Source organism: Pinus tabuliformis, chromosome 3_2 (assembly GCF_031772625.1).
Source record: "Pinus tabuliformis cultivar Carrire ecotype Pingquan chromosome 3_2, CPIR1, whole genome shotgun sequence".
In the NCBI taxonomy this organism is placed as follows: Eukaryota; Viridiplantae; Streptophyta; class Pinopsida; order Pinales; family Pinaceae; genus Pinus; species Pinus tabuliformis.
The window spans coordinates 188780872-189357587 of NC_142302.1; the positions used below are offsets into that span (position 1 = coordinate 188780872).

The 576716-nt window shown below is 38.1% G+C and overlaps 1 pseudogene across 1 annotated transcript; it reads right to left on the reverse strand.

Moving 5' to 3' along the window:
* Positions 1-191386: 191386 nt before the first annotated feature.
* Positions 191387-471822, reverse strand: LOC149180408 (ATP-dependent DNA helicase Q-like 4A; annotated as a pseudogene). Its single transcript, XR_016256925.1, has 26 exons — positions 470999-471822; positions 444381-444447; positions 444084-444263; positions 443600-443657; positions 406753-407265; positions 406424-406627; positions 406199-406329; positions 405626-406069; positions 405391-405522; positions 326395-326481; positions 326161-326288; positions 262725-262845; positions 262464-262615; positions 262247-262382; positions 233438-233561; positions 233282-233352; positions 233089-233157; positions 232857-232985; positions 232613-232771; positions 232337-232417; positions 232073-232234; positions 231862-231917; positions 192834-192966; positions 192636-192730; positions 192342-192419; positions 191387-192200 (listed from the first exon to the last, which is right to left on the reverse strand). The product of XR_016256925.1 is annotated as an ATP-dependent DNA helicase Q-like 4A (transcript).
* Positions 471823-576716: the final 104894 nt, after the last annotated feature.

Below are 576716 nucleotides of genomic sequence, written 5' to 3' on the forward strand. Positions count from 1 at the left end.
GCATAATTCAGGGAGGATATATGATCTGCAAGATCATCAAATCAACATAATACATGTGTAATATAATCATAACAGCATATAGACATATAATACATAAGCAATAACCATGTAACCATTAGTCTAGCTAGAGTCGAGTCATCAATGCATGACCATAACACCAACATATACCATGACCTCATGCATGACAACAACAACCATGCCAATGTACACTGACAAAAAGAATAAACAACATGTAACCAATCATACACTCATGACGACACACTTCATAGTAACAACATCCTCATTCACATGATGACATCACTATAACCATGACTGACACCATGCATATGAAACAAGCATACAAACCACATGTATGATTAACACACGTGTAATTGACATGAATGCATGACCAACACACACCGCCCATACAGTTTGAGAGGTGAACCATGCTCTGATACCACTCTGTAACACCCTCCTCCCACATCTATCAAAGTAACTAGCCAATCAAGGTAAACATGTGACAATAGGATACCTTAATGAAGTGGAATCGACAAAAACACAACATACAAACCTTCCATGTTTGCTATAGGTCTCCAAGGAACCATCCCAGCCTTTCAAGCAACCATCCCCTGGGTCCCACTTAGTTTTTAGACCAATTAACCCCCGAACTCTCCCATTCTATGGGCATGCCAACATCTATAGGGCTCTGGTTGCTCACACAACATGGCATGCCAGTCTCGAGGGACTATTTTTCTTAGTGTTGTGCTAGCGTCCCTGAGATTTGAGCCAATTTTCAGGCCCAGATCCAAGGTCACCGTCCAAAATTAAATGACACCTTCAAAATAGAACGATAACAAGGTAATGATGATACAAATGCAATTACTTGAAAAAGGGCTTGACTAGACCCCTACTAGCCATGACAGGAATTTCGTCAAACATAACACAAATATGTAATTTACGAGTGTAAACAACATATTTAAGCATAAGTGTCTCAGACTTATCTGAGAATCGCTAAGAAGCATTGTTCCCTCATATCATTAGCTGCATTATCATCAGTTAGGTCATAAATACATTGTTCATTAATTTACCTATGAAAACATGAGGAAATCCATACATCATCAATATAATAATGCATGATTATAACCAACATAATAACAATATAAATATCAAGGATACATCGGCCATAAAATCCACATATAAACCAATACATTTATACATAAAATATTAAGGAGAGAACCTCTTATTAATGAATGAAAAATCCAACCTGGGATGGGACTACCACATTCCACTCAACCATAGAATGGTCGAGACAAATCTCTCTTCATCCATTCACCCCCATGCCATATTCCAAGCATGAATGTGGGACTCGAACCAAAAGAACCTATTGGCATTATGAATAATGTGTTGTCCTTGATGGTAACCTACTTGATGGGTTTCCCTTTGATGGCAACCTACTTGATGAAGATGTCAACAGGATGTGTTTACATGTGGCAGAGAGTTTGATCAAAATCATAGTAGTTAAAATACCAATAAATGATAAAGATGAAGTTTGAAGAAGTATATGCAGGTTTGGTGAAGCAAAGTCAAGTATACACGGGTTCTATGAAGTAAAGTCAAGTATACACAAGTTCTATGAAGCAAAGTAGTGTACACACTAAGGTTTGGTGAAGAAAAGTAGAGTATACATGGGTTTTGTGAAGAAAAGTCGCGTAAACACGAGGGTATGAAGAAGAAAAGGTGCGTACATATTTCACACCATGGTATTCTAAATACCAAGGGTCCTTACCATGCCATTTCCCTGTGATATTGAGCCCAACAACGTGTATTTTGATCCCATCTAAGAAAAAAATAGTCAAAGTATGGTTTTGACATGTGGTATTGGATAAGGGCTAAAATATGTAAGGAGATGAAGATCAAAGTGGTAGGGTTGTACAAGTGATGAATTTTTTATGAATAGTTAGATCTAAAGTAGATATACATGCAATGGGTTGTTAACATTTTTCTTAATCTAAAACTAAGTATGCACCTGGGAATTTGATGATGGATCAAATCCAATAGATTTGAGATGGAAATTTTGGTTATGGGTTGATTTGATCAGTGATGATTGTGTCTTGATACATGATTTTTCTGTGTATGCCGATATCTAGGTATGTATGAAGTTATGTGATGCATCGAAGTTTTGTGCCAGTAAATGCAGATGATGGGTTTTATAGCCTAAAGGGCACGTATACACGTGAGTTTGATACTGGTAAGTTGCATATGTATTCATATCTATACGGCGGTTTGTTTCCTGAAAATCGCGTATACACGTTGATATTCTTTAAGGAAAGCGCGTATAAAAACTAGGGTTTTGATTAAAATGATGTCTAATCAATTTAATCAATCTTGTTGTGTTTTTGTTGTCGGTCGATGAAGTATTCTTGATGATCTGGACTTAAACAATGATGTTTTTATTATCAATTGACTAATTGAAGAATGAGAAGATACTTGTTGTTTGTGGTTGAAGTTTAGTGAAGGTTCTGTGATTATTTCAGAATGGTGCAGTGGTTTTGTGTATGACATAGTGTTTAGTTTAGGATAACATTGGTTCACTTTCAGGATTCAATGGTTGAAGATATATACATGGGTATGCTTCATGGAAGGCATGTACACACGTAGGTTTTCTACTATAAATTAGTGTATAGATTTTGATATATGGTTGATCAAGGTTTGTAATAACAAAATTTATTTTTTGTGATGTGCAATATGTTGATTGGTATTCTAGTTATGGTGGTCTGATTGTTCTAGTTATTTAATTTGATTGAATTGGGTTTCAATTGATTGGTTGATTCAGTTGATTCAGTGATTGAGTTTAAGTTGATGATTGATTCAGTTGGGTCAAATATTGTTTCAGTTGATGTTTGAGTAATTTATTGCAGAGATTAGTTGCAGTTTTGATATTTGGTTTTGGGTCCAGTCTGAAAATTTGATGAAAAGTGGCCTACAAGTTGTGATGTTTTGTAGCAGGTGGATCCAATATGAAAATTTATGAAATGTGGTCCACAGAAGTGTTGAGGGTTGGAGCCTTCAATGAGGGAGTTGAATCTTCCTTCCAGTAGTAGTTGGTAAATCAGATCATGGGGTTGGAGCTCCCTTCCGGTGGGTGCCGGTAAACGATATCAAGGGGTTGAAGCTCCCTTCCAGTGGGTGCTGGAGAATGAGAGAAGTTTGTAGCCTTCTGTAGGTGGGTTCCTGCGTGCTGGTATGAGTCTACACCATAACATGATTGTAAGAAGTTTTTATTTATAATTAAAATAAGACAAAGACGAAAACAACGGTGGTTTTTTCCCACAACGGGTTTCCACCTTGAATCCTAGTGTTCATGTTTGTTGATTATGTGTGATGGTTTATTTTGTTCTTACTACACATGGTTAATGTTTATATAATGTTGATTGAGGTACTAATGCACTGGCTTATGATAAATAAATAAATAAAGATGAATTAACTGAAAAATATGTTCTACTAGATATACGTTAGTTGTATGAGTAACAGTCACATACACACGCAGGTTCCCTTCAGTAAAGTCATGTACAAAAATCAAGATATGAAATCGAAAATTTTAATGGTTGTAAAATACTGATTCACCCCCCCCCCCCCCCCCCTTAGTATTTTTCCCAACAATTCGTATCAGAGTAGGTCCTTTAGAAGAAGTTTGATCGCTTGACGGAGATCCGTCAAGACAACGAGTAAGAAGTAAAAGAGGAAAGAAAATCAAAAGAAGAAGACATATCAAAGAAACTGTGACAGTGAATATTTTCTATTAGATGGAAGAAAATATTTAGATTCAGAATCACCCTGCTTTGTATTAATCCAGAATGAAAATGATCAAGCAAAAGAATTATCAGGTATTGATTTTTGTTCCACTTGTGATCCATTTCCCTGTTCATGTAATATTGAATATAGTGAATATGGCATTGAATCAACTGGATTTTCTCTTATGGGTAAAATTGAAAGAAATCTAATGGCCCTAGAAGTATAGGTTAAAAGGCTCACAGATAAAATTAGAGATCAGCAAAATCTACTTCATAAAAGGGACTATACCTACAAAGAAGAGATTACCAGGTTAAAGACTTAGTTGCAAGAGGTAAACAAGATAACGAAGTAGTAAAAGGAAAAGGAAGATCAATGTCAAACGATGCAAGATGAAGTACCATCATTAAGAAATCAAGTGAATGAAAAGGATACAACAGTTGAGGAACTTAAAGAAAGAACCAGTTGTTGTGAAGGAATTGAAGTAGAAATCACTTCTCTCAAATCTGATCTTGAAAAATCAAACAAACGATATGAGGAGACTCTGCAAGTATTCAAAGAACAAGGAAACGAGTTTGAGAATGAAATCATTGAGTTAAGAACTCAATTGGGAAAGACTAGAAGTGAAAAAGAGGTTGAGGTAATTATTCTAGAAGGTACGCTAGCAGAAAAGGATAAGAAATTAAGATTTAAAGATAGCTCAAAGATATTAGACAATATGCTTAGCAATCAAAGGTCTCCCTCCATCAAACCTGGTCTTGGATTTGTTGAAAAATGAAAAAGAAGAATCTATCTCACAAGCTTGTGTAAGAAATCATAAAGCTATCAAAGCAAATTATAAAAAACCAAATAAAGAAGTGAAAAGTCAATCAATCCAACAACCAAGGAAAGAAAATTTTCAAGGAAATCACTTTCTCCTAACTATAGAAGTAACAATCACATGAATGTTTTTATTTTTCATAAATTTGGACATGTTGCAGCCAACTGCAGAAGCAGATTATTTTGATCTCAAGTAAATAGCCACTTCACAACATGATCAACTCCTACACACAAAGGATGGTTTTATGGGTATTTCATTTCTTGTAACTAATTTTGGAATAAGGCCACTGATTGTAGGTCTAGTGTGTAGAACAAAAATAGGAGTTGGGATACGTTCTAACACATGGGTTAAAAGTGCAAACAGGTTTGGAGGAAGAAGGAACATCAGTCAGAAACATAGGGAAGATTGACCTTACTGCAATCCATTTTTTTTAAAGTTTACTTCTCACAGTGATTGCAGAAGAGATGTGAGATACATGACCTTATGAGAACATAAGATGATTACCAGGTCCTCAGGATCAATGATTTAGGAAGAGAAATATATGATTTGTCTTGATGAAATTTCCCATTATTGTTTTTTCTTATGCTATCGGCAGTGCATCTGGTGTAATAACAGTAAACAGGAACATTCAGTATAGGCACAAGGGGAGCTAAAGTTGTGAAATTTTAGTATTTCACTTTCTGTACATGGATCCTATGAAGGAAAGTCACGTATATGTGAGTTCTGAGATGAAAAAACATATATGTTTTTCTTTGATGAAGAAAACATCAAACAGACTCAGGAAAAGGATTTGATATGCTTCAGTCAATTATTATTTGGCTTTCATGTTCTAATGGTTGATGATTACACACTGTTGATGATATTTAGAAGTGCTTTTGGAATTTTATAAGTTGTTGATGCCCTAACGGATAACTGATTGATGAATATTCTTTTGATGTCCTAACTAATAGATGATTTGATGTGATATGATCTAACAGTGAACAACTGGCACAAGTTCAGGGGAAGCATTTGCAACGCTTCTAATAATGCATTGTTGGCATTATGTTTTCTCTAAAAGTCCTTGGTACGTAATGATGCTTATCAATGGTGATGATGTTTATGGTGTTGAAGTGTTTAAATGATGCATCATGTTATGTTGCGGTCATAATTTTCCTATGATGAAATCATGGATGATACATATATATTGCTTGATCCACATAGTTGTTATGATGCTACTGATAAGATTTATGGACGATTCTTTTGATGATGCATATGGTACATATGTTATGTTTCTTACATGGTGATATTAATAAGTTCAAGGAGATAAACAGAGCTTGATTATACAACCTCATTATTTGATGAGTGTCACTCATTACTTTTATGTTGTTGTCATGCATGATTTGCATATGGTGTAGTTATGGATGATGATGCCTATAATGCTTGGCTCTAACATGTACATGATAAGATGCACATGGTATATTGTTTGAGGATTGTTTCTTTTGATGGTATCAACGATATGAGTTACTAACAAATTTTGACAAATGATGGTAAGCTCATGGTTTGCTTTTCTCATTGATGAGAAGCTAGATACATATTGCTATCTCTATGATGGATGAATTACAAATAAGGATCTTATGAATGATTAATTAAGTTGCATAGTTATTCTTGCATGAAGAAAATGGGCCAAGATAATGGTGTTACTACAGGTTTCATGAAGACATGGCATACTCAGTCTCATATTGATGATGTCAAGGAATCATGATACTTCTCTCTATCTTACTTTATGATGGTATGCTTGGTTATCACATATGTTGATTGATGCATGAGTTTCTAAATCATGGTTGATGCTTATTAGATGTGGGATGTTAGAAAAATCCCTAACAATGATACATGTATGATATGTTGAGGGTTTTTTTGGAAAGAACATGTAGTTATTGCTATGATTATTTGATTATGATGTTGTTGTCATGGATGATGACTATGGTGCTTACACATATACATGATATGATGTGAATGGGTTTGTGAAGATATGGCTATTAATACTATATATATTGGATGATACTTGGAAACATGACATATGCCTGGTTCATACATGAAAAACTATGATTTGATGAACATGGATTAAGGCTTTTTCTACTAAGGGAAAGAGAAAGTTGTCCTTAGCAAGTTGGATTTTTCAACTCATCCTCTTGACCACAATAGTCCACACATGACTGAAATTTTACAATGATTACAGCATAGGTCTTTACATGACCTTTACATCAAATGACATATCTGATGTCATTTGATGTAAAGGTCATGTAAAGATTTATGATGTAATCATTGTAAAATTTAAGTCATGTATGGATTATTGTGGTCAAGTCTTTTTGGACATGTGATGTCATTTGTAACCCCATTTTGCTTGGGAGGTTAATGTAATCATGAAGTAAAATATGTAAACCCACTATGATTGGGAAATTGATGTAAGTTTGAGTCCTTAGTGATAGGAATGTAAACCCACTATGATTGGGTGATTGATGTAAGTTTGAGTCCTTAGTGATAGGAAAAGTCACATTCAATTGAGTCATTGAGTCATGTACTCCATTGTACATCTGTCAGAAATTTCAGCATGTGCTAAGGGGGAGCATGGTCAATATTCAACACTCAATAGTTCAGATCTACAATGCTCAAGAGAGAAACCTTCATTCAACATTAGTCAACCCTTTTCCCTTGATGTAAAAGGGGGAGAGTAACTTGGTGTTTGAAAATATTGGTGCTTGTCTTGATGTGTTTTATAGGTATCTACAGGTTGTGGTGACCAAACACCAAAGTGGTTGGCATGAAGTCCAAAGGGAGATATTTTTGGAATTATGACTAATGTGTTGTCCTTGATGTGAAACTACTTGATGAGATATCCTTTGATGGAAACCTACTTGATGAAGATGTCAACAAAATGTGTCTACATGTGACAAAGAGTTTTATCAAAGGCATAGACGTTTAGAGATAGAGAAATGATAAATATGACTAATGTATTGAAAGGAATAACAATTCAGAGACAAAGAAATGAAGATGAAGTTTGAAGAAGTATACACAAGTTTGGTGAAGCAAAATCGAGTATACACGGTTCTATGAAGAAAATTCAAGTATAGACAGGTTCTATGAAGCAAAGTCACGTACACATGTGGGTATGAAGAAGAAAAGGCACATACATATTCTGCACCATGGTATTTTAAATACCAAGGGTCGTTACCATGGTATTGAGCCCAACAACGGAATTTTTGATCTCGTCTAAGAAAACCATCAGCAGGAGTATGGTTTTGACCTATGGTATCAGATAAGGGCGAAGCTATATAAGGAGATGAAGATCAAAGTGGTAGGGGTGTGCAAGTGATGAATGATTTATGAATAGTTATATCTGAAGAAAATATACATGCAATGGGTTGTTATTTTTTTTCTTGATCTAAAACTAAGTATGCACCCAAGAACTCGATGGTGGATCAAATCCAATAGATTTGAGATGACAAATTTGATTATGAGTTGATTTGATGAGTGATTATAGTGTCTTGATGCATGATTTTTCTATCTATGTCGAGATCTAGGTATGTATGAAGTTTTGTGATGCAATGAAGTTTTGTGCTAGTAAATGCAGATTTGTACGTGGGTTTTATAGCTTGAAGAGCACATATACACGCAGGTTTGATATTGGTAAGTCGCGTATATATTATGATTTATAAGTAGGTTTGTTTCTTGAAATTGTGTATACACGCGGATATGCTTTAAAGAAAATGTGTACATAAACTAGGGTTTTGATGAAAAGAATGTTTGATCAGTTTAATTAGTATTGTTGTGTTTCTGTTGTCTGTCAATGAAGCTTATTGATGATCTAGGCTTAAACAATGATTTTTTTATTATGAATTGACTGATTGAAGAATGACAAAGATACATGATGTTTTTGATTGAAGTTCAGTGGTTCTATGTATGACATAGTGTTTAGTTTAGGATGATAGTGGTTTAAGATTTGTACACAAGTATGCTTCATGGAAAGCACATACCCACGTGGGTTTGCTACTACAAATTAGCATATAGATTTTGATATATGGTTGATCAGGGTTTGCAGTAACAAAATCTGGTTTCTGTGGTGTGCAATATGATGATTGGTATCCTGGTTACAATGATTTGATTGTTCTGGTTATTTAAGTTGACAGATTTAGGTTTCAGTTGATTGGTTGTTTTAGTTGATTCAATGATTGGGTTTCAGTTGATGGTTGATTCAGTTGGGTCAAAGATTGTTTAAGTTGATGTATGAGTGATTTATTGTTGAGATCAGTTACTGTTTTGATATTTGGTTTTGGGATTAAATGTTGGTAAAGGGTCCAATATGAAAATTTGATGAAACATGGCCTACAAGTTGTGATGTTTTGTAGCAGGTGGATCCAATATGAAAATTTATGAAACGTGGTCCACGGAAGTGTTGAGGGTTGGAGCATTGAATGGGGGAGTTGAATTTCCTTCCAGTAGTAGTTGGTAAATCAGATCAGGGGTTGGAGCTCCCTTCCAGCAGGTGTCAGTAAACGAGATTAGGGGGTTGGATCTCCCTTCCTGTGAGTGATGGAGATTGAAAGAAGGTTGTAGCCTTCTGCAGGTGGGTGGCTGCATGCTGGTATGGGTCTGCACAAATACAATATTGCAAGAAGTTTTTCTTTATAATAAAAAGAAGACAGAGACGACATCAACGATGCTTTTTTCCCACATTGGATTCCCACCTTAAATCCTGGTGTTCATGTGTGTTTATTATATGTGATGGTTTATTTTTTCTTACTACACATGGTTACTGTTTACATAATGTTGAATGAGGCATTGATGCCTTGACTTAAGATAAACAAAAGATTAATTAGTTGAAAAGTATGTTTGACTGGCTATACACTAGTTGTATTAATTACAATCGCATACACATGCGGGTTCCCTTCAAATAAAGTCACATACATAAATAAGGATATGAAATTGAAAATTTAAATGGTTTGAAAATGCTGATTCACCCCCCCTCTCAATATTTTTACCAGCAGAACCAACCAGGGCATCCCGAGGCTAAACCATCTCACTCTCATTAATAAAACCAAGGCTTTACCGTAATCCATCCCGGATTACTAGGCCAAAACAATAAACATGTGATAACAAGGTTTACCATGATCTCCACCAGATCACTAGGCCAAACAATCATGGATCCCACCAGATTTCTCCACCTACACTGTGAGGAATTTTCATGTCTTATAGTCTCTCTGGATTTACTGTAATCCACAGTCCGATCCAGGGATCACTAGGCCCTAAACCAAGAAACCACCCTCTAGGATTTACCATATATCCTTACATTCACTGACAAGGATTCCTATGCCTAATAAATCGAAAACACCTCTTGGATTTACCATATATCCCTCCATTCATGGACAAAATTTCCTAGGCCCACTGAGGCAACACACAATTCAGCTTTACCGCAACCCACAGTCTGGTCCAGTGTTCACTAGGCCATGTGTTCTATCATTCAGAGATATATCTCACTTATCTTTAAATCCATCCGGCAATCCATTTCAATCAAAACATGAGAACCCCATCACACCATGGCTATTTGGAAATGACAAGGCTAGGCTGAAAACGCTGTCACACTTGGAAAAACCCATGCCATAACAATAAATAACCATATGAAATACCATGCATTCCAAATCTAGCAAGTAAAACACACATGCAAATCAATACCTGCAAATAATACTATTATACTTGCTTGATCCTGCTCTTCCTTGCTTGCTCCTTCCTTCCTCTTGCCTTGTTTTCCTTTCTTGATCCAATGCCAAAGTGCTCCAAGAAAACTCTAAGTGTCCAAGAATGATAGAAAGAGATAGAATAATGAGAGAGCTCCAAAACTGAACTGAAAAAAGGTAAAAAACTAATCCTAAGAAGCCTTTTTATCAATTAGGCCTCTATTTTCTTCATTTCCTCCTCACATGCAACCTGTGACCTTTCACCTTCCCTTTCTCCTAATTTCCATTATTTTCATAAATAAATATGCCAAAAATTCCATTTTGCCTTTCCAAAGTCTTAGTCACTTCCTTTCCTGATTTCCTTAGCCATAATAAACCAATGAAAACACACACTAGGATGTTTTTCCCAATATTCAGCTTGGAATAAGTGTCCCATCAATCATGGTTATTATTTTTTTCTTTATTAACTTTTATTACATGGAATTTTCACCAGGGTTGTTATAATATTGGTGGAAGCAACATGCCTATTTGGTGGCTAGGTGTAGACCTTAAAATTGTCAGCATAGATAATATCACAAGGATTTGCAATAAAGTATACCTATATAAACTTTCAAGATGCCTCCAGAACACTAAGATGTTTTAATGTCACCTTGGTTTATAATAATTTATCTCAGACCACCCATTAAAAATTATAAGGTATCCTCCTAGTGTGCACTAAGCTCAAGATGATGGATTTATTTGAATTAGATCATTATACTAGTTTTCATATATATCTATGCTTTCAAAGTGAAAAAAATTAAAGGAAAAAACTTGTAGGGTCATTTTAGCTATAGGTCCTAGTTTGGAAAATTAGGGTTTGAAACCTTCTAATGCCATTTTGAAGCATCAAATGACATTTTTTGGGATCAAAACTCCTAGCTTTATCTTGGACCCCTTGTCATTGATTTACACTCATAAACCTTTCCAACAATGCTAATGTCACATCAATCATTGAAGCTCTTACACAAACTTTATTCTTATTGCAAGTTGACTTACCATGTTGACCGCCATGGTACAAGACGGTGCCACATCATCCCCTATTATTCATGCATATTGGGCTAACCATGTGTGGAATTTCAAGAAGATTCTAGAAAGCCAAAATTTGTAACCCTAATTGAGGGTTAAGGAAGTCAAAACCTACTCGTAGAGGGATATTGAGCAATGTTAAATATTAGGTTGCTAGGAGGAGAAGGGGTTCCATTCTAGTTGGGTTTTCTCTAATATAAGTTTCCTTAGGCAAATATTATGTTTATATGTAGATGCAACTTGTGTATTTCTATGTTCTCTATTTTTCATATTTCATTTATTTCGCACACTTGAGCATAAAACAAATAATTAAAGAATGTTATATCTAAATGAAATCAACTTTCACTATAGATATTTTAATATTTTATCATATTTTTTGTGATGAATTGCTCTAGTAGAATATCCATAGTATTTTAAACAACATATTGGTATCATATCAATTATCGTTGGGGTATTTTAAGGGAATTTTGAGGGATCTATGGATCATTTTATAAAGAAATTCATAGAACCCTATCCACGGTCAATGATTATATTCATAATAACCCTCAAGATTTGACAAAAGAGAGATTTGCAAGGTTGGAAGAACAGGTTGACAACATAAATCACAAAATGGACCTCATGATGACATCCCTACCAAGAAAACTTGGACCATTTGGAGAGGCTTAAGGTTCTAACTTAGAGATTATATTAGAGGGGAAACTAAGATCTAATGAAGACTTAGAAAAGGAGTCAAGGAAATAACCTAAAAAAGAGTAGTTTAGTTCAAATGTCGTTAACCCTTCATAGCCCATATTCAAGATGAAAGAAAAAGTCAACATAAATTTATACCAAGGTGAGATCAATGCATTAAAATTGAATCATTGATTTCAATAACTAGAAGTTTATTTCAACATCCACCATATAGATGAATAATAAAAGATATGGTTTTCTAGAATAAAGTTAGAGGGGAATGCTTTAACCTAGTGGGAAATTCATACAAAACTCTTAGGCTTGAGGGTGATACATCATTAACTAGGGGGAGGAATTAAAAACCATAAATAAGTCACAATTATACCCTATTGGGCATGTAGAGGATTGATGAATCCATTGGGACTATTTTAATTGGAGGTAAGGGAAGATTGTATAGGAGTACACCACTCAGTTCAAAAACAAAACCATCATGCTGGGAATCTCTTCCAAGAACTCAAACGTATTCCTCAAGTATTTAGGGCCTCTATATAGACATTTATGAAAGAAATTGATGGTTTTCAATCTAACAATAGTATACAAGGAATGCATACATGAACAATACTTGAAATCACAGGCCACAAGAAAGGGCAACTAAGTGATTCCAAGTAGAATGAGAAACATGATAAGAAGAAGTGGAAAGAGAGGAAGGATAAGAAGATGATATCCATTGCACATTAGTGCAAGGATTCTAAAAACCATTGTATCCATTGCAATATTTATGATCACATAGAAGAAAAATGTTTGAAACTACATTCAAAGATGAACAAAAAAAACCGGAAGAAGGATGTAAAGAAAAAGAATCTTCTAGTCATAGACTCTAGATATAATTTTTAGAGTAACCTTGATATGGATGAGAATATTTTTTGAACATCAATGTAGAAGGAGGTGATTCTAAGTAGCCTTCATCATCAAGAAGAAGAGGAGATGAGTAAAGTATTACATGTCAAGATCTAGGTCAAGAAGACCAAGATAGACACTTTATTTGAATTTGGTTCATTGGTTAATCTCATATCTATGGATCTAGTGAAAAAGCTTATATTGGAGATTCATAATCATCCTAGCCATATATGGCTAAACATTGATACAAATATCAAGACAATGAGGCAATGCGATTAATTTTTCTATAATTATTGATTTCATTAATGGAGTGGAATATTATGCATTACCACTTTATGTATCTGGAGTAGTTTTTGGACTCTCCTACATATATAGGAGGGATGAAATATTCAAGTGGACAACAAACCAATACTACTTGATCAAGGATGGAGAATCCTACATCATTAGTGCATGCAAATTCAAGTCAAAGATATCATTGGTAAGTACTAACCAAGCTAAGAAGTTGATTGGTTCTAGTATGAAACATGTTTTAATTTTATTAAGAGAATAAATTAGATGGTGAATCAAGAAGAGTAAATTAATCCATTAAGGGGTGTACTAAATATAAAAAATAAAAATAAATACATATTGGAGGAGTTGTTATAGGCATCCAAAGGAGTGTTCTAGGAGCCTAAAGGGATACCACCTAAGAGGGTATCAGAGCACAAAAACCAAATATATAGTCTAAATACCCATTATTCAATATTGAGTCATATATACAGTCCAACGTAGAAGTAGATAAAGTGAAGAAGCAGTTTCAATAACTATTGGAGCAGCGAGTGATTCCACCAAGTACATCACTTTGTGGGTCACTTATCATCAGCATGCCTAGAAAGGATGGGACTGGGAGGATGTGTATCAATTATAGGGTGTTGAATAATATTGCACTTAATAATATGTATCATTTCCCTATTATCAATGATATATCAATTTAGTTACAGCATGCCAAACACTTAACCAAGTTGGATCCATAATCAAGATACCATCAGGTTCGAGCCAAAGAAGAAGACACCTAGAATAATTCCTTCAAGACAAGGAAAAATTTGCATGAATGGCTGGTAATTCCATTTGGTTTATGTAATGCACCATCTAAATTTACGAGATTAATTATTGGTGTATTATACCCATATTTATATTCATTTGTGATAATCTATTTGGATGAGATAATAATTTTTGTGCTACCTGGGAGGAGAATCTCTCACATCTCATGTAGGTGTTAGAGAGTCTAATGAACTTCCAACTACTGGCTAATCTCAATAAATGTGAGTTTTCTCACTAGTGTTTGGTGTGTTTTGGGCATGTGATCAATCAAGGGAAGTTCAAGATAGATTTTGCAAAGATGGAGGCCATCATGAAATGGCCAGCTCCTATAAATGTCACTAAATTAGGACCTTTGTTGGGGTATAAAAATAATTATAGAAGTTTGTAGTTTCACCTTCAACAATAGTTTCACCATTCCATACCATAACATTAAGTGACAAGGGTTTCTAGTGGGGGGAGAATTAACAAAAATATTTTGATGAGCTGAAAAGAAAAATCAATAAGCACCAATTCTCGCATTACCAAACTTTTAGAATCCATTTGAAGTGGAGACAAATGCAAGTGGGTATGCCATTGGTGTGACACCCCTTTCATTATCCCAAATTTCGTAATGTAATTAAGAACATATAATGCTATGGTTCCAACATTGGTGTTATTATGTCAAACTCTATTATATGATGTAATGTTTATTTTTATTAAAAAGTCTAGAGGTAAAGAATAGAGACAACCAATAGATTATGATGCCTTGGGGAGGGGGGAAACTTGATTTAAGAGGAAAAATATACCTTGGGTGAATATTTCCCTTTGATGTGATGGTTAGTCTTCCCAAGAAGCTGAAAGGTTGGGAAGATGAAGGGTCAAGGTGTGATTATAAAAATAAGAGGGAGGAGAAATCAAGGGGTTCTTCTTCTTGGTTCTTAAGCTTCTAGTTTTTATCTCTTATATTAATCTCTCATGCATCTATCTCTCACTCAGAAAAATTAATTTGGAAAAAGGTTTGGTGATAGAATCAAGAGAGGTTCATACCTTATGAATTTTTAAAAGCTATGAGTGATAGGAAATGAATGTGTTGCAAAAACTTTACTTTGGACTAGATGTCTTTAAGGACTAGGAATGATCCTGGTTATGTGTGGCACATAGAGCACTGAAAAATGGAGGGTAAAGGGACTATAGAGATCAAATAAAGACTCCATTGTGTTGTGTAGACATACGTGGTATTTTTTTTAACGTGATCCTAGTTAAAGATGGAAAGGTTGATCACTAAGTTCCCATGTGTGTACCTGAAAGAGAATGACCTTCACTTCTAATGTTAAAATGTGGTTTCAATTTGAGTGTGTAAAATACACCTAAGTTAAGTTATCCTCAAGGCATTAATATTTGACACATGAGTGGCTAGTTGTGAGAAAATTTGCAACACAACTTAGCCTATGGTGGGGTGGAACGTGGCTCACCCTACTTCAGTTTCTAGTATTTTTCTGGTTGCAATAGATAAATATTTATTTATGTGTTAATGATATTTCTGGTATATATGGTTTAGTGACATGCATGATTATTTAATTACTCTTTTCAACAATTTTATATGTACATGCATTTACCCTTCAACAAATTTATCATGGTTGTAGCTATTATACTATTTGGTTATAGATTTTGATATGTATTAAATTTTGTAACAACATTGCTTGATGAATATAGACATCCTAAACTATTATTTAGAAAAGTCATGTTGTAATTTATACTATAAATTTTCTTCTAGGAGGTTCCAGAAGCTGAAACTTGGACCGTAGTGAGGGGATTTCCCACTAATCCTCTAGTTCATTTTTCAAATCATAGGGTTGCGAATTTTAGTAAATATGATCATAGGAAGTTGGGCTTCCTAAATGCATATTTAAACAGGTCATGTTGGAATTTATGCTATAATTTTTCTTTTTGGAGATTCTAAAAGTTGAAACTTGGAATATACTGAGGGGAAATCCCAATGATCATGCGGTATAACTCTAGATCATGAGCCATGCTATTTGAGGATATATGATCAAAGGAATTTAGATTCTCTTAAAATCATGCATCAAACACATCATGTTGGAATTTATTTTATAAATGTTCTTTTAGGAGGTTCCAGAAGCTAAAACTTAGATCATAGTGAGGGTAAATCTGATGGATCATCTGGTCTAACTTTTATATCTTGAGTTGTAATATTTTAGGAGATATGATCAGAGATATTAAAGCTTCTTGGATTCTCCTAAAATCATGCATCAAATAGGTAATGTTGGAATTTTTGCTATAACTTTTCATCTGGGAGGTTACAGAGGCTAAAACTTGGACCATAGTAAGGGGAAATAATACTGATCACTTGGATTAGTTTTTAGAACTTGGAACACTACAATTTAGGATATATGCCTCGAGGAAGTTGCTATATTAGTTTGCACGAAAAGTGTTTGAAGAAATTCCTAAATGGGTTAATGATTCATTGCATACAAATTATTTGACTAAATACCCCAATGAAAATGATGTTTTGTGGATGGGGATAATATTGTTGTATTTTTTTATCTTTGTGTGATATTGCTCTTGTATCTGATATAGGCCCATTTGCATGCAAAGCATTTGAAAAAATATGTTAAAGGTGTTTTATTACAATTTGCATACAAACTATTTGATAAGATACCTCAAAGACATAAATCAAAATTTGCATGATTAAGTGGTATATTTTAGTTAGTATGTTACAAGTGGAGTCACAGTAATATTTCTTATTTGATTTCATAAAAAATTTATACAAGAAAAAGACTACTTAATTGGTTCTATACAATGTATTTGAACAAATAATTACATGTAAAGTGTTTGAAAAAATGTATGAGAGATGATAATGAAGTTTCTGCAAGTGTGGTTAGGATAAATTTAGTAGGGATATGTTACGAAGTGGTATCAGAGCTTATTTTCAATCTAATAAAGAAAGAAAATGAAAAATTCAGATACCTTGTAACCTTTATAATCCATTTAGGTAACTTGGTATGTGACAATGGGAGTGGCCTTAATGCAAAGAGGAAAGCGTATATGCTATCATTCTAAAATATTTCATCGGTTAGTTTTAAACTACCCTACCTATGACAAGGGACTCTATGCTCTAGTTCAAGCTATAAGGAAGTGGAATCAATATCTAATGGGAGAGGATATCATAATCCAAATATATCACTAGCTGCCATAGTATTTTCATGCCTAGAGTAAGCTACATTTAACCATACATTAAAAGTGTATGTGTTTTTTTACATCAGTTTCATCTAGTAATCAATTATAAGAAAGGAAACATAAATAGGTTAGTAGATATGCTCTCAAGGCCATCCATATACAATATTAAAAAATTGGGAGCTCTTATGCACATGGATCCATTTAACCATGGCACATGAAAAGAAGCAGACACAAAATATGAGGACATCAAGGAGGTGTTTCAACATCTAGAAGGTTATATTCATGTAGAAAATGGTGACAATAAGGACGATTATCATCTTCAAAATTGGTTACTTTAGAATTTGGACAAGCTATGTGTCCCTAAAGGTGGATTAATTGTCCTTATTGGAAAGGGTCACACCTCCAAAGTTACAATACATTTTGGTGTTAGGAAGACAACCTCCAACTTATAAATGAATGTGTATTGGCCCATAATGCAAGAAAATATAGCACAATATATTAGAGGATGTATATTTTTTTGTACCAAGAAGCATAGGAATGGGAAGAAAGGTATATAATAATCCTTACTTGCACCCACTTGATTTGGGAAAACATTCCTATGGATTTTGTGGGAGGTGTACTAAGACATGACTATCTATTTGTGGTATTTGCCAAGTTCACAAGATGCGCATTATCATTGTCTGCAAAAATACCATCAAAGAACAAGAAGTAGTAAACATGTTTGTTAAATAGTTATAATTTCACTTTGGTATACCAAGGAGCATCATCATAGATAGGGAAACTTAATTTCTCAATTCATTTTGTATGATATTGTGGGATAAGATGGAAACTAAATTGAAGAGATATACTAGCATTGCCTCCACAAATAGATGGGTAGATAAAAGTAATCAATAGGACTTGGTGAAAATTTTGAGGGGTTGCAATAAAAACCCTATAAAGACATGGGATCAAAATATTATCTATATAAAACACTATTATAACAGAGTAGTCCACACTCTTATTGGTGAGTCACCTTTTGAAACCTGCTTTCAATATTTGCCACCTTCACCCTTGAATGTTATTTATGGACAAAAAGGAAGAGTGAGGGAGGGCCTCATAGGATATTCATTGAGAGTAGAAAAAAATATTGAGAAGATTTGGAAAATCCATTTACAAATATAGGGGAAACTAAAGAGGTCATAGGAAAAATGTAGGGCCAAACATGATCAACACAAAAAAGAGAAGTCATTCAAAGTGAGAGACAACGTTTCATTGCAACTAAAAAATGAAAGAAAAAATCAAGGATTTGTAGTATGGTCCTTTCAAGATATTGGAAAAGGTGGGAGATAATTCCTACAAACTTATTCTACCCACATACATGTGCATTTACTTAGTAGTAAATGTGGAGAATATTGAACTCTATTATCCCTCCATGTTGGATTAGAAAGAGGAGTTGTTCCTAACTTCCATAAAGGAATTAGCATCAGATGGCCTTAGGAAGAGTTGGTAGAGGACACAATTTTGTAGAAGAGGTCTATAACTACAAGATAAAGGTAGTATGACCTTTGGAAGATTGGATTGAAAGGAAAATTCCAAGTAAAGCAAAGTGGTACTTTAGGGAGAAGGTAGAGGAAAATTTTCCTCACCTCATTCAATAAAGCAATTGGGGACCAAAAGCCTCCATAGGTTTAGAGGTATGCTCTAGATTGAATGATATATATTTTTATCTATATTGATGTTTTTAGAGTGAAAACAATTGGAGGAATCGACCTTAGGGTCATCTCCTTGGCATGTCCCAATTTTGAAATTTTGGGTTTCGAACCTTCGAGATCTATCTTGAGGCATAAAGGGGAATTTTCTAGCAATGAGAATATCAAATAAGTTGGAGCTTGTATGCAAAAGTTATGCCTCACATAAGTTGACCTACCATATTGACCACCATGGTATGATAGAATGCCACATCAACTCCTATTATCATTCATATGGGGATAACCATGTGTGGATATTCAAGAAGATTCTAAAAGGTCTAAAATTATTACAATATTTAAGGGTTGAGGAAGTCAAAAACCTACCAATAGATGACTATTGAGAAAATTTAAATACTAGGGCAATATGAGAAGAAGGGGTTCCATTATATGCCATTGTATTTATTTCATAGGTGAGCAAAGCATCTAGGAGTTGGAAATTAGAGAGTATACTAGATGGGGATAAGATTACGTAGCATACTTATAGGTCATGGGTCTCAAGTAAATCCATATAGAGTAACTCTTTCTTTATATTTTCATATTTCCATACTAGAGAAAAGAGAGTAGAGCGACCTCACCTTCTAGCTAGGTTTCTCTTATACAAGATTCCTAGGGTAAATCTTGTGTTTATTTATGGATTGTGTGTGGGTGTGTCGGTGTGTGCACCTATGTGCATTTTCTTGTTATCTATTTTTCACATTTTGACTATTTCATACATTTAAGAATAAATTCAGTAATTAATGAATCTGAGATATAAATGCAATTAAGTTTCATAATAAATATTTAAATATTTTTGCACATTTTTAAGGCCAATTTGTTGTCATTTGAGCAAGTAACACAAAATCCTCCATTACATGTGCTAGTTTTTAGTTCTGTCAATATCAACACATCCAATTGTGGTATGTGAGATATTAAATTCAATTTATATGATCAAGCCTAGCCCTGTAGGTTCCAAATCTAACAGGAGGCAATTTTAAACACATAATTTGAGTTTGCATTCAATTGCAATGGTTGCGTGAGAAAGTATTCTTTGTTGGGCAGAGCCTACGATTTTGAAGGGAAAATTTTGGAATATGGAGGTCACCATGGATAAAGCTTAGCTATCAACTTCAAAGAGAAATGGGAAGGCTTCATTTATGTGCATGTATTACATGAATAATGATAGTTTTTTTCTTCATGAGCATGCATGTAAACCTTGTTCAATCTCCCACTAATTTGACTCAATTAGTATTTTCACTTGCACATTAATTTGGCTTCATTGCTTCCTTTAGCCAACTATATACTTATCTTGAATGGCCATGATTTAGGGCTTGAGAGCTCTCATTCTTGAACCCATTATTTCATTCTTATCCATTATTGATGTTGTAGGGTAAATTGTGGTCAAATCTTTCCCATTTTTTATTTTATATTAACAATTAAATAATATTCCAAGGCTTCATTTGATATGCCTACTTTAGAACCATGTCAAAATTGTTGGGAACATTTCTAACCTTAATATGATGAGATTTTGAGTAGATTATTATTGTTGATAGACATGTTGTGAAAATTTATAGAATAAGATGATGAGATATTGACCAAATTATTATCATTGATAAGTGTTTTACTCATCTATTACTTATTAAGGAATGGATAGCTATAAGTTTTTCATGGCATACTTTTCCCTTTATGGCTTAAGTGTAGGCCATGACATGTTTGTTTTCTTCTTGTGACCATTTGACATGTAAAATGAGGTCATTTTCTTACAGGTTATGCTATAGATGGCACAATCATGAATGTGGATATATTTGATGTTGGAGTTATTAATGTATTTTTTTTTACATGCTTCATTAGAATAGTTCTGTTGATAGGGATAAATGGCCTAACAATAGTCAATGGGTTGTCTCTAGTTGAAGGTTTAAATTAGATCTCACGTCATTTTGGGATAAGAGACCCATCCAAATTTTGGCCTGGTAACCATTCTTGGTTTTTCAATAATTATAAAGATATGGTAATTATCACAATAGAGGAATGAAGATACTAAACTAAAACTATCTAATGCACTAAGATGAAAAATTTAAGCTACCTAGAAATGGAAGATAGAAGAAAAATAGGAAGTGATTAGCCATTAAACACACAACAACATAGTCAAGAAAACAATTTGTGCAAATATAGGAGAACAAAGACTGGTTAACTTACTAAAACAACTTCAAAATAACCAATATGTTGTTCCACTAAGATCTCATAAATGAAAGTAACATAACTAAAATAATAAGCATGTGAGAAACACCATATAATTCATAGAATATTCCATAATCTAGTAGTATATATCCCACAAAGTATAGAAATACTGAAATGTTTATGAATATTCAAAAGCAAGGATAAGATGCATGAAAAAATATAGCTCCCACAATGGCCTTTCAAGGCTTCCTAATATTAAACCATGGATCCATAAGTACAAGCCTCCTAGCTTTGGCCTACAGATATATCAATAAAATAGGAAACTATGTCTATAATAAAGTTCCTAAAATGAGAACCAAAATTCAAATATTACGAATCCTTTTCTCTAAGGGTTTCCCAATATTTATATTTTTGAGTCAGTAACTGCCACTTATGACTCTTTAGTTTCTTTTTGGGTTAGTTACAACTCTTCAGCTTCTCCTAAGTTGCAAAATAAACTAAAATTCTTATTACACATTAGCAATGAGGCTAAGATCATCAATATTCTACTTGGAAGAAAACTCCCCATAGTAACATGGTATTCCACTATGTTCTAGGAGATAGCTGGGATATCCTTCTTCAGTGAAACCATAAATGAATTCAAAACTTTGTGCTACATAGCAGGGTCCACTAGATGTTGCTTGAGATTTTCCTTAGTGACTTTATTGGTGAACACACTAAAGGACAATTATTTTGCACTACATGCTTCATCTAATTCCTTGTTCACTTCCTTATCTTCTATGGCCTATCCTTGATTCTCAATTGAAGGAAATATGTTCATCTTAATAACCTTTCTACTAGGGAGTAATGTTGTTCATATTGGGCCACTAAATGAGCTATGTATTTTTATAACTTATTATAAATCTTGGGATCTTGGTTGATTGTTATAGAGTCATAAATTGATTCCCATGCATCAAATCTAGGAAATTTATTTGGGGCCTAAGGATAGTATTTTGGACAATATTCTAGCTCAGGGACAATGCTTAATACTCGTTATAACCCAATACCTCTCTTTTGAGTCAACCCCCTAGGGGTCTCAACTAATTTGAGACATTTTGTAAAATTTGAAAACAATTATATACTTGCAAGAAGAGGGACTTGTATGATTCATGCATCTCCGAGGCATATTCCCTATAATCCTTTACCTTGATGCTCTCCTATTGCGTTGTCTTGGTTTCCTCCAATTATCTAGGAATATTTCATTTTCATTTGTTCTAGGAGGTCTCCCACACTCCTCTCAATGGATTAAGAGAATAATTATTGGGCCTCAAATATGCCCAATTTTCCACTATATATTACCACCATTCATAACTTAAATTTCTATAAGTTTACACTCATTTCGTACAATAATTCCTCAACTTGTTGCCAAATCACATCTTACACCTTATGGTTCATTATCATTAGTTTTCTTAGCTTTTATATGATTAGAGATGATTTTGTCATGATTTACTAATGACCGCTTTTTCCAAGTTCATTTGCCATAGGTTTTCATTGCTGAAATTCTTCACAGGTCAATTAAACTAGTTGCCACAAGTTGAGTACGGAATAAATTCTTGTAGGTAAAAATATCCAATTTGGAGCTTCGACATCTCGGCATGCTTCTGGGAAAAATGAGGAAGGTTATTGTCCAAAATGATGTTCTAATACCTTCTCAGGAGTTGGATTGCACCCATGTTGCACATGTGGGTCTCTAGAAGAAAATCAACAAATCTATTCAAAATCCGCACAGTTTTCAAACTACCACATTTGACCTCAATTTTCGTGCAACTGGAGGTGAATCTGGAAAATCTGAGCAAAATGGGCTTTTTAAAACTATAAAGCATTATCTATAAAAGAAATTTTTCTCAATATTATTTTTGTTTCAAAAGTTACACGTGGGTCTTTAAGGAAATTTCATAAAAAAAAAAACACTATTTTTTTAGAATTCGAGAATCTTGCAAAAAGAGCCAAACAACCAAATTCGGGCATGCTTTCTGACGAGATGGGGTTGAATGAAACAAATACAAGATATTTTTTTGTTGAAAATATGACGCATTAGGTTCCCTCAAAACCGTTTTCCAAAATTCGCGATGGTTAGGAAGATATGCCAATATCTTTGAGGCCACTTTGTTAAAAATATGCAATTTTCCAAAATTAAGGAAAATGATTGATTTACCTTGTAAATCTTATAAATCACTTATTCATGGCCTATGGGAAGGGAGGAGATACTATAATATTATTTTAATCAAGTTGTTTTATCTCAAAAGGACTGAAGAAATGCATGTACAAGACTTATGTTTGATCATTGATATCGTTTGATTTAATGAAGTTTGATTTTTGCCACGAATTCTCAGTGAGTGCTATGGTTCTTTCTAGTTTCTAAGTGTTGATTTAGTTTAACTTGTTCCAGGTGTGGTAAGGGCCCACCACAACCTGTGATCAAGTTACTTCATTCGATTAAGCTTTAAAATTTATATATATTGTGTGAATTGGTTTTCTGATTGAAGATTTAGATTTATTATGAGAATTGTGTTTCATATATAGAGATTTGTGTTGTTAGCTTGAAGGACAAATGATTATTTACTTAGCGTTGTTAGATTTCGTTGAAGGTTTCATTTTTGTGCTTAAGTAATGCTTGTAGAGATAACATCCAATTGAATTTCGGTAGCGAATATCATGAAATTACTTACCAGGGGCTAAGAATATTAACACATTATTCTAAGTTGGACACGATGCAATATAATTGACACAGTAACTCAGTAAGGTACATGACTGAATTGAGAATTTTGTTGCAGGTTTAATTGTCACTGTTAAGTATAAAACCTCTGATTTCTTACTTGTCGTTGCTAGTGCATGAGTATGAGTAATGTGAAGTGTGTTAAGTTGTTTGAAACCACTTTTATTTTAAGATTACCCAACTGATAGAATGTTGTAGTTAAAGGTTCTTGTGTTGTTTGATAAAATCATGATTTCTTTGTAGAAGCAGGCCTATGCATGAATTTGGTATCATTATAGTTCGATGGCAATTAGTTTAATTTCCATTTACTTGTGAAAGGTTTGATTCTGGATTCCTTAAGTTACTAGTGAACATGTGATGAGTGATTGATTTTGATTATAGGTTTGAATTAGAAGTCTCCTGTAGGGTAAGGTTGCTATCATAAAAGCTTGTTTCCAGTGAATGAATATCATAATTAGGAGTCTATTTCCAACAAGTGAATTGTTAACATAGGAGCTTATTTCTGACAAGGAATGATGTGATTAGAATTTTATTTCTAGCAAGTAGATGGTGTAATTAGAAATTTCTTTTTGAGAAGTTGAACAATGTGTTTCGATGGAAATTAAAGAGTTTCTTTTCCAGGAAAATGAATGGTGTGTTATTATAGAGATTAGAGTTTTTTCTCCAGCAAAATGAATGATGAGATTAGAGTTTCTTTTCCAGCAGATGAATGGTGTGTATTCTTTTACAACAACTAACTAGTGTGTTATTTCATAGAAATAAGTGTGATCTACATTGTATATTTTTTAGTAGTAGAACAGTTCCTTTGTTAATTAGTTGCTTGCTTTGATTATGAGTGTGTTTTTAAATAGGTTAATTCATTTTTATGAAGAAGAAATAGAAATTAGATAGGTTTCTTCACTTCAACATTGTTGTGCTTAAAGAAAATAGAAAATCTATCAATCCATACTTAGAGTGTAATTTTATTTCTCACTCGAGTTTAGGATTAGATGCTCTTATCATGCATTACCTATGCTTGTGCCTCTAAGTCTTACGAAATTGTATTGATAATTTAATGTTGGAATTATAACACATATAATTTCCCAACATTTTTGGCGTCATTGTCGGGGAGGTGCTAAAGGTATTAGAGCATAGTTTCTTTCACAAGTTTTTGGTGTGATCTTAGTTGTAGGGAAACTAGAGGGTAGAGATGATAGTAAGATATGCATGAAGACCCACGCATCCACTTTGGTTTGGGGTCACTCCAAGTTCTAGTTGTCCAAGTAAGCTAGGAGTTCAAGTTTAGTAACTTTTATTTCAATTAGTAGTTTTAATTCATTTAGATTAAAATTTCAATCTCTTTAAAGACAAAACATTTTTGGGGTGTTGTAAGAACCGCCAGGTACTAATCCATGTTGCGAGATAGGGATCATCAACTAGCAGGAGAAATTCAAGAATGATTGAGAGCTTGAAGAATGACCCTCAAAGTACTTTCTCAAATCCTAGCAATAGCTAGGATATATGCCTCTCATGAGGAGTTCATCCTAACCACATTCAAGAAATTATTTATCTCTCCACAACTAGAAAAATATTTTGAAGTCTCACTTGATTCCTCTTGCCTATCTACCAAGGAGATCGAGCAATCATGCACCAAATCTGATGGGGAGCATCCAACTAAAAATGAGATCGAAGAAATTTCACCATGTTGAACAACAAGCCTTGTATGCATTCTGAGACCAATTATCCAAGTTTTCCTGGCATGATCAAGGAGGAATTTCAGAGTAGTCCAAATGAATAAATGGGTCAATAAATTTAGGATTCCATCGAGCATTGGTTCTGGATCACAATCTATTCAAAGTACCACTCTCATCTTCAAATACTCTTTGTATCACATCTTCCAAAACTTTTGATTTTTCATGCTCATGTACATTCTAAAGTTTATATTTTAAATCTGGGCATGAATATATCTTTGTACGTGATTTTCACATGGTTTCATTGGAAGTTCTCTTTCGCTTGAAGGAGGACACCTTTTCTTCAGTATAGTACGAAAGTTAGTAAATAAATGAAAATAGTAAAGAGAAAAATGAGTCCTTTTGTGAAAACTAGCTTGTCTTACGCAACTAGGTAGAGATTTTGCTTGAAAACTAGGTAACTGGTAGGTGAGGTTCCCAATAAAGTTTTTAAATTTGTATGAGTTCTTCAAATCATGTATATTTCAAGTCATTATGTTTTTACTCGAGTTGGTTGATGTGGGATCCCTTAAGGCCCACCTGCCAACAAACCTTGTTCCATCGACATGAGAAAATTATATGGGACCAAGGTTAGGGTTAGATAAGGTACCTTAGATCCTGCATGCCTTAATGGCAGGTATCCTTGTCATGTACTAAGGAAATACATCAATCTTCCTTGGTGGATAAATTCTGTAATCCATTCGACTTTGACAAATCCATTCATGGCTAGTAGGATGTACTTAGTGCCTTGATTCCCATTAACATGAAATTTGGGATATCTCGCATTGGTTAATGGCATCCTCAATGGTCAATAATCCACTGATTCTTTCTTATGTTCAAAATAGACACCATTTATTCACATATGCAGGATTGCACATGATTGTGTAGCGGTTGAAGACTATATGATTTTGAGATCTCAAAACAGGTTTGTAGTAGTTTGGATTTTTGTATCAGCATTCCCATTTTCATTTGTAGCAACAGTCACCTTCCCTCGGTTATTTGGGGACATACAACTCCTCAAGCATGGGGGAGAAGGGGACCTTTAGTTCATCCTTCAGCACTTCAGTTCATCCTTCATCCTTCAACCTTCTTCAACAGATCATATCAACAATCACATCAGCTCCAGCCATTCCATCCTCCACTTCATCTTGCAGCACCGAGCACATCAATGACAAAGGTAAAACTTGAGGTAAATTTGGCTTATGATTCTCTAATTCATTAGAAGGTTAAAGAATCTTAATGATTCACCACTTCTCATTCCATGCATTTCATCTTTCATAAACCATTATCCTTCTATTTCCTTCCATTCATTACTCATATACTCTAATTACAAGACCATGTTAAAAGCAAAATCCTTATGGTGCATTAATAAAGGCAGTCTCTATAGTGTCTTCTCCAAGAATTATATTCACGGGATGAAGTCATTAATACCATGAAATGATAAATGAAACCACCTATAGACATTGGCCTTACGACGACAGAATATGCAAGCACCCATTCACCATCTCCACCATCACCTCATTTTCATCCATCAACTCTTCCTCATCCATCCTTTTCTTGTACTCAATTTGTACTACTCCATAAATTAGTGTGATATAATAAATGTGAGAAGTTTTGCTCCACAAGAACCAACACCTCCAAGTATTCAAGCAATGTTGTTCCACAAGAACCAACACCTTCAATATTTAAGCAATGTTGCTCCACAAGAACAAACGTATACAAAACAATGTTAAGAATATGTTAATGAACAAGAGATTTGTTTGCATGAGGACATGCAAACCCTTAGGCATGGGGGGGATGTTGGAACTCAAATATGCCCAATCTTTCACTATATATTACCACCATTCATAACATAAATTCCTATACATTTACATTCACTCTGTACCATAATTCCTCAACTTGTTGCTAAATCAAATCTTACACCTTGTGGTTGATTATCATTATTTTTCTTATGATTAGAGATTATTTTGTCATGATTTACTAATGACGGTTTTTTCCAAGTTCATTTTCCATAGGGTTCCATTGCCGAAATTATTCACAAGTTAATTAAACTAGTTGCTCCAAGTTGAGTATATAATAAATTCCTGTAGGTAAAATGATCCAAGTGGATGTTGGTGGCCACCCACCTATCCCACTTAGACCCCCACAACTATCTCTTTCAGTTTTTCAGTTTCCTTAATTGTAGCACAATTTACTATTTTTAGCAGTTTTTCATGCCCTGAACTTCTCGGAGCCGTTTTAAGGCCCTAAATGATGTTTTTTGGGAAAACTGGGAGTATCATGGGTCCATGTACTGATGCTTCTCTTCCCAAATTTGTATTCCTCAAATAGATCTTTCTAACGAGCTATTGTGCACGTCAAACTGAGATCGTATGCCAAAGTTACGACCCCGGGAAGTTGATGTACCAATTTACCCAAAACAGGGCCCACAGTTTGGTGTTTCATCTCCTAGGGTTAGGTTTTTGGATGTTTATGGTTTTCCATTGTTTCTCAACAATAAATAGGCCTTCGAGCCTCATTGCAACACAGTTCAAAGGCATATAGTCGCCACATCTCTTCTCAGAGATAAGCTACCATCGCCCTAACTGGTTTATTTCCATTTCTATTTGTAAGAATATTTCAGTATTTTACATTAATGAAATGAAGCATTATTTCCAATGCGTCTCTGTATTTATGGTTATATTTGTAATATGTTTCGTTCCTGTTTAAATCCGGATCATAAAAATATCCAATTTGGAGCATTGATATCTCGGCACGCTTCCAGGGAAAACGGAGGAAGTTTGTTGTCCAAAATGATGTTCTAACACCTTCCCATGAGTTTCATTGCACCCAGATTACACATGTGGGTCTCTGGAAGAAAATCGTCAAATCCACTCAAAATCCACAAAGTTTTCAAACTACTAAGTTTGACCTCGATTTTCATGCAAATGAAGGTGAATCTGGAAAATCTGAGAAAATGGGTTTTTTACCAATAAAAAAAATTATCTATAGCCGAAATCGTTTCTCAATATTAACTTTGGTTCAAAAGTTACACGCGGGTCTTTAAGGTAGTTTCATAAAAGAAACATTGTTTTTCTAGAATTCTAGAATCTTGCAAAAAGAGCCAAATAGCCAACATGGGGAACGCTTTCCGAAGATATGGAGTTAAATGAGACAAATATAAGAGAGGTTTTTCTTTAAAATATGACAAATTAGGCTCCCTCCAAAATTCTTTCCAAAATTTGCCATGGTTAGGAAGATATGCCAATATCTTTGAGGCCAATTTGTTAAAAATATGCAATTTTCCAGAATTAAGGAAAATGACTAATTCAACTTGTAAATCTTATAAATGGCTTAGCCATGGCCTGTGGGAAGGGAGGAGAGACCTTAAGATTATTGTAATGAAGTTGTGTTATCTCAGAAGGACTGAAGAAACGTATTTAAAAGACTTATTTTTTATCATTAATATAGTTTGATTTAATAAAGTTTGATTTTTGCCACAAATTCTCAGTGAGTGCTATGGTTCTTTCCGGTTTCTAAGTGTTGATTTAGTTTAACTTGTTCTAGGTGTGGTAAGGGCCTACCATGACCTGTGATCAAGTTCCTTCATTCGATTAAGCTTTAAAATTTATATATATTGTGTGAATTGGTTTTTAGACTGAAGATTTAGATTTATTATGAGAATTTTGTTTCGTATATAGAGATTTGTGTTGTTAGCTTGAAGCAAGAATTATTCTTTAATTAGTGTTGTTAGATTTAGTTGATGGTTTCATTTTTGTGCTTAAGTAATGCTTGTAGAGATAACATCCAATTGAATTCTAGTAGTGAATATCATGAAATTACTTACCAGGTGTTGAGAAGATTAACACATTATTCTAAGTTAGACACGACGCAATATAATTGACATAGTAACTCAGTAAGGTAAATGAATGAATTGAGAATTTTTTTGCAGGTTTAATTGTCACTATTAAGTATAGAACCTGTATTGTTTCTAGTGCACGAGTATGAGTAATGCAAAGTGTGTCAAGTTGTTTGAAACCACTTTTATTTGAAGATTATCCAACTGATAGAATTCTATAGTTAAAGGTTATCGTGTTGTTTGATAACATAATGATTTCTTTGTAGAAGCAGGTATGTGCATTAATTTGGTAGCATTATAGTTCGATATCAATTAGTTTAATTTCCATTTACTTGTGAAAGGTTTTATTATGGATTCCTTAAGTTACTAGTGAGCGTGTGATCAAGTGATTCATTTTGATTATAGGTTTGAATTAGAAGTCTCCTATAGTTCAAGATTGCTATCATAGAATTTTGTTTCCACTAAATGAATATCATAATCATAATTAGGAGTCTATTTCCAGCAAGTGAATTGTTAACATAGGAGTTTATTTTTGACAAGGAATGGTGTGATTAGAATTTTATTTCTAGCAAGTAAATGGTGTAATTAGAAGTTTCTTTTTGAGCAGTTGAACAATGTGTTTCGGTGGAAATTAAAGAGTTTCTTTTGCAAGCAAATGAATGGTGTGTTCTTATAGAGATTAGAGTTTGTTTTTCCAGCAAAATGAATTATGAGATTAGAGTTTCTTTTCCAAGAGATGAATGGTGTGTGTTCTTTTACAACAAGTAACTAGTGTGTTCTTTCATAGAAATAAGTGTGATCTGCATTGTAGATTTTTGAGTAGTACAATAGTTTTTTTGTTAATTAGTTGCTTGCTTTGATTATGAGCGTGTTTTTAAATAGGTTAATTTATTTTTTGATTAAGAAATAGAAATTAGATAGGATTCTTCACTTCATCATTGTTGTGCTTAAAGAAAAGAGCAAATCAATCATTCTGTACCTAGACTATAATTTGATTTCTCACTCTAGTTTAGGATTAGATGCTATGATCCCGTGTTACCTGCAATTGTGCCTCTAAGTCTTATGACCCCAGATTGATAATTTAATGTCTGAATTATAACACATATAACTTCCCCAACAATAGTATACCTATTGAGTCCACGGTGTGAGGATATTTCCTCCTATCAGGGACTACAATATTCTTAGTGGTGATATGCATCGATGACAAGTGTGGTGTGATATAGGTTTTCCTTGTGTTCTCCAAAATTATGTTCAGGTTATGATCAAATCTAAAATTATTTAGATTTACCACCTTATTCCTCTTTCAAGGTGTTTTGATACTTATGTATGTCATTTGAAGATGACAAACTATGATTTTTGTGATTGTGATTGCCAGTGGTGCTGGATTAGTCTATATTGTGATTGAGACTAGCTAAGATTCTTACTCTAGCTCTACTTGTTGTGCTTGGTGTGCTTATTTATTTACTCTGGCTTCTACTTCATCCTGTAATTTATTTTGTTCTTATTCTTCATGTTTCCTCTCTTCTTCCTTGGCCTTTCTTATATCTTCTTCCTTTCTGCCCCATTCCATTTATCTCTTCATTTCCTCCTCCTTTTTCTCTTTGATCACCAACTCTTGAGTCGCTCAGGTAGCCTCATATATAATTCGGGTTACTTCCTCTTCATGTTTAAGTTTCTTCTTATTCAATATATTTTGCTTCCTTTTGGGTTTTTTGTTATTGATTCAATGTTTCTATCTACTTATAATTCTTTTCTTCTTTTGTAGTTGCTAAGGTGTAATTGATCCTTGACATGACTATTTCAAAGTTCAAGGCATTATTTTGTTGATTTTCCTCTACCCACATCTCTAACAAATATTTCCTTCTAAAATTATACGACCTCCAGTGATCATTCATTATGTATATAGGATCATATCTATGAAATGTCAGATCCAAAATGGAAACGTTTCAGTGTGTATGAATCCTCTTTGGTCTACTTGATGTCTTTCAACTGATATGCTCAAAAGTAGAATGGCATGTGTGACCAATGATGCTTCTTGGTTCTTGAAAGTGTGCCACCTACCCCTATGTAAACCTAATAGGATATTTCTTCTAATACCACGTGATCAATTACAAATTTGGGTAGTAGGTGTGGAGACTTGGTTGCTCCAATTACTTTGATGAAAATACCATCCTATTCAACAAGCCAAACACTGACTACAAGAACTAATTGTCTATCCATTTTTGACATATATGGAGAAAATTCATTAGAGAGGGTTTCATTCAAGGCAATCAAGAAATCATGGTAGATCCATGTGTAAGCCCATGTATAATAACATTCACATATGATTTTTCAACAAATGTGCACTCGCTTCTCATGGATGGTCCATCTCTTGTTCATGGACGAGAATGACATCTTAGCACAAATTACATCCAATAGGTATGAGTTCGTGCAAAACTGAGGTTGTTGACCTTATTGGGATTTTTATCATTTTCAATGTTATCCTTCAAAATGCTTGATATGATATTTTCCCAAATAAATATTTTTCCCTCAATAAACAAAATATAAATCAATGGAACCCAACTCTCAAGAAAGGTTTCAACATTTTTCCAACCACATAATTGGCATAACATGGCATCCACAAGATGGAATGAAAGGTTCAACATGGTTATAGGGTATTCTTTGTTGGTTGTGATTCTAAATTTTCCTCTATTTGTCCATCATTTCTTGATGATCACTTTGGCAAATATATTGGAGGTCCTCATTCACCCTTCATCCAAGGACACCTCCTATCTAGGTAACCTATTATATAAATATATGCTAGAAGCACTGAAAGAGGATATAGGTTTCCCATTGTTGTCTTCGATCATAGCCTCCTTTGGATATGAATGTCACACCAAATTTTGTACGGCTTCTGCAGATGGAAAATCTAGTGGGTGGGCTACCACCTTTGGAAACTAAGATCTTCTCACTAACTTATAAAATTATGTATATAGATCATCAACATGCAGGTCATCTCTGTGAATTTTGTGGTTGATTTATGGCCATGTGTAAGAAATGAACTTGTCTATGAAAGATGGAGTATCGTAGAACTCAAGTCCATAGGATTTATTAGGTTCTTCATCATCGTAGTATTCCAAAATTAAGGCCTTTCCAACCTGTCTCTTAGATGCAAACATGGTTCTCCAGCAAAACCCAAAAAGACAAAAGCACTCAATATAGAGATTAGATTAAAAATTGAAATGCAAATGATTGAGGATTCTGGATTTCAAGGATAGTGATGTTCAAGGGAAAAAATAAATTTTATTTTGAGGAAAATGCAAGTTGTCAAGTTTATTATCCTTACCATGATGGTTGATTGATTCTCTCATGAGAAATATCATTGAGAGGCTAGGGAAACAACTAGGGTTTAAGGGAAAAATATATTTACTCATGTGTCCAACTCAAAAAATAAAAACTAGTTAGAAATTACTACAAATATTTGAGCTAGAAACACTGAAACAAGTCCATGACAAGAAACCCTAAGGTCTTTAGTTTAAATCCCTAGGTATCATGAGGAAAATCCACAAATAAGCATTCTTTGGCTTTAGCAAACCATTTATTTGGTTTTTCTACAATAAAAAAATTGTATTTTAAGAAAAAGGTAGCTACTGGGGAGCTATGGCATAGCCATGAGTTGACTTGGGAAAAGAATGAGAGAGAAAATCCCAAGAAGGAGCTAGCTAAGAGATGAAATGGCTCTAGAATCATCTTAAAAAAAAATATTCTAAGGGGGTTTTTCTTGTTGGTATGAATTGCATCAAGTGGCACTTGTGCACACTAGGATAGTGAGGGCATAGGTCTAAGAGAGAACACCATAAAACAACCTCCAATAACAATACAAATCATTTAAAATCCCTTTAAAACTTATTCACAGGTAAAATTTTAAGCATGAGACAATTTTAAGCATGTCACAATTTTAAGCATGAGACAATTTTAAGCATGTCACACTCAAGATTTTCTATTTTATATTTTGTTAACTCAAGGTAAAATAAGAAAACCTCAATAGATAAATTTAAAACAAAGAGAAAACTCAAAAAAACTTCAACTTGAGGCTTAGTCATGCACTATAATGCTAGTTTGAGGACTATTTTCTTGCATGAACTGTAAGGAATTGGCTACCAGAAGGACTTAATTGGTTCATAAATGACTTTGAATAGAGGATACTGATACATTTTCCCAAGGATCCATAAAGGACTTTTTTCAGAGGTAAAAGGTCTTGGATATTCACATTTCCCACTCCACAATGGAGTTATTTATAGACATACATCAACATATCAAGCACATGAACTCTTCGTATGTAGGAGAAATTTCAGCTAAGGGGAATTTTTTTGTAGCCAAGGAGAATACCTCCCTCGCTAAGAGGGATTGTTGATTTTTGTGTAGCATCAAGAGGTATTCCTACATGCCAAGAGGCCTCCCAAGTCGACCTAAGAAATTTCTGAAAATAAAAAAATATAATTCTAATTTTTGGGCTTCATGTAGGCACCAAAATGTCAATTTGGCCCCACCATGAAAGGGTGTGACTCTTTGTAAAATTCACCCCATTTGACTAGTGTCTATATACAACGAGAGTTCCTCATTTTGACCACTCACAACAACACACCATATATTCTCAAGTAGCTGTGAAAAGGAGCAGAAAGGAGGATGAATTGACCAAGATTTGACCAAGTGAATAAAGTTATTATTTGACTGAGTTTTACTTGTTAATTAACCGAATTGTCTGACCCATTTTGACTATAAAAGAGGATGACTTTCACCTTAGAAATAGGTCGAGTTTGACTACATAGATGGGCAATTTGATTGTAGATTTGATTGTAGAGGTTTATCGTAGGTTTAAGTTGAATGAATGATTCAACCATAGGTCCAAAGTTGATCACATCAGATAAGTTGACCAAGCCAAAATTTGACCAAAATTGAATATTTAGATGGTTTGACCCACGTTGACTGGTTTCTAGTTTGACTAGGTTTGTTTGGTGTTTAGACTTGGATTTTGGTATAGATCTCTAAACAAATTTGGCTTTGTAAACCATATTGAAGAAAATTTCTCCAAAGAGAAGAGTTGCCAAGTTTTCTCCCAAGTTTTGCTTTCCCAGGGAAAAATTTGTTGTCTCTATTATGCATGGTTGTCTCTGTTAGGCCCCTATACTACTAGTGTAACCCCTTATTGTTATTAGTATAACCCACTTATTATATTGATGTACCCATGTAGTGCCCATATTGTTACTATTATGCCACATAGAAGCCCACCATTGTTACTGTTGTGCCCTACAATATTATTGTTATGTAGGCTTTGATTGTATTGGGACCACTTAGACTCCTATATATAGAAATGAGGTATTTTCATTTGTATCATCCAAGAATTGTTATTTCATGTAATGTAAAGGAGGTTGCCCCCTCGAAGAGGCTGAATTCTAAGGCGTTGATCTATATTTTCTATCTTTTCTTGAGCTGGTTTCATAACATTTGGTATCAGAGCTTTGGATTCTAGGGTTTCGCTGCTCCAAACAGGTCATCGTGGAATTTTCGCTATAACTTTTTTTCTGTGACGTTTCAGAAGTCGCAAAAAAAACCCATTTGAGAATAATAGGCGCTGAACCTTGGGTCAGAATTTCAGATCTTTTCGCGTGATATTTTCGGAGATATGATCTGCGGAAGTTGGTATTTTTGCAGACTCCTGAATTACACTCAAAACAGGTGACCTGGGGAAAATCGTCAAAACTTTCTTTCTGAGCATCAGATTGAAATTTCGTAAGAAGGTACAGAAAGAGAACGGACTATAGTTTCTGTTTATATATTTTTCAGAGTCAAAGGTTGAAACAGTGACACGTGGCACGTCATACAAGTTCGCTCTACTGAACCAGTCTATAATCAGGTCACTGCGGGAGATTGTGCATAACTTTTTCTTGGAGAATCCAATTTGGATCAGACTTGTGGCATTGGAAAGAGGACACAGAGGGCTACTATAGGTCACAAGTTCAGAACTTAAATATCTGAAAGTACAGAGTTACAGTCGTTTCAAGGTAGAGCTCCTAAAATCAAGAAAAAACAAGATGAGGAAGTTTGATGGCAAGGATCCGGTAAATTGGATACTTCAAATGGAGCAATATTTTGATATACATGGTGTACAACTGTTACAAAAGGTATGTATTGCATCTTCATATTTAGAACCAGATCAATTTGTATGGTACAAAGGGCTTTGTTCTCGTAAAAAACTTGTTACGTGGTCAATTTTCACGGAGGAAATGATAGCACATTATGAGGATATAAAGAGCAACACCTTCTTTAGAGCAACAACACAACAATTGGAAAGAGTAAAAGGGCTTTGTGACATAATGGAAAGAAAAATTATGGAAACCAGGAAGCATACCCCTCACAACTATAAAGATGGAAGTGTTGTTTCTCCCAGCCTTCCACAACCTACAAGGGTTACACCACAACAATTGGAAGAAAAAAGAGAAAAAGGGCTTTGTTACAATTGTGATAGCAAATGCACTAAAGGTCATAGGTGTGCTGAGAACAAATTATTTTACATAGAATATGAAGAGGAGGAAGAAAAGGATCAAGAAACATCAAAAGAAGAGGATATACGTCAGGACACCACCCCAGAGAAAGAAGAAATGAATCAGACCATATCTTGTAAAGCCTTGGCAAGAATTACCACTCCTCAAACTCTCAAGATAGAAGGACATATCAAGAAGAAAAAGGTGCAAGAAGTGAAAGATCACATCGAGAAAGAAGAAATGAATCCAACCATAACTTGTAATTCAATGGATGAAATTACCACTCCTCAAACTATCAAGATAGAAGGACACAGCAAGAAGAAAAATGTTCAAGAAGTGAAAGATCACATCGAGCATCAAGAAATGAATCCGACCATATCTTGTAAAGGACTGGAAGAAATTACCACTCCTCAAAAGATAGAAGGACATATCAAGAAGAAAAAGGTTCAAGTAGAGAAAGATCATATCGAGCATCAACAACAAGTTCTCCAACTTTTAAAGGATAACGCCACTTCGGTGCAAAATCAAATGAAACAACAGGTAGATCAACATCGTAGTGAAAAATGTTTTGATGTGAGTGATTGGGTATTTTTACTGCTACATCTCAAGCAAGCTATTTATGAGAAGGAAATGTTGGCAATACTACATGCACTTAAAAAATGGCGACCTTACCGAATGGGAAGACGCTTCAAGGATGAGGATGTGGAAGCATTGTTTTGTGCTATTTATATTATCCAACCAAATTGGATTAACGAAGCAACGGATGAATGGAAGAAGAACGAAGAAGTATGGCGACTTATTCAAAAGTTGCAAAAGATCCCAATTCAAGCAATATTGCCAGAAATTGAAGAGGAAGGAAAAATCATATTGGAACCTGGAGCAGTCATAGAAACAAGAACCCGACAGCTACGAAATCGATCAATTTCAGAGTATCTCATCAAGTGGAAGAACTTACCCGCTGAATATTCCACATGGGAGGACAAGAATTTTATATAGAAGCATCAAGAACTACTCAAGCGTTGAGGACAACGCTTTTTGAAGGAGAGGGGCATGTTAGGCCCCTATACTACTAGTGTAACCCCTTATTGTTATTAGTATAACCCACTTATTATATTGATGTACCCATGTAGTGCCCATATTGTTACTATTATGCCACATAGAAGCCCACCATTGTTACTGTTGTGCCCTACAATATTATTGTTATGTAGGCTTTGATTGTATTGGGACCACTTAGACTCCTATATATAGAAAGGAGGTATTTTCATTTGTATCATCCAAGAATTGTTATTTCATGTAATGTAAAGGAGGTTGCCCCCTCGAAGAGGTTGAATTCTAAGGCGTTGATCTATATTTTCTATCTTTTCTTGAGCTGGTTTCATAACAGTCTCTATGCCCTAGCTAGAATATAAACACACTAGAAATTCCCAACTTTAAGCAAATTTACACATAATAATATAACAACAATGAGATCAATAATAGTACACTTATGGCCCAAAACACATTCCTTATTAGTTAATCATTAAGAAAACCATAGGGTTCCCATAACATAGATCATGGCCCTTTACAAACCCCACTACATAGCTATAATACAATTATGTCTTTTGACTAATACAACATACAGATAAGACCAATTCCTTTAGGCTCTCATTTTCCCAACAAACAAATACAAATAATACAAAATACTTATTTTTTTATTCTCTTCATATTATTGTCCTAGGGCTTAACCAATCCCCTCAATCAACCTCAGTGTCATGATGATTCCTTCTAGCTGATGTGGAAACACTCTATCATCACTGGCCCATTCCTTTAGGCTCCTAGCAAGTCTTCTTCCCAATTGACAACCTTGTTTTTCAATCAACTACTTGATATGCCTTCTACCAGTCCTTTGGCTCGCCTATTCTTTCCCTCAGCCATCTATTCTGACCTCTTCTATCTCCCTAACTACCCTCAACCTCCTCCTTAACTTTTTTCCATCCTCGACCTCTCTTTTTAGCACCTATTCAACCTTTTTCTTTGCCTTATTCAGGTTGTGTCCAACTCCAACACCACTTGTAGCCCTCATCTTATCTTCCAACCATAATACAACCCTTAACTAGGGCTCATAAATCTCTTTTATGTTTGTGTCCCACTAGACAAACCTTTGTTCAACTAAAGTAGTCTCTACCTTCCTCAACTTGGAACTCAACTCAACCTTTCATGGATGGTCTTTCACAAGGTTTGCTTCTCCTTTAGCCTCAATGCTATGGTCCTTTCCTTGAGGTCTATGCATAGAAGAAACTCAACCCCTTGCTCCAACAAAATTCCTTTGCTCGACCTCTTTCTCTTGGGTTGTCTAGGCTAAGTCCTTTTAGCCTCCTCCACACAAATGAAGTCCTTCTCACTTGTGTTGATATATTATAACATCTTCTTTGGCCTATATTTATACTTTTTTCTTTAGGTGTCTTAGGATACCTCTTTGTTCTTCAAAAGACCCCACTTCATCACTCAATAATTAATTAGAATATAATATTCATGATCTTGAGATCCAAGCCCACTCCTTTGGGTAAAAACACCAAACATGGGTACTTTCCCCACAAGCTCCCTTTTTGTAGGTTTTCTTCACTTGGAAATACCTTCCGAGCTACCCGGATTTCAACATTCCCTCTTAGTGAGGAAGGTATTTCCACCACAACTTAGAAGTGGCCCTACCCTTGAATAAGCATGGATCATGTCTAAACTATAATGGGAATTGAGATTGAGATTATAAGTTAGTTGAGTTGAATCCAATGACATTGGATCTACTTAAATGTAAATATGAGCTCTTAGGTTATACTTTTGCTTAGGATTCACTATGTAGAAGTAGATAAGGATGCAATGGCAATTCTTGTAGAAGTGTGTTTGCTTGAGAAATAAGGATGACATTGTAATAAACTTAAAATATGTAAAAGTAAATATAAATAAATAATTATTAAGACTAAAAATAATTGTCTTAATAAAGGGACAAGAATCTTAGTGAAAAGGCACATGTCTAGGTATTTATATGGAGCCCTCATTGTATTATTGCGTAACATATCATTCTCTCATATACCTTATTCAATATAATATTGTAATCCAAAAGGCTTCTTTCATATTATTCCAAGTATTTTCAGTATTCATGATATGAATTGATTTGGTTCATCACAAGCATGTTTCTATGATTGTTGAAATTTGGGTAGCTCAGAAGGCATTTCCGAGTGGAGAAAACAAAAAAAAAAGAGGCTTGTGGGAAATATACCCAAGTTTTGGGGTTTTGACCCAAAGGAATGGGCTTGAAACCTAAAGCCAAGGGCAAGGCCAAGGAACATGACCCTTGGGGATTCACGCTCCTTAGTCCAGTGTAAATAGGGAGACAAAGGAGAGGCTTAAATACAAGTGAGATGAGACTTCATTTTGTTTGTATTATCCCTAGAAGGAGAGATAAAATAAGGATTTTATCCATATCCAAGAGTAGATATGTGGAGGCTGATTTTTGTGACAATGTAGGGTCTATTTTGTGATATATTTGATGTATGTTCAATGATTTATAGGAGAAAAAGTCTGGAAACATCCGCAGGCAAACCCACAACCATAGGACACAAGGCTTTTTTAGGTATCCATAGTTGTGGAGAATAGAAGAGACCGCAGAGGGCTTTCATAGGCAGACAATTCTAACTAAGACCTAAATTTTGGGGCCATGGGCTGGACAAGGAGGCTTAGAACCTCAAGGCTACAAGGAAAAGGTTAGACAAGGAAACGGAGAGGCTTAGGGCTTAAGGAAAGGCTACAGCTAGGAGGGATGAGGAAAGCAAGGCAGCCGAATGTCAGGGGTAAAGTTGCAGGTCCATGGAAGGGAAAAATAGTGAGGCAAAGGAGCTAGAAAATGCTATTAAAGAGCAGACCAACAGACCAAAAAAATGGTAAAAGGCTACTGGAGGGTAACAGTTAACTACAAAGGAGAGCTAGTAAGTTGTAGTGTAACATAGGCTATAAGGAGAAAACCCACGTGAGTTCAGTATCCTTTTGGTTGTGTTTTTGTAGACAATTGATTGCATTTATTTTGTGGGTAGATGAGGACCTAATGAACTAGGCCTCAACCCTAGTTGTATCTATTTGAAGGAAAAACATGTATGCTATGTATATTAGCATTGTATCAAGGCTTGTAAAGGGCCATGGTCCCTAGTAAAAGAGCCCTAAGGTTTTCTTATTGATGGACTAATAAGGAACATAATTTGGGCCAAAACCTTGTGTATTGTTATTTATCGCATTGATGTTATATTCCGCTGTGCAAATTTATTTTAGTTGAGAATCCCTAAAGTGTTTATTTAGTGTGATTTTTTACTTCACTAATCTAATGGCCATGATCATGTCCTATGCAAGTGATTTGATGGTCCCACATATACCCGATATTAATGAAAACTAGTGTGTGTATATTATGAACAGTTGGCTTAATTTGTTAAACTTGTGTGTAAAGACCACATTTTTCAATCATCGTATTAGAGCTCCTATGAATATTTTCGCCCATTATTTATTGAAATCTTAATTGTCTTCTATTCCATGCAACAACAAAAATTATGTTTTTACCATTTTATAAGAATGTTTTGGCCAAGTGAACCATTGCATTTCATCTAGAGGATCATTCTAAACAAGGAGAATGCTTCATATAATGTGAAATGATTTCCATTAAAACAATGTAAACTTTGAAATGGGAACTGATACGACCACCCATTTTTTTGAGATAGCAAAAAAATCAAATGATTTTGAAAAGAGTTGATTCATACTACATCTTTTTTTTGGACCATATTTTTGACGCTTTCAATTTTTTTATGTATCAAATATGAACAATTTTTTTAAAATGTTGGTGATTTTCATGCAGAGTTTGAAAAACATTCAACATAAGCATTCAATTTTTTTCAAGACATTTTTGACACTAAGTTTTTTTATGTCCTTAGTATGCACAAGTTCTTTTTAAATGTGGATTATTTAACAATTTTTCAAGTTGTATTATTTTTCTACTTGTTTTTAGTTCTAGGATGCTAGTTTTAAAAAAGGTTTTCCAAATATGTGTTTTTTGTTTTTCTTTGAAATGCTTTTTTATAAACTTTTAAATGTTTTTGCAAAAAAAAGAATAACATTAAAAACATATATATATATATATATATATATATATATATATATGAGAGACAAAAAAAAAACATAAAAAATAACAAAATTAACTCGTAAAAAATATTAAAAAAAAAAAAAAGTAAAATAACTATAAAAAACAAGAGCTACATAGTAGCTAGTACTCGCCGCTTAGCTTAAATATAACTTAATTAAACTAAAAAATAATAAACATAAAGATTTTATAACAAAAATAAAACAACTAATTAAACACTCTATTGTTGAATGCCGTCACCAAAAATTAAGAAATGTCATTAACAAATATTGTTTGTATTAACATATATACACTTTAATATATATGTGAGTGTGTGTATATGTGTGTGTGTTTTTTAATTTTTATTAATCTATATAATTTTTTAAATTATATTTATTAAAATGTGATTCTAATATATTAATAAGTCAATTTAAATTGAAAATATAGAGGAAAACAAATAAAAGTCATGAAAATGGGATAATAGAAAAAAGGAAAAAAATAAAAATCACAAATAAATAAAAAAGAATTAAAACTAAAAACCAAAAATTAGTAACTACTAAACAACCCATAATAAGACCTCAACCAATCACCTTACAAATAAATAGATTTAAATAATAATAAAAAACAACAACAAAAAATATTTTCCAATGTTAAACTATGATAAGTGGCATAGATTTTTGGTCAAAGGCAAACTAATGCACGATCAAAGAAAAATAGAATCTCTAATACCATGCGTACCCTAGGTATAATAAATAAAATATTTTAAAACAAACATAATTTAAAAAGAAAAATTAAAAAATTAATCAAAACAAAAAAATAAAAACAATTTTAAATAATTAAAAAAATAAAAATAAACAAAAAATATTATAAAGATAAAGATAAAAATAAATAAATAAAACCAAAAAAACATTAAAAAACATGCGAACACACAATTTAAAACAAAAAAATAAAATAAAAACATTAAAAAAACCCATAATTAATTAAATAATAATAATAATAAACAACATTAATAAAAAAATTTAAAAATTTGAAGCCCTGAGCTTGGCAAATCAATTCTGAGAATCAGATTGGGGCTCAGGCCGATTCTCAGAATTGCCCTGTGGGTTGGGTGGCCTTGGCAGCTGAGCTCAGCTGCCAAGGTCACCCAACCCAGCAGTCGAACAACCCTAGGATGGCCGATCATTCCGAGAATCGACCAGCCAACCCAAGGCCGCTTGGTCACTTGGCTAGGCGACCTTGGCCGCTGCACCCGCCGCTGCCAAGGCAACCTAGCCCAGTGGCCTTAGGTTGGCTGACTGATTCTCGGAATCGTCTGGCCAGCCTAGGGCTACCTTAGTAGCTAAGCTCAACTGCCAAGACTACCCAACTTAGTAGTCCAGCGGCCCTGGGTTGGCCGGCCGCTTCTCGGAATCGACCGACCAGACCAAGGTCCCTTGGCCAATTTTCGGAATTGGCTAGCCAACCCAGGGCTGCTCGGTCTCCTTGGCAGCTGCCAAGGCCACCCAACCTAGTGGCCCAGCAACCCTGGCTTTGTAGGTCGATTCCGAGAATCGGCCAGGGGCCCTAGTTGATTCTTGGAATCAGTGTGCAAGCCCAAGACTTCACTTTTTTATTTTTATTTTAATAATGTTCATAAATTTTTTATTATTTTTTTTTATTATTTTTTTTAATGTTTTTAATTTTTTTTTATTATGCTTTTATTTATATTTTTAATTGTGTTTTTTTTTTATGTTTTTTCATCTTTCTAATTTATTTTTAATGTTTTTTTTTCCATTGTTGTTTATTTATTATTATTATTATTATTATTATTATTATTATTATTATTTGTTGTGGTTCATAGACACCTTGGTCAAAGGGTGGCGCTACGTCCATGGAAAAATCTAGGTTGATCGACCTCGAAGGAAATCTAGCCCCACGACCCACTAGCAAGGCCTGACCCCAAGGGCTTCGAGGAGAATGGACCCTGTAACCTCTTGATGGCGAGGCACTGATTTTGACGAACTGAGCTAACCCTTGGGGCTTTATTATTGTTGTTGTTGTTTTGGATTTTTTTATTAAATTATGTGTGTTTTGAATTTTCTTAAAAAAAATAAAAATTACAAGCTAATTTTTTTATTTTTTATTTTGTCCTTTTAATATATATATTTATATTTGTGTTTTTTTTCCATGTTTTTATATTTGTTTTTCTTTTTTTGCTATATTTTTTTATTTTTTTATGTTTTAATATATATTATTATTTACTTGTTATTATTCTTTTAAATTTTTTTTGTTTTCTTTTTTTGGTTTTTTTTTTCATATATATATATATATATATATATATATATATACTTATTATTATTTTTTAAACTTTTTGTGTGTGTTTTTTTCAATGTTTTAATTTTTGTGTTCTTTTATATTTTTCATTTTTATTTATTTATTATTTTGTTTTAATTTATTTTTTCCTAGAGGGGTCTGTGTCGATTCTCGACTAGTAACCCAATCTCATTATATCTCAATTTGATTGTTGATTTTAAATTTTTCGTTATAAAGGATAGAGTATGCCCTCACAATGTGTCAATTTTATGGTTGGTATTTAAGTTTTCATTACAATGGATCAAGCTTTCTTACATTGTGTGTAAATTTGATGGTTGACTTTTAAATTTTTGTTGCAATGTGTCAAGTTGTCTTAGGCTAAGATTTTAAAGTTGTCATATTTTTAGCATTTAAAAAATAAGTTACTCCTAGTATAATGACTCTTTCATTTAGGTGTTTATTTAAAAAAAAAAAAATAGTTATAAATTTTTTCCATAATGTCATGGTTGAAAAGTTGTCCTAATTTTAAAATTTTCCAGCATTCCAATATTCCAGCATCAACATTTTTCATTTTTAGGTTGTTTTTCATGTCTTTTTGGGGTTGTTTTTGCTAGATTTCTCGTTTTGAGTTTACAGTTCTCGTTTCAAAGTTTACATTGATTTAATCCATGATGTCAACATTTCTCTCCAATAATTCAATTGAGAAGTATTAAATTTTTAATAAGGAGTTCTATTTCTATATTTATCTACTACTTGTGTATTGAGTTTATCTAGTATTTTGGCTTTAAAATTATATTTTGGTTTAATTAGCTTATTTGTCTATTTCTTCTCTCCACCTTACACATTAATCTACCTTTTCAAATAAAAAGCACAAAGGAGAATTGTATCCCTTGATCTCATTCACCAAATACTAAACCTTGAGCATTTAAGTCCCTAGTGAAATCTTTTTATTTTTGTTTTCTTAGTTTGTTTATTGTGTGTATATTATTGAGTTCTATATGTGCTCTCAATCCATATCTATGCATGAGTTCTAGTATGTGCATGTAAAATCAATTCTAGTGTCGAGTTTTTTTTGTCCAAACTATGCACTAAATCAAAAAGATATTATTGAAATATGTGTTATGTTGTATGCATAAGAGAATATTTGTATGCTGAAATTATATGTTAGAAAAACCTAGTAAATACATTGGATTGAATTTGGTTAGATTTTTCCTAATATATAAGTGAGATATTCCCATTGGGACCTCCACCTCTCTCCCCTCATGTCAATAACATACCTCCCTCACCACCAAAATCATCGCCTAAGCACATATTTTGATCTATTGAATGAGATTTTGAATTTTATGTAATGAGTTTCCTTAAATTATTTAGAATAAAACTCAAAGCATGCATTAAAAGCACACACATACATATATACTTATATTGTGGGAAACACACACAAAGGAAACCACCAACCAAACAAATATCACCAAGTCAATATTGTGTCACTTAACTACCACATCAACAACTAGTCAGAACCCAATTATCCTACCATGTGATACTTTCGAGACAACCATTTGCCACCTTCATTGAGGCTACCCTCCATTCGAAATTTAGGATTTAATAATGTTTTAAAAACAGGCATAACATGCAATCCAAAGTCCATTTGGAGTGCAAGAATTATTTTCAATGAATTGTTTATGCACTATGCACATGTGTGATCCATTGTTATAGAATCACTTTTTTTTCAGTGAGTTTTAATACACTTTTTATTGAAGATACCCTCAAATGCTCATTTTGTGAATTTCCAAGATGCGTAAATTTCACATCTAGACACCATTTTGGTTGCCATATTTTTTAATAGTTTATATTTTCAAGTCCAATATATATGAATAATCATTATTTTTACAATCAACTTCAAGTGAAATTTGCTTACAAATACTAATTAATTTTTTTAGATCTGAGACTTTGTGATCCATATTGTAGATAAATATCTTTCAGATTAATCACATCATTAGGATTTGGTTGACGTTTCGAACCAACTAATGTGGTTCATCCTCAAGATGAACCACATTAGTTGGTTAGAAACGTTGACCAAATCCTAATGATGTGATTAATCTGAAAGACATTTATCTACTAATTAATTTTGTTAGAAATCTAGTATGTAATATTTATCAATAAGCAAGGGACTTCACAATTGAGATACTTTAGGAACAAAACTTTTTCTCAAGAATGCATCAGAAAGAAATGAATGGGAACCCTAAAAGGACTAAATGAACGAGCTTCAAGACTAAAACTCTTGATGCAACTTGAATAAAGTATAAACTACATTCACTTAAAAAACTATATCTAAGCCCACAAGAATGAAATCATTGGATTTCCCTTATTCCTAATGATCTACTAACATTGAAGATTTTCTTTTGAAGCTCAAGTATATTAGGCTCTTGATTTTAGTTTTGATGGGCTATTTTTTATATTCTTTCTATACTTGGAAATGCTTATTATGTTTCAATGCCATCATTTCACTTTACCAAAGAGGCTTTTCTTAGTAAAAGTAATGCTTATAGTAGAAGCACGGACCCAAGTGTCCAAAGTAGCAGCATCCTCACCACAAAAAATAAAATAAATTTGAAAAGCATTGAAATTGTCGTAGTTGAGATGGATATCAAGATTCACGTTGCTTCAAGAAGATGGATCCCTTGAAGAAACTACGAAAAAGAAAAACTTTCAATTGGATAAATATTCATCTCATTCCTCAAAATGAAATGCTCTTTTTACTTCAAGCTCTTCCTTGAATGCGTCAATTTCTAGTTCTTCAAAAGATTGAATTCTTGATTGAGGAGCTTCTTATCATCTAGCTAAGGATTAAGCCATTTTTCTTCTTTTAATCAATATAGCACCAAATGAATATTCTGTTTGATAATAAATCTAGGATCTTGTAGGATCATGTCGGGGAAATTATATGAATGATATATTGCCACAAATTAAATTATCAACCAGGGAATCGTAATCAGTAGAGGTGATACACTATACGTGCTAGCAACAAGTAATCTATCTAAGTGTCGAGTATAGTGGAAAAGGCAATATCTTAACTCATACCAAAACAAATCTGATCATTACTAATAATGCACACACTTTCACACATTAACTATTGTAGTTTCTACTGGTACCGGAAATCATTTATTATGGGTACAAGAAATCATTCAGTATAGGTACAAGAAACTATTTTGTATAGGTATAGGAAATCATTCAGTACAGGTACAAGAAACTATTTACTAATTCGAGAATTCTATTTTCTATTAGAAATGAATTGGTCTAATAAAATCTAAATAAGGGTATGCTTTCTACTGCTATGGTTTAATCTACACAACATTCAAATTCGCAAAATAACATTCACGACTCTATCTTATCAATTATGAAACCTCTTCATTATGAAGAATAAATATAAGACATATAAATTCCACACACAAACAACTAAAACTTGAAATATTAACAATATTTAAAGCTCACACTTCTATGCTTATCTAATCACTCTTGTAGCATTGGATCAATCCTCCAACCTATGATTTCAAACCACACATAGCTAAGGCCTATGAGAAACAATTAATCTTCTACGAGAATGGGTAAGGAAATCTTCTGCTAAATATAGTAAATAACTTCTATAGAAATGAAAGACAACAATGATTAGAGCACATGATTACCGAATGAAATGCTAACTACAAAATAATGAAGAAGCTCAATGGGATGATGTTGGTGGGCCCTTTCCAAAACCAACAGGAAGTTTATAAGAACTTATAGACTACTGAGATAAAATACACAATATCATAACATCTATACTCAAGCCCTAAGGGTTAGCTCAACTGGTCAAATAAGTGCCTCGTCGTTCGAGAGGTCATAGGGTTAATTCTCCCTGAAGCCCATGGGGTTAGGCCTAGCTATTGGTCGTGAGGCTTGATACCCTTGATCAAACTCAGATATTTCCGTGGATATAGGAGCCACCTAGTGGCCACGGGTGTTCGTAAACCACCAGAAAAAAATAAAATAAAAATAAAATAAATAAATAGATAAAATATCATAACTCAAGATTACATACACAACATGAACTCTCTGTCTCTATTACTCAATCAATTGTCCATATGATGATCATGATCCCCTTCACCATCTAGAGGCCCTCTTTAAATAAAGAAACATCTTCAGATACAAAGAGATCGAATACATATCTTTGAGAATGTTTTCTTGATCTCTACATCCATGGTTTCATAAAAATAAAAACATATAATTACAATATTAGCATACCACTTAAAATATATAAGAATATGTCTTGGTCAAAAACTGCATGCTTAATTTGATCAATGCAGGTACAAGATCCCCAACAGTTGTGGTACCTGAATGCTCTAGTGCTTTGTTATAGGTACCGGATGAGTGATTTGCGGTGCAAGTACCAGAATGTTCCAGTACTATGTTTCTGGTACTGGATGAGCGATTTATGGTGCAGGTACCAAAATGTTCCAGTGTTCTGTTCTGGTACCGGATGAGCAATTTATGGTGCAAGTACCAAAAGTGGTATGTGGTACAAGTATCAAACAACGAATGAGTTCAGGTACCAAACAATGATTGTGTGGTACATGACTGCTGCCAGCTAGATTATTTTATGGAGGTTGGTCATCACCGATATCCTTCACTAATAAAATTCATCTTAGTCCAGTTAGATACTTAGAGCAACAAAATAATTATTCTAGCTACTAATAAATCATAAAACCATGATTAAAAGGTATTTATACCTCATGTACATTAGAAGGTCAACAAAGCATAGCTCAAGGTGTACTTAGAGGAATAATTGTGGATTTTCAAGGAAAAAATAGGCGCAAGGGAGGAAAAATTGGATGACTTCAGACATCAAAATGTATGCTCAACATTCCCCCATGTTTGTCTTATTGCATGTCCTCATGTAATCCAAAAATGAAAAATTATTTATGCCACTGTCTGGTTGACATGTCAATGGCTTAGGTTTAGAAGTCTAGGCTATTTGTCTCCATCTTAAGCTCTTTCTTGATCATTCTGGTATATTTCACCAACTGGAGGACCCTATTCATCTTCCCAGTCAACTCTAATTTCTATTCTTGTAATTTCTATTTTTACTCTTTGAGGAGGTCATTCTCCTTCTTGATGTGGTTATCCAATTTTATACTCCAACACCTCTTGGTTTAATTTTCTGATTTCCTTCTGAAGCCTTTTTACCTTCACCTGAGGTTGAAATGGACTTGAGGACTGAGGTTCTTGTATTTTGAGTTTCTTTTCAGCTATTGGTTCTTCTATAAAGTCCCTCAGGGTTTTTGTAACTAACTCCTTTGTCTCGTTGAAGACTTCAATGGGAGCATTGTCTACTCCTGAGGATGCAGGAATATCCCCTACCTTTTCTGGTGCTTCCTTAATAGAAGGGACCTACTTCAACATTGTAGAAATTTTGACTATAGATTGACCTAATAATGCAATATAACTATAAAAAAAAAACTTTAATCTACTTCTACAATCAATTTTGCGGAATCTTAAAAGATTTGAGCAAGATCAAGCGAACACATATAACCAGAAGAAGAATCAATGCACATGAAACACAAAAGAATACTCAGGGGAAAGCCTCAGCTAAAAACCCCACTATCTGTATTATCATACAAGTGGAAATATATCAGGATTACACAAAGCCTTAGCTCTCACAGCTAGCCAGCTCTCAGTACAATCCTCCTGGATGCTCACAAGTAAACAAGGCTTCTCACAAACCTTCTCCTTTGCCCTCCAAGCCTCCTATTTCCTTGCACTATTTCTCCTGGGTGACCCTACTATTACCAAGTGTAACACTGATCAATCACATTGATCTCACACCATGTAAAACTGCACAATCCTCAAGGAATGAATTCCTTCTGCATGCATGATTTTTGTTTATAGGAAACTCATGCAATTGATAGTAACCTATCCTTGACATTTAGCTCAACTGAGTCTTTCTTTGAATATAGATGCATGAGTTTCTGATGAGAGAATCTTCAGTTATCTAGAGTACACTTGTTGAGTGCATGCATGCATCAACTGACTAATAACTCACAATTAGTTCCTCAAACAATTTGGAGCTAATTTAACTGGACTTAAATCAGGAAACTAAGCTAACTAATTACAACTCAAATATAACTCAATCTTATCTCCTTAATTAAGGGATAATCTCCTTAATTTAAGGGATAACTATTGCATGACTACAGAAAGAATTCTAACTTGAATTTCTCCAACTAATTAATCCATAATGAATTACTTAATTAATTTTCAAGAAGCCAGTGAGACTAAATTTGAATTTTAATTCACAATTTTGATTCAAGGACAAATTAAAATTGGAATCTTCTAGATTCTATTTTTATCATTTCTTGTTGCTATTTTCAACACTCCCTCTCAACAAGAAAGGAATTCAACTCGATCCCAATCCTGAACCTTTGGAATGTTTTGCATGCAACAATTCTCTCTAGTGTTGTTGCTCCAGCAATCTCCAGAAACAAAACAAAAACAAAAACAAAAAAAAATCCAATCTGAATCAGAATGATCCCTATGTCATTAAAGTCTCTGACTACTATTGCCTCTATCAACTAAAAAACTTTGCGCTTCTATTGACTCAGCCTTTCCACACTATTGTCAACCCTTCTCTGCACTCTTCAGTATCTAACTGCTCTAGCCTCTGTCACTTTGATCTCTGAATACATCAATCTCACTGATTCCTCTCGCTACTTTGTATTTTGGGCTCCCGTAGCAAGGTACGATCCATGAGATAAAACCTCTCAATGAACCCTTCCTAATTTCAACCTTCTTGGGACTATCACTTCACATCGCCCCACCTCACACCTAGAGGTATGGATGCATGTGATCCCTCTGTTGACTTGGTTCGAAATTCCCCCCTATTGGAGGTCTCTTCATGAGTGGATGCCTCCACTCAGTCTCCTCTCAGCATCTCCAATTGTTGATCCTCCACAATTGTCTGAGACTTCTTTTGGGGCTGTATGTTGAGAGGTAATTTACTCTCCCTCTCAACCACCAAGTCTCTAACATTTGCCTTGCTCCTCAAGGCTTTGCATGCATATTGAACCTCAATAGCATACAGTTTCTTAACTCATCAACCAATCTATTTCACCTGTCCCATGGTGATGTGTCTAAGGAAAACCTTTCCCTTACTAAAGACAAAATCGTAGCCTTTTTCCTCCAACATTGCGATCGATACCAAATTCTCCTTTAGTCCATGGACATACTTCACATTTTTCAAGGTGATAAGAGCTCCATGCTCCCTCTGAAAAGAAACCGTGCCCACTCCTGAAACATTATACCTTTCATCGTCACCCATCTCTATGCACATCTTGAGGTCTTTCTCCTCCAAGGTATTGAATAAACTTTTATCGTTGGTCATGTGGAATGAGGCTCCACTGTCAAGATACCAACCACAACCCATAATCGATCACACCATGCATGCAATGAGGGTAAATTCCATCTCGAACTGAGAGGCTAATGCCTCACCTTCCAATCCTTCTAAGGATCCCTTCTTGGACTTCTTCGATGGGAAATTAGTCACATAATGACCCATCTCGTGACAATTAAAGCATATCACTTTAGACTTGTCAACCTTCTTCCCTCCATGAGAAGAATTCGATTTGGAATGAGAATCCTTCTTCTTCCCTTTCCTTGCCTTACTTGCTAAGGCCAGATTTTCTTCATCATCCTTGGATGAAGAACCATCTCGAGTGCTCCTCCTGATCTCCTCCTACATGAGATCTGACCACAATTGTTCCCAATCCAGTAGTTTCTCCCTTCCATTAACAGAGTCCTAGTAGCTATTCTAGCTCTTTGGAAGGCCAAAGAGAGCAAGGCTCACCATAGCATCATCAGCAGTAGTTATTCCCACACCGCTAAGCTCATCTCTGCAAGTGGTGAGCTTATTCAGATATTTGGAAATAGTATCAGAGTTCTTCTTGATTCTTCGAAGCTTATCCTTGAGTGCCAATTTCCTCTGGTCACTATTGTTTTGGTAGAGGTCCTTCAATGTCTTCGACATTGAATATGGAGTATCCTTCCCATGGAGACTCAAGACAATATGGTCTCGAACTCCCTCAAGGATGATCCATCTCACCCTCGCCACACACTTCTTCCACTCAGCCAACTCTTGTGCTTTAGTTGAAGCTGGCTTTTGGATTTCTTGATCAATGAAATCCTTCAAGCCATTGTCTTCTAATACAGCCTCCATGTGATCTTTCCATGCTAAGTAATTCAAGTTGCCTTCCAAGGCATACTTGAGTCTTAAGCCATAGAACACCATTGACCAACCTTGAAGTATGAGATGAATTCAATTTGCACCTGCAACCCCGAACTTCAAACTTCAAATTCTCTTCTCCATATACTGTTCACAACTCTGATAAACTTGGCTCTACCATGTAGAAATTCTGACTGTAGATTAACCTGATAATGCAATATAAATAAAGCAAAATACTTTAATCTACTTCTACAATCAATTTTGCAGAAGCTTAAAATATTTGAGCAAGATCAATCTGAACACATATAACCAGAAGAAGAATCAATGCACATGAAACACAGAAGAACACTCATGGGAAACCCTTAGCTAAAAACCCCAATATTTGTATTACCATACAAGTGAAAATATATAGGGATTACACAAAGACTTAGCTCTCACAGCTAGCTAGCTCTCAGTACAATCCTCCTAGATGCTCATAGACAAACAAGGCTTCTCACAAACCTTCTCCTCTGCCCTCAAGTGTAACACTGATCACTCACACTGATCTCACACCCTGTAAAACTGCGCAATACTCAAGGAATGAATTCCTTCTACATGCATGAGTTTTGTTTATAGGAAAACTTATGCAACTGATAGTAACCTGTCCTTGACATTTAGCTCAACTGGGTCTTTCTCTGAATAGACATGCATGAGTTTCTGATGAGAGAATCTTCAATTATCTGGAGTACACTTGTTGAGTGCACGCATGCATCAACTGACTGATAACTCACAATTAGTTCCTCAACAGTTTGGAACTAATTTAACTGGACTTAACTCAGTAAACTGAGCTAACTAATTACAACTCAAATATAACTCAATCTTATCTCCTTAATTAAGGGATAATCTCTTTAATTTAAGGGATAACTTTTGCATGACTGCATAAAGACTTCTAACTTGAATTTATCCAACTAATTAATCCATAATGAATTAATTAATTAATTTTCAAGCAGCTAGTGAGACTAAATTCGAATTTTAATTCACAATTTTAAATCAAGGACAAATTAAAATTGGAATCTTCTGGATTCTATTTTTATCATTTCTTGTTGCTATTGTCAGCAAACATGTCTCGTGTAACTCTTTGGTTGGAGCTTGGAGGTTTACTACTCTCAAGAACAGACCCTTCAAGACGTTTCTTATCTAGCCGCTTCCTTTTTACTAGAGTTTTTACTTTCTCCACATGACTGGGTTGTTCTGATATGGCCTCTAACATGTTGTCATAGGTACTTCTACACCAGTGTCTTTGGTGACTTGACCATCCTTCCGCATCTTACACTTTTTCTTAGGGCTATTCTTTGGTTTTAGTGTGGGCTCCTCTTTTTCCTCTCAAGTCTCATTAGGTGTAGTAGAAGGTGTGATGGTTTCTTGTTCAAAATCTTTTTTAATTTCCTTTCTATCCCTTTTTCTAGATTTATTGCTACTCTCCCCTGCCTCACCAGTCATAGGTTTTGGGTGATATCTTGTGGAGTCTTGACCAAGGTTTATTGAAAACAAGTCTTTAGTAGGAAAATTCTTCCAACTTCTCTTTCTCTTCTGAAGCTCATGGACAATTAATAATTTGATGAGCCCATGATGTTTTAGACTGGTTTTTGGCTTTTTAGCCATGGACTTAAACCCTTTTGACATATTTTGTAAAATTTTCCATAAGTAAAATGGAAATTTGACTTTAGGACCTCCCTCAAAATGCATTAATAGTCTAATATGATATAAAAAGGTGAAGGAATATCTACCTTCGCATGTCAGAAAATTTTTCGAACTGGTGATCATGGTCCAAAATTCGGGCTTAATTCCACTCCTTGGAATTCCTTTTGATCGATCCAAAATCGAGTAATTTGTCACTAGAAATGGTTGCCATAACTACTGGTCGAATGGCATGCCCTTGAAGTATTTCTCTCCACTTTGGACAACCCTGTTGCTTCAAAAATTGTGTCCTCATTCACTACCATCTCAAATCTTCCTAACACTTAATTGTTTTCCCGTCAAAATTCTGAGTGAATACCCAAGACATTTCACCCTCTAACCCAATGAATTTCTCCAGAAAAAATCCATCCAGCTTGTTTATATTTCATTTTACAAGCCTGATATTTTTGCATCTCTTTATATAGCTGGAAAATTGGCTCATGCTGGTCAACCCCCATACCTATCTTCAAAACAGAGCTTCGAAAATGGAATCAAAGGTTTAGTGCTGAAAAAATGGGTACCGAATGTGTATACAATGGGTGTGGTTTCAAAAAAGGTGGATAGATATGGTCGGCATGAGGAGAAAAAAGGTAACAAGTGTCGTATAGTCAAATAATTATGACAAATGGTGGAATGTGGAGTCACGATATGATAACAAACCGCATATAATGTTGATAGAGTGATAAGGTAATGGGTTGTAGACAATGTAATGGAGTGATAGGGTTATGGGCCATAGATAGTGTAATGGAGTGATAATCTAGAAAGTAATCAAATGACTATATGCATAGTCATTCATAATGTGTGCAGCCAATCAAGAGGGGAGAAGTGGATAGTTCTAAATGATTGATAAGATAATGAGTAACTAATCATCATCATAGTTAGGAAAGGGGAAACACAAAGTAAGTGAATGATGGACAAAGTTAGGTGTAAGGATGATGTACATGATATTAAAACATTTTAATTCTTAGTTTAAATTACTCTTAAATAGTAAGATAAATACAAGTTACCCATTTTGTAATTGATGATGATATTTTTATTAAAACCAAAGGTAATGATAAACATGTAGTTTGTAATACCAATATTGGATGCTTTTCATTTTCTGGTTCTTTCATAATTGGAGATCTCACCTGATGGCTAAGGTGTTCTGACCTTTTGTTGTGAATCTCCTAGCCTTTATCAATTCAAAAATAACTAAGACCTCTTGTCTTCATACTGCAGATGATAATAATACTTATTATTTTTTATCCCCCTACTACAAGTTGCTAGTGCAGGAACTAGTTGTCAAGTACAAGAACAAAACAGATGTTGTTGTCTACAAACTATGTGGGTCAAAAAGGAAGTGTTGCATAAAGAGGACAATTTTTTGATCACGTCCCAAGATCTGTAATTAGGAAGCATTATAACTGGACAACACAATGTTTTGTTGCTAAGATACATGAACTTTCTCTTTTTGGGATCAGGTCATGGTTCCACTTTAATACTTCCATTTTATTGCAAAATAACCCTAACTACTATTGTTCTATGGATTTTTCTCCAGCCCAAATTAGTTAATGGTCGCCGATATTTTCAATTTTAAAGAGTCTAAAAAACTTAAAGAAAACTCCATTTCACTTACCCATGGATTTTTCTCGAGCCTGGGCTAGTTAGTGCTCGCCAGTGTTTTCAACTTTGAGGAATCTGAAAAACTTAAAGAAAAATCCATTTCACTTACTTGTGGATTTTTCTCGATTCTGGGCTAGTTCGTGCTCACTGGTGTTTTCAATTTTAGGGATTCTAAAAAACTTAAAGAAAACTCCATAGGTTCCTTTTCAATAAATAATTTACCATGGATGGTTAAAGGAATAAACTTACACTGGTAAATGTCCTTCTTTATTGTCTATCTACAAGGAAGGAAACACATTTTGTAATAAAAAAAAATTTACTCCTATCTACCTAAATGTGTACAAAATTAAACAAAAAATAAAATAAAAAATAAAAATAAAAAAAAATAAAAAATCAGAAATTTACAGTGATGAATTAGTAGGAGGAGCACCCACTCACTTACTAACTACATTTCTGAACTTTGAAGAACTTGCTTGAAAAACTCTCTTTGGATAACATTTTATGATAGACTTTCAATATGTGCCCATTTACTACAAAATAAGTTTGATAGGAATCGATAGATTTTATTTTGACTGAACCATTTTCATAGCCTGTGTCTACCTCATAAGGTCCCAGCAATCGTGTTGACAACTTACCTTGGAAATCTTTAAACCTACTATCATACAACAAAGCCAGTCACTTGGTTGAAAAAGTTTCTTCTTAATAAACTTCACGTACCATTTGGTTCTGTGATCCTGAACAAGCATCATCCTTTGAAGAGAATATTGTCTAATCTAATCCAATGCATTCAATTCCATTAGCCTTTTTTTGCGCCTTATCTAAATCCATTCCTAGCTGCATGGCAGTTCTGAAGGTTTTAACTTGTAATTCTATAGGAAGCAATACCTGTTTTCCATAAACCAACTCATAAGGAGAATGTCCTGTTGTGTTTATCCAGGTTGTCCTATAGGCCCACAAAGAATCTGACAACCTATCATCCCAGTCTTTCTAATGAAGTTGTATTGTCTTGGTGATAATGGCCTCGATGACTTTATTGGTGGATTCTACCTATCCATTTTCCTATGGGTGGTAAGGTGTGAATTTCTGATGTCTGATTTGATACTGCTTTGTAATAGTTTTGACCAATTTGGAGGTAAATTGTGTTCCCTGATCAGTTACTACTTCTCTTGGTACACCAAAATGGGTAAATATCTATTCAAATAAGAAATCAACAACAAATTTTTCATTAGCAGCATATAATGCTTTAGCTTCTACCCATTTGGTTACATAATTTGTACATACCATAATATAATTCTTATTTTTAGACATAGGATAAATTGGACTAACAAAGTCTAATGCCCACTTATCAAAAGGTTCAAAGACTACCTGTGCTTGAAGAGGCTTTCATTTGTTGGGATAGGTTTCCCCATTTGTTCATAATCATCACAGTTGGTTACATATTTCTTAGCATCCTTAAAAATGGTGGGCCAATAATATTTGAATTGTAGCACTTTGTATGCAGTCCTTTTGGCAGCAAAATGTCTGCCACATGGTTCATTATGGTAGGCTTTGAGAATGTCTTGCATCTCATCCTCTCATACACATCTTCTGATCACTAGGTCTGGTCCAGTGCGGTACAGACAATCTTCGTGCCACATATAATTGGCACTGAGTTGTATGATTCTCTGTTTTTCTCTTGAAGACAAATTTTGTGGTAACTTTATCGTAACCAAATAATTATATACATTTGCATACCAAGGAATGTAAGTAGAAATAGCAAATAATTTTTCATCTGGAAAATCATCAATAACTAGTGCACCTTCACCTGTATATACAAGTCTAGACAAAAAATCAGCGACAAGATTATCTTTTCATGGTCTGTCAATGATAGTAATATTAAACTCTTGTAGTAGTAACAACCATTTAGTAACATGGGCATTGTTGATAGTTTTATTCATCAAGAATCTAATAGTTGAATGGTATGTGTATGTAAAATATTCATACCCAGTTATATAATGTCTAAATTTATTAATGGCATGAACTACTGATAAGAATTCTTTTTCAGTGACCGTGTAGTTTAGTTTTGTAGGAAAGATATTTTTGCTAACAAAATACATGGCATAGGGAATTTTATTCTCTCTTTGGCCTAAAAAAACTCCCAAAACTACGTCTAAAGCATCGCAACAGATGTGCAAAGGGAGGGCCCAATTTGGTCCTATCAAAACTAGTGCAGTTGCCAGTTTTTGTTTAAGAGTTTCAAGGGAATTTTGACACTGAGAATCCCACTGGAAATCTGCATCTTTGGTTAAAATTTTGAACATATGAGTGACTATTGTTGTAAAATTTTGAATAAATCTTTTATAATACTCGACATGCCCTAGAAAACTTCTAACTTATTTTTGAGAGCTAGGAGTTTTGATATGAGTAATTATTTCAATCTTAGCGGGGTCTACACTTATCCTAGCCCCATAAATATGATTGCCTAACACAACACCCTCTGTAAGCATCATTCTATATTTTCATTTCTAAGGGCAAGGTTGGTCTCTTGACATCTAATTAAAAATTTCTCTAGGTTGTCTAAATCTTGTTAGAAACCTTCCACATATATTGTGAATTCATCCATATAGACTTCCACATAGTCTTGGGTTATGTTAGTGCCTAAATCTACCTCAGGCTGAAAGAAGGCAGGTCTAGGGTAACATCAAACCACACTTAACCTGGTAGCTAGCCCTACCAAGTCGGGAGAGGGATTTCTCCTTGTCAATCTCAATTAGAATATGGAAACTAGGGCTTAAGATGACTTAAATGAATGCTGATTTTAGGCTAGGTATATAGATTAGGGTTTCTGGCTTGATTTTAGATTTTTGTTGCTAGATCAATTGGAAAAGGGAAATTGGATCTGGGAAATCAACTCAGGGATACAATCATGTCTTGTGGGGCATGGTAGACAAGAGCTTATGTACTAGAAAAGGATTGAGATGGTAGAGTAAGACTGCTGAGGAGTTGAGGAGGGCACAAGAAACTATGAATCCTCTTCAAACAGTGAAAACATTGAAAATTAAATGCAATCCCAAGACAAAGCACTGTAAATCTAGTGTATTTTGTCTATTCACCTTGATTCATTTAGTTTAGAAGAAAGAGAGAGATGTGGATACATATAAACATCAAAAAAACTCATTACAAAGAAGAAACAATAATAAAACTCATTGTCACAAGAATCCCACAAAAATAGTTGTGAAACCTAGTTTTATTCCTTGCCAACTGCTGATACAAAATGTTCAGTGAGTCCAACACTTCTGCCAAAGTCCCAACTTTACCAATGAATCAAAAAGTACATAATATAGGCAAGGAAACTACTCAAGCTAGCTATCAGGGTTGAATCCATGAGAAAAGGGGTGATTTCAACCATATCTATACTAAGAATAGGAATATAGGCAGTGGAACAACTTGCCTCTAAAACCAAGGAAACCAATTCATTCAGTTCAAAACCACCTTTGACTTGATGTATCTACCCTATTAAGTGTTCTACATCCATAATTACATCAAGTTACATCATTTACCATGCTAATTTCACCAAGAGAGTAAGAAAAAGTCAACTGTAGAGAAAACCAGGCGAAATCTGGAAAATCAGGCAAAACTGGCAAAATTCATCCTATGTGCAGCGCCACTGATCCTATGCATAGCGTTTTTTATAGGCAAATTTTGGAAGGCTTCCCGGAGTCCAAATTAGGTTTAGGATAGCTTGTTGGAAAGCCTGATGAGTCTAATTTCTGGAACAACTTGAATTTCTAAATTTGGAGTCCATTTTCCCCTCCAAAAATTGATTCTCCCAAGATTGCTTCCTATGTGGCAAAAAAGTGGTAGAGAGGGCACTTTTTGGGTGTTTTTTGCCCTTTTGGAGACCTAGAACTTGTCCAAAATTCTCAACCATTTTATGAGCTTCCATATTTTTCCATGTTGATTCCAAAAATATAAAAAATTTGCGAGCAAGTGTCCCCAACAAAAGTGTAGCGCCACTGGCTGAAAAATCTTGTTTTTTACATTAAAAATTTCAAAATTGACAAAAATTTCTCCAAATTTCTTGAAATTTGGCATGATTGACCCTTGTTAAGTTTTTTCATGGGCCAATGATGCTTCAGCCAAGATCTTCAGTTTATCTTGCTCTTTTTTGCTCCTCAAAGCTTTTTTTAGCTTGACCTTTAGCTTCTTCACCCTTGTTTTGCAAATTTTGTTCTGGGTTAGGTAGTGATAGGCCATATGGCGCAACATTTTCTTCTCTTTGTTGGCTTTCTCAAGCATCTTCTCAAGGTGAATGTTCACCCTCTCCAACCATGATTCTCGGTCATCCTCAATTTCTTGCTCAAGGGAGGTCATCTTGATCTTTCTCTTCTTTGCCTTTTGCCTATTTTCCCTAATCATTTGTAGTTCCATAATAGCTTGCTTATCTGTCAGTTGCTTGTTTTCCTACTCCAGAAAGTTGATGATCCATTTGGCCCTTTCAAGATCAAGTGATATGGCTTGTATTTTAGCTTCCTTCTCTTTGATAATCATGTCCTTGAGTCTTGAGCTTTGAGAGCCCAAATCAGTGACATCTTCCTCAATCAAAATAAAATCTATGTCTTGCCCTTTAGGAATGACCTCCTCATGCATTTTTTGTTTCCCTTTGTCTTTGCTCTTTGATTGCTGGCCAACCTATATAGCTGGAGAAGAAGGCAAAGCCCCTTTCACCCCTGGTGAAGATAATATTTTCTTATGGTTTGGTGAAGAAAACGAGAACCCTTCCACCTCTAGTGGAGATAGTACTCGCTTGGCAGAAGCAAAAAGCATCCTAGTACTTCTCTCATAGGTGACAAACATCGGCACACCTATAGTTTCATTCTCATGAACACCTGGCTGTCCCGATGGCCCTCCTTCCGCTTGAGGCACTGATGGAATCACCTGAGGGCCTTTGAAAATCTCATGGGCAATAAAGGTATCCCATGGTATGTTCAGCAAGCTTAGCTGATGCAAGACAACAATTTTAATCAGTGAGAAGTGGTAAATGTTGTTGAATTGTTGAGGAAAAGGTTTCCTTTCCACATAGAGAGCCATCTTCTCAATATTCCTGCATATAAAGTATGGGAGGTTCATCATCCTTACTCTTGTGAAATGCATCAACAACCCGATATGATATGTATATAGGCGGGAAAACCTTCCTTCACAAGTGAAATACTTGATGATGAGTTTCATGAGAGGAGCATAAGTGTTCTGCAAGTATTTGAAAGGAAAAACCCTACTGATTTGCCTGTGATATCCATCCTTAATGTAAGGCTCATAATATTCTCTTCCCACATGCTGCCCCTTATTCCACTGTTCACCTACATTAGGGATGCTTGTTGCTACTGCAATGGTGTTAGGTCTCAAGGTGAAAGAGACACCAGCAAGGTTCACCTGGCCATTGTGGAGATGAATAACAAACAACCTAGCAATCTCATGATGAAATTTCACCCTCTCTACCATTTCACAAAACTGATAACAAGACTGATGTTTAAAGCTAGTTACAACAAGAGGGCAAGCAAGTAATTATGTAAGAGCGGTGGGCTCCTCCCGGATGATATTTCCTCCTTTTTGTGGCTTTCTTGGTACATGAGCTTCTCCAGAATAATCATTGAGAGTTTCCTCTTCCCTCTCATAATCTAAATCTGTCTCCATGCTTATGAATTTGAAGTGAAAGTAGATGAGTATGAAGAGATTTTGAAATATGAGGTGAGCAGTGTGTATAAGGAAGTGAATGCTAGGAGGAAGGTTTTCTTTTGGGACATGAGGGAAGTGAATGGTGTTATGAATGTGAGATAAGGGGTTTGATAGTGAAGTGGATGTAATGAAAGAGTAGGATGTGGGAGTTAGGGTTTGGGAATAGGGTATAGGGCTAGGGTTTGGTAAAGGGGAGTGGGGTTTGGGGAGTGAATGTTGACGATTTTAGAGAGAGGGAATGGGATTTGACAAGCTCAATATGTTAGATTTCAAGCTGCTATGGTAGTTCTTTTTTGGAGTAGCATGATCCGGATTATCCACAGTATTGTGTTTATTCTGTCGACATTTTAAACCCCAAAGAGGGTCCATCATCAGGACTAAGCTAGAATATGAATGATAGTTCCTTGAGAGAAGAATCTTTGACCATAGTATAAATAAACAAACCTAGATGTTGATTTATAAAGAAGCCGACCCTTATATGAATTCTTTTTAGTTTTTATTTTATTTATTTATATTATTATAATAATTTTGGTTAATTATTTTAATTTAGATTATTTTTTCTTTAATTATTCCAGTTGATTTCCTTAACTGATTAATTGTAAGTTTATTTATATAATGTGATGAAATTTTATTATTTTTAGTTTTATTTTATTTTATTTTAAAGTTAATTTTATTTTTATTTATTACTTAATTAATTACATGTATAATAGAGATTAGGTTTTTTTTTTTAACCTAAGAATTTAAAAATATTTTAATTGATATCTTAATTCATAAATTAGCTTAATTAATTAATTAATTTAAAATTCTTATTGTTTTTACTTTTATTTTAGTTAACTAATCATAAGTATATAAATTAATTTCAATTTAATTGATTAGTTAATTAATTTAGTTTTTAATTAATTTTATTCATAATTTCTAATTTCTTTTTTTTTCTAATTTTTTCAATGCTTAATTTTATTTAACCCTAATTGTCTAATTGATAAGTAAATCAATTATTATTATTTTTATTATTATTATTTTTAATAATATTTAGTTTAATTAATTGACTAATTATAATTAATTTTAATTATAATTAATTTAATTAATTATAATAATTTAATTTAATTAATTAAAATTAATTTAATTTAATTGATGTGTTTATTTAATTAAATTGATTAAAATAAATTAACTAATTAATTTTGATTAATTTTAATTTAATTAAAATTAAATTAATTAATTATATTAATTTTGAAAACCTCATATACTATGCTTCTAAAGGCTTGGAGGGGTTTATTTGTCTAATTAGGGGAAGCCAATTTCCACTAATCTCACTCCCATTGTCCCTGTTGAGGTTTTGAGGAAATTTCATATTTTCGATGGCCTCTCTGATTTTTCTTTTTTGATAATTATCCTCTCTTGCAATTATTTTAGCGTTTTCCAAACACACATGCTGTTTGGTTTTGGATGAGTGTTCCGCAAGGGCTTATTGATATCTTATACATGTAATTAATTAAGTAATAAATAAAAATAAAATTAACTTTAAAATAAAATAAAATAAAACTAAAAATAATAAAATTTCATCACATTATATAAATAAACTTACAATTAATCAGTTAAGGAAATCAATTAGAATAATTAAAGCAAAACTAATCTAAATTAAAATAATTAACCAAAATTATTATAATAATAAAAATAAATTAAAATTAAAATTAAAAAGAATTCATATAAGGGTCTTTATAAATCAAGATCTAGGTTTGTTTATTTATACTATGGTCAAAGATTCTTCTCTCAAGGAACTATCATTCATATTCTATCTTAGTCCTGATGATGGACCCTCTTTGGGGTTTGAAACGTCGACAGAATAAACACAATACTGTGGATAATCCGGATCATGCTACTCCAAAAAAGCTCAATATGGATGGAGTGAGAAAGAAGAGCAAATGGCTTTCAATAACTTGCAAGAGAGATTTAGCAACTAGCTAGGGTTTGTGTTAACCATTTAGTTAGGGTTTGCTCTCAAGAAAACCAAACACAACCAAGCCACCAAACATAACTTTCCTGAGAAAGGAGGAGTGATCTACTTACTTGAAACAAGCATTAATTTTCTTTTTAGGAAGTTTGGAGGTGTTTTGAAGCAACTTTTCTTCTTGTAACAGGTGCACGACGCCGATTAGGTGTGCAACGCCAAGGCCCAGGTGCGTAGCTCCAACAAGATGACTGGATTTTTTCCCCTGTTTTTCCCTTTTTCTTGAAAAATGTGATTTTCTCCCTTTGGCTCACTCAATTTCAACAATGAAGACTTAAAACACATGAATTGGCTTTTATATCCCTCTCTTTTAATTTTTCACTAACCAAGACCCACTTTTCTAATGTTTTGCCAGCTTTTTCAAAAATGCTCTTTTTCACTTACATTTTGACTTTTGCCTTTTTGCAGGTGGACTTATACATTGACTTTTTGTAATGGCAGGAGTTGAATTTGTCACCAGGTCACCAGGAACAACTATTGAATACTTATTACATATAGAAACATTTAAATTACATGAAATTTTTACAATAATGGAAAAAACTCTGTTTTCACCTCAAAACAGAGTTTTGAGGTAAAAACGATTTATTTGAGCATAACAGAAGTAAATTTATGATTTTATGAGGTTATTTATCTTCCTCATGTGCCTGCTAACCTTTTTATTCAATTAAGATGACTATGAAGACAAACCCTAAGACCTAGTGACACTAAACCCTAAAACTAATTTTTATAAAAGAAATGAAACAGGATGACAGTAAATGACTAAAAAAATGTGTGAACAGGTCAGCAGGTGAATGTCATGAGGGAAATTAACATGAAACCACTACCATCAATTGATCCATGACCTAATGGAATGCAGCTGATCAGATGAGACACCTAATATGCGTGCAAAAGAGCAATTTGATCACTGATGGAAGTGTGAAGACACTGACACTAACAGGTTAGATCAAAGAAAATAGCAAGGAAATCCCTTTGAAAGGTGGTAGGGGCGTTGCATAACCCAAAAGATGAGACTTATAGACATATGTACCCCATGGACAAGTGAAGGAAGTATTTTCTTAGTCTTCATGTGAAATTTGGATTTGATTGTAGCCACTAAATCCATCCAAAATGGAAAAATATTTTTTCCAGATAAGTTATCTAGTACCTGATCAATGAAAGCCAAGGGAAAGTAGTCTCTAAAGGTAGCCTTATTCAGTTCCCTAAAGTCCACACAAATTCTCCATTTACCATTTTTCTTAGGTACAATGACTAGTGATGACACACACTTATTATCAAAAATAGGATAAATTACGTTAGAATTTAAGAGCTTTGAAGTTCTTATTTTACTATATCTTTTAGGGTTGGTTTCATCATTCTTTGAGGTTGCCTCATTGGTCTAATTTCATCATTTTTATATATGTTATGCATGAAGGTGTCGAGGTGGATCCCTTTCATATCAGAGTAATCCCATGCAAAAGCACTACATTTCCTTTTAATCATTTGAATCGTGTGTTCTTGTTTCTCTAATTCTAGACCATTATTAATATATAAACACTTCCCATGGTTAATTTCAAAAACATGGACATAGGAAACTTTACCTTCACATGTTTTTGTTAGGGAAAAAAATGTGGAGATAGAAGGATGACATGTTTGCTGAAATTTAGAATTGAAAATGTGCTCATATTCTTGAAAGGATTGTGGAAAATCAATACATCCCATTCTGACTAATAACAAGTTCATAACTTGATCTTTGGTTTGTTCTTGAAGACCTTTAGAATGTTCAATTGTCAACAAGATTTGAGTACATTCCTCCTCTCCATATGGGTTTTCTATCCATAAGGGGATTTATGTAGCAGGTTGGGCAGGAGGAAAAAAGATAATTTTTTGAATTTGACATCCATTAGAATTGTCATCTCTCGAGTCCTGCATCAAATAAAGGCATCAACAGTGGATAGCCAAGGTCAGCCCAATACTACTAGATGTCCAGGTTTGGAGGATTTTGGATGGATCACAAAGAAGTCTACAGTATATTCCCAGGAAGCTAGTGCGATTGTTATGTCATCTAGGCTTCCTACAAGTTTAAGGATGAATTTTTCTACTAACTCCAATAGTGTTTGGGTTGGCCTCAAGCCTTCTAGTGCAAATTTTTCATAATATCCACAATCATGACATTTATTGTTGCACCTAGGTCGATAAGAGTGTTTGGTAAATCTATACCATTAATCTATATGGCCACTACTGGATTCCCAGAATCAGTGTATTTATAAGGCATCTCTGACATGGTTTCTGACAATTGGCCAACTAATTTTATAATAGGGGGATCCTTCCTTTTTATTCCTAGATTTTTAATGCAAATATCCCTTACAATCTTGGCATAGATATGAATACCTTTGATAGCTTGTAGAAAGGGTATCCTTACATAAATAGTTCACAGTTCATCATCTGAATCATATCCTAGCGGGACCTTAGGATTTTTAACAAGTAACCTCTCTAGATAGGGTGGTTGAGTAACCTCTTGAGATGGTTTAGTTTGTATGGTAGAATTGATTGGTGCTGAGGGAGGGTTTTCTTCTTCAGAAAGATGAGAATCTTCCTCTTTTCTAAGTATGTCCTTGTCTTCAAGAGGTGTATTTGTTGGTTTTTCTTCTTGAATGATCACTACAGGTTATATTTTATTTAAGACCTTCCTGGAACTTAGTCAAATTTCATTGATTGGAACTGAAGTGATAGTGTAGGTAAGGAAGGTTTGAAGCTCCATATTCTGTACAGGTTGAGATGACCTATTATTAGGGATTGGAATGGGTTGCGCAGGTAATTGAGAAGGTCAAGGAGGATTTGGATTTGGTGGCATTTGTTGTTGACTCAGATTCATGGGAAGAGCAAGTTTTTTTGGAATTGGGTTCATAGGCAGCTGTTGTTGACTTGAATTCATGGGCATAGCAGGTTGTTGTGAACTTGGGTTCATACGAATCTGTTGTTGAGGAAATGAAGGTAGTAGGAGCAGGTTAAACCCTAGAAATAACTGAGAAATATTTGGAGGATATTGTGTGTAGGTTGGACAATAAGTTGTTTGGTATGGTTGTGGAGGAATACTCCCATAAGTAGTCCCACTCCAACGTTGTTTCCAAGAATATCCTTGTGATGGTTGAGACCCCCATTGGCAGTAAGGCATTTGAGGGGCCCACTTTTGTTGTGTAAACTACATTGAAGGGTCCTAGAACATGGAGGGGTTTTGTCGCCTCAATGGTCTCCAAAGGAGATAAGGCAGATCTTGTGGTTATGTTCCCCCTTTGTAAATAGATTGCAACCCAGGTAATGAAGGGCATTCATTAGTTCGGTGTTTATCCATGAAAATTCCACAAACCTCTATGGCACTAAAATGGAATTCTTTTTCAGGATGCTTCTTCCTACATCAAGGACAAAAGATAGCTAAAGAAATGATTTCATCTTCTTGTTTCCTTTTACTATTGAGGATATCTAGATGGTTACTAATTGTACTAAAGATATCGATTTTAATATTTTCCAATAGATTTCCCAATTCTATTCTAGTTACACCACTTTAGTTGGGTTTGAAAACTTTAGTCCTAAGTTCTTTTGGACTTTTCCTAGCTTTAGCTTGACCATGGGAGTACTTCTTACAATATTCAACAATTTTGGCAAATTATTTTTGATAAACATCACCAGAGTTCATGAGGTTAAGTACTTCTATGCAGTCATCCCGTACTCCTTTTATAAAAATGGTTCTAATTGTGGCTAGGTCAAGAGAAACTTGCTTGGTCTTTTGGTAGTTGTAAGTAGTCTTCTAGGCTTTCTTCTTTGGTATGTTGCATTTTAAATATGTCATTCTTGGCATCACTAGCCTAAAGTAATCTTGGTATTTTTGAATAAAGGCTTCTTTCATATCATCCCAAGATGTAATAGTGTGTTCCCCTACACTATGAACTATCTTAATGCTGATTTTTTAAAGGTGGTCAAAAAAAGTTTCAAAGTTTGAGGATTATCTGTATAATTATAAATTCTACACAATATATCAAATTCAAATAGAAATGAATCAGGATCTTTAGATGACAAACCATGGAAGTGGGGTAATGATTAAAAGGGAATGTTCTTCATGGTGACATTCCTGGTAATGTCGAGAATTGGAAATCTAAACATTTTTGCTTCATTGTTTTTTGGATTGTATACTCTTCCTCCTTCTCCTTCCATTCTTTCTTCCCAAAATTTGAAATTTATGGAAGTAGGAGATGTCTCTGTTTTAGAAGATGATGGTTCAAACACTGGGTTCTTTGCAATGTTCCAAGATACTATTTCCACTATAGTATGAACTTCCTCTACCACTTCCTTTGTTTATGCTCCGAGATGCTTTACTAATGTCCCCTTTGTTGCTGACACCAGAATTTTCTCCTTTAGATTTTTCCTTGCATAGTGATTAGCACAATTAGTTGGGTTAACAACTTTGGGACCATATACATTTTATGGGATGTTTGATGAAACAAACCTACCTTTCCTATCTCTAATTCTTCTCATGAAAAGAAAGCATCAAACTTTAACTACTTACCAAAAGAGAGGACAACTTAACTTTGGGGAAACCCTACTAAAGTGCATGAATGAGTTCTTAAATAATGTCTTACTATCTTCTATTCGCCCTTATGTCATCCTCAATATCACTCAAAAGTCACCAAAAAAGAAAAAGTAAACCATTTCCCATTACCGTTTGCAGCTCCCTGGAAACGGCGCCAAAAATGCTGGGGCAATTATATGAATGGTATATCGCCATAAATTAAATTATCAACCAGGGAATCGTAATCAGTAGTGTTGATATAATATGTGTGCCAACAACAGGTAATCTATCTAAGTGTCAATTATAGTGGAAAATAAATTAACTTAACTCATATTAAAATAAATCCAATCATTACTAATAATGCACACACTTTCACACATTAACTATTGTAGTTTCTACTGGTACAGGAAATCATTTAGTACGGGTACAGGAAATCATTTAGTACATGTACATGAAACTATTTACTAATTCGATAATTCTACTTGCTATCTGAAATGAAAGAGTCTAATGAAATCTGAATAAGGGTATGATTTCTACTGCTACTGTCTAATCTACACAACATTCAAATTCGCAAAATAACATTCACAACTCTATCTTATCAATTAAACAACCTCTTTCTTATGAAGAATAAATATAACACATATAAATTCCACACACACACATATAAAACTTGAAATGTTAACAATCTTTAAATCTCACACTTCTATGTTTATCTAATCACTCATGCAACATTTGATCGATCCTCTAACCTATGATTTCAAGCCACACATAGCTAGGCCTATAAGAAGAAATTAATCTTCCATGAGAATGGGTAAGGAAATATTCTACAAAATAGAGTCAATAACTTCTATAGAAATGAAAAACAAAAATGATTCAGAGCACATGATTACTGAATGAAATGCTAACTACAAAATAAAGAAGAAGCTCATCAGGATGATGTTGGTGGGCCCTTTCCAAAACCAACCAGCAGCTTATAAGAACTTACAGACTAATGAGATAAAATACACAATATTATAACAATTATACTCACATTAGTCTTCAAAAAGTGAAATTACAATTAGTTGTTGAAGATATTTAATATCATAACTTAGGATTGCATACACAGCATGAACTCTCTGCCTCTATTACTCAAACAATTGTCCATATGATGATCATGATCTCCCTCACCATCTATAGACCCTCTTTAAATATAGAAACAACCTGAGATGCAAAGAGATCGAATACATATCTTCACAAACGTTTTCTTGGTCTCTACGTCCGTAGTTTCATAAAAATAAAAAAACATATCATGATGTGATTAATCTGAAAGAAATTCTTGTTTACAATATGGATCACAAAAGCGTAAAATCTAACATATCATTACAATCTTAATATATCACTTAAAATATATAAGAATATGTCTTGGTCAAAAACCGCATGCTTAATTTTATCATTGCATGTACAGGATCCCCAACAGTCATGGTATCGAAATGTAGTGCTTTGTTATAGGTAGGAGATGAGAAATTTGCGGTGTCGGTCTCGAAATGCTTGAGTACTCGGTTTCTGGTACCGAATGAGTGATTACTGGTGCAGGGATTGGAAGCGATCTGTGGTATATGTACTAGACATTGAATGACTGCAGTTACCGTACAACGTTTGTGTGGTACAAGACTATTGCCCGTTGGATTATTTGATGGAGGTTGGTCATCATTGAGACCCTTGTCTAAGAAAATTCATCTTAGTCCAATTAGATACTTAGAGCAACAAAATCATTATTCTAGCTACTAAGAAACCATAAAACTATGATTAAAAAAAAATTGTGCCTTATGTACGTTAGAAGGTCAGCAAAGCATATCTCAAGGTGTACTTAGACGAATAATTATGGATTTTCAAGGCAAAAATAGGTGTAAAGGAGGAAAAATTGGATGACTTCATACCTCAAAATGCAAGCTCAATAGATCACTAACGGTTTATCTATTTTATGGTCACCAAAATAAAGAACTACATGTTTCTAGTCTCTCCTACAACCTTCTTCATATTTATCAAATCACTTATTCTAGTGAAAGAAGAACCATGGATTTTTGGCCCACCAAGTTGTAATCGAGAAATGGTAAAGACCCTAAATATATTGTAGCATCAATAATAGTTGATGATATTACCACGTTATACAAGTTTGAAACATTTGGGACATATTCTCTTTATTCATATATTATTACTCATAGCTATGACATGAGCAAAGTTTATCATGCGCAATTTGGCTACCTCAACTTACATTCATTGCGACAACTATGTAAGAATAATATGGTAATTGGTATTCGTTTTAGTTGCATGCAAGAATGGTTTTTTTTTCGGTTATGTTCACAACAAACATCTTTAGGAAAATTTTGACATATGTGCCTCTTAGCCTGTCTTTACTCCCTCACTTTTTTTGTTGTCCACTTCCCTCTACTTCTTTCTCTAGGTGTAATTATTTTGTAACATTTATTGAAAATTTCTCCTGACACACTTGATTTTACTTATTAAACTGAGAGAAAAGTTTTTGACATGTTATTGGCCTTTAAGGAACTTGTCAAAAAACAACTAAACATCAACTTTAAAGGCTAAGAATTGATAATGGGAATAAACATGTCAAAACAAAATTTAACACTTAATACATTGAATAGGATATCTACATGAAACACATGGGTCCATCCACACCATATAAAAAAGGTGTTGCTAAGAAAAATAACTACACCTAAAAGGAAATGGCTAATTATATGAATGTAACGAACTAAGTCCCCGTTTTTTGGTATTATCAATTGTGAAAATTACATAGTTAACTACACTCCCACTAAGGTTTTATATATACAACACTGAAAAATGGATTAACATAAAACCAAATGCAATCCACTGTCATCTACTTGGAAGTGAAGCATGGGTGAACATCTTTGATGATAAAAGAAAATCCTTATAACATAAAATTGTGAACAACATTTTTATTAGTTATTTATAGGATGTAAAAATTATCAAATTCTTGTACCTAATATAAAATAATTCACTATTAGAATAGATATTAAATTTGATGAAGATCTCTCAATATATGTGTTTGACTTGGTGTTGGTGCCATCTTCAACCTACAAGCCAAGCTCTATTCATGTGCTATCTCCTTCACTCTCGTGTCATTTTTTTCTAATCCTTTTGCTTCTATTCTATATTATTATTATTCTTTAGGTGATAACATTTAGGGTGAAAATGGAGTTGTACTTGCTCAAAATTGTCCTCCAAATAAATATATTGAACCTAAAATTGTATCAACTTCACAATGTCCTCAATAAACTCCACACAATAAGGGAAATTATTAGTGATGTAATTAGTGATCCTTTCAATTAATTCCCAACAAATTCATAGCTCTAGGAAACTCTTCCCTTTTGCCTCAACTTCTAGAGACTCCATATTGAAAAATATTTAAAGGATATTCTATCCATATAGAATAGGTTTCAACCATGAATTAAAATTTGTGTTCCTTCATGGTGAATAATACTTGGGTTCTTGTCTCTTTTCCAAACAAAACTAGACTTATTTAATGCAAATGGGTCTACAAAACTAAATATTCCACAAATAGTAGTGCTAACAAATGAAAGTTTTGATTAGTTTCCAAAGTAATTTCATAGGAAATAGGTTTTAAGCATAATGAAACATTTCCCCTATTGTTGAATGAATTCCATCCACCTTGATAGTTGCCTTGTAGCTTTAGAGAGACATAAAATGGATGCAAATCCACCTTATCACATGGAGATTTATAAGAATAAATTTATATGAAGAAACCTCTTAGATTTCTTTGAAGTGACTTTATCCTTATTTTCCACCTCAAGAAATCCTCTATGGCCTGAAGCAAACTTCTTCGGCTTTGTATGAAAAAAATGGATCAATTAATTCTTGACTATGTCTTTTTTAGATTTCATTCTAATCCTAATGTCAAAATCAACCAAGTAGGTGATCATATTCACATACCCATACTTTATGATGATGATCTTAGACTCACTAGTAACAACCCCAAACTTTCAAACCTTGAGAAATCCAATCCTAAGAATAACTTAGAAAGGATGGAATTAGGACATTTTCATTATTTTTCTTCCAAATTATAAAAACCAAGTTATTTCTCCCCAAACCTAATTATGCATGAGATCTTCTTGTTTTCATTCACATGGTAAATCATAAACCATCCCCATCTCCCTGTCAATTTGGAGTTAAAATTTCTACCATTTTCACCTCATCCAAAGTTTATGCATCTATGTATTTTTAGTTAGTTGGCGATCTTATGTATAGATATCATATTAACCCGGAATATCCTTTGTTTTTTATACTATAAAAAAATAGATAATTTGGCACATATGGGGTACAATTTAATTTGGCATACTACACAATACATGAGGATCTCTTATTTTGGTTGGTTTTACAGATTTTTACCGGGATGGTGACACTAATGATAAAAAGTATAGTACTAAAAAAGTATAGTACTACAAGGTATATTTTAAACCTTGGATTTGAACCTACCAGTTGGACTTATAAGAAACAAAATTTCATTTCTCTTTATTCTTGAAAAGAAAACTACTGGGAAACAATTCATGAAACAAGACATTCTTTGGATCTAAAAAATACTTTCAAAGATTGAATTCAAACAATAATATCCATATATTCTCTAGTTTGATACTTAAAGTTCCATTCATCCACCAAAAAACTAACTCAACTTTAGTGCAACAAACACATTTATTTACACATGCACTTCATTAACAAGCTTCTTTAGGAGTGCACCTTTGAAATGTTATGTTTCATAGATGATCAAGTTACTAACATCCTCACAAAGTCTCTAACAAAAGCTAAATTATTAAAGCTTCAATTTTCATTATATATTCAAGAACTTGTCTTAAAACCTCCTTCCTCATCCTTTTGTTTCTTCATATATCATTCAATCCCATCCCATGTTATTCTTAATATAAGGGAATATATTGGAATATTTCAATACTAGGAGTTACCTAAAGTCAACATAGTCTAATGTAATGTTCTAGTTTAAGTTAAATTGTGCTTTAAGTGAGTCTCCGTAGTGTGATTTGTACTTTCCTAATATAACAACCATAATCAGGTTATGCACATAACTCATATGATGGTGCAAACATTTCTTTGATATTAATGACAATTGACCCTTAGCTTAGCATCCAACGAGTCCATGATCTCTCTTTAAAGAGAATGAAGGGTCATTTATTGTTCATTAATTACAAAATATGTTCATTTACACTATATGTTTTTCACTAATCAATTTCCTCAAGTGGCTAAGTTGGTTTGATCTATTGATAGTTTCCCTTTTTGATGGTTTTTAACCAAGTGAAATGATATTTAATATATGTGTGAGAGAAATTATCTAAAGATGTTTGACCTTTGAGGATATAACTTGTTTTTCAAACAATAGAGTGGATAATTTGTTTCAATAATTGTGCAATGAAAAAGAAATATGATGAATCAATTTGGGACTTCAATACATGGTATAAATTAATATATTACCATTGTAGAGGCTAAAACCACCCTCAAAAAATTTTCCTTCACTTCATTTTGGAGCCTCCCTACCAACCATCCTTAGCAGCATGTATTGCATTGCCCAAGTACATAGGCTTCAGCTGAGTTTCAGTGGCTTACTAGCCTGTGTTGGTCAACTTGTTTTCCTCCCACCCGCAGGCTGACATTTTGGACTTAAGTCATTTTTCTAACTGAGGTGCTCACCTAGAAAATTGCGCAATTATGGAGGGGAACCAGCCTTCCCTCTAGAAATTGTGCAATCTAGCTGGGCTGCCTGTTGGTCTCCACAAATGCGCAATCCAGCTAGGCAGCCTTCCCTCTGGAAAGTGCGCAATTCAACCCAACATTGGGCTTCAGCTCAGAAATGCATAATTCTGACTGATAGCCAGGGCTTCAGTTCAGAAATTGTGTAATGCATGAGGGATAACCAGTCTTGCTCAACCCAGAAACTGCACAAATTTTATTCCCAGGCTAGTAGACTGTTGCATGTACTTTGAGGTTGACCAGTTCCATCCAAGATTGACCAATCCTGATTTTCATGCATAAGAAAAAAAACAAAAAATGAAAAAGCAAAAAGCATCCCTATGTTTTAGGGATCCATTTTTAGTAATATGAGGTTACATGTAAAAGTTGTTTTAGAAAACTCTCGCCATGTGTCGCTTTTTCCTAGATTTGTGGCATGCGCTTCATAAGCCTCGATATTATCAAACTGATTTATTCAATGCTTCAGAGATCATTCCTCACATTGATCTTGGAGCTCTAACACCCCACATCGCATCTAGGAGCATTCGACACATTCAACTCAACATTTTTTGGGTAAGTCTACTTTTCATGTATTTTGCTTCTTTTCTATCACTTTTTGTATTTTGCTTTGTGTGAATGTTGTTTGCTTGGTTTTTTTGAATGCCTGTTGTCATTTTAATGCATCTTAGCTTGTAAATCATTGTTTCAAGTTTTCATTGCATCTCAATGTTGTCGCATGCATGACATTGTTTCTGCACTGATAGTCATCGTTGCGGCAACTCGCTTCACACACATGCTTGCTTTCTCATTTTCTAAATCATGCACTCATTGTTTTCATGCATGATCATTCACTCTTTTTTGCACTCAGCTTCACCATGCATTCAAAACTTTTCGTGTTTTCAATCACCCGTCAGCGGGTCTGGGCTACCTTGGCTTGGCCCTTGCCTTACCCAACTAGCAATGTGCATTTTTGAGAGTGAAGTCTCTGCCTTCCCTATATAAAATTGTGCAAAGCTTTCCCAGCAGTACCCTCAAGGCTTTCTTTGTGCAATTTTAGGAGGCAATGCCTTGCTAGCCCTAGAAATTGCACAATGCAGTTGCTTGGTTTGCATGTCATTGTTGACTAAAACAATGCATTACACAGTTTCAGTCCTCAACAGGCTAGGTTGGACTGTGCATTGCGCAGTTACAGTGGTCATTCGGCCTTCTGACAACCCAGACTATGCTTTGCACATTTTTGGCAGTCAGTCTCCCAGCCTCCCAGTGAAAATTGTGCAATCTTCCTAGTCAGTCACCTGGGTATGTTGCATGTCAGTCCTCAAAGTTGTTTTGGTTTTCATCTGAAAGATTGCTTTCCATGAGTGTTGCTATGTCTCCAAGTATCATAGATGTTCATCTGTGTCTTATCACTTTAGGTACAATGGCCTCCAAGGGAGCATAGTCGAAGGACACCATTGAAAGTGCAACTGGAGATGCAGTCGAATAAGTGTTTCTGAGCTTTCCTATCTACGAAGACATCAAGCATTCATAGAAAAATATATCAAGATGAAATGGTAGGACATCAATGATACATTCTCAAGCACATTTGAGGAAAATATGGAATACTGCAAGGTCTATGTCAACATTCACAAGTCTGGCTTGTACCGGATTCCATGCAGGTATCCCGCGTTTCCATGCACAGACATGATCCATTGGATTGTCTCACATACTGATCCCAAGACAATGGTATTAAGTAGTGCCAATGGAACACAACTTGCTACCTTCAGGGTGAAGGAATTTTCAGGAGATGTATCACTTGCCACAGTCGGTGATCACAATGGAGAAACCCTTCAGTAGACCCAACAACAATGCAAAATCAAGAGATATATTGAAGAGCTAGGTGAAAGAGCCAGTCAAGTTCAAGACAACACCCAGCCAGGTTTACAAGATGAATATACTGCGGAAGGCATATCAGTACTTGGTCATCTTTGCATGCCGCTTATAAGGCCAAGAGAGCACAAATACCTTCCCGCAAAGTTGGGTGATCGCATTGGACCAACTAGTCAGAGAAGGAAGACCTTGCAACTGGTCCGACATGTTGGCTCTCAAGTTGAAGGAACAAGTGACAGAAGGCTGACATCCACCCAAGGGTTAGCAAGCAGATATATACATGTTCTCTTACATTATGGATGCAGTTTGTGACCATCAACAGTTCCCACGCTTGAGTTGGGCATGGAAACCTTCGGAAACCTTGGTGCACACTTATTATAGATTATTCTCCGAATGCAGCTTCCATGGAGTTATCATACAATTGTCAGACCACTTTGTCACCCCAATGTACAAAATGATATTTGAGCAGGATCCACCTTGCATGTCGCAGGCAGCGATGGAGGCATTGATCAACATAGCAGATTGGTATGCTTCACCCCTTGGCACCTTCATACAGATGTACAACACAGAGAAAGCTACGCATGTTTTACCAAATTTTTCCATGGAAAATATTGTCATGCAAGAGGTTTCATATCACATCTTGATTGGGTTGTCAATGAGACTGCACAGGAAGAAACAGGCACCTTGACCCACTCTTCCTTTGCAGATCGGGTTGTATGAGATATAGAATCTGAAGCATGCAAAGTCCGAGACTGAGGAATTCAAAATATTCACCTTCGACACTAGAAGTTTCAATCCGTATGACCCGCATTGCTTAGTGAAATACCATTGTATGATGGTGCAACATCCTTGGATCCACTGGGCATGTCATTGGCCTGAGGAAGACCCATGGAGATACTGTTATCACTTCTCCAGGCTCAATGAACCAGTCAGCATAGTTGTAGAGTGGTTAGCAAAGTAGAAGGAAGCAACATCTCAGAGAGCAACATCATCAGCAGTAGCAGAGGGTAGCAGACCTGCATGTGAAAAAGGTAAGAGAAAGGTTTTTGACAGCGCAGAGGAAGTACAAAGATGCAAGTTCAAAGAAAATACACTTGTGTTGAAAGCAACTTTGGAGATTGAGGCTAAGAGGCGACAACACAACAGGAGAATTGCACAAGGAAAAGAGAGAAGCAAAAGGTGGAGGAAACAGAAAAGGAGTTGTAGGAGTTGAAGCAGAAACTCAGGGAACAAAAAGAGTTGCGCAGAAGAGATAAGGAAGCACAACAGGAACAGGTACAAATGGAGGCATAGCATGCAAATATTGATGAAATTGTGCCCATACAATTTATAGACTCATCTTAGCAGCTGGCACAGAGTAGACAGGGTGAGTAGTCGCAAGAGCGGGACTTAGCTCAAGAGCTTAAAAAAATGGTAGAATAGATGGACACAGATATGGTTAAGCCAGAGTTAGATCAAGATATTGACTTCATGCCTCAGAACCAAGAGGTCACCCCACCGGCTTCACCAGATTTGGAAGCAGAGAAATTCCCAAGTGATCAAGGAAACACAAATATGCTTGAATACAATCTGGAAGCAGAGATGCACAACATATCTTTCGACAAGTCGCAATACAGAGTTGTGCAGTCGCGCAAAGTTCCCACTCCAGATGTTCACATATCTCCTGCGTAGTTTGAAGAATGAGTGATCATATCTGATGTGCGCAAACATCCAACAACATTGGTTGATGCTACTAAAGCATATGTCGAAGCCACTAGCTCAAGTGTTTGATTGTTGATAGGGGAGAACGAGCACATGGCTAAGCAGTTACAAGTGGCCAAGAAGGGAGGAGAACAGGTTAAAAAATCCACTAGAGCAGAGTTGAGGAGGGCGATATTGAATGAAGTATCATCTCTCGAGATAGTCATGTGGACATTGTATTCTAGATTTGTCGCCGTGCATAAGTCAGTTGTCCATCTCAATGATTGGCAGCAGCATTATGCTAGGAGAGCACGCATCTTGTCAAATCTGCACACTTTTGTCAATCACATGCAAACATGGACAACGAGGTACAGAGGATCCCCATTGCATTTGCCAAAGATGATTTAGCTAAAGGTGGTAGATTTGAAGGCACACATCCTGAGTCAGATCCAGAACTATTAGAAACTCTTGCAACTCATCACCAATTTGTAGGCTTCACATGCACAGGTGTTTAGAAGCATGGATGTCATTGTGTGCATGCACATGATCCCATCCATTGGCACACTCATCGAGGCAAATTCAAAGAACCAATTCTGACTAGAGCTGGACATGTACTTTGATGAGTTGATGTGTGTAGCCATCAACATAGACATGGAGATTAGCGCAGACACTATGCATCAGTATGTTGTTAGTCCGGCTACACTCAAGAATATGATGTGCATGTTATCAGACGAGTTGGACAGAGGTGCCAAATCAATGTACCTAGATGCAACAGAGGCAAGAGTTTGCTTTCAGCAGGATGTCACCATTGAGCATGCAGACACCATAATGGACTACCAAGCTTGGCATCAGTTCACCACCATTGATCATCATGAGGATGTCAAAGAGTTGGTCTTCCCACAGATGTCCAAGTCTTAGTAATGTCTTGCATGGATTACTCGAGCCTATTTTGTCTCACATGGGTACATGTGCAGATTGCAATCTAACATCTTGTAAACATGAAAGACCAAGTGTCGATAGCAAAGTGTAACAATCATGTAGTAGTTGAAGAGTCATGAGGGTAGGTGAAGAGTAAAAAGGGGAATGTCAAGGGTCACCCCACCATTTTCTATTTATAGAACCTCATAACTCATTGTACAGGATTTTGGGAGCCAAGATTCCTATAGGTGTAACTTAGAGAAAGCTTGGAGTGTATTATAACGAGCCTTGGCTTCTCCACATTGTAGAGCTAGTATATCTCTTTAGAGGAGTAGGCGGCAATGACTGTAACGTTCTACTTTCGGGACTAGTGGTTGGTCATAGTTGTATGTATGATTGGATCTTTCACTTTCTTAATATAATAGAGCCAACACATTTCATGCATATGTTGTTATTGTATTTCAGTTGTCTTGGTTACTCTAATTATATATGTAGTTATTCTTTATGCATGTATAAATGGAATTTTCTGTATATGTTTGTATGAATCTTATTGAAGTGTGTTGTTGGTATAACCATCAATTTGGATCATTGGCTAACCTGCTTTCCATCTTGTCCCCTTGCAATTTGTGTGCTACCACAGGTTTCCAAGGGGTGAAATCATTCCCCCGTTCCATGTGTTAGAGCCATTCATGCACCTTCCTTGACTTGCTACACATGTGATACCCTTGCTACTAGCAAGGACATCTTACTCACCTCTGTGCACAACCGTGGTCGTGATACCATACTACCCACTGTTGGGACTCCTACACCAAATTGTTTGAGGTCTAGTTGGGACTTCTTACCGAGGAGATCCCCAGACATGTTGGTAGTTCCAGCACCGTCAACATTTTTGGCACTAGAAGTAGGGCCAGATGATAAGATGAGTCCTCACATCTTGGTTTGAATCTTCACACATTTGTCACGGATATCGTTAGCCTCCTCCCTCCGCAATGTCTATCCAACACTGAACCTTTTGACATCACGAGGGAGTTTTATGATCTCTTGTCGGAATTCACGTACAATGGTGAAGGCAAAGTGTCTCGACCTCAGTACTTACATGACCTCCTTGCATTCCTTGAGGATGCAGATGAGTTTGATGAAGTCGAGGTTATATTTTTTCTTTCACACACACTTCACGAATCCCCACAACGATGGTGCCACAACCTACCTCACGATTGGGTGCACTCATTTACAGAGTTCTATGATCTAGTTGAATTTACTTTCCATCATTTTGATCTTGAACCTCTTGCCAAAAAATTGTTAAAAAACTGGAAGACTATGCATGAACCGCCTATGGATGTTTGGCAATGCTTTCGTGTACTTCAATTTGAAGCTTCGAAAAACCAGACGAAATTCCAATATATTTGGGATAGATTCGAACATTTCCTTCACAAATCATTCTATCCCAAGATGAAGTCGAAGTTCAAGCCCCACTTAACATACTTTGGTGATGGAGCTACACAATCACAAGCGAGCACAGTCACTTCCATAAGTGATTGTTCACCTTCCCCTCATCAAATAGCTCCACCACCGCAGAGTGATGTGGGAGAACATGCACACACATCTGTTCAACTGTCATATCCTCCCAGCATCACTTCTCTCAACTTTTGCGCATATTTGGTTGTGAATCCCATGGGTTGTCACATGCACTTGTTAGCTCCGTCTTCACATCCTTCTGATCCTCTAGATTGCATTGTCTTGTGTTCCTCCATTCCGGACTCTACACTTGGTGTGAATGAGGATCAAGATATCGACGGAGTGGGTGTTGCACAACCAACCTACGTTTTCATTCATGGTGAGTATGACTAGGAACCTAAACATCAACCTGTAGCGAAGGATGATCTCCTTCTGTTTGCGCCTCCTCCACTTTTTCCTTGCATCTTTAGTGATTCTGCTATCTTTAATTTTCCTTTTATAAATACATCCACAGATGCACTCACTACTAACCATTCGCAGAACACACCCGATGTTTGTCCATCATTCGACAATGAAGAGGGAAAATTATTCATTGAAAATCCACTTGAATTTTCACCTTCGGAAACGAAGAAGGTGAACATTATTGTTTCTCATATACCCCTCTATTTGATTTATATGATCATGAGGATGCCAATAAAATCATTGATTTTTCTGATCATAGCTGTTGTGATCCATTTACTCCCGCATTCGATCACGGTTATGATTCTATAATTGTTGATTTTTCAAAGCCACCTGTTTATGATGATCTATATGTCGACAAAGTCGAAACCTCACAGACTGTCAAGGCACTTCAACCCAAGTTGATAGTTATGTCGGGCCCTCGTAGTCTTGAGGTTGGTTTCACTTCCGATCAGGAAATTGTTGAAACACCCAAGGCTCCTCATCACTCATCTGTATGCATTGAATATCAATCCCACACGCAGATTTTGTTTCTTCCACTTGAACTGCATGATCCCATCGCTCAAGCATTGGAGGAATCTTACACAACAAACATACTTGCGCAATGCAATTTGTCTATGTTTCTCACGTTTTCTTGCATGTCATAGTCAAGAGAGTGCATATGCTTAACATCTACACGCAGTGTAGCACAACACCATGATAAGTCCACATAGTGCATGTCATGCACTTTCACTTTTTTCTTTTCTGTGGACCCAATTAAACTCGAAGTGTGTTTGTTTTCATTCTTATATATTTCATTCTGGTTGGTTCACTTGACTATGTTGTTTTCAAACCATGACTTCAACAAAATGGGTCGACCAATGCGCCAGTGGCTACATTGGAAATATCACTTCACGTGAGTAGACCCATGCACTGTTAGCTTAGGAGTAGTAGTGTTTTCTTTGCCTTGTTTGCTTGCATGCATGTTTTCTTTTCTATTTTGTTTGTTTTCTTGCCTGCTTGCTTTGAATACTTTCTTTTATTTCGCATTTACTTATGTTATTTTCTTTATTGTTTGTTTTCTTGTTTACGTTCGTAAGATAGTTTCGCATGAAACCGTGTGCGACTCTTGAAGAAAGTAGGGTAAAGTACAAGAGGACTTGTGCAGTTATCAATACTTGGTTATCTTTCATCCTGTCACTGTATGAAGAACCTGTTGTCTTTATTCAATGATACGCCAATGGAAAATATGTTATGTTCAAAGTGAACCTTGATGAAAACACAACTCTTGCACGCTAACTGTTATTACCTACTCTAGTTAGTTGTTTTGGGTTAACGCTTGTCAACTCAGTCAATTAGAGTAAGGTGAGGGGGAAAACCTTAACAAGTATGTCATAGGTATATACAAAATACTTCTCTAAAGTATCAACCTCTTCTTCTCTCAATAAGTTAGGATCCCTCTTCCAACTCTGAAATAAATAAGTGTTATGCACAATTATGAAAAATGAAAAATGAAAATATGAAAATGTGAAAAATTTTGAAAAAATGAAAAATGAGTAAGGTGAAATAAGAGAAAGGCTTCCTACGTAGAGAGGTGATGCAAGTAACTATTCCAGGGTACTGACTAGGCTCGTTGTCAGCGGAGCGATGCTTGTGTTCCTTTGTGACTCCGTTGGGGTATTTTCCAGGCCTACTGGAAGTAGAGCAACACCAAAGATGAAACTTAAACTCTGACTATCATATTGCTTATGTACCAATATACTCCTCATCCCCGATTGAAACAACCATGTTTACTTGGCTTGGAATGTGTGTTGACTGACCAAGAGCATGACAGGTGCTACATCTTTCAATCAAGCTAGTGTGGAAACCAAGATGATACAAGAACTGAACAATACTTCCGAAGGAGTTAGGCTTGCTTTTCATGGAACAAGGTCCATTCAGAGAGTTGGAGTTCTACCAGTGTGTTGCAAAGTGTTTTAGCAGCTACAAACACCCTCCAAAATTTTTACTTAGCTTCATTTTGGAGCCTCCCTACCAACCATCCTTAGTAGCATGTCTTGCACTATCCAAGTAGATAGGATTCAGTTGAGTTTCAGTGGCTTACAAGCCTGTGTTGGTCAACTTGTTTGCCTCCCACCCATAGACTGACATTCCGGACTTAGTCATTTTTCTAACTGAGGTTCTCACCTATTCTAACTGAGGTTCTCACCTATAAAATTGCACAATTTTGGAGGGGAACCAGCCTTCCATCCAAAAATTTCACAATCCATCTGGCCTACCTGCTAGTCCCCAAAAATGCACGATCCCGCAAGGCAGCCTTCCCTCTTGAAAATGCACAATTCAACCCAACACTGGGCTTCATCTCAGAAAATACGTAATTCTGACTAACAATTAGGGCTTTAGTCTATAAAATGTGTAATGCATGAGGGACAACGAGTCTTTTTCAGCCCAGAAACTGCCCAAATTTCATCCCCAGGCTTGCAGATTGTTGCATGTGCTTCCAGGTTGACCAATACCCTCTAGAACTGAACAATCTTGATTTGCATGCATAGGCTGCTTTTTCTCGAAAAAGTAAAAGCATAAAAAAGCAAAAAGCATCCCTAGATTTTAGGGATCCATTTTTAGTAGCTGGAGGTTACATGCAAAAGTCATTTTAGAAACCTCCCGCCAAGTGTCGCTTTTTCCTATATTTGTAGCATGCACTTCATAAGCCTCAATCTTATCAAAATTATTTATTTGATGCTTCAGAGCTCATTCCTCCCATCGATCTTGGAGCTTTGACATCCCACATCGCATCTAGGAGCATTTGGCACATTAAGCTTAGCTTTTTTTGGGTAAGCTTGTTTTTCATGTATTTTGTTGCTTTTCTGTCGCTTTTTTTTATTTCTCTTTGTGCGAATGTTTCTTTCTTGGTTTTGTTGAATGCATGTTTTCGTTTCAATGCATGTTATCTTGTAGAAGCATTGATTCACGTTTTCATTGCATCTCAATGTTGAATCATGCATGGAATTATTTCTCACTAACGGTTGTCGTTGCGACGACTCGCTTCACACACATGCTTGTTTTCCTGTTTTCTGAATCATGCACTCATTTTTTGCATGCATGATCATTCACTCTTGTTTGCACTCAGTTTTTCCATGCATTCATAACTTTTCTTGTTTTCAGTCGCCCATCGGCATGTCTAGGCTGCCTTGGCCCGGACCTTATCTTGCCTAGCTAGCAATGCGCATTTATGAGAGTGAAGGCTTTTCCTTCCCTCTAGAAACTATGAAAATATGGCCCAAAACTAGCCTCCAAGCTTGATTTGTGAAATTATAGGAGACAGTGCCTTGCTGACCCCAGATATTGCGCAATGCAGTTGTTGGGTTTGCATGGCATTGCTAACTGAAACTGTGGATTGCATAGTTTCAATCCTCAACAAGCCAGGTTGGATTGTGCATTTTGTTAGTGTCAGCCTTTCCAGCCTTCCTCCAGTGATCAAACGTGCTCTTACAAAGTGATTTTGAAGTGTCAAGGTCAAATTTTGTCATTTCAATGAGTCTTCAAGCAAAATTTGGTCACTAGGCATTAGGTCTAGGGTTTTCTCTCACTCTTTTCAAAGTTGCCCAAATGCCAATCTATGTCACTATTCAGCTGAGTCTATCATCATTCATAGGGTTTTCATTGTCATCTCAGTGTCTAATGAGTCATTTTACACATTGTTCATGCTTCAGTTGCGCCTAGGCAGGGTCATTTCCCTCTCCTAGGGTTTTGAAAGCTAATTTCTCTTGGACAGTCAAATCATTAGAAAAAATTGTATCCAGATGTTCATACACATTCCCCTATCCTTCATATACCTTATCAAATGCTTCCCATCACTGAGATCCCCCAAATTCCTCATTTTTGCACAAACCCTAGTTTCTAGCTACAACTTGGCAATTTTCTAGGTTTGGCCTGTGTTTTGCCCTTTTGGACCCCTTCCCCTCGCTCAATCTCTGAGATTCCACTTTCCTATACTTCCTAACATCCCTCCCCACTCCCAAAAATTTCCCCAAGAATTTAGAAGCCCCCTATCCCCTTCATTTCGCTTCATTTCGACAAAATTCCTTGTTTCACACATCGGGATAAGTTTCACTCAAAAGATGTTTTAGAGAAATCAAAGATGAATTTTGGGAAACTGAGAGAGGTTTTTGTCCAAAACATTCCAAAGAAGAAAAAACTCCTTCACTTTTTGCACAGGTGTCATGGTTTGAGAGAAATGTCAAGAATACCGTTGCCTCAGGAGAATCAAAGACACCTCTGAAGTGACCTTGGGAAAATCAAGTTTTCTCCTCGCTTGGTTGGCCAAATGATTTTATTGATGGGTAAAGTGATAACTAGACACAAAGATCTTTCCAATGAGCTATCATGAGCTCAATTTAGGGTTGAGGAAGGCATTCAAAAGTTGACTGCAACAGCACTCTTCCTTGAGGCAGCCTCATTTGGCACTTTTTGACCAGTCTTAGGAGATTTGATTTTTGACAGGGAAAATGAACTCCAAATTGAAAAATTCTAGTTGGGTTGGAAATCAAACTCAAAGACCTTTCCAATGAGCTATCCTGCACCCGATTCTGACACCGAGAAGGCCTCCAAAATCCTCTTGCAAAAGCGCAACCCGTCCAAGCTTGCGTGCGACCCGTTGGGCGAGCGCGACCCGTCAGGCTGCCCATTCCAGTTCAGAAATTACACAGGCACGACCCGTTGGGCAGTGCGTGCGACCTGTTTGGAATTCCTCTGCCAAATTTCGCCAGTAAGCTGCTAAATAACCACGGATTGCTTCAAGGTTGCAGGTAGGCCTCTCATCATTAAAATACATTGTTTTCCAAAGCTTGAAAAGCATAAGGATGTATTTTAAAGTCATCATTTTGAAATAATGAGTCCAATGTATATTTGCTTAAGAAACTCAAAGTGTTAGTAAGGCTAGGGTTTGTCTTGTTGTTTTCAAGGTTATCCTTTTCACCCCCACTTTTTCCCTACATCCCATTTCCACCTCCCTCATCATTTTTACTCAATCTCTCTACCAAAAATACCAAAAGCCCTAAAACCCTACCCCTATTCCTAAAAAATCAAGAATCTAATCCTAAACCCTGTTTCTCATAAAAACTTTGCAAATGATAATTGTGTGATGGGGTGTATCATGATTCCTACCCTTAAACTCCCCTTTCATATGTATTTTCCCTATATCCCTTCAAAAGTCCCCCTCCCTAACATCTCCCTTGTGTTTTTGTCCCCTTGGAGTAGCATTTAAACAGTCAAAACAACAGGGTATCCCATGGGAGGATTTTATCACTCGAGAGGCTATGCTTCTCCAGGTCAATGCTCATTTGGAGAGGTTGCTGGCCAAGGCCAATAAAGATAAGGACCTGCTCCGGAACATGAAAAACCACTATTGGGCCCGGATGCACGTGTGCAAGGCGAAGATGAAAGTGCTCCAAAGGCGGTTGGCCAAGGCACAAAAACGAAGAAAAAGGTCTGACCCCCTCCACATCTTGGCCGAGGCTTCCTTGAAGGAGCATAGCACTAAATAGCTCAGCCCTAGCACAAATTCCAAGAAATTTTGAGCATTTTGGGTCATTTTGGTTTTTTCAGGCAAAAAACAGGTTTTGTCCCCTCAACGGGTCTCACCCCCCGCGCAACCCTTTCATTTGGCTACTCCGTTTCGGGAAAACTCAGCATTTCTGGATTTTTCATGAAAAGTTACACATGCTCACCCATTTCCAAAAGATTTTATGAAGTTTTGGGCCTCCAGAAAGTCAAAAAACAAGCAAAAAATGACTTTCTGCCACATTTTTTACACACAGAAAGCAGTCTTGGGAGATTGCAATTTTGGAGGGGTAAATGACCACCAAATTCAGAAATTCCACTTGGGTTGGAAAGTAGACATCCAGACCTTTCCAACAAGCCTACGCTTTCCCCATTTGGACACCTGGAAGTGCCCCAAACGTGCTCTCAAAGGTGCGCGACCTGTTCAAGAATGGCGTGCGACCCATCAGGCAAATTGCTCAGGATTTCAGCCTACAGCTCAGCAAAACGCAGTTTTGACTATGTTTGACTTTTTGGAGTTGATTTTCATCCTCCTTGTTGTAAATGATGTAATTTTATGATGTTTAGACACTTATTTATCTCTTCTAGAAGATTCATTCATAATATAGGTAAAATTTAATGAATGAATTGGTTTCCTAGCTTATAGAGGCAAGTTGTTTTGACTGCCTAGATTTTAGTGCTCAGTTTAGAATTGGTTGAAACAGCTCCTAGAAGGATGAGCTCGACCCCTAGAGGCAAGGAAAGAGGTTGGCTTGCCTATATTATGTATTTTCTCAATCATTTTCAGGGGTTGGAGGGTTGGACTCTTGAGGGAGAAGCTCTTATTGTATTATTCACTGTATCTCTGCAATTTTTGGCAAAGGAAGACCAGGATTTTGCAGTCCTTTTTGGGATTCTTGTGGTCACATGTGTTGATGGTGTGTTTCTCTTTGTACTTGTAAGTGTGTTATGTGAATCATTTCCTTACTTTTCCTTCTGCAAATTAGGCAAATGAAGTGTTAAAGTAGAATTCATGACTGTCATGCTCTGCTTTTAAGTTTGCTTAATATCAATGTTTTCAACTGTTTAAGGGGAATTGAAGGTTATTGATTGCTCTCCTTAACTCCTCACCAGTCATTCTCATCCATCCACCTTTATTAAGGGCATCAATATAGTCTCCTAACTTGCCCCAAAGAACCCCCTGCAAAAACTGTGTCCAATCCCCGCACCCAAAATTGCCTTTTCCTGATTTTCCACCAAAACCCTAAAAATCCCAAATCAAACCTTTTTATCAGTTCACTAGCCTAAAATCAGTGTTTCCTTGTTGGTTATCTCGCCCGTTGGAGATCTTTGCCGAGATAGACCGAAGAGAGCCCTCTCCTGCCCCGTAGGGCTAGCTACGAGGCTAAGTGGTTTGATTGTTGCCTTGGAGTTTGCCTTTCTCAGCCTGAGGTGAAATTTCAAGCGCTAACATACTGGCGACCATACTGGGGTGAACAAACTTGTTTTTGGATTGATGTGTTTGTTTCATAAGTCTTAGACGGAGCCTGAATTTATGCCAGGTAGCCTTCGAAACGCTTTTGCTTTGCATAAGCGGAAGTAGATAAACGCTGCTTCAGTCAATCTCCGTGAGCTTGTGAATACAGCACTTCATTTGCATTTTACCCCAGTACATGTATCAAGTTCAGATCTGATTGTTGATAGTGGACAACGATCAGACACTTGAAAGGCTGAAATCATTCACTTGGCGACTCTAAATCAGTTTCGAGATCAGATCCAAAGGCTCCACTGGAGGATGATCCCGACCAGCAAAAACATGGAAGGACAACATGGACAGATCAGGTACTCAAGTTGGAATTTCATCCAAGACATTTTTTTCTTTGTCATAAATTATTTCATCTCTTTTCCCAAGAGTGTTAAGAAGGCTTTGCAAAGTATACTATGCTTGAGAGAAGATCCCAGGCTTGCAGTTGATTCTTTCCCTTTGAAGATTGTGAATACCAAAGATTTGCATACCTTTGAGATTGATCAAGATCCTTTTTCCGAATTTTGTGATGACCATCTTCAAATTGATGAGCCTCAAGAGACCAAGACTGATTCTATACCTATTGTACATACCCCTACACCTTGTAAAATTCCAGATCGATATAAACCTCTTGTTTTACCTTCTGTTCTTCATGCTTTCCCCAAAAACTATGATCTATACTTGCCGAGGTTTGACGGTGAAAGTAAGAATTTCAACGCTGAGCAACATGTGCAGAATGTTGAGAATTTTCTAGATCTTTTTGAAGTTGATGAAGAAGATGTTAGTATTAGGCTTTTTTCTCTTTCTTTGCAAGGCAAATTGAAGAGTTGGTTCAAAGCCCTGCCTGATGCAAGCATCTCAGATTTCCAGCAGTTTGTCAAAGTTTTTCTCGACAGGTGGATGATCGGGCAGAACCTTTTCTTGATTTTAGAAGAGTATAACCAGCTGAAAAGATTGCCAGGGGAGACAGTACAACAGTTTTCAACCAGATTTAACCAAGTTTATTATTCGATGCCAGTTGATATAAGGCCTACTCCTAGATCGACTCTCTTGCACTATCCGGGTGCCTTTGATCCGGAGATGGAGTTTCAGCTGAGAGAAAGGAATATTGCAACACTTCACGAGATGCAGAACAGTGCAGTAAATGTAGAGGCGCATCTGCTGATCCAACGGGCAAGGATGAAGGAAGAAGAGATGAAAAACATAGATCCGGAAAAATCAACATCTCTAGAGGTGAAACTTGACATTTTGGTAAGTGCAGTGGAAAAGATGATGGAGAAGGTCACCGCAAGAAATGCTTATGATGCTCAAGCTCATGGCTCGCTGATTGAAGAAGAACAAGTTGCTGATCCAAAACATTTTGTTTCTTATCCTAGTTGTCATAGATCTAATAATGATTGTCTTATAGATCATCTTGGCGAAGAAAGATCTGGTGATATGACCTGCATGCTTGATGATATGTTTTATACCGATGATTTGCCTCAGTTTGATCAGTATGATGATGATTATGTTCTCCAAACAGAAGCTACTATTGCAGACGAACCAGCAGCTAGTTTGTGGGAGGAAGAAGTTCATTTTCAGCAGCTTGAATACAATGTTCAGCCATCACATATCAGCTATGACATTGACGAGGAAAGTGCAGCAAATTTTGAAGTAAGTGAAGGATCTTTACCTTTTTGTTTTGATTCATGTCAGTTCATTAGAGACAACTTCCATGAAATTAGAAATCAGCTGTCAACAAGTCTTGATCTAGACCATCTTGAAGGCAATAAAAACCTTGTTCCAGACTTCTCATATTCAGATTTGCAGCCACCAAATGCCATTGGTTGTCAAGTTGCAGATGAAAGCATGGAAGCTGACATATTTGATCAAATGATACAAGAAGGTTCCCTACCTTTCTGTTTTGAATCATTTCAGTTTTTGAAGGGAAATTTGCATAGTCCATCTTCAGTGAAGAATGAGCAGCATGTAGGCAATTATGTAATCACAATGGAACCAATAGAAAATGGGTTGCAGCAGTCTTTTCAAGTTTTTCATGATCCAATAGCTGATGTTTTGGATGAGGTTTGCAGTCAAAGTCTTTCTCCATTAACATGTGAGCTTGAAACATGTGCTGATATGAATTTGATCCGGCAGCCGGTTTCTTTGTCATTTTCAGCAGAGGTCTCATCACAAGGCTCAGATCAAAGTTTGCATTCATGGTATGAGGAAACGAGAAGTAATCCATTAGATGAGCTAAGTTCCAGTGTGCTTGAATTTCAAGATCCTTATGCAGTGCTTTTGGAGGCGAATAGAGAATTCATATCATTCAACGGATCTATTCCCAAGTTGCCATCAGAGTTGCCTTTCAGTAGTTCTCTCTTGTTGTTCATAAGCGAGCACTTGCGGAGAATTCAAACAGCAGACGGGATACTTACTTGGTTGCATTGGTTGTTTCATTTCACTTGATCAGGTGATGAATGAAACTGTTAGAGTAGGTTGTGATGAATAAGCTCCACTTTGAGCATCATTTTCAGTTTGTCGGTTGTGTTTAAGTATTGAGTTAGTTTTTAGTTGAGTGAGATTCAATTTGTGTTGTCAAGTCATGCATTTTAGTTTGAGTTCTTGACTCCATTGCCCAATGATTGAAAGGCATTGGTCTGCTCTCCCAGAGGTCTAAGGTTCTTGGCACCTCCAAGGAGCTACCATCCCCATTGGAGCCAATGTTAGTGTCAGTCTTTCCAGCCTTCCTCCAGTGATCAAACGTGCTCTTACAAAGTGATTTTGAAGTGTCAAGGTCAAATTTTGTCATTTCAATGAGTCCTCAAGCAAAATTTGGTCACTAGGCATTAGGTCTAGGTTTGCTCTCACTCTTTTCAAAGTTGCCCAAATGCCAACCTATGTCACTATTCAGCTGAGTCTATCATCATTCATTGGGTTTTCATTGTCATCTCAGTGTCTAATGAGTCATTTTACACCTTGTTCATGCTTCAGTTGTGCCTAGGCAGGGTCATTTCCCTCTCCTAGGGTTTTGAAAGCTAATTTCTCTTGGACGGTCAAATCATTAGCAAAACTTGTATCCAGATGTTCATACACCTTCCCCTATCCTTCATATACCTTATCAAATGCTTCCCATCACTGAGATCCCCCAAATTCCTCATTTTTGCACAAACCCTAGTTTCTAGCTACAACCTGGCAATTTTCTAGGTTTGGCCTGTGTTTTGCCCTTTTGGACCCCTTCCCCTCACTCAATCTCTAAGATTCCACTTTCCTCTACTTCCTAACATCCCTCCCCACTCCCAAAAATTTCCCCAAGAATTTAGAAGCCCCCTATCCCCTTCATTTCGCTTCATTTCGACAAAATTCCTTGTTTCACACATCGGGATAAGTTTCACTCAAAAGATGTTTTAGAGAAATCAAAGATGAATTTTTGGAAACTGAGAGAGGTTTTTGTCCAAAACATTCCAAGAAGAAAAACCTCCTTCACTTTTTGCACAGGTGTCATGGTTTGAGAGAAGTGTCAATAATACCGTTGCCTCAGGAGAATCAAAGACACCTCTGAAGTGACCTTGGAAAAATCAAGTTTTCTCCTAGCTTGGTTGGCCAAATGATTTGCTTGATGGGTAAAGTGATAACTAGACACAAATATATTTCTAATGAGCTATCATGAGCTCAATTTGGGGTTGAGGAAGGCATTCAAAAGTTGACTGCAACAACACTCTTCCTTGAGGCAGCCTCATTTGGCACTTTTTGACCAGCCTTGGGAGATTTGATTTTTGATAGGGCAAATGAACTCCAAATTAAAAAATTCTAGGTGGGTTGGAAATTCAACTCAAAGACCTTTCCAACGAGCTATCCTGCACCCGATTCTGACACCCAGAAGGCCTCCAAAAGCCTCCTGCAAAAGCGCAACCCGTCCAAGCTTGCGCGCGACCCGTCAGGCTACCCATTCCGGTTCAGAAATTACACAGGCGCAACCCGTTGAGGGCGCGCGACCCGTTGGGCAGTGCGCGCGACCTGTTGGGAATTCCTCTGCCAAATTTTGCCAGTAAGCTGCTAAATAACCCCGGATTGCTTCAAGGTTGCAGGTAGGCCTCTCATCATTAAAATACATTGTTTGCCAAAGCTTGAAAAGCATAAGGATGTATTTTAAAGTCATCATTTTGAAATAATGAGTCCAATGTATATTTGCTTAAGAAACTCAAAGTGTTAGTAAGGCTAGGGTTTGTCTTGCTGTTTTCAAGGTTATCCTTTTCACCCCCACTTTTTCCCTACGTCCCATTTCCACCTCCCTCATCATTTTTACTCAATCTCTCTACCAAAAATACCAAAAGCCCTAAAACCCTACCCCTATTCCTAAAAAATCAAGAATCTAATCCTAAACCCTGTTTCTCATAAAAACTTTGCAAATGATAATTGTGTGATGGGGTGTATCATGATTCCTACCCTTAAACTCCCCTTTCATATTTATTTTCCCTATATCCCTTCAAAAGTCCCCCTCCCTAACATCTCCCTTGTGTTTTTGTCCCCTTGGAGTAGCATTTAAACAGTCAAAACAACAGGGTATCCCATGGGAGGATTTTATCACTCGAGAGGCTATGCTTCTCCAGGTCAATGCTCATTTGGAGAGGTTGCTGGCCAAGGCCAATAAAGATAAGGACCTGCTCCGGAACATGAAAAACCACTATTGGGCCCGGATGCACGTGTGCAAGGCGAAGATGAAAGTGCTCCAAAGGCGGTTGGCCAAGGCACAAAAACGAAGAAAAAGGTCCGACCCCCTCCACATCTTGGCCGAGGCTTCCTTGAAGGAGTATGGCACTAAATATCTCAGCCCCGGCACAAATTCCAAGAAAATTTGAGCATTTTGGGTCATTTTGGTTTTTTCAGGCAAAAAACAGGTTTTGTCCCCTCAACGGGTCTCACCCCCTGCGCGACCCTTTCATTTGGCTACTCTGTTCCGGGAAAACTCAGCATTTCTGGATTTTTCATGAAAAGTTACAAATTCTCACCCATTGCCAAAAGATTTTATGAAGTTTTGGGCCTCCAGAAAGTCAAAAAACAAGCAAAAAATGACTTTCTGCCACATTTTTGACACACAGAAAGCAGTCTTGGGAGATTGCAATTTTGGAGTGGTAAATGACCACCAAATTCAGAAATTCCACTTGGGTTGGGAAGTAGACATCCAGTCCTTTCCAACAAGCCTACTCTTGCCCCATTTGGACACCTGGAAGTGCCCCAAAAGTGCTCTCAAAGGCGCGCGACCCATCAGGCAAATTGCTCAGGATTTCAGCCTACAGCTCAGCAAAACGCAGTTTTGACTATGTTTGACTTTTTGGAGTTGATTTTCATCCTCCTTGTTGTAAATGATGTAATTTTATGATGTTTAGACACTTATTTATCTCTTCTAGAAGATTCATTCATAAGATAGGTAAAATTTAATGAATGAATTGGTTTCCTAGCTTATAGAGGCAAGTTGTTTTGACTGCCTAGATTTTAGTGCTCAGTTTAGAATTGGTTGAAACAGCTCCTAGAAGGATGAGCTCGACCCCTAGAGGCAAGGGAAGAGGTTGGATTGCCTATATTATGTATTTTCTCAATCATTTTCAGGGGTTGGAGGGTTGGACTCTTGAGGGAGAAGCTCTTATTGTATTATTCACTGTATATCTGCAATTTTTGGCAAAGGAAGACCAGGATTTTGCAGTCCTTTTTGGGATTCTTGTGGTCACATGTGTTGATGGTGTGTTTATCTTTGTACTTGTAAGTGTGTTATGTGAATCATTTCCTTACTTTTCCTTCTGCAAATTAGGCAAATGAAGTGTTAAAGTAGAATTCATGACTGTCATGCTCTGCTTTTATGTTTGCTTAATATCAATGTTTTCAACTGTTTAAGGGGAATTCAAGGTTATTGCTTGCTCTCCTTAACTCCTCACCAGTCATTCTCATCCATCCACCTCTATTAAAGGCATCAATACAGTCTCCTACCTTGCCCCAAAGAACCCCCTGCAAAAACTATGTCCAATCCCCGCACCCAAAATTGCCTTTTCCTGATTTTCCACCAAAACCCTAAAAATCCCAAATCAAACCTCTTTATCAGTTTACTAGCCTAAAATCAGTGTTTCCTTGTTGGTTATCTCGCCCATTGGAGATCTTTGCCGAGATAGACCGGAGAGAGCCCTCTCTGCCCCGTAGGGCTAGCTACGAGGCTAAGTGGTTTGATGTTGCCTTGGAGTTTGCCTTTCTCAGCCTGAGGTGAAATTTCAAGCGCTAACACATTTCACAGTTCCAGCAGTCAGTCAGCCTCCTGATATCCCAGACTGTTCTTTGTGCAATTTTGGCAATCATCCTCCCAACTTCCCAGTGAAAATTATGCAATCTTCCTAGTCAGTCACCCGGGTATGTTGCATGTCAGTCCTCAAAGTTGTTTTGGCTTTCAACTGACATATTACTTTCCATGAGTGTTGCTATGTCTCTAGGTATCACAAGTGTTCATCTGTCTCTCAACACTTAAGGTACAATGGCCTCCAAGAGAGCAAGGTCGATGCAGTCGAACAAGTGTTTATGAGCTTTCTTATATACGAAGACACCAAGTTGTTAATAGACAAAGATATCAAGATGAAATGGCAAGACATCAATGATACATTCTCAAGCATATTTGAGGAAAATATGGAAGACTGCAAGTTCTATGTCAACATTCACAAGTTTGGCTTCTATTAGATTGCATGCAGGTATCCCACGTTTCCATGCGCGAACATGATCCATTGAATTGTGTCGCATACTGATCCCAAGACAATGGTATTGAGAAGTGCCATTGGAACACAAATTTCTACCTTCATGGCGTAGGAATTTCAAGAGATGTATCACTTTCCATAGTCGGTGATCACAATGGAGAAACCCTTCAGCAGACCCAACAGTAGTTCAATCTCAAGAGATATCTTGAAGAGCTAGGTGAAATAGTTAGCCAAGTTCAAGACAACACCCAACCAGGTTTACAAGATGAAGATACTGCGAAAGGCATATCAGTACTTGGTCATCTTTGCATGCTCCTTATATGGCCAAGAGAGCACAAAGACCTTCCCGTAGAGTTGGGTGATCACGTTGGACCAATTGCCAGTGACGGAAGACCTTGCAATGGGTCTGACATGCTAGCTCCCAGGCTAAAGGAATAGGTGAAAAAACCCTAACATCTGCCCAAGGGTCAGCAAGCGGAGATATAAATGTCTGGTTACATTCTGGATGCAATCTGTGCCCATCAGCAGTTCCCAGGCTTGAGTTGGGCATGGATACCTTCGGAAACCTCTGTGCACACTTATTGCAGATTATTCTCTGAATGCAGCCTCTGTGGAGTTATCATACAGTTATCAGGCCACTTTGTCACGCTGGTGTACAAAATGATATGTCGCAGGCAGCGATGGAGACATTGATCGACATAGCAGATTGGTATGTCTCACCCCTTGGAACCTTTATACAGATGTACAATATGGAGAAAGCTCTGCAAGTTTTATCGAATTTTCCATGGATGAGCTCATCATGCAAGAGTTGTCTTATCACATCTCGATAGGGTTGTCAGCGAGACTGCACAGGAAGAATAAGGCACCTTGGCCCACTCTTCCTTTGCGGATCGGGTTATATGAGATATGGAATCTCAAGCATGCTGAGGCCGAGACAAAGGAATTCAAAAGATTCACCTTCGGCACCAGAAGTTTCAATCTGTATGATCAACATTGCTTAGTGAAATACCATTATACAAGGGTGTAACATCCTTGGATCCATGGGGCGTGTCATTGGCCTGAGGAAGACCCATGGAGATACTTTTATCACTTCTCCAAGCTCAATGAACCAGTTAGCATAGCTGTAGAGTGGTTAGCAAAGAAAAAGGAAGCAACATTTTAGAGAGCAACATCATCAGCAGCATTATAGGGAGAGAAACATCATCAACGGCATCAGAGGGTAGCAGACTTGCATGTGACAAAGGCAAGAGAATGGCTATTGACAATGCAAAGGCATAACAAAGTTGCAAGTTCAAAGAAGATTCACTTGTATTGAAAGAAACTTTGGAGATTGAGGCTAAGAGGTGACAGCGTGACAAGGGAATCACGCAAAGGAAAAGAGAGAAACAAAAGATTGAGGAAACTGAAAATGAGTTGTAGGAGTTGTAGAGGCAACTCAGGGAAGAACAAGAGCCGCATAGAAGAGAGAAGGAAGCGCAGCAGGGACATGTATAGCAAGAGGCACAACATCCACAGATTGATGAAACTGCACCCATACATGTTATAGACTCATCCGAGCAGCTGACACAAAGCATATAGAGTGAGCAATCGCAGGAGTAGGGCATGGCTCAATAGGTTAAACAAATGGTATAGAATATGGACACGAATATGCTTTAGCCAGAGTTGGATCAGGATATTGACCTCATGCCTTAGAACCAAGAGGTCACCCTAGTGGCTTCACCAAATGCAGAAGAAGAGCAAGTCCAAAGTGATCAAGGAGACATGGAGATTCTTGAAGACAATTAGGAAGTGGAGATGCACAACATATCTTTCGATGAGTCACAACATAGAGTTATGCAGCCATGCAGAGTGCCCACTTCGGATGTTCACATATCTCCTACGCAATTTTAAGAACGAGTGATCGTATCTGATGTGCGCAAGCATCCAACAACATTGGTCGATGCTATCAGATCATATGCTGAAGCCACCAACTTGAGTGTTCGATTCTTGATAGTGGAGAACGAGCGCATGGCTAAGGAGTTACAAGCTGCCAAGTAGGGAGGAGAACAAGTTACAACATCCGCTAAAGAAGAGTTGAGGATGGAGAAACTGAATGAAGTATCATCTCTTGAGACATTCATGCAGATGTTGCATTCCAGATTCGTCACCATGTATAATCCAGTTGTCCATGTCAATGGTTGGCAGCAACAATGTGCTAGAAGAGTACGCATCTTGTCAAATCTACACATTAAAGTCGATCACATGCAAACATGGAAAATGAGGTACAAAGGATCCCCATTGCATTTGCCAAAGATGATGAAGCCGAAGGTGGTAGAGTTGAAGGCACGCATCCAGAGTCAGATCCGGAACTATGAGGAACTCCCACATCTCATCACCAGTTTGCAAGCTTCAGATGCATGGGTGTTCATAAGCATGGATGTCATTGTGTGAATGCATGTGATCCCATCCATTGGCACACTCACCGAGGCAAAGTCAAAGAACCAAGTCTGAATGGAACTGGACATGTACTTTGATAATTTGACGCACATAGCCACCAACACAGACTTGGAGATTAGTGCAACCACTATGCATTAGTATTTTGTTGGTCCGCTACACTCATACTATGATGTCCATGTTATCAAACAAGTTGGACAGAGATTCCAAATCAGTGTACCTAAATGCAACGGAGACAAGAGGGTGATTTTAGCAGGATGTCACCATTAAGCACACGGACACCATAATGGACTACCAGGCTTGGCATCAATTCACCACCATCGATCACAAAGAGTTGGTCTTCCCACAACTATCCAAGTCTTAGTAATGTCTTTCATGGATTACTCAAGCCTATTTCATCTCACATGGGTACATGTGCATATTGTAATGTAACATCTTATAAAAGTGAAAGAACAAGTGTCGATAGTAGAGTGTAACACTCATGTAGTAGTTAAAGAGCCATGAGGTTAGGTGAAGAGTCACAAAGGGGAATGCCAAGTGTCACCCTACCCTTTTCTATTTATAGAACCCCATAACTCATTGTACAGGCTTTTGGGAGCCAAGTTTCCTATAGGTTTAACTTAGAGAAAGCTTGGAGTGTATTGTAATGAGCCTTGGCTTCTCCACAGTGCAGAGTTAATATATCTCTTTGGAGGAGCAGGCAACAATGACTGTAACGTTCCGTTGTCAGAACTAGTGGTTGGTCATAGTTGTATGTATGATTGGATCTTTCATTTTCTTAATATAACAGATCCAACACATTTCATGCATACATTTTTATTGTAGTTCAGTTGTCTTGGTTACTCTAATGATATATGTAGTTGTTCTTTACGCGTGTATGTATGGAATTTTTTGTATATGTTTATATGAATCTTATCAAAGTGTGTTGTTGGAATAACCATCACTTTGGGTCGTTGGCTAACCTTCTTTCCAGATTGTGATGTTTTGTTGTTCGTGTGTCCCCTTGAAAGCTGCGTGCTACCACAGGTTTCCAAGAGGCGCACTCATTCCCTCATTCCGTGTGTTATAGCCATTCATGCACCTTCCTTGACTTGTTGCACATGTCACACCCTTGCTACCAAAAAGGACATCTTAATCACCTTTGCGCACAACCGCAATCAAGGCGATATTGTACTACCCACTACTGGGACTCCTACACCAAATAGTCTGAGGTCTAATTGGTACTTCTTACCGGGGAGATCCCTTGACATGTTGGCAGGTCTAGTACCATCAACAATTATAAAATTCTAGAGATACATAAGCCCCCATTTCCATTTTCTTGTGAGCTGGATTTGTATATTGTTTCCTTATTGTTGTATTCATTGGGAGAAAAGTAATTGATGATTTCACATTAGCATATGAAGAAGATCGACTAATTCAAAGGAACTAAAAATGTAGCATATTTTACCAATATTTAATGGATCATAATGATACTATTCAATATGAAACTTGCTTATCAAAGTCAGAGATAAAGAAATAAAACTTTTAATCCAATAATTTCAATAAATGGTAGAATTTCTTGTAGAGATTATACATATTATTTTTGTGTATATAAAAAAATTGAAATTCCTAGAAGGAAACATAACTTGAGTCCATGCAAATTGGGTTAAAAATATTTTGGAACAAATACCTATTGCAGTTATTTCAATGTCAATTTGCATCTTCTAGTAACTAAAAACATGGTATATAATGAATATGCAATGCTAATCATATGCTTTTTAGATTTCATATATTTTCATGTGGAGAAACAAGAGTATGATATGCATTCACATGATGAGAATAATGTGATGGAGTAGGCGTGTTTAATGAACTTCATTGAACTAACATTTTCAAATATCAATTATTGGTTCTCAGAATAACTAAATGTTGAAATTTCAAGTGGTGTGATTTATAACTCTAAGGAGTAAAAGCTAATATCATAATCGTAATGTCCAACAATTGACCATAAATAGATTAGTGGCACTACTAACTGCAACAATGTGGAACAAAATGTGGGAGTGAAAAATCCATTCCTAAATAGGCATGATAAAAGTTTATTTAATATAAGTTCAATAAGATAGTTTAAAATCAGGGAGCCAAAAAGAAAGATGCATCATTGATGCATGTTAGTATTGTTAAGAACCAAAAAACTATAGATTGATGTGGAGGATGTTAGGGTGAGAAAAATGTATAGTGTCTCTGATGATATCTCCTAAATATGAAAAAGGAGGGAGGCATGGTGGAACTTCCATCCCCCAAGCCAAAGGCTCGAACCACTATATCTCTCCTAACCTATGAGGTTATAGGTAAGTAGCTCTTAATAGATTATTCTTTACAAAACCTAGAATGACATTGATTAGATAAACTAGAAGAGTCGAAAGGGTTAGCCTAAAGATTGCACAACTACCAAGATGATGTTATATGTCAACAATACCTAGAGGAAATTGCATGTGTATTGGCATTGTGTGGATTGTTTTAGGTCTAAGATGACACCACCATTTGGGTACAACTAGTTGAAAATGAATTCCCTTCCAAGATCTCAAAGATATAAATGTTGATGTGGTGTACATGTCTACCTATCTCTTGCTATCTATATATATAAGGAGTAATAGGAAGGAAAATTATTGTCCCTAGAATTTTCTAACTTAATCAAGGGTAATTGAAGTGAAGGGGTTTGAGCATGAGGATGTCCATCATGAATAGATCCAAGCCTATCTAGTGCACAAACTAGAAGAAGGTGGATAGATTTCTAAGGTTCCATAAAAATATAATGAAATTGTCATTTGATCTTGTAGTAAATAGGACAACGAAAGGTAAATTTATTCTTCATTTTGGTCTCCTAAAGATGGAAGTGATGGCAAATCTTGCCCCGTGTAAATTCATGGACAACTTTGACCCAAAGAATATAAAATCCATTTTGAAATCCACTAATAGGGATCTCAAGGGAATGCATCCACTGATGAATTGTGTAAGGGAACCAAACAATAAGAGCATTCCCCAACTCCATAAAGTACTCAACATACAAGTCCATCTCTGGGTTTAACCCAGCTATTAGGTTGACCTAAGGAACTTTAATATACTATATGTAGATGTAGGTCATAATAAACTTTTTCAACTCCTACTTAGTTTTCAATGTTATCTAGGGACATATAGATAATATCTAAATAGGGGAGTTGGTTCATTGAAATACCAATAGACTAAAATAGATAATTGGACTCCATAAATTGGTAGTGAGCATAACTAAAAGTATTATTGGTGACAGTGGCCTATAAGGAATAGTAAGTAAGATGAAGATAGAAATCCCTACCATTTAATGATTCAAAAAAACTTTATACCCAATGTGGAATGGAAACTAACCCAAATATGGTTCAATCCTAAACAAGTGGGTCACAAAATCTACAAAAAAAATGATGGGGAACTATCCTCTTGCTCTTGACATTATTGCAATGTATAATACTCTCAACTCTCTCTATCATGGCCCAATATGACTCAAGTAAATGCGACCGCCAAACACTATTCATAAAGAACTGTGGAATTGATAAGGATTCCCATGAGGTCCATCTTGGACAATATATGTTTAAAATGGTTCTAAAAGTACAATAACTCAAGTATAGAAAGGTTGTCATTTTCTTTGTTGATCTTGAGTAGGAGGGATTTTATTAAATCTAATATGGGCCCAAAGAATTTAATTACCAATTAGGTTTGGTCAGTATCAATTTTGATCTCTACACACATAAAAAAAATGACACTGACAGAACATTATTTGACCCATTTAATATCATTATATTGGTTCTACCAAGCTTGACAATAAATGAACAAAGATCACATTGACTAGGCATGGCATGAACTTGCATCTCTAAACAATTCAAGTTGGAGGTTAAAAGGACCACATCCTTTGCAAAAATAAGAAAGGAGATCAAGGCAATTTTGGATGTTATATAGGATATAAATTCTAGTAGATCAAAACAATCTAAAGCATCTATGTATATCCTTGTTGGGTAGCGGAGGTCCCACGTAACAGTTTTGGGGCTGAGAGCCTATAAGTTAGGGTAAAAATATTGTAAAACTCCGAAATATGTGGAGCGCGAAATGTAAAAGGTCAAGTCAAAGGGTTGTCCACCTAAGATATAATATAGAATAATAGGGAGTAAGTCGGCTTACCCATGGTCCGCAGACCATGGGAATGTATAAATAGAGCAGGTCTTTAAGGGTAGAAGGCAGTTTTTTGGAAGAGAATGAATTGTAGTGCTATGGGTATATGAAGGTTATATGCGCGTCTGTAAGTCCGAGTTGAGGGTATTGGGTGAGAGATAGAGGCTCTGCAACTGTGTGCACAGAGGCCTGGTAGAGTCCACAACTGTGTGTGCGGACCCCTCCAGCTGAGTGCGCTGGGTAGATCTGGATGTATTGGTGATAAAGTGGAAACAAAGATAAGTTGATTTTGAAATACTATGTTAATCTGAGCTACTGCAGATCTGGTTAGTTTATGATTGATATTTCTATTGAATCTTTATGTGTATGCTTATGTTTTGGGTTAATGAAAATCTATATCTCTGTTGAATGCGCGCATTGGTTATCATGATTAAATGTTTGCTTAAAGACCCTCATAATTAGATCTCATCTATAACAAATCATTAAGTAATTAGTATTGAGAAGTAGCCCTGTTTTGGACCTGCGCAGAAGCAGAGCAGCGCGACGTTGCAGAACAGTGCGCGAAACCTCCATACCACATCTATACATTCCAAGGGTGCAGAAACCTAGTTCCAGCACCCTCCCTTGCTACCTCGGGTGAGACCTCAATCCGCGCTCCGTGGGCTGTCACTGAAAGGGTTGGTAGCTGCGAGGTTTGTTTGGCTAAATAACTCTTCCGAACCTAGGTCAGGCCCATATAAGCCAACAAATGGTTCTGTTGCCTGGACCGGGATCTGCCTAAGGGGTGTCTAATGTTGGGACACTAGAACTCTATAGAGAAAGAAGTTGAGGATCGAAGGGATCAGGAGCAGTAGTAGTTCAGAGCACATCGACACGTAAACTAGAGGTTGAAAATGACAAGCGTGATCCAGTTGCCGGTATTCAAAGGAGCAGAAAGCGAATATCTAGAACAATTTTGGTTCATGGTAACATTGATATGGGACACACACAGAATTATGGACGATAATATCATAAAGTATACCTTAGTGAGCGCGCTACAGGACCGAGCGTTGACATGGTACATAAAGTACTCAAGCGATCACTCGATTGCGGGGACGGTAGAGATCCGGACCGAACTGAAGAAAGAATTTAACTGGCCAAAGTCAAAAGCACAGTCGATCATAGGGTTCAAGGTGATCACGATGATGCCTGGTGAAACCTCGTAGGATCTGGATCAAAGACTGAAAAGTACCATTTGCGAAGCGAACATGACACTATCGAATGCACAACACTACGCTTGGTTTGTGTCGTCATTGACACCACATCTGAGGACGAATTTGTCACAACAAAAGATCTCAACCTAAGCTGAAGAATTGGAGACAACAATGAGGTTGCATGAGACTCCGTTACAAGACTCGGGGTTGGGAGTTCAAAAAATTGAAGCGCAGATGCAAAACTTGTGTTTGGAAATGAAGAAATTAAAACAGGAACAGGCACCTCGCCCAGAAGTCCGAGAAGAAGTATGGTGTATAAATTGTAGGAGCCGAGGGCATGATAAAGATCACTGCCTGGTCTTTGCTAATTATGTGGCAATAGGGGGACCAACACCATTGAGACCATAGGCACAGGCAGGGTCAAGCGCAACGACTCCGCTCTAGTGTGCAATATGTCAGGTGGGAGGAAAGCATAACATAGATGACTGTCATCTACTGCCAAAATTCAACCAGACCCCCCAGCAGCTCTTTTGTAAATTTTGCAGATCGGTGGGCCATGAAGAAAGAGACTATCATAGCTATCAATTGTTGATGGACCAGTCCCCTACCTATAGAATGCAGAATGAGGTGCAAGGTCAGGATCCGACTGTGGCAATCGCGCGTGGTGGGTTCCAGGGACACGGATGAGGACGTGGTGGAATGGGGCCAGGAAGGGGTCACAGGCAACTAATCTATTACAACTGCGGAGGACCATGACATTATGCATGAGATTGTACCAACCCAACCAGAATATCATGCACTTACTGTGAGCAATTCGATCATGAGATGATAAATTTCCCCACATTGATAGCACATATTCGTGAAAAAAGGGCAGCGCCACCTACGACGACACAAAATGTGCATAAGATGAGGTCTGAACCCCGCGACAAAGACCCCAAAGTTAACACGGCACTGAGAAATGGCACGACCATAGGAGAGGATAAAGGGAACCTAACTAAGGAAGATGCAAGGGTTGGCAGGGAGACATATCTGGAAGCTAGGGATACCTTCGCAGAGGTCTCTATCCCGGGTAGTATGGATCAGCCTGAGCCGGACAGGGATCCCTCGATGCTAACTACCTTCTTAGAGACATGCATAAAATTGCTTTGCGACAATAGGGTAGTTAAAGGTTTACAAGAATTGATAAATAGATGCGCAGGGTGGAGTGAACCTCGCCTAGTTCGAAAATTGGGAAGGCATTTGTCATGAACTAGGTGGGAAATGCGATTAACGGTGCAGATTGGTGATTATGAGATGGATCAGGTCATTCTGGACCTGGGCTCAGATGCAAATGTACTGCCTAAACAGACTTGGGAGCGCATGGGTAAGCCCACACTACAATGGTCTCCTATCCAATTGCGGATGGCAAACCAGCAGAAGATCCTACCCATGGGAAGGCTGCAAGGAATTATGGTAGATATCGATGGCGCAAGTACCCGGACAGACTTTGAAGTTATTGAAATCGTGGATGAAAATAGCCCTTACCCTGCGTTGTTAGGGATAGACTGGGCCACTGACATGAATGGGGTTATTAATTTAAAGCAGCGGAAAATGATATTTGAGAAGAAGTCGCTCCGCACAGTCAATCTGCTAGATCTGGCCGAAGGATCGTGCTACATGGAACTGATGCACAACGAAGAAGGGGACGATGACTTGGATTGTAACTACAAAATTGTTGCACACAGGCCAAAAGGGGACAAACCAACAGAAGAGAGGAGAATATCATGGGGCTATACAGAATCTTGCACCGGAGATTCAGATGAAGAAGACGAGCAATGGCATAACAAGTTGAACGGAGTAACCACGTTACACTGCAATATGATGACCAAATCCTTGTATTGCATTAGAGCTCAGGATCGCGAGTTGCCGATGTATGATGGGTTGACAATAGTAGATGAATTCCTGACTAAGTTCGAAAGCGCAGTACTAGAGCACCAACAGTTTGATGCGTTAAAATGGACATTGCGTGCGACACCTATGTGATGGTGGGGCACCCATGAAGGAAATTTTGAATATTGGCACAGCTGCAGGTGCATGATGCAAATAAGATTTGGGAAGCCGAAACTACGAATAACAGAGAAATATGATGGACGTGATGATCCACGCATGCACCTTACTATATGGACCAAATATTATGGCGAGGAGCCTCAACCAGATTGGTTGCACTTATTTTATCATACCCTAGATGTCATCCCAAAGAACTACTATACTGAAACAGAGCTCCAACATGGCACAGGCGAGTGGGATATCTTGCGCGAAGGGTTTTTGTCGACATTCCTCTTTGAAGACCAATGGATGGATACCGTGCACGATGCATTACAGATGGTGAAGGCCACCATTTTCAAGATGCCACTGGAACCAGAAGAAATCATGCAGCCAAACTCATCACGATAACTGAGCCAAGCCCTAGAATGTTACAATGTACAAGTAGAATATGACGAGGATGACTCGTGACACATCAATATTCCGGAATTAGAGGGAAGCCGTGAGGTGTGCGGACTCGAAATCAAAGATCCAGACACCATGGCACCGTTGAAAACGAAACAAGTAAATATCGGAAAAGAAGAAGAGCCGAAGTATGCCACGCTTGGGGACTATTGGGACGATGCCACAGTGGAAAATGTTGTCGAGTTGCTTTGGGAATATCGAGATTTATTCCCAACAAAAATCACTGAGTTAAAAGGGATCCTAGGAGACCTGAGAGTGATGAAGATAACGTTGAAGCCAGATGTGAAGCCAGTTAAGCAATGAAACGATTGGGATTTGCACATCCCTACTGTGCTATGGGCATACTGCACCACATGCAAGAAGTTAACGAGCCAGACACCTTTTCGGTTAGTCTATGGCAAGGGGGCCATTATGCCTATGGAATACATTGTGCCTAGTCTATGGATAGCGGTAATAACAGGTATGGCAGACCGTGGGGCTTTGGAGGAACAGCTCGCGCAACTAGAAGAATTGGAGGAGGAAATATTGTTGGTTGGATTCCATCAGCAAGTATAGAAACAGCGAGAGAAAGCGTGGCATGATTGCCATATCAAGGTGTGCACTTTCAAGGAGAATGATCTAGTATTACTATATGACAGCAAGTTCAAGGAATTCCCTGCCAAACTCCAAATGCATTGCTTGGGACCCTATGTCGTCAAATAAGTTACCAATGGGGGTGGGGTTCAACTTGCCAAACTCAATGGAGACCCCTTCCCGGGAAGAGTGAATGGCAGTCACTTGAAGCTCTACACAGGTGGGTCGACCGCCTGACTAACTGTCTTAAGGACAGTCTCACCGCTCCAGCCAGTTGAAAGAGAGCGCGTGATAATAAAGCAGTCTAGGGAAAAGAGGCGCGATTTCCAGGGCGCGCGTAGATTTGGCCAATCACAAGGGTCGAGATTGCATGGAAAGGATTGCGTTTTTACATTGCTAAGAGGTAAGGTGACCGCTTTTTTCACTATTCATGACAAGATGTCTACATTATGGCAAAAGGGAGTAGGTGGCAGGCAACTAAGAGAAGGGGTACGAGCCAGCTATGGAATGATCTGCCACAGGTTTAACACAAGGGTGCCATAACAGGCGGGAGACAGTGAATTTGGAATTCGAAACGCTTATAAATCACAGGGGGGCTTCCATCGGGTGAACTACGCTTCTGAAAAATGCAAGCTGTTTACCGATATGGAACTTTTCATTATCTTTGCACAAGGAGTAAGCCTGAGGGTCATGATATGGCCGATGGAAAGGCAGGGCTCTCTGAGGAACATGGTGTTGACAGCTGCGGGCACCATGCAGAGTTCAGCATCAATGATAGGGGATGTACCAGAAAATGGGAGACACAAAGAAAAACTGGTCCAGATGCAGCAGCCTCGCCCATGGGCGAGCCAGCAAGCTACAAAAGAAAAGAGAAAGGATGGAAAGACGGAATCCACTGGTAGAAATACAGTTAATAAGTCATCTCTGATGTACCTTGAGGATTAGGATCTCACGGACAGCAACAAGGGTCTTGCAAAATTGCAACACAAGCTGTAGCAGATAGTGTGAAGAGCATATACGAAGGTAGGAAGTGGCTACGGTGGTACCAGTAGGTCCCGTATGTGGCTCCCATGCTAGAGCTAAAATCCTATGACAGGGTGTTATGTGTTAACTGAGCAGAGAAGAAAGAGCATTATCGGCTGCAAGAATTATTAATAACAATGAAGCAGGAACCAGACGGAGTGTTGCAGGAGACAAAAAAGGAGCAGCAGGACGAAGAGTGTCACTTAAAGGGAGGTGAACCACGAAGCCAAGGCAGTGCATCTCACCGCACTGACAAGTGACTCGGGACGAGTCACAGTGATTGTGTTGGGGGACTGTTGGGTAGCGGAGGTCCCACGTAACAGTTTTGGGGCTGAGAACCTATAAGTTAGGGTAAAAATATTGTAAAACTCCAAAATATGCGGAGCGCGAAATGTAAATGGTCGAGTCAAAGGGTTATCCGCCCAAGAAATAGTATAGAATAATAGGGAGTAAGTAGGCTTACCCATGGTCCGTGGACCATGGGAATGTATAAATAGAGCGGGGCTCTAAGGGTAGAAGGTAGTTTTTTGGAAGAGAATGAATTGTAGTGCTATGAGTCTGTGAGGTTTATATGTGTGTCTGTAAGTTTGAGTCGAAGGTATTGGGTGACAGATAGAGGCTCTGCAGCTGTGTGCGCAGAGGCCTGGTAGAGTCCGCAGCTGTGTGCACGGACCCCTGCAGCTGAGTGTGTAGGGTAGATCTAGATGTATCAGTGATAAAGTGGAAATAAAGATAAGTTGATTTTGAAATACTGTGTTAATCTGAGCTATTGCAGATCTAGTTAATTTATGACTGATATTTCTATTGAATCTTTATGCGTATGCTTATGTTTTGGGTTAATGCAAATCTGTATCTCTGTTAAATGCGTGCACTGGTTATCTTGATTAAATGTTTGCTTAAATACCCTCATAAGTAGATCTGATCTATAACAAATCATTAAGTAATTAGTATTGAGAAGTAGCCCTGTTTCAGATCTGCATGGAAGCAGAGCAACACGAGGCTGCAGAATGGTGCTCAAAACCTCCAGACCACATATAGACATCCCAAGGGTGTGGAAACCTTGTTGTAGAAACCTCCCCTGCTACCTCGGGTGAGACCTCAATCTACGCTCCGCGGGCTATTGTCGAAAGGGCCGGTAGCTGTGGGATTTGTTTGGCTAAATAACTCTTCCGAACCTGGGTCAGGCCCATATAAGCCAACAATCCCCAACAATGGGGAAAGATCACATCCCTACCTAAACCAATGGTTCTCCTAATAAATTCTGATACTCCAGGTGTCATGCAAATTTTTCCAAGACCAAACCCAAAGAGATTCATGATGGTCATGATAAGGATCTCAATGATTCTAATTTCTCTAAGTCCATGGAATAAGGTATCCTTTGTGATTGAATCAAAGTAATCTTGAAATTAAGCAAAGTAAAAGAAGACTTTTTAAGATTAATCCCTTGATTACTCGATTATGGCTTGTAATGTTAGGATATTATCAATGGTGAGTACCCTATCCCGAAATATACCTATCCTCTAGCCTAAAAATGTCTCCTCTCAATATCTTCTAACAATTTTAAATGAAGGTAAATATCATAAAACTTAGACAAAGTTTTCCCACCATGATTGTCCAATAATTGTTTGGATCAGTGCTAGACCCCAATTTGTGCATTGGGTGAAGAGTATGGTGGGACCATGTTTGAGGAAAGAATGAGAAATCATATGGTTAAAAAGTTGTGAAATATCAACCTGAAACCCCTCCTCATCTTCTGCTTTATTGGTGTCCATCCCCAAAATTTCCTACCAAAATATCAATGAAAAACAACAAGTGACATGGTGTTGGCGATAACGTGACTAGAACAGGAGGCTTCCCAAGTACATCTTAGTGCTAAATCATATGGTAAATATGGAATGGGCATCAAGATATGAATAGACTTGGATGGAGGGAAAAGGTGATGTGCCAAAAAAACTTGGGGGAATGGTGAAGGGGTGCATGTAATTCACATCACCTATGGAGATTAAAAAATGTTTGTTATATCAAAAAAGGTAGCAATAAAATTTTTAGAGAAGCTAGGAAGGGGTTGTATGAAAGGATGTCATAGATTTTTTTATGACATACCTTGCATTCCTCATCATATCATTCATCCATAGGTATGAAATTATAACTTGAGGGACAAGATGGTAGTTTGGTAACATGAGGATAGGAGTTTAGGACCACTTTATTGAAAATGGTTGTTATTAATGTCAAAGGATGTCCAAATGAAAGAGGAAATTGCACAACAAAATAGCATATTTCACTACAACAAAATAGGGAATTTACGCCAGATTTAGCACCAGCTTTTAGTGTATTTTTCTCTCCATTGGGATGAGCAGCCTAGCACTAAATCTGGCTCTATTGTACAATTTTTAAAGCATCATTTTTTGCGCCAAATTTTGCATCTTTTTTTACGCCAAATTTTGCATCATATTTTGCACCAAGATTTGCATTTGGTTTTACAACAAGTTTTGCTTCTAGTTTTGTGGCATTTTTTGCATCTATTTTTGCATCATTTTTTGCTTCCTAATTTGCGCCATTCTTTGCTTCTATTTTTGTGTCGTAATTTGCATCGAGTTTTACACTATCTTTTGCATCTGATTTAGTGCCTTTTTTGCATCGATTTTGTGCTAGTTTTTGCATGTAGTCTTATGCCATTTTTTGCTTCTAATTTTGTACTTATTTTTACATCTATTTTTGCACCAATTTTTCTGCCTTTTTTTACACCATTTTTTGCATCTAATTTTGCACCATCTGTTGAATCTGATTTAGTGCCAAATTTTTCATCCATTTTTGTACCATTTTTTCATCCACTTTTTCATTTCATTTGTCTCCCTTTTTTGCATCCTATTTTGCATCATTTGTTACATCCAATTTAGCATCATTTTTAACAACATTTCTTGCATCCAATTTTGCATCCTTTTGAGCATCTAAATTTTCACCCTATGTTGGACCATGTGTTGCTTTGAATCCCATTTTGTGTCTAATGTTACGTTCAATTTTGAGCCATTTTTTTCGTCTACTTTTGCATTTGTTTTTGCACCAAGTTTTGAATCATTTTTTGCACCTCATTTTGCATCCAATGTTGCATCCAAATTTGAGCCATTTTTATGCCCATTTCCGCACTATTTTTTCTACTTTTGTGTCCAATTTTTCACCATTTTTTATGTCCAATTTTTCATCATTTTTGGTGTCTAATTTTGCATCCTCTTTGGCATCCAAATTTGCATCCTTTTTTCTGCCACGTTTTTTGTCCACATTTGCATCTCATTTTGCACCTAGATTTTAGTTCGAATTTTCATCTAGTTATGCATCATTTTTGGCATCCTTAGTTTCACCCTTTTTTAGTCCCATTTTGCTTCTTGTTTTGTGTCTTTTCTTACATCCTTTTTGCCCCAAACTTTGCATCCTAATTTTACACCATTCTTTGCATCGTCATTTTGGTGTCCATTTTTGCATCATTGTTTGCACCCAATTTGGTATCTTTTTGTATGCCCTATTTTGTTCCCTTCTTTGTGTCTAGTTTTGCACATTTTTTAAACTCTAATTTAAAACCCTTTTTGTCTCATTGTTTGCACCTTGTTTTGATGGCTAGTTTAACATCCAATTCTACTCCCAATTTTGCATCGATGGTTACATCCACTTTTGGCTTCTTGTTTAGAGTTTTACTTTTACTTCCATTTTACTAATTTTATTACATAGTGAAATATATTACAATTTCTAAATATCATTTCATTGTAAGATTTAATGCACAATTAGATGAACATAAAACCCTCTCAGTTTATCCCAAAAACCTAAGATAGATTGATTTAGATAAAGGTTTTTCTAAGGCTCGGGATTCTTAGTAGATCAAGATGTAGAGTATAGATTAAGAAAAGAAAAATGAATTCATGTGAGTCCTTGCATGCAGTTCTTGTTGGAGTTTTTAGTGTAGCTAGGAAGCGCTCCTAGATATCTCCAAATCTTGGTCCTACACACAAGAGAGATAACAAAGAAAACTTCACAACATAATATCTTGATAATTGAAACTCATAAACATATAAATATTACTGAATAAATAAATATATACCAAAATACCATACATTCATTAGTTAATTAGGATAAGTAAAGAATGAATAGTAGCATATGGAAGGAAGAACAACTAATCTATATTAATAAAGGGGTTGGAGGAAAGTTACAACCATCAGATGCAGTTGCAACAACACCTCCCCCAACTCCTAGCTCCAAAACTCTCCCTCTCAAGATAGATCTCAGCAGCATGACAATACACGAATTCCCATCATTTCCTCAATGGCCAAGCCTCCAATATATAGGAAAGTGAAGGCTATGAAGATTTCCCAAATTCCTCATTAGTTCAATTTTGGCAAAATCTATTGGGTGAATAATGTTTCCTCATATAAAAATGGCATTTTCCAATTTTTAGATGCTTTTATGCTCAGGAAAAAGCTTCCCCAAGCTTTATGGCACTTTCCCACTTTTGTATGCTTTTATTTTTTAGGAAAAATCTAAAGATGAAGATAAAGAGATCACATTCCACCATATGAGTTTCTGAAAGTGAACAACAGTGTCAAATTCTAGTTAACTCGAGCTTTTTCACTTGTATTAGAAGAATTTTCATTTTAAAATGTTAACATTGAATTTCCATGTCATAATGTGTAAGCCAATCAAAATCCTTTAAAATTTAAAAGACATACAAGTGTGACTAGGCAATGGATTTTTTTTTAATAATATAACTTGCATAATTAACTATGAATAGTGCCCAAGTGACCCAAAACTATATTAAATATTAAAAACAAAATTAATATCTTCATCTATAAAAGTTAGAATATTGAGAATATTTTTAATGAAGGGTAAATCATTGTGTGTTAAATAATTAAATTTAAATATAAAATCCTAAATCCTAAATTGAATTTAAATTTTAAATTTACTTTCTTAATTTAAAATTTATTAAATCTTATATTGATAAATTAATTTAAATATAAAATATAAATATTATGGTTATTTTGATAAAAGTGCATTTATTTTAGAACTTAAATTTATATTTATATTTTAAATTTTCCTTTTAAATTTAATTTTTTTTAAATCTTGTGTTAACAAATTAATGTCAATATAAAATACATGTAGACGGTTATTTTTTATAAAAGTGATGTTTATTTGGGTAATTTAAATTTCCTTTAAATTTAAATTTAAATTTCCTTTAAATTTTGAATTTTCTTTTTTAAGTTACATTTTATTAAATCTTTTGCTAATATATTAATTTAAATATAAAATACGTATATTATTTTGATAAATGTGACATTTATTTGGGTAATTTTTGTAAAATAATAATAAAAATGGTATATTAAAAAATTGTCTACATAGCATTATTTCATTAGTTTCTTAATTTTTTCTTCGGTGGTTATTTTTTGAGTTGAAAATTCCTCTAATGCAAGAATTTTGGTAACAAAAGTTAGATGAAGGGGACAACTCGTTATAGACTAGGATACCGTGGTCCTCATGGTACATAACTTGTATTATAGGCTTATATAGTTTAGGAGAAAGGGGTATTTCAACTAACAGCATAGTATTCTCCTCCAAGATGATGAGGAGATATTTTCATGTATAACACATTTAAGAATATATCACAATTCAAATTCATAACTTAGTATTTATAAACAAATTCAAGGGCAATTGACAACATTCATAAAAAATATAGTAGTATCCTCATATATAACAATTCTCCATCAAAAAATCATTGACGATTTTCGATATACATATATTACTACTAAATCAACATTTATCGCATATATCATTATTTCAAGATAAATTCACAACATTACATCCAAAAATAGTAACATCATCAAACATAATCATTCTCCATAAAAAAACATTGACAGGTTTCAACACATATATAAAGTAACAAGATAATACTAATAGTATCCTCATCATCTTTAATCAAATCAACTAAGATTGAAATGTGTGATTATCATATCAAAATATTTCATGAACACCATTATTCTAAGGTAAATTCACAACATCCATCAAAAGATAATAATATCATCATACATAATAATTCTCCATCAAAACAATGTTGATAATTTTCAATATATACATAAAATAACAAGACAAAAATGATAATATCATCATCAGATTTAATGAAATCAACTAAAAGTCAATGTAAGATTACCAAATAAAAATGTTTCATAGATATCATTATGCTAAGGTAAATTCACAACATCCATAAAAAAAATAGGAATCTCATCATACACAATAATTCTTCATAAAAAAATTGTAAACAATTTTCAACATATTCATAAGGTAACAAGATAGCACCGATAGTATCATCATCATTATTCAAATAAACTAAAATTCAAATGTATGATTACCATATTAAGACATCCAACTAAATATAAAAAATAATGCATGGCTAGCTAGCACCACAAAATTCATAGTCAAGCTCATCCTCATGATCATTTCCATGATCATCATCCCGACCATCCTGTCCACATAATCATCACCAATGCCATTGTCATCCTCATCATCATCATCTATGATATATGATCTAATCTAAACATATTCTATATCATCATCTTCGTGGTCATTACCTATAGCGTTCTGGAAAAAAATCAATATTACATGTTAGTACTAATTCTATAGAAAAATGCATTTTTTTATTACAATGCTAACAGTGATTCACATTTTTATTAGACTTGTAATTCACATTAAGTAGTAGAAACATTTTTTAATCCATATGAAGTAGGTACCCATTTGTTCTTCATATTATATTGTGAATGTTTCTTATGATTTCCATGCAGAATTCGTAAACTAATATTTATTGGAAGCTTTATTTCAAATTACAATTGTAATTCAGATTAGAAATAGAAGAAATTTTAACAAAAAAATAATGTCACATGAAAAAGTAAATTGTTTTTAATGAAAAATAAGCCGCATAAAATATGAATGTCACATGAAATATTGAGTTTTTTTAATGCATGCAGTTTTATCTATAATAAGATGGATCCTAATGTTTGTTCAAGAAAAAATGCTCACAAATAATTACTTCATTTTATCCATTATCACACTTAATCCATTATACCTAGTGACGAAAATGATTCCATTCAAATTGATTTGAACTCCCTAAATATAATGTAAAAGAGAAAACTCCACGACCACTACGATGACCGCAACCCCCTCCCTTGCCTCGTCCACCATCAGAGACAATGAACTTGGATTTATGACCACGATAGCAACCCCTCCCTTGCCTTGTGTCAACCATTAGAGGCATTGAACTTGGAATTAAGAGTACTCATGTTTTCTTTGCTCTAATTAATCTCCAAGGAATCAAAACTTGATCAATATATCAAGGACTCCATCAAGGAATAGATATATCGTAAGAGAAGCTCAATAGGCTTTGCCAAAAGAGTATGAAAAAACACTTATCTCTATTTTATGAAATACCTCGAGTGAGTGGAATGAATGGTGGGAAACACTTACCAAGGAAAGGAATATTTTTGGTCCATCCTTATTTCTATTATTATTTTTGCTTCTTAGAATGGAGGGAAGTGTTTAAAAAAATTCTAAAAAATATTTTAAATTAAAAAAGAATAAATTTATTTGCTTAAGTTTAGTTTTTTTTTTTTTAATATATATTCAGTTTAGTATTTTTTTATTTTCTAAAATAATATATTTAGTTTCTGGTTTTTTTTTATAGCAAAAATTATATATATATTTTTTATAAAAATGGATTTTAAACATCCATTCATGCTAAATTTGTGATTTTATGATATAAGTTTAAATTATATAAAAAAGTAACTTAATGCCATGCATTGTGTCACTGAGATGGGTATTATAAATCTCTTCCTTGCTAAGTTATAGAATATGCTTGGGTTTTCTTAATGCAATAAAATTAATTCTTCTCTTCATTATATCTTGAGATGTTCAACTTGCACCTAATAAAACAATAAACTTAAAATAGGTTTACCTTTGTCCTTTGTAGATTTCTTTCCCCATTAATCCTTGTCTTAATAGATTAATTGTCTTATGGTGGCCTTGAGTGGTCACTCCCATTAGTTGCATGCTTTTTAGTTTTATGTTAGTGACATTTCTTAGGAATGATAACATGTTATTTAATTTATGAAAATGTGTTATTTTCCATATTATTGTTAAATATTAATATTAAATATGTTGGTTTCGAACATGGTTTAGCAAAAAGTTCCCAAAAAGTTTATAGATTGTAATTTATAATATAATGCTTCATTGCTTGATGAAATTGTTTTGGATAATTTTTTTTAAAGATTCATTGATTGATGAAATTTTTATGGATATTTTTTTTGGTAAATTAACTTGTATGTGATAAAGTCAAAAGTCACCTCTTTTTGAGATTTTGATTGGTTAATTTCCCTTAAGGCTATCAAGTTCACCATTCAGTCCTAGGTTAAGGAAATATAGGAGTCATGAAGTGGCATTGTCCAATAACTTAAATCTTGGAACATGTTTTTTTTAGTCACATTATACTTGCTTTCTGTGTAAATTCTCCATGAAAATAGTCTCATGGAACATGAGGGACCTCAATATTTAATGAAAACAAATACTACTAAATGAAAAATGGTATGCAAAGCACCTATCAATAATGTTGATATAAGAAATAAAAATATTAAGTGAGGTTCTACCTGATATAATTAGAAAATGGGGGAGGAATTTCCAAGTAGTATTGATTGATGATTAGATATACTTGGGTGGAATGGTTATTATTTGGAATGATTAGGACATCAAGGTTACCAATATGTTTACCTCTTTTCGCATTATGACAATATAGTTTTAGTTAATTGACATCGAGGACTACTACCATGTATCCAATGTCTATGACTCCAATATCACAAATGGAAAACATCTATTTCTCAATTCTTTTTCCAGCAAAAGTAATTTATACTCCCCATATCCATGGATTATTGGGAGTGACTTCAATATTATCAAGTGTCTCGAAGAAAAGAAAGGAAGAATCACAATGTTTACCAAGAGATTTTGTGAGATATACCATCAAGGCCCTAAAGTAGTATCCATTAAAGTTCTCAAGTAATGAGTTTCCAACCCACACATGTGGATCAATGACATGTAATACATGTGTGTGTGGTGACTAACTTAATACACTGTTCTAATAACTCCACAAACTTAAGTATTTCACTCCGTCACATGATTGACCATAGTGTGACATAAGTAAACCAAGAATAGAAATGAAACCCTTAGGCAAGAAAATTTCCCTAGATCCTCAATTAGGTGCTTAAATGATGAAGTGAAAATGAAAGGGGAAAAGAGGACTTCATGATTTAACCATCACAAAAATGTTATCAAGTGTGACTAGGAGTGTATATATTCATATATTTTCCAAAGAGGGTGTGAATACATGAGTTACTATTCATTGGGCCTTATTTTTCTTTCTTTTGATTTTTCTTATATATAGGACTTAGGGAATAAGGTTTTCATAAGTTTTGAACAACTCATAGATACAATATTTACATAAATTTTCACTTTGACCTTAGAGTTTAGACTTAGATAAATCCTTATAGTGTATCTTTAATGATTTTGGCTTTCACATTTTGATTTTCTTTCATCACAAATGACAAAAGGGGAAATATTTTTCCACAAATCTATGAATGCTTAATCATAAAGGCGTCATGCGATGAAAACAAATTAATTATATTATTCCCTATGGAAATGATGGGTATTCTTGAGAAACGGTTATGCTTGTGGATGTCTCCTCCCTAGTTGAGAGGGAGTGGGGGCAACAAGAGATGTAAAATTAGATGAAGAGTGGACACAACATAAGTAGATGCACAACAATATATAAAAATTGACACAAAAGTGGATGAAAAAGTAGATTCAATAGTTGATGCAAACTTGGACACAAAATAGGAGGCAAACATGGATGAAAAAGTGGAGGAAAACATGGGTGTAATAGTAGACATAAAACTTAGCATGAATTGTTGTGAAATAAATGTGGATACAAAAATGAACAAAAAAAAAAGACACAAACTTGGATGCAAAAAGGAGGAAAAATTGGATTTAAAAATGGATGTAAACATGGACCAAACATGGGTGCAATAGTGGACACAAAATTAGATTCAAAATTGGATGCATCAGAAGTGGATGTAAAAGTAGATGCAAAATGGGATGCAAAAAACATAAAAATTATTTGATGCAAAATTAAACACAAAAGAGGATACAAATGTGGATGCAAAATTGGAAGAAAATGTGGGTTTCAATGATAAGCACAAGATATGGCACAACAAAAGTGGACGATAAAGTGGATGTAATAAAAAACACAAAAAAAAAAGATGCAAACTTGGATGCAAGACAAGATGCAATAAGGGATGCAAAAGTGGCTAAAAACATGGGTGCAACAGTAGAAACAAAACTGGATGAAAAATATGGATGCAATGGAAGTATATGCAAAAGAAGATACAAAATGAGATGCAAAACCCAACACAAAAGTGGATGGAAAGATAGATGCAATATTTTGATGAAAAATTGGATGCGAAGATGGATGCAAAATTGGAAGCAAACATGGGTACAACATTAAGTACAAAATATGGTACAAATAGTGTCACAACAAAAGTGTATGTAATGATTGATGCAAAAAAAAAAAATGAAGATGAAAAATAAGATGCAAAAAGGGATGCAAAAGTGGACGTAAACATGGGTGCAACAATGGATGAAAAATATGATGCAACAAAATTCGATGCAAAATTAGATGCAATATGAGACACAAAACCTTATGCAAGTCTTGATGCAAAGGTGATGCAAAAAATGATGTAAAAATGGATGCAAAAAATGATTTAAAAAATGATGCAAAAGAGGATGCAAGAGATGATGAAAAATTTGATGCAAGTGTAGGCGCTAAAAGTGGATGCAATAAATGACACAAAAGTTTGTGAAACAAATTTAGGTGCAAAAATTGATGCAAAACATGGTGCAAAGGATGGCACAAAACTTGGCATAAAACCTGGCGCAAAACCTGGTGTAAAACCTGATGCAAAACCTATTACAATATCTGGTGCTAAACCTGGTGTAAGACTTGGTGAAAAACTCGATTCAAACTTTGCATCAATTTTTGCACCATATTTGATAACTGGACACAAATAGCACCAAAAATGGGATCTAGACACAAAAAAGGAAGGGAAAAGGGACGCTAATCATAGGGTTTTGTTGTAGTGTTTCGAGACTTTTCTAGAAACTCTATGGCAACCCTCCTAGCTCCTCACAGTTGAGGATAAAATAATTTTTGAATATATATATATATATATATATATATATATTTATTTATATCTTATATATATAAATACAATAAAATAACATATTTAAGACTTTTCTGGAAACTCTATGGCAACCCTCCTAGCTCCTCACAGTTGAGGATAAAATAATTTTTGAATACTTTTATATAAATATATATATATATATATATATATATATTATATAAAATTAATTTTTAATATATATATATATATATATATATATATATATATATATATATATATATATATATATATATATATATAATAATCTTCCTTTACTCAATTCGGCCCTACTATGGACCACAAGGGAATTATAAGTAGGACTTATATGGAGGATCTTGGTCACTCGTTCATTGAAGCAATTTGGTTATGTTTTTAGGTTAGCAAAGGAACATCTTTGAGGTTCATACCTCATGAACCAAGTGAAGTAAAGAAGAGTTGGAAGCTAAGTTGGAAAGGTTTTTAGCATAATTCTTGGGAAGGGTTTATGTCTTGTTTGAGGCATGTTGAGGCCAAGTTCTACTATTAAGGAGGTGAAGTTCAAAATTTTTGAGGAGGCCGAGTTTTGGTGTGAAGGAGGTTGAGTTCAAGGGTTGTTGGAAAATGTTCTTTTGGACCTGTTCTAGTTCGCTACCAAGTTTAAATCCTAGTTTGAGGCCAAGTTTTAGTCCTAGTTTGAGGTTGGGTTTTTGTCTTAGTTTGAGGTCGAGTTGCAATCTTGGTTAGAGACTGACTTATATCCTTGGTCAACGGCCAAATTATAGACCTATTCAGGTTAGAGGATAAACTTTTTTCGAGACCAAGTTCCATTCCTTGTGGAGGTTGAATTCCAGTCTAAGTTGGGTACAAGCTGTCAGTAATGCAGACCTTCTTTTGAACAAGTTCTAAGCCTACATATTTTCTATTGAACAATGAAACAGTCGTAATTTGGTGCTTACTAAGAATTTTTGTACTCTTCTTCTTGACAGGTTGTAGCTTGCTATTTTTGTAAGATGGTGCTTACAAAGGATTGATGTCCTCACAACTGGTTTTAATAAATTGAAGGTTGTTTGAAAAGTATTTTTTCTTCAAGTTTGGATTTTCCCTTTAATTTGCGTGTTCAAGCATTGTGTTGATGATTGATTTTGTGGTGAGATTTTATTTTTAAGATTAATAAAGTGAAATTTTTAAAAAATAAATGATAATGATTCACTGCCCCCTTTGAATACTATTGTGTATTTTCAACATGCTTCCAAAGTAATCAAAGAAATATTATCATTTTTATAGGACACGAACTCAAGGGATGGGGATGTGAAATCAAAGAAGAAACAAACAATATGGTGAAGGTAGGAAAATGAGGCATATGGATCCCCAACATCAAACAAGATAGTGGTATGAGGGGAGCCTAGGGGAGGATGGATACAAAGGGAATATTTTCAAAAGGACAAAAGGGATTCATCAATTAAAGGGATTGTGCTAAAAAAATACTATTGGATATAAGGTAGTAGGCTTTGGTTGTATAGTACACAATCAACCACACTAAGCCCCCAACTATGAGGAAAACATGTGAACTCGCTAGAACCTAAAACATGAGGAAGTTCATTCAAATTTAGTAGCTCATGAGACTCACCAAGCCCCAAGACAAGAATTTCATAAGCTATAAGGGACCTAACCACATCACATAAAATCTTGTGAAGGTCCATTGGATTTGGGTGAATCTCATGGAGACAAATATTATCCTTAGACCCATCATGAAGTGGGATCCAACGAGCTTTAATAATAATGTTACCAACCTAATGAGAACTTTATCGAGTTCTCGTTTTCTTGGAGGTCACGTAAAATCATGATTTTCATCTTGATTATGAAAAGTGGTGATGTGACATCACCCTTTTTTCTTTTCACTGTTAAAATTCCAAAATATTTTAACCATGGCTTTAAAAATCAAATATCATGATTGCAGAAGACATGAAAAACCACATTGAAATGAAAAAGTTGTGATGCAACATCACCCTTTCATTTGGGTTAAAATTCAAACATTTTTCAACCATCGCATTAGGGACTAAATATCATGACTACGAAAAACCCTAAAACTCAAAACTTAAACTTTGTCTACTTTCTTCTTCATTTTCTTCTTCTTTTTTAAATACTTGTTTTTAAATGTTTTTCTACTTTGTCTTACTTTTTATTTTATTTTTTGGGTTAAAATTACCAATTAATTGAAATTACAACATTGACAATTTATGCCGTCAAAAATAAAAATAAAAATAAAAACATAAAATCTAAAAGTGGAACTGCATAATTTTTTTAATCATTATTTTTTTAATAATTTACATTTAAAAATAATAAATTGTGTGCTTGTGTAGGTGCAGTATAACTAATAGACTAAATGGTTTTTTTGCTTGAATTTGGCAATACAATTTCTAGCAAGATTGTGATTTTTTGTTGTTTAAAATACACTTTTGAATGCATAAATAGATTCAGCACCATTAATGCATAAATGGTCATTTTGTTTATTAGTTAAACTACATGTGTGTGTGTGGAGAGCATTACTTAAAAATAGTAATAATAACATTTTTTTTTTAAAAAATATTGAAAAATAGTGTGTGTGTGTGTGTGTGTGTCTATATATATATATATATATATATATATATATATATATATATAAATTAAAATTAAAATTAAGAAAACCATTATAATTAAAAAATTAAAATAATTTTTCCCCATGGGTTGCAGACAGTGATAGGGTGTTCTGTAAAAGTACTCTGCAGTGTAAACATTACTGGTTCGAAACTCCATGGGAAAAATGTAGAAATTCCCACTGTAGATCACCTGGTAATGCAATGTACTAAAGCAAAACACTTGATCTACTTCTACAAATAATTTAGCGGAAGCTTAATCAACCATGAGCAACATCAATAAGAACACATATAACTGAGAAGAGAAAGCCATCACACATAACACAGAAGAATTTACCCAGGGAAAGCACCTGCCAAAACCCCATCTCTGTATTATGATACAAGTGGAAATATAGTCCGGATTACACAAAGCCTTAGCTCGGAAGCTATCCAGCTCTCAGTAAAATCCCTCTGCTGCTCATAGAGAGTAAAAGGCTTCTCACAAACCTTCTCCTCTGCCCTCCAAGCCTCCTATTTCCTTGTGCAATTTCCTTGGGGTCCAATGCTGCCACCTGTGTGAAGTGGCCTCTTCACACACTCACTAACCTCTGATCTAACTGCACAAACTTGAAGGAGATAAATCCTCATCATGGATGAGCTTCCTTTATACAAAAAATATTCATCCAATTGATAGTACATTGTCCCTTCTCTGATCTCAACTGGGTCTCTGACAGAACTGACATGCATCAGTTATCCATGAGTGAATACACAGTTATCTGAAAATAATAGTTGTCACATGCATGCAAGCATCAACAAACTATATCTCATTAATTTAACAACTTGTTAAATTAATCTAACTGGACTTGAATAAGTTAAACTAAGTCAACTGATCCTCTCAATATAGAACTCATCCTTAATTCCTCAATCAGTGGAGCAAATCAAGGACACATTCCCTAATTAGTGGAGAAATAATTGCATGCCCTCACAAAGACTTCAAGTTTGTTTTTCCTTAACTAATTAATTCATGGAGAATTAATTAATTAATATTCCAAACTGCTTGTAAGACCAAATTTGAATTTACTTCCTATAGATAGACCAGGGACTGCTATAAATAGGAAGGGACCCAAAAATGATATTTTTAAAAGATGTTATTTTTAGTAGTTTCACCTCTCACCCAAGGTGGCCAAAATTCTCATTGGCCAAACTGCTATTTTTAAAAGTGCTATTTTTAGCACTTTCTAAATTTAGCATTTCTTGTTGCACATTTTTCAACACTCCCTCTCAACAAGAAAGGCTTCCTCTCGAACCCGATCCTATAACTCTAGAATGTTCTACATGCAACACATCTACCAAGTGCAGTTGCTCTAGCAACACTCAAAACAAAAAAACTCCCAACTGACCACTCTGTTGGGCTAGAAACATACTCTGATGCTGAAGCTCTACCTGCTGCTGACAAGTGCTCCCTCTCTGACCTCTGCGCTATTGCAACATCTCCATGCATCTCGCACCGTTGCACCCTTCTCTATGCTACCCTGCACTATGCAACACACTGGTGCCTCTCGTATTGTTGTAGCCTGCATGCTCTACGTTGTCCTAGGATTCCTTGCACTGTAGCTCTCTCTACCACTCCATCTGCATCCGTCTCTACCTAATAAATAAGTTCCTACTACTCCACATCGGTGCCCCCGCAGCAAGGTCTCATCCAAGAGGTTGGGTACCTCAAGGATCCTGCCCCTCCTCCTTGGCACAATCACTCCACATCGCCCCCCCTCCTACCTGGAGGTATGCATGCATGTGATCCCTCTACCCACCTAGCTCGAAGTTTCCCCCTATTGGAGGTCTCTGCATCAGTAGATGTCTCTACTTGATCTCCTCTCAACTTCCCTTGTTGTGATTGCTCCACAACCTCCTAAAGTTGCTGCACCAATCGTTGCTTCTCCACAATTGTCTGAGACTTCTTTTGGCTCTGCATGTTGAGAGGTAATTTACTCTCCCTATCAACCACCAAGTATCTAACCTTTGCCTTGCTCCTCAAGGCTTTGCATTCATCTTGTACTGCAAGTGCATACAGGTTCTTGGCTAGCACACCAATCTATTTCCACTTTCCTGCCGTCACGAAATTTTCTAGAAAAATAGTTGATTTTAAATCAGTGATATCTCCCTCATCTGAACTCTGATTCAGCCGATTTTTTTTTTTTGGGATATTTTTTTGCAAGGAATCCAAATCTGTTATTTATTTCTGAAAATTTTGTACACAAATTTTCAAATATTCTCTGCAAACTCTCGGCCGAAAACTTAAAACTTTGAAATCTCCTCTCAATATATTGTTCTCTCCTTGATCAGCGGTGCTCCGATACCATGTAGAAATTCCCACTGTAGATCACCTGATAATGCAATGTACTAAAGCAAAATACTTGATCTACTTCTACAAATAATTTAGCAGAAGCTTAATCAACCATGAGCAACATCAATAAGAACACATATAATTGAGAAGAGAAAGCAATCACACATAAGAAGAATTTACCCCGGGAAAGCACCTACCTAAAACCCCATCTCTGTTTTATCATACAAGTGGAAATATAATATGGATTACACAAAGCCTTAGCTCAGAAGCTATACAACTCTCAGTAAAATCCCTCTGTTGCTCATAGACAGTCAAAGGTTTCTCACAAACCTTTTCCTCTGCCCTCCAAGCCTCCTATTTCCTTGTGCAGTTTCCTTGGGGTCCAGTGCTGCCCCCTGTGTGAATTGACCTCTTCACACACTCACTAACCTCTAATCTAACTGCACAAACTTGAAGGAGATAAATCCTCATCATGGATGAGCTTCCTTTATATGAAAAATATTCATCCAACTGATAGTACACTGTCCCTTCTTTGATCTCAACTGGGTCTCTGACAGAACTGACATGCATCAGTTATCCATGAGTGAATACACAGTTATCTGAAAATAATAGTTGTCACTTGCATGCAAGCATCAACAAACTATATCTCATTAATTTAACAACTTGTTAAATTAATCTAACTAGACTTGACTAAGTTAAACTAAGTCAATTGATCCTCTCAAAGACTTCAAGTTTGCTTTTCCTTAACTAATTATTAACTCATGGAGAATTAATTAATTAATATTCCAAACTGCTGGTAAGACCAAATTCGAATTTACTTCCTATAGATAGACCAGGGACTACTAAAAATGGTTAGGGACCCAGAAATGCTATTTTTAGAAGATGTTATTTTTAGCAGTTTCACCTCTCACCCAAGGTGGCCAAAATGCTCATTGACCAAACTGCAATTTTTAGAAGTGCTATTTTTAGCAGTTCTATTTTTTACACTTTCTAAATTTAGCATTTCAACAAAAAATCCAACCATGCCAAAGGTTGGTGTGGCCCAAGCCAAGTGTGATCCTTGAGTGATTGTGATGACTTAGATGCCCATGGGTCACAGGTACTCAAGTCATAGGTTAGTCATGCCAATCATCTCAGGACTCACATAAACTAGAAAATGAAAAAGAAAATAAAAATCATGCAAACCAACTACTCTACACCTCATAAGTGATAAAATAAAAATGTTGTTTGTAAGTGTGTAGGGAAAGGCAATGCATCGCCCTCCCCCAACATAAAATCCCCACAAAGAGTTCCTTACAACATGCTTTATCTTTTCATTTTTTTTCTTTTCTTCATATTTTTTTTTTCTTTTCTATATTTCTTTAATGTTTTTTTTTAAATTTAATATGTTTTATTTTTTAATTACTTTTTCCAAATTCCTTAATATATTTGTTTAAATTTTAAATTTTTATTTATTTTTTATTATGTATATTTATTTTGATTTTTTTCCTTTTGATTTTTATTTTTCCAAACCTTGTTTTAAAAAAAAAATATTTATTTTTATTTTTTATTTTCAAAAAAATATTTTAATGTATTTTTCCTTTTTTTAATATATGTATATTTCTACACTTTATGTGCTTTAATATTATCTTCTATATTGATTTTTTTTTTTAATTCTCTCATTTTTTTAATAACCTATTAAGATTCATTGCATTTTTTAATTTGTTTTTAAAATTACCCTAAACTTTTGGTTTTGTTGTTTTTCTAATTATTTGGAAAATACATTTTTTTAATTATTTAATATTTTTTATCCCAGATGGGGTATCTTTCTTGGGGGAAGGGATGTTGGGCACAGATTTCCATCGCCCCACCTAGCCAAGTAGTCGAGGGACATGGAAACACGTCCCCATAATGAGCCTTTTTTATAGTCGCATTCTCGAGATCTCACCTCAGGCCAGCTTGTCATAGGACCACCTATCCCAAGCTTGAGTATTACCATAACATTGAAGTTACATTGTCATGTTAGGCCTATCATTTCTATGTTTATGTGGTAGTTGTTTTCAACTCAATTTGACTCATGGATTTCCTCTTAGTGGTGATACTCCCATTTGGTGTAGATAGGTATCCATTCTCTTTGTCATCAACACTCCTTTCATCTCTCGTTTGCAAAAACTAGGGGCTCTGTCCAACCCACTTCTATGAGCATTGGTCAAGCCCTATCTTTCTAATTTTGGTCCTATTCGGTTGCTTCAATAATAATCGATCTCCCATCCTTAATTGGAGAACTAACAACTCTTTCTAATTGTCTTCCTAGTATATAGGCATGGTTTTTTTGTTTCCTTTTCACAAAAAAAATAGTGTGCATATTGCGGCTCACGATATGGGGTTCCTTTTGCATGCAAATTGACACTTCCTATGGGCCTTGGACCTCTTTAAAGGGATTCATCCTTGTTGTCTTTGGTTTGCAGTGATCTCCGTACTTGATTTATGCTTATGGTTATGAATCTTTTAATGTTACTCCTCTTAAATGCATTTTTTCCAGCCACTCTCCAAGTACTTCTTGGTCTACTCTTGAAGTTCTATGCTCCTACTCTAGCTTATCACTCATGGACTCCTAGTTGCTTTTGCTAGCTTCCTTGCAAGGCTCTGCATTTTCCTCCACATGATCCCTTACACTTACGTTACTCTCCTGTGGCAGGTTGTAGTCTTATCCTCCTCTGACTTCTAGCTTCATCAAGCTCCCTACTATCCGACGAGGGGCATCTTACTACCAGGAGAGAGGAAACACACATGCCCACCACCGACTAGAGGAATTAAATTTTGTGTTTCAAGATCTCAACCTGAGCCCCATTAAGGAAGAGCTAGCTAAATTGGTTGGTTGGGTGTCGGATGTTGGACACACATGAGGTAGTTTCAACCAATACATGTACACCATGAACCTATATTTCCATTTGAAGCTTCTCCTTGGTACAATTCTGTTGGACCATTTCGAGCGTTGGGTAGACATCCTACACTCTTTGGAGCACCTACATCATCACCAAGGGACATGGGTCAATGTTCAGGATGCATTGAGTAGCATCTTGGCATTCCTTCCTTGACAAGCAACACCCTTGGAAATGTTGAAGACCCCTTTCAAATTGTTTCCACCAACTATGATTGTGTAACTTAGTCTTTTTCTATGCTTCGATTTATTTTTCACTTTGATTTCACAATTCATCCTAATGAACAATCCAGCCAAATTTTTAGTATGTATATCATCTTCTTAGTCTTCTTGAATATTATGAATTTCTATGCCTTTTTTCCAAGAGTTCACTCCTCACTATGATATATTCTTCCTAGTGAAAATTTGACCTAACATATCTAGCATATCTGTGTATATTCCAGTTTAGAAGAAATATAAAGTTTAACCCACTATATATATATATATATATATATATATATATATATATATATATATATATATATATATATATATATATATATATATATATATATATATATATTATAATTAAAAAATTGTATTTTAAATTAAAGTTTAAATTTTTTTTCATTACATCATGTTTTTAAAGGAACAGTTAACTTTCTATTAATCAAACTGGAATCTTTCCAATTCCATTACATTCTGATGCATCAATTCTTCCACAGTCCTCCAAAATTTCTCTGACCATTGTATTTTGATATTCATAGATATGTTTTCCAAATTAACTACAACATTTTTTTTATAACTTCTCCAAAAAACCCCATTAATCCTAACAAAACTACATAACATAATAAAACTTTAGCATTGAAAGAAAACTACCCAACTCCCTCCTCATAAATCCCATTGTATTCCTCCATGCTCACATTGTTCACTTCCACTTTCTAGAGTGAATCTTCTGCCACATTCTGACACTTCTCTTGATGTGGCTCCACCTCATCATCGAGCAAGGGAGGGAGTTCACTGCATTTGCCTAATTTTTTTTGTTGCTTATCATGCTCGCTGAGACTGAAGGCCTCCTTCAGTATGTTAATCACAGTCGACTCCACCTTGACCTCAAAATTATCCACGTTGAAGTCCAAATTTTCTAACTTGGTCACAATTAATCCAGTTGTTTCCTAAACATTTTTGACATCCTTTTTTAAACTTCCAAGCTGCCTTGTGACTAAAGAAAAGTGTGGAGAAGATTTAGAGATAATTTGATCTCCAATTTTGGATATTATTTCCTCAAATTCTTGTTTTAATGAATGCACCTACCCATCCAAAGAATCGACAACACCATTCCTTGAAGCGGAGGCGATACCTTCAACTCAAAGAAATCTAATAGAGATCCACTATGATTGTAACCTACAAAACCAACCCTTTATATCCAAATTTTGCTCCATATTGGCAGTAGGGTGAGTCCATTCACATTTAATACTACCCTCATTCCATTTCTATGAGAATAAATGCAATTCCATGACTGCTTTTTCTTCTTTGATATCACACACAATCGAGTGGGACCGATCCTCCTCTGTGATGGTATGAGTTGATCCTACTCTTCTGGACGAATTTAAAACTTTGTCGATGCCACACCACTTGTCCATATACTCATCTAGAATATCCGCACTCTCCCACCTATTAATTGTGGAATCCAACAACCTGTAGGAATGATCATCAAGGTTCCTATGTGCATTGGAGTTATTACTAAAATTATGTTTCCTGTCATAAACAAATTCTTCCTTAATTTCCTTCACCGGAATCGAAATCGTTAGGATGTATATAATCATGGGATATGACATGTTGATGATTTGTCTTGCTCCTCCATCAAATTGCCTTGAGCCAAATTAACCCTTATATTAGCTTGGTTATCTTCCAGTTGATTTTTTTCTAGTTTAATATGGTAGAGGCCAAGAGCTTCAAATGTATCCATAATCAGTTGTATTCTTTGAAACAGTGGCATCAATTCATTATCCTTACAATTCTTTATTTTGTAGCATTTTTGGATATCGATGAGTGAGTCTCCGAATACAATTAACTGGTGGATTCCCTCGACCACTGCAACCTTCATCCCTTTCCAAAGTTCTAATAATTCGGCCTGATTGTTTGAGGCAATGCCCAAACCCCATGCGAACATTTTCTCAATTTCTCCATTGGGGCGAGGGATAACCCCTCCTACTCATGTCTCCCCCGCATTACGTCATTTTTTAATAAAGGTATTTTTCATGATTTTGTGTACACTAATGATGACTTTATAAGCCATAGTTAAAAAATATTTCAATTTTATTGCCCCAGTGAAAATTGGTCAAGTTGTCTTGGGCTAAGATCTCAAAAGAGCTATACATTTAGCCTTTAAAAAAAAAATTACTCTTTGATTTAGGTGTTGAATTTTAAAGTTTTTTTTAGTGATGATATTTGGTTTATAATTTCATGGTTGAAAAATGTCGAAATTTTAAGATTTTTTTGCAATTTTATTTCATGATTGAAAAATATCATAATTTTAAGGTTTTTCAAAGTCATGCTATTTGATCTTTAACACTATGTTTGGAATTTGTTGAATTTTTAAGATTTTCCATGCTTGTGATTTTGGTTTTTGAATCCATTGCTAGAAAAAATTTGGAATTTTAACTCTTGAAAATATGGGGTGATGCAACATTACCACTTTTCAATTTCAAGGTATTTTTTCATGCTTTTTGCATAAAAATAGGGGCTTTTGGGATAGAGTTCTCCTTTTGAGGTTACAATTCTCTTTAAGTTGGTAGCATTGTTTAGTGTGAGCATTAAAATAGCCTAAGATCGAGTACTAGACAAAAACATCATTTAAATCCTAGTAAGGGTCCATATTTGAATCATTATGAAGAGTAAACCTCAAGGACATATGAAGGAAAGGAGGAATACATTATTGATGGTTTCCTCACTCTCTCTTATTGCACTGCTCCCAAATGTGAAATGGTTAGATATTCTGAGTGCTTAAATTTTGAAGTATCTCAATCAATAGTTTTTGACTTAGATTATAGTATAAGAGAATATTAAGCAGAGTTTCAAAAGAAAAATAAATCAATGAGAACAATCTAATGATTTTGATTAACACGAGGTTGATTTGAGGAAATATGTTGTTATGGTAGCTAGAGTTTCAAAGCAACCCGATGAACATGACAACCAAGTGATTGAACTACATTTTAAATCCAAGCATGACTATAAGAATAATGATAGCAATTTTTATAACATTGTTGTGATTTGCATGTAATCTTCTATTTTCATATGCTTTAACACAATGATAAGCACCTTGTGCTCTTTTTTTTAATAATGATGTTTCCCCATCTCTCACATCATCATATTTCAGTATGATCATTCCTTACGGCAACAATCCTTGATCACTTAAGTTCCATATTGATCACTTCCTTTCATAGGATTTTCTTCCCTTCATAGATTAGAATTTTCTTATCAAGTTCTTCCAATACTTTCCTTTATTTATTCACTTTCATAGAGTTAGTGGATTTATTTTCATGATCTTAAATATTAATATATACAAATTTTCTCATTTCAATTTTGTTTTACATTTGTCTCCACCTAAGAAAATGATAACTAGATTTTAATATAAGAGCAAGAAGTTTAGGTAGATGTGACTAGTAATGATCAATATCTAAGGATATTGATAGTTAGCAAACAACCTAGAACTTTATAAAATTCCTAAACCTTGATATTCTCATCAATTATCATTGTAGCTAATGAGGTGACTTACCTAAAGAATCCCACCTTAATCACTAAATGAGTTGGTATCTCTAATATGAAAATGTCAATAAGTATTCTACTAAAAATCTAAATGGGTATTCCAAATACCTAAGCATGAAAAATCTAAAAAAAAATCCAATAGAATGCAATCAACACCCAATCACCCCACTCCACACCCCAAACCTATAACTATGAGAGATATGGACACTTAATGGCAATGGAACAACACTTGAGGGAAAACTATTTTATTGATGAGAAATTTTACACATCCCAATTCTAAAATAAACCATGAGAACATGATTGTGACCTAGATCACTGAAGTTAACAAATATCATCATTTTTGTCTTCAATGTTGTGGTGTTTAGTTTGAAAAGTTGGTTTCTAATAGTATTCATTGATTCCATTACAAGTAAAGTCTTCAACAAGTTTGTTTATGGCTTAGTCCTTTAGTTTTATGAAAGGAAAATGAATATGCATTCAACTTTTGTTCTTTTCTTGGAAATGATTCTCAAAAAAAAAATTGGGAACATCCAAAATGCTAATATTTGTTGACCCCTTAACAATGCTCATGTCTTTAAGCACGAGGGCCTCCCATTTTAATTTATGTTTCATTGATTTCATTGAAATACATATTATATTTCATGAGAGATAGTAGTGTTTTTTTCATATGTTTAACTTTTTTTACAAGGAAACCAAAGGGATTCTCCCCTAATTCATGGATGGCATATTTAGTAAACTTATGGACGTATACTAGTGCACCTCGCCAATGGGAATTGGAACCAACAACCTATTGGCATGAAATTAAAGTCATGCTTAGTTAAATAAGAAACAACTAGTCAAGCTAACACCTTAGGTTCTAGATGGTTAACTTATGATGGTTTATTGTGTCCATCATGTTTACATCTAAATGACATTAACTGACACTTTTCTTGCATATTTTTTATTGTGACAAATGAAGCTTTAGTTACATATATTTTCTTGGGTTGTTATTTAAGTCTAGACATCAAGTATCATATTTGCAACAAATCAACATTAAATGCATTTCGAGCATGCTATTAATGCATAGAGTACTAGCATAGAATAATGTATTTTGCACAATCACTAAATGAATATGGTATATAGTTTTAATGCACCTATATTCTCAATATTAATCTCTTAGTACATTAGCATTAAATACATTTAACACCAAGTATTCCTCTACATACAATTCTAGGTTTTTATGAACTATTATCATTATTTCCTTTTATATGTTGCGTTGCATTTTTTACCAAAAAAAAATATTACTCCTAGATGTATGATTTATATTGATTTTGAATTTCATTTTTACATTTCCATTCTCCATATTCTTTCCACATTAAATTAGAATATTTGTTTAATATCAATTTAAAATCCATATGGTAGTCAATACTACAAATCGAGCAATCCACCTTCAAGGGAGAGAGTGCAATTGGACAATTTAACTTGTTGAAACTATGTGGTTAACAATGGTCAAAAGCCCACATAAAAATGTTGGAATCAAATTTGACTAAGATCTATGATAAAAAATACAATCCACTTTGTTTATTTCAATTGTATCTAGAGGTGAAAGAGTTCTATCATCTATATTTCCTCCTTTAGACTAAGACTACTCAAGGTCAATTCTCTTTTAACAAATATACCTAAGTTTCCCTTAAATTTTCAAATTGTTTCCATTTTTTGCTTAGCATATGCATTTAGATCATTCTTGTTCTATTAGTGTTTGGCCTTTTAGGACACAACCCCGAGTGTAAATTCCAATAAGTCTCCTTGATATAGTCGTCAATATTAAAAATATTTCCTTGGCTTCTTAGCTACATCCATTCAAGTGCAACTACAATGTTTCTTCCCCTTTCACTTTCCATTTTTGTTATGATATTTTTGTGTTTGCTTGAGTACACCGTATTATCCACTCTTCTTGTCCCCTTCTATGTATTGTGCTTGCACAAAATATTCCTCAATTAAGTTTGGTTTGCAACATTTCACTTGTATTCAATATCACCATATAATCCTCCCAAATATTTAATAAATGCATTAAATTTAATGGGAGATATACCTAGTTGAATTGCACATTTATGAAACTTAACAATTTATTCTTGCATAATCTATACTTGTTTCCATTTAAAGAAATGGCGTTGTATTTTCGGTTCATCCTCATATCCTATGACTTATAATCACAACTTAATGAGGATTTTAAAAGCCCCTTACTATGTGATTAGTGGTTCTCTTACAAGTCTTTCAGTGACAACTTTACTTTCCTACTAAGTTAACATATGGTCTTCTAACATCAATCAAGAAAAAAATATTATTTTCTCTTCACCAATTTTATGCACATAAAATAAACTTCTAGTTGTTGTAACTATTGATGTAATTTAAAACATCGATCCGACCTCAATAGGGCTTGATGTCAATCACTTCTTCAAATTTTAAGGGTGCTTAAACTTTGTTGGTGTTTCCATTTTCCCACTTTGGCTTCTCCTATTGTTCTTTTTCTTCTTATTAAAACTTTAACTTAACTCATGAGGAAATTTATGCTTGTTCTTTGACATCATTATTGAAAAAATTACAACAAAATTTGTGTTCTTCTCCAAAATCTTACAATGAGTTGTGACATATTTAGCAATATCTAAGTCATTTGAATTTCCAATTTCAATCATCCAGTTTCCTACTCACTACTTTCTCGATTGTCACCTATATCAAATTATTGAGATTTTTTATTCCATATTTAGCCCCCAATCTCAATATTTTCTAGAACCGATTCTCCATCTTATTATAGGGTTTTCAATCCCATCAAAATTCAATTGTATTCTCGTCATAATTTTCAAAAATAATCTACACGAATACCAATATTATACATAATTGATCAACCTATAGCTAATTTGATTCACCAACACATATCATCAAATTAGTTTTCAATATTTCCTTTTCTTTTATGTTTAATTATTTCCATCAAAATTACTAGTAATTGAAAACTAAAATACAAATAACTCAATACTAGTCTACAATTACACACAATAGGCCACATAGATTTATCCAATAGAACCCAATTTATGAAAACTCCAACTCAAAATTACATGCACAATTCTATTAATTCTAAAACAAATACAAATTAAAAATGGTTCAATTAAAGCTTATGCTCATGTGTCAACAACGCAAAGGCTTCAAGAGCAAAGACCTTCTATGCTCTACATCGATATCCTCCACTACTAGACTCAACACTTTCTAGAATACCTCCCAATGTGATTCTCCTTGGTTTCTTCTATCCTTTTAAACATTAGATGAGAGAACCAACCCCCACTATTTTGTTATCAATTTTATATATATCTGTGTCACGACGAAAAACATCTCCCAAGAATCTCTAATGTCAATGTTGTCATTCTCGGCTTTTTAGCATCTCTACCTTTTTTCATAGAGAAAATCGATCATGATGGAAAGCATTCCTTCCAATAGTGTCTAGATGTTAAGGAATTGATGAGGATCATCAGGCATCTGTCCTACAAATGTCAACCAATAGTTCTTATTGAGTGCCTTCCTTAATATGTCTGGGAGACAAAAACACTACTTACCTACTTATCTTAATGAACTTTTGCCTCATTTTCTTATGCCACTTGGAAACCACTCTTTATAATGATGTTATCATCTCCATCTATGGAATCCTTTCTTTGATGTAGAGTGCAAAAGATGAAATGGTGTCTCTACACATATTTATTATTGATTTTTTTACTCCCACATTACCTTAACCTTGAATCCAATATCACTTAGTTATGCAAAGGGTGGATGGAAAAATATATTTCCACACCTCTTAAAGATTGGCATCCATGCACCTTCTACATTCTACATTACTTTCCTTTGTAGAGGAAAAAAGGTAAATCCTATCAATTTTAGAATTTGGTTACATTTTTACTTATCTCATTTTTTTTAACACTTTGGATCTCTCCCTTCCCCATCACAAAATCTTTTGTCTATATCTATGTATGTATGTATGTACATTAATATTGCCTTTTTGTTAATAAAAATTGTTTGGTTAAAGAATATAACCTTTAAGGCAAAAAACAATCCAGATTTATATAGTAACATGCATGCAACGTGGAATAACACAATTTACCAATAGTGGAACTCGTTGGAGAAATGAAACAACTCCATGTCCCTCATAAAAGCTCAATGGAAAAAATAAAAAAGTCCATATCCTTAATAACAACCAAAATAAATATGTCCACATACATACATGATAGAACAAGGAAACCTGTCATCGTGACACTAACTAAACAAATAAAACTACTCAACTATATTGCAAGAGGCACAATAGCTTTTATGGCATACAATTTTAATAAAATGGTGATGGTGAATGGTAATGCAAATCAAATCCAAATATCTTCACATACAGAAGCAACATACAAAAACCAAAATCGCTTCATTAACCTGAGAATCGAAAAAACCAATATTATTTCCAAATTCAAATAGAATGGACAAGATAAAGCTAGAGGGTTTAGAGAATAGCAATGGAAAAAACCTTAATTTTACAAAAACTACAAATATTTCAGGTCAACATCACCTATCAAGATGTTTTCACAAAAATTCCAGCTACTAAAATATGTTTATGAGATTAACTTGACAATTCTCCCCAATATCCAATCAAAAAATTTAGCCATGTATGAGAAAAATTCCTCATGATGAGCATTTTTACCATCAAATTCCAACCTTAAACCTTATGAATTATTCTTCGATTCAAGCCCCCTTTTGTTCCTTGATGAACTTAGCATAGGCCTTTTTGTGAGCATGAGAACTTCTTGGCCATAGATATATTTTTCCTTATTGTCATTCCTTCACAAATCCAGCTTTCTTATTCGTTTATTCCTATGGATCAATTTTGTCCCATCATTCTTTCCCTGCCAATTCCAATGTAAGGCAGTCTTGTGCTATTGGGCCCAAAATATTGTTCAACGTGTGTTTTCCATGTTTATAGGGTATAACGCGACATGTGTTTTCCATTGTCATTAGATTGACCCATCTTATTTACTACCAAACTTAGTTAATGTTTATGTTCTGGACCGACTAATGAATTGATCCAATAGAATTTTCCAACAATTATGTGTTTTTGGTTTTTCGTTGCTCTTGTGTTGATTTATTTATGTATTGGGACTGTGTGATCACAAACTTTACTATATTTTCAATTTTATCATCATGGTTTTTAGGTATACCTTGTGAAGGTCCATATTCCCCTCATCCAAACATATATAATTTATTGCTTGGCATTGTGTTAATACCACTATTACAATCACCTTCCCAATCTTGTAATTACAACACAAACATTAAGGTGATCATGATTGCACTTAGTATATGGGTACATAATTATTGACTAATACAATATAAAACCTTAAATATTAACAATAGCATACCCAACATCAAATATTTCAAGTAATTTCAATTGATCTTGTCAATGTCATCACTTATCCCGTGAATTTAGTTATAAACAAGCTCTTTAAATGATGGTTCCAACAATTTATGATGTGTTAGTGTAATGACCCATCTAGAATTAAAAAGAGTGTAGGAATATTAGCATGCACATCCGACATGCATATGATAGCTACATATGCATGCATCGCATGCACTATGCTAGTATAAATATTAACTTATTATGAAAATTGTCCAGTAAAAGGTAAATGCATCAATTATTGAAAGTTCTAAGTGAATACCTAATTCACAAAAATATTAAATATATTGAATAAGGTAGTTAATGTATGTACCGCCACCATAATATATATAGATATACAAAATGAAGGGGAAAGACAACGTATTATACAAAATAAAAAGGCAATATAATATATATGATACAAAAACAAATTGAATATCATATATATTATATAAAATAACAAGGTAAATACAATAAAAAAATATACAAAGAAATTGTAATATACAAACTTTATAAACTTAAAAGAATCCATTATATATATATATATGATGCAATCAAAAGGAGCATAATATAAATTCACGAGGAGTTCTAATGTAGACAATGAATACAATAAGTTATAAATAAAAGGAGTTTTTTGTCAACCATTGACGCAGGTGGTAGACGCTTGCTCAATCTTAAACTAAAGCTTATCACCTTACCCCTTTGTTGGAGGAACCTCAAAAAGGGATCTTCATTTGGAGGCAGAATGGGATTCTATATAAGAAAGGGAAAGGAGGAATATGGGGGAGACAAGAGAAGGAAAGGGGTGAAATCAAAGGAATCTAAGAAAATTTGTAAAATTGAGCCTTTGTTCTTGGAGTTTTAGGCATGGGGGCCAAAAGACTCTATTTCAAAATCCTTTGGATCTGGGAACCAAAGAGGTGGATCCCAGATATGCAAGGTGGATTCAATCGTTTTGGTAGCAAGAGCATATTAGGAGCAACAACAGTCGAAATCCTCCAAACAGAATACCCAAGTAAGTACTTGCATTTAAATTTTTATTTCAATTAAATTTCTGGTAACTGTAAAAATTAGGGCATTTTATCTATTATAATATACCTAAATAAAGAATGAATCATCACAATAAATACAAAATCCATCCAAAGACTATAAATTGTTAGAGTTCTTCTTGGAACCACTACTTTAACCACTACTCAACTATTTTGATATGTTTTATTGGCACAAGTTATAGATTTCACATTCAATAGAGAGGGTAAGGCCATTAGATTGGCATCCAAACCTTCTACATCAACCTTGTACTACAATTAACTATGCACAATCCTAGAATATTCCACTATAGGACTTTGATTAGACATAAGCATCCACACCTTCACAACACAAGATAAAAACTTAGTAAATTATGTAATGTCCCCCTAATAATCTTACTGATTTAATTTGCAAAAAAATCACATTTTCCTTTCAGGTATTTCATCAAACACTTTAACAACATATATTTACTCAAATATTTTATACGCAAGTATCACATAACAAAATTAAGGAGCCACTACTAATAAATTTCTACAAAAAAAAAAGTTACTTAGGTAAAACATCAAAACTCTAGCCAAGTTTTATTAAATTATATCATGGAAAATGTTAGGCCCCTATACTGCTAGTGTAATCCCTTATTGTTATTAGTACAACCCACTTATTATATTGATGTACCCATGTAGTGCCCATATTGTTACTAATGTGCCCCATAGAAGCCCACTATTGTTATTATTGTGCCCTTACATTATTATTGTTATGTCGGCTCTGGTTATGTTATGACCCCTTAGACTCCTATATATAGAAAGGAGGTCTTTTCATTTGTATCATCAAAGAATTGTTCATTTATGTAATGTAAAGGAGGTTGCCCCCTCGAAGAGGCTGAATTCTAAGGCATTGATCTATCTTTTCTATCTTTTCTTGAGCTGGTTTCATAACATTTGGTATCGGAGCTTTGGATTCTAGGGTTTCGCTGCTCCAAACAGGTCATCGTGGAATTTTTCCTATAAATTTTTTTCCATGATGTTTCAGAAGTCGCAACAAAAACCCATTTGAGAAGAAATCATGCTGAACCTTGGGTCCGAATTTCAGAGCTTTTCATGCGATATTTACGGAGATATGATCTGAGGAAGTTGGTCTTTTTGCAGACTCCTGAATTACATTCAAAACAGGTGACCTGGGGAAAATAGTCATAACTTTCTCTCTGAGCATTGGATTGAAATTTCGTAAGAAGGAGGATGGACTATAGTTTCTTGTATGCATTTTTCAGATCCATAGGTCGAAAAATTGACACGTGGCACTTCATACAAGTTCACTCTTCTGGAAAGGTCTATAATCAGGTCATCTTGGGAGATTGTGCATAACTCTTTTTTGGGAAATCCAATTTGGATCAGACTGGTGGCATTGGAAAGAGGACACAGAGGGATACTACAGGTAGCAATTTCAGAACTTAAATATCCGTAAGTACAGAGTTACAGTCGTTTCAAGTTCGGGGTCCTAAAATCAAGAAAAAGCAAGATGAGGAAGTTTGATGGCAAGGATCCGGTAAATTGGATACTTCAGATGGAGCAATATTTTGATCTACATGGTGTACCACTGTTACAAAAGGTATGTATTTCATCTTCATATTTAGAACCGGATCAATTTTTATGGTATAAAGGGCTTTGTTCTCGTAAAAAACTTGTTACATGGTTAATTCTCACGGAGGAAATGATAGCACATTATGAGGATACAAAGAGCAACACCTTCTTTAGAGCAACACCACAACAATTGGAAAGAGTAAAAGGGCTTTGTGACATGTTTGAAAGTAAAATTATGGTAACAAGGAAGTCTACCCTTCACAACTATAAAGATAGACGTGTTGTTCCTCCTAGCCTTCCACAACCTACAAGGGTTACACCACAACAATTGGAAGAAAAAAGAGAAAAAGGGCTTTGTTACAATTGTGACAGCAAATGCACTAAAGGTCATAAGTGTGCTGACAAGAAATTATTTTACATAGAGTATGAAGAGGAGGAAGAAATGGATCAAGAAACATCAAAAGAAGAAGATATATGCCAAGACCCGACCCCAGAGAAAGAAGAAATGAATCATAACATATCTTGTAAACTATTGGCAAGAATGACCACTCCTCAAACTCTCAAGATAGAAGGAAATATCAAGAAGAAAAAGGTGCAAGAAGTGAAATATCACATCAAGAAAGAAGAAATGAATCCAACCATATCTTGTAATTCACTGGTCGGAATTACCACTCCTCAAACTAGCGAGACAGAAGGACATATCAAGAAGAAAAATGTTCAAGAAGTGAAAGATCACATCGAGCGTCAAGAAATGAATCCGACCATATCTTGTAAAGGATTGGAAGAAATTACCACTCCTCAAAATCTAAAGATAGAAGGACATATCAAGAAGAAAAAGGTTCAAGCAGTGAAAGATCACATCAAGCATCAACAACAAGTTCTCCAACTTTTAAAGGATAGCGCCACTTCGGTGCAAAATCAAATGAAACAACAGGTAGATCAACATCATAGTGAAAAATGTTTTGATGTAGGCGATTGAGTATTTTTACTGCTACATCTAAAGCAAGCTATTTATGAGAAGGAAACTTTGGCAATACTACATGCACTTAAAAAATGGCGACCTTACCGAATGGGAAGACTCTTCAAGGATGAGGATGTGGAAGCATTGTTTTGTGCTATTTCTATTATCCAACCAGATTGGATAAACGAAGCAAGGGATGAATGGAAGAAGGACAAAGAAGTATGGCCACTTATTCAAAAGTTGCAAAATATCCCAATTCAAACAATATTGCCAGATATTAAAAAGGAAGGAAAAATCATATTGGAACCTGGAGCAGTCACAGAAACAAGAACCCGACAGCTACGAAATCGATCAATTTCAGAGTATCTCATCAAGTGGAAGAACTTACCCGCTGAAGATTCCACATGGGAGGACAAGAATTTTATACAGAAGCATCAAGAACTACTCAAGCGTTGAGGACAACGCTTTTTAATGGAGAGGGGCATGTTAGGCCCCTATACTGCTAGTGTAACCCCTTATTGTTATTAGTACAACCCACTTATTATATTGATGTACCCATGTAGTGCCCATATTGTTACTAATGTGCCCCATAGAAGCCCACTATTGTTATTATTGTGCCATTACATTATTATTGTTATGTCGGCTCTGGTTATGTTATGACCCCTTAGACTCCTATATATATAAAGGAGGTCTTTTCATTTGTATCATCAAAGAATTGTTCATTTATGTAATGTAAAGGAGGTTGCCCCCTCGAAGAGGTTGAATTCTAAGGCGTTGATCTATCTTTTCTTGAGCTGGTTTCATAATAGAAAATACATGCAAAAAGAGGTCACTAGAAGCTAGGATTTGCTCTAGAAATAGAAGGGTCTAGCTCCACTTGAAAATCAATTGGGCCTTCAATGAAGAATTCAACCTCTTCAAGAAATTTTTCAGATCTCCCAATAATTTTTCCTCCTGAGGAAGAATGTCTCTGAGGAATAATTTGGATCTTCTACAATTAATTTTTTCCTCCTAGGCCCTCCTAAAGAATTTTGTTGCTTATAATAAATTTGGCTTCCTAATATAAAATGATTCATCCCTAGAAAATATATTGGCTTCCACAACAAATCTACCTCGCAAATATAATTCAATTTTCACAATTAATTATGTCAGTAGAAGAGAACTCAACCTACACAAGGAAAATCCATCCTTCAAACCAATTCAGCCTCAAGAACTAAATCAACCTCTGCAAAAAGGGAGAAATCATCTACAAATTAATTATGCGCAAAAAATAAACCGGTCTCCCACCAAGAAATCAACCCTCCAAAATTATTATGCTTTCTCAACAAGAATTTGACCTTCCACAGTCAAACTTGACCCACCCAGAAAAATCTTGAAACTGCTGCAATGGATAATATGATGTTTCCCTTTAGTTCCATGATCTCTGGAAAATGTGTCTTGCTTCTAGTTAAATCCTTATGGAGAACCTAGGTGATCCTTGTTGAAAAATGGGTAGTTATGGTCAGTGTTTCCAATGGCAAATTGATGGATAAAATTCACATTTTAATTTTTGACCAAGTTGGCCTAATATGCACAATTCAGCCCCACATGTGGATAAGCCACCTCGAAAATCACATATAAATAAGGGATCGTTGAACTTCATTTGGAACCATCTCATAAAAGATCATTCGATGTGAAATAGCAAAGAGGCATCCACATCTCCGTTGACCAGCCTTCTCATTTTGGTTTGACCAACATTGACTTTGGAGAGTCTACTTAGGTTTGACCATGTTATTGATTTTCTTGGAGGCCGAATACTTCAAGGATACTTTGACTATGTTTGACCATGACTTTTCTCCTATTTTTTGGCTCGTTGGTTGGGTTGACCACAGGTTTGATGGAGGCTTTGACTGAGCATTTCAGAGGATTATTTGACGGATGCTTTACCCAAATTTTGGCCTCTTGTTTTTAGCTACCTTGGGCCGAAATTCAGCCTCTTTGTTGTAGATCAGACTTTGACCATATTTGACTATCTTCTCTCTCTGTTGACTGGTTTTTAATTCGAAATATTAAGGGCAGATTTGGAATCTTGTTGGAATAATTTTATCTACCATTGATGAATTGAATTTTCTCTCTCATAAGGAAAGATTTGTTGGGTTCTTCCCTTGTGGGATTTTCCCTGACTAATAGCCTAATTTATGGTGTCTCTTTCCTCTTGTTTTAATGTTCATTGTGATATCTATTTCTCTATTGATGAAAGTGAACGGTTTAAGTTTCCATGTATAATTGGTTAATTATTGGAATGATAAAAGAATATTAATTGTATCATTGGAAATAGTTATCAATTTTGAAAAATTGTACTAGTCTTGATTGCACTAGAAAATCAAGATGGTATCATAGCTTTGGTGAAGGGAAAAAGTTGTAAGATCATCTTGAAGAGCATTTAGAGCACTTTGAAGAGCATTGGGATTCTACATATTTTGATTTTTTTTGGTCATATTTATCATCTTCATCATGAATTCCTTCATGAAAGTAGAGAACAAGCTTGAAGAAGCTACTAATTATAGGGCATGGAAGGCTGGGATTGACCTATTACTTGCTTGACACTAGGTCTTAGGTACTTACAAGAAAAGTAATTGAATCAACTGACTAAGAAAGAAAAGGAAAATTCTAGGAAGATGACATCTTGGCAAGAAGCATAATTATAGAATCTATTAAGGATCATATAATTCCCTATATTGTTGAACATCAAACTTCTAAGGAGATGTATGACACCATTACTGGATTGTATACTATAAGCAACATCAATCAATCTATAAATTTAAGGATTCAACTTCGCAATATCAAGATAGAAAAGAATGATATTGTGGCATCATACTTCGCTGGAATTCTCAAATAAGAGATCAACTCAAAACCATTAGTGAACAAGTGTCCAACAAAGAATTGGTAGTTATGGATTTGGGTGGTTTTCCTAGATCTTGGGATCCTTTTTCACCAAGCATATGGGGAAGATAAAATGAACCTTCATTTGATAAGTTGTGGGTTTCCTACGCATAAGAAGAATCAAGAAACCTTTCCAAATGCCAGATTAAATATCCAAGTGAAGCATCTTTTGCAGCTCATTGTAAGAGTAATAGAAGAAGACCTAATTTTGGAAGATTTCAAAGCAGTTCTGGTAGAAGATCCAATTCAAGACCTACTCCAAGAAGGGAACCCAATCCATAAAGAGGACATTCTCTTCGCTCTGAAAATGGAAGAGATATAAAATATCTGACAAGTGTTCAATGTTATCATCACCAAGCATATGGTCATTATCAAAGTAATTGTCCTCAAAGGAATAAAAGGGATGAATATCAAAGGAATGGAGATCGAAAGAGGAAAGAGAAGAATCATGATTTTTTTCTTAACCTTGATGAATCCTCTGATAAGAGGAGGCCTAGAAAGATTGATTCTGATGATGAATACGTTCCATTGCATGTTATGTTGAAATATGTTTGGTGGCACTAGAGAACTTTTGAGGTCTAAACTGGGCCTCCTTAGAAAAATGTACAACTAAAATAAACTCTATAAGAACCAATAGGATTCAAGATGATGACGTCAACCATGGGGGATGATTCACCATTTTTGGAGTTAAAAAGTAAAAATATTAAAAAATAATAGAATAATAAGACTACTTTTTCAGCTTGTATTTTCAACTTATCTCCATAAGGTTTTACTCAAATTTCGAGAGGGAGTACTTGTTGGATGAAAAATTTAATCCCCTGTCTAAGGAGTATCCATATTGCATACATTCGTGTACCAAGGTCCATCGAAAGTATGCAACATGGGTACTCCTTGGATGAGGAATCAAATTTTGCAACCAACGAGTATTCCCGCTCGAAATTTGAGGAAACCCATAGGGAGACGAGTTGAAAATACAAGTTGAAAAAACAGTTTTTTCTTTTATCCCTATAAAATTTGATGATGTAATCTAATATTCTTTTAATATTTCCTATTTTTTTTATAATTTCCTTAGGAGGCCCATTTTAGACCTCAAAATTCCCCTAATGACAGTGGCTCCTCTAGGAACATGATTGGGAGTCATGAAGATCTCTCTGAATTGGTCAAAAAAAAAATTTCTCAAAGGGTTGAACTTAGAGACAATGGAAAATATGAAGTTAAGGGCATTTGTTTGTCAACCTTCTAATCGGAATCAAGATTTAATGTATCAATTAACAACATTTTATATGTTCTTGGTTTGAAGAAGAAATTGTTGTCTATTTCATCTCTTGAAGACAAAGGATATAGAATTGCTTTCGTTCATGGAACATTTCTAGTATGGAATAAGGATGCCTCCTTTGAATCTTCCGAGGTCATTGGTGCGTGAATTGGAGGCCTATATTGTTTCCTTGGACATTTAATTCAATCCTTGCTACACAACACCACTGATATGTGTTTCTAGTATGGAATAAGGATGCCTCCTTTGAATCTGCCAAGGTCATTGGTGTGCGAATTGGAGGCCTATATCGTCTCCTTGGACATTCAATTCAATCCTTGCTACACAACACTGCTGATTAGTGTGAACTATTTTATCAAAGGTACGCTCATGTTCAATATAAAGCATTGCCTAGATTGAAATATTTTGTTAAAGGTGTACCTGAAATTAAGATTAAGCATGATGTATTTTGCAAGGGATGTGACCTCGGGAAGAATTTTAAAGTAAGATGTACTAGTATCAATAGTATACCCAAAGGAATATTGGATCTTTTGCACTATGATGTTTGTGGGCCTATGTCTAGTAAGACCTAGGGTGGAAATTTGCATTATGTCTCTTTCATTGATGATTACTCTCACAAAACATGGATTTATCTCTTAAAGACTAAGGACCAAGTATTTGAAAAGTTTCATGAATTCAAAGCACAGGTTGAGAAGTCTACAGGAAGAAGGATCAAGGCATTAAGATCCGACAATGTAGGAGAATATGTATCCAAGGAATTGATTGCTTCCTCCAAGGATACTAGAAATTAAGAGGGAGCTGATACTTCCCTACTATTCTCAACAAAATGGATTTGTCAAAAGAAATAATAGGACTATTATGGAAGATGTCACTTCATCATAAAGAGTTACCTATTTTTCTTTGGGGATACATTGCAATAACAATTGTTTATGTTCAAAATAGATGTCCACATTGAATCTTGGACTACAAGACTCTTGAAGAAGTCTTCACAGGTGAGAGACCAACTGTTGAGCATTTAAGAATCTTTTGTTGTCTTATTTATGTTATCTGCCCAAGGAGAGAAGGACGAACTTGGAACCTTTCAAGAATAAAGGAACTTTTGTTGGCTATAGTGAAAATTCAAAGGCCTTTACGGTCTATATTCCAGGAAAACTTTCTATTGAAAAATGCAGGGATGTTATATTAGATGAGGATGTTTCTTTCTGGAAGTCCAAGGTTTCACACTTGGACTCTGATGATGAGTTGTAGATGGATCCAAAGAATGTGGAATAGAAATCTAAAGAACTCGAGCCAATGGAACAAGATCCACATGAAGAATTTGATGATCGTGAACTTATTGAATCTCCAAGAGCCATTGTAATTGAGACTGGAAAGAGACGTGTCTGGATTGAAAGAACATTGAAGGAAGCCAAAGGACATGTTGCATCTCATGGGACCTTCAAGGAAAGAAAAAATCCAAAGAAGTATTTTGGTTATGCAACAATGATGTGTAAGATAATTGAGTCCAAACCCTCCACATATGAGGAAGCAATTGAGCATCAAGTTTGGAAAGATGCAATGATTGAAGAGTGCCAATATATAATGAAGAACGACGTTTGGGGATTTTTGTCAAGACCTGAATGAAAGTCCATTGTGTCTTAAAAATTGATCTACAAAATCAAGCATGCAACTCATGGAAGTGTTAAAAAGTAAAAGGTAATATTTGTGGCCCAAGGATTCTCCTAGAAAGAGGGCGAGGATTAGGAAGACATGTTTTCTCTTGTTTCCAGGAATGCATCTATTAGATTTGGCATTTCTCTTCCTTCTATTGTGTTAGGTTCCTATACCAATCGGAGCCATAATTTTTGAATGACTGAGATTAAACATGTAATATGTACATACCTTTGATTTCTGAAATTTTTTTCCATATTCAAAAAATTAAAAAATGTAAAGAGGGTATGTCCTAAAAGAATAATCAAAGGACAAAAGAATAAAAAGGTCAAAAAAGATGAAAAATGTGAACCCCGAAAAAAGAAAGAAGACCACGAAAGTGAGCAAGCGAAAATGCCACTACTATTTACTTTTTGTGCATAATAAATGATTGTGTGCAGTTTGTAATCTTTTCCATAATCCATGATAGTCAAAATGTTTAAACTTGGCTATTTCATGTTTTAAATTTCATGTCTATAGATAGAGAATAAAAATCTGACCAAACTGTTTAATCTTGGAAAATAATTAGATAGGTAGAGTAAATAGAAGGAGCTCAACTGTTTAATCTGAACCCTTGGATGTAATAAGGTTAGATTTAGTTAGTTTACTATTGTAAAAGAGAAAGAAAAATATTTGATAAGGGTTTGCTAGCTCAAATGCACCCTAATAAAGTGAAGAAAAAATGGTAGGATGAGTAAGTGGGTAAGTAGTAGAAAGGTTGCAGAAGCGTGATGATTGATAACACAAAGCATGTTTATCATCTTTTCCATCATAAAAGTTCTATAGATGAATGGATAAAAAAGCATGAAATTAGATGTCAAAGTCAATTAATTAACTTCCCTCATTCATTTCACCTTTCACTTAAATAATTTCCCACAATAAAGTTCAAAGTACCAAAACCTTTAAGTCAAAGAGGCTCAAAGCATTTCTCTGACTTTTGGAGGGACCGTACCCTTGGCTCGATGACTTATAGGTAATAAGTACTAAAACCCCCTCATAAAAATTCATTCCCCCCTTTAGCTCATTCATTTTCCCTAATAATACTCCTTTCCTAAGGTTAAAATACTTTTACCTAGTAAAAGTATTTATCCCCCCCACATAAATCATTGTCATATCAAAAACCCACAAAAACACCTTATCCTAAGTATTTATGTTAATGTTGGAAAAGCATTAAAACGTGAAAAAACATTTACTTAGGGTATTGTGCCCCTTTACTCTCATTTTATTAATTACTAATTTTATCTATTAAATCAATTTAAAAACCCATTTCCCCGTATATATTTAACTCCTAAATATAAATTAAACCCACCCTTAGTTTAAATATAAACTATGATGTTCTACCCAAACCCCGAAAAATCCACTAACTAATCGATTCGTGATTAAATTAGGAAAAAAACCCAATTAATCCCTCTGCTAATGACCCCAATGCCTTAACCCCGCTTTAATCCCTCATTAACTCAGATACCGCCACCCTTAATCACCCATCGGGCCCCCCCCACTACCCTCTGTGCAACTCCCCCGCCCGATCACTGTATGATCACTTCCCTCCACATCTGACAGCCCTTAGCCATTTCAGGCAAGCCCGACATCCGAACAATACCTGCCCAATAAAGTTGTTTTCCGTCGGGCCTCTAATGCTATGTGTCGTTCAACGTATGGAATCGGGCAGCCTCCCCCCAATACCACCGAGTGCCCAAAAGCGGTGCGATAGAAACCATTTACAGCCTTCCCGCTACACGTCAAAATGGTTACTGTTCACCCCGCTACGTGAAAAAATGACTACTGTTCACCCGTACCCACCAAAATTGACTTTCATGCATAAAGCTAAAATGTCCCAAATCATTTGTTTTTATTGTTTTTTCAACTGTAAACCTTCATGCACACACCTATGAATGTCGAAGTTGTCAACCTATGTCCAATTTCACCCTAAAGACGCCACAGAGCACCTGGTTTGCTTTCCAACCTACTTAGAGCCTTTTCAACCATTTGTAGTTGCCAGTCACCCTGTTCAGATCCAGTTCTCCTTAATTCCAAGTATTTAAGCCATAATTCACTGGAAAACCATGTCAATTTTAGAACCAGTTATTGAGTTTTCTTATTTAAGGTAAAAAATTAATTAAAGAAACTCTAGCAACTCAAACCTACTCTGTACTGAACCACCATTTCCCTAAAACACTGCTAATTACCTCCCCCATTCTCAAATCCACAAGAACTGAAAATGGATGCTCCAATTTCCATGGATGTGAGACCTATCTCTACACCCCATTTAAACTAGGACCACCTCCCCCTGGTTGATAGGGATTTCTAGATAAAGGAAACCTCTGTCCATGAATCCCCGCTCAAACTATACTCCTGATACAGAGACCAATACCTGAACCATGCGGATAAAATTGGTCTTTGGGAGTCCAATTTTCCCAAGTACCAATTCCTTGAAGTTCACATTTTCCCAAAAATTGTCCATTACTGCCATGAAAATTATATCCCCAGCCAAAGAGTAGTGATGTCCCCTAACCAAACCATGCTCTTCACCATCACTGTTGAATCTATTAATGAGATGCTGCAACTTCAATGAGGGCAAAACCTAACCCCTATTTCAATTGGAGAGCTATTAGACCAATTCCCTAAGCTTACCACTGGAAAACTTGCTGAGATGTTCCAAAATTTCATCAGCGAGGAAAAGAATATCCCAAAAGATCCTCCTCCATATGTGTATACCATATTTTCCCCATTTGGACAGGACATTGTAGCAATGGTATCTAGTGTCCTAGGTTATACCACCAGTGAGTATATAGATGAAATCATCCTGGCTTTCATGTCCATCTTCACTCCAGGATAGCCTCCTACTATCATTTATGACTATGCCAAGTTTATAGCTGATAGAATGCATGACAAGTTCATTAGGATGAGTAATGAGCAAGTCTTCAAGTACTCCTCTCTATTGTATCACCTTTTTCCATACTACCAAGCAGATAAGTTCACATTTACTCTCCAGAAGCTTGACGCAAAGGTCACCCTAGATCAGTAATTTTCTGGACACCATTGATCTATAAATATCACTCCCCATATTCATATGAAGACTTCATAGACCTATTTGTACATCCAATTGTGACAATGTTGATAGGAAGCCCTCCTCCAAGAATCAATTCAGATATAAAGAGGATCCTACAACTCTCAAAACAATCCAAAGTAGGGGATTGTTACTTGTACCAAAACCACACAAAGATCAGGATTTATGGCTGTAAGTTGGCCCCATACAAACTACCTAAATACCTCCCAATGAGGTTATTTGCTCTGGAGTACTACAGATAGATAATAAATTCAGATGAGGTAAACTTTGTCAAAGCCAAAAAGAAAGCCCAGCTCAAGATCAAAGACCAATTAGGTCCCTTTATTTGTAATAGCAGAGAAGCTGGAAAGGAGGAAGACCTAATCCTTCAAAGATTAAAACTAAAACAGAGCTTCATATGGAGATATGATCCCTTGGATTTCATCTACAAAAGAAGGCAGAAAAACAAGATGGCTCCCTATATTCATCACCGCATCCCTAAGATAGAAAAGTATGCCAACCAATTGCAATGGGTAGAAAACACCTTAGAGGACAAGGATAGTATTGAAGTTGTTGTGGAAAACACATTAATTGACCTAGAGAAACAACTTGATGAGGTTTCTTTCCTGCAGGTTCTAGAAGAATGACAAGTACCAGAAGAATCACAGGTGCCAGAGGGATTAGAAGTACCAAACCTGCCAGAGGTTCCAGATCAAACAAACATTCTAGAGAAATTAGATAAAACATAAAACACCATGAGTACCCCTCCAGTTCTATAGACTCCTCTAAATGAGGAGAAAAGTCTCAAGAGAAACAGGGAAGGGGCCACTACTTCAGAAAGAGCAACATCACAAGCCTATGTAGAGATAAGCCAGGCTAAGAGACAAAGAGTAAATCTTGTCTCTGAATAGGAATATACAAAAGAGACAGTTGAGGTTACAAGCACAGAAAGAGATGGGAGCAGGCATGCCACTCCATTTGGAGTCATCCTAAAACCTTTCACATCACACACTCAGATGTTGGAAAGACAGAAAAGTGTTGAGGTATCCTCTTTCAGAATGCTAGCAGATAAAGATCAAGATATTAAGGAGAGATAAAAAGAAATAAAGGCTAGAAATGAGAGGCTGAAAGCCCAAACCTATGCACAGTATCTGAAGATGACCCCTACCAATCAAACAAGTCTTATGTAAGCCTTTGATTTCAAAGAGGGGAAAATGCAGATGACCTTCATCAAGCCAACCACTCAGTAGCCAAGGACAACAACAGATTTTAAAAGGGTGGATTTTGAAGTACTAGCAAGGGATATTCATCCCATTGACCAGATTGAGCTACACAAGAAAACATGGGAGACGATATACTCCACCTTAACAGGGAAATTGATTACTTCCCACCAATTGCAAAACTCTCTTAACAATATATCAGCACATTTCCAATTGGAGAAGGCCTCCTCACAGGCTAAAGATACTAAAATCAAGTCCTTAGAGGACTTAGTCATAGAATTGGGACACGATCCCAAAGATGTAAAAGCTACAGAACAACTAATTAAGAAGAAAAATTATGACATTGCTACACTCAAGAAGCAGCTAAAGATACCCCACCTGCATCATCCTCAGACATAGGAAGTCCTGGAGGCACAATAAGGACATGAAGAGCTCATGGACTTGGTCCTAAAGCTAAAAGATAAACTCAAGGAGACGTAGAAGGAGTTGGAAACTTTAATTCAATTAAAGAAAAGTGACTTGGCCACAACTTCTAGAACTGTCACCCCCACAGTATCTATAGCAGTTCCTTCCACACTGGCAGCATCATTGGCACCCACAGCTCCACCTATCACAACATTTCCAATTACAACTGAGTCCACTACAGCATCAGGTACATCAACTGAGAAAACAGTTGAACTGGTAAAATCCATGGAGGAAATGTCCATCTAGGCTACAAAGCTCAAAAGATTAAAGGAGAAAGTGGAAAGTTTGGAAACTAATTGCCAACTTTCCCAAATTCAGCAAAGAGAAGAAACACAGAAAGCCCAAAGAATGGGTGCAAAAATCAAAGTCCTGAAGAAAGATTTAACGCTATAGAAGCCACTAGGACATATTAAAGAGCTACTATGGGACAATATCATTGAATCTATCAATGATATTTGGCCATCAATCCAAGTCATATTTGAGCAAACAGAATTGGTGAAAATAGCCACTGAAGTCATTCAAAAAGTGAAGGAAGAATTGGGAGATAAACCAGAGGATGCAAATCGACTCATCCACTTCCTAAACAGCAAAAACATATGTGAGCTCCAAGAGCTTAACATAGAAGACAAGACTGAAGCCATTCTGGATATTAGAAAGGTTCTTTCCAAAAGAAAACTCATGCACAACTTAGAAGACAAGTGCCACAACATGCAAGTAGCCGTTGATAGGTTCATGGCTAAATTTCAGATTTTAAGGGACATAGGTCTTCCCAGTCCCATGGTCATCAATGAAAAACTCATGACCAATTGGACTATAGTTATAGGTTAAGAAGATTGGAAAAGGAACAGGCAAGTACATCAGCTATTAAAGCCCTACCCATAGGAAAAGTATTATATGATACATTGGAGAACTTGCTTTTCCTAGAACATGAGGTGAAACATTTGTTTCTCACCAAGCCCAATTTTGCAAAATACACAAAGGAAGATGAAATCTACAGAAGAATGGTAAAAATAAAGTTACCTGATGTAGAATGGTGGGAGAAAATGACAGATTTACTATGAAAAAGTTTTACATCAAAATGTTACCACAGTAAATCTGAAGGCAGTCAGGTGAAACAGGTAAAAGATAGATTAGCAAGGTCGAAGAGTAACAAAGTCAAAGAGCATCAGTGAAAGATCAAAGTAAAGAAGATTCTAGTGTAGAAATACCACAACTATCATCCAGCTTAAAGGGCTCCAACTCAATAGAAACAGCCACCAACACCATAATAAGAGGGACAGCATGAAGCAGTTTAGCATCTGTCTCTATCTTCATGCATGAAGATATTTTATTCCCTAGATTAAATCTCAAATTGTTATAAGATATTTTTTAATTATTTTTTGTATAAATACTTCACATTATGAAGTATGTAGGGTGGATTCCAAGACATTTCTATAGACTTTTTCTCTCAAATCAAAGTTATATTGTATTAATTACTAGATTATCTTGTTGGATCAAGGAATAAAGATCAGATATTTTATAGGATTCTCATGTAAAGAGAAATACAAATAACTATTCTCTCATGTTTACTATTGTTTTTTATTATGTTTCTTCATAATCTTGTTTGTTTCGCTAAAATCTAAATTTATAACAAGAAATGATATTTCAGAAATTGCTTGAATGCACTCTGTCTTGACTGTTTTACATTTTGAATGTTTTCTCCTAAACTATCTAGCTAGGGAATTCTTAACTGCTCCTTAGCTTCCGTAGTTTCTCCTTTGATCTATAGCAAAGGATTCTTAATTGCCCTTTGTTCATGATCACCCTTTGTTATTCATTCTAATCCTGGTCCAAGGATTCTTAAGTGAAATTTCACCCTGGTTAGAATCACTTCACCCATTAGACTTGAAGATTTGCCTTTTGCTTTGCTAGCCTGCCTTGTGAACATTCCCTTTAATGATCTGGTCTAGTTATGTTATCCATTTATTGACTCCATAGCCCAATGGCTTGAAGACCTAGCTCTATCCATTTGCTCCAAGAATTCCACCACCCTACCTTCAATCTAAAATCAAAACCCCATGAACACTAAGAACTAACCTAAAATCCCATAAAAACAAAGCTAAATTATAAATAGAGAGCCCTCTTTGGACTTAGGTTGGCTAGAACCTAAGCCTAAAATATTATTTTGTGGTTACCTCGGATGATTCCTTCTTTTGATAACCTCTAGGGAAAAATTCTGAGTGATAAAATAGTGGCGGCCATACCGGGGACTAAAAACCCTCAATCTTAATAAACCTTTAAGAAAATTTCAAGTCTTTATTTCAAGCCTCTTGAAGGGTTTATTAGGAGTTATTTACAAAATTTCACAAAAAGAAAGTAATTAAAAAACTTGAAATTCTGGCTTCAAGGAGAACTCACTATACTAGGGATAATCCAGATCCAAACCTTTGTTGGCATTTTGGCACAGGTGTGGCGCTACGGTACAGGTGTTGTCCTTGATGGCAACTCTCTTTGATGACAGATCTCAGTCCAGACTACAAGAATGAAGAGAAATTCCATATACGCAGGTTCATTAAGCCCAAGTTGCGTATACACGCGGGTACGTTATATACTAAGTCGCGGATACGCAGTCTCGCTATATACGAAGTCGCGTATACACGCAGTTTCATGAACAGAAAAGGGCGTACATGTCGAGAAGCTTTCTTTTGGTCCGTGGTAGTTAGTCCTCGGTACTTGAGCCTGTGTTTTTGACTAAGGTATCTCGACAGGCGTGTTGATCCCTAGTTTTGAAGTTGTTGGTATTGGATTACTATGGTTTTGGCCCGTGGTATTGAGCAAGGCCTAAGACTATAAAAGGAGAAGAAGATCATTAGGCAAGTGTATTGAAAAAGTCTTGAATATTTGATAAAAGAAAGAGATCTAGTATGCAGGTTCTGGGTTGCTTGATCTAAGCTAAGGAGAGATCACACCGGGTGATGGAAGACTAGATCTAAGGACAGATCGGGATCAAATGGTTTGAAATGAACTATCGGTATATGGTTGATTATGCGTATTTTTAGATCTGCATACTGACGCAATGTTATGTTCTGGGTATGACTGATGTCTGGTACAGCTGCAAGTTATGAGAAATTATTTTTAGATCTGTACGCAGGTTGTCTTTGGTAAAAGCGCGTGTATACGCGGGTTGGTCTCATTGAAGTAGCGTATATCTTTTGAAGTTTAATTTTTGGGGTTGCAGTTGGGTCTGACTGTTATTGCAGAGTTCTGTAGTCTACTCTGTGTTCTGGTGACTGGGTGTTGACAGGGTTTCAGTGGTTCAGCGATTCAAAAATTGATGATGCTAGTATTGGTTGTCTTGTGCTTCAATGATCTGTTATGAAGATTGGATGAATTGTGGTCTTCAGATTGTAATGTTGTGCTTCAGGAATATCCAGTCTGAAAATTGATGAAAAGTGGTACCTGAAGGAAAGAAGATTGTAGGCCAGCACCTAAGTACTAGTATCTTAGCTAGTACAAGAGCAAAGGGGGATGGAGCTCCCTTCCAGAAGAGTCTGGAAAACGAGAGAAGGTTGTAGCCTTCTGTAGGTTGTAGCCTGCGTACTGGTATAAGGCTGCACCAGTACAAAAGATTGTAAACTGAAGTTTTTATTAAAGAAAGATAGAGACGAATTGCAGCAGGTGGTTTTCACCCACATTGGGTTTCCACCTTATATCATGGTGTTCATGTGTGTGGATTTTATGTGATGATCTGTTCTGTTATACTGCACCTGTTTACTATTAATATGGTTAATAATGTCCAGATGCATTTACTGAAGATAAGCTAACTGAATCATAAGTTTTCTGGTTATACGCTGGTTGCTTTAGACACAGTAGCGTGTACACGCCAGTTCACTTAATTGAAGTAGCGTATATGTTTCTGAGTATGAAATTGAAAAAGTTTTATTGATCTGATAATACTGATTCACCCCCCCTCTCAGTATTATTTCCAACAATTGGTATCAGAGCCGGTCCTTCAGAGAAGCTTGATCGCTTGAAGGAAGATTGTTCATCATGAGCAACTACGAGAGAGAAGCATCAATCAGGCCACCGGTTTTTGATGGGACAAACTTCAATTATTGGAAGGTAAGAGTTACTGCCTATCTTCAATCTCTTGGTACAGAAGTTTGGGATATCGTAGAGACAGGCTACACTTTCCCTTCAGCTACTCCTACAGATCCAGCCGAGAAAAAGAAATATGAAACAAATGCGAAAGCAGTCAGTACTCTATTGGGATGTATATCCCAATCGGAATTCATGAAGGTAATGCACTATAAATCCGCAAAAGAAATATGGGACAAAATTGTCACGAGCTATGAAGGAGACGAACAGGTAAAGCGTGCTAAACTTCAAAACTCTCAGGATTAAGTATGAGACTCTCAGAATGTATAATGATGAAAGTGTGGCTAACTACTTCCTTAGGGTAGATGAGATTGTTAATTGCATGAAAAACTTGGGAGAAGAAATAAAAGAGGCTATTGTGGTTGAAAAGGTTTTAAGATCATTGTCCCCCAAATTTGAATCTAAAGTGTCTGCAATAGAAGAAAAGGAAAATCTACGAACTCTTACTATGTCTCAGCTTCAAGGAATTCTAACTGCTTATGAAATGAGAAAAGGAGGTCCATCAGACAGAAGAGAAGCTGCTTTCAAGGCTTCAGGCAAAGAAGATTATTATGAAGCAAGTCACGTGCCAGAAGATGAAGAAGAAGAATCAAATTTTGTCAGAAATCTTCAAAGGGGTTCTGGAAGATTCAAAGGTAAGTTACCTTTTAAATGTTTTGCTTGTGGAAGAGTAGGTCATTATGCTGCCAAATGTCCTCACAAAGATAAGAATGACAAGGGAAAGGAACCTGTTAGATGGAACAAGAAACAGAATGAAAAGAAGAAAAGCTATTACACTCATGAAGATAGTGATGGTCTTTCAAATAGTGACGAAGATGAACAGGGTAATAGATATAAACTTTTAATGGCTTTTGAAGATGATGACTACATGGATGCTATAGATGTAGAAGGCTTTTATGAAGAAATGAATAATCTCAAAGTTTGCTTAGAAGAGAAAAATGCTATTATTGATTCTCTATAATGTCAACTGGCTGAAAAGGAAAAACATCTTGAAAAATTGGAATGTGAGATTGTTTGTCTTAGAAAGGAGATTGAGAAAACAAAAGCGATTAATCTTAAATTTGTTAAAGGATCTGAAACCTTGGATGAGATTATCAATGTGCAGCGTTCTCCTCTGATCAAGACAGGTCTGGGATATAATGGAGAAACATCTCAAGCTTCTACCTCTAAAAGTTATCTTGATGCAGCAAGGAGGAGCGAGCAAAGATCAAATAAAAGTCATCAGGTGAATCAGGGACAGTTTACCTCAAGAACAAATAAAGACTATCAAGAAATTCGGGGACAAGCTGCCTTAAGGACAAACAGAAGCTACAATCAGCCACAGGTAAAATCTTCCCAATTTTCCCCAAGAATGGATACCAATAGAAGCTACAATCGGTTGGATGATAGATCTGATTATCGCAGAAATTTCTTTAATGGCCAATGTTTTTCTTGCCATAACTTCGGTCACAAAGCAGCTCAATGTGTTGCCTACAAGACAATCATGACTAGAGAAGCTCAAAAGCAAAGAAGTATGACTGGAACCATGAAAAGGACTTATAACAACTTTTCGGCTCTTGAAAATGAAGTTGAATGCTCTATTTGTAATAACTTTGGTCATGAAGACTCTGAATGCAGGAGCAGATTCTGGAAGACAACTCAGAAGGAACAAACCTCAAATGTCAGAACATGGAGAATAAAGGAACCGCAACCAGAAAGATGTGGGATAGCCTTTTATGCAGAAGGTCAAGAAAGTCTATGGTACATTGACAGCGGATGTTCGAAGCATATGACAGGGGACAAAGAAAAACTTGAATCATATACCGCATTAGAAAAGGGAAAGAAAGTCTCTTTTGGAAATGATATCTCTGCAGCCATAAAAGGAAAAGGCGTTGCTCAGTTAAAAGAGAAGGTCAAAGCTGGAAATGTTTTGTATGTTGATGGGTTGAAGCATAATCTTCTGAGTGTCAGTCAGATGTGCGATAAAGGAACAGAGGTAATATTTAGATCAAATGGATGTTGTGTTCGTGATCTTGATACAGGTGAAACAGTGATCAAAGGAAGAAGGACTCCAAATAATCTATACATATTTGAAGAAAAACAACAATGCTATTTGAGCAAGGATGATGAACACTGGCTATGGCATCGGAGGTTGGGGCATCTAAGCTTTTCACAAATAAGGAAAGCATGCAAATATCAGGCAGTTCGTGATCTTCCAGATATCAAAATTCCAGACAACACCATATGCAAATCATGTCAGTTTGGAAAGCAAACCAGAACTAATTTTCCTGAGAACGAAGGATCAGCTAGCATGCCTCTTGAGCTAGTACATACAGATACATGTGGTCCATTCAGAAAAAGAACACCTAGAGGAGAAGAATATTTGATATTATTCATTGACGATTTCTCCAGGTTTGTCTGGTTAGGACTTATGAAGCACAAAGATGAAGCATTCGAAAAATTCAAATCCTTCAAAGCCTTGGCTGAAAATGAATCAGGACACAAAATTAAGTGCCTCAAATCTGACAGAGGTGGGGAGTTTACCTCGAATGAATTTTTCGATTTCTGTGAAGAACATGGGAAAAGAAGAGAATTCTCTACAGCTAGAACTCCTCAGCAAAATGGAGTTGTGGAAAGAATGAACAGAACAGTCCAACAAATGGCTCGTGCTATGCTTGATGAATCAGGTACTCCCGCAACTTTCTGGGGTGAAGCTGCACATGCTGCGGTTATTATTCTCAACAAAACAAATGTCCGAGTAAACAGCACTCAAACTCCTCATGAGCTCTGGTGTGGTAAGACTCCTTCGGTGAAGCACTTCAAAATCTTTGGGAGAAAATGTTATATTAAGAATACTGATGAGAAACTTGGCAAACTTGAACCAAGAGCAGATGAAGGCATTCTTCTTGGTTATTCTCCACATAGCAAAGCATACAAGTGCTACAATAAAAGACTTGGCAGAATTGTTGACAGCATTGATGTTGTGGTTGATGAGAAGGGATACATTCCTAGGCAAGTTCATCATGAAGACATCAAAGAAGATGAAGGCTACCCTCAAAGACAGAATGATGAAGAAGAACCTCAAGAAGAACCAGAGGAGCAGACAAGAATAGAATAAAAGACTCCATCCAGATATGTTCAGAAGAATCATCCAGAATCTCAGATTGTGGGGCAGAAAGAAGCAGGAGTACAAACAAGAAGAACAATTGCAGAAGCTTCAAGCTATTTGGCATTACTCTCTTCCACTGAACCACAAAATGTGAAAGAGGCATGCAAAGATGAATGTTGGGTCAAAGCAATGGATGAAGAACTTGAGCAGATCGAAAAGAACAACACTTGGGAATTGGTTCCTAGACCAAAAGATAAGAATGTCATAGGGACAAAATGGGTCTTCAAAAATAAATTGAATGAAAATGGAGAAGTAATTAGAAACAAGGCCAGACTTGTTTGTAAAGGGTATGCGCAGCAAGAAGGAATAGATTTTGAAGAGACCTTTGCTCCTGTTGCAAGACTTGAGGCCATCCGAATGTTCCTTGCTCTCTCAAGCTTTCAAAACTTCAAGGTGTTTCAAATGGACGTGAAATCAGCCTTTCTGAATGGAGACTTAGAAGAAGAAGTATATATTGAGCAGCCAGATGGTTTCATTCTTGGGAATGATCCAAACCTTGTATGCAGATTGAAAAAGGCTCTCTATGGTCTCAAACAAGCTCCAAGGGCTTGGTACTATCGTTTGGACAAATATCTTCACCAACAAGGTTTTTCAAAAGGATCAGCAGATAGCAATCTCTATATGAAAGTTGAAAATAACAAATTGTTAATACTTGTTGTGTATGTAGATGATATTATCTTTGGCAGCAATGAAGAGGCTATGAGTCAAAACTTTGCCTTGGTTATGCAGAAAGAATTCGAAATGTCATTACTTGGAGAATTGACATACTTTCTTGGATTGCAAATCCAACAAAATGAAGGAGGTATTTTCTTGTCTCAAACCAAGTACCTCAAGCAGATCTTGAAGAAGTATGGCATGGAAGATTCAAATCCAGTATGTACCCCCATGGTTACAGGATGCAGCCTCAGTGCAAATGATGAATCAGCAGCAGTTCATCAACCAACTTATAGATCCATGATTGGGAGTTTGCTCTATTTGACAGGTACCCGACCAGATATTATGCATGCAGTAGGAATTGTTGGAAGATTTCAAGCCAACCCAAAGGAAACTCATCTTCAGGCAGTCAAAAGAATCTTCAAGTATCTTCAAGGGACTCAAAACTATGGCTTATGGTATCCTAGAGATACAGATCTCACTCTTCATGCTTACACAGATGCAGATTGGGCCGGAAGTGTGGATGACAGGAAAAGCACAAGTGGTGGTGCATTCTTCATGGGTTCCAGATTAGTATCTTGGTTCAGCAAGAAACAGAGTTCGATTGCTTTATCTACAGCAGAAGCAGAATACGTGGCTGTGGCATCTTGTTGCACACAACTTCTTTGGATGATGCAGACCTTGCAGGATTTTCAAATCACTTGCACTCCACCTGTCTCTATCTTATGTGATAATACAAGTGCAATCAGCATTTCAAAGAATCCAGTCATGCATTCAAAGACCAAGCACATACCAATCAAGTATCACTTCCTCCGGGAACAAGTGCTTGAACAAAAGGTCAAGTTGGAGTATGTTCCTTCTAAAGAACAAGTTGTTGATATTCTCACAAAACCACTGCCCAGGGAAACTTTTGAATATCTCAGACAAAAGCTGGGAGTAGTTGATGCTTCATCCTGCTGTTGAAGCTTGTCTGTTCTAAAGAAAAGTTGGTATACGCATGTTGTATAAGGGATATCTGCGTACATACGCTGATTTATGCAGGTGAAGTCGCGTATATGGAGTTCTGAACAGCAAGGGCAGACTCTGGTTGGAGAAGGTCTGAGATGGGTATGCCAGAATCCTTCAAGCACAGTTTCAGGGGGTGCAGCAGGCACAGTTTCAGGGGGAGCAGCTTAAAGTCTAAAGCATTGTTGGCATTTAGATGCTTTTGGTTCTAGTTCACAAACTATTGTTGGTTTCAAGAGAAGGAGCACAGAAGGAAATCTTGGTTGCTGATCTAAAAGATGATTATCAGATGCTGCTGATGACTTTCATAAGTCTTGGTCTAGATTTTTTGTCTCTATGTCATGTATCTCTTTTGTGATATCTCTTTTATGGTGTCAAGGTCATGTAACGGCCTTTGTTGGTTTCCCCACTATGCCTGGGATGAATGACGTAATGTATTTGGTTGTTATATGTAAATTTCTAATGTATCCCCTCTTGGTTGGGAGCATGGATGTATGTATTGAGTCTTTTGGTGATAGGAAGGTCCTTTATGATGTATAAGTCTTGGTTCTCTTTGAATAACATCTTTTGCAGATCTTGCCTACAGTCAGGGGAGCACGTTCAGCACAGCAGAGCAGAGATATCAGCATGTACTCAGGGGGAGCACAGCCCTTTGCCCTTGATGACAAAGGGGGAGAATGATTCTAAGGATCTTGGATCTTGGGGTTGCCATCAAGTCCAAAGGGGGAGATTGTTGGCATTTTGGCACAGGTGTGGCGCTACGGTACAGGTGTTGTCCTTGATGGCAACTCTCTTTGATGACAGATCTCAGTCCAGACTACAAGAATGAAGAGAAATTCCATATACGCAGGTTCATTAAGCCCAAGTTGCGTATACACGCGGGTACGCTATATACTAAGTCGCCGATACGCAGTCTCGCTATATACGAAGTCGCATATACACGCAGTTTCATGAACAGAAAAGGGCGTACATGTCGAGAAGCTTTCTTTTGGTCCGTGGTAGTTAGTCCTCGGTACTTGAGCCTATGTTTTTGACCAAGGTATCTCGACAGGCGTGTTGATCCCTAGTTTTGAAGTTGTTGGTATTGGATTACTATGGTTTTGGCCCGTGGTATTGAGCAAGGCCTAAGACTATAAAAGGAGAAGAAGATCATTAGGCAAGTGTATTGAAAAAGTCTTGAATATCTAAAAAAGAAAGAGATCTAGTATGCAGGTTCTGGGTTGCTTGATCTAAGCTAAGGAGAGATCACACCGGGTGATGGAAGACTAGATCTAAGGACAGATCGGGATCAAATGGTTTGAAATGAACTATCGGTATATGGTTGATTATGCGTATTTTTAGATCTGCATACTGACGCAATGTTATGTTTTGGGTATGACTGATGTCTGGTACAGCTGCAAGTTATGAGAAATTATTTTTAGATCTGTACGCAGGTTGTCTTTGGTAAAAGCGCGTGTATACGCGGGTTGGTCTCGTTGAAGTAGCGTATATCTTTTGAAGTTTAATTTTTGGGGTTGCAGTTGGGTCTGACTGTTATTGCAGAGTTCTGTAGTCTGCTCTGTGTTCTGGTGACTGGGTGTTGACAGGGTTTCAGTGGTTCAGCGATTCAAAAATTGATGATGCTAGTATTGGTTGTCTTGTGCTTCAATGATCTGTTATGAAGATTGGATGAATTGTGGTCTTCAGATTGTAATGTTGTGCTTCAGGAATATCCAGTTTGAAAATTGATGAAAAGTGGTACCTGAAGGAAAGAAGATTGTAGGCCAGCACCTACGTACTAGTATCTTAGCTAGTACAAGAGCAAAGGGGGTTGGAGCTCCCTTCCAGAAGAGTCTGGAAAACGAGAGAAGGTTGTAGCCTTCTGCAGGTTGTAGCCTGCGTACTGGTATAAGGCTGCACCAGTACAAAAGATTGTAAACTGAAGTTTTTATTAAAGAAAGATAGAGACGACTTGCAGCAGGTGGTTTTCACCCACATTGGGTTTCCACCTTATATCATGGTGTTCATGTGTGTGGCTTTTATGTGATGATCTGTTCTGTTATACTGCACCTGTTTACTATTAATATGGTTAATAATGTCCAGATGCATTTACTGAAGATAAGCTAACTGAATCATAAGTTTTCTGGTTATACGCTGGTTGCTTTAGACACAGTAGCGTGTACACGCCGGTTCACTTAATTGAAGTAGCTTATATGTTTCTGAGTATGAAATTGAAAAAATTTTATTGATCTGATAATACTGATTCACCCCCCCTCTCAGTATTATTTCCAACAACCTTTCCCTAGTAGTGGATAATCCCAACCTTATTTCGAGAAGATCAAAAAGGCAAGAAAGTTCAGTAAGTCCAACACCTTCAATCAAAGTAGATTCATGCTCTGATGAGTGGTTGTTTCTTAAAGACCTCCCCTTTGATGAGTCATTTGACCTTTCCCTATTTAGAACCAGGCTTAAAAGTGCACTTGATGACATAGTTCTAGATCCATAGTTTATTGCATATCTCAAATTCTAGAAGGCAAACCAGTCAATTGATGAGTGTATGCTAAATTCCCCTCAGTCATCCCTTACTACTGCTAAGATCCCTGAGCTTTCTAAACCAGTGTCAACTCCCCTTAGTTCACCATTATTCCCTTTCACCTCTAAAGTTCATTCTTCACCTCCATTTATACCTTCACTTCCCTACCAACCTACCATTACCCATCAATCACCTATTACTCCTAATTCTCCATCAACTACTGTATCATCTCCTGGTACCCCAACCCCACTTTTTAGCCCTACCCAACTTAGAGCCATGGAAAATAGATATCCTCTTCTTGTGTTACTTTCCCCACTAGGTTCCATGCCACAAGACTACCAGAACAAAAATGTCCAATTTGATGGCATAGGACCTTATACAACACAGTATCATGTAAACAAGATGACAGATTACTTTGAATTACATGAAATTGATATTGGAGATGTTAAAATGAGACTTTTTGCTCAGACTCTAGCTGGTGATGTTAGGAAATGGTTTAGAGTGTTACCTGCTAATAGCATAGATAGTCTAGATTTATTTTATCAGCAATTTCTAAATAGATGGGAAAAGAAAAAGAATCCTTTGCAGATCCTTTCAGAATACGAAAACATTAAAAGAGGACCAAATGAAACAGTCCAGGATTGTTGTACCAGATTTAACAATATATACAATGCAATACCAGTCAATCTTATACCCCCACCTGACTTAGCACTAATAAAGTTTCCTGATGGGTTTTATACTGATATGGCATTCCAACTCAGAGAGAGAAATCATCCAACTTTAGAAGATATGCAGAGTGTAGCAGTTAGTGTAGAAACCAACTTGCTAGCAAAAAGAGCTAGGGTTAGGAACAAAAGGAGAGGATTTGCCGGACATGAAGCCTCACCCTATGACCTTAAAATAGATGTTCTAACCAAGGGTATGGAAAAACTTATGGATAGGATAGAGAACATTGAGAGGAAGCCTCAATGGGATAATCAACAGGCACCTCCTGTCAAAAACCCAAACTTTAGAAAGAATCAGAATCAGAATACTGGGAAGAATGGACCTGATCAGAATATTAGGCCTCCCTTTCAAGAAAACTATGCTGAAACATCCCATTCAGATGACCCTCAACAAGACACACACATTAAATTGATGGGATTGGATGATGAGGAAACTGTCTTCTTGACCCAAGATGAGCAAGAACTGCATATGTTGTAGCAGTTGCAGATCCAGTCCAGAGAATCATTCGATTATAAACAAGGATATGATTATTCCATTTTCGAAGTGCACAAACAATAAACTTGAGGAGTAAAAAGAATATTGATACTCCTGACCAAACCAAGAAAAATCCCAAATCAACCTAAGAAAATCAAAGCAACTCCAATTACTAAAACTCTCCAAATCCTCCCTAGACCAAGACAAAATCCTCCTAGTCCCACCATTGTGGATATAACCCATAATCAACCCTCTGATGATCAACCTTCTACTTCAGTACCCTCCGAGGAAACGGTGGAACAGTTTCCAAACACTATATTAGAAAATCCACACAAAAAGACCCCAAACACAGAAAAAGAAGAGCAACCTACTCCAATTCCTGCTATGAAAATTTCAAGCCTTCAAACAGAGAAAGCCCATTTGCCTTTCAATTTGGGAGCAGAGGTGACTAAACTGAAAATCACAGTTCCCTTAACAGAGCTAATTAAAACTAAAACCTATAAGTCTCAAATAAAATTAAAAAACCTTAAACTTTGTCGAGAATGAAAACTTTGTCAACTTATTTGATGGTCAGCCAGAACTTATATTTGGTCCTAATGTTAATGACAAACCACTAGAAGGAGGGGTACCACCCTTTTATATTAGCCTTAGCATTCATGATAAAATCTTACACAATGAAATGTTAGATTCTGGGGCTTCACACAATTTAATGCCTAAATCGGTTATGGAAAAATTAATCTTGGACATTACTAGACCTTACAAGGACTTATTTTCATTTGACTCAAGTCAAGTAAAGTGTCTAGGGTTAATCAAAGACCTATGTGTTTCCTTAGTACAATATCCTGCTAATAACATCCTGATGGATATAGTAGTCACTGACATCCCACCTAAATATGGCATGCTATTTTCTAGATCATGGGGTGCTAAACTCTTTACAACTTGACATGTCAAATGCCACAATGTCAGCCTTTGGACGTCCTAAAAATTTGTACAGAGAGACCCTAATGAAATATGTAGTGAGTAGCCAGGATAGGCCTCAAAACTTTCCGATGTATTCCATGCATTCTGAAATTGATTATTTTATTTTGTATAATGTTGAACAAACACAACAAACTACTTCAAACAACATTGTTTCAGAACCAAAAGAAATTACAGTTACAGCTGAAAATGAAACTATCCAAACTCAAGAGCATTCCAATAAAAAATATGATCAAAACACTTCAAACAATGAAAATTTTGTTCCCCCGAACAATGAGAATTATGAACATGAGATATTATGGCACCTTAATTTGATGGGTCAGTGAATAAGTTAGGAGAAAGAGCAGGAGTGTGGATATACAATCTGGAGAGTGATCATTCAGAGGGGCATGCTTACAAACTGAATTTTAAATGCACTAACAACATGCTGAGTATGAAGCCCTAATTTTAGGCCTCAAACTAGTTAGGAATTTAGGAGCCAAAAGAGTTTTCTATTATGGGAGACTCTGAGTTGGTTATAAAACAAATTAATGTTTTATATATGACCAGAGATCCTAGGTTAAGTTTTTATAGAGGAAGAACTGTAGAAATAATGAATACTTTCCTAGAAACTAAGCTTGCAGTCATCCCAAGGAAACATAATATGCAAGCTCATAGTTTTGCAATGTTTGCCAGAACTTGTAAGCTACCATTTCAACCTAACCATCAGTACACTGCTGAGGTCAAGCATAGACCTGCTATCCCAGATAACTTGAAAAACTGGCAAGTATTCACTAATGACCAACAGATAAATAATTTCTTAACCTTAGAAGATTCAAGAATTTGTAAATAGTAATATAGAAAATGACATAACATTAGATCCTGACTTTAAAGATGAAATAGAAATTAATGAAATAGAAGATGAAAAGATAGATAGATTTTATCCCACTAAATTTACAAAATTAAATGTAGATAACCTAAAGCAAGTTGAAATTGATGAGATAATTAACAAATACTTTGAAATAATTAATCTCAAGGACAACTTTTTGCCCAAAGGATTAACCCCTTTGGAAGACTTATTTGACTCAAATGATGTCCCTAGAAAACCAAAGATGGAACCCTTAAAATCTGATATTGAGGAGTGTAATATAGGCACTAAGGAAAATCCAAAATTGATTCAACTTTAAAAGTCCTTACCTCCTACCGAAAAAGTGAAATACCTTGAATTATTAAAGGAATTCCAAGATGTCTTTGCTTGGAGTTATGAGGACCTCAAGTCCTATGACACCAGCATAATACAACACACTATCCCCATAAAATAAAACCAGAAACCTTTCAAACGGAATCTTAGGAGGATTAATCCCATCCTATTGCCTTCTATTGAAAATGAAATCTGACTAGGAAATTTATTTTCTGTCTAGTTCACTCCCAAAGTAAAGGAAAGATCGTTGCTACATCCACAACCCCCATGAAGGGTTCCTCCACGAAGCAGCAGCAGCAAAGGGATATGGTCATGACAGAACACAGGAACAACTTCTCGTCACCCACAAGGGTACCACACAAGCTTCAGGTTGGCAACAAAGTCTGGGTTAGGAGGATTAAAACCCTTCATGGGGGTCGTGGATGTAGCAACGATCTTCCCCTTACCTTGGGAGCAAACTAGACAGAAAATAAATTTCCTAGTTTATGAGATGAGCTTGCTGCCTTTCTTAGCAGCGATCAAAGAGGTGGCGGTAGTTGGGGCTACCTCCGGTATTCTGTATAATGAATTACACAAATAAATAATGACAGCACGAGGCCTTGACTCATACACAGCATGTCACCTCCACAAGTATGGCTGGCCTAATAATACATCACAAACATCCAGAGGTGTAACATCACACAATACCTCGTTTGTGAAGGGCTTGATGCTATAGGGAAGGTGACACTACTGGCGAACTTTGAGATCTCGTCCTTCATGAAGCCACCCGATACTGTACAGTTGCGGGTGTGCTGTAGTCGGTAGGCCCAACTGCTTCACGACCTCTACTGAAATGAGGTTCTTTTGGCTCCCACTGTTGACAATGAATTGCAGCGGTGAACCCTTCACCCACATCTGTGAGTGGAAAATATGCTCTCCCTCCTCTGGATCTTCAGGCTCATTCTTCTGGATTTTGGTGATGGCAATAGTGACACTGGGATCTACATCAATGATCTACTTCCCTTTTCCATTCCCCTTGTCGGGTTCTAACTCAGGGTCGGAACATGCATCTAATTCGGAAGCCTTCAACTCAGCCACCAGTGACTACTTGGTCCGACACTTACTTGTGTTATGAGTGCGACTCTTCTGGAACTCACACCACTTTCTTGTGTCCTTCTTCGACTTCGTGTTGTTTTTCTTTTCTTGTGGCTTCAACGGGTTGTCTTGGGTCACCATGCCTTGGCTTTGTCCTTTGGTATTCGAATTTGCAGATCCAAAGTCTCGCTTCTTCTGTTTAAACTTCTGCTCGATTTTGACAGCGCATCGGTACACCGTGCCAAGTGAGGAGATGTTCAGGAACTCCATCTCTTCGTAGATGTATTTGTGTAGGAAAAGAGATATTTGAGTACTGGAAGAAACTCAGAATCTTTGATACCCAACTGTGTGTGAAGGGTATCAAAAATGTTTGTGAACTCTGGCACATCTTGGTCCTGTCCCTGCCACAGCGTGGTCCACTTTATGTATTTGTCCTCATAGATTTTGACAGGATAGTACTGCTCCTTGGTGGCATTCTGGAATGAATCCCAAGTGGGTGCGGCTGAAAATAGTGAGCCCGTACTTTCATCCTTCTTCTCACAGTCGGTTTCCCACCAGTCCTTGACGTGGGGGGCTGCTTTGAGAAGAGCGAAAATAATCTTTTCCCGACTGGAAAAATCATGAATAGAAAAATACCCATCTAGCAGATTTAACCATTTATCTGTGGCATTTGCTCTATTTGACCCTCGAAGATGGGTATTTCAAGACTAACTTGTACCTTAAAGAGTGTGGAATTTCCAGAGTAGTTGTTGGAAGCTAATGCATCACCCTTGGGTAGCTGTTGAAGGATCTGCGCAAAGTTGTCCATCATCATGTTCCTTTGTCGCTCGAGGACTTCTTTGAGCAAGATTTTCTTTTCATCCGCCATGGGAAGCCGTCGGGATTTGCAAGGTTGTTCTTGCAAATGTTCAACCAGTTCAAGCCCTAACTCCTTATATCCCGACCTCATTGGGGACATGCAAAGAAAACCACAGAAAAAGTAGACCGCTCTGATACCACCGATCCTGATTTAAAAAGGAAAGCAATAAATTACAGAGATGACCATAAACACAGATATGCAACAGAAATAATACTTCATTTCATTACTGTAAAATATTGAAATATACTTACAAATAGAAATGGAAATAGACCAACTAGGGCGATGGTAGCTTATCTCTGAGAAGAGATGTGGCGGCTACATGCCTCTAAACTGTGTTACAACGAGGCTCGAAGGCCTATTTATTGTTGAGAAACAATGGAAAACCCTTAACATCCCAAAACCCAACCCTAGAAGATGAAACGCCAAATTGTGGGCCCTGTTTTGGGTAAGTTGGTACATCAACTTCCAGGGGTCGTAACTTTAGCACCCGATCTTCATTTGACACATAAAATAGCTCATTAGAAAGGTCCGTCCGAGCACCACAACTTCGGGAAGAGCAAGATCGGTCCATGGACCCATGTTGCTCCCAGATTTCCCAACAAATGTCGTTTAGGGCCTCAAAACAGCTATGGAAGTTCAGGACCGGAAAAACTGCTAAAAATAGTAAATTGTGCTACAATTACAGAAACTGAAAAACTGAAATAGACAGTTGTGGGGGTCCAAGTGGGATAGGTGGGTGGCCACCAACATCCACTTGGATCATTACTATTGTAAAAGAGAAAGAAAAATATTTGATAAGGGTTTGCTAGCTGAAATGCGCCCTAAGAAAGTGAAGAAAAAATGGTAGGATGAGTAAGTGGGTAAGTAGTAGAAAGGTTGCAGAAGCATGATGATTGATAACACAAAGCATTTTTATCATCTTTTCCATCATAAAATTTCTATAGATGAATGGAAAATCAAGCATGAAATTGGATGTCAAAGTCAATTAATTAACTTCCCTCATTCATTTCACCTTTTACTTAACTAATTTCCCACAATAAAGTTCAAATTACCAAAACCTTTAAGTCAAAGAGGCTCAGAGAACTTCTCTGACTTATAGAGGGACCGAACCCTCAGCTCGATGACTTATAAGTAATAAGTACTAAAACTCCCTCATAAAAATTCATCCCCCCCCCCCCTTCAATTCATTCATTTTCCCTAATAATACTCCTTTCCTAAGGTTAAAATACTTTTACCTAGGAAAAGTATTTATCCCCCCACATAAATCATTTTCATATCAAAAACCCACAAAAACACCTTATCCTAAGTATTTATGTTAATGTTGGAAAAGCATTAAAACGTGAAAAAACATTTACTTAGGGTATTATGCCCCTTTCCGCTCATTTTATTAATTACTAATTTTTATTTATTAAATCCTGATAAAAACCCATTTCCCCATATATATTTAACTCCTACATATAAATTAACCCCACCCTTAGTTTAAATATAAACTATTATGTTCTACCCAAACCCCGAAAAACCCACTAACTAATCGATATGCGATTAAGTTAGGAAAAAAACCCAATTAATCCCTCCGCTAATGATCCCAACACCTTAACCCTACTTTAATCCCTCATTGACTCAGATACTGCTACACTTAATCACCCATCGAGCCCCCCCACTACCCTCAGTGCAACTCCCCCACCCGATCACTGTACAATCACTACCCTCCACATCTGACGGCCCTTAGCCATTTCAAGCGGGCCCGAAGTCCGAACAATACCCTCTCGATAAAGTTGTTTTCTGTCAGGCACCCGATGCTACGTGTCGTTCAATGTATGGAATCGGGTGACCTCCCCCAATACCACCGAGCACCCAAAAGAAGTGTGATGGAAACAATTTACCAACCTGCCCGCTACATGCCAAAATGGTTACTGTTCACCCCGCTATGCGACAAAATGACTATTGTTGACCTATACCCGCCAAAATTGACTTTCTCGCATAAAGCGAAAAAGCCCCAAATCATTTGTTTTTATTGTTTTTTCAACTGTAAACATTCATGCACGCACCTGCAAACATCGAAGTTGTCAACCCACGTCTAATTGCACCCTAAAGACGCCACAGAGCACCCAGTTTTCTTTCCAGCCTACTTAGAGCCTTTTCAACCATTTGCAGTTGCCAGTCACCCTATTCAGATCCAATTCTCCTTAATTCCAGGTATTTAAGCCATAATTCACTGGAAAACCATGTCAATTTTAGAACCAGTTACTGAGTTTTCTTAGTTAAGGTAAAAAATTAATTAAAGAAACTCTAGCAACTCAAACCTACTTTGTACTGAACCACCATTTCCCTAAAACACTGCTAATTACCTCCCCCATTCTCAAATACACAAGAACTGAAAATGGATGCCCCAATTGCCATGGATGTGAGACCTATCTCTACACCCCATTTAAACTAGGACCACCTCCCCTTGGTTGATAGGGATTTCTAGATAAAGGAAACCTCTGTCCATGAATCCCCGCTCAAACTATACTACCGATACAGAGACCAATACCTGAACCATGCGGATAAAATTGGTCTTTGGGAGTCCAATTTTCCCAAGTACCATTTCCTTGAAGTTCACATTTTCCCAAAAATTGTCCATTACTGCCATGCAAATTATATCCCCAGCCAAAGAGTAGTGATGTCCCCTAAGCAAACCATGCTCTTCACCATCACTGCAAAATCTATTAATGAGATCCTGCAACTTCAATGAGGGAAAAACCTAACCCCTATTTCAATTGGAGAGCTATTAGACCAATTCCCCAAGCTTACCACTGGAAAACTTGCTGAGATGTTCCAAAATTTCATCAGTGAGGAAAAGAATATCCCAAAGATCCTCCTCCATATGTGTATACCATATTTTCCCCATTTGGACAGGACATTGTAGCAATAATATCCAGTGTCCTAGGTTATACCACCAGTAAGTATATAGATGAAATCATGCTAGCTTTCATGTCCATTTTCACTCCAGGATAGCCTCCTCCTATAATTTATGATTATGCCAAGTTTATAGCCGATAGGATGCATGACCAATTCATTAGGATGAGTAATGAGCAAGTCTTCAAGTACTCCTCTCTGTTGTGTCACATTTTTATATACTACCAAGCAGATAAGTTCCCATTTACTCTCTAGAAGCTTGACAGAAAAGGTGACCCTAGATCAGTAATTTTCTGGACATCATTGATCCATAAATATCACTCCCCATATTCATACGCAGACTTCATAAACCTATTTTTACATCCAATTGTGGCAATGCTTATAGGAAGCCCTCCTATAAGAATCAGTTCAGATATAAAGAGGATCCTGCAACTCTCAAAACAATCCAAAGTAGGGGATTGGTACTTATACCAAAACCACACTGAGATCAGGATTTATGGTTGTGAGTTGGCCCCATACAAACTACCTAAATACCTCCCAATGAGGTTATTTTCTCTGGAGTACTACAAGCAGATAATAAATTCAGATGAGGTAAACTTTGTCAAAGCCAAAAAGAAAGCCCAGCTCAAGATCAAAGACCAATTAGGTCCCTTTATTTGTAATAGCAGAGAAGCTGGAAAGGAGGCAAACCTAATCCTTCAAATATTAAAACTAAAACAGAGCTTCATATGGAGATATGATCCCTTGGATTTCATCTGCAAAAGAAGGTAGAAAAACAAGATGGCTCCCTATATTCATCACTGCATCCCTGAGATAGAAAAGTATGCCAACCAATTGCAATGGGTGGAAAACACTTTAGAGGACAGGGATAGTACTGAAGTTGCTGTGGAAAACACATTAATTGACCTAGAGAAACAACTTGATGAGGGTTCTTTCCTGCAGGTGCCAGAAGAATCACAGGTGCCAAAGGGATCAGAAGTACTAGACCTGTCAAAGGTGTCAGATCAAACAGACATTTCAGAGAAATCACATAAACTAGAAAACACCATGAGTACCCCTCCAGTTCTACAGACTCCTCTAAATGAGGAGAAAATCCTCAATAGAAACAAGGAAGGGGCCACTACTTTAGAAAGAGCAACATCAAAAGCCTATGCAGAGACAAGTCAGGCTAAGAGACAAAGAGTGAATCCTATCTCTAAACAGGAATATACAGAAGAGACAACTGAGGTTACAAGCACAGAAAGAGATGGGAGCAAGCATGCCACTCCATCTGGAGGCATCCTAGAACCTTCCACATCACACACTCAGATGTTGGAAATACAGCAAAGTGTTGAGGTATCCTCTTTTAGAATTCCAGCAGATAAAGACCAAGATATTAAGGAGAGATACAAAGAAATAAAGGCTAGAAATGAGAGGCTGAAAGCCCAAACCTATGCACAATATCTGAAGATGACCCCTACCAATCAAACAAGGCTTATGTCAGCCTTTGATGTCAAAGAGGGGAAAATGCAGATGACCTTCATCAAGCCAACCACTCAGCAGCCAAGGACAACAACATATTTTAAAAGGGTAGATTTTGAAGTACTGGCAAGGGATATTCATCCCATTGACCAGATTGAGCTACACAAGCAAACAGGGGAGATGATATACTCCACCTTAACAGGGAAAGTCATTGCTTCCCACCAACTGCAAAACTCTCTTAATAATATATCAGCACAGTTCCAGTTGGAGAAGGCCTCCTCACAGGCCAAAGATACTAGAATCAAGTCCTTAAAGGACATAGTCATAGAGTTGGGACACGATCCCAAATATGTAAAAGTTGCAGAACAACTAATTAAGAAGAAAAATGATGGCATTGCTGCACTCAATAAGAAACTAAAGATACCCCACTTGCATCATCCTCAGACACAGGAAGTCCTAAAGGCACTACAAGGACATGAAGAGCTCATGGACTTGGTTTTGAAGCTAAACGATCAACTCAAGGAGACAGAGAAGGAGTTGGAAACTTTAATTCAATCGAAGCAAAGTGTCCTGGCCACAACTTCTAGAACTGCCATCCCCACAATGTCTACAGCAATTCCTTCCACATTGACAGCATCATTGGCACCCACAGCTCCACCTGTCACAACACTTCCAATTACAACTGAGTCCACTACATCATCAGGTACATCAACTGAGAAAATAGATGAACCGGTAAAATCCCTGGAGGAAATGTCCATCCAAGATACAGATCTCAAAATATTAAAGGAGAAAGTGGCAAGTTTGGAAACTCATTGCCAACTTTCCCAAATTCAGCAAAGAGAAGATACACAGAAAGCCCAAAGAATGGGTCAGAAAATCAAAGTCCTGGAGAAGGATTTAACACTGCAGAAGTGACAAGGACAAACTAAAGAGATGCTCTAGGCCAATATCATTGACTTTGTCAATGATACTTGGCCATCAATCCAAGTCATATTTGAGCAAACAAAATTGGTGAAAATAGCCATTGAAGCCATTCAAGAAGTGAAGGAAGAATTGGGAAATAAACCAGAGGATGCAAATCGACTCATCCACTTCCTAAATAGCAAAAACAGATATGAGTTTCAAGAGCTTAACATAGAAGACATGACGGAAGCCATTCTGGAGGTTAGAAAGATCCTCATGCACAACTTAGAAGAGAAGTGCCACAACATGCAAGTATCCATTGACAGGTTCATAGCTAAATTTCGGATTTTAAGGGACAAAGGTCTTCCCAATCCCATGGTCATCAATGACAAACTCACGACCCAATTCGACTATAGTGATAGGTTAAGAAGATTGGAAAAGGAACAGGCAAGTACATTAGCTATTAAAGCCCTTCCCACAAGAAAATTATTATATGATACATTGGAGAACCTGTTTTTCATAGAACATGAGGTGAAACATTTGTTTCTCACCAAGTCCAACTTTTCAAAATACACAGAGGAAGATGAAATCTACAGAAGAATGGTAAAAATAAAGTTACCTGATGAAAAATGGTGGGAGAAAATGATGGATTTTACTATGAAAAAATTTTACATCAGAAAGCTACCACAATAAATCTGAAGGCAGCCAGGTGAAACAGGTAAAACACAGATCAGCAGGGTCGAAGAGTAACAGAGTCAAAGAGTATCAGTGAAAGATCAAAGTAAAGAAGATTTCAGCGTAGAAATACCACAACTATCAGCCAGCTTAAAGGGCTCCAACTCAACAGAAACAACCAACAACACCATAATAAGAGGGACAACATGAAGCAATTTAACATCTGTCTCTATATGCATGCATGAAGATATTTTATTCCCTAGATTAAATCTCAAATTGTTATGATATATTTTGTAATTATTTTTTGTATAAATACTTCACATTTCGAAGTATGTAGGGTGGATTCCAAGACATTTCTATAGACTTTTTCTCTCAAATCAAAGTTTTATTGTATCAATTACTAGATTGGCTTGCTGGATCAAGGAATAAAGATCAGATATTTTACAGGATTCTTGTGTAAAGCGAAATACAGATAACTATTCTCATGTTTATTGTTGTTTTTTCTTATGTTTCTTCATAATAATGTTTCTTTCTCTAAAATCTAAATGTATAGCAAGGAATGATATTTCAGAAATTGCTTGAATTCACTCTATATTGACTGTTTTACATTCTGAATGTTTTCTCCTAAACTATCTTAGCTAGGGAATTCTTAACTGCTCCTTAGCTTCTGTAGTTTCTCCTCTGACCCATAGCAAAGGATTCTTTGTTGGAAATAATACTAAGAGGAGGGGAGAATTAGTATTATCCGATCAATAATTTAATTTTGCAAACATATTTGTATACGCTACTTCAGCTAAGTGAACTAGCGTGTATACGCGGCTGTACTTAAAGCAACTAGCGTATATGTAGAGAACTTTTGATTTACCCAATTTATCATGCATTGAACTTTAACCAGTATATCAGAGATTTATTAGACAGTGCAGTAAAAGGAGAATAAAGCATCACACATAAGCAACACACATGAACACCAAGATATAAGGTGGAGACCCCATGTGGGTGAAAACCACCTATTGTTGTCGTCTCTGTCTTCTTTAAATAATAAGAAAATATGTTTACCATTTTGTACTGGTGCATACTTATACCAGTATGCAGGCTTCTACTTGTAGAAGGTTACAACCTTCTCTCATTCTCTAGCTTCTATTGGAAGGGAGCTACAACCTCCTAACTCTTGTACTAGCTGATATGTTTACTAGTACATAGGCTGCAACCTACAGAAGGCTACGACCTTCTTTCTTCCTCCAAAGACCACATTTCATAAATTTTCAAACTAGATCCATCAACAACATCATAACTATAATTCAATCATCAAATACATTTTCATCAATCAATCACTTTCTGAACCAACCACAACCGAATCAATCAATCACTTTGACAACCCATCAATCTGATCATTCAGAATACAGTAACCAGAACCCAAACTAGAACCCAAAACTTTGCAACAGCAAACAAAAACAACTGAAACATACTTTATAAGATATACGCTATTTCCATGTGTTGAACCTACGTGTATATGTGCTTTTCTCAAAGCCAACAAGTGTATACATCTGCAAATATTATTTCATAATTTTGCAGCTATTCCAGACTTCATTTATACCCAGATCATAATATTTACAGAACAACACATGTGTCAATATTCAGATCTAGAATAAACATGATCAAACCATATAAATGTAATTCATTTCAAGCCTTAAGATCTTGATCCATCATTAGATCTTATACTCCATCAACCGCTAAGGTTCATCCCTTGTTGAGATCAAGCACAACACCATAAGCCAATAATCTGCATACTAGATCTCACACTTCATCAGATATTCATTACTTACACCTTTGGCCTAATGATCTTCTCCTCCTTTTATAGTTTAAGGCCTTTCTCAATACCATGAACCAAAACCACTTAGGATCAATACCTTGGACTAAATACCTAGGGTTAATACCTTAGACCAAATACCTTGGACCAATACCAAGGATCAAAATACCATGGACCAAATACCTTGGACCAAAAACTTAGTTTTCCAAGATATACGTGCTTTTCCTTTTGTGAAAGTGCGTGTGTATGTATATGCTACTTGTGTTCATTGAACTTGCGTGTATACGCACCTTGGTCAAGGTGAACCTACGTATACTTCTCTTTCTTCATTCTTTGTAGTCTAATATGTAATTCTTTGATGTTAACCTGTCGTACTGTGATCTTTCATCTGAGTGAGTTGCCATCAAGGACAACACCTATATCATAATGCCAACAATCTCCCCCGTTGGATTTGATGGCAACAACAACACCAAGTCACTCTCCCCCTTTGACATCAAGGGCAAAGGGTCATGCTCCCGCTGAGTACATGCTGATTTTTCTGATATGCTGAAATGTACTGATTGAGCTCCCATGATTGACTCCATGCTCCCCATGAACACTAGCAAACTCTGAAAGAAGATTTTCTAAAAGAATAGCATGACCTTTGTATCACCAATGACTCATACATCCATCTCCCAACCAAGTGGTTTTATACCAAATTTGACTTACCCACCCAACCAAGTGGGGATATACCAATTGTTTATACATGACAAAAACAAGAAATATTACATCATCCATCCCATGCATAGTGGGGTTACAAATTAGGTCTTTTCATGACCTTTACATTGAATGATATACATGACATTTATAATAAGGAAAACTGATCTAAACAAGACCATGATAGTTATCAGCAACTATCATACACCATATATGATTTGCACCATCAGCAACATTAGGATCAACAGCCTGTATATTTTCATCATTAAGAGTCACTTGAATCAAAATAATTGTGCAGATCTATACCAAGATCTTCTAAGATAATGTCAACAATGCATTATTAGAAGCATATGCTCTCCCTAAACCTGTGCCAGATGTTCACTGTCAGATCTGATTATTGCATACATCAGTAAGAAATATCAAGGCATCATCATCAATCAGATATATATCAAGTTATCAACAACTTATGAGGACCAACATATTTCCACATATTATTAGTAGATTGTAACCATCATCAAACAGAGAAGATAATTGACAGAACCATATCAGACCCCTTTTTCCTGAGTCTGACCCACTGTTTTTCCTCAAATCAACATATACACAACTGTGCCCATAGAAACTTACGTAAGTACGTGACTACGCTTCATGAAACTCTCGTATAACAACCTTTCTCTGAAAATAGGATTTAACAGTAGGATGATGCAGCAACTACTCCCAGCTTTTGTGTGAGATATTCAAATGTCTCTCTGGGCAATGGTTTAGTGAATATGTAAACAGCCTGTTCTTTGGAGGGAACATACTCCAATTTGACCTTTTGTTCAAGCACTTGTTCACATAGAAAATCATATTTGATGAGTATGTGCTTGGTCTTGGACTGCATCACTGGATTCTTTGAAATATTGATGGCACTTATATTATCAAATAAAATGGAGATGGGTGGAGTACATGTGATCTGAATTTCTTGTACAGTTTGCATCATCCAAAGTAGTTGTGTGCAGCAAGATGCAGCAGCCACATATTCTATTTCAGTTGTAAATAATGCAATTGAACTTTGTTTCTTACTGAACCAAGATAATAACCTGGAACCCATATAGAATGCACCACCACTAGTGTTTTTTCTGTCATCAACACTTCCTGCCCAATCTGCATCTGTACATGCATGAGGAGTAAGATCTGTATCTCTAGGATACCATAAACCAAAATTTTGTGTTCCTTGAAAATATTTGAAAATCCTTTTGACTGCCTGAAGGTGTGATTCCTTTGGATTTGCTTGGAATCTTCCAACTATTCCTACTACATGCATGATGTCAGGTCAAGTACCTATTAGATAAAGCAGACTGCCAATCATGGATCTGTAAGTTGGTTGATGTACTGCCCTATGATTCATCATTTGAGCTGAGACTGCATCCTGTTACCATTGCGGTACATACTGGTTTAGAATCTTCCATGTCGTACTTTTTCAACATCTGTTTGAGATATTTGGTTTGTGAAAGAAAAATACCATATTTATTTTGTTGAACTTGTAGACCAAGAAAATAGGTAAGCTCACCAAGCAAGGACATTTCAAATTCTTGCTGCATTACTGAAGCAAAATTATGACTCATGGATTCTTCATTGCTACCAAAAATGATATCATCAACATAAACAACAATTATTAGCAATTTATCAGTGTCAATCTTTGTATATAGATTGCTATCTGCTGACCCCTTTGAAAAAGCCTATTGTTGGAGATACTTGTCAAGACTGTAATACCAGACCCTTGGAGCCCGTTTTAGACCATAGAGAGCCTTTCTGAGTCTGCATACAAGTTTTGCATCATTTCCAAGAATGAATCCTTTTGGTTGTTCAATATAAACTTCTTCTTAAGGAAGACAGATTTTACATCCATTTGGTATACTTTGAATTTCTGAAAACTAGAAAGAGCAAGAAACATCCTTATGGATTCAAGTCTAACAACAAGTGAAAAATTTTCTTCAAAATCTATACCTTCTTGTTGCGCATATCCTTTACAAACAAGTCTGGCCTTCTTTCTAATAACTTCTCCATTTTCATTTAGCTTTTTTTTGAATATCCATTTAGTTCCTATGATATTCTTATCATGAAGTCTAGGAACTAATTCCCAAGTATTATTCTTTTCAATTTTCTCAAGTTCTTCATTCATCGCCTTGACCCAACATTCATCCTTGCATGCTTCATTTACATTTTGAGGTTCGGTGGAGGATAGTAATGCTAGATAGCTTGAGGTTTCTGTAATAGTTCTTTTTATCTGTACACCTGCCTCTTTTTCCCCTAAAATTTGAGTTTCTGGATGATTTTACTGAACATATCTGGACGAAGTCTTTTCTTCTACCGTTATCTCTTCTTCTGGTGCTTCATTGGTTTCTTCTTCAGAATCATTGTGATTTGATGTGGGGAAATAATCCCCATCTTCTTCATTGTCATAATCTTCAGTTTTTATCTGTTTTGGATTTTTTCATGCTTCATCAACTAAAACATCAATAATTTCAACAATTTTCCCAAGTCTTTTATTATAACGTTTATATCCTTTACTTCAGGAAGAGTAACCAAGAAGAATACCTTCATCTGCTCTGGGCTCAAACTTACCAATTTTTTCATCAGTCCTTTTGATATAGCATTTTCTTCAAAAAACTTTAAAGTATTTTACCATAGGGGTCTTACCATACCAGAGTTCATGTGGAGTTTGAGTGATGTTTACCTGAACATTTGCATGGTTGAGAATAGTTATGACGGCGAATGCAACTTCACCCCAAAAGGTTGCAGGAGTTCCAAATTCATCTAGCATAGCTCGAGCCATTTGTTGAACAGTTCTGTTCATTCTTTCTACCACTCCATTTTGTTGAGGAGTCCTTACAGTGGAGAACTGCCTTTTTATTCCATGTTGTTCACAAAAGTCAAAGAATTCATTCGAGCTAAATTCCCCTCCTCGATCAGATCCGAGGCATTTGATTTTGCGATTTGATTCATTTTCAACCAAAGATTTGAAGGCTTTGAACTTTTCAAATGCTTCATCTTTATGCTTTAGAAGATCTATCCAACACATTCTGGAAAAATCATCAATGAACAATATAAAGTATTCTTCTCCACGAGGTGACTTTTTCCTTGATGGACCACATAAATCAATATGAACAAGTTCAAGAGGCTTACTAGCTGACCCTTCTTTTTCAATAAAGTGAGATCTGGTTTGCTTTCTGAATTGACATGGTTTGCATATTGTATTTTCTGGATTGCTGATATCTAGAAGATCACAAACAACCTAGGATCCACATGCTTTTCTTATTTGAGAAAAGCTTAGATGTCCCAATCTTCTATGTCATAGATATTTTTCATCATTTTTGCTTAGATAGCATTGTTTTTGTCCTCCCTTGAGTATGTATAAGTTGTTTGGAGTTCTTGTACCTTTGATCATGGTTTCTCCTATATCAAGCTCACGAACAACACATCTGTTTGATCGAAACACCACTTCATTTCCTTGATCACACATTTGACTGACACTCAATAGGTTATAATTTAGACCATATACATACATAGCATTCCCAGCTTTAACCTTTTCTTTCAAGAAAATACAGCCTTTACCTTTTATGACAGTAGGAGTGTTGTTTCCAAATGAGACATTCTTTTCTTTTTCTAAGGCTTTATATGAGTGAAGTTTTTCTTTGTCACCTGTCATGTGCTTTGAGCATCCATTGTCGATGTACCACTGATTTTCTTGTCCTTCTGCATACAAGGCTATACCACATATTTTTGTTTGAGGTTCTTTCCTTCTCCATATTTTGGGATTTAATGGAGTTTGCTCCTTTTGAGATATTTGTCGAAATTTACTCTTGCATTCAGATTTTTCATGGCCAAAGTTGTTATAGTTTGAGCATTCTATTTCATTTTCAAGAAGAGAAAATTTATTATAGGAACTTTTCTTGATCCCTGTTACATTCCTTTGATTTTGTGCTTCTGTAGTCATGATGGTTTGTAAGCAACACAATGAGCAGCTTGGTGTCCAAAATTATAACATGAGAACCATTGACGATTAAAGAAGTTCCTGCGATTATTGAATCTATTGACCTAGCGATTGTAATTTCTATTGATATTCATTTTTTAAGCATATTGAGTATGATTTACCTGAGGTTGGTTGTGTCTTATGTTCATCCTTGAAGCAAATTAAGCATGATTTACCTGGTGATCTGCTTATTGCTGACGATTGTCATACTGTTCACTGTTCTTTGCTGCATCAAGATAGCTTTTAGTGGGGGTTCATGGCTTCTGTGATTGAGATGCTTATTCAGTATATCCAAGACTTGTCTTTATCAGAGGAGAACGCTACACTTTGATCATTTCATTTAAGGTTTCTGATCCTTTAGCAAATCTAAGATTGAGAGATTTTGTTTTCTCAAGATCCTTTCTTAGACCCACAATTTCACATTCTAGTTTTTCATTGTGTTTTTCTCTTTCAAGAAGTTGATATGTCAAGGTATCTATAATCATATTCTTTTCTTCTAAACAGATTTTGAGTTTAGAGATTTCTTCATGAAAGTCATCTTCTTCCAAAGCATCCCAAAAATTATCATCTTCATAAGCCATTAGAAGTCTATAGTCACTGCTATTATCATCTTCATCAATATTTGATAAATCATCGCTATCTTCATGAGTATAGTAACTCTTTTTACTTGCACTTTGTTTTCTATTCCATTTTGCAAATTCCTTCCCTTTATCATATTTATCTTTATGAGGACATTTGGTAGCATATTGACCGACTCTACCACAGGCAAAACATTTGAAAGGTATTTTACCTCTAAATCTTCTGGAACTCGTTGAAGCTTCTTGATAAAGTTTACTTCATCTTATTCTTCTGAAATATGTCCTGATTCATTGAGTTCTTCCTTTCCTTTTGCTGAAGCTTTAAATGCGGCTTCTCTCATATCTGATGGGCCTCCTTTTCTCATCTCAAAAGCAGTTAAGATTTCATGAAGCTGTGTCATAGTAATAGTCTGTAGGTCCTGTTTTTCTTCTATGGTAGATACTTTTGATTCAAATTTAGCAAACAAAGATCTTAAAACTTTCTCAACTAAGGTAACTTCCTTTATCTCTTCACCCAGATTCTTCATGCAATTAACAACCTCATCTATACGTAAGAAGTAACTAGTTATACTTTCATCATTGTGCATCTTAAGAGTTTCATATTGAATTCTGAGAGTTTGCAGTTTAGCACGTTTTACTTGAGAGTCTCCTTCGTAGCTTAGAACGATTTTGTCCCATTTTTCTTTCGCTGATTTGAGCTGCATGACTTTGAAAAACTCTGATTGTGACAAACTTCCCAATAATTTATTGACAGCCCTGGCATTGGTTTCATATTTTTTACCTGCCATATATGTAGGAATTGCTGATGGAAATGTAAATCCTCTTTCTACGATTTCCTAGACATCTGTTCCAAGTGATTGTAGATAGGTTGTGGTTCTTATCTTCCAATAAACAAAGTTGCTCCCATCAAAGATTGGCGGTCTGATGGATCCCACACTTTCTTAATTACTCATGATGATGGATCTCCCTTCAAGTGATAAAGCTTCTTCTGAAGGACCTGCTCTGGTACCAATTGTTGGAAATAATATTGAGAGATGGCGTAAATCAGTATTATCAGATCAATAATTTAATTTTCCAAACAGATTTGTATATGCTACTTCAGCTAAGTGAACTAGCGTGTATACACGATTGTACTTAAAGAAACCAACGTATATGCAGAGAACTTTTGATTTACCCAATTTATCAAGCATTGAACTTTAACCACTGTATCAGAGATTTATTAGACAGTGCAGTAAAAGCAGAATAAAGCATCACACATAAGCAACGCACATGAACACCAAGATATAAGGTGGAAACTCAATGTCGGTAAAAACCACCTGCTGCTGTCGTCTCGTCTTCTTTTAATAATAAGAAAATATATTTACAATTTTGTACTGATGCAGACTTATACTAGTACGCAGGTTTCTACCTACAGAAGGTTAAGACCTTCTCTCGTTCTCCATATTTTACTAGAAGGGAGCTACAACCCCCTAAATCTTGTACTAGTCGATATGTTTAGTAGTACATAGGCTGCAACCTACAAAAGGCTACGACCTTCTTCCTTCCTCCAAGGACCATGTTTCATAAATTTTCAGACTAAATCCATCAACAACATCATAACTGTAATTCAATCATCAAATACATCTGCATCAATCAATGACTTTTTGAACCAACCACAACCAGATCAATAAATCACTTTGACAACCCATCAATCTGATCATTCAGAATATTGTCACCACAATACAGTAACCAGAACCCAGAACTCCGCAACAGCAAACATAAACAATTGAAACATACTTTATAAGGTATACGCTACTTCCATGTGTCGAACCTGCGTGTATACGCGCTTTTCTCAAATCCAACCAGCGTATACATCTGCAAATATTATTTCATAATTTTGCAGCTATTCCAGACTTCAGTTATACCCAGATCATAATATTTACAAAACAACACATGCGTCAGTATTCAGATCTAGAATAAACATGATCAAACCATATAAAGATAATTCATTTCAAACCTTAAGATCCCGATCCATCATTAGATCTTATACTCTATCAAACACTAAGGTTCATCCTTGGTTCAAATCAAGCACAACACCATAAGCCAATAACCAGCATACTAGATCTCACACTTCATCAGATATTCATTACTTATACATTTGGCCTAATGACCTTCTCCTCCTTTTATAGTTTTAGGCATTTCTCAATACCATGGACCAAAACCACTTAGGACCAATACCTTGGATCAAATACCTAGGGTCAATACCTCGGACCAAATACCTTGGACCAATACCAAGGATCAAAATACCATGGACCAAATACCTTGGACCAAAAACTTTGTTTTCCAAGATATACGTGCTTTTCCTTCTGTGAAAATGTGTGTGTACGTATACACTACTTGTGTTCAGTGAACCTGCGTGTATACGCACCTTGGTCAAGGTGAACCTGCGTATACCTCTCTTTCTTCATTCTTTGTACTCTGATCTATAATTCTTTGTTGTTAACCTGTTGTACTATGATATTCCATCTGAGTGAGTTTCCATCAAGGAAAACACATGTATCGTAATGCCAACAGTTATGTCACTGGATGTATGAATGTATCTATAAAGTTTGAGAATGAAGAGCTTGTGGAAGTGGTACCCAGATCATAATATTTACAGAACAACACATGTGTCAGTGTTCAGATCTAGACTATACATGATCAAACCACATAATGATAATTCATTTCAAGCCTTAAGATCCTGATCCATCGTTAGATCTTATCCTTCATCAACCACTAAGGTTCATCCTTGGTTCAAATCAAGCACCACCCCATAAGCAAATAACCTGCATACTAGATCTCACACTTCATCAGATATTCGATACTTTCATGCTTGTTCTAATGATCTTCTCCTCCTTATATAGTTTTAGGCCTTTCTCAATACCATGGACCAAAACCACTTAGGACCAATAATATAGACTAAATACCTAAGGTCAATACCTCGGACCAAAAACTTAGTTTTCCAAGATATACACGCTTTTCTTTCTGAGAAAGTGCATGTTTATGTATACACTACTTGTGTTCAGTGAACCTGTGTGTATACGCACCTTGGTCAAGGTGAACCTGCGTATACCTCTATTTCTTCATTCTTTGTAGTATAATCTCTAATTCTTTACTGTTAACCTATTGTACTATGATCTTTCATCTGAGTGAGTTGCCATCAAGGACAACACCTGTATCATAATGCCAACATTCTTAATTGCCCTTTGTTCATGATCACCCTTTGTTCTTCATTCTGATCCCAGTCCAAGGATTCTTAAGTGCCCTTTCACCCTGGTTAGAATCACTTCACCCATTAGACCTGAAGATTTTCCTTTTGCTTTGCTAGCCTGCCCTGTGAACATTCCCTTTAATGATCTGGTCCAATTATGCTATCCATTTATTGACTCCATAGCCCAATGGCTTGAAGACCTAGCTCTATCCATCTGCTCCAATAATTCCACCACCCTACCTTCAATCCAAAATCAAAACCCCATGAACACTAAGAACTACCCTAAAATCCCATAAAAAAAAAGCTAAATTATAAAGAGGGAGCCCTCTCTGGACTTAGGTTGCCTAGAATCTCAGCCTAAAAGATTGGTTTGTGGTTACCTCAGATGATTCCTTCTTTTGTTAACATCTCGGGAAAACTTCTGAGTGATAACATATTGTAGGTTGGAAATTGCATAAAATGGATGTCAATACTCTTTTTTGAATGGGGTCATTGAAGAGAAAGTCTATGTTTAGCAACCTCAAGGTTTTGAGCTTCATGATAGAGAAACACATGTTTGCAAATTGAAGAAAGCAATATATGGGTTGAAGCAAGATCCTAGTTCATGGCACTCCTATATTGATGGCTATTTTTAAGCCTTGATTTCAAGAAGAGAAATATTGATCTGAACTTGTGCTTCAAAGTTGATAAAGGTGAGCCCTTAATTTTGTTGTTATATGTAGATGATATGGTTCTAACAGGGGTTGATGTTCTGATTTTCCATTGTAAAAGAGATTTGGTTCTTGAATTCGAGATGAAGAATCTTGGTCTTATGCATTTTTATTTAGGATTGGAAATTTGACAAAATCCTGATGGAATCTTTGTTGGCCAAGGAAAATACATTATTCATATCCTTCAGATATTTGGCATGATGGACTACAATTCCATGGACACTCCTATGGTGACAAATTTGAAGCAAATTTGGGATTGTGACTCTGATTTGATTGATCCCTCTCTGTATAGCAAATTGATTGGCTCGTTGAATTATCTTGTGAACAGTAGACCCGATATTTTCTATGTTGTGAACACGAGCCAATTTTTGGTTGAAACCCTGACATGTGCACTAGGTTGCAGCAAAAAATATCCTGACATATTTGTGTGGCACCATTGAATATGGTATGAGATATGATTCTAATGGAGAATGGAATTTGCATGGATTCACTAATGTTAATTAGGATGGATTCTATGATGATAGAAAGAGCACCTATGGATTATGTTTTAGCCTGGGCTCTACTATGATTTCATGTTCTAGTAGAAATAAAACTTTTGATGCTCCGAGTATGACTTAAGTTGAGTATATCGTTGCATGTTCAAAATGTTCTGAAGTTGTGCAGCTTCGAAAGTTGTTTGCTAGATTGATTGATCAAGTGTTGGAATCGACCATTATATATTGTGATAATCAAAGTTGTGTGAAGATTTCTGAGAGCTCGGTGTTTCAAGATAGGTCGAGGCACATTGAGATCAAGTATCATTACATATGGAATATTGTCCAAAGGGGAGCTGTGAGGCTCAAATATGTCCCTCCTGATGAGCAGATTATTATTTTTTGACAAAGCCATTATCTTGGATGAAGTTTTCTTATTTCAAAAAACAACTTGGAGTTGTTGAGAACCCCTCTCTAAGAGAGACAGAACATTGATTGTACAACATCATATGATCTCCAACATTCCTTAGGCTACGAGTGAAACACTTATGGATTGGTCGAGAAGATTGTCACTCCCTTAGGTCAATTGACCAAAAGGTCAATGAGTCTGATCGAGGAGCTTGGTTCCTAGGCATGGAAAGATCACTTAAGTCATGATGACTAAGAGACTAGTTTGGTCGGGGACATTAATTTTGTGATCTCTCCCTTAGGAAATTTCCAAGACCTATGGATTGGTTGAGGAGATTGATCTCGAGTTTCTCATTTAGGTCATGAACCGAGAGGCTATATAGTCGGGGATTGAGATAGGGATTCCTCCCTTAGGTCATGGACTGAGGGACCTTGTTTGTGGTGGGGGAGATGTACCATGTGTGTACAATTGCTTTGGACTCATTGATTGATCCCACTAGTAAGTAGGGCACTGACGTAGATGCCATAGGGTTATGGCTTTTGGGATGTGTTGGATGCTATGTATCTTTCCTTATGATGAGACTGGTGATCTCTCCCTTAGGTTGTGATTGAGATACCTATGGATTGGTTGGACATATTGATCTTGATAGAGAGATATTTGTACTTAAGATCTCTCCCTTAGGTTGTGGCTAAGAGACCTATTGAATGGTCAAAGACATTGATCTTGAAAGAGAATGAAAAGTACCTCCCTAGCTAAGAGGGAGTGTTGAAAAATGGATAGCTATGGGCAGTATTTTCATTGGAAAATTGATGGAGAAACTTCAAATTTTGATGTTTAACCAAGTCAACCTAAGATGCACAAGTCGACTTCCAAAATCACATATAAGTAAGGGTTGGTTGAACTTCATTTGGCACCATCCCATCACACATATTTGATCTGAATAGCAAAGAGATATCCACATGTGCGAAGAAGTCAAAGGAGAATTTGTTTTGTGTTGACCAACCTTCTAGTTTATGTTTGACCAGTGTTGACTTAAGAGATTGTACTTCAATTTGACTGAGTTATTTGACTTTCTTGGAGATCGAATACTTCAAGGATTCTTTGAATATTTTTTACCATGACTTTGCCCCTGTTTCTGGGTTTGTTGAATTGGGTTGACTACAAATTTGATTGAGGATTTGATTGAGAATTTCAAAGGATTGTTTGATTGAGGCTTTGACCGAATTTCGGCCTCCTATTCTGAGCTACCTTAGGCCAAAATTCGGCCTTTCTATTGCAGATCAGACTTTGACCATAATTAACTATTTTCTTTCTCCGTTCACTGGTTTTGACTTCGAAATATTGAGGTCAGCTTTGGAATGTTGTTGGAATATTCTGATGTACTATTGATGAATTGAATTCTCTTTCTCATAAGGAAAGATTGTTTGGGTTTCCCCTTGAGAGATTTTCCTTGGCTACTAGCGTAATTTCTGGTGTCTCGTGTCTCTTGTTTCACTATTCATTATGATCTCTATTAATGAAAGTGAATGGTTGAAGTTTTTCATGTATAACTTCTTAATGATTGGAATTCTAAAAGAAGGTTAATTGTATCATTGGAAGTAGTTATCAATTTTGAAAAACTGCACTAGTCTTGATTGCACTAGAAATTCAACAATCCTCCCCTAGATTGGCTAGGGTGGATAAGTCTCACCACCAAAACTAACCTTTACCAGCTAGGGTGGATAGTCTCACTACCAAAACTAGTTTATCACTAGGGTTTCCCCTTACACAATAAGCCACAAGAGCTTTCTGAATTCAATTCACAAATATTCCCATCATGTCCCAAAATAAGCTTCTATATTCGTTTTATAAATTTTTCCTCACCTGAATACCAAGGATCACTGAAATATCATGGGTCACTTGACTTTACCACTCTTTTAATTTAATTATCTAATATCACTCTAGAAATGTTGCTTTTTCTCCTTGGTGAATTAAATAATTAATTTATCCCTTACTTTTCTTCTGCCTATAGCCTACAGGTATTAATTGATCCCCTTTTTCCCCTCTGCAATTGCTATTCAGAAAAGGACATTACAGTACTCCCTTCCAAAAATTGCTTCTCCTCAAGCAATTGTAAGTTGGGATGTTGTAAGATCTTATCTCCCTCCCATGTGGCATCTTCCACTAGCAAATTCTTCCATTTGACAAGATATTCCTTGATCGTCCTGCTTCACAACTTCCTTTCCCTGATATCCATCATCCCTTGTGGAATTGATACTAACTACCCCTCTTCATCTAGTGAGTGTAAATCTGTCAAATTCATAACATGTTGTCCTAGGGCCTTTTTAGACATGATACATGAATGTTGCTTTCCTTTGGTATCACGAGCTAATATGCTACCTTCTCCACTCTCCACAAAGACTTGTAAGGACCATAAAAATGTGGTTTTAATTTTTTCCACTTCTCTTCAATGAAGATTGTCTTTATGGTTGCAACCATAGAAAAACCAAGTCTCCTTGCTTAAAACTGCATTCAATCATGTGCCTATCTACAAATATTTTCCTATTGATCCTAAGCAGCTTGTAGGTTCTCCTTAAGAGCCTTGAGAATACTTTGGCTCTCTTATATCCAATCCATGGCTTGAGAGCTTTACTCCCAAAATCCAACTCCACAAATGAAGGAGAATCATCACCATATAATGTTCGAAATGGGGTGATACCAATGGACACAAGACAGGTGGTGTTATAATAGTGCTCACCTAGATGTAACCACCATATCCAAGAGTTATGTTTCCCAAACACGTAGTTACGCAGATATACTTCAACTCATTTGTTCACAATCTCTATCTCACCATCTATTTGTGGGTGATAATTGGTGTTGGGCATCAATTATGTTCCATCTAACCTGAATAACTCCTACCAAAATGTAAAAAGAAAGATAATATCCTAGTCACTAACAATGTATTTAGGAAATCAATGGAGTAAATATTTCACTGAAAATAGCTTGGCAACCTGTGTTTCCTTGCTTTCTGATTGGACAACAAAGTGTGTGAACTTTGTAAGTCATCAACCACAACGTAGATGAAATTTTTTCCACGTACGCTAGGAAGGCCTATGATAAAGTCCATGGATACACTCCCACTTCTATGTTGGAATAAGCAAGAGTTGCAACAAACCTACGGATGAATAGCCTCTAGCTTGTTCTGTTAATAAGTCATATACTCATTTGCATACCTCAGTACATCATCATTGAGGCCCTTTCAAGTAAGCTTTCTTTGATCCATCTATAGGTTTTAAAATACCTAAGGTTCCCAACTAAAGGTGGTTTATGAGTGAGGCATAAAGGGCCCTTGAGATCTTCTCCTTGATCGTGGACTTCAGGACTAGATATATATTATCTTTATAGTTATATGATTTTGTGCACCGCCATGTACCTGTCGTCCTGGATGTGCCCATCCATCAGTGTGCAAGCAAATTTGTTCTTGGAATACTCCACTAATAGGTGTACTCTCCAATCAGTTAAAATCTCCATAAGAGAGCATGTTGTCGATCTCCTAGAAAGGGAATTTGCAACAAATTTATTCTTGCCCTTCATGTACTCAATATTGAAGTCATAAGCTTGTATCTTGCTTATCCAATTTTTTTGCCTCTTGTTCAAGCCCTTCTGCTCTAGGAAATATCATAAACTGTTGTGGTCAGTCTTAACCACAAACTTGCCGCCTACTAGATATTGTTTGAACTTGGCCAACACATGCATGAAGGTGAGCATATATTTGTCATAGATGGAATATAGTCTCTCCGTCTCCTTGAGCTTCCTGCTTTCAAATGCAATTAGGTGCTTATTTTGCATCAAAACGACTCCTAGCCCTTCTCCTTAAGCATCATACTCCAGCACAAAGGGCTAAGTGAAATTTGAAAGTGCCAAAATTGGGCAAGTGCTCATTACCTCCTTACACTTATCAAATGTCTATTGAACTTCCTATATTTAGATGAAGGCCCCTTCATCGAATTCGTCAGAGTCACAACCAACTATAAATACCCTTGACACATCATTGATAGTAGTTGCAAATTCCTAGGAATCCTTGTAACTTTGTAAGTCTTCTGTATTTTCCTATTTAGGATTGCTTGGATCTTTTCTTGATGCACATGTACCCCTTGCGGATTGATCATATGGCCTAGATATAAGATCACTGTCATGCCAAGTTCACATTTGGATTCCTTGGCATATAGTGACTGCTCATCCAATATTCCTAACACCTCATCCAAATGTCGCAAGTAGTCCTCCCAAGTCACTGTATATCAAAAGATCATCAAAAAATACTGAAAGGAATTTTTGCAACTACTTATTGAAAATATGATTCATGCATGACTAGAAAGTTACAGTGCATTGGCCAATCCAAACGACGTGACCAAAAAATCATAGTACCCGTAATGGTACCAAAAAGCGATGTTGGGGATGTCCTGCTCTCTAGCCCTAATCTGGTGATACCCTGATCATCTTTGAAAAATAAATTGCCCCATGCAATTTGTTTAGTAGTTCATAGATCCTCTATGTAGGGTAATTGCTTTTAATTGTCTTTTTGCTCAAGGCCTAATAGTAGATGCACATTCTCAAGTTCCCATCCTTCTTCTTGACCAATACTACAGATGAAGCAAATAGACCAAAACTAGGTCTGATGTGCCCCATTACTAGTTACTCCTTGATGGCCTTTTTTATTTCCTCCTTGAACATTTTAGGGTGTTTGTATGGGGTTGGTATCATTGGTTTGGCCCCCTCTTCAAGCTCAGTGTACGTTCAAACCTATTAGGAATTCTCCCAAGTGGAATGTCCCTGAATACCTTGTCATGTTTATTCAAAATGACTAAATATTTGCATGATATTGTTAGGTTCTATCTAAAGGTTTCAGCGATGTGATCAAGCACTCTGCTGTCGAAAATATGTCACCATATTGAGAAATACTCTTAATCCTTTTAGTTGTAACCACCCAAGGGGTGCCATTGGTCATACCCCTCAGAAGCACCTTTTGGCCATCTATTGTGGTGAACTCCATCTACATAGTTTGATCATTCTTCCAACATCTCCCTATAGAGACAAGCCATTGAGCACCCAATACAAGATTAGTTTCAACCAATTCCACCACATAGAAATTATATGTTAGTGAATATTTCCCCATCTTTAGCTCTAATTATGGGACCTTCCTAGTACATGTCGTCCTAGCACCAATATCCACCTCCACATGAAACCCGTTAAATTCCTCTATAGGAATGTCTTTTTTGGCTACCAAGCCAAAGTCAATAAAATGTTGGCTTAACCCACCATGGATTAGAATAGTGACTCATTGTCCTTGGCACCACTCCTCTGACCCTGAAAGTATTATATTTGGGAGCACATGAGAGTTTGGACATAATGCCACCTCTCTTTTCCATCGATGGTGGCTCCTCATCTAAATTGTTATGCCCATTGTACGGAGTTGATCATGTTTCTTTTTCTTCATCACTATTGAAGAGTACTTCTATATAGTGTTCCTCGCCTTTCCCTGTGCATCTATGATCTAGTACCCAAGGTTCTTTGCAATTAAAACAAAGCTTCTTTCTCTCTGGTTCCTCTCAAGCCTCATTGTCCATCTTGCTTTTTCCAAACCAATCCTTCAATAAATGCTTCTTGTGCTTCTGCAAAAGGAGAGGTTTAGAAACAACTTTACCTTTGGGAATTGTGTCCTCCATACTATGAGTCTTCATGATAGCTCCCTACAACGAATTTATTTTAAAGACCTTAACCCAACCACGTAGTGACTCGGATAAGCCCTCAATGAACAACATGACCGACTGTGTTCCGACACGTTGGTCACCATGACTGCAATCTTCTTAAACTCAGAGATGCAAGTATCAATTGTCCCTATCTTCCTGAGTTGCACAAGCTCGTTGAAATGTAACTCAAGGTCCTTATCAAATCAATTGATCAATCTTTGTGTGAATTCTAGGTAAGAGGTGATACTAGAGTGTCCCAAGGTGACTAACGCATGGTACGGCCAATCATGTGCCTCCCCCTCCAAGTGTAATGTAACATATTGGATCACCTTTGTTTCTGTCATGGAATTAAGTTGGAAGTATGTACCCAACTTTTGCACCCAACCTCTAGTCGCTCAACTACATGACCCACTAAAAGAAGGGATAGTTATTTTTCATGATTTCCTTAGAATCTCATAATTTTGCAACCCCTGATTATAATCTCTAGGTTTGTTCCTGAACTTGATAGTGCAAAAAACTTTTAGGGACATTGTCGTATCAAATTATGCTCCTAATGCTTGATATTCCTTTGATAATCAATAAATTATTCTCCTAGCCTTTATTTCCCTTAGTTCTTTGTTGGCTACTCCTCCAAAAACTTGGGTAAGAAAGGTCTACGTGTCATCCTTCTTGATGACTAGGGATTATATTGGGCTAGGCTAAAGTATTCCTTGCCTCGACATGTTGCCCATTGCGGTCATTCGACCCTCCTGCACCATTGCTATTAGGGTTATGTTGATTTCCTTGAATATTGGTCATAGACTAAGTGAAAACCTATGCCAACTCTCGCTACCCTCTTACCATTTCACACATCATTTCTTCTTGTCTCTTTGCCAAATTAATGAAGTCTTCCCTGATGCTTTCCCACAATTGATCATCTCGATCACCCATTTATGTTCCTTCTTCAAATTCAGAGTGAGGAAGATCATTTTCATTTCTTTGTCTTCTGTGGGTAATTTAACCTTGTCCTCCATATTCATCCAATAAGATATTCTTCACAAGCTAGCAAGAAAACCAACTCAAATACCACTATAAAGTCCCCCTAATAATCTTACTGATTTAATTTGCAAAAAAAGCCCAAATATCCTTTCAAGTATTTCATCAAACACTTTGACAACATATTTTTATTCAATTATTGTGTATGAAGTATCACAAAAGAAAATTAGGGAGGCACCGCTAATAAATTTCTACATAGAAATTTTACTCAACTAAAATACTAAAAACTCTAGCGAAGTTTTATTAAATTATATTATAGAAATTACATGCAAAGAGAGGTCAACAAAACCTGGAGGTTAAATCATGATGGAGATCCTAAGTGATCCTCCCCTAGACTGGCTAGGGTGGATAAGTCTCACCACTGAAATCAATCTTAACCAACTAGGGTGGATAGTCCCACCATTGAAACTAGTTTCTCACTTGGGTATCCCATTACACAACAAGCCACAAGAGCTTTCTGAATTCAATTCACAAATATTACCATTATGTCCCAAAATGAACTTCTATCCTTTTTCTATAAAAAAATTCACTCAAATACCATGGGTCACTTAACTTTACGACTCTTAATTTAATTATCTAATATCACTTTAGAAATGTTGTGTTTCCCCTTGATGACATTAAAGATTTAATTGATCCCCTTTATTCTTCTGACTGTTATCCACAAGAATCAAGATAGGCTACTAAGTCGCCCTCTGCAATCACTATTAGGAAAGGGACATTACAAATTACAACCATTATACACATGGATAGCATTGATAATGCCATCTATATTCATGAATTCTCTCTATTTTATTAAATATTCATTTTTGCCAACTACATTTGTGCAAAAGATCCTTTGCATGACCACTGCAATGGTCATGTCATAGCATTGTCCCAATTTGCATGTCATTGAAGGTCTTTTCCAAGGGCTCAAACAATCTTTAACATGCATCCACAAATTCCACAAGCACTCATTATAATGTGTACAACAAAAGTTCACCATAACATTCAATACATGTACAACCAAATATCTAAGGGACTAACTTAGAAAAATAAGAGACTCAAGTATACAAGACCCTTACAGAAATCAAATATTTCTTAAGCCAACCAAAAGCAAGTCTTCATTTAATGCCCATCCAAACACAGATCCAAATAACAAATACACAAGGAGCATCCACCATATAGTCATTCTTGTGTTGAAGTCCAATTTCCTATTGACTGTTGTTTACCAACCTACAACAAAGATAAATTGGAACATTCACTAAAGAAAGAGTTTGGCTCTTTTCAACCCTCCAGAACTTATTCAATACCACCCCCTCATCAAAGTATTTGCTTTGGTTATCCTTCTTGCAAGAAACAATTGGCATCTTTAAACTACTATTTGGCAGAATTATTCTCAACATGCTCAGTTCAATCTTCAGGAAATTTCAATCTCAACTGTTGCATTCCCAATAGAAATAGCCATTTAAACAAACAAGAAATTGCACCTTAAATACTAAAGTACTACTAGGATATAATTTTGCAAACAAGTCAAATACAACCGTTGCAAGCATGCGATTAAGCCAGCCTTGTTAGTTTTGCCATTTTGACCAAAACAATAAGTGAAAATGCTCATTTTGAAGAGAAATGATATTGAGTAATAAATGTAGGCATGCTCTTTACTCCAGCTACCCATTTCAAACCATCAAGCTAAGAAAAGGTAATCCATTCAGGTTGTGCATTTGACCGCAACATAGCTCCACTATTAAATATGCAGTTTGACTCAACACAATTTGAATACAGATCTCCATACATCAAAATACTTGTTTCTCTAAAATCCTTGCAGGCATTTAAAACTTGAACCAAAAAAAAAAAAACAAAATCAAAATCAAGTTTCACATTCACAACTCAAATTGCAAAATGTCCATCCAATTTACAAATTGGACCTATTGTGGTACATGCTAGATCCTTTCCCAGAATCAAAACAATATTTACTACCGTTTATAGATATTTCCTTGGCCTCCATTTATTCCATTCCAGTATCCAATCTCAAGAACCAGCTGAGACAGGAAAAACACACATTTTTGTCAATAGCTCTGCTTTGGTACAGAGACTTGCAGACTAATAAATCATCCACCCTCTTTAATATTGCTTAAAGAACAAGAAACAACTTGTAATAGGAACTTATACACCTATATTTAAGATAGACGTTTCACAAAGCATACTAATTGAAATGAAATTTTGGCATCTATGTTCAATATTTTGAACTTTACCTCAGACCAGACTTGTATTTATATACTCAAAAGAGAGCATTAGTTTAAGCTGATATGTTCAATAGTGGTCCATTTACAAAACCATTTGCAGTAAGAAGATTTTATTGGTAGCAACCTTCTTGGAATTCCATGTTTTTAGCTAATTTCAAGCTATGTCGGAATGAATGTCATATTCCCAAATAATTTGAAAGTGGTAATGATATTAGCATTATATTGAAGAGTACAGTAAGCCTGATGCTAAAAGCTCGGTCCAAGAGGGAGTATGTTTTCATTTTGTTTGTCATTCAACATTAACCACCAAACCTTCCACATACTTGGCACAAAGGCATTTGCTTGGAAAGAGACAGCAGTCATAATAAATTGAAGCTGAAGAGCTAGTTGACACGCAATTAACAAAGCAGAAATCACTTCCAAAGAGTAAGAGATATTCACTCTCTGATGAAGGTATTCAATTACCAATAGCTCTAATGAACAAGTAGAAAAACATGCTCTGCCAAAGAAATAAAGCAGGAGCAAGTTTAATCTGAGGGAAATATTTATACCAAGTAAATCAAACCATAACCAGGGCTATCTGTGAACTTTCTTCAAAGCATATTTGGCAAACATACTGTCAATCTTTGAGTCAGATTGATTGTGTTTCAAATTCAATGAAGATGGTAAAACTCTGCCACCTTTTTGATTTTTCGTGGGGTCTACATTGTCAAGATCGTTTGTGAGAATAAAACCATCCAGTACATCAGAATTTTTGTTCATACTTGGTTCAACATTGTCGAGATCATTTGTCAGAGTGAAGCCCTCTGGTATATCTAGGCCATTGCCTTCAGAAGCCGGCACAAAACATGAGGTGCCAGTTTGCTGTCCAGAACAGGAGAGTAAATTATTTGAAGGCGCAGAATTGTGAGGAACTGATGCCATTGAGCAAGTAGGCTCTAAATTTGAACATGTAGTTTCCTTCATATTAGCTGATTGTTTCTTTGATTGTCTTTTCTTTGTTGACTTCCCACGTTGAATAAAATCGTCATCTTCAGTAAAATCCATATCCGAGTCAAATACAGCATCTCGTCTCCTTTTGGACGACAGTGTGATGTATTCATCACTAACAAGTGTATCCAACGCCGCTACACTCTTGCCTGTGTTTTGAAATTCATTTGCTACAGATGAAATGGTTTCAAGCAATCGTGCACCATATTTGTTAACCTTCACCCTGCATAAGTGCCAGTGGGCAAGTTAAGACAACAAAATTTCCAACAGATCAACAGCATTGTTGAAACCTACAGGAAATGCCATATCGACATAACTTGATGAAACCTGAGGAACAAACAGTAGCCTTTGTCAAGAATCTTACTTTCCAATACCATTTATTTCCAGCAATTCCTCTGTTGTTCTAGGTACCCTTTTGCTGATCTGCTGCAGGACAGCATTCCTAAGTTCAGATTTAGAGCATGTGTTAGTTGCATAGCTAAGACAGGACTTTACCTCGAAATGGACAGGTGTTGATTTAATTCATTGAATTGACAAAATATCCATAACCAGGTGCAAAACAATAGCATCCAAACATAAATAATGGAAAGACAACTTTTGAAAAAGGCACAATTCTCAATCAAGATTATTACAAGTACAGTCAATCAACAATACAGACCCCAAAATATGATAAGGCATGAGATTTCCTCCAGCTTCATTGACAAGTAGCGTTCGTAGGTGACGTAAGGCAGCATAAAGCTTGCTGGATAGGGCCTGCAACCATGACCAGATAACAAATTTTTCATACTTTCATACAAAGCCAACAGAACTGAAGACCCCAAGGAACTTTAAAGGGGGTAACAGATTATAAGCTTACTGGATCAACTTGCGAATGAAGAGGAGGTAACCCATCCTCAACTAGGGAATTCATATTTGTTGTAGGCAAGTCAAATTTCTTTAACGCTGTATCAGATTTCTCCTGCTTATCCACCTTCTTGGAGGCAGCAAATCTGTATCAAAAAGGTTAACAATTTCATCTCAGAAAACTTGTTTACAGCCAAACATGAAAAAATGAAAGCTATTAAAACCACTGGATCGAACAACAGCCATTCACTGAAACACCATAATTTCACTAACGTATGTATGAGCAGAAATGAAAGCCCAACAAACCAAATTGACTTGAACTGCAATCTTCTCAAATGTGCTACTGAGATAAGAGAAACTGAATAAAAATTATGACTTATAATAAATCTGAGGGCAGACATGGGAAGCCTCAGAATATTGAAATGCAAAAATGGACAGAACTCCAAGAAAACCAGTGCACAGACTACCAGTTTATCTATGTGCATGCTGCTATCAACTTGTATACTTATTATGCCACTTCTATTCAAAAGAAACGGCCACAATTTCTAAGATGGCCAACATGTCTCCTACAAGTGTTTTAAAAATCAGTCACAACACAGAAGCTGTCAGTTGCCAAAAGTTGTTGCCCAGTTGAAGTTCCCGGAAACTGGTTGAAATTCTGGGAGGCTGACTTGGTGTGGAGGGAAGTTCTGGTCTTGGTCTAGAGTGAAGAGTTTCAAACAATACTATTGAAAGGAAAAATTTCTTGACTGGGTTTTCCCCTCGAGGGGGGTTTTGCCCTAGCATAGTGCCTACATCTGATGTCTATTGTTTTATGTGTTGCTGCTTCAGTAATTGCTTGATAAACTAAAGGAAAAAGGATATAAAAGATCGTACTAATAAGAAACATCACAAGTAATTATCAAGAATAAGAAAATCTTTCTGCCTTTCTGATTTTCTAACAAACCAGGTGAGTCAATGTCCAATTCAGCTCATTCATTACCAAACCGGTCCAACTATGCTGAGTCTGTACCTACTCGGTCAAGTCAATCAATTTCCTCTCTGAGGCACACAGTCTGAGGAACAACTCACTTCAAAAAAAAATTACATAAAACCTAAATTCTATACCCTGAACCCTAAAAAATCTATTTGCATTTGTTGATTTGGGGTAGCATCAGATATGCTCTAGCCATGAAAATTGGTGGAGAGTCTAAAGCACATGAAATCTCCAAGACCCAAAAATGGTTTGGGCAAATTCTACCTAGTTAAGTAGATATTAAAATAATTAATATTTTTAATGGAGTTCCTAAGTTTAAACCTAGGAAAAATAAAACATTAATGGGTATTGATATAAAACTAGGTTAGAAGGTTCCAAATGACATGGATCAAGCCAAATCTAATCTTAGTCGTTGATTAGAGATGTAATCTCGGTCGTTGAAGGACCAACAGGAAAAGTATAAGAGGAGGCCTGAGAGTAAGTTGGAGAACACACTGGAGTGATCAGTCATTCGATTTTCTAGAGCAGGGTTTGCTAAGAGAAGTCGAATCAGTGATCAGTTTGCAGCAAGGGGCATTGAGTACGGAACAGAGAGGCAAAAATAGTGCTGAGAGACAAGCATAGAAGCAGAGAGAGGCAGACGTTGAGCCAAAGGGAACACACAGAGCCCAACAAAGACAGCGCAGAGGCCAGAAGGGCTTGCGTCATCCACACAGAGGCTGCAGGAGTGACGCAGAGGGCCGTAAAGGTTGCGGAGTGCCTCAGAGGGCTGACACAGAGGGTTTCGGGCTGATGCTGAGGCCAGAGAGGCTAACGCTAAGCTTCATAAGTTGCTGGTGAGGGTTTCGTGGGGCATATTTTCTAAATATCTTCTTCCGAATAGAGAGGTATTACTGCCAGATTATTTTCTCTGTCAGGTGAGCGGGTTTGGCACCCAGTTGTACTCAAGAATAGACTGCATAATAAAATAACCCTCAAAATTGTTGCACCGGTTTTCCCGCATTGGGTTTTTCCGGGGACGAGTTGTCCAAAAATAACGGTGTCACTTGTGTGTTTGCTATTTCTTTCAACTATTGATCTGGATTCTGTAGATGGTTGAGACTGTATTGTGTTTATTTCGATATTTATATGTTTAAATAACTTGTTCGTAATTAACAAGTAGGAGAAATAAACTAGAGAATACAGATAAAATTTCTATAGGGTAATACTTAAAAATTTCAACAACATTACACCTCTCATTTAGCATTTCTAAGATATTGGAGTTTTTGAAACAGCATCCAAGAGTTGTGATTTAGAGTAAGCTTGGAACTTGTTTGGCAATCCTCATGGGCTGTTTGCGGTGGATCCAAGCGGAGAATGGGTAGAGGAGATTCACCCGGCAGAGTTCAATCCTAATTATAATATTTATGACTTTGAGTGGATTGATTTGGACTCGGATCCACCAGTAGTAGGCATAGCACTAGCCTTGGAAAGCACTAGCTATTTATCCACTGCTTCTACTTGTACTACTACTACAGTTCCAGATGCCCCTGAGGAATCTGACAAGTCCAAGGACTACTAGCCAAAGGATAATTTTGTAGCTCATACCAAGGATCCCATTTTCAGCAGTGGTGATGTCAATGATGATTGATCATGTTGTCGGAGATATTACTGGGCCAGTAGCCTGTAGCATGTTGTTTTTTGGACACTGGAGGCCATTTAGTGCCTCATTGATTATCTAAACTGTTTCAGATATGTATTGAACTTGGAGCCATTTTGATATATTCAAATTTCACCCTTACATATTATATACATGACCAGAATTTGCATATTTTGTCTCTAATGGTATGGAATCATTAAAATATATAATTTTTCATTAGAATTTTATCATTTTATGTAGTTTTTTAGTAAACTGAGTCAAATATCAAACCCGTCTGATTCCAAGCTGAATCCAAGTCGAGTCCAAGTGAAACCTCGACAAATTCTAAGACTAAGCCTGAGTTAAAGCATTGTACATTTCTCAGTTGTTGCAATCCAGTTAAGATAACTCAATTTGCATCTTATACAAGTAAATGTACATCCAGAAGACTTACCTTTTCCCATCAGTATGAGTAGTTCTACTAAGAAACTGCATGACATAAACAGTTCGTTCACAGATAAATCTTCAGTTGTAAAGACAATCCTTGGTTACGTAAAAAGAATTGCTTACAAGAAACTAAAGTCCCAAATTACTTTGTCAAGATCCATTCTATGTGACCACATCATAGCAAAACAGAAATTTCACAGCATCAGAAAATTACCAGGACTGAAAGCATCTATACCACAGGTATAATATTATTGCAACAAGTTAGGGCTAGGAAATGATTCACAAGCAGTCAAACCTCTACCTTTATTACCTAGGGTCTGAACCAGGCTGCCAAGATCGAAAGAAACTCAACCTCTTACAAACCCAACTGGAGGAGTTGAGGAAGGCATTCTAAATCCTAAGTTGAAAATGCTCACCTCTTTCAAACACATAGCAAGATCTAGAGTAGACCACTTGCAGTACAATATTATCATTTTATTATAATTGGGTGCACTATGAACTCTCATGCCAGCACGATGGAATTGCGAAAATGCAATAGAAAGTGTGCCAAAAGCTTGATAACAACCACTTCAATTACAGCCAGCATATTCATGAGAACCCAAAAGGAAGGAGAGAGAGAACAGGCCCTGTTGACCATTTTAACAAAGTATAAGTTGGTAACTTTGTACATCTGCTGGGCACAGAAAGCTGGACAAACATAGCAATCACTGTCACTGCAGAATTATTAAAGTTAGAAGAAATAGTCATAGCTTAGGAGTCAGTTAAGACATCCCACTAGACCTTTTTTATCTCAGACCAAATAAGATACCACTCATGTTAACCGCAATGAAGCATCAACTTGAGGTCATAGTGATAAAATATGTGATGCCAAAAATCACAGAAAAATTTAGCACCAAGGACGAAGGGAGCAATAGCTCTCAAGATTACCTCAGGTACGTTTGCATGATTACTGCTAGAATTGAACCAGACAATAAAAATTACAAAAAGGCCAAATTAGAATCACGAAGAATGGACATCCCGGATGTAAAATCAATCATCTTCATTCACCGCTTTAAAATTCAACAAGCTAACAAAATTTCACACATGTTCTGCAATGCTTGGCTTGAGAGCTATTCTAATGCTGTTAGTGTTTACGAAATTAAACAAAGTCTTCAACTACCTAACCATCTAAGTGCTATTCCTGAATCCTAACAACTAAACAGATATCATTATTGGATCTTATCTCTAATGTGTTAGAATAGCTAATTAACTCCTACATGTAGAGTTGTCTAAAATTAGAGACTCAGTTAACTGAGTCAAGTCCAGTCAAGTTGAGTCAAGTCAAGCTAAGTCATATTTTGAATAAATTCGAATTTAGTGTGTGGCTGCATGTCAAATTATTTAAGGCGAGTCACTAGTCGGAAAAAGTTTAAATACCCCTCACCGGGTTCATTGCATTCATCAAGTTTGTGTGATTAATAGAAGAAACGCAGCTCGTGTGTGTTTTGTGTGTTAAATTTGTGTTTTATCTCCTCTGCCTTACCAACAAATTGGTATCGGAGCCGAGGAAGGATCACAATATCCATAGAGCCATCAGAGCCAGTGAAGAAGAGGGCCAAGTGAAGAAAATCAGTCATTGTTTCAGATTGCAAAATTGTCGAATAATTTTTGAAAATTCCAAACCAGAATCCTATTGCAGCAATTGGAAATTATTCTTCTAATTGTTAATTTAATTTAACAATTTATTCACTGTTTGCTACAACAAACATTGAATAAATCACACTGCAACCTACAGAAATAAAACTGCGGAAGAATAAATGATTGGAGAAATGCTAGCACGCACATAAAATAACACAATTATTTTTGGAAAATAGTCCCCGGAAAAAACCCAACTTGGGAAAACCGGTGCAACAACTTAGGGTTTTATTATCATGCAATAGTGAAATAATCTGAGTACAACTAGATGCCGAAACTGGAAATTCTACAAAGAAATACTCGCAATAATCTGGAGAGGAATTTTCCTCACCCCATAGGCAATCTCCTGACACAACTTACCTTCAAAATTTCGGCCCTCTGAGCCTCTGCACAGCTCTGTGTAGCTGGCTAGACGTCTAACCTTGGACTGGACTCTAATGTTGTTCTGCCTTATGCTAACTAGAAGGACGCTTCTCCAGCATTTTGGGACTCCTTCTCGACCTCTAGATTTGAAAACGTCAATCTCTCCCAGCAAATCGACTTCTCCTCTAGAGGCTATTGTGTTGCCCCAACGTTAGCCTCTCTGTGTCTCTCTTGCCTCTCTACAAATGCACTCACTGAATCTGGAAACCTTCCTCCAACTTCACTGTCTCTGCCCCTCTCTCACTGCTTCGATCTCACTAGCTCTCTCTCCGACAACTAACTGCTGCAACTCAGGAAATCGATTTTCTCATGAAAATCGAACTGCTCAAGTGTACTCTCCAAGTGCCATCAATTTCTTCTTATAATCATCTGTTGGGACTCCAACGGCCAATATTAAAGCTTAATCAATGGCTAGGATTAACTAGAAGTTAAATTGTGTGAGTTTCTAAAACACTCACACCTTGACTTAATTAATTCTGATTAATTAACCATATTCCCTAAGTTTCGACTTAAGAAATATTTAAAAATTGGTTAATAATCTAATTAAGTCATTTCTTGGCGAAACTTCCAGAAACGATTTCTGGGTTTTGGAGATCTCATGTATTCTAGCCTCTCCACAAAATTTTGTGGCCAGAACACATCCAATGCTACAAATACTAACATTCCCTCTTAGCAAGGAATGTGTTCTAGTGCTCTACTATACATCCCGTGGTAGCACCGTGTCTCTACATCATCTCCTGTCACGCAACTGATGTCTGGCCATATTTCCCACCAACCACTACGCAACTCTGATATACACTACATCTGTGTTGCTGCTGACCCTGTTGAACTGTTGCCAACTCTACATCTGCACTACAACTCCCTCTCATCTGTTGCTGCCACTGCAACATCTGCAATTGAAAAGCATCCTAAATACCAAATCCTCTGCGATCACTATGATGCAACTGTCTCCCGAGACACTAAGGAATTTGCATTGTTGTTGATTCCACACTATTGCCAACTCTGCACTTCACTCCTCAACATCTGACCGCTACTAGACTTTGCATCTGTCACTCTAGCATCTGACTGCATCTACTGCCACTCCTGCTACTGAATATTGTGGGCCCTCGTAGGAAGGTATTGAGACTTCCTCAAGGATCTTGCCGATCTGTAGCACTCTTGGGTACAACACCAAGTCACTCCACCTCACTCCTAGAGGTATGTCAACAAACATGGAGAAGTCTGATCTACTCATATTGTTGTTGCTACTTCTCTACTGATGCTTCTGCACTGCTATTGCAACTACTGCAATAAAGAGTCTGATCTCCTCAAATCCTGAAGTACTAGCTTCCATAGAGTTGCTCCCTCTGAATCTACACTCCCTTTGAGTCTCAATTTCCCTATGGGAATCTCTCTGCTCCCCCTGGCTACTCGCACTATTCTCCTACACTAGAAATTGAACTGAATAGTTCTGCACTAGCAATATTCTGGCTAGAACTGCACTTGCAACCTGGAACTGGGCAATTCGCATTGCCTGTGTCATTGCATCTAGCTCTATAATTGTCTCCCGGGTATTGGCTGCAACTAGATTTGCAATCATCTAATGACAAATTGTGTCTACCGATATTGAACCTACTACTATGATACTATGGGCTATTGTAGCAAAGGTGATGGTCCTGCTACAACAATCTAGAATTGATCTGGCTAATCTCCTTATTGGAACTGCAATAGACCCTGCCCATTTGGCACACCGGAGTCTCATACTCCTCCACCTGGATCTGGTGCCCCACTATCTCCTTTCAAGCCTAGTCGCTGGCTAGGACCCTTCCTTTCTTTGCAACTCACACTAGACAACTTGCACTTCCTTTGGCAACTGGAAGTCGACCTGCTACCCAGATCTGCATTTTGGATAACTCGCACGGCCTCCTCTTACGGTCATCCCTGCAAAGCTGAAAAATCTGTGAGACTCAAAACTGGAGAAAATAAATCTGAAAATCTCCCTCTTTGCCACATCTCGGTTGTTGGATCTACTACTTGTACTCCCTTCTGGAGTGAGAAGATATGCTCACAACCACTGCCAATCTGCGATTGGAAAAAATTAGATCTCTAAAACTCGAGATCCCCTGAGAGAAATTTTCCCTTTGTTGTGTGTGCTTCTTCTCTCTTCCACTCAATGTTGGTTTTACTCTAGCAAATTGTTGTAAAACCCTCTGTGTCCAACTAGAGATCTGCCCAACGAAAAATGAGTTGCTTCCTCTGCCTCTAAAATCACTCGATCTAGAAGAATCAAATTTTTTTGCCCCTCTCAAAAAAATCGAATCTCCTCAAGAAATTCAGCGTTTTGGCAAAGGTACTGCACTGCCCCTGGGAATTTTGATCTGCTTCTCACACTGAACAACGAAATTCCTTCTCTCTTCGCCTCTGAGCTCTCTGTCTGATCAATTTCACTCTGATACCATGTGAAAATTCCAAACCGAAATCCTATTGCAACAACTGGAAATTATTCTCCTAATTGTTAATTCAATTTAACAATTTATTTACTGTTTGCTTCAACAAATATTGAATAAATCACACTGCAACCTACACAAATAAAACTGCAGAAGAATAAACGTTGGAAGAAATGATAGCACACACAAATAAAATAACACAATTTTTTTTGGACAATAGTCCCCGGAAAAACCCAACTTGGGAAAACTGGTGCAACAGTTGAGGGTTTTATTATTATGCAACAACGAAATAATCTGAGTACAACTGGAAGTCAAAACTAGCAATCATACAAAGAAATACTCGCAATAATCTGGAGAGGAATTTTCCTCACCCCACAAGAAATCTCTCGACACAACTTGCCTTTGGAATTTCGGCCCTCTGAGCCTCTATGCCACTCTGCATAGTTGGTTGGACGTCTAGCCTCGTATTGGACTTTGATAAAGTTGTTCTACCTTTCGCTGACTAGAAAGGTGCTTCTTCGACACTCTAGGACTCCTTCCTAACCTCTAGAACTGAAAACATCAATCTCTCCCAACAAATCGACTTTGCTTCTAGAGGTTATTGCGCTGCCCCAACATCAGCCACTCTATGGCTCTCTTGCCTCTCTGCAAATGAACTCACCGGATCTGGAAACCTTCCTCCGACTTCACTATCTCTGCCCCTCTTTCAGTGCTTCGATCTCACTAGCTCTCTCTCGACAACTGACTACTGCAACTCAGGAAATCGATTTGCTCATGAAAATCAAACTACTCAAGTGTACTCTCCAAGTGCCATCAATTTCTTCTTCTAATCCTCTATTAGGACTCCAATGGCCAAGATTAAAGCTTAATCAATGGCTAGGATTAACTAGAAGTCGATCCGTGTGAGTTTCTAGAACATTCATACCTTGACTTGATTAATTCTGATTAATTAACCATATCCCCTAAGTTTAGACTTAAGAAATATTTAGAAACTGGTTAATAATCTAATTAAGCCATTTCCAAGGGGAATTTCCAAAAACGATTTCTGAGTTTTGGAGATCTCATGTAGTCTAGCCTCTCCACAAAATTTCATGGCTAGAACACATTTGATGCTACAAAAACTAACATAATTAAGGTGTGTTGCAAAATTGTGGGATAATTAAGGTATATTGATCAACACACCTCCCCTCTGTGGTAAACTACGTTGAAATGGGGCAAACTTATAATTCTTTATCTTTTAGCATATCAACGCACCTCCACCCTGTCGAAAACTACGTTGACGAAGTCTTTGAGCAAATTAAAGGTCAATTGTGGGCTTGAGTTTTTTATTAAAAGGCTAAGCTCTAAATTGTTTCAAAGTCACGTGGGGAGTCCAAAGAACACGTGGTTGTTATTCATAAAAGTGATTTGTTGAGATCGTTTTTTTAAAAGGCTTATGCACACTTTTTTAACATTAAAGTGATTTGTGGAGTTATTTTATTATAGAGGTGTTATATGTTAAGTGAAGTACTTTAATATGAGTGATTATTTTTTATAAAGATGTTCCAATAGACTCATAAAGTTTACAAAGGGATTTTTTTAAAGTCTTTTTATAATAAAAGGTTTTTTGAAAGGACTTTAAAAAAGGATTTATTACATTAAGTTTATTAAAAGGAATTTTAGGGTTTTCTTTATAATTTGAAGAGAAGGTTTTTTTAAGATGGCTTCATCTAGCTTCCAACCATAGTTTCCTCCTTTCACAGGGAAGGATTATGATGTGTGGGTCATTAAGATAGAGACCACGTTAAAGGCTCATGATGTGTGGGATTATGTCTAGTTTGGGTTTTCAAAACCTAAGAATGAAGTAGAAGAACGAACCCTTACTAATGCAAAGAGGGAACTATGGAAGAAAGAAAAAAAATGAATACACAAGTGTTGGAGTTTATCCAGCAGGGAGTGGACCGAGCAGTGTTCCAGAAATTATGATCATGTATTTAGCGAAGACAGCATGGGAGACAATGGTGACAAGCTATGAAGGTATGGCCAAAGTCAATATTGTTAAGTTGTAGAACACTAGAAGAGATTATGAAAGTCTACAGATGAAGGAGACCTAGGACATCGATTCATTTATGAATTGGGTCATGATTGTAGTAAATCAGTTAAAAATTTATGTTGATGATATTAAAGATCAAACAATGGTTGAGAAGTTCCTCAAATCTTTGTCTACCCAATTTGACGTTGTGGTTGCAGCCATCAAAAAAGCCAAGGATTTGGAAACGCTAACAGTTGATGAGTTGATGGGATCACTTCTATCCCATGGGGCAAGGATAGACAGAAATAAGGATTCCACTTTGGAAACCACTTTTAAAAGCCAGGTTTCTATTTCAAGAGACAGAGGTAGGTAGAGGTAGATTGAGAGGTAAAGGACGAGGTGGAAGAAATGGTGGTCAGAGAGATGGCCAAGAAGAGCAGGAATATGAAAGTGGAAACAATAGCAGAAGCTTCAACAACAATCAAAGAGTTGATAAATCCAATGTGAGGTGTTATTGTTGCAATAAATTTGGTCACTATGCCCTTGCTTGCAGGAATAAGATATCTGATCAAGGAAACTAGAGAGCTAATGTCACTACAAAGAATACTAACTTCATGCTCCTAGCTTTCCATACAATGCATGAACCTTCTGATAATGTGTGGCTATTAGACAGTGGTTGCAATAACCACGTGACAAGCAAGAAGAATTTGGTTGCGAATTTGGATCAATCTGTGAAGACAGAGGTAAACATGGGGATTGACAAGACTGTGGATGTAGATGGCAAAGGAGTGGTCAACACTCTGACCAAGCAAGGGGAGACGAAGACAACCTCAAAGGTATATTACGTCCCTGGTCTCAAACATAATTTAATAAGTGTTGTTCAATTGACGCATTAAGGATACAAAGTTATTTTTCAAGGACAAGAGTGTGTTATACATGAAAAGCCCCAAAGCAAGCAGCTGATAGCAAAGGTGCAGATGATGAGGAAAAGACTCTTTCCTCTAGTTATGAATTATAGTGATCAGGTCAGTTCTTTTATAGTTGCATGTTCTAATGATTATTGGTTATGGCACTTTTAGTTTGGACACTTGCCCTTTTCTGGTTTAAGATCATTGTAGTAGAAACAGATAGTTAGAGGATTACCTCCCATAAAAGAACCTGCTAGTGCTTGTGTGTGTTGAATCTTGCGAAAGCAACACCGTGAAAGATTTCCAAAGGGAGTTGCATACATAGCAAAGTAACCCCTTGACCTAGTGCATACAGACTTGTGTGGACCTATGAGGACACAATCAATTAGTCGAAGTTGTTACTTCCTCACTTTCATTGATGATTATAGCTGCAAGACATGGGGTTACTTCTTGAAGCAAAAGTCTGAAACTTTTGAAAAATTCAAAGAATTCAAAGCCTTAGTGGAGAGCCATAGTGATCGTCGGATCAAGGTATTGAGGTCAGATCGTGGTGGAGAATATGATTTAAAGGCATTCCATGTATGCATCAAACAACATGGAATCAAAAGACAATTTACAACCAAGTACACACCACAACAGAATGGTGTAGAAGAGAGAAAGAACAGGACAATTATGAACATCGCAAGGGGCATGTTGAAAGGAAGAAACTTGTCTAATGAGTATTGGGAAGAAGCAATTGCATGTGTTGTTTATGTGATAAACAAATCTCCTACAAAGAGTGTGATGAACAGAGTACTAGAAGAAGCATGGTCAAGTATGTCTTGCAGTGTATCTCATCTCAGAGTGTTTGGATGTGTAGCTTATGCACATGTGCCTAAAGAGATAAGAGGTAAGTTGGATGATAAAAGTGAAAAATGCATATTTACTAGTTATAGTGAGCAATCAAAAGCTTACAAATTGTATAACCCTGTCACCAAGAAGACCATAATTAGCAAAGATATTCTATTCAAAGAACAAGAATCTTGGAATGGTAGTATAGATAAAATAGTTGATGCACAAGTGCCACTGATGGAAGAAGATGATGTAGCATAAAGGAGATGCAAGAATCACAGCAGAAGACACCAAACAGAGTCACGCCAGCAAGGATTCCAAGATTTTCTAGGCAGCATGGATCTTCAAGCAAATCAATAGATCGGAATTATCCTAGCATTCAATCAACTGATGAATCAAACAATGGTAAGAGAAAAATGAAAAGTATGAAAGATATTCATGATGATTTGGATGTTAGTTCAAATTTTGCATTGTTGTCATCCCAACCTTCTTCATTTGAAGAAGCAATCAGAGATGAAAATTGGGTGAAAGCCGTCGATGAAGAAATTGAAGCTATTGAAAAGAATGATACATGGGATTTGGTTGATTTGCCAAAGGATAAAAATCTCATTGGTGTAAAATGGGTGTACAAGACAAAGTTGAATGAGAAAGGTGAAATTGACAGATTTAAAGCAAGACTTGTAGCAAAAGGATTCCCATAGCAACCGGGAATAGACTTTGGAGAAATGTTTGCTCCGGTAGCCAAATTGGATATTGTAAGAGCATTTCTAGCCACAACAGCTCAAAACAAGTGAAAAGTATATCAGACGGATGTGAAATCAGCCTTCTTGAATGGAATTCTAGAAGAAGAAATTTATGTGCAACAACCTCCAGGATATGAAGTTGAAGGACAAGAAGATAAAGTTTACAGGTTGAAGAAAGCATTCTGTTGGGCCGCCAAATTAGCATACACTTTCACTCCATTTTCACCTTTGTCCTCATTTTGTAACATCATTTCATCACATTATCATTATATTTCCATTACCATATGGGTTCATATTTTCATTTTCCAAAGTTATTTATTTTATGTATTTAAAGTGAATTTATGACTAAAAGTTAGAAAAATAACATGTATTTGCTTATACCTAAAGGTGGAATGAGTTTGGTGACATGTGTAAGTGATTTGAAAGGTTCCAAAACAGTGAACACTCTTATGTGGCCGCCAAGACTCAAATTCGAATTCTCTTGAAGATTCGAAGGAGATTTGGGATAGGGGTCAAGCATATCTCATGGAGAAAAATCACGGATAAAGGAATATGTGTCTCATATTGGTTGTAACCATATGAAGGATTTGTGGATCTAGGAGGGATTAGTGGATCTTCATTAATGAGTTAGCTGCTTATTCTTTTGTATAAATAGGAGTACCTCCTCCATCCCAAAGGAAGGACACTTGGAGCATGTATCCTAACTTATGATGGAATAGAATAAAGTTTTCTTTCTACAATTTTAGATATAAATTGTCTTAATGTAGTATATGAATTTATGGAATAGTTTATCACTTTGTTCTTAAGAGAATTGAGCTCACTCTAAAAGGATCAAAGAAACATTTTATTGCATTATAGATTTTATTTTCATTTAATTACTTAGATGTTTGAAGATTTTTCTATTTTAATGAATGAATTTTAGTTTAACTCTTATCAACATATGAAAAGACAAACAAGGGTCTAAGTTAGCCTCTCTTCCATTTGATATGAGTAATAATTGAAATTCATTCTCTTTTTCTAGTCTCAAGTTATTTATGAATTCTTGATTTTTGATGCTTATGAATGAATTTTAGTTGAGTTCTAATCAGCATATGAGGGAACAAGAGTCTAAGTTAAGCTCTCCTTCTATTTGGTTTGAACAATAACTAAAGTTCATTTCCTTTTCTTTATTTCAAGTTATCTTTGAGTTTATGCAATGGTAATGTTGTTACAATAGAACTATGAAGAAGGAAAACCAGTGCCTCCTAAGTTTTGAGCCTCTTCTCTTGCTTTCTATACATCACATACTGTTGCTCTTGAGTTTCTCTTCTTGAGGACAGTACTGTGGGGAAGGACAACAAGGACCTCCCGAATTGAGAGCCTCTTCATTTGCTTGCTTCATCTTGAACTAGGAAACTTTTTAGTTTTAGAAGTTATTTGTAATATGCATTTCCATTCTAAACAAACCTCCTACAATAGTCTCATCTGAGGTCCCATATATTTTGGTTTGCTTCTAAGTTTACGAAAACCCCGGGTTGACAAATTAAATGACATGGATTTAACAGACAATTAAAACACCCAACACACTCTATGGACTCAAGCAAGCGCCTGGAACTTGGTATAGCAGAATTGACAACTACATGATCAACAATGGATTTTGCAGAAGCAACATTGAGCCTACTTTGTACACAAAAGTAAATGAGCATGGACAAATTTTGATTATTTTCTTATATGTTGATGACATGATTTTCACAGGTGATCTTGAGTTAGATGAATTCAAAGCAGCCAGGAAGAGAGAATTTGAGATGACAGATCTCGAACTTATGAAATATTTTCTTGGCATAGAAGTTGAACAATCTGAAGAAAAAGAAAAAATGAATTTTTATTTGCCAAAATAAATATGCCAAAGATTTGATGAAAAGATTCAGGATGGAAAATTACAAATTTGCCCCTACACTAGTTGTAACAGGTACTAAGTTAAGCAAGGATGATGAAGGATCAGATGTCAATCCAACTCTATTCAAAATATTGGTTAGCAGCCTCATGTATCTCACAGCGACAAGGCCGGATATTATGCACGGAATGAGTTTGATTTCTAGATTTATGGAGACTCCAAAAGGCACACATTGGATAGGAGGAAAAACAATTCTGAGATACATAGCAAGAACTAGAGATTGTGGCATAATGTCTGCAAGCACAAAAAAGAAAGATTTGATTGGATAGACAGATAGTGATCTTGCAGGCAATTTGGAATATGGATGATAGGAATAGCACTTTTGGTTATGTATTCCATCTTGGTTTAGGTGTGATTTCATGGGCATCCAAGAAGCAGCCTATTCTGACACTTTTGTCAGCAGAAGCAAAATATGTTGCAGCAACATCAACAGCATGTCAAGCAGTGTGGTTAAGAAGAGTATTAGATGGACTCAAGCAGAAACAATAAGGACCAACAACAATATATTGTGACAACGCCTCAGCGATTGCACTATCCAAGAATAGTGTGTTTAATCAAAAGAGCAAGCATATTGATACTAGACATCATTTTATTAGAGAACTTGTGAGCAATGGAGAAGTTCACTTGAAGCCTTCTAAATCTAGTGATCAACTGGCTGATATATTTACTAAGTCGTTAGAAAAAGATGTGTTTGAGTTTATCCAAATTTATAGAGTATATCCAACCAGCATTTCGCTTGCTCAATAAAGCTCCAAGACAAGAGAAATAGCCCAAATCCATAGATCAAAATTCATCCATCTCCAAAAATATCCAGCAAGTAAACTGAAAAAGTGCTAAAATTCTCTATGATTAGAGAAATCCCAAGTCAAGTGATGATACAAATGAATGTATCTAACATCTATATATAGCCTCCTAAGGAGTTCGAATTATGAATTTTCTTTAATTAACTGCTCGGGACTCAAAGGACAAGAGCATGATGTGTATAATATGGCAGTGGTTACCACTTTTGAGATAGGGCAGTTCATTGTCCTCCAGGGGTTGGGACAATCATGGGTTCCTGAATGATAGAGGAGGCTTATCTAGGGCCTATGGAAGCAAGGTGATGGCCATGGATGGAGTAGAGCTCTTGTGTAGACTTTTGCCCTTATGCTAATTATTTTTGTCCTAACCATCTTTTGCATTTTGTGGTACAATTTCAGGTTAAGTGTGGCTATTTATGCTTTTCACTTTCTCTTTTAATTGCTTCAACCTTCAGGGCATCATTCTAGGCCCAGCCTAAGGTGGGGGCAAGGAGATAGGGAGGCTAGCCCTATGTGGACCCAGAATGGAAATGTGGACCCGGGTGGACCGAAGGAGGACTCATCTTCCCATTCATTACTTAGATTCTTAGGGTCTTCATGATTCTCGATGAAGGCTTCCTATTGAATGCTCAATGTGGGGCATACTTGAAAATGTGTCAGAAAGCCATCAACAAACTCCTCAATAGATGAGATGCTCGTAGGTTCATGATTTTGCAACCATTAGTTATGGTCATAGAGGGAACTAAAGAATAACAACATAAGGACATGTTGGTGGACCACTTCCTCCTTTGAAGTATGTGCATTAAATTTTTCCACATGGTCAAATGTGGAGCTTGGATCACCATCAAACACGGGCATCCCATATAGCATCCTTCCCGCGACATGATTAGGTTGTCCCTAAACGCCCAACAAAATCCCTGCTCCACAACCAACTCCTCCAAGAGCAACGTATTCCTCTTTCGCGTCCCACCTGTTATCCGTGCTCCACGAATTCACTACATAAACTTCCCAAACAGATCTAAAGGGAAGCAAAACACCTCCTAGGGTTGGCACTCTAAGTCCACTTAAGGTAGGGTGAGATTCTCTCTTGAAAATCTCGAACGCTCAACAGCACATGCAGACTTGGCTCACAGCTCAAGCATGCTAGTCAAGAGTAAATGTTCAAATGATCAAAGATGCCCAAGAATGAGTGCCTCCTCTTTTGTCATTGAGCCTCCAATTTCCCCCATGTGGGACCCATCCATCGATTTCCTCACTTTCCCTCCAAGAGTGTGTATTTCCAAGAGGAGAGTGTATTCCCTTTTGAGGGTGGCCCCCACCGTCCACTAGCCATCTGATTTTCTCCCTTTCTCCTATGTTGGGTCTTTACTTTACCTCAAAACTCCAAGTGGGGTCCCACAACCCACTTTTCCTAAGTATTAGTCTCAAATATGACAAAAATGACAAAATTGATATTTCCCCTTAGCATTGTTAGTAAGGGGGAATATCACAATCCTCCTGCCAAAATGTTTCTCGTCCTCAAGCAATGTTGGATGTTAAAGAATCTGCTCACCCTCCTAAGTGGCATCCTCCTCAAGTAGGTTCTTCCACCTGACCAAAAACTCCCTGATGATCCTACTCCTCAACCTCCTCTTCCTGTTTCCCAAGATGGCCTCAAGCTCTAAAACCAGATGCCCATCATCATCTAATGGAGGCAGCTCCGGAACTGTTGGCATAGTACCTTCTTTAGGCACGATACATGGAATACATTGTGCACTTGACTTCTGGGTGGAAGCTCTAACTCGTAGGCCACCTCACTGACCCTCCTGGTGACTTAGTAAGAACCATAAAACTGTGGTTGCAACTTCTCAGCCCGCCCCTTTCTGCTTCAGCATTGACTGTCAATAAGGTTGCAAGCGCAAAAAGTCTAGGTCCCCCACCTCAAAGTGTCTCTCCACCCTGTGCCCATCTGCATACATCTTCTGTTGGTTTTGGGTTGTCTGTAAGTTATCCTTGAGAGCCTTGAGAATGTCTTGGCTCTCCTAGATCCAATCTATGGCCCTCGGGGCTTGGTTGTCTCCAAAAAAAAATGTCAACAAAAGATAAAGCATCATAACCATATAGAGTGTGGAAAGGTGACATACCAATGGACATGTGATAGGTCATATTGTAGCAATACTCCCCCAAGTGTAGCCATCTCACCCATGCACGTTGTCGCCCTGTCACATAGTTCTGCAAGTAACCCTCCAACCACTTGTTGACAATCTCAGTTTTCCCGTCAATCTAGGGGGTGGGAACAAGTGTTGGGTGTAAGCTCTGTGTACACTAGCCTAAAAAGCTTCGGCCAAAAAGCCCCCATGAAGCGGTTGTCCCTGTCACTCACTATGGTCTTAGGAAAACCATGCAACCTAAAAACCTCTCTGAAGATCAACTCTGCAACCTACGAAGCAAAGTACCTAGTGGGTATAGTGAAGAAGTGGACATACTTCATCAACCTGTCCACTACCACATATATGCAATCACAGCCTTGCCCCATTGGGAGACCTGTGATGAAGTCGATCACGATACTCTCCCATTTCTCCTCTGGAGTAGAGAGCGGTTGCAGCAACCCTATCGAATGAGTCAACTCCCCCTTGTTCCTTTGGCAGGCCTCGCACTCCTGAACATGCTTCAGCATGTCCCCCTTTAGCCATTCCATGAGAAACGCTCCCTAACTATCATGTAAGTCTTCAGGGACCCTTGGTGTCCAGACAATGGTGAAACATCTGTTGCGTGGAGGATTTTCTCCCTCACCTGAGAACCGAGAACCAAATAGATGCACCCCTTGTAATAAATAACATCTGCCATCACATGGTAGCACTCATCCCCATAAGTGCCCTCCAAAATCTCACACTCCTAACAATCTATGGAGTACTCCACCAATAGTTGTGCTTTCCAGTCATGACAAATGCTCATGAGGGAAAGTGTTGTGGACCTCTTGGATAAGGCATCCACCACCACATTGTCCTTTCCCCTGATATACTCTATATCAAAATTGTAGGCCTGAACTCTGCTGACCCACTTCTGTTGCTTGTCATTGAGGTCCTTCTACCCCAAAAAGTGGCGAAGACTATTGTGGTCAGTCTTCACTCTAAACCTGTTGCCCACTAAGCACTGTCGGAATTTGGCCAATGCATGCATAATGGCCAACATCTCCTTATTGTATATGGAATACGACCTCTCATGTGGAAGGATTTTATGGCTCTCAAAAGCGATGGGATGGTCATCTTATGATAGTACTACACCAACGCCTTCACCTGATGCATCACACTCCAAGGTGAATGGCCGAAGGAAATAGGGGAGGGCTAGCATTCAGCAACTACTCATCACCTCCTTGACATGTTCAAATGTTGCATGTGCCCTCTCTGTCCATGTGAAGACCCCCTTCTTAGTCAAGTCCACGAGGGAAGTTGCTAATTGTGAGAAGCCCTTTACGAACTTCCTGTAATACGTACATATGCCCACAAATCCCCTTAACTCAGTCACATTCTGAGGTACTAACCAATCTCGATGGCCCTAATATTCTCCTCATGCACCCTCACGCCATCCTCTCTAATAATATGCCCCAGATAGAGCATCTTCGTCAACCCGGACTCACACTTGGACTGCTTCGCATAGAACTGTTGCTCCTCTAAAATATGCAACACCACCTCCAAGTGTTGTAAATGCTCCTCCCAGGTCCTATTATAGATCAGAATATCATCGAATAATACCAGTACAAACTTTTGCAACTGCCCACGGAACACATGGTTCATGCAGCACTAGAAAGTGGTTAGTGTGTTGGTTATCCTGAAAGGCATAACCAAAAACTCGCAGTGCCCATAGTGATAGTTGAAAGTCATCTTGGGAATGTCCTGATCCCTCACTCGGATCTGGAGATACGCTGAATGCAAATCTATCTTAGAGAAGTACTTGGATACCCTCAACTCATCCATCAGCTCAAATATGCATGGAATGGGGTAGCGGTTCTTCAGGGTCTTTTTGTTGAGTGCTCAGTAATCTATAAACATATGTAGCGTCCCATCTTTCTTCTTCACTAGGACAATTGATGAAGCGAAGGGGCTAGAGCTAGGCCTAATGTGCTCAACTGTCAGCAACTCCTGAATGGCTCGCTAAATCTCATCCCTGTAGGCCTTGGGAAGTCTGTATGGAGTGGTAATAACATCTTGTACCCCCGACTCCATCTAAATCACGTGATCAAACCCCCTGTCAGGTGCCTGCCCTGTCGGCATGTCCCCAAACACTACAAGATATCTTTCTAAGATGGCATGTATGTCAACGTGTGGTGGTTTGGGTTGACCCCCAACCTTAGAAATGCTCAACTCCACTGCCCACTTAATGTCACCATGCCTCAGGTCAGCCTCCATCTTATGTGTTGAGACTATCTGTGGAGGGTAAGAATGCATGCCTCGTAGAACAACTAATTTTCCATCTGGCCCTATAAACTCCATCTCCAACTTCCTCCAATCAGTAGTGACCTGACCAAGAGAATAAAGCCACTGAACACCCATCACCACATTGGTGTCTTGTACATCCACCACGAAGAAATGGTTTGTCACTGAATAGTTCCCCATGGTCACTGTCAAAGCGGGAACATATCACGTACACTTGATGGTCTTGTCCCCTTACATAAGTACTGAGAATCTCTCAAACTCCCTGGTCGTCATACCCCTCCTCTGCACCATCTATGCATCGATGAAATTATCGATGGCCCCACTGTCCACGAAAACTAAGACATGATGTCCCTGCACGATGCCCTTGATCCTCAATCAAAAATTTGGGTACACACATAATGACGCAAGGACCCCTCCTGCTGGTGCAAAAGGGGCTCCCAATAGTGCTGGAGGTGGTGGTGGTCCCTGTGAAAATTGCAACCAGCTGAATCTACTTCATCTAGATTGTAAATCTCAGGAATCCTATTGCAACCAGCTGAATCTACTTCATCTAGATTGTAAATTAGGTTACAAACTTATTTCAAATTTCTTCATGAAATATCGAAGCAAATCACTGAAGCAGCCTACACCAAATTAAATATGATTATGAAACATGGAAACTGAGCAAGGAAAATAGAAACACATAAGGCACGGTTACTTTTGGACAATACTCCCCGGAAAAACCCAATGCGGAAAAACCGGTGCAGCAGCTTTGAGGGTTTATTATTATTAAGCAGTAGCAAAATTAGAATACATCACTGAATACCTCACAACGTTATTCAGTTACAGAGAAAAATACTGGCAGAAGCTTTGTGAGTTTTCCCTCACACAATCACTGAGAAATCTTGGTAGATCCAACCCCAAACTAACTGCCCCCCGGCTTTTCTGGTTTCCTCTATGTAGTGTCTGCGTCAGCCCAACATCAAGTTGTCTGGGTGTTGCGTCACTTCTTTGGTTGGTCGATTTGTTGTCCAAGAAATTCAATTTCTAATTCCCGATCTCACACCCCGACTCCCGGCTCCTAGCTTCTGAAAATCAAATTCCTCTGTAAATTTTAGACTCCTCTCTCTCCCTCTGTGTTGGTTTTGTGTGGCCCTTCTGGCCCTGTGTTAGCCTCTGCGTCAAGTCTTCTGGGTCACCTAATGCCTCTCTCTGCTGATGTATCTCCGACTGAGAATCTCTCTCTCTGGAAGCTGTTATCCCTACCCTTCAACTACAAGAGATCTCCTCAATCGATTAATCCTCCTAAGAACTTCTCACTTCAGAAAATCAATTTTCTCTATCTCTCTGTGTATTTTTCAAATGACCCTCAAGCCCCTTCTTATATCTTCCTGTTGGACAACCAATGTCCTAAATTAAATCCTAACCAAAGGCTCAGATCGTTTTGGCTTGATCTGTGGCTTTTCTAGAAGTTTCACCCTTGATTAGATTAATACCCATTTATATTTTAATTTTCCTAAGTTTAGACTTAGGAACCCCATTAAAAATATCAATTATTTTAATAAAATCACTTCTAGGTGAAATTTCCCAAAAAACTTTCTGGGTTCTTTGGAATACTTGTGCCCAAGCCTCGCTGCAAAATTTGAGGCTTAGAGCACATTCGATGCTACCCCAAATCAACAATCCCTTCTCTGCATGTGCCACGTTGTCATCTCCGCTCATCTCCAACTCTACGTCATCCTACTGGTAACTATCAAAGAAGACCTCAGTGTAATGGGACTTTTCTGTTGTGTATCTATGCTTTACTGCCCAAGGTTCCTGACAGGTGAAGCATAACTTCCTCCTTCGGAGGCCTCTCCTAGTCTCCTCATCCACTTGTCCACACCCCTCACTGACTCTCGGTGGTGGAGCCCTAGTGTCTCTCTCCCTCTGCTGGAACACCTATTTGGGTGGTATCTGCATTTTGGCCCTGGGTACAGTGTCGTGCAAGTCTCGGGCTCTACCAACTATGTCCTACAAAGTGTTGGGCATGTTTGACCTCACCAAGCCCCTCAGTGGTTCTGTTAGCCCCTCCGAGAACATCAAAACCATCCTGGCCTCTGATAAATCGAGCACCATCACTGCTAATCTCATGAACTCGGAGATATAAGCCTCAGCACTCCCAATCTGCTTGAATCATGTTAGCTCTTCAAAGTGCTCCTCCACATCTCTCCTCTCAAAACGGTCCAATACCCTCAGGGTGAAATCCTCATAGGTCATGACTCTTGCATGTCCCATAGTGGTTAACCCATGGAACCACCAATCATGGGCTTCCCCCTCTAAGTGTAGCATGGCAATTTTGATTGCCTCCGCCTCTGTCATCTGGTTGAGCTGAAAATAAACATCTAACTTCTCAACCCATGCCCTGCCTGAGCTCTTGGCCGAGCCATCTAATGTTGGGAGGAATAATCTCCCCATCTTGCGTTGTAGGCTAGTGCCATGTGTGTAGCCTCCACCACTTTGCCCCTTGCTCCTATCTTTGCCCTTGAGCTGGCAGAAGTCCCTAAAGGTGATAGCCTCTTTGAAATTGGACCCACAAAACTGATACTCCACAAAATAGTGCCCAATGGACATCTTCTCCTGCCCTTGCGACCCTCCAACACCAGATGTTAGAAACATGTGGATGGTAGATTTGGGCAGTGTGCTAGAAATAAGTGGTGTGTTGGGTGGATTTCCTGCATGATGGTGTGAAATGCCTAAATCTTCAACCCAAATGGATTTCTCGTTGAATCCGTTTGTCCTTGATGTTGCTGCAATTTTGTTGCCGCAACTCATCAATGCCCTTACACAGATCCTTCACAGCCTTCATCAGATGTTGGTCAAACTCCTCTTCTCTATTCATCTTGTCTCCCCCATTATCCCCCATGTCTGTCCTCTCAACCTTTGGTTCAACGATCACTGGATCAAGAATGATTTGTAGCTGCCTTTCCTTGCTTCTATACATGTACCTCCTATAAGTGAAGTTTTTCTTATCCTCTGGTGTCATAGACTAATTTGCTCCCACAAGCTAAGCCAAGACTATGAGCTTTGATACCATTGTAATATCCCTAAGGAAATTTTACAATGATAAACAAAGCATGCATAGTAAAAACACCCACAAAATTCACAAACAAATCAGACACCATAAAATAAGCCCAAAAATGCCCTGCTCTAAGCCATTTTATTAGCAAAGTATGGGGTTACAATAGATGTTTGGAAAGTGTGCACCTAGGCTTGCCCAAGGCAAGCTAACAAAGCCCAAGTGAAGGAAGCAAGTGCCCCAACTGCTATGTAGAGAGGATAAGGCACATGAGTTCTAAAGAACCTGAAACCGTTTGGTAAAAGTCCACCTGGATTGTATTTTATTAAGATAATTAATATTTTTAATGGAGTTCCTAAGTATAAACTTAGGGAAATTAAAATATTAATGGGCATTAATCAAAATATGGGTGAGAACGATCTAAAAGTCGGATCAAGTCATGTTTTAATCTTAGCTATTGATTAGAGACTTAATCTCGGTCATTAAAGACTCAACAAGAAAAGTATAAAATGGAGGCTTGGGGTTCATTTGAAAACACACACACGGAGAACGAATTGATCTGGAGTTCGATTTTTGGGGCTAGGAGGTTAAGAAATTCGAACTATGTGATCATTCAGTAGCAGAGGGGCAGAGAGAATCCAGAAGGACTTTCCGAAGAATATTGACAGAGAGGCAGAGAGAGCTTGTGTAGGCAGCACAGTAGACGAGAGAGATGACGCTGGAAGAGTCTAGGCCCATGCAGCCTTGATGCAGAGCCAGAAGGGCCAGCACAGAGGGGAAAGTTTCCTGTCACAGATAAACCGGAACTGCTGGAATAGTTGGTATCACGCTACTTCTCTTGACCCTCTGCTAGATGGAAAATCCGAATCTCTACCTCAACGTCTCACACCCCAGCTCTCGACTACTGAAACTCGATTTCCTCAGCAAGAATTTGATTTCCCTCTAAGGCTTGTGCTGCCATTGCGTCAGCTCTGTGTGGGCCAAGGTTTGCCTCTCTCTAGATGTCGTTCTGCCCTCTCTCTTCCTCATAGTCTCCAGCGCAGGAAAACTTCCTTCTTCTCAATACTCACTGCCCCTCATTGCAAGAAATCTACTCAATCACAATTTCCTCTTGAGAACTTCTCACTTCCGAAATTCGATCTCTTGATCTCTCGGTGTGTTTTCCAAATGTCCCTCAAGCTTCCTTAAATAAAGCCCAGATTAAAAGCTAATGAATGGCTAAGATCATTTTAGCTTGATCCTTGTCTTCTTTTAGAAGTTAGACAAAAAATTAGAATAATACCCATTTCGGCTCCCATCAAAAAATATGAATTATTTTAATAAATTTGTTTCAGGATGGAATTTTCCAAAACGCTTTCGAGGTTGTTTGGAATACATGTTCCCAAGCCTCCTTGCAAAATTTGAGGCCTAGAGCACATCTGATGCTACCTAAAATCAACACTCCCTCTTAGCGAGGAATGTGCTCTAGCAATATACATTGTTGCATATTGCTCTGACTCTGAAGTATCGTCCTTTGTGTTGTTGATATCTCACATGTTGTCCACCAACTGTTGCGTTGTTGCTGCAACTATATTGTTGTTAACAGTGTCACTGTCAACACTACATGCATACTACAACTCCCTCTCAAGTGTTGGATATGTGATGCTGCTAGTACTACCACTGCATTGCAAACTGTTACTACTTCTTGATCAACAATGGAAAAAACACCCAAAATTACTGAACCAACTATATTTAGTATGATACTACGTGAATGATGAAGCTTGACTGTTGCTAGTCTCTGTGTTGACCCTTTGAATCTACTGCGCTGCTTCTGACCTCTGCTTTGTGCCATCTACACTGCTGCCAACTCTGCTCTGCATTGTTCAGTTTCTGGCGCTCCTAGCCACTGCAACTGTCTCTCCGACACTCCTTGGCACCATCCGACACTACTCCATCCTGCTACTTCTAATTTGGGCTCTCGTAGCAAGGAATTAATCCAAGAGGTGGGCTCCTCGAGGATCCTGCCCATCTGTAGCTCTTTCAAACTACAGCTCCAAATCAACCCACCTCCCTCCTGGAGGTATCTCCGCTATCATGGCAAACTCGTCTTCGATCTTCACGGGCGCAGCCTTTAGATCGTGCTTCTCATCCTTGTCTTTCTTCTTGAGAGGACACTAAGTAGCGTACTGACCCATCTCACCACACCCAAAACACTTGATCTTCGAGATGTCCTTCTTATGTCTCTGCTGCTCCTGTTGTCCCTTCGATGCCAAGGGCTACATTATCCTCCTCCTCCTTGGGGTTCAACCCACTATTGTTGCTTCTGTCATGTTTAACTTTGACTAAGTCTCTCCTCAGCTCCTCTTGTTTTAGAGTTGCCCAAGATACTTTGGACAAAAACTTGCCACTCATCTGAGACAGAATTGAGGGCTAGTCTAACCAACTTTGAAACTTGAGATGTATGCCCTGTAGCAGACAATTCATCACAGGTCTCCTTAAGCTTCGTGAGGAATGGATCCACACACTCCCCCTTCTGCATCTGAGCAGATCTCAACTTCTGCTCCAAGTACATCTTCCGCTGCTCAGAAGATCTTTGATATAGCGTTGCCAAGGCATCCCACATCTCCTTAGTAATCCCTCTGCTAGCGACATGACACACTATGTGATCCTTTACTCCATCAACGATTATCCTCTTGGCCTTCACTATTTCTAATCGGTACTTCTTCAACGGATCTGCATCTGCAGGTACATCCACCACACTGTCAACATATGTCCTGAGGGCATGCTCATCTAAAAGGAATGGCATTCTAGCCTTCTAGATGACATAGTTGGATGTTCCGTCCAACCTGTCATGATCCCTCAAGCCATTTGTTGCCATTTCTACCAAAAATAGAAAGTCGAATGACCTCCTCTATGTTGTTGCTAGGCTAGCTTATGCACTCCCTGCGAGAGCTAGTAAAACTATTGTCCCTAGCTGCTGCTCAGCTCTAGAGATATTGAATTCCTTGGCTAGGAATTCTCTGATGAAGAAATTCCCTCAGTCGAGCTTCTCCTCTTTCTTCTGACAATATTCTGCCCAGCAAACTGCCTGCAGAAAAATTTGTGTCGCACAAGCTTTCCTCATGTTGGGGCTTCAATGTTGCTCCCTCCAACCCGGCAGAAAATTCGATCTGGAATACCTTCTCTCTGTCGACTCTTTTGAAGAGAGACTATCTCGAAATTTCAGTCCTCTGGCTAAGAACTACGCAAAACCTCTGGGGTTTCGAACTACTGCCTCCTACAGCTTTTCGATTTCCCTTTTTTCTCAACACTAGATCTATCGGCTCTGCTCTTATTGCTGCATCTGCAACTTTGATACAATGTGTAAATTCCTAAACGAAATTCCTATTGCAGCAAACTGATGTTATTTCTCCTACTTGTTAGTCAATACAAGTTATTTACTGTGTGCTGTGGTAAATATCGAAGTAAACACTACTACAGCCTTCACTTAATTAATTTATATGTGGAAACAAGAGACTAAGCAAGAACGAAAATACAACACAAGAACACCATTATTTTTGGACAAATGTCCCTAGAAAAACCCAATGTGGGAAAACCAGTGCAGCAGATCTGAGGGTTTTATTATTATGTAGTATTAAATCTTAATACAATTCGTAGACGCTCAACTAGCAATCTGATACTGAGAGAAACTGAACAAAACGAATGGTGAAGTGCTCTCACCCTGTGACTGGGAGAATCTGAGTCTGATCACGTTGAACTAGAGCCTCTGCGTACCCTCTACGCAGAACTGTGTCACCCTTGCTGGGTATCACGTTGCTCCTTCTCTGGACCTTCTACTAGCTAGAAAATCCAAATCTTTGCCTCCCGGTCTCACACCTCGACTCCCGGCTACTGAAACTCGATTTCCTCAACAGGAGATTGATTTCCCTCTAAGGCTTGCATTGTTGCTGCGTCAACTCTATGTGGGCCAATGTCCGCCTCTCTTTGGACATCGTTCTGCCCTCTCTCTACCTCGTACTCTCTGACCCATGAAAACTTCCTTCTTCCAAATACTCATTGCCCCTGATTGCAAGAAATCTACTTGATCAAAATTTCCTCCAGAGAACTTTTCACTTTAGAAATTCGATCTTTTGATCTCTCAGTGTGTATTCCAAACGATCCTCAAGCTTCCTTAAATAATCTTCTCGTTGACATTCAATAGCCCAGATTAAAAGCTAATCAATGGCTAAAATATCATTTTAGCCTGATCCTTGTCTTCTTATAGAAGTTACACCCACAATTAGATTAATACAAATTAATACTTTTAATTTCCTAAATTTTGACTTAGGGTCCAATTAAAAAACATTAATTATTTTAATAAAATTGTTTCTGGGTGGAATTTCACAAAACGCTTTCAAGGTTCTTTAGAATACATGTGCCCAAGCCTCCCTGCAAAATTTGAGGCCTAGAGCACATCCAATGCTACCCCAAATCAACAGCAAGGTAGGAAAGCAGCATTAGCAATTGATGTTGAGAACGAGAAGATTACTAATGGACTCCATAGATTTTTGCAAGGAGCCAAGGATCAATAGGGAATTGAAAATTCCCTAAAATCCTCAGTAGTTTCTTTATCAACAGATAAGTACTTCATATCTTTCTCCCTTGATTATTGTTATTTTTCATGGTCAGCCTCTTATCTTTGTATTTTTTTCTCGGTTATAATTGTTTTTTTCCATGGCCTCCTGAATGAGGTTTGCATGTACATCATGAAGGTTATCAAGGCAATGGTTACAGCAACATCAAGAAGAACGAAGCAAAGTTTGTGACGAGCGTTCTCCGAGTAAGAGGGAGTGGACTACCAAAAGAACACCTACATCAGTGTCAGTGGGAGTTGGCCTCAAAGATTGAAATGGATTATTATAGATACATTATTTCTTGGGATTGGATATTTAGATTTGGTGATTGTCACAATGTACAAGCAATTGATTAGATTCATGAAGTATAATATGTGATATAACAATTGATATTGTTGACAATACTTGTAATTAGAATGGTAACCCTGATGGCAATAGCATGGTTGAGAGATTGATACTTTAGGATATACTGACTATCTTCTTGTTGATCTTGATAAGGCTTTGATAAGCTGACGCTGCTACGATGACTTAACAACATCGTAAACTTTTGACCTTGTGGATGCCTTTACTTGATGATGTTAGACTATGATGAGTTGATATTGTATATTGTATAACCCTTAATGAATGATTGATGACCTATATATTGAATAAGTTGATGATGACTTGTCATGACAGTGACATATATATATATATATATGATACTAACATTGGTAATGTTTGAAGAAGCTTCCCATTCAAAGGGAGAGACCCTTCATGAGATCCTAACACCTATTTGCAATGGATGAATAGGTCACCCTTGATTGCAAAATGAAACAAGTCTTCAAGACATGGATCAATGATGTTGTTATTTTGGTCTTATATGTTGATTATCTATTTCTAACTGGTGTACACTGTAGACCCTCCCATTCATCAATGGAAGATAGAGTTGACTTCTGAAAACGAGATGAAGGACCTAGGATTGAGGCACAACTTCCTACGCTCGGAAGTTTGGCAAAAGCTAGGTTATGTAGAGATGTTGGTCCACATTTAGCAAATCCTTTTGAATATACACAACTTGGGGGAGCTTTGATGGTCTCGATGAACGCACAACTACACATATGTGTTATTGTTAATACATTGAGTCAATTTATTGTTGAGCCTCATCATATACATTGGATTGTTGAAAAGAATCTTCTAAGATATCTTCATGATACTACCAACCCTGGATTGAGGGACACTATCGGGGATCTGAGACTACATGGATATATTGATGTCGATTGTACTGGTAATGTCGTAGATAGAAAAATCATATCTGGATGTTGTTTCTCTTTGGGGTCTACATTAATTTTATTGATGAGCTAGAAACAAAAGTTTGTTGCACTGAGCACCGCTCAGGCTGAATAAATTACAGCTAGTGTGGCTTCTTGTGAATCCATTTGCTTGAGAAAGCTCTTCAGTGAGCTATTTAAGCACGTCTTGGATACCACCGTCATTTATTGAGATAATCAAAGTGAGATTCACCTCTCAGAGAATCCCGTGTTCCACGACCGATCCAAGCACATTGATATTAGGTACCACTCTATCCGAGATATGGTACAACGGGGAGAAATTAGGTTCCAACACATCAAGACAAATGAGCAAGTTGCTGACATAGTCACAAAGCCTTTGGTAAAGGCCAAGTTCTTAGCCTTTTGAGAGAGACTTAGAATCGTGCAAAGGCCCTCTCATGAGGGTCTCGATAAAACATTAAGCTATGGGAGCTCCTGGGGGTTGGGGTACTTCTTGGAGATATATGAGAACAAGGTGAGTGGCTCACCTTCCCTGTGGAGTACAAACCCCAGCATGTTTCAACACAAGGTGAATGGTTCACCTTCCCCTGTGGGGTTCGCTATATGGACAGGGTGAGTGGTTCACCTTCCCTTGTGGATACCCCAACATACATCCTACCCTTACAGTCTGGGACTCTTGGAAAGTACCTCTTATCTGGTCAATGAGTTGGGAAAAGTGGTAAGAGTTAATTAGTACTACTGATGGACGCATCTGGTACTATTGTATTCCCTATGACTAGGATGCATGATGTTCAACATGATCATTAAGGACCAAGCCCGGCAGGGGTTCTACCCCTAGACATGAGGACTTGCCTCTGTCATTCTTGGTGACAGTGGAAGGTCTTGTGACCCACCCTCTTTAGATCCTCAGAGTGTGATCCTTACACTTGTGGTAAGTCGATCTCATCCATTGGATAAAGGGTTGAGTTGGGTTCCCTGATGATGTTGAGGGTTGAGATTGACTCCCCTATGTTTTGGGTCAAGTTAGGCTCCCCGATGTTGTTCCAGGTTGAGCAGGGCTCCTTGATGTTGTTCCAGGTTGAGCTAAGCTCTCTAAGGTTGTTGTGGGTCGAGTTGGGCTCCCTTGTGATGCTAGATCCTTCTTCTTCTTCTTTAGATTCAAGATTGTTCAACATATGGAGATCAACAGAGATAAGTTGAATCGAGATATCACTTAATGACCATGATGAATGAATAAATTGATTACTAGATACAGGATGGAAGTTGAATGCACCTCTATGATTATGATATGGGTTGAGATGAACTCCCCTATGATGATTCTTCTTCTTCTATTGAATCGAGATTGTTCAGTTGATGATCAAAGGACGAGATGTGTTGTGATGGATATCTTGTTGATATCGCTGAGATGAAGGTCATGTCATTTGACCTGGAGATAGGTAGGGTTTGGAGGATTGATCTCCCCTACCGTTGGTTATGGATTCCTCTCCTTTCATAAGACAATATGAGATGGGTCTTGCTAATGATACAGTGGTCTGTCTTTCTTATGATTGAGATATGTTCACTTGAGATTCATCATGATCCAGCTACGATGGGAAATCCTGAATATGGCCTATGATTCAGATGGAAATTCCTCCCTAGCTAAGAGGAAGTGTTAGAAATGGGCAGCATCAAGACGAATTTCCCCAATGGGAAACCCTAAGTACCCAAAGCCAACCCTCTTGCCCCATAGAAATAATAAATTATTAAAGCAAATAAATAAATATTTTCTTCGAGTAAATTTAAAATTTGAATTTATCTATTTCCCTCTAAAAGAAATTCAAGTCGGCCTAGAGACATCAATTTAGATCCATGAAATTATATATATAAAGGATCGATACATCTCAAATCAAGTATGACAATGGATCTTCAATAGCTCGCACCTTATCTTTTGTGGCAGGCTTGCATATGTTTATCTATGGCTCTCTTTCTATGGATTATGGCTCTCGCATAGTCATACTGTTAAATTTAGGTATGTTCTATGCTTAGAGCAATTTACATCAATTTTTCATATTAGCCCAATGACAATATTCAGATTAGCAATCACATCAGCATGATAGTAAAGTGCATATAGAACATAAACATCAACAGCAAAAGACTATCCAAGACAAGAGGACACAAGATGTGGCACCAGCCAGTGACAAACCCCAATGTGGGGAAACCCTTGATCGATTCTTCTTATATTCTTCAATATTTCAGCAGAGAGAGAAATAGTACAAATATACAAATCTGAGATTTTTATGACAGCAGTAGCAAGACCGTCATTCTACTAATGATGATAGTTCTGAGATGCAATCCTGAATTCCATGACAGTCTTCAAACAATAAGAATGTTGTACCAGCTCATCAATATAGTAGCTCTCCTTACTACTGCAACATTCCACTGATAGCTTGCAGCACCTGCAAATCTGATTAGAGCACAAAATGCAGCCTTTAATCCTTTCACGCTATTAGCCAACTCAGCCTTTTTAGGGCTATGGTTCACTCAGGAGGATTTCATTTTTATCCACGCTGCCTCCAGCAAGCAGTGACACCTCAAGGCTGCCTTGGAACAGCCTTAGCTGCTTGCTATGGCTTGCAGCCTAGCAAAGCAGCTAGCTGTAGCTGTAGTTTCCTTCAACAGGCCCAAACAAGATCCTAAAGTAGCAGTGTTGCCCTATGTCTTCAACCTTGTGACTGTGGCTGCCAAACGTACCTAAACCATGCCTCAGAACAACAGGAATTAATACGCTGTCACAGGGATTCCTTCATGCTGATATATGCTTCCTTTATGCTGCGGCTAGGGCTCTTTACAGCTCCCCTTTTCAGTGTATTGAACTCCCTTAGACAGCTGCTCAAACTGCGGCTGGATACCTCCTTTCTCTATGGTTAGACAGCGTATTAGGTGACTCCTAAGACAGCGGATAAAGGTCTCCTTTAGCTGCGTTCGAGGATCTCTTGTGACAGCAGATTAAGATCCCTTCTTGACCTGCAGCTAGGGCACCTAGGACTGCATATGAGGGCATCTCCTACAGCTTTGTATAGGCCTCCTTTGTTGTGGTTAGATCTCCCTCTTTGGACAGCGGCTAGGCTTCCTCCTTGAGCTGCGAATAAAACTCCCTCTTGTCAGCATATAGATCTCCTCTTACCTGCAAAAACATCTCCTCATAAGACTGTGGCTAGGGCTCTTTAGTTCTATGTCTAGGGCTTCTCCCTCTTGATCTCTCTAGCCACCAAACCCAAACGAGTGGAGAGAGATCTTATGAGAAGTGTGTGTGAAAAATGACTTGAAGACCTCTTCTATTTATCACAAAATGTTGAGGATAAGTTGGGGTAATTTGGTTGCTGGCCGACCTTGACAAATTGTCAAATAACATAAATAAATTCATATTTCCATGAACATTGAATACATGTCGGAATCAGATGATCTTTAGATCAATCTTACACCTCTCGACGAAAGGAATCCAAGAAAAAAATCATCTGCCATAAACAAGAAGACCCACATGGAGTTTGGCCCTAGTTGCCAATTTTAACACATACTTTTGTAACTCGTCATATATCTGTTTCGGTAACACATTTTTGCATTGGCTCCACTAAGTATGGCATCATTCATGTGCATCTCTATTATTGGCATCGCATGGTTATGACATCACATCGCTTGTCTATGGCTCGGTGCTTCTATCACAGAGGCTCGGTTTCTTGTAGCTTGCATTTGTGGACGTCCGCATATCTAATTTCTAAAGCTCACTATCTAAATAAATGGATCGCTTTGTCTTCCATATTGCATTCATCATTTGTGACTCAAAGCTATGGTTTATATCCTTGTTACAACTTATATCACTCGTTGGACGGTTGCTTTATATGCCAAACAACCATTAAACATTATGTATCACAGACATCATGTATAACATGGCAGGCGGGCTCGTATGGCTTGTTGGACTATGACTTTATATGGCAGACAACCATATGACATTATGTATGACAAACATCATGTATAGCACGGCAAGCAAGATCGTATGGATCATTGCATTGTGACTTTGTACGGAAGACAACCATATGACATTATGTATGGCAGCCATCATGTATAGTAGACAATAGTATGTCATTATGTATGGAAAGCTCATATGGCTCGTTGGAATGTGGCTTTGTATGGAAGACAATCGTATGACTTCATATTGGCAAACAACATCATATGCATCGCAAACAACAGTATGTCATTGTGTATGACAGACAGCAATATGAAATTAAACTATGATTCATAACTATATGCTTAGCAATGTATGACAACGACATATATGGCAATGAAAGCTTCAATATAATCAAGACAACGTATGTATGGTTTGAAAGACAATTTCAAACTATATTCTCAACCACTCTATTATTGGATAGTCTCGGCATTACTATGATGTCCCATATATATGTGTAGCTTCATTGGTATTATGTATGGTCACGCCCACTCAACGTTATCTATGATTCCACAGCAATTCTATTTTTTATTTGGCTTCGATAAAGAGCAACATCGATCCGGGCTCTAGAGCAATATTGATATTAGCATTATGCAGTATGATGTATCATTAACAATGAACCATGCTCACAACCGAAGTGGTGAACAAGTCGTATATAGACTCTAGGAATCTTGTTGGTATTTGTACCTCTATTGATTTTTCAATGGCAATCTAATAGAAGAAGAAGGATCTGGAAAGGTTTTCCCCCTTGTGGGATTTTGCCCCGGTCTCTAACCAAAATCTCGGTGTCCCCTGTGCATGCTTTTCTTTTTATGTTCTTTTATATTCCACTGCAATGGTGATGTCATTGTTCTTTCTATATAATTGTTAGGGATGTTTAAATACTATGGGGTAAATATAATTAAATGCAATTATCTTAAGTAAATAACAATGTAGCTCTAAGAAAAATTAACAAAAAGCCTTGTCCTACCCTTACTTCATTAACCATCTACTTATAATGTGTCAAATCTCCCAACCCAAAATTTTACAATGGAGCTAAGACTTGCACATGGCCAAGATGTTATCATGTTAAGGGCATCTCCTACCCACTCAACATTTATTGTAAGGCACTTTGAGTATGGCAACTAGGATAAAAATCCATTCAATGCAAATCCCTTTACATAATGAAGATGAATCTTATGTCTTAGAATTTGAGAAGTGTTGGAATTTCTAAGTCTGACACGTTAGAAACCCTTCATGCACTTTACCGATTTATTCCTACCTACTTGTTCTGTTAATTAACAAGTTATTTACCATGTAAATACTAGAAATAAATACAAGTACATGCTCAACACATTACAGATCATCAAATGAAGGAAAATAGAAACAAGCACACAAGTGACACCGTTGTTTTTGGACTAATGTCCCAGGAAAAACCCAATGCGGGAAAATCGATGCAGCTATCTGAGCGTTTGATTTATTAAGCCGTTTCAAAATACAATCTGGGTGGCAAATTCGACTCACCCAACAGAGACTAATATCGGCAGTAGTACCTCCCTACTCGGAAGCACATATTCCAGTTGAAACCCCGGATAAACACTCTGACAGCTCCACAGCTCCAATCTGCCCCACGAAACACCAGCGTCAGCCTCTAGGGATGGCATCTGCCTCTTTCTAGCCCAGTGTCACTCTAGCTTGGTCTGCGTCAGCCTCTTGAGGCATTGCGTCAGCCTCTAGAGGCACTGCGTCATTGCTCTGGCCCTCTGCATCACCCATGCTAGCCCTATGAGGCACTGCGCAGCTCCTGGCTGGCTCTGCGTGAACCCTTGGCTGCTTCTGCGTCCCTCTCTCCAGCTACTGTGCTGATCCTCCTGGTGCTATCTTTGCCTCTCTGCTTTTGTATTCACTACCCCTTTTAGTTGCAACTCTGATCACTCTCTCAACTTTCTCAGCAAACCCAACCCCAGAAAGTCGAAATCTTGATCTCTTGGTGTGTTCTCCAAGTGACCCTCAAGCCTCCTCTTAGACTTTTCTCATTGACAAATCAATGGCCGAGATTAAGTCCCTAATCAACGACTAAGATTAGAAATGGCTTAATCCATGAATTTTGGACCATTCTAACACAGCTTTATATTAATTCACATTAATATTTTATATTCCCTAAGTTTAGACTTAGGGACTCCATTAAAAATATTAATTATTTTAATATCTCCCAAACTATTTAGAATTTGCCCAAACCATTTCTGGGTATTGGAGATCTCTTGTGCATTAGCCTCTCCTCCAATTTTCATGGCTAGAGCACATCCGACGCTACCCCAAATCAACACTCCCTCTTAACGAGGATTGTCCTCTAGTAATACTCCTCACTAAGTATCACCCTGATCATCCGGCATCGGTCCCTGTGTTGATGCTAGGCATGTTGCCCATCATTTGCATTGTTGCATCCTGTACTGCTACCCATGGTCCTGCCACTACCACTGTTGCATCCGTACTACAACTCCCTCTGCATCTGTGTTGCTACCCATGGCCCTACCACTACCACTGTTGCATCTGGACTACAACCCCTCTCATCATGCTGCCCATAGCACTACCACTACTAATTGTTGCACTGCAACTCAACTACTGAGAAGTAAGTAACTGATCTCCCAACTCTGACATCTTCGTCAGGCTAGAAACACTGTTGATGCTAAAGCTCCCTCTATCATTGACAAGTGCTCCCTCTCTGACCTCTGCGCTACTACAAGAACTCCATGCATCTTGCACCGTTGCACACTTCTCTGTGCCATCCAGCACTAGTACGACACTCTCATGCCTCTCGCACTGTTGCAGCCTCCTAGGCTCATGTTGTCTTGGGAATCCCACACTATAGCTCTATTTGTCGCTCCATTTGCATCCATCTCTACTGACATCACCAGTACTGCTACTCCTCTTCGGGGCTCCCGTAGCAAGGTCTAATCCAAGAAGTTGGTACCTCCAGGATCTTGCCCCTCATCGCCTGGAGTCCGCCTGACTACAGCTCGATGTCTCCCCACTTCCGCTCAAGTGGTGTGTGTGCACTCATGGCACAGTCATCGTCTGTCTCCACTTCCTTCTCTGCCCTTGTCGGCACTGCCTTGGTCTCGGAGGCCTCTCCCTTACTCTTATTCCTTGGACACTGGGTCGCATAATGACCCAACTCCCCACAGTGGAAGAATTTGACCTTGGAGAGGTCCTTTTTCTTCTGTTTAGCCTGCTTTCCCTCAAATGCTAGGGCAACATCCTCCTCCTCCTCCTTGATTCTGATCCCCTTGTCATTGCTTCCCACCTTGCTTAGCCTTCTGATCTCTTCTTGCGAAGAGCAGCCCACATTTACTCCCAATCTGGAAGGCTCACCCTGCCTAGTATGCTCTAGACAAACACTCCCAGTCCTCTGAGACTGTGTTCAAGGTTGTTCTCACCATCAATTCTCGATCCAGTGTTGCCCCTATGGAAGTAAGTTGATCCCAGATCTTCTTCAATCGACTGAAGAATGGGTCGATTTGTTCTCCCTTTTGCATCTGGTATGATCGCAATTGATTTTCTAGTAACATCTTCCTCTGCACGATAGTATGCTGATACAACTTGGTCAAGGCCTCCCACATCTCATGTGTCGTGTTCTTCTCAGCAATATGTGGTACTATATGATCCTTGACCCCATCAAAGATGATACTCTTAGCCCTCGCCAATGCATCCTCGTCCCTGTGGTTATTAGCCGAGTCAACTGGGACCGCTATCATCTTCAAGGCGAAGTACTTGACACAATTTCTGTCAAGTATGGATAAGATTATGGCCTTCCAGACTACGAAGTTTGAGGCTTCGTCCAGTCTGCCCTAGTCTCTTACTCCGTGTAGTGCCATTTCGTTGCTCCTCTACTTCCCTCCTGGAAGTTTTCGATGTGACTCCCTCCAAGCCTCAATTTCCTTCCTGGAAACCCTTCTGCCAATGTCGAGATGCCCCCACTTTGATCATTTGTGCAGCTGCACCACTGATCCAGATTTCTCAACTAGAAACCCTCGATAGCAACTCCCTCCTCCTTGTCCTTGCCCTGTTAGGTACTATTCTGACTACAATACCCCACCAGCTCCACTTTGCAACTTACCCACAGCCTCCTAAACCTCGCAAACTGAAGGTTAGAGCTCCTAGGCTCTGTGCAATCCCGACACCAGCAAATTAGCGTCCTCAGTCAACTGCGTCAACATTCCTAGTGTCTGTGTGAGCCTATCTTTGCCTCCCTCAGCCTCTTCTTGGCTCAATATTAATGACACATGCACTGCATCACCCCTTCCTTGCTTCTACTCGGCTAGGAACAGCTTCTGTCACTCGGGACAGTTGTTTTTTGTTGTTGTTGCTCTTGCTCAGCTGATGTCCTCAGTTCTCCTATGATCTACAACCATGCTCTAATACCATGTTGGAATTTCTAAGTCTAACACATTAGAAGCCCTTCATGCACTTTACTGATTTATTCCTACCTACTTGTTCTATTAATTAACAAGTTATTTACCATGTAAATACTGGAAATAAATACAAGTACATGCTCAACACATTACAGATCATCAACTGAAGGAAATGGAAACAAGTACACAAGTGACACCGTTGTTTTTGGACTAATGGTCCCGAAAAAACCCAATTCGAGAAAACTGGTGCAGCTCTCTGAGCATTTGATTTATTAAACTGTTTCAAAATACAATCTGGGTGCCAAATCCAGCTCACCCAACAGAGAAAAATCTCGGCAGTATTACCTCCCTACTCTGAAGCAGATATTCTAGCTAAAACCCCAAATAAACACTCTGGCAGCACCACAACGCCAATCTTCCCCACGAAACCCTAGCGTCAGCCTCTCTCTGGCCCAGCATTAGCCCAACGTCACTCTGGCTTGGCCTGCATCAGCCCTCTAGCCCTCTACGTCACCCACACTGGCCCTCTGAGGCACTGCGCAGCTCCTGGCTACCTCTGCATGAGCCTTGGCTGGCTCTGCGTGAACCCTTGGCTGCTTTTGCGTCCCTTTCTCCGGCTACTGCACTGATCCTCCATGTGCTATCTCTGCCTCTCTGCTTCTATATTCACTCCCCTCAGCTGCAACTCTGATCACTCTCTCAACTTTCTTAGCAAACCCAGCCCCAAAAAGTCGAAATCTTGATCTGTTGGTGTGTTCTCCAAGTGACCCTCAAGCCTCCTCTTATACTTTTCTTGTTGACAAATCAACGACCGAGATTAAGTCCCTAATCAACGGCTAAGATTAGATTCGGCTTGATACATGACTTTTGGAGCATTCTAACACAGTTTTATATTAATTCACATTAATATTTTATTTTCCCTAAGTTTAGATATAGGGACTCCATTAAAAACATTAATTATTTTAATACCTCCCAAACTATTTAGAATCTACCCAGATCCTTTCTAAGTATTGGAAATCTCATGTGCCTTCGCCTCTCCACCAATTTTCGTGGCTAGAGCACATCTTATGCTACCCCAAATCAACAAGAAGGATGGTAATACGTAGTAGAAAGGAGAAAATGAGAAAAGTCATGCAGAAAGATTGACCTGACAATAGCTACTTGCAATGCAATGACATCAAATGAACTAAGTTTAAGATAAGGTTCCATGTGACGAATTGCAAGACATGGACCAATTTCGGCATCGCCAACAATGAAGTTGAGCAATCTTCTCACTCCTTAATTGTAGACATGTTTACTTGATCAAGAAACTGATCTGTTGCTGTAGTATTCACACTCCAACACTATACTGCAAAGTTCCATAGTCACTTTAATATTAAGTGACTTTAACAAACTAATAAAGTGTCATTAAAGTTAGTAGGTGGCCTCTTTTCCTTTGAGATTTTGCCCAAGGATCTGGTGGAGGTGGTAGTTTAAAGGGTGGAAAAGGTGGATATGTTGAAACAAAGGCCCTAGCTATATTAGCGAAATTTCAAACATGCAGAAGTGTACAGCATTAGATCTACTTTTGACTAGGAGATGGGTAAGCTTAGATAACAAATATTTTGATGGATCAGCGAGATTACCATGTGTCCTAAAAGGTATCTTATAATCCTAGAGTGTTTGCATGGTTGGTACTTTATAGGGATTACGTAGATGACAAATGCATGAAATTTGACCAATTAAACATATTCAATGCGAGTGCTTGGTTGGTAGGGGATATTGGCAGACTGAAAAACAAATTCAGTTCACTACTCAAGCCATTCGAAAGGATGTCACCATGTCACCATACCCAAGTATTGGGGATCCCTTTCTGTGAGTCATTATTGTGATCATTGCAACTGCATTTAAACCATGGTTTTCTGTGCTCTTTGAAACATTCATTGTAGTATGTTTTTGAAGGCATACATGATACCTCACTCTACACATTCCTTGCAAACATTGGCTTTTACTGAGTTTCTTACACGAGTTATCACTAGGTAACATAACTTGAGAAAAGATGATTAGGATTATTCTATCAAGATATGTTCAGGCCTCATTGCAACTTTGGCTGTAATTAGATACATGATTCTTCCATTGTATGTGTCCCGATATATTTTTGTTATTTCATAATATAGGAAATATTTTCACTGAAGACAAAGAAAACATGTAAATCCAACGAGCCTTCTTAGTGGCACTACATGAATATTAAGAACAGAGGTACTCGTCAATTTTATGACACTCCTAGCATTTAAAAATTCAAACACGTCAGAAGAGTTGAAAATACAATGCTGCTCCTAAACATTCCTGCATTATATTGCCTCCATACAAATTGGCCTCAATTTAGACATTTGATATATCCACTCTACTAACATAGTGAATTTTCGTATTTTCCTGATTAACATTAAGATTCTCAATAAGCATGTAACTATTGAAAATCATGGCAACATTTTTATGCAAAATGAGATAAGAAATGCAAAAAAAATGGGCCATAAACCCACGAGAATTTGAGAGTAAGAAGTTCCCTATTTAGACCACTACTTATGCACTCTACCTCATAGTAAGTCTTATACGTCCTGAGAGAAGATCTTGGGCCTTGTTTTCGTTCACCTACACTCCATGATTTTGATGTTAATAATTTTTGCTTCCTGTCTTAGACCACTAAAAGAGCTAGCTGAATGATTGTAATGATTGATACATCTTAGCAGCTTGTACAACTTCTCTATGAAATGAAAAAGTTAGTTACAAATGAAATAATTTCAGACCTTGAGAATGGATGACAGTGATCCATAAATATCACTCTTCATAATATCTTCTACAACAAAATCTTCAAGAACTATGCGATGGAGGAGACGTGAAGCATCTCCCTTGCTGAGACTTTTTCCAGCTCCATGAAGACTTAAAGATTCATGCTTGTGCCTTTTAATCTAAAGATATATCATTCAAAGGGAAATAATAAACTTCAAACTCATCCATAACATAAATTAACAATGACGAAACAAAACTTAAACATCAGCAGACACACTTACTTGCTGACTCATTGAGCCACGAAAAACATCCAGGACATGAGATGAGGAGAATCGTTGCCCCATTGCTTTTATTAACTCTATCTGTATTTTCAATCATTACCACCCATAAAATACCAACCAGCCAGCCAGAAAAAGAAAACAAAGCAGGAAGATTATTTCAGACCTTGAAACTAACAAAAATAAGAATAGCAACTTGTCAGCAGTGGACATAAAAATTTGTGTTCTCAGCATAATTACATCAAATAAAAAACAAAATACTAACAGCTAACTACTAACCAGCTGCTTTGCTTGATCAGTTACATCCTGCTCAATAAAATTTATCATCTTGCTACAATTATCGCAGGTCTTTTTGCAATTTGAGGCATCAAATTTCTCACCCAAATAAGCAAGTTGAAGCACCCTTCTGCAATCCACATCATTTTCACAGTAACTAACCTGCCAACCAAAGCGAGCACTCATTTTGCATCACTTTGTTCTAGAAGAAATAATACACAAGAAATTTCACCCAATAAAAATTTACCATGCGTGAAAGATTCTCAAGGTTCGCCTCCAATATTCTTCCTGCATTGGTCACAGCAATACGCCCAGTTCCAGAAACCATTGGACTTTGCTCCGCAGCTCCTTGTGTAAGCATATGCTTTACTCGAATCTATTTTGATAGACAAATTTTAATCTGTTTTCCTATTTCCATTTAAATCTAAACCTTCAAAAGAATGTGCTTAAAAGTGTGATTTTGTATTTGATCGACTTACGTAATCACCATAGTTATAGTACAGCATACAAGATGAGGGGAGGTTATCCCTGCCAGCACGGCCACATTCCTATGAAGAGTTCAAGAAGTACAATTCAGATACGAAAACTAATAAATGCTTAAATAAATACATGTGAAAATAAAGTTCCCATTACCCAGATAAAATCATAAGAAGAATATGGCAAGACTTTTACCTGATGGTAGCCTTCAATGGACTTCGGTAGGGAATGGTGAATAACAAACCTTACATCCGGTTTGTTGATTCCTAAAATTGAGATAGATTTCATTACATCTCAAAAAATGAATAAGGAAAAAGTGCTGAAACATTCAACAAAAGTTCAAATTTGTACCCATTCCAAATGCCACTGTAGCACATATTATGTTGATTTCATCTTTGCTCCATTGTCTTTGGACATATGCACGTTGTTGAGGATCCATGCTACCATGATAAAATGCAACTTTGTGCCCTAATTCCTGTGTTTAGCAAGGTGAAGAATTAGTATATGCATCGATCATTCATGGGCACATACACTCTGATCAAATTAACCAGATGGCAAAGACCTTGTTTAAACAACACCTCGGGACTGTTACAAAAAAACAGGCCAGAGAGGCCAGCCACGACAAGCTAAGAGACCCCAAGGCCAAGATAGCTACATATCTTACAAGCCAAAAAAGACATAATCACCATATGACAGTATGTCTAGTACTGCCATTAAAGCTCAAAAGATCAAAACTTAACTCAGTCAACTTGCCAAATAGCACAATTTTAATGCAGTAAGCTGTATATCTTTGACAGAACATCTTTGAAAATCAGTGGAAGTTTACGCTTATACAAAACCATCAAATAACTGAGTGCATGGCATAACGGTAGTCCCATGAACACACATATCTCAGCACATGCATAAGGTTTCGAAAGAATGAAACCCTGCATCCTAAAAAAAGGTTCAGGATATGTTTATCAATATATGGACTAATTGAGAAATGTATGGATAATACCAATTTGCAAATCAAAATCATCCAGAAACAAATTCACAGAACAGCAGTCAAGAAATATGTTATTGACATGCACTTATGTTTATCCAATGTGCAAAAACTTTATGCAAGTGGTAGCAAACATTTAACGTTAGTGAATATAACATACATAAATACACCTACAATAATAACAAGGATCTTAAATAACCAAAGGTTGCTGCTCTAAAAGGCATATCTATTTAAGTGAGTGACCATTGAATGTATCTTTATAGACAACATCTCATCCTAGAGTAATCTGTTAGTTTCTGGTAGCATTGGAAGTGCTCTAGCCTTGAAAATTTGTGGAGAGGCTAAGGCACATGAGTTCTAAAGAACCCAAAAACCGTTTGGTGAAATTCCACAACGATTGTATTTTATTAAAATAATTAATATTTTTAATGGGGTTCCTAAGTCTAAACATAGGGAAATTAAAATATTAATGGGTATTAATCAAAATATGGGTGAGAATGATTTAGAAGGTGAAACAAGTCTTGTTTTACTCTTAGCCGTTGATTAGAGACTTAATCTCGGCCATTGAAGACACAACAAAAAAGTATAAGATGGAGCCTTGTGGATCATTTGGAAACACACACGGAGAGAACAAATTGATCAAGAATTCGATTCCTAGGGCGGGGTTTTCTAGGGATTTTGAATGAAGTGATCATTCTGCAGCAAAGGGGCAATGAGAATCCGGGAGGACTTTCCGAAGAATACAGACAGAGAGGGGGGCAGAGCCAGCAAAGAAGAAAAGTTGCTTGTTATACAAAAGCCAGAACTGTCAGAACAGTCGGGAAAGCTGACGCAGAGGTTAGAAGCCGGAAATTCCCAGAACATCCGGGAAAGCTGATGCAGAGGGTAGAAGCCGGAAATGCTGGGAATAGCCAGAACTGTCGGGAACTATCAGAACAGCCGAGAAAGTTTACGCAAAGGGCAAAAGCCGGAACAGCAGGACCAGTCGGAATTGTTGGAACAATCGGGAAAGCTGACAGAGAGGGCAGAAGAGGTGACACAGAAATAGTTGGGGTTAGCCAGTCTTCTGCCAGATCAATCGGCAGAAGTGACGTAAAACTCACTCAAATTTTCTACCAGTATTTTCTCTGTAAAGGTTTGTCAAATGAGCATCCTAGCTTTATATTTAGATATTTCTCCTGCATAATAATAAAACCCTCAGAGTTGTTGCATCGATTTTCCCCCATTGGGTTTTTTCGAGGACTATTCTGTCCAAAAATAAGTGTCTCCTATGTATCATGTTCTTTGCTCTATTTCCTGTTTCATGAGATCAAATATTTAATTAGTGTAGACTGCAGAAGTAATTTGCTTCAGTATTCAGAAGAATAACTTGATGAATGTAATTTTAAAAAAAAAAATCAGATTTGTTGCAATAGGGGTTCCTTGGACTAGGAATTTTCACATGGTATCAGAGCATTGATTTTGAAACAAGAAGAGCAGGCTCAGGGCTGAGCAGTAAGGCCAAAATCTGCACTTGGCAACAATTTGAATCCCCTTGAAGGGATTGAGCAGTCCTTGCCAGAAAGTAGATTCGAGGAAATCTCTCTGAGAGAGACGACAGAGGTACAATTTCCGAATCATAAGCTTACAGAGGCAAAGGGAGTGACACAGAGCCTCAACGCAATGCTAGAAGGGCACAATTTCTGTCAGGACAGCAATTCGCTCGAAAAGAGCAAAGACACATAGAAGGGGAATTTTCTCCTCAGAGAACTTTTCGCCAAAAAGTTCGAATTTCTCACTTGTTGGGCAGTTGTGCTCAACAGTGACTAGAGGAGTCAGTTCGACAGCAGGGTGAGATGCCATTGCATGGGCTCAGAGATCAGGACAGGTTGGATGGAGCCTCCAACTATGTCATATAGAAGACCAAAATCTTAGCGATTATGAAGGTATATGACTTGAGTCCTACGTCAGAAGTGTTGTAGTTGTTCATGCTAACAACGATCAAAAGAAGAAATACAAGGCCGAGCAAGGGAAGGCAAAGAATTTGATTCTCGATGGAGTTCGAGATCATGTGATCTCACACTTGCAGGGCAAAGTATACAGCCCAAGAGATGTGGGAAGCCTTGTCTTCTCTGTATGAAGGCTCTTCCAAACAACGAAAGATGTATTTAGAGCAGAAGTTGCAGCGAACTTTGACGCAGAAAGGAGAAGGGGTGAACCTCTATCTTCAACGCCCTCAAGACATTAGAGACTAGTTTGGTGTAGTGGGGTCCACTCCTCAGCCAATTGCGATGGTGAGGATAGCCCTGAATGGAGTCCCGAATGAAAGGCAAATTTTCGTCCAAAGCATATTGGGCAAGGAAAAACTACCTTCATGGGAGGAGATGTGGGCGGCTCTTCAACAAGAGGAGTTAAGGAGGAACGTAGTGAAGGTCAACCTCAGTGGCAACAGTGGGAGTGGCACAAAGACGAAGGAAGAGGAGGAGAACGTAGCTCTAGCATTGAAGGAACAGCAGAAGTTGAAGCGAAAGGAGGACATTTTGAAGGTGAAATGTTTCAGTTGTGGCGAGTTGGCCCACTATGCATCCCAATATCCTTTGAAGGAAAAGGACAAAGGATGAGAAATATGATCCTAAGGCTTCTTCAGAAAATATTGACGATGATGAGTTTGCCATGAGTGCCCACGCATCTCCAGGAGGGAGATGGGGCGATATCGAGTTGTAGTCGGGACGACTACCTGTGTGCAGTATCCTTGAGGAGTCCACCTCTTAGATCAATTCCTTGCTACAGGAGCCTAAGATTCAGCAGTAGCTAGATGGACTTAGTGTCGAATGATGCAATGGAGTGTTTGGAGGACAGATGCAATAGCTGGGGACAAGAGACTAATCAGCGCAGAGCAAGTTTGGTAGTAGTGTTGCTGGCACAGTGCAGGAGTCAGTAGCACCGAAGAAGATTTAGAGGGTTAGAATCAGCAGCAGTCAGATTCCAACGTTAATTGTATTATGTTGAACACAATTAAGCTCAACTAATTTTGGATGTTTTTCAGTTGCTTCTCTCAGCAACTGAGTTGCAATACGGATGCAATGTTAGCAGTGGCATGCTAGCAACATAGCAGATGCAGCATTTGAAGGGAGACGTAGTATAGATGCAACAGTGGCAGTGGCAGTGTCATGGGTAGCAGTACAGTTGCAACAGAAGCACAGTGTTAGTGGCAACAGCAGTGCAAAAAAGGGGTGCTTCAAAAACAAAGCAGCATGCAAGTGGATATTGTTGCTAGAGCACTTTCCTCGCAAAGAGGGAGTGTTAGTTTTTGGTAGCATCAGAAGTGCTCTAGCCTTGAAAATTGGTGGAGAGGTTAAGGCACATGAGTTCTAAAGAACCCAGAAACCATTTGGTGAAATTCCACACGGATTGTATTTTATTAAAATAATTAATATTTATAATGGGGTTCCTAAGTCTAAACGTAGGGAAATTAAAATATTAATGGGTATTAATCAAAATATGGGTGAGAATGATCTAGAAGGCAGATCAAGTCATGTTTTAATCTTAGCTATTGATTAGAGACTTAATCTCGGTCATTGAAAACTCAACAGGAAAAGTATAAGATGAAGCCTTGGGGTTCATTTGGAAACACACACGGAGAGAACAAATTGATCAAAAATTTGATTCCTAGGGCAGGGTTTTCTAAGGATTTCGAATTAAGTGATCATTCTACAGCAAAGGGGCAGTGAGAATCCAGGAGGACTTTCCAGAGAATACAGACAGTGAGGCAGAGAGAGCCAGTAGAGCAAAAAAAATGCACGTCACGCAAAATATGGAACAGTTGGGGAAGATGACGCAAAGGGAAGAAGCCGGAAATGTCGTGATCAGCCGAAAATGCTGGGATCAGTGGCAACTGCTGGGAAACCTGAGGCAAAGGGCAGAAGACGAAACTATACGGAACAGTCGAAACTGTCGGGAACTGTCGAAACAACCGAGAAAGCTGATGCAAAAGGGCACAAGCCGGAACTGTCGGGAACAACCGAAACTGCCAAGAACTGTCAAAACAGCCGAGAAAGCTAACGCGGAGGGCAAAAGAGGTGATGCAGAAATAGCGGGGGTTAGCCACTCTTATGTCGGATCAGCCAAAATTCTGCCGAGTGAAGTGAGGTAAAACTCACTCAGATTTTCCGCTAGTATTTTCTCTGTAACAAATTGCTAGATGAGCATCCTAGATTTGCATTCAGATATTTCTCTTGCATAATAATGAAACCCTCAAGAATTGCTGCATTAGTTTTCCCGCAATGGGTTTCTCCGGGGACTATTGTGTACAAAAATAAGTGTGCCCTATGTATCTTGTTCTTTGCTCTGTTTTCGGTTTCATGAGATCAAATATTTAATTAGTGTAGACTGCAGAAGTAATTTGCTTCAGTATTCAGAAGAATAACTTGATGAATGTAATTTAAAATAAAAAATCAAGTAAGTGAAGTAGATTCAGATTTGTTGAATTAGGGGTTCTTTGGACTAGGAATTTCACATAATCATCTCTCATATTATATTTTCACATTATTTTGCTATTTATTTTAGTCTTTAGATATTCAGCTTTTGAACCTATTTGTTTCATTGGATTGGGATAAGAGACAATTCCAGGGCACTTTCACTATTGTTTGGTAGATAGTGATCCAAACCTGGCCTTTGGCCACACCATTTCTCACACCTTGTCTAATTCTCTGTGTTATCACATTTTTCTCAGAAGAAACCCAAAAACTGGACCTTTGGCCAATTCCTCAAGCATTTAACACCACTGGCTTGTCGCTGAATTTCAAACACTCAGCTATAAAATTTGAACAAAAGTCACAACTGCCAAGCAAATTCATCTGCAGCAAATCATTTGATATCATAGCAACAAAATAGAAATTGAAAACCATGACAAAGGAGAAGATTGGAGCCCAACTCACACAACTGAAGAAACATTAGTATAAGAATCTAACAACAATCAAAGGAAATAAAACCAACAATAACAACACAATACCTAAACCGAAAAGTGATCTTCCTCCCACCACAATTTGGATAATTTTTGGAAATAATACTTATTTTATTCACATAAATATATTTATATTAAAAAAGAAAATCTAAGACAGAAGAGTATATAGAATGTCACTTCTATCCTCTTCTTCAACTCTACTAGACCATAAAATAAGTCTAAATATGCATCAGGGTCCAACAACCTGGCATCTTTGATATCAAAAAACCTTTTGTAAGTGATTGCACGCATACCTTATCCCTTCACATATGACAAAAAGTTGGCAAACTGTAATGATCCTAAATAGGAATACAAGTGATAACAACCAATATTCTCTACAACAAATTACAAAAACGAAATATTCATTAAGCACCCATAGAAAAACTACAAATGGAGAACTTCTGAGCCATTTTATTTTATTTTTGAAAGCAGAATACAATAGATAACAAGATGATGCACCTGGGTTTGTCTCAATGGACAAGCACAACCAAACCCACGTGGGAAAATGGTTGAATTGAAGGTTGCCTAACTGTTGTACCAATCTGCACAATGCTGCCCAGAAACTAACTTTCTATTGAAGTTCGAATGGTTGGAAGTGCAATAATACTACCCAGAAATTTGTATGCTTATAACCCCAGTCTCATTGGCCAAAACCCAAAAAAACCCAAAGAGGGTTTTAGTTGGGTTGGACTTCTGATTTTCGACCCCATTGGAGCATCACCTCAGTTGTAGCTGCAAAACTCGGCCTGCTAGAAACTACCTGTAAATCCACCTGAAAACTCCTCCAAAGTGTTGAGTTCACCTTTGCTATCGAACCCCTAACTTCTCGGATAAGCTCTTGGCGAAAATCACCTGCTCCCAGGCTTCACGAAAATCTGCTAAGTGGCCTTTGCATTATCCCTCAGCCCAACAGTTCGAATTGCTAGAATACTGGCTCAGCTCGCTGTAAAACCCAGCAAGAACGTTGGTATAGTGTTGTTACCTCGGCTCCCTAACTCTCGGAAAAGCAATCAAATCTCTGCTTCACTCAATCTCCCTCTGTGTGTTTCATCGCTGCCCAAAAATACGCACTCCTTGCTATGCGCTAGTTGCTAGTGTATGTTACTGCCCCGGAACTCCTGAAAACTCTTGTGGAACAACCTCCATAAGGCAGGCACGAATGGTCCCCCGAAGTAGAGGTTGAATCTCCCACTTGATAGACTCGTGGCTAAACAGTCGATAGACTTGCTAAATAGCAGACTGAACACATGAGTAGTTGTTTGCAAAAGTCAAAGATGAAACCAAAATGAGAGTTTAACTCTCCTTATAACTCCTTAGGCCCCCGTAGCCTCATGTGGGCCCCTCCATCCACCCATTCGATTTTCCCTCCAAGCATATCGAATGGCTAATTCGAACTCCCACGTGGCTGGCCCCCACATTCCACTAGCAGCTAAATAATTCGATTTGGCCCCTAAGTCCCTAAAAGTTGAAAGTGTGGAGTCCTCTTCCTTAGTCAAAAATGTCCAAAATTGTGCAGCAACACCCTGTTACTAATGTGCTTGAGAAGGGACATGATATAAACAACTGATCTCATTCTCATCCAACATACGACATAAGCGAAGCAAAATCACTCCATGATTCTCCAAATATTACCGTTCTTCAAATTCTTCTTTCTTAGCAACAAGGACAAGGCTAAAATTCCCTTCCCGCATGTTGCACAAATCAAAAATGGCATCTAGATTCAATCCAACATTAACCTCAACAAACTAAAATTAAGAAGAACTAGATTGCTTCTATAGTGTAACCTTATCATTTTCTAAAAAAGCAACTCCATGAATACAAACACCTCCAACTACAACTTCAACATACACATCTCCAATGAGCTCTCAAGGTTGGACAAAATCCCTCTCTTGCTAGATAAAAGTTGATATTATGTTGTTAACCAATCACTTTCACCCTTTCAGTCTCAATATGCATCCTCGCTAACTATTAGATTCACCTTCAAATCTAGCAAAAGTTAATGGCGGCCATTCTTATGTTGATTTCAAAAACATATTAATAGCACCCTCAAGCATTGCGTTCAACATATGAACCATGACCCTAAGAGAGCCATTCATATCTCCAAATTCCAATGGAAAAGAAACTTAAGGAGACCAATCCCTAGATTAACTCTTCCTTCCATAAAATCCAAACACCCTATCCATTCTACAAAGCTGGCAACCATGCTCTATCCACTATGTATTTGTTCCTACCTGAAGATGCCACCATTCCTCATCAAGAGCTCTAATCTCAACCATGGCCAAACAACATAGCCTTCAGCTACCAATGCACCTATTTCTACAATCCTGCACACCCTTTGTCACATGCATCTGCTTGGATTAATTGATAATCATAGTGAGAAAATAATGGGCTACACACTAAAAAACACAACTACTTCTATCAAATAGGTCAACAACTAGCAAGAAAACACTATCACATTCCATTTCAACATCTACATATAAAGAGAGTTGTGTACAAGGGACTTTGAGGGTCAACAAATTACCTAATGCAAGTTATATTATCATATCCTATTTAACAACAAGTGGTCGATAAACAATCAACTAAATCCTTTTTCTAAAGGAAAAAGGTCATAGCTTCATATTCATCTCCATGGGTGTCAAACTACTCATCACCGAAAAAAGGCTCAATGGTAGAAAACTTTGATCACTTTTTGAAGTGTGAAAGGTTGACGATCAAAAATATGAAATGAAACGAGTTTGATTGTCATGAGGAACATTAGCATTGGGTGCACCTCAATTGTAATGGGACACCTTCATACTTCATGAACCCACTAAAAATCTCAAAGTGCTAAATTAAATCCATTGTCACAAGTATCTTAATAGCATCGGTGCTTGCATTGCCTTCAAAACAAACTCCATGCCTTGAATCATCAAGATCTCCAGTTTGTTGGAAAGTTGATGATTGTTTGGAGCATTCTTCAATCCTTGAATGTCTAATATGTTTCATGTTGATTCCCTAGCTGACATGATGTCCAAAAATTGTGCAGTACTTCGATCGCATTTTAGGTCCAAGTATGGTGGAGAGAACGACCTTCGTGTGGTGCCATGTATTCTCATGGCTAAGTGAGTGGTTCAATGTCTAAAGGAGACCCTATTATGTTAGTCAAGTATGGACTACTAATTGACACAAGGCATCACCACATGATTAACCAAGTTCAAACCCAAGCAATTGCAAAGCCCTAGATTTAAGCTAGCCAAGCTTACTAGTGCTCATTTACAACATGGACTCAATAAATGTATAACAAAACAAAACGAAAATCTCTACCATCCAAGCTTGTCAAGCAATGCCATGAAAACATTACATTTTTATTGTGTTTCCATACATAAAGCATTTGAAGCACAATACATGGGGAAACACTGTGGTAGTGTTACACCTCATATTGTACGAGGTTCCAATATGATTTTCATCACATTGATGGAAATGTGTCCCTAGTTCCTTACAGTTATTGAATCGAATTCGGGGGATTTACTTTTATGGAAACCCTTGTTTTCACAACATCATATCATTTCATGGAGGCATTTGGGTCGAGTGGTCAAATTTCCAATTGGTTAGATAATTGTACTTCCTGCCTTATGGTCTTACAAAGTCCTTGTCTTCCTAATCAACCCTTTGTTTCACTTATGGATGGATGTGGAGCATATTATCTAATTATGTTGTGGTATGGCATACATGTTGATCTTGGATATGGATGATGGTTCCAACCAATGTTGCACGATCCTTCCTGCTCCCCAAGAATCCAAGGGTAGAACTGTGTCCCGTACAAATCCTTAGGCGATCCTCCGATGAAACCGCATATCTAATTTTCAGATGCATTGTTCTATCGGATTAGTTCAATACCTCGAAATCTAGAACAATGCAGCCCAATCCATGGCTTTGGATTTCAAATCCATGGTTCTAGACAGGGATTTGCCTCGGATCCGCGGCAAATCTAGCATAGATCCGGGCAAATCCCAAGCAATTCCAAGGCTCGACGGTCAATTCCACAGATGCAACCTTCTATAATTCTTTTTTTTTATGGATCTAACTTAGGTTGGGGTTGGGTTTATCGTGAGTTAGGGAAATATAAATGGGGTTAAAATCCATTTCACCCTCTCTTTTGCTCATTCTTGCATCTTTAGAGAGCTTGGAGAAGCGAGGAGAAGAGAGGCTTGAGGAGAGCTTGGAGGAGTGAAGGAGAAGGAGCTAGGAGGAGTAAAGAAGGGTTTCCATCTACTAGAGTTAAAGAGGTAAGTGCAAACTCCCTTATTTTTTTTGTGATTGTTGTTTGTATTTTATCTCCTCCCTCTCCTACTCTTTCCCATTATTTCCTCCTGCTCATTTCAATGCAGGTTGTCCATCTATATTCATATTCCAAAATGGTGTTCTTTTGGCTTATATATATCAACCCACCTTTGTTTGTCATGATGGTGTTGGGGAGTAGGAATAGAAGGGAAGAAGAAGAAGAGGATAGTTTGTTAATTTTGGCAACTAGGGCCAAACTTCACATTGGACAGCTCATATGAGGCAGCTCATATTTTTCTTGGATTCCTCTCTCCCAGAGGTGTAGGATTGATCTAAAGATCATGGCATTCTGACATGTACACTATGAATTTATTTTTATTATGGACATATTGTCAAGGTCGGCCAACAAACTCATGTAGGCTCAGAAGCCCAACAGTCACGTTTATTCATCCTCAACTTTTGCATATAAATACATGGTGCCTCATCCTCATTTCGACACACTTCACTCACTCACATCTTCTCTCTCCTTCATTGATTAGTAGTTCTCCACACGTGCGAAGAAAAGCAAGGGTTTTTTGTTCCAGTCGTTGACCAAATTTGACGGAAACTGCAAAAAGTTGGTTTTGACTGTGTTGACATATTTTGAGTGTGGTTTTGGGTGGAGCAATTCTGTTTGAGGACACAGTACTAGGCACAAAATTTGAGGCATTTGACCTCTGTTTGACCAATGTTCACTGTGTTAGGGTTGGCTGCAATGTTGACTTTTGTTGACCAATTTTGATTGGCCCTTTTTAGACTATGTTTGGCCTGATTAGACTTGTTGTTGGAGGCTGAAGCTGGCTGGGTTTGACCGATCTAAATTGAGGAAGAATTATGCCTTGTTGACCAGCGTTGATTTTCTAGTTAGGGTTTTACGTTTATGCTATTTGACTGATCATATTTTCACTGTAATTGGGCAAGTGAATACTATACATTGTACTCTCTCTTTGCTGAACTTTTTAAGAATTATAAGAAGAATTGATCAAGGCTTTCCCCACATTGGGGTTTGTCCCTGGCTAGTGCCATATCTTGTGTCCTCTTGTCTTGGATTGTCTTTCTATTGTTATTGTTTATTTTCTATCTACATTTTACTATCATGATGATGTGATTGCTAAACTCGATATTGATATTGGGCTAATAAAGACATTGAAGCAAAATTGCTCTAAGCATAGAACATACCATTGTTATCCTAAATTTAACATGGTATCAGAGCTGAAGTGAAGGCAAAGCCCAAGTAAGAGTGAGAAGAGCAATCACCAGAGAAATCACCAAGAGGAGCAATCACTAATCAAAGACAAGATTCAATGGCTTCAACATCCTACTTCAAGTCTAATGATAAGCTTCATGATAAGTCTGATTATCATGCATGGAAGATGTCTCTTGATTTGGCATTAAAAGAGCAAGATGTGATGGATTATGTGCAAGGAAAGTTTTCTTAACCTCATTTTAATACATTGGTTGTTGCTAAGACCAAGTACAAGAAGGGTGAAGTCAAAGCCAAGAAGATCATCAAGGATTCTATTCATAAACTTTTAGTTGCTTACTTTCCAATTTGAACACTTCAAAGGAGATATATGACAGATTGGTTGGCATGTTCAAATCTAGCAATGCAAATCAAAATCTTTTCCTCAAGAACAAGCTGAAGGATATAAAGAAAGTTAGAAATGAAGATATTCAATCCTACTTCATGAGGATTACAGAGATCAAAAATGATCTTCTTTCGATTGGATAAGCTATTGCTCATAGGTTGCTTACACTCATTGCCCTTGGAGGACTCTCTCGTGAATGGCACGTGTTCAACACTACTTTTCTTAACAACGACAGGATTCAAAGTTTTGAAGAATTACTGACTAGGTGCTCTCAAGAAGAAACAAGGATGATGGAACTAGATATCCCTTCAAATAGGAATGATCCTATTGCATTCTCTGCTCATGCTAAAAAGAAGAACAATGCAGGTTCCAAGAAGCAATCTCAAGGAAGGCCGAGCTTCAAAAATTTAAGGAAGTGAAGATGCTTCATTTGCAACAAGTTTGGTCACTATGCTAGGGAGTGTCCTAATAGAAGAGATACACCTCATGATGATGACAACCACAACAACAACAATTTCAAGGGCAACAACAATCAAAGGAATAGCAAATTCAACAACAAAGGAAAAAGGAATGCTCCTACTTCTCATCAAGGAAATGGTCGCCCTCCCAAGAGATCATGAAACACCAAGTATGACGAATCTAATGTTGTTGATAACAAGCAAAAAGAATTCTATCTTATATCTTCCCTTTCTACTGCATCTCCTCCGGAAACTTTGGGAAATTGGTTGATTGATAGTGGTGCCTCAAGGCACTTCACCGGGTATAAGGAAGCTCTTTCAAATCTGATTGAAAGGGATACAAATTTAGAAACCATCCTTGGAGACAATGCCACCTATCCCGTGAAGGTAGTTGGCAATGTTACTCTTCAATTGAATCAAGGTAACACAAATTCATTTACAAGAAGTACTATATCTACCCAATCTAAAGAAGAACCTGGTATCTATCTCGGCAATGGAGGGCAAAGGATTCAAGGTGGCATTCATTGATGGAAAGGTACGTCTGTGGAATAAAAATTTCAAAGATGCATTTACACTTGGATTCAAGGTTGATAGCCTATATCAAGTTAGGGAAAGCCCATTGGGAGCTATGTCTTGCTACACATCACTTCAATCCGAATTATCGTACCGAAGGTTTGCTCATCTACATTATAAGGCTCCTCCCGATAAGAGGAAGATGGAGATAGGTATGCCCAAATTTAAAGTAGAACACGAAGGTGTTTGTCAGGGGTGTGCCGAAGGAAAGCATACAGGGAGACCATTCCGCTCAAGTGATAGCAAGACTACTCACATATTTCATTTGATTCATTATGATCTATCTGGTGCAATGCCCATGAACTCATTGGGAGGATATTTATATTATGCCATCTTTATGGATGATTTCTCTCGCAAGACCTGGATATATTTCTTGAAGAAGAAGGACAAAGTATTCTCATGGTTCCGCTCTTTCAAAGCTTTGGTCGAAAATCAAACCAGGAAGAAGATCAAAATATCGAGGACCAATAATTGAACCGAATACAAATCAAATGAGTTCGAAGATTACTGTAGAGAAGTTAGCATTAAGAGGGAGACTACTACCGCATATACTCCTGAGCAAAATAGCGTTCCTGAAAGGAAGAATCGTTCTATCATAGAAGCCACTCATGCCATGCTTCATGATCGAAGCCTTTTGAAGCTCTTATGGGCCGAAGATGCAAACACCGTCGTGTATGTTCAAAATAGATGCCCTCATCAAGCGTTGGACTCCAAAACTCCTGAAAAAAATTTCACCAGTAAGAAACTAGATGTTTCTCACTTTAGAATTTTTGGTAGCCTTGTATATTTTCATGTAGATGCTTCTGGGAAGAAAGGAATATGTGTGGGCTACAGTGAAACTTCTAAGGCATATAGAATCTATGTGGTTGGTCAAAGAGAAGTGTAGATAAGTCATGATGTCACTTTCAATGAGGATGTTTCCCTTGGTAAGATTAGTAACCTTCCTCTTCCAAGGAAGGACAAAGATGCAAATTCCAGAAAGCAGGGAGAACTGCAGGATGAACAAATGCCTGATGTTGAAGGACCAATGGATCCCATTGATCCACCCCCTCATGAGCCCTCCTCGTCAAAAAGGAGACCCTCATGGCGGAGACTCTCGAAGATGCCAAGAGACATGTTGCACCTACGGGGACATCTCGTGAAAGCAAGAAGTCGAATAGGTACCAAGGGTACTTAACTGCAATGAGCACCATTGTTCAATCTGAGCCTTGCACATTCGAAGAAGCTGCCAAACACCAAGTTTGGAAGGATGAAATGAACGAAGAGTATGGGTCGATTATGAAGAATGATGTCTAGAATGTGGTCCCTAGACCCAAGGACAAATCCGTTGCCACCTCGAAATGGCTCTACAAGATCAAGCATGGAGCTGATAAAAGTGTTGAAAAATTCAAGGCTAGATTCGTTGTTGGAGGCTTCTCTCAAAAGGAAGGTGTAGATTATGATGAGATATTTGCACCGGTTGCTCGCTACACCACCATCTATTCAATTATAGCCCTTGCTGCCTCGCAAGGATGGAATCTTCACCAGATGGATGTCAAGGCTGTCTTCTTGCATGGCTAACTTTAGGAGGAAATCTATATAGAACAACCTGAGGGTTACGAAGTACAAGATCGTCAGACATATGTATGCAGGTTGAAGAAATCCCTCTATGGGTTGAAGCAAGCACCCCAAGCTTGGTATCAGAGGATCAATTGCCATCTAATGAAGCTAGGATTTACAAGAAGTGAAGTTGATATGAACCTTTACTTTAAGGTTGAGAATGACAGACCTCTCATCTTGGTACTCTATGTGGACGATCTCCTTCTGACAAATGCAGACCCTCTTATTCATCAATGTAAGAGGGAGTTGGCTTCCGAATTCGAGATGAAGGACCTAGGACTGATGCAGCACTTCTTAGGGTAGGAGCACTGGCAAAAGCCAGGCGAGATTTTCCTTTCTCACGGAAAATATATTGTGACGATACTTGAAAGATTTAGGATGGTGGACTGCAAGTCCGCGACTACTTCGATGGAGCTTAACTTCAAGAACTTATGCAGAAGTGTGTTGGGCCCAATTTGGGAAATCCTTCTGAGTATCGTCAACTCGTGGGAACCCTGATGTTCTTGGTGAACTCCCGTCTAGACATATGTTTTGCAGTGAATACATTGAGCCAGTTTATGGTCAAGCCTCATCACATACATTGGATTGTTGCTAAGAATCTCTTGAGATATCTTCGAGGCACAATCACTTATGGACTGAGATACACTGTCAGGAATGTGAGGCTCCATGGTTACTCTGATGCAGACTGGGCTGGCAGTGTGGTGGATCGTAAAAGCACATATGGATGTTGCTTCTCTCTAGGTTCTGCTTCGATATCATGGATGAGTAGGAAGCAGAAGTCAGTTGCCTTGAGCACCGCTGAGGCTGAATACATTGCTGCTAGTTTGGCCTCCTGTGAAGCTATTTGGTTGAGGAAGCTCTTTAGTGAGCTGTTTGGACATGTGTTGGATACCACCGTGATCTTTTGTGACAACCAGAGTGGGATTCATCTTTTGGAAAATATCGTATTTCATGACCGCTCCAAGCATATTGATATCAAGTACCACTTTATATGGGATATAGTACAACGGGGAGCAATAAGGCTCCAACACATTGGGATTGACGATCAGGTCGCCGATATTCTTATGAAGCCCCTGGGGAAGGTCAAATTCTTAACCTTCCATGAACAACTTGGAGTCGTGGAGATACCCTCTTATGAGGGCCAAGTATGAGATGGATGTTCAGATCTGGGAGCTCCAAGGGACTTGGGATACTTCTTGGAAGGATGAGTGACCATAGGGTGAGTGGTTCACCTTCCCCTAGTGGTGCACAATGTACAGGGTGAGTGGTTCACCTTCCCTTGTGATACCCCATGATGACATATGCATAGGTTGAGTGCTTCACCCTCTCCTATGGTATATGAGCAGTATGAGTGGTTCACCTTCTACTGTCGGCACATCCTACCCATGCAGTCTGGGACTCATGGGAAGTACCTCTCATCTCGCCAATGAGTAGGGTAGTGAGGATAGGGACCATAGTACTACCGATGGACGCATCGTGTACTACCGTACTCCCTATGCTAGGATGTTGATATTGATCTGGGATCAATGGAAACTGACTTCAAGTCGATTAAGAGTGGTATGACACACTCTCTATTATTGGAGACTGACTTCCAGTCAGTGGCGAACATTATGATACATTCTCGATCATTTCCTCTCTCTTCATAGTTCAGCAGAGCAGGGAAAAGTAGAGCATAGCAGAGACATTGATGGTACAGATTGTTAGATAGTTTGGTAGGTGAAGTTCTCCCTAGTTGAGAGGGAGTGTTAATTTTGGCAACTAGAGCCAAACTTCACATTGGGCAGCTCATATTTTTCTTGGATTCCTCTCTCCCAGAGGTGTAGGATTGATCTAAAGATCATCCCATTCTGACATGTACAAATGAAATTATGAATTTATTTTGATTATGGACAAATTGTCAAGGTCGCCCAGCAAACTCATGTAGCCTCAAAAGCCCAACAGTCACGTCTATTCATCCTCAACGTTTTCATATAAATACATGGTGCCTCATCCTCATTTGAACACACTTCACTCACTCACTTCTTCTCTCTCGTTCATTGATTGGCTACTCTCCACACGTGCAAAGAAAAGCAAGGGTTTTCTGCTCTAGCCGTTGACTAGATTTGATGGAAATTGTAGAGGTTGTTTTTTATCGCGTTGACCAATCGTTGACCTGTTTTGAGTGCATTTTTGGGTGGAGGAATTCTATTTGAGAAGGCCACAATTTTGGGCACAAAATCCAAGGCATTTGACCTCTGTTTGACCAACATTGACTGTGATAGGGTTGGCTGCATCGTTGACTTTTGTTGACTAGTTTTGACTGGACCTTTTCAGACTGTTTTTGGGCTGATTAGACTTGTTGTTGGAGGCCACAGTTGACTAGGTTTGACCGAGCTGATTGAGGAATGATTATGCCATGTTGACCAACATTGACTTTCTGGTTAGGGCTTTTTGTTTCTGCTATTTGACTGGTCAGATTTTCGCTATAATTGATCACTTACTCTCTCTCTCTCTCTTTGTGCTGAACTTTTGAAGAATTATAAGAAGAATTGATCAAGGGTTTCCCCTCATTGGAGTTTGTCCCTGCTTAGTGCCATATCTTGTGTCCTCTTGTCTTGGATTGTCTTCTATTGTTATTGTTTATGTTCTATCTGCATTTTACTATCATGATGATGTGATTGCTAAACTGGATATTGATATTTGGCTAATAAAGAAATTGAAGTAAAATTGCTCTAAGCATATGTATTCAGCCTCAGCAGTGCTCAAGGCAACTGACTTTTGAGTGATCCAATGTATGATGAGGAGGAAGGGGCTGAAGAGGACACTGAAATGCAAGGGGCAAAAGCATTGACACCCTTTGTGGAATTACATGACCAAACTTGAGGGGGGAAAGGTGGTGGAAGCTACAAGTTTGTGTTCCCTCATTGTTGTCATGGAGGAAAACCATACAGTGGTTCATATACCCATCTGAGGAGGAATCTTTCTGGGGTGACGGGCAATGATGAAAAATATGGTCTCATGGAGATAACAATTTGCTCTAAGGTTTCAATGGAACAAAGAAGAAAATATATCCAAATAGACGAGGTTGCACAACAGAGAAAGCAAAAAAAACAAAAACAAAAAACAAAAAAAAAAAACAAAACAAAACAAGAAACAAAAAACTCATTCTAAATCAAGTGCAACCTCTAGATTTGGTAGCTCATCTCCTCATGGTACTTCTACAACCTCTAGAAGTAGAACAATAGGCTATTTCCTAAATATTGTCGACAGGGATGATGTGGATGAAAAGGTGCTCTAGTTTCTTTGTGCTTCTCGTGTACCATTCAATGTGCTTCGCTCTCCCTATTGGCATGATGGTTAAGGGAATCAATGAAGCCCCAAAAAGATACAAGAGCCACAACTATGAGAAAACTAGAACTGTGTTATAAGAAAAATAAAAGGCAAAGGTTCAAAAAGCTTTGACACGTTTTACAAATGAGCGAGTGGATTGTGGGGTATCCATTGTATCAAATGGGTGGGCAAATGTTAGAAACCAACATTTGATAAATGTTCTTCATGTTTCTACTTGCAGTGCAGTGTTTCTTGCAAGTCATGACTCCTCCATCAGTGCAACTTTCCAAAACATTGCAGATCTCCTTTTGAAATCAATCAAAGATGTTGGTCCTAATAATGTGGTTCAAGTGATCATTGATAATGCAACAAATTGTAAGGCAGCAAGAAAAATTATTGAACATACCCATCCACACATTTTTGGTACATGTGCTTGGTGCACACAATGAACCTTCTGATGCATTGATATTGTGAAGCATAAATAAGGTGGATGGGTTAATGAGCTTTACAAGAAAGGGAAGAAACTCGTTGAATTTATCAAGGGCATACAAGCGTAAACTACTTTATCGCACTTGCTCCAGGTAGTTCTATAAACATTCAAAAACAAGATTTGGAAGTTATTCCCTCAACTTTAGGCGTCTAGTGAAGGTTACACAAGCTTTAATTAATATGGTGACCTTTGAATTATGGGATGACATTAACACTAATAAAAGATGGTGCTAATGTAGTCAAGGAAACTATTCTTGACAGTTACTTCTGGTCACAGATTAAATATGTTTTGCAATTCACCAAACTAATTTATTACATGATCAAGTTTGCAAATTCAGATCAACCAATAATTGGGGAGGTGTATGAACGAATGGATAACATGTCGTGGCAAATTAAAGACATTGTTGAGCCTAGAATATCACCTTGTACAATTATATTCATGCAAAGGTGGAAAAACGATTGGAAATACTAAACACTCCATTGCATGCCTTAGCATATGTTCTGAAACCTAAATACTATCATCCATCATGGATTTCAACACCAGCACCTTGAGGCAGGGAGGGAGAAGGACAAAACCACACCTAGATCCATAGGTTCTATCTGGTTATATGAAAGCATTGGATAAATTATTCCCTAATGTGGAGTCTGCCATGCTACAAAAACATTTGAGCAACTATACGCTTTGCACTGGTCCATTTGGGAGCAATCATGCAATTAGAGATGGAGAGAATTTAGCTTCTCTTGAATGGTGGAACATACAGGGAGGTGCAACTCCCCTTCTACAAACTTTGGCATTGTGGGTGCTATCACACGTGGTAAACACCTCTTCTGCAAGGAGGTGTTGGAGATCTTAATCTTTCATCAACAGTATTAAAAGGAACAACTTAAATTTAGACTGGGCAAAGAGATCGGTTTATGTTCATTACAACTTGTGATTGTTGTCCCATTAGTGTGACGATGCAAACACTAATAAAGACCTTAAGCTTTGGGACAAAAAGCTAGAGGTCAATTTAGAGGATGGAGTGTTGCGATTAGAGCAATTGGAGGATGCTCTTATCCAAAATGATGATAATCGAGTTGAGATGCCACCCACATACGGTCCCATGGTTATCAACTTCCATGCTTCAATACCAACAACAAGGGCTTCATCTTCATCAATTCCACTACCACAACTTACACAACCACCATCTTCTTCATTACCACAACGTGAAGGCTCAGGTACTATTCATGTTGGAAAGGAGAAATTAGTAGATATATTCACAGTTTAGTACTTTTATCATAGATTAGACTTGTAGTCTTCTTGTGAATTTGAACTTTTATGTCTTACTCTTCCTGAATCCTAGATAAGTGTATACTTGAGTCTTGGTGGTGGCCAAGTGGCCTATTTTGTAAACAATATTATTTGAAATTGGACAAGACTTATATTGACAGTTGCTCACTTGCTAGATAAGTTACTTGAATGCTTGATGATTTTATCTTCTAAATGTTTTATGTTTTATCATATGCTTAAAAAATTGATGTATGTTTTTAATTGCTATAATCTAGATGGTTGATGCTCGAATAATTCATCATTGATATAAAATGGATGTCATATCTATCCTAATTTATGTAAAAATAAGCATGCTTTCATATCTTCTACAACTATTTTGGTATTTTGGATTTTCTTTTTTTATTGAATATAAATGCAAAAAAATATAATATATATAGTAGACGCTTTTGAGACACTTTGCTTCCTAGATTTTTGGAAAATAACGCTTATGATGCTTCGCTTCCAAAAAACGTCTCGGCTTCGTGCGACATTGGTTCCAACCTTCCAAGCGATTAGATGATTGTGTTAGGAGGTAGGTGTTTCATGATGTTGTTGTTGTTTCCTATTGACTTGGTGTGTTGATATATGATGTTTGTCTCACTAGGTGTAATGTTCCCGATGGATTAATTACCCAAGGGAGGACGAAGTAGCCTATCCAACCCCACAATATATAGACATTGATAAAGGGGGAAACCCATTATCCAATGTTTCGAAGCAACATTGGGTAAATTTCAAGAAAGCAAGGGCAAAAGCTGGAATTGGGGGCTACACTTGTAACTCCTCACATTAGATTCAAGAAGAGATGCCCCCATGAGGAATCCATTAAAAAAGGAGAGATGGAATCATTTTTCATCATTGAATTGGGTTGGAATATCTCCTTTTCCTTTGAGTTGAGGCTTTGTGAGTTTTATGACCCCCTTTCTTCTCTTGATTAGTATCGATGGACATGATCCCACCCTAGCTAATCCTCTCTCTTTGATTAGTTTCAATGGTGAGAGATTCCACCCTGGCTCATCTCCTCTCTTTTCTCATTTTCGTTACAACCTTGTCATGAGGCATCTCTTGTATGGTTTAGCAAGCAAAGAAGAGATTTCTCTATTGTTTTTCTTGGTCAAAGGGCACTAGAGCAACAAAGTTCATTTATGTGGTTTGTTTGGTCACCAAAGGTCTGATTCTGAGGCAACAAAACTCTCTGTGGATTCTTGTGGTTCATCTAACCTGCGAACTATTGATTGAGGGAAATCAAGGTAATGGGAGGTCTCCTCTGAGACACCAAGGTCTAATAGAGGGTAGCCAAGGCCTTACTCCATAGGTAGAGGGTTCATTTGAGATTTGGCCTTTAACAATTAGGGCACAAAACCCTCGTTTGTTTATCTGTATCCATCCTCGAAGAAAAAGGCAATTATGGGTCCACAAGGCCACAAGTTCGCGGGGCCAGAGTTGCAAGGTCACAAGGCCACAAGGCTGAATTATGGCCTTAGGGAAGCAAACCACAATCCAGTTGTGGAAACTTACCTGTGGTAGCAGTCCAATTAATAATTCACCTAGGAACCTAGCTAGTGCAGAAGTGTGGCCAGAGTAGGGCAACAAAGACCTCTTGGAGATATTGCAAGGGATTGCATTCATTTAACAAGTCAGGGCAATAGAATAAGGCAGCAAGGGCTAACTGATACATTAGTATTAAATTAAGAAATTTAAACTACAGGATATATTGGATTTGTAAACTAGATCCTTTGCATGAACTCTTAGTGGAATGTTCTACTTGTGCTTTCAATAATATCATTGTTGCAAATGATAGGAAATCTAAACTATTGGTGCAATAGCCCTAAGGGTAACTGTTAGAATTGAAAGAGTGGTGAACTACTGTTGTATTGTGAAAACCACTGCTTGGTTATGTCATTGTATGTACTATGTTGTATATCATCTCTGTTTGGAATATTGTTATAATCAACAGAGATTATCTTGTGATATTGCAATCCTAGGGCAACAAAAACCCCCTTGGGACATTACACTAGGATGGTGTGTCTTGGATGGACCTCTTGTGTTGGATTTATGATGGAGGACACACTTGATGATAGGGTCAGTTAGCACTTCTTTATGTCCCCTTCTCTTGTGATGGTGTTATGGTAGAAGATTCATGTTGCCTTTGTGGGACTAATAAATGCATCAAATATGTCCTTTCATCAAAGACGTTGAATGTGCTAAACTAACCCTTTCAACCATATAGCCTACCTTAAAGTAGTTGATTGTAACACACCAATTCTTTCATTCATTCAATGTTTTATGACTACATTAGTCATTCGATTAATAAGCACTAGTCTTACATTGACCCATTTCCTTGTTCCCCTCGTTTCCTTTACAGTACCCTCTTTTTCATTTCTGCCACCACATACTATTACTACAATCATTTTGTTTTAATAAGGTTTACTCTTCATTTTTCAACTTGAAACCCCACTCCAAAGCCTTGATAATCCTATATGTAGGGAATCCCCCATTGTGTTGGAGAAGAACCAACCAAAAGATAGAGGAAGAGTTATTGAGGCAAAAGTGTGTATCCATCCTAAATTGCACAAAACTAACACCTTGGCGATTAAGGCTTTACACTTTAGTGGGTGCTAAACATGGTTGTAAGAGCTAACATCTCTTAAATAATTTCCTATGTTTTCTTGAAGATGAAAATGATTTAACTAATTTCCATTATATTATTTTCAATATGAAATTATCTATAAACAACACCTATAATCCAAAACAAAATGTTTAATACGAAAATATACATATGTATACAAGCACATACACCACTGTATGGACACACGCCTCCTCTTTGTTATCCCTTTCAAAAATGTGCACAATTGTCTTCAAGTTGGGAAAAGATACCACACATGTAACAAAATGGCCATAAAAGCGAGGGAATGGAAAGTGTGACCAAGTATTACAATGCCACAAAGGTATACTACCTTTTATGTACACGCCCTTACCTTATATAACAATGTATGAAAACTAATAAATACTTCACCTGTGATATATATTATCCATGATATCATTTAGACATTACAATAAGTTTTAAAATATTATTAATATCAACAATCTCATTATCGATTATTTAGTGCTAATATATCAATATAATTGATACCATTATTCATTTATTAATGATAAGACTCTTAATATAGCATTGGTTTTACAAAAAAAGATGGTTGTATAGCAACTATCACAAGCTAATAATGTTTGGCCTATCAAAATTGCCACTTGCACATACAACATCAAAGTTATTACTCACAAGAGACAAACAACATAAAACCATAACCAATGTAGTACCATGCCATTAGGGCTCCAAAAGAAGAAAATGTACATATCCATGAATTCAAATATTACATCTAAAGGAGAAGTATTTTTTTATTAGGCACCAACCTCCATCCATCTTTAGCTATATCGATATCTAGGGCATTAGACCCCATCATGATTAGTTTGAGAAATGTCCTCAAGGGAATTTTGATTCTTCAAGATAGCAAGGGCCAAAATTGGGAAATTATCTTTTAAGGACCATGGAGAAGGACAAGAAGGCAAACTATGGCATTGCTCCCACCTTTCTAGAACAACTCTATGAGTTGGGTACCACAACCTCACTTCAAAGAATTTTGATTGTTTGGAGTTCACAAATGGGGCAATATAGCCAACAAGTGATTCCTTGCACATAGTGAAATAAGCACCGCCCGCCTAATGCTCTAGAAACTAGCAAAAATGAGCAACATGTAGCAATGCTCAAGAGTAACGCACAAATAGAGATAGGCACAAACCATTGAATTGGTAAATCCCTATAAAATAAACTAAGCACACTTCATAAAATTAAACTCATTGTCCTGATGATGAACCTAGATAGAGGTTTGAAATGTGTCAAGTTCAAAGAGCATCTCAACCTTTGATTATGCTTCCCTTGGCCCAACAATTTCGTCCACCAACAATCTCAGGAAATTTCGACCTCAATCCATCTGATAAATAGGCTCTTAAGTAGGAGTATTTGTGCCCCAACAGTTAATGAGCTACGCTTCTAGAAAAATGAGAATTCACGCCAACGGCTCTTAATTTCGATTTTACTTGTTTAACTCCATAAATGGCTAATCCGCCTTGGACATTGTTGGTCCACTGCACTTCAATTTCCCAAACCGTAGATTTGCTTCAAAATTGAGCAGTTCGACCCAACATGAAGGTGACAATTGGCTTAGTGCAAACCCATGAGCTCATTCTTACAATTTCCCAAGCTCGGTCTCAACAAACATAATAAATATAGCCCATATAAATGGATAAATTTGGTATTCAAGATAAAGCGATCTCGGCCCCACTATATGAAGAATCTGGTCCCTGTCAAATAATAGGCTTGGCCTTTGCAAACATCATTGAACTTGGCCCTTGCTCATGCAATTAAACTCGATCATCAAATAGTCAACAATATGGCTCTTTTGAGACACTTGTTTCAGCTTGGCATCAACTCCCTCACAAGTCTCAATTTCGCCCTTGAGTGAAAGCAGGTCGGTTTCCTTTATAGGTAGAAATCTCAGCCTTCAAGAATACATTGTTATGTGTAAAACTCAACCCATGATATTGAACTTCTCGATGTTGATTCTCACCCGCTCAATATGTCACCAATTTTTCTCCCATAGAATCAATATGCAACTATGAATAATTGGCTAGGGCATGCCTTCCAAGGTCGAAGCCAACTATCTCAACAACTCCTTGATCTCCTTGACAATTTTCCCAATAACTCTTCTCTTGTTTGTGTTCAATATCCTTCTCCCTTTTAATAATAATCTCCTCCTCCAAAAACCATGGGTAATACCACGGCTCACTTATTTTCCCAAACGTGACTTTTTAACCCTTTTATTTAATTATTATTTATCTTATTATGGTGACCCCTCTATTTCCCCTATCAATAGCCCATGGGATCTAACTAGGCTATGACTCAACCTCTTTTTATTTTTAAAGGTCAGAAAGAAACATTACAACCAATGAATATGCAAAGAATCCAAGATGATTAACATGCAAAAGACTCACTCTTGAGCTGTCTGTAAACAGGCAAGAGCAAGGATAAAATTATAATGAAATTGAGAGTGATTCAGATTACATTCTTAAGATAGTTGTAACAAGAAGTTAATAAGAAATACTTGAGGGTGATGTGCACCTTAGGTGAACATAAATCAAAGCAGGTGCACGTTAACAAGCCTTAACACTGCAATGCTATTAAACCAATAGATTCCAGAAGCTAAAGACAAAGCATAATTGAACTAAATCAAAGGTGGTATACCCCAAGGATCTGATGGCATCATAATTAATGACAAGTGACAGGCTGGCATAGGTCTCCTTGAATGCAGTGATGGTAGTGGTGTGAAGGTTTCGAAGGTGGAATATTGAGGTGGTCTTCTGCTGCTACAATCTGCTCTTTACTGACTATGCCCCCAAACTCATATCAATTCACTTATATAGATGCCCAATTCCTCCAGGTCTAACTCACCCTCGCAGACTTAAAAAATAGGAAAGAAAGAATGCCAATTTTCACAAAATCTGCATGGATACCAAGTGTGTTGGTTTGGTGCTTTGAATGCCTTTTCTTATGTCAAAAGCATGCTTTTTAACTTCACTCACAAAAATACATCAACCCGTTGCTGACTGAAGAAGTTACCTTTGAACAATTGCCTTGTTGTTTAGATAGATTTTTCTTGGCAAAAGAAGCTGTTTTTCCATTTTTCAGACCAAACTTGCATAAAAGCCTCCTTACAGTGACTTTCCCTTGGGTAATAAGGATTCCAACCGCCATGTGTGCTAGCTAATACTACAGCATTCAGATTAGGGGCAGGTGGGACCAACTCAGCAAAGGTTAATCTTAAACAAGAAGCACACTTAAGCTTTCTCATTAGACATTTTAGAAACAGCAATCTCCCTTTTTAACTTCTTCATGCCAGGGTTGAAAAATTGTAGCTCAAATCAGGCCTTTTGAGCTTTATCAACTGCTAATTACAACAATGAGATCGAACCGACCTTTTCTGCTTGGAAAATTTAGCATGTTACAAGGGTCCAGCTAGGTCTCCCTTATCTCATATGCCATGATCCAAGGAAATTTCAGCAAGCCCTCTCATACAACTCCATTGGCTGTACAGTGTTCCGCCTCCACAGCAGTCTATCCACTTACCTTGCAAGGCCTTCAAGTACACTCAAGTCCATCCTTTATATTAGGTTCTATAAACAAAAGTTAATCTTTATCATTTCCCAATGCCAAACTCAAACCAATCCTTGTACAGAAAAGATATATGGCAAACAATCAATAATGATCTCTGACACCCACAAATTCTCCCATCAAGAACACTCAATAAACAATGATTCTTCGTTGTCCTCCATTCAACCAAAACAACTTATTGCATTTGTCAAGTACATCACCTCCTTCCTCAGCCTCCTGTTTCATTAGCATACCATCCAATCTACCTGGGTAAAAAACTGATCTGGCTGCTCCTCCGATGGTTTTAACATACTCGCATCAGCTGATCATATCAAAATGTTTACATGTATCTCTACAATACTACTGTAATCACCATTTTCGTATTCACAAATAAACTGCATGTACATTTATGAGGGGAAGTGAGTCATACCAAAGAAACCTTTCAACTGGCAAGTGATCACTTATAAGATTGTGCTTACTTGAACATCATTGCGAACCAAGGCATGGGTTTTGGTAATAACAGGATAGCTGCAGTTTTGGATAACAAAGCAAGCTGAGCTAAACAACTTGATGGTTCTTTTTCTCATGCAAGGGGAAAAAGTCAAATTAGGCCATTTTGGACTCAATTCTGAAACTAATATTGGATAAGGGAAAACATTCCGAGAACCTTCAGCTACAAAAGGAAGAAGTTGACCACAGCATAGGCAGCAATATTAGATAGCAAACAAGTCTATTAGCAAAAGCAATTCCCTTTCGAACACTTTTCTGCTTGGAAAAATTTAGAAAGGACTTTGAACAGGATAAGCTAGCAAATTACTTCTTTTCTTTGACAAACCAATAGACGAATCTTGCTTTAAGACTGGACTGAATTAGCATTTAATCCAACTACAACAGAAGTAACTCCAATCAGCTTTTCTAATTGACCAATTTTAGCAATAACTGAGCATAGGACCCCTTTGCTTGACAAGCTTCGCAAATATACCAATTGTAGATACAAGGAAATTCATGGTCAACCAGCAACAATAATTTTAACTATAATTAACATAGCTATGTGTATAGTGGTTCGAACTAGGTGTATAAATTTGACGCATTAGCAATGACGATAGCTTTGTATAGGAAGGTGAATTAGGATAAAAAAAGGAAAAATTAGAATCCTATATGGCCAATCCATTTTGGGTCTCTCAAACCACCAAACCCATCAGTTATGACAAGGCGGTTGACATAGGGAATGAGACTTCATGAAATTATCCCTCCCTAAGACTTAATGAAATTATCCCAATCTTTACACAAACTAGAAACCTATGAATTGCCACCTATCACATTGGAAAAGTATTTGCCCTTTTCTCAAAACCACTCTAGACATATCACTATTCACCCAACAGAACTGTGAACAACCCCACCGCTGCATGCTTGGAACCATGACATTACAATCTGTACTACCTGCCACATATAGAAACTACTAATTATAGACATACCCAAAAAATAGACTAACTGTGAAAATGCAAAAAAGAAGAAAGAGCAGGGAAGAATGAAAATGAAGGTAACATCAAGTCTAAAAATAAACAGTGATAATAACATTGCTAGTAGTCAAATATAGCAAGTCTAAAAATAGACAGTGCTAAGTTGCTAACAACATTGAGCATGTGGATTAAAACAGACTCATTAGACTCGATTTTTTAGAAGGAATTGAAATATGTGCTCAGAAACAACATGCAACCCTGAAAAGAAACCTGTTAAAAATAGTTGGTGTTGCAAAACTGCTTACATGTCGCTTGAAACAAACTCATCGGCTTCATGACTTTGCAACGACCAAAAATACGTAAACATTCTTAACATGCAGGTCCCACATCTCTAACTCCTAAGAAAGCAAACTGCTAAAAATGGCAGGTTCTTTATCTGCTGAAACTGACTCTCAAATAGGCTTTCATCACTGTGAATCTCTAGATGCACCTGGAATAGAACTGATCTTATGGAATCTTGCTGTATCTAAACCATTCAGCTCCAACAGCTAATTCAGTTAACAAGTAACTATACAGCATACCTCTTCCCATTCACTTTCAGAAACCACCATTAACATATTTTGATAGGAAGCAGACAACACTTCAACCTTATTTCTCAACTTTATGATCCCTCCAAACTAAGAGAGGAGCAAGGACGTTCTCATGAATATTATGCGGCCCATCAAAAACTGCTGCCACCCAAACTTAATTTTTCTTCCAGCTTACTAGCTATTTATTTGATTCCCTCGAACATATCTATAATACCTTGTTAATTCATAATATAAGGCAGAATATTGGAGGAACGAAATGCAATACTCGATTAGTAATTCTATTAAAATGTGTAACAGATGCATAAAGAAGACAACGTGTCAAATACTACTGCTTAATGCAATGGTAGTTTCCTACTTTGTTAGCAGTCTCAGCTCGGCAAAAGAGTCAAGAGTTCAACTCAACTCAACAAACTCCAATGCTGCAAAAGAGTCTAGACTCTAGATTGCAACTCCTCTCAAGTAAAACTCGAGAAAAACACAAATAATAAAAAGAATATATATAGAAATATAATACAGAAAAAATCTTAACATAAATGGAGAAAATGACCAAAAGCTTGCTTAAATTTTGAATTTTAAAAACAAACCAACAGCTGTGACCCACAAGTACTACCAAGTCAAACTTTTTCTGACAAGCCAAGTATGACCTATGAGTCTAGCTCAAAACCACTAGGTCTCGAAACAATGGTCCTAACTTACAACCTAACAACTACCAAATTTTCTAACTAGCTTTACATTAACTTTAAATGTTTGCATAACATGACATTAGATCCCAAACACCTAACGCCGAATGAATATTATCACTAACAAAAGCCAGGATGAACGCATGCTTAGGTAACAAAAAGAATTCCTAGTTGTCTGCCAAATTATTGGCCTTCAATTTTATATTTATAAAATGCAAAATTTATGAATCAAACAGAAAAGACATAACATACCACCCGTATGTTTCCACTTTATTTTGCCTTAACATTGCTTCTTTATTTGCAACCGCTAAAAACTAACTTTTTTACATGTGTTTTTTATATGGATATCCAGAATTTGTAGCACTACCTAGAGAGTGCAACTAGTTAGCAAACATGAGTTTCCATCCCTATTGTCAAAATTTTGCTTCTTTATTTGTCAACTCAAAACTATAAGAAAGAACAAATTCTAAGAACTTGTATTCCCACATTCATGCCATGGGTTAAAGAATAAGAAATCAATACCTTGCAAATACTTATTCTAGATGAGATGAACATAATAACCAACAGATATACTAATACTAAAATAACTGATTATTTGCCAATTTAAATAAATCCATGCCTTTTCAAAAAAATTGACATTTACCTGTAACCTTTCTGAAAGCTTTTCACAATCCATCCGAGATAGACAATAAATTATTCCACATTCATCACGGTGGTTCTCTCTGACAAATTTGTCTATGTCCTCAATACATTTTTTTGTCTTTGGCATAACAGAATACCTACAAAACATAAACCATTTATCATTTATACTCAATAAACATATGAAATGGAAAACAAACACACAACATTGTATGGGTTACCTCAAATTAGATCGGTTAAATGTTTGCTTAAAGACCACACAATTTACAAGCCCAAGTGCTTGTACAACATCCTCCTTTACACTCGCCGTTGCAGTTGCAGTGAGAGCCAATAAAGGTATTTTTGGAAACATTTGCTTGAAGATACCAAGTCCCTATAAGAATGCAAAAATATGCATCAGATGACCATGAAATACATCAGCATTATCGTTTACAATGGTAATATTTTTCCAACCATCTTAATATGTACAATAGCTCTATAACCTGATAATCTGGTCTGAAGTCATGCCCCCACTGACTTATACAATGAGCCTCATCAATTACAATTCGAGTGAGCAAATCCCTTCGATGCAAGCTTTCGAGATGTCTTAGCAAATTATCACTTCTGCAAGCATTTATACAGAACAAAAGGTAAAATTAAATATAATTCACTGCTAATATTGTTTACCTAATAAAACAAGTTGAATGATTAAGCAACATGAAACAAATCTTAAAACTGCACTGTAATTCTTTTGGAAGTAGAAATATCATAACCAAAAAATGGTCACCAAATATTACAAAAAGGCTGAGTTACCGGGATCCGGATGCGGATACGGATACGGATCCGGATCCGTCAGATTTTTTAAAAGCCAGGATCCGGATACGGCGGGGAAACGACATGTATATTATATAATATGGAAAAGGCTACAGTATTCATGGTTATTGGTCTAACCTCTGTTGATACAATCTGAATATCTCAGCATGCAGCTACATCATTATGTGGAGACAAAATTGGCCATCTAAAATTAACTTGTATGTGGTATGTAATAGGGGCAACTTCCACCCTCACAAGATACTTTTAGGCCTTGAGCCATTAATATGTTTCCTTACTTTCAAAGAAGATAAACATTAGCAATTATAATTTGTAAAAATACAAAATTTTAAATATATAATTATATTTTATGCGATATTTAATAATAAATATATATTTTCAATATATGATATAATAAACTAATATATTTGATTTAATAGATATATATAAATTTTAATATTTCTATTTATAGTGCAATATATAAATTATAATATAAATATAGAACTTAATTCTAAATTATAATTTTTTTTTAAATCTAAGTTTGAACCTTATATATATAATTTTAATTTAGAAATTAAAATATAAATATAAAACTTAACTTTAAAATACCAAATTTTAAAATTTAATTAATATATATGAGCTTACAATACTATAAATTTTAATTTGTATAATATATCTGTATTATTATTATTATATGTTATAAATTACATAGTTGTTAATATTAATAAGTTATACGCTGAGTTCATTAATATATGAGCTTACGATATTATAAATTTTAATTTTTATAGTATTATCTCTATTATTATTATTATAATATGTTATAAATTATATAGTTATTAATCTTAATAAGTTACTAGTTGAGCTCCGACATCTGAACGTGAATAATCTCTAGAACATTAATAAATTTTCCGTAAGTGTCTCCAAATGTCCCCATGTTCCAACGAATGGTTAGCCCTTGGTTTCCAATACCATAGTATTTCTAACATCACTGATATGTTCCATTGGTGACGGGATGACCCAGAGAGGGTGCCCGCCATGGTGGCTACAAGCAACCCACCGAATGCATTTTGCTAGCCAGGTATTAAGCTAAGTATTATTTGGGAAATAACCTCTTCCGTGAGCAAATAGACCCGAAGCTAAGTATTTATTCAGTGAATATTAATAGTGTGTTAATTCAACAAATATTAATAGAGTATTAATTCAGCGAATATGAACTTCTCCCGTTAACAGAGTATTAATTCAACAAATATTAATAGAGTATTAATTCAGCGAATATGAACTTCTCCCGTGACCAAAGGGACCCAAAGTTAGGAATTAATTCAACGAATATTAACAGAAAATTAATTCAGCGAATATAGGTATTTTTGTGTTATAAAAATCCCAAATTGCAGGAACGCAGTTTGAATTTCGGGGTGCACATTATCGTGAAGAAAACATTTTCATATGGGTCCCTAGGCAAATCCAAGCGAATCCGGATCCGGATCCGGATCAGATCCGTGGATCTGCGAATCCATCCCCCATGGCTGACGGACCCGGTAACATAGCAAAAAGGCAATATGAAACAATGCATAGAACTAAGCTCGCTTTGAGGTGAAATAAAGCACTATAAATGTCACATTTCATATTATATTGGGAACATGTTGGGAAACATTCCCAAAACGTTTCTAGTCCATTCCCATTCATATGTGGTTTTCTGATGAGCTGGAGAGGACTTGTTGACCACTCTGTGTCAACTATTCTATACCACCATATAATCTTTTCAAAGCAGTGCATTATGTTCGAGCAGTCAAGCAGCCAAATTCATCATCATTTTTCCGCAATTTTGTCAGAAAGTTGTAATCCAAACTCTGCAGCCCTGTGTGCCCATTGTAAAAATTATTCTAGTATGACTATGAAGCCATGTAAAAACATCTAGATAAGCCTTTGATCTTAGCAAAGAGTTTCACTTTGGGAGTTTTTTACCCTCTGCCAGTTATTCGTGTTTTCTAACCCAAATAATTGGCAGAATTTTTTTCCCGCATATACTCCAAAGCTAGAGTGCGGCTCAATGGTAAGCTCTTAAGTGTAGTCCTTGTATTATCGAGTCTATGTATTTTAATTTTTTATCATACTAGATCATCTGTCAAGTGTCACAGAATTTCGTCGTGTCTAGAGGTCATGTGTTAATTGTTAGAATCCCCCTTCTGTATGGGATGTCAAAGTATTATTTGATGTAAAAAGTGTTGTCTAGGAATATTTTAGGTGGATGATTAATCATAGTAATACATCATCGCCTAAGTATTTTTTAGACCCACTTTGAGGATGAAAAATGTGTTTACTCCCCTCTAGAGTCATTTAATTTATTTTCTGGCAAAAAAGGGCAAAAAAATTAACCAGAAAATGGTCAAAAAATTAAAATGAGAGAAAATAAAATTATCCCGAAGTTGAAAACGATTTTTTGAAGAAAAGGAAATTTTCCACGGAAGATTAAATTTGATGGACTCATTTCAAAACTAGAAAAGTCGGCCAAAAATTCCTTGGGGTAGAAAAAATAATTTTGAGGAAAGAACTTAGAAAATATTTTTTTGGCCCTCTATGAAAGGAAAAATTCAATATTTTAAGAAGAATTCACCTGTTGGACCATGTTCGTTAAGTCAAAGAGCATTTTTCAAGGAAAAACAATTGGAAAAAAATATTTTTTGGTCTGGGATCAAAGCCTTCGTCAACAAATTCGAATTTCATCTTCCAAATCAAGGGACAGGATTTAATTTTGACATGGATCAAGCATCAACTAGCCATTATTCTCCAGGATCAAGTCAAAGTTGTGTACTTCTTTGGACCTAGATGTTTTCCACTTGGAGGGGGATCTATATCTCTCCATTTTTCTATAAATTGAGCTGAACGCTCCTCATTGAAAACATCTTTGGATGGTGTAATTGGCCCTGAAAGCTCTGTACTATTTTTCTGATAAATAAAATCAAACTCTTTTGGGGGCAAAGCTATGTGTGTATTTCTTCAGCTTCTTGTGGCAAATTTATTCTGATTTTGTGCATTATATTCTACAAAATTTCAATGTTGTTATTTCCATATGCCTTTGGGATTAATTAGTGTATAGTTATCTTAAACTCTTTTCTGGGTTAAGGAAGCATTGTCGATTCGGCAGATCTAGTGGATTTTAGCTGAATCCCTCTCCCTGTGCCAATTAATTCCATTTGGATCAAACATATTTTTTGAGTATTTGTAGAAAATCTTCTTGAATCAGATCTAAATAATAATAATAATGGAAATATCCATTTTTAAGGTCACAGCCAAGCCAGACACCAAATTGGTGTATGAGACCCCCTTGTTTGTGGGACAAGAGACCCACCTCCGCACAGCGATTTGACTGCTAAGTCTACGAAAGCATACATACTCTACCCCCTCTGGTTTTGAACCTCTGACCTCTTAGGAGGAAACACATGCTCTTAACCATTAGGTTAAGGCATTTGTGTGGTTTGGAAATTTGTTACTGTAGAAGTAATCCACTGAAGCTTCTCTCTAGGCTTATCCGCAAGGCCTAAAGGCCTTTTCTGCCATAGCTGCAAGAACAAACAAGGTCTGTTCCATACCAAGGGCTAACACCTGTGGTTGCAGGGCTAACATTGCAGATTTGAGGGATTATACCACTGATCTATGGTCAAAACATTAGCACTTGGCGTTGCAAACTGATGTATCAGCCTTTGGGGGAGGGCCTAGAGGCCTTTTTCCCTTGATCAAGAGCCTATTGCAGACTTATATACTCGCTCAGATTTAAAGCATTCCCTTTAGAGGTTTAAAACATTAAAATTTGGATAATAATAAGCCTAAAAATAATTAAAATTGATCACACACAAAAAGCTTAATTGTTTTCTTGCATAACGGTGAGCTAACTGGTGACTGATCCGGATTGACAGTGGACTATTTATGGACTGATATCTCATGACAGAAAGGTTTCACAAAGTCTGGTGCATTCTTTCTATTACTAAAGTTCTCTATTAGTCTCCTTGTGCAATTACCTAAGTGAATAATTTTCTAATAAGCACATAGCTAAAATACTGTTTCTATTATCAGTGATTCATTGATTACTGTGGGAATCTCAGAGTCTGGCATCTCTTATGGAAGCATCTTACATCATTTCATTGTTGATCTTGTGAGCAGTCTATAGTTTTACTTGCATGTTATTTCCTTCCTATACTTGTCACTGGTTATTATGATATTCCTATGTTATTAAAGTGGAGGTATCATCTTTATCTTGTATTGAAAGTTATCCCTACATCTTTTGTCTTGTACTTGTTGATTTCGGGTAGCAACGGATGTGCTCTAAGCCTCAAAATTTGTAGGGAGACTAGGACACATGTATTCTAGAATACCCAAAAATCATTTTGGGAAATTCCACATGGAGAATGTTTATATTAAAATAATTAATTATTTTTAATGGATGCCTAAGTCTAAACATAGGAAATTAAAATAATTAAAGGGTATTAATTAAACTAGGGGTGAAACTTCTAAAAGAAGACGAAAATCAAGCCAAAATGATCTAAGCCATTGATTAGAATCTAATCTGGGACATTGGTTCTCAACGAGAAGATTATAAAAAGAGGCTTGATGGGCATTTGGAAAAGACATCGAGTAAGAGATCAAGAGATTGATTTCTGAAGAGAGCAGCACAACAGTTGTCAGAGAAGTGATCGAGGTGATTTCTTGCAGTGAGGGGCAGAGATAGTTTTCGGCTGGGGAGTTTCCTGATCCGAGAATACATCGCAGAGAAAGCAGAAAGAGATCGAAAAGAGGCAGCACAAAACCACGTTGGGCAATGTAGGGCCACGCAGAGGCAACACAAACCCTAAGAGGAGATCCAAAATTTGTTGGAGAATCGAGTTCCAGAGCCAGAAGCCGGGGTGTGAAACCGAGAGGGCAAAAAGTCAAAGTTCCAAAGGCAAAACGATCAACCAAAGGAGTGGCACGGTCCCCAAAAGCTATGAAGCAGAGCAGCGCAATGATTGTGTAGAAACTGCGCACAAGCAGCTAGGGGCTAGTCATCCAATGGTTGGATTAGTGTTGGATCGCCAATGATAGTGTGAGGTATATCTCACTCATCTCTTTGTCAATCAAATTCTCTGTATTGGATAGCCAGCAAACCATCCAAAGATTGTATTCAGAAATTACTGCTTAATAATACAAACCCTCAGTTGTTGCATTGGTTTTCCCACATTGGGTTTTTCTATGGACATTGGTCCAAAAATAACGATGTCACTTGTGTGTTATTTCTTTGTTTTTCAGATTCTTGTTTCAACATATTATTTAAAATTGTGAAGATTGTAGTTGTATTTACTTCGATAGTTACAATAAATAACTTGAATGGATTAATAAGTAGGAGAAGTAATATCAATTTGATGCGGCGGTGGTTCACGGATTCTCGAATTTTCATAGTACTAACCGTTTTTTGCAATATTGTTGTTCTTGTAACTTGTCATATGTATTTCAACAAGTATCTTAATTTGGGCATTGTATTGAACGCAATGGTGTCTGAATAGTTTATCTCTTTAGGTGTCTTGTAATTTAATATAACCCAATCTTAATAGCTACATTACCTCTTAATAATTGTTTGCTAATCCTTAATAAAGTTGCATTAACAATAATTGCACGGTGCGCCTTAGGTGTACGCTTTAGGCGACAATAGCATCGTGAGAACAGGTTTTTGACAGAACTTAGAGTATCCAAACATTGACCATATATTCAATCTCCAAGCTACTATCAAGGAGGCTTGTCATTACTCTTTGAAAGTCGTGTCTTGCTTTGAGGGCTTTTGGAATGCCTTTTACACTATTTGAAGAGAGGTTGTGCTATCATTGTGCGTGACTTGTCCGTTTGCAATAGGAGCACCATAATAGTCAACTAAAGTTCCTATCTCACAAACATTCTTGAAATCTATATTCACAAGTTGGAACCCTTTATCAATGTTTACAGTGGATAGTGACAATAGTTTTCTACATCATGTCTTGATCGCCTTGCTTTTATTTGATGAATGCACTTGTATCCCATCATTTTGTACGAGGTCTATACAAGTGAATTTTTTCACTACCATTCTTATTTTCATCACAAAGAGCTTTGGATGGTTAGGTTGTTCACTTAATACCTTGGATTATCATATGAATGACAATGTGTTAGGTTTGGATGGCATTTTGCTTTGAATACTTGTCCATCATAAGTTGTAGCACCACACTTGATCATGTGATGTCGCAGTCTCCACTTCTTGCTAGATGATTAGATAGGAAGATATATGGATCCCTTGGTGCAATGCCTTAGTATTTTAGGATTAACTAGGCATTGCATAGGCCTCATCATGGCACACACTCATATTCTAAACATGGTGTGTTACTTGGACGCTTGTAGCATGGAGCATGGCATTACCTTGAGCACAACTATTGAGGCGCTTTCACAACTCCCAAGGCAGTTCAAAGCAATGTTATCAAAACAAGACCAATCATCAAACTGATAGACCCCTAGAACTGAGGGTCATTCATAACTAGTAAAAAAATAGACCAAAAAACCAATTGACCAAAAAATACGTAAAATATTCAAATTTTAAATAAAAACATATGTGTGTGCGCGCGCACATCCATATAAATTTCAACCATTTATACACATATGAAAAAATTCTCACTTATATAGCAAGACTGCATAATATCAAAATAGCACTTAGTGCAATGCATCTCTGAAACAAAATGCATCAAGATACAAGCTCTAAATGGCCTCTGCAGTCCAAAAGTTGTTGAAATTCAATGGCTAGTGTAGTAGAATAGAATTTTTTGCTATGATAATTACTTCCTAATGATTTTCAACCAATAATTTAATGCAACCGATATCATTGAATAACTACACAAAAAATCTCAACAATAAATGTAGCAGAAATAGTAAAGATCATAGAAAGACAACCATGCACATTAGACACAAAAAATCTCAACAATAAATGTAGCAAAAATAGTAAAGATCATAGAAAGACAGCCATGCGCAGTAGACACAACTTTTCTCTTGGGAAACCCAACCTTGGGAGAAAAACAAACAATCTTTTCTTGACTAGAAATTGTCTTTCAGCAAGGTTTACAAATCAAAAATGTCTAGAAACTTGTGCCAATAATACAAGTCAAACACTAGTCAAACCTGGTCAAATTATTCCAAGTCAACGCTAGTCAAACTAATCAAAATACTCAAAATTCAACACTGGTTAAATCTCAGCTTTATGGCCAAACTCTGTTCAACTATAATCAAACCTTATGATCTACAATCAAACCTACGCATGTGCGGCTGCAATCCAACCCTCACATGTGCATCCTTTACAGCGGTCAAACTCAATCAACTCTTCACACATGTGACTGCAGTCAATGTTGCTCAAACTTGGTCAAATTCGACCGTATGGATCACACATTCGGCGATCCATGAGAGATAAAATGATGATGAAAAGATAAAAGATAATCTCCAACAACAGATTTCTCCTTTGCCGAATTTCTCCTCCACTAGAAAAGATTCAATTAGCTTGTGATGTTGGAAATTTGACTCTCACATGCTTGTCTATTTATATAGAGCTTTAATGTTGAGTGAAGACCCATCAAGGGGCACCTCAGCACAAGAAACACCATCACTAATATAGCTTATATCACAACTCACCACTAGACTAGAATTGTTTACCCCACTATTGGGTGGAAAACCCCAATCAATAAACAATTCAAGTCTGCTTTATAAAAAATAGATCACTCCATCCTGGAACACAATGTGAGCATCGTGGGCCAATCTCCCCTAGCCAAATCACTATGGCCCCATGGGAGAAAGACTACCCGTGGGCTATTCACCCCTTGCCAAATCACCATGGCTCCATTGAAGAAAGACTGCCCCTGGGCCATCGCTACAAAACCATCAACACTCCCTCTCAGCGATGGAGACATTTTGCATCACATACATACCATCATTAGCCAAAAAGAAAATAATTAGCCAAAAAATTAATTAATTTTGAGTCAAAATAATTTGAGAGAATTTAAATTCCCTCCCAAGTGGAAAATCATCAAAAATTCGTGGGTTAAAAAAGAATTAAATTTTGGAGGTCCTCCAGCAAGGGAAAAATGGATTGTTTAAGAAAAATTAACCCCTTGGACCTTGGTGGTCAAGTCAAAGTAAACTTTTTGAGGATATCAGTCCAAAATACTATTTTTTGGATTAATAAAAAAGGTGTTTTTAGAGAAATTCGAAATTTTCTTCAAAAATAAAAAAAGGACGATGATAATCAAATTATTTTCAGTTGAAGATTGATAAACGAGATTATTTTGACGAGGATCAAACCAACTACCCGTTATTTTCCACTTGGAGGGGTTTCTTCTCTCATTTTATATATAAGGAAGCTATCAAGCATCTCATTTCATCTAGGGATGATGTAAAAATTATTTGATGTATCGAGCGAGGCTCCGCTGAAATTTTTTGCACTTAATAAAAGGTCTTTCGTGTTCAATTCAAGGTGTCTCTCATCTGTTGATATGTGGTACATGCTTGATATTTCCTTGATATGCTTTGAGCTATTATATTGTCGATTATTATTTCAATCGTTGGTAGCAGGAACATCAATTGGTACAGGTATCTTGCATTAGGTGGCGGGTGACAGTAAATACTCTAGATCTAGCAAAGTCTAACAAGTATCTCCAAGTTTATAGACCTATTGTACGAATCAAATCCCTCTTGTTTAATAATCTATTGTTTGAATTGCATTGAGTTACAAGTTGCTCCAGCCCTTGGCCTCCAAGTTCAAACATTGTGAAGGGATCACACCCTTGTTTGGCTCCAAGTCTTTATCTAACGAATATCTTATACAAGAGGGCTTTGCAAAAATTTAAAATTTTATTTTCTCATTATTTCTGAAATTATTTTACTTGTGCCATAAAGTTTAATATGCTAATGAGAACAAGTTTTAATTCGTATATATTGTAAATATTTGTAAATTATTTCCCACTAACCCTTGTTTATCTTTTGAAGTTTTGTAAACAATTATTGGTGTTTTGGGGTTTTATTTCAAATTTTGTATATATTGGGTTCTTAGGTCTTCTCTATTTCATTTCTGCAGGTCATCGCTCTGGGGTTTTCAGCAGAAATTAGTTTGTGAGCTATTCATTCAAAAGAAAGTTGATCGTGGCCCTAGAGGGTAAGATCTAGCTTTCCCAAGTCGCATATGATCCGTGTCCAACTGAAGAAGGAGGTCGCTACTATAGTGAGTTTGCATTGTTTTTCTAGCCTAATTTTTGTGTTTATAGGGGGTTGAGTTCATTTTTAGGGTGGTCGTGGGCATTTTTGGGGTTTCTTGGCTTGGTCGCAGCCCCTAGAGGGGTTTTTAGCTAGTCATGAACCTTGTGAGGGTTGATAACCCCAGTGGCGGCCCTTTAGGGCTTAGCTGCTGACCTAGGGTCTATTTTGGGAAAGCCACAAGCCTAAGGAGGCTTACTCTTCCTAGTCGCAACCCGTTTCGGCATTTTTGGGGTGGTTGCAAGCCTTAGAGGGCTTCATGTACAAGGAAATGGAGTTGATTGTTCCATCTTTCATCAATGATTGCCCAAATGGGCCCATACTTAGCCACTTTATCCTTGTATGCCCTCTTTATTTCCTCCTTTTCTTGATCCATAGCCTCATAAATGAAGCCCATAGCCAATCTTTCCCCATCCACCAACCGCAACAGCTTAACGAGTGGCTCAGCAAGCATCACAATCTCTGTTGTCTTCCTCCAAAATATTTCTTCATTAACTTTCTTTTTCGATTCTTTACCTTCCTGTTTGTGAGACCACTGGCTTTGGTTCAATTCTTCACTGGAAAATATCTTTTGCAAGTTTCTATATCGTGAAAGCATAGATTGCAATGTCAAAAAATGAGTAGCAAATCTAGTGATGGCATGCCTAATAATATCCATGCCCCCTCTATGTTTCCTCATCATGTTCAAAATCCATGCATGATTATAGATAAATTTTGTTATGCTTTTGGCATGATCTACAGTGTTTTTTACCCAGTCTAATTTGACAATATCCTCAAGCATGAGGTCTATACAATGTGCAGCACATGGGGTCCAAAAGATGGTTCCGTGTTCTTCCTTTAACAGTTTATCAACAACATAGTTAGAGGCATTATCTGTGATGACTTGAACAACATTAGCCACACCCACCTCCTCAACAACCTCATCCAATAGCTGAAACAACAATTGTCCATCTTTTACCTTATCAGATGCATCAACTGATTTTAGAGACATGGTTCCCTATGGGCAAAAGATAAGAAAGTTTATGATGGTACGGCTTGTTTCATCAGTCCATCCATCTGACATGATGGTACATTCTGTTCTTGCCTATGAGTTTTTGAAATCTTTCAAATACTAACTAATGGAGGCAATTTTCTTCTACAAACGATACCCCCTTATTGCATGCATAGTAGGGCCTTTGAAGCTTTTTCCAGCAGCATGTATGGCATCAAACATAGGCTCATAATATGGTGAACGGGAAGCATTGAAGGGGATATCAGCATCATACCACCATCTACATATGTGATCACAAGTAGCCTCCCTCAATTCCTTCTTCCAATGGTCATCTAAGGTGGGCTGCAAAGTTCTACTAGCTTGAGGACCATGTGCATCTGATAGAGAGGAGGTTGTGACAGTGAAATAACTTTTGATATTCATATCACCCTTCTTTTTCATTTTACCCTTACCCTTTTCTTGAATAGACTCCAAAGAGGGAGGAACATATCGGAAGGCGTTAGATGCATCAATACAAGGGATAGATGAAGAACCCTCAAAATCAAAATGGGGGTTGGTAGCCAGCATTTTTTGTATATTCCCCTTCCTCCCAATTTTAGCCTCTAACTCTTTTTGCCTAGCCTTTTCTTTTTTAAACTTCTCAAAGTTGGCTAAGATTCCTTCCTAATCTCCCCAATTTCATCTCATTCACATGGAGTAATTTGGCCTCTAATCGCCGCCAAGTGTTGCTTCAGCCTATTAATGCCCCCATGACCTTCATTAATTTTTCTATGGCAAAATTTGCAATGCATTTGACTATCAACCATTTCAACATATACCCAAGCAACATCTCTCACTCTAGGTGTCATTTTTTGACTTGAAAAGAAAGCAAAAAATCTGAAAATGAAAACAAAAAAATAGCATTGCTTCATTGTTCATTTCTTTCACAAAAAACACTCTTTTCAATTTACAGATTTGCACATAAAAATTAATAAGCAAAAACAAAGTTTTACAAGTGAAAAAAATACCTCCAGGCACAAATTGCCTCCTCAAGATTGCTCCAACAAACCAACTCCTCAATGCTACTCCAAATGGCTGCCCAAGAAACTCCTCATTCCTGCTACAGTGTTTTCCCAAGACTCCTCACTACTGCTCCAAAAGCAAACTCCTCACAAACTCTCACTCAAATGCAATGAGATGGTTGTGAGGAATGAGAGGGGTTGGGTGGGTTTTATAGGGTTTAGGAGGGGGGAATGGACCTCAAATAAGCTATAGGAAAATTACAAATCTAGTTGGGGTCCCAAAAAAGCAAAAACAAAAAAAAATCGATGTTTTTTGAGTTTACTGGTTCCTGTCACCAAGCCGACCGAGTAGGCTCGGACTCGGCCGAGTTGGCCGGGTTATTACCGAGTCGATCGAGTAGTTAGACAACTCGGTCGGCTCGGTAATTACCCAATCAGTCGAACCGGTTAGAAGGCCAAGTCGACCCGGTGAGGCCTTAACTCAGACCAACTCAGCCGAGTCGATTTCAAGCCAGACGATTCTTAAAACAGTGGCAGATACAAAGCAACCCATCCTAGGAGAGGCTTATGAGGGATGGGATTCCATGATTGAGTCTGTGAGGACCATTATTTTCAAAGTGAGTGCCTTGATTATGAGACATCAACAGAGGCCTTCTTCACCACTATACAGGATATTCTTGTGAGCAGGTGGGACAAGAATTACACACCTTTGCATTGCTTGGCTCATACATTGAATCCAAAATACTATAGCCATGAGTGGTTAACTGTTGGACATTCATGAAGAATCCCTATTCACATGGATGGTGAGATTTCACAAGGGAGGAAGGATGCATTAAGACGAATATTTCAGGATAGAGCATCCCTTGATGAGTTGGAAGATGCCTTTGCAAAGATTTCCTCTAGCATTAGGAAATTCGCATTTTATGATGTGATTAGAGACAGGGGGGCTAAGAAGTCCTATTCTTGGTTGACAACTCATGGGGAAACATGCCCTCCTCTACAGCAATTATACACGAGGTTCCTCTCTTAGGTTAGTTCATCCTCTTATTGCGAGAGGAATTGGAGCACATATGGGAATCTTTACAGTTTGAAGAAGAGCAGACTTGAGCAATCAAGGGCAAAGACAATGGTGTATGTGCACACTAACCATCATCTTATTTACAAACAAATGGAGGAGTGGTTGATGGGAAAGATATAGATGTGGGATGTGTTCCCTAACAATAGTGGCTTGAACGGCAACGTTGAGTTAGCATTGGTCAACTTGGATCTTAATGAGTCAGTGTTAAAGCTTATCAACACCAACAGATGGTGATACTCTTGGAGGGTCATCCTCGACACCAACAAATGCAAACATTCCATTGGATACATAGGAGCAGGACATTGAAGAGAGCAATGGTGGTAACTGTTACTCCTGTCGCCTACACCTACCTACAAGTTAGTGAGAAAAGTCGTCAACCCTAGAAGGTGTTGTTGGTAGCAAGGCAGTCAGAGAAGGGGTTGTCACATTATTCTTGACTCTCTCTGTCTAAGCTATCTCCTAGGTTAGCTAAGGGGGGTGCTCACTAATGAAAAGTTAACTTAAAAGTGATATGAAATTCTAAGAGAGTGTTATAGTGAAAATGGATTATTTTTAATTATCTATGAGCAAAATAGGATATGAGCAATAACAAAGAAAATCGTTAGCATGAGGAAATCATAAAATCAATGCCTTATAAAGAATTTTCTCAACAAAATAAAAGATACATTTGTTCAAAGTCAAGATAAAATGCTTCTAATAATGAAAGCAAAGTAACGCTAAAATGCAAACAAAAGATGTCAGCACAAGATATTTGTAAGATATAAAATCAATTCATGAATCAAAACATATCTTGCCAAAACTCAACAATTAGAAAATTTACTTTGAAAAAAAAAAAAAAAAAAAATAGAAGATGTTAAATGCTAAATCAAAATGTCAATATGGAATTAGACTTGAGCATGAAATGAAAACACTTATTACCAATTTGAAGAATCACAATACTTGCTTTGAAATGTTTCTTGAAAATAAATTTTGCAATATAGCAACTCAAACATCAACAGACAAGTAAAGTAAATGTGATGGAAAGTTCTCTTGGTTAATTTTATTAACTACCTCTACAACAAGATTGCAATTAAACTATTCAATCCTAAGACCTCACCATCGCCCAAAGATTTGGGTCTCAGAGTGAGGAGTCCATAGAGGAGTAGAGGGTCCCTAAAATGTCTACTGCAACCAACGTCTGTTGAAGATAAAATTTTAGCGAGACTTGGGGTCTTCCTATACTAAAATGCCTAGATGAAGTGTAAATTGTGTTAATTCCCCAATTAAAATACTATTTCAAAGAGAAATAATATAGTTGTGAACCCCCTCCCACGAAACCGCCCCTAATTCGCACTCCACTCAGGAACTCCTCAAGAGCTAGTAGAGAGCGCGCTCCCGAAATCGCTCCTGAAGGGTGAGCAATTTCGAGACCGTGCTCCCTTTTTAAAAAAACGCTCCTTGGTTTTTAGGGAGCAATTAAGGGAGCTCCCTAGTCTTTTTCGCAAAAAAAAAATGTAGTAACATTCCAAATGCAATTTTTTTCAAAGAAACAAATAATTATTGAGTGGAGCAACCTAATGATCAAGCCTATGGCCCTACTATTGATATGTGATTCATGGTAATGTTAAAATCTTAAAATAAAAGGATGAAAATGAAGATCAAGAAGAATGGAGAATGCCACTTTTACTTAAATTTTTAACATTACCATGAAATGACTCAGGATGTTTGAGAGTGGTTCCAACCTCATTGGATTTCACATGGAGAAAGTAGAATTTTAGATCTCATTCAAAATGCAGCAGACTTATCAGTTTTTCAGGATTTCGTGATTAAGGGTATTGCAATGTTTCCAATGGACTTTGTCATGTATTACAGTATGGAACTCGTGTTTAATCAACAGCGTCAATCCCTCTATGTACCTTGATGTTAGTGGCATTGGTTGTCGAACTCCTCTATTATGACCGTACTAAAAATGTACCCATCACTCAAACAAAATCTTCACTTGACATGCTATGTTTTTCTATCTTATGTTAATACTTAGAGGGTGATATTAATGACAAAGATCCCTACATAGATCCAAAGGTAATGGCAAAGATACCTCCGCATATTAATGCTTAGAGGGTGATATTAACCACAAAAAACTTGATTTTCCAACAAGACTTAAAAACTAGGCATTTCTCGAGGCGGCAAGAGGCCCAAGCATTAGCAATAGATAATAGATTTACTTGTATTTTCTAGTTTCTAGTAGTTTTTATGACTGTTGACTCTTTCATATTTATTATGATATTTTTTGAAAATAATATATGACAATTTAAGTTTGAAGTTTGAAGTTGGCAATTATAACTCATCTGTAATGAATTATGAATATGATGCTCCGTGAAAGTTGAAAGTTGTTTCATTTCATTTCATTTTATAACATTTCATTTCATATTAGATATTATTTGTTGTAATGGTTGCACTTAGCTTACAAATACAACTTTGGTGATCAATGATGATAAATGTTATAGATTGAATTTTGAAAGCTTGAAACTCTAAGATTGATGAATCATGAAACTCAATATGTTCTATGTTACTATGTTACTAACTTGTGGACATGGTTGATGAAGATTATAATGTCTAGATGATTGTTGTTAATGGTTCAATCTATGTTTTTTATGCTTTTCATATCTAATTCATCATTCTCCATGCTTTTCTTGACATATATGCATCAAAATATAAATAAATAAATAAATATATATATATATATATATAATAAAAAAATCGATCCGTGAATCATTCCCATACCGAGAGCTTTTGAAAATGTCGCTCCCACTCCCAAGTAATCTTGGACTAGAATGTAAATGAACTCATATGTGTTTGCACAATTAAATAGAAAATAGGCAAGTTAAATGGAATAGATTGCTTTAAGCTACAATTGTTTCAAATAAATGATAATGCTTCAATAGTTTCCATGACATATAGAATAAATTGACCAAGTAGTGAAGCATGTACTTGAAGAAATTATGAAACAATTAAAGCTTTCCAAAGTATGAAGTGTTTACACATGAGATAAGATTTGCTCAAGTTTACAAGTTTAAAGCTTATGCATGTGAAAATTTAAATACAAGATTACAAAATGAAATTAAGTGCTAGAAAGCTAAGAAAAACTAGAAGCAAAATTAGTCCACCCACAAGAATCCCTCCTCTAAATGAGAAACGGGGATGCAATGGGAAAAATTTGAAACTTCCTCAAACAAGAAATTTGCCTTTTATTAGCGCTTGAAATGGGTAAAAGTATCTCTGAGAGGGTTGCCCACAATATGAGAGAAACCCTTACAAAAATAGGAATTTAATGTTAGAAAAATGTTATATACGACAGAGAAATGCAAGACATATAATATGCGGAAAAACACAAACACATAAAACCAGAGAGACAGATATACGTGGTTCACCCAGTTTGGGCTACATCCACCCCGAATAGCCAGTCCTTCCTTTCTATTATCCAACAAAATGAAGAGACAACCTACAGCAGATTCGCTGTAATATCCTCTATTTTCTTTCACAGTCTTGCCTCTCTGTTTCTCGCTCTGAGAATACAAACCTATTACTCAGCCTCAATACCATACCCTCATACAAAGAAAGAGGTTGTCTTCTAGGGCAAAAAACCCTAAGCTAAACATAAGTTCTACCGTCAGATCATCCGCCTAATGAATAGCCCAGATTGACTAAAAATCACTACACTTTTACAAGGCAATTTTACATCTATTTTTAGCTTCGGGATCGCTGCCCGCGACACCCCCATTGGGGGACCACTGGCCCCCCAAACCCCCCAAGTCGGGAGGGATGGGCCCCTCCCCCGAACCCCCACAGGGAGGACAAGTCCCTCGCGCACCCCCCCGCGTGGAGGGGTGTACAACCTTCCTGGGGTATACATCCAGCTGAAACAAAGACCTCTAAATAATCATGTTCCACACCCAACATTTAACAAAGCTAGACTCTCCCAAAAAAAATATAACAAGAAGCTTGAAAACGGAAAATCTCTCCAAAAGAGATTTACAAGGCTCAAAAGGCCACGACCTAGATGAGTTTACAGTTTTCCCTCAAATGGTTACAACCTCCCTAGAAATAAGTGCTTGAATAGCGTAAGGGGCTCCTGCATACACACGAGTGAGTAGTTTCCTAATGCTTCTGCTCAAGCTCCTCGTTGCCCAATGCTCAAGCCTATGGGATGCAAAACAAAACCAATTGTCAGTGTGAAACTAAAAAAATAAATACCAAAACTAAACTACAATTTAATATACAAAATATTAGCTCAAGTAATGGGAGTGAACCCCCATACTTGTCTAGCTTTGGAAATGACTCTTGAATAGCAGATATAACTTTGAAATAGCTAGAATCAAAAAAAAAAAAAAAATTTAAATGGATATCAAGTAACTATAGAGTAAGAAAACTCTCTTTTGCTCTTTATTGGATGGAAGACTTGGAGTGAAAAAATGGCTGAGTCTTTGATCGCTTTGACTCTAGAAGTGAATTGATTTAATTTTGATTTCTCCCACTTCCAGATGGATTCATGCACACAATACAAAAGATATTTCCTACACACTTGAACAAGTACTAGTTTGCAAAAGGATTAGAGCAATATAATGAATAAGATAAACCAAACATTCCTCCTAAAATTAATTGGCAAGTTTATTCCTAGAATACTACTCTAAATCAATGCTATGTGCAAAATAGTTTGCACACATCAATCCAAGCAGGATGGCAAGTATATACTAATATCAATTCAATATGCAAAAAAAATTAAACACAATAGCAATAGCATGAAACGACATCACCTCATAATGCCAAGAGAATACCAACCAAATAACCCCAAAGTCTTGATTTTATTAAGAAAAGTATGCAAGTACAAAAATGGTAGAGTTTCCTTAATCTCAATAGCTCATAACATGATACAATATGAAAGTCCGTAGCCTCATTATACAAAGAGTTGGGAGCAAATCCCAATGAAAAATAATCATGACAGAAGGCATTGGAGTCAATCCCAAGGTAGAGAGAGTCAGACTCTAAGTGGAAATGAGGGAACCACCAAAGCAAAATCCAAATCTTTGTGTGTCACCATGAACGCCTCCAAGAGAAATCGAATTCTCTATGTGGCACAATAGTAAACTGAAGTGTGAACCAAGACAAGCAGATGACTCAAGTCCGAAACCAAACTCTCTCCATGTGATGTCAGCACTGTAGATGATCCCAATGAGGAATAGCGTAGATCCTCCAAGAGAATGCATGGTCCCCTCAAGAGAAACTCAAATCCCAAACTGAACTGTTTATTGTAGATGCAGTGGAGTGTAAGTGAGACAAACTCCCATGAAATCCTCTACAAAATCCCAGTCAAATATTCCTTTGTTGCATTAACTCCTCTAGGAAATCCAATTTTTCCACATGTGCAAGTGCTACATTAACTCTGGGAAATTCGATTTTTCTGAGATAATAGTGTATTTATAACGCAGTGTGCTCAGTCATTATCCACATGTCCTTTCACTCAATTTTTTGACTTGAGATAATTTCCATGCCATTCTGTCACATGGAATAATTTATTTCTCTTTATTTATTTTATTTTATGCTAGCCTAATTAATTGCCACATTTTCCATTAAACATAGGAAAAGTAGTTTTTTAGGGTCTAAAACACATTATTATCGCTCAAAGCATGTCATAGTAAAAAGTTGAAGGTGAAGTGTAATTTTTATTACTCATACCCCATACAACTTCTCTAGACAACACTTATTACATTTCAATTACAAATTTTATTGCAATTTCCATCATGCGAAAAATCAAAAAATTAAAAAATGACTACCTATACCTAATAAAATTCCATGAAATTTTTTATGTGATATAGTATGTTAATATACATCGACTCTAGACACTAAGATGCATTAGGGCCTCAAACTTCAAATCGTCACCCCGGCTTTGGGTTAAATTTGAGTGAAAAAAACCTGAAAAATTATTCGCCGCTAAAAAAACAGGAAAAATTAACTAAGTCAACAAAACACGGCAAGGTGTACTCGCTTGTTGATAAAGTCCCTAACACCCTAGGCCTGTTACAGAATCAAAACTCATCATTACTAGCATCACTTATTACAATTCCCTGTAGGGTATGGAATTTGGGTATAAAAAAAGATGATGAAAAATATAAGTAAATTTTAAAAACTCTAGTAGTCTGATGATATCTGATGGTATAAGTGTCCATTGGTACATCCATGGGCATGGAGTCTTCATTTAATCACCAGGTGCCACTCCAATGGTCAACAGTACTAATGCTAATTTTGATGTCGATGAGTTATAGGCATAGCCTATAGCTTGTTGGCAGCAGCCTATGAGATTCTTCCTTCTTGTTCTACAATTTCGAGTTCTAGTGGCTGCCTTGTTTTGTATTTGCTATTTGCCATTAGCATTCCTGGTCAGGAGTCCTCGGGACTCAATACCTATGTAATACATTTTGATTTTGATGACTTAATGAGAAAACTGCAGTTTATGGTTAATTTCTTGTCATTGACCAATGTCAATTTATTGTCATTGACGTAGTAGTAAGTGCTACTTCTAAACTTGTATCATTACTGAATCATGATTGTATGCATAATGTTACAATGCACATGTATGATTGAATTTGTATCATTATGCAAATTTGCGTAATATCATAATATGATGTATCTATTAATTTTTCAATATATATTATATAATATATACAGCATATAATGTGTCCTATGTGTCTTGTTAAGGGGGTCTTTGTGTCCCGCGTTGTACACATATTTACGTGTCCTCTGTGTCCCCGGTCCCAGCGTCAAATGGCTTAATAAAGAACTATCCACTCTATCTTGATCCCTGCTTCCTTGCATAAATCACTTAAGTCCTTGGAAGTATACTCACCGCCATTACTTGAACTCAAAACATTGATCTTCTCCCCTGTCAAGTTCTCTATCTAAACCCTGAAATCCTCCATGCCTTTCAGGAGAAATCATCAATCAATGTCACAGTACAAGAAATCACCCAAAGATGATATTGTCATCAATCCACATACATTTTAATGTACTAGATCCAGAATCCCTTTCAACCTACAATCACTACTCGGAAAAAAATCCCTCGGCATTCTTACCAAGTGCACAACTCCTACAAACACCATCACACTCCACCTGGAGCTATGGAAGACATGTGGCAAATAATCGTGAATGCAGGGGAGCAAATCTACCATTCCATAACACACATAAAATGATATTGTCCTGTACCAATGCCTAGGATGTGTGAAAATTTGTAAACCGGGAATACAATTACAGCAGCTAGAAATTATTCTCCTAATTGTTATTTTAATTAACAATCCATTTGTTGTTTCCTACAGCAAATGTTGAATAACTCACACCACAACCTACACAAATAAAATTAAGGAAGAATAAACGTTGGAAGAAATATTAGCACACACTCAAAAAATAACATAGTTATTTTTGGACAAATGTCCCCAGAAAAACCCAACTTCGGAAAACCAGTGCAGCAGTGAGGGTTTTATTTTATTATGCAACAGTGACATCTGAGTACATCTATGGATGCCCAACTGGCAATCCACACAGCAAGAAAATTCGGTAGACATATTCCCTAAGCAACCTCGACACTCACGCTTCCTGCACTCGTGCTGCCAACACTCGCGTTCCTGCACTAGGAATAACTCAGCCTCTTGCTTTTGCCTCTCTGGATCTAATAATTTTAGCCCATGATAGGAAAGGTTTGTATTGGTGCTTCAGGAGTTCCAATTGTGGGATATTGTTGAGAATACAAAAGTTCCACCCACTAATCCAATTCAATTCGTTGATTTTAACAAGAATAATGTTAAGGCCACGATGCTCCTTCAAGATGTTATCAAAGACCACCTTGTTCCCCCGGTTTCAAGGAAAACTTATGCCTTTGAGATCTGGGCAACTTAATAAATCTTTTCCAAATCACTAATGAGAATCGAAAGATGGTGTTACGGGAAAAACTAAGGGAAACCAAGATTACCAAAACTAACATAGTATCATCATACCTCACCAAGGTCACTCAAGTGACAGATGCGTTGGTTGTCGTGGGATGTTAGATTTTCTTAAAACCTAGTAAACAAATTTATAATTTTTTTAGTGGAAAAACCTAGAAATATAAACAATTGATATTCTGGAAACATAAATCACAAACACACTGAGCTTTCTAACATGCAGTACATAAAATATATCAGAAGACAAACACATCAACCATAGAACACATGATATACCCAGGAAACCCCAACTCCCGGAAAAACATGCAACACTATGTGAGTTTTATTATTCTTTTGCAGCAAAGGATTGTTTTCTGAGAACTACAACAATGGAAAATACAACAATAAAAGACTTGTCCACACCCAACAAAATCAATTCCCTTCCTGTGCATTGGATCTGTGAAATTCCTAGGCAAACCAACAATTCAAGCCACACATGTGTTCACTCTTTTTGTCTCCTGTGTGGACCTTTGTGTTGGGCTATAAAGGCTTGGCCCTCACTCGATTTCCTCTGCTCAAATGTGAATTTCTATAATCTGTTGAAACTCTCACTCTGCCTTCGCTACTCTCTCACACCTGCTTGTGCTCAACTGACTTGCAATAACTCTCTCTCCTCTTATAATTTCGATCTCAACCCTAATCTCCTTCTCAACGGTTGAGATTAAATTGTGATCAATGGTTGAGATTCAATCATAAGTTGACTTAGGAACTTTTACTTTTTCCTAAGTCTAACTTTAGTAAATAGTTAAATAAATTAATATCTAACTAAAGTGGTAACCTTATGTGTTCTTTTGTTGGCCTTAACACTAGGACCAGCAAAACATTTCCTCTCTACTCCAATCAACATGAGAGAAACCATCTTTGATGAGAAACTGGTTAGATTTGCCATGATTTAAGAACAATGGGGATGCCTTCTTTGATGGGATAGTAACCACTGAGAAACTTCTAGATTGGGGGAAGAAGTGGGATGATTCCCATAAAGAGGAGATAAGCTGAAATGCCAAGAGTGGTGTGTAGCACGGTGGGGGAGACGACGAGGATGTTTCTCTTGTGACAAAGGGCAAAGGTAAAGTAAAGGGAAGTAAGGGATCTACTTCTACGAAGGACATGAGCAAAGTGAAATGCTTTACATGTCACAAGACTGGTCATTATGCGAGCAAGTGTCCACAAAAGAAGAAGAAGAAAGAGGAACATGTCACAGCTATAGCTTCATCTGAGATTGATGACTTTGCTAAGAAATTTGAGAAACAATTTTCCCTTATCACCTGTATTTCGAGCAATAGTACCATTGTGTATGAGGACAATGGATTATGGCTAGTGGACAGTAGAGCATCCAGTCACATGACAAGGATGAGATCAATGTTCTACAATATTTCAGAGACAGGTTCAGATTGCCATGTTAACTGTGGCGCTAGCACCACGCATGCAGTGAAGGGGTTGGATATGTTAGATTCCAGCTAGAGTTAGGAGGATTTCTAGCGATGACAGTGATGTTATTTGTTTTAGGCTTGATGGTACACTTTCTCTCAATATCAGCCTTGAAGGATGATGGATATAGTGTTTTATTTCAAGATGGACATGTGCTTCTATGTTCAGGGGGAGCGACCTTGGATGCAGTATTGGCGCTTGGCATCAAACAAGAGCAGTCATGCAAGTTGTTGGGACAACCTATGGGAGTATCTGAGGGGATCTTGGGATAAAGGATCAGTGTCAGTTACTGAGAGGGGACATGTCACTAGGAAGAGTGATTCTTCGAGTACTTCTAGGAGACTCGGTTGGTATGATATAACATTGATAGATACCCAAGAGTGTGATAAGATCCTTCGGAGCATGGTTGGTTGTGACAAGTTTTCAACTCAAGTTTTAGGTCAAGTAGCAAGACAAGCTTCAAGGTTAGAGGGAGCAGCTACAAGATCCTGAGATGAGCTTGGAAACAAATGCTAGTGGTGGAGGTGCAAAAAGTACCTCTCAATAAGAGGGAGTGTTAGCTTTTTGTAGCTCGGAGGTGCTTATACATTGCAACACCAAACATGTCGAACTGACCGAGCACAATTCTCTCTCTAGGAACTTTACTTTATAATGAGATTTTATAAAGTTGAATAGTGTCCCTTTTAAATTTAATGACAAAAAAGTGACCTTTTTAAAAAGTGACTTGAACTTTTTAAAATTTGGGTGACTTTAGTGATTTAAGTGGGCCCAATGTGAAATTAGGTCATGATCGTTGATCATGAGAGAGAAAATTGAATCTCAACCATTAAGAACTAGGATTAGGGATTTTAGTCATTAATGAGAAATAAAAAGAGAAAAGAGAGAGGAAGAGGCACAATTTTTCTTTTTGTGAGAGAGAAAGGGAGACTTGAAGAAAGTTTTGGAAGGAGTAGCAAGGAAAGTAGAGTTGGGCACACATCTAGTAGAGATGGGCACAATTACCAAGGCACTTTCAACAAAAATTTAGCAATCCATACAACACATTTAATGTCAGTTGCAGAATAAAATATGGGCACATATTCCAAGGCAAAGAGCACAAAAATTGAGGCAAATTGTTGGTAAAATCTATATAGCAATTGGGTTTTATTTTCTAGGAGGTTGTATATTGTCAAATTGGGGTTGATTTAGCACAAAGATCGAGGAGGGATTTTTGGCACATTTTCCTAAGTGTTTGGCACAAAAATCGAGGGCAAAATCAGTGAAATAAGTCGGAAATTAAATGCCGGCATTTTTTGTGTATTTCTCTATAGATTTTCTATGAGCTCAATAAAATTTCGCTTGTGGATAGGCTTTCCCTTCAGGACCTTTCCAAGGCCATTCAACCAAAAATCTTCGGTGATAAATATGTGGGCCGCTTGTGTTATTCTCAACGAAAGTGATTAGAATAGGCTCATGTGTTTTAAGGATGAAAATATTCATGTTTATGACAACAACATGAAACATGTTGGGTTGTGCATTAAACTTGATGTGACATCATGAACTTGAAACCGAGTTGGGCCTAATCTCAATTGTCTACATCATCGACACTCAAATTAATAATTCTACAAAGGAAAACAAAGAAAAGGATGCCCCTTCACCCTCCTCTATTCCTTTTTCCACTTTAATGCTGATGTCGAGCTAGGTCCTCACACTTCCTTGGGTTTCCAACCTCTAGTTTTCCCTTGTCCTTCCTCTCTTTTAGCTCTCTCCAAACATGTTCAAGATGTATGTATTTTTCATGCATTTAACAAGATTATCTTACTATATTCATTTGGAATGTCCTAATGGAATCCCAAATGTTCATGATTTATATGTTTTACATGAATTTCATTATATTATCATAATGTATTCCCTCAGATTACTACTTGTTCTCGTTGTTGGTTTTACGTTTCAATCCCATTGATCATTTTTCTTGGTCAATTGTTAGATGGTAATGTTCATGATTTATATGTTTTACATGAATTTCATTATATTATCATAATGTATTCCCTCATATTACTACGTGTTCTTCTTGTTGGTTCTACGTTTCAATCCCATTGATCATTTTTCTTGGTCAATTTTTAGATGGTAATAAAATTATCTTCTCTTATATTAGTGCAACATAGAGGATCACAATGAGATATGGCTTAAACAGTTAAATCACTATCTGATCTTTACTTGAAAGTTTCATGTTATTGAAGACTAATTATGGCATCCTAATAAAGGATTGCATAAAATGATACAATCTTCTTCAGTTCCCACTTCTAGTAACATGAGATCTTGTTGTCCACAAAGACATTCATGACTATCAACATAATAATTTCAATGTCCATTCTAAGATCATTTGGATTCCAAACAAACTAATAATACCCCTTTTATACACAAAAATATAGACATGATTTGTTAGTGCTTCAAAATAATACAAACAAACACATTCAACAACATATCTCCCACAACCCTACTTACGAAGGCATGGAGCAATTGTCATTGTCAACCCCAAGGAGCCACAGATATGCCCCAATTTGTTAGATGTCGCTTATATTGTGTCATCCTTCCAATAGCATTAATATTCTAATTCTATTTTTAAAGCTAAACCCACAATCCCTAACTCAATGTACTAGACCAACCTGTGTTCATCTTGCATCCACCTGAACTTGTAAGGTTTGAATGGGAAAATTAATCAAGAAATATAGTTTTATGTGCACCTCACTTAGAGGAATAACAAACAACAAAGGAACGATCACAATATTATTCACTCTGAAAAAATATTATCATGAACGCTTTTATTCAACTCGAAATCTATATCGTACATATAAGTGATCAACAAAGATAAAGATGGCCCTATTGTTGTCTTGCTTACACACCTAAGTTAATGTGGGAGAAATCTTCAACCCCACTAGGTGTGGCTTTGGTGGCAAAACTTAGAATTGGGGTCATCACCTAATCCCAATTCTCTTCTTGTGGCTTCTCTCCCAGCTAAGGCCAAGGGGTGTGGTCCCTAAGGAAAATACTAAAGAAGGCTTGTTAAAGCTAACAAGTTTTAGAAGATAATTAGTTAGCCAACTAAAACCTCAACCATTCAAAGACTTGAAATGTAACTTGAAGCAAGAAATAAAGACTTAGAAAGCATAAATGATCATGAGCATATAATCAACATCAACATGTAAATAAATAAAAGTGATTCAACAATATATCCTGCAAGGCAAAATGATGTAAGTGGAATAGTGCCAACAATAATAATCTTACAAGAAGATAAAGTATGCTCAAAGGTAAATGACTGTCATGCAACCATCTCACAAAATAGAAGAAAAGATAAATAAACGACTTCAAAATCAGCCTCTTCGAGGGTGCAACCTCCTTTACATTACACAAATGAACAATTCTTAGATGATTCAAATGAAAAAGCCTCCTTTCTGTACATAGGAGTCTAAAGGGTCACAATATAATCAAAGTTGACATACCAATAATAATGTAAGGGCACAACAATAACAATAGTGAGCTTCTATGGGTTACAATAATAACAATATGGGGACAACATGGGCACAACAATAATAATAAGGGTCTACAATGACAATAATAATAAGAGAATATGTTAGTATTATAGGGACCTAACATGCCCCTCTCCTTCAAAAAAGTGTTGTCATCAACGCTTAAGTAGTTATGGATGCTTTTGTATAAAATTATCATCCTACCATGTGGAATATTCAACGGGTAAGCTCTTCCACTCGATGAGATACTCTGAAATTGTTTGATTCCGTAGCTGTCGATTTCTTGTTTTTGTGACTGCTTCAAGTTCCAATATGATTTTTCCTTCCTCATCAAGTTATGGCAATATTGTCTGAACTTGGAGCTTGTCACCTATAAAACTTTTTAAGCATGACACATGGAAAATTGGGTGCACTCGAGAAGATGTAGGAAACTCCAATTTGTATGCCATAATACCAATCTTTTGTAAGACCTTGTACAAACCATAATACTTTGGTCATAATTTATTATCCTTCTTAGCTTTCTTGAGGGACATTTGTTTGTATGGTTGTAGTCGTAGAAATACCCAGTCACCTACATCAAAAATTCTTTCACTGTGAAGTTGATCTGCATGTTGTTCCATTCTATTTTGCGCCAAAGTGAGGTCATCCTTTAAGAGTTGGAGAACTTGTTGTTGATGCTCGATGTGATCTTCCACTACTTGAACCTTAGAATTTTCTCTTAAATATGATGTGACGGATGGTGGATGATATCCATAAAGTGCCATAAATGGGGTCATTTTCGCTGCAGTATGGAAGGAAGTGTTATACCACCATTAAGCTAGAAGCAACCACTTGACCCATTGTGTCTGTTTATCAAATACAAAGCAATGTAGATATCCTTCCAAACATGTGTTCACTATCTCAGCTTGCTCTTCAGATTGGGGATGATAAGATGAGCTATGAGCAAACTGAGTACCCAAACAAAAAAATGATTTTGTCCAAAAATTTCCAATGAAAATGGGATCTATGTTGCTTATAATAATCTTTGGGTTTCCATGTAGCTTTTGAATTGTTTCCATAAACACAGTAGCAATTGTACTTGCTTTAAATGGATGAGATAATGCACAAAAGTGTGCATACTTGGTAAGTCTATCAACTACCACCATGATGACACTCTTTCCTTCGAACTTGAGTAAACCTGCGATAAAATCCATTGAAACCTCCTCCCATCGTTGACTTGGAATGGATAAAGGTTGTAACAGACATCGTGTCTTAATTGTCTCAAATTTATTTTGTTGGCAAACCAAACATTTTGCCACAAACTTTTGAATATCATATTTAAGATAAGTTACCAGAAAATGGATACGAGAATGGATACGGGAATGGGGTTTGAAACAGATACGGCAAATTTTCAAAAAATCTGGATACGATACGGCAGGAAACGGCACACACACACACACACACATATATATATATATATATTTCATATTACCATTCATGAATCATATTTCAAAACCTAGATTATCATCTATGATCTATCATGATTCATCATCATCAATTCAACATATGCCAGAGGATAGGACAAATTCAGTTGCATGACACATCCCAGTGGTGAATATCTTGAAAAATATTTGTTTCATGCTTTAGAAGAGCCAACGAAACCCTGTCCAAATATCATAGCAATGAGCAGATTTCATCTCTTTGTTCATGTTTTGAAATGATGAAATTTTGTTATCAGGCCTGGAGTTGAGATTGAGGAAACCATGGTGTTAATGTCTAGAAGAGTTATCCCAACATTATTTTTCGCAAGTTCGGAAGTAGTTCTACGGTCTGTAACACAAGGATAACTCCAAATTGTCAATCAACAATTTAGACTAAGTGATTTCTTGCATAATAGAACTACAATAACCCATTGGCCCTCGACAGTAAGAAGACATTGAAGCAAAAAAATAAACAAACGAGGCAGTTTTCCTTCTTTTGGCTTTATTGCCATGTGAAAAAGTTTTCAATTCAGAATATACACTTCCTCCAGAATTCAAAGAAGAAAAAAATTAAATTGGAAAAGAGGGCAACGAAGAATGCAGGGAATGAGAACTCAGACTAACATAGATATTGTGAGCCTGTACAGTATATGAAAAAAAACTATGGGGGATACCGAAGCACAAAAACATAAGTTTTAGGCAGCCATTTGTTGCTCATCGATACAATTCTATCCTTCATTTTAAAATTAATAAAAATGTTGCTTAACAATTGCAGTAATTTCAGTGAAAATGCACTAATCATTGATATTGTGGTAAATCAAAGTTATTATTTGGTATAAAGTTCATGCTGACATCCTCCTCTTTAGCTATACTACAACAGCACACGGAATTGGTTGTGTGCATACCATGTTTTTCTAATGTCAACATCTCCTACAACCAAGACAAATTTCCTATACCTAATAGATATAGTGTTTGTCTACAGCACATGTGACTAAGAAAAAGCCCGACTCTCTTTGGTACTACATGCCATTTTTCTGAACTCAAACATTAACTAATCAATTACAGCATGAAATACCAAAACCTTTTGTCATTATTGAAGCATCTTGACAGAGACTTAAATTCTCAATGCAGCAGCAAGTAAACGGTGGGTTATAACTTATGAATAAGGCAGCAGCATGAGCAAATAGCTTAGGTAAGTTAGGTTTAGTAATGTGTATATTATGCGGGCGGACTTCAAAACCGTATTTTTGCTGTAAAACGTTTAAAATTTTTGCAAATACATTTCAGAATTTCAGAAAACGTTTTCAAATTTCTAAAACAGCACGATTTTTCTACAAAAACACCATTTGAAAAAAATGTCCCGTATCCAAAAACAAAAAACAGCACCAAAACGTTTTTCTGGCGTTTTTCCGGCGTTTCATTCCAACATCCGAATCTGAAACGGGAAAACGCCATTTTGGGGGTTAGGGTAGCCGTTTCCGACAACTTAGTATTTAAGGCCATCCCAAAAAAAAATCCTTCTAAACACTGTGCTAAGTTTTTAAAAATCCTGAGTGCCCTCCTAAGGGAGAGGTCTGCAATTCCAGAATAATTTTTTGTTTGAGTTGGGAATTCTCACAGAGGTATAAGCGATATTTGTACCATAACGAATCATTTTTCCAACTAAATGTATCAAATGTACGGGAATCTTGCTGCAACTTTTGAATGAGTGCCCACACTTCTTCGCAGTTCTTCCATTCATCCCTTCCTTCATTTATCCAATCTGGTTGGATAATAGAAATGGCACAAAACAATGCTTCACATCCTCATCCTTTCTTGAGAGTGCATCTGCAAGAACATTTTGCTTTCCTTTTTTGTAAATGACTTCAAAGTCACAACCCAACATCTGTGACCCATTTTTGCTGATATTCTGAAAATAATCTTTATTCTAAGAAGTATTTAAGACTATCATGATCCGTTTTTACCTTGAACTATCTTTCCATTAAGTAAGGTCATCATTTCTTAATTACATGTACTATTGCCAACATTTTCATTCTCATAAATAGCTTTGTGTAAATACTATCCTTTGATTGGATGACTTTCAAAAGCAATGGGTCTTCCTTCTTGTATTAAAACAGCACCAATTCCATTTTCTAAGGTATCACATTCCACAATAAGGGTTTTTGTGAAGTTTGGCATAGCTAAGACCGGTGCTTGGCACATTACCTCTTTAGGATGATCAAAGGCCTTCATTGCTTCTGGAGTCCAATAAAATGCATCTTTCTTCAGTAATGTTGTTAGAGATGTTGCTATTCTCCCATAATTCCTAACAAACTTGCGATAATAACCTGTCAACCCGAGAAATCCTCGTAGATGCTTTATGGGTGTGGGGATTTTCCACTCCTTAATGGCTTTAATTTTGCTAGGGTCTACCTTAACACCTTCATGAGATACAATATGACTAAGAGATTCCACCTCTTGTACTCCAAAGAACAATTTGGAGGCTTTTGCGTATAATTGTTTCTCCTCCATAGTTTGAGCACCCTGTCAACATGTTGAACATGATCTTTCCAAGACTTACTATAGATTAGCATATCATCAAAAAACACTAACACAAATTTTCTAAGGAAGGGTTTGAAAATGGAATTCATCAAACCTTGAAATGTAGAAAGTGCATTGGTAAGGCCAAAAAGCATGACCAAAAATTCATAATGACCCTCATGAGTTTTAAATGGTGTTTTCAAAATGTTTTCAGTCTTCATTCTGATTTGATGATATCCTGAACGAAGATCCAACTTGATGAAGTAAATTGTTCCATGTAATTCATCAATGACAAGACTTGGAAATTTATCTTTAATAGTGAGCTTCTTGAGCTCCCTATAATCCGGACACATGCGCCATGATCCATCTTTTTTGTGCACCAATACTACTGGAGCAGATAAGGAACTTTGACTAGGTTGAATAATACCAGCCTCTAGCATTTCGGCAACCAGGCGTTCAGTTTCACTCTTTTGGGCATATGGATATCTGTAAGGCCTGGTGTTTGGAGGAACACTTCCCGGAATCACATGAATAGCATGATCATGATCACGAATAGGTGGGAGGGCTTTGGGAGTCTCAAATACCTTGGAATGTTTGTCCAAAACTTTTTGGAGATCTAGAGAAATAGATAATTTTGATGTGAGAACCTCTAGTGAACATAATTGTGCAATTATGCCTCGTTGTTCTTTCTTTAGCAACTGTTTCATGCTATTAGAGTTGATTATCTTTCCTTGTTTCCCTGTGATACCCCTTAATTCAACTTCCTTTCCTTGTGAGACCAAATATAAAAAAAAAAAAAACAAAAAACAAAAAACAAGAAAAGTTCTTGAAAATTAAACATTATCGTACCCAAAAATTGTAGCCATTGGACTCCTAGTACAACATCAACACCACCCATTGGAATGGAAAGCATTGAACTATTCAATACATATTCTCCCATGGATAGCTTGATATTATGGCACTTTTAGAACAATTTATGGTTCCTCCATTTGCAACCATCCCTTGACACTTTGGTGTCGGATATAGGAAGCAATTCAATTCCTTGGCTATTTTACAATGAATAAAATTATGGGTACTACCTGAATCAATCAACACTATTACTTTTTTCTTCTTCATATGTCTTTTTATCTTGAGGGTTTGAGGAGTGGTAATTCCAGCCAATGCATTACAAGATATGGCTAGATTCATTTTTCTTTCTCTAGGGTTTGTTCCTGGTGTATATCCTCTTCTTTTGATCTTTCTTCTCCCTTTTCTCCCTCCTCCTCACAATCTATGTAAAATAATTTCTTCTCAACGCACTCCTGACCTTTAGTGTATTTGCTATCACAACTGTAACAAAGCCCTTTTGCTCTTTTCTCTTCTAATTGTTGTGGTGTCAACCTTGTAGGTTGTGGAAGGCTACGGGCAAAAACACTTCCATATTTATAGTTGTGAATGGTAGGCTTCCTTGTAGCCATAATTTTTCTTTCAATATTTCTTACCAACCTAAATGTCTTCTTCAATGAATCAGGTTCCCAAAGGCAAACCTCATGTTGGATGTTATCCTTTAAAGTCCTAATGAACACATCAATCCTATGCTACTCTGGAATATATTTTACCCTTATCTTCAATTTTTTGAAGTCTTCAATGTGCTCCACCATTGAACCCTTTTGTTTGAGATTGATTTATCAATTGGCTAAAGAATGTGTTGTTTTTTGTATCCTCATAATGTGTTATGATTTCCTCCATAAAATTTGACCAAGTGACAATTTGTTTACAAGAGCAAAGCCATCGATACCGTACAAACTAATTGGGTTCTAAATATAAAGTTGCAATGTGTACCGTTTGTGTGTTTTGCACATTATGGAAATCGAAATATTGTTCCATCTATAGTATCCATGTTACGAGATCTTTGCCATCAAACTTCCGCATGTCGATCTTTGAAACATGGTGAGTCTTCAATCCAATGTTAGATTCTATGAAATCATGATTAACATTTTTTTTTGGTTCTCATCAAGAGTTTGCTCTCCTACCTTTTTACCATTAGGAAGCATTTCTTGTAGCAACTTTGCCAAACCTCCTTTCAAACCTTCCATCTCTTTCTTCAAATCTTCAACGTTTCCTTTCAATTTTGCTTCTAAACCATCCATCTTAGCTTCCACGCCATCCATTATGTCTTTCTTTAAACCATCCATCTTAGCTTTTGTTACTTTTTGTGAGTGAAATTTGTTTCATTTGATCTCGTAATTTTTATATATCATGATTTATTTCTTCGTCTTCTTCATGAGTCATGGTAGAGATTTCAGGTTGCTTACTAGGTGTTTCCATTTTTTTTCTTCGGGGCATCAATTAATGATAATTATGTTTCACTATGCCATTTTAATCACTTCAAAAAAAAATTCAAACCAAACTTATGAAAAAAATTTAAAAAGACTACACACCTTTTTTTCACTTCGTAGGAGCTCGATATTGAATATGTTTTATCTCTGTAATTTCAGATCCCATGTAGGTTTTAACCCCGTACAGAAATTATCTACAAACAGAAAATAAACAAAGGCGAGAGCATAACACATAAACCAAATATACAGAGATTTTCCCCTGGATTTTCCCTAGAAAGAATATAACATAACCCAACATTCTCCCACTTCTTGTTTTCTTTCCGCATGAGGCCACAGGAGAGCTTAGTCATTTATCCAGCCCTGCAACGCCCACAGTTTCTCTACATCAAGAGAACTTCTCAGAGCTCACATATTTTGTCAATGCATCTGAAGAATTCTTCAAAGTGTCCACCTTTACCAGTAACACCTTTTTTGTCTTCTATCATATCCCTCACAAATTGATATTGAAAATCAATGTGCTTTGTCTTTGAATGATAAGCAAGGTTCTTTGCCAAAAAAATTGCACTTTCGCTATCGCAATCTATCCTTATAGCTCCTTGTACTAACCCCATACTTGAACACAATCTCTGCAACCAAATTTCTACCTTGTTTGCATGAGTGGCTACCATGTATTCTACATCTGTACTTGATAATGCCACTACAAATTATTTCTTACTCATCCAACAAAATGCCCCTCCAAATACATTAAGCACATACCCACTTGTAAATCTTCTCTGATCCAAATCTCCAGCCCAGTCTGCATCAACAAAACCACGAATATCCAAAACTTTGTCCAATCCTAGTCTTCCTTGGCAGCACAAACCATAATCACTAGTGCCATAAAAATCCCTGAAAACCCGCTTCACTATTGTCTAATGCTCCTTCCCTGTTTGACATAAACCTGCTCAATACTCTCACTGCATGTGCAATGTCTGGTCTAGTACAAACCATCGCATACATCAGGCTATCGAGTGCACTTGCATATGAAACACGGGACATGTTATCTTCCTCTTCTTGTGTCTTGGGACACTGTTCAGCAGATAACGTTACACCTACAAGAATAGGAGCCTTCACCGGTTTACTATCCTGCATATTAAACCTCTACAGTATTGTCTCGACATACTTCCTCTGGTTTCACCAGAGCTTCCTCTCTACACGATCTCTTTTAATTTCCACGCCCAAAATATAGTTTGTAGCACCAAGATCTTTCATGTCGAATTTGTAGGACAATTGGGTCTTCAAATCCTGGATAATTTCTTTGTCATTTCCAACCACAAACATATCATCCAGATACAAGACCAGAAAAATAGCACGATCACCAATTAATTTAAAATACACACAGTGATCTGCTTTGCTTCTAGTGAAGCCAAGTCCCTGTATAAATGTATCAAATTTCTGATACCACATCCTTGGTGACTATTTTAACCTATACAGAGACTTTTTAACTTGCATCAGAGACTTTTTAGCTTGCATATTAGATCTTTCTTACCCTTCACCGCAAAGCCTTCAGGTTGTTTCATGTAGAACTTTTCTTCCAGATCCCCGTGAAGAAATGTTGTCTTCACATCCATCTGTTCTACCTCAAAATCAAAAGCAACAGCAACAAATAAAAGCAATGTAATAGAATCTACCTTGGCAACAAGAGAAAAAATATCACCAAAATCAATTCTCGGCACCTAGGAATAACCTTTTGCTACCAACCGAGCTTTGTATTTCTCCACCTTTCCTTCTGCATTCGTCTTCTTCTTGAACACCCATTTGATGCCAATGGGTTTCCTTCCAACCGGCAACTCCACCAAATCCCAAGCCTCATTTTTGTGCAAAGATGCCATTTCATCAACCATGGCCTCTTTCCAGACTTTTCCATCCTTTGAATCTACTGCTTCCTTCACAGTTCTAGGATCGTTATCAGTAATAGATAAAGAAAAATTTGAACAAAAATTTGATGGACTATACCTTTCTGACTGCCTTCTTTCTCGAACTGATCTTCTCACAACCGGAGTTTGTGGCTCTTCATCCTCTGATTCCTCTACTGTTGTAGAGTTTGATTTTTCCTCATTAAGCTTAAAATCTATCTTCTCATGTTCCTTTGGTTGGAATTCATGTTTAATAACATCTTTCACCTCTTTGAACACCACATCTCGGTTGTACACAACCTTTCTTATTACTGGGTTTCGAAGCTTATAACCCTTTAAACCATCCTTATACACAATAAAGATACACTTTTCAGATTTACTATCCAACTTTATTCTTTTCTCCTTTGGAACATCTACATATGCATCACATCCAAATCCCCTCAAATGTGAAAGAGAGGGTTTCTTACCAGTCCATACCTCTTGTGGAGTCTTATCCGCCAACGTTGATGAAGGTGATATGTTGACTAGGTAACATGCAGTCTCCATCGCCTCTACCCAGAATACCTGTCCTAACTCGGCACCACTGAGCATGCATCTTGCTCTTTCCATCAACATCTTATTCATTCTTTCTGCAACTCCATTTTGTTCAAGTGTGTATGGAGTAGTCTTTTGTCGCGCTATACCACACTTAGTACAGAACTCTTCAAATTCCTTCTTCCAAAGCTATCCACTGTTATCTATCCTCAACGCCTTTATCTTCTTCTCTGTCTGGTTTTCCATCACAACCTTAAATTCTTTAAGCCTATCGAAAACTTCAGATTTCTTCTTGATGAATATATCCATGTATTCCTTGAGAAATCATCTATGAATAATACATAGTACACAGACTTACCCAGTGATGGAACCTTCACAAGTCCAAACACATCATTGTGCACAAGATCTAATATATGTTTCGACCTCTTACCACCAGAGGGGAAACTCAGCAGATTTTGCTTCCCATATACACAATTTTCACAAGAATCAAAATCAAAAGAGTTATTAGTCATACCTTTTACCATACCTTTACCAAGAAGTATTCGAAGGCCCTTCTCTCGAAATCGTTCCAGCCTTTGATGCCATAGCATGGTCTTTTCTCCAGAGACCACTAGATTTTCTGCTCCACTTTCAAGAACCACAGAATATTGCACCCATCAATAAAAGTACTACCTTGCAGCTTGTACAGAGTTCTTATCCGAACTCCCCACATCAATACTAGTGCTCCCCGAACCATCTTGCAAGTATCTTTCTCGAACACTGTTTTTAGACCTACATCATCCAACTTGCTTACAAAAATCAGATTTCTAGCTAATGGAGAAATATGCAGAACACCCGGAAGTGTTCTAATCCTTCCACCTTACAGCTTCAACTTGACTTTTCCGCGACCAACGATTCTAGCCTTCCTGTCATCCCCCAAGAAAACATCACCACCATCATATTTCTCATACTCACAGAACCACTCTCTATGGGGAGTGAAGTGAAAGGATGCACCTGAGTCAATCAACCATGCCTCATGATTTACGTGTGTACTTAAAGAAGAAGCCAAGTACACATCCCCACCTTCATCTGAGGTGGTTTTCGCCTTTGCAGAAGGAGCATCATCAAATCCCTTTCCTTTCTTGGGAGCATTAGATTTACAGTCCCTTTTGTAGTGCCCTTCCTTTCTGCATTTCCAGCACACCTTTACAGGTTTTCCTGGAGATTTAGATCTCCCACTCGATGACTCATTTTGGTTTCTATTCTGGGACCACCCTCGTACAGACAAGGCATCACCATTATGGCTCTCCATATTTTTCCGTCTCATTTCCTACGTCAGCAAGGATGAGACTATTTTATCAAACTGCAACACAGTTGCATTGCTACCAATTGCAATAACCAGACTATCCCACAAATCTGGTAGAGAACACAACAAACTGATGCACTCATCTTTATCTGAAATTTTAATATCAACAGATAATAACTGACTTACCACAATGTTAAATGCGTTCAGATGCTCTATCACCGAATCTCCATCTTTCATCCTCAGGTTATACAACTTTTTCCGTAGGAACAGTTTATTCACCAGAGACGTAAATTGGTAGAAAGTCCCTAACTTGTCCCACAAAGCCTTCGAAATAGCTTACCCTGATACATTCAGCAATACTAAATCTGAGACATACAATCATGTTGTGCTCTTTGTCTTCCGATCCAACTTCTTCCATTCTTCATCGAACACTCCTGTTGGTTTAGTACCCCGATCTACCGCAATCCACTGATCTTTATCCACCAACAAATCCTCCACCTTGAATTTCCACAACTCAAAGCTCTGACCATTAGATTTCTCAATCTCTATCTTTCCACTACTCACCATCTTATTTCACCACCAAAATCGATCTCGCAGATCTCCCATTGAATAGGGTCTACCACAGGCCCGAGCGAAGCCCCTCAACAACAAAGGCATCCCCTTGAAGCCAAAACAACTCTGATACCAAAGTTAGGTTTTAACCTCGTACAAAAATTACCTACATACAAATTCTAAAAGTAGAAATAAACAAAGGTGAGAACATAACACATAAAACGAGTATACACAGAGATTTTCCCCTGGATCCCAAAAGCAGGACTACTAGAATGATTTTTCATTATGTTCCTTTCAATGTTACAATACATATATATACATTCTAAAGCTTCCAATACCATGGAACGAAACCATCGTGCACAAAACCATGGGTCCAAAAAAAAATATTGCAAGGTCTCCAAGGTCTGAAATTTCGTCCTGTGGTAGCCCTCTAGCTCCTCTTTCCAAACCCACAATCCTTATAAAGTTTGGATTCTTCATGAAAGAGTTATGTCAAATATCTCATGATGACCTGATTATAGACGGGTTCAGTAGAGTGAACTTGTACGACGTGCCACGTATTATTGTTTCGACCTTCGAACCTGAAAACGCCAAACAAAATACTACAGTCCATCCTCTTTTGTAACTTCTTATGAAATGTCAATCTTATGCTCAAAGGGAAAGTTATGACAATTTTTTAAATATCACATGTTTGGGATGTAATTCGAGAGCCTGCATAAACCCTAAATTCCTTGAACCATATCTCCGAAAATATAGCGAAACAAGATTTGAAATTCGGACCCAAGTCTCATCAAGGTTTCAACTCAAAGGGGTTTTAATTTTAGCTTCTAAAATTTTGTAGAAAAAAAGTTATAGCGAAAATGCCATGTTGAGTTGTTTGGAGCAATGAAACCTTAGAATCCAAAGCTTTAATACCAAATGTCATGCAACCAGCTCACAAAATAGAAGAAAATATAGATAAACGACTTCAAAATCAGCCTCTTCGAGGGGCCAACCTCCTTTACATTACACAAATGAATAATTCTTGGATGATTCAAATGACAAAACCTCCTTTCTATATATAGGAGTCTAAGGGGTCACAATCAGTGAAACACCACTCTTATTAAACCTACGGCTACTTGTAGGTAAAAACGGGTCAAAAAGGAGGGCAGGTGACGCTCATTAAACTCGCGTTTTTTACCCTTACTCGGCAAGTTTTGTACTTGACCCAGCTACCCGCATTAAACCGATGGGTAGCCTATAAGACTCTCATCAGACCCCTATAAGACCTTTCGGGCATCAAAACACCCAAACTGTTCAAAAAATCAAATTTTTTTTTTTTTTTTTTTTCTTTTTTTTTTTTTTTTTCTTTTTTGGAAATGAGGTGGAGGAAGAGGGAAATTGGAGGGAAAAAAAAACTTTATAAGCACCTCTCTCCCTTCTATTTCTCATTCACTTGTCATTTGAGTGTTTGGCTAATTTGTGTGAGTGTTCAAACTTGAGAATGAAGCTAAAGGAACGTGAAGGAGTTGTTGGAGGAGGCCAAAGCAGGCTTCATCGGATCAGACTAAACTTCTAGTAGGCTTCATGAACCTAGTTAGATTTTATTTTTTTTTACGTTTGCAATTTTTTTTCGATTGGGAATGCCTGTGGGTGAGTTTCTCAGCCACACAACCAAAAAAATTGCAAATTTCAAAAAAAAAAATCAAAACAAAACAATTAAAACCAAAAAAGAAAAAAAAAATAGTTTTTTTCTTCCAGATTTTGTTACCATGCCACCAAAGGGTTTTAGACAGTGTCGTGATTCATCATGGGCACATGGTCAATGAATCATTTCCGATAATGACCACAATATCAAGTGCAATTATGCAACGCCACAATGCATGCAGGCATAAATAGGCTCAAATACCACCTAGCCAAAATTCTTGTGCATAGTGTGGGATGTTGTTAAAGTTGCCCTGATGAAGTCACTACTGAAATGGTAGTTGCTTTGCAATCCATTAAAGAAGCAGGATCTAAGAGAGCAAGAAGGAAGGATGAGACTTTTGGTATAGGTAGGTTTTCATCTCAGAATGAAACACAGTTTCAAAGTCTAGGTATTGGTAACTCCTCTTCAACTGCTATGGCAAACAAGAGTATAACCTCTTCTTTCTTCAATCCTCGTACAACTCTAGGATCTCAACAACCTTGGACAATTTCAATGATAAGAAGAGGAAGGAGGCATATATGGCAATGACAAGGTTTTGGTACCATAACAGTGTTTCATTCAACTATGCAAAGTCTTATTTTTATCTTCCCATGGTGGATGCCATTGCCTGTGTTGGCCCTGGATAAAAATCCCCAACTTATAATGCACTTAGGGGGAAAGTGCTAGATGAGGAGCTTGAGTGTGTAAATGAACAATCGGAGAGCATTAAAATCTCATGGAAATTTACAGGTTGTACACTTATGTCTGATGGGTGGACAGATCATAGGGGTAGAACAATAATAAATTTTGTTGTTGCTTGCCCTAAAGTAACCATCTTCCTAAAATCCATTGATGCATCTGCAAATGTAAAATATGCACATTTGATTTTTTCATTGTTGCCTGATGTGGTAGAGGGAGTTGGGGTTACAAATGTTGTCCAAGTAATCACAGAAAATGCAGCAAATTATGTGGCAGCTGGAAGGTTGATTTGTGCCAAATATCCCACCATTTTTTGGACTCCATGCGCTGCAAGACTTGATGCTAGAGAACATTGGGAAGTTGGACTGGGTGCAAGACATTGTTCAAGAATGCAAGCATATTACCAAGTATGTAGCTATCATATCCGGGCCCATATATTCATTATATTTTGGTGAGATAGGGTAATAACAATATACACTATAATACAAGTGCAAGTCACAAGAGAAGAAGTAGATTTCCTCTCTTGTGCAAGAAAGGAGAGGCTAGGCTCTCAAAGCTAGATCAGATCAATAAAAGAGCACGAAATATGACAAGTAGTTTGAGTTGTGAAATGAGATTAACAAAGAGTTAAGGTGAGAAACCCCCTTTCAATTTGTCTTGATTAGCCTTTGAGAGTAAACTTGTTTGATGTGAGTTCTTACAACCTTCGCCTTGAGAGTGAGTTCATTCAACCGAGAACTTACCCCACGCTCAAGCTTCTTTCCAACACATAAAATAACTTCTACACACTTAAAGGAAATATTAGCATCACAAGGGACTAGATTGAGCAATGAGAGAAGAGGCTAGATGTTCAACCAAGAACATCCTAGTGCTCTTCAATCTAGAGCATCTCTCTAGGCCAATAATAAATGCAAGATAGTTTACATAAATCAATCCAGAAATATGGAAAATGAGTTAACAATTTCAAATTCAAGAAATGTAGAGAATGAAAAACACAAATGGAACAATATTAACTCAAAAGTAGAAGAACAACATCACATCAAGGTGAACCCCCAAAGTCTTTACTTTACAAATCATATGAAAAAATGTACAAATTTTGCCAAAGTTTCTCTAGCCAAATAGCTCATCGAAGAATTATTCAATGAGGAGCCCAATGGCTCGATTTATAGAGAAATAGGAGATAATCTCAATGTGAGAACCAATGAGAAGCAGAAAATGGTGACAATCTCAAAGAGAAATCGAACTCCAAGTTTATGATAGAGACCAGCCAAGTGTGAGAACCAAGCAAGTTGAATTCCTATGACTGGCCCAGTGTATTCCCCATTCTCCATGTGCACAATTCAAATCTCCTTCCTTGCTGCCATGTGTGGGCTAGAATGGGAAGAAGGGAGACACACTCCCACTCATCTCTCAACCAACTAAACCATAGTATGAGACCTTCTCAAGATGCTAATGAATTTCCCTGCGTGGAGCTTCAGATTGTTGTGCGTAGATGACTCTATTTCTACGTGTAGTTGTGAGCAAGAGCTTGATGCATACAAGTGTATGGATGGGTAGATAATAGTGGAGACGCACTCACATAAAAGTCTCATTACATCTTTGATAATATCTCCACCATGTGTTAATCTCCTCCAAAAGATTCGAGTTGTTATTTTGGTAAATCATACCCGAATCTGGCCCACCAATTGATTATCCCATGTGCCACAATTCATGTGGGTACCAAATCATCCATACACTTACCTTGACTTGTCTTTGACCTTAATTTCCAAGTCATTTCAACCTCACTTGTCAAGGGGAATTATTTATTTTTTCTCCATTTTTTTTTATTTTTTTGGCTAATTTATTGCCACATTTTCCCCTAAACTTGGGAAAAGTGGGTTTTAAGGGATAAAAACACAATTTATGAACCCCCATAGTGTGTCTTAGTAGAAAATTGAGGTGTAGAGGTCTAATTTTCATTACTCATACCCCCTACAACTTCTCTAGATATCATTTATTACAAGTTACATACAAAAATTATTAAAAATCTTGTCCTACGAGAAATTTTTAATAACTAAAAATTGGCCCCTAGACCTAATCAAATTCTTCGAAATTTTACAAATAATGTAGCATGGTAATATACATTTACTCTAGACACTAGGACTCACCCAAGGCTCTCCCATAAAGCCGCACTCCGGCATTGGGGGAATATCTAAGAGAAAAAACTCAACTAGTTATTCAATGTTGAAAAACACGAATAATTAGTTATTTGAAAAAAACTCCCGAAAGTGGACTCAACTGATAGTAAAGTCCCAAGCTACCTAGGCCTATTACATGGCTTTATTCATCCTGTTTACAAAATCCCTGCACAAGTACAAAAGGGAGAGAGAGAGAAAGAAGGGGCTTAAAAGCCCTGATGAAATCTGGAACTCTAAATGATATGAAGGTGTTGGAAAGCTCTAAAACATACTTTTGGCATGGAGTCTTCAAAAAATCTTCAAATGCAACTTAAATCATCAGTAAGCCCACAATATACAATAGAAACACTTCTGCTCATGATGATTTCTCTAAATGAAGAAGGTGCCACTTTTTACACATAGAGGAATACATACACAATGTTAGTTTTCGGTACCATCGGATGTGCTCTAGCAATGAAAATTGGTGGAGATGCTAAGGCACGTGAATTCTACAGAACACAGAAACCGTTTGGTGAAATTCCACGCAAATTGTATTATATTAAAATAATTAATATTTTTAATGGTGTTTGTAAGACTAAACTTAGAAAAACTAAAAAGTATTAATGGGTATTAATCAAAATATGGGTGAAAATGATCTAGAAGGCGGATCAAGTCAAGATTTAATCTTAGCCGTTGATTAGAGACTTAATCTCGACTGTTTAAGTCTCAACGAGAAAAGTATAAGAAGGAGGCTTAGGGTTCATTTGAAAACACACATAGAGTTGATCAATCAATTCGATATCCCTAGGGCAGGGTTTGTTAAAGAATTTGAACAACTGATCAAGCAGTGAGGATCAGAGGTAGTACTGCAAGGAAGTGATTTCTACTTCTAGTGAATATACTTCAAAGAAGATAGTGAAGGATCAAAGAGCTAGCACAATGCCAAGGAGGGATAGCGCAGCAACTGGAGAAGGTTAACGCAGAATTGTTGGGGGATAGCAAGGATCAGTGCCAATAATCGTTATGGGTGATTTGCAGGAAAAATATCGATTTCTCAGCAGTAGACAGCATTAGCTAGGGTGACGCAGTCAGAGGGAGTCTCCATGCAGAAGCCACACAGTGACTGCGTAGGCTCACGTAGAGACTATGCAGTGGGTCATCTAGAAGCTGGGGCCAGTGTAGAATCTCCCAATTCAATGTGAGAAAATTCTCACTATTTATCTATCAGTTATCATCTCTGAGTGGATTCCCATTTTCTCTGGGGCATCTAGATTGTATTCAGAAATTTAATGTCAACAATAGATGTGAAAATTCATAAATCTAACACATCAGAAACCCCTACTGCATTTTCAAGTTTAATATCTCCTACTTGTTCTTTCTATTAACAAGTTATTTAAATGCATAAATATCGAAGTAAAAACAAATCTAGCCATCACAAGTATACAGATCAACAACTGAAATAAACTAAGACAACACAAGGAACACCGTTATATTTGGACAATTGTCCCCGAAAAAACCCAATGTGGGGAAACTGGTGCAGCATATAGAGGGTTTTATTTTTAAGCAGATTTTGAATACAACTAGGGTGTAAGAAATGACTCACCCTTCAGAGAATTTCCTTGGCAATAGTACCTCTCTCCGAAGACAGATATTCCGGCAAATCAACAATGGGATGAACTATCCCACAGTGACTCTGGTTGTTCCTTGTGCAGGACGATGAAAGCTGCTCCACGCACTGCTTTGGAACTACGTCACCCTTTTCAGAACTGTGCCACCCTCTCCCAGCTAATCTGCTCTCAGTCTACCCCACAAACTTCCTCAGTACAGCCTTTGAAGCTCTCTGCGTCGACTGTGTCAGCCTCTACAGCCTTTGTATCAGCTTCTTTGGCCCTCTGCATCCTCTGCGCTACCCTCCTTAGCTTTTGCGTCAACCCTCCTAGGCTCTGTGTTGCCTCTTCCGACACTCTACTACCTCTATAATATGTATTCTTCCGCCACTTGCCAAACTGCCCCTCATTGCAATTGATCACTTGTTCAATTTCCTCAGCAAACCTCACCCCAAAAAATCGAACTGACTGATCTCTCTTGGTATCTTGCTGTATCTCAAACTGACTCTCAAGCTTGCTCTTATACTTTTCCTGTTGATGATTCAACAACCGAGATTAAGTCCCAAATCAACGGCTAAGATTAGATCTGCCTTGACACTCATTATGAACTTTCTCATCCATATTATATTAATACACATTAATATTTTAATGTCCTAAGTTAATACTTACGAACCCCATTAAAAATATTAATTATTTTAATATCTCTCCATCCGGGTGGAATTTCCCCAAACGATTTCTAGGTCTTGGAGATCTCATGTGCCTTAGCTTCTCCACCAATTTTCATGGCTAGAGCACATGTGATGCTATCAAAAATCAACAATAGAAACCCTCAAATCTGTTACGCTAGTTTTCCCGCATTGGGTTTTTCAGGGGACGATTGTCCAAAAACAAGTGTCAATGTGATTGTTTATATGTTGGGGTTTCTCTTGCCTATTTTCAGTTCTTAATTTGTGAAGTTTGCAACTGAATTTATTTTGATATTTGCAAAAGCATTGGTAAATAACTTATTATTGTAAATAAGTAGGAGAAATAAATCAATCACTGCAGCGAAATTTTTCACATGGTATCAGAGCAAGGTTTAGGCAAGATAGTAGCAGAGAAAAAGAGCATGGAGAACAATAGGGATCAAATATTTCCGAATTAGCTTCCAGGCTGGAAGAGGAATATGCTTGCTTAACGAGTTCTGCATCAGCCAAGGATTAGTACATTGATAGCAGGGCTTCAGCACATATGACTAGAGAACGAGAATATTTCTCGAACTATAAAGAGGAACAGATGAACTTCCAAACCACAATGGGTAACAGGAGGAAATGCACCCTAATAGGAAAGGGAACTATTACATTCCAAACAGCAGCAGGAGATCGTCTTCAGACCACTAACGTACTACATATGCCAGGTATGGGAATGAATTTGATTTATGTATCTCAATTACAAGATAAAGGATATGATGTGTACTTCATCGGTAACAAAGTATACGTCTAGCATCCTAAGAGGAAAAAGAGGGCCCAGATTGGAACTCAAAGCAACAGGTTATACAAGTTGCAGCTCAAGTCTCTTATCGCACTACAAGCAATAATCTCAATGGGGAAAAAGAACTAAATGAACTATGGCATAGAAAGATGGGGCACTTACATCATGGGGCTTTAAGGATGCTCAAGGAAACAATTGCAGCGGTTCCAATGATTACTAGCAAAGCATGGTGATACATGTAGAGGTTGCATTCTAGGCAAGTACGTCAAAGAAGCTTATTCCAAAAGTAAAAATGGTTTTAATACACTCAGACATCTGCGGTCCAATGCCTATAAGAGCTATTATTGGTGTTGAGTAATTTGTCACCTTCATAGATGATCATTCCAAGAGAACTTGGATTTATTTCTTAAGAACCAAGATGAGGGCTTTGATTGGTTTAAGGAGTTTTAGGCTCTAGTGGAAAACCAGATAGGAAGGAAGATCAAAATATTGTGCTTAGACAATGGTGGAGAATACATGGATAAAAACTTCACAGATTTCTGCGCAAGGGAAGGGATCAGAAGAGAATGGACAACACCTTATAATCCAAAGCAGAATGGAGTCGCAAAAAGGAAGAACAAAACTATTGTTGGAGCAGCGAAGGCGATATTATATGATCAGAATCTACCCAAGTTTTTATGGGCACAAGCATGCAACATTACTGTATACATTCAGAGAAGGACTCTTCACAGCGCTTTAGGAAAGAACACGCCAAAGGGTGTTTTCATGGAAAGGAAGCCAGAAGTGACTCACCTCAGGATATTGGGAAGTGTGGCTTATTGTCATATTCCAAAAGAAAAGCGGAGCAAGTTAGAGCAGACTGTCGAAGTTGGGTATCTCATGGGTTACAGCAAGACTTCAAAGTCGTACCGAATCTGCATTCTGAATAGTAGGTGTTGATTTGGGGTGGCATCGGATGTGCTCTAGCCACAAAATTTGGTAGAAAAGTTGGGGCACATGAGATCTCCAATACCCAAAAAGGGTTTGGGCAGATTCTAAACAAATCAAGAGATATTAAAAGAATTAATATTTTTCATGGAGTCCCTAAGTCTAAACTTAGCGAAAATAAAATATTAATGTGTATTAATATGAATCTGTGTAACAGTGGTCCAAAAGACATGGATCAAGCCAGATCTAATCTTAGCCATTGAATACAGACTTAATCTCTATCATTGATTTGTCAACGAGGAAAGTATAAGAAGAGGCTTGAGGGTCACTTGGAGGATACACCGAAGGAGACCAGTCAGTTCAATTTCTGGAATAGGGTTTGTTGACAAATTGAACCAGTGGTCTGGAGAGCAGTTAGGAGGCAGCAAGTACGGAACAAAGAGACGAGAGATCAGTGCAGAGGTAGACGCAGCGCCAAAGGAAGCCGCGGAGAGGAAGCAGAGACTACGCAGAGCTAGAAGGGCCTGCGTCATCCACGCAGAGGCTGCAGGAGTGATGCAGAAGGCCAGAGAGGTTGCGCAGAGCCTCAGTAGGCTGACACAAAAGTCAGTAGGGCCTACGCTGGGTTCAGAAGAAATGTTGGAAATTTGTCTATCTGTGGGTAAGCCAGTTTGGCACCCTGTTGTACTAGCAAGTTGTTGAATAACAAAATCCTCCCTTGTTGCATTGGTCTTCCGACATTGGGTTTTTCCGAGGACATTAGTCCAAAATAACTGTGTCAGTGTGTGCATATGTTTGTTTCTTTATTATAGTGTAATATCTGCGGTAGTATTTATTTTAATGTTTGTTGAAGTAATTTCATGAATAACTTATAATGAAATAAGTAGGAAAAGTAAATCAGTTGATGCAATGATAGAATTTTCACATGGTATCAGAGGAAGTAATCAAAGATAGAGAGGGAAAATCAATTATGGGTCGAGACCACGATGCAGAGGCATTCCACCTCAGGGGACTCATGCAAATTTTCAAAAGATTGCACAAGAAAGAGAGATTTCGATTTCTCTATGTTGGCTTCCAGGTTGGAAGAAGAAGTGGGGTGCATGACTAGCGTTGCATCATAAGAAGTATGGTATATAGATAGAGCAGCCTTGTGGCATATGACGGGAATTAGGGAGTGTTTCTCAGAATATCAAGAAGAGAAGATGAACTTTCAAATCACCATGGGCAACAAGGCAAAGTGTACTCCAGTAGGAAAGGGTACTATAGTTTTTCAGACAGAATCAGGAGAGCGGTTCCGTGCCACAAATGTGTTGCGTGTACGAGGATTGGGGATGAACTTACTTTCCGTATCACAACTACAAGGCAAGGGCTATGACATCCACTTCATCAAGGAGAAGGTATACGTCAAACACCCGAGCTAGAAAAAAAAAAGTGCAGATCGAGATCAAAACTAATCAGTTGTATAGATTACAACTAGAATCTCCAATGGCACTAATAGGCAGTCATGGGGACAAAGGCTTGAACGAACTATGGCACAAAAGAATGGGTCACTTGCACCATGGAGCTCTGAGAACTGTCAGGAGCACTGTAACAGGAGTTCTGGATCTGAGTACGGAACGAGATGATGTATGCAAGGGATGCGCTCTAGGAAAGTATGCCAAGGTGGCATTTCCTAGGACCAACCACAAGGCCAAGAGTGTACTAGGATTGATACACTCAGTTATCTACGGACCTATGTTCGTCGCAGCTCTCAACAGTGCCGAGTATTTCCTTACCTTCATTGATGACAACTCAAAGAAAACTTGGATCTATTTTCTGAAAAACCAAGGATGAGGCTTTCTGTCGATTCAAGGAGTTCAAGGCTCTAGTGGATAATTTGACGCTCAGATAATGGTGGAGAGTATGTCGATAAGGACTTCACTGATTATTACGCTAAGGAGGGCATCAAAAGGGAGTGGACAGCTCCCTACAATCCGGAGCAGAATGGGGTGGCAGAAAGGAAAAACAAGGGTATTGTAGAAGCAGCTAGGGCCACGCTATATGATCAGGATATGCCAAAATTCCTGCGGGTGGAAGCATGCAACGCAGCTGTCTACGTTCAGAACAGGACTCCTCATTGGGCATTGAGCAAGATTACTCCAGAGAAAGTCTTCACTGGGAAGACGCCTGAAGTCAGTCATTTCAGGATATTTGGGAGTTTAGCATATTGTCGGATACCGAAAGAAAAGAGGAAGAAGTTGGATCAGACTGCAGAAAGGTTTATCTGGTAGGATATAGCGAGAACGCTAAGGCATATAGAATTTATCTTCTAGGAAGTAGGAAGGTAGTAGTACGACAAGATTTAAAGTTCATGGAGAACAGAGCTTTCAGAAGATCTCGTGAAATGCCTTCCGAGGAGCAGTCGAAAGAGGATCCATTGTTCATGCCTCTTCAACCAACAGAAGTGAAGAATTCTTCCTTAGATCAAGGAGATTTCAAGATGAGGAGAAGGAGAGAACAGAAGCACCTGCTGGCAGAGGAAGAACTAGCAGGGAACTTCATCAAATTTTGCCTGACGCAGAGAACTTCATCGGAGAGCCAAGGAACAGTAAAAGAGAGCGAAAACAGCCAGACAAGTATCAGGCGTTAGTAGCTCAGGATGGGGAGACAACCAGCTTAAAGGAGGCAGCTCAGCATCAGGTCTGGCTAGATGCGATGGTGGAGGAGTATAACTCAATAATGGTAAACGATGTCTGGGAGGTGGTGTCAAGGCCTCAAGACAGATCTGTGGTAGGTTCAAGATGGATCTACAATACCAAATATGCTGCGGACGGCAGTGTTGAAAAATACAAAGCCAGGTTTGTGGCTAAGGGGTACGCTCAAAAGGAAGGGATTGACTACAAGGAAACCTTCACCCTGGTAGCCAGGTATACATCTATTAGGACCGTGATATCTCTTGCAACCCAGATGGGATGGGAGATCCATCAGATGGATGACAAGACGACATTTCTGAATGGGGTAATAGAAGAAGAGGTATACATTGAACAACCAGAGGGCTTTGAGACTCATGAGAAGAAGTCTCATGTATGCAGACTGAAGAAAGACTTGTATGGGCTGAAGCAGGCACCGAGAGCGTTGTATGGTCGAATAGATGGCTACTTGCAGAAGATGGGGTTTGTCAAGAGGGACACGGATCCGAATCTCTACTATCTGGTCGTAGAGAACGAGCCACTTATCTTAGTATTATATATAGATGATCTCTTCCTGACAAGATCGTCCAGACTCATTGAGGACTGCAAGAAGAATCAAGCCACAGAGTTCGATACGAAGGATCTAGGACGAATGCACTATTTCCTAGGATTGTAAGTTTGGCAATAAAAAGGAGAAATCTTTCTTGGGCAAGCGAGGTATGCTACAAAAACCTTGAAAAGGTCCGAGATGGGAGACTGTAGACCTATGGCTACGTCAATGATCACCAACTTGAAGAAGATTGATGCATCAAAAGACAAGGATATCGATCCCACCCTATACCTACAGCTCATAGGGTCCCTGATGTATCTAGTCAATACCAGGCCAGATTTTTGCTACGCTGTCAACACCCTCAGTCAGTTCATGGTGGAACCAAAGAGGGCTCACTGGGCAGCAGCCAAACACTTTCTCAGGTATTTACAGGGAACAGTTGATTATGGGCTCTTATACACCACGGGGAAGGATATCAAGTTGAGTGGATTCGTTGATGCAGATTGGGCAGGAAGTTCAGTGGATCGGAAAAGTACCTCTCGGTACTCTATCAACATTGGATCAGTGATGACCTCCTTTTGCAATAGGTAACAAAAGTTCATGGCTCTGAGCTCGTCTGAAGCAGAATATATGGCAGCAAGCACAGCGGCGCGTGAGGCCATATGGCTTAGAAAATTGTTGGTAAACCTATTCAGAAGAAATATGGAGGTGACCAAGATCATGTGTGATAATCAGAGTTGCATCAAATTCTCTTAGAATCCAGTACTCCATTTTAGGTCAAAGCATATTGATATCTGGTGTCACTTTGTCAGAGATTGTATACAACGACGAGCTATACAGTTGAGCTACACTCCTACAAGGGAACAAGTGGCCGATATCCTCACCAAGGCCCTTGGAAAGTCAAAATTTGACTACTTCAAGGAAAGGATGGGGATGGTAAAGAACCCCTTTCAGAAGTAGTGTGTTAGCAGCACGAATGAAGAGGGAGTTGCAGTGCAAATGCTGTGTTGGGAGAAAGGACCAACAGCAGCACAGATGCAGATTGAGTTGTAGTGCAGATGCAGTGTTGGAAGAAAGCACCAACAGCAGCACGGATGCAAAGGGAGTTGTCGTACAGATGCAGCAGTGGCAGTAGCAGAGTCATGGGCAACAGTGCAGAGGATGCTGGGCAGGAAGCCCTAACATCAACACAGGTACCGATGCCGGATGATCAGAGTAATACTTAAGTGAGGAGTATTGCTAGAGCACAGTCCTCGATAAGAGGGAGTGTTGATTTGGGGTAGGATCGGATGTGCTCTAGCCACGAAATTTGGTGGAGAGGTTGGGGCACATGAGATCTCCAATACCCAAAAAGGGTTTGGGCATATTCTAAAAAGATCAGGAGATATTAAAATAATTAATATTTTTAATGGAGTCCCTAAGTCTAAACTTAGGGAAAATAAAATATTAATGTGTATTAATATGAATCTGTGTTAGAGTGGTCCAAAAGATATGGATCAAGACAAAACTAATCTTAATTGTTGATTAGGGACTTAATCTCGGTCATTGATTTCTCGACGAGGAAAGTACAGGAAGAGGCTTGAGGGTCACTTGGAGGATACACTTAGGGAGACTAGTCAACTCAATTTCTGGAGCGGGGTTTACTGAGAAATTGAACCAGTTGTCTGAAGAGTAGTCAAGAGGCAGTAAGTACGGAACAGAGAGACAGGAGATCAGTGCAGAGGCAGAGGCAGACGCAGAGCCAGAGGAAGCCACGCAGAGGCAGCAGAGACTACGCAGAGCTAGAAGGGCCTGCATCATCCACGCAGAGGCTGCAGGAGTGACGCAGAAGGTCAGAGAGGTTGCGGAGAGCCTCAATAGGTTGACGCAAAGGGTTTCAGGCTGACGCAGAGGTCAGTAGGGCCTACGTTGGGTTTAGAAGAAATGTTGGAAATTCATCTATATGTGGGTAAGCCAGTCTGGCACCCTGTTGTACTAGAAAGTTGCTGAAAAATAAAATCCTCCCTTGTTGCATCGGTTTTCCCACATTGGGTTTTTCTGGGAACATTAGTCCAAAATAATTGTGTCAATGTGTGCATATGTTTGTTTCTATATTACGGTGTGATATCTGTAGTAGTATCTATTTTAATGTTTGTTGAAGTAATTTCATGAATAACTTATGGTGAAATAAGTAGGAAAAGTAAATCAATTGTTGCAATGATAGAATTTTCATAGTAGGAAGATTGTAGTGAGGCGAGATGTAAAGTTCATGGAAGACAGATCTTTCAACAAATCTCTAGAGATGCCTTTTGAAAAACAGGTTGAGGATGTTCCTCTAGTCCAGCAACAAGGATCAAATCTAGCAAGAAGACAGGTATCTGGTTCAAGCACTGGTTAAAATTGGCAACTAGGGCCAAACTCCATGTGGGTCATCTTATTTATGGAACCTAATATTTTTCTTGGATTCCTCTCATTGAGAGGTGTAGGATTGATCTAACAATCAACGATTCTAACATGTATTTATGGAGATATGAATTTATTTGTATATACTTGACAATTTGTCAAGGTCGTCTAGCAAGATAAAGTGTGTGGCACACCCCCAGCTTAACCTCAACGATTCATATAAAAGGAAGACACCTTGTGGCATTATTTCACATCATCTCAACACTCATCTTCTCGCTTCTAATCTCATTGGGCCAGCGTAGGAGAAGTTTCTCTCACATGTGCAAGAGGAAGGATGAATTTTCTGTTTAGTGCAGCGTTGATTGTTTCTAGGGCAGCGTTGACTTCTTGGGCAGTGCTGACTTTTTTGGGCTACATTGACCAAGGTGCAAGGCTGTTAAATGATACATTGACCAAGCATTGACCTGCGCATGATGTTGGGTGTTGCGTTAACCAGCGTTGACCAAATTGTTGACCATCGTGGATTAGTTAGGGCTAACTGCAGGCTGTTGATTATTGACTATTGTTTTGACCGTTGACTGAGGCCTGTTTTGGGCTGCCGATGTTTGTTGTTGGAGACCAAGTTCATCAAGGTTGAATACAGGTCGATCTAGGCTGTTTGACTAGCTTTGACTTTGTTGGTCGCTAATTTATTATTGCTAATATAAAATATCAGACTTGTGATATTGTACTATCTTTGTCTCTCTCTGCTGAATTATTGAATATTATAGAAGAATTGATCAAAGGCTTTCCCCACATTGAGGTTTGTCCCTGGCTAGCCGCCACATCTGGTCTCTCTTGTCTTAGCTTGTCTTCTGTTGATTTATTTATGTTCTATCAACTTTTTACTTTATGTTAATGTGATTGCTAAACAGTGAAATTAACATTGGGTTAATAAGAAGAAATTGAAGTATATTGCTCTAAGCATAGAACATAACATAACTTAACATGGTAATAGAGCTGAGGTGAAGACAAAGCCCAAGCAAGAGCAAGAGCAAGAGCAATCATCGAAGACTTTTGGAAAAAGTCTTAAGACTTCATGCGTTCCTCATCACACTTTATCAATGAAGACAAGCTCCGTGAAAAGTCTGGCTATCACGGATGGAAGATGTCTCTCAATCTGACATTGGAAGAGAAGGAAGTGTTGGACTATGTGAGAGGCAAAATTATAGAGGCTCCATCAAATGCACCAGCTACGACAAGGAACAAGTGGATTAAGGGTGAAATCAAAGCAAAGAAGATCATCCAGGACTCTATTGACAAGCGGCTTATGGCCTAAGTTTTCGAGCTGAACACCTCCAAGGAGATCTATGATAGACTCGTAAGCTTGTTTAAAGTTAGTGATGCAAACAACTTTTGTTCCTCAAAAATAAGCTAAAGGAAATTAAGAAGGGCAAAAATTAGGATATGCGATCCTACTTCTTAAGGATCACCGAGATCAAGAATGATCTCCTATCGATTGGGGAAGTCATTCCTGATAGGGAAATGACTATCACAACTCTTGGAGGGCTCCATCTGAATGGTATGTATTTAGAACACTCTCCTCAACAATAATGTAATTCCTGGATTTGAGGAATTGATGGTGAGATGCATTCAAGAACAGACTAGGATGGAAGAGCAGGAAATGCCTTCATTTAAAGGCAACCCCATTGCTTTCTCCTCTCATGCTAAAAAGAGAAATAATCCTGGGTCTAAATCCAAAGGAAAGGTCGGATCAAAAGGTGGAAGGAAGGGAAGATGTTTTGTTTGCAATAAATTCGGCCACTATGTGAGGGAGTGTCCAAATAGAAAAGACACATCTCATGACAAGGATCAAAATCACTCCCGCGGCAATTCCAACTACAATCAAAGGAATGGCAAGTTCAATGGCAAAGGAAAGAGGAATGTCAGAAATAAAGGAAGTGGTCAACCCTTCAAAAAGGCAAGGAACTCCAGGTATGAATCTAATGTTGTTAACAATAAGCAAGATGAATATTATCTGATATCAGCCCTCTCTACTACCTCTCCTCCGAACTCGTTGGGCAATTGGCTTATTGATAGTGGTGTCTCAAGGCACTTCACTGGTTACAAGGAAGCACTCTCTAATCTGATAGAGAAGGAGACCAACCTAGAGATTATTCTTGGAGATAACTCCACCTATCCCGTAAAGGGTGTAGGGAATGTTACTCTTCAATTAAATCAAGGTAACACAATTCATTCACAAGAAGTCCTATATGTACCTGATCTCAAGAAGAACTCGGTGTCCATTTCGGCAATGGAAGACAAAGGCTACAAGGTGGCCTTCATCGATGGCGAGGTACGTGTATGGAAAAAGAAATTTAAAGATGCTTTCACTCCTGGGTTTCGAGTTGACTCTCTAAATCAAGATAGAGGAAGTTCGTTGGATGTCATGTCTTGTGACACATCTCTTCAGTCTAAACTAAGGCATCGGAGGTTTGCCCACCTTCATTATAAGGCTCTACCCGATGTAAGATAAATGGTGACAGGGATGCCTGAGTTCAAAATAGAGCATGAAGGTGTATGTCTAGGATGTGCCGAAGAAGCTAAAAAGGGCACCATTCCCCTCAAGCAATAGCAAGACCTCCGATATTTTGTAGTTGGTTCACTCTGACATATATGGTATGATGCTCGTGAACTCTTTTGGGAGGTTTTTTATATTATCTCACTTTTACAGATGACTATTCTCACAAGATGTGGATATACTTCTTGAAAAAGAAGGATGAAGTGTTCTCCTAGTTTCGTCACTTTAAAGCCTTGATCGAAAATCAAACCGAGAAGAAGATCAAGATCTTAAGGACTGATAATGGGACCGAGTATGAATCCAATGTGTTCCATTACTTTTGTAAAGAGGCTGACTTTAAGGGGAGACCACAACACCATACACTCCTGAGCAGAATGGTGTGGTGGAAAGGAAGAATCGTACGATTGTGGAAGTTGTTCGTGTTATGCTCCATGATCAAAGGCTTCTAAAGTTTCTATGGGCCGAAGCTGCGAATAACCTCGTATGTTTTCAAAATCGATGCCCTCATCAAACATTGGGTTCCAAGGCTCTCGACGAGATGTTCACCTGTAAGAAGCTTGATGTCTCTTATTTTAGAATTTTTGCAAGTCCCGTATATTTTCATGTGCCGAAAGAGAAAAGGAATAAACTGGGTGCATCTGGAAAGAAGGGAATCTTCGTGGGCTATAGCGAAAATTCTAAGGGCTACAAAATCTATCTGGTTGGTCAAAGGGAAGTCGAGAATAGTCATGATGTCACCTTTGACAAAGATATGACTCTTAGCACAGTTGACAATCTTCCTATACCAAGGAAAACTAAAGAAGCTGACACCAGGAAGCCGGATGAAAAGGAAGATGAGATGATGCCCGAAAAGGAAGATGAGACGATGCCCGAAGTGGAAGAACCTATGGATCCTATTAATCCCTCTCCGCAAGAGCCTTCCTCTTCTAGGAAGAGGCCCTCATGGCTTACGGGGACACTTGATGATGCTGAAGGACACATTGCACCCAGAGGAACTTTCCGTGAAAGTAAGAAGTCGACCGGTAATTAGGGATACTTGACCATTATGAGCACCATTATTCAAAATGAGTCTTCATCGTTCCAAGAAGCTCTGAAGCATCAAGTGTGGAAGGATGCTATGAATGAGGAATACGAGTCCATCATGAAGAACGATGTCTGGGATGTGTTGCCTAGACCCCAGGACAAAACAGTTGTCACCTCGAAATGGCTTTACAAAATAAAGCATGGAGCTGATGGAAGTGTTGAAAAGTATAAGGCTCATTTTGTCGCTCGTGGCTTCTCTCAAAAGGAAGGTATAGATTCTGACGAGATATTTTCACTTGTTGTCCGATACACCACCATCCGCTTGATCAGACCTTGTTGCTTCGCAAGGATGGAACCTACATCAGATGGATGTCAATACTGCATTCTTGCATCATTCGATTAAAGGGGAAGTCTATGTGGAACAACCCTAGGGGTTTGAGATTCATAATCAAGAATCTCACGTATGCAGGTTGAAGAAAGCCCTCTATGGGTTGAAGCAAGCACCCCGAGCTTGGTATGAGAGGATCGATAGCTACTTGATGAAGCTAAGGGCCACTAGGAGTGAAGCTGATCCAAACCTTTACTTTAAGGTTGAGGATGATATGCCTCTCATACTAGTGTTGTATCCTGACGACCTCTTTCTGAGAGGTGCAAACCCTCTCATTCACAAATGTAAGAGGGAGTTGGCTTCCGAATTTGAGATGAAGGCCCTAGGACTAATGCACTATTTCCTAGGGCTAGAAGTCTGGCAGAAGCCAGGGGAGATTTTCCTTTCTCAAGGAAAATATGTGGTTAAGATATTGGAGAGATTCAGTATGGTGGAGTGCAAGCCCATGACTACCCTGATGGAGCTTGACTTCAAGAAGTTATGCGGTAGTGTTGTCGGACCTGCTTTGGGAAATGCTACCGAGTATCGTCAACTCATAGGGGCATTGATGTTCTTGGTGAACTCACGTCCGGATATATGTTTTGCAGTCAACACATTGAGCCAACATATGGTTGAGCCTCACCACTCACATTGGATTGGCGCCAAGAATATTTTGAGATATTTTCAAGGCACAATCACTCATGGGTTGAGATACACTGCTGAAGATATGAGGCTACATGGATATACCAATGTTGATTGGGCAGGCAGTGTGGTGGACCGTAAGAGCACCTCCAGGTGTTATTTCTCTCTGGGTTCTACCTCAATATCCTAGATGACCAAGAAGCAAAAATCGGTGGCTTTGAGCACCACTGAGGCAGAATACATTACTCCGATTATGGCCTCTTGTGATGCTATCTGGTTGCCGAAGCTCTTCAGTGAGTTGTTTGGATATACATTAGATACTATCGTGATCCTTTGTGACAACCAAAGTGGGATTTGATTATCCAAGAATCTCGTATTTCATCATCGCTCCAAACACATCGATATTAGGTACCACTTTATCCGGGATATGGTACAACGAGGAGTAATAAGGCTCCATCATATCGGTACAGATGAGCAGGTCACCGACATTCTGACGAGCCCTTGGGAAAGGTCAAATTCTTGACTTTCTGAGAACGACTTGGAGTCGTTGAGAGACCCTCGTATGAGGGTCCTATATGATGCATGCATTGATCGCTGCGAGCTCCGAGGGGCATGGGGCACTTCTTGGAGTGACAAGCGACCATAGGGCAACTCACACTCCCCTAGTGGTGCGTTGTGTACAGGGTGAATGGTTCAGCCTTCCCCTGTGATACCCCGTGGCGACTTATGGGCAAGATTGAAGCAAAAAATTTCTTGATAAACAAAAATATATATAGAAATATTTTATTAATAAATGAATTGACAGATGATGATTGATTACAATGGGGTTCGTGGCTTATATACCGCCATGGACACCCTTTGGGAAAGGGCATGATCTTATGATCGTGCCCTTTCGTCTAACTAAACCTAAAACTAATTAATTTTTACATAACATTGCCTTCCTCTCGAAAGACTGCTTTGTCCTCAAAGTTAATAACGACGGATGTTGTTGAAGAATGATTCATTCTCCCAAAAAGCGTCTTCTTCGGGTAAGTCCTTCCACTTGATCAAATATTCCAAGATGATCAAGGTTCCACACTTTAAAAGGTCTTGAATTAATCTCTCAATTTCCGATTTTTGGTGATGTGGATATCGATATGGCTTTTTCATAGGTCGGTCTTGAAATACTTTTTCATGCTTCTGAATTAGATCTTGTATCTCTGGTGACTCTTCACTGGTCATATTTGCAGATAACATTTCTAATTGGTGACATTGTACTACATAAGCAGGTGCTCCTTTTCGACTCAGCTTCATCATCTGAAATGATGATACAACTTGATTTTCTAGTGCTTGGAATCCGTGTAGTTTGTACTTCTGACCTCCCCATTTGAATTTTATAAATTGTACTTGATGGTTGGCGGCGTAAGTACCTAAAGTTCGTAAGCACTGAATACTTAAGACTACATCTACTCCTCCTAAAGGTACCGTTAAAGTCTTGAATCTGCAAGTTGACCTTATGGCATTTCCCCACCTTTTCAATCTTCTTACCGTTAGCTACCATCACTTTCATGTTTGGTAAGGGAAATGAAAAAATATTGAGTCTCTTTGCCACAGTTGCATCTAAAAAATTGTGTGTGCTACCAGAGTCGATGAGAACCACTATATTGTTCTTCTTTATGTGTCCTTTTAACTTTAAGGTTTGAGGTTGTGATATACCTGTCATAACTGATAATGACACTTGCGGAATACTTCCGTCATCTAATTCTGGTGAGAATTTTGGGGCATCTTCTGTTTCTTCTATGTCGTAATCTTCACCGTTTGAATCATTGGTTGCTTCACAATTATATAGGTTCTTTGGTTCTTTTCCTTTAGCACATTTGTGTTTGGGGTCCCACTTCTCACCACAGCGTTTACATTTACCCTCTTTTATCCTTTGCATTTCCACATTAGATTTTTCATCTTCACGACGATGTGGTGGAACATATCTCGTATTATTTGAGTCCACATACTGGGGTATCTTTCATCTTGCATATGTTTTTTCCGCTTTTGACCAAAATATTGGTTCGGACTTCTTTTCAACTGTTTTTTGCTTTTCGTCTTGCTACTTCTATTGATGTAATGTCATGCATCTCAAGTTCTACTTGTAAATGGCTTTTGAGTCCCGAGACATATGATTGAATTAGACGAGATTCTGATAAACCCAGGTACTCGTGTTACTAAGGTCTCCCATTCTTGAGTGTATTCGTCCACACTTCCTTTTTGTCGTAACTTGATGAGTTTTGAAAAGAACTTTTCTTCTCTTACACCTTGGAATCTTTTAAAGAATGCATCTTTAAATTTTCTCCAGCTAATGACATGTGTTGTTTTTTTCCACCACATATACCAGTTATATGCTTCTCCTTCCATTTTCATGGATGCATGCTTGAGCTTTTCGTCATCGTCATTGATGTCATATGTCTCAAAGTATTCTTCTGCTCTATTTATCCATGCAAAATTGTTTTTTTCGTTTCCATCGAATTTAGGCATCTCGACTTTTGCCCTTCGCTGGTATGTTGCTAATGGTTGAGCAAAAAAAGGGTGTTGAGTGGTAAAGTTATCCCAGAGCTGCTTGTTTGTAAAGGCTGTGTTACTCGCTTCTTGGTCGGGTGTCGCTGATTTTTTTGGGGATTCAACTTTGTCATGAGAGTCTATTGACTTTGTTGAATCTGACGAGATGTGTTCTTGATTCTCTTCACCTTCTTTTAGTAGTTGTTCGGGTGTACAATTCAACCTTTTACACAGAAATTTCAGCGTTGTTAAGATGCCTACTTCTGTCTGGACATGGTAATTTTCCATCTTTATTTCTATTCGATTTGTCGTACCATGAAGATTTTTGATTTCATCAGCTTGCTCCCCAAGCTTGATCTGGAATTCATTTAATCTTTTACTAACCTCATCGTGGTTGCTATTTATCTTATGCTCCGCATCCAACATTTTTTTTTGGAAATCCGCCATTGTCATTGTCGACATTGAGCAGGTTTGCGGGAGCGTGTATTTATTTGCCAGCTAAGATATTTTTCCTCTTTTTTTTTGAATTAGCTAAAATAAATTTTATACATATAAATTTTAATTAATTAAATTAACATATATATATATAACTTTTAATTAATTAAATTAACTTTTATATATATACTTTTTAATTAATTAAAATAATTTTAATTAATTAAATTAACTTTTATATATTTATATATAACTTATAACTAAATTAAAGTTATATATTATATAATTTATAATTAAATTATAATATATATTATATATAGCTTATATATATATGTGTGTGTGTGTGTGGGTGTGTGGGTGTGTGTTTTCTATGAACAGTCACGTATTATTCGATAATTATTTCAATAACTGAATGGACAGTGACGTAACGGACAGTCTCGTCCCAATGGAAATGTCAACCGTTGACTATTCAAACCCTTCGATTTTTTTTGCGTTATTATCAGTCCCCTTCAGCGTTACCACCACAATTGTTTTCCATGCAACCGCAGGTCACATGGAACTTGCCCAAAGTTCGATCTTAATTACGGCAGCAACAAAACAACTGGCAGAACGTGGCACGGTGTGGGTCGAATGACTGGTGTGCAATGGAGCAGAAACACGGTTACCGTAGCGACGGAGCGGAGGGTTTGGGACGGAGATTGCAGCGAGGGACTTGGCAGCGGAAACCAAACAGCGTGACCGCAATGTGAGGGAGTGCACAGGCGTTGGGAATGGATGCGGTGAACAGTGCACGGACGAGATGTGGTCGACCAAGAATAAGTAGCGGATTGCAGCAGAAATGGAATGCGCAGCAGTGGATTGAGTGCAGAGACGTTAGCAGGGTAATTGTAGCAGACGACGTGTGGACAGAGAATGGCAATGGAGCAGAGACGGATGGCAGAAATAGCGGAAGATCAACAAAGCCCGAGGAACGAACTTGCTCCAATACCAATGAAGCAAAAAACTTCTTGATAAACAGAAATATATATAGAAATATTTTATTAATAAATGAATTGACAGACGATGATTGATTACAATGGGGTTCCTGGCTTATATACCGCCATGGACACCCTTTGGGAAAGGGCATGATCTTATGATCGTGCCCTTTCGTCTAACTAAACCTAAAATTAAATAATAAACCTAAAACTAATTAATTTTTATATAACAAAGATGAGTGGTTCTCCTGCCGAAGCATCCTACCCATGCAGTCTGGGACTCATGGGAAGTACCTCTCATTTGCCCAATGAGTAGGGAAATGAGGATAGGGACCATAGTAGTATCGATGGATGCATCGTGTATCTACCGTACTCCCTATGCTAGGATGACCAACATTGGTCTGGGATCAATTGGAACTGACTTCAGGTCGGTAAGAGTGATATAGCTCACTCTCTCTTGGAACTGATCTGGGATCAGTAAGAGTGGTATGAGACACTCTTTGGAACTGACTTCGGGTCAGTAAGAGCACTATTGAGCACTCTCTTTTATCTAAGACTGACTTCGAGTCAGTAGAGAATGGTATGATACATCCTCGATCATTTCTTCTTCTTCATAGTTCAGCAGAGCAGAGCCGAACAGTGCAAGGCAGTGCATTTGATGGCAAAGATAGTACCGACGGACAGATGGATTAACAAATGGAGTTCTCCCTAGTTGAGAGGGAGTGTTAAAATTGGCAACTAGGGCCAAACTCCATGTGGGTCATCTTATTTATGGCAGCTGATATTTTTCTTGGATTCCTCTCGTCGAGAGGTGTAGGATTGATCTAACGATCATCTGATTCCAACATGTATTTATGAAGATATGAATTTATTTGTATATACTTGAAAATTTGTCAAGGTCAGCCAACAAGATAAAGTGTGTGGCACACCCCCAGCTTAACCTCAACGATTCATATAAAAGAAAGATACTTTGTGGCATTATTTCACATCATCTCAACTATAAAAATTGATATTTCGTTTCAATCAAATGTAAAGACTGATATTAAGTTTTATATTTTATCAAATTGACAAATTTCCTTTTTCAAAATTCTATCAGTTAAATGCATCTGCGTACCTGATTCTCCCGTCTGGTGTTGATCACATTGCTCCAAGTTTTCTAATTCCATTACCAAACCAGCTTATTCCTCCCTGCCTATCTGGGATCAACCTCTGCGGTTCCCAGATCCAGAGAACTTCGAAATCGGAAGTCCACTAGGCCCCGTGCCCAAAACTCCAAGAACAGTTGAAGACTTTCCAATTTTCAGTTCCAAAATCCAACCTCCGACTCACCCCTCCAACAGATTTATTTTTATGCTTCCTCTATATATTTCTCTCCCCCTTTTCATGCTCTTCTTTCATCTATGTATATCATTCCTTGGCAGTCACCGCTTCCTACTTGGTGACACCTTTCCTTCTTTGTAACGTGTAACACCATTTGTTCAAAGTTACAGGGATATTGATGTGTATTAGTTTACTTTTAGGATTTTTTTCTTATTAGTTTTCTTCAAATGTCCATAGTTTATAATATTTATTTTATTTTGAATATAATTTATTAATATCATGGGATATATAAATATATACCTTTATTTATAATTAACTTTAAATTTTACATTTATTTCTTTATAACCAAATTTACTTTATACTTTTAAATTTATATTATTGAAATTATTTAGGGTATTTTCTCCTTAATTAAGACACATTTAGGCAATATGCTTGGCAATGGGTGAGGTGTAACTTCTATCTGAAGCAGTGTCTATTTTCAACATTTATTGTTAATTTAGAATACATACATATACATATATATATATATATATATAGTGCAATACATGCATATATAGCTACCATAAGCATGCATTGTATGCATGCTAATACTCTTGTGCTCTCTATATTAAAGATGGGTCATTACATCAACACTCATCTTCTCTCTCCTAATCTCATTGGGCTAGCGTAGGAGCAGTGTCTCTCACACGTGCAAGAGGAGGGACGAATTTTTTGTCTAGGGCAGCATTCACTATTTCTAGGGCAACGTTGACTTTTTGGGCAACGTAGACTTTCTAGGTGGCATTGACTTTCTGGGAAGTGTTGACTTTCTAGGCGGTGTTGACTTTCTAGGCTGTGTTGACCAACGTTCAAAGCTGTTAAATGATACGTTGACCTGTGCATGCTGTTTGGGTGTTGCGTTGACCAGCGTTGACTAAATTATTGACGCGTGAACTGGTTAGGGCTAACAGCAAGCTGCTGATTATTGACTGTTGTTTTCACCGTTGACTGAGCCCTGTTTTGGGCTGCCGAAGTTTGTTGTTGAAGATCAAGTTCTTCAAGGTTGACTACAGGTAAATCCGAGGCTGTTTGACTATATTTGAATTTTTAGTTGTTGATATAAAATATTAGACTTGTGATATTGTACTATCTCTCTCTCTATGTTGAATAATTGAAGATTATAGAAGAATTGATCAAAGGGTTTCGCCACATTGGGGTTTGTCCCTGGTTAGCCGCCACATCTGGTGTCTCTTGTCTTGGATTGTCTTCTGTCGATTTATTTACGTTCTATCAACATTTTAGTTTATGTTAATGTGGTTGCTAAACGATGAAATTGACATTGGGCTAATAAGAAGAAATTGAATTAAATTGCTCTATTCATAGAACATACCATAACTTAACCATTACTAGCATCTCCTCAAGAGAAGAGGAGCCAGGAGTGTCACAGCAGGTGCAACAACAAGAAGAGGAACAGATGGAACCTCCCACCACCAGTGGAAGAACTAGCCAAGAGGTACGACAGACTCTGAGGGATGCAGAGGAATTCATTGAAGCTCATAGAGCAGAGAAAACGCATCGTAGACAACCTCACAGGGACCAAGCATTGGGAGCTCAAGTCGAAGAACCTTCTAGTTTTCATGAAGCCATACAGCACGAGGTATGGGTGGATGCCATGGTAGAAGAGTACAATTCCATTGTGATAAATGATGTATGGGAAATTGTACCAAGACAAGAGAACAGATCAGTTCTGGGTTCAAGATGGATCTACAAGATCAAGTATGTTGCAAATGAGTTCTAGAGAACCCATAAACCGTTTCGTGAAATTCCACCCGAATTGTATTTTATTAAAATAATTAATATTTTTAATGTGGTTCCTAAGTCTAGGCTTAGGAAAATCAAATTATTGATGGGTATTAATCAAAATATGGGTTACAATGATCTAGAAGGCGTATCAACTCAAGATTTCATCTTAGTCGTTGATTACAGACTTAAGCTCGGTCTTTGAAGTCTCAACGAGAAAAGCATAAGGAGGAGGCTTAGGGTTCATTTGAAAACACACAGAATTTATCAATCAGTTCAATATTCCTAGGGCAGGGTTTGCTAAAGAATTTGAACAAGTGATCAAGCAGTGAGGATCAGACGCAGTACTAGAAGGAAGTGATTTCCTGTTCCAACGAATATACTTCAAAGAAGACAGTGAATGATCAAAGAGCTAGCGGAGTGCCAAGGAAGGACGGTGTAGCAACTGGAGAAGGTTGACGTAGAGGTTAATGCAGAATTATTAGGGGATAGCAGGAATCAGTGCCAGGACTCACTGTAGGTGATTCGCAGGAGAAATCTTGATTCTCAGCAGCATAACCAACAGCAGCTAGGGTGACGCTCTCAAGAGTCTCTACACAGTGACTGCGTAGGCTCACGCAGAGACTACACAGTGGGTCATCCAGAAGTTGGGGCTAGTGTAGAATCTCCAGATTCAGTGTGAGAAAATTCTCACTACTTATCTATTAGTTATCTTCTCTGAGTGGATTGCCATTTGTATTCAAAAATTTACTGCCAATAATAGAAACCCTCAGATCTGCTGCACTGGTTTTTCCGCATTGGGTTTTTCCGGGGACGATTGTCCAAAAACAAGTGTGTCAATGTGATTGTTTATATGCTGGTGTTTCTCTTGCCTATTTTCAGTTCTTAATTTGTGAATTCTGCAGCTGAATTTATTTTGATATTTACTGAAGCATTAGTAAATAACATATTATTGTAGATAAGTAGGAGAAATAAATCAATCACTGCAGTGAAATCTTTCACACACAAGTGTTCGGAAACAAAAGTTCGCTTGACTAATCAAAGCATCTTCATAAAGACTCCATACCGTCACAACATAACTCATAAGCTACTTCATAAAGTACATTATCACATTGAAATGAGAAGAATATTTCCATGATCATATTGATCAGACAAAACATGACAAGGTAACTAACTTGGGAAAAATGCCTGAGATCTCAAAAGAAGCTAGTAGCCACACTTCAATAGAAACAAGCAATTTTCTTGTTTTTTGCTGCATAGGTTGCAGCCACTCACAATCCCTGTTTTGCTAGCCTACGTGCTTCACTTAGACTTTGGCACTTGTCTCCTGCCATACTGGAAATATGTTCAACTATCCAAAACATTAATGAAGCATAGGTTCTCATTCACTATATTTTCAAACAATTTCAAAAAAGAAAGATCAAAATCAGAAATCACTCTCATAAGAGCATTTGGAAATATTTTGTTTATTTTCTATTTAACCAGTCGCAAAGCATTAAAAGGGACACAGTGGATGGAAGGTGTACAGCCCACCTTGCAATCTTCTCTGGTGTCACATACAGCATCTTAAATTTACAACAGTTTGAGCCAAGCTCATTTAGAATTTGTTGCTGTTCCGCCCACTCCATACTTCCACTGAGATATGTTGCAGGGATGTTTGCCTGGAAAACATTAGTGGTGACAAACAAATCATTGTGCTTCCACAATATCTGTTTGGAAAATCTTATAGAACAAAACACTGCACTGTAGTGTATAATAGAAACTAACCTGAGATAGATGCATAATCTGATCTTGAATGAGTGAGACAAGAGGAGAAACTACAAGAGTTACACCAGGGCAAACAATAGCCGGGAGCTGGAGAGCAAACATCATTATCAGATGAGAGGATGGGCATTTTTGTAGACATAGAAAGTCAAACAGTAAGCAAAACAGATTAAGTTATCCAGCAGCCAGTAATACTATAAAACAAGCAAATGGCTAGCATAAAGATGTTTGAGAGCAATTTCTGCAACTAGTAATGTAGCAATAGAAAACGAACAACCATTCACAGTCAATGAAAAATAAAATAGTTTGTAACAATTTCCTAGTGCCTTTCAATTCAACATAAAAAGATCAATCACTAAAAGAGGACAGTAAAAATTTTATCAAGGATAAACAAAAGTGAGAAACTGCTCAAAACTCCAAAGCCTCCAATCAGTGAGTCAAGGTATGCTAGAGGGAAAATTTTAGGGGATAGTTTTGGCCCATGCACTAATTTTCATGTTTTTTTCTCAAAAAAAAGATCAGTAATTTTCATTTTTTTGAACAGTGATTCACCCAAATTACATAAAATAAAATCATTTTACTCTGTAAATTGCCAAAATTTCTAGAAACTATACAAAATTCTTAGAAATTTGAATAAAAATTTATAAAATATCGTCAAACATTTTATAGTTGCCATTTTAAGAATCAGTAAGATTCACCACCAAGGTTTCTACACTTCAGCATAAGCATGGAACCTTTAAAATTTTTCTGGTATGCTAATATCAATGTACTGCTCTCAATCTATATTGAAATAGCAAATGCTAAAAATAGAATGATGTCAAGAAGGTGCTAGTTAGATGGTGAAGTGGCGATGTTTTATACTGCCCACCAAGGATCAAATTTTGCCAGTCATGGGATATCCTGTGCCTGATAGTTCTCCAACAATTGCCACCAAGTGCAAATCCTATGCAAGTCTGGCAAACCAACTACACCTCACGTGTGATTTCTTGGTGAAGTGTTCTTTATATAATGTTCTAAGCCACAACATTGCATCGCAATATTAAGTCACCTGCCTCAAGTTGGTATTCATGTTTGGTGATCTTAAACTTCGACAAAAATTCAACAATGTAAAACTAGGCAATAAAATTTGTCACTCAATTTGAAAAATAATAAAACTCAAAATTTAAAAATAAAAAACTCAAAGCCACACTCATAAAAGAAGTAAAAAAATCCTTGATCGTGGTATCAAAAGAAGATGGAGAGTGTTTTGTGATTCCTTAAAGAGGTAATAGAAATGTCCCTTTATCTAACAGTACATAGGACATCAAAAAATAAAGTGTTGCTTCGTCTTAGTCTACTAGATATGACATAGCTAGCAAATCTTGTTCTCCCATCCAATCTAATGCTCAACCTCTACACGAAGCCAATGCCAACCCACTTGAAGCCTGCCCAAAGTGATCAGAGTGTATGTGTCTAATGACATAGCATGTAAGGAGGTCAAACAACAAGCCCATCTCTCAACACCAATAAGTGCTCTATGCAGAAGGTCGTCTTGGGCATCAACTCCCTTGGTGAGTTTAGCCAACTGAACTAGATGTCTTTTCTAGTAGATGCATCGTCGACAATCTTGCTCATCTAATGCTTATTTGGCAAGAGATATCCAAGGGCACCCAAAGAATATTTCAAAGGAGGGAGCTCGTCCATCAAGACACCAATTGTTTAAAGAGACCTGAAATCTCGAAAAACCATCAACAATGAACTTGCCCAATAGGCATTGAAGGCGCAATAACCAAGGTAGATACACCCATCCCAATTGACATTGCAGTAAAGAAAACATCAGTCATGATGCAAAAACAAACCAATCTAAAAAAATTCTCAAACTAGAGGGGTGCACCACAAAATTTGCCTAAACAATGGCATGTGGAAGTAATCCTCTTGCTCCTCGTCACACATGTTGCATGAATGAGACAACAAACTGTTATGAACAAAGTGCGTACTCACAAGTTAAATGCTCCAGAACACTTGGAATATGAAGGTGTCTATTAAGGATACCAATATATATATATATATATATATATCAATGAAAATATGATTTGGTTATAACTGAGAGCTCCATATATATATCAAGGTGGATACCCCTTCATGAAGAGTCATGTCTTATGAGAAATGCCTCTTCAGTATGTTAATCATTGTTAACTATTTAATGTTAATTATTTACAATCATAACATCGACCATATTGCTTCATCACTCATCAATCACATGCTAGATCATCATTTATTTTACACATCCCTGCTCACCCTTGTTTGTATAATGGGCATGCATAGCTTCATGTTCCCTATATATAGCCTCATACAAGTAGCCCATTGCACATTTCTCACCATGAAGTAAGTGAAGAACCTTTATCAAAGATTAACTAATTTTGCACACCTCCTCTAGTCCTCAAAATGACTAGCAGTAAACTAGCCTAGCAATATCATGCCCTTCCATGTTCTCACTAATTATATTGGCATGCCACTCATCTGAAAGGAGCATTATCTTCATCATTTGCAATATACAAGTGATGAGACACTAAAAAGAAATGAAGCAAATGGAAAAACATATGATTACAAGATGCATCAACTCTAATACTTTGTTAATTTTATGATCAATCTAAAAGAACAAATGCATGATTATATGTGAATTTTGTGATGCTCTTAGTTAAATGAATAAAATCCATGAAATTATAAACTTCTCCCATATCCTCCAGAATCACATCAATACCATGGGCAGAAACAGTCCAAAATGTTGAAAAATGTAACTAGGTTTGGTCTTCATAATTATTATTGTACTTGTATGAATATGTATTTCATGTAAAAACAAAAAGAAGAAAAAAAATGTATTATTATTATTATTATTATTATTATTTCTCTAGTTCAAGCATGTTCTTCATGCTTCTAGGGTTTATTGAGTCAAAAGAAAATTCGTTAAGAGTCAATCTATTGTACATGAGTCAAGTCCTTGTTACCCGCCAACTGTGTGTGACACCATAGCAGAATTTTTCTCCTAGATTTGTCTTCAACTCACAACCGACAACCCTGAACAACCACTAGTGTAGCCGATATTTCGCTAGTTGATCTCTGCTCACTAGGCCAATCATATGTCCCCTTTCCCATTTGTCGAGAGCGCATGTTGGCCATCCAATCCCAAAGGAATGCCTTTCATTAAATTATCAGGTGTTTATGCTTGTTTTTCTTTGGGCACAATGGATATGGATTATAGGGTTACCTAGAAGGAGGAAGGGTTTTGACTATAGTCTTGTTCCCCTACCTTAAATGAGGGGTTAATCCTCAACCCTCGTCCCATGGGATTTCTCCTACTGGCTTATAGCTTTAGGATAGACACTACTTAGGAAACATTGATTTTGGTAGTGCGGTCCCATTTTCCCATTTCACATTTTCCACTCCCCTTTGCACGTTGCATGCCCTATTTTATCATCTTCCCTCTTTGGGTCCACATGAACTCTAGGTCAACAAGGCTCTAATACTCCCCCTCTCGTTGTCCACATGTTTGGGTCGAGCCTGGAGTGTTGCCCCAAAGGTTGATGCAATTAAAAAAAAGATAAAAGCATATCACGGCCACACAAGAAAAGAAAATAATATCACAAAATGCAAATGATGGTAAGGACAATATATTAGTGTGTGGGCAAAATCCAAACATGAGCTCTACCCCTTCATTATGGCCATGACCCTAGTTTCTAGGGCCCCTTGAGCGCCCCCCACATCATTATGGAACCCATGCATATCCCAACCCCTAGTGGGCGATGAACAACCCCACCTTAAGGGTGTAATCATTGCTCATATCATACACAACATGCTCTCATCTCTGAGAGCCCCGAGCAATAGAATAAAAGAAAAATCAAGAAAAGGAAAAAGTCAAATGAAGAAGGGTGGAAAACAAATTTCGAGGTAACTCGTGTACCACAATTGCTCTCTCCTACATCTATACACTCAAATATGTGGACATCCCTCATCATTACCACCCTTGAACCCATGGCATTTGGCCTTGAGACCCCTATGTCCCAATAGAACTCATAATCATCCACATGGCCCCTATCACTTGAAGGATGTACCTTGGACATTTTCTTCCTTATAGGGGCTACGAACACCTAATAGAGTAGTTTAGGAGCCACTCCTACCTTGGGAGGTAACACTATTTAATGCTCAAAGGCCCAAATTTGGAAGGAAAACCCATTATCAATTCCCATTTGTGCACTCAATTAAAAACCTTGGTTCACTTAGATGCGCTAATGAATTACTGTTCCTGATGGTGAGGAGATGCATTGGATCTTATGTGTAATTGGCAAGTGGTTATATCATGGGTTGGGCAACTTAATTGGGGTCCAAGCCCAATAGAGGATCCTATTGACACATGTAGGGGATGCGTTGAGAGCCATGGGACTCTGTCACGTCTTAGAGCATTACTTCATGCCATGGGCACCCTCAAGACCTTCAGCAAGTTGTTCATTGCCCGACATTATTTCGCAAGATAATGCACGTGGACTAGCATTGCCCCTAGCAGGCTTAGTAGTGTATGCATGGATTGGTAGTTGATCTGAGGTCCAGAGGAGGTTTGTCCCAATCATGAGACATGAGAGGGCATGCATCATCTTTATATCCCTCATTAGGAGTTGTCTACGGGTTTATATTTCATCAAGAGACCCATGAGACCATTACTTGTCCCCAAAAGCCGCTTGGGAGTGCCACATGATTTACATGGACATTAAGGCGCCACCCCCTTATGCATCATTTATGCAGCCCTCTCTATCACTTTGGCATTTTGAGGACTTGTTAAGTTATGGTATGTTCTATGCTTATAACAGTTTACTTCTTTTTCTTATTATATTCCACCGATTAGCAATCACATGTACATAAAGTAAAGTGCAGATAGAACATTAAACGATCGACAGAAAACAAGCCAAGACAAGAGACACAGGATGTGGCGGCTAGCCAGGGACAAACCCCACAATGTGTGGGGAAACCCTTTGATCAAATCTTCTTTTATCTTCAATAATTCAGCAGAGAGAAATAGTATAATAAATCTGATTCATATCAGCAGTAGCAACCCCTAGATCAGTAGCATCAGCATTAGCGGCTTCATTATCAAACTAGGGCAGACGATATCTCACAAACCGACCGTCGGATTGACTTCATTCCACCACCAAAAGTTTCGGCTTCCAGAGGAGGTTCAGATGAACCTACAATGCAGTTCAGATGAGGAGATCTTCTTAGGCCACGCAAGTCAATCTTTACTTCTGCAGTTGCAGCTTCAGTTTCAGCAGTTTCCGGCTTCAAACTACGGCAGTCGATATCTTGCAAACCGTTCGTCGGATTGACTTCATTCCACCACCAAAAGTTGCGGCTTTCAAAGGAGGTTCAGATGAACCTACAGCGCAGTTCCAAAGAGGAGATCTTCTAGGCCACACAAGTCAATCTTCACTTCTGCAATTGCAGCTTCAAATTCAACAGCTTCCGGCTTCACATGTGTGAGAGAGAGAGACCCATTTTATCGCAGTAGAGAAGAGACTCATATCTGCGCAGTAGAGAGAGAGAGAGAGATGTGATGAGATGAGTGAGTCCAAATGAGGAAAAGTCCTCTTATATTTATACACAACGTTGGTTGGTGAATAGATGCGACTGTTGGGCTTCTGAGCCTACATGAGTTGTAGGTCGGCTTGATAATAATTCCATAATCAAAATAAATTCATATCTCCATGAATACTTATAGGAATTGGATGATCTTTATATCAATCCTACACCTCTCGACGAGAGGAATCTAATAAAAATATTATCAGCCATGAATAAGATGACCCACATGAATTTTTGCCCTGGTTGCCAATTTTAACAAGACTCAACTCGGCCTTCCAACAACCTCATTCCTGTTGAAAACTGTAACTAGGCTCGGTCTTCATAATGACATGTAAATGTGACTTTTGTAAATGATGTAATGAAGAAAATAAAATTATTATTGTAAGCCTTGCTTCATGGGTTTCATGAGCAAGTGAATTTTATTTTAGATGGCTCTCATTAAGAGCCTTAGGATTGGTCATTAAAAGTCAAAGAGTCTATGTCATGCATGAAGAACCCTTCTTCGAGATATAACAATGTATATGAGTCTATAAAATGTCTAGATAACCCTCCGCCGACAAGCACTAGTCTCTCTTGAAGTTGGCCTCCAAGCAAAGTGAAGATCTAGTCGGCTTACCTATTTAAGAGAAACATCGGTTCACATATTAATGTTGGCTAAATATGATGGGCAACCCACTATAAATAGGCACCTCGACCTATTTCACAGAAGCAGAATTTTGGACATCTCTCTCTGAAGTTTTCAGTGGCATCAGAAGTACGGATGTCTGAGATTTTTAGTGGCAATAGAAGTTCGGATTCCTCTCAAATTTTCGGTGAACTAAAGTCAACAATTCGGATGAAGAAAGCAATGATAAGTTCGGTCTCCAGGTAGTTCGATCTCTGTTTTGATGGATTGAAAAAAAAAATCGGACTTCTATCACAGTCAACAAGTAAGCTCAAATCTATGTTTCGGATAGGATGTCTCTCGCTCTGTATTTCAGATGCACAGTCAACAACACGGATCACAATGGCAACAAGTCTAAGGTGGCAGCGAGACAGAAGCTCGGATCACAGTGGCAGTGAAGAGGTTTGGATGAATCAGTCGAAGGAGGATAAAGGGACAGCTAGATGCTACCTTACAATGATATGTACCTCTGTCTCAGTGTCATATCAAAGTGCAGTAAGGTGTCATATCTCTGTGATAAGGGCTCGTGAAGGAAACAGTGATGTCAAGGCAGTGATGAAGATCTCGGTATCAAGGCAATGATGAAGATCTCGATGGAAGAGGAGTCAAGAAGAGTATTGACAAGAGAACGTGTGTCTTGGTCTTGGAGTGGCTAATAGGTCAAGGGTCTTGGTCTTGGTATTCGTCAATTGGAATCTCTATAAGAAGAATTTGTGCAGGTTTTCCTCTCAAAGAGTGAGAGGTTTTGGCCCTGGCTCATAGCCTACATGTTGTGTCTCTTGTGTATTTATGTTCATGCATTGGTTACTGTTTGATTAAGAAGAACACTAATAATCTAACATGAAGAAGATCCTAATCTAAACAAGTAAAAAGCATTCACAAAAATTCACTAATAGAAGAGAAATCACCTAATGCTAATGCCCTAGATTTCTCAACAATTCCACCACTTGAAACTTCTCTCTTATACGAATTTCGCATTTTTTCTTGTATGCTACTTAGAGGTTCTTTGATGCAATTCGATATCTTTGCAAGCTAAATTTTCGATCTCTCTTGGAGCTACTTCTTTCTATGGTTGGTAATATCTCTTGTCATCTTGTAAGTCTTATTTTTGTTGAAGAACTCTTTTAGAATAATGTCTAATGTGTGGAATTATTGCAACTAGCCAAATATCTTGTCCCCTAATTTATTGAATATCACTGTGAAAGATTCTTTGGTTGTAAATTACACATGCTACTCATTGAATGACAATAAATGTATGTTCCTAGAGGATGGGATTTAGTTCTTCTTCCATGAAAAGGCATAGATATTGAGTAGGTAATTGTTAAAGAGTGGTTGTCAAGGCATCAGTCTTTGACCTCCTTGAAGACAACTTTGGCAAATCTTTAAGCATCACTGACTTCATAGCCCAAGGATTAACCATTGGTCCAAGCAAAATTGGTGGTCAAAGTCTTTTTCCTTCTCCTTTCTCCTCTCCAAAAATTCCAACCACTTTTCCTAGATGGCTAGCTAGGGCACCCTGCAAAATTCCTTAGAGGTGGAGGTTTTCAAATCCTTTTGGATAGAAACCTGCGCAAGTGTCTCCTCTAGAGAATCTCAAAATTTGGTAGATTTCCCACGGTTAATTTAATGAAAAACCTTGTGCCCTAGTTGTGCCCTTGGAGGGAAACCTAGTTGGTTTTCCTTGGATAAGGTAGTCTTCTTACGGGTCATATGAACATAGTATTCGAAGGAAAAAATCTTACTAGACGCTTTTCCCTCTCTTACCTTGACCTCGAGAGTACTTTGGAGGAATTTTGTCCCATGTTTGTCCTAAAATCCCTACGTCTAACGTAAGCCCTAATTAGGTCTCTCAAGGATAGCGAAAGCATATTTAAGGTGTCTAGTCATCTTACAAAGCTTCTTGAGAGGTCCTATATCATCTTAAAAGTCTTTACCGTAGGTATACTCATCACAATTGAAGATATCAAACCCTAAGCCTAGATTTTCCTCCAAGGTCTTTCTCAGAGAGCCTTTAGCTTCTTGAAAAGCATTAAGCCCTTAATTCAGACTCTCCTTGAATGGGCCTTAGTAATCAATTCATACCCTGTTATTAACATCATCATTACAAGTGCTTTCCTTCATACTGTTGTCGCGCAGATTGACACGACAACGCTCAGACCGGGGGCTGTCACTCTGATCCCCGATCCCTCCGCTTAAGCCTGTCTCCCGCGGCTAAGGGGGGTAGTCCCTGTGAGATGATGAGACCAACTGTCGACCAGTTGGTTGGGAGACACGAGATACGATGAAGATAAGCACTAAAAAGATTCAATTAATTTAGCAGACCAGTGCCTTAAGAGACTTGATGTAGAAACGATTATCTTTTAAATGATATAGAAACATAGACCATGAACAGCAACCATCTATCATCAGCTAAATCATATGACCAAAACGATATCCAGCAATTGAAAACCTCGAAAAGATAAATGCTTAAAACCGCCACGAGAATCGTAAATTATTAACCAGATATCATATTCGCATCTCGGCTTGAAAATTTTAGATCTCAGCAATAAAGATATAACGTGAAAAGCAACTGAAATCTGGAAAAATAAAATTTCCGCAATTTTTTTTTTTTTTTTTTTAAATATGAAAACTTAAATAAAAATATAAAAATCAAATCTAAAATTTTAAAATCTCTAAAATCTAAGTCTAAAATTAAAATCTAAATTTAAAAAAAATTGATCAAAATAAAAACATTTTTTTTTATTTATATTTAAACAAAATCTAAAAAATAAAAAGGCAAATCTAAAACTAAACTATTACTTCTTCTTCTTCTTCTTTCTTTTTTTTTTTTTAACAATGAAACTTTTTAAAAAAATAAAAAAAGGTCTAACATTTAAAAAATCTAATTAAAAAAATCTATGAGAACTAAATATTAAAATCTATTTTAAACATAACAAAAAGAATCTACGTAATTATACAAAATCTTAAACTAAACTAGAAATAAAATAAATCAAAATCTACATTATACTCTACGCTACCAATCGAAACCCTAAACCAAAACTACGACTAAACAAAACGCAGACGACCAAAAAATTTTCGATTTTACCTGCTTACCCTCTGTCGGCGGTTTGAGGATCGAATAGCATCTGGCTTTGTTACCTGGAGCTTCCGCGGATTTGCCCAGAATCGTGATGCCGGCTCAGAGATTGAATGCATAAATCAAATAGCGTAACCCGTGGCTCAGATAAATCATAACGGCGGCAAGGAAAGAAACGCGTGTTTGCAGGTGATGAACAGAGATTTGGGTACTGCGTTTTGGGTCGATTTCTTCTATAGAAAAGCAACGAAGGACCACCGCATACAATCCCAAATAAACTGATGCAATAATAAAATCGATATGAAACTTGCAGAGATTACCTGGCTGATGGCTCACACTGGTACGAGAGCGAAACTGGCGGACAGATTACCCGAGGATTTCTCGAAATGATGCTGCGTCGCAAGACTTCGGTTCAGACCTTCTTACCTGACGCTTTCACACATTACGTCTGCATATTCTGCCTTAATCGATGCCAGATCGATTCGACCTCAGAGATATACGTATTTTCAGTGGAGATCGACGATTTAAAATCGTCCTGAGGATGCTGATGTGGTGGCTTTGAATCGATTGCAGATGGCAGATTTATTAGCGTATTCTGTTTTGGAGCCCACGTTGAAAATCTGATCATTCGTTTTGAACACTGAATGCTTGCCACAGTTGTTTCGATTTTGGGCTGAGAACTAAGCAACGACCTCTCTTCGGCTTTCTTGGTGTCAACCGGATGGCAGGATCCTTTTTAAATGATAACCGTTTGAGGGTTTAAGGTTTCCAGCAGAGGCTAGAAATCAAAGATGTTAACAACGTTCAAAATGCTGAAGGATCATATAACCAGACCCAAAAAATCGTAATCCTGGGTGCCTCGACTGAGATTTGATTATCATGAGGGTTAAACGTTTTTCTCTGCGGTGAATGATCTCTGTCTGCAGATCAAATTGCCTCTGACGGCAGTCCTGCAATTGCAAGGAGACAAAAACCCTACAAGTAATATGTGCATAAAACCAAAACTAAAAACCCTAGATCAAAAATTTGAAACCCTAAGACAGCTTAATAATTTACAGATTTGGCCCCTTAACTGCCAGATTTAACAATAAGAGCAGAAATATTTTCAGAAAACAATTTAAATGTAAAATGCTTCAGAAGACCCTGCATGCAATCATAAAAAAAAAATTCGAATGATAAGCCCGGGATCAAGAACTGGCTGGGCTCTTTCAGAAAACACAACCCGGGAGTTGGCTGGTTCAGCCGAGAACTTCCCCTAACGCCCGGTAATCTGAAAAAGGGATTTCCTGCACAGCTTAAAATCAACCATCAACGTAGAAGGAGAAAACAATAGTGAAACCCTGATCAAATGGAGATACCTGCCAATGTATTTCAGAATCTAAACTATCATTCAAACCCCAAAGATCAGACAAGATACCTGTGCCTAGATCAATCTTCATTAAGCTATCATTAATGGCTGAAAATAAAATTATGCAGAACAAATAGAACAATCTTACAGCACTTTCAGAAGAGTAACACCAGCAAGATTTTTAACCCCAAAGTCTTCTTTATTGCACAAAAAATGAATTACAAGAGAGCTTCTTCAGCCACAGACTCACAGATCCGATGATTGAAAATGACCCCCTAAGACCCTATATAAAGGAAATGACTCCAAGGGCTAGTTCGATTGATCCATGGAGAAATGATCTCGACCGTTGATGAGGATCAAGACATCTCTTGATCTCATTCGTCGATTTATTCACTTAAAATATTATTATTTTATTAATTAGGGTTTTTGCTTTATTTTTTTAATTTTTTTATTAATTTTTTATTTATTTCATTTTTTAAATTTTTATTTATTTTATTATTTTTATTCATTTTTTTAATTTTTATTTATTTTATTATTTTTATTCATTTTTTTAATTTTTTAATTCATTTTAAAATGGATCATCGAACTAAACCTTCGGAAACATCACCTAGGACCTAGGACTTAGGACTCATGAAGGGATTTAAAACATTTCTCGACCCTCAGGACACATTACATCACGACTTTTACAAAATTACATCTTAAGGGACAAACCCATTTAATACAGACCCTCACAAATCACCCAGCTCTGCGACACCACAATAATCTAGCAGATCAACACACTAGGATTCTCCTAAAGTTCTAATGACAAAATCAATCCCGGCTTTGGGGTCAGGTTTGAAGGAAAACTCTGCCGATCCGTGGATCGGTGAGACGAAAAACCTTCTGGGACGTAGATTATCATCAGAAAGTTAGGTCCACCTAGGCAAAATACATACATGACTCATGTCTGCTAAAATTATTTACAATTAATACATGCGGACTGGGTTTACAATCAAAAAGATCAAGCTGCTGATGATGGCAGGATGGCACGGACATGCTGATCAGGTGCTGCTTCTTTCTGTCAAGAAAAACGGGGTGCACTGCATGGGTAGTTGACCAGTAGAGGTCAACACATACCAAGAACCCTTCCATCGGTGAAAGTCTGCTAAGAGCAAGGGACATTAACGAGGTGACAGTGGGTCAACGTCCCATTATTGTCATTTGGTCTAGTAGTTGTCCCATTGGTGTCCCTCCTAGCGCCCTACTAGATTGTGCGACAACAGTCCCATTAGGACTTTTGGAAGAAAGAGGAAAAGGAATTTTATTTAAGTCAAAAAGAGTCAATTTGTCCTGCACAAGACCAACATAATAACCCTACCAAAACAAATCATCAATTTTAACAGTTATACATTTAAGAGGGAATTCATCAATTTAATACATAGAGATCTACCTGGTTTCCGTGTTTGAAGTCTATCCTGAGTTTTTGTAGCTCCAAATTTGCTCCTGTTACCAAAATTACCAAAGCCTCCCTGCCAAACTAATCACAATCTCGGTAACCAGCTCCAAAATACTTCAAAATTGAAGCACTCTGATGTTGAAAAATGTGTAACTAGCTTTGGTCTTCATAAGCAAGAAATATATTTTTTGATTCTTCTAAATTATAAAATAAAGGAAAATTATTATTATTGTTGTTGGAGCATGGGTTTTTTAATTTTATAGGTCAAGCACCCATTGAGTGCTTCTAGGGTTTGTCCTAAGTCAAGAAGTCAAAAGAGTCATTCTCATAAGTTGAAGACCCCATTGGGCACATCATAACTTGTAAAGAAAAATGTCTTTAAAGTCTCGGAATACTCTCCAAGGCCGAGTCGGCATGGCATCTAGCAAGTCGGCCTAAACGAAGAACCACGTCGACATGGCAGCGGGCAAGTCAGCATAAAGGAAGAGCCACATCCACCCTTGAAGAAGCCTATATATAGAAGAGAATTGATCCTCCTTCGAGGCAGTCACTCATATATCATTCTAGAGAAGAAAGAAGGAAGAGGCAACGATGGAGAAGAAGGATGAAGAGGTTTTGTGTTTTGGGTATCTTTCTCTCTCACATGTGCTATAGAAGACTAGGGTTTCTGCGTTGACCTAGGGCATCCTTCTACAAGTTCTATCTTGGTAGAAATGAGGCAAAGAGGTCAAGCAGAGGCTACCAAGGGTCTTTGTCAAGCTCCACAAGTCAAGGAAAGGCAAGCGAAGGTCAAAGGAAGGCTCTATGAGAAGAAACGAAGTTCCCACATGCAACAATTTTGGGGGGCTGAAGAAGGATGCTAATGGAAGAGACTTGATTGTCTTTGACTAGATTGAAGTTGGCACATCACTCAAAGAGGTTGGTCTTGGTCTTGGAGTGTATTGGTCTCAGTCTTAGGGTCTTGGAATTCGGCAATTGAAGAATCTATAAGGAAGAGAAGTGATTTAAGGGTTTTCCTTTCAAGACAAGAGGTTTTGCCCTGGATTGCAGCCTATATACGACGTCATTGTGCTTTTTGTTTTGGTAGTTGTTTGATGCTTCACACATATAATAATAAGGAACAAAGTTAATAAGTAAAAAAGGACCAAAAGCAATTATTTAGTAAAGAGAATTAATCATAATCATTCCCTATTAAATTCTGAAAATGGTATCAGAGGAAAGGTTGGCTAAGGGCGTCATGAAGATCTCAATTACATTGGAGAAGTTCATCAACAAGTGTTCAAAAAACGCAAGCTATCTCCAAAAAAACATCAAGGAAGCATGGAGTCTCTTATTCTCTACAAGGAAGGAAGTAATCGAAGAATACGATGAAGGTCTTTTCTCAACACTCATTGGCACATTCCAAGATGAGGGCATTTGGGTAATTGATAGTGGTGCATCTAGATACATGACGACTCACGAGTCATAAAAAACAATTGAAAACCTTATCAAAGGGGAAATTCTCTTATTCAATTGAACTTGAAGATAACAAAAGCTATCCTGTAAGAGGCATTGGATCAACCTCTATAGAGTTGGAGAATATAAGCAGCAATCATCTTAACAACATCCTATTTGTTCCAAGTTTGCATAAAAACTTGCTTTTCATTTCAAGTCTAGAGGACAAGGGTGATAGAGTAGCTTTGATTGATGGGAAAGTTGTTGTATGGAGTAAAATCTCAAGCATAGAAAATGTTAGAGTAATTGGCATTCGAGAAAGAAGACTTTACAGGCTGATATCTCCTCTAGCTCAAGCCTTAGTTGACATTGAAGTTAGCCCATGTGAACTATGCCATAGAAGATTTGGGCATCTTCATTTTAAGATCCTCCCAAGTCTAAGTTCCATAGTAGATGGCATACCTAAACTAAAAGAAGACCATGAAGGAGTATGTAAGGGGTGTGCATTGGGTAATAATACCAAGAGACGATTTAGAAGCAGTGCTTCACGGTCAAAAGAAATCTTGGATCTCATTCACTCTAATGTGTTTGGCCCAATGACTCCTAAATCTCTTGGAGGTCATCTATATTATGTCACATTTATAGATGATCATTCAAGAAAGATCTGGGTTTACTTAATCAAAACCAAGGACGAAGTATTTACAAAATTTCAAGAATTCAAAGCTCAAATGGAGAACCTTATGTTAGTTTTTGGTAGCATCGGAAGAGCTCTAGCCCTGAAAATTGGTGGAGAGGCTAAGGCACATGCGTTCTAAAAAACCTAGAAATTGTTTGGTCAATTCCACCAAGATTGTATTTTATTAAAATAATTAATATTTTTAATGGGGTTCCTAAGTCTAAACTTAGGGAAATTAAAATATTAATGGGTATTAATCAAAATATGGGTAAGAATGATCTAGAAGGTGAATCAAGTCATGTTTTAATCTTAGTCGTTGATTAGAGACTTAATCTCGACCGTTGAAGACTCAACAGGAAAAGTATAAAATGGAGGCTTGGGGTTTATTTGGAGACACAAAGACAGATTAAAGAAATCAATTTTATGGGGTGAGAAGTTCTCAGGAGGAAAATCGATTGGAGAGATCTTGCAGCTGAGGAGCAGAGAGAATCCGGGAGAAGGACTTTCCGAAAAATATAGAACAAAGAGGCAGATAGAGCTTGTGGAGAGGCAGCGCAGTAGCCAGGAGAGCTGACGTTGGGCCAGTCTGGGCCCACACAGTCCTGAGGCAAAGCAAGAAGGGCCAACGCAAAGCAAGAAAACTACCTGTCATGCAAAATCCAAAACTGTCGAAACATCTGGAACTGTCAAGAACTGTCGAAACTGCTAGAATTGTCGGGAACTACCGGCACTGGTGGGAACTGCCAAAACAGCCAAGAGAGCTGACGCAGAGGGCACAGAAGGTGACACAGGGATGACGCAGAGCCAGCACAAAAAAAGTCACGGTTAGCCAGTCTTTTTCCAGATCAACCGGAATTTTGTCGAGTGAAGTGACGTAAAACTCAGTCAGATTCTCCACCAGTATTTTCTCTGTAAAGGATTGTTAGATGAGCATCCTAGATTGTATTCAGATATTTACTGCCAATAATAAGAATCCTCAAATCTGCTGCACCGGTTTTCCCACATTGGATTTTTTCGGGGATGATTGTCCAAAAACAAGTGTGTCAATGTGATTGTTCATATGTTGAAGTTTCTCTTGCCATTTAATTTTCAGTTCTAGTTTGTGAAGTCTGCATTTGAATTTATTTTGGTATTTACTAAAGTATTGGTAAATAACCTATCATAAATAAGTAGGAAAAATAAATCAATTATTGCAACAAATTTTCACATGGTATCAGAGAAAGGTTCAGGCAAGATGAAAACAAAGAAAAAGGGCATGGAAAACAATAGAGATCAGAATATTTCCGAATTAGCTTCGAGGCTAGAAGAGGAGTTTGCTTTCCTATCAAGTTCTGCATCAATCGAGGACTGGTACATTGATAGCGGGGCTTCAGCTCATATGACTGGGGAACGAGAAAGTTTCTTGAGCTATCAAGAGGAACAGATGAACTTTCAAATCACAATGGGTAACAGGACGAAGTGCACCCCAGTAGGAAAAGGAACCGTTATATTCCAGATAGCAGCAAGAGATAGTCTTCGGGCCACAAATGTACTGCATGTGCCAGCTATGGGATATGATGTATATTTCATTAGTAATAGAGTATATGTCAAGCATCCAAGGTGGAAAAATAGGGCCTGGCTTGGAACTCGAAGCAACAGATTATACAAGTTGCAACTCGAGTCTCCTATGGCACTGATAAGTTGTAATATCCCTTATCAGGAATATACCCCAAACACAAGCAAACTCCAACCAGAGATGGACTGGGAGGGCATTTATCAGATATGTCGCCTCTAAAAAGAGGACGAGATCCGAAGGCTATCTGACCCTTTCCAAACTCTATCAAAGAGTATAATAAAAACACACAAGTGGTATAATAGCCGAGAATGCTCAAAGAGATACAAATAACAGTGATACGATATATATCAAATAAACCATAAGCAGATACACAAGAAATGCAGAGAGAATGCTAAGCCATTTTATTATACTGAGTAATAAAATGAGTACAGGAGGTGATCAAGAAGATGGCACCTCTACTTGCACAAGGCAAGTGAAGAAATACACTCAGAATAGCAAAGGAATGGCCCTTCTCTGATCTGCGTCCAAGCTGCTGGGAAATTGTTGTGCTGCTGCTACTACTAGAAATCAAACGAGGATTTGGGGCTACTCCCCTCCTCAGAAAAAGCTGAAACTCTGGAATCGGACTCTACTCGAGAAACCCAGAAAAACCCAGAAAGCTCTCGTGGAATGGCCGACCCCCGAAAATCACCCCCTTGGGGTTCTGCGCAGTTCCTCACTGCTCTGCGTTGCCATTGAATGAGATACTCCAAAAACCTGCCTGAAACCCCTGCCAAAAGTCCCCAACATACAAGGGTTGATCCACTGCTCTACCTCTCAACACAAAACCTCCTGCAAATCCTCAACCCAGACTCCTGCGAAAAAGAACTGCGTCCTCCTCTCAGTGTTGCGCAGTCCTCCAAAACGCTGCCACTACTGCTGCAAAAAGGCTAATGAAACTACTGTAGAAATGCCAATGGGAATACCTTGCCCGAGCAGGGACTCGAAGTCCCCCGGGGCTAAGGGTCAGATCTCCGAACGGAGACACTCAATGCACTAAACAGTGTTGCAGACTAGCTAAACAGCCAATGTGCTCTAAGTCGAAATGACTATCACAAATGCTCATAACAGAATGCTCAAAATGAAGGGGCTCCTCTCTCATTTATAGCCTTTGCCTCTCTCTATCCCAAGGCTCACCTCGTCCTGCGTGATTCCCCTCTTGCCACGTGTGTCTTCTCTCCTTCGCAGTCCCTCCATGTGTCTGCATGGGCTCCATTTCTACGTCCCCCTTTCGCCCCCTTGGCTCCCCTTTAAGTCACAATGTTGTACTACTAGGAAGTGACTTTTTATTCTAAAAGTGAGTTATGGCCCTCTTCCTCACTTTTTATTTACAAATAACTATAAAAGGCAAAATTTGGACAAAATCGAATATTCCAATTAGCCATGGCTAATTAGGAATATTACATAAGCAGTAATGTCGAGGGAGAAAAAGAATTAAATGAGTTGTGGCATAGGAGGATGGGACACTTACATCATGTGGCGTTATGGATGCTCAAGGAAACTGTTACAAGAGTTCCAATGCTTACTACCAAGCATGATGATACATGCATAGGCTGTGTGCTAGGTAAGTACGCCAAAGCATCATATTCGAGAAGCAACAATAGAGCTAAGAGTGTATTGGGGTTAATACACTTAGACATTTTTGGTCCGATGCCTACAAGGGCCATCAGTGATGCTGAATATTTTGTGGCTTTCATAGATGACCATTCCAGGAAAACTTGGATCTATTTTTTGAGAACCAAGGATGAGGTCTTTGATCGGTTTAAAGAGTTTAAAGCTCTAGTGGAAAACCTGACAGAAAGGAAGGTCAAGATATTGCGCTCAAACAATGGCGGAGAATACACAGATAAGAACTTCACTGATATTTGTGCAAGAGAAGTGATCCGAAGAGAATGGACAACACCCTATGATCCATAACAGAATGAAGTCGCAGAAAGGAAGAACAAAACTATTGTTGGAGCAGCAAAGTTGATGTTATATGATCAAAATATACCCAAGTTTTTATGGGCAGAAGCATGAGGCATGGTTGTACACATTCAAAACAAGACTCCTCACATGGATTTAGGAAAGAAGACACCAGAGGGAGTTTTCACAGGAAAGAAGCCTGAAGTAAGTCACCTCAGGATATTCGAAAGTGTAGCTTATTTCCATATTCCAGAAGAGAAGCGAAGCAAGTTCGAGTAGACTGTAGAAGTTGGGTATACTGTAGGTTACAACAAGACTTCAAAGGCATATCGGATCTACATTTCGAGCAATAAAATGATTGTAGTGAGGCGAGATGTGAAGTTCATGCAAGATAGAGCCTTCAAGAAATCTCATGAGATGCCATTTGAAGAACAAGATGAGGATGCTCCTCTTGTCCAGCGACAGGGATCAGATATGGCAAGAAGACAAGCATCTAGTCCACACACAGTAACCAATACAAGCATCTCCTCAAGAGAAGAGTAGCCAGGAGTGTCACAGCGAGTATAGGAAGAGGAACAGATGGAACCTCCCACCACCAGTGGAAGAACTAATCGAGAAGTACGACAAACTTTGAAGGATGCAGAGGAATTCGATGAAGCTCCTCGAGCCGAGAAAAGGCAGCATAGACAACCTGATAGGTACCAAGCATTTGTAGCTTAAGTCGAAGAACCCTCTAGTTTTCAAGAAGTCATACAACACCAGGTATGGGAGGTACGCCATGGTAGAAGAGTACAATTCTATCATGACAAATGATGTCTGGGAAATTGTACCAAGAACAGAGAACAGATCAGTTGTAAGTTCGAGATGGATCTACAAGATCAAGTATGTTGCAGATGGAAACGTAGATAAGCATAAGGGTAGGTTTGTCGCAAAAGGAGATGCACAAAACGAAAGAATAGACTATGAGGAAACATTTGCCCCAGTAGCTCGATATACCTCTATCAGATCCTTTAAATCCATTGAAGCACAGATGGGATGGGAGATTCACCAAATGGATGTCAAGACAACGTTCTTGAATGGGGTGATAGAAGAAGAGGTATATATCGAACAACCAGAAGGTTTCGAAACACATGAAAAGAGAACACATGTGTGCAGGTTGAAGAGAGCCTTGTACGGGCTAAAACAAGCACCCAGAGCTTGGTATGGTAGAATTAACATCTACTTACAGCAATTGGTATTCATCAAGAGCGATGTCGATCCCAATCTTTATTATCTGCTCATAGAAGGGGAGTCGTTGATTCTGGAATTGTATGTGGATGATCTATTTTTGACAGGATCATCCAGAATCATAGAGGATTGTAAGAAGAACCTAAAAACTGAGTTTGATATGAAGGATTTGGGGCTAATGAACTATTTTTTGGGATTGGAAGTTTGGCAACAGGATGGTGAGATCTTCCTTGGTCAAGGAAGATATGCATCAGAAATTTTGAAAAAGATTCAAAATGCAAGATTGTCGACCTATGGCTATGCCTATGATTACCAATTGGAAGAAAATAGATGCTTCATGAGATAAGGAAGTGGACCCCACCTTAGACAGACAACTCATTGTGTCACTTATGTATCTAGTCAACATCAGGCCAGACTTGTGTTATGTTGTCAACACCCTTAGTCAGTTCATGGTGGAACCAAAAAGGGTGCACTGGGCAGCAGCAAAGCACATTCTCAGGTATGTGCGTGGAACAGTAAATTTTGGATTAAGGTACACCAAGGGCAATGATATCGAATTGAATGGATTCACTAATGCAGATTGGGCAAAAAGTTCGGTAGACAAGAAAAGTACCATTGGGTATTGCTTCGGTATTGGATTTGGGATGACCTTCTGGTGCAGGAAGAAGCAGAAGTTTGTAGCTCTGAGCTCTACTGAAGTTGAGTATATGGCAGCTAGCAAAGCAACATGTGAAGCTATATGGCTCAGGAAACTGCTTGTAAATCTATTCAAGAGAAGGATGGAAGCGACAAGGATCTTCTATGATAATCAGAGTTGTATCAAGCTCTCTGAAAATCCAATATTTCATGATCGCTCCAAACACATCGATATTCGATGTCACTTTATCAGAGACGTGTTCAACATGGTGCAGCACAGTTGGAGTACACTCTCACAGGAAATCAAGTGGCAAACATATTCACCAAGGCTCTAGTAAGAGCCAAGTTTGTTCAATTTCAGCAACAGATGGGTATGTTGGAAAATCCCTTTCACTAGAATGATGCAACGTTTGAGAGGGAGTTGTAGTACAGATGCAGCAATGGCAATGTCATGGGCACCAGTACAATAGCAACAGTAGCACAGTGTTCGTGGTAGCAAGAGTGCAGAAAAGAGATGCTTCGGAAACAGAGCAGCATGAAGGTGGACATTGTTGCTAGAGCAGTTTCCTCACTAAGAGGGAGTATTAGTTTTCGGTAGCATCGAAAGTGCTCTAGCCTTGAAAATTGGTGCAAAGTCCAAGGCACATGAGTTCTAAAGAACCCAAAAACAGTTTGGTGAAATTCCACCCGGATTATATTTTATTAAAATAATTAATATTTCTAATGGAGTTCCTAAGTCTAAACTTAGGGAAATTAAAATATTAATGGGTGTTAATCAAAATATGGGTGAGAATGATCTAGAAGTCGGATCAAGTCATGTTTTAATCTTAACCGTTGATTAGAGACTTAATGTCGGTCGTTGAAGACTCAACAGGAAAAGTATAAAATGGAGGCTTGGGGTTCATTTGGAGACACACAGAGAGATTTAGGAAATCGATTTTCTGAGGTGAGAAGTTCTCAGGAAGAAAATCAATTAGGGAGATCTTGCAACTGAGGAGCAGAGAGAATCCAAGAGGAGGACTTTCCGGAAACTACAGAATAGAGAGGCGGAGAAAGCTTGCAGAGAGGCAACACAGTAGCTGGGACAGTTGACGTTGGGCCAATCCGGGCCCACACAATCCTAACGCAGAGCCAAAAGGGCCAACACAGAGCAGAAAAGTTGCCTGTCACGCAGAATCCAAAACTGTCAGAACAGTCGAAACTTTTGAGAACTGTTGGAACTGCCAGAACTGCCTGGAACTACCGAAATAGTCGGGAGAGCTGACACAGAGAGCAGAGAAGGTGATGCAGGGCTTACGCGGAGCCAGTGCAAAAAAAGTCGGGGTTAGAGAGTTTTGTCCCGGAACAGCCAAAATTCTATCAGGTGAAGTGAGGGAAAACTCACTCAGAGTTTCCACCAATATTTTCTTTGTAAAGGATTGCTAAATGAGCGTCCTAGATTGTATTTAGATATTTATTGCCAATAATAAGAATCCTCATATTTGTTGCATCGATTTCCCCACATTGGGTTTTTCTGGGGACAATTGTCCAATAACAAGTGTCAATGTGATTTTTCATACACTGACATTTCTCTTGTCGTTTAATTTTCAACTCTAGTTTGTGAAGTCTGCAACTGAATTTATTTTGGTATTTACTGAAGTATTGGTAAATAACTTATCATAAATAAGTAGGAGAAATAAATCAATTATTGCAATAAATTTTCACAACTTACAGAAAGAAGAATCAAGATACTAAGATCCAATAATGGAGGAGAGTATACATCCAAGGAAATTATATCATTTTGTAAGGAATCGAGGATTAATAGGGAGTTGATAGTCCCATACAATCTCGAACAAAATGGAGTTGCAGAACGAAAGAACCGATCCATTGAAGAAAGTTTAAAGGCGATTTTAAATGATTAAGATCTGCCAAAATTTATGTGGGGAGAAGCCACGAAGACTATAGTATATATTCAAAATTGAAGTCCCCAAAGGTCTTTGGACAACAGGACTCCTGAAGAAGTATTCACTGGGAAGAAGCCTACCGTAGATCATCTCTGAATCTTTGGGTGTCCTATATATATTCATATACCAAAGGATAAAAGAAATAAACTAGATCCTTCAGGCATGAGAGGTATATTTGTTAGGTATATCAACACCTCTAAGGCTTATAGAATCTACATAAAGCAAGGACACCATATAGAAGTAAGTCGAGATGTCATATTTGATGAAAGTGTCACATTCAAGAAATCTAAGGAACTTCCCATGGACTTTGATGATGAAGAACTTCCAATATTTGAAGAAGAAGTTAACAGGAAAGTAGAAGAATTTTATCTTAAAGATGAGGGTCTCACTGAACCCATTCAACCGGTGGTCCCTGAATCAAGAAAGAGACTAAATTGGTTGAAGTCTACACTACTTGATGCAGAAGGTCATGGGGCAACGAAAGGTTCATTTAGAGAAAGCAAGAAACCCAAAAGATATTCTAGACATGTTGCATACATGACAAAGCCAATAGAAGCAGAACCATCCAGTTTTGAATAAGTTGTCAATCACCGAGAATGGAAGAATGCCATGAATGAAGAGTATCAATCTATAATGAAAAATGGAGTTTGGGAAATTGTACCTAGGCCCAAAGACAAATATGCGGTAACTTCCAAGTGGACCTACAAGATCAAACATGCGGCAGATGGAAGCATAGATAAGTATAAGGCAAGATTTGTGGTTAGCGGTTTCCCCCAATAAGAACGCATTGATTATAAAGAGACATTTGCTCCGAAAGCAAGGTACACAATGATTCGTTCATTGGTCTCTCTAGCACCATCGATGGGATGCAACCTCCACCAAATGGATGTCAACACTGTGTTTCTAAATGGCACAATTGATGAAGAAGTCTATATAGAGCAGCCCTTGGGATTTGAAGTTAAAGATGGAAAGGCATATGTTTGCAGATTAAAGAAAGCATTATATGGCATCAAGCAAGCCCCAAGGGCATGGTATGCTAGAAAAGATACATATCTTCAAAGAATACACTTCACAAAAAGTTTTGTTGATCTGAACATTTATATCAAGTTTGTAGATGGAGAACATGTAATCATTCTTTTGTATGTAAATGATCTTCTCTTAACAAGTGTAGAAGGTCGGATTCAAGAATGTAAGAGCCAACTGACAACAAAATTTGACATGAAGGATCTAGGGTTGATGCATTACTATTTGGGACTAGAAGTCTAGCAATGACCTGATGAGGCTTACTTGGGTCAAGGAAAATACGTGATCAAGATGTTGAAGAGGTTTGGCATGATGGATTTCAAACCTATAACCACTCCAGTTCTGAATCGAGCCTTATGGATCCTTCCAAGTACAGACAACCGATTGGCTCACTAATGTACTTGGTGAACACTCAACCTAACATATGTTTTGCAGTAAACATTGTCAGCCAATTCCAAGTGGAGCCAAAGCATGATCATTGGATAGCAATAAAACATATACTGAGATATTTGCGAGGAACTATACACTACTATCTAAAATATGATAGGAGGAATGATGTCCACTTGATTGGATATACAGATTCTGATTGGGCAGGCAGTGAGCAGAATGGAAAAAACACTACAAGAGGATGTTTCAATTTGGGATCCTCTATGATCTCATGGATGAGTAGAAAGCAAGACACAGTTGCTTTGAGTAGTGTTGAGGCTGACTATATTGCAGTTTGTGAAGTAAGCAAAGAAGCGGTCTGGTTCAGGAAGTTGTTATCCGACCTATTCGAAGGACCGATGGACCCTACAGTGATACATTGTGATATCATCAATTGTATACGTCTCTCTGAGGAACCAGTGTTTCACGGAAAGACAAAGCATATAAAAAACAAGTATCACTATATTTGAGAGCTAGTACAAAATGGTGTGTTGCAGCTTGATGAAATCTCTTCCTAACAAGAAGCTTGTATACTTGAGAGACAAGCTAGACTTGGTTGATATATCCTCCCTAGTTGAGAGGGAGAGATAGGCACGTCATTCTTGTCTTCACTTGGGATGACAGAATGGAGGATTGGATAACCATCTGGCATTCGATAATCTTTGAGGATGTCGTAGCGCATCCAAGGTAAGTGTAGTCATGGACCGATATACTTTAACGACTAGCTATCTAAGACAAGAATAGTCCAAAGAAGGTCATACTAGATGAACACTCGATTGGAGTATGTACCTTGAGAGACAATGATGATGGTGTTTATAAATCATTTGTCTCCCCAGAATTGTGCTCTAATTTTGTGGAGAGATAGAGTTGTTAGTCAAGGCCTTACTACGTGACAATGTTGGTTGTTATGATGCTAGACAAATGGGTTTCCAATCTGACTCTTCTTATGACATCTCTTCAGATTGAGAATGTCCACATACCTCTTATGAATATCTCCCTAGTTAAGAGGGAGTGTTGAAAAATGTGTAACTAAATTCAGTCTTCATAGGAAGGAAAGGAATTTTTTGATTCTAGTAAATTATGAAATTAAAGAAAATTATCATATTTGTTGTTGGAGCATGGGTTTCAAGCTCAAGGTCTTTTATTTTATAGGGCAAGTACCCATTGAGTGCTTCTAGGGTTTGTCCTAGGTCAAGAAGCCAAAAGAGTCATTGTCATAAGTTGAAGACCCCACAGGGCACATTGTAAATTGTAAAGAAAAATATTTTTGTCTCTAAAAGTGTTGGAATACCCTCCAAGACCAAGTCGGCCTGGCAACTGGCAAGTCAGCCTAAAGGAAGAGCCATGTCCACCCTTGAAGAAGCTTATATATAGAAGAGGACTCGTCCTCTTTGAAGACACTCACTCATATCCCATTCTAGCGGAAGAAAGAAGAACGAATAGGCGGCAAAGGAGAAGGACAAAGAGGTTTTGTGTTTGGGCTATCTTTCTCTCTCATGCGTGCTAGAGAAGACTAGGGTTTCTACGCTGACCTAGGGCATCCTTCGATAAGTTCAATCTTGGTAGAAAGGAGGCAAAATGGTCAACTCAAGGCTGCCAAGCGTCTCTCTCAAGCTCCAGAAGTCAGCGAAAGGCAAGAGAAGGTCAGAGAAAGGTTCTAGGAGAAGATCGAAGCTCCCACGTGTGGCATCAATTGTTTCTGGGGCCCAAAATTTCAAATCCGCAGTAGGAGGCCATAAATCTTACAGCAAAAGGTGGAGAAGGATGCTAGTGGAAGAGATTTCGCTGGGATTGTGTTAAAATTGGCAACTAGGGCCAAATTCCACCTTAAGACAACTTATATGATGCAGATGATTATTGCATTGGATTCCTCTTTTCCAGAGGTCCAATTTTGATATAAATATCATCTCGTTCTAACAACAAGAAATGGAATTTTTAATTTATTCCCTCTCATGCACAAATATTCAAGTTCGGCCTCAGTCAAATGTAGGCTCATCAAGCCAAATAGATGTGTCTCCTCATCCTCAACGAAGTGTATAAATAGGAGTGACCTCTCTCTCATTTGGACATCACTTATCTCATCACATATCTCTCTCTCTCTCCTCTCTTGATTGGTTCGTACAACTTGGAGGCAGCCTCTACCTACTTCACGTGTTAAAGGAGGACAAATTTCTGGGATTGTGTTTTGGCCGAATTTGAGGAAAACAAACCAGCGTTGACCAAGGCTCTTTTGACGAGCATTGACTACATTTTCTTGGAGAAAAAATCAATTTTTGGAGGCCACATTTATTGGCACAGATATCAAGGAATTTGGGACAATTTGACCAAGGTTGACTTCAGCATTGACTTCAGATTTGACTACATAAATTACAATAGTGTTTTCTCTCTCCTTTGACTAGATTGATCGAACTGTTTTAGGCTTACTTTGACTATCTTGGAAGGCATATTTATCTGTTGTTGACTAAGTTCCTTGGAGGACATTTTGGTGTTGCTTTGGCCAGCGTTGACTTTCTAGTTACAGTTGCAGTTGACTGTTGTTGACTGTTGATTTTGTCAAAACTTTTTTGGGCAAGTTAATTTGATATTTGTACTCTCTCTCTATGCTGAACTATTGAAGAATAATAAGAAGATTTGATCAAAGGATTTCCCCACATTGGGTTTGTCCCTGGCATCTGCCATATCTTGTATCTTGTCTTGGCTTGTCTTCTGCACATGTTTTTATGTTTTGCCTGCATTTACTATCAATGTGTTTAATGTGATTGCTTCTAGATATAATTGGAAATTGTCATTGGGTTGCTTAAGGAACATTGAAGTAAATTGTGCAAAATCATAAAACATAGCATTGTTATCTAAAATTAACAGTTTGACTAGATCGAAGTTGGCACATCACTCAAAGAGGTTGGCCTTGGTCTTGGAGGGTAGGTATTGGTCTCAATCTTAAGGTCTTGGAATTCGTCAACTGAAGAATCTATAAGGAAGAGAAGAGATTTAAGAGTTTTCCTCTCAAGAGGAGAGGTTTTGCCTTCGCTTGTTGCCTATATACTATGCCATTGTTATTTTTGTTTTGGTAGTTGTTTAATGTTTTACACATACAATAATAAGGAACAAAGTTAATAAGTAAAAAGGAACCACAAGCAGTTATCAAGTAAAGAGAATTAATCATACTCATTGCCCTGTTAAACTCTCAACATCTGGCCCCCGTTCCCAAAAACTTCAAGAACAAACAAGGCTTCACTCTTTGTTTGTACCTCTCTGTTGTAAATTCCTCCTCTCTCTCTGATAAAAAACTCCAAAATGATATGTAATGGCCCATCGAATTACAATGAACACTGGAATATTAGCATGCATACGAGGCATCCATATAATAGCTACATATACATGCATCGCATGCACTGCACTAGAATACATACTCGTTAATATTGGAAAATGACTAAGTGTAGGTAATCAACTAATTTTGAAGTAAATATCTAACTCACCATAATATAATGACTATATCGAACGAGGTACCTGGTATGTGTACCATCATCATAATATCTAATCCCAAAATAAAGTTAATACATGGACTATGCAAAATAAAAAGAAATTTTATTTATAGTGTTAATTTTAGGTATGTTCTATGCTTAGAGCAATTTATTTCAATTTTCACAGTTAGCTCAATATCTTTTCCAGATTAGCAATCACATCCCAAATAAAGTGGTACCTGATGTCTATATGCTTGGAGCAATCATAGAATACGGGATTTCTCAATAATCTAATCACCCCCTGGTTGACACAGAAGATAACGGTGGTATCCATCATGTGTACAAACAGCTCACTGAAGAGTTTCCCCAACCAGGCAGCTTCACACGAGGTCATACTCGTAGCTATGTATTCAATCTCAGCGGCGATCGAAGCAATCGTCTTTTGCTTCCTACTCATCCAGGATATCATAGCAAAACCCAAAGAGAACAAGCACTCAAAAGTGCTCTTGCGATCCTCCACACTACTTGCCCAGTCAGCATTCGAATAATCATGCAGCTTCACATTTCCGGCAGTGTATCTCAATCCATGAGAGATTGTGCCCCAAAGATATCTCAGAAGATTCTTGGCACCAATCCAGCGAGGCTCAACCATATATGATCTCAGCATGCTAACTGCAAAACATATATACGAACGAAAGTTCACCACGAACATCAATGCTACAATAAGTTTATGAAACTCAGAGGCATTTCCCAAATCAGGTCTGACATCCCTACCACATAACTTTTGAAAGTTAAGCTCCATCGAGTTAGACATGGGCTTGCAGTTCACCATTCCAAATCCAGAATCCAACTCCCTCTTACTTTTGCAAATGAGAGGGTCTACACCTGTCAGAAAGAGGTCGTCCTTTCCTTCCACCCTTAGATCCAGACTTCCCATTGAAGTGATCTTTAGGTAGGCCATCAGATGCTTCTGTTGCACCACTCGGATAATATTCTCTGCTTAAACTTCACCCTTGGTGAATTTGAAGACGAATGTGGAACTCATTTAGCCTTTTTTCTTTTCCCAACTGTCTTCGGTGATTGCTCTTCCACTCTTGCTTGGGCTTTGTTTTCACCTCAGCTTTGCTACCATGTTAAGTTTAGGTATGTTCTATGCTTAGAGCAATTTATTTCAATTTTCACAGTTAGCTCAATATCGTTTCCAGATTAGCAATCACACTAGCATAATAATAAATTGCAAATAGAGCATAACCATAAATCGCAAAAGCCAAACCATGACAATAGGACACAAGATGTGGCGCTAGCCAAAGACAAACCCCAATGTGGGGAAACCCTCAATCAATTCTTCTTATATGTTCTTCAATAGTTCAGCAGAGAGAGAGAGAGATAGTACATATACAACAGAAGTCAATACTTTGACTTATCTAAATAAGAGCATAGATCATCTCTAAGAAGATGATACATAAGGTAGCTAAACTCAGTTGAAGACATGTTGCTTCAACTGATTCTCTAAAGTGACTCCATCACCATGCTGCACCTATCATTGTGTTGCACCTCATCATCATATTGCACCTCACTGTGTTGCACCGTGTTGCACCCATCATCACTATGTTGCATCTCATCATGCTTCACAGAGGGGGCGGAGAGACAGAGGAGGAAGTTCTAGTGAGGTCACAGACAAAGAGATTGAGCTTGATTATTCTTGGAGTTTTGGGCAAAGTCTTCTTGATCTGGGGACCGTATAGGTAGACACCACATAAGCTGGGAGGAAAAGGACGGTTTGGTAACGAGGGCGAGAGCAGGAGCGAAGGCGGGTTCGAAACATCTTCAAACATAGACTTCCAGGTAAGTACTCAATAGTGAATTGATAAATTTCATTTCAAAATTTCACTATATGGATTCTTAGTACAAATTTTGTTAAAAACTCTTAATTTTGGGAAATTAAGGATTCACGTGATCTCCCCAAAACCCCCCTTCCTCTCCTAAAAAGCAAAGGTTCCTTTACCTCTATGCATCCGTTCACAATCTTATAAAAGAATATTAATTTTGTCAAATGGTATCCACCTTTCACCATATATGATTTAATTGAATTGAGTCAATTCACTAACTATTTAATAGCTTTAATATTTTGAATTTATATCTTATAGTTTTATAAAATTATACCCTTTCAAAGTTTTTTTATAATAATATAGTTTCCTTTTTAAATTTTAATAATTCAACTTAGAACTTATAGATTTACATAGTTAATTCTTTTCATTTAATATATAATATATTTTTTCTTTTAATTAATCAAAATCCCTTGTATTTATATATTTTAAATTATATATCGTTATATTATTATGGTGGTATAACAAGTACTCCACAAGTATATTCATTAGATTCTAGATGAATATGTAGCTATCATATGCATGTTAATATTCACATTATGTTTGTAATTGTAGGTGGGTCATTACAACCAAGTTGGCTCTCGTGGACAAGTTCGGCTTGAAAGGCACCTATTTGACCTCCTTGATGTCTATATAGAGAGAGCAATTCCACCTCGTTGTAGCACCAATTCACCAAATAGATTTTTGTGCAAAGAAAAGAGAAAAAAGACCAACGAAATTCAAGAAAAGAACGAAAGTCAAAGGAGAGAGCAAAGGTCAAAGGATAGGAATCTTGTGCTATTTGCCCTAAATTTGCCACACATGCGAAATTTTTGATCTGTTGTAGGGCCAAAATTTTCAAGAATAATTGCAAGACCAAAGAGCAGAGTTTGACCAAATTTGAAAAGTGTTAACCAACATTGACTTTGTTAGATTTGACTTGGTTCAGAAAGGTTTGAAGGAGGGCTAACTTTGGTCTTGTGGAAACTCTTGGTCTTGGTTTTATTGGGTCTTGAATATCTCACTTTGATATGATTCTATATGAAGAGGAGTTATCTAAGTTTTCCCCCTTGTGGGAATTACCCTGGCTTGGAGCCTGCATCTTTGTGTTCTTTGTCTCTTGTGATCTTCATGTTTTATGTTTTGGTAATTGTTTGATGAAAAGAACAAAATAAAAGAAATAAGAGGACAACAAATATTCACAAGCAACTATCAAGTAAGAGAAATCAACCCTAATATGCTAGCCTATTGGTTTCTCAACATGGTATCAAAGGTAAGTTGAGGAAAAGGCACCTTGAAGATCATTTTTGTTGGCTGATTTGAAGGCATCTTTATAACAATCATCCTAGAAATTTACATCTACTTTCGAGGATATCATTTGCAAAGGGCATAATGAAGAAGACTCAAACACCATCACTCACTCTTGAAGGAAACTATTGCAGTGGTTATCTATCTCTCTCTATCATTGAAGGCTCTTTTCCACTCATCATCCATAATTGAAGGAGTCGTCATAACAGCTTAAATATATTTTTGTACCAGCCATACTAGAAGACATCTCTATTGCAGCTATCATTCAATGACACCTTTGAAGACTCTTGGAAGCATCATCATCATTCAAGCACTCCACTCCTTTGACAAGTAAGTACTTTACTATATGTCTCAATCTTCAAATCAAAAGGCATTTTTTTGTAAGGAAAGCAACAAACTTGAAGGATCATCAAATCTCAAAGCTTGGAAGAAGATAATTGATTTGGTTCTTATAGAAAATGAAGTCATGGATCATGTTCTAGGCAAAGTTTCAAAACCAGACAAGGACAAGACTCAAGAAGTGGCCAAGTACAATAAGGGAGAAATAAGGGCTCAAAGAATTCTCATTGAGCCCATCAAAGATCACCTTGTCCCCTTTGTCGCAGATTTGGGCACATCAAAAGAATTCTATGACAAACTGGTAAAATTATACTTTGTCAATACTACAAGCCATAAAATATCCTTAGTGTTGATTTGGGTTAGCATCGGATGTGCTATAGCCATGAAAATTGGTGGAGAGGCTAAAGCACATGAAATCTCCAAGACCCAGAAATGGTGTGGGGAAATTCTAACTGGTGAAGGAGATACTAAAATAATTAATTTCTTTAATGGGTTCCTAAGTCTAAACTTAGGAAAATAAAAAATTAATGGATATTAATATAAAACTAGGTTAGAAGGTTCTAAATGACATGGATCAAGCCAAATCTAATCTTAGCCATTGATTAGAGATGCAATCTCGGTCGTTGAAGACTAAACAAAAGAAGTATAAGAGGCTTGAGGATCAGTGGAAGACACACAAGAGTGATCAATCAGTTCGATTTTCTAGAGCAGGGTTTGCTAAGAGAAATTGAACCAGTCATCAGTATTGCAGCGAGGGGCGGTGAGTACAAGGCAGAGAGGCAAAGATAGTGTCAAAAGACTAGCGCAAAGGCAGAGAGGGCTGACGCAAAGGGTTTCAAGTTGACATAGAGGCCAGGAGGGTTGAAGCAATGCTTCAGATTGTGTTGGAGAGGGTTTTGTGATGCAGACTGTCAGAATATCTGCTTCCGAACAGAAGTATTACTACCAGATTTTTTATCTCTACTGGGTGAGCCAGTTTGGCATCTAGTCTACTCAAGAAAAGTTGCTTAATAATAAAACCCTCAGTACTGCTGCATTGGTTTTTCCAAGTTGGGTTTTTCCGAGGATGATTGTCCAAAAATAACGGTGTCTCTTGTATGTTTGTTCATTTCTTTCAGTTGTAGATCTGTAGATGGTTGAGACTGTAGTATGTTTATTTCAATATTTATATGGTTAAATAACTTGTTAATAATTAAACAAGTAGGTGAAATAAACCAAAGAATACAAATAAATTTTCTAATGAGTAATACTTCGAAATTTCGACATGGTATTAGAGCGTTGCAAATCACAGGAGAGTTGAAGGCACCAGCTGAATCAAAGAATTTGCAGCAGAAACAGTTGTCACGAGTGATAAAAGTTGTTCCTAAGCAGAAAGCAGCACAGAAAGGTTGACACAAAGGGCCCGCCTCATCAGTTCGATCCAAAGAAGGGGCCAGCGCAGAAGCAGTGAGAGGCAAAAGAGGCTCACGAAGAGCCACGTCATCTTCCTAAGACAAGTAGGAGTGTCGCAGTTGGCTAGTGGAGCGATTCAGCCACTGTCGGGATTGCGCAGAGCCTAAAGACTCAATTCTTCAGTTGTTGGGGCATAGGAAGTTGTGGGCAAACTGCAGCAAGTGAAGTTGGTGGGGTGTTGTTGTTGTCGAGGCAGAACAGTACCTAACGGGACAGAACCAAGGTAGAAGGAGTCGCTACCTAGGTGAATTTCTAGCCAAGAAATCCATATCAGTGTTGTGGGAGCATAGGAGATCGGAGAGGTGTGATTCGACTGTTGGCAAGAAGATTTCCAGGAGGGAAATCGAGACTCAGAGGGAGTCTAGCAGAGAACTTCCAAGAGGGAAGTAGAGACCCAGAGGGAGTCAAAGAGAGAACTTCCAGGAAGAAAGTAGAAAAGAAGAACAGAGTGATGGCCATGAACAGACTGAGAGATAAGGACAGGCTGGACGAGGCATCCAACTTTGTCATCTGGAAGGCCAAGATCTGGTTCGTTATAGATAAACATCGCATCAAAGACTTCGCCTTGAGAACTGTGGTTATCCCAGTCGACCTAGCTGATAACAAAAAGTATGAGGATGTGATGGCCAAGGCAAAATGCATAATCCTTGATGGGGTCAAGGATCATGTGGTCCAGCATATTGCCAAGAAGGAGACGACAAAGGAAATGTGGGATACCTTGAAGACATTGTATCAATGCATTTCCGCGCAAAGGAAGATGCTACTGGAGAATCAGCTGCAGACGTACCAAATGCAAAAGGGGGAGCAGATACATCACTTCCTCGGAAAGTTGCAGGAGATTCGGGACCCACTAACTTCCATAGGGGCCCCGCTAGATCAAGAGTTAATGGTGAGGACCACCCTGAACGTAGCCTCTGAGGAGTGGGAGACATTCATCCAAAGCATTTTAGGCAGAGCGAATCTTCCAGGATGGGAAGAATTGTGGGCAGCTCTTCGCCAAGAAGAGATCAGACGGTTGACCAAGACAAGAAGTAGCAGCAAAGGAACCCGAGTCAAGATAGAGGAGGAAGAGGATGCAGCTCTTGCATCTGCGAGGCAGCAAGGGAAGAGGAAGAAAAAGGACCTCTCCAAGATTAAGTGCTTTAATTGTGGGGAGTTGGACCATTATGCAAACCAATGTCCCAGGAAGAAGAATAAGGGAGAGACATCTGACTATAAGGCAGCACCAACGAAGGCAGAGAAGCTAGTAGAGGATGATGAGGATAGTACCATGAGTGCTCATGTACCTCTAGAGAAGAGGTGGGGAGACATCAAGTGGTAGTCAGGAGGACTACAGGAGATGTGGGGCAGGATCCTTGAGGAACCCAACCTCTTAGATCATATCCAGCTACAAGAGCCCTGAAGTCACAGTAGCAGGATGGCGATGTCGGTAGAAGCAGATGTGGATGGAGTGGCAGAGAGTGCTAGAGTGCAGTAGTCCCTAGCGGCGCAATGAGAGTTACAGCAGTGCGAGAGGCATAGAGGAGGTTGCAGCGGTGCAAGAAGGCACAGAGGGGTTCGTAGCGGTGCAAAAGGCACATGGTTGTTGCAGCAGCGCAAAGATAGCAGAGGGAGCACTGGATAGCGACAAAGAGAGCTTCAGCATCAGGAGGGTTTCTAGCCTAACAAGGATGTCAGTAGTTGGGTAGATCAATTACCATCGTTTCAGTGACTAAGTTGCAGTGTAGCAGTAGCAGCGGTAGTGTTATGGGCAGCACGATGCAACTTGATGAGAGAGGGTTGCAATGCAGATGCAGTGTTGGGAGGAAGGACCAGTAGCATCACAGATGCAGAGGAGTTGTCGTACAGATGTTGCAGTGGCAGTGGTAGAGCCATGGGCAACAGTACAGGATGCAACAGTGCAAAGGATGTTGGGCAAGAAGGCCAAGCATCAGCACAGGTACTGATGCCAGATGATCAGTGTGATGCTCAATGATGGAGTATTACTAGAGCACATTCCTCGCTAAGAGGGAGTGTTGATTTAGGGTAGCATCGAATGTGCTCTAGCCATGAAAATTGGTGGAGAGGCTAAAGCAAATAAAATCTCCAAGACCCATAAATGGTTTGGGAAATTGTACCCAGTGAAGGAGATATTAAAATAATTAATATTTTTAATGGGTTCCTAAGTTTAGACTTAAGAAAATAAAAATATTAATGGGTATTAATATAAAACTGGGTTAGAAGGTTCTAAATGACATGGATCAAACCAAATCTAATCTTAGCCATTGATTAGAGATGCAATCTCAACCATTGAAGACACAAAAGAAAAAGTATAAGAGGAGGCATGAGGGTCAGTTGGAGACACACTAGAGTGATCAGTCAGTTCGATTTTCTAGAGCAGGTTTTGCTAAGAGAAATTGAATCAGTGAGCAATATTGCAGCAAGGGGCAGTGAGTACGAGGCAGAGGCAGAGATAGTGTTGGAAGACCGGCGCAAAGGCCAGAAGGGCTGACGCAGAGGCCAGGAGGACTAACAAGTGCTTCAAATTGAGTTGGAGAGGGTTTTGTGGGGCAAACTTTCAAAATATCTGCTTCCGAAGAGAAGTATTACTGTCAGACTTTTTATCTCTGCCGAGTGAGCCAGTTTGGCACCCAGTGTACTCAAGAAAAGCTACAACGGTTTTCCCAAGTTGGGTTTTTTCGGGGAAGATTGTCCAAAAATAATGGTGTCCCTTGTATGTTTGTTCATTTCTTTCAGATGTTGACCTGTAGATGGTTGAGACTGTATTGTGTTTATTTCAGTATTTATATGGTTAAATAACTTGTTAATAATTAAACAAGTAGGCGAACTAAACGAGAGAAAACAAATAAAATTTCTAACGGGTAATACTTAGAAATGTCAACACTTAGGAAATCAACTTTACAAAATAAGGTTGTCAAAAAATGAAGTCTTGGCCTCATAGCTTGTGAAAATATCGAACTTGAAAGATCAACTTCAATGGCTTGGAGACGTCATTTATGATTCTGAATTAACTACTTGCATACTCAATGCTCTAATGCCAAATTGGAGTAGTTTTTTTACCAACATCTATTCAAGAAAAGATACTCCAATGTTCAATGAACTATGGGCTTTATGTGTTCTAGAAGAAACAAGAATGAAAGCCAAAGACAACACTGAACCCAACAACAAATAGTCTCAAGCTTTTGTTGCTAGATCAAAGAAGAAGTTTAGAAGATTTGAACCTCATCGAAAATACAACAACGATTAGCAACGCAGAGACCGAGACATGTCCAAAGTGAAATGTTTTGTTTGCAATGAATATGGACAATATAAAAGGAATTGTCCCAAGGATCCTAAGAACAAGAAGAACAACAGGAGGAAAGAAAAAAGTGGAGCTCACATTGTTGAAGAAGATGAAGAACTTGAAAAAAAATCAAAGACTAAAGATCATAAGGAACTTTATTATTGAAGGATTTTACTATTACCATATTTACAAGTTAGTTTGTTTTCTGTTTTATTAGAAAATATAATTAGAGTAGAAATTGCAGTTACATTTATAGAAGAGTCTTAGAATTTGCAAAGTATGGTATCATGGAAAGAAGCATATAAAGAATTAGAATCTACATAAGAGGTTGGAAGTAGTGATCAAATCCTCTAGCAAGCAAAGATAGAAGGATTTGGGCCATCAAGCACTTTACAGTACCACAAGCAATTACAATTTTATCATGATGATCTAGAAGCGATCATTTAGCAGAAAAGGACTACAAGGATATGGTATAGAAGCAAAACCATTAGCAAAATCAAGGTCATCATGCAACATTATAGAAGTTTCTACAGCGTGATATTTCTGTTTCAAACATATGAATGGAAGAATCAAAATAACATGACAGAAGTATATTCCACTAGAAGAACATGGAAGCAACATCGAAGCAGTCTAAAAGTATGAAGGTATGGAGATAGTCTAGAAGCAACATGAAAAGAAGCATTTCTCATCATAAAGAAGAAACCTCATCATTCATAGACATCATCATCAAATCAGGTTAAAGTAGCAGTTCGTTCAAAAGAAGTCAACTAAATCTAAACGGAAGAAGTATGCTTATCTTCGAAAAGGTTTTTTATTAGATATCTAGAAAAAGACTCGGATCATTAGAGAGACATGAAGGAAGTGCAGAATGCATATAGATCAGAAATATACTTGGGAGCATAAGCATGATATATCTTGGTCAGATAGGAAAGTCAAGACTCTTCCATATGGTTGTTTGATATATAGCAGCATAACAAATTGGCAGAATAGACGTTAACACTGATCATTATCCAAGATGTTTTCTTGAAGGTTGTGAAATAATGTTGACTTCAAGGGGAGCTAAAAGCATGAAGTGACTTGAAGGATCTTATAGCTTAAAATTCAGAGTATCATCACTTGTTTTGGCAACTTTGATAATGAGGAACGACATCATAATGTTCTGGATATGATATGACTTCTAGAAAAAATATATATAGCAGAGGTGTGTACACTATAAAGGCAAGAAAGGAAACAAATTGATACAAAAAGTCATGAGATATTTTGTTGATCACTTGATGATATGATGGGTGTGATACTAGTCTAGAAGAAGTTCACCCTCCGAAGTTAAAAAGAGGGAGGTATAATTGGATCTATATTGATTGGTTTGACAAGTAATATTGTTGACAAAGATACTACTGATGATTAGTGGAAGATGATATAATTTCTTGAAAAAGGGATGAAGGCAAAACCTTGTCACAAAGAAAGAGTATGTGAAGGCTTGTGTGATCAATATTGAAAGAGTTTGGCTCCATAAGATGTTTAACAAACAACCTAATGACATGAAAGGTCCAAAAAGCTCGAAGCTTGTTATGATGTGATGCAAATAGGAGCCAAGCAACTACGATAAATCTCCACGAAGGAACATGTAGTTGATGCTTTCATGAGTACTTTTGAGGCATGCTTAGGCTTGTGGTTATTCCTCCTTGTTTGAGAGGGAGTCATGGTGGAGATCATATTCTCCATGTATCATGCACTATGGTCGGGACTAACAATTGTAAGCCTAGTGAACACACTGGAAGGGAGAATGGTGAATTAGATAAGCATCTGAGTCCAATACTCCTTGAGGGATGGTATCCAAGATTGTAGTCCTGAGTACGAATACTCTTAAGAATTGGGAATACAAGACAAGAGTAGTCCCCAAGACCGATATTCATTGAGGATATCGTGATATCCAAGATAAGAATAGTCTTGTAAGGACATACCTGGTGAACATTTGGATGGAGTATGTGCCTCGAGAGGCGGTTGTGGTGTCTAAATGTATGCCTTCCAGCATTGTACTATGATCTAGTGGGGAGATAGAGCTTGTCAGGCAAGGCCTTGCTATTTCATAATTGACAATGTTGGTTATGATGATGGTTGGTGATGCTTATCAATCTGAACTATTTTTAAGAGAATATTTCAATTTGAGAGTATCCTAGTATCATGTTGAGTCATTATGAATACCTCCCTAGTTAAGAGGGAGTGTTGAAAAATGTAACTAGGTTTGGTCTTCATAATTATCATTATACTTGTATCAATATGTATTTCATGTAAAAACAAAAAGAAGAAAAAGAAATTCATTATTATTATTATTATTATTATTATTATTATTATTATTATTATTACTCTGGTTAAAGCATGTTCTTCATGCTTCTAGGGTTTATTGAGTCAAAAAAAATTGTCACAGGTCAATCTATTATACTTAAGTCAAGTCCCATTTTGACTTTTGTAAGAAAGAGGAAAAAGAATTTTATTTAAGTCAAAAAGAGTGAATTTGTCCTCCACAAGACCAAGTCAACTCTCCTAGACAAGTCGACCCTGAAAGGCACCAATTCGACCCGTTGGATGTGTATATCGAGAGAGAATTTCAACCTCATTGTAGCACCAATTCACCACATCGATTTATTTGCCAAGAAAAGAGAAAGAATACCAATGAAAGACAAGAAAATATGAACAAAATTCAAAGGAGAGAGAGTGAAGGTCAAAGGAGAGCAATCTTGTGTTTTCTACCCTAAACATGCCACGTGCGAAAATTGAAATTTTTGAGCTACTACAGGATCAAAAATTTTAAAAATAATTGCAAGGCTCAAAATCAGAGTTTGACGACATTTGAAAAGTGTTCGACTTTGTTGGATTTGACTTGTTTAAGTAAGGTTTGAAGGAGGGTTGACTTGCGTCTTGTGCGAAGTGTTGGTCTTGATTTTTTTTGGGTCTTGGATATCTCACTTTGATCGGATTCTATAAGAAGAGGAGTTGTTTAGGTTTCCCACTTGTGGGGATTTTCCCTGCCTTGGAGCCTACATTTTTGTGTTCTTTGTCTCCTGCAATATTCATGTTTCATGAAAAGAACATAATAAAAGAAATAAGAAGCCAACAAATATTCACAACCAAGAATCATGTAAGAGAAATCAACCCTAATATGCTAGCCTATTGGTTTCTCAACACAAAACAATGGTAGATGCCTCTCCATTAGTATCCTACTACCAACCACATAATTAGAAAGCATTATCCATAATCACTTGGACAACATGTTGTGAACCTGTCCAACTGTTGGAAAATCAGAAAGGCAGTAAAGATTTTCTCGATCTTGATAATTACTTGTGATGTGTCTAATGATTACGATTCTTTATATCTTCTTTCTTTACTTCATCAAGCAATTAACAAAAGCAACAGCACATAAAACAATGAACACAAGATGTAGGCACATGCAAGGCAAGCCTCGAGGGGAAAACCCAGTCAAAGTAATTCTTCCTTCAATAGGATTCTTTGAGACTCTTCACCCTAGACCTTGACCAAACCTTCCCTCGACAATAAGTCAGCCTCTAGAAGATTGACCTCTTCGCAATAACTTCGACTATGTAGCAACTAACGGTAGCTAACAACTTCCAGCAATAGTCCAACTTGGAAGACTTCAATCTCCAAATCCAGAGCACAAAACAGAGAGAAACCACCACCAAAATTTCGATTTTCCTTGACTCCTTAGACTCAACTAAACTCGCATTCACTTCGGCTTCCCAGCTACCCACTTTGCACTTCTGCCTAGCAAACAAATTTTCGCATTTCTGTCCAGTCGAGAGAATTCGAACTTGATGAGAAGTGATGCTCCAAATGAATTCGATGTCATTCCTTTTATAGGTTTCTTATGACATCGAATAAGGTCTTTAGGCTGACTTGATCATCCCCTAGGCCGACATGGTGTGGAGGTTCCATAATTCATATTTGACTCAATACTTAAACTTTTTACATGATTCAAAAGCCAAAGAAGGGTCTCTTTAAATGTACAATAATTCTATAGACTCAGAATAAATCTTGGAAGTCCTCAATGGGGACTTCGGCCTAAAACATGGTGACCCAAGCATGAAACCCATGCTTTATTAAGTCAAAATAATAATAATAATAATTATTTTCTTTATTCTTTTGACAAGTACATTACATAATGACTATGTACATTATTGAAGACCAGACATAGTTACTTTTTCCAACACTCCCTCTTAACTAGGGAGCTATTCATAATGTACATAAACAATGGAAGATCTCAAACTATATGAACCATGAAGAACTTTAGGCACTGCAATGCCATTTACTAGATTCCTGACCAGGGCAATCTATCCAAACAGCCACTCAGTAGTTTAGGCACCGCAATGCCAAGGACTAAGATGGAATCAAGCTTTCAGCCCCTCTAGGTACCATCAGGTTTACTTGCTAACCATCAACCCAAAAATCCAGATGTGTATCCAAAACAGAGCTCGATAACCAACACCACCTTTCCAACTTCGCGACCTAAGCATCAACACAAAGTGCCAACCAGATGTCTACCCAGGCAATGTTTCACTCGCAAAGCCTCTACATTCCTTGATCCAGCAAATCAAGATGTCCAATCTCTCCCAATCAAACTGATTGGTAACCAACATGCTTTCAAATCCTTCAAGAAATTCACCTATACAAACACATCCCTAATCAATAACATACTTTCACATGTACATAATCAATGCAAACCTTCAAGGTCTTCCAGGCAACAGATGTTGCTTCTCAACTTTCCATAGTAGGAGTCAAGATTATCAACCGAATCTTTGACAGAAGATTCCTAATTCATACATTTTTCTTCCTAATTCATATGCAGCAACATAATCTTCAGTCAGATCCTGCTTTCCTTCTTTCAGCAGCACTTCAAAATGCATTCTCCAATTTCCTTTTCCTTTTCATGGCCTTCACTTAGACTTACGGTTGTTAGTCTCAATCTAGTGCATGACACATGAAGCAAAGAACCATATCTGTCACCCCTCTCAACCAAGAAGCACCTCTTTATCTGGACTCCCTCTTAATCTTAGGAAGATCTCTTTTATTTATTCTTCCTCAGACAGATCACCTTCTTCTTTTCAACATTGGAGAATCTTTCATGGCTTCCAACCATTTCATCAGAGTTATCATCATCCTCATCATGCTTATCACATCAACAAGCATCTCCACAAAGTTGGAGGTTGTGTACTTGCACAAGTTAAATAGCAAGTACAACCGAATCTATAGAAGCATGATGTTAGCCATATCAAAATCACAGAAGCATTTCATCTTTATACATATCAGATACCCAAACCCACTTACCAACAAGAGACATACTCTTCAACATCTTGCTAGGGGCTTTATTATACACCCTAGACTATTTCATAACAACAAACATTCCATCTAGGGTTTCAATATGTCTTCCAAAGGTATGACATACCCTACTACAACATTTAGCAAACCGTAGAAACCATTCACACAAATATAGATCACATAACAACCTTTCAAAATACATATGTTAGACTTCGCACTGCGGATTCATACAAATCCTAGATTTCATACAAACAAATCCATCAAAGTCAATCACAACTTAGTCATTAACTTGACCATCTTCCACTAGGGTTAGTTCCAACCCCTATATTTTCAAACAACCATCAATCAGTCACTAATATGACCAGATACCACTAGGGTTAGTTTGCAAACCCCAGATTTCGAGCAATCATCGAACGCAACCAAAAATTCAAATTTCAACAATCACTTCACAAGTCTCAAATTGTCATATAGCATCATATATAAGAGATTACTAAGGTTCAACTCCAAAACCGTAGAATTCCATTTTCACAAATTCAACAATCTTAAGCAGATCTTAAATCATCATATTTCAGAGGTTTTACTTTGACTAACGTTTAACTCCAAAACCCTAGAATTACACAATCTCAACAATCATTAAACACATAGATCTCAAATTGTTATATTTCACACTAGATAATGTCACTACAAGGATTTAATTGTTAAGCCCTAGATTTTTCAATTTCAACAATCTAATACATTCCAGATTGTTATATCACACATACTAGACAATTTTAACTTCACTAGGGTTTAGCTACAACACCCTAAATTTCCAGATAACATCATCCTAGAATCGCAAGCAATGACTTTCATTAAATCCTAAGACTCATGACCATAAATGACTAGGTCAACACACAAAGCTAGGAATTCATAATCATTCATAAGCATATCATATGTCCAACAACATTAATACATCTTGACATAGACCAACCTAGGATTTCAACCAAAATGACATATCTATATATGCCTATATTTTATCACCATGAAAAATACATTTCATATCATGTGTTAGTCAAACCCAACTTCACAAATATCAATAAGAGTTAGACACACAATCATTTTGATTACACTATGGTTTGATCAGACAAACACACACATATCAAGGAAATCATTTTCTAAGACAATATAGGGTTCTTGCTCACACATTCCACCAAACCCTAATGGGCTAGGGTTCCAATGTAGAACTCACATTCCACCAAACACTAATGTGTTAGGGTTTCAATGTAGAAACATAGCAAACCCTACATTACCAAAACTTCAAAGGTTTCGAGATTTTAGACCTTATCATTCAATCCTAACAAGTTAGGATTTCCAGATCACACCAAAATCCCAAACAAGACATCATCAATAAAACTTCAACTAGCATTTCACAATGACCCTAAGCAACTTAGGATATTAGCATACCCTATGGTTAGGGTTTTCCATAACCTATCAAGGGTTCTACACAGTCAATCAAGAATATGAGTGGGGTCGGTAGATTTATCAAGAGATGAATCACCCAAACAAGAATCGCTAAGATTCAATACATCTAGTCAAGTTAGTAATAGATCATCAAATGATTAATCCTTTCAGTCAATGTATTCAAAGCATACCTTTGTTTCTTGACTAACCTTGTCTTGAGAGATCCTCCTTTCAGATGTTTTGCTTTGTTTTCTTGACTAACCTTGTCTTGAGAGATCCTCCTTCTTGCAGATGTTTTCCCTAACCAAGACAACAAAGGGAAAAAGGTGATTAATATTTAATATAATCAAAACTAAATGAGTACACGAACCCAAAATTGAAAAGACATGAGATGCTTATCTTTGAGAGTTGTTGGGAGCTCCCTCCAAAGCTTGAGGTAAACCTACAAACTTAAAACGATACAAAAAAGTCTCTTCCAAAAAATGTTAAAACCCTACAAATTTTAAAACATATAAAACAAGATAAGGCTATAAGCAAAGGACTTAATAGTGTAAGTCCCTAATGTCGGGTTCTTTGGGCTTGACTTTCTTTGAGTCTCCTTCTTAAGCAAAGTTGCCTTGATCTTTTATTCTCTTCTTATCCTTTGGATTCTCGGGATAAACACTTTTGTAGTGACCCTTCTTATGACATTGATAGCACTCTATCTTAGACATGTCAACTTTCTTCCTCAGTCCCTTCGATCTCTTTCCTTTATGATGAGCAACATAAGCATTTGATACTCCTTCAGGATTGACAACCATTGAGATCTTTAATTCTTCTTGACTACATGCGGCCCATAAGTCTTCAAAGGTGGGAGCTACCTTCCAACTGTTGAGACCTGAAGCAAATGCACCCCAAGAGGGTGGCAATCCTAATATAGCACTGATCACCAATTCTTTGTTCGGAACAATCTCATCGATGGCCAAAAGATCATCCCTAGGTCTAGCTATCTTCACAAAGAAGGTTGCCACAATATCTTCTTTTGTCATCTTTGTATTCCTGAGCTCATTCTTCAAACTAGACCAATGCTCTTAATAGTGAACAACTTCGACAAAGCTTCATACATCTCTTGAGCATGATCGATGTTAGCTATGAATGGGACAAGATTATCTTTTATCCCTTCTACCATCAGAATCATAGCCACCAATTCTAGATCTCTGAATTTTGCTTTGTCGACATCACTAGCTTATTCTGTGGGTTTCTTTACATTTCCTTTCACCAAGTCCAGCACCTTGTTCTTCTCGAGGATTAGGTCAATCCTCTTCTTCCAGGATCTGAAGTTAGATGCTCCTTCAAGTTTGTTCTCACCCTTGATTGAGTTAGACATCTTCCTTGAATATAATAGATTCTTTCCCTGAGATAGTGCCTATGAATGGATCTGCTTTTTCTTCACCAAAGCTCCTATAACATGTTCGAAAATCAAAAACGCAGTGAAGATTTTCTCGATCTTGATAATTACTTGTCATGTTTCTTATTATTATGATTCTTTATATTTCCTTTCTTTAATTCATCGAGCAATTACCAAAAGCAGCAGCACATAAAACAATGAATACAAGATGTAGGCACATGCCAGGGAAAAACCCCCCTCGAGGGAGAAACCTAGTCAAAGTAATTCTTCCTTTCAATAGTATTCTTTGAGACTCTTCACCCTAGACCTTGACTAGACCTTCCCTCCACACCAAGTCAGCCTCCAAAAGATTGAGTTAGACATCTTCCTTGAATATAATAGACTCTTTCCCTGAGATAGTGCCTATGAATGGATCTGCTTTTTCTTCACCAAAGCTCTTATAACATGTTCGAAAATCAAAAACGCAGTGAAGATTTTCTCGATCTTGATAATTACTTGTGATGTTTCTTATTATTATGATTCTTTATATTTCCTTTCTTTAATTCATCGAGCAATTACCAAAAGCAGCAGCACATAAAACAATGAATACAAGATGTAGGCACATGCCAGGGAAAAACCCCCCTCGAGGGGAAAACCTAGTCAAAGTAATTCTTCCTTTCAATAATATTTTTTGAGACTCTTCACCCTAGACCTTGACTAGACCTTCCCTCCACACCAAGTCAGCCTCCAAAAGATTGAACTCTTCCCAATGACTTCGACTACGCAGCAACTTGCAGCAGCTAACACCTTCAGGCAGCAGTCCAACTTGGAACACTTTGATCTCGGAATCCAGAGCACGAAACAGAGAGAGACCACCAAAACTTCGATTTTCCTTAACTCTTTAGACTGACCCAAACTCGCATTCACTTCGGCTTCCCGACAATAGACTTTCCCAGCTACTCACTTCACACTTTTGCCCACCAAACAGATTTTCGCACTTCCGCCCAGCAAAGAGAATTCGAACTTGATGAGAAGTGATGCTCCAAATGAATTTGATGTCCTTCCTTTTATAGGTTTCTTGTGGAGTTGAATAGGGTCTTTAGGCCGACTTGATCTTCCCTTAGGCCGACATGGTGTGGACGTTCCATAATTCATATTTGACTCAATACTTAACCTTTTTACATGATTCAAAAGCCCAAGAAGGGTCTCTTTAAATGTACAATAATTCTATAAACTCTAAATAAATCCTAGAAGTCCTCAATGGGAGCTGTGACCTAAAACATGGTGACCCAAGCATGAAACCCATGTTTTAATGAGTCACAATAATAATAATAAAATTCTTTTATTTATTCTTTTGACAAGTACATTACATAATGACTCAAGTACGTTATTGAAGACCGAACATAGCTACTTTTTCCAACACCAACAACTAGCAAAATAATGTTGCTTATTTAACATGTGACAATATGTCCACAAATCTAATAAACATTATCACCCTAAGAAAATTAGCAAAGAAATAAAAAGGGAGCCCGCCCTTCATCTATTAAATCATCAAACATACGATGCATTTAGTGCTTTCCCATGATTGTTTAATCTTCTCCAATGTATATGTATAGTGGGGCTTTTCCACTTGAAGGGTTTCCTCTCTGAACTCCCCATAGGAAGGTGCTTTGTAGCCAAGGCCTACCATAGCAACATCAACAAACAATTCATGATAGGATATATTGTTGTTAGGAATCTTAAAAGGAATCTTGCTCTATAGGAACATAACAAGTTTTCTACCCATCAAGTGATAATTCATTTAAATACCTTTTCAATTGATTTATATTTAATGTCAATTGCTAACACCTATTGTAGCCCTCTAACATTAAGACTCCTAACAACATTTAATTTAGAGTTACCACTCTAAACCCAATAAAATTGAATAGCACTTTATATTTTACATCACCTAATACAAAAATCAAAATTTTGCAAACAAGACTCTTCACAAATCTATTTACAAAAGATTGACAATGATTTATAAAGTATTGATCAGTGGTTCCTCTATTCTACCAACTAATTAGAACTCTAATAGGTGCTGCATTGGGTTTTCATCACTCTACCAATGCCATCAAAATCCTTTAGACAACCATTCATGTCAAACAATCCCTCTACTATTCTCCATCTTTGTAGATCTACTTAAGCAAACACAATAGCTCAAAATAGGAAATCATCATCAATTTTGTTAACAATGTTCTCATTCTCACCCTCCTCATCAACAAAAATTATATTTTTTGTAAATGACATTACCACCTTTTTATTTCTCCTTTATTTGTTAACTCTCCTTTGAAAATATTAGTTGCTTTGACTTTACAGTTGCAAGCTATGTGCCACGGTATTCCATAATAATAAAAATCAATGTTTTAAAACTCCGACTCGACTGAGGCACGACTCCGACTCGGTATCGACTCAGCCGGCTCGATTTCAATGACTCAGTCGTTGTAAAAAATACATTAAATATTTATTTTTTATAAAAACACATAATTTTAAAGATTGTCATTCATGTTTCCAAACACGCAACATTAGAATATATATTGAAGACAACATATGATCAAAGTAGGCTCATGAATATATCCATTATATCAAAATGGCACCCAATGCATTGTCCAATACATACACGATGATGATATAGAGATCAAAACAAAAACACATAACCAAGGAGGCTATAAATGGCCTCTACAACAAAAGTCTGTGACCAGTACTGCGGGCTACTGCTAGAGTTGCCAACATCATCTGGCTCAGTGTTACGTGGGAGCAGGAGCAAAAGCGGGAAGCGAGAGCGAAAATGGGAGCGAGAGCGACATTTTCAAAAGCTCTCAGTTTGGGAGCAAATCCTGGAGGAGTTCGACAACCAATGTCATTAACATCAAGGTACATAGAGGGATTGGTGCTCTTGATTAAATATGAGTTCCATTCCCTGATACATGACAAAATTCAATGGATACATTGCAATCCCCCAATCCTGAAATCTTGAAAATTTGATAAGTCTGTTGGATTTTGAATGAAATCTAAACTTCTACTTTCTCCATATGAAATCCAATGAGGTCGGAAACACTCTCAAACATCCCAAGTCATTTCATGGTAATGTTAAAAATTTAAGTAAAAGGATGAAAATGAAGATTAAGGAGAATGTCACTTTTACTTTGAGAATTTAACATTACCATGAAATTTGAATAGCATATCAATACTAGGAGAGGGGAATGGACCCCAAAGACCAACAAACCAATTAATAAAACCATTTGGAGTCCCCCACATTCAAGGAAAAAAAATTGCATTTTTGGGGGTTCACTGGCCGCTTTCCTTGACCCGGCCGGGTTGATACAAACTCGGCCGGCCGAACCAGTTCAACCACCGAATTGAAATTTTTTTGGCCGAGTCGGTTCCGAGGCGGCCGGGTTTAAAAACACTGATAAAAATGCACCTCTACCTCTCTGTTATTGGCCTTGCCTTTACCATTTTATTGTAGCATCATGACCGTCTCTAATGCTAGCAACAATTTTCATGGATTTTATTTGTATTAGGTTTTCGTCATAGTGAAATTTCAATACAAAAATCAACTTACAAAGCTATGAAAGAATATAAGGTCTACATTCTCTAGTGGGGCCTTGGACTTCACCTACAACTATGCACTTTGGCAACACAAGAGCAATATTATCTTGGGTGCTTATTTACTCAACTCACATTGCTAGAAGTTCAAGCAAAATAACAATGTCGACATACACGTAGATACAATCTAATCGACATAGTTTCAATGGATCAAAACTGAGGTATTACAAAATTTATCATTCAGTGCCTTTATAATCCATTCAACTGATCCCAAATTTCTTGCAACTATTTTCAAAAGTCAAGATGGTGCAATTTAGGTCATCTATGCCAATCCTAAAGATAAATTTGGCTTTATTCACTCAATTCTGCAACTGTATAATCTTTTCTTATTGTGTCGATTTCTCTACAATCCCATAAATTTTTCTAAAGAGGTCCTTTTCCAATCAATGAAATTGATTTCTAAGTTTCCATATGTATAAATCATGACCATTAAAGTTTCCAAGAGAGATTTCCATTTCACGAAAATAAAATAAGAAATGCTTCCAAGTTGTCTACTAAATCCCTCAAACAAATACATTTCCTTAGACCTTCATCACACTTAGGCATTTAATCTATCTTCTTATATGCACAAATCTAGCACTTGACATGTCTAATGGAAACATTAATAATCTAGCCCTGCAAATTGCCTTAATGGTGTTCATGCTTCCAACTTAACCTTTATTTTCATGAGTCGAAAACAAGTTGTTATCCCTTGTTGTGGTATAGCTTGGTTAGTCTAGCCTAACAGTGAAATATACGAATATAGGTGCCTTTATGTTCTAATTACAACCATGGAAGAATGCAAACCAAAATGTCACTATGTATAGCATGTGAAATTGTATTTACTTGCTCATTATCTCTCATTATAGAGTGTATGGCCCCAATAAACTAAGGATTCCAAACATCTATGTTGAGCAAGTATTTCAACACATTCCAAGAATTTAAGTCCAAACCTTCAAATGCAGCTAAATAAATTTGATAATTGCTTTCAGGTAATCTTTGTGAATAAAACTATACCAAGCATATGTGAATGTGTCTATGCAACATTAGGTAATCACTGTTATTTATATAGTCCACTCTATGTTTAAACAACATCTACTAGGAAAGAAATTCTACCCTAGTATTCATAGTAAGAACAATGTATAGCTTAGCTATTCTACAATGTTCTCATCTCCATGTATTTTAGTCATCTAAAGAACTTTCAAAGGCTTTAAAAACAATTATAATGTATCTAATCAAGGAGTTCACATCAAGATCGTTCATGCCCTTTAAAAACTTATATGACTAATTTTAATCTTCAAATGTGTTTTAAACCTTTAAATTTTCAGAAAACTTTGAACTTACCTTTACTTTTACACCTCTCCCTTCAAATTGAGATGTGTTTTCTCCAAGCAAACTTTCTTATAGATGACTCCCTTCTCAAGCTTCTTGATCACAACCACAACATTAACTATCACTATGACAACATAATACACAACTAAAAAGAAGAGATAGAAACAAATACAAAGAGAATGTATTGTTCATTGTTGATACTCCTCAAAAGCATATCCAAGAGGGTGATAGAATCTATTATGATGTATTCATGCCATTCCTCATTTTCTTGATGATGTGATCCTTCTAGTCTCCTCCCCAAAGAAGCTTCAAAGGAAAATTTATCCCTTGGTTACCTTCTATGACAATAGGCACTTTTTCCATTTTTAAGTATGTCTTATATTGACATGAAAGTGCTTACAAATAGAAAAGAAAAGATGTGAAACAATATATACAATGCAGCTTATACCCACTTCCTTAAGATCACAAGTGCAAAAACAAACACTTAATAGGCTACTGCACCTAATGATGTTCAACATTTTATAAATAAGACGCCCTTAGCCAAAGTTGTTGCACAAACTAGCAGGCATGTAAATACGCAAAATCTAGACGGCACAACAACACTTCAGACAAAGGCCCATTGTCACCACAACCTAAGTCCCCTACTCTTCTCGGATTATCACTGACAAGAGGAGTCCCTGTGATACTCACTTGTGATAAATATTCTTTTTGATAGGTTTGAAGTGAGGAAAAGTGGCTCATTCAATGGAAAGGTTCAACAAAGGAATGAGCTTTGGGAGAAGCTAGTAAGACTTTCCACGAAAATCCCCCTTTGAAAGATAGCTACACGAGACCTAGGGTTGAGATATATAAGGAGAAATGAGTGCATCCAAGGTCAAGGTAGATGAGAGAAAAGGCAATGTACAATCTACTTCAACAAGTACAAAAACAAATTCCTTCAAAGAATCCACAAGTTTAAGGATTATCGTGTAGGGTTCCCTCTTGATACAATGACGAGGGCATCAAATTTATGGAGAATCAACCGTGGGAATTCCACCAAAACTTCTATCCAAGAAAATTCAAAATCTCCTCCTTTATTGGAATTTGCACCAAGCCCTAGCAAAGCCTTATTATACTTAAAGCGAAGAAGAAAGAGAGAGAATTTTATAGAGAAAATTCAAAGGTGATCACCAAGGGACAAGACTAGTGCCTAGACCATTGGGAGATTGGAGTCATGGGAACCTTGATTTGACCAAATCTTCAAGGATGCCGCAAGAGGAAACCCTAGATAACCCTTCAAGCATTTACCCTCTTCAATCAAGTTAATGGAGTTTCATGAAATAAATGCAATTAGTATACACTAGGAACATTCTTTTCATATTATCAATGAGTAGCACATGCAAAAATTTCTTGAGATTACAAATTTAGAACAATATTCAATAACTAGGACTCAAATTTTCATCAAGATGCAATATTCCATGCATTAGACATAGTGAAAATCAGAAATACATCATTAAAGAGCACCATCCATCAACATGACAATTGAGGCTCCCAAAAAGATAGTGAAAAGATCCAAACATCAAAATTCATCCATAAAACATCCAAATCATTCACCAAATTGCACGTTTGAAATCGTTAATGAGCTATCCGTAAATCCCAAGTGTGATGGTTTGAAATGGCAGAGAGTCTCTCTAATTCATACAAGACTAAGTAGTTCAAATAACCCATGAAAGAAGCCCCTATACAAGCCAACCATGCTAGCTTTTAAAATTAAATTAAATTTCCCTCCAAATCCCACACAAGGGTGATGTCATGCATGCGTGGAGGCATAGAGGGGCAATGTTGACGCCTCTTGTAATTGAAATGTGGGAGAGGGCCCCAAAAATTATGATGAAGAGGGTGATACCCTCCTAATGTTGCAAAACATCTCCAAACCCCTATTTGAATTGTGCGCTCCAAATGGGTTTCATGGATCTCCAAGAAGCTCAATAATCAAGTCGATGCTCCATCAATGAGGGATAGAAGTTGACACATGCCCTCCCATGTCTCCCTAGGCAAGACATAACCTACTTGTTAAAATATGGTATGTTCTATGCTTAGAGCAGTTTACTTATTTTCTTCTTATTAACCACTGATTAGCAATCACATATACATTAAGTAAAGTGCAGATAGAACATTAAACAATCAACAGAAAACATGCCAAGACAAGACACACAAGATGTGGCGGCCAGCCAAGGACAAACCCCAATGCGGGGAAACCCTTTGATCAAATCTTCTTTTATCTTCAATAGTTCAGTAGAGAGAAATAGTACAAAATCAGAATTCTGTAATTTTATATCAGCAACAACAAACCCTAAAATAGCAAAGTCAAACTTAGTCAAACGAGATGAAATTAACCTCCAATATGCTTGGTCAATTTCCCAGTGAACTAGTCTTCGAACAACCTGAAGAATCAGCCTTTAAACAACCCCAAATACACAGTCAAACTACAGTTGACTAAAGTCAACCTGTTGCCCCAAACTAGGGCAATCAACGCTAAACAAACCTGAGGTCAAATTGCCTCGATTTTCATGCCAAAAAATGTGGTCTGCTTAGGAGAGGCAGCCACACCAAAACTATCTCTTATAAGGCCAACGCTTGGTCATCATTGGTCAAAGAGACCTTCAGGAACTTCTGCGTCCTCCATGCCCTACTATGTCCTCCTTCTTCCCATGTGTGAGCTGCTCCTTGTGTAACCCAAAGCTAAGGAGAGAGAGAGAAAGAGAGAAAAGAAATGAGTGAGATGAGATGATGATAAAATGAATCAACCTCACTTGTATTTATATGATTCACTGGGCATGTGTGCCACACATTTAACTGTTGGCCGACCTTGACAATTTGTCAAGTAAATACAAATAAATTCATATCTCCATAAATACTTGTTGGAATCGAATGATCTTTAGATCAATCCTACACCTCTCGACAAAACGAATCTAGGAAAAATATCAGCTGCCATAAATTAAATGACCCACATGGAGTTTGGCCAGTTGCCAATTTTAACACTCCTCTAGGTCATGGATCAACTATCAAGTGTCGAGTGTAATGTGTAGCCAGTTGGGGCAACGTAGTATAAGTACGTCGTCATCTTGAATAACTGGGGCACAAACAAGCAAATGGTGGTGTTGAATAATCCTATGGTGTGGAAATCAATGCTCTGCATGAATGGGGGCCCATGGCTCTCAACGCTCACCCTACAAATACCATTATGATCCTCTGAAGGGCTTGCATCTCGAATAGGGAGGCCAAGGCCAAGTCCATGATGAAAAACCCACCTGCAATCCTGTAGAAGATCCAATGTGTCTCCTTACCCTCAAATACAATGATTTATTAGTGCAATTGAGTAAATAAGCTTGTTAATCAAGGGCATAAATGAGAACTTCATAGTGGGTTTCCCTCCCAAATTTGGAGCTTTGAACATGTATTAGTGCTACATTCCTAGGTAGGAGTGGTTAATGAATGACCCTATAAGGTGGTTTCAACCTCTAAGGAAATGACATGTCCAAGGTACATCCTTCAAATGGCAAGTGTCATGTGATGTAATAATGGAACAGAGTGGGAACAAAGGGAGGGCTCCAAGCCACATGCCATGGTACAAAGGTAGTTATGATGACGAAATCCCAAACCTTGGATATATGAATGTACACGGGACCAATCGCGGTACATGAATTACTTCAGCCTTTCTTTTTCCACACTTCTTCATTTGGAATTTCCCTTTTATTAAAAAAAATATTTTACTGCTTGAGGCTCTAGGGGATGAGAGTGTGATGTGTGAGATATAATAATGATTACCCCATTGAGGTGGGGCAATTCATCACCCACCAAGGGTTAGGACATTCATGGGTTCCTTAATGATGCAAGGAGACCTAGGAACCAAGGTGTGATGGCCTTTCCATTCCATTCCGACGATTTCCATAAAATGGCGTTATTAACAAACACATTTTAATTAATAACGTTTAAGGCGTTGTTTCAGGTTGATTACTTGCAAAAACACCTTAGTGTAATAGCTCGTTGGAATCAAGTTGAAAAAATTACAAGGCAGAATGATAAAAAGGGGCTTTGGGTGGCTAGTGCGACCAGAGAGGTGAATTAAGCATTTTTCGACATTAAAAGTGATTTTAATTAGTTTTAAAAAGTCACTTTATTAAATAAACAAAGTTAAATTGTTTTTAAATATTCAATTGGAGGGACAAAGTAAGTGAGCTATAAAAAAAGGGAAATGAAGGGGTCTCTCCTTATTCATTCATGCATGAGTTTTGGAGAGAAAAGCTCTCAGAGAGTTTTCTTGAAGAGAAGAATAGTGTTTTGAAACCCTAACCACCATAGTTGACCTCGGTGTTAACACTAGACACCCTAGTTGGATTTGAGAGTGAAACCATACAAATTTCACTACTGAGCTTTAATGGAGAAAAAGATTCACAAGAAATATGTAGAAATTTCTCATTTCCCACCCCGGTTTTCAGTTTATCCTTATTTCTCCCATATAGTTAAATGCCCTTTCCCATAACCATACATTTAACAAGTTGGAAAAAATAAATTTGTTGAAAGCACAAATTCTGGAAATTTTACAGAATGTTGGAAATTGCAGAAACAAAAATCAGCACTAATAAACAGTGATTAAAACACATTTAAACACTGAGATTTTTGGTCAATGTGACCATGGAAAAACCCCCTACAACTCTTGGGGAAAACCAGTTTGAGAGCTCTTCTTTATTTCTGGAAAATGTCTTTTTACAGTAAGAGAAATATTCAGCAAAAATCAGCAAGCAAACTTTTACAACTTATCTCAGCCTTGCTGAAACTCAGCCTTGCTGAAACTCAGCCTTGCTGAAACTCCGCCTTGCTGAAACTCCGCCCTGCTGAAACTCTGTTGTACAGACTTGCTGAAACTCGGCCTTGCTGAAACTCTGCCCTGCTGAAACTCGGCTGTACAGACTTGTTGAAACTCAGCCTTGCTGAAACTCCGCCCCGTTGAAACTCCGTTGTACGGACTTGCTGAAACTCCGCCCTCCTGAAACTCCGCTCCTGAAACTCCGCTGCTGAAACTCCGCTCTGCTGAAACTCCGCTGATGAAACTCCGCAGCTCACTGTCCAAAAATCTCCCTTGCTCTCCTTCTCTCAATTTGCTCATGAAAGAATTAATGATCTTTTCCTCCTTTAATCTAACCCCAAGTGACTTTTGGGTGATCCAAATGACTTTTGGGTGATCCTTAAATCCAACGGCTGAAATAGGTTGAGATCTAAGGCTGAGATTAAATGCTCATTTAAATCTCACTTTTTATTTTTTAATTCACCCCACTTTAATAAAGACCCACTTAGTCATTTATTTCCAAAGTCACTTTTCCTTTCTATTTTTCATTGACTTTATAAAAGTCACTTTAAAATTAGACTTAGTAACTTTATCACTTAAAGTCACTTTTAAATTAGATTTAACTTTATAAAATTATAAAGTCACTTTAGGAGAAAAATTAAATTCTTTGGACACTTTTCCCTAGGCCAAAGATCAAAGCCTAAGGGAACCACCTGCCTCCGGTACCAAATTTCAACACTCCCTCTTACCGAGGAAGGTGTTCCTCACCACACCCATCTTGTCTCTGAAGTAGACATGCTTGCCCCGTGGTAAGGCTTTGGTAAGAATATCTGCAACCTGCTCATCGGTGGAAATATACTCAAGCTTCACAGCTCCCTTCTGAACATAGTCTCTGATGAAATGATATCTGATCCCGATATGCTTTGACCTGTCATGAAATACTGGATTCTCCGTGAGTTTAATGCAACTCTGATTATCACAGTAAATCACTAAAGGTCTCAACGGCTGACCAAATAAGCCAAACAACATCTTGTGAAGCCAGATAGCCTCACAACTAGCTAGACTGGCTGCCATATACTCTGCTTCCGCTGAACTCAGTGCTACTAACTGCTGCTTCCGGCTGCACCATGACACTATTGCTGAACCCAACCCAAAACAGCACTCCGAAGTGCTCTTCCTATCAGAAGCACAACCTGCCCAATCAGAATCAGTGTATCCTGCCAATCTCACTCCATCTCCCTGCCTGTAGTCCAGACCATAATCCATTGTCCCCTGCAAGTACCGCAAAATGTGTTTTGCAGCCACCCAGTGAACCTTCCTAGGCTCACACATAAACTGACTCATCGTGTTGACTGCAAAACAAATATTTGGTCTAGTTTTGACCAAATACATCAAAGAACCAATCAGCTGCATGTACAATGTGGGATCCACCAACTCGGAATCCGAAGCATGAAGCTTCTTCCAGTTGGTGATCATCGGTGTCGACATGGGTCTACAATCCTCCCTGTGGAATCTGCTAAGGATGTCCACAATATACTTCCCCTGCCCCAAGAAGAAATGCCCCTCCTCTTGCCACCCCTCCAAGCCCAAAAAGTAATGCATCAAGCCGATGTCCTTCATCTCAAACTCCGTCGCAAGATCTCTCTTGCAGTGCTCTAAAAGTCTCTCTGCACCTGTAATGACCAAGTCATCCACATACAGCACCAGAATGAGAGGCTCCTCACCAATCACAATAAAGTAAAGGTTAGGATCTGCCTCACTCTTTGTGAAACCCATCCCCTGCAAATATGTATTTATCCTGGAGTACCAAGCTCTGGGAGCTTGCTTCAGGCCATAAAGGGCCTTCTTCAGTCTACACACATGGGACTCCTTCCCATGCACCTCAAAGCCCTGTGGCTGCTCAATGTACACCTCCTCCTGTATGAAGCCATTGAGAAATGCAGTCTTCACATCCATTTGGTGGATCTTCCAACCCATCTTTGTTGCTATCAATAAAATGGAGCGGATCGTAGTATATCGAGCCACGGGAGCGAAGGTCTCCTCATAATCAACTCCCTCTACCTGGGAGAACCCTCTAGCCACAAACCTTGCTTTGAATTTCTCAATGCTGCCATCTGCAGCATGCTTTACCTTGTAAAGCCATCTAGAAGTAACCACGGATTTGCCCTCAGGCCTCGGCACCACCTCCCAAACATCATTCTTCATGATAGAAGAATACTCCTCCTGCATGGCCTCTCTTCAGACCTGCTGGCTAGCTGCCTCCTCATAGATAGAAGGCTCAGAGTCAAGGATGCTGGTAACCATCGCCATATAGCTACAAAACCTCTCAGGTGGTCTACTCTCTCTGACCGGTCTCTTAAGCTCAGCAACAGACGTGGCATCTCTCAAGGTGTTCTGAAGCCACTTGGGCTTCCTCTTCCCTGAGCGCACTTCTCCCACCGGAGAATGAAACTCCTCCTCATCATCATTCATCAGGAGCCTGAACTCCTGACTGTCTGTCTGTTGTCCTCCTGCCTGCACCTGAACCTGTAGAAGCTGAGGTAGCGTGTGAACTGTCCATCAGTGGACTCCCTAGCGAACTGCTCTGTGAACTGCTCTGCATGTTGCCCGGAGCACCACCCCTCTGGCTCGGTGAGCCACTGCTCACTGACGGACCTGACATCCTCATAGATGTACCTCTTGATCCTCCTGATCCTCCTGATCCCTGCCCACTGGATCCCTGCGACTGACTCAACTGCTGCTGAGGGTCTAGCTGATCCAGATACTCTAACTCCCGTGACCTCCTAAAGGCCCTGTCCTCCTCAAACTTCACATCCCGTTTGACAACAACTCTTCTCTGTGCAGGAATGTAAATCCGAAAGGCCTTTGAGGTCTCACTATAGCCCACAAAGATACCCTTCTCTGTGGTGGGCTCTAGTTTGGTCCTCTTCTCCTTGGGTATATAGGAGTATGTAATGCATACAAAGATATGAAGATGACCAATATCAGGCTTCTTCCCAGAGAAAGCCTCCTCCGGAGTCATGTGCCCCAAGGCACGATGCGGACTCCTGTTCTGCAAGTAAACTGCTGTGTTGCAGGCCTCTGCCCACAAGAACAATGGCAACCCCTGATCATGTAACATGGCTTTGGCAGCCCCTATGATGGATCTGTTCTTCCTCTCTGCAACCCCGTTCTGCTGGGGGTTGTAAGGAACAGTGAACTCCCTCCTAATGCCTGCCTCCGCACAATAGTCAACAAACTCTCCAAGGGTGTACTCTCCTCCATTGTCCGACCTTAGGGACTTGATCTTTCGACCTGTCTGTGTCTCCACAAGAGCTCTGAACTCCTGAAACCGCTTGAAGACCTCACTCTTGGTCTTGAAAAAATAAATCCAGGTCCTCCTAGAGTGATCATCAATGAATAAAACATAGTACTCATATCCACTCAAGGAAACATGAGACATCTAACCGCTCACATCAGAATGAATCAAATCAAGTATCCCAGTCGCTCTACTGTCACTGCTGGGAAAAGGGGATTTCGCAAACTTGCCCATCGCACAACCTCTGCAAGTATCAAAGTGATCAGTACTGAAATCTGGCACACCTGTAGTGATCTCCCGCAATGTCCTCAAGGCTCCATGATACATATGTCCCATCCTGCGGTGCCAAATCTCACACAGCTCAGAACTGCTAGTTCTGCTGTCGGTACTACTGCTCAATGCCAAAAGGGGCTGGAATGCAAACTTGTACACCTTTGCATTGCGTACACCTATCACTCTAGCTGAATACGCTGGAGTGCCCCTGGGATACATCAACACCTGTCCTCCCCTGAACAGTACCTCATATCCTCTGTCCTCCAAAGCTGAGACGGATATGAAGTTCTTCCTCATCCCTGGCACATAAAGAACATTTGACACTTTCAAGGGAGGTTTGGACTCCCTCTGAAATGTCAGTGTCCCCACCCCGACCGCTCTAACAACTATGTCATCACCGAGTATTACCTCTATATCAGTGCCACTCTCTGAAAGCTCTGAGAAGTACTCACGAACTCCTGTCATGTGACGTGAAGCCCCACTGTCCACATACCAGATACCTGAAGATGCTCCGCTAATCCAGGGAAAACCATGCTCCCTCTGAACCTGTGTGGCTGGTGATCCTGCACTAGAGGACTCACAAGTAGTGAACGCAAACTCCCGATCAAAACGACCTACAAAGTCCTCAATCTCTGCTGAAGCTGCCACGTCCTGGTTCTTCCCCTTCTTCTTCTTCTTCTTCGGACACACAACTGCATAGTGTCCCATCTTTTGACAATTTCAACACTTCACCTTGGAATAGTCCTTCTGTGTGTTCCCCTGTTTACCTTTACCTTTGTCTTTGCCCCCACCACTGCTTGTGGAAGCCTGCTTCTTCCCTTTGTCTTTCTTGCCTCCTGCCACCAGTGCTACATCCTCATCCTGCTCAACTGGCTTCGCTGCCCCAAGCTGACCTTTCCTGATCTCTGTCTGAATGCAATCATCCCAAAACCTCTCCCATGTGGGAAGGGTCTCACGTGCACAAACCCCATCAGCAAAGTTCAACCATGAACGGGGGAGGCCATTCACTGCAATCCGCACCAACTCAATGGGTGGAATGGCCTCTCCAATCACTACCAACTCATCTCTCACATTAGTAATCTTTGTGAGATATCCAGTTGCATTATCATTACCCATCTTAATGTTCTTCAGCTTCTCCTTCAGGACCATCTTCTGGTTCTCATTGGTACTCTGGTAAAGATTGGACAATGTTGTCCACATCTCATGGGCATTGCTCTTTCCTCTCACATGAGGAATGCAAAGGTCTTTGATTCCGTCCAGAATCAGCCTCTTACCCTTGTTGTTCTTTTTATTATAAGCTGTCAACTGAGTAACATCAGTAGGCACAACAACAGGGTTCTGTGTGGTATGCACCATGATATCCCAGACCTCTGCCTCCTCAAAGATACTCTGCATTCTCTCCTTCCAAACGCTGTAATTTGTATGCCCATCCAGCCTATCCTCCACCCTCAATCCCAATGACATCCTGTTGTCCTAAAACTGAAAAATAGCATTGTTGTAGTAAAGATAAAACTGTTGTTTATGAAAAAATCAGCTTGCTGGAATTTTCTAAGTGAAAAATCAGCAGCTGTAATTTTTCCTTTTGTTGTCCCAAACTGTCCTTCAACACTCAAGCTCTGATACCATGTAGAAATTTCTCATTTCCCACCCCGATTTTCAATTTTTCCTTATTTCTCCCATATAGTTAAATGCCCTTTCCCATAACCATACATTTAACAAGCTGGAAAAAATAAATTTGCTGAAAACACAAATTCTGGAAATTTTACAGAATGCTGGAAATTGCAAAAATAAAAATTAGCAGTAATAAACAGCCATTAAAACACATTTAAACACTGAGATTTTTGGTCAATGTGATCCTGGAAAAACCCCCTACAACTCTTGGGAGAAACCAGTTTGAGAGCTCCTCTTTATTTCTGGGAAATGCATTTTTACAGTAAGAGAAATATTCAGCAAAAATCAGCAAGCAAACTTTTACAACTTATCTCAGCCTTACTGAAACTCCGCCTTGCTGAAACTCCGCCCTGCTGAAACTCTGCTGTACAGACTTGCTGAAACTCAGCCTTGCTGAAACTCCGCCCTGCTGAAACTCCGCTGTACAGACTTGCTGAAACTTAGCCTTGCTGAAACTCCGCCCTGCTGAAACTCCGTTGTATAGACTTGTTGAAACTCCGCCCTGCTGAAACTCCGTTGTTGAAACTCCGCTCTGCTGAAACTCCGCCGCTGAAACTCCGCAGCTCACTGTCCAGAAATCTCCCTTGCTCTCTTACTCTCCTTCTCTCAATCTGCTCATGAAAGAATTAATGACCTTTTCCTCATTTTCCTCCTTTAATCTAACCCCAAGTGACTTTTGGGTGATCCAAGTGACTTTTGAGTGATCCTTAAATCCAATGGCTAAAATAGATTGAGATCTAAAACTGAGATTAAATGTTCATTTAAATCTCACTTTTTATTTTTTAATTCACGCCACTTTAATAAAGATCCACTTAGTCATTTATTTCCAAAGTCACTTTTCCTTTCTAATTTTTCATTGACTTTATAAAAGTCACTTTAAAATTAGACTTAGTAACTTTATCACTTAAAGTCACTTTTAAATTAGATTTAACTTTATAAAATTATAAAGTCACTTTAGGAGAAAAATTAAATTCTTTTGGACACTTTTCCCTAGGCCAAAAATCAAAGCCTAAGGGAACCACCTGTCCTCCGATACCAAATTTCAACAAAATACTGAGGTGCCGAGGTGTTAGCAGCGGATTTTAGAGCCTATTTGGTGCTTTCTATCTCATTTTAGCAAGTTGAAGAATTTCATGGAGGTCTAAGCACATAAGCGTCAATCTAAACCCTGGAAATTGAATCGTACAGTCATGTTAGAGGGTGAGTTTGTGTTTTTTGAGGATTGTTCTCACTGTAATGGCCTAAGTAACCTGACATGAGGATCCAGGATTCGTAGAATAGAGGGATTTGAGTGTCGGATTCAGACACTATATATTTAAAATATATATATATATATATATATATATATATATATATATATATTAAAAATTAGATAGTTCTTATACAAATTCTCATTAATGATACAAATTCATTGATTTCAAACATAGATCTTCATCTAGATGTAAGTTTCACTGTTTACAAAGTAAGTTAGTAACATTATAGCATGCATGGTACATACAAAATTCAAATACATGTCACATAAATCATAAATGATAAATCAATGAATCATAAATTCTAAATTCATAAATGATAAACCATAATACATATTCATTTCATCAAATGATCCAATAGGAGAGAGACAAGATAGTAAGATGAAGACACTGGCAGTCGTAGTTTTCTCATTAAGTCGTCAAATCAAAATGTGTCACATAGGTAGTGCAAAGACAATGGCAAATAGAAATAGAAAATACAAAACAACTACAGGTATACAAGCCTTAAGGCAGTAGGTAGCCCATCACTCATGAGTCATCAATCCTCATAGTCATCATCAAAATCAGCATCATTGTCCTCATCATCATGGTCACCACTACTCTCCTCTACATCCTCCTCCACTGTATCCATAGTCGCCTTTGCATCTGCTGGTGTGGAGGATAAACCCTCTACAATATCACTATCATCAAATCTAACAAGCTCTAGCACTGGATCATTAAGATCCATGTTGGCCAATGCCAACTCAACAATGTTGTCCAGACCCATATAATTAGGAAAGACATCCTACATCTTTCTCTTTCCCTTCAACCACTCTTCCCTCTGCCTGTAAATAAGACGAAGGTTGGTGTGCACATACACCATTGTCTCTGCCCTGGACTACTCAAGCCTGCTCTTCTTCACACTATACAAATTCCCATATGTGCTCCAATTCCTCTCGCAACAAGAGGATGAAATCACCTGAGAGAGAAGCCTCATGGCTAACTGTTGAAGAGGAGGGCTTGTTGCCCCATGATTTGCCTACCAAGAATTGGGCTTCTTAGCCCCCATGTCTCTAATCACATAATATCCTGCAAATCGGCCAGTGCCAGTGGAAAACTCTGCAAAGGCATCCTCCACCTCATCAAGCAATGCTCTAACCTGAAAAACTCGCTTGAATGCATCTTTCCTCCCCTGTGAGATTTCACCATCCATGTGAGGAGGGAATCTGCGAGAAGGTCCACCATTCAGCGACTCATGATTGTAGTATTTTGGGTTCAATGAGTGAGCCAAACAATGTAAATGTGTGCAATTCTTCTTCCATCTGTTGACAAGAATATCCTGTATAGTACCACAGAAGGCCTTTGGTGATGTCTCATACTCGGGGCACTCGCTCTGTAGAATAATGCTCCTCACAAACTCAATCATGGAATCCCATCCCTCATAAACCTCTCCTAGGATGTGTTTGTTTGTATCTAAAAATCGAAGCAAAGAAATGATAGGGTCCATGATCTGAATAATTAGATCTACCCTCTCCCACCAAGCATCATATAGCACTGTGTCCTTCACTCTTTTAGAGGCTAGTTGATATGTCTTTCTCCAAAAGACCAAAACTCAAAAATAACCATGGCCCCAAGAGCAGTCTTGACCCCCCTCAACCTCTTCAACATGATGAATGAAGAGGCAAACTGTGTATCAACAATATTCAACAATGATAGATTGTTGTACTCCTTGTAGATAGTGAGAGCATATGTACGATTTTGCACAAAGTTACGGATATGTCATGCATCCTCAATAATGTTACCAATCCAAAGCACATCAGAAGCAATGGATTTTAGTGCTAAGTTCACAAATGGACAATGCAAGGTGTCCAAAACACTTGTGGATATTTAGCTTCCACAATCATGCTAGCAGCCTTGCAAACAGGTGCATTATCTGTAATGATTTGCACACAAGAATGTACCTACATCTTCAATAACTTTAATAAATGACTCACCCATAAATTGTGCATCCTTGTATTCTCCAAGTGTATCCACCGCTTTCAAGAAAACTGGACCATTCAAGGAAGACACCATAAAGTCGATGAGTGGGTGTCGTGATGGATCTGTCCATCCGTCAAAAACAATGCTAACCCTAGATGTTGGCCATGATGCTTTAATAGGCTCAAGCATTTTTTGCACCTCTTTTTTTGCCTTCGTCAACAATGTGGTTCTAAGCTTCTCTGAACCAAGAGGCACATACCATGATGAAGACCCATGAGTTAGAGCTCCGCACATCTCAATAAATAGTTGTGAGCATGCAACATTAAAGGATATGAAGTTTTGATAGAAAAAAAGGCAATGGTGAGATCAAGCTCTTCCCGTTTCTCTTTTTGAAAAATCTTGTCCACTGGACCAAGTGAAATTGTCTTTCTTTTTCTTGCTTGTCCCCCAATAAAACTCTCAAATGGAAATTTGGTGGTGGTTTTCCTCAAAAATGGAAGGAGGTCATCATTCTTGGTTTTTCTTGATTTTACAGCCACATTTGCCATACCAACAGTGAACTCTTTTTCCATTTCTTTCCTCTTTTGTAAATGAACTTGTGTACAAGCTCCAACTCCACAACCTGGTAAAGCCAACAAATAGCATTTCACACGAAAATATGTGCTTGTGAAAGTACTATGGCAAAAATTGCATCTCCAATGCACATTGCCTCCTCCCTTCCCCTTGCTGCTTGGCCCATCCTCTCTTGTGATATATTTCCACAAGGGATATTTGTCAATGTTACCTTTAGGAGGAAGTCTTCCCTCAACATTACTTGCAACAGACTCTCATGATATTGGGGGAGGAGGGGCATCTCTAATGGGGACATTCTTCCCCTTCTTTTTCCCCCTACCTGCTGCCCTGGATTGAGCCATGAATACTATAAGAAAAATGAACAAAACATGCACAAATTTGTAAAAAAAATGCATGTACAAACTACTGTAATACAAATGCAAAAAAATAGAGATGAAATGCACTTACCTGGTGCTTGAATCTCCTTGAAAGAGCTCCAAACCCTTGGCTCCTTGCTCCAAACTTCTAACAGAAAACCCACATCTCACTATTAGCAAAAGGAATGAGAGAAAATGGTAAAGAAAAATAGGAATGCGCCCTTTTTAATGGCCCGCCAGTTCCTTTTCACCTTATTCGAATCTGGTTTTTGGGACACGGTGTGTCCTAACGAGACACGATGAGGATTTGATCGTGTCCCGTTAGGCCACGTCGTGTCCCGAAAATCGGATTCGAACTAAGTCGAATCGAATCTGATTCATAAGATTCGGACACTTGGGCAAAAATCAACGAATCCGGTTTCATAGGTAATGGTTGATTGAAGGAACCAGTGGTTTGTTCTACCCATATTAAACACAGTTTGAATACCAAGTAAAGATTTCAATCGTATCTCATTGCTGGCCGAGTCTCCCTTCTTCCTGGGCTGTGTATTGTTTGAAGAGTGAAACATATGGACTGTAGGAGATAAAGTATTGCTACAGGCAGGTTGTGTCATGTGTTTGGGGTGTGAAACCAACTCCCAAGAGGCCACAGTCCATTACTAGGCATAATGACAAATCCTGGAGTTCCTTCTGAGGGGCAGGAAGTCATCATTCCACCTTCTGTTACTGATGTAGCTGCATTGAAGGGACTACATGCTATCTCAGAGGCTGAATGAGTGTGGCTTGATGATGATAGAAGGACAGTGGTGAAGAGGGAACCTATGCTTCCATTTCCTACGCAGCCTACATCATAAGCAAATGCTGAGGTGCCATTCTGCGGACTGATATTGCATATGTACTGATTTGCGTCGGCTGTCATTTAATTATCAGGTTCTATCTTCCAATCTGCTTGCTGTACAATTAAGTTTTTGAATGAGAAATGTCCATTCTGTAGGAATTGTCACTTGATGGCTATTGCATTTAATTTCTGAAGTTGCTATTGAAAAATACAGGTTTTGTTGGAAACTGAAAGTGCGCATGGAAGCCTTAAAAGGAATCTACAGTGAATAAACTTATGAGAATCACCCACAGTGGAGAACATTGTGGCAAAAATCATTTGCATATCAGCTGTACACAAAATTTTGGGTGCTAATTATATCAGTTTGAATTCATTAGGAGCTTCATTTGGGTTTTTTTTACTTCACAGTGTTTTTATTGTCGTGAAAATTAGAAGAAAGCACCTACAGCAGTTAATAGCCCAACTGTTTGACGAAAGTAATCACTGAAGGAAAACTACAAATCCCAAAACTTTAAAGCCAGAGTTCGAAAATTTCCAGGAAGGTATTTTACAGTAACACTATCAAATATTCCTTATGAAAGGAATCACTCCACCCACGCTTGCTACAAAATTGTAGATCCAACATACAACGATACCTATGTATTTATACTTTTTCATGAGTATTCCTCGGGTCTGTGCCAACTATTCCATTTTATTATATTATTTCCTACTAACGACCTAGTGAACCTATTAATTACTCAACTACCAAATGGGTCTATTCCATGATTATGGCCACAATACATTCATTATCTCGTTGGGTACCCACATAGGTACCCCATATTATCCTCCCTACGCACCTCACATCGATAACCCTATCACATGTTTCATCACCAAAGCATGGGAAAAAGTCATATAATATGAGCTACTAAGCAATGTACCTTGCTATTACCAAGCACGATTGTCAATCCATCCTAGTGAAAAGTGAACAAGGGGTCCATCTTTGACCTTCCCTCCACAATCTTGATCATTGTTTCTCTTTGGGTTCCATGTTTGTGATGTGCTATACTAAGACCTCTATGAATTGCTTATGTTCCTCTATATCGCTCCATACGAGTTGACTTTCCCGTTCCATGTTGATCCATAATACATTGTTTGTTTCATCTTATCTAGTGGACGAATACCCATTCCCTAGATCCTTTTTCTCTATACATCTCCCTCCCATTGCAACCACACACACTTGGATTCGAGGGTTTTTCCAGGTCTTGGCAAATAGACTTCATGTTTTAATGTTACTCATTATTCTTTATATAGGAAATATATTAGTTCTCCTGCTTCGTATTGAGATCATTGTACTCAACAATCTCATTGACCTTTTCTTATGGCCATTTGTTGGACATTAAAATAATTATCCGATTTAATTGGCCATTAGACAACAATAAAAAAATGCCACAACAACTCTACAACTACTAGCAATTGTCTAACCAAAGTTTGAGCACTCTATCAAAAAATAAATTATTTGCAAACTACGTAGCCATCACCACAAAAACCATAATACAGTATATTTTAAACCAATTATAACTTCAATTCCTAACCTTTCATTTGGACAGTTGTTTTGTTTTGAAATTACCTTAACTAAGATCTACAACTGATTTGTTAAATTTTACAACAACAAAAAAGTAGAAATCTGTCAAAATGCTACCATTGTTTTTGTCCTTAAAAACACCTCAAAATAAATAAATAAAACCTCAATGAAGAAAATCCACTTTTATGCTTGTTACCCACCCCCTGTACGTAGTGTATATAGAAGAAAAAATTTCTCCTAGATGGTACTCAGTCGACAGCCAACGACCCCTTGCAGCCACCAGATAGCTCGATGTACCATTATCTCCGCAACCTGAGCCATCCATGTGGTTCCTCGCCCATCTGTTATGATTGTATGTTTGAAGGTCGGCCTCCCGACCCTGAAGGTATGGCTTTTCATTGGTATAGTTGAGTAATTTTCCTTACTTGTCATGGGCACTTTTGGGCATGGATTGGTGGGGGGATTCGGCGGAAAGAGTGGGCTAGGTCTGTACTCTAGTCTCCACTGCCTGATTTCGTGGTTATCCTTGTATTCTAGTCGGATCTCCTTTACTAGCCATTAGCTTTAGAGTTGGCACTACATGGAAATCTTGATTTTGGTTGCATGGTCCTGCATCCCGACACCATATACATCACTCGCTTCTGCTCATTTTAGCCCCATTCATCTCCTTTCCCATCCTAGTTCACGTGTGTCCACTGGGTCAACATAGGGTTAGCCTCCCCCTCCCCTTGCCATCAACATGGGTTGAGCCTGGAATAATTCCCCAAAGGTTGATGCAACTAAAAAGAAAATAAAAAGCATAATTTGGCCACTCTCAACAAGAAATGTACCGCACAATGCAATAGATGGTCGGGACCTACAAATTTAGCATGTGGGCACAAGCCAAACATGAGCTCTACCCGTTATTTATAACCATCACCCTGGTTCCTATGGACCCTAGATGAGCCTCCTCGACAGTAAAGAACCCATGAGAGTCCCAAACCCCTGGTGGGTAATGAACTGCCCTGCCTCAAAAAGGGTTATCCACTGTTATATCCTACACTTCATGGTTTCACACCTTCGAGCCCCAAGCAATTTTAAAGAAAAATCAACAAACGCAAAAGCCATATAAAGAAGGGTGGAAAAACAAAGGTCGGGGTAACACATGTACCACGATTTACTCCCTTCTACACTCATATACCCAAGTGTGGTCTTCCCTTATTATAGTTACCCTTGTACCATGGCATGTAGCTTGGAGCATTCCCTTGATTCCCACTCCGTTCCATCACTACATCACTTGCCACCTACCACCTAATGGATGTACCGTGGACGTGTCACCCCCTTTAAAACTTGAAACCACCTAATTGGGTCATTGATTAACCCCCTTATTGAACTTGGAAACACTTGTACATGCCAAACCCCACTATGGAAAGGCATGCCACCATGAAGTGCCCCACTGATTTCATTACTTGTAAGCTCTTTTACTTCATTATTCTAATGATTCATTGTATTAGATGGCAAGGGGGCACATTGGATCTTATGAAGGATTGCAAGTGGGTTTCCATTTTGGGCTTAGTCTCCCTGTACAAGGTCCAAGCCCTCCAAAGGGCCACATGCGTAGACTTATAGGGTGAGCGTTTAGAGCCACGAGCCTTTATATCATGGATCCCCAACACTGCTCATTGATTACTTGTATTCCACTGTTTGGATGAGGATAATGCACCTAGTTCACCATGCCCAGTTGGCTCCACACTTGCTCCATACACTTGACAGATGTTACAAGGTCTCGATGAGGATGTGTCTCAATACATGACACAAAGGGAGGGTTTATGTCATCATCTTGGCCCATCCAACTATCTGGTGGTTGCTTGGAAAACAAGAGGTCAACCCCTTGTCCATTATGTTTGGAGTCCATTCTCACATCATGGTACACTTTGGATTTCATTAGGCCTGTTACCCACCATTTTGTGGGTGCAATCTCTAGGAGAAAAAAAAAAACTCCAAGATGGTCCTCACCTAGTAGCCAGCAGCCACTAGCTAGCTCATTGTGCTATTTCTCTGCGATCCCTCGCCCATCTACCATGGTCATATATTTGAAGGTGAGCCTCCTAAACCTGAAGGTATGCCTTGTCATTTGGTAATTGAGTATGTAGTTTTCTTATCAAGGACAATTATGGGCATGGACTAATGGGGGGATTCGACGGAAAGAATAGGTTAGGTCTATGCTCTTGTACCCTAGACACATTTTGGATATTAACCTTGCATTCTAGTCCCGTGGGATCTCTTTTATTAACTATTTGGATTTAGGGATGGTATTTCACGGGAAACCCTAATTTTGGTTGTGTGGTCTCGCTCCCTTATCCGCTTATATTACCCCATTTCCACACATTATTACCCCATTCATCATTTCTCCCACTTGGGTCCACATTCCTCCACTAAGTCCACATAGGGTTACCTTGCCTCTTCCCCTTGCCCACACCTTGGGTCAGGCTTGGAATGATGTCTGGAGGTTGATGCAACTAAAAAGAGACAAAAGCATATTTGGCCACATTCAACAGAAAAATGTACCACAAAATGCAAAGATGGTCAAGACAAACACATTTAGCAGGTGGACAAAAGCCAGTACATGAGCTTTACCCCATCATCATGGCCATCACCCTAGTTCCTACAGGTTCTATGAGCCTCTTTCATCATATGGGGGCCCATGATTGTTCCAACCCCTGGTGGGTAATGAACCACCCTACCTTAAAAGGGGGTATTCACTACTATATCTTATGCATCATGCTCTTACCCCTTAAGCCTCGAGCAGTTAAACAAAGAAAATCGTAAAAAGGCAAAAGGCATATAAAGAAGGGTGGAAAAATCACGGTCGTGGCACCTCATGTACCACGATTGCTCCCTCCTATACATTGTAAGCCCAAGTTTAGCCTTCCTTTTATTAGCTACCCTTGTACCCCAACATGTGGCCCAGGGTTGCCCCTTCTCATCCCCTACTTCATTCACCTATGTCACATGCCACCACTTTTTGAAGGATGTACCTTGAACATATTAACCCCTTTAGAAGTAGAAATCACTTAATAGGATACTTGCTTAACCCCATTTGGAGTGAGGAGACATTAGCACATCCTAAAGCCCATTATGGAAGGGCAAGCCATTATGAAGTCCCCACATATGGTCCATGGTAAGTAAACTCATTTACTCGATTTCTGTAATAACTTGTTGTACTTGAAGGCTAGGGAATGCATTGGATCTTATGCAGGATTGCAAATGGGGTCTCCATCTTGGGTTTGGTCTCCCTATACAGAGTCCTAATCATCCAGAAGGCTACATTAGCACATGTAGGGTGTGTTGAGAGCCATGGGCCTCCACAACAGTATGCAGCACTCCATGGATCCCCAAAGATGGTCATAGATCCTCGAGATACTCCCACTGGACAAGGAATATGCACCTGATTCACCTTGCCCCACCGGCCCAACAAATGTACCATCCACTTGGCAGTTGACCCAAGACTTATAGGATGATGTGGCATCCCCTACACCATCATCAGAGCCCTTACAAATGATCTATGGGCATCTTTGACCCATTTGGAGACCCATGAAGTTATTATTGTGCCCCACACCCATTAGGAGCACCACCGGTTTATTGTTTGGAGAACAAGGGGCCAACCCCTTGTCCATCACTTTTGAGGGTCCTACTCTTCATAATGGCACCCGTGGACCACATTAAACCTCTTAGAGGCCTCTGACTTGTATTATTCATCATTTGACCTCTTAAGAGGCACATTCTTTCATTCGTGAGCTAGCTTGGTGGGTTTGTCACCAAAAGTTAGAACACATTATTTTATTTTTGGGGCTTACATCGGCCAAGGATACTAATTCGAACTCCTCCTTACTGTATAAATACAAATGAGATGAGTTCATTTGCTCATCATCACTTTGGATTGGATTTCTTCTCTCTTGAGAATTTTGCACTTTTTCTTGGAGGATGAATTAGAGCTTTATGGATGAATTATGATGTGTGGATTTGGTTTATCTTATCTTGGAGCTTCTCTATTGTGAAAATGTGGATGGTTGGATATGTTCTATTACATTTAAGTACATGCTTTTAATGCTACTATTGTTTTACCTTGTCATATGCATTGGATTGGGATTTTCGCTATATTTAGAGATAATTATTGGATGCGTTTATTGCTTAAATTGTGCAATTCTATCTCTATATAGCATCTCTCAATGTATGGGCCATGTAATTTGAATGAAATCTCCTAGGGATAATTCTAACAACAAATTCATCTTGATAAGCCGTCACCTTTTCCACATTGAAGTATAAAAGCTACAAGATTGCTTCTCTTTGATCTAGAAAGCTAGTGAAATAGTCTTGAGGCCTCCTTGACAAAGAACCAAAAGTCCTCATTCATATTTATCATAGACTCCATTCTCCCGAGACATAGGTACTGACCTACCAAGAGGTGGTCACCTAAAATCAATTCCTTTTCACCTTTTCCTAGGTCTAGCCAAGTTGGGTCACCTAAGGCATCATTTTCCCAACAAAATAACCCTCCAAAAAGTTTGATCTCCTAGCCTCTGTTGCATTGGTGTTTTCTCAAGGCCTCCTCCAGTTTTGAAGCCATTCCAACAGTGGAGTTGTGAGAAAAGCTAAGCCCTAACTCCGAGATCAAACTTTCCCTAATATCCCCAAAGCTAGCGCCTCATAGGATCAATTCAACACCTTTAAATGAAAATTCTTTCTTTGATCCTTTCCCCTTCCTTGTCTGGGTTAAGAAAATCATTGGCTACTAAACTCTTGCCTCCTAACCTAAGTTGGGTCTGCTTGGTCTCATGTGGTCTCGTTCCTTTGAAAAGACAATTCTTCAAGAACCATCCAAGATACCAATTTCAACAAGGATTTTAGTGATTGGGAAACCCTTTCACAAGTCATATTCCCTAAACCTCACCCTCAAATCCCCCAATTTTGAAGCAATTCCGACAGTAGGATCCCAACATATAGCAAGCCCTAGCTCAAGGACCACTTCTTGCCCTAGGTTTCCCTTGGCTAGTATCCTCATTTAGATCATTGCATTCAATTCTCAAAAGAAAATTTGTTCTTTGATCCTCTTCTCTTCCATAATTAGGTCAAGCCCCCTCCCCCCTTGGTTGATCAACTCCATGTCCTTGACCTAATTCTGCATCCACTTGGCCCTTTGTGGTCCCACAACTTTACAACTCTAATTTCACAAAGATGACCTAAAGGCCAATTCTCCACAAGGATTTTTGGATCTAGGAAACCTCTTGACAAGATATATTTCCAAACCCTAGTCTCAAGAATCCTCCTAGCCTTTCCTAGAGAGCCTATCACCTTGCTTAACAAGCAAGAAAACCATATTATTGAGTCTCTCCTGTGAATGGGCCTTGGGAATCACCCCTCATCCTTTCAATGATCTATTCAGCCCCGTGATTCCTCATACTGGGTCTCCTCCCAGCAGTGAAAGTTCTTAAAGAGCAGGGGGCCTTAACCGAGGTGACAGTGGGCTATCGCTCCATTCTTGCCACTCAACCTAGTCGTTGCTCCATAGGACCTTTGTTAGTTTGAGTGGTAACTAAGCCCAAGAAAGAGCTTTTATTCCACTTGCAGTAAACCTTTTGAGATCATAGAGAAAAAATAACCCTTAAACTTTATAATAAACCTTTAAACATCAAAAACACCAAAACATATACACTTTAAACACAAGAATATAAATAACCCTTAAGCTAGGGTAACACCATCAATACTCCTTATGGAATAAATCACTTTGCAAGCCATATTTGCTACAAAACAACACATCCAACAACCAACATAGAATGATACTCATGTATTTATACTTCCTCCTAAGTATTCCTCGGGATCTATGAGAAATACCCCTTCTTATTATAGCATTCCCTTCTAACTCATGAGTGGGTCTATTTATAATTATTACCCTATCAACTACTAAGTGAGCTTACTCCATGGTTTAGCCATATTATATTCATTATACCCTTGTGTACCTCCATAGGATACCCATAATATCCTCCCTAGGTACATTACATACCCTTTAATGGCACTTTGCTATTTAGTGCAAATTGCTTCTTTTTGCAAGGTTTTCCTACATAGTAATAAAGCTTTTCAACTAATGTTCTTACAATTAGTCATTATTTCTGGAAATAAATTGTCTAGGTGGTTCTGAAATATTTGACGCTTTGAGTGGGGCACTACACCCATCATCAAGGACATCTAAAGCCAAAGAGCTTGTTCTTTGAGATATCTTTGTTATTTCAATTTGTTCGTATTTTTTATCACCTTCCACCCTAGAAGTATTCGGTTGATGCTTTGAATCACCTCCTATCCACAAGCTAAGAGTTTAATAAGGTTAAGATATGGTGCTTATAGACAATACAGAGTAGAATTTGCTTTTGTTTTCGCAAGGTTCTCCTACACAACAATAGAACTTATCAATGTATGTTTTTACAATTAGCCATAATTTTTGGAAATAAATTGTGTGGGCGGTTTTGAAATGTCTGATTTTTCAAGTGGATAGTCCACCCATCATCAAGGACAACTAAAGTCAAAGAACTTGTTCTTTGAGACATATTCACTACTTCAATTTGTTCGTATTTTTTATCACCTTCCACCTTACAAGTACTATGTAGATGCTCTTAATCACCTCCTATCCAAAAAATAAGAGTTTAATAAGGTCAAGAGAGGGTAATTATAGACAATATATACATGTCACTTAAATTGCCACTCACAAGGACCTTGGTCCTCAGAAGGATTTTTATTTCAGCATTTCATTTAAAGAATGGATAGCCTTATTACTAGCCTGAGTACACGCTAAAGCACAACATGCATAGCCTTGAGATTACTTTGGTCCAATTCAAAGTTGGTTCAAATCAACTTCAAATTGATCAAGATAATCACATTCTAACATCGAAAAGGTTCATGTCAAGCTTAACATCTACAAAAAAACAACTAGGATCAGCACCTCATCTTCTATCACCTTGTCTACAATGAGAGGAAGTGGAAGTCTTATAATCTTTGCTAAGAGTTTGGAAGATTCCTCCCTACTTTCTTGGCATACCTAGACAAAAGGTATCTAGTTCTTCTCATGAGGGAAATATTGGGATTCAAGAGACAAAGTTTACAAGTTCCACCCAAGACAAACACGGTTAGGTTGATCACTTGCTTCTTCCCCAACAATCTCAACAGTAAATGACCATAAGTAACACACACAACACCACGAGACAACTTTCAAAGTAGTAAGGCCTCCTACATCTTCTATAACTATAGCTAGCAAAAGTGTCCACAGATTCCCAAGAGGTATTTGGCAAATGGCTAGAGTGAGTGCCTTTAGCATCAGGCAAGTGTATTACCATTCATTTGGCATGTGGAAATGGTAATTTCCCAAGGTTTCACCATACGTCACAAGTGTTGACCAGGTTCCAAGTGATGAATTCAATAATTTGTAACCTAGGACAAGTCTTGACCCCAGAAGGCCAAAAAGGTATTTGGCCAGTAGGATCCCAAAAGGCCTTTGGACAATGGGTGACTAGATCCATTTTCAAAAGAGAATTGACTAGTAGGCAACCAGATCCCTTTGTGTGATGTTGATGCAAGATGCTTTCCACATGGATCTAGAATAGAACATGAAGTGGATTGATACATCAACATAGCTAGCTCATTTAACCTTTTCTTGAAATGAAAAAAAAAAAATTCAATAAGAGATCATCTAAATAAGTCAAAGAAAATACCTCCCTAGCTAAGAGGGAGTGTTGAACAGAAATATAAATTTGATGTCAAGTTGGCTCCAATTTAAAATTCAAATTTTGCCTCCAAGATCAAGCTGGCCAACCCTAAAGAAAAACCTTTTTCAGGGTCATTCATCCACTATATATTGTCGTTCGTTCTGCTCCATTGGCATCAATCCGGATCACAAAAACATCAAATCTTTTGTTCACCCATGTGAAGGAAAGAGAAGAGAAGTAGATTGAAAGTTGACCAAGTTTGTCTTGTGTGGACCAAGCATCTTTTATTTATGTTTTTTCACACGTGGATCACAAACTAAACTTTTCAAAGTTTTGCTGGGCAACAAACCGAAATTCTGTGGGAGGTATAAGCAGCCAAAATTCAGCCTATTTGGCTTGAGCTGACCAACTATTACAAGAGGCCAAAAATATTTGTGTTTGACCCAAGTTTGACCTGGGGTTGTTTACTAGCCAGTTTGACTTATTTGACTGGAAAAATCAAATTGTATCTCTTGCTGAATTGGACAATTTCTCTAAGAAAAGGTTCTTGAGTTTCTCCCTACTTATGGTTTTCCCAGGGTAAAATTTTACGTCTCTTGTGATTGGTTGTCTCTTCATGATCCCACTGTCATTATTATTTTATTGCTGATATTTTCTATGCATACTTGCTTAATGATGAATGTGACACAAGAAGGATTAATTAAGAAATTATTGGAAGTAATTATGAGATTAGAAAGTCTTGAAAAAATCAACAAAGAGATCCCAAGTTAAAGCACCCAATTTCTACATGTATGAGACACTAACAATGAAGTGCTCAAGATAGAAAGACATGTCTAGGATTAGACTCTTTAGATGTGAGGTCCGAGTGATCTAAATGTACAATTAGTCGATGTCCTTTGAGATGGTGAATTCATATCATGTCTAGTCGATAAGAGATGGTATGTTGTGTCTAGAGAGTATCTAAATGGGGGAAAGTGCTCTAGGGAGATGGTCATCAAATGGGGAAACTAGGAAGCCTCTAAAAACCAACCTCATGCACAACCAAAGTGGCAATCTAAGGCAAAGGCCTCAGAGGAGAAAAATGCAAGTAATGGATACCTCTATCTCTTGGAGACAAAGTCGCCATAGGCCATGACTCTATGTAAGAAAGAAGCCAAATGAAAGATAATCTCTAAACAAAAAGGCAAAGTTTGAACTCCCCCTGAATAATAAGCTAAGGAAGTCTTGTGGTTGCAAGATGGGCAAGACAATATTTAGCATGTGGGTAAAAGCCTAGCATGAACTCTACCCCCCTCATTGGCCATCACCCAGTTCCTCAAGCATTTAATGCTTCATCTTAATGGAAGGAACTCTTGAATGCTCCAACCCCGACAAGGGAGAAACTACTACATCTTAAAAGGTTATTGGAAAAACATCAAGCAAGCTATGCACCAAAAAAAGACAAATCATAAAAGTAGAAGATACACTAGAGGGTTGGAAAAAGCAAGCAAAGGAAAGGGGTAACAAATGTCCTCATGACTGCTCCCTCCTTACATCATTATACTAAGGATGTTGGACCCCCATTAGATGGTCTTGTGGCTTTCTCACCTTCCTTTAAGTTTCTCCCACTCCATGACCACATTATCACACGCACCTATGGATTGATCGGCTGACCTAGGACATGTCACACCCCTTGGGGCTAGACACCTAATAGTTGTAATGACTCACCTACAATTACAAACAGAATGTGAATATTAGCATACATATGGGACAACCATATGATAGCTACATATGCATGAACCGCATGTAATCCACTAATATACCCACTAGTTAATATTAAAAAATTTGATTATCAAAACAAGTTCCTAAATTCACCAAGATATAATAAATATACCAATTGGGGCATTTATATGTGTACTGCCTTTATATATATATATATATATATATATATATATAAATTATCCAGTCTAAAAATGTATGAAATGGGGTCCCTGGAGGATGAAAGGAGATTGTAGGCCGGCGCCTACGTACTAGTACATCAGCTAGTACAAGAGCAAAGGGGGAGGTAGCTCCTTTCCAGTAGCAGCTAGAGAATGAGTGAAGATTGGAGCATTCAGTAGGCAGGCACCTACGTACTAGTAAATGGATCAGCTAGTACAAGAGCTAAGGGGGTTGTAGCTCCCATCCAGGAGAGTCTGGAAAACGAAAGAGGGTTGTAGCCCTCTGCAGGTAGAAGCCAGCGTACTGGTATAAGACTGCACCAGTATAGAACTATTGTAAAATGAAGTTTCTTATTAAAAGAAGATAGAGACGACTTGCAACAGGGGGTTTTCACCTACATTGGGTTTCCACATTATATCATGGTGTTCATGTGTGCTTCTTGTGTGTGATGATCTATTCTATTTTACTGCATCTGCTTACTTTACATATGGTTAATGAAGTTCTGATGCACTAACTAAAGATCAACATATAATGGATTAACCGAATCATAGTATTCTGGATATACGCTAGTTGCATTAGACACAGTTGTGTATACACGCGGGTTCCCTTAATTGAAGTAGCGTATATGTATCTAAGTATGGAAATGTAAAAGTTTTATTGATTTGATAACACTGATTCACCCCCCCACCCCTCAGTATTATTTCCAACACCATTAATCTCCAAGATCTTCTAGAAGGGAAATTAGGATTATGGATTCGGACTTAATAAAGATTATAAAAAAATCTAGCAAAGAGGTGAAGACACAAGATACTAGACACAAGAACCAAAGAGAGCGAGTCACAACAAGAAAGAGTGATTTTTTCTAGTGCAAGTGGCTCAGTAGACTAAAGCACAGAGAAGCACAATAGAATTGGAGGGTGAATCTAGAGGCCGAATTGTGGAGATTTCAAGGACAAGTTGTTGAGGAGAGGGAGGTCGATTTTATTGGAGGGGTCAATTTGTTGGACGCCAAGTTTCCTAAGGTGCAATAGCAACTCATGGAAAGGTGCAGGGTCGATTTTCAACGAATTGATTGGGCCGAATTTCTCGAGGCAAATTTTTAGGGGGTCAAAATCCTTGGGCCTATGTTACTTGGGAGCGGGGAGCGGGAGCGAAAACAGGAGCGGGAGCGACCATTTTCAAAAGCTCCCGGTTTGGGAGCGAATCCCGGAGCGATTTTTAAAAAATATATAAATTTTGTTTTTTATTTTTTAATTTTTGATACATATATGTCAACAAAAACATGTAGAATGATGAATTAGATACAAAAAACATATTAAAAAAAAAAAACATAGATTGAACCATATAACAACAATCATCTAAAAGTTATAATCTTCATCAACCACGCCCGCAAGTTAGTAACATAGTAACATACAACATATTGAGTCTCATGATTCATCAATCTTAAAGTTTCAAGCTTTCAAAATTCAATATATAACATTTATCACCATTGATCATCAAAGTTGTACTTGTAAACTAAGTGTAACCATTACAACAAATAATATCTAACATGAAATGAAATGTTATAAAATGAAATGAAATGAAACAACTTTCAACTTTCATGAAGCATCATATTCATAATTCATTACTAATGAGTTATAATTGCCAACTTCAAACTTAAATTGTCATATATTGTTTAAATAAATATCATAATAAATATGAAAGAGTCAATAGTTATAAAAGATACTAGAAACTAGAAAAGAGAAGTAAATCTATTATCTATTTCTTATGCTTGGGCCTCTTGCCACCACGAGAAATGTCTAATTTTTTAGTCTTGTTGCAAAATCAGGATCTTTGTCATTAATATCACCCTCCAAGCATTAATATCCAAAGGTATCTTTGTCATTACCTTTGTATCTGTATAGGGATCTTTGTCATTAATATCACCCTCTAAGCATTAACATAAGATAAAAAAACCATAGCATGTCAAGTCAAGATTTTGTTTGAGTGATGCGTACATTTTTAGGAGGGTCATGATAGAGGAGTTCGACAACCAATGTCACTAACATCAAGGTACATAGAGGGATGGGTGCTCTTGATTAGATACGAGTTCCATACCCTAATACATGAAAAAATTCAATGGAAACATTGCAATCCCCCAATCTTGAAATCCTGAAAAACTGATAAGTCTGCTGGATTTTGAATGAAATCTAAAATTCCACTTTCTCCATATGAAATCCAATGAGGACGAAACCACTCTCAAACATCCTGAGTCATTTCATGGTAATGTTAAAAATTTAAGTAAAAGGATGATGAAAATGAAGATTAAGGAGAATGTCACTTTTACTTTAAGAATTTAACATTACCATGAGCATATCAATACTAGGGCCTAGACTTGATCATTAAGCTGCCCCACTCAAAAACTATTTGTTTCTTTCAAAAAAATTGCATTTCGAACATTACTACAAAAAAAAATGCAAAAAAGGCAAAACGCTCCAGAAAAGGCAGGGAGCGAAAAAAATTTTAGGGAGTGCACTCCCGAGTCGCTCCCGCCCGAAGCACGGATTGGGAGCGGGAGCGAGGGGGGAGGGGGGGCGCTCCCCCGCAACATAGCCTTGGGCCAAATTCATCCTGTGAGGGTCAAGTGATAGGTTCCAATTATTATATTTTTCCTTGTATCTTTGTGGGTCGAAAACCCAAATTTTCAAGATTGATAAATGACGGAGAATTGTGGGTGAATTATTTTTGCAGTGCGTGATTGATCTCTCTGATTTAAATTTCATTAAATATATATTTCTAGATGTTAAAATTTTAATTTAAGGGCAAGATTGTTCTTTGTTGAATATAATTGCATTTTTTAACTTTTCAACAATTTTCACAATACATTCACCCCATTAACAACATTAGAAATTATATGGAGAGAAAATTAATATCAACAATGCAGCGGACCAATAAGGAACATCAGAAGAAAAGCATACACAAGAGAGACACCGGGATTTAGGTCAAAGACCATGGCAACCCCACAAGGGGGAAACCCAAAAATCAATTATTCTTCTTTAGATATTCATCAAATGTTCAGCTAGGATACAATGTACAATTATAATGACATAAGTCTTCCATCATCGAACACATTAGGCCACCTAGAGCCAATATAGGATCATACTAGATCCTCGTAAGATTGTAGCAGACATAGCTCTCAAGGAAGCATTCACAAGCCCTCCTTTTAGCGATGAATAGATGAAAGCATAAGGGCTTCCTTCATGTCCCTGTCACAAGTATTATTGTTAACACTGTCATAAAGACACTATCATACAACACAGTCATACTTTCATACATCTTTGTCAGATACTTCACTAAAATATACATCATTGTCATATATATCACTATCAAGAATCAATGCCATATATCACTGTCAAGAGTCAATGCCATATATCACTTTCCAAACACAGAAAATGCCCTCTGAAACTCCATTAACTTAGGTACCCAAATCTGCCCTAACACAATCAGAAACTGACTAATCTAGGGCAAGATCCATAGCCCATTACTTCATCATTTAGCCAATTCATATTGGATAGAACTAGGGCTCTATAGTTCAATCACAACAATCCATACATACTGATCTCAGGCTAGCTCAAGCACTGTTCGAAACCAAACATACTACTTCAACAATCATACATACCTCTTCAACTTGATAGCGCGGACCTGTGTACATACCTTCCAAAGGATTTTCAATGCTCTTTTAGGGCATCTAAACAGTCATGGATCTGCCCTTATTATACCCACAATAGACCTCACAAAATATCAACAAAACTCTTGAAAAGATCCTTAAACCCTGCGCTATTAACCAAGGAACTTCGGCTTGTAGTTACAGTTCGTCCTTGGGTCACATAACCACCATCTAGCATCCAAACAGGGGCTCAACCCTATTTCATACTGCAGCCTTATACAGAGATCACAAATAAGCCCAGAACTACTCCATAAAAATTCGGCCAACACATCAACAACTTACGTCCAGACAAGAGGTCTAATTAGGCCTCCTTTAGCTCTCAGTCTCCTTAGAAATTCCAGCGCATGCCTAGAGATCTCACGGCCTCTCTTAGCGGACCAACTGACGCAGATTAAAGCCCCCTTCCAGGGCACAGCCATTTCAACAGAACCATATACTTGCTGCCAAGAAGACAAGGAGATATGCACCAAAAACAAAGCTCAGAAATCACCGCATGAACTCGACAGCCAACTCCTTGAACCTGTCCAGACCAAAACACAAGAGAAGAACAATACTTGACTACTCCTCCAAATCGGCTAGGGCATCTACGGCTACCTCAGAGATCTTCTTTATTGATGAGTTGCACTTGATGGTGTGTTCATCAAATGGCAAGCCTCTCTTATTTATATAGTCTTGGGGTGCAACGATTGGCCCATTATAGGGCACTCCTCAAGCCAAGCTGACTTGAACTTTTCACCATTTAGCCCACTACAAATTAATAAAAAATCTTTTAAATATATTTACCAAATTGCTTGCCCAAATAAATGAGAGGAGTGCCAGATATATCAATAATAATATTTCTTTATTCAATTTTGAATTCTCTCTTGGGGCAAGATGGTTTCTCCTTGTGGTAATTAGATTTTCCTTGGGGCAATTCATCCCAAAGCTGCCCCAAATTTCAACATAAAATACCAGTGATTTTAATTTTCAGTAATTTAGAAGTTATTTTGCTAAATAAATAAATTGTTGGGAAAAAAAATAATTGATGTGAAAATATAAATCTGGGCTCGTAATTGGAAATTTACCAGAAATATATACAATAAACTCAGTGTTGCCAAGTTATTCTAATTTACTATATTTCAATGTGTATCCTTTCACAATGTCAAGTTTTATGTTTTCTATCAAGAAAGAAAGAAATGGCCATTACTATCACTTTGTTATTCCAACTAAAGCATCATAACTGGGAAGAAAAAGTATTGTTAAAGTCACATTACCTGATAAGTGAGGCTCTTGCCACCACCAGTGGGCATCAAAACAAAAACATCATGGCCATTCATGGTTGCATTGATTACTTCTCTTTGATTTGGGCGAAATGAATGATTACCAAAAACTTTTCTATTGTTGACCTGAGCCAAGTTATAAGCTTTTATAATGTTAGCAAATATGTTCTTACCTAGTAAGCTCTCACATCAAATGAAAAATTAGCAAATGATTGGTAATCAAGTATACCTCTAGTTCTCGGGTCCACGGAAAGTCTCGACTACTCCACCTCTTATCACTAGATCCTTCTGTGTAATTCACTTCAGTGAACCTGGGTACAAATGGTTCCCTCTCTGTCTGATGTACACGGTTGCTTTGATTGTCAAGAAAATCATGTGAAGTATATGGAAGAGGGGTCCTAAAGCACCCTGTGCTTTCTCCAAAATTTTGATTACAGTTATTCAAATTGGATTCAAACCTTTGTCCACCAAAGTTTGGAACATTGGCATTTTGACATGCATATTCCCAGTGCTCGTCCCTCCATCACCATTTGTCTGCCTCGTAAATGTGGTTGCAGAAAAGAAACTTGCAGGGGCCGCAGATGCCATAAAATGTGACCGGCGCCTCTCTTCATCTGAAAGCGGGTACTGAAGTTGCTGTTCTAGGTATTGAACTTTTTTATTCAGCTGTAACCTGACTATTCACAAAGGGATAAAGATAGCACTAAGTAGAACAAATACTACATGCTTCAAATAATATAACAAACAAAATACCTTGAAAACAAATAATAAATGAACCCTAAAGTTTACACTGTTCACAAACCGTTCTAGACGAAGCTTTTCAGATTGTTGAGGGCTTAGTTCAGCAGCATTATCAAGTAACTCATTTGATATTGAGATAAGTCCATCTTTCATCTCCCGTAAATGTACTGCTGCTTCTGCACAGAGAGTTATCTGCAGCTTGGACATCAAGATAAGTTTCATGTACTAACAAGAACAACCTGAAGTAACCAAGGAAAATTTGACTCACTAAAAATAGGAAAGCTACCTGCACACCATGACTGCAAATATAATTGTGATCATCTTGTATTGGATTGCCTGAACCATGCACACTAGTTTCCATAAAATGTGACTGTTTTCTAGTATCAGCAGGAGTGCCAATAGGGACTGTGCTTGGAAATTTCGAAACTGGAGTCTTCTGTGTAGAGCTTGACTGATAGTGCATGGAAACAATCTGATCAATATCAATGTTCTGTATTTAAACAAAACAAAGAACAGTTAAAACACCATGGTTTACATAGGTACAATGCAGAAAAGCCAATAGTTCTACAACACCAACCAAAGAGCGCATGTAGCATATGCAAGGATTACAACAACCTGCAAGATATCATCATCATCTCCTAGTTCCATAAATGTCTGCTCTATCTCAGCTGAGCTTTGCCTGCCTGATACACTCTGATAGCTAGAGGCCACTTGGTTGTGACAAAAGGTAGAAGCAACATTTGCTGTCACTTCTTGTGATGTGCACCTCCTTTCTTCATGCAACAGAAAATTAGAGCTTGGACCATTCATGGAACTCATTTCTGTTCCTTGCATGGAGTTGCTCACATGAGTGACAGAACCTTCACCTGGCAAGGTTTGTAAAACATGAACATCTTGGAAAGTTTGACCTTTGTCATTATATCTACTCTTAGTAAAATCATTTCTATCTTGTGCAAATTTTGATTGAATGTCTTTCTCTGATTGACACTTGGCAATATTTTTAGTGCAGGAGGAAAACTTTTCCAAAGGTTGGCATTCTGCTTCATTATGATTGTCATCTGGTGCAGTAACCCCAGGCCTTAGATACTCCTTGAAACCACTAAGAGATGTCGACAGAGTCTTCAGGGCCTGCCAAAAAAGAAACAAATATCATTAAAATCATCAAAGGCAAGGTTGCCAAAGCACAGAGCAGAGTGGAAGCATCATTTTCCAAAAAACCTCGGGAGCATTGCACGAGCAACATTTTCCGAAAAACCTCAGGACTGGAGTGTCGGGGGCATGTCCGTTGTGTGTGTGGCTATATATATATATATATATATAGATATAGATATAGATATATATATATATATAAAGAGAGAGAGAGAGAGAGATATTATATTGCATTTATATTTAAAAAAAAACATGCAGAATGCCAAATTAGTTGCAAAAGATATGAAAATGTGCATGTTTGTACATTAATGAAAATAGAAATGGCATCCGTAGTACATTAATGACATATAATTCAAGCATCAACCATCTACAATCTAGATTGTAGCAACTACAAACGAACATACAATTTTTTAAGCCACATAAAAGAAAGTAGGCAATTAACCTAAAGAATGAAATAAGTTAACTAGCAACTATGATGACCCTTCTCAAATTATGGGTAGCATAGAAATATTAGCATGCATATGATAGCTACATATGCATGCATCGCATGCACTGCAATAGTATATATACTACCTTATTATCAAAAAAAAAATCCAATTAAAGAACGAAAGAATTAATTATTGAAAAATAATAGGTGAATACCTAACTCAAAATATATATGTTAATACATTCAGTAAGGTACTTAATGCATGTACCACCATCATAATATAGATAAGTTTATAACTATACAACGTAAAGGATAAAGGCAATATCTTATACAAATAACAAGGGATATAAAAATAATTATAATATATATTAATTATTATACAAATTAAAGATAAAAAAATAAAAATTATAATAATAATAATATTTATTATGCAAACAAAGTGGGAAATGAAAATATACATATACTATACAATCTAAAAGTATTTATAACATATGGTATACACTAAACGATGTTGATGTAAACAAATCACCAAGATATTAGCACATAATGGATTATAATAGCTCAAGCTAGTGCGTTTAAAAAAAACCTTGACTACGTGTAAATATTTCTACATACCTGGTTGTCGTTGCTAAAGCCAAGTCCACGAATACCAAAGGCAAGGCGGTCAATGACCACCTGAGAACACCTAAAAAGGCCATTTCACATCTGTGTCAAGGGGGGGAGAAAAATGAGGGAATCTTGAACAAGGAGCACGAAAGGAGAATTTTGAGGGTGGAATTGACTGAGAAATCAACATTTGAGCAGTGTTCTTGGGGTTTTGGGCATGGGGGGCAGAATTCTTCAATTTCAAAGTCTTCTGGATCTGAGAACCGGATAGGTTGATCCCAGATAGGCAAGGTGGATTCAGTCAGTTTGCTAGCAGGAGCAAACTCAAAGAAATGTCAACCTGGGATAAATGTCAAACGAGATATCCAGGTATGTATCTACAACTAAATTGGTAATTTTGTGATGAATTTGATTGTCTAGTTGTTTGTGGAAGTTTAGGCATTGCAGCAACCATCAACAATAACATGACCAAATAGTTATGTTCACAAAATGGGCAATTTGCACACCAAAGTATGACGACTAAAAAGGCCAACCACTCCAAAAAATAAACTTGGCTAGTTGTTAAACACCTCTTTATGAGAGAAGTGTACACCAATTGTGAAAGCACCCATGTCGCCAAATGCCATAGTTGTGGCCTGGCATCACCATCCATGTTCCACCATTCCTTAACAAGCAATGTTCCACGATCGCTTATATCAAAATCCTCATCATTAGTATCATTCTTCATGCTTTGCCTCTTGACTATCCTTTGCCTCTACCTCAATCCTCTAGGGACATCAGTCAACACCACCCAATTTTGATGGAACTACCTAATCCAAACCTTAAAATATGGTAGAAAAAGCTTAACATGCCTGATCAATTGTGATATTCCCATTTAGCGATATTGCTAAGGGGAAATAACAATTTTGTCATTTTTGTCATATTTCGGACTAATACTTAGGAAAAGTGGGTTAGGGGACCCCACTCGAAGTTTTGAGCTAGGACCAACATAGGAGAAAAGGAGAAAATCGAATGGCTAGTGGATGATGAGAGCCACCCCCAAAAGGGAATATGCTCTCTTCTTGGCGATACGCACACTTGGAGGGAAAAGTGAGGAAATCAATGGATAGGTCCCACATGGAGGAAATTGGACGCTGAATGAAAAAATAGGAGGCACTCATTCTTGGGCATCTTTGACCATTTGAACATTCACCCTTGACTAGCATGCTTGAGCTTAGAGCCAATTCTACATGTGTTGTTGAGCACACAAGATTTTCAGGCAAGAATCTCACCCAACCTTCGGTGGACTTAGTGCCAACCCTAGGAGGTGTGTTTGCATCTTGAGTCCTTTCAAACCTATCTAGGGAGTTTATCTAGTGAATTTGTGGAGCTAGAGAGTAGGTGGGACATAGAAGAGGAATACACTGCTCCTAGAGGAGTTGGCTGAAAAGCAGCGATTTTGTTGGGCCTTTAGGGACAGTCTAAGGCCTTCATTTGTTGGGGATTTGGAGTACATTCAGGGCCCCAATTCGTGGGAGCTTGCATAGATCTAACCATTCCTACCAGGGACTGTGTGGGCATGCGCAATGGTACTTTTGTGCCACATGTGGGAGCTGGGGAAGAGAAGGATTGAGATTTTTAGCTTGTGGCATCATTCTTGGAGGGGCATTTGTTGAGTATTGCAGCCATTTTGGGGACCTTCAGCACTGACATTTACAGGTGGGTCAAAATACCCAGCAAATAGTGGAGTGAGGGGAGATTGGGCCAAAATTCTTGAGTCAACATTTGGCCAAACCCTTTTTGGGTTTTTGGTGGGTTATTGGAGGAGAGATCATGGTTAATTTCCCGAAATTTTCTGAGCAACAAAAACGGGTCAAATCAGCCATTATTCATAGCCAACAATTCAATTTTTTGGGGGATCAGCACAAAGCCATAGAGGGGACAGCTATGCAACAGATGGGGCACTTGCTTTCATCACTTGGGCAACTTCAAGTGCACACTTTCCAAACACCTATTGTAACCCCATACTTTTATAATAAAAAGGCTCAAAACATCACAGTTTTTGGCTTATTTCATGGTCTTTGATTTGTGTGTGATTTTGTGGATACTTTTGCTATGCATGCTTTGTTATCATTGTAAAATTTCCTTAGGGATATTAGAGTGGTATCAAAGTTCATAGTCTTGGCTCAGCCTATGGGAGCAGCTTGGTCTATTACAACAAAAGATAAGCACGACGTCACTTACAAGAGGCACATGTATAGAAGTAAGGAAAGGCAACTACAAATCACTCATGATCCAGTGACCATTGAACTAGAGGTTGAGAGGCCAGACATGGGGGATAATGGGGGAGACAAGTTGAAAAAGGAAGAAGAGTTTGCCCAACATCTTCTGAAAGCCATCAACGATCTATATAAGGGCATTTATGAGTTGCGACAGCAAAATTGCAGTAAAAAGGGAAAAGGGATTCACGAGGAAATCAATTTGTGTGAAGGCTCAAGCACATCACAGCATCAAGCAACAAATCCACCAAACACACAACTTATTCCCAGCACACCGCCAAGGCCTACCATCCCCACATTTCTAGCATCTAGTGCTAGAGGGATCCAAGGGCAGGAGGAGATGCCCGTGGGGGACTATTTCGTTGAGTATCAATCCTATGGGCCTGATTTCAGAGAGGCCATAAGATTCAAGGACTTCTACTAGCTTAAGGGTAACAATAGGAGGATGGGGCAGCGCGGAAGAGGCTACGCACATGGCACAAACCTACAGCGTACGAGGGGGAGACTATTCCTCCCAACATTTGATGGCTCACCCAAGACCTCAGTCGGGGCATGGGTTGAGAAGTTAGCTGTTCACTTCCAAGCTCCAGCTCAACCAGATGACTGAGACGGAGGCAATCAAAATTGCCACATTGCACTTAGAGGGGGAAGCCCGTGATTGGTGGTTTCAGGGGTTAACCACCATGGGACATGCATGAGTCACAGCATATGAGGATTTCACTCAGACGGTATTGGAGCATTTTGAGAGGAGAGATCCGGAGGAGCATTTTGGAAAGATGATACGGCTCAAGCAGACGGGGAGTGTTGAGGCCTATATCTCCAAGTTTCTAAGATTGTCAGTGATGGTGCTCAATTTATCAGAGGCTAGGAGGGTTTTCACGTTCTTGAAGGGGCTAACAAAGTTGCTAAGTGATTTCATAAGGTCCAGCATGCCCACCACTTTACAGGACGCAATTGGTAGAGCCTGGGACTTGTAAGACGCTCTACCCAATGCAAAAACGCAAATACCGCCCAAACCAGTGTTCCAACAAAGAGGGAGAGACACTAGGGCTCCACCACCGAGAGCCAACCAGGGGTGTGGACAGTTGGATGAGGAGATCCAGAGAGACCTCCAGAGGAGGAAGCTATGCTTCACCTGTCAGGAACCTTGGGCACCAGGCCATAGATGCACAGCAGGCAAGGCCCATTACATTGAGGTCTTCTATGACAGTGACCAGGAGGACAATGTAGAGTTGGAGGTAGGCGAGGATGACAGCGTGACACATGTGGAGAGGGGACCACCACCATCAACACCACCAGGGGGAGCTCCCTTCGCACCAACAGGAGGGGTCCTTGCGTCCTTACGTAGGTTACCCAATTTTTTTACGTTGAGGATCAGGGGTATCATGCAGGGACAGCATATCTCAGTTTTGGTGGACAATGGCGCCACCCACAATTTCATGATGCACAGATGGTTCAGAGGACAAGTATCGCGACCGAGGAGTTTGAGCGATTCTCAATCCTTATGTCAAGGGATAGGACCATGCAGTGAACGCGATACATTCCCGCTTTGACAGTGACCATGGAGAACTATGTAGTGACAGATCATTTCTTTGTGGTGAATGTACTAGACACCAATGCGGTTATGGGTGTGCAGTGGCTCTGTTCTCTTGGTCAAGTCACTACTAATTGGAGGAAGTTGAAGATGGAGTTTACAGGGCCAGATGGCAAATAAGTTGTTCTTCGAGGCATGCTTTATTACCCACCATAAACAGTCTCAGCTCACAAGATGGAAGCTTACCTGAGGCATGGTGACATTGAGTGGGCGGTGGACTTGAGGATTTTTTAGGCTTGGGTCAACCCAAGCCACCGCACCTTGACATACAGTTCATCCTAGATAGGTACCAGGTAGTGTTTAGGGCCATACCACCAGGTCAGCCACCTGAAAGGGGTTTGAGCACACGATTAAGCTAGAGTCGGGGGTACGAGTCATTATTACCACTCCATAGAGACATACCAAGGCCTATAGGGATGAGATTGAGCAATCCAATCAAGAGTTACTGGCACTTGGGCACATCATGCCTAGCTCTAGCCCCTTCACTTCATTAGTTGTCCTGGTGAAGAAGAAGGATGGGACGTTACACTCAACAAAAAGCTCTGAAAAATCGCTCCCCAATTCCATGCAAAGATGAGTTGATGGATGAGCTAAGAGGAACCAAGTACTTCTCCAAGATAGACTTGCGTTCGAGGTACCACCAGATCCGAGTGAGGGATCAGGACATCACCAAGACAACCTTCAAATGTCACTATGTGTTGAATTTCCACAATCATGGATCTAGGATGTGAAAATTCCTAGTCCAAGGAACCCCTCCTATAGCAAAACTAAATTTACTTCTCCTAGTTAATTTTAATATATGTTATCAAGTTATTTTTTGAATATTGAAGTAAATTACTTCTGGAGCCTACACTACTTTAAATTTGATTACATGAAACAAAAAGCTGAGCAAAGAACAAGATACATAAGACACAGTTATTTTTGGACAAAATAGTCCCTAGAAAAACCTGATGCGAGAAAACCGGTGTGGCAGCTCTAAAGGTTTTATATTATTAAGCAATAATTCTGAATACAAGGTTGGACTCCCTCCCGACAATCTAGTGACAGAAAAAATATAATGGCAAAAAACTGAGTGAGTTTTATCTCACTTCACCCGGCAGATTCCAGCTGATCTGGCAACAAAACTAGCTAACCCCGACTATATCTGTGTTGGCCCTGCGTAGGACCTACATTAGCCTTACATGCTCTGTGTCAGCTCTGCGTTGTATCTTCTACCTCCTGCGTCAACCTTCTCGGTTGTTCCGACAGTTCCCCGACAGTTCTAGCTTCCTTCTTATACTTTTCTCGTTGAGACTTCAACGACTAATATTAAGTCTCTAATCAACGGCTAAGATTAAAACTTCACTTGATCCACCTTCTTGATCATTCTCACCCATATTTTGATTAATACCCATTAATATTTTAATTTTCCTAAGTTTAGACTTAAGAACCCCATTAAAAATATTAATTATTTTAATAAAATACAACATGCGTGGAATTTCACCAAACGATTTTTGGGTTGTTTAGAACCCATATGCCTTAGCCTCCCCACCAATTTTCGCGGCTAGAGCACATTTGATGCTACCAAAAACTAACACTCCCTCTTAGCGAGGAAAGTGCTCTAGCAACAATGTCCAACTGCATGTTGCTCTGTTTCTGAAGCAACTCCTTTCCGCACAGTTGTTGTTGCTATTGTATTGTTGCCCATGACACTGCCACTGCTGCATCTGTACTACAGCTCCCTCTGCATTTGCTACTAACATTGCCATCGCTAGCTCTACATTGCGTCATTTTCCAATTGCTGCTACTCAGCAATAGAAAAGCATCCAAAATTTATGAACTAATTGTGTTCAGCATAATACCATGTGAATGTTGGAATCTGACTACTACTAGTCTCTAACCCTCTGAATCTACTGCACTGTTGCTGACTTTTGCATTGTGCCTACCTTGCTCTGTGTTGATTAGTCTCTGGTCTCAGCTAATGCATCTGTCTCTCCAACCAACCCACTGCATCATCTAACACTAAGTTCATCTCGCTACTATTGAATCTTGAGCTCTTGTAGCAAGTAATTGATCCAAGAGGTGGACTCCTCAAGGATCCTTCCCACATGCAGTCCTCCCGACTACAGCTCAATAACACCCCATTTCCCTCCTGGAGATGCGTGGGCACTCATGGCAAACTCATCTTCGTCAATTTTTGCTGGAGCAACCTCGGGATCATGTTTCTCATCCTTATCCTTTGGCTTCAAGGGACATTGGGATGCAAAGTGGCCCATCTCGCCACATCAGAAATATTTCACCTTCGAAATGTCCTTCTTCTGCTTCTGCTTTTGTTGTCCCTTTGATGCTAGAGTTGCGTTCCCCTCCTCCTCCTTAGTCTTCGTGCCACTCCCACTACTGCCATTGAGGTTGACCTTAACTAAGTCCCTCCTTAATTCTTCTTGTTGAAGAGCTACCCACATCTCCTCCCATGAAAGTAGTCTTTTCCTACCCAATATAATTTGGACAAAGAATTGCCATTCATCCGAGACTTCATTCAGGGCCATCCTTACCATCGCAGTAGACTAAGCAGTAGACCCCACTGCAGCAAGCTAGTCTCTAGTTCCCTGAAGACGTTGAAGATAGGAATTAACCCCTTCTCCCTTTTGCATCAATGTTCGTTGCAACTTTTGTTCTAGGTACATCTTTCATTGTTCGAAAGAACCTTCATACAGTGAAGACAAAGCTTCCCACATTTCTCGGGTTGTATCTTTGCCCTGCAAATGTGAGACCACATGATCTCGAACTCCATCGAGTATGAACCTCTTCATCTTCCCCTGCTCGGCCTTGTACTTCTTCTTCTCATCATTGTCAACGAGAACAGCCACAACACTCTTGACGTAAACTTCGAGATCGTATTCCTCTAGAACAACTAAGATCTTGGTCTTCCATATGACATAGTTGGAAGCCCTTTCCAACTTGTCATGATCTCTGAGCCCATGTGATGCCATCTCACCCAAACTGTCTAACTCCTCTAGTCAATGCTCAGCACTGTTGCCTGCCAAGTGAGAAATTCGAACTTTTGGCGAGAAAATTTCACTAAGGAGAAAATTCCCCTTCTATGTGTCTTCACTCTTTTACAACAAATTTCTACCCCAACAGAAATTGTGCTCTTCAAGCACTGTGCTGAGGCTTTGTGTCACTGCCTCTGCCTCTGCAAACTCACGAACTGGAAATCATACCTCTTTGTCGACTGTCTCAGAGAGATTTACTCGAATTCTTCGCTTCCCGACAAGCACTGCGTAATCCCTTCAAGGGGATTCGAATTGCTGCCAAATACAACTATTAGCCTCTTCGCTCAACGTTGGATCCACTCTTCCTATTTCAAAATCAATGCTCTGCTACCATGCGATAATTACTAGTCCAAGAAACCCCTACTGCAACAAAACAAAATTTACTTCTCCTACTTGATTTTAATATATATTATCAAGTTATTTTCTTAATGCTGAAGTAAATTACTTCAACAGCCTACACTACTTTAAATTTGATTACATGAAACAGAAAATTGAGCAAAGAACAAGGTACATAGAACACAATTGTTTTTGGACAAAATGGTTCCCGAAAAAAACCCAATGCAGGAAAACTAATGCAGCGGATCCGAGGGTTTTCTATTATTAAGTAGTAATTCTGAATACAATATTTGATGCCCTCCCGACAATCCAATGGCAAAGAAAATATAGTGGCGGAAAACTAAGTGAGTTTTACCTCACTTCCCCTGATAGATTTCGGTTGATCCGGCAGCAAAACTGGCTAACCCCAACTATCTCGGTGTTGGCCCTACGTCAGCCTTGCAGGCTCTGCGTCAACTCTACACTGTCTCTTCTGCCTCTTGCGTCAACATCCCCAGTTGTTCCGGCAGTTCCAACTTTTTACATGAGGGCAGCGTCTGCTTCTGCGTTGGCCCTTCTGCCTCTGTGTCAGGCCTACGTGGGCCCAAATTGGCCTAGCGTCAGTCCTTCTAGCTGTTGCGTTGCCTCCACTAGTGTCTCTCTGCCTCTCTATCCAGTATTCTCGAACTATCCCTGCCCCTCTGCTGCAAAATGATCACTCAATTCGAATTCTCAACTTCCTAGCCCCAGAAATTGAACTCCAAATCAATTCGTTCTCTCTGTGTGTTTCTAAATGAACCCCAAACCTCCTTATACATTTCTCGTTGAGACTTCAACGACTGAGATTAAGTCTCTAATCAACGACTAAGATTAAAGCTTGACTTGATCCGCCTTCTAGATCATTCTCACCCATATTTTGATTAATACCCATTGATAATTTAATTTTCCTAAGTTTAGACTTAGGAACCCCATTAAAAATATTAATTATTTTAATATAATACAATCCGCGTGGAATTTCACCAAACTATTTCTGGGTTGTTTAGAACTCATGTGTCTTAGCCTCTCCATGAATTTTCATCGCTAGAGCACATCTCATGCTACCAAAAACTAACATATGATAGAATCTTAGAATCTATGACACTACCAACCAAGAATCTCAACAAAACTACTTTTCACAGTGGAACAATATAAAGCAGTAAATCACACATGCACAAGTATAGACAACTTTTACAAAATATTATACAAATATGTACAACAACCCAATCTTCGTTATATTAAACCAAGTAAGTAATACAACATTCTAGGGCTCCCATACAAGGGATACAAGATACAATGACAATCTCTATGTCGTATCTCGTCTTGTCAATCCCTCGCTTCCATTTTACTCTCTAGTGCCCCTTAGCCAATCAAGAGACAACACATAGAGTCTCCAAGAGGGCTGCCACATATCACTATTGCAAGTCACTTATGCTATAATGAACACGTGTCGATCCAATCTACTCTTCTACGTCGGCCAACACTTGAGCTCCACTCTGCCAATGTAGCAGTCATTTTCGTCCATATTAGGCTCAAATATTCACCCAACCTTCGGCTATCAATGTCACTTTAAGACTAATTGTCAAGGGCTACTTTGGGCCATCAACACACAACCTCGCACCAGTCTAATGATGCCCAATCCACTCACTATAAGTCTTACTCCTAAGAAAGGCTTCTAACCCTTCAAGTCAACCTTTCTAATTGGCTCCCATAGGTTGCATATAAATCTCATCCAGACTAATCTAAACATAGATCCAACGTAAGGCAAAGACTCAGTCAAACATACCTTTTGACTGTTGTTCCAAACTAAAGTGAATTGTTGTTGATGAGGCTACTTGGTTAGAGCTTCTCACAGCCACTTGTGAGCCCAATATTCCACCTCCTATCTGCCTCCCACAATTGTGGCATACATTCATGTCCTTGTTGTTGACTTACACTGGAATGTAGGGCTAAAACCAGCCCCTGTACCTACGCAACAACCCATTGTCTGGGGCTCGGCCTACCTACAATAACTCTAGTGTGATCCACTGCCCAAACAGTGATGAATCATGCCACAAACACCCTCATAAACCGCCTAGAAATTGCTTTGCAATGCAGCCTCCTTGTTGGCTAACTCACACTTCAAGACAGTCTTCGGAGAGGCCCTACCCTCCCTTCTTCGTTGAAGTAACCCTATCCCGCAGCCAAAAAACAAAGATCATTTTCTTCCTCGAACGAGCTACTCCACTCATTCTTCACTGCCTTTGTTGAACAAGATGGATGTGTTCAATTGAACTCTCCTCACCTCCTTTTTCTACATTAAAGGAGGGATTCATTTGGACATCCACATGTGCTTGTCAATATGTCAACAAGTCTTCCTCCACTAAGACGACTTGTGCAAAACCCAACAGTGACATTCAAAAATTCATAACTCATTATCTAGAGCTTTGATTTGAATGTTTTGAGTGATTTTCAAAGCATTGGATTCGCCCCACCATCCTCTATCACCTCAAATTTTCTCATGCTCAAATGCCTCATGGTTTTGGCCCAACTCCTTTGGGTGCAAAACCCCTACCTTGGGTTCCAAGCCCACAAGTGACTCTTGTGGTGCTTCACCCTCCAAACCCTTAACCCTAGGGCTTGGAGTACCTACCAAGCTACTCAAAAATCAACACTATGGGCACTTCGAGTTTCTGGTTATGCCTTTCAAGCTAACCAATGCACCGGTCACTTTCCAGTCCTACATGAACCATGTGTTCCGCGGGCAGTTGCGGAAGTTTGTACTAGTATTCTTTGATGACATTTTGATCTATAGCAGGACCTGGGAGGAGTATTTACAGCACTTGGAGGTGGTGTTGTGTATTTTAGAGGAGCAACAGTTCTACGCCAAGTTGTCCAAGTGTGAGTTCGGGTTGACAAAGATGCTCTATTTGGGGCATATTATTGGGGAGGATGGCGTGAGGGTGCATGAGGAGAAGATTAGGGCCATCTGGGATTGGCCAGTACCCCGAAATGTGACTGAGTTAAGGGGCTTCATGGGCATATGCACCTATTACAGGAAGTTCGTAAAGGGCTTCTCACAGTTAGCAGCTCCCCTCACGGATTTGACTAAGAAGGGGGCCTTTGCATGGACAGAGAGGGCACAGGCAGCGTTTGAACACCTCAAGGAGGTGATGAGCAATTGTCTGGTGTTAGCCCTCCCCGATTTCACTCGGCCTTTCACCTTGGAGTGTGATGCATCGGGTGAAGTTGTTGGTGCAATGTTGTCACAGGATGGCCATCCCATTGCTTTTGAGAGTCGGAAACTCCTTCTGCATGAGAGGTCGTATTCCATTTACGATAAGGAGATGTTGGCCATTATGCATGCATTGGCCAAATTCTGGCAATACTTAATGGGCAATAAGTTTAGAGTGAAGACTAACCACAACAATCTTCACCATTTTCTAGGGCAGAACGACCTTAATGACAAGCAACAAATGTGGGTCAATAGAGTCCAAGCTTACGATTTTAATATCGATTATATCACGGGCAAATGCCTTATCCAAGAGGCCCGGAACACTTTCCCTAATGACCATTTGTCATGATTGGAAAGCACAATTGTTGGTGGAGTACTCCAAGGATCGTCAAGCATGTGAGATATTGGAAGGCACTTATGGGGATAAGCACTACCGCGTGATGGCAGATGTTATTAAGAATAAGGGGCACATCTATTTGATTCTCAGTTAGTCTCATGATGTTACTGAGACAATATGCAACTGCGATTCTAACCCCTTCACAAGGTTCCTCCAAGAACTTGGGTTGTATGAGAGCAAGCATAGCTGGTCACAGAGCCCACATGAGTTTTTACTCTTCTAACTGGTTCACTTCGGAAGTGAGTGCATCCAGTTCATCCAGTTTGAAAAGGACTTTCCATGCGACCCTCATGTGCTTCAAATTTGTCCCAAGTGCAAATATTTTGGCCCCTTCTGCACATCCTTTGCCAATTATCTTTGAAGAATGGCATACATCCCTCTTGACAAAGGTTTGTTGTTCAGTCTTGTTTTCTAGTCTATATGGCCATCCATGGAGGTACTATTGTGCTTGTTCATGAAGCGTTCTAAAATTTACATTATTTAGTAGCATATACAAGGTTATGGTGAAAATACAATAGTATTGTCATATATGGCAGTTATGGATCCAATGACAATTTTGCTCTCATAGCAATAATATATACATACAGCCAAATCTAATTTTGGAAGGACAATTATAACACTTCACTAGTACTCCCAAAATCGGGTACTAGCAATACAATGTATGACAGCAATATAACCAACTCCTACAACAATAGTAATGCATACTGTAGATTCAAAATAATGTATCTTGACAAGAAAACAATGAATCCATGCACAATTCCAATTATATAGATTTGCAGTTGTAATTTCAATTATGTTTAAGAGGAACCTGGTTTATGCCTAATGTGCGGTCTCCAACTAGTAGATAACAGTTCTATTCAATAAAGATTTGTTCCTCCTTTTTCCTTTATATCTCCAACTCTACGCTCGGGTGGTTGGAATTGGGCCCTGTTGACCACTCTATGTCAACTACCCCATAGCTATACATCTTTTTGCGCATGGATTTCCATCATGTCCGAGCACTCAGATGATCCACAGATTAATCATTAGCAGCGATATGTACACTTGAGCTTTGTAAACCCATTCTGCATTTTGTAATGTAAATGATCCTAGTAAGACAAATGTATGTAACAACCTAGGTAAATTTATTTTTCTAATGATAATTTCTATCCTAGGAGGTTTTTAGTCTCACCAATTCATGTATGTTTCTAAACACGGATGATTAGCAGAGGTTTTCCCTCTAACCTCACCCCAAAGCTAGGGTGGATTTTGTCATCAGGATTTTAAATGAGTCCTAGTGTTATTTATCGAGTCTCTGTAAAAGTGATTTGAGAATAATTCTAACTATTTGGTTAGATTATTTATTACAAGTCACTTAGTCTACTAGATCATATTTTGTGTCGCAGAAATGGGTAATTATTGAGGGTCTATAACGAACGAGTGCTCCCCCTTCATGGGTTAGAAATGTAATATTTCATGTAAAAATATTTAGTGCATAGACCTATCCATCCTTCCAAGCAAGATGTTATCAAAGCCGAAATCGATAAGCTCAAGCAAGCTGGTTTCATTTACCACATTGAATACACCACATGGGTGTCCAATCCTGTTCCCATTCTTAAGAAATAAGGCAACATTTGTGTCTACACAGACTTTCATGATCTAAACAAAGCTTGTCCCAAACACAATTTCCCCGCACCATTCATCGAACAAATCATTGACGAGTGTGCGGGACATGAGGTCCTTCCTCTATGGATGGATTCTCGTGGTACAATCAAATTTGTATCCGCTTTGCCGATCATCTTAAAACAACCTTTACTAGTCCATGGGGAACCTTTGCTTTTAAGGTCATGCCTTTCAGTTTAAAGAATGTTAGGGCCACTTTTCAACGTGCCACGTCCTATTACTTTCATGACTTAGCTCACGTTATCCTTGCGTATCCAGACAATCTCATCGCCCATTCCAAGCTCTGATCGCAACACCTTAATGACTTGCCTATCATCTTCCTTTGATGTCACAAGTATAACATTCGCCTCAATCCCCTTAAGTGTGTCTTTTATGTTCATGTCAACCAACTTTTGGGCTTCATTGTGTCCAAAGATGGTATCACCCTTGACCCTCTCAAAGTTCAAGCCATTCTCGAACTTCCTCCTCCTCACACTCTTCGCCAATTACAGAGCCTCCAAGGCAAAGCCAACTTTCTTCATCAGTTTGTTCCTGACTATGCCACCACTGCTCATGGGTTTCTTAGACTCCTTTGATCTAACATTCCATTTGTTTGGGATGATCAAGCTCAACAGTCTTTTGATGCCCTCAAATGTGCTCTCACATTTGCTCCCTTGATTAGCCCACCTAACTTTGAGAGGGGTTTCACCTTGTATATCTTAGCTTCCACCAATTCAGTTGTCAAGGTCTTAATACAAGAAGATGAAACTAGAAATGAGTGTCATCTATTATGTCAATAAGAACCTTAACGGTCCTACTGCGCCCTATTCCCATGAAGAAAAGTTGGCATTGGCCATTGCATTCTATGTCCAAAAATTGTGTCATTATATCCTTACACGTACCACCATGGTCGTGACTAATTCCAACCCCATGGCCTTCTTGCTGATTCAGCGAATCATCAATGGGAAGTATGCCCATTAGATTGTTATCCTCCAAGAATTCAATTTGGAATTTGTCACCCTTAAGAGTAAGAAAGGTGTAGCCCTGGTTGAATTCATTTACGAATTTCCTACAGGTGCCCCAAATCCATCGGTAAATGATGACCTTCCAAATGAACACTTGTTCGCTATAACCTCAGATGATCCTTCGTATGGCAACATCCTCACCTATTTATGAACAACGAAATTCACCCCTCATCTCAATCGTAATGATCAATTGTGTATTCGATATCAAGCCCCTCGTTATCTCCTCATCGGCAACAACCATTATCGTTGTGGTGTCAACACTGTCCTTTGTTGTTGTCTCACCCACGTTGAAGTTGAGCATGTGCCCAATGCCTATCATGGCAACCTTTGTCGTGTTACTCTCTCCGGAATGGCCACTACCCAGAAAATCATGTGCGTCGGATACTTTTGGCCTTCTCTCTTTAGCGATTGCATTGAGGCAGTCACACACTGTCCCAATTGTCAATTATACACGCCCAAGGCTTGAGCTCCACCTGCTCCCCTCCATCATGTCATCACAGTCGATCCTTTCTATAAATGGGCCATTGACTTTATGAAGTATCGACCTCCATCTGCCAATAACCATAAGTATATTATCGTGGTCATCGACTATTTCACCAAATGGGTTGTAGTCGTACCCACGTTCAATAACACCGGAGCCACTGCAGCCTTATTCTTTTTTAACCACGTTATCGCCCGAATTGGGGTTCTAAAGAAATTAGTTTATGACCATGGCCAACACTTTGAAGATGAGATCTAGCGTGAGCTATCTTCACTGTTGGGCTTTGAATGCCACTATTCATCGTCTTATTACCCCCAAGCCAATGGCCACGTTGAAGTTGTCAATATAATCCTTAAAACTATGCTTCAGTGGACGATGAATAAACACAAGACCAACTGGCATCTGATGCTCTTCCTTGCATTGTGGGCCTATAGAACTTTTGTCAATACCGCCACCGGGTTCACTCCTTTCCACCTTATTTTTGGACAAGAGGCAGTCTTACTCCACCTTATTTTTGGACAGGAGGCAGTCTTACCAATTGACTGTGAAATCCCCTCCCTCCACCTTATTTTTAAACAGGAGAAAGTCTTACCAATTGAGTGTGAAATCCCCTCCCTCCGCCTTGATGTTGAACTCCTCTCGAACACCCAACCTTTAGAACGAAGACTCATCATCATGCTTAATCGCACCAATCAAGACCGTCATGTTGCATTGCACACCATTGAAGCGGCCAAAAAGCGCACCAAAGCTCAGTATGACTATAAAGTCCAACCTCATACCTTTCATGAAGGCAACCTTGTTCTTGTCTATAACCAAGCGGATGATGTCCTGGGGCATGGCAAGTTTGAACAATTATGGCTCAGTCCTTACATCATTCGTAAGTGTTTGGGAAAGGGGGCATACCTTTTAGAGGGTCTAGAAGGTGAAATCCTTCCTAACCCTCGCAATGCACTCTACCTGAAGAAATTTTACCCATAACATTTCCCATTGAAATGAATTTCTTTTTTCTTCCTCCATTTAGGTAGATTGCATCCCCCATCACCTCATTTGTTGTCTTCATGCGCCTTTTAGGTGGATCCATCATCCACACCACATATCGATTATGTTGATGGTGCAAGTCGCTTCTCCTGGAATCTAGCCTCGACAACGTGGGCCATTTTCACCCCTTTGCATACGTTAATCCACTCCAACAATGTCTTCATTGGATCTGCCACCAATAACCAGGCCAAATATGATGCAGTGATAGGTTTATTAGTTGATGCCCTTGATCATCGCACCCTTCACCCTTGTATTTGTCTTGATTCCTTGATACTTGTCATCCAATTGAATGGCTTTTATCATGTGCGTAACCCTATCTTATTTAGAAAATATCTACAAGTTCAGCTTTGGCACGTGAATTTGAATCCATTACATGCAGTCATGTTCCTAGAGCACAAAATAACTATCTAGATACCATTGCAAATAACATTATAGACTGCCATTTATTATATGCATATACAAGAAGACATGTATAACATAAACAAATGGAGAACCACATCGTCACAAAAAATTGCATAACCATATTATGTATAATAATATCCAACAAATAGTGTTTGGAGTCCACTACTCTAAATACATCTGGACATGCCCACTGCATGTTACATAACAAAATGGGGGCACACACGCCCCTATGACTAATCATTGTCCTCTTGTGGATCTCGTGCTAATGGGTCCATTCCACCCGCCTGTAAGTCTCGAACTGCCTGACCTGCCATCACTATGCGCCTTGCGATGCCTCGCCACTCAAAGGGAAGCCCAGTGCACACATTTGTATATTGATCTTTTAGCTCATGACATTCACGCTTTGTCACCCCGAGCAGTGGCAATTCGAACCTACGTCAAAGATCCTCTAGTGGCGCATCACTCTCTGATCTCTGCTTTGATATCGAACCACTCTGATCCGCAGCCCCAGATGTCGTGGCTCATCCTACATATCCTACTGGCCTCACCAATGTTATATATGCATGCCTCATGTTTGAAAATCAGTGCCACATACATACATGCGACAAAAATATAGCAACTATCACTTACCATTTGGACCCCATGCTCGTCCGAGTGGCAATGGTAGATCAGGATCCCAATGAGCGAAGAAATTAAGTTGAAACACTCGTCCAACTCCGCCTCCACCTTGTTGCAGTTGCTGCCCCCAGTGGCGCATCCTGAGCTCCTATGCCCCTCATCACGAATTTGTACATGTGGACGAATGGTCAAGATCTTCTCAAAGAAGAATGAGCATAAAATTGTCCCAAATGAACAATTAACATTGACCCGCTATCTACATTGACTCAACTGACGTTTCACCAACGTCAGCAACATTTGGGCCCACGCATAGTATGTCCATGACAGTACACTCTCCACCAGCAATATCTACCCCCTAGAAATGTGGTGGAAGGCATCACGACCACTACTGCGGCTATCGCTCGTGTCTCCAATCTCTCCAATTCCAGTATCTAAATGTTTATGTCCTTCACCCGAGTCCCAAGTACACAATGACGGTCCACAAATTCTCTAATATGCCTCCCACAAGGTAGTACTAGATGAATCTCTCCTACCACCCCCAAGGGTAGCAAGCCTGTCAAAAAGTATGTCCTCAATAGTGATCTCGATCATATGCCTCTGTATCACAAAGGCCTCTTGATTTGGATCCCACTAAGTCACAATCCAGGATAAAAGTGGCTCACCCGCCCTCATCAACGTCGTTCTCCAAGAACTTAAGTAAACCATATCGCGTCAGAGCCCCTCTAATAGCTTGATTCCCCTGAATCTCAAAACAAAGATCACCAAAATCTCGTTCCCACCATACCAACTTTAACTCTGCCATACCTGCAAAATACCACTCTATTTTGTCAGTTCAAAGTTATAAAATGCTTGTTCAACACTCAATCTCAGTTCCCTGGAACCCACGAGCACCAATTCTACCTTAGGTTCAAAGCACAGTTTTCCCCCAAAATTTGCACTGCGTGCACTTTTCAGTTCTTTTTTTGCGCCCCAAGGTGCAGAAAACAGCCCAAAAAGTGTGTTGCGACCATGAGGAACAGTTGTGGTTTCTCCCAATCAGTTGAGGCCCTAATATAAAATTTCAATCCACTGAAATTAATGAGCAAGGTTAGGCCACCTACCTGAAACTCACAAATCCAAATTTCAACACTCGGTTTCTCCGAAACAAACTCACCAAGATTTAGGGCCTTCTCCTCCTCTCGAAATTCTCCAACAGCTCAATGTGCAAATGAATTGGATTTGTGGGCAAGAAACCCTTTTATAGGAAAAACCCTAGTTTTTATGTCGTCCATTGCGACCAAACCGTAGCTTGGTTTGACGAACCGTTAGCACAATTGGAAAGCTCTCACCAAGCTCTATAATGGGTCTCTCTCTGTTTTTGGTATTTTGAAACTTCACCAAGAAGCCATATTTTCCATGAAGTCTCACTTCACCGCCTCTCAAAACCGAATTTCCTCATATGACCCGCCTGTACTATGGTACCACTTTACCTTTGCACTTGTTGACTCGCATGTCCATTTTTGTCAAGAGTAACAACGTCGGTCCTCTTGGAAATTAGTAGAACAGGGACTCAAAAACCTGCGTATAATTCGCTCCAAAATAACGATTTCATGTTACAGGAAGCCCATGCGAAGGCAAGTAGTCGCTCAAACTTCGCAAGTGTAATGGGATGCCTTATGATGGTTGTCTCAAAATGTATGGTACTTCGTTCACATCCCAAATCCAAACAAAACCTTGTCCAGTCTTCAAAACATAAAGGATTTCTTCCCAAAGCTGATACAAATTTCGCTGCCTTCAGTAGAATGGTTTCCCTGTGACTAGAAGAAAAGACAAATAAGAATAAACCTTGTTGCCTTTCCCAAATGGTGCTCCTATGCCAGATAGAATGAGGAGAAAAATAGAAAGGTGTCAACTAGGGTGGAATCTTTCACCACCGAAATTGACAAGATAAAAGGGGTCATAAAACCCTCGGAGCCAATGCTCAAAATACAGATGAGATGATCCAAATTGAAATCATCCTTCTCATATTTATAGATTTCCTAAAGTGGTCTCTTCATCTAAAATGATTGAATAAACTTTACTCCAAGCCCCAATTTTGGGTTTCTTTGGTCAACTACCCCAAAACTTGCCCAACAATGGGAATTTTTGGGGATTTTCCCCTTTTTGGAGGACTATAGCCTACAGGGATTGATAGGCTACTTCGCCCCATTCGTCCTCAATTCGTAGAGGACACTACATCCAAATAAGAGGAAGGATAAAGGGAAACAATAAGATAAGCAAGTAACAACCTCTATAGAAAATCAAATGAACAAATTTGTTCTAATGTTCACAAAGGATTTCTCGATAAGATCTTACCTTTCTACCAACACAATTCCTAGGAATGCATGGTATATGGACAATGGGGCATCTCTACATATGACATTAGCCTAACAATTGTTTTCTAATATAACAAAGCAAGACTCGAGAGAACAAGTTGAGCTTGATGACGAGGTCAAGTACCTAGTAGGAGGAATTAGTACTATTCCTTTCCAGCAAATCAAGTAATTATTTAGATTTTGACGATGTCTTGTTTGTTCCAAGTCTCAAAAATAATTTTCTTTTGATTTTGATTATGGAGGATAAGGGCAAGGCAATTGAGTTCAAGGACCAATAAGTCCTCGTCAGACCAATGGAATCTAATGCTAACTTGAATACAGCAAAAGCAAGACGTTAGAGAACGATTTCTACAATTTGTGAGGTGAACTTGTTTAAGCCCTAATTTATAATAATGGCAACCTATCCAAGTAGTGACAAAATAGAATGAGGCACTTGAACCACAAAGTGTTGCCTATTCTATGGAATCTAGTAATAGGTCTTCTATTGGAAAATCGGAAAGGGAGAAAGATTTTCTCTTGTTGATAATTACTTGTGATTTCTTTGAGTTATTGTCATTTTTTTATGTTCTTCTTTTATCTTAGTTCATTAAGAAATTACCAAAACCAAAACACATAGATCAAGGACACCAAATGTAGGCATACAACCAAAGCAAAACCCCTATATAGGGGAAAACCCAGTCAAGAACTCTTCCCTCAATAATTCAAATGAGATAGACCAAGACCCTAGACCAACAAACCTTCCTCCACCACTAAGTCAGCCTTCCAAGATGATTTAGTAGTTTCTTCTTATCTAGTAGTTTCAACCCAACAACAATCCAGAAATTTCAGCTTCTCAACAACAGAACTTCGACCCAATTGTAGGACTGCAATTTTGATCTAGCAATTTCAATAGCTTCAACCTAGCAACTTCATAGCTTCAACCTTGACACAGCTTCGACTTTGATGCAGCAACTTCGAGTTTGATGCAGCAACTTCACATCTTTGACGTTGATGCAACTTCAGAATTTCGTTGCACATGATAGAGAGAGATACCCAAAAACTTTGATTCCAGCTTCCTTCTTGAACTTCACACCTTTTCTACTTTCCAAGTACTTCAATTTGAACATGTGAGATGTCCTCCAAATGAGTCGAGTTGTTGATTATATATAGTCATCTTAGGTGATCGAATTCTTCTAATGAGTTCGACTTCTCCTTTCTTGAGGCTGACTTGGTGGAAGAGGCCTAATTGACCTAATTTACATTAAAATAATTTTCTTTCTTGACAAATAATTCCAAGAAGGGTTCTTTACATTGTGACATGGACAAGGGCACTTAACATAAACCCTAGAAGTCTTCAATGGAGACTTTGACCTAAAAACAATTGACCCAAGCATGAAACCCATGCTTTAATAAGCTAATTTATTTAAAAAAAAAAAAAAAAAAAAAACTTTCTTTTGACAAATACATTTCAAATATATTTATGAAGATCGACACTAGTTACATTCTTCAACATCTTTAGAGTTTAGCAACATGGACAATGCAAAGGGTGCACACTTGGCAAGCATGCCAAGGTTGCTTTCCCAAGCAACAAGCATACTTCTAAGGAGATTATAGGCCTAGTGCATCCAAATGTCAGTGGACCAATGTCGGCTACATCCATTTCAAGAAGCATGTATTATGTTTTGTTATTGATGACTTCTCTCGCAAGATTCAGATATATTTCTTAAAGAACAAGGATGAGATCTTTAGCAAATTTCAAGAGTTTAAAGCTCTAACCTAAAAAAGACAAGGAAGAAGATCAAAGTCTTGAGATCAACCAATGTGGGTGAGTAAACTTCCAAGGAGTTCCAAAATTTCTACGAGGATGCAAGAATCAAGAGGAAGTTGATTATTCCATACAACCCACAACGAAACGGAGTTGCAAGCAGAGGAATTAATCCATAATCGAGACTACTAAGTCCTTGATTCATGAGCAAGACTTACCAATGTCTCTTTGCGAAAAAGCATGCAACACATCAATCAACATCCAAAATCGATGTCCTCAAGGGATCTTGGAATACAAAACACCAAAAGAGGCATTCACTAGTGTAAAGTCGAAGGTGAATCCTTTCCACATCTTTGGTTGTCCAATTTATATCCATGTATTGATAGAGAAGAGGACCAAGTTGGAACCCTTCAACAAGAAAGGTTCATCTGTAGGTTATGATGAGACTTGAAAGGCCTTCAAGGTATATATTCCAAAACAGAGTAAGGCATTAGTGAGCAAGGATGTAGAGTTTGAAGAAGACTTTACATCCAAAAAGTCAAATGAGCCTATTCTAGTATCACAGGACGAGGAGCAAGAAGCTCCAAAGGGGAAGTAAATGGTTAGTTCGAAGAGGCTCTACAAGATCAAGAACACAACAAAGGGCAGCATTGAGAAGTTCAAGGCGAGGTTCATGTTATGAGGATTCTCCTAGAAAGAGGGAGTGGTCTATATGGAAACATCTGTTCCAATTCTGAAGTACACTTCAATTAAAGCAAGTGTGTCCTTAGGTTCATTTATGGGACAAAGGATACATTTGTTAAATTTGGCAACTAGGGCCAAACTCCATGTGGGTCATCTTATTTATGGCAACTGATATTTTTCTTGGATCCCTCTCATCGAGAGGTGTAGGATTGATCTAAAGATCATCCGATTCCGATAAGTATTTATGAAGATATGAATTTATTTAGATTATGGACAAATTGTCAAGTCGGTCAACAACTTATGTGGGCTCAGAAGCCCAACAATCATGTCTATTCAACCTCCACGTTTTAGTATAAATAGAATAGGACTTGAAGTCATTTGTCACTCACACACATACTCTTCATGTGATCTCCTCCTCTCCACGTCTTTAGGTTTTGGTGAAGGAGAGAAACTAAGAGTATATGCTGGCCTAAGCAGAGATGATGCCCTAGCCGCAGAGATGATGCCCTCGTTGCAGAGATGATGCCTTAGCCGCAGTAAAGATGTGCCCTAGCCGCAGGCTTATGAGGAGATCTACACGCAGAAAAGAGGAGACTTATATGCAGCATAAATAAGCCCCTATACGTTGTCCTAAGAAGGAGATCTAGCCACAGTAAATGAGGTCTCTTCACAGCTGAAAGGAAGACCTCTATACCTGTCTCAAGAGGCTCAATCCGCAGATGAGAGGAGGGCTAATATAGGCCCTAAATGAAGGCCTGAATCTGTTGTCTATGGACCCTATATGCAGCAAGAAAGAGACTCTTTATCTGCAGTCAAAAAGAGGATCTATACACAATCCTAGAGGAGATGATTTAGTTGTTGTTCTAGCAAGGAGACTTAGCCATAGCTTAGCCGCAGTCATGAAGCCTAGACACAGTTGAAGGAAGCCCTTGCAGCTGACTTCTAAGGAGGACCTATTCATTGTCCAAGGGAGCTTCATACGCAGCCTTAATTCGCAGTCAAAGAAGTCCCATCCGCTACAGTCATCTAGTCATACAGCCATCTAGGTGACAGCATGGTGATAAGACATTGTTACATAGTGAAGGAATGCATCTACTCTAGATCAGCTTATGTAAACAACTGGGTGTTTGAAAGGGCTGACAACACAGTCAAGTTCTTATGATGCTTGGATGCTAGCAAGATAAAGTATTGGAGGCCTATCTTGTTGCTAGGCTAGGCCACAGGCCATAGTCAACAACAAGGCTATTCTCAGGATTGCCTATCAGATGGACAGAGCTACTATGTTGAGGGTTAGTCAGATAACAAGGATGCAGCATGGTGATGGTTGCAGCAGGATGGGGGCAGCAAAGTGATGATGGATGTTGTATGATGAGTACAGCATAGAAGTCATTGAGTGCAGATCAGCAATGAGTACAACATTGGGTGCAGATCCGTGATAAAGAGCAGCTCAATGATTGGAGCAGCTCAGTGACAGGAGCAGCAACATGAAGTGCATAGCATGGTCATGATAAGTGCAGCATGGTGCAGTACGTAGAGGTGCAACAAGTGGACAAGATGCAGCACTATGATAGGTGAAGGAGTCACCTTGGAGAATCAATTGAAGCAACATGTCTTCAACTGATCTCATATAGATATAGAAAGTCAAAATGCTGAATTCTGTTGTAAATGTACTATCTCTCTCTCTCTCTCTGCTAAACTATTGAAAAACATAGAAGAAGAATTTATGTTCCCCACATTGGGGTTTGTCCCTAGCTAGCGCTACATCTTGTGTCCTCTTGTCTTGGCTTGTCTTCTGCGATTTATGTTTATGTTCTATCTGCAGTTTACTTTAATGCTGATGTGATTGCTAATCTGGAAAAGATATTGAGTTAACTATGAAAATTGAAATAAATTGCTCTAAACATAGAACATACCTAAAATTAACAACATCAAATAGACATGGAGAGCTTTCCTTACTGGGAACGTTGAGGAAGAAGTGTACATGGAACAACCTCAAAGATTTGAGATAGACAAGGAGTCCTATGTTTGCAAGATTAAGTAAGCCTTGTATGGACGTAAGCCGGCACCAAGAGCAGGCTATTCCAAGATAAATGGATACTTCCAAAGTATGGGCTCCACCAAAAACCAAGCATGTCCTAACTTATCATGTATTTCTTGGGATTGATTTACTAATCCGTGTTCTATGTATATGACTTGTTTCTTACAAGTGTAGAAGAGCTCATCACAAGGTGCAAAGAAAACATGGCAACTTAGTTCAAGATGAAGAACATCAGCATGATGCATTCTTTCTTGGGTTTGGATGTTTGGCATAATCTAGAGGAGTTTTTCTTGGGTAATGTAAGTAAGCAATTGAGATTTTAAAGAGGATTCAGATGGAGGACAAAAAACCTCTGGCCACACTCATAATGAATAATTTGAAGAAGGTGACAGCTTCAAATTTGAAGTTGGTAGATCCTAAATTGTACAAGAAACTAACAGATACAAAGAATTTTGCACCAGTCCAAGTCAGTAAGACATAGTGTTGAGAAATGTAGCTCAAGCAAGAAATTCTTGCACAAATTCAATGTGAACGTATAAGAAGTGGCTTGAGACATTTCATTATGAGCAGTGTGGGCAGCAGTAAGAGCAGTGAGCAGTGAACAGTGAGCAGTGTGAGAGCAGGAGTTTTTATGCAACAGAAGTATCGAGCAGCGAGCAAACAGCAACAAATGCATTCAAACATGACAAAGGAACCAGAAATTTCAGAACATGTGGAGACAAATGACTTAGGACAAGTAAAAATTGCCTCATCCGCCAAAGCTGGGAAGCGGGTTTGGGTCAATGCAAAACAATATCGGGGCATTTTAAAACGATGAATAGCATGTCTAAAATGGGAGCAAGCAAGGAAGAAGCGGTCTCAAAAGAAAAGTAATCGAGCCCTTCGCAAAAAGCACTCAAACAAGTCTCCTCCACAAGCACGTGGCAACAAGAAGTCCAAAGGAAAAGTCATTGATGATTCTGCCTTATATAGTCCCACATCCACACCTCTCACCTGGTCATCTGATCTTTATGTGAAAGAATTGTTAAATGCAAAACAAAGGTTGGAGGTTTTAGAAGCTAAAGGGCAAGAAAGAGATCATAAAATTCATATAAGAACGGCTGAGAGCAATGCGTTAGCAGAAAGAAATTAAATTTTAAAAGAACAAGTGTCATTGCTACAGGAAGCTCTCCTAATAGGGAAGACAGAATGGCAACGCATGAAGGCGGATGTGCAAAACATAAAGAAATCTATAGTGGAAAGTACAAAGGTGGTGAATGTGAAATCATCCCAGGATAAAGGGAAAATGATTGCCCAAATAAACAACCATGAAGAGAAAGCAAGAGAAGAAATGAAAGGAGATTCCACCAAAGTTTCCAAAACGTGGGCTCAAGTTATTAGCAATTCTACTAATAAGGAAGGAGAAACAAATATTCAGGTTGACAACATGCAAGATAGTGAAGGCAAGGAAAGACAAAATAGGGCAGCAAACATAATTATTAAAGGGGTAAAAGACTATGGGAAAAATGAATGTACTCTTGACCTTGCAAGAGACTTCTTGAAAGACAAGTTGCTATGGCAAGGACAAATATGTCAAGCATGGAGGGTGGGTAAGTTTAACAGGGAGAAAGCCAAGCCCATAAAAGTCATTATGCCTAGCTTGCGTGATAAATATATTATGCTAAGCAAGAAACATCAATTGAGGGGTTCTCGTTTTTTCCTAGAAGAAGATTTAACTGTAAAACAACAGGAGGAAAGAAGGGAGGAAATTTTAAAGGTTAGGGCAGCAAGAAATGAAGGAAAGAGAGCATGGATTTATAAAGGCAAAGCTGTGATAGCGCAATTTGGACCTCCTTCCAGAACAGAGCAGCAACATGGTAATAAAGAAGAGGCAACAAACTCTTCAACAAGAAATTAGAAAGCAAGGTTGGTATCGGAAAACAGGGACAAAGACTCAAATGTGAGTCTTGCATGTCAAAATAAATAGCAATCAAGTCATACCCAGGTTTCCTTAAGATTAGTTTCTTGGAACTGCAGAGGTTACCCATGGAGACGAGTACCTGAGTTAGGGCCTATTGCGGAAAATAGAGACATAATTTGAGTCATAGAAACACATGAGCATGAAGGGTGCAAGACACCTTTGTTTGAAGGATACTGGAAGATGGCAATGTGGAACAAGGTAGCAGGGAATGGCAAAGGGCACGGGCGTATCATGGTTTTAGTAAGGGAGAAAGAAGGTTGTCTTATTCAATTAGAAAAAGAAGGCTCAAATAAGCAATTCATTTGGTTTAAAATATCAGAAAATGGAAACCACATCAAATTACAACATGTTATTTTGCGCCACAGGTTTCAAAAATCTACAAAGGTAGAGGACTTGACCACAAAGATCCATTTGCAGCTTTAAAAGCGGATATTGCAACATATTCGCAGCCAGGTGAAGTCCCTATAGTGGGTGATTTCAATGTTAGGACTGCAAGTGAGCAAGCTAGCATTCTTTGTTGTAAAGATGACTGTGACCCTATTTGGCTTACAGAAGAAAGTAATCATCAATGGGAAAGAATTTCAAAGGACAAAGGTTGCAATCTCTTTGGTGAACAATTGCTTACTCTATGTGGGGCCTTTGATTTAGTCATTTGTAATGGCTTCACTAGATGGGCAAAGTCCGGTAATTTCACTTGCAATACTTACAATGGAGCAAGTGTGGTAGATTATGTAATTTGCTTGCATGGTTTGTGTGAGAAAATGGAAGAAGTTGTGGTTGGAGATCAGCTGTGGGATTTGAAATCAGATTACAAGCCAATTTATTTATGTTTCTCTTGGATTGGAAAAAAACAATTAGAGTCAAAAATTCAGCATGTCCAACAAAATCTCCCACAGGGCAGAATTCTTTTGACGCCAAAAAATTGTAATACCTTCAAAATGACACTAGAGAGGCTCTTTGAGAAGGAGAAAATTACAATTCACAGCGTTCATAGTCATGAATTAACACATTTAATTCAATGCGCACTTGCAAAGTGCAAAAGAACAAAAATTAATAAGTCTGAAACAAATTGCTTTCCGGTTAATGCTTGGCTTGACAAGGAATGCAAAAAGGCAAGGAGAATGTGGAAAGAGTCTAACAAAGATAACATAAAGCTCAAATCGTACAAGTAGTTATTAAGCAAGAAAAAGGCTGATTTCGGGGTTTCAAGGAGGGAAGAACTAATCTTCCTTGGGAAAAATAATCCCAAATTATTTTGGAATGAGCTCCAACCAAAAAAAATACAAATTGGAAATAATATTACAGCTTCTAAATGGTTTGACTATGCAAGACAACTCTATGAGCAAGTTACCAAGGTTGACCCTCCCCCCTTGGTCAACACTAACACTGAACTCTTCACGTTACAAGAGGTAGAGATGGGTATCAAGAAGTTGGGTGTTGGAACAGCAAAAGACTTAGCTGAACTCCAAGCAGAATATCTAAAGTGGTGCTCAAACATTCTTGCACCTCACATTACAAAAATCTTCAACAACATCATACAACAAGGGTTCCCCACAGATTGGTCAACTAGTCTGGCAATACCTCTTTTCAAAAGCGGTGACGTCAATAATCCCTCCAATTATAGGACCATCATGATAAACTTTTTGTTTGCAAAGCTATTTGGAAGCACACTAGAAAACAAAATTAGCAAGTGGGCAAAAGAAAGAGATAAGCGTGCTAAAGGGCAAGCAAGTTTTAGACCTAAACATTCCACAGTTGATCATTGCATAACTTTAAGGCACATCATTGAAAAAGTTTGGGAGAAAAAGGAAGAAGTCTTTTGTTGCTTTGTTGATTTCAAAAAAGCGTTTGACTTGGTTCCTAGGGATAAACTTTGGCAGAGAATGGAGGAACTTGGGGTTCCTAAACATTTGAGAGCAGTTGTGCATAGGCTGTATGAAGATGTGAAAGTCAAAATTAGAACTTCAGTAAGCATTTCTGAAAGTTTTAGAAGCAATAACGGGGTCAAGCAAGGTTGCCCACTGTCTCCTACCCTTTTTGGTTTATATATCAACAAGCTTGAGGAGTGGTTAAATTCGCAAGGGGGTGATGGTATCTATTTGTGAAAGTTTGTTAAAAGGCTTCTTTTGTATGCAGATGACCTTATTTTGATTGCTAAATCGGCTCTTGGTTTGCAAGAGCACTTACTATCCCTTGAGCATTTTTGTTAGAAGTGTGGGGATGCAAGTCAATATCAGCAAAATGAAAGTAGTGGTCTTCTCTAAAAAAAGAAAACATAGCCAACATAAGTTCTACTTTGAAGGCAACATTCTGGAAGAAGTTGCGGATTACAAATATCTCGGGATTGACTTCAACAAAAATCCAAGCGGAATGGTTGCAGAAAGAAAAGAACTTTGGGGGGTTGGAAAGCATTTTATGCTTTTGAAAATAGGTGTAGAGAGGCAGAGTTATGGGACTGGAAGACCACTCAAACTCTTTTTGGGCTTCTAGTAATTCCGGTGATTCTCTATGGTTGTGAATTGTGGGCTAGCAATACATCCGACATGCAGTGGAAACAAATTGAGAAAATTCAAAAGCGCTTGATTACAAACAAATTTAAGATTAAAAGTGCAATTCCTTATGATATCTTGTTAAGCGAAACAGGGACTGCTCCTATTGAAGCAATTGCTATGGTGCGAGTCATAAGGTATTTAAAAAAAAATTGAGCAAATGGAAGACGGTAGATGGCCTAAGGTTGTCTTTAATGATAGATTGTGCAAGAGCAAAAAAACTTGGATGAAGCAAAATAACAAATGGTTTAATAAATGGGGTATTTGCTTGAACGCATGTCCAATAAACAGCAAAGAGATAAAAGCTTTTGTTATGGAAAAGTTCCACAAACATACTTGGTATAAGGAGCTAGGAAAAAAGAAAAATTACTATATTGAAGTGTTTAATCCCACTCATAATCATCAACCAAAAGCATACATAGAGGCCAATATTTCTTGGAGAGCCAAAGTTCTTATTGCTCAGTTAAGGACTAATTCTCATCAACTCCGTTGTGAAACAGGGCACTGGAAAAAGCCAAAGGAAGTGTGGGAGGAAAGGGTATGCATTTTTTGTTCTTCCGGAAAAGTGGAAATAGAAAAACATTTCATTTTAGAATGTGAGGCCTTCAAAGACAACAGGGAAAGTTATGCAAATATGTTGGCAGCTAGCTCTTGGGATAATCTATTTAGCGAGGGGTTTGTCGAGAAGATGGGAGACTTTATTGTGAAGCTTCACAGAAAAAGGGTCGAATACATCAAGTAGATGAAGAAGCAATCTGTCCCATAGGCTATCTTTAGCCTCGTGAACGTTAAAATAATTTCTTTCTTTATTTCTTTCTTGGTGACCATTTCAGAATGGTGATCTTTAATTCTCTCTTGTAATTTCACTTGAAAAATAAAAAATAAAGTGAAAGTCTAATGTTTTGAAATTAAATTAGTGTTAGAATCTAAATGAAATGTTCTAGAAGTTCTAGAACATTAGTGACTTCGATTAGGATTTAATTTTAGCCATATATCTCAAAATTAAGATAAGTAGAAGCTAGGATTGAGAAGATCAAATTTTTCTTTCAAAGCATAAATAGGACAAGAGAGGAAAAGCTTGAGGAGATCAATTGTTTCTTTCAAAGCATAAATAAGACAAAAGAGGAAAACGTTGTGTAGAATTTCCTTGAAATTCTACAACTACTAATATGAACAATCTAAAAACTAGTTTATTTTCATATAGACACAAAATTTCTCTACTTATTTTGTAGTGGAATATAAATAGAAATAAATACACAATCACACAATTGAACAACACAATTTTTCTAGTGAACCCAATTGGGAAAACCCTCTGCTTGCTTGAGAATTTTACTAAAAGAAGAATGAGCAATAGACCTCTTACAAAATACAATTGTTTCAATAGAGAATACTATGATCTCCCTACTTTAACTAAGCTTGAAACAGTCTGCAACACCCCTAATCCCTATGCCTTCTTGCCTTGCCTAAATGAGCTCTGAAATCCTTACACAAATTCTGGAAATAGCCTCTTATTTCCTAAAGCATGAGGAGCTCCTATTTCTTAGAAATTTCCTCCTATTTCCTAGCACTTTCCCAAGGCAATTTCTCCCTCTCTCAATTCGCACAAGCCTCCTACTTGGCACGCTCTCTCACAAGCTCACACACAAAACTAGTGCATACAGTAATGATTACAATTATGCCTTCGCTCCCCCTTATAAGCTTTTCGAATGGCTAGATCTAGCAAATCATATTTTAGGAACTCGCACTCGAAGACAATAAACTCAGCCTTCCACTTCAGCGCATTAGTTAACTGCCTCATCACTCGTCTTAATTCTTAGGAAACTCAAGCATGCTAAGGAAAAAATCGAACTAGGATTTCTTTGACAAAGGCACGAGTCAAGCACAAGTCAAAGAATCCTTTATCGCTACCATTTTCAACACTCCCTATTAGCGAGGAAGGGATTTTGTACAACTCCCAACTTATATCTAAAATGAACAAAATAGTTTCTTGTCAATGCCTTGGTCAAGATATTGCTTGTTTGCTCCTTCGTTGCAATGTACAGTGGCTACATTATCCCTTTCTACACACAATCTCTAAGATGATGATACCTGATCTTGATATGATTTGAGTGATCATGAAACATTGGGTTCTCAAAGAAAACTTTGATTATCACAATGTATCATGGTAGGCTCCATCCTCTGCTTGAAAAGTCCCACAAGCAACTTCCTCAACCAAATAGCCTCACATGCTACCAAACTAGCAACCATGTACTTAGCCTTTGTTGAACTGAGTGCAACTGATCTTTGTTTCCTGTTGTACCAAGAAACAGTTGTTGACCCAATGTTGAGGACGCCACCTGAAGTACTCTTCCTATCATGTGGAGCACCCTTCTAATTTGCATCTATGAAACCTGCAAGCCTCACTCCATCAACCTATTTGTACCACAATCAATAATCCATTGTGTCTCTCAGATATCTTAACACATGCTTCACAGCAACCCAGTGAACTCTCGTCGATTCCAACATGAACTAACTCAATTGGTTGACTGCAAAACAAATATCAGGTCATGTGTTGACTAAATACATCAACGACTCAATGAGTTGCCTGTATATTGTAGCATCCACTCACTCTGCTCTACTACCATCGACCTTCCTCTAGTTTGTGACTAGAGGCGTATCCATGGGCCTACAATCCTACATATGAAATCTTCGCAAAATCCTTGCAGTGTTCTTCCCCTATCGCACAAAGATCTCACCATCACCCTGCCAAACCTCCAAGCCAAGGAAATAGTGCATAAGCCCCATATCCTTCATCTCAAACTCCCTTGCAAGGTCCTCCTTACAATCTTGGATCAAATTGTTTGCTCCATTCAATATAAGGTCATCAACATAGAGCACATGAATGAGAGGAAGCCCTCCAACCATGATGTAGTACAAGTTGGCATCTGCCTCGCTCTTAGTGAAGCCCAATCCCCAAAGGTAGTTATCAATACGAGTATACCATGCTCTCGGAGCCTGCTTGAGCCCATAAAGAGCTCTCTTTAGCCCACACACATGCGTGTCTTTGCTAAAATGCTCAAACACCTCTGGTTGCTCCATATAAATGTCCTCCTCCACCATTCCATTGAGGAATGTTTTTCTTCACATCCATCTGGTGGATCTTCCAGCCCATCTGTGTTGCAAGTGCCAAAATAGTCTTGATGGATGAATATTGTCCTACTGGGACAAAGGTCTCATCATAGTCTATTCTTTCAATTTGTGAGAAACCCTTGGCCCCAAACCTAGCCTTGTACTTCTCCACACTCCCATTTGCACCATGCTTCACCTTGTACACCCATTTTGATCGAACTACTGATTCGCCCTCAGGTCGTGCCACAATCTCGCAAACATCATTCTTCATGATGGAGGAATATTCCTCTACCATGGCATCCTACCAAACCTGTTGAGAAGCTACCTCCTTGTAAGAAGGAGGCTCAGTGTCCACCAACTTTGTCATCAAAGCCATATAACTTGTGTACCTCTATGGTTGTTTACTCTACATGAACATGGTGCTAGAAGTTTCAACTTGCTCCTGGGCCTCCTGAATCAACCTCTCGATCCACTTAGTCTTCTTCCTCCCTGTGCTGGAAGTCTCTAGCTGAGTAGTTACCTGCTCTCAACCTAGTCTCTCATCCTCATCCTGCTACAGATATTGTTGGGCAACCCTTTTGTCACCTAGTTGAGGCTCACTCTGTGGTCTTGGTTGTCGCTCCTACTTGGGAGCAAGTTGCTCCTCCTCATTTACTGCAATCTGCTCATGCTCCAAGGAATCTCTTCGAACTCGATCCTCCTAGAATCTCACATCCTACATCATAATTGTCTTCCTAAGTCCTGGAAGATACAAATGTATGCCTGAGTTGTCTCACTATATCCCACGAAAATACAATTTTTTGTTGTGGGTTCCAGCTTCTTCCTGCTATCTTTGGACAGATGGCAATAAACTCTTGCGGCAAAGATCTGGAAGTGTGAAACATCAGGCTTCTTACCTGTGAAAGCCTCCTCTACTGTAACTCATCCAAGAATCCTATGTGGACTCATGTTCTGCAAAAACATTGTAGTATTGCATGCCTCTGCCCATGAGAATAATCATCAATGAAAGTAACAGAATACCTATACCTCATGAGTGATGGAGAAGAGAAGGGCCCACACACATCTGAATGCACCCACTACAAAAGACCTTTGGCTCTGTTGTCTTGACCCTAGAAGGAAGACTTGGCATACTTGCCAAGTGTGCACCCCTTGCACACTCCACTCTTGTCAAAACTAAATGCTAGTAATCTTGTGGCAATCTGCTGAAGAATTTTCAACACCCCATTATGCAAGTGTCCCATGCTTGTGCCAAAGCTCTACAACATCCCTCCTCTCCTCACATCCTGCCTTGTTGCTCAAGGTTGTGCAAGTCTCCACCTACAACGTGTAAAGGCTCCTCATCCCCACACCTATCTGCTTCATTATCGCAAAAGCTAGATGCTTGAGGTACGCCTTACCTCTGTTGAAGATGACATCATATCCTTTGTCCTCGAGGATAGTTATCGAAACTTGGTTCTTCATCAGTCCTGGAACATAGAGAACATCTTCGAAATGGAGAAAGTTGACAAACTCCCTCTTAAGGCTGACAATACCAACCCCCTTGGTCGCATACTTTCCATTATCTCCAAACTCGATATGCACATGCAAATCCTTCTCCTCCAATTGGCTGAAAAACTTCCTATTCTCGGCCATGTGGAAGGAGGCACCTGAATCAATACACCACGTGTTGTTGCCTACTAAGGTTGCCATGTAAGCTATCAATGAGAAATCTTTCTCAAACTGAAAAGCAAGCCCATCTACCTCAATTGTTGCAATCGCATGCTCCTTATTGGACACCTTCAAATTTATACACTTAATAGCAAAGTGCCCAATCTCATGGCAATGGAAGCACTTGATCTTGCTCAGATCCTTCTTCTTCTTAACACTCTTCTGATCGGTTTCACCCTTCTCTTTGTCGTTCTTTCCCGTGGCTTTACCTGCAAGAGAAAAATTCTCCTCTTCATCCTTTGACCCCTTTCCATTGTTGCTGGTAGAACGCTCGACAAAACTGAGCTTGAGCTCCTCTTGAGAGGAACCACTCCACAGGCGTTCCCAATCTAGTAGCTTGTCTCGTCCAATTATTCCCTGGACAAAAGTTTTCCAATCCTTGGGAAATCCATTTATAGTTGTCTGCACCAACTCACTGTCTTTTGGTTTCTCTCCTACAAATACAAGCTCATCTCGGACTCCCTGAATCTTGGTGAGATAGGAAATTACGTTCTCACCCTTTTGCATCTTGGTGGTCCTCAGCTTCTCCTTGAGAATCATTTTATGATTCTCAGTGATTCTCAGATGGATCCTAGTATAGCTTCACAACAGCATCCAACATGTCCTTTGTCATATTTTTATTTGCAATATGTAGAACTATACGATCTTGAACTCCATCGAGAATTATCCTCTTCACCCCTGAAATATCCTTCTTGTACTCATGGTAATGGATAGAATCAGTCGGTATAACTATAACAGCAGTCACGAACTCCTTTTGACCTAGTTCATCCAATAAAAACGGGCATCTTTGCCCTCCAAACACCAAAGTTGGAGGCTCCGTCAAGTCTATCTTGATCTTTGAGACCTGTTGTGGACATAATCTTCGTTTGCTTGCTTTTCTCCCAAATCTGAGGTCTGTGTGGTGGTTGATTATGCTCATTGCTCTGATACCATGTACAATTTCCTTGAAATTCTGCAACTGCTAATATGAAAAATCTGAAAACTAGTTTCTTTTCATATAGACACAAAATTTCTCTACTTATTTTGCAGCAGAATAGGAACAGAAATAAATACACAATTGAACAACACATTTTTTCAAGGGAACCCAACTGGGAAAACTCTCTGCTTGACAATTTTATTGGTAGAAGAATGAGCAATAGATCTCTTACAAAACACACTTGTTTCAATAGAGTATACAATGATCTCCCTGCTTGAACTATGCTTGAAATAATCCACAAAACCCCTGATCCCTATGCCTTAATGCCTTGCTTGAATGAGCTCTGAAATCCTTGCACAAATCCTGGAAATAGCCTCCCATTTCCTAGCACATGAGGAGCTCCTATTTCTTAGGAATTTCCTTCTATTCCTAGTGCATTCCCAAGGCAATTTCTCCCTCTATCGATTCACACAAGCCTCCTACTTGGCACGCTCTCTCACATCCTCACACACAAAACTAGTGCATACAATAATGATTACAATTGTGCCTTTGCTCCTTATAAACCTTTCGAATGGCTAAATCCAGCAAATTATATTTTAGGAAATTGATTGTGATTGATGAGTCAACTGAGTTGAACTAACTCATGCAACTCGTCTCATCTCAAATCTAGAACTTGAGATTCAGTCACTTTTCCTTTTCCCAAATTAACTCGCACTCAAAGACAATAAACTCGGCCTTCCACTTCAGCACATTAGTTAACTGCTTCATCACTTATCTTAATTCTTAAGAAATTCGAACATGCTAAGGAGAAACTCTAACTGGGACTTCTTTGACTAAGGCACAAGTCAAAGAATCCTTTCTCACTACCATTTTCAACAGTTTGATCTCATATGAGAAGAAAACAAGAGAGCTGAAGGAAGGAAAATGCATTCAAAAAGAAAAAATAAAGATTACTAAATGATCAGCAAGATACCAACAGGCCAGACCACTGATGCAGCTTTATGCACAAGCCATACACCCCATACACTGTATTGTTGGAGTGTGCTTGTTGAGAGGAGAGCGAGTAGTTTCTGTCCAAAAAAGGCAGAAACAGAATAGGCTGTACTGCTGTAGCTGTACCCTCCTTTACACAGGCTGTACACTGCTGAAGAAGGTAATTTTGTTGAACATACAGCTGCTGGTTCAAGCACACAGCAGAGGTGACTTTGTAAGCTTTGATCAAAGGAATGAAAAGTTGATGAGAAGGAAAAATCCGTGTGTGTTTTATTTCTTCTGTTGTTTATTTTTCAGCTGCCGTGTGATTGATAAAAAGTTCAGAAATTTAATTGTCCTTAAATAAATTCTGTTTTGAGTTCTTTAATGAGGAAACATTAGGACAGCGGTCTCCTAGGCTAGAATAATTTACAACTTTCAATTTTAGCTATCTGGGTTTTCGGTTCAATACTGGAGTACAAAATCCGCTTAGCATGGTCTAATTTTTTACAGCTTCTAAACATTACAGTGACCAGTCCATTTGCATATTTAGGTTTCTAGAAGATTCTTTTGCTTCTGAGTTTCAGGGAGGGTTTCCCTCTAATTTTAAATGGATAGGACTGTTTCTGGAGGTTCAAGTTAATGTCATTTTAGTAGATATAAAGATCCGACATGGTTGAAAGGGTTTTCCTGTTCTGTCCATGAATAAAAGTATGACATATGAATAAAAGTATGACATAAAATATCTTCTTTTAAGATGTAGAAATAATTTTTGGTAAAGGGAGTTTTAATGACGAATGTATAGAGTTGGTAGCTTCCAAAGCCTGGAAGGACTTCTAGGATTTTCAAATGGAACCTTTTAATCGTGATCTGTTGAGTTCAGCCATTCCTGAGGCACTTATGTAATTTCTTTATATTAATAGAAATTATGTTTCTTTTTTGTGGAAAAAAATGCAATGTGTTTTATCTTCAAAATACAAACATTGCAGGAATCTACAAGGATGCTACGAAGTACACAGCAACATTATTCACACTTAAAGAAATGCCCAAGTGCAGAAAAAAGAATGACTATGCTTTACACCTACGGGTCACAAAACATTATGAAAATCATCCTCTGCAAATGAGCCTCCAAGGGGCACTCAAATTATTGCAACAAAGAATCCTCTGGAAATGAGTTCCCAGCGAAAAAGCACAAACCTTTTCAGCAACTAGCAACCTTGATGGATGATTATTTACACTTGCGCAAGCCATGCACCTGAAAATCCACAAAGCCACGCCAAAAAACACAAGATGATAACATTAGATTAGGTGCTCACAATTCCCAGAAATAATTTATTTGAGAAGTAATACAGCCACCAAAAAGAAATATTCAACATTTTCTTTCTTTTCACTATACATAAATTAATCAAGAAACTAAACCGTAATTACAACCGAATCTTATGGTAGCATTCGTACACAGAATCGAAAGGAACAGAGATGTTTAATATTAAACATATATTATGATATATAATAAAAGCGCATTCCAAAGCATCAATTAAAATCAGGCTCCCAATAATGATAAAAGCTGAAAATATATGAAAGATATCTCTACAAACATAATAATGCAAATGCAATCAATCAAACACAACAGTGCCAAACTTGAAGGCATTCCATATTTTATCAAGTGTATAATAAAAATGACCTTGTAGGTTTGAGAGGATCGCCTGCAGCAGTAGGATTCTGTCCCGGTAGGGAAAATATAAAACTGGAAGTCAGAAACTTGTTTATACCGGAGAAATTGTCAAGCTGTTGTAAATGATGTAACCAATTAGTCTGGGGCAATTTATCTTTGTCCTTTGAAGTCTCATCAGAATTAGCTTTTCTGGAGATTAAACCCAGAGATTTCAGTTAAAATTTGATAAATAAACTAACTGTCCAAAAATGAGATGCAAAAGATCACAGTAGTTCACTAACAAAACACTACACAAATGAGAAATACCTGATAAAATTGCCCTTAGTCATGGGTCAGCATATTCTATGGGCATCCAAATGCTCACTATATGAACCTGCATTAGATATGCATTATGTCAAATCCACTCCAGAGTCCATACTACACAAAATGAGCAAATATGGACATTATAACACAGTTTTGGATAGTTCGAGAATTTTGTGAAAATAAAAGCTAGCGTCAAACAAAATCATCCTAACCATAACAAAAGGGAATCTGGAAAATCTCACAAAGCAGATGAGAATTCACTTAAGAATACATCTTGTCAGACTGCCAACAGTTGTTAGAATAACAGAAAGGCAGAAAGGTTTTCTTATACAGATAATTACTTCTGATTCTTTTATCTTTATGTTCTTCTTTTATCTTTTAGTTCATCAAGCAATTACCAAAACAATAACACAAGGGCAGCACATGTAGGCGGACAGCCAGGGCAAAACCCCTATCTAGGGAAAAACCCAATCAACAATTCTTTCTTCAATAGTTTCTCGAGATAATCCAAGACTCTAGACCCAGACAAAGACTCCCTCCACACCAAGTCAGCCCTCAATCCTTCTTGCAGATGACAACCCTTCACAAGCAACTTCGACCTAGCAGCATCAGCAGCACAACCAAACTTGGAGAACTTTGATCTCCCTTGATACACCTTGGAATTGTGTGGGAGTTGTCCCAAAATTTCGATCTTGACGCCTTCCCTCTTCCTCTAGAAACTCGCACTTCTTTCCAGCTTCTTTTCTAGCCCTTAACCAACTTTGCACTTTTACAGCTTCCAGATTCAGAGATTGAACTATTTGAGAGAGAATGAGATGCTACAAATGAATTTGAATTGCCTTGTATCTATAGCCTTCTAGGGAGGTCAGATTACTTATCTTGAGGCCGACTTGATCTTCTTGAGGCTAACTTCCTATGGAGGAGACCAAATTCATTTTTGATTCAAAAATAATTCTTTTTACATGATTCGAAAGGCCAAGAAGGGTCTCTTTTAACGTACAATGACTCTAATGACTCAGAATAAATCCAAGAGTCCTCAATGGGGCTTTTCACCTAAAACATCATGACCCAAGCATGAAACCCATGCTTTAATAAGTCATAGAAATAATAATAAAAATATTTTCTTCATTCTTTTGATAAGTACATCTCAAATACATTTATGAAGACCGAACCTAGTTACATATTTCAACACTCCCTCTTAACTAGGGAGGTATTCATCAGTACAAGTACAAGGAAGATCTCAGAACACATGAACCATGAAGAATTTTAGGCACCGCAATGCCATGGACTAGATTCCTAACCAGGGCAATCTATCCAAGGTCCTCCAACAGTTTAGGCACCGCAATGCCATGGACTAGATTCCTAACTAGGGCAATCTATCCAAGTGGGACTAAGATGGACTAAAGCTTTCAACCTCTCTAGGTACCATCAGGCTTACTTACTAACCATCAACTCAGGGATCTAGGTGTGTATTCGAGGTCAAAGCTCCATGACCAACGCCACCCTCCCTACTTCGAGAACTAGACATCAACACAAAGTGTCAGCCAAATGTCCTCCTAGGCAATGTCTCACACAAAGCCTCAACTTCCCGACTATTCCAATTGGTAACAAATCCTACCGATCAAACAAACCAAAAACAAATCTCTCCAATCAAACTGATCGACAACTCTAAACATGTAAAAGCATGCCATCAAACTTTCAAGAGATTTACCTGTACAAACACAACCCCAATCAGTAACAAACTTTCAAATGTACATAGATAAATACAAACCCTCGAGGTCTTCCAGAAAACTTGATGTTGCTTCTCAAATTTTCACAGTGGGACATAGAGCTTTCCCATTGAATCTTGACAGAGGATTCCTCAACCATACAACTTCCTTTCCTAGTTCTCATGCAGCAACATATTCCACAAATAGATCCAGCTCTTCTTATCTCAGTAGCCCTTCAAATTACATAGTCCAATTTCTTCTATCAAGGTGTCCATCATGACTATGATATGACCTCCCTCTCAACTAGGGAGATTCCTTTCATCCAAGCTCCCTCTCAAGCTAGGGAGATTTCTTTCATTCAAGCTCCCTCTTAACCTAGAGAGATTTCATCCAAGATCTCTCTTAACTTAGGGGGTTCTACTTCTTTTCTACGACATCAGAGAATCTTTCATGGCTTCCATCCTTCTTATTAGAGTTATCATGATCATAATCATTCACATCATGCTTATCACATCAACTTTACTTTACAAACATCTTCACCATCTTGAAGATTATGTACCTGCACAACTTAGATAGCAAGTACAACCAAATCTATAGAAGCATGAAGTTAACCATATCAAATCACGAAAGAATTCAACTTTATATATATCAAATGCTCAAACTTAATTGCAAACACATACTCTTCAACTACTTGCTAGGGTTTTTGTCATAAACACTAGACTACTTCATTAAGATTTTGAGCATTTCAGTACAACTTTCACTACATCTAGGGTTCCAATGTTCCTTCCAGAGGTATGACATACCCTACTACATCATATAACAATCCCTAAAAACAATTCAACCAAATATAGATTTACAATGCATCTAACAACTTTCAAAATTCATATGTTAGACTTCCCACTAGGATTTAGTGTGAGATCCTAGATTTCATACATGAGCTTTTATCAATCAATCACAGCTCAATTCAAAGTAATATAATGCTAGCTTCCGCTAGGGTTTGTTGCAAACCCTAGATTTTCTCAAACAATCAATCATACTAAAAGCTCAGATTTCGACAACCTTACACAAATCTCACATTATCACATTGTCATCATATATTAGAGATTTGGACCCCTACTAAGGTTTAATTACAAAAACCTAGAATTCAAAAATACTATCATCCTAGAGAATCAAACTTCTACTAGGGCTTAGTTCCAAACCCTAGAGAATCAAACTTCCACTAGGGCTTAGTTCCAAACCCGAGGACTCATGACCATCAATAATTAGGTCAACTCATATATCTAAGATTCCATCATCATGCACAAGCATAGCATAACATATGTTAGCCAAACCCAACTACACAAATATCAATAAGAGTTAGACATATAACAAACTTGATTAGACTAGGGTTTAATCGAACAAACACACACATCCCAAAGAAATCATTTCTAGGACATTATAAGGGTCTTGCTTACACACCCTACCAAACCCTAATGATCTAGGGTTTCAATACAAAACATAGCAAACCCTAAATTACCAATACTTCAAAGGTTTGGGATTTCAAACATTATCATTCAACCCTAACAAGTTAGAGTTTCCATAACCATATCAAAATCCCAAAAATGACTTCATTAGAACATTAAACATTTTACTTCAACAATATCCCTAAGTAGGTTACGATTTCACACAAAATCATCAACATACCCTTAAGTTAGGGTTTTTCACAATGAACCTTTCTAGGGTTCCACAAGAGTAATCAAGGATATGAGGAGGGTAGATTTATCTAATGATGAATCACCCAAACAAGAATCTTTAAGATTCAAGAAAGGTAGACACACAAATGTTAGTAATAGTTTATCAAGAATGAATATCGAGAGAGCAAAATTTGTAATTCAAAACATCTCTTTAACAAACCTTGTAATTCCAATGTTTTGTTTTTGAGAGCCCTTCTTCCTTGAGTCTTCAACAAGATTTTCTAAACAAGGAAAATAGGAGTAGAAATGTGATTAGTATTTAATGCAAACAAAACTAGATAAGGAAACTAGAAATGAAAATGGTAATAGAATACTTATCTTTGGATGTTGATGAGGGCTACCTCCAAGCTTGAGGGATACCTATAAACTTAAGAACAAATAAAAAAAATATTCCAAAATATTAAACCTAAAAACTAGAAACCAAAATGAAAAAGCTTAGGCCAAACGACTTAGTAGTGTAAGTCCCTTAAATCCAATTCTCCAGGCAAGCCTTCTTTGGAGATCCTTCTTTAGCTACATTGGCTTGATCCCTACTCATGTTCTTGTTCTTCAGATTGTCAAGACCAGTGTTGCAAGAAGCGCCCCCCGCCCCCCTCAGCCCGATTCGCATCCTGTATTGTAGGAATTTACAGGGTAAGTTCCTCAAATAGAACACCAAAGGACACCGCTCACAAACAAATCACAGATCAATACACCAATATTCTTGACGTGGTTAAAACCCTCAAAGAGGGAAACAATCCACAGCCTGAGCCAACGCGGCCACTTCAAGCAATTTATTAATAAAAGAATGAAAATTTACATAAGCTTCTCTCATGAACGGTTACCCTACAAATGACCCTTCATGCTCTTAAAATAGAGATCATGGACCAATCGAGTGTTAAGCCACGAATCAAGTGTCGATAATACCAAGGAGAGAATGAACCGTTGTATCATTTCATATCTAAAACATATCGTGACTGTCAGATTGTAAGTTACAAAAGTACATAGTAAAGAAACACACTTTACCTAACTCTACACTAGACCAAGTTATACTTAACTATTTCCTATGTGTCAGAATATCCTAACATCACCCCTTAAAAACAACTTGGGATAAGATTGAAGGATGTACAAATATGACACAATAGGAGAAGGAAGGAGGCATTAGAGCCTATCAACCCTTAGTGACAACTTCTTGAACTCCAACCATAAATCGAAGTTTAGTAAACTTCACCTCTGTGAGAGCCTTTGTAAAGATGTCTGCAACTTGATCATTTGTTGAACAATATTGCACTTCAAAAATATGGTCATGAATGAGCTTTCCGATGAAGTGCATGTCCAGTTCAATGTGTTTGATGCGCTGATGTTGGACTGGATCTTTGCATAGTTGAATGGCACTTTGATTATCACACCAAAGTGTAGTCGGATGCTACTGCTGAAAGCCAAACTCTGACAAGATCTGACGAAGCCACAGGGCTTCCTTACTAGCTTCTACGACACCACGATACTTTGCTTCTGCTGAAGAAAGAGAAATGGCACTTTGTTTCTTGCAAGCCCATGTAATAGGACCTGAACCAAGAGTGAACACATAACGTGAAGTAGACTTTCGATCATCAGGGTCACCAGCCCAATCGGAATCAATGAAACCAACCAATAGAGGAGATGCTTCTACACTATAATGAATCCCAAACTGAACTGTACCTCGAACATAACGAAGTATTCTTTTAGTTGCTTTCCAATGACTTTCATGTGGATTTTGCATAAACCAAGCAATAAGGCCAACAGCAAAGGAAAGGTCAGGACGAGTGTGGGTCAGATACAAAAGTTTTCCTACAAGTTGATGGTATAAGCTAGCATCAACTTCAGGGGAAGTACAAGTGACTGAAAGTTTGGCTCCAGACTGAAAGGGAGAAGGGGTTGGCTTACAGTCTCCCATGTGAAAATGGCGTAGAAGATCACAAGCATACTTGGACTAGGAAAGGGAAATACCTTCCTTGGATTGCAAGACTTGAAGACCAAGAAAATAATGCAAGTGTCCTAAGTTTGTCATTTCAAACTTCCTTTTAAGGCTGGACTTCACATGGTTTATAAGGTTGGGATCACTACCAATAAGGATAAGATCATCAACATAAAGAACAAGAATGATAAAAGACTTGCCCACTGTCTTGGTGTAGACAGTATTTGTCAAAATGACACCTAGAAAATCCAGTTTCCAAAAGAAAGCTATCCATTTTGGCATACCAACCCTAAGGGGCTTGCTTGAGACCATAAAGGGATTTCTTAAGCCGACATACAAGGCTAGATTCTATTTGTATAAAGCCAGTAGGTTGTTCCATATAGATTTCTTCATGCATGAAGGCAGATTTAACATCCATCTAATGGACTTTCCATTTGAAAGAGGTAGCAAGGGAAAGTACAAGGCGGATAGAGTTCATTTTGGCAACAAGGGAGAAGGTTTCAGTATAGTCAATGCCTTCAACTTGTGAAAAACCCTTAGCAACAAGACAAGCTTTATGTTTATCAACTTTTCCATCTGGTCCATACTTGGTTCTGTAAACACATTTGCATCTAACAAGTTTTCGTCCCTTTGAAAAAGGAACAAGATCCCACATATCATTTGCCAAGAATGAACGATATTCTTCATTCATAGTTCCGTCCCAATCTGGATGGCCTGAAGCTTCTATAAAGGTGTCAGGATCATAATTCGCTGAAGCTTGAGCCAGTAAAGAAGAGGCTCTATCGAACTGAGAACGTGTACGTCATTGATCTGTAGGATCACCGGCAAGAGCACCTGTTGCATCCCAAGTAGCACAGACCCATTTTGAAAGTTGAGAAGTTAAAGGAGGATCCTGAAAAGGTGGGGGAGGATTGTCATCCTTGCTCTCATCATCTGAAGAAGAAATATTTTTATAAGTAGAAGGGATAGAGAGAGGTGGCACATCCGCCAAACTAGGCCTATATATTTTCAGCAAACTTTACATCTCTTCTAATGATAACATTTTTGGACTTAAGTGGAATAAGTCTATATCCTTTGACATCTTCAGAATATCCAACAAAAATACATTTTTCACTCTTAGGTTCTAAAGCTTTATGTTTTAGATTTCTCATCTCGAATATGGGCCCATGCTTCACTTCCAAAAACACGAAAGTGACTTACATCTCATTCAATTGAACTCCATGCTTCTTCTGGAGTGATATTCTTTAAAACCTTAGTAGGAGTGCAATTTACTATGTAATTTGCCCAAAAATTAAGACTAAGTTCTTTTGATTGAAGAACTACTTCTATGGTAAGTCTAACCTATGGCACTAATTTCTAGAACAAAAGTTCGATTTTGGCACACAATTCAAGGAGGGAGATAAGTACCCTTGATGTGTATTTAATGTTGTAAAATTTCTCTGAGATAAAAGCAAATAAAATCCTCTTCCTATTGGTTTTCCCTTCGGGGTTTTCCCAGGGTCTAAATGACTAAAAATCAATGTCTAAATTTGTGCATGCTCGTGAATTTTTTTATCAACTGAAAGTCGAAAGTAGTGGTAGCTTCTTGTGTTTCAATTGCAATTTTATATTCAACTTTAAATCAACAATGAACATGGGATTTGGGAATTAAAATTGATGAAAAAAACAAATTGAAACCGGGTGGGGCTACAAGACATCAATTTTTTACACACTCTATGTAACTCGATGTTGGTGGCACTGATTGTTTAACTTATCATGACCCTAATAAAAATGTACCCATCACCCAAACAAAATCTCAATTTGACATGTTAAGCTTTTGTTATCTTATTTTAATGCATAGAGGACGATATTGATGATGAGGATCCCAATATAGGCAATGATTTTGACGATATGTAGTTATATGTTGTAGCATGGTTTCTTTAAAACTATAAAGGCCATCTAGAGCCTCTTTGTTGAAGTATTTTTCATTCAAAGACAAATTGCACTCAGTGTTATTTTGGTTATATGCACCCTTACTTGCTACATATATGAGAAACCTTGCATATGTATAATGGTTTGGATTGATATGGATGCACATGAATATTTATGTATTTTTTTCAAATTTTGAATATTTATGTATCTTTTGGTCCACTAGTTTTTTGGTCCAATTTTTTTCCAGTTCTAGTCCAATTCCTGATTTTGGGATTAAACAACTCAGTGAGCAATCCAATTCGGATAACATTGGTTCATTGTCCATTGTTCATTTTCAATTCTAATTTTTGAGTCTTGATTCTAGATATTATTAACCTCAAACCAAGTCTTTAACTCATCAATCTTTACTATTTTTGAGTTTTGAGTAATTTCAACTTACTCCTCAAGTCTTCAAACTTTAGTATCTACTATTTCGCATAGAACTAATCAAATTTTAGAATAACAATTGATGAATTTAAAGCAAGACCAAAATGACAAATGATGAATTTAAATCAATGTATACAATATTTATTGTTTCTATTTCATTGAATTATTTATGATGTATGAATCAATGACTTTCATTATTGAATTTGAATTTTATACACAAACACCTTAATGTCACCTTGTCCCCTTGAATTTCCCTAAAATTCGGGGATGCTCCAATACATTCCCCTTGTGCATGTCCCCACTCCTGCATCCCCATGTCTCAAAACTTGGTAGAAAATTCGGTTATTTGCAAATTATTTATGCAATTAGGTTATTTACAAAGTTATTCATGAGTTAATTGCAAATTATAAACAAGGTTAATTATAGAGCATTTAAGGGGTTATTCAAGGGTTAATAGCATGATTAGAAAACTATAAATTTATTAATATTAATTATAGGATTAAATATCAATCACAATTATAAAGAATTATAAATTTATTATTAACAATTATAAGATTAAGATAACTTATATATATAAAGAATGTAAATTTATTAATGCAGTATATAGTTATAAATAAATATAAGCATAAATCAACATAATATAATATAACATGACAGCCTCAAGGGTTAGCTCAACCGGTCAAATCAGTGCCTCACCGATCGGGAAGTCACAGGGTCAATTCTCCCCGAAGCCCTTGGGGTTAGGCCTAGTTATTGGCTGCGGGGCTCGATACCCTTTGGGGTTGATCAGCTCAGATATTTCCATGGACGTAGCGACCACCCAATGACCAAGGTATCCATGAACCACACCAAAAAATAAATAAATAAATATATATATATATATATATATATATAAAACATGACATCTCTCTCTCTATCTCTCTCTCTCTCTCACACACACACATAAAAGAATATATTTTGAAAATTTGAAATATGTGTATGGATGAACCTAATGGCAAACCTTATTTGAAACACATCCCTAAATTCGATTTCTCGAACCAAAACCATGTGACATTACCATATGCAAAAAATGCATCACATTACCTTGAAGGGAATCCAAGTCATTATCTCTATGGAGACATACAATGCTTGAACTTGATAACAAGACTAGCTAACCTATCACAATCTTGTGTTTCATAAGAGGAGCAAGCAATGATCTCTAATATTAATATCAAATACCATTATGTGTTTTGTAACCATATTAGTGGTATAACATATGCTCAAAATGTTAGTGGTATAACCACATCATGTGGCAAGAGTACATATGTAGTTATTTTAGCATATTTTAACATTGGCCTCAACAATTATTATTTTTCAGCTTTAGCATCAAAGTACTCTAAGGAGAAGAGATGTTGTGTATCTAACCACAACATCTTTAATAGTTATTACACTCTATGCTCTTTAACTATTTTGTAAATAAGCTTATGTAATTGTAACAATGTTCTAGTCCTAAGTCTTTATGGTTTCATATTTCAATATTTGTAATAGGTCACTTTATGCCTAATCACTTTTCTTACTAACATAGGCTTTAAGTTAGGATTTCTCATTTTTTTTGTATAGATAGGTGTCTCTATGTCTCATTTGTATCTCTTATCACTTCATTAATACAAATTAACAAGATACACTAAGAGCTCTTCCTCTATACAATTTAATTCTAATAGTGCAATGATGCAATCCACTTGGCTTTGCATTGTGCAAGTGCCCCAAACCATTTGTTATTTTGATTTATTCCTAGCATTATTGTTATCACGTCTTGTGTTGTAGCAATAATAGTGCCATTTTGAATGCAATCACATTGCATCCTACCACATTATCATCAACACAACTCCTATCCCAAACTCTATTAGGGTTTCACCAACATGAAGAGAACACCTTGTTGACTATGTGGACGAGTGAGAAGGTTGCATTGGAGTTGAGATGCAAGCCAAGCACTTAAGGCCATACCTATTTGCTACAAGGGCCTCTAAATTTTGTGAGGAAGTTTTATCACAATTGATCTTGCTTGCATGATGCTAGTTTTAGGTTTGGGCTTTGAACCAATGTTGCAAGCATCATGTTAACAAATATATCGCAGAGGGTCCTAAAAGAAATTTATCATATCATGGAAAATATCAAAAATATCGACAAAATTTAAACATACAAAAATATTTTTTGCTTAATTTTCTTAATCTAGAGCAACCCCCTCCCCCTCTAGACCTTTCATGGGCAAATATGGCAATGAATTGTTGAATGGTGTTGTCATTGATGCCAACATCAATTCTTGAATGCTCTTAATATTTGTCTAGATTGTAGTCATTGAAGCTCAACTGGTCAAGAAGCCCTGGGAAGCCCTTGATGCCCGAAAATTGACGAAGAATTTGGCTAAGAAGAACAATTTGTTTGAGCTCAAGACCACCATCATTTGAAGCTCCTCGTCGTGTCGATTCTAACAGTATATAATGTTGAGAAATCTAGGGCAACTAGACTATGTGATTTCTCTTACTTTGATAACTTCTTGTGATGCATTTTTGCTTATCTTGATTAGATTCTTTTTCACCTTAATTATTATAGTTTTCTTTTCATCAAACAACTACCAAACCATAAAGAATGGTGAGACAAAAGGACACAAGATATAGGCGATCAGCTAGGGCCAAAACCTCTCCGCTTGAGAGGATAACCCACAAGAATTCTTCTCTTTTTATAAAATCTCCAATTGACGAATTCCACGACCTATGACCGTTGACCAATACCCTCCAAGACCAAGCCCCTCAACAAGCTTTCCTTCAGCAGTTCCTTAGCAACTACCGCAATTTCAACGCCCAACAAAATCTTCTACCCAACAAATTCTTTTGCAACTTCGACCAGTAGATTCTACTACAACTTCAACCTCTCTAGCAAATTCACAGTTTCGACTTTTCACAGCTTCGACCTAGTTGCAACTTCAATGCAACTTCATAATTTCATCTTGCCCAATAACTGTAGAAACCCTAACAAAAGAGAGAGGCCCAAAACTTCGATCTTGTTCTTCTTTCTCTTCTTTGTTCTTTTTCAACTTGGAGATCAAACTTGCTTGAGAGCGTGTCCAAATGAGGTCGAGTTCCTTCTTATATATAGCCTTTCGAGGGGTACGAATTGTTATCTTTAGGCCCACTTGTCCCTTTATGTAGATTGATTTGATCTTGGTGCCATGATGAGGTCTTGGAGGGTCTTTTGACTAATAAATTTTCTTTACAATATGTAACATGCCCAAAAGGGTCTTTCATACATGACAATGACCTGATTGGCTTGTAGACTTAATGACAACCCCTAGAAGCACTCAATGGGTGTTTGACCTAAAAATAAATCTCCTTTGAGAATGAAACCCATGCCTCAAGAATAACAATAATAATTTTATTTTTCTCCTCTTCATTAAATACATAAAATCATGATTACATATGTCATTATGAAGACCAAACCTAGTTACATATTTCAACATATAACATGCCATGAGATCCCTCACAGTTTGAAAGATATGCCCTTCGAAATGTCAAAGCCCCTTATTTTGGTCAATATATCTAAAAGGGAGTTATGCAATAGTATATTGTTAATTTTAAGTATGTTCTATGCTTAGAGCAATTTATTTCAATTTTCACAGTTAGCTCAATATCTTTTCCAGATTAGCAATCACATCAGCATTAAAGTAAATTGCAGAAGACAAGCCAAGACAAGAGGACACAAGGTGTGTTGCTAGCTAAGGACAAACCCCAATGTGTGGAAACCCTTTATCAATTCTTCTTATATGTTCTTCAACAGTTCAGCAGCGAGATAGAGAGAGATAGTACATATACAGCAGAGGTCAACACTTTGACTTATCTAGATAAGAGCATAGATCACCTCTAAGAAGATGATACATGAGATCAGTTGAAGACATGTTGCTTCAACTAATTCTCCAAGGTGACTCCTTCACCTATCATTGTGGTGCATCTCGTCATGCTGCACCTCACCAAGCTACACCATACTGCACGCATCATCACAATGTTGGACCTCATGACTATGCTGCACTCATCATATTGTTGCACCTTATGCTGCCACTGCTATCCCATGTGCCATTGTTGCAACATGCTACCACAATTGTCCCATGTGCCATAGTTGCACCTTACTACTGTCCAATGAGTTTGCAACACCATGCCTTTGTCGTTGTCCCATTGTAGCCTTTGTTGCCATGTCATAGTTGTTGTCCCAATTGTGCTTATGCTACCATGTCATAGTTGTTGTCCTAATGTGCCTTTGTTGCCATGACATAGTTGTTGTCCTATTGTGCCCTTGCTGTCCCATTTACTATGTAGTTGTCCCTTGCAGCTCCATGCTTGCCACTACTGCCTAGTTGTATTGCTGCAGTTGTTTTCCCTAACAATCATGCTACCCAATTGTGCCATTATTACACTATGCCATTGCCATACCTCAATAGCCTTGCCATACCTTCTTTTGCATGCTACTGCTGATCTCTGCCTAAGGTTTTGTGCATGTACCAATGTGGTTAGGGCACACCAACAAGCTTACACCGGTGCCCTAATCTTCTCCAAACATGTCGCTTACTTCAGCTAAAGGATCCAAGGTATCCTAGGTGATTTTGTAAGACTTGGGCACCTCCACAAAGCTCCCTACAACAATCAACTGAGACCTAAAGCAATCTTCCCACTCCAGCACTATAAACAAGCCTAACATATAGGGAGAATACCCCTATTTTGCCTAGCTGTCCTTAGAGATGACTGCGACCTAGTTAGGAGGGCCTATCTAAGCCTCTCGGCCATCTAAACTTCACCTCCCAACTGCTGCTATAGCAGTCCCTCACTGTGGCCTTATAAACAGAGATATACACCCAAAACCATGCACAAAACAATCATTAAACTCACCTATAGTCTGCGACCTGATTTGCAAGGTAAGACTGCTCCAACATGTCACAAAACAACCCTCAAGCCATCCTTCTTGCCTCCTGCAATGTGGCTAAGAGCTGCGGCTCTTCTTCTCTAAAATCTACACCCAAAACAATGAGAATATCTCCACAAACTCGGCTACCTTCTAGACTGCGTAGACACCAGCATATAGGTTAGGGTTGTCCTCCTTGTAGAGTAAGGGATTCTCACTTGACTACGTAGATACCATCATATAGGTTAGGGTTGTCCTCCTTGTAGCGTTAGGGCTTCTCACTTGACTGCGTCCTCTTGGTTAAGGCATAGTACAGCTAGGGCATCCTCCTCCTAGATCTCTCTCCCACTAAGACCCAAAGCGAGTGGAGAGAGATCAAGAGAGAGATGAGTGTGAAATGACTCTCAAGTAATCTCCTTTTATACTAAAATGTTAAGCACATGTGGGTTTATTTGGTTGTTGGTCGACCTTGACAAATTGACTTATAACACAAATAAATCCATAACTCCATGAATACTTATCGGAATCAGATTACCTTTAGATCAATCCTACACCTCTCAATGAGAGGGATCCAAGAAAAATATCAGCTGCCATAAATAAGATGGCCCACATGCAGTTTGGCCCTAGTTGCAAATTTTAATACTCCCTCTCAACTAGGCAGAACTCCATTCGTTGATCCATCTGCCAGGCTGTACTATCTCTTCCATCAGTGCCCTGCACTACTCTGTTGAGCTCTGCTCTTCTCTGTTGGACCATGAAGAAGAAGAATTGATAGAGAATGTCTCATACCATTCTCTACTGACCCGAAGTAAGTTCCATATGAAGAGAGTGTGTCATACCACTCTTACTGATCCCATATCAGTTCCAAAAGAGAGTGATTTATGTCACTCTTACTGACCCGAAGTCAGTTTCATTGATCCCAGATCAAATATCAAAAGAGAGTGTCTCAAACCACTCATACTGATCCCAGATCAATGGAGGTCATCCTAGCATAGGGTGTACAGTAGATACAATGATGCGTCCATCGACAATACTACTATGGTCCCTAACCCCATTTCCCTGCTCATTGGCCAGATGAGAGGTACTTCCCATGAGTCCCAGACTACATGGGTAGGACGCCTTGAAAGCAGAACCACTCATCCTATCCCTAAGTTGCCACGGGGTATCACAAGGGAAGGCTAAGTCGTTCACCTTGTACACAGTGCACCATTAGGGGAGGGTGAGTCGCCCTATGGTCGCTTGTTGCTCCAAGAAGTACCCCAAGCCCCCCGAAGCTCCCAGAGCTCAATGCATGCTTCATGCAAGACCCTCATAAGAAGGTCTCTCAACGACTCCAAGTCGTTCGAGAAAGTCACAAATTTGACCTTTCCTCGAGGCTTTGACAAAATGTCTGCGACCTGTACATCAGTCTCAATGCGATGGAGCCTCCTCGCTCATCGACGTACCACATCCCAGATAAGGTAGTATCTGATGTCTATATGTTGGAGCAATCATAGATTACGGGATTCCTCAACAATCAAATCCCCGCCTGGTTGACACAGAAGATCACAGTGGTATCCATCATGTGTACAAACAGCTCACTGAAGAGCTTCCGCAACCAGGTAGCTTCACACGAGGTCATACTCGTAGCTATGTATTTGGTCTTAGCGGTGCTCAAAGAAACTGTCTTCTGCTTCTTGTTCATCCAAGATATCAAGCAGAACCCAAAGAGAATCAGCACTCAGAAGTGCTCTTAAGATCCTCCACACTTCCTGCTCTATCAGCGTTCGAATGATCATGCAGCTTCACATTTCTGGCAGTGTGTCTCAATCCATGAGAGATTCTACCCCAAAGATATCTAAGAAGATTCTTGGCACCAATCCAGTGAGGCTCAACCAAATATGAGCCCAACATGCTAACTGCAAAACATATATCCAAACAAAAGTTCACCAAGAACATCAAAGCGAATGAGTTTATGAAACTCAGAGGCATTTCCCAAATATGGTCTAGCATCACTACCACATAACTTCTAAAAGTTAAGCTCCATCGAGGTAGTCACAAGCTTGCAATTCACCATTCCAAATCCAGAATCCAACTCCCTCTTACTTTTGCAAATGAGAGGGTCTACACCTATCAGAAAGAGGTCGTCCTCATAAGGTGCCAGTATGAGAGGTCTATCATCCACAACCTTCAAGCAATGGTTTGGATCGGCTTCACTCCTAGTGAATCTCAGCTTCATCAGATAGCTATCAATCCTTTCATACTACGCCCAGGGTGTTTTGCTTCAAGCCATAGAGGGCTTTCTTCCACCTGCATACATGAGATTCCTGATCATGAATCTCAAACCCCTCGAGTTGTTCCAAACCTATGGACCTGCTACATGAGGGGAATGGTCCCCTTGTAAGATTTTCCTTCAGTACATCTCAGACATGTACGTTCATGCTCTTCTTGAATTCAAGCATCCTTGTCACCATCTGACTCACATAGGGTATGGTCCCATAAAGTAGACCTCTGGTGGCTATAGATGAGATGTGACAACTGACATGGTCCCCAATGGACCATCCTGCAACTTGGGTAACATTCCCTGCACCCTTTTCGGGATAGGTGGCATCGACTCCAAGTATAATCCCACGATCATTTCCATCTCTACCAAATTAGAGAGAGCACCCTTCTATTCGATGATGTGCCTAGGGTTCCTTGCTTTCTTAAAGAGTCGATCATTTCCTTGATGACCTGCATTACCTGTCATTCATTTGATCATTAAAGATGTCCCCGGAATGATTGTTATCATCATCAAGTGATGTGTCCCTACCATTCGGACACTCCTTCGCATAATGGTTGAATCTTATTACAAACAAGGCATCTGCCTTTCCTTCCACCCTTAGATACGGACTTCCCATTGAAGTGATCTTAAGGTAGGCCATCAGAAGCTTTCACTGCGCCACTTGGATAATATTCTCTGCTTCGACTTCACCCTTGGTGAATTTGAAGAGGGGTGAGGAATCCATTGATCCTTTTGTCCTTTCCCAACTGTCTTTGGTGATTGCTCTTTCACTCTTGATTGGGCTTTGTCTTCACCTCAGCTCTGATACCATGTTAATTTTAGGTATGTTCTACGCTTACAATAATTTATTTCAATTTTCACAGTTAGCTCAATATCTTTTCCAGATTAGCAATCACATCAGCATTAAAGTAAATTGCAGATAGAACATAAACATGGATCGCAGAAGACAAGCCAAGACAAGAGGACACAAGCTGTGGCGCTAGCCAGGGACAAACCCCAATGTGGGGGAACCCTTTATCAATTCTTCTTATATGTTCTTCAATAGTTCAGCAGAGAGAGAGAGATAGTACATATACAACAGAAGTCAACACTTTGACTTATCTAGATAAGAGCATAGATCATCTCTAAGAATATGATACATGAGATCAGTTGAAGACATGTTGCTTCAACTGATTCTCCAAAGTGACTCCACCTATCATTGTGCAACATCTCGTCATGTTGCAGCTCACCATGTTGCACCATACTGCACCCATCATCACAATGTTGGACCTCATGACCATGCTGCACTCATCATACTGTTGCACCTTATGCTGCCACTGTTGTCCCATGTGCCACTGTTGCACCATGCTACTACAGTTGTCCCATGTGCCACAGTTGCACCGTACTACTATCCAATGAGTTTACAGCACAATGTCGTTGTTGTTGTCCCATTGTAGCCTTTGTTGCCATGTCATAGTTGTTGTCCCAATTGTGCCTATGCTGCCATGTCATAATTGTTGTCCTAATGTGCCTTTGCTGCCATGTCATGGTTGTTGTCCTATTGTGGCCTTGTTGTCCCATTTACTATGCAGATGTCCTTTGCAGCTCCATGCTTGCCATTGTTACCTAGTTGTATTGTTGTAGTTGTTGTCCCTAATAGTCATGTTATCCCAATTGTGCCATTATTGCACTATGCCATTCCCATACCTCAATAGCCTTGCCATACCTTGTTGCTATCCCAATAGCCTTGCCACACCTTCTGCTGCATGCTATCGTTGATCTCTGCCTAGGGTTCTGTGCATGTACCAATCTGATTAGGGACACCAACAAGCTTACATCGATGCCCTAATCTTCTCCACACAGGCCACTTCAGCTGAAGGATCCAAGATATCCAAGGTGATGTTGTAGGACTTGGGCACCTCCACAAAGCTCCCTACAACAATCAACTCAGACCTGAAGCAATCTTCCCACTCCAGCACTGTAAACAAGCCTACCATATAGGGAAAATACCCCTGTTTTGCCTCGTTGTCCTTAGAGATGACTGTGGCCTAGTTAGGAGGGCCTTTCTAGGCCTCTCGGCCATCTAAACTTCACCTCCCAACTGTTGTTGTAGTAGTCCCTCACTGCGGCCCTATAAACAGAGATATACACCCCAAAACCATGCACAAAACAATCATTAAACTCACCTATAGTCTGTGGCCTGATTTGCAAGGTAAGACTGCTCTATCGTGTCACAAAACAACCCTCAAGCCATCCTTCTTGCCTCTTACAATGTGGCTAAGAGTTGCGGCTCTTCTTCTCTAAAATCCACACCCAAAACAGTGAGAATATCTCCACAAACTCGGCTACCTTCTAGAGTGCATAGACACCAACGTATAGGTTAGGGTTGTCCTCCTTGTAACGTTAGGGCTTCTCACTTGACTGTGTAGATACCAACGTATAGGTTACGGTTGTCCTCCTTGTAGCATTAGGGCTTCTCACTTGACTGCATAGATACCAACGTATAGGTTAGGGTTGTCGTCCTTGTAGCATTAGGGCTTCTCACTTGACTGAGTCCTCTTAGTTAGGGCAGACTGCAGCTAGGGCATCCTCCTCATAGATCTCTCTTCCACTAAGACCCAAAGCGAGTGGAAAGAAATCAAGAGAGAGATGAGTGTGAAATGACTCTCAAGTCATCTCCTTTTATACTAAAATGTTGAGCACATGTGGGTTTATTTGGTTGTTGGCCGACCTTGACAAATTGACTTATAACACAAATAAATTCATAACTCCATGAATATTTATCGGAATCGGATGATCTTTAGATCAATCCTACACCTCTCGATGAGAGGGATCCAAGAAAAATATCAGCTATCATAAATAAGATGGCCCACATGGAGTTTGGCCCTAGTTGCCAATTTTAACATGTATCAATAGCTGGCAACATATTGTTACTTAGACTATGGCACATTTCAAAAGAAGGAAGCTAATGGGGTTAAACTTTAATTTATTATGTTCAAATCTTGGAAGAAAAAGTCAAAAGAAAAAATTTAGAATTATTATTGGAGGGAAAATTTTGAAAATTCAAAACTTGCCTTCCCTCTGAGGCAAGTTGGCCTCAAAGTATGGCTTTATTATTCAAATTTTAAAACCCAAAATGCTTCCCTCCTTTGTGGACAGTCGCCTGCCCTAATGCCTCTTGGATATCTATATATATATATATATATATACAGGCAATCTAACTCCCAATGGCACATCAATCAAACTATTCTAAAAGCAAATTAACTTTCAAATAATTTTCGACGTTGTGGAGGGAAGATTTATCTTTAGGAGGCACAAAAAAATTCAATTGTTTATTGTGGCTTGGCAAGATTAGTCACTATTGTTTCTCTTGGGCTATGGTTTTGGAAGCCTTTTGGTTTATATTGGGTTTTGTTCTTGGCTTTAAGGGCTTTTGTCAAGCATGCTAAAGTATCAAAGGCATATTGGCTCTCCTTAAAGAAACAATCCTTAGACCCTATATAACTTGGGCCACTACAAACTTTCAATGGCACCTCCCACAACAGACCTTGCATTGGAACAGACCTAACATGGCTCTTGTTTAAAATCATACCTCAACCCTTTGGTAACAGATCTCTGGCTTTTTCAAGCTCTTTAGAATAATTGTTTTTAATGTTTATTTTTGTGGATAAACTCGGCCATCACCTTGAAGAAACAGACTTCATTTTTGAAGTAAGAGATCTTTGGTGAAGCACATAATTTCAAACCATTATTAATCTATGCAATTTCAGTCTTGTGACACCATTCAGACCTGATCCCTAAGCGGACTTTGAAGGTATGTTAATTATCAATACAAGTTTGAATACAATCTTGACATATCCTGGAGGTCACTCTTGGAGTTTTGATGGTTCCACTGAAGATATTCACTAAGCTACAACTGAAGATCCATAAGCAGAAATTTGGCTAAGGCATTTTGAGTTGCTTGTGGTATGATTGATTTGATAGATTGCTAACTAGCTCTACAGGGAGCATAAGTCTCAAATTTACTGTTGTTTCAAGTTTCAGTTGTGAAGTTAAGGATTTAGTCATTCAAAGCTAATGACTTTAATGCTCCACAAGCATTGCAAACCTAATGCACTCTTGAGTTGGTCATTGATTGCATTGACCTTGTGATGTCTTCTCTAAATTAAGTTGTTCAAAAGCATATCATAGAACTTTGAATCACACATCAATCTAAAATTTAATTTATGATGTCATTTATGGTATTCTTAAGTGACAGAAGGACAAACTGGGTTCATCTTCAAGGCAGAAGTTATTCATCTTCACCAGTTACAACGACAAAGGTCATTCATCTTCACCAGTTACAATGACAAAGGTCATTCATCTTCAGAAGTTACAACGGCAAAGGTCATTCATCTCCATCTTTGTAGTTGAAAGGCTGAGATCAATTTTACAATAAGAAGCACGGGCAAAAGCAATTAGTCACATTTTCATCTTCAGATCGCAGGCATGTAGCAACAGTGGTCCTTCATTATGAAAAGAAATTGAGATGTAACTTGCCAAGATTGACAATAAGAATCTATGTTGAGGCTTGATACTACTAATGACACTGATCTACTAAGAGAATATTCATTAATACCATGCTAAGATAATGTACCATTGAATGTATTGGAGTTTTGTTGCATTTGTGTGTTGTTGATCAAAGATATGCATTGATTTGGCCAATAAAAGAATGATGTTGGACTAAGAAGCTACTCTACCAGAGCTAGGGTTTGGCTTGAAGATTTTGTTGAATGTCATGAGTATTGCCTAAGTTGTAGATTCAAACCAAATTGGTTGGTAGATTGATATATGATCAAATCTGTAATATGGTGTTGTTGAGGTTTCTACTTGAGTTGTAATAGGTGTTTATTACTATCATGAGCAGAAGCTTTAGGGTTGCCCCACAAGTTGTTGATTTGAGTTATCAAAGAATGCATTGTTGAAAACATATTAATGATCCTAGGGTATGACAGTGAAAGTATATCATTGAGCTATGAATATTGTTGAATGTTGAATTAGGGAAGTTGTTGCCTTGTTAAAGAGATTGCAACCAGCAAGAGGACCTATGTTGCAGTGAATTGTTAGCGGATCTAATGTTTGATAGTGTTGATGTGAGACTTGTATTTCAAAGAAGTGTTTGATATGATACATTTGATATGCAGAGAATATTCTAGGGTTTGATCTTTTGAGTAGAAGTTGCTGTTTCTGTTGACGACATTGTGTCGATATTATAAATAGACAAAGTCAACAAAGTATTTCTATTTATTTTGATATTGAGCACAGGTGGATCTAGTTTGAAAATTGTGAAACGTGATGTGTCGTGGTGAGTTGAAGGTTGAAGCCTTCAAGACAAGTGGCAACTTGCTAAGCAAAGGCGACAAGGTGATGCAAGGCAAGGGAGTGGAGTCTCCTTCGGGTTGGAGCCTGAGAATACTTCAAGGCGACAAGGTGGTGTTAGGCCAAGTTGGAGCTTGCACAAGGTGTTGGAGCGTCCTTCCAATTAGAGTTGGTAAACAAGTTATTGGAGCATCCTTTTAGTTGGAGCTAATAAATTTGGAAGTTGGAGCTTCCTACTAATGTAATTTTATTAAAGACAAATATTAAGAAGCATTTGAAGGTTTTTCTCCTAGAAGGGTTTCCAGTTCCACCTAAAAATATATTGTCTATTGTCTTGATGTTTATGCATTGTTGAATGGTGTTGTTTATTATTCATGTGATGTGATGATAATTTAATGTTAATGTGAATTTAATGCTCTGAAAATTAAAAAATAACTAATTGGAAGGAAATATTGATTCACCCCCTCTTAAGTATTTCCAACGTGAATAATCCCTTTGTTTTCAATCCCTACTTTCCATCTTTGATTTGTACAAAAAAATCCAAATATTTGTTGACTCAATTGATATTTTCTAATTTCTCACCATATTTTACCAATATATCATGATATTTTTCAAAATATTGCAATATACTCAAAAATTGAAAAATCTATAATTTTTTATGGTGATAATATCACCGAGTTCAAAGAATCACAATATACAACAATGTTGGCAATATATCACCAGTATTTGCAATGCTACTATGAACCATTAGCCACTCAACGATGTTCCTTTTGCCACACTTTATTTGTTGGGAATGCTTTAGGAAACTTGCCTCAAGGGGCTAAATTACATAATGCAGATTTCCTTTGACTCAATTTGCTAGGTGTCTATTTCACTAAAGTTGTCCTAGCCCTATGCTTGACCTCATCCCTATATAACATGACTTTGTCGAGCAACTAACCACAGCAAAAATGAAACTTTGGTTGACAACTTGAAAACCAATCAACCTAGCCAATGAACCAAGGCCCCTTTTTGCCAAGAACTTTTATTATTTATATGCTTTGATGAGAAAGTTGTCAATATTTATGATTATCGAACAACTACAAACCTTTGAATTCTCCCATTTTTCCTCTCTCTTGACTCCTTTATGTTTGCATAAGGAGGACCACTTGTCTCTCGAATTGTATCCAAAGAACGAGGGGCTAGGGAAAAGAGGAAGGCGAATGCAATTTCACGCACAATCAAATCAAGAGGTGTCAAGTGGAAGTGACGAACAACAATTCATAAAGGGTAAAAGTAAAGGGAGGGCTATTCCCAATTCCCTTTTGAAAGAAGAAGAAGAAATTATTTTAACGTCCACGAGGCTAAAGATAGCCTATGGGACAGATTGCTTTTTCATCTGCTTGATGTATTCGGCCCTTTTTTTGTGAAGCTTCACAATAAATGCTCCCGTCTTCTCGACAAACCCCTCGTTAAATAGATTATCCCAAGAGTTAGCTGCCAGCGTATCTGCGTAACTTTCCCTGTTGTCTTTGAAGGCCTCACATTCTAAAATAAAATGTTTTTCTGTTTCCACTTTTCCGGAAGAACAAAAAATGCATACCCTTTCCTCCCACACTTCCTTTGGCCTTTTCCAGCGCCCTGTTTCACAACGGAGTTGATGAGAATTAGTCCTTAACTGAGCAATAAGAATTTTGGCTTTCCAAGAGATATTGGCCTCTATGTATGCTTTTGGTTGATGATTATGAGTGGGATTAAACACTTCAATATAGTAATTTTTCTTTCTTCCTAGCTCCTTCTCCCAAGTACGTTTGTGGAACTTTTCCATAACAAAAGCTTTTATCTCTTTGTTGTTTATGGGGCACGCGTTCAAGCAAATATCCCATTTACTAAACCATTTGTTATTTTGTTGCATCCAAGTTTTTTTGCTCTTGCACAATCTATCATTAAAGACAACCTTAGGCCATCTACCATCTTCCATTTGCTCAATTTTTTTTAAATAACTTATGACTCGCACCATAGCAATTGCTTCAATAGGAGCAGCCCCTGTTTCACTTAACAAGATATCATAAGGCACTGCACTTTTGATCTTAAATTTGTTTGTAATCAAACGCTTCTGAATTTTCTCAATTTGTCTCCACTGCATGTCGGAAGTACTACTAGCCCACAGTTCACAACCATATAGAATCACTGGAATCACTAGAAGCCCAAAAAGAGTTTGAGTGGTCTTCCAGTCCCATAACTCTGCCTCTCTACACCTATTTTGAAAAGCATAAAATGCTTTCCAACCCCCCAAAGTTCTTTTCTTTCTACAACCATTCCAGCTTAGATTTTTGTTGAAGTCAACTCCGAGGTATTTGTATTCCGCAACTTCTTCCAGAATGTTGCCTTCAAAGTAGAACTTATGTTGATTATGTTTTCTTTTCTTAGAGAAGACCACTACTTTCGTTTTGCTGATATTGACTTGCATCCCCACACTTCTACAAAAATGCTCAAGGGATAGTAAGTGCTCTTGCAAACCAAGCGCCGATTTAGCAATCAGAATAAGGTCATCTGCATACAAAAGAAGCCTTATAACAAACTTGCACAAATAGATACCATCACCTCCTTGCGAATTTAACCACTCCTCAAGCTTGTCGATATATAAACCAAAAAGGGTCGGAGACAGTGGGCAACCTTGCTTGACCCCGATATCGCTTCTAAAACTTTCAGAAATGCCTGCCGAAGTTCTAATTTTGACTTTCACCTCTTCATACAGTCTATGCACAGCTGCTCTCAAATGTTTAGGAACCCCAAGTTCCTCCATTCTTTGCCAAAGTTTATCCCTAGGAACCGAGTCAAACGCTTTTCTGAAATCAACAAAGCAACAAAAGACTTCTTCCTTATTCTCCCAAACTTTTTCAATGATGTGCCTTAGAGTTATGCAATGATCAACTGTTGAATGCTTAGGTCTAAAACCTGCTTGCCCTTTAGCACGCTTATTTCTTTCTTCTGCCCACTTGCTAATTTTGTTTTCTAGCATGCTTCCAAATAGCTTTGCAAACAAAGGGTTTATCATGATGGTCCTATAATTGGAGGGATTATTGATGTCACCGCTCTTGAAAAGAGGTATTGCCAGACTAGTTGTCCAATCTGTGGGGAGCCCTTGTTGTATGATGTTGTTGAAGATTTTTGTAATGTGAGGTGCAAGGATCTTTGAGCCCCACTTTAGATATTCTGCTTGGAGTTCAGCTAAGTCTTTTGCTTTTCCAACACCCAACTTCTTGATACCCATCTCTACCTCTTGTACCGTGAAGAGTTTAGTATCCGTGTTGACCAAGGGGGGAGGGTCAACCTTGGGAACCTGCTCATAGAGTTGTCTTGCATAGTCAAACCATCTAGAAGCTGAAATATTATTTCCAATTTGTATCTTTTTCGGTTGGAGCTCTTTCCAAAATAATTTGGGATTATTTTTCCCTAGGAAGACTAGTTCTTCCCTCCTTGAAACCATGAAATCAGCCTTTTTCTTGCTTAATAAATGCTTGTAAGATTTGAGCGTTATGTTGTCCTTGTTTGACTCTTTCCAGATTCTCCTTGCCTTTTTGCATTCCTCGTCAAACCAAGCATTAACCGGAAAGCAATTTGTTTCAGACTTCTTAATTTTTGTTCTTTTGCACTTTGCAAGTGCGCATTGAATTAAATGTGTTAATTCATGACTATGAAGGTTGTGAATTGTAATTTTCTCCTTCTCAAAGAGCCTCTCTAACGTCATTTTGAAGGTATTACAATTTTCTGGGGTCAAAAGAATTCTGCCCTGTGGAAGATTTTGTTGGACACGCTGAATTTTTGACTCTAATTGTTTCTTTCCAATCCAAGAGAAACATAAATAAATTGGCTTGTGATCTGATTTCAAATCCCACAGCTGATCTCCAACCAGAACTTCGTCCATTTTCTCACACAAACCATGCGAGCAAATTACATAATCTACCACACTTGCTCCATTATAAGTATTGCACGTGAAATTACCGGACTTTGCCCATCTAGTCAAGCCATTACAAATGACTAAATCAAAGGCCCCACATAGAGTAAGCAATTGTTCACCAAAGAGATTGCAGCCCTTGTCCTCTGAAATTCTTTCCCACTGATGATTGCTTTCTTCTGTAAGCCAAATAGGGTCACAATCATCTTTACAACAAAGAATGCTAGCTTGCTCACTTGCAGTCCTAGCATTGAAATCACCCACTATAAGGACTTCACCTAGCTGAGAATATGTTGCAATATCCGCTTTTAAAGCTGCAAATGGATCTTTGTGGTCAAGCCCTCTGCCTTTGTAGATTTTTGAGACCTGTGGCGCAAAATAGCATGCTGCAATTCTGATGTGGTTTCCATTTTCTGATATTTTGAACCAAATGAATTGCTTATTTGAGTCTTCTTTTTCTAACTGAATGAGACGACCTTCTTTCGACCTTCTACTAGCCCAAATCTAGATCTTGTAGAGTTAATTGTCTACGAGGGAAAGTTCATTGTTCTGACAAGCTTGATAAAGACAATGTTTGGTGACATTCTATAGCAAAGATAAATTGCTAAAGGTCTTTTTACATTATTTATAGCAAAAAATTATGATATTCACATTGAAAATTAATTGATCCTATGGAAATGTGGGTGAATATTCTCTTTGAATTGGCACGTACTTTTATTGAAAAATCAGAAAATTCAGCCAAATGGAAAATACTAATCGCTAAAAGTGACTCTCACTCCCCCAGTGTATTTATGATCCATTGTATTTTTGAGAGATATAAGAAGCATATGCATTGCTATGGGTCATTCCATTATTTAACCACTACAAACCAAATTCAAGACACCTTGTAAATTGCAAAATGGGAATATATTCCTTGGACAACAATTATCATCAATCAAGTCTAGCCCAACTGCTTGTCTGATGGAGTGTTATCTTCCCTACCAAGGTTCTTGTAAGTGACATGACAAAGCTTTGAGCAGCTACAGAATCCAGTTACCCTAGGTACCATCCTCAAAATAAGAGGAAGTACCCTACAGAATCCAGTTACCCTAGGTACCATCCTCAAAATAAGAGGAAGTGCCCTATGGGTTTCTTTGGGGAATGCATTACAGAAAGGTAAGAAAAAAAGGAAAAAACCTAGACAATTATGGAACTCTTGAATTTTAATAATAGAAGATCACAGATAAGTGGATTAGGTCTAGTTTAAATTAGCAGATTTCATGTCATGTAAACGACTGGTTTGAGACTCACAGCTGAAGATTAAGGATGGCATTGCCAATGTAGGCCCTAGGGTGGATTTCATAAGGGTCACTAATTGAATCCACACCAACATGGAGCTTTGTGGCACTTTGAACACCTTACCTCCATCCAAACCACTATATACAGGGTCAAAAAAATAAATTGAAAAAACCAGAGATGGCAGCTTTACAAACCAGATCAGAAGAAATGCTAAGGCTTCAGTGATATTTTGATTGCATGCATTCAAGTTTCTCAAAAGCAGGAAAGACTCCTGGAAGAGTCGGTAATTAATAAAGAGCAGGCCTGTGGCTTCTTTGATGGGGCAAGCCAGGACCCACAGAACATTAGCAGTCCTGGCTCTATCGCATTCCCATCTGAAAGTCATTGTATTAAGATGAAAGCAGGGCTGGGTGCTGGAACTAATAATTATGCAGGATTCATGGCACTAAGGGTCTTCAAATATGATCAGAATAATAGGATATCTCGCGTTAAGGTATTTGGAGATTCATGATTGCTTATCAGCTGGACAAATGGAACTGATCAGTTGCAGAATATCAAGTCAAGGTGTTTGGATGAGCAATTAAAGAAAGATGGAAATTTATTTAAATCTGTTTCTATCGCACATCTTTGAGGAGCACAGTTCGATAGGAGATGATCTATCTAGACAAGGGTTACCGGTAGCAGGGGGTAAAACTATGTGAAGAAGACAATGATGGAGTAATCCCTCTCTCTAAATGCAACGTTTAACGTCATGTGCAGTAATGCTCAGATTTTTTATTTTTTTTATTGTTGATCAGAGTACCTTATCCTTGTATCTTCGAAAGTTGGTGACAAGCCTGGTAGGCTCTGGTGTGCTTTTAGAGCTGTAAAAATGTAAATTTTAAGAATATAGTGCCAGATAATTTATTGTCATAACAAGTATGTCTCTAAAGGGTAAGAGGTGTAGCTTTTTGTGGTTTTCAAAAAAGGGATCATCTTTTTTTTCCTTTTTCCCGTGGGAGTGCAAGTGCACATGAGAAGTGTAAATTAATTTCTAATTAAAATGAAATGGCAATTTTTCCTTTGGAAGAAAAATATTACTTTCATGCATGGAATAGAGGAAACATTTGTGTTTTACAATACCAACTTTGCACTGAGAAGGAAGAAAGAGAAAAAGGGCTGCGGTTCAAACCTCCTAGAAAAAGCGCATACAAACGACTTGTGGAAAGATGAGAAAGAGCAAGAGAACCATCCGCGTTCCAACTATAAGTCCAAGTGCACCTATTATTGTTGACAGGTTTTGTTGAATAAGCAATGTCGATCAACAACCTTCCCGTCAGAGGGTCCCGTAAGACTAACTCTACTCTGCTCTTTTGCCGCGACGCCCTAATCGGGTGAGGGAATGAGACTACCCCTCTAGCAGTTGGATAAACTCTCTACCGTGTAGCCATGCTTTCACAAGTAAAACCCTTTCTTCCATTAACAATACCTGAACTTTGAGAATTCGCAATGATTCTAGAGTGTTCTTACACTATTTGATCATAACATGATAACAATGAATTCCGTACGATTGCCGAAACTCAGCGAGTATAACTGAGATTGCCCCGCCGGAGCCCTGGCATCTTTTCAGAAAACCCCTGCCTACTTCAATCCCATTGCTAATAGCCGAAATCCAAACCTCGAAATGTCTCAAATGTGCAGAGCAGCCCGACAAGAAGAGGAGCTATAACAGAGAAAATTCATAGATCTAACTTGTTTATATTTTCAAAATTGATGCGTGCTTCATTTTACGCGAGTAAAAATATTAACTTGAAGCGATGTTTTGAGCAGGAAATACGAGATGGAGAGGAGGAATGGACTGCTTGAATGATTCCGGATTAGATCAGTGAACATTTGAATCCGCTCCTGCTTTTATTGCTTTCTCCAGGATTTTCCCCTTGTTTTCGTCTTCGGGAAAATGTACATGAAAGCAGGGAGGGAACTCTCGCGCTCTCTGGCGGGAAAAAGGTAAATGTTTTTTGTGTTTGATTTTTGTTAAAACAATCTCCGCCTCCTATTCGATGGAAGGAACTGCGCCTTTTTAAAATTTTTATTATTGTATCACCTCATTTTACGGAATTTATTTTGAAAAGGTAAAATTTCGGAAATTTATTTGTATGGTATTGCATAAGCAAAATTGACCAACGATACTGATTATTGTTTGCTATACAATCCATCCATGAGAGTGGGTTAATTCATTAATGTTATTTAAGAAAAATTATATTATTGGTTTAATTTATTATTAATTTGAATTGGAAAAAGATTGAATTGTAAAGAATCAAAAATAGGGAACTAATGGTCTCATAGACTATTTTTAGTCTCATGGACTTTAAAATATCATTTTATTATTCATGAGCCTTTTATCATGGATTTTTCTTATTGTGATTTGTTTTTTTGTATTGTATTGTGAGTTGCTTTTATGTATTGTACTCTTAATTTTTTATTTTTTATTTTTGTCAAGTTGTTTATGATTTTCCATGCTTGACCTGTGGCTTGAAGAGCCGCGTCAAAGTCACTCTGGGATCGCACCAGGCCTTGGCCACACCAGCCCTTAGCTGACTGGATTTTTTAACATATCTCCTCCCCTTAGCACAGGGAACAACCACCCCCATGAGGTTTGATCCTGGGTCGCCTCGTTGACGAGGCTCATCCTCAATTGGTTATGCTAGTGGGACTTGACGTTGTTAACCTATTTGTTTATATATAAGGAAAACAAGAGTTTTTAGCCAATTAGAAATAGGTATAACTCTTATTTAACAATCAAATTCAAATATTTATTGCCTAAACATGTTCTCCAGAGATTTGAATATATTTCTTCTTGATGTCGAATCAATTTTTCTATTTTAGAGACAATGCACACTATGCAAATTTAAAATGGAACTTGCAGTATAGTTGTTATAAATGGAAAAAATATATCCATCTTAATTTCATAACCATGAAGCATTGCAAAGAGATCAAAAAAAAATTAGGATGTCAATAAGCATTAGCTTGGGTGGTTAAGAGGAGTTGTTATCCTCCTCATCTAGGGTTAATCTTACTTGTGATGTGTTTACTCCTTATGTAAGGTTTGCAGTATCTTTTGGATTTCCAACTCAATCTTTTGAATGTCTCCATTCTACCGTGACTCGCTTCCATTTATTTTTACATTCAAATCGTTCATATGTTATTATTCATTATATACTAAGCAAAGTATGGATCAAGCTGGTTACATCTCAGTGCTACAAAAGATGGTCTTGTGGGTGGATTTATTATATGGTGAACAATACATTATATGTGTTTTGTGTGGAAATATTTTGTTTCTTACACTTTGATATGTTCAGCTATTCTTGTTGTGCTTAGGTGTTATAATGATGTCTTTAAACACCACATCTATTTTAGAATACGAGATTTCTAATATACCAATCCTTCGATTCTCCAACATGGTATTAAATGTGAAGCCCTAAATTAAAAATTTGAACAAGGTATAACCATTCAGAATGTCGGAATTTATTAATTTGATTGTTGAGTACCTACTTGGGGTTTTTGTGCTTGAAGATGCTTTTGATTTCCCAGGGCTCTCTATCCCGCTCCCGCTCTCGTTACCAAACGATTAAAACCGCTTTGCCAAACTAGGCACAATCTCAGTACCCAACTCCAAAGTACTTCAAATTCAAGGTACTCTGGCCCCCATGCCCAAAATTTCAAGAACAATGAAAGCTCAATTTGTTATGTATTGACTTTGTTAAGAATTCCTCTCTCTCTAAAAATATTTCCCCTCCCCCCCTCTATTATGGCCTCCTTGACTCCCTTATATGCTCCATTCAATCGTCCCCATCTCTCCATCGCCCCTGCATAATATCTTCTCAGCTCCTCCTTACTACTTGCCACCTGCAATGCCTTAGACTCTCTGTCTCCCTTGCGTTTAAAGTGTATTTATAACTTTCGTGACTCATGGCTTTTGTACTTGCCACCTTTATTATTTTTCTCTTAATTTCGTAAACCTATATTATGTTTTTTTTTTAAGTTAATATAATACTTTATGAACATGTTCATTGTTTTCTTAGTAGTTTTTAATAATTCGCTTTATTAAATATTTAAATATGTTATTTTATTTACTTAATTAAATCAAATAATTCAATTTATGTTTTATTATTTCCTTCAATCATATGTATAGATATATATGTATATGGGTGGTATGTATCAAAGGTCTCACTTGATATATGTAAATACCCAAACTGAGAAATTATTTAAACAGATAGTAATTGGGTTTAGAATTTTGAATTTTACAGAAGAATACCTGGAAATTGTTTTTGTTGTTTAGGTCAATCTCAACTGTTGACACTCCAAATTCACTCTTGTTACCAAAAGACCAACACCTCCCTGCGAAATTGGGCAAAATCTTAGTGCCCTTCTCCAAAATACTTCAGATTTGAAGTAATTTGGCCCCCATACCCAAAATCTTCAAGGACAATTAAGGTTGTTCTAACTGTAGTTCATTCTTCACTATAAATTCTTACTTCTTACAATGCATTATCCAAGCACACCTCCCTCTTCTCTGTTGCACTCCCTTCCTTTTTATTGTTGAGAGCCACTGTTTGTCTAGCTTATACCATTGTGGCTGTGAGGTGGGGATTCTTGCCCCTATCCCTTTGCGTGGCTCCTCATAGTGATTTAAAGTGGACAATCATGTTTCAATTTGACACTCATTATTTATTAATTTACGTAGTCCCTTTTATTGGGGTTTAACCTTTTCTTTCTATAATACATTGTTTTTCCTTTTGATGTTTGATTTTTTATATTTAAAATTAATTCTTTTACAACAACATAATTCTCATTTAACTTTTAACTTTAAAAAATAAATTGAGAGCCCTTAGTTTTTATATTTATAATTTCTTTTATTTAATTAAATTCTTTTGTATTAGTATATTTGGAATAATATAGTGGTGTAACAAGCTTTTCAAAAGTATATATATTTATTTGATTATGGTGAGTTTAGGTATTTACATTGTGTGTCAATAATTCATTCACTGGACATTTATAAATGGTTTGCATATATACTGATGCAGCTTATGTGTTACATGCATATGTGTTTATCATGTGCATGCTAATATTTACGTTATGTTTCTAAAATGTAGGTGGGTCATTACATTAAAGCTAATGATTTGATATCTAGCATATTGCCTACAAGTCTTATGGAAGTTGTTGATGCTCTTAAAAAGTCAGATTTTTTTAGTAGATTGATTAAGGGTTTCTAATTGCAAGCTAAGTCTAGGATTAAATCAGTGGATCAACGTTATGAGTTTCAAGCCAGATCTTATCATTTTTAAAGGCCACGATTATGGAATTTGGGCACAAGATATGGGAACATTGTTGAAGAGTAAAGAGTTATGGTACTCTACAAAAATGGTGGTCCTTGCCTAATCGATGACTAATAAAATTTTGGCATCAACAAGAAGAAGGATGAGGGTCTAGGAGTCATAACAACTTGCATCTCAAGGTGGATTCAGTTTCATAAAAGTAAGAGAGACCACTCAAATGTTGTCTAGAAGAAGCTAAAGGATTCATTTGATCAAACCAATTAAATTCATGTTATGCAAATTAATTAATAGTTGATATCTATAGTGTAACACCCTCCTCCCACATCCACCCAAGTAACCATGCCAACCGATTAAACATGAGACGAGAGGATACTATGATCGGATTCAACCTCTTATGTGACTTTAAGGAAGTGGAATCGATGGAAACATCACACGCAATCATCCAACATCATCAACAGAACCCTCAAAGTAAAGTCAGCCACTTAGACATCTTGTCCCTGGGTCCCATTATTGTTTTGGATCTCTTAGGCCATAGAAACTCTCATGATATGGGAAAGGGAGCGACCTATAACCTAAAGTCGCTCTCACAGGCTTGCCTCCCAACGACTAGGGATTGAAATTGTCAATTCTGTGCCAACAGCCCTAAGATATAAGCCACTTTTTCTGGCCCAAAGCCCAGGGCACTACCCAGAATGGAGTGATAACTTGAAATCATTAAAAATACAGGGAAACAATGATGCAAAATCAATAAGTTGAACAAGACCATAACCAGGCCCCTACTAGCCATGTCAGACATTTCGTCAAACACATCATCAACATGTAACCTACAGGTGTCAACAATGTAATTAAGTGTAAGGATCTCATACTTATTTGAGAATTGCTATGAACCATTGTTCCCTCGTGTCATTTGTTACATTATCATCTATTAGGACATAGATACATTATCCATTCATTGAAAATTAAAAACAAGTTGAGAGCCATACATAGTTGTTGTCATAAAATATAGATATAACCAACATAATAGGAACAAAAATACCATAAACATATCAACCATCAAAATCCACATATACATCAATATATTTGCACATGAAAATCAAGGGAATGAATTTCTCATTAATGAATGCAATGAACCAATCGGAGATGGGACTACCACGTTCCACCCGACCATAGAATGGTTGAGCCAAATCTCTCTTCATCGATTCACCCCCATGCCATATTTGAAGCATGAATGTGGGACTCAAACCAAAAGGACCAACTAGGGCATATTGAGGCTAAACCACCTCACCCTCATCAATAGAAGCCATGTTTTACCGTAATCCATCCCATATCATTGTTCCAACACAGTGAACACATCATACCAGGATTTACTGTGATCTCTACTCGATCACTAGGCCAAACAAGCATGGATACCACCAGATTTCTCCACCTACACCGTAAGGAATTTTCCCGTCTCCTAGTCTCTCAGGCTTTACCGCAATCCAAACTCGGATCACTAGGCCCTAAATCAAGACCCACTCTCAAAGATTATCGCATAGCCCAAACCTAGGATTACTAGGCCCAACGGAGAGAAAACCACCTCTAGGATTTACCATATATCCCTCCATTCACCAACAAGGATCCCTAGGCCATCCAAGGCAACACAAAATCCGGCTTTACCGCAACCCACAGTCTGGATCAGGGGTTACTAGGCCATGTGTTCTATTATTTAGAAGATCCACCTCACTCAATTTCGAATCCATCCAGCGATCCATCTCAACCAAAACATGAGAACCCCGTCACACCATGCCTATCAGGAAATGGCGAGGCTAGGCTGAAAACACCGTCACACCTGGAAAAACCATGCCATGATAGAAAAGAACCACATGCAATACCATGCATGCCAAATCTAGCAATGAAAATACACATGCAAGACGATACCTGCAATGAAGCTTGATGTAGCTGCTTGATCCTACCTTTCCTTGCTTGATCTTTGCTTCATCTTGCCTTCTTTGCCTTTCTTGCTTCAATGCCAAAAGGCTCCAAGAAAACTATAAGTGTCCAAGAGTATGAGAGAGAGAGAATAATGAGAGAGTTCTGAAACTCAACTGACAAAAGGTTACTAACTAATCCTCATAAGCCTTTTTATGAATGAGATCTCTATTTTCTTCATTTTCCACATCACATGCAACTTGTGACCTTTCACCTCCCTTTTCTCCTAATTTCCATTATTTTCATAAATAAATGTGCCAAAAATGTATTTTTGTCTTTCCAAAGCCTTACTCATTGCCTTTGCCAATTTCCTTAGCCATAAACAACCAAATGAACACCCCCCTAGGATGTCTTTCCCAACATTCAGCTTGGAATGAGTGTCCCATCAATCATGGTTATTGTTTTTAACTTCGATTACATGGAATTTTCACCAAGGTTGTTACAGAACCCTCCCCCTTAAGGGACACCGTTCTCGGTGTTCAACCACACATATACCTCAACAACCCACTAAAGAAGACATATTGCTCATGGAGCTTTATAACACAACTTGTTGCAATATTTACAATGAAAGACCTGCTCAAGACAAAACATCGTGGCAACATGATAACATACTGCATAGTGGAGCTTTATAACATAGCTCGTGGCGGTATTTACATCCATACACATATGTACATATAGCAACATCACCATGAATATATACCAAAACATATATCAAATCAGATACCAAAACATACTCTAAACACCAAATCTAAGCATATATAAAAACATCATATAGAATATACCAAACCATCATAAAGCATATACCAAACCACCATAAAGCATATACCAAACCACCATATCAAAGTTGCTTTGCCTCAACCAGAAAACAAGGAAGGATACAGAGCCTGCATTTGATCTGCCATCTCCCATGTAGCTTCATCGGGCCCAAAGTGCTTCCAGTGCACTTTAACTTGCTCGATTGCTTGGTTTCGGAGCATGAGAACATTTTTTGCAATATACAATGAGGCTCCGGCTGGAATTCTCCATCTGGTTCCACCTGCAATACAAACTCGTCAATCACGTCATCAACATCCTTAACATACTTCTTAACCAAAGATACATGGAAAACATCATGTATTTTCATTGTCGGAGGCAGTGCAAGTTGATAGGCTACTGCCCAATCCTCTTAATGATACTGTTATGAACCAGCTCATAAAAAGATAGAAAAGAAAGATCAATGCCTTAGAAACCAGCCTCTTCGAGGGGGCAACCTCTTTTATATTACACAAATGAACAATTCTTGGATGATACAAATGACAAAACCTCCTTTCTATATATAGGAGTCTACGGGTTCACAATATAATCAAAGTCGACATAACAATAATAATATAAGGACACAACAATAACAATAAGGGCTACAATGACAATAGTAATGGGGGAATCACTAGTATTATAGGGACCTAACATGCTCCTCTCATTCAAAAAAGTGTTGCCCTCAATGCTTGATTAGTTTTGGATGATGTTGTATAAAATTCTCATCCTCCCATGTGGAATCTTCAACGGGTAATTTATTCCACTTGACAAGATACTCCGAAATTGATCAATTTCGCAGTTGTCGAGTTCTTGTTTCTGTGATTGCTTTAGGTTCCAATATGATTTTTTCTTCCTCGTTAAGTTTTGAAATATTGTTTGAATTGGGAGCTTTTCACCAATAACCTTCTTTAAGCATGAAACAGGGAAAACTAGGTGCACTCGGGAAGCTGCAAGAAGCTCCAATTTGTATGCCATAGTACAAGTCTTTTGCAACATCTTGCATGGACCATAATACTTTGGTGATAATTTATTATCCTTCTTATCTTGCTTGAGGGACATTTGTTTATATGGCTGTAGTCGTAGAAATACCCAGTCACCTATATCAAAACTTCTTTCGCTGCGATCTTGATATGCCTGTTGTTTCATTCTATTTTATGCCAAAGTTAGGTTATCCTTTAAGAGTTGGAGAACTTTTTGTTGATGCTCGATGTGATCTTCCACTGCTTGAAACTTAGAATTTTCTCTTAAATATGATGTGATGGACGGTGGGTGATATCCATAAAGTGCCATAAATGGGGTCATTTTTGCTGCAGTATGGAAGGAAGAGTTATACCACCATTCAGCCAAAGGAAACCATTTGACCCATTGTGTTTGTTTGTTAGATACAAAGCAACGAAGATATCCTTCCAAACATTTGTTTACTATCTCAGTTTGCCCATCAGATTGAGGATGATAAGATGAGCTATGAGCTAAATAAGTACTAAGACAATAAAATAAATATGTCCAAAAATTTCCAGTGAAAATGGGATCTTTGTCGCTTACAATAATCTTTGGGTTTCCATGTAGCTTTTGAATTGTTTCCATAAATGCAGTAGAAACTATACTGGCTTTAAATGGACGAGATAATGCACAAAAGTGTGTGTACTTGGTAAGTCTGTCAACTACCATCATGATGACACTCTTTCCTTCGGACTTGGGTAAACCTGTGATAAAATCCATTGAAACCTCCTCCCAACCTTCACTTTGGATGGATAAAGGTTGTAATAGACCCGGGGTCTTAATTGTTTCAACTTTATTTTGTTGGCAAACCAAACATTCTGCCACAAACTTTTGAATATCAAATTTAAGGCCATCCAAAAAAAAAATCTTCTTAACCTTGTGGTGAGTTTTTAAAAATCCCGAGTGCCCTCCTAAGGGAGAGGCATGCAATTCCATAAGAATCTTTTGTTTGAGTTGGGAATTCTGACATAGGTATAAGCGATCTTTGTACCATAACGAATCATTTTTCCAACTATATATATTAGATGTACTGGGATCTTTTTGTACCTTTTGAATGAGTGCCCACACTTCTTCGTCATTCTTCCATTCATCCCTTGCTTCATTTATCCAATCTGGTTGGATAATAGAAATGGCACAAAGCAATGCTTCCACATCCTCATCTTTTCTTGAGAGTGCATCTGCCACAACATTTTGCTTCCCTATTTTGTATATGATTACAAAGTCATAACTCAACATCTTTGTGACCCATTTTTGCTGCTCTTTTGAAGATAATCTTTGTTCTAAAAAGTATTTAAGACTATCATGATTCGTTTTTACCTTGAAGTGTCTTCCCATTAGGTAGGGTCGCCATTTCTTAAGTGCATGTAGTATTGCCAATGTTTCCTTCTCATAAAATAGCTTTGTGTAAATACTTTCCTTCGATTAGACGACTTTTGAAAGCAATGGGTCTTTCTTCTTGCATTAAAACATCACCAATTCCTTTTCCCGAGGCATCACATCCCATAATAAATGTTTTTGTGAAGTCAAGCATAGTTAAGACCAGTGCTTGACACATTGCCTCTTTAAGATGTTCAAAGGCCTTCGTTGCTTCTTGAGTCCATAAAAATGCATCTTTCTTCAATAATGTTGTTAGAGGTGTTGCTATTCTCCCATAATTCTTAACAAACTTGCGATAATACCCTGTCAACCCAAGAAATCCTCGCAGATGCTTTATGGCTGCGGGGATTTTCCATTCCTCAATGGCTTTAATTTTGCTAGGGTCTACCTTAACACCTTCATGAGATACAATATGACCCAGATATTCCACCTCTTGTACTCCAAAGAAACATTTGGAGCTTTTTGCATATAATTGTTTCTCCCCCAATAGTTTGAGCACCCTATCAACATGTTGAACATGATCCTTCCAAGACTTGTTATAGATTAGTATATCATCAAAAAATACTAACACAAATTTTCTAAGGAAGGGTTTGAAAATGGAATTCATCAAACCTTGAAATGTAGAAGGTGCATTGGTAAGGCCAAAAGGCATGACCAAAAATTCATAATGACCCTCATGAGTTCTAAATGTTGTTTTTGGAATGTATTGAGTCTTCATTTTGATTTGATGATATCCTCAATGAAGATCCAACTTGGTGAAGTAAATTGATCCATGCAATTCATCCAATAGTTCATGAATGACAGGAATGGGAAATTTATCTTTAATAATGAGCTTGTTGAGCTCCCTATAATCTGGACACATGCGCCATGACCCATCATTCTTGTGCACCAATACTACTGGAGCAGAGAAAGAACTTTGACTAGGTTGAATTATACCAACCTCTAGCATTTCTGCAACCATACGTTCAATTTCACTCTTTTGGGCATAGGGATATCTATAAGGCCTGATGTCTGGAGGAACACTTCCTGGAATCAAATGAATAGCATGATCATGATAACGAATAGATGGGAGACCTTTGGGAGTCTCAAATACCTTGTAATGATTGTCCAAGACTTTTTGGAGATCTGGAGAAATACATGATTCCAATGTGGGAACCTCTAGTGAACATAATTGTGCAATTACGCCTCGTTGTTCTTTCTTTAGAAGCTTTGTCATTCCATTAAAGTTGACTATCTTTCCTGGTTTCTCGGCGATACCTCTTAATTCAATTTCCTTTACTTCCGAAGAAAATTTCATGAAAAGTTCTTGAAAATTAAAAGCTATTGTACCCAAGCATTATAGCCATTGGACTCCTAGTACAACATCAGCACCACCCATTGGAATGGAAAGAATTCGGTTATTCAATACATATTCTCCCATGGATAGCTTGATATTATGGCACTTTCCAGAGCAACTTATGGTTCCTCCACTTGCAACCATCACTTGACACTCTGGTGCTAGATATAGAAAGCAATTCAATTCCTTGGATATCTTACAATGAATAAAATTATGGGTACCACCCTAATCAATCAACACTAATACCTTTTTCTTCTTGATATGTCATCTATCTTGATAGTTTGAGGAGTGGTAATTACAGCCAATGCATTACAAGATATGATCGGATTCACTTCTTCTTCCTCTAGGGTTTGTTCCTGGAGTATATCCTCTTCTTTTGACGTTTCTTGTTCCTTTTTTCCTCCTCTTTACAATCTATGTAAAATAATTTATTCTCAGCACACTTATGACCTTTAGTGTATTTGCTATCACAACTATAACAAAGCCCTTTTGCTCATTTTTCTTCCAATTGTTGGGGTGTCAACCTTGTAGGTTGTGGAAGGCTAGGGGAAATAACACTTCCATCCTTATAGTTGTGAGTGATAGACTTCCTTGTTGCCATAATTTTTCTTTCCATTTTTCTTGCCATCCTGAATGCCTTCTCCAATGAGTTAGGTTCCCAAAGGCGAACCTCATGTTGGATGTTATCCTTTAAAGTCCCTATGAACACGTCAATCCTATGCTCCTCTGCAATATCTTTTACCCTTATATTCAATTTTTGGAAGTCCTCAATGTGCTCCATCATTGAACCCTTTTGTTTGAGGTTTATCAATTGGCTAAAAAAAGTGTTGCTTTTTGTATCTTCATAATGTGCTATCATTTCTTCCATAAAAATTGCCCAAATGACAGTTGGTTTACGAGAGAAAAGCCATCGAAACCATACAAACTGATTTGGTTCCAAATATAAAGTTGCAATGCATACCTTTTGTGTGTTTTGCACATTATGTAGATCGAAATATTGTTCCATCTGTAGTATCCATGTTACGGGATCCTTTCCATCAAACTTCCTCATATCAATCTTTGGAACATGGTGGGTCTTCAATCCAATGTTAGAGTCTATGAAATCATGATTTTCTTTTGTTCTCAGTATGAGTTTCCTTTACTACCTTTTCACCATTAGTAAGCATTTCTTGTAGCAACTTAGTCAAATCTATATTCAAATCTTCCATGTTGCCTTTCAGTTTTTCTTCTATACCATCCATCTTAGCGTCCATGCCATTCATCTTAGCTCCCATGCCATCCATCTTAACTTCTATGCCATCCATCTTAGCTTCCACTTCATCCATCTTAACTTGTGCACCATTCATATTAGCTTCCACGCCATTCATCTTAGCTTCCACGCCTTTCTTTAAACCATAAATCTTAGTTTCTGTTACCTTTTGTGGGAGTGAAATTTGTGCACTTGGTCTCGTAATTTTGATATGTCTTGTTGCATTTCTTTCTCTTCTTCACGAGTCATGCTAGAGCTTTCAGGTTGCTTACTAGTTGTTTCTATTTTCTTTCTTCGCGACATCAATTAACGATAATTATGTTTCACTATGCCCTTTGATCTTCAACCTAATTTGTCAACCCAAACTTATGCAAAATTTTAAAAAAGACTACACACCTTTTTTCGCTTTGTAGAAGCTCGATATTGAATCTGTTGTACTTCTATAATTGCGGATCTCCTAGGTTTGTAATTGCTTCATGCCGTAGCCCTCTGAGTCCTCTTTCCAATGCCATCAATCTGATCAAAATTGGATCCTCCAAGAAATAGTTATGCCCAATCTCCCAAGATGACCTGATTATATAATTTTTCAGTAGAGCAAACTTGTACGACATGCCATGTGTCATTGTTTCGACCTTCATATCTAAAAAAGATACACAAAAAACTATAGTCCATCGCCTTTCTGTAACTTCTTATGAAATTTCAATCTGAGGCTCAAAGAGAAAGTTATGACGACTTTCCCAAGGTCACTTGTTAGGAATGTAATTCGGGAGTCTGCAAAAACCTTAATTTCCTCAGATCATATCTCCGAAAATATAGTGAGACAAGATCTGAAATTCAGACTCGAGGTTCAAAACGAATTTAGCTCAAATGGGTTTTTTTCTTTTAGCTTCTGAAACGTTGCAGAAACAAATTTATAGCGAAAATGACATGATGGCCGGTTTGGAGCAATGAAACCCTAGAATCCAAAGCTTTGATACCAAATATTATGAACTAGCTCCCAAAAATATAGAAAAGAAAGATCAACGCCTTAGAAATTAGCCTCTTTGAGGGATAAACCTCCTTTACATTACACAAATGAACAATTCTTGGATGATACAAATGACAATACCTTCCTTCTATATATAGGAGTCTAAGGGGTCACAATATAATCAAATCTGAGATAATAATAATAATATAAGGTCATAACAATTACAATAGTGTGCTTCTTTGGAGCACAATAATAACAATATTAGGACAATAGGGGCACAAAAATAACAATAAGGGATACAATGACAATAGTAATGGGGGATCGCTAGTATTATAGGGACCTAACAGATACTAAAGGGTCCATAAAACTGTGGTGCAACTTTGTACAAGATCCAATCTACAACGAGCTCTTCTTCAGTTTTATGTGCAAGTACACCTGTTCCCCAACTTGGAACTCCTTGAACAACCTGTTCCAATCTGCATATATTTTTTGCCTATCCTGTGCTGCCTTTAGATTTTTTTTTATCACCTGCATTTCCTGTTCCATCTCTGCCAACAGTTCTGGTCCAATCAATACCCTGGTAACCAGATCGCTACAACTAATAGGAGTGTTACAACCCCGCCCATACAATGCCTCAAAATGACTCATCCTTAATGACTCCTGATAACCGTTATTGTATGCGAACTCTACCAAAGGGGGATACTCTTATCTACTCGTTTGATAATGTAAAACATACATCCTCAACATGCTCTCCAATATATTGTTGACTTTCTCTGTCTATCCATCTGTTTGTGGATGATGAGTTGTGCTAAAGGGAAAATTTTGTGCCCAAACCTGTAAATAACTCCTTCCAAAACTTGTAAGTGAACTTCGCATCCCTATCTGAAATAATTTTCTTTGGAACACAATACAGTGTAACCACATCTTTGATGAATACCTATGGCACATTGCTAACCGAGAATGTAGACTTCACTAGAATGAAGTGTGCAACCTTTGTTGACCTATCCACAATTAACATGATGGAATCATGTTGCTTCAGTGTCTTTGACAACCCTATGAAGATATCCATGGAAGTAACCTCCCATTTCCATTTTGGAATTACAATCGATTGTAGCAGTCCACCTGGATGTTTACACTTTGCTTTCACTCGTTGACAGTCGAAACACCTTGCCACAAACTCTGCTACGTCACTCTTCAATTTCGGCCAATAGTAGAATCTTTTCACCACTGCAGTGTCTTTTGATAACATGGGTGACCTGAATAATCTTTCACATGAAACTCCCTCAAGGTCACCTTTTTGAGCTCACTATTTTCTGGTACATATATCCTGTCTTCGAACCTGGCCAATCCATGTGTTGTAAGACAATAGTCCATACCATGTGCACCTACACCTGTACTGATCCAAATGGATCCTAAAAGCCTCAAAATTCAAAGTTGTTGAATCAATGTGGAACTTGAACGACCACATAGTTTTGAGCGAAAAGGACTCCATATGCTCTGAGAAATATGTTTTGTTCATTTTCCAAAACAAGCGAATTTGGCGAAAAAATTGTAGCATTGCATGGTCAGCAGTTCGTACTACTGACATCAGCCACTTATACAGCTTGTCCCCATGTACCACTATTGTTTTGGATCTCTTAGGCCATAGACACTCTCATGATATGGGCAAGGGAGTGACCGACAACCTAAAGTCGCTCTCATAGGCTTTCCTGTGAGTGACTAATGACCAAAATTGCTAATACTGTTCCAACGACCCTGAGATTCAAGCCACTTTTCAGGCCCAGAGGCCAGGGTACTACTGATAATGGAGTGATAGCTTGAAATCATTAAAAATATAGGGAAACAATGATGTAAAAGCAATAAGTTGAACAAGACCATAACCAGGCCCCTACTAGCCATGCGAGGCATTTCGTTAAACATATCATCAACATGTAACCTACAGGTGTAAACAACATAATTAAGTGTAGGGATCTCATACTTATTTGAGAATCATTGTGAACCATTGTTCCCTCACGTCATTTGCTACATTATCATCTATTAGGTCATAGGTACACTATCCATTCATTGACAAGTAAAAACATGTTGAGAGCCATACATAGTTGTTGTCATACAATATAGATATAACCAACATAATAGGAACAAAAATACCATAAAAATATCAGTCATCAAAATCCAAATATACATCAATACATTTGCATATGAAAATCAATGGAATGAATTTCTCATTAATGAATGCAATGAACTAATCGGAGATGGGACTATCACGTTCCACCCGAACATAGAATCGTTGAGCCAAATCTCTCTTCATCCATTCACCCCCATGCCATATTCCAAGCATGAATGTGGGACTCAAACCAAAATAACCAACCACAGCATACAGAGGCTAAACCACCTCACCCTCATCAATAAAAACCAAGCTTTGCCGTAATCCATCCCAGATCACTATGCCTTCACAATGAACACATCATAGCAGGCTTTATCGTGATCTCCACCTGATCACTAGGCCAAACAAGCATGGATGCCACCGGATTTCTCCACCTACACCGTGAGGAATTTTCTTGTCTCCTAATCTCTCAGGCTTTACCGCAATCTAAACCCGAATCGCTAGGCCCTAAATCGAGACCCACTCCCCATTATTTACCGCATATCTGAAACTCGGGATTATTAGGCCCAACGAAGAGAAAACCACCTCTAGGCTTTACGCTATATCCCACCATTATCGACAACAATTCCTAGGCAATCTGAGGCAACACAAAATTCGGCTTTACCGCAACCCACAGTCTGGATCAGGGGTTACTAGGCCATGTGCTCTATTATTTTGAAGATCCACCTCACTCAGCTTCGAATCCATTCGACAATCCATCTCAACCAAAACATGAGAACCCCATCACACCATGGCTATCCGAAAATGGCAAGGCTAAGCTGAAAACACTATCACAACTGGAAAATCCCATGCCACGATAGAAAAGAACCACATGCAATACCATGCATGCCAATTCTAGAAAGGAAAATACACATGCAAATCGATACCTGCAATAAGGCTTGATGTAGCTACTTGATCCCGACTTTCCTTGCTTGATCTTTGCTTGATCTTGCCTTCTTTTCTTTCTTGCTTCAATGCCAAAATGCTCTAAGAAAACTTTAAGTGTCCAAGAGTATGAGAGAGAGAGAGAATAATGAGAGAGTTCCAAAACTCAACTAACAAAAGGTTACCAACTGATCCTCATAAGCCTTTTTATGAATGAGGTCTCTATTTTCTTCATTTTCCATTATTGTCCTTCATTTTCCTCCTCATATGCAACCTGTGACCTTTCACCACCCTTTTCTCCTAATTTCCATTATTTTCATAAATAAATGTGCCAAAAATGCCATTTTGTCTTTCCAAAGCCTTAGCCATTGCCTTTGCCAATTTCCTTAGCCATAAACAACCAAATGAACACCCCCTAGGATGTCTTGCCCAACATTTAGCTTGGAATAAGTGTCCCATCAACCGTGGTTATTGTTTTTAACTTTTATTACATGGAATTTTCACTAGGGTTGTTACAGAACCCTCCCCCTTGGGGGAGACCATCCTCGGTGTTCAACCACACATATACCTCAACAACCCGCTAAAGAAGACATACTGCTCATGGAGCTTTATAACACAACTTATTGCAATATTTACAATGAAAGACCTGCTCAAGATAAAACATCGTGACAACATCATAACATACCGCATAATGGAGCTTTATAACACAACTCATTACGATATTTACAATGATCATCCTGCCGAGTGCCAACCTAGATGACATCATATCATCAGGATAACATAATCACATGGTATCATAGTAACATGACAACATAATCATAATGACATAACACCCATACCGCTAGTGGAGCTTTATAACATAGTTCATGGCGATATTTACATCCATACACATATGTACATATAGCAACGTCACAATGAATATATACCAAAACGTATATCAAATCATATACCAAAACATATGTCAAAACATACACTAAACACCAAATCTAAGCATATATCAAAAAATGATATAGAATATACCAAACCATCATAAAGCATATACCAAACCACCATAAAGCATATACCAAACCACCATATCAAATTTGCTTTGCCTCAACTGGAAAACAAGGAAGGATACATAGCCTGCATTTGATCCGCCATCTCCCATATAGCTTCATCGGGCCCAAAGTGCTTACACTGCACTTTCACTTGCTCGATTGCTTGGTTTTGGAGCATGAGCACATTTTTTTGCAATATACACTAAGGCTCCAACTGGAATTCTCCATCTAGTTCCACCTGCAATACAGACTAGTCAATCACATGATCAACATCCTTAACATACTTCTTAAGCAAAGATACATGTAAAATATCATGTACTTTCATTGTTGAAGGCAGTGCAAGTTGATAAGTTACTGCCTCAATCCTCTCAATGATACTAAAGGGTCCCTAAAACCATGGTGCAACTTTGCACAAGATCCAATCTGCAAGGAGCTCTTCTTCGGTTTGATGTGCAGGTACACCTGTTCCCCAACCTGGAACTCCTTGAACAACCTGTTCCAATCTGCATAGATTTTCTGCTTATCTTGTGCTGCCTTTAGATTTTTTTGATCACCTGCATTTCCTGTTCTATCTCTGCCAACATTTTTGGTCCAATCAATACCCTACCAGCCTGATCATTATAACTGATAGGAGTCTTACAACCCCGCCCATACAATGCCTCAAAAGGAATCATCCTTAGTGACTCCTAATAACTGTCGTTGTATGCGAACTCTACCAAAGGGATATACTCATTTTAGTTCCTCTATTGATGCATCACTTACATCCTCAACATGTCCTCCAATATCTTATTGACCCTCTTTGTCTATCCATCTGTCTACGGACGATGAGATGTGCTAAAGGGCAACTCTGTGCCCAAACCTGCAGATATCTCCTTCAAAACTTGGAAGTGAACTTCGCATCCCTATCTACTTTCACTCGTTGATAGTTGAAACACCTCGCCACAAACTCTTCTACATCCCTCTTCAAATTTGGCCAATAGTAGAAACTTTTCACTGCTGCCAGTGTCTTTTGATAACGTGGGTGACCTGAATAAGGTTTCTCATGAAACTCCTTGAAGATCACCTTCTTGATCTCACTGATGTTTGGTACATATATCCTGTCTCATAACCTGACCAATCCATCTTTTCTAAGACAATAGTCCATACCATGTGCACCTACACCTGTATTGATCCAAACGGATACTAAAAGGCTTAAAATTCAAAGTTGTCAGATCAGTGTGGAACCTGAACGATCACGTAGTGCTCGTCGTTCTGAATTCGGCACAACTCATTTCTGGCAAAATGGACTTCATATGCTCCCAGAAACATGTTCTCTTCATTTTCCAAAACAGGGGAATTTGGCAAAAAAATGCAGCATTACACAATCAACAGTTCATACTACTGACGTCAGCCACTTAGACATATTGTCCTTGGGTCCAAATGTTGTTTTGGATCTCTTAGGCCATAGAATATCTCATGATATGGGCAAGGGAGCGACTGACAACCTAAAGTCGCTCTCAAAGGCTTGCCTACCAGCGACTAGGGACCAAAATTGCCAATTTTGTGCCCGCGCCCCGAGACTTAAGCCACTTTTTCAGGCCCAGAGCTTAGGGCACTGCCCAGAATGGAGTGATAGCTTGAAATCATTAAAAATACAGGGAAATAGTGATGCAAAAGCAATAATCCAAACAAGACCATAACCAAGCCCCTACTAGCCATGCCATGAATTTCATCAAACATATCATCAACACATAACCTACAGGCGTAAACAACATAATTAAGCGTAGGGATCTCATACTTATTTGAGAATTTCTATGAACCATTTTTCCCTCATGTCATTTGCTACATTATCATCTATTAGGCCATAGATACATTAACCATTCATTGACAAGTAAAAACATGTTGAGATCCATACATAGTTGTTGTCATAAAATATAGATATAACCAACATAATAGGAACAGAAATACCATAAACATATCAGCAATCAAAATCCACTTATACATCAATACATTTGCACATGAAAATCAAGGGAATGAATTTCTCATTGATGAATGCAATGAACCAATCGGAGATGGGACTACCATGTTCCACCTGAGCATAGAATGGTTGAGCTAAATCTCTCTTCATCCATTCACCCCCATGCCATATTTGAAGCATGAATGTGGGACTCAAACCAAAAGAACAAACCAGGGCATATCGAGGTTAAACCACCTCACCCTCATCAATAGAAACTAGGCTTTACCATAATCCTTCCCAGATCACTATTCCAACACAATGAACACATCATCACAAGCTTTACTGTGATCTCCACCCGATCACTAGGCCAAACAAGCATGGATGCCACTAGATATCTCCACCTACACCATGAGGAATTTTCTTGTCTTCTAGTCTCTCAGGATTTACAACTATCCAAACTCGGATCACTAGGCCCTAAATTGAGACCCACTCTCCAAGATTTACCGCATATCTCAAACCCGAGATTACTAGGCCCATTAGAGAGCAAACCACCTCTAGGATTTACCATATATCCCGTCATTCACCAACAAGGATTCCTAGGCCATCTAAGGCAACACAAAATCCGGCTTTACTACAACCCACAGTTTGGATCAGTGGTTACTAGGCCATGTGTTCCATTATTTCGAAGATCCACCTCACTTAGCTTCGAATCCATCCAGCAATCCATCTCAACCAAACACATGAGAACCCCAGTCCAGATCGATACCTGTCTTCTCTCTCCGCCAGTAATTAGATTGAATCTTCATCGTTGTTCTTCTTCCTGATCCAATGGTCCATGCTTGATATCGCTTGATCACAACTAGGGATTGCTTAAGGCCCTCGTTCACTGCTCCTGTTGCTTTCCTCCGATGCGATATATCAGAGAAATCGCACTTCACAACACTTCAAGGCTAATTCATTTCTCTTGCAACCTAATCCTGTCGTTGATCCTAAAGATCCAATGGATCCTGTGCGCTGATACTTTATTCTTTTTCCCTTCTCTTCACTTGGGTTTTTTTGTCATTCTTTAATGTTTCTTGTGTGTTTTGAGTTTATTCGTGGTTTCTCGTCCTTCGCTATTTCACTACACACTCCTCCTGGCTTAACTCTGTGAGTTCTTTACTCATGGATGACTCAACCATTACTTGGTTCTGCGATCATTCAATGCCCATTAAGATCATTTGTCTCTTCTCTTCCTCTGTGTATTCGCCTCGACTCTGCCTGCACACATAATTACACTGAATTCCAATTCAATCATCACTCATCATTTAACACTCAAACACAAATTCGAACTCAGAATTGAGTTGATTATATTAATAAATATAAACAATGATTACAGAATGAGATCTCTATCTCTCTGGCCTGATGTTCTAATATTAGTGGCCTTTGTTTACACTCTGCCCGTAGGCTTAAAACCACACTCTAGCTATCTATCTAGCCTGTCTAATTTCTTACTTTCTAACTTTCTAACCTCTATCTTTGTCTTTTAGGCTTACATTTATACAAAAGGACTCTAAAACCAATTCCTCGTTTAGATCCATAGATTCCTCAACAAAATCCTAAAATCTCTTCCTCATCCCTAAGGATCCTCTCTAATCCATAAAATTATGAACTAACTCCTAATCTAAGTTTTACAATTAATTCTCAAATCCTCTCATCTCTCAATTATCCTAAATCCCTCATGTTCTCCTACATTCAAGAACATTTACAAATATGCCTCATTATATTCAATTAAATCCTATTCTCATTAAAATCACTCAAAAGTATAAATAATTACATTAATTCACACTTAGGAGACCAACTCCCTTGAAAACACAATACCCATATGTCTACTAAAATATAATGACATTATTAGGCTGAATGCTCCTGCATCAGAGAGAGAGAGAGAGAATAATGAAAGAGTTCCAAAACTCAACTAACAAAAGGTTACCAACTGATCCTCATAAGCCTTTTTATGAATGAGGCCTCTATTTTCTTCATTTTCCTCCTCGCATGCAACCTGTGACCTTTCAGCTCCCTTTCCTCCTAATTTCCATTATTTTCATAAATAAATGTGCCAAAAATGCCATTTTGTATTTCCAAACCCATAACCATTACCTTTTCCAATTTCCTTAGCCACAAACAACCAAATGAACACCCCCTAAGATGTCTTGCCCAACATTTAGTTTGGAATAAGTATCCAATCAACCGTGGTTATTGTTTTTAACTTTTATGACATGGAATTTTTACCATGGCTATTATAGAACCCTCCCTCTTGGGGGACACCGTCCTCGGTGTTCGACGACACATATACTTCAGCAACCCGTTAAAGAAGACATACTGTTCATGGCGCTTTATAACACAACTTGTTGCATTACAATGGAAGACCTGCCGAAGACAAAACATCGTGACAACATCATAACATACCGCATAGTGGAGCTTTATAACACAACTCATTACGATATTTACAATGATCATCCTGTTGAGTGCCAACCCAGATGACATCATAACATCACGATAACATAATCACATGATAGCATAGTAACATGACAGCATAATCATAATGAAATAACACCCATACTGCATAGTGGAGCTTTATAACATAGCTCATGGCAGTATTTACATCTATACACATATGTACATATAGCAACATCACCATGAATATATACCAAAACATATATCAAATCATATACCAAAACATACATTATACACCAAATCTAGACATATCAAAACATCATATAACATATACCAAACCATCATAAAGCATCCAAACCACCATAAAGCATATACCAAACCAACATAACAAAAGTTGCTTTGCCTCAACCGACAAACAAGGAAGGATACATAGTCTGCATCTGATCTGCCATCTCCCATGTAGCTTCATCGGGCCAAAAGTGCTTCCACTGTTCTTTAACTTGCTCGATTGCATGGTTCTGGTGCATGAGAACATTTTTTTGCAATATACACTGAGGCTCCAACTGGAATTCTCCATCTGGTTCCACCTGTAATACAGACCAATCAATCAGATGATCAAAATCCTTAACATACTTCTTAAGCAAATATACATGGAAAACATCATGGAATTTCATTTTCGAGGTAGTGCAAGTCGATAGGCTACTGCCCCAATCCTCTCAATAATAATGCAGTATCCACAAAACCATGGTGCAGCTTTGCACAAGATCAAATCTGCAAGGAGCTCTTATTTGGTTTGATGCACAAGTACACCTGTTCCCTAACCTCAAACTCCTTGAACAACCTGTTCCGGTTTGCATAGATTTTCTGCCTATCCTATGCTCCCTTTAGATTTTTATTTTTTTTTATCACCTGCATTTCTTGTTTCGTCTCTGCCAACATTTCTGGTCCAATCAATACCCTGCTAACCAGATCACTCCAACTAATAGGAGTGTTACAACCCTGCCAATATAATGCCTCAAAAGGACTCATCCTCAGTAACTCCTGATAGTCGTAGTTGTATGTGAACTGTACCAAAGGGAGATACCCTTATCAGTTCCTCTAATGATGAATCACATACATCCTCAATGTGTCGTCCAATATCTTGTTGACCCTCTCTATCTGTCCATTTGTCTACGTATGATGAGATGTGCTGAAGGGAAACTCGGTGCCCAAACCTGCAAATAACTCCTTCCAAAACATGGAAGTGAACTTCGCATCCCCGTCTGACATAATTTTCTTAGGAACACCATGCAGTGTAACCACATCTCTGAAGAATACCTGTGACACATCACTAGCTGAGAGTGTAGACTTCACTGGAATGAAGTGTGCACCTTTGTTAACCTGTCCACAATTAACATGATGGAATCATGTTGCTTCACTGTCTTCGGCAACCCTATGATGGAATCCATGGAAATGACCTCCCATTTCCATTATGGAATTGCAATCGGTTGTAGCAGTCCACCTAGATGTTTACACTCTGCTTTCACTCATTGACAGTCGAAACACCTTGCCACAAACTCTACTACATCGCTCTTCAATTTCGGCCAATAGTAGAATCTTTTCACCGCTGTTAGTGTATTTTGATAACATGGGTGACCTGAATAAGGTTTGACATGAAACTCCCTCAAGATCACCTTCTTGAGCTCACTATTCCGGTACATATATCTTGTCTCAGAACCTGACCGATCCATCTGTTGTAAGACAATAGTCCATACCATCTGCACCTGCACCTGTACTGATCCAAATGGATCCTAAAAGGCTAAAAATTCAAAGTTTTCAGATCGGTGTGGAACCTGACTGACCACATAGTGCTCATCGTTCTGAATTTGGCGCAACTCATTTCGGGCAAAACAGACTCCATATGCTCGTAGAAACATGTTCTGTTCGTTTTCCAAAACAAAAGAATTTGGCGAAATAAATGCAACATTGCACAGTTAGCAGTTTGTACTACTGACGTCAACCACTTAGACAACTTGTCCCTGGGTCCCACTGTTGTTTTGGATCTCTTAGGCCATAAACACTCTCATGATATGGGCAAGGGAGCGACCGAAAACCTAAAGTCGCTCTCATAGGCTTGCCTGCCAGCGACCAGGGACCAAAATTGTCAATTATGTGCCAGCGGCCCTGAAATTTAAGCCACTTTTTTTAGGCCCAAAGTCCAGGGCACTGCCCAGAATGGAGTGCTAGCTTGAAATCATTAAAAATACAGGGAAACAATGATGCAAAAGAAATAAGCTGAACAAGACCATAACCAGGCCCCTACTAACCATGCCAGGCATTTCGTCAAACATATCATTAACATGTAACCTACAGGTGTAAACAACATAATTGAGTGTAGGGATCTCATACTTATTTGAGAATCGCTATGAACCATTGTTCCTTCATGTCATTTGCTACATTATCATCTATTAGGTCATAGATACACTATCCATTCATTGAAAAATAAAAACATATTGAAAGACATACATAGTTGTTGTCATGAAATATAGATAGAACCAACATAATAGGAACAAAAATACCATAAACATATCAGCCATCAAAATCCACATATACATCAATACATTTGCACATGAAAATGAAGGGAATGAATTTCTCATTAATGAATGAAACGAACCAATCGGAGATGGGACTACCACGTTCCACCTGACCATAGAATGGTTGAATCAAATATTTCTTCATCCTTTCACCCCCATGCCATATTCCAAGCATGAATGTGGGACTAAAACCAAAAGAATCAACCAAGGCATACCGAGGCTAAACCACCTCAACCTCATGAATAGAAACCGGGGTTTACCGTAATCCTTCCCAGATCACTAGGCCAAACAAGCATGGATGCCCCGAATTTCTCCACCTACACCGTGAAGAATTTTTGTGTCTCCTAGTCTCTCAGGCTTTACCACAATCCAAGCCCAAATCACTAGGCCCTAAATCGAAACCCACTCTCCAAGCTTTTCCGCATATCCCAAACCCGAGATTACTAGACCCAACAGAGAGAAAACAACCTCTAGGCTTTACCATATATCATACGATTCACCAGCAAGGATTCCTAGGCCATCCAAGGCAACACAAAATCTGGCTTTATGGCAACTCACAGTCTGGATCAGGGGTTAGTAGGCAGTGTGTTCTATCAACTTAGCTTCGAATCCAACAACCAATTCATCTCAACCAAAACATGAGAACCACATCACACCATGGCTATCCGAAAATGGCAAGGCTATGCTGAAAACACTATCACAACTGGAAAAGCCCATGCCACGATAGAAAAGAACCACATGCAATACCATGCATGGCAATTCTAGAAAGGAAAATACACATGCAAATCGATACCTGCAATAAGGCTTGATGTAGCTACTTGATCTCGACTTTCCTTGCTTGATCTTTGCTTGATCTTGCCTTCTTTGCCTTTCTTGCTTCAATGCCAAAATTCTCCAAGAAAAATCTAAGTGTCCAAGAGTATGAGAGAGAGAGAGAATGATGAGAGAGTTCCAAAACTCAACTGACAAAAGGTTACCAACTGATCCTCGTAAGCCTTTTTATGGTTGAGGCCTCTATTTTCTTCATTTTCCATTATTTTCCTTCATTTTCCTCCTCACATGCAACCTGTGACCTTTCACCTCCCTTTTCTCCTAATTTCCATTATTTTCATAAATAAATGTGCCAAAAATTCCATTTTGTCTTTCCAAAGCCTTAGCCATTGCCTTTGCCAATTTCCTTAGCCATAAACAACCAAATGAACACCCCCTATGATGTCTTGCCCAACATTCAGCTTGGAATAAGTGTCCCATCAACTGTGGTTATTGTTTTTAACTATTATTACATGGAATTTTCACCAGGGTTGTTCAACCACACATATACCTCAACAACCCGCTAAAGAAGACATACTGCTCTAGGAGCTTTATAACACAACTTGTTGCAGTATTTACAATGAAAGAATTGCTCAAGACAAAACATCTCGACAACATCATAACATACTGCGTAGTGGAGCTTTATAACACAACTCATTACAGTATTTATAATGATCATCCTGCTGAGTGCCAACCCACATGACATCATAACATCATGATAACATAATCACATGATAGCATAGTAACATGACAACATAATCATAATGACATAACACCCATACCGCATAGGGGAGCTTTATAACATATCTCATGGTGGTATTTACATCCATACACATATGTATATATAGCAACATCACGATGAATATATACCAAAACATATATCAAATGATATACCAAAACATATGTCAAAACATACACTAAACACCAAATCTAAGCATATATTAAAACATCATATAGCATATACCACACCATCATAAATCATATACCAAACCACCATAAAGCATACACCAAACCACCATAAAGCATACACCAAACCACCATATCAAAGTTGCTTTGCCTCAATCGGAAATCAAGGAAGGATACATAGCCTGCATCTGATTTGCCATCTCCCATGTAGCTTCATCTGGCCCAAAGTTCTTCCACTGCACTTTAACTTGCTCAATTGCTTAGTTCCGAAGAATGAAAACATTTTTTTGCAATGTCCACTAAGGCTCCAGCTGGAATTCTCCATGTGGTTCCACCTGCAATATAGACTAGTCAATCACATGATCAACATCCTTAACATACTTCTTCAGCAAAGATACATGGAAAACATCACGGACTTTCATTGTCGGAGGCAATGCAAGTCGATAGGCTACTTCTCCAATCATCTCAATGATACTGCAGGGTCCACAAAACCGTGGTGCAAATTTGCACAAGATCTAGTACGCAAGGAGCTCTTCTTTGATTTGATGCGTAAGTACACCTATTCCCCAATATGGAACTCCTTGAACAACCTGTTCTGGTCTGCATAGATTTTATGTCTATCCTATGTTGCCTTTAGATTTTTTTTATCACCTGCATTTCTTGTTCCATCTCTGCCAACCTTTATGGTCCAATCAATACCCTGCTAGCCAGATCACTCCAACTGAAAGGAGTGTTACAACCCCGCTCATACAATGCGTCAAAATGACTCATCCTCAGTGACTCCTGAGAATTATTGTTGTATGCAAACTCTACCAAAGGGAAATACTCTTATCAGTTCCTCGAATGATGCATCACATACATCCTCAACATGTCCTCCAATATCTTGTTGACCTTCTCTGCTGTGCATATGTCTGCGGATGATGAGATGTGCTAAAGGGAAAATCTGTGCCCAAACCTGCAAATAACTCCTTCCAAAACTTGGAAGTGAACTTCGCATCCCTATCTAACATAATTTTCTTTGGAACACTATGCAGTCTAACCACATCTCTGATGAATACCTGTTCCACATCGTTAGCTAAGAATGTAGACTTCAATGGAATGAAATGTGCAACCTTTGTTAACATGTCCACAATTACCATGATGGAATCATGCTGCTTCACTGTCTTTGAAAAACCTATGATGAAATCCATGGAAATAACCTCCCATTTCCATTCTGGAATTGCAATCGGTTGTAGCAGTCCACCTGGATGTTTACATTATGCTTTCACTCGTTGACAGTCGAAACACCTCGCCACAAACTCTGCTACATCCCTCTTCAAATTCAACCAATAGTGGATATTTTCACCATTGTTAGTATCTTTTGATAACCTGGGTGACCTGAATAAGGTTTCCCATGAAAATCCCTCAAGATCACCTTTTTGAGTTCACTGTTGTCCGATACATATATCTTGTCTTGGAACCTGGCCAATCCATCAATTGTAAGACAATAGTCCATACCATGTGCACCTGCACCTATACTGATCCAAATGGATCATGAAAGGCTCAAAATTCAAAGTTGTCAGATTGGTGTGGAACCTGAACGACCACGTAGTGTTTGTCGTTCTGAATTTGGCGCAACTCGTTTCGGGCTAAACAGACTCGTATTCTCCCAGAAACATGTTCTTTTTGTTTTCCAAAACAGGGAAATTTGGTGAAAAAAATGTAGCATTGCACAATCAACAGTTCATACTACTGACATGGAAAGATGACTGGGTTGCCTACATGGCAGGCTGATTGTGATGCTGATGTGGTAGGTGACTGTATAACAAATTGGGTTTCCTACGACGAATCAAGTAGTGCCAAGTGGCACAGTTTCATTGGTTTGAAATGGTAGAATATTATTGGTTTGTGGATTTTTCAGTGGCCAATCATAGGTTGCCACGTGGCAGCCCAAGGGCCACCAAAATTTATGGAAAGGTCTGAACAACGGTGGGCGGAATCAAACCCATGACCTCACGTCAGACAACCAATCGGCTTCACCAAACCAACAATGCAATGTTTCTTATTATATTATGGTTTCCATATAGTTTTCTTGTAATATGGTTTCAGCATTGGGGGTGGTGGTGGCCAGGGTTTAGCCCCAGCCTTGGTCACTACACCCTTAACCTTAATCGCGAATATAATTCTTTCTGGAACATGTGACCACACCGAAATTAATTCGCCCGTGAAGTTGTTACGCAGGGTTTGTAAACCTCCAATGTTAACATTTAATGAGACCACCATATGTGAACATGTCGCGGGTTAGCAAACTGTTGCATCAAACTTTAATGTAACTACCAACACAACTACCACATGTGACTGGAACTACGGAAGTTAGTTAGTGGTTAGCGGATTGGGTGGGGGCACGAGTTAAGAGCCCGACCCTCTGTCGCATGCTCCACATGCCCAAAAAGTTCGGAATTAGGGGATTCGTGGGAAAATTAGTGCCCCGCTAATTTCGTCGGGCTTTTGGGCAAAATGGCACTCGGTTAGCACAATTTGCGGTGAAATTGTAGGATCGGTGCCGAATGTTTGGGAATTTGTATAGCAAATAACAACCAAGCTAGAGGAACTCATAACTTATTGAGTTTTTGGTCTTTTCAGGAGCAGGAAGAGGCTAGATAGGAATTTTTGGGTCTTCTAAATCTAATGGAATAGGTTTTACAGCCATTGGATCACTTCTAAAGAGACTTTTTACAGGTTTGAGTCTATGGGTGCCAGGATCAATCAATTGGTTTAATCAATTTTTGAAGTGTTTTGAAAATGGAGAGGACCTTGTAGGGGTTTTCTAGCCTTCACATGTTTTCTGCAGCAGTTGTGAAATCTATGGTGTAGCTCATGTTTCTCTTTTCTCACTATGTCTTGTTGAGGAAAGTTCTCTTTTATTACTTAAAGTGAGATGTTGTACTTGTTATGCTCATTGCCAGATGGAGTATGGGGTCTTGATTTGAGAACCTTTTTCTTGCTAATTGTTTCATGACTGATTGTAGGTTGTCATGTTTTTAGGGTGAGAGTTCTTTGCAGGAGAATGCTTCCTTGAAGGGGAAACTAGCCACTCTTTACGTCAGCACACTTTATGTACTCTTTATCATTGAAGTCTTTTGAGCATAATGAGATTGGGTCAAGCCAGTGGAAGTTGGACCAAGGGGACGTAGCCCAGGAGGGGTGATATCCTTCATCAATTGCTGAGTGTGTTACTGTTATGGTGATGTTTTGTCTGTTGTTATGCTGTTGTTCAATGCTTTAATTCATGTTTTAAGACCATGAATTACATATAAAGACATAAAAACTCATGGCTAACTTGCAATTTACCTCATAATCCTCAAGCACTTTGTTTATATTTTGAATTGGAATTTAGCACAACAAACACTAACTTTCCCATTCAGATAAAGTTTGGTATCAGTTTTCTTTGTGCAAGGAGGATTTAACTGTTTGCAAGTGAATGTTATGCTTACAAGGTTGAAGCTCAATAGAGGATAAGGAGAGCAAGATTGCCACAATCTCCACCACAAGTTTCACCTCTTGTTGTACTTGAGGCTTCAATAAGCGTGGGCATGAGTTCAAAGCATGTTAGTCTCCAAGATTCGGAGGAAATTATTGCATTTCTCCAACAAGAGAACATGGAGCTCAAAAGACTACTTGAAGCTTATGAGGAAGAGAAGCAAAATATGTGCCTCATGTTGCAGAATGTTGTGGAGGAACAGACTGATGAATGTTCTACTACCAGAGCAACAAAGAGTCCCTCCAATATTAAGCAAGATTGTGGACATGGCAAGAATGCAACCTATGGCTCTTGTCAAGAGGATACAGGTATGTGTGCTTTTTGTCAAATGGAGGATGCCTCCTATGTATAAGAGACACAAGGAGGTTTCATTGAAGCCTCCTCCACCACTTCATCTAGGGCAGAGAAGAAGGAGGAATTATTGGATGAGTACCCACAAGAGGATAGTGCATAAATCCCCTCAGAGAAGGAATATGGCCAAGTCTACACCTTTTGTCCGCATGATGATGAGGACGAGGTTATATCAACGCTAAAGTCCAAGGAGCTGAAAGAAGAAAGACCAAGAGTCCAAGAAGACACCTCAAGAATTAGGAAAGAGTTTAAGAGCATCTTTGTCCCTAAATCAAAAGATGAGGAGAATGGTAAGCATTTACATGTAGTTTATTTACATGAAAATGTTGATTTAAGCTCTTTTTCATCCTTCGAGAAGCATAACAAAGGCATAAGAACAAATCTCTTGTCCAGGATGGGTTACAAGGGAGGAGGCCTTGGAGTGAACAATCAGGGCATTATCCATCCAATTGAGGCAAAGGAGAGACCTCGATATGAAGGTTTGGGCTATGTTGAAAAGGGAGAATGGTCTTCCAGTGATAGCTCTTGGGTATCATGTTCTTTTTGTCATAAGAGAGGACATGACGAGGAAAATTGTTGGGATTTGCCTCCAAAATTGGTACCAACTTGGTTTCTAAAGCAAAATGAGGACATGAAATGCAAGACCTCTCAAAAGAGAGATGAGCAAGTTGAAGAAGAGACTAAGACAAGTTCTTCTCGCCATTCAAGTTCCTCATGTAAGAAGCATGGTTCAAAGGATAACAAGGGAAGGTATAAGCCTCACTCAAATAGTTTCTTTGATTTTGAGCCACATGATCAATTGAATAAAGTTTTATGGAATATAGTTTTATGCACTTTTTGTCATTCACCTAACCATAATGTGAAGAAGTGTCAGCAAAGGAAAGAGCTGCTTGAATGTGGGAATGAAACAGGGAAGAAAGACTCTCTTCTAAGTTTGAATATAATGTCATCAAGCATCAAGCACAAAAATTTGTGCACCCATTGTAATATAAGTGGGCATTGGGTCGATAAGTGTTGGAAATTGCATCTGCAACTTCATCCTAAGAATGGAAAGCAAGACATGCAAGCACCTAAAGGGGAAGCGGCAAAGGAAAAAGTGGCGCAAGTTGCGACCATCCATGAAGAGACTCAAGAAGAATAACAAGTTCAAGTAAAGGGTTTATTCACCTGGTTGGGTAAAAAATGGACGGACTACTTGTTCAGTTGAATATTGTAAAAATCTTTATAAAGCACATGTCGTTTTCCCTAGAGTTGGGAATTTTCTAAAGTGATGCATGTATAAATCACTATTTTGCAACATAGTGTTTCTTTTCACTGTAAATAAGTCAAATAAAGTTTGGGGATTTTTTGTAATGAGTTTGAATTCTGTCAATAAGACTTTTGGAGACCAAAAGTCCTTTTTATGGGGAGGCGTGATCCAAATGGATACTAAAAGGCTCAAAATTCAAAGTTGTCAGATCAATGTGGAACATGAACGACCGCGTAGTCGTTCTGAATCTAGCGCAACTCATTTCGGGCGAAATAGACTCTGTATGCTCCCAGAAACATGTTCTATTCATTTTCCAAAATAGGCGAATTTGGCGAAAAAATGCAACACTACACAGTTAGTAGTCCATACTGCTGACATGGTAGGCTGACTGGGATACTAACGCGGTAGGTGACTGTACAATTGATTGGATTTCTTCTGGCGAATCAGGTAGTTCCAAGTGGCACGACTTCATTGACTTGAAATGACTAAATATTATTGGTTTGTGGATTTTTTGGTGGCCAATCACGGGCTGCCACATGGCATGACTAGGGGCCACCACCAAAATTTATGGCAAGATCGGAACAATGGTAGGCGGGGTCAAACCTGTGAACCTCACGGCAGACAACCAAACGACTTCACCAAATCGACTACACAATGTTTCTTATTATATTATGGTTTCCATATAGTTTTGTTGCAATATGGTTTCGGCATTGGGGGTGGGGGTCGGGGTTTAGCCCCAACCTTGGTCACTACACCCTAGGGGCTAGGGGTGGGAGGCTAGCCCCCACCCCCCCACTAACCTTAATCATGAATATAACTGTTTTAGGACCATGTGACCACATTGGATTACGTCGCCGGCAGAGTTTGTAAACCGCCAACGTTAACATTTAACAAGACCGCCATATGTCAACGCATCACGGGTTAACAAAACATTGCATCAAATTTAATTTATCCGCCAGCACAACCTTCGCATATGACCAGAACCGCGGAAGTTAGTTAGTGGTTAGCGGATTGGGCGGGTCGAGAGTTAAGAGCTCGACCCCCAGTTCCATGCATCCCACATGCCCGAAAATTTTGGAAATATGGGCTTAGTGGGAAAATTAGCGCCCTGCAAATTTCATCGGGATTTTGGGCAAAATGGCACTCGGTTAGCACAATTTGGAGTGAAATTGTAGGACCGGTGCCAAATTTTGGGAAATTTGTAGAGAAAATAGCAACCAAGCTAGAGGAACTCATAACTTGTTGAGTTTTTGGTCTTTTCAGGAGCAGGAAGAGGTTAGACAAGCATTTTTGGGTCTTTTGAAGCTAATGGAACATGTTTTATAGCCATTGGACACTTCTGAAGATACTTTTTGCAGGTTTGAGTATATGGGTGCTAGGATCAATCAATGGGTTGAATCAATATTTGAAGGCTTTTGAAAATGGAGAGGACCTTGTAGGGCTTTTCTAGCCTTCATATATTTTTTGCAGTAGCTGTGACATCTGTGGTGTAGCTCATGTTTCTCTTTTCTCATTATGTCTTGTTGAAGGAAGTTCTCTTTTAATACTTCAAGTGAATTGTTGTACTTTTTATCTTCATTTTCAGATGGAGTATGGGGTATTGATTTGAGAACCCTTTTCTTGCTGATTGTTTCATGACTGACTGTAGGTTGTCATGTTTTTAGAGTGAGATTTCTTTGCAAGAGAATGTTTCCTTGAAGGGGAAACTAGCCACTCTTTATGTCAACACACTTTATGTACTCTTTGTCACTGAAGTCTTTTGAGCATAATGAGAATGGTTCAAGCCATTGGAAGTTGGACCAAGGAGACACAACCCAATAAGGGTGAAGTCCTTCATCAATTATTGAGTGTATTAATGATATAATGATGTTTTGTTTGTTGTTATGTTGTTGTTCAATGTTTTAATTCATGTTTTAATAACTGAATTAAATATAAAGACATAAAAATTCATGGTTAACTTGCAATTTACCTCATAATCCTCAAGCATTTTGAATTGGAATTTAGCACAACAAAAAAAAAAATCCCATTTAAGTAATGTACACATATCTGCACCTATACCCTGCTGCAACCTATGCACAATCTCCATATGCCTAACATCCTATTGACCTGCCTGCAAGATCATATCCTGTAAGTCTGTCCCATAGGGGATCATAAATTCCAAGTGGTGTACTTGTACCCGTCTACTAAGAGCATCTTCCAACATGTTCTCTTTACCTTTGATATACGTGATCTCGAAATCAAACTCACTGATCATGGCCAACCATCTAGCCTGCTTGGTGTTCACATTTGACTGGCCAAACAAGTACCTCAACCCAATATGATCACTCATCAGTACAAACCTCCTATCAAGAAGATAGTGCCTGCACATATTCAATGCATGTATGATCATTGCTAACTCAAGATCATGTGTCAGGTAGTTTTGCTTGTGCTCATTTAGTTTCTGGGACTCATAGCATACTACCTGTCCATCTTGCATAAGGACTCCACCAAGTCCTCTCTTGCAAGCATCCGTGCATACTACAAAATCTTTGTCTGGATATGTAATCTGTAGCATTGTCGCACGTATCAACAACTTCTTAAGATGCTCAAAGCTATCTTCGCACTCCTCTCTCTATTCGAACTTCTTACCTTTCCTTTACAATGATATGATGGGATAAGCATTCTGCGAGAAGTTCTTGATGAACCTCCTCTAATATCATGCTAGACCCATGAAAGATATTACCTCATCCACACTCTTAGGATCTACCCACTCCATGATGGCCCTTATCTTCTCTGGATCTACTGCAATGCCTTCCTTGGAGACAACATGTCCCAAGTAGTGTACCTCAATCTGAAAGAAACTACACTTGCTGAGATTAGCATACAACTGATACTCTCTCAACAACATCAACACTGCTGCTAAATGCTCGGCATGGCCTTCCTCATTTTTAGAATATACCAGTATATCATCAATGAACACAATAAAAACTTATCCAAATATGGATGCAACACACTATTCATCAAGCACATGAACGTAGCTAGAGCATTAAATAAGCCAAGTGGAACAACAACAAAATCATAATGCCTGTGCCTGGCCCCGAACACAGTCTTGTAAATGACCTCCTCTTCGATGCGTACTTGATGGTATTCAGATCTCAGATCAATCTTCGAGAACACTGCTGCTCCCTTCAGCTGATCGAACAAGTCATCAATCCTCGACAAAGGGTCCCTGTTCTTGATAGTCACTTTGTTCAACTTCCTGTAATCAATGCACAATCTGAGAGTACCATCTTTCTTTGTAAAAAACAAGACCGTTGCACCTGAAGGTGATACTCTTGGCCTAATGTATCCCTCATCCAACATTTCCTTTAACTGTAGCTTTAACTCAACTAACTCAGGTGTACTCATCCTGTAAGGTGCTTTTGATGTTGGAGCTGCCCCTGGCACTAACTCAATAGAAGAGTCTACCTCGCTGTGAGGTGGAAACTATGTAATGTCTTTAGGAAATACATCCTTAAACTACTGCAAAACTGGATACCTTCTCAACACATCAACATCCTCAACCTCCTTGCCCTTATCACTAGAAATGCACACTATGAATAACACACACACTTTCCTACAACTACGCTTTGTTGTCATAGTTGTCACCATCCTAACTGATGTGGCTTTCTTCTTTCTCTGTAGACTCTTGGTTCCCCATTGTCATTAATACAATCAACGGCTTTGTCATAAAATTCTACCTTGGTTCTATGAAGATACAACCAGTCCTTACCCAACAACATATTGTATGAGCCCAACGACAATACACTCAAATGTGTTGCAGTAGGGATACCATTCAAGTCAAGTGCACAAGATCGTACCCAATGATGAACTCATTACTCTGTACCTGTAACCAACTATACTAACCGAGACTCTGCATGCAATTGCTTACTCAAACCACACTTATCCACCAAGTCAAGACTAACATAGATATAATTAAATCCAAGGTCAATCAAAATGGAAATAACTTTATCACAGTGCTTACAGTCCATCTCAATGATAGATGCCTAGTGTTCTGCCTGCCTGTTGTGCACTACTACATAGATATCTGGAATACTCTGACCAACGTCCCCAATAGCCTGCACCTCTTGTGCATTGTATATCTTAGGCCTACCACCCTGATTCTGTGGACAATCTCTCTTAAGGTGCTCCTCACAGCATGTCCAACACTCCAACGGACCAGTGCCCTCACCTCTATGTTTTTGTTGCTGATGTGACACAGTCCCTATCTAGCTGCATTAAATCTCTTTTGTGGTGTCACATTCTCTTTCTCATCTGCATGTGAATGCCTTGTCCTCTTAGGCTTCCATTTACCTTTACCTTTGTCTTTTCCTTTCCATCCATGTTGAGATTCATTCTTATGCTTTGGTTGTTCATAGCAATGCTTCAGTTTCCCAATAACTTCCTCAAGTGATCGAGGCTCATCATACTCAATTCGATCTGTAAATGCTAATGGAAAACCACTGGCAAATATCTGAACTTTAGCCTTCTCATCTGCAAGATATGGTGCGTACCTCAATAGCTCCAGAAACTTGGTCATGCACTCTTCATCTTTCATTGATCCCATATTTAGCCTTATTGTCTTAGTTCCTTTCCGAAAAGTACTTCTTCCTAAAAATCCTCTTGAACTCCCGCCAACTCAAGTCATCTATCCTGATGTCTCTAACCCACTTAAGATCTTTGCACCAGATGTCTTCTTTACCTTTGAAGCTGAAGATCGCTACTCTGACCTTCATGTTATCTGTGTAATCATGCAACTCAAAGAATTTGTTCATCCCAAGTATCCAAGCCTCAACATCTTCCAAATTCTTCATATCTCCATAAAAATTAGGTGGTTTTGCTTTCTTGAGTTCATCCGACAAGTATCCCCTATCATTTCTCCTGTAGGGATGATAACGATGGCGATCATGATGTTTATCAAAACCAAAACTAGAATAGTACCTGTACTCATCGCCCCTCCTATCTGGAGTGTCCAACAACTTGCCATCTCTCCTTGTGTTAGATCTATCCAACCTGTGTCTACTAGGATGCCAACTACCATATACCCCATTAGTTCTATCGTCATGTCCATGGCCGATCCGAAGCGACCCTTGTCGCTGCAATTCCGATAAACTCTGAAGAAGTATAACATTAACCTCTGCTTGCTTCTCTTGTGCTTGTATGATTCAGTCATTATCTGCCTTAACCTCTCCTTGCTTCTCTTGTGCTTGTATGATCCGGTCATTATCTTCCTTAACCTCTGCTTGCTTCTCTTATGCATGTATGATCCGGTCATTATCTGCCTTAACCTCTGCTTGCTTCTCTTGTGCCTGTATGATCCGATCATTATTTGCCTTAACCTCTGCTTGCTTCTCTTGTGCCTGTATGATCCGATCATTATCTGCCTTACAACTCCTTATCTCTTCCTTCAAACTTCTCAATGTAACTGCCAAATCAGAAGATTTCCCAACATCATACTGCTCTTCAGATTCATAGGGAGATTCCATGTAGTCTACCACCTTGCTAGCCATTTGATCTCTTTATTACAATGCATAATATGTCTGATAAACCAAATCAAAATAAATCAACACACCTCAGTATAATTCGGAGAGGATACCTCGTCTGCAAGATCACCAAATCAGCGTGATACATATATAACATAAACATAGCAACATATATACATTCGCAAATAAATGTATCAACATATAAACATCATTCTAGTTAGGGTCCAGTCATCAATGTAAGGCCATATCAACAATGCATGCTATGACCTCTTGCATGATTATTACTCCATTGTGCACATTGCCATATGCAACCATCAACATGCATAAGCAACGCCAAATCAACTACACATACGCAGACGCATGTAGTCGAGCATAAGCGATCAATTCTTGTAATCAACCTACAAGACTGATACATGTAATCAACATATTCAAGAATGTAACCTAACATACAAGGATGTAAGTAGGCAACATAAAATCAACATGTAAGCGACATATAACCATATACAACCAGTCACATACCCATGACAAATGCATTCCACAAAATCAATATCAAATTCTTCATGACAACCATAATCAATCATCAAGCCAATGCAACAAGCACATGGAATGTAAGTGTAAGAGACACGCGTGCAACTAACATGCATGCATGACCAACACACATTTCCCATCATTCCGAGAGTTGAACCATGCTCTAATACCACTTTGTAACACCCTCTGCCCACATCCACCCAAGTAACTAGGCCAAATAGGTATACATGAGACGAGAGGCTACTATGATCAGATTCGACGTCCTATGTGACTTTAAGGAAGTGGAATCGATGAAAACATCACACACAGTCATCCAACATCATCAACATAACCCTCATGAGACAAGTCAACCACTTAAACAGCCTGTCCCTGGGTCCCACTACTGTTCTGAATCTCTTAGGCCATAGTCGCTTTCATGTTATGGGCAAGGGAGCGACCAACAACCTAAAGTCTCTCTCATAGGCTTGCTTGCTAGTGACTAGGGATAAAAATTGGTAGTTTTGTGCCAACGACCCGGGATTTAAGCCACTTTTTCAAGCCCATAGCCTAGGCCACTGCCCAGAATGGAGTGATAGCTTGAAATCATAAAAAATACAGGGAAACAATGATGAAAAAACAATATTCTAAACAAGACCATAACCAGACCCCTACTAGCCATGCCAGGAATTTCGTCAAACTTATCGTCAACATGTAACCTATAGGTGTAAACGACATAATTAAGTGTAGGGATCTCATACTGATTTGAGAATCGCTATGAACCATTGTTCCCTATATCCTATCATTCACCGGCAAGGATTCATAGGCCATCCGAGGCAACACAAAATTAGGTTTTACCGCAACCCACAGTCCGAATGAGGGGTTACTAGGCCATGCGTTCTACTATTTCAGAGATCTACCTCACTTAGCTTTGAATCCATCCAGCAATCCAGCTCAACCAAAACATGGGAACCCCATCACACCATGGTTATTTGGAAATGGCAAGGCTAGGATGAAAACACTGTCACACCTGGAAAAACCCATACCTGGAAAAACCCATGCCATAATAGAAAGGAACCACATGCAATAACATGCATGCCAAATGTAACAAGGAAAATACACATGCAAGTTGATACCTATAATGAAGCCTGTTGTAGTTGCTTGATCCTGCCCTTCCCTGTTTGATATTTGCTTCCTCTTTTCTTCTTTGCCTTTCTTGCTCCAATGCCAAAATGATCGAAGAAAACTTTAAGTGTCCAAGAGTATGTAAGAGAGAGAGAACAATGAGAGAGCTCCAAAATCCAACTGAAAAAAAAAAAAAAAAAAAAAAAAAAAAAAAAAAAAAAAAAAAAAAAAAGGTTACCAATTGATCTTCATAAGCCTTTTTATGAATGAGGCCTCTATTTTCTTCGTTTTACATTATTTTCCTTCATTTTCCTCCTCACATGCAATCTATGACATTTCACCTCCCTTTTCTCCTAATTTCCTTTATTTTCATAAATAAATGTGCCAAAAATGTCATTTTGCCTTTCCAAATCCTCAGTCATTGCCTTTTCCGATTTCCTTAGCCATAAACAACCAAATGAACACCCCTTAGGATGTCTTGCCCAACATTCAACTTGGAATAAGTGTCGCATTAACCATGGTTATTGTTTTTAACTTTTATTACATGGAAGTTTCACGAGGGCTGTTACATCTAGATCCTCTCTCTTGTTAGATAATTGAATATTATTTGGTCCTTGCAAAGGAGCTTTAGTCAAAATTAATTGAATGAGGAAATGTTTTCCCAAGAAATATGACCAACTCATAAAGTTAATCCAAATGAATTTAAAGACAACATATGATGTGTTATGCTTAACATTCTATGTCGATTGGATAAGTAGGAAATATGATGGAAAGGATTATACCTTTGACTCCTTTTGTGATTACTAACCAAGGCAAAGAAGAAATTTCTTGATTAAGGGAAAATTGAGGTTAAGAAACAACCCCATTTGCTGAAGGGAAAATGTTGAAAAAACTAGATAAAGAGGTGGAAGGGAGAAGTAACGCAACCATGTCGATAAAACTAATAAGAAGAAGCAAGGTGATTAGACTTCAATTAAGAAAAGGTAGAAAGAAGAAGACCTATTATTATTGTGAAAAATTGGGAGATTTGTAGAAAGCGTGTTAACAAAAGACCAATAACCTAGAGGATAAAGTGAAGAAACTTTAAGGAGGTGTGTTTACTAGAAGGTTTACAAATATATTGAATTGAACTTAAAAAAAGTAAGGTAGATAACCATATATTTGTTGCCAATTCTTCTTAGGCCTTCAATACTCGTACTTCTTAAAGTGAATGGATAGTTGACTCTTGTTGCACTCATTACATGGTTAAGGATGCTTCTCTCTTTTCTTCATTTAAAGAAGTTATAAGAACAAAAAAAACTCTCTGTCAGATGGTCCTGCACTTACTATTGCTAGTTCTAGAAATATTGAATGTCAAAATGGTGTGATCACTAATGTGTACATGTATTGTGTTTGAGTGCAATCTTGTTGTCAATACCCTAGCTAACCCAAACTGACAAGAGAGTAAAGGTTTGGCCATATAGATTTGTTGTGAAGGACATAAAGAAAAACTTTATTATTGTCATTAGAGGCTTCTTGGGCCCAAAGAACTAACTATAAAAGTTCCATGACCATCTCAAGAAATATCCTAGATGGCTTGCACTCATGGCCAACATTGATCCATAAATTGTTGTGGATATTTCACTCGATAATTCATCACAACAAATCTACCAAAATATAATATAAAATCCGAACTCTACACTATGAGGGTTTATGTATCCTTAGATTTATGGATGTTATGTCCCTCATTGTTATTGTCAGTGTAGCCCCTTAGTGTTATTGTTGTGCCCATGTTGTCCCCATATTTTTATTATTGTGCCCCATTGAAACTCACTATTGTTATTGTTGTGCCCTTACATTATTATTGTTATGTCGGCTCTGATTATATTGTGACCCCTTAGACTCCTATATATAGAAAGGAGGCTTTGTCATTTGAATCATCCAATAATTGTTCATTTATGTAATGTAAAGGAGGTTCCCCCCTCAAAGAGGATAATTTTTAAGTCACTGATCTATCTATTTGTGAGTCGGTTGCATAACAATGGATATGTTAAATTTTATCTATCGTGTGTGCATGCAAATTTTAATTGTGCATAAAATAGAGAGAAAAAACAATAGAACAATCACTCACAAACCATAATAACACAATATATGACTTGGGGAACTCTTTCAAAAGAAAACCAAATCGGAAAGCGAGGCTATTGCGCTCTCTCTTTTTGTGAATGGAAATAGATGCAAGTACAAAAAAGTAACATTTGTGGGTCATGGGCTGCTACAATGCACAAACCTTCTATGTTTCCTCTCCCCCTATCCACTCTCTTCTTCTCTTCTCATTTATGGAGTAAAATTCACTTGAATAGAGTGGAACCACTTTTCCTCCTAGTGGTTCGGTTATAACGCATCCTTGTAGCCTACTAGTGGTTAAGTTTGAATCCTTCAACTCTTAAATGGAGTTACAATATTGACTCTTCTAGAGTCTTATTTATTATTATCGTGTGGCTAGCCCCTTTTCTATGAATAACGGGGCTAACTTGGCATCCTATTGAATCATGGTGGTCAAAGTTAGAATGTCAACTTCTCACTAGCATAAATTTTACATACAAACTATGATTGAGGCGATTCTTGTGACGTTGGAAAGTTATGTGTGTGCAAAATAGAACTGTGGGTGAACACTTGAGTAGCAAAATTTAGCCCTAAAAAATGTTGTTTGATGCCTCGAACTGCTTTTGAAAAGTTATAGACCCCCAATTCACCGAACTGGGACTTATTGGTAAAAATGGTCATGTGAGTTGGTTCCTCCACTTTTTCCGCTATGAAAGCATCAAAATGGATGATAAATAATATAATGATCCAATATGAATAATACCTTCCCATTTTTTAATGCCAAAAATGGCCTCATTAATATTCAAGGAGACCACCCGGTCAAAGCCCCAACTAAGCACTTATTTGTTTGATTTGGTTGTTCCAACTGGTTCTATTGGGTCCAGTTACCCCCTCACTTTTCCTGTTGGCTTATAATATATCTAATAATTCATCAACAAGAAGAGAGATATCAGAATTACCTTCTTGTTGCTAGCTTGCAAGAAAGCAATCTTTAAGTTGAATTGAGACTCAACCAATCCACACAAAAGTTTACTCCTACATAAGGAGACTTCTCAAAATGTAGTGAATAAATTCTAAATGCAGATCTAATGTATGATGCAAGTAGTAAAAAAACTAATATATTTTATCTCAATTAGAACCATATATAAATCTAATCCAAATCAAGAGCAAAATGATTTAAAGAAAAATGGGGATTTAACATGTTTTTATGTGATAAATATCAAACTGTTGAAGAAGTTTTAACAACTGAAATAGTTATTGCAATACATATTATGTTTGGAGATTATAATAGTGAAAGACAAGCCATCAAAAAGTATAAATAATTCATACAGTTCAATGACTATTAAATCTATTTTAAATGGCAATTTATGAGTAAATAGTTACTAAAAAATTTGATTAAAGCACATGAGAAAAATGGAAATAAATAACAAATCTATACAATTAGGAGATCAGATAGTTGATCTCATAAATAACCATTCTCACATTTAACAAAAGTGCACGATATGAGATAATTTGAACAAATCTGCCATTAAAAGGAATAAAAATTGCATTTACAAATAAAAATATTTGCATACAAATTGATAAAACATGATTTCTAATCTTTGTTTATCAATGGATCTCCAACAATTCTCCCAAGACTTTCAGCTCTGCTAACCAAGGAAAGAATTGTAACATTACAAAATCTTTCTCAATGACACGACTTAGATCTTGAGAGAGAAATCACCAAAGCACTCAATATTTTGAGTATTCCTATCTATTTACAACTCAAATTCTTCTTGCAAAAGTGCTTTGAGTTTCAAAATTTCAGAAAGGAGGAACCCCTTCTTCTTCTCCTAAAATCTAATTTATAATTACAAAAATCAAGTAAAAAATGGAGAGTTGTTGCAAGTAATTCTGATCCATCAAATTTGGAGCTGCAAAACCTCTTTTTCTTCTCTATTGGTGCAATATCATTGCTTAATTTCCTTGGCTTCGTATCCTTGCAACAATGCAAAATCAAATAAAAAATGAATCAAAATTGCACATCAAAATTGAAAATACCAAATTGGGAAACAAACTCTCAAACTAAAATCTAATTAAAGCAATAAAATAAAATAAAATGTGTGCTTCCTAATGAACTATGTTGAAACCTTTTTGGTCCAAGAAGATTGTCTTCAAACCAATATACAACAACAAAAGTTTTCGACAATTGAATATGCTTCAAAATAGATTAGATTTTTTGTTACAATTTCGTAGCCTCTACTTCTGCTAAATTTTAGGCATAATAAATGACCAAATCTGGTCATACAACCACTCCCAAAGTCTTCTCCATCATTCTAGATTTATAACGAGCTATCTTGAGCCTCATTTGGCTTAGTACAACTCAAAATAGAGCTCTCCAAAGAATGGGTTTCAAAACTCACATTACGTTAGAAAATACAAAGTTTGAACCAAATCTAAGCAGAGTTATAATATTTTGTTTTAATAAAAATTTGTTTTGATCTTTTAATACAATTTAAAATATGAAAAAATACACAATAAGGAAATTAAACTAAATAAAATAATATATATATATATATATATATATATATTTTAATTAAATTAAATATTATAAAATAAAAACAAAACTATCACACTTAAATTATTTAAAAACCCAAATTGGGAGAGTTTTCGCAAGTATGGAGGTGGTGAGGGAGGAGAGGATGGAGGGGACTACGTGAGTGGGACCTATACTCCACTTCCTTCTACAATCTATTAATGGTTACATGTATTTTCATGCTACTCCCACTCACAACTTCTCTTATGTCATCCGGGGCTGGGTTCATAAAGGTAGTGAAATGTTTGCAAGTTGACTTCTTGAACAGATCGGGATTATATATATATATATATTAAACTTAATTTTATTTTATTTATATAATATATTAATATTATTATATATATTAATTAAATAAATTATAATTAATTCAATTAATCTAAATTGAAATAATAATAATAATATTTATAAATTAATTAGTTTAATTAACTGAAATTAATTAAATGATTTTTATTTACATATTTAATATTATTATAGAGTTGAGACTTCTGTGATCCATAATATGTTTGAGAGAATGATTTCGACAAAATCATATAGAAAATCATTTGTCGATGCGTTTCGAATCGACCAGTGTGGTTCATCGTCAGGACAAGTTGAAGAACAAATATGAGCAACAAGTTAAATAAGGAATGCAGGTCCTTCCAACAGTGATATTTGACCGAGCAATGGTGAAAAATGACTTCTAACGGCTAGATTTGACCAGGAACCATGTTGATAAGGATCAAGGGGAGGGGTCAAAGATGTTAAAGTTGAAAAATCTCTTAAATAAATTATTAGGGCAAATTAAATTAAATTTATATTATTAATAATATTATTAATACTATTATTATTAATATTATTAATAATATTATTAATACTATTATTATTAATTTTAAAATAATAATAATAATATTCTTCTTATTATTAGTATTATTATTAAGGTAAACAATTCTATTAAAAGAATAATATTATTATTATTACTAAATTATTGTTACTATGATACTAATATTAAAACTATTAACATTAGGGTAAATCCAATATTCAAATTAAAGTGACAAATGTTAAAATTATATTAATATTATTATTATTAACTTCAAAATAATATTATTACTATTACTATTATTAATATTAATAATAGTCTAGGGTAAATAATTCCATTATTCCATTTAACTTGTTGCTCAGATTTGTTCTTCAACTTGTCCTTACGATAAACCACACTAGTTGGTTCAAAACGCGTCGACAAATGATTTTCTATGTGATTTTGCCGAAATCATTCTTTCAAATATTTAAATTAGTTTAATTTATAAAATAAACTAAAATAAAATTTTTACATATTCAAGCCTATGCGATGAAAACCAATCAAACTGTTAGAGTCGGTCTAGAAGCCCTCCATCAGCGATCAAAACTCTTTGCATTTGCATAAGTAGGTGTCTCATCAGTGTCATTTCATTGCATTCCATTAGGCATGCCATAACCCTGATGGAGGAGCTGGTGTCTTTATTCCCCTCTTGGCACTGCTGGATCAAGTTGTTTCAGTCTATAAATTCTTTCAAGGTTCCTTGTCTTGTCGTGAGGTCAAAGTCCTAGGTTTAGGGTTTAGGTCCAATTTGTCTTTGAGGTCATGTCTTTAAAAGTCAATAAATGCCCAGCAGGCCAGAGGGAGGACTATCAAAGTGTTTCTTTAAAAGATTTCATCTTGTACAGCTAATTTTTACCTTGGATTTAAAAACCCTGTTTTTAAAGCCCAAGGTCATTTTCTCAAATTTTTGTAAAAAATTGTAAAAATTCAAAATTCTTTGAAAGTCAGCATGCAGCCCTGGTCCCCTTTGCTAAGATTCCTCAGAAGCTATCCCTGCAAAAATTTTCAAGAAAAAGCATCAGTTCAACCAATTTCAGGACAAAAGGAAACCCTAAAGTCAGCAGCATTTAAATTTTGAAAAAGTGTCAAGTTAAAAACATTAGAAAGAGGGTTTGAGGAGAAATTAATTTAAATCAAGCCTATAAAGCCCCTCTCTCCCTCTATTTGATCATCATTTGCCTCAAAGCAATAGTGAAGAGCGATTTGGAGAGAAATTGAGCAAAATTTGCAAGCAGAGCCCGCGCGCGACCTGTCAATACCTGCGCGCGACCTGTTGGGCCGGCGCGACCTGTCAGGGGGGTTCATCCAGTTAGGAAAATACACTGGCGCGACCTGTTGGGCGCGCGCGACCTGTCAGCACCTGCGCGCGACCTGTTGGGAATTCATCTACAAAAAATCGCCAGTAAACTCCCAAACGACCCCAAAATTCTTCAAGATTGCAGGTAGGCCTCTGATCATCAAAGTATTTTGCTTGATAAAGAAAATGAGCATGGGAAATGTGTTTTAATGCCATCAAGTTGAAATGAGAGGTTCATGTATATTTGCTTTAAAAATGTCAAAATGCTTGTAGAACTATGGTTTGTTTGCTGTTTCAAGGTCATCCTTGTCACCCCCACTTTTTCCCACTTCCCTTTACCACCTCCTATATCATTTCTACCTAATCTCCCTACCAAAAATACCAAAAGCCCTAAAACCCTACCCCTATTCCTAAAAAAAACAATAATATAACCCTAAACTCTACCTCCCATAAAACCTTTGCACTGATAATGGTATGATGTTGTATAAGTCATGGTTCCTTTCCTTAATTCCCTTTTTCATGTATTTTCCCTAATTCCCCTAGAAGTCTCCCTTCCCTAACATCTCCCTTGTGTTATTTGTCCCCTTGAAGCAGCATTACAAACAGGGAAAAATAGCAGGTCATTTGAGCAGAAGCAGCAGTACATTTCAGCCACTTTGCTCCTGAAACCATGTCAGAAACCGAAACCGACTATGAGCAAAGTGATGACCGTGAGTCAACACCTGAAATTGAGATACAAAGGAGGCCTCACAGGGGTGGTAAGAGTGGTCACCATAAGAGAGAGGAGCCCACCTCTTTGACCGATTTGCAGGCTTGTCCACTTGCGGTCACATGTTTCCGCTACCTCTCATGTTATGAATTTTGCGAGAGGATTTCTCAAATTCAGCATCATAGGGAATTGGCTCGCTTGTTTGTTTTGCATTTGCATAATGGGCATGTAAATCTTGCAGGGGTGGATTTTATATTGTCATCTGAAAGTATTGCTCAAGCAACAGGAATACCAAATGTGGGAGAAGAGTGGAACAAACACAAAGTGTTGGACAGATTTCAGTATGAGCCCTTCATTAAACCTGCCTACATGAGGTCCATAACTGGTATGTTTCCTTTCATATTTTTGAGGGATGAGTATGCTCCCTTGATGAGGCTCATCATGCTCTATTTCACCTGTGAGGGCAGGTTTGCATATTTGTATTCGTACCATATTCGCTTGTTGATGCATTTCACACGGGTACGAATGATGAACATACCATGGTTCATGTGCCGGGATATTGAGAGGATGGTGCCCTTGGTGCAGAGAAGGAGCCCAGCACAGCAACACAGGAGCATTTATCATTATGGTTTGATCCAGCTTGTGGTCATGCATCAGTTGGCTCAGCAGGGTATCCCATGGGAGGATTTTATCTCTGGTGAGTTTTTCACAGCACCACCACCACATCCTGAGATTGTTCATGAGGAGGGAGGGCCTTCACAGCAGCATGATATTCCTGAGACCCAACATGTCAGCTCTCCTCCATTGGTCACATATCAGAGAGGCCACAGGGCCTTATTTGCAGCAACTCGGCGAGTATTTTCTCCACATCAGGTGGAAGGGGTCTTGCCGTCTTCATCAGCTCAGCGAGTGTTATCTCCACACCAGGTGGAAGGGGCCTCGCCTTCTTCAGCAGCACAGGTACCAGAGAGAGGCAAACAGCCCAAGATTGATGAGGGGCCATCAGGTGTTCCAGGCATAGAGGTTGTTGATCTTGACATCATTTCTCCTAGCCTAGAGTCAAAGGAGATCATTCAGCACCTTAGAGCTGAAAATGACTCATTGCAGCAAAGATTGGACATGGCAAATTGGACAATCACCTACTTGGAGCAGCGCAACAAGCAACTTGAGGAGGAGCACACTCTTGATGAGTTGCGGAGGATTCATGAGGACCGCAACTTGGCTCGAAAGAGACCCGACGATTTGGTACCCGTTGAGCGAGAGGCTATGCTTCTACGGGTCAATGCTCATTTGGAGAGGCTGCTGGCCAAGGCCAATAAAGATAAGGACTTGCTCAGGAACATGAAAAATCATTATTGGGCGCGGATGCACGTATGCAAGGCGAAAATGAAGGTGATTCAAGGGCGGCTGGCCAAGGCACTAAAACGACGGAGAAGGCCCGATCCCCTCCACATCTTGGCTGAGGCTTCCTTGAAGGAGCATGATATTAAATGACCTCACTACAGCACAAATTTCAAAAAAAATTGAGCATTTTTGGTCACTTATGAATTTTTGGGCAAAAAACAGGTTTTTCTCCCTGACAGGTCGCGCGCCGCGCGCGACCTATTCGATGGGCAACTTCATTTTGGGAAAACTCAGCATTTCTGGATTTGTCATGCAAAGATACACCTGCTCAGCAATTACCAAGAGATTTCATCAAGTTTTGAGCCTCCAGAAGGTCAAAAAACATGCAAAAATTGACTTTCTGCCATCTTTTTGACAAACAGGAAGCAGTCTTGGGAGATTGCAATTTTGGAGGGGCAAATGGCCACCAAATTCAGAAATTCCACTTGGGTTGGAAAGTAGACATCCAGACCTTTCCAACAAGCCCACGTTTGCCTCATTTGGACACCTGGAAGTGCCTCAAAAGCAGCTCCAAAGAAGCGCGACCTATCAAGGATTAGGGCGCGACCTGTTGGGCAATTTTCACAATTTTTTCACCTACAGCTCAGCAAAACGCAGTTTTGACTGGATTTGACTTTTTGGAGTTGATTTTCATCCTCCTTGTTGTAAATGATGTAATTTTATGATATTTTGACACTTATTTATCTCTTCTAGAAGATTCATTCATAAGATAGGCAAAAATTTAATGAATGAATTGGTTTCCTAGCTTATAGAGGCAAGTTGTTTTGATTGCCTAGTTTTCAGTGCTTAGTTTAGAATTGGTTGAAACAGCTCCTAGGATAGTGAGCTCGACCCCTAGAGGCAGGGAAAGATGTTAGATGGCCTATATTATGTACTTTCTTGCTCATTTTCATGGTTGGACTCTTGAGGGAGAAAGCTCTATTGTATTATTCATTGTATCTCTGCAATTTTGGCAAAGGAAGAAAGACCAGGGTTTTGCAGTCCTTTTTGGGATTCCTGTGGTTACATGTATTGATGGTGTGCTTCTCTTTGTACTTGTAAGTGTGTTATGTGAAATCATCCTCTTTCTTTTTATTCTGAAATTAGGCAAATGAAGTGTTAAAGTAGAATTCATGATTTCCATGCTCTGCTTTTAAATTTGCTTAATATCAATGTTTTCATCTGTTTAAGGAGAACTCAAGGTGATTGCTTGCTCTCCTTATCTTCTCACCGGTCATTCCTATCCATTCACTTAATTTAAAGTCATCAATACAGTCTCCTACCTTGCCCCAAAGAATCCCCTGCAAAAACTGTGTCCAATCCCCGCACCCAAAATTGCCTTTCCCCGATTTTCCACCAAAATCCAAAAAATCCCAAAACAAACTCTTTTTATCAGTTTACTAGCCTAAAATCAGTGTTTCCTTATTGGTTATCTCGCCCTTTGAAGATCTTTACCGAGATAGATCGGAGAGAGCCCTCTCTTGCCCCGTAGGGCTAGCTACGAGGCTAAGTGGTTTGATGTTGCCTTTCTCAGCCTGAGGTGAAATTTCAAGTGCTAACATATTGGCGACCATACTGGGGAGAACAAATTGTTTGTTGATTGATGTGTTGGTTTCATAAGTCTTAGACGGAGCCTGAAGTTATGCCAGGTAGCCTTCGAAATGCTTTTGCTTTGCATTAGCGGAAGTAGATAAACGCTGCTTCAGTCAATCTCCGTGAGCTTGTGAATACAGCCACCTCGATCATATTTCACCCCAGTATATTTGTAAACTCTGAACTTTTGGATGATTAGTTAAGAGTTTTCACAGGCTGATTGGCGATTTGTTCCTTGATATCCAAACTGGGTTCAAATTCTGGTCGTATATTCAAATCACATTCATGTCCAGCTGTTTTTGAGTATCTTGAAGACATTGATTTTGACGAGAGTTTCGAGTTGTCCTTGTTCAAAACTAAATTTGAAAGTGCACTTGATTCCCTAGTTCTCAATCCTGATTTCGCAGCTGCCCTTGAAATTGAGAGACACAATAGATTGGTTGACAATTTCATCCTAAGATCTCTTCAGTCAGATATTCACGCTACAAATCTTGCTGAGTTCGTTGAAACTATATCTGTTCATATCGGATCCACTATCACGGCGCATGAGAAGTCCAATCCTCCTTTTATCTCTATTTCTCCTATAGTCACTTATCCGGAATCTATAGTTGGTTCGCCCTGTACATCCCATACCACTTCTCCTCCTCATACTCCTCATACTACAGCTACACTCACTCCACCTGCTACTCCTAGACCTAATCTATCTAAAGCAATGGCTGCCCGATTTGCTCCTCTTGCTCTTCCCCAAAATTTGCATGATATGCCAGCCGATTATCAGAGTAAAATTCCCATGTTTGACGGCACTCCACAGAGTATTTCTGCTCAACAACATATTGACAAAATGACGACTTTCTTTGATCTATATGAGATAGATGAAGAAGATGTTACCATGCGATTGTTCGTGTAAACATTTGGAGGAGAAGTTAGAAAGTGGTTCAAAGGGTTGACAGCTAGAAGCATTCCCACCTTGGAAGCACTTCAGAGCCAGTTTCTAGATCGATGGGAAATCAGAAAGGATCCACTTCAGATCAATGCTGAGTACAACAATCTCAAACATAATCATGGTGAGCCGGTCCAAGACTACATTATCAGATTTAACACAGTTTACAATGCTATTCCAGATGATTTGAGGCCATCTAGAAAATCAGCACTTCTCAAATTCCCGGATGGTTTTGATCCGGAGATGGCTTATTCATTGCGAGATAGAGATCCGCCTACCTTGGAGGATATGCAGAAAATTGCTGTTAGTGTTGAAGCGAATTTGAATGATAAAAGAGCAAGGATGAAGGTAGAAAAGCGAGTCACAATCAAAGAGGAAGCTTCTACATCCGATCAGCTTCTTCGCAAGGTAGTAACGATGCTCGAAAATACTCATCTCAACAAGCCGGAACCGCAGATCCGTAATCCTACTTTCCGAGGTGCACAGCAGCCACAATATAGAATCAAGCAGCGTGAAACAAAGGCACAAGAGGCAGCAGTTCAGCAGCAAATTAAACCTCCTTTTCAGCAGAATTTTGTTAGCCAAGAATCAGAGGATGAAGGTGATACGGTGGGAGAGGAAAATCACTTCTTCACTCCTGATGATCTGCCCACTTATGTTACAGAAGAAGAAGAGTTGGTAAGTCACTCCATCATCCCTCAGGATGAACATTATATCTTGTCAAATGATGCAGCACTTGAAGAAGAATCGGAAGAGTATCAAAGAGGGTACCTAAATGCTTTATCCGCTCAGCAGAGACAATTAAGAAATTGAGCTGTTCCCATAAATCCCATTCAGAAAAGGAACGATACTTCAACAAAGAATGATTCGGCTCCCCCACACACAAAAGGAAAAGACATAATTGATCCTTCAACAAGTCAATCATCATCAACAAACAGGATGGATCAGCCATCAAGCACACCGAAAGATAAAATTGACAAAAGAGAGGTTCCGTCTAAAGAAGGTGAGAAGGTTTCAGTTTTTAGTTTGGAGAATGAAATTTCAAAGTTGAAAGTGTCCATTCCTTTGACGGAAATCATGAAGAACAACACTTACCGCAGCCAAATTTCCAAGATGCTGAATTTTGATCCAATGCTAGACACGGTGAATGTAGAAGACGATCAGTCGGAATTGATTTTTGGGCCTGCTTTAGATGGTGAGTCTCCCGAAAGTGATGTTCCTCCATTCTATATCAGTTTGCGATTGCATGAGTATGTTTTGCATAATGCTATGTTTGACTCGGGAGCTTCACATAATTTGATGTCGAAAGCAATTATGGAAAAGCTGGGACTAGACATCACAAGGAAATATCATGATTTGTATTCATTTGATTCCAGTCGGGTAAAATGTATTGGTTTGATCAAGGACTTGGTGGTAAGCCTAGATCAAATCCCAGCAAAGAATGTTTTGATGGATGTGGTGGTGGCGGACATTCCTCCGCGGTTCGGCATGTTGCTTTCGAGATCTTGGGGAGCCAAGCTCAAAGGTACACTTCAGCTTGATTTCTCTTATGCTACAATCCCGGTTTTTGGTCAGATGAGGAAGTTATATCGGGAACAAAAGATGAAATACATGATCACTAGTAAGGAAAAGCCAGTTAATCATCCTGTAAATTATGTACATACAGATTTAGACTCATTTGTTTTGTTTGCGGAGAATTTTAATGAGATAGATAGTCAGTTAGTTCAAGCAGAAGATATACCAGACATTTCAGAAAATTTCAGAGAAATTTTGAGAAAGGAAAGTGAAGAAAGGTCCGCGGTCATGAAGTCAACAGCTGAGATCAATGGGCAGCAAACAGAAAATGCGCAGACATCACATTTTCAGCACTTAGAAGACGATGAGGATGGTCTTTGGACCATGGATTTTGATGGCGCGGTGGGCAGCGATGGTGCTGGTATAGGTGTGTGGATTCGAAGCCCATTTTCAGTCCAAAACCAAGTCCCCAGCAAGGTATGGGTATGTTCATACAAATTGGCATTTGATTGTTCAAATAATGAGGCGGAATATGAGGCTCTCATTACTGGTTTGAAAATCCTTCGGAAGTTGAAGGCAAAGAAGATAGCGGTATATGGCGACTCCGAGTTGGTTATAAAGAAAGTGAAAGGTGAATTTCAGGCCAAACATCCTCGTATGCGAGCATATCGAAAAGCTGTCCTAGATATCTTAAAATTGTTTTCTGAACATACTTTTACATGTGTACCCCGTACCCAAAATGGTGTTGCGGATGCATTGGCTAAGGCAGCAAGTAATCTAAAAATTCCCATGAATTCCAGCAATAAGTTTGAGGTTTATGTGAAGCACCGTCCTACAGTTCCAGATAATCAAAGATGTTGGCAAGTTTTCCAAGATGATGAAGAAATCAAGGATTTTCTGCAAGTTGAAGGTGAGTTCAAAGACATTTCCATAGATACAGAATCTGAGGAAGTAAATCAAATGGATGTATTGCAGCTTAAGGATAATTTCATTCCTAAAGGATTAATTCCTTTGGAGGAGTTGTTCGATCAAGATGATGTGGCCCGCAAACCCACCTTAAGGCCCACGGAACAAGGTGTTGAAGAAGTGAATCTCGGGACAGCTGAGAATCCAAAGATGGTGAAGCTATCGAAAGCATTGTCGCCCAAGGTAAAGAAAGAATATATCAGATTGTTGTCTTCGTTTTCTAATGTTTTTGCATGGGACTATTCAGATTTGAAAACTTATGATACAAGTATCATTCAGCATACCATCCCCATAAAGCCAAATCAAAAGCCTTTCCGACAAAAGTTGAGAAGAATTAATCGTAAGTTGCTGCCATTGATCGAGAAGGAAGTTAACAGGTTGTATAAGTCTGGAATTATAGTGCCAATCAGATTTTCCGATTGGATTTCCAACTTGGTGCCCGTGAGAAAGAAGACCGGTGAGATCTGCTTGTGTATAGACTTTAGAAATCTGAACAAGGTGTCACTAAAGGACAATTATCAGCTGCCCAAGATGGACCATATATTGCAGCGAGTCATTGGGGCATCAAGGATGTCGCTACTTGATGGTTATTCCGGGTACAATCAGATTTTGGTGCATGAGGATGACCGCGACAAGACTGCATTCACTACTCCATGGGGAACATTTCATTATGCCAAGATGCCATTTGGATTGAAAAATGCAGGTGCCACCTTTCAGCGGGCGATGGACATGGCCTTTGCTAATGAGAAGGATGTCTTTTTGGTCGTTTATCTTGATGATTTAACTGTGTTTTCTAAATCTGATGAAGAGCATTTGTATCATTTAATAATGGTGTTTCAAAAGTGCAGAAAATATGGTATCTCATTGAATCCGAAGAAGAGCCTTTTCGCTATGAGCGAAGGCAAGCTGTTGGGCCATATCATTTCTAAAGATGGCATTCGTATAGATCCTGCACGTGTGGAAGCAATTCAGCAATTAGAGCAGCCCCGAAACAAGAAAGAGATTCAGTCCTTCAATGGCAAGTTGAATTTTCTGCGCCGCTTCATTCCGAATCTTGCTGAGCACCTCAGAGAAATAACCAACATGCTCAAAAAGGACAGCCAGCTTAAATGGACCGAAGAGGCGGTAAAGTCTTTCAATTTGGTAAAGTTAATTTTATCTTCAGCCCCAACTCTAATCAGCCCGGACTATACACAAGATTTTATTTTATTTTCATTTGCTTCTGAGCATACGTTGGCAGCCGTGTTGATGCAAAAGAGAGATGGAGTTGAGAAGCCCATAGCTTTTTTCAGTCGTATCATAAGGGATGGAGCACTGAAATATAATATCATTGAAAAACAAGCATTGGCACTGGTAAAAGCTTTGAAAGATTTCTGGGTGTACATATTGAATTCTCATATTTTGGCATTTGTTCCCAACGCAGCTGTTAAGGATGTTTTGGTACAAGCGGAACCGGAAGGAAGAAGGGGTAAGTGGATCGCTGCACTATTAGAGTATGATGTGGAAATTAAGCCTACCAAGTTGATCAAGGGTCAAGGTCTTGCTAAGTTGATGGCTGAAACAAATCTCCATGTCCTAGACATCAATTTGATTGCTGCCTTATCCGATGAAGAGGAAGAAAATTCAGCTTTACAGGTATCCGATATCTTTGTTTCCTCTCCTTGGTATGCTGATATTGTATATGTGCTTCAAAATTTGTCTTCACCCACTGGGATGCCTCGAAATAAAGCTAGGACATTGAAATTAAAAGCTGCCAAATTTTGCATCATCAAATCTGCACTTTATTGGAAAGACCCCGGTGGCATATTGCTGAATTGTTTGGTCGAGGAAGAAGCTAAGAGAGCTGTTGAGGATTTCCACAAAGGTGACTGTGGGGGCCACTTGTTTTGGAATACTACGGCAAACAAGATCCTAAGGGCAGGTTTCTATTGGCCTTCATTGTTTTCAGATGTATATAAAGCAGTCAAAAGTTGTCATGAATGTCAAATTTTTCAAGGAAAGCAGAAATTACAGCCTTTGCCTCTCAAGCCCATTGAAGTCAGTGCGCCATTTCAGCAGTGGGGCTTGGACTTCATCGGCGAAATTCATCCAGCATCTTCCGGACAACATCGATGGATATTGACAGCCACTGATTACTTCACGAAGTGGATTGAAGCCATTCCCACTCGGCAGGCTACGGACTCGGTAATTATTTCTTTCCTTGAGAATAACATATTGTCACGTTTTGGCTGTCCACATAAGTTGATTACAGATAATGCAGCAACGTTTAAATCAAAGAAAATGGTTGATTTTTGCTACAAATATAACATCACCTTGGGGCATTCGACCGCCTACCATCCGCAAGGAAATGGGCTGGCCGAATCTTCGAATAAATCTCTAGTAAACATCATAAAGAAATTGTTGGAAATCAACAAGAAGAGCTGGCACAAAAAGTTAGTAAATGCATTATGGGCTGATCGTGTAAGCCAGAAAAGGTCAATTGGGATGTCACCTTTTGAACTGGTTTACGGGACAGATGCAGTGTTTCCTACTTCACTTAGTATTCCGGTAGCAAAGTTGCTTCAAGAAGCTGATGGTGAGGAGGATCCTATGCAACGACGGATTAGTCAAATGATTCATTTACAGCAGACTCGAGAGGAGGTTCTTCAAAATACTCTCAAGTTGCAAGAGCGCATAAAGAAAATCTATGACAAAAAAGCAAAGCCGGATGACTTCCAGATAGATGATGTTTTTTTGAGGTGGGATGCCCGAAATGAAGACAAAGGGAAACATGGAAAGTTTGATAACTTATGGAAAGGTCCTTACAAAATTGCAGCATACCGTGGTCCAAATGCCTTTCTTCTCAAAGAAATGAACGGTGATGATTGTCTCGGAGGGTCGGTCAACGGCCGGCTGCTCAAAAGGTACCATGTTTGAGCATTTTCTGCTCTAGTCATTATCATTGTAATTACCATTTTACTTTTATTTCACTACAAGTGTGAACTGATCTTTCATCTTTAGTCTGGGGCCCGCGGTGAAGGCTATAATTCTGAAGATGGAGATTAGTTGGTGTGAGTTTTTATGTTGTTTTTATCAGTCCATTTTCTGTCCAAAAGTTGAGTTAGTTTGGGTCAAAGTTAGTCCAATTTTCAGTCAGTTGTTAAAGTCAATAAAGCTATCCCGTTTTGGGTCACATATGTAAATAATGACTCCATCGCCCAATGGTTGAAAGCATTGGTCTGCTCTCCCAGATGTCTAAGGTTCTTGGTACCTCCAAGGAGCTACCATCCCCATTGGAGCCAATGTTAGAGTCAGTCTAGAAGCCCTCCATCAGCGATCAAAACTCTTTGCATTTGCATAAATAGGTGTCTCATCAGTGTCATTTCATTGCATTCCATTAGGCATGCCATAACCCTGATGGAGGAGCTGGTGTCTTTATTCCCCTCTTGGCACTGCTGGATCAAGTTGTTTCATTCTATAAATTCTTTCAAGGTTCCTTGTCTTGTCGTGAGGTCAAAGTCCTAGGTTTAGGGTTTAGGTCCAATTTGTCTTTGAGGTCATGTCTTTAAAAGTCAATAAATGCCCAGCAGGCCAGAGGGAGGACTATCAAAGTGTTTCTTTAAAAGATTTCATCTTGTACAGCTAATTTTTACCTTGGATTTAAAAACCCTGTTTTTAAAGCCCAAGGTCATTTTCTCAAATTTTTGTAAAATATTGTAAAAATTCAAAATTATTTGAAAGTCAGCATGCAGCCCTGGTCCCCTTTGCTAAGATTCCTCAGAAGCTATCCCTGCAAAAATTTTCAAGAAAAAGCATCAGTTCAACCAATTTCAGGACAAAAGGAAACCCTAAAGTCAACAACATTTAAATTTTGAAAAAATGTCAAGTTAAAAACATTAGAAAGAGGGTTTGAGGAGAAATTAATTTAAATCAAGCCTATAAAGCCCCTCTCTCCCTCTATTTGATCATCATTTGCCTCAAAGCAATAGTGAAGAGCGATTTGGGGAGAAATTGAGCAAAATTTGCAAGCAGAGCCCGCACGCGACCTGTCAATACCTGCGCGCGACTTGTTGGGCCGGTGCGACCTGTTAGGGGGGTTCATTCAGTTAGGAAAATACACTGGCGCGACCTGTTGGGCGTTCGCGACCTGTCAGCACCTGCGCACGACCTTTTGGGAATTCATCTACAAAAAATCGCCAGTAAACTCCCAAACGACCCCAAAATTCTTCAAGATTGCAGGTAGGCCTCTGATCATCAAAGTATTTTGCTAGATAAAGAAAATGAGCATGGGAAATTTGTTTTAATGCCATCAAGTTGAAATGAGAGGTTCATGTATATTTGCTTTAAAAATGTCAAAATGCTTGTAGAACTATGGTTTGTTTGCTGTTTCAAGGTCATCCTTGTCACCCCCACTTTTTCCCACTTCCCTTTACCACCTCCTATATCATTTCTACCTAATCTCCCTACCAAAAATACCAAAAGCCCTAAAACCCTACCCCTATTCCTAAAAAAATCAATAATATAACCCTAAACTCTACCTCCCATAAAACCTTTGCACTGATAATGGTATGATGTTGTATATGTCATGGTTCCTTTCCTTAATTCCCTTTTTCATGTATTTTCCCTAATTCCCCTAGAAGTCTCCCTTCCCTAACATCTCCCTTGTGTTATTTGTCCCCTTGGAGCAGCATTACAAACAGGGAAAAACAGCAGGTCATTTGAGCAGAAGCAGCAGTACATTTCAGCCAATTTGCTCCTGAAACCATGTCAGAAACCGAAACCGACTATGAGAAAAGTGATGACCGTGAGTCAACACCTGAAATTGAGATACAAAGGAGGCCTCACAGGGGTGGTAAGAGTGGTCACCATAAGAGAGAGGAGCCCACTTCTTTGACCGATTTGCAGGCTTGTCCACTTGCGGTCACATGTTTCCGCTACCTCTCATGTTATGAATTTTGCGAGAGGATTTCTCAAATTCAGCATCATAGGGAATTGGCTCGCTTGTTTGTTTTGCATTTGCATAATGGGCATGTAAATCTTGTAGGGGTGGATTTTATATTGTCATCTGAAAGTATTTCTCAAGCAACAGGAATACCAAATGTGGGAGAAGAGTGGAACAAACGCAAAGTGTTGGACAGATTTCAGTATGAGCCCTTCATTAAACCTGCCTACATGAGGTCCATAACTGGTATGTTTCCTTTCAGATTTTTGAGGGATGAGTATGCTCCCTTGATGAGGCTCATCATGCTCTATTTCACCTGTGAGGGCAGGTTTGCATATTTGTATTCGTACCATATTCGCTTGTTGATGCATTTCACACGGGTACGAATGATGAACATACCATGGTTCATGTGCCGGGATATTGAGAGGATGGTGCCCTTGGTGCAGAGAAGGAGCCCAGCACAGCAACACAGGAGCATTTATCATTATGGTTTGATCCAGCTTGTGGTCATGCATCAGTTGGCTCAGCAGGGTATCCCATGGGAGGATTTTATCTCTCGTGAGTTTTTCACAGCACCACCACCACATCCTGAGATTGTTCATGAGGAGGGAGGGCCTTCACAACAGCATGATATTCCTGAGACCCAACATGTCAGCTCTCCTCCATTGGTCACATATCAGAGAGGCCACAGGGCCTTATTTGCAGCAGCTCGGCGAGTATTTTCTCCACATCAGGTGGAAGGGGTCTCGCCGTCTTCATCAGCTCAACGAGTGTTATCTCCACACCAGGTGGAAGGGGCCTCGCCTTCTTCAACAGCACAGGTACCAGAGAGAGGCAAACAACCCAAGATTGATGAGGGGCCATCAGGTGTTCCAGGCATAGAGGTTGTTGATCTTGACATCATTTCTCCTAGCCTAGAGTCAAAGGAGATCATTCAGCACCTTAGAGCTGAAAATGACTCATTGCAGCAAAGATTGGACATGGCAAATTGGAAAATCACCTACTTGGAGCAGTGCAACAAGCAACTTGAGGAGGAGCACACTCTTGATGAGTTGCGGAGGATTCATGAGGACCGCAACTTGGCTCAAAAGAGACCCGGCGATTTGGTACCCGTTGAGCGAGAGGCTATGCTTCTACGGGTCAATGCTCATTTGGAGAGGCTGCTGGCCAAGGCCAATAAAGATAAGGACTTGCTCAGGAACATGAAAAATCATTATTGGGCGCGGATGCACGTATGCAAGGCGAAAATGAAGGTGATTCAAGGGCGGCTGGCCAAGGCACTAAAACGACGGAGAAGGCCCTATCCCCTCCACATCTTGGCTGAGGCTTCCTTGAAGGAGCATGATATTAAATGACCTCACTACAACACAAATTTCAAAAAAATTTGAGCATTTTTGGTCACTTATGAATTTTTGGGCAAAAAACAGGTTTTTCTCCCTGACAGGTCGCGCGCCGCGCGCGACCTATTCGGTGGGCAAATTCATTTTGGGAAAACTCAGAATTTCTGGATTTGTCATGCAAAGATACACCTGCTCAGCAATTACCAAGAGATTTCATCAAGTTTTGAGCCTCCAGAAGGTCAAAAAACATGCAAAAATTGACTTTCTGCCATCTTTTTGACAAACAAGAAGCAGTCTTGGGAGATTGCAATTTTGGAGGGGCAAATGGCCACCAAATTCAGAAATTCCACTTGGGTTGGAAAGTAGACATCCAGAACTTTCCAACAAGCCCACTTTTGCCTCATTTGGACACCTGGAAGTGCCTCAAAAGCAGCTCCAAAGAAGCGCGACCTATCAGGATTAGGGCGCGACCTGTTGGGCAATTTTCACAATTTTTTCACCTACAGCTCAGCAAAACGCAGTTTTGACTGGATTTGACTTTTTGGAGTTGATTTTCATCCTCCTTGTTGTAAATGATGTAATTTTATGATATTTTGACACTTATTTATCTCTTCTAGAAGATTCATTCATAAGATAGGCAAAAATTTAATGAATGAATTGGTTTCCTAGCTTATAGAGGCAAGTTGTTTTGATTGCCTAGTTTTCAGTGCTTAGTTTAGAATTGGTTGAAACAGCTCCTAGGATAGTGAGCTCGACCCCTAGAGGCAGGGAAAGATGTTAGATGGCCTATATTATGTACTTTCTTGCTCATTTTCATGGTTGGACTCTTGAGGGAGAAAGCTCTATTGTATTATTCATTGTATCTCTGCAATTTTGGCAAAGGAAGAAAGACCAGGGTTTTGCAGTCCTTTTTGGGATTCCTGTGGTTACATGTATTGATGGTGTGCTTCTCTTTGTACTTGTAAGTGTGTTATGTGAAATCATCCTCTTTCTTTTTCTTCTGAAATTAGGCAAATGAAGTGTTAAAGTAGAATTCATGATTTCCATGCTCTGCTTTTAAATTTGCTTAATATCAATGTTTTCATCTGTTTAAGGAGAACTCAAGGTGATTGCTTGCTCTCCTTAGCTTCTCACCGGTCATTCCTATCCATTCACTTAATTTAAAGGCATCAATACAGTCTCCTACCTTGCCCCAAAGAATCCCATGCAAAAACTGTGTCCAATCCCCGCACCCAAAATTGCCTTTCCCCGATTTTCCACCAAAATCCAAAAAATCCCAAAACAAACTCTTTTTATCAGTTTACTAGCCTAAAATCAGTGTTTCCTTATTGGTTATCTCGCCCTTTGAAGATCTTTACCGAGATAGATCGGAGAGAGCCCTCTCCTGCCCCGTAGGGCTAGCTACGAGGCTAAGTGGTTTGATGTTGCCTTGAAGTTTGCCTTTCTCAGCCTGAGGTGAAATTTCAAGTGCTAACACAAACTTTTAACAAGTGTCATATTTTAAGCGTAAGTCCAAATTCAATAAAAATTGAGTCATTGGGAAGCTGGTGAGAAATCGTACACAATGAAGCAATCAAACGGAAAACCGAAACAAATGAAAATCCTGCAAAATTAACAAAATCAAAGCATAAAAGGAGTGATATGCCCAAAACTTACATAGAGGGTCCCCATATCTTTTGTAAAAAATTATGGGGGACGGGGAGGTGGGGGGAATTGTGGCCACAATAATAGCGACACATGGGGAAGAAGCAATTATCCTTGGTTAAAAAGGTAATGAGTTTAAATTTACCAAAAGGTTGAAGTGATGAATTCCATCAAGCCTTCAAACATTAAAACATTTCCCATGGGTCCCACATTAATTGATCAAGCAATATAAGTTCTAAAAAGATAAGTACTTGAAACAAACTGAGTTTAAACCACAAATCTCTAAGTTTAGGGAAATGTTTAATTTTAAGTTTTCCTCATGCGAGTGAAAGAAGAGATATAGACAAGAAGTTTAAAGAAAGTATATATGCATCAATATAAATAATCTCCCTTACCTAACATCACTTTGCTGCCAACAAGCATGTTCACTACCCTGACAAAGTTGTCTTAGTACAACACAATCATAGTCTCGCTGCTAGCGAGCTTGTTTAGTACCCCAATGGGTTTACTTGTGCTTCCCACACATATGTGCTTTCAACCCTCTTTTTGCCACCCTTTTGATAAATTTTATTTAGAGATTTTCTTTTCGCAATTGGGTGAAGAAGGAGGGGTGATACAAGAGATTTTAAAAGCAATGGATATATTACGTATAAAATTTTGACTCCCACAACTATCAATCTACAGGCTTTTATTTGAAGTGGAGGGATGGGTGAGATTCATTGAGTTAGACTCAAGTTAGTTCTTTCCTTGGAAAGATGAACCGAATCACTTAGAAAAGATGCATGTTCCTCCAGGGGAAAAGAATTAAGGCGAGAGGACTTAAAATTCAATAAAGATGTCCCTTTAAGGTAAATAAAAACCCATGAAATTGACATAGTAAAGATTCTCCATGCATGTCGACCAATGATGGGTAAGAACAATTATTCCATATAAATCTCGGTAATATAACCAAATCCAATCCAAAGTGAAAATGCAATCGACACACCCCAAAAATCGCAAATGAAAAAGAAAATAAAACCAAAAAGAAAAGTAAAAAGAAAAAAACCATAATTGAAGGAAGGATTATTTATAAATGAAAGTGAATATAAAGAAAACATATGTGTTCTTTCTTATGTTGAGATATTAGTAAATTACGTCTAGTAGTGTTAAAACTAATTGGGCTTTATATTCAAATAGAAAATTGAATTCTAGGTAACAATTATGATAGAAGATGAAGTTAAATAAGATGTCACTTTTTTTTCAAATTTTATTGTTTCAAAATTAAGTCTACATGAATTTTTTTAACGATTGTCTAATGAAGATGAGGCTTATGCTGATATTAATTAAAATCAAAATAGAGGTTCAAAGACTTCTTGATTAGCTTATTTGCAACTTGATCAACATCAAATTTTAGCTAGCAGGAGTACTAGATTTTCAAAGGAATTCTCGAAGATCTGCAAAAAAAGAACTTTAGATCAACAAACACTAAAAACAAGGTTGAAATAAAAACATAAAGACAATGTTAACAACTGAAAATGAGCATATGAGACTTACCTTGAATAACTTTGCTAAAATTTACCTAAAAGATATCGATTTTCTCTAAAAAGAGGTATCTTCTTTTAATTGAGATTAAAAAATGAAGGAGTTGCAATTTAATGAAGTTCTCATGTGCTCAAGATCCTTAACTTATTGAATCTAAACTAGAACGAGCATTAAGCTAGAAAAATAATAGCTCATGTTCAAGGAATCAAGAATAAAAATCATTAGAAACAAAAATGAAAATGTGCTTTTCTTTGTATAACAAAGACAATTATTTTCTTTACCTTCCACTGATTTTATATTTTCCCCAAAGTTTTCATGAAATCTCATAAAATCAAGATAAATTCCAAACCTATGCAAAGGTGACCTCGGGAGGATAGAAATGAGAACTTATGAAATATCTGGGGAGAAAACCTTCGGGATATGTGGAAAAATAAGGGAAAGGTACATGAAAGGAAAAATGGGGCCCACAAACAATCCATTGTCCCAACACTTACTAACCCGACGCTTATTAAATTGCACATAATATAACTTTGGGGAAGGGAAAAAGTGGATAACACGAAAATTGAATAAAAATAAACCATAATGCACACGTAACATGTTGATTAAGCTCAGAAGGGAAAAAGTGGATGTATTTGGTTTTGGCATCGTTTGGCATTTTTTTGGGTATAGGGTTATCATTTCAGTGATTTTAATTAATTTTTTTTAAGGGTGTTTTTATTATTTTTTTTAGTTATTTATTTAGTAAATAAGCCCATGGGAGGAAGAGAGGCCTTTGGTTGATCATCAGAAAAAACTGCAAGAACGACGAGTTTTAGAAAGGGCCACTGTAAAAAAAAGACGGATAATATCAATTTTTTAAAAGATTAAATGTTTGAAAAATCGAAAAATCACCTGTGATAAATTTTAGGAATTAGTTGAGGGTTTTGTGGAGAAAATCATATAAAGAGCAAGAGAGCTGTATACGTGTTTCGCAGCCACAATCATTTTACAAGTGAAAGTAAGACAGTTAAGAGATTTGGAAATTAACTTTGTTTGCTAAACCCATAAGATAGTGTTTCGCAGCCACAATCATTTTACAAGTGAAAGTAAGACAGTTAAGAGATTTGGAAATTAACTTTGTTTGCTAAACCCATAAGATACAAACAATAACTTTAAAAGATATCCAGGAGGACAAAGCTTCAGGAGCACATGGAAGGCTAGAAAGGGATGAAAAATGGAAACACAAGAAGAGGGACCCATGCGTACGAGGTGCATAGTGGATAATTATGTAAGCGCTAAGTCATGCTGAGGCCTATAAAATAAAGTGCAACTAAAAGGAAAAGCACAAGATGAGCCTTACATTTTGACTTGACACGGCCTCAAAAATCACAGGAACATGGTAATGAACATAAATCATTTTTTCCAACTAATAGATCATGAATAATGGCTTCATCTTTGTGATTAATTATTTTTTTGAGTGATGTTCATAAATTGGGTTGCATAAAAATAATAAGCAAAGCCAAATTGTGATTGATCTAGCAAATTTGCAAAAGAAAATAAGTATAAATCAAGGCAGCTATATAGAGCACAAATATTATGATGAGAAAATTAATACTTCCATTAACATGATTGGTAGATGTTTTTCTTGAAAAAGGTTATGTCCAAGCTTATTCTTTTTCTTGCATTATTAAGAAAAAATAAAAGCAATCTAACCAAGCTATTACTACTCTTATTCTAATATAACATCGTAGATCAAAACTAAGTGAAATCATACTTCCAATGAAGCCATTATCTTAGTTTTATTTATGCATATATGAAAATATTAAAAATTAGTAATGTAAATAAAATTACTTCTAAGTTATTAAAAGAAAATTTCAACCTAAAATATTCTTTAATCTCTAATAAATTTAGCAAAACGAATTTATTTACAAGATTCCTCTTTCGATCTGAATTTTTCAGCCATGTTCCTATAGGATCATATAAATTAGGATCCAACTCTGTTATTGATAGAAAAGGATTCAAAAGAGGAAAAGATAGTAGGCCATCCTCAATTAATGTATCTTCAAATGTTGAAGCCTATGAAAATTTGTTAGTACTTTGTACATAGAAGGAGGATGAGCAAAACTCTTTTTCGTAATTGATTTTTCCAAACATTTTTCAAATGAATCAATGAAATGTGAATGGAAATTCAATGAATATTTCAAAAAAAAAATTAAGTAAGAGGGTTGATCATATTGTGATGATGTACTCTCAAGTGCCAAAGCTTTTGAAAAATTCATTTGAAAAGACAAAATGAATTGATATGACATGAACATCTAATAAGAATGAAAAATTAGAAGGTTTTGATGCTCATGATTAAGGCCTTGAAATTGATTTGCATGTTGGCCCATTAATGCATATAATGAGTGTCCAGTGCTTGAATGCTCATAATGCCAACATGAATAAAAACTATCAAAGCAATGAAATACAAAAGTTGAATAAAAATTAGAAATAAACCAAGAAGAAAGTACAATTAAATGTTTATTTACACTAATTTTACATATAATGATACAAAATAGTTGGAACTTATTTAAATATATTGCATTCTCACAAGTGTCAACCAAGATAATGCAATTGAAATTATTATTGTTATCTACTTGTGGAAGTAGAAGAGGCTCAAGATCATGAATAGGAATGAGAACTTGATCATCAAAAGAATCATAAATTGGGATGGATTATTTAAAACTAAAATCATTAAAACAATTAGATTTTCGAAAATGAGAATTTATTGGAACAATTTCTGAATTGAGGTTTTCTTCATTTTCAAATATGACTTGACTTTGAACATGAGGATTTAATGAAGGGTAAGATAAATCAATATATTCTATGTCTAATTCATCATAAATGACTTCAAAATTCTCTTTAGAATTCTCTTCATTTTCATAAGATACACTAGAACAAGAAGAACGATTGAATTCAGAAGCATGACAATTTTCAGTTTGACTAAAAATATGATCATTTAAAAATTCTTCTTCTTGGTCAGTAATTGGTAATTCATTATTTATTGGAGATATTGCAACCCCTCTATTTTCTAAGATGGCATTGTTGCAAAGAGGCAGTGTTATACAGTAAGAAAATGAACTACTATAATCAAATAGATCAAGATAGAGGGAGAAATGACTAGTTGAAAATATGTACCTGAAAATTTCTTTGCTTGAAGAAGCTTGCTCATTTTTCTTAATGCAAATTTCATATTCTTGAGAACTAATTGAGCTGACCACACTTTCTTGAAAATTAATGTTTAGTTGCCCCAAACATTTTGGTTGATCATTAATTTGAGCGTGAGAAAATTTAGAAGTATCTACCATAATTTTCTTTGTTGTTTGTTAATTTGTTTGTTGATTATTTGGTTGCTTGTTGATATTCTTCTTTTGAAAAATTATCAAAATTCGGAGCAACATAAGTATTTTGATGTAGAGCAGTTCTCAAATCAACACTATTTATTTGAGCAACATTTACTCCCTCCTCAAATTGATCATTGGCAATGTTTGCATTTGTTTGTCAACATTCCTATTTTGAGAAATTGGTTCTTTAGTAGTAGTGAATAAACTTGAAAATGTTGCATCTTCTAGTTCTTGACAATTGCGATAAATACAATGAATATAAACTAAATGTTTTAACCATCCAATTAGATGAAATCGAGGAGGTAAATCTTTAGATTGAAATTATAAACAAATCAATTTAAATCTAATAAGGAAATACTCCAAATATTGAGCTTCAAATCTATAGGGCTCTTCAAGTTGATCACAAACCTTTTCATAATCGTAATCCTGAAAAGCGTGAAGGAATTTTTTTGTGAACTCATCCCAAGTGTGTATGGAGGCAAATGGTAACGATCTACACCAATCCTTGTCCAATCCTGTCAAAGTGAGTGTAAACATCGTGCACATCACACCTTCACCAATATCAAAATTGTTACAATTTAAATTAAATTGAAGAAGATGATCAAAAGTAGAGACATTACCATTAAACTTTGTCTTTGACATAAGCTTTACCATCTGAATTAGATTGGTGGAAGGTGGAAGTCTAGTGAAACAACTACCAATAAGTAGTTTAGGAGGAGCCATTGCAAATAGATAAAACCTTTTAAAATACAAAAACTCCAAAACGACAACTTATTGTGGCCCTCCTTCTAGCGCCAAAAATGTTGATGGCCAAAAATGACTTCATCAACATTCAAGGATACTCCTAGTCAGAGCCCCAACTAAGCTCTTATCCGTTTGATTTGGTGATTCTCATTGGTTCTATTGGGTCTAGTTACCCCCTCACTCTTCTTGTTGACTTATAATATATCTAATAGTTCACCAATAAGAAGAGAGATATAAGAATTACCCTCTTGTTGCTAGCTTTCAAGAAAGAAATCTTTAAGATGAATTGAGGGCTCGACCAAGCCACACCTAAGGTTTCTCCTATGTAAGGAGACTTCTAAAAATGCAGTGAATAAATTCTAAATGCAAATATACTATATGATGCAAGTAGTAAAATAAAAGTAATATATTCCATCTCGATTAGAACTATATATAAATCTGATCCAAATTAAGAGCGAAATGATTTAAAGAAAAATGCGGATTTAACATGTTTTATGTGATGGATATCACATTGCTGAAAAAAGTTCTAACATCTGATATAGTTAATGCAATACAAGCTTTGTTTGGAGATTATAATAGTGAAAGATAAGTCATCAAAAAGTAGAAATAGTTCGTACATTTCAATCACTATTAAGTCTATTTTAAATGACAAATTTCTAAGTAAATAGTTGCTAGGAAATTTAGGAAAACGAATGAGTAGAAATAAATAACAAATGTATACAATTAGGAGATCAGATATATGATCTCAGAAACAACTATTCTCACATTTAACAAAAGTGAACGATTGGTGGGCTCCAGTATTGTAGCAATAATGCTACAACTCCTGGGACTCCCTTCTTTAATTTTATCAACCCGATAGTTCGTAACAAACTTGGAAGCGACGGTGCTGTATGCACAAGTACTAGCTCTTGCCGCAGCTGTCACTTGGTTAGCTGGCACAAGTCCGCTAGGGGCTTAAGCCAACTTCTATGAGCTCTTAGAAGAGGCTTTTTAACTGATGGATGAAAGCTAACTCAAAGGAAGCTAATCTACTTGCGGAAAGAAACTAAAAGCCAAAAAGAACCACAAACCCTAGCAAACCCTAATTCTACCAGCTAGTCCTACTGATGCAAAGAGGAGAATGAAAACTACAGAGAGAGATGCCATTACTTTCTATGAAGGTAAGATACATGTGTCTAGACTACCTCTACCTGAAGAAAACATCTTTTTGTATTTTTGAATAAGTTATTAGAATTATCATGCATGTGCTTTTAACTAGCTTTTTACTGTGCAGAGGTGGATCAAGGAGGAGAAATGCTTGGAAGAGGTCGGGAAGGTTCAGAGAGGGTCTAAGGAGTCCCTAACACCCTTCCAGAGAGTTTCACAAAGTTTGGCTACCAAGAAACCTCATTTGTGAGCTTCTACAGGAAGTCTGCAGGGGTTCTACAGGATGTTTCAGAATTTCTACAGGATGTTCAGAAATTTCTACAGGATGTTCTACGATTGTATTTTGGATGATGGGTGAGTGAAAGAGGGTGCATGAATGGGTAGGGAGGTAGGATAGGGGTCTGCAATTACTTAGTGACAGAGGGATGAAGTGATGAGAGGGTGTGGAAAGCTAGCTTGTCTTAAAGAGGGCTGAGGCAATGGAAGGGCAAGAAGGTAGGATGACGTGGGCAAAAGAGTAGTTGTGAGACGAGGGATCTAACTTGGAGATGAGCAGTTGGCCTGGACGAAGCTTAGATGGACGAGAGAGTGATGGAGATGCACCGCGCAGTGTATACTTAACCAAATCAACCACGTCCTGCACACAATCAAAATACTAACTAATCTATCCTAACTGTTAATGAAACCAATGAACATCAACATTATTTCTAAAGAGAACCATGTACAATACTGAAGCAAAGAAACATTCCAAGAGGTGTGAACGCATGAATAACTCCTACAAATGAGAACACTTCACCAAAGATTGCATGGGTAAGCAAACTAGTGTTTTTGTTGGGCAGTACTGTCTGCAATTCCAGCCCCTAGGAAGAGGTGAAAATGAGAGTGCAGGCAACCCTTTTCTGGAGCTTTTATCAATTCTTATCTCATTACTCTATTCTAGACATCTGAAACAACTCTATTTTCAACAATGACCTACTTAACCACACAACAAAATCTAACTCAACAAACTGCGTTTCAAATGCATACAAGGAAAATCGTAATGCTGAAAGGAAAGATATCAATACAAAGAAGGAGGCCCTAGGCTCTCAGGTTGGGCCCAACCCCAAGAGCTATGGCTCCTCTAGAAACTCAGAGTTGAGATCAAATCTGACTGCTTCCCACTAAAAAATAATAATCATAAGTCAAGAGTCATGCCAATAATGGCTACAAAAGAACAAAACAGAGCTGGCAGCTTGTAGTGCAGAATGTGCAAAAGTTTTTCCCAAAAGTCCTCTTCGAAGGCTGAAGCCTTATCATTTATACATCACGAGGCCCAAGCTGGCCTCCTAAATCTATGGGACTTGGCTGACCAAACTGGGAGTGAACAACTGCTTCCACAAAATCTGTTTGGCTGCCTTCTAGATCCGGTTTTGGTGGCTTTTGGAGCTCGGAGTTGGGGGTGAAGATCCCGAGGAAGGCTATTTAATGCCGTAGACAACCCCCTACGAATCCTCAACCCCAGCTTGGCTGTCTCCTAGGTCCTTGTCTGCTCGGTTTTGCTCCAACATGTGTCAAAAAATCCTGAAATGAGCACGTGTTAGCCACCTAGGAATAGTGACTACCCTTATTTGTACAAATGACATAAACATACTAAAAAATGATGCATAAGTGATGAAAAATGAAGGATTGAGCAAGGGTATTTAGGCCAAATGAGCCCAAAATGTTACCAAATTTGGGGCTCATCATCACCCCCCAGCTAAAATGATTGCTCATCCTTGAGCAACTAATCCAGCTCCTCGTCCTTCATTGCTTTCATCGCCACTCTCACATCCCAGGCTTCTGAAGTAGTATCCTCCTCACTGACATGGAACCCAGCCTTCCTTTCCACCTCTTCCCACTGCTTATGCTCTTCTTTCTCTGTGCTGCCTTCCATCAATCCTAAAAGCAAAGGTGGGCTTAGCTTGAGGCCAATCCAGCTGGCTTGGAGGTTCTGTATGGACTTCTTGTAGAGGGGCACCCGTACTAGAGCTTCCCTCATTCGAGTTGGAGTGTGATATTCCCTGATTTTGAGGCTGTGGGACAATGTGTTCCCCCGGCGGGTGCAGGCATGAACACAATTGTCCCCTAATAGTCGCTCCATATCCTCAAAATGTGCTATAGCCTGAGCCTGCTGATCCATGTATTTCAATAAAGCTTGAGAGTCAGTTGCTAAGTGTTGGTGGGCTGATATCAATGCAGTGGGGTCCCCTGGCTCTGCTCTAATCAGCAGTGGCTCATGTAACTCTCGGTTCATGACCTCTTTGACCTCTGCTGCTCTCTTTTCTTCATTGTTCAACCATGAGGCAAACGCCATCAACTGCATATCTCCCACAACTGTGTTGGGATCCCATGAAGTCACATTAGGAAGGGCCAAATTATGGAGATAAAACTCCGATAGCTTGGCCTTGTCCTCTGATGAACTGTTATTGCATAACTCTGTGAACTGCTGGGGGTCTTGGATTTGGGAGATACCCCTCTGTGCTAATGCATTAATTTGGAATTGTAGCCACTGGTCCCGTAGGTATAGGCCATAAGATTTGGCCGGTTGTCTACATTGTAGAGCAGAGCCTCTTTTTGTTGCCTCTTTTTGTTGCAACTGCTGTTTGAGAGCTTGTATCTCGATTTGTGATTGCAATTCCCTTTCCTGTAGATGCTGGTTTAGCTCCCCAAGACCAACTTGCAGTCCTTCTTTGCCTTGAGGTTCTGCTGTAGTGTCCTCTGATGATGTGCCCTTTTCTTTCCTCTATTCCTGTAGCTGCAGTTTGAGTTTCTCATTCTCTTCCTGTAGGAATACCCGCTGGCAGTTTCCCACGTGTTTGGCCATAGCTAATTCTCTTCGTGCCTCCTTGAGTTGTTCCTCCAAGGGGCCTATATCTACCACTCCTTTAGATTTAGCTATCCTCATCCACGTGTGGGTTCTCACTCTTTCTTCCTCCAACGCAAAGAAAAGCGGCACTGTGAATTTCTGTGGAATAATTTTTCCAGCCTCCAAAAAGTTATAATACGAGCTCAAGCTTGGCTGGGGACTAGGTTCCGGAATATGATCTACCTCTTCTTCCCTCCGTGGCTCTACTCTGTCTTCCCTTAGTGGTGATGTGGCTGCCTCTCCCTCCATTCTTTCGGTCTCCTTGAGCCTGGCCAATGTTTCCTGTAGAACGGCCTCAGCATCCTGTAGAGGGGTTTTTGAAGCCAACCTTTTAATCCTCTCCTTCTAGGCAGTTGTCTTCGGGCTCCCCCGCTCATAAGTCACTGATATTTTTGAGGGGGACCTCTCCCTTGGTGAGGTAGGGGTATCTTCTGTTAGCGCTTGAAATTTCACCTCAGGCTGAGAAAGGTAAACCTCAAGGCTACATCAAACCACTTAGCCTCGTAGCTAGCCCCACGGGGCAGGAGAGGGCTCTCTCCGGTCTATCTCGGTAAAATCTTCAATGGATGAGATGACCAATAAGGTAACACTGATTTTAGGCTAGTAAACTGATCAGAAAGGTTGATTTGGGGTTTTTAGGGTTTTCGGTGGCAAATTGAGGAGAGGGAAATTTTGGGTGCGGGGATTGGACACAGTTTCTGCAGGGGGTTCTTTGGGGCGAGGTAGGAGACAGTATTGATGCCTTTGATTGAGGTGGATGATCAGGAATGACAGGTGAGGAGCCAAGGAGAGCAAAAAATAACTTTGAATTCCCCTTAGACAGTAGAAAACATTGAAATTAAACAAACTTAAAAGCAGAGCATGGCAGGCATGAATTCTTACTTTAACACTTCATTTGTTTAATGTGCAGAAGTAAAAGAAAGGAACTGATTCACATAACACACTTACAAGTACATTGAGAAACACACCATCAACACATGAGTCCACAAGAATCCCAAAGAGGACTGCAAAACCCTGGTCTTCCTTAGCCAAAAATTGCAGAGATACAGTGAATAATACAATGATAGCTTCTCCCTCAAGAGTCCAACTCTCCAACCATGAAAATGATTGAGAAAATACATAATATAGGCAAGCCAACCTCTTCCCTTGCCTCTAGGGGTCGAGCTCATCCTTCTAGGAGCTGTTTCAACCAATTCTAAACTGAGCACTAAAATCTAGGCAGTCAAAACAACTTGCCTCTATAAGCTAGGAAACCAATTCATTCATTTAATATTTACCCTTTTCATGAATGAATCTTCTAGAAGTGTTACATAAGAGTAAAATTGTCTTAAAAGTACAATAATTACATCAAAGAGAATCATAATTCACCCCAAAAAGTCAAACTGGGTCAAACTGCGTTTTTCTGAGCTGTACAATGCATTTTGGAAAAATCTGCTTGACGGGTCGCACGCCCCTGCCTGACGGGTCGCGCACCTTTGGAGCCACTTTTGGGGCACTTGCAGGTGGCCAAATTGAGCAAGAGTAGGCTTGTTGGAAAGGTCTGTGAGTCTACTTTCCAACCCAACTGGAATTTCTGAATTTGGTGGTCATTTGCCCCTCCAAAATTGCAATCTCCCAAGACTGCTTTCTGCAACTCAAAAATGTGGCAGAAAGTCAATTTTTGCTTGTTTTTTGACTTTCTGGAGGCCCAAAACTTCATAAAATCTCAAGTCCATTGATGAGCATATGTAACTTCTCATGACAAGTCTGGAAATGCTGAGTTTTTGCAAAATGGAGTTGCCATGATGTAGGGTCGCGCGGGGGGTGAGACCCGTTAATGAGCAAAAACCTGTAAATTGCCTGAAAAATCAAAATTGACCCAAAATTTTCAAAATTTCTTGGGATTTGTGCTGTGGCTGGGCTATTTAGTGCCATGTTCCTTTTGATGTGATGCATTCTCAGCCAGAGGTGGAGTGTTGCTTTCCACTCGAGGTGAAGTGTTGTTTTCTACTCGAGGTGAACCATTCTGAATACACCTGTTGACCTTTTCAGATGCCCTATGCAATGGAAACATGTGTTCATATGGAGCTGACACATTTGGGTATGGTCCACCTTGTTGATAGTCATTAGAAATCCCCCGAGTTGCATTGCCCTTCACCAGCCTTGTGTGTAATGTTTGAAAATTTTGTGGCTGCAAGTAAGCATCCTCTACAACCATCTTAGACCGAGAGTCTTCACGTTTTATATCATCCTGTGATATCCTGGTGTATAAAGAAGGATTCTGGGGCCCAATCACAGCATCCACTTGAGCTGCCATTGGTTCTCTAATTCTGTTATCATTAGATGCAGCACCACCTAGAACTTCACCATCCCTACACGACTTCATGAGATGATAAGCAACACCAACACGATCAAAACTTCCAGATAGTGGTGTTATAAGGAATTCATACCATCTAAAATGACACACAGCAAATTTGTCTCTTTTGAGGAGATAACCAAGAAATGTCTCAAATTGTAATGATTGTTGCCGATTCTGGCCAGCTGCATGAAAATAAACCCAAGGCAACTTTGATAGTGGAAGCATTGCCGCTGGAGTCATCTCCTTAACATGTAAGGCTACAGGTATCTTCACTAGAGAATTGGAGCATGAAACTTGGCTGATTGGCTTTCCATCTTTGTACAACATAATAAAGGTATTTGACTCATCTTCTTCGGGGACCTTATTCAAATCCATCAACACCATTCTCATCCTCGATTAAGCAAACCTTGCAAAATTTGGCAATTTGTGGCTCCTTGGCAAATTTGCAGGCAGTTTGATATTGAGGGCGCTGACGGGTCGCGCGCCACTGACGGGTCGCACCTGTGTAAATTTTGCACTGGAAAAGGCAGCCTGATGGGTCGCGCGCCTCTGACGGGTCGCGCGCCAGGCTCAACGGGTCGCGTTTTGCAGGAGGATTTTGGAGGCCTTCCCGGTGTCGAAATCAGGCGCAGGATAGCTCGTTGGAAAGGTATTTGAGTCTACTTTCCAAAAAAACTGGAATTTTTCAATTTGGAGTTCATTTGACCTGTCAAAAATCAAATCTCCCAAGACTGTTCAAAAAGTGCCAAATGAGGCTGCCTCAAGGAAGAGTGTTGTTGCAGTCAACTTTTGAATGCCTTTCTCAACCCCAAATTGAGCGCATGATAGCTCATTAGAAATATATTTATGTCTAGTTATCATTTTACCCCTCAAGAAAATCATTTGGCCAACCAAGATAGGAGAAACCTTGATTTTCCAAGGTCACTTCAGAGGTGTCTTTGATTCTCCTAAAGCAACGGTATTCTTGACATTTCTCTCAAACAATGACACCTGTGCAAATATTGAAGGAGGTTTTTCTTCCTTGGCATGTTTTGGACAAAAACCTCTCTCAGTTTCCAAAAATTCATCTTTTATTGCTCTGAAACATCATTTGAGTGAAACTTGTCCCGATGTGTAAAACAAGGAATTTTGTCGAAATGAAGCGAAATGAAGAGGATAGGGGGCTTCTAAATTCTTGGGGAAATTTTTGGGAGTGGGGAGGGATGTTAGGAAGCAGGGGAAAGTGGAATCTTAGAGATTGAGTGAGGGGAAGGGGTCCAAAAGGGCAAGACACAGGCCCAACCTAGAAAATTGCCAGGTTGTAGCTGGAAACTAGGGTTTGTGCAAAAATGAGGATTTTGGGGGATCTCAGTGATGGGAAGCATTTGGTAAGGTACTTTAAGGATAGGGGAAGGTGTATGAACATCAGGATACAAGTTTTGCCGATGATTTGACCGTCCAAGAGAAATTAGCTTTCAAAACCCTAGGAGAGGGAAATGACCTTACCTAGGCACAACTGAAGCATGAATAAGGTGTAAAATGACTCATTCGACACTGACATGATAATGAAAACCCTCTGAATGATGATAGGCTCAGCTGAATGATGACATGGACTGACATTTGGGCAAACCCTAGACCTAATGCCTAGTGACCAAATTTTGCTTGAAGACTCTTTGAAATGACAAAATTTGACCTTAACACTTCAAAATCACTTTGTAAGAGCATATTTGATCACTGTAGGAAGGTTGGAAGGACTGACACTAACATCTTCTATGGTAATTGGGTCGCTGGATGGAGGTTGGGGCCTGCCTGTTTTGATTCTTACACTTCTCCTTGCTTTGAAATACAGAGGGGTCTCCCTCTTTCGTTTTTCCTTTGGCTTGGGAGGGGTACTTAGGGTGGCCAGCACAGCTGCTGCCTCCCTAGCAAGGATTTTGGCTGTCTTCCCCTTCTGTGTTCCTTTCTCAGGACTTCCTGTAGAAAGCCCTGTAGCGGCTGATTTCTGGCATCCTGTAGAAGCCGTTTTTGATTTTCCTGTAGAAACAGGTGGCACCGTTTCAGCCTGCTTGGCTGAGGGTGCTTTGTATTTTGACTTTGCTGAGGCTGCGTTAGAGGTGCCTTCACTGACGTGGACTTGTTCAGTCCTCTCCACCCTGCTCTGTAACCTTTTCTCCCTGGGTGTTAATGTGGGTTTGTCATCCTCTGTTTTGGCAGCCTGGTGTTTCTCTTGTTTCCCCTTGTGTTCTTTCTTTGGTGCTTTGGCCATGGTTTCTTGGCCTTTTCCTTTCTTCTCTGTTTGAATTGGTTCCTTCTCCTCGCTGCTGGAGGAGGTGAGCTCCTCAGCCAAAATTTTGATGTCATCATCCTTAGTCAAGTTTCGAGAGGCTTCCCACAAGAGAGGGATGGTGTATGTGTGGAGTGCATCCTCCACGAGGAGCTTAATGAGCCCATGATGGGCTACCTGGTCTGGCGTTCCCTCTCGTAACTTGGTTGCACATTCAGTCATGGACTGCAGGAGGAAGTAAGGAATACTCAACTTGTTTTCTGAGGGTAGGTCCATTTGGTGCCTAAGTTCTGTGAGCAACCGGTAATGGTATCCATACACGATGCTGAATCGCCCCTCGCACGTGATATACTTCATAATTTGGAGGCTGACCTCACTCCAGAGCGGCTGTAGGCTGGCTCTTCGAACTCCGTTCTTGTCCTCTGAGAATTGCTCCTCCGGCAGAAAGAACTCCTTCTCAGCCTTCTGGCCCAGTTTTCTCTCCTCCTTATCCCACGGTACCCCCATCGGGAGATCAGTGACTCTACTGATGACCTGTGGGGTGAGTTTGAGGTTCAAACCTCTGAAATTGACAATGGCCAGCGTTTTTGATTTTGGCTTCAAAGCTCGCAGGAATTCCTCTGCCACCTCGTCATCGTAACCTTGAAGCTTGTCGCAGAACGACATCCACCGTGCACGAGAAAACAGGTCTACCACCTCAGGGTTTTCCCGTAGCTTCTTTGAGTCTGTCGGCTCTTTCCTAATGAACCCACCCGGCATGGTGAAAGCTTGCTGTGCTAGCTGGAGCTGGCTGGCGTGTATAAAAAGATGGACCTTTGGGATTTCCTTAGATAGAGCGCATAATTACGCCTCTGTCATGCACACAGTTTGTGAATTCACGACTGTCTATAGGTGAGCCTTGACAGTGGCTCAATTATGAACCGAACCCTGTAGAAAACCCCGCATATACACTACGTCGATAATTCTCATGCAGAAATAAGACGACGCTTGAAAATTCATGCGCAGACTGTAATTTTACTTTTTTTAGGACATCGACTTCGCCACCCTTCGAACCAATTGCATGGGAGGACTAGGTTCAGGCTTACCTCGTTCCAACTTGCCACCTTTGACGTGAATAGATTAATTTCCTCCGTAGCGGTGAGCTTCCTGTAGAAGTCGTGCACAGGTTCTGGAGAGCGCGTCAGTGGTTCTGGGCCTTCTGTGCAACCACCGGACGTTTGAACAGGCCGAGGACTCGGAGTAATAGTCTTCAAGAAATTTTGGATGCTTACTCGACTGCAAAGCGGTTGAGGATAAATGAGTGGAGTGCCATACGCGATCTAGCCGGTGGATTTGAATCGCTCCGGAACTCGTGGCGCGGGGGTGAGCTGTCCCTGCGGACCGTTGGACGACGTCACCTGTTATCATTCCACTGTAAGTCTTCCTGACCGCCAAATCATTCCCTGCATATCTACCGCCGCCATTTCTGTTAGATCGCCGCTTCTCCCCGACTGGACGCTTCCCACGTGTCCATTTCCTATCTTGTTTGACACAACCAACGCTTTCCGAATCGGACGAGACCATCGGACTGGTCGTGGTGGCCAGTTGAATGGCTACCCGACTGGATCAACCCATTCATTTCCATACTCGCACACATTTTAGAGCATTGTTCATGTAATTTGACGAAAAAGGGTAAGGCACTTACCTGTGCGGCCACGACGTTATTTTCATGCTTCAGGACGAGGGTGACGGATCCGCTTTCTACTGCTTCATGCACAGGCACGGGAGTTCCTTCTTGCCGACTGCTGCTGGTTATGAGACCGGTTGCCTGGCTGCGGATGGTGTATGCGCCAGCTTTATGAGTTGCAGGTGCCTTCACCGTGTATGCTCTAGCTGGATCAACTGCTACAGGATTCCTGTAGGATATCCTGTAGTTGTTTCTCCTCCTAGGGTGCATGTCGAAATGGTGGAATCACGGTCACAGTTGCAGGGTCCTCGGATTGCTTTGATAAGTAGCGCATTGGGCCTCTGCATATTTTATTCCATTTGAGAATTGTTTCTGCTGAGAATCCAATGTTCTGATTTGACTGTGCAGGTATTTCCATTGTATGGCAGTAGGGGTGGTAGAAGGAGGCGACAGCAGTGGGTGATGGAGAAAAACATTGGTTGCATGCCTCTTTATTGGACTTCTGGCTTCAAATTCTTCCACGCAGTCGGTCCTGGGCCGTCCAAAGATTCTACAGGAAGTTTCCTATAGAAATACAGAACTTCCTGTAGAAAGTCCTGTAGCTTCCTGTAGAAGGCTAAACTGTGATCAAATCGTGCCTAGACCTTAGAAGAGAGGAGTGTTTCTGGATGGAGTGCTGGTGAGGTCACCTGGTAGCATAGTAGGGACCCTTGTCCTTGAGTTGAGAGACCTCCTTTTCTGCATGGAATACCTGCAACCTGCATGAATTGTCAAATCTTGAGCCTGTTTTCCTGTTTCTGCTTCCTTCTTTTCTGTTTTCTTTTTCTTTGTTTGTTTTTTTCTTTCTTCTTTTTTTTTTTTTTAGAAGACAACAGGGGTGCCTCAGTGAGGTTTTCACCCCTACCATCTGCCTTGAGCGCCTCAAAGAGGTTTTCACCCAAGGGTCTTTTTTTATTCAAAAATTTTCAGAAAGACAACAGGGGTGCCTCAATGAGGTTTTCACCCCTACCATCTGCCTTGGGAGCCTCATAAAGGTTTTCACCCAAGGATCTTTATTTTTGTTTATTTTTATTTTTATTTTTTTGATGTTCAGGGTATGCCCAAAACAGAGGCAAAACCCTTCTCTATGACCAGCACTGATTTTTCCACAGTTTTGATGAATTCTTGCCTCGAAAGAGGTTTCCTGTAGATCTTTAGTCGATGCCCATTGACGAGCATGGGGATGGCTTCCTCATCAATGGTCCGAACAAGAACAGACCCATTGTCATTACACTTCTCCACTGCATATGGTCCCAGCCATCTTGTTCTCAGCTTCCCCTTAAAATCCTTATGCCTGAAATCGTACAACAGTGCCCAATCTCCCGGCTGGAATTGCTTGTCATTGAGGTGCCGGTCATGCCATACCTTCCTCTGAAGTTGAACCACCTCTAAGTGGAGAAGGGCCTGCATTCGGTGTTCATCCAGCCCATTCAACTGCAATAACCTTTCTTGTTGGGCATGGCTGAGATGTAGGTCCAGCTGAGCTGTCATCCTCAAGGTGTTGTATTCGAACTCAATTGACAACAAAGCTCTCTTCCCATAAACCAGCTGATAAGGTGTGAAGCTGGTTGTGGTCTTCCAAGTGGTGTTGTAAGCCCAAGTGGCCTCAACCAGGCGATCTGCCCAATCTTTTCTACTGCTGCTCACCACCTTAGTCAAGATCCCTTCCAATGCTCTATTGGTGACTTCCACCTGCCCATTTGCTTGAGGATGATAGGGGGTGGAAGTCCTATGCTTGATTTTGTGATGAGCGAGTAGGTCTTCAATTAAGTTGGAGGTGAACTGGCTTCTTTGATCGGTGACTAGCTCTCTTGGGTAGCCAAATTTGTAGAAGATGTTTTCTCTTAAGAACTCAGCCACCTTTTCTTCTGTCGCTGCTTTGATTGCCTTGGTTTCTGCCCACTTTGTCAGATAGTCTGTGCACACAATGATGTAAGACCTTTGCCTTGAAGGAGGATTGATAGGACCCACGAAATCCATACCCCACTTCTCAAATGGCTCAAGAGTCACTTGAGGTTGGAGAGGCATTTCTTCCCTTGGAGTCGGTTTCCCCATCCTTTGGCATCGGTCACATTGGCTGATATATCTTCTGACATCTTGATGAAGCGTGGGCCAATAGTAGCCTGCCTGTAGAATTTTGAAGGCAGTGCTTTTGGCTGCAAAATTTCCTCCACAAGGCCCGTCATGACAGGTTAGGAGGATATCAAAGACTTCCTCCTCCCTTACACAACGCCTTAAGATCTGATCGGGGCCAAGCTTGAACAGGTTGCCCCCGATCCAAGTGAATGAGGCACTCTTCCTTACGATTCTGCTCTTCTCTCTTGAGGATAGGTGCGGAGGGAACTGTGCTGAGACAAGGTAGTTTGCTATATCAGCAAACCATGGAGAGAGTACTGAGATAGCAAACAGATGTTCATCTGGCATCTGGTCATCCACTGTTCCATCCTCACCTGCAGGTAAATCCAATCTAGACAAGAAGTCAGCAACAACATTTTCTTTACCTAGTTTGTCAACGATAGTCAAATCAAACTACTGCAACAAAAGTAACCATCTAATAATACGAGCATTCACATCTGGTTTATTCATTAAATATCTAATTGCATCATGATCAATATGTACAAATGTTTGATAGCCAGTGATATAATGCCGGAACTTGTTTAGTGCATGGACCACGACCAAGAATTCTTTCTCAGTTACAATATAATTCAGTTCTGCCTCGGATAAGTTTTTGCTGACAAAGTATATGGCGTATGGAATTTTTTGTTCAACTTGTCTTAAGGCTGCCCCTATGGCTTTGTTCGAGGCATCAGTGTGGATGTGGAAAGGTAGGGCCCAATTTGGACCTCTCAAGATTGGGGCAGACACCAACTTATCCTTTAATTCATTCAGAGCCCTCTGACAATCGTCAGTCCATTTAAACTCAACATCTTTTGCTAAGAGGCCAAACAATGGCGAGGCTAGCTTACTGAAGTCTTTAATGAATCTCCTATAATACCCTGCTAAACCTAAGAAACTTCGAACATATCTTACCTTCTGAGGGGGTGGAACCTTTTTGATGAGAGCAATTTTGTTAGGATCCACCTGTAACCCTTGGCGAGAAATGGTATGTCCTAGCATGGTCCATTCAGTCATCAAGAACTCACATTTTTCAGGACTAAGGGACAAGTTCATCTCAATGCACTTGGTTAGGACTTTTCCCAGATTGGACAATGCTTCCTGGAAGTTGGACCCATAAGGAGTGAAGTCATCCATATAGATCTCCACCGAATCATGGACCAGCTCAGAAAATATGCTCAAGACGGCTCTCTGGAAGGTTGTAGGAGCGTTGCATAGCCCAAAGGGAAGAACTCGGTAAGCAAAGGTACCCCAAGGACAAGTGAAGGTGGTATTATCTTGGTCTTCCGGGCTGATTTGGATCTGATTATACCTGCTAAACCCATATAGGAAAGAGAAAAACTTCTTTCCCGCCAGTCCATCCAACACTTGATCTATGAAGGGTAGAGGAAAGTGGTCTTTCTTGGTGGCTTTGTTCAGTTCTCGGTAGTCCACACAGATTCTCCACTTCCCGTTTTTCTTGGGAACCAACACCAGAGGGGACACCCACTCGCTATCCGAGATGGGGTAAATGAATCCTGCATCCAACAGTTTTTGAAATTCTTCCTTGACGATGTCCTTAAGGGATGGATTCATTCTCTTTTGGGGTTGCCTGACCGGTTTGCAATCTTCTTTGATGTAGATGTGATGGGTACAGACTGAAGGATGGACTCCTTTCATCTCCTTATAGCTCCAAGCAAAAGCATCTAGATGACTGGCCAACAGACTACATAGCTCCTTTTCCTGGGAAGGAGATAGGGAGGAGCTGATCTTTAACGTTCTCTCGGGGCCAAACTCCACATTTTTGACTCTGGGCGTGATTGGATTGGTCACACAAAGGTCCACTAAGGTGCTGGCTTGGGTATCCTCCACCAATTTCTCTAAGGACAATGCACTGGGAGGTGGATTCTGAATCAAGGTCTCAATCAAATCCTCCTCGGTTTGAGGACCTCCCCTGGTGGTTTCTAGGGTGCACAAGGGTGCAGAGTACACCTCATCCTCTTCTCCTTCTTCCAACCAAAGTGGTAAGTCATGCTCTAATAGGGGTTGGGCAGGAGGGTATAGGACTAGCTGCTTGGACATAGGACCATTTTTGATGGTCATGTTTCCTGCACGACAACTTATGTAAGCATCCGCAGTGGCTAACCAAGGCCTTCCCAAAATAAGGGGGTATCCAGTAAGCTTTGCCTTTGGTTGAAGAACCAAGAAGTCTGCAGGGTACTCCCAAGAGTCAACAGAGACCAAGACATCCTCTACAATCCCTTCGGGAGTCACGGTGGAGCGATCTGCTAGCTGCAGGACTGTCGAGGTCTTTCTTAAGGAACCCTGAAGGTTGAGTTTGAGCATGGTATCTCTGGTCATCACATTAATGGCAGCCCCTGGATCAATCAAAGTGTGGGGTATGATGGTGCCATTGATGTGGACATCAACTACAGGACTCCCAGGATCCAAATACTTTGGGCAGATTACTTGCCCCAACATAAGATCAAACAGTTGTCCTATGACGTTGATGGTTGAGGCATCTCTTTTTCGCCTGCCTGGGTGTCTGAAACACTTTTCCTTAACCAGTTTGTTGTATATCAGTACATCTTTGATGGTTTGGAGAAGTGGTATTTTCACACACAACTGTTTGAGTTCTCCCAGAAGCTCATCCTCCTCTGGGTCGGGTTGTGTGGTTGCTGTTAGTCTCTCAGGAAAGGGTGGAATGGCTTTTGGTTCACTTTCCTGTTTATCTTCCTCGTCCTCTGGGGGAGGAGGTTGGCGATCCGGAAGAGTCTTTCCAGATCGCAGGTTGATCTCCTGGATCTCCACAGCATAGGTAGGGCATGTTGTTTCCCCAGTATATACCTGTTGGGCCTGTCGGTTGTTGGGATTCAGGTTCGGTTGAGCAGGCATTTGGGGTTGTCTTGGAGGAGCAGGAGGTAATGGTTGTGGTTGAGCTGGTGGTGGAGGCAAAATGGCGGGAGGAGTATTGTACTGGGGCCTCCACCCCGGTTGAGGTGCATTCCACTGAGGTTGTGGCTGGGCATGTGAGTGAAACGAATGAGTAGTGGGCTGAGTATGGTATTGAGGTGGGTAAGACCATGGGGGAGGTACAGACCAGGAAGGATGAGCAGGGGGACCCCAGGAAGGCATAGGAGCAGATTGGTTGGGGCTATAATAAGCTTGGGATGTCCCTTGCATCCCCTGTTGGTAAGGTCTAGGTCCATGTGGCATCCTTTGGTTGAGGAAATAGAGAGGTTCAGTGGGTGCCTCTATTCCTTGGTACATGGCTTTAAGCCCAGGTAAGGTTGGGCATTGGTTTGTGGGGTGGTCCTCCTCACAAACGAAACATACCTCTACCGAATGTAATGGGCACTTGTTCTTAGGGTGCTTCCTTGTACACCTAGGGCAGAAGATAGCCAAAGCCCTCTCAACTTCCTCTTTCTTCTGCTGGATTCAGAATGTATCAAGTTGCATGGCAATGGTCTGTCTCACCTCACTCTTGAGGTCCTCTAAGTGATTTGCAAACTCATGTTTGGAGAAAGGAAGACTAGCTGAGAGGGAGTTTCCTCTACCTCTTTTCTTGGCTGCCCTAGAGTGATTTCTAAACACAGTCTTTATATCCTCATAAGGTAGTTGGTAAATATCTCCTCCAGCTAGCATGTGAAGGGTATCTAGAAGGTCTTCAGGGACTCCTCGGAGCAGGACCAACTTGAGAGATTCAGGGTCAAGTGTGCACTTGGCCCGTTTATAGCTAAGTTGAAACCTTTCCTCGTAATCTTCTAAAGACTCATCATTTCCCATGGTCATCCGAAAGATTTCTCCCTTGGCTTCCTTGGACCTACAGTAGTCCCGGTATTTGGTATTGAAAGCTTGCTGCATCTGAGCCCAAGTGGTGATACTATTCCCAGGTAAGCCCATGAACCAGCGTAATGCTGCATCCTTAAGGGTAGAGGGGAAGAGTTTCAGTTTTTGCTCATCTTCGGTATAGTCATAGGTTCGACAAAGGATAGCAAACTAAAACAAGAAGGTATCAGGGTCTTTAGTAGTCAGTCCATGGAAGTGAGGTAAAGCGGAGGGGCTTATGTTTTTCATTTTCATGTCTCCATTGGTCTCTCGGATGGGAAAGGCACCTTCTATTCTCTCATCTTCTCTTCTATTGTCAGCCATGGCTTCAGATGGAGTGTTCTCTAACTCTTCTTCTGTTATAGGATCTTCATATATCTCAGGAGGCTCGCCTATAGGTTCTTCTGGATCACTGTCACCAAAGAAGAGAGAAGGGTGACTAAGTGAAGTGGTGGGGGTGTTGGGTAAGAGTTTGCCTGTTTTATCTCGATTTATACGAGGCATGAAATGGAAAGACTTTTGATTGCTTTTGTTTTTTTTTTTTTTTTTCTAGTACCTGCAAAACTAAAATAGATTGAACTGCAACTAACTATCTTGCTGAAATTGAAATGCGGAATTGAAATGAAAGCATGAAAGGACTAATCTATTTTGCTCAAATGAAATTGCAGGAATGAAATGCTAGGCTACGCTTGCGGAATTGAAATGCTAATCTACGCTTGCAGAAATGAAATTGCGGAATTAAAATGCTAATCTATGAAAGCAGGAAATGTCTACGCTACTTTTGCGGAAAGGAAATTGCAGAATGGAAATGAAATAAACTACTTAGCAGAAGGCGAGAGTAGGAAAATAGAAGAAAAGCAACAATCACCAATACTCTGACGCTTCCCTGGAAACGACGCCAAAAAGATGGTGGGCTCCAGTATTGTAGCAATAATGCTACAACTCCTGGGACTCCCTTCTTTAATTTTATCAACCCGGTAGTTCGTAACAAACTTGGAAGCGACGGTGCTGTATGCACAAGTACTAGCTCTTGCCGCAGCTGTCACTTGGTCAACTGGCGCAAGTCCGCTAAGGGCTTAAGCCAACTTCTATGAGCTCTTAGAAGAGGCTTTTTAACTGATGGATGAAAGCTAACTCAAAGGAAGCTAATCTACTTGCGGAAAGAAACTGAAAGCCAAAAAGAACCACAAACCCTAGCAAACCCTAATTCTACCAGCTAGTCCTACTGATGCAAAGAGGAGAATGAAAACTACAGAGAGAGATGCCATTGCTTTCTATGAAGGTAAGATACATGTGTCTAGACTACCTCTACATGAAGAAAACATCTTTTTGTATTTTTGAATAAGTTATTAGAATTATCATGCATGTGCTTTTAACTGGATTTTTACTGTGCAGAGGTGGATCAATGAGGAGAAATGCTTGGAAGAGGTCGGGAAGGTTCAAAGAGGGTCTAAGGAGTCCCTAACACCCTTCCAGAGAGTTTCACAAAGTTTGGCTACCAAGAAAACTCATTTGTGAGCTTCTACAGGAAGTCTGCAGGGGTTCTACAGGATGTTTCAGAATTTCTACAGGATGTTCAGAAATTTCTACAGGATGTTCTACGATTGGATTTTGGATGATGGGTGAGTGAAAGAGGATGCATGAATGGGTAGGGAGGTAGGATAGGGGTCTGCAATGACTTAGTGACAGAGGGATGAAGTGATGAGAGGGTGTGGAAAGCTAGCTTGTCTTAAAGAGGGCTGAGGCAATGGAAGGGCAAGAAGGTAGGATGACGTGGGCAAAAGAGTAGTTGTGAGACGAGGGATCTAACTTGGAGATGAGCAGTTGGCCTGGACGAAGCTTAGATGGATGAGAGAGTGATGGAGATGCACCGCACAATGTATACTTAACCAAATCAACCATGTCCTGCACACAATCAAAATATTAACTAATCTATCCTAACTGTTAATGAAACCAATGAACAACAACGTTATTTCTAAAGAGAACCATGTACACCACTGAAGCAAAGAAACATTCCAAGGGGTCTGAACGCATGAATAACTCCTACAAATGAGAACACTTCACCAAAGATTGCATGGGTAAGCAAACTAGTGTTTTTGTTGGGCAGTACTGTCTGCAATTCCAGCCCCTAGGAAGAGGTGAAAATGAGAGTGCAGGCAACCCTTTTCTGGAGCTTTTATCAATTCTTATCTCATTACTCTATTCTAGACATCTGAAACAACTCTATTTTCAACAATGACCTACTTAACCACACAACGAAATCTAACTCAACAAACTGTGTTTCAAATGCATACAAGGAAAATCGTAATGCTGAAAGGAAAGATATCAATACAAAGAAGGAGGCCCTAGGCTCTCAGGTTGGGCCCAACCCCGAGAGCTATGGCTCCTCTAGAAACTCAGAGCTGAGATCAAATATGACTGCTTGCCATTAAAAAATAATAATCATAAGTCAAGAGTCATGCCAATAATGGCTACAAAAGAACAAAACAAAGCTGGCAGCTTGTAGTGCAGAATGTGAAAAAGTTTTTCCCAAAAGTCCTCTTCGAAGGCTGAAGCCTTATCATTTATACATCACAAGGCCCAAGCTGGACTCCTAAATCTATGGGACTTAGCTGACCAAACGGGGAGTGAACAGCTGATTCCACAAAATCTGTTTGGCTGCCTTCTAGATCCAGTTTTGGTGGCTTTTGGAGCTCGGAGTTGGGGGTGAAGATCCCGAGGAAGGCTATTTAATGCCGTAGACAACCCCCCTACGAATCCTCAACCCCAGCTTGGCTGTCTCCTAGTCCTTATCTGCTCGGTTTTGCTCCAACATGTGTCAAAAAATCCTGAAATGAGCACGTGTTAGCCACCTAGGAATAGTGACTACCCTTATTCGTACAAATGACATAAACATACTAAAAAATGATGCATAAGTGATGAAAAATGAAGGATTGAGCAAGGGTAGTTAGGCCAAATGAGCCCAAAATGTTACCAAATTTGGGGCTCATCAACGATACGAGATAATTAACACAAATCCTCCATTTGAAGGAATAAAATTTGCATTTACAAATAAAAGTATTTGCATACAAATTGATAAAACATGATTTCCATGCTCGGTTTATCAATGGATTTCCAACAATTCTCCAAGGCTTTCAACTTTGTTAACTGAGAAAAGAACTGTAATAGTACAAAATATTTCTCAGTGACAGGACTTAGATCTTGGAAGAAAAATCCCCGAAGCACTCAGATCTGTGTATTCCTCTCTATCTACAACTAAAATTTGCTTTACAAAAGTGCTTAGAGTTTCAAAATTACAAAAATTAGGAACCCCTTCTTCTTCTCCTAAAATCTAATTTATAATTACATAAGTTAATCGAAAAATGGAGAGTTGTTGCAAACAATTTTGATCCATCAAATTTGCTGCAAATCCTCTTTTTCTTCTTCACTAGTGCAATATCATTGCTTCAAATCCTAGGCTTCATCTCCTTCCAACAAACTCCCTACAAAATCAATTAAAAAACGAATCAAATTTGGACATCAAAAATGAAAATACCAAATTGGGAAACAAACTCTCGAACTAAAATATAATTAAATCAATAATAAATTGAAATGTGTGCTTCCTAATGATCTCTGATGAAACCTTTTTGGTCCAAGAAACCTGTCTTCAAACCAATTTACAATAAAAGGAGTTTTTGGCAAATGGAAATGCTTCTAAATAGATTTCAAAATAGATTTTTCGTTACAATTTCATAGCCTCTACTTCTGCTAAATTTTAGACAAAGAAAATGAACAAATCTTGTCATGCAACCACTCCCAAAGTCTTCTCCATGATTCTAACTCTCAAACGAGCTGTCTTGGGGCTCATTTGGCTAAGTAGAACTCCAAATAGAGATCTCCAAATATTAGGTTTTAAAACTGGCAAAGTGTTGAAAAATACACAGTTTGAGCAAAATCTGGGCAGTTTTATAATATTTTTTTTTAATAAAATTTAAAATATTAAATATGAAGAAAAAAATAAAAATAAAAACATAATATGAAAATTAAATTAAATAAAATAATATAAATAAAATAAAATTTAATTAAATTGTCTGCTTGGGGTAGCTCAATTGGCAACGGCCTTGGAAATGAAGTCTCACCGAAGCAGAAGTCTTGGGTTCAAATCTTGTGCTGTCCCCCTAATCGGGGTGAGAAGTTAGAAATGATGAAGATATAGTCCTACCAAGCTTACAAAAAAATATAAAAAAATATATTATAATATAAAATAAAAATAAAAATAAAAGTAAAATTGTTTAAAAACCCAAATAAAGAATAAAGGAGAGCTTTCGTATGTATGGAGGTGAGGGAGGAGAGGATGGAGGAGTGGAGGGGACCGCACAAGTGAGACCAATTCTCGACTTCTTTCTACGATAATATTATAAAGGTCTTTCAATCTACCCATTAATTGTTACATGTAACTTCATGCTCCTCCCACTTACGACTCCTCTTATGTCATCTCATGGATGAGCTCTCAAAGGTAATGAAATGTTTGTAATTTGAACCTATGGGGTGCTCAAACAAACCAGATATATATATATATATATATATATATATATATATATATATATATATATATATCTATATATATATATAACATTTACAAATTAATTAACCTAGTTAATTAAATTTAATTAAATGATTTTTATTTACATTTTTAAAATTAGTTTAATTTATAAAATAAAATAAAATAAAATACAATTTTAACATATTTAATCTCATGCAGTGGAGATTAATTGATCTTTGAACAAGCGTCGTTTTCAAAGCGTAAGTCTAAATTCATCAAAATATGAGTCGTTTGGGAGCTAGTGAGAAATCGCACACAATGAAGCGATTAAAGCGGAAAATCGAGACAAATGTAAATCTCACAAAATAAAATCAAAGCATGAAAGGAGTGATATACTTAAAACTTACATATAGGGTCCCCATATCTTTTGTAAAATTTATGGGGGGGGGGGGGGGGTGTGGCCACAACACGTGGCATCCTCTTGAATCATGGTGGTCAAAATAGGAAGGTCAACTTCTCAGGGGCATAACTTTTACATACTAACTTCGATTGAGGCGATTCTTGTGATGTAGGAAAGTTATGTGTGTGTAAAATAACACTAATGGGTGGACACTTGAGCAACAAATTTTAACTTTAGAAAATCTTGTTTGATGCCTCAAACTGCTTCTGGGAGGCTTCAAACCCCTAATTCACTGAACTAGGACCCATTGGTAAAAATGGTGATGTGAGTCAATTCCTCTAATTTTTCCACTCTGAAAGCATCAAAATGGATGATAAATAATACAATGATCCAATACGAATAATACCTTCCCATTTTTGAAGGTTTTTTGTCTCCAAAATATTCTACAAAATGAGGTGAGGAAATGGTTCCTCCACCATCTCTTCGGTGTACAATTTAGCTTTGCATGGAAGTTGTCCTTTCATCTCAATCTACCAAATTTCATATTGCCCTTATATTGTAGTTTTGGACCTCTTATGCAAAATTGTATCCTTCGTCAACTGTGCTTGAGCATATGGTTCCAAAACCTCTACATAAGGTAAGACATGTTCTCCTTCCCGATTTATCATAGAAGGGTCATAGAGTTTCAGAATCTACATTTTTACCACTGAGGAAATGTGGATGTATGAGCATAGAATGAGTTTATATGCGTTATGCCCCACCTTTTTTAGTATTTCAAAGGGTCCATATCCCTAAGCCTTGATTTTCTTATCGTGGATTTGTAGCCTCTCCTTGTTCAATTGTACCCATACTCCTGTTGAAATGTGGCAACACGAATATTCCAATTTTAATTTATCCTTGAATTAAAATTCGAATTTAGTCTCACTTGTTGCTTGAAAAATAATTAATTAATTCATCTTGAGTTAATTAGTTGGAGAAATTCAAGTTAAAAGTCTTTCTGAAGTCATGCAACAGTTATCCCTTAAATTAAGGAGTTTATCCCTTAATTAAGGAGATAAGGTTGAGTTATATTTGAGTTGTAATTAGTTAGCTCAGTTTACTGAGTTAAGTCCAGTTAAATTAGTTCCAAATTGTTTGAGGAACTAATTATGAGTTATCAGTTAGTTGATGCATGCATGCACTCAACTAGTGTACTCCAGATAAATGAATATTCTCTCATCATTAACTCATGCATGTCTATTCTGAGAAAGACCCAGTTGAGATTAAAGACAGGGACAATGTATTATTAGTTGCTTGTGTTTTCTTATAAACAAAGCTCATGCGTGCAAAAGGAATTCATTCCTTGAGGATTGTGCAGTTTTACAGGGTGTGAGATCAGTGTGAGTGACCAATGTTCCACTTGGTAACAGGAGGATCACCCAGGAGAAACAACGCAAGGAAATAGGAGCTTGGAGGGCAGAGGAGAAGGCTTATGAGAAGTGTATTTTGCCTGAGAGCATCAGTAAGGATTGTACTGAGAGCTGGCTAGCTGTGTGAGCTAAGGCTTGGTGTAATTCTCAGATATTTCCAACTTGTATGATAATACAGATAGTGGGGTTTTTAGCTGAGGCTTTCCCTTGAGTATTCTTCTGGTTTCATGTGCATTGATTCTTCTATGGTTATATGTGTTCCACTTGATCTTGCTCAAATATTTTAAGCTTCCACTAATTGATTGTAGAAGTAGATTAAAGTATTTTTCTTTAGTTATATTGCATTACCAGGTTAACCTACAGAGCAGATTTTCTACAACTCCATCTCCCACCTTGAATGATCTCTCTATTTGGTGTTGATCATGCATGGCCTTGTAATTTTTATTGTGATTTTTGTAGTGTCTATTGTACCTATATATGGATTTTCCCGATCTTCTCAACAAATGTTTATGTCCTCAAGGTATCTCGTGTAAGATCCTCCTTCGCTCCTCCTTTCTTACCCATATGCAATATCCAAAGGTAAAGGTGGAAAATATCCAAAACAAGTTTCAAACAAGGACTTACCAGTAGAAGTGTCAACTAATCTGTTAAATGAGTGTTGTATATATACCATATTTTCATTCCAGGTCTTCAAATGATTCTAACTATATCCCCTCAAAAGCTACACCAAAATCTAGTTGACTAATTTTGTTTTCCCATCTATATGTGTATGGATTGTTGTAGACCTATTTAACCTCATATTCATTTGCTCCGACAATGTAGTAAAAAATGCACCAAGAATTAGTGTGTATATGTAACATGCGCTTGTTCTACCCCTACTATTGTGACAATCACACATGGTGGAAAGAGCCACAACTTGTCAAGACTCTAATTAATATTATGAATTAAACTTAATTAATTGAGTTACCAACTGAAGATTGGATTCCCTTACAGATCCTTGGTATGAGGGAAGATTGTTCGGATTTTCTTATTGACCTAAAAAGCCACACCCTTATCTATTGAATTGAATGCAATAATTTTTAGTTGTTGAGAAAAGTTATGCTTATGACTGAGTTATTAATGAGATGTGACTAAGCCAATTTTAGAGTCGGTAGACTCGTTAATTGCTTGTGATGTTAATACGTAAGTTAATTGTTACCCCCTCTGGGAGCATCAAGATACAAGCAGGATTTTGAAGTCACCATGGACAAGTGGTGCCTTCTCGAATGAGCCAAGAGATGCAGTGGTCGTGGCACTGGAATGCCTAAATGCATGCCCTCAGATCAGAGAGTGAACAATGATTTGCATCTCTAGTACCAACCTGTCTCTCAAAGATTTAGAGCACTAAGATCACATCCTTCCTTGCTCACTACAGTTCATACAACAACATTCTTGTTGAGATCACTTGATTTACCTCAAGAGTTCTCTCATAACTCTAACCCATTCACATTGTCCTCTTAGTATTTTGGTTCCATCACGTCGAGCCTGTTGTTGTTCCTAAAGACAACCTTTAGGTTGAGGAGAGGTCAGTGCCTAGGACATCTTAATGTGTCTCAAGGATTAGATATAAATTGATGAATTCTGGTCCAATTACATTACCCAAAGGCAGATTTGATTTGTATATGAACAATATGTCATTCCAAAGAGTTAATTCTAAGATCCAGTTGCCTACACACAAAGAGTGCAGTTTCTTTAACTGTTGCGGTGTAGGTGAAGGAGGAAATTCAAGGAAAGAAACCAAGTGTAGAGGGTTGAACACATAATCATATACACCAAATTTCAGTAGAATTATGAATTAGACTGAGGAAATGAAATGAAAAAATCATGGAGCACATTTAAGGCTTCCAATTCAACATATCACATGTACCATTTTCCATCACATAACATAGGTAAATCTGCAACTTAAAATTGAAACCAACAGCTACAATTACACAATTTTTGAAGAAGAAAGACACATATGAAATGATCAATAAATATAAAACACATACTACACATCTCAATGTTTGTAATCATTATAAAACTTCTTCATTAATATTCAAAAATGGTATACATCTCATATGTCCAAAACTTGTGAAAAAATTGTAGAACAATTATAGCCTCCGTGAGAGAAATTCAGACCCTTAATAATGAATCGGGCTTCCCTTTTTATAGTGAGAATCAAACCTAGAACAATTACAAAAATATCTTGAAATGTAACAACTTTCTAAACTACTCATCTGTGCGAGCATGCAACTAGTCTAGCACTTATGACTCCTTTGATCTCCTGAGGTGGACCCAGGCTCCACTGTTCAGAGCTATGGTGGATTGATAAATTGGCCACACTTCAGCAATAATGTAGGATCTATTGTATGAGTGTGTTTTAGGCCACCTTTAAATTTGTGATCTCAGTGTAATCAAGCTCGATAACGAACAAGGTCTTCACCAACCATAGTAGTTGAAAATCACTTTGCAAATAATTGACTATAGTTCTTCCCTCGAGAGTGGCAATCCTTTCATGTGAAGAATCCACTTTGCTTTTATCCTCAAACAACAGTTTCTCATACTACGCCCATGGAATCAGGTTCCCTTGAAAGTCCCAATAACTAGGAAATCCTTCCCTAGTTCTATGATAAAAAAATGGAATTAAATGTTGCTACCAACTTTTCCAAATCATTCAAACATTCATCAACTCTATCCCTCATTGCTTCTCTCTAAATCATTTTGGTAATATCAATAATTAGCCCTATCATATCTATGATTTCCATGGCTCTCATGTCATTGGTTGATTTTTCATTGAGGCAGCTAATGAATTTTTCTGTAGTCCTGACATTTTTAGCATCCTCATTCTTGGGTGACAGGATGAAAAATTCAGTGTTCTTGACTACAACTCTTTATTCTGCAACTAACTTCATATGCTCCCATATGTTTTTCACCTCAGAAATAATATCATCCCATATTATTTGTCTATCTTGAATGAGGGACATGTTACCTTTCAGTTTATTCTTCAACTCTTTGATTTCATCATTTGTAGCTTGTAATTTACTGTTGGCTTACTCCACACTTCCCCTGGTTGTCTTGAGTTGTTCCCTTTTTGAGAGAAGGTACTTGGTATTGTCTAGATCGATTTGTATCTTCTTGAGCTCGCTCTTTGATAGATGCAAATTAGTGAGATCTTTGGTCAATTGTTATGTAGGATTTTGAAGGTTGTTTGGTACAATTACAACACAAATATGAGAATCATTTTTTTGTTGAATCTCTGCATTATTATGTTTGAGGGGCACCACCTCATTGTTTTTATCTATAAAATCTTTGGCCAAAATTTCCTTTTCACTCTCCACCTAGGCCAATTCCTTTGTCCATACATGTTCTGTTGTAGGCATCTTAAGGTTCTGCCTCAACGCTTGAATTTCAAATTGGGACACTTGGATAATGGAATCTACAACAACTTTGTAATTTGGGTCTACCTCGTGTTTGATAATCTACTCCTTGAATCCCTCATTTTTCAAATTAAAGGTTATTGAGTTATCCTTCTCCAGTTTTATCTTGGTAGTAACTTTTTCCAACAATTTATGGGCCTTGCTAATAGTCAAGGCTCCACTGCTCAATTCATTGTAGATCATCTCCCCTGCTGGCCTATGCAAGTTGACCTTATCTTGCAATGGAACACTAGTCATATCCAATGACAAATAAACTGTCCTAAATTGTGGTCCAGATGGAATGGACTGTACTAAAGGAGGATATAATGAAAATTTCATTTGATTTCTTTTAAGATCCATGGTAGTCAAAAACCTAGTTTGGTATGGGACAGAATGAGATGTTAGTCATGATAGTATTTCATCCCTAATCTTATTGTTATTCTCCTCTATCATCTACCTTTCCTCCCATTTAGGACCTAGTGCTGATGTACTCCCTAATGAGCCAAGAATTGCTACCTCAGTTGAACTGGATGTGGCATCTTGTTGAGGATCCTCTAAAAGCACCTTGAAACCTGGTTGGTCTAGATTTCCCTCATTCAATTTGACTTCAATCTCTTCATCATTTTGTTCTTGTAGTTTGGAATTTTTGGTTGATGGTGAATCCTCCATCATCGTGTCTCCAACCTCATCAACATTCCTTTTCTAGGTTTTTTCTTTTGTGATTGGTGTCTCGACATCCATTTCTATACTAATAGGCTAAGAGTCTAAATTAACTTTCCATTCTAACTCATGTCTAGATTCCTGATCATAAGGAGAAGAATTAATTTATTTCCTCCTTTTAGATATAATACTATGGGGATTATAATGCAAAACTTCTTCTATTTCAAAATTCAACTCCTTTAACATATATTCTACATGTTTGAAGTCTTGACTAGTGTTCACAATGAAAGGGAACACTTCCGAGCTTAAACATGTAACCTTTCTTGGTAGGGACAAGATGGATCTGATCAGAATTTAAACTCTTCCTGATAAAGTCTAAGGCAAAGATCCTCATAGGCATAAATACCGGTAATTGATATGGGGGAAGCTCATATCCATACACACTGATTTCAGTATAATCCTTAATTAAGTACTAGTCACCTATCCTGGTATCATTACTAAGCTAAAGGAGTTCTATATGGTGAGGCATGACTCTAGGGGGAGAAACATTATTGATGATCTTATAAGAAATAGACATGAAGGTAGAAATGAATTCAGAAAACCCTTCATTGTTGGACTTCTTCTTCAAAGCATTGTTCCAGTTAACTACCAACTTTCTCTCCTTATTAGAGTCTATAATACTCAGGCTTAAGTAGTCAAAATTCTTTACATGAATGTACATGAGTAGGTAGACTAGTACATTGTAATATCTGGAGTAGGAGGCAAGGTGAAAATGGTTGAACTGAAACTTGATAGCTTCTACAATAAATGAGGGAATATCTAGAATAATGTTAAGCTTCACCATTAAGTGTAAAAATACTAGAGATACTTTGCTAACATTTGTTGTTTCATCCTCACCTAGCAGCAGTAGGATTATGGCCAAGATGGGATGTGTAGTTTCTGAAAACAAAGAAATGGCGAATGGCTTTGAATTTGGGGGAAATTGAGCATTGGGAGCCAAATTATGCTAGAACAAAGCTTGCATTTCTTTATCTAAGAGTGTATTATAATTGTAAAAAAGGGGGGTGTATGTGAATTGCTATAGGTTTGGGGATTTAGGGTAAATGAATGCATTTTGAATCAATTATGGGGTGACTTCTAGAATTTTCTGTCCGGTCAACGAAATCTAACAATTATTTTATTTGATGTATGTGGCCATGAGCCATGAAAAAAATTCGGTGAACGAGTAGATATTTGGGGCAATATATAATACAAACTCGACTCGACGACTCATAATGGGTCTTATTTGCTCAGGAATTTGTTGTATAAATCGAAACAGAGGTTGGTTAGGTGTAGAGGACAAAAGGGGTCGTGAATCTTTGCCTCAATGTCCATGAGTGGTTCTGTGTGGCCTGAGGGTTTTGATTATTGGGGTTTAAGAGACTTAGGTGTTGTATTCTTTATCTTATGCATTATAATGACACTACAAGGACATGGGGACTACGTGTTACCTAGTTACTGGAGGTTGTCAAACGTTGTGGGCCGAGAAGATTCTTGTGCTGGTCGATGGCTAGGCGAACGACGTTTGAAAACATGTGAGACAAAAAAAATGGGAAAATTTAAATTGGAATGGTTAATTTAAGGACAGATGTAGGTGGGAAATATTAGGAGGTGACACGTGGCACAAATGGATTGGATGAGAAATGAGGGGTGGGGGAGGGAATGACCTACTTTTGAAACTTCACACTTGCATGTTGCGCTCGCTTAACGAGTGGTCCCACTCTGCTGACGTAGTCGCCACATTGGAAAGACGGGTGGTAGATCTATTTAACGCCCCCTGTTGAGGTGCCTGAATGGGTTTGGGAATGAGGCTCACCCTCCTGAAATCAATCGTAGTCGTAGATCTATCACACTCCCTTTTTGACCTTCAATTGATAGGGGGAATGGTGTTGGCTTAGTACTTGTGCTTGTTACGCTGCTGAAGCCTCAATGGGATTCGACTGCTTCATAATGGACAAAGATCCACCTGAAAGGCATCACTTTTTATCTACTCAATGTAAAATGCAAGGGATGACCCACATCCCATTACTTTTTATCCTTTCTCTTCTTTTTTTTCTTCTTCTTCTTTTCTTTCATAACCCTTTTCTCTTTTCCAAAGCCTTCAAGAATTCCCTATATACATGAATAAAACTTCATTGTAACATGAATAATGGATGGAATAATGGAGTGGATACAACATCTGGGCTCCAACTAGGGACAATGTATTGCTGGCAAGGCACCGAGAACCCGTATATTAGTGCCTTCAACTTAGGCATGGATTCTATATGTACAGAATTAAAAATCAAAACAAAACACCACAGTACTTACAATAGCTCACCTATATTTACAATGGAAGTGGACGCATGACTTTAGTACTGAAAATAATGCTTGAGGTACTTCCCATTCACAAGCAGCTGAAACACCTCACCGTCAAGATTCTCCAATAACAATGTGTTATTCCCTTTGACTTCAACTATTTTGAAGGGCGCAAACCATAAAGGATCAAACTTCCCATGTTTACTTTTGTCCTCTCTCCTGACATCCCATCTGAGTACAATATCACCTGGCTAAAAGAGTATGTCCTTAGCCTTTTTATTAAACATGGCCTTCATCTTGTCCTGGTACTTGATTAAAATCTAGGTTACATGTTCTTCGTTCTCATGCAATTCTACCAACTGATTCATCCTCCTGGTTAAGGAGTTAGGCTCCTCTTCTGCATCTTGAATCAATTTTGCCATGAACATAGCCAATTGAGTGGGAAAAAGTGTTGAAGTCCCCTACACTAGATCAAATGGAGACTTACCAGTTGATCTCTCAATGGTGACTCTATTTTCCCATAATGCAAACCTGAGTTGGGAATCCCAATTCTTCTTGCTTTGTGCTATGGTCTTCTTGATAATCCTGACCAAGGTCTTATTGGATGATTTTGCCAACCCATTTCCCTATGGGTAATAAGTGGTGGAGTGCCCCAAAATAATGTTATAGCTATGACATGAACTACTTAACTTGGCAAATTTAAATACTTGAGCATTATTAGTAACTATTTTCCCTGTGCAACCAAACTTGGTTAGAATATTTTCCTCCATGAATTTAATGACCACTGTATCAGTGACATTCCTAGGAGGGACAAGTTCTACCCATTTGGTGTAATACTATTTTGATGCAAGGATCCACTTATGCTACCCACTGGATGGTGAATGAATTTCCCCAATAAAATCTAGCCCCCATTGTCTAAATGGTTCTTCTACAAAGACATGAATTAAAGGCAAGGGTTCCAGCTTCTACTTTTCAGCGAATATTTGGCACTATTTACAAGCATTCACTTGATCATGCACATAATCAACCAATTTATTCCAATAGAAGGAAATCTTCAAAATATTATGGGTCGTTACTTTCCAGTTGTAGTGTCCTTCACAAACACAACCGTGAATTCATCTATTACCTTAGGGACTTCTCCTTCAATCAAATAAAGTAGTAAAACTCCCACAAGGTCCTTCCAATACAACTAACCATTGAAAATACCAATTTTTTTTTCTTACAGCCTCAAGGATCTGTACTTTGCTCTGTCAAACTTAGGTGGGCATTCCATGTCAAACTTAGGTGGGCATTCCAAAAACAACAAATAATGGACAATGAATTTGTACCATTCAGAAATCAAATATTTCATTGTAATTTTTTGTGCTTCTCTTTTTGTATTTTCTTGTTTATTTTGCTTCTCTGGTTTTGAATTTTTAGCCAGCAAATTTATACTTAATGCTTGGAAATTTTCTTCTGACAAAATATTAGTCAATCCCTGCCCTTTTACCAATTTAGTAGGCTTGATGTCCATGGCATATTCCTGAATTTTAGAATTTTAGCTATCTATTTGCCTCTCTTTCCTTCACTATCTCCCTACATGAGGATGTCTTTTACAACTATTGTGGGAACATAAGAAATTACCCTAGATTGCAGAACGTAATTCCGAAAAACCTTCAAGGTTTTGACCAAAACATAAGCCTATTTTTCCAAAATATTATATATTAGTTATGCATCTCTAAATACTTGGCTGAAAAATGCAACTGCATGCTCCTCTTATTCTGTTAGATGTGGAGCCTAATTATCTTCCTGAGTCAAAGGTATTTTTTTAGCCACGTTTGGATCCCAATCCTCGACAGGGGGGGTTGTTAGCGAGGGTTCGGGGACAGCACCCTCGAAGCTAAAAATATATGAAAATTTTCCTTGTAAGATATTCTAATTTCGTAGTCAATCTGGGTCGTTCATTAGGAAGATTATTTGACAGTAGAAGTTATGTTTAAATTAGGTTTTTTGGCTCTAGAAGGTGACCCTCACTTATATGAGGGAATTGTATTACATATATGTATTATTATTATTAGTGAGAAGGAGAGAGGAGACTGTGTGAGAGCGAAGAAGAAATTGCAAAGGATTTGTTGTAGGTTGTATCTCTTCATTTTGCCGGATAATAAAAAAGGAAGGATCGACTATTTCTATATGGGCATAGTCCAAATTCGCTGAACGACGTATATCTATGTCTCTCTTGTTCTATGCATGTTTATATTTGTGTTTCTACAATATTTTGTGTATTTCATTGCTCCGTTAATTAATTTCTAACAACTGGTATTAGAGTCAAAGGTTTATTTGGTTGATAAACTCGCAGGAGAGAAGGGTTCCTCGTTTGAGTGGGAGCAATGGTAGAAGATGGTAGGTTTAGGGTCAAGAAATTTAACGCCCAAAACTACCAGTTGTAGAAGATACAAATGGAAGATTTTAAGTATCAAAAATATTTGTACCTACAGTTGAGTGGAAAGACAAAGAAGCCGACGAGTATGTTAGACAAAGAATGGGATATTCTTGATAGAAAAACATTAGGAACAATATGGTTGTGCCTGGCGACGTCAATAACCTTCAATATTTCGAAGGAAACAATAACGAAAGGTCTAATGAGGGCCTTGAAAAAACTATATGAAAATCCCTTAGCTTCGAATAAGGTATTTCTTATGAAGTGTTTGTTTTATATGAAGATGTCAGAGGGTGGATTAAATGTGTTTAATATGATTACCAATCAGTTAAGTTATGTAGGGGTAAATTTTGATGATGAAGTTAGAGCTCTATTATTTTTGTGCTCATTAGCAGAAAGTTGGAATGGTTTAGTTATGGACATTAGTAACTTTTTCTCTAGATCTAGTAATTTAAAGTTTATTGATGTTGTTGGTGCCATCCTTAGCAAGGAAATGCGATGGAAAAGCTTCGATGAGACATCAGGTAATGCGTTGACTGCATAGACTAGGGGAAGAAAAATGGAAAGAGGAAGGAGCTTAGGAAATCACAGTAAGTCAAGAAAAAGCAGACCCAATCCTTACGATGTGATTTATTCGGAAGACTATTCTATAAAATAAGGGATAGTGTGTTGGAAATGTGTGAAGAAAGGACACCTGAAGAAAGACTGCAAATCTTGGAAGGGAAAAGAAGGAGATGGACAACAAGAGAACAATCATGAAGCAAATGTGGCAAGTTATGTGTTGCAAGATGCTTTGATTCTTTCATTAGAGAATATTATTGATTCCTGGGTGGTAGAATCACGAGCCTCATTCCCTGACACACCTGATAGGAAACATTTTCATGGCTATGTTCAAAGAGATTTTGGATAGGTTATTGTGGGTGATGATAAACCCTATAAAATCATTGGAATGTGTAAGGTTCTTATAAAGAACCATAATGGAAGCTAATGGCTATTGAAGGAGGTAAGACATGTTCTAGATTTGAAGAAAAATCTGGAGCAGGGCAGTTGGGAGGTGAAGGTTGTGTAACTACTTTTACAGACAAAACTTGGAAGGTCACTAAAGGAGCCTTGGTAATAACAAAAGGAGAAAAGGTTGGTACATTGTATTTATGCAATAGTATTTCTAATTTTGTTAATGCTTTATTCTCCACGGGAGCATATACAACACTTTGGCACCATAGGCTTAGGCACATGAATGAGAAGGGGATGAAAATTATTTACTCAAGTAATTTGTTGCCAGGTCTGAAGCATGTTGATTTGGATTTTTGTGAAAATTGTGTTTATGGAAAACAAAAGAGAGTCATATTTATCAGAGTTGGGAAGGAAAATAAGAGCGAAATATTAGAGTTTGTGCATACATAAGTATGGGAACCTTCTCAAGTATCATCTCTCGGTGATTCTCGTTATTATGTTAGTTTTATTAATGATGCAAGTAGGAAAACCTGGAATTATTGTATTCAAAATAAATCCAATTTATTTGATAATTTCAAGAAATGGAAAGATTTGGTTGAGAATGAGACAAGAAAGAAGTTGAAGTGTCTCAGATTAGACAATGGAGGTGAATATTGCAGCAAAGAGTTTGATAACTATTGTTCAAAGCATGGAATTCATAGAGAGAAGACAGTTCCAGGAACACCACAAGAAAATGGTGTGTTAGAATGGATGAACAGGACAATCATGGAGCGTGCAAGGTACATGAGATTGCATACAAGATTGACCTTACAATTTTGGGCAGAGGTTGTAGATATTGTTGTTTATTTAATAAACAGAGGGACTTCAAGTTCCTTGGATGGTGGTATTCCAAAGGAGTCATGGACAGGTAAAAAGGTAAACTGCTCATTTTTAAAGACTTTCGGTTGTGAAGCCTCTGTCCACATCAATAAAGAAAATATAACAAAGCTTGAGGCAAAATCAAACAAATGTACCTTTATTGGATATGGTGTAAATGATTTTGGTTATTGCTTATATGATTATGAAAATCACAAATTCATTAGGAGAAAAGATGTCATATTCAATGAAAAGGTCTTGTATAAGGATCAAATAAAGGGAAATAAACAGGAAAATGAAAACAAAGAATACACAATGCTTGATGAGATCACAAAAAAGTAAAGGTGCCTGAAAATCAGAATGATTAGTAACCAAGAAAACAACAACAACAACAACCACAACAGCAACAGGAGCCTCAAACACCTGAAACTAGTGTTAGAAGATCTACGAGGATAAATAGACCCCCTGAACGATACTCTCCTTCATTAGATTATGTATTATTGTTTGATTCTGGTGAACCATAAAGATATGAAGAAGCAATGTAGGTAGAAAGCAGGAAGAAGTGGGAGCAAGCCATGGAAGAAGAGATGGACTCCTTGATGCAGAACCAGACCTCGGACTTAGTCAAGTTTCCTGCTAGTAAAACAACATTGTAGAATAAATGAGTTTACAGGTTTAAGGAAGAAGATTGATCTGTATTTAACCAGGAACGCAACAAATTACAGACATAACCATAAATATAGAGATGCAACAGAAATAACACTTCATTTCATTAATGTAAAATACTGAAATAAACTAGCTCAGGCGATGGTAGCTTATCTCTGAGAAGAGATGTGGCAGCTACATGCCTCTGAACCGCATTACAATGAGGCTCAAGGGTCTTTTATTATTGAACAATAAGAGCAAACCCTAAACAACCAAAACCCTAACTCAAGGAGATGTAACACCAAGAGTTTATGGTCCCCATTGCGGTTAGTTGGACAACCAACTTCCCAGGGTTGTGACTTGGTCATATTATCTCCGTTTGATGTGCATGATACCCTGTTGAAAAGATATCACTGAGTATTACGACAAAAAAGATGATTTAATAAAAAAATTGTTGGCAGTAGATTTCCAAAAAAAAAGTCTTTTAGGGCCTAAAAACGGCTCCGGAAGTGTAGGACCCGAAAAAACTGCTAAAAACAGTAAATTGTACTACAATTAAGAAAACTGAAAAACTGAAAGAAACAATGGTGGGTGGCCACCAATATCCGCCTGGATCATTCCTCCCCCCTCAGTAAGCAATGGTCCCCATTGCGTTGAGTTCCTTCATGAGATGAGGAAAATTCTGTTGAACTTGGTCCCTGCTGAGCCACTTTCCCTGGTTAAGGAGTTGGCCTACTTTGACAACTCGATACAGTTGGATCTTCTGCTGGCGAGTGTTATTGATCTGCGTGTTCATGATCTGGTTAGTTGCAGCTTGTTCCATGCAATCTGGATTTAACTCTGTTGGTGTGAGCTATTCTTCAATGTCAGATGTGTCTAGTAATGGTGAAAGTATGGCCGAAGGCCATCCACATTGAACATTGGGTGCAGGCCAAGGAATGGGGGAATGCTGAGATCAAATGCATTGTCTCCCATAGCCTTAGTAATGCTGTAAGGACCATATCGGAGTGGTCTGAGTTTTCGATAGGCTTCGGTAAGGCGTTCCTTTTACAAATGCAACCAGACTTTGTCACCCACTTGAAACTTGTGTGGCACCCAATGTTGATCATGTCATTGCTTGTACTTGGCATTCGATTTCTCCAGAATGTCATGGACCTGATGGCAGATATGTTGGATGTGCTTAACGAAGTTGTTTGCCTTATCGGTTTCGAACTGGACATGAGACAAATCTGCCTGAGTAGCTGCAAATGGCATAGCCACATCAATGGGACATAGTGGATGGAATCCCAAGGCCACCTGAAAAGGGTTGTGGCCAGTCGAGCTGTGGAGAGCCCGGTTATAGCTGTGCACCACAGGGTATGTGTTTACAGTAGGTGGAACAACTATCAATTGGGTTTCAAGATTGCAAAACATTGTTGCACTTTCAACAATGGAAGCAGAATATGTTGTTGCTATAGAGGCTAGTAAAGAAACGATTTAGTTACAAAGGTTTATGAATGAGTTGGGCAGGAAGCAAGAGATGAGAAGGTCATATAATGACAACTAGAGTGCCATTAATATTGTAAAGAATTCAACCTTTCATTATAAGACTAAACATATACAACTCATGTATCATTTCATACGGTGAGTTTTGGATGATGAACAATTAAAGCTGGAAAAGATACACACTAGCCAGATTCCTGCGGATATGTGGACAAAGGTTGTAACCAAGGGGAAATTGAGCTGCTGCTAAGTTTCAATTGGCCTTCAAGAATGATGATGAAGATGAAAAAGAACCAGGTCCAAAGTGGAATAATTGTTCAGCAAGTGAAGCAGTGATGGAGTTGATATAATTAGTCTCAAAGTGGGAGATTGTTGGATGTGGAGCTTGATTATATTCCTGATTCAGAGGTCTTGTTTGAACCACGTTTGGATCCCAATCCCTGATGGGGGGATTTGCCTCCCCACTATTACTGCCTGGGGGTCCAGGGAGGGGGTTGCATGTTTGGAGCCCCCTCGTAGTGGGGGTTAGGGGGTAGTTCCCCCAAAGCTAAAAATAGATGAACACTTTCCTTGTAAAATATTGTAATTTTGTAGTCAATCTGGGTCGTTCATTAGGTAGATGATATGATAGTAGAAGTTATGTTTAATTTAGGGCTTTTTGCCCTAGAAGGCAACCCATCAGTTTATATGCGAAAATTGTATTGCGGATATGTATTATTATTCTAAGTGAGAAAGAGAGAGGATATTATGTGGGAGTGAATAGGAAATTACATCAGATATATTGTAGGTTGTATCTCTTCATTTTTCTGGATAATAGAAAAGGAAGGACTGACTATGTCTCCATGGACGTAGCCTGCATTGGGTAAACATGTATATCCGTGTCTCTCTTGTTCTATGCATTTCTATATTTGTGTTTCTAAAATATTTTGTGTATTTCATTGCTTTGTTAATTAATTTCTAAAATCTTCATTCTTCTGCAATAAGACAACTGCAATAGTGTTAGGAGATGCAAAGGAAAATATAAGAGGCCCCCGTAGTGGGAGTTAGGGGGTAGCGCCCCCAAAGCTAAAAATATATGAAAATTTTCCTTGTAAAATATTGTAATTTTGTAGTCAATCTAGGTTGTTGATTAGGTAAATGATCTGATAGTAGAAGTTATGTTTAATTTAGGGATTTTTGCCCTAGAAGGAAACTCATTGGTTTATATGCGGAAATTTTATTGTGAATATGTATTATTATTCTGAGCGAGAAAGAGAGAGGAGACTTTGTGGGATTGAAGATGAAATTACAATAGATCTATATTAGGTTGTACCTCTTCATTTTGATGGATAATAAAAAAGGAAGGACTCACTGTTTCTCTGGGGACGTAGCCCAAATTCGGTGAACCATGTATATTTGTGTCTCTCTTGTTCTATGCATTTCTATATTCCTGTTTTTGCAATATTTTGTGTATTTCATTGCTCTGTTAATTAATTTCTAAAATCTTCATCATTCTGCAATAAGACAACTACAACAATGTTAGGATATGCAAAGGAAAATATAAGAAAATTCTTTTGATAATCAGGACTAGCCAAAACTAGTGCCACTCCAAAGGCCTTTTTTATTTTGACAAATGATTCTCTTTCTTTTGCAATCCATTTAACCTCTCTATCTTTCTTCAACATATTTGTAATCTCCCTCACAATTTCAGCATAGTTGGGTATAAACCTTCTCAAGAAATTTATCCTTCCTAAGAAAATTTGAATCTCCTTTTTGTTCCGTGGCAAAGGGATACTACTAATTGCTTCCACCCTTTTAGGGTCAATCTCCAGTCCTTCCCTTGAGACTACGTGCCCCAATAGTTTGCCTTCTCTGAGGGAAAATTGGGACTTCTTTTGGTTGAGTAACAACCCATATTTCCTACATTTTTCAAATGTATGCTATAATTGTTGGAGGTGTTCCTCATCATAATTCAAGAAGCCCGTTATGTAATCCAAGTAAATGACCACAAACTTATCCTTTTCCTAATATATATATATATATATCCATTGCCCTTTGAAAATTGACACCAACATTCATGAGGTCAAAATGCATTATGGCATACATGAATGCTCCCCAAGGTGTGGTGAAGATAATATTTTTATGATCAATAAGGTGTAAACCAATCTGGTTATACCCAGAGACCCCATTAGTCATGGACACCCTTGATGACCCTACCACTTTTTGTAAAATATAATCCATCTTTGGCAAAGGATAATTATCCTTTAGAGAAGCTCTGTTTAGGTTTCTAAAGTCCACACACAATTTGATCTCTCCATTTTTCTTCCTGACACGAACTAGATTAGCCACCCAATCTGAGTATCTTAAAGGTAAGATGATCTTAGCTTCTTCACTTCTTTCTCTACTAGGGATAGGAGAATGGGATTAATTTGCGTAAGCTTTTGTTTGTGAGGTTTTATTCTTGATTCAAAAGGAATTTTATCTTGAATGATACTAGTATCATAGGTTTTCAAATCATGATAGGAACAGGAAAAGATATCAACATACTCTTTGAACAAGTCAACATACCTTTGTTTGTATTCTTCTGGCATCCGCTTGGCTAGTTTAACTAATTTAGGTTGTTGTTCTGTGCCAATGTTATGGTCTTTTATATCCTCCTTGTACTCCTTCTTGACTGTTTGAAAGGCCACATCATTGGTATTAAATAATCTTTCCAATGGAACTAGCCCCTTTGGGATTATATTTCCCTTTAACTGCAAATTTTTTTGCCCAACCTTATACTCTTCCCAAGACACATGCTGCTCGACTCGCTCAGTTTTGTTCACATCTTCATCTTCCTAGTCAATTTCAGAATTGGAAAATTCCCCAATCACCTCCATAAACCGTTTCATATGATCTTCATCCCCAAACACCTACAAGTATTTAACATTGTATGGTACTGAAGGTTTGTGTTAGATCAAGGGATTTTTTGGTGGCTTGAAAGTGCTGGTTGTTATTGCTAAGGAATCAACCATTTTGTTTTTCTCTCTAGGGAGATATTGAATGTTAAATGCCAAAAATATTTTTTCAATCAGATCCCACACTTCCTTTCTATAGGATTCCAATTTGGTATGCTTGGTTTGGCATTGATTCCTAATTTGTTTGAAAACAACTCAAAATATCCAAAAGTTGTTAAACATTAAATTTTCAGATTTCTAGCAAATTGTAAGCCCAACACCAAGATTCATATCCAACAATATTATTTGTAGTGTCAAACTCTAATTTATACGAGAGAGGGATGAGGTTACCTTATGGAGATATCAACAACACACCTACTCCATTTCCTTCCTTAGAGTAGGCCCCATCAAAATATAATTTCCAAACATAGTTAAGTTTCATTTCTTGCTTACTCACTTGTGTGGGAATTTCCACCTGAGTATCCTCCATAATTTAATCATCTATTTCCAACAAAAGGCATGGAAGATATTTTTACTGACCATATATTGGAGAATTATTAGAACCATCTACTATTGTGACAGTTTTTACAAATCTAGATTATCTGTATAATCTGCATTCTTCTCCACCAAACACTACAATAATGGTATATGCGAGGTCGAGTTTAATGGACTCTCTAAGGTTAATTCCCCATGATTTAGAAAGAAGCATGCCAAATCTTGCAGGAATGTCTGCAACCATAATGTCCATTACCACACTCTTCACAAAAAATTGAGCCAAATTAACCACCAAGTCCTTGATCATTCCAAGACATTTTACCTTTTTAGAATCAAAGGAATATAAGTCTTTGTATCACTTCATTATTTGCAATCCCAACTATTCCATGAAATACAAGGGGATTAGATTATGAGAAGCCCTTGAATCAAGCATGCAATTATGCAATAGCAGATCATGAATCACCAGTGTAACACCAAAGGGAGAGGTGGAAGGTATTTTCTCTTCCACATGTGGGCCAAACATAACCACATGTCTCTCTTCTCGCAGATTCTAATTGTCTTGTGTCGAGGTGACATGAGACGTATCCATGAAATCAGAAATTTCCCTTTTATGGGCAAGTTATTTCAATAATTCAGCTAAAGGAACAAATATCTTCACCTTCTCTAATTATTTTTTCAAACTAAATGTAGAGGTATTCTTCTCCATTTTTACTTGATCAAGTGTCTCCTTATTTTCTTGATGCATTGTCTTGGGTTGCACAGGTTGTTATCCTTTATTTACATATTCAGGCTTAGAATGTGTGGGATTGGAGGTTTCTCCTTCCACTGTTGGTTCAGTCTTAATAGGCCACTTGCCCTTATCATTTTGCTTGGGTGTGGCATGTTGAGAAGTCTCTTCAACTTGATCTTGTGTTTGATATCTTTTTCTAGACCTCAAGTTATATCACCTATGTAGCTTAACTTGCATGAAATATGAAAATTGATTGCAATAAGCATCTATCTCCTCTTTATCCAAAGGAGCATCTTGATCATCATTCTCTCCTCCTTGTGCTTCTATTTCATGCTCCTCTTCTGACAGAGTTGAGCATTGATTTTCCTGAATTTTAAGTGCATATTCAATGCCTTCTTTAGGTTCATATTCTGTTTAGTCAATTTAGTGTCCTAAGTTGCTCTACATAAATTATCAATCTGGGAGTCGTAAACTGATGAAGTGTGGTGCACCATATGTGCTTAGTTAACCCTTTTTTTTACTTCGTTGTTTTATAGTTTAGGTTGTTTTTGGGGGTTTTGTTTCTTATGTTAGAATCTAATTTCTAAAGAAAGGAGAAAATGAAACAAATCAAAACTAATGTTACACTAATGAAAAAGCAAGTCATCTCATCTATAATCATAACATTCCGCCAATGTTGGTTCTATAAGCATCGTCATATAATCATGAGAGAATGAAATTAAAATCTAATAAACTACTGCAACTGAAAGTAAAGGCAAGAAACTTTAAAACTGCTTTTAAACTAGCCACAATCTCATTCATAATCATAACATTCCGCCAATGTTGGCTCTAGAAACATCATTATATGGGATGAGAAAATGACACTAAACTATCTAATGCTACACTAATGGAAAGCAAGTCATATCATTTATAATCATAACATTCCACCAATGTTGGCTCTAGAAACATCATCATATAATCATGAGAGAACGAAA